This window comes from Scyliorhinus canicula, chromosome 1 (assembly GCF_902713615.1).
Source record: "Scyliorhinus canicula chromosome 1, sScyCan1.1, whole genome shotgun sequence".
Lineage (NCBI taxonomy): Eukaryota > Metazoa > Chordata > Chondrichthyes > Carcharhiniformes > Scyliorhinidae > Scyliorhinus > Scyliorhinus canicula.
In genome coordinates, this window is record NC_052146.1 from 39949816 (window position 1) to 40526531 (window position 576716).

Sequence of the window (576716 nt, forward strand, 5' to 3'; positions counted from 1 at the left end):
CGGTTGGACTGGGGTGAGCACAGTAAGAAGTCTTACAACACCAGGTTAAAGTCCAACATGAGTCCAAACTTCCTCACCTGAGGAAGGAGCAGTGCTCCGAAAGATAGTGTTTGAAACAAACATGTTGGACTTTAATCTGGTGTTGTAAGACTTCTTACTTGTTTTTTTCTAATCCACAAGTCGAATATTCTATCTTTTTCTTCCACAATTCTAGGTATAAAAGGAATTGAGTTCTATTTTTAAATTTAAGCAATAAGGCTTTTATGCGGAGGTTGTGGCGCAGTGGTAATATCCCTACCTCTGGGCCAGAAGCTCCAGGTTCAAGTCCCACTTCAGGACTTGATGACCACAGAAGGTGCATTCATAATGTGGCCAGTTTGATAGTCCGTCCGTAAGTCCTTCCAATATGCCTGACGGTAGACAATAAGAGAGGGAGAGTTTCCTGGTCAGCCATGCTGCAGAAGACAACAGCAGACGACTGCAGTACTTTGCCAAGCATTGTCATGGACCAATCCATGGTCACCAAAGCCCTCCCAGGGCATGGTGTCTGAGGGAGGAGGAATAAGGGTGTCAAAAGTGAAAATGTTAATTAAAGAAAATGGCCACAGTTCATCAGATAAGTGTGAAAAAAATTAAACTGTTTACATTAACTGAAGTGATTGCATTAAAAATATTAATAGGTCATTCTCTTGATATCAAGGCATTAGCTGAACAAAATCTTGGCTAATATATTTTGCCATTATTTGGAATTTGGTAATCAACATTGCCAGCATTAAGTTTTACAGAAACTTTGAGAGACTAAATTGTTCAATTCTATATGTTCAGATTGAACAGTATTCAACAAACTTTTATTACTTCAATGTATGTAACTTGTGTGTGATGCTTGTATGTTTCTGTAAACAAACATTGGAACGAACAACTAACATTGGAATTGAATATTTTGAACACTGCATCCATGTAGTAAAAGTGCAATAGGAAATAAAAAATTGCAAGTATGAGCTTTCTTTACTTTTCAAATATGTAGCAAATAAATGCAGTTTGCTGAATAAGTATTTTAACATGTTTTTTTTCCTATTAAGGGACAATTTAGCGTGGCCAATTCATCTACCATGCACATCTTTTTAGTTGTGGGGGTGAGACCCACGCAGACACGGGGAGAGTGTGCAAACTCCACACGGACAGTGACTCGGGGCCGGGATCGAACCCGGGTCCTCAGCACCGTGAGGCAGTAGTGCTAACCACTGCATCGCTGTGCCACCCTGTATTTTAACATTTTACTGTAAACTTCCCCCTTTTTATCTATACTGTACTTTCCAACATTTCAAAATCAGAGAGAGCTAAAGTTATGATTTCCATTAAATTAGTCAGTCCTTTTGTGAGCTTTTCTCATTTTCTTCATCTTACAGGATTCCAACATGAATAGTTTTTATACATTAGATTTGGAATGGATTTAATATGAAATTGTGACAAGTGGGTGAGGAGAGGTGAAATGGTTCTCTTCTTTCCCCACTCCTCATTTGATTCGAACAGGTTTGTTTAGTTTGAAAGGGTGTATTTGCCAATTCTGTGTTTAACTATTTACACGCTGTTCTCATAAAAAACAATCAAACAGATTTTCTTAAGTTTAGTAAAGCATGGAGTTAGTTTTATTGTACTTACACAAATCTGGGTAAAGTAATAAAATACACACCAACTTTCATATACGCATTTGATGGGCCCACTTACACACGCACAGATACAGATTACAGAGCAAGGAAGGATGGGTAGATCAAATTAGAGCGCAGAAGTAGGAATACATGGTCAATGGCTTGGTGAGTCTGCTATTCAGATGCTCTTTCAATGGTCCCAATGTTTCAATTTAAAGTTGCAGCTGGTTAATTTGGTTGTTCGTCTGGATACAGTGGTGTTGAGCAGAACGTTTGCTTTAAAGGGTCTTTGGTAGCAGTAAACGTGTATCTGCTTGGTCGTGGTCATTTAAACATGCCTCAAAGCTTGCCAGGGAAGTGGAGAGAGAGCAAGGTTTAACAGCTTCAGCTGTTCAGTTCATCAAAATCAACTCTGCAAAATTTATATTTATATGAATATTTTAAACACATAAAAGGGATTTGCTGGCCATATGGCTTGCTTTCTTCTATACTATTGGAGGGGAGAATCCAAAGAAGGTTGTTGTTCTGGTACTCTAAAAGGTACCTTGATTAGCTCATGCCGGCAAAGTTACCGTAGCGATTGTCTCATGGCCCAGTGATTAGGGTTAGAATTCTCCAGCAGTTTGATTTTAGGTACTTCTCAAGTGCTTTGTTAATGACACATGAGAGGGAGGGTAGATTTTCCACTCCCGTCCACCATGAGAATCATCGCGGGCAGGATGTAAACTTTAACTGGCCACTGAATTTCAGGTCTCGGGGCTGGCGGGGCTGTAAGATCCCACCTAGGGTCTTTCACCTTTCTTTATAGTTTATTGTCTCTGGTGTGGTCTTTGCACAACGTCCAAATTTGCAGCCAGTGAATCAAAGATCACTATTTGAAATAAGCACATTTTCAGAACGAATTACAGTGAATAATTGTTAATAATAATCTTTTTAATATGCCTGCCTCTTTTGAGGGGGATAGATAGAGTGGACGTTCAGAGACTATTTCCTCGGGTGGATGTAGCTGTTACAAGGGGGCATAACTATAAGGTTCGGGATGGGAGATATAGGAGGGATGTCCAAGGTAGGTTCATTACTCAGAGTGGTTAGGGTGTGGAATGGACTGCCTGCTGTGCTAGTGGAGTTGGACACTTTAGGAACTTCCAAGCGGTTATTGGATAGGCACATGGAGCACACCAGAATGACAGGGAGTGGGATAGCTTGACAAAGCTCGGCACAATATCGAGGGCCGGAGAACATGTTCTGTGCTGTACTGTTCTATGTTCTTTTGGAGAGCAATGTAACTACCTTTGTTATTATTCCCCATGGGGGAATATAAACCAAAATAATCAAATTTACTGAATGACCCCCAAATGAATATGACATGGTGGAACAGTGGTTTGCACTGCTGCCTCACAGCGGCAGGGATCTGGGTTTAATTCCAATCTCGGGTGGCTGTCTTTGTGTGGAGTTTGCATGTTCGCATCGTGTGTGCGTGAGTTTTCTCCGGGTGCTTCGGTTTCCTCCCACAGTCCAAAGATGTGCAGGTTAGGTGGATTGGCCATGTTAAATTGTTCCTTAGTATCCAAAGGTTAGGTGCCATTTTGGGGATTGTGCCTTGGGAGGGTGCTCTTTTGAAGGATTGGTGCAGACTTGACGGGCCGAATGGCCTCCTTCTGCACTGTAAGGATTCTATGATTCTATGAAGAAATTATCAACAAGGTTCCACTTTCTGTAGCTTTTACTTAAACATAAATCAGAACCAATGTAAATTAAACATGAATCAATAGGCAAATGATACTTCAAATTAAAAGATAAATTTCACTTTAAATCGTCAATACAATGTATGATACATCTTACACAACTGCAAGTACATACATCACTCCCTACAGAGATGTGGCACCTATGCAGTTCTAAAGTTCTTTAATTTGGTCTCTGGTATGTCAGATCTCTCACTCATGCAATTTTGCCCTCGAGTTGAGTTCACTGGCAGCCATATTCCATTTAATGTTCCCAAAGACGATTGTCACCTGTACGTCACACTTCTACAGAACCCCTGCCATGGTAATCTTGTTGGCACAGATTCCCCAGAGACACCTGCATCTGGATCCTTGAATAAATCCTGTTTTTTTTAAATAAATTTACGGTACCCAATTCTTTTTTTCCAATTAAGGGACAATTTAGCTTGGCCAATTCACCTACCCTGCACATCTTTTTGGTGTGGGGGTGAAACTGCGCGGGGACGGAGAATGGGCGTCAAACCTGAGATCGGGTCCAATGCCACTCCAGCAATTCTCTGGTCCCCTAAGAATCAATGCTAATCGTACGTGCGCGGTCAACATGGTGCCGGTTGGGGGCCATTGAAAGAGGCCCCCGCGGCAATTCACCGAGTGCAGCTGGCTGAGTTCCCGAAAATCCGGAAACCAGCCAGCATAAAATCAATTCTCCCAATGACGATTACCGGCGGGTCGGTCTTCCAACTGGCTGGTAGCATGAATTCTCTTTGCATTCCTTTGCATCTCATGAATGGCCATTAAAACAGCTGCCTGCCGTCATCCTGCCAGGCCTTCCAATTTTACATTATGCCAGCCTGAAACTACATTGGTCGAAAACCCAATTACTAAAGAGTGGCGTGCATAAGGCAGTCCTCAGTTCACAAGATACTTCGAGGTGAGTGCAACAAAGCCTTACTGCCTTGGTGCTGCACTGCTCCTGATGCACTGAACACAACTCTGCCAGGGCAGACTGGTTCCGATCTTCTATCACCATGCTAAACTGGTCTTTATGGACAGCACTATGCTGCTGGATCCTCCTGTATCACTTGATCAGTATTGTGCATAGGGATGGGGGGGTGGGGACAGGGGTCTCTTTCCCCCTGGTGCCCTTTGAGTGGGGGTGGGGTCCGGTGGACTGGTCTGAGACAAAGGGGGCAATCTGGAAGGAAGGGTGTGCAAGAAATGGGGAGGAAAGGAAAAGATTCACAATGGCTGACAGGGGCAAGGAGATGGATGAAGAAGACGAACAGTGGAAATTATAGGAAAGACGGAGGGGAGGAAGCTGGACCCTGACAAGGCTGCATGGAAAGCTCACAAGAGGTCAAAAGGATACCACATTGTTTACTGGAGGGGGATGGATGAAGACTCCAGATGTAGTGGGGAAAGGATCAAGTGGGACATGGGGTCCTAGCAGTTGATGAGCTCAGAATTGAGGAACATACGTCTTCTTGAGGCTGCTAGCCCTTTTCCTCGAGCTTGCTGAAATCCTGCACAGTCTGGTGAAGACAAGTGGGTTGAAGAGAGTGATATGAGCGTGCTGGACTGGTGTTTAAATATGGCTCTGGGACCTTTGAACCTGATGGTGGGCAGACGGATCAGCTGTTGGCCGTCCAGGGAATCAAAGTGGAACCCGTCCATAATTAATGAGGTTCAAAGTGCAGAATTTGGCACGGGACCCTAACGTTCTGGCATGGAGGAAAGGCTCTCCCTACCTCTGCACTTAGTCACAAAAACAGAGGATTCCACAAAGTTTATGTCAAGTAATTCTTTCAATGTGCACCTGTGTAAACCTGGTGTAATTACTCAGTCACATACCATTAGAAATGTTGCTGCAAGGTTCCTCTTAAAGGAACTCTCCAGGTTCCACATCTACTGCTTGCAACCACATAACAGGCAATTGAAATCTTACTACCAGCTGCTGATGCTAACCTTTAAACATAATTTATATGTAATTGCAATGTTGTCTTTTCAAGGGGATTCAGAAACATTCTGAAACAGTGTTTGTCTGTGAAATATTGACTATTATTTTACTCTTGTTTCTAGGTAGAATTCTAACCTTCTGAGAACTGTGTGTGCATTCATATTCAACTCAATGGAAATTGCAGCATCTCAAAGAATAAGAAATTAGTTTGCGAGTTCAACACTAAACTAGCATATTAACAAATTAAAGGTTCAGCATCACAAATATGCATAAAAGTCTATTATGGTGTCACTGTGCAATGAGGCTTTAACAGATTTAACATCGTGAAGTAGGAAAACGTCCTTCATTTTCTATGGATGTTATTTAAATTTGCCCAACTAGCAATATCAATCCCATTCCGCTAACAGCCAATTTCAATCACACAAAACTAAAGTTGCAGCATCTTTTCCCATGTGTACCACACATACTGTTGGTTCATACATATACTCATTTATTTGACACCTTTTCAGATCTTTAGAGCAATACTTCCTTTCCTCCAGCCTATTGAAACTTGAGATTATCTCCTTTGCGGGTTCCACCAGAGATTATGTATGATCATGAGCCTTGTTAAAACTTTAACCTGCCTGTTTATGGTTTTCTGGGGTGGGGATGGTGTCTGAGGAAATGTAGGTCGCGATTCTCTGGCCTCGTTGCGCTCTCACTCAACTGAAGCGAGGCTAGTGAATAGCGGGAGAGGCCAAAAATGAGAACCGCGCCAGGAGCCAAACAATGTCATGCAACTGGCCTGCTCCCGTAGGCGAAATCGAGATCCCACCCTAGCGTACAATTAACGAGAGCGACCCCATATCCTTCTGGCAGGCTCAATGTGCTAATGTTCTGGAGTCTGACTGGTTCTCCTGGTCCTACATCTTCCCCTTCAGGTTCCCATGACGCAACCAATCTCTTTATTTCGGCCTCCAGGGCGATGATTCGGTCGCTCTGGTCTGTCAAGTCTTTCTCTAGATGTTTGATCGTACTCTCCTGGGCTTCAAGGCTCTTTTTCATTTTGTTGAGGTAAACCTGTATAGTGGCCAGGGTTTCTGTCATTTCTTTTTTGTCATCTCTTTCAGTTCCTTCAGTTCCCTCATGAGGAAGGTCTTCCAACAACCTCCAGCTTTGGGGGGGGGGCTTGTTTTATGGTTCGCTGGTCTCCCACTTTTGGGAGTAGCTGGGACCCCAAGCTTCGTGGGTTCACTAACCCCCTCGCTTGAGCTCCTGTCCTTTATTGCTCCTGTCCTTTTTGCTGCTCTACGGCCTCTGGGGCTGCTGCTTCTTGCCAATTTTGATAGTTCTTGTGCTGTTGAGGGGATGTTTTTGTCTGTTTTTGGCCAGTTAATTCGACTAAAAGTATGGATAATACAGACCCATCACCCGCCTAAACACTGACATCAAAATCCTAGCGAAAGCTCTACCGAGGCGACTGGAGAGAGCCTCCTGCCAGATGTGATCGCGGAAGATCAGACCGGGCTTGTTAAGGGCAGATAACTAACAGCGAACATCAGGTGCCTGCTGAACACAATAATGGCCCCATCCGGGGAGAGGACACCAGAGGCGATTGTCTCCCTGGACGTTGAGAAATCCTTTCATTGAGTAGAATGGAGGAACCTCGTGGAGCGACTTGAATGATTTGAGTTAGGAGCGGGATTCACCGTGTGGGTGAAACTCCTCTCCAGCGCTCCTCTGGTGAGCGTACAGACGAATGCCACCAGTTCCGAATACTTTCAGCTGCACAGGCACCTACCCCTTACTGATCCCCCCCCCCCCCAAAACCCCCACGGCATCCTCCCAGTGCAAACTTTACAACCCCCACCAAACACAAGGAAAAGAGCAACCCACCATCCCCCATCAAGAACAAAACAAACACAAAACAGAAAAACTGCCCCAAGTACAGTGCAAAAGAGGTTCATACAAACCGGAGGAAAACCAAAGTACAGGATAGGAACATCCTCTTCAGAGTTCAATGTCCTCATTCTCCTGCCAGTCCATTGTCTCTAACAAATCCCATCGCCTCCTCTGAAATGAATGGGTCTGGCGACCCAAAGTAGACTTCCCGGCCTTCGTACGTTACCCACAAACGTGTTGGGTACAACATGCCAAACTTCACCCCCTTCTTAAAGAGCGACGAGTTCACCTTGCTAAAGATGGCCCTCCTTTTGGTCAGCTCCGCACCCAGGTTCTGATAGACACACAGCTCACTGCCTTCCCATGTACAGAGCCTCATCTGCCTGGCCCACCTTAGAATCTGTTCCTTATCCAGGAACCGGTGCAATCGCTCCACCATTGCCCTCAGCAGCTTGCTTCCTTGCAGCTTTCTCTGTGCGCCCAGTCCACCTCCAAGGGCCGAGCAAACGCTCCTTCACCCAGCAGCTTCTCGAACATCCACGCCACATATGCACTGGACTCTGCTTGCTCACTGCCCTCCGGCAGGCCCGCAATCATCAAGTTGCCTGCGCGATGTAGCCATCTAAGATGGCCACCTGTAAGAACCATGGGAATTATGGCCAACCCAGGACTCAGATAGATACACAGCCCATGTGTATCTGAAACACAGGTAACCAGACCTGACCGAAACACCCGCTCGTTTACATTTTAATGGCCTATTTTCCCAGGACAATAGAACTCCAATCAAGCAACTGGTACAGCCACAGACTGATCGGCGCCACTCATTTGCTCAGAAAGCACAACTGCCAAGGTCAATGACCCACCAAGGCACCCGCCCCTTTATTGGCTGAAATCGAAGGCAGTGATCAGAGCCCTGTCGAACTATTGGGTCCAAGGTTAAGGACCACCCCAAAGAGCGCAAAATCCCAGAAGGATAAAAGAGAGCACAGCCATGTGTTCTGTCTCTTTTGGATCTGGCCTGTGCCAGCCCAACTGTAGCAGGAACAGCAGCCAAGTTCAAGACCAACGGTCGCTACCTTACGGATGAGCCCAGCAGAGACAGAGCCGCTTTCTTTTAACCAGCCAAGTGAAATCCAGATAAAGGCCTTATCCATTTGCACAGTGCCAGTTGCCCTGAAGTTAAGTATAGGTTATTGTAGCTGATAGGTGTAGTTTAACTCGTAGTAGGTATTATGTTTGCATGTCGAGGTAACTCTTGCGTATGACGGCAGCTCAACACGAATGTGCGGAGATTGTTAAATGTTATTATGATGCCAGCGGTGGAGGGGGAGGCGGAGATAGTGGTGGCGCTGGATGCAGAGAAGGCGTTTGATAGAGTTGAGTGGGGTACCTGTGGGAGGTGCTGGAGCGGTTCGGATTCGGGGAGGGGTTCATCAAATGGGTGAGGTTGCTCTATGAGGCCCTGATGGCGAGTGTAGTTACCAATGGAAGGAGATCAGAGTACTTCAGGCTCTACCGTGGGACCAGGCAGGGGTGCCCCCTGTCCCCCTTGCTCTTTGCACTGGCGATAGAACCTTTGGCTTTGGCGCTGAGGGAGTCGGGGAGGTGGAGGGGCCTGGTGCGGGGTGGGGAAGAACATAGGGTATCGCTGTATGCGGACGACCTGCTGTTGTATGTGGCGGACCCAGAGGGGGGAATGCCGGGGGTGATGGAGCTGTTGGCTGAGTTTGGGAGCTTCTCGGGCTATAAGTTAAATCTAGGCAAGAATGAGGTATTTGTAGTACACCCGGGTGATCAGGAGGAGGGAATTGGGAGGCTCCCATTTAAGAGGGCAGTGAAGAGTTTCAGATACCTGGGGGTGCAGGTGGCCAGGGGTTGGGGGACTCTCCATAAGCTTAATTTTACCAGGCTTGTGGAGCAGATGGAGGAGGAATTCAAAAGGTGGGACATGGTGCCGCTATCGCTGGCGGGTAGAGTGCAGTCCATCAAAATGACGGTTCTCCCGAGGTTCTTGTTCCTCTTTCAGTGTTTGCCCATCTTTATCCCTAGGGCCTTTTTTAGGAGGGTGACTAGCAGCATCATGAGCTTTGTTTGGGCGCATGGGACCCCGAGGGTGAAGAGGGTCTTCTTGGAGCGGGGTAGAGATGGTGGGGGGCTGGCGTGACCCAATCTCTCGGGGTATTATTGGGCGGCCAATGTGTTGATGGTGCGCAAGTGGGTGATGGAGGGGGAGGGGGCAGCATGGAAACGGATGGAGAGGGCGTCCTGTGCAGATACAAGCCTGGGGGCCCTTGTAACGGCGCCGTGGCCGCTCCCTCCTACGAGGTATACCACGAGTCCGGTGGTGGCGGCTACCCTCAAGATTTGGGGGCAGTGGAGGCGACATAGGGGGGAAGTGGGGGCTCGATGGAGGCTCTGTTCAGGGGGAACCATCGGTTCATCCCGGGGAATATTGATGGGGGGTTCCAGGGTTGGCACAGAGCGGGCATCAGACAGCTGAGGGACCTGTTCATTGATGGGAGGTTTGCGAGCCTGGGGGAGTTGGAGGAGAAATTTGGGCTCCCCCCGGGCAACATATTCAGGTCTATGCAGGTAAAGGCATTTGCTAGGCGGCAGGTGGAGGGATTCCCTTCGCTTCCCTCGAGGGGGGTGAGTGACAGGGTGCTTTCGGCGGTCTGGGTCGGGGAGGGGAAGATATCTGATATCTACAAGGTAATGCAGGAGGTGGAGGAGGCATCAGTAGAGGAGCTAAAAGTTAAGTGGGAGGGGGAACTGGGTGAACAGATCGAAGATGGGACATGGGCTGATGCCCTGGAGAGGGTTAACTCTTCCTCCTCATGTGGATGTCGAGGGTGGTAGGATCCAGGGTCAAGCCAGGCTGGGGACTCGCGATTTTTGGGGTTGGGGTGGAGCCGGGAGTGCAGGCGGCGAAAGAGGCCGGTGTGCTGGCCTTTGCGCACCTAGTAGCCCGGCGGAGGATCTTGCTACAGTGGAAGGATGCGAGACCCCCAAGCGTGGAGTCCTGGATCAATGACATGGCGGGTTTTATTAAGCTAGAGAAGGTCAAATTCGCCCGGAGAGGATCGGTACAAGGGTTCTTTAGGCGGTGGCAACCTTTCCTCGACTTTCTGGCTCAACGATAGGGTACTGGGTCAGCAGCAGCAGCAACCCAGGGGGGAGGGGGAAAAAAGGGGGGGGGACGTTGACTATGTTTGCTTATTTAATTTTAATTTCTTTTTAAGTTTTCTTGTTGTTTACTGGGTTTGGGGGGGTGGGGGGGTGGGGGTGTGATACATGCATTGATACGATCTTGGGGGTGTTACAGTTATTATGGTGTTTTATTGTTGCTTTTCATTGTTTGTTGTTATATTTTCTGTAAAAAATTCCAATAAAAATTTTTTTTTTTTAAACTCTTGTGTATGTAAATAAACCATCTTTTGTAATAACTGGTTGTGTGGTCATTTGATTGCTTGTGGTTAACCAACACTATCATTAATATTAGCAACAGTATTGGCGACGCTGTTGGGATCGAAACGAGCAACAATGATCTATTCTCCAGGTCCTCCATCTTGTCCTGCAACCTCCTCTGTTGTTCTCTCATCAACCCCACCTCCGCAGCCATCGATGCAAGCTGCTCCTTGTGCTCCCCTACCGCCTCTTTCACCTTCTGAATCACCTGGCCCTGGGTCTCTTAGTTCATCTCCATGCGGTCAATCCCCGCTCTTATCGCAACCACCACCCTGGCCAGGTCCTCCAAGTTCTCTTTCCTCTGCTGGGCAAACTTCTCATGGAGGAAGCTCACTAGCTGATCTGCCGAACGACTGGGCAGGCAGGTCCGGACCCTGACCCTCTGTCATCTTCCCCCGTGTCGCAGGCTCCACACCAGCTTTTAACGAATGTTCCCTCCTTTTTCGACCACTTCTGGTTCACAAATCCATACACGGGTGGGACTCTCTTCTTCAACCCCAACTGCACCTTTTACAATTACTCAGCTCTGCCATTAGTTGAGGAAAAGGTCCAAAAAGTCCATCACAAGCGGGAGCCACCAAATGTGTGACCACTCACTTCATGGCCGCCACCGGAAGTGTAGATTAGGCTTTTGATCACACTTAGCGGCTCCACAGATGGTCAGGAGTATCACCTTTTGGCGGTTTTCTCCTGAAATGACATTCGCCTGAAAAAGTAGTGCATCTGGTCAGTGTACTGGGCCCAGTCTTGTACACCTGCATCGAATGCTTCGAGCCTCCCGAAGAACGGCATTTTAAAATTTGTTCTGTCCTTCTTCCCTGGTAGCAAAATTCAACCATGGTCACAGCTTATAATTCCGTTTTTCCCTATTGGCAGTAATGCATTTCCAGGAGTCCCAAGAAGGTTCAAACTCAAAGATTTATTCAGTTAAGGAAATTCAAGGTCGTAACTCGGCGGGCAGTACATCCAGTCCCTGGCCGACTTTTATTTGTCTGACTCAAGGAGCCCCCCATGCCTAATCCTAATTTTTTTCAATAGCGCATGCAACGGTGGCAAGGATGGTCGGCAAGTTAGGGATGCATTTCCTGTCATAATTCACGAGTGCTAAGAATGTCCGTAATTCAGTCGCATTCTCAGGCACTGGGGCTTGTTTGATAGCTTGCACCTTCTCTTCTATTGGGTGCAAGCCACCTTGGCCGACACGGTACCCTAAGTACGTAACCTCTTCTGTGTGAGAAAGACATTTTCCTCTCTTAAAGCGGACACCTTCCTTAGAAAACCAGTGGAGGTATTCCTCCAAGTTGCTCCGGTGCTTCTTTTCAGAGGCTCTAGTGACCAGGACTTCATGCAAGTACACTGCCACTCATGGTAGTCCTTGCAGGATATTCTCCATGGCTCTCTGGAAAATAGAGCAAGCTGATGACACCCTGAATGCCAATGTTGTATATTCGTAGAGATCTTTGTGGGTATTAATGGTCACAAACTTTCTGGAAGTGGTTCTAGCTCCAATTGGAGGTCTGTGCGACTCATGTCGAATTCAGAAAAAGAGTGCCCACCAGCCAGCTTTGTGTAGAGGCCCCCTATTCATGGGATGGGGTATCTCTCCAAACGAGAGGCCTTGTTCACTGTTAGCTTGTAATCTCCACACAGGCAGACAGTTTTATCTGGTTTCAGTACCGGGACTACAGGCACTTCCCAATCCACAAATTGTACCAGCCAGATGATTCCTAGGCCTTCCAAGTGGTTGAGCTCATCCTCGAACTTTGTCAGCAATGTGTAGGGAACTGGACAGGCCCAGAGCTACTTTGGTTGGCCCTCAGGGTCTACTTGAATCTTCGACGCGGCACCTTTGATCTTACCAAGGCCCTCCTGGAAAACCTCTGGATACTTCCCCCAGGACCTCATATAATCCCCCAGTGCCCATCCTGAAAATCCACTGCCAGTCCAAATGGAGCATCTGCAGCCAATCCCTGCGTTTTCTCTGGCCACAGGTGCAGCACCTCTGTGAGTCTTCCTCCAGTGGTTCAATGGAGATGTCTCGCCTGGCTGCAGCAGCACTCGGCCAACGGGCCTGGCTCCGATGGTGTTCAGCCAAGGGGCTGGCTTTTATCTTGGGGAATTATCAAGCCCGCTATTGGGCCTCCACCCCTCAGCGGGGGAGTTGTATTCCATGAGCCCCACGGGGAGATTGATCGGGGTGCCCCTGTGTGTCTCATGGGGGTTATAACATAAACATTGGGCGGGATTCTCCGAGCCCACGCCAGCTCAGAAAATCCCCGGGTGGTCGCGCGAATCCCGCCACATTGCTCTGGGACGCGATTCTCCATTGCAGATAAAAACAGGCCCGCGCGCATGGCGCCCTGCCGCACGGAGAATCGCGGCAAGTGGTCGTAGCGCTGATTCCCCGGGCCGGATGGGCCGAAGCCCTGCTGGCGTGCCCAGATGTCACGCCAGCGCCGTTCTAATATGGTATTAAAAAGTATTAACCAGTCATGCTGGTACACAGGTGCCACTTCCCCTCCCCCGGGAGGGGGAGCAGCACGGCTGTGGGGTTGGGGAAGGAGTGGTTGGGACGACAAAGGCTGCGGGCGGCCACGGTCCGCCATGGAAGTGCGGATCCAATGGCCCAGATGCCATAACGGCAGACACGCGGATGTCCACCCAACCCATTCGCTGTCGCGGCTCAGGCGTCCCGGCCGTCCTCACGTGTGCCAGACACCCCATGCCCCCTCCCAGCTCGCGGCACCCACCACCAGAGGGGGGGTATGCCAATGATGAAACCCTGTCTACACCCATGCAGATCATACAATGTTTAGCCAACTTCCAGCGTTATTGGCCACCGTGGCGGGGGCCGCTGCCCTGCATGAGGCCCAGTGGGAACTGGAGCAGAGGCATGACAGGGAGGTGGTGGAGCCTGCTATAGAGGAGCGGGCTGCAGTGGGGCACATGCAAGCCCCCAAGGCCACAGGGCCACACGCCCTATGGAGAGGCGCAGAAGGAGCACCACGACGTGGGGGAGCCACAACACGAGGGTACCGAGGAGGAGGAGTGTGTGCCACGGCCACAGAGGCGTCCGATGAGGCCTCGTGTTTACCGGCGCCGCATGTCCTTCAATGACTTCCCGGACAGGGCGTGCAGAAGGAGACTCCGGATGAGCCTGGGGACTGTCGGTCACATCTGCCACCTTATGGCACACCTGGCACCACATGGGACCCGGAGTGGACATGCCCTCCCGGTGGCTGTCAAGGTGACGGTTGCCCTCAACTTCTTCGTGACAGGGTTGTTCCAGTCGCCGAGTGGGGACCTGTCTGGCATCTCGCAGCCATCGGTGCACAGGTGCATCCGGGTCATCACTGATGCCCCGTATGACATTGCGGACCGATACATATAGTTCCCTGTGAACCGCGCCCACCGGGATGTCCGTGCAGCGGGATTCGCTGTTGTTGCTTGGATAACCATGGTCAAGGGGGCGATCGATGGAGTGCACATCGCCATGCGGCCCACCTCGGATGAAAGGGCCATGTGCATGAACAGGAAGGGTACGTACTCAATGAACATGCAGGTGGTCTGTGACCACAGGATGACGATCATGCACATCTGCGCCAGGTACCCTGGCAGTGTGCATGACTCTTTTATATTGGCCCAATTGTTCATACCTAGCATGTTCGAGGGACACCCCCCCTGGCTGAGGGGCTGGTTACTGTGCGACAGGGGTTATCCGTCATGGTCGTGGCTGATGACGCCTATACGGAGGCCACAGATTGCCGCTGAGCACCGCTACAATGATGCCCACAGTGCGACCAGGGGTGTGGTCGAGAGGTGCTTTGGGCTGCTCAAAATGCGCTTCAGGTTCTTGGACCGCTCTGGAGGGGCCCTCCAATATCCATTGGTGAGGGTCAAATGCATCATTGTGGTCTGCTGCGTCCTGCACAACATAGCCCAGCAGAAGGGCGCTGTGCTGGAGGATGAGGAGGGGGAGGATCAGGACGAGGGGCACTCCTCCCCAGATGAGGGGGATGGTGAGGGGGGGGGGGGCCGATGCGCGGGACATGGGGGATGGCAATGGGAGGCTGCCCAACGCCGCTGGCTGGACCAGCAAGCATGGGAAGCGCTGATAGCCGCACTTTTCAGCGACCACGGTGGGTGGCAGGATTGATGGGCATTGGCACAGACAGCAGAGGTCGGCACTTCCCACACCACCGACCAAGCTCACTTCCCCCACCACCACCACCCGCATGCATATTAGCCCTCCATGACACATTCACCTGCGGCACTATGGGATGTGGGTCACACGGTTGACGGTGTAAGCGGGTCTGGTACAAGGCATGGAGGATGATGACAGCCCACTCTGCAATGGGCAATGTTAATAGCCGGCTGCTGCGGCTGTTTCACGGAAATTCCCGTGATTGTGAAAGCCGTAATGGACGCCTCTGTGACCCACCCACAGGTTGCGACCCTCACTTTGAAAATGCCTGTCATAAGGGGCACGATCGAACGGCCATGTCATGCTCGACTTGGTGACACGACGAGGCCGGTTAATCTCACGAGAGGCCTCTTGTGAAATTTGCAACACTTGGAACAACACATCGCGATCTGGATCTCGTCCTCACTGGGCGGGATCCAGATTTACATAATTAACTGAGTAGTTAGACTCACTTAAATTTGTCGCCGCCTGATGCTCCTGAGGCCCATGAACGAACGCCCCGCACCTGCTATGGCGCATTTAGCACTGATCCACACAAATATGGACCAGGAGTAACAGCACCTGGGGAGGTCTCCCAGGCCATCGGAGGCCCCAGAGTTGTCGAGCTTTGGGCCGGGTGGTAAGTACCCTGACACTCCCACTGGCACTGAGCACTGCAAGTTGGATACCTTGGCAGTGCAACCCTGGCAGTACTGCCCTGGCGGTGCTAGGATGCCTGGGTGGGACTGCCAGGGTGCCAGGCTGGCACTGCCAAGGTGCCCAGGTGCCCGGGATCGGGCCTGGGAGTGCTCTGCCCTTATGAGATGGGGTGAGTGGGGGTTTGAAAATCCCTTACAGATAAGTTGGGGCATTGGGAGGGGGAGTCCGACGGCCGTGGTGGGGAGTCCAAGGGCGGGTAGAGAGATCGGGGCATCATATAAAAATGGCTCAGCTCGTGCAGGAGCGAAGTAAGTGCGGCCTTGGTGGGGCGTTCCTCGCCGTGGCTAAAAAAAAAGAGTCCTATTTGATAGCAATGCATTTGCTTCCCAGACACCAGTGGAAGGGGCTATCACGTATCAGGGGCATTTGTTGCTAATGGACAATGAAGAGGAAGGGAAACGGAAGGGTGAGTTTCTTCCTAATTAGTTTAAGGAATGGGGTGGGGGAGACTACAAATCTTTGAAATTTCTATCAAGCTCAATTGTGTCTGAACAGGTTGTTCGTGTACATAGTTTGGAAGGGAGAAATAGGATAAATTATGTAAAACCCAAGATGAACATATTAGACATTATGAAGATGGTTAAATGGCCAGATAGGTACATTTCTCCTTAACCAAATTAGCCAACATATTTAGGCTTTCTATCTATCCTTGAATTTAAATTAACAGTATATTGCAGTCAAGGTACTTAGTTTCAAAATTTATTCCCTCTAACACCCATCCAAAAAAGATTAAATGACCTGTTATTTCAAATCACCATCACACAACTCCTACCTGGCTAAGTGCAAACATGGGGAAATAATCGAATGACAAACAATTAGTAAATGTATTATTGCATGGTAAGTAATACTGATTGTGAATGTATCAAAGTGGGATTGTTAATACATTTACATAAAGGTAATCACTTACCTGAAATAAAAGGTTTGAGAATTCAATGTTCAAGATTCTTCAAGCTTTTGAGTGAATCAAATAACTTAAATTCTCACATGAAAGAGCACACATACTTTCACCCTTCAACTTTTGCTAAGTATATGAAAGGAAGAGAATAGCGAAAGTAAATGTTGGTCGCTTAAAAGCGAAATTCGGAGAAATTATCATCGGGAATGAGGAAATGGCAGAGGCATTGAACAATTTTCTTGTGCCTGTCTTCAGGGTACAAAGCACAAGCTGCATATCAGAAAGTGTAACCAATGGGGCTAAAAAGAGTGAGGAAATTAAGATAATTAATACCAGAAAAGAAAAGCTATTGGAGATACTTAAGGGATGAAAATTCCACAAATCTCTGGGCCTTCTTGACCTACACCCACAGATTCTAAAAGAGAAAGCTGCAGAGATAGCGGAAGTGGTGGCTATGATTTTCCAAAATTCCTTAGATTCAGGAAAGGTCCCATCAGATTGGAAGTTGCCAATGTTATACCGCCTTTCAAGAAAGGAGGAAGAGAGAAACCGGAAACAACATTTCAGTTAGCCTAACGGCACGGTAGCACAGTAGTTAACACTGTTGCTTCTCAGCGCCAGGCACCTGGGTTTGATTCCCAGCTTGGGTCACTGTCTGTGCGGAGTCTGCATGTTCTCCCCATGTCTGCATGGGTTGCCTATGGGTGCTCCGGTTTCCTCCCACAGATGTGCGGGTTAGGTGGATTGGCCATGCTAAATTGTCCTTAGTGTCCAAAAGGCTAGGTAGTGTTACAGGGCTAGAGTGGAAATGTGGGCTTAAGTAGGGTGTTCTTTCCAAGGGCCAGTGCAGACTCGATGGGCTGAATGGTCTCCTTCTGCACTGTAAATTCTATGATCAGTCACTGGAAAAATGCTGGAATCTATCTTTAATGGAGTCTTAACAATGCACTTAGAAAAGCATAGTATGATTGGAACAAGCCAACATCGTTTTACAAAAGGGAAAACTTGCTTGAAAGATTTACGAGAGTTTTCTAGAGGATGTCACTAGTCAGGTAAATAAAGGGTAAACAGTAAATGTAGTATACCTGGATTTCCAAAAGGTATTTGACAAGGTGGGTAATAGGCAAGATGAAGGCTCATGGAATTGGGGTAATATATCAGTCTGAATTGGTTAGAATCATAGAATCATAGAATTTACAGTGCAGAAGGAGGCCATATGGCCCATTGAATCTGCACCGAGCCTTGGAAGGAGCACCCCACTTAAGCCCACACCTCCAACCCAACTCCGTAACCCCATCCAATCCTACTTTTTGGACACTAAGGGTAATTTATCATGGCAAATCAACCTAACCTGCACATCTTTGGACTGTGGGAGGAAACCGGAGCACCCGGAGGAAACCCATGCAGACACAGGGAGAAAGTGCAGACTCCGCACAGACAGTCACCCAAGCCAGGAACGAACCTGGGACCCTGGAGCTGTGAAGCAACTATGCTAACCACTGTGCTACCGTGCCGCCCCTTAGGTTAATAGCTACTCAGCAGAGAGTGGGCATAACCAGGGCGTTTTCAAGTTGACAGGCTGTGACTAATAAAGTGCTGCAGGGATCATGATGGGATCTCAGCTATTTACAACCTTTATTAACATTTCAGTTGAAGAAGTAGCAAGTTTGCTGATGATTCAAAGCTAGTTATAAAGAAAAGCTGTGGGGAGGACACAGTGGGGCTGCACAGAGATATAGACAGGTTAAGTGAGTAGGCAACAAGATGGCATTTGGAGTGTAATATGATGAAGTGTGAAGTTATTCTCTTTGGTCGCAAGAGTGGAAAAGCAGAGTATTTTGTGAAACGTGTAAAACTTGTAAACGTTGGTGTTCAGAGAGACTTGGGTGTGCTTATAATTGTAATGCAGAAAGTTAGCATGCAGGTGCAACAAGCAATTAGGAAGGCAATTGGCATGTTGGCCTTTATTATAAGGGGATTGGAGTATGCGAATAAAGAAGTCTTGATACAATTGCACAGGGCTTTGGTGAGATCACATCTGGAATACTGTATGCAGTATTGCTCTCCATATTTAAGGAAGGATATACTTGCATTGGAGGTGATACAACACAGGTTCGCTGGATTGGTTCCTGTGATGAAAGGGTTGTCCTATGATGAGAGGTTCAATAAATTGAGCTTATATTCTCAGGAGTTTCGATGAATGAGAGGCGATCTCATTGAAACATACATGATTCTGAAGGGGCTTGGTAGGGTAGACACCAAGAGATTTCCGCTGATCATTGAATCTAAAAGATAGGACTGTAAGAAGTCTTACAACACCAGGTTAAAGTCACTCCCTCAGGTGAAGGAGCAGTGCTCCGAAAGCTAGTGATTCGAAACAAACCTGTTGGACTTTAACCTTATATAAGACTTCTTACTGTGCTCACCCCAGTCCAATGCCGGCATCTCCACATCATGGCTAAAAGATAGGGGCACAGTGTCAGGATAAGGGATCGATCATTTAGGGCTGAGATGAGGAGAAATAGCTTCACTCAAAGGGTTGCGAATCTTTACAATTCTCTATCCCAGAGGATTGTGGATGTTGCTTCATTGCATACATTTAAGGCTGGGATAAGAAAAATTTTGGTCTCTCAGGGAATCAAAGGATATGGGGAGCAGGTGGGAAAATGGTTTTGAAGCCCAAGATCGGCCATGATTGTATTGAAAGGTGGAACATTTTTGACGGGTTTTATAGTCTACTCCTGCTCCTATTTCCTGTGTTCAACTCCTGTTAATGCCCAGACTGGGAAATTCTGCAAGTTGCACATGCTTAAAACACACACTTGTGATGAAAACTCTCTCACCCATGTTGTAAGGAAAAAACAACCAGTCTAGAGAGGCAATACGTTTGAAGTAAATATTTGATGACGGTATTAAAATATAATTTGACTGGTAATTTTAATCTGATTCTTGTGAAGTAAGTTTTATTTTGTCTGCGCAATGCCTGACTTTGAAATATAAAACATTTCAGTTGCTGAGAAAAAGGTAGATAAAACATTGCCACCAAGTGGTAGTGCCCGTAATATCCATGCAACTGTCGGTATTATTGGAGATTGTTACAGGCCAAGTAGAGAATGCACATAAAACAATATTTTCAATAAGAATAATATACGAGTGTTAGTAGTATCACCAGATTCATGTTTATGTGGCTGTGCTCACACTTTGTGGAAATTACAATTGTTTCCTCAATGATGGTTATTTAGCTGTATTGAATTTTATCTTGACCTTTTGAAAATTCCAGAAGCCAGAATGCTCCAGGTTGTTGTATGAAAAGTGGGATGCGTGTTGAAGGAGCACTGTAGAAGAGGTTTCAGTAGCGTTGGGAAAGTGGTCTAGGGGTATGGGCAAAGTTTATGGGGTGGGGGGGGGGGGGGGGGGGGGGGGGGGCGGTGGTGGTGTTAGAAGTTCTGGCAAGAATTTTCTTTTCAGTCTTGGAATATTAGGAAGGGGTAAGAGGGGAGGGTCTCGGGCTCACAGTGTCAACTCTCGTGGAGGTAGATCTGGAAGGACACTGGAAAGTTAGTGTGTTACATAGGGGTGTAACACAAAGGCTTGACAGAGTAACAATGAAAAACACTTGTATAAATAACTAATTTGGTTTCATTAGCTTGGAAAAAGTTTATTTGTGCTTCACTTTTTGTGAATTAATTTTCCGACAGGATCAGACAGGATGTTGCTGCTGAATTTTCCGGGAGGGTTTTGTGCATTCTGTGCCACCGCTACTTACTTTATCCCTTCTAATTCACTCAAAACCAGTTCATGCAATTGTTCATAACTCAATGGAAATAAAAGTTCAGCATCTGTGGGTGGAAAGATGATGAGCCAGATATTAGTACATGGTACAAAATCAGAATAAATGACACATCTGAAATAGTTAAGTGAGCATTTAATTACCAGACTCAATCTCTGTCTCAACTTCAACCTCGTCATCTATTATTGGTGGAATGATTTTGATGGGTTTCATGAATCTGATCAGGTCTGTGCCAGCTGTCAGGATATTCACTGTTGGAATACTTGTTGCACTACTTGCGGGACTGAGTGGGGGAGTTTCCTTTTGCAATTCTGATATCTGGAGTATCAGCATGTGTTTCTGCAACAGGTCAATTGATCTTCTTTCGATTATGCCTGTAAAATAGAAAAGGTGTGAGTTTTAAGACAGAGTTAAGCATCACAGCATCAGTTCATAAAAGGAACCTGCATACCAAATTTATTGAGATTGTTGTATGGATATGATGCGTTTGGGATCAGAACCTGGAATAATTCCACTTTATTCCATGGAAGCACTCCAGGATTGTCAATTCAGTAGCAAAATACTGCAAATGCAAATTTAAATAAAGATGAAAATACTGGAAATATCCAGCAGGTCAGGTAGCACCTGTGGAGAGAAACAGAATCAACATTTCAGGTCAATGAACCTTGAAGAGTTGTCAACATGAAATATTGGCCAGAATTATTCGGCGGCTCCCGCCAGCAGGATCGTCCAGTCCTGCCGATGGCGAACCTCTGTAGCAGTTTTCTCAGCGGCGGAGGAGTGGATTCAATGGGAAGCCCCATTGATGGCGGTCGGACCAGATGATCCTGTCACCAGCCAATGGTGGGCCAGCCCTGCTGCTGCAAAAATCCCACCTCTTAACTCTTTTTCTCTCCACAGACCTGACCTGCTTCACATTTCTACCATTGTCCAGTTTTATTTTTGACAATTCACTGTAGAATTGAAAAAGTGTTGTATTGGTGAAGATGCTGACCAGCTGTTCTGCTGCTGACCAGCTTTCTGCAGTTCTGCCCGAATACCTCCATTTACCTAATCCTAATCCAACAAGCCTCCCCTGACACTGACCTTCACCGTTCGCTTGTTCCTCTCCTATCCCCATTCCATTTCACCTTGTCCATGAGAATGACCTACTTTGACAAAACGTTTTTGAAAAAATATTTCCATTTAAGGCATTTTCATATATGCAAACAGAATCAGGGGAACAACCAAACAACTCAATAAACAACCAAAACCCAGTGCTCCCCTGAAACCAACTCCTCCTCACATCCTGCCTTCATCATTTTAACTCCCTTAACCCCCCCCCCCCCCCCCCAAATGTTGATCTCTGAAAGCTCTTTAAAGAAAACAATAAACAACATCCACCTCCGGGTGAACCCATTTGCCAACCCTCTCAAGGTGAACTCAACCCTCCCCAATCTCAGGAATTCAGCCAGGTTGACGCCACTGTTTAAAAAAGGAGGTAGGCAGAAAGCAGGAAATTATAGGCCAGTGAGTTTAACTTCGGTAATAGGGAAGATGCTGGAATCTATCATCAAGGAAGAAATTGCGAGGCATCTGGATAGAAATTGTCCCATTGGGCAGACGCAGCATGGGTTCGTAAAAGGCAGGTCGTGCCTAACTAATTTAGTGGAATTTTTTGAGGACATTACCAGTGCAGTAGATAACGGGGAGCCGATGGATGTGGTATATCTGGATTTCCAGAAAGCCTTTGACAAGGTGCCACACAAAAGGTTGCTGCATAAGATAAAGATGCATGGCATTAAGGGTAAAGTAGTAGCATGGATAGAGGATTGGTTAATTAATAGAAAGCAAAGAGTTGGGATAAATGGGTGTTTCTCTGGTTGGCAATCAGTAGCTAGTGGTGTCCCTCAGGGATCCGTGTTGGGCCCACAATTGTTCACAATTTACATTGATGATTTGGAGTTGGGGACCAAGGGCAATGTGTCCAAGTTTGCAGATGACACTAAGATGAGTGGTAAAGCGAAAAGTGCAGAGGATACTGGAAGTCTACAGAGGGATTTGGATAGGTTAAGTGAATGGGCTCGGGTCTGGCAGATGGAATACAATGTTGACAAATGTGAGGTTATCCATTTTGGTAGGAATAACAGCAAACGGGATTATTATTTAAACGATAAAATATTAAAGCATGCCGCTGTTCAGAGAGACTTGGGTGTGCTAGTGCATGAGTCACAGAAGGTTGGTTTACAAGTGCAACAGGTGATTAAGAAGGCAAATGGAATTTTGTCCTTCATTGCTAGAGGGATGGAGTTTAAGACTAGGGAGGTTATGTTGCAATTGTATAAGGTGTTAGTGCGGCCACACCTGGAGTATTGTGTTCAGTTTTGGTCTCCTTACTTGAGAAAGGACGTACTGGCGCTGGAGGGTGTGCAGAGGAGATTCACTAGGTTAATCCCAGAGCTGAAGGGGTTGGATTATGAGGAGAGGTTGAGTAGACTGGGACTGTACTCGTTGGAATTTAGAAGGATGAGGGGGGATCTTATAGAAACATTTAAAATTATGAAGGGAATAGATAGGATAGATGCGGGCAGGTTGTTTCCACTGGCGGGTGACAGCAGAACTAGGGGGCATAGCCTCAAAATAAGGGGAAGTAGATTTAGAACTGAGTTTAGGAGGAACTTCTTCACCCAAAGGGTTGTGAATCTATGGAATTCCTTGCCCAGTGAAGCAGTTGAGGCTCCTTCATTACATGTTTTTAAGGTAAAGATAGATAGTTTTTTGAAGAATAAAGGGATTAAGGGTTATGGTGTTCGGGCCGGAAAGTGGAGCTGAGTCCACAAAAGATCAGCCATGATCTCATTGAATGGCGGAGCAGGCTCGAGGGGCCAGATGGCCTACTCCTGCTCCTAGTTCTTATGTTCTTATGTTGCTCATCTACACCCCCGCTTTCAGCATCCCGCCACCCGAGCAACATCCGTCTCTGGGCTATCAGGGGGACAAAAGCCAAAACGTCAGCCTCTCTCGCCCCCTGGACTCCTGGGTCTTCCGACACCCCGAATATCACCATCTCTGGACTCGGCGCTGAGGACCCGGGTTTGAACCCGGCCCCGGATCACTGCCCTTGTGAGGTTTGCACATTCTCCCTGTGCCTGCGTGGGTTTAATCCCCACAACCCAAAGTTGTGCAGGGTAGGTAGGTTGGCCACACTAAATTGCCCCTTAATTGGAAAAAAAAAATTGAGTACTCTAAATTCATTTATAAAAACATCCACCCCCTCGGCCATGATGTCCAAGAACCCCTGCCAGAACCCTCTTCGTCTTGGACATGCCCAAAACACGTGGACGTGATTCGTGGGCCTCCACGCACATCGCCCACACCTATCCTCTACCCTCTCAAAGAACTGACTAATCCTCGCCATCATATGAGCCCCATACACCATTTTGAACTGGATGAGGCTTAGCCTCGCATACGACGAGAACGCGTTCACCCTCCGTAAGGCCTCCGCCCACATCTCTGCCCCCACCTTCCCTCCCAGCTCCTCTGCCCACTTACGCTTAATGTCCCCCACCCGGGCTCCTTCCCATTCCATCAACTCCTTATAAACATCTAACACCTTCCCCTCCCCTATTTCATCCTCCAGCGGCACTTTATCTTGCAACCTCAAGGGCAGCAGCACAGAAATGCACAGCACCTCTCTCCTTACAAAATCCCGAACCTGCAGGTACCTAAAACCATTCCGCATGAACAACTTATATACTTCCTCCAGGTCCTCCAACTTCGCATATTTTCCCACTGTAAAAAGATCAGCAAAGCACTCAATCCATGCCTACTGCCACCCCCGAGACCTCGCGTCCAGCCCCACCAGTGCAAACCTATGGTTATCACAGACCGGTGAAGTACCTGTTATCGGCTGACATGCCAGTGCAGTACGAAGGGAGTGCGATATTGCCTTTTAGATGAGATGATAAATGAAGGCCCAAGTCTTCGCTCCAAGTGGACTTGACTAGGGCGGCATGGTAGCACAGTGGTTAGCAATGTTGTTTCACAGCGGCAGGGACCCAGGTTCGATTCCCAGCTTGAGCCACTGTCTGTGCGGCGTCTGCACGTTCTCCCCATGTCAGCATGAGTTTCCTCCGGGTGCTCCAGTTTCTTCTCACAATTCCCGAAAGACGTGTTTTTAGGTAATTTGGGCATTCTGAATTCTCCCTCCGTGTACCTGAACAAGTGCCGGAATGTGGCGACTAGGGGCTTTTCACATTAACTTCATTGTCGTGTTAATGTAAGCCTACTTGTGACAATAAAGATTATTACTATCTCTTGATTAAATCCTGATGTTCTTTTGTCACCTCTGAATTCAACATTTCTGATGTTTACTTGGCTGGTCAACTATCATCCACCCTCTGTAAACCAAAGTCTGCTACTTATTTTGCACCAAATCCCCCTCACCCATCAGTCCTGCTCTTGATGATCTGCACTGATTTCCCCATCACTCAGAACATGCTAATTAAAATTTTGATGTACACTTTTGAGTCCCTCATGTTCTACCTCTTTCCGTGTAACTTCCTTTAGTCCTACAAGGTTAAACCATCCATTTGCCCACCGGTGGTGGCTGTGCTCTTAACCAGCTAGGCCCCAGACTCTGGAATTGTCTCCCTAAAGCTCTCCCTGTCTTCTTGAAACCTACAGCTTTCATCAAGCTTTTGGTTGCTGTTACTAATATCTCTTTTTTTAACTCAATATTCAGTTCTTACATGATTACAAATAGGGGTTTTTCACAGTCACTTCAATGAAGCCTACTTGTGACAATAAGCGATTATTATTATTATTTGTGAAATGTCTTTGGATATTACTATGATGAAGGTAATAAGTCAACCTTATATTTTGCTTTCACCTTTCTGCAGAAATGTGATAAAATTAGGCCCTTTCTGGTCTTTTGAGGTGAATGTAAAAGATCCAATGGCGCTTTTCTGACAACCAGGGAATTCATCTTGTGTCATGCCCAATATTTATCCTTCAACCAACGCCTCTGGAAGAGATTACTGGTCATTCATTTCATTAACCTTTAAATCATCCTGCAGTGTGCAAATATTGGCTAAAAACTTTTTAAAAGACCGCATTTCAAAAGTAATCCATTGGCTGGAGGCACTTTAGGATATATTGAGAATATGGAAATTTATATTTCAATACAGCTCTTCTGTTTTCTTTTCCAACTGATTATATAAGGTGGTAATCATCATTTCTAATTCAATTGCTAATTTTACGTCTTTGTGTTTTCCAAAGTGAAAGAGGGTTTGCCTGTTTCTTAGCAACTTCAACATTTATTTATTTATAATTGCAAAGCAAAAAGAGAAAGACTATCATATAGGAGAAAGACAAAATGTGTTTACAGGAACAATGTAAAAGAAAATACACAGAAAAAAGTTATAGATCCTGTAACAATTTTACATGTTTATGGTTTTCACCACTTTGGCATTTATAGAGCTGTTATCTAGATACTGCAGGGCTAATTTTCCAACACAGCAATCCCAGCAGGTTAGAAAAACGTCAGGCGTGTCAGTAATGACTTTCTCATCATATGCTTGAATATCTGATGCGTGCTCCTGGTGTGTGATGCTCCCCACTGAGAGGAAACAAAAGTTGAAAAATTCACTCTTCGGCATGGATGAAATATACTTGCAGGCCTGCAGTGAAACCCAACTTTTCCTGGCACAACTGCTAAGATTATAGCTAAGTAGCACCATCCCCAGGATTTTAATGGTATTGTAGCTCATTGATAAATGCTAATTTCTGGGGTCAATTCCCTCATTTTGTGTTCGGGGAATGACCCCTCGCACCGGCAAGTGAGCAATGCAGAAAGACACTTGAGCAAGGGAATACTGCAAAACTGATTTTATGACATGATGCACCATCAATTGGACTCGTAGTGGAGTTCCAAACAACAGGCTTTAATACGCTAGATGTGAGCCCGCCAGTGGTCATACAGAGAAAGGCCGACTGTCAGCCAGTACGAGCTCTTATACCCCGCCTTGTAGGCGGAGCTACCAACCTCTCAGCCAATCGGCGGGGAGTCACATGACCAGCCACAACCAATTGGCAGAGAAGCACATTACTTGCCTGGGCCAATGGGCAGCGAGGCTGCTGTACCAATGGCAGCTTGGTTCTTCGGCAATATGATCTCTCTAGCCATACTACCACATTGACCCCTTGTTGAGAAAGAAGCGGGGGGGGGGGTTGGAAGGAGTGGCGGGAGAGACGGGGGGTGGGTACGGCCCGTAAAACTGGTAGTATGACGAGAGACCTTCTCGGGTAGTACCGAGGTAACTAGGTAACTATGGCTGCCCACTGGCCCGCGACGAACGTGTAAGAAAACCATGCTATACACAGTGTACAAGGGGAAAAAAACAACAATAACCATAGTAATAATAATGAGAACAAAAAAAACAAAAACAAAAAAAAACAGGCAAGGGACATATGCAGAACGTGAAACTCCATAAGGTCAATCAAATTGGCTCGATCAGCCGGATGGGTGCTTTCGGTGTCCTGCCGGACGTGCGCAGCGGCGCCAGTGACGTTGGAGCAGTGGTCGTCCGTGACTCCGGGAGCCGTGGTCGTGGTCCTGTGTCCGTACCCCTGGTCGGAGTTGGTGGTAGCCGGGCCGGGGGAAGGGGTTCCTGTGCGCTGGGTTGCGGGGGCGCTGGGAGCGCCGGTCGGAACTGGGGGGGAGGGTGTTGGTGTTGGGGGGTGTGGCCGCACTCCGGCGGGAGCCAGGTCCCGAAGGGAGACCGTGTCCTGTCGTCCGTCGGGATACTCCACGTACGTGTACTGCGGGTTCACGTGGAGCAACTGGACTCTTTCAACCAACGGGTCGGACTTGTGCACCCACAAATGCTTCCGGAGCAGGATGGGCCCGGGGGTGGCCAGCCAGGTCGGGAGTGGGGTCCCAGAGGAAGACTTCCTGGGGAAAACAAGAAGACGTTCATGAGGTGTTTGATTCGTGGCAGTACAGAGGAGAGACCGAATAGAGTGGAGGGCGTCTGGGAGAACCTCTTGCCAGTGGGAGACTGGGAGACACCTGGACCGCAGGGCCAGTAGGACGGTCTTTCAGACCGTATCATTCTCCCTCTCGACCTGAGCGTTACCCCGGGGGTTATAACTGGTCATCCTGCTAGAGGCGATGCCCCTGCTGAGCAGGAATTGACGCAGTTCATCACTCGTAAAGGAGGACCCCCGGTCGCTGTGGATGTACGCGGGGTAACCAAACAGGGAGAAAATGGAGTGGAGGGCCTTGATGATAGTTGAAGTGGTCATGTCGGGGCAGGGGATGGTGAACGTCATCGCACGTTCAATCACATTGAAGAAATATTCGTCAATCACATTGAAGAAATATGTGTTGCGGTTGTTGGAGGGGAGGGGACCCTTGAAGTCCATGCTAAGATGTTCGTAAGGGCGAGAAGCCTTTATCAGATGCACCTGCTCGGGGCGGTAGAAGTGCGCTTGCACTCCGCGCAAATGTGGCATTCCCTGGTTACAGTCCTGACCTCCTCGATGGAGTAGGGCAGGTTGCGGGTCTTGATAAAATGAGAAAAAACGGGTGACCCCTGGATGGCAGAGGTCCGCGTGGAGGTAGCGGAGGCGGTTCACCTGTGCGTTGGCGCAGGTACCGCGGGACAGGGCATCAGGAGGCTCGTTGAGCTTCCCAGGACGATACAAGATATTGTAGTTGTACGTGGACAACTCGATCCGCCACCGCAAGATCTTGTCGTTCTTGATCTTGCCCCTCTGTGCATTATCGAACATGAAGGCTACTGACCGTTGGTCTGTGAGGAGGGTAAACCTCCTGCCGGCCAGATAGTGCCTCCAATGTCGCACAGCTTCGACAATGGCCTGTGCCTCCTTTTCCACCGAGGAATGGCGGATTTCGGAAGCATGGAGGGTCCGGGAGAAAAAGGCCACGGGTCTGCCCGCTTGGTTGAGGGTGGCCGCCAGAGCTACATCGGACGCGTCTCTCTCGACCTGGAATGGGAGGGACTCGTCGGTAGCACGCACCATGGCCTTCGCAATGTCAGTTTTGATGCGGATAAAGGCCTGGTGGGCCTCCATCGACAGGGGGAACGTGTTGGATTGGATGAGGGGGCGGGCTTTGTCTGCGTAGTTAGGGACCAACTGGGCATAATAAGAAAAGAAGCCCAGACAGCGTTTGAGGGCTTTGAGGGAGTTGGGAAGGGGGAGTTCCATTAGGGGGCGCATGCGTTCGGGATCGGGGCCTATCATTCCGTTACGCACTACATAGCCGAGGATGGCTAGACGGTCGGTGCTAAACACCCACTTATCCTTATTATACGTGAGGTTATGGAGTTTTGCGGTTCAGAGGAATTTACGGAGGTTGGTGTCGTGGTCCTGCTGGTCATGGCCGCAGATGGTGACATTGTCGAGATACGGGAAGGTGGCTCTTAAATCGTATTGGTCAACCATTCGGTCCATCTCCCTTTGGAAGACCGAGACCCCATTCATGACACCAAAAGGAACCCTTAAAAAGTGGTAGAGTCGCACATCCGCTTCGAACGCAGTGTACTTTCGGTCACTCGTGTGGATGGGGAGCTGGTGGCAGGCGGACTTAAGATCCACCGTGGAAAAAACTTTGTACTGAGCGATCCTGTTAACCAGGTCGGAGATACGGGGGAGAGGATACGCGTCCAGTTGCATAAACCTGTTGATGGTTTGACTGTAATTGATGACCATACGGGTTTTCTCCCGTCTTAACCACCAGCACTTGTGCTTGCCAGGGACTGTTGCTAGCCGCTATGACCCCTTCCATCAGAAGCCTTTGGACCTCGGACCTGATGATGGTCTGGTCCTGGGCACTGTACCGTCTGCTCCTGGTGGCGACGGGTTTGCAATCCGGGGTGAGGTTTGCAAACAGGGAAGGGGGGTCGACCTTGAGGGACGCGAGGCTGCAGACAGTAAGGGGGGGAATAGGGCCACCGAATTTAAAAGTTAAGCTCTGCAGGTTGCAGGTTGCACTGAAAGTCCAGTCCAAGAAGTACCGGTGCGCAGAGGCGGCAGAGGATGAGGAATTCATAGTTTTAAAAAACCCTCCCCTGGACCGTGAGGTCCGCCACGCAGCACCAGGTGATTTGGACGGAGTGTGAACCAGATGCCAGAGCCATTTTGTGCTTTACGGGGTGAACGGGGAGCGCGCAGCGTATTACCGTGTCGGGGTGGACGAAACTCTCGGTGCTCCCGGAGTCCAGCAGGCAGCTCAGCTCGCGACTGTTGAGGTGGATCTGTGTGGTCGCCGTGGAAAGCGTGCGTGTCACCGAGGCGAGTCGTGGCAGGAACTCGGAGTCGTCATCCAATACGGAATAATCGCTTGCAGGGTCGTCTGTGCCGATCCAAGATGGCGGCGCCCGTCGGCCGCACGTGGTGGGGAATGAACAAGATGGCGGTGCCCTGGGGCCGCACGTGGCATCGGGGGCCCAAGATGGCGGCGTCCGGGGATCATTCATGGCGGTGGGGGGTGAAGGCAGCGAGGTCCGCGGGCCGCACGGGGCTCTAGAGGAGTGCGGGGGGGGGGGGGGGGGCCGCGGTCTCTGTCTGGGATGGCAGCGACCGACTTGGAGGGGTAGACGACCGCAAAATGGCCCTTTTTGCCGCAGCTCTTGCAGACTGCGGTGCAGGCCGGGCAGCGCAGGCGGGGGTGCTTGGCCTGCCCGCAGAAATAGCAGCGGGGGCCCGCGGGCTTGTCTGGGCGTCCTGCAGCGCAGGTCTGGGGGTCTGAATCGGCGGGAGCGAGTGGGGTGTGCCACGCTGCCCATGGGGCTGCCGCGCGGCCGGGGGCATATGTGCGTGCATTGCGGTCAGCGACCTCCAAGGAGAATGCAAGGGGCCCTGCCTCAGTGAGGCTGAGAGTGTCCTTTTCTAAAAGTCTCTGTCGTATTTGGGGTGACTGCATGCCTGCCACGAAGGCATCCCTGATTAAGAGTTCGGTGTGCTCCGCAGCAGTGACCTGCGGGCAGGCACAATTTCTCCCTAGGACAATGAGGGCCCGATAGAATTCGTCGAGGAACTCACCGGGGAATTGTTGCCTTGTTGCCAGGAGGTGCTGCGCGTAGACCTGGTTTACTGGCCTGATTAAGTGTCCTTTTAGTAGATCCATGGCGGCATCATAGTCCAGTTCGTCCTCTATCATCGAGTAAAGGGCGGTGCCCACACACGAGTGGAGGATGTGGAGTTTCTGCTCCTTTGTTGGTCGATTTTCTGTAGAAGTGAGGTAGCTGTTGAAGCACGCCAGCCAATGTTTAAAAGTTGCTGACGCGTTTGCAGCATGCGGACTGATCCGGAGGCATTCTGGCTTAATCCGTAGTTCCATTTTCAAAGTCTAGCGTATTAAATTGATGCACCATCAATTGGACTCGAGTCGTAGTGGAGTTCCAAACAACAGGCTTTAATACGCTAGATGTGAGCCAGGCAGTGGTCGTACAGAGAAAGGCCGACTGCCAGCCAGTACGAGCTCTTATACCCCACCTTATAGGCGGACCTACCAACCTCTCAGCCAATCAGCGGGGAGTCACATGACCAGCCACAACCAATTGGCAGAGAGGCACATGACTTGCCTGGGCCAATGGGCAGCGAGGCTGCTGTACCAATGGCAGCTTAGTTCTTCGGTAATATGATCTCTCTAGCCATACTACCACATGACAGAAATGTTCGATAATTATTTTTCAGGCCAAACTGCAACAGTGCAAAGACATATTGTTGGTTGAAAATTATTTAAATGAATTCTAAAAGTCCCATCACTTACTCCCCATGGTTTCTTGGTAGTCCAGTCTTTGTGGTCTATTTTCTGCTGCTTCACACATGCACTTCTGGGGTTTCCCATCACTTTGCCTGATGAAGCAGCAGCGCTCCAAAAGCTTGCGATTTCAAATTGCTTGCGATTTCAAATAAACCTGTTGAACTTTAACCTGGTGTTTTGAGACTTCTTACAGTGTTAAAGTGGTAACTGGCTCAAGTTTAAGATCCTAGATTTTGCTTTAGTTCTGCTTTTTTTAAACACAGGAGTCCTTTTACACAGGGTCCTAGCATTACTACTGTCCCAAGATGCCAACCTCAGCTCCAGTCATACGCTGAGCATAAGCATTTCTGTGTGCTGATGAACAAGTGTATTAGACTTCAGAGGGGAAGAGCAGTTCAAGCAGAGCGAAGAATGGCAAGTGCCTGGTACCAACACCACATTTGGCACAAGAAGTATATTTGCCAACCCAATTTGAATGCTTAGCTTTTGCGCTCTGTTTTATGAGGGCAGCTCTGACTAAGTAATGCACATGTCTAAAGACTGGCCTGGAAACAAGATCCAGCACAATAACATCTCTGCCGCTTGTGATGCAAGTTACCACGATATTTATACAACTGAACTTTTTAAGATGACTCTCGTGTCATTTGCCACATTGGTCAGACTGCAGTTCACCAATGCCTTCTTTGTCCGAGGAATATTTTTGACACAAGCCATTTTGCCAGGTAGCAGGCTTCCCAAAGTGTAGTGCTTTACTGATGATGGACGTTTATAGATCGAAGTTGATGAGACCATCAATTCACAAGACACGTGGTTGGAAGTGAACAGTGGTTTTAATAGTCTTACAACTGAGCCTGCCTGCGACGAGATGAACTGGCAGCAGGCTCACGACTGTAGAGCTTTATACTTCCGGTTAGTGAGAGGAGCCATGGGCGAAGCCATGGGTGGAGCCAAGGGTGGAGCCCAGTACAAACTCCTCATCTCTCCCTATGGGCAGAGCCGCGCAACGGCTCGTATACAGAGCCCACAAGGACACAATACATATAATACAACACAGTGTGAATTACTAGGTTTATAATTCACCACATTCACCCTGTTCTTGAAAATACAGAAAAATGTGTCATTTGAAACGTGGAAGTCTGGCAATATCTGCTCTGAGAGGGTACAGGGAAAGATCCCACAAAAGGTTAATAGCAGCTGCAAAGAGCAGGATTATAAAATGCAGATTCTTTCTCACAAGCAGGTTTAGCAAACACACAGGATTCTGGTATTTAGCTAAAACAATGGCTCACACCTTCATAGGATGCAACTATCTTAGGAAGTTTCTGGAAAAGCATGGATGAGAGTTTCAATTGAATTAAGTGACGAATGTTTGAAACAGGCAGGTCTTTCAAGTCATAACCAAGTTAAATTTTAGCATACAGCTAAAAGCAAAGTTTCACACCTTAATTGAAATAAACTCTCTTAGTAAACAGCTGGAAAGGATGGATGATGCTCAGTTGAATTTGGTGTCAATTCTAAGTGTAAAACTCTACGAACATCAAGTCTCAAGAAAATTGGAGACAACCCTGTCTACAAGAAACATAATTTAAAGTCAAAATCAAAGGCAAAGTTATGAGCTGGGGACAATTGGAAAATTAAACGATTCAAAATCAGAAATAAAAGTAACACCTATTTCATAGAATTTATAGTGCAGAAGGAGGCCATTCAGCCCATCGAGTCTGCACCGGCTCTTGGAAAGAGCACCCTACCCAAGGTCAACACCTCCACCCTATCCCCATAACCCAGTAACCCCACACTAAGGGCAATTTTGGACACTAAGGGCAATTTATCATGGCCAATCCACCTAACCTGCATATCTTTGGACTGTGGGAGGAAACCGGAACACCCGGAGGAAACCCACGCACACACGGGGAGGATGTGCAGACTCCACACAGACAGTGACCCAAGCCGGAATCGAACATGGGACCCTGGAGCTATGAAGCCATTGTGCTATCCACAATGCTACCGTGCTGCCCAAAGCATTTTTAAATCAGATCTGAGAGGTGACGTTATGCCCAAAATGAATAATTAGTTGTATTAAAATGTTTACATCAAAGATACTTTTTAAAAATCAAAGTGAAACAAGCTCATTTACAATAAAGTCGTTAAAACGTAATAACTCTTCGAAAGAGAATATAAACCCGAAGAAAAGGGACAGCCAGCAGAGCCAGTTCTCACAGCTCGGTACATGGGAAGGATAGGACACAGCAACTGAGTTCGCCAGCGAATACAACTCAAGGAGACCAGACTTTAAAGAAGATTGATTGTCAAGGTGGGCCCAAAGGCCCCTTCAACCAACAGGAAGGATCCAGAAGCAAGATCTTTTTACCTTTCTGTTAAGAAAGTGTTTACAGCTTTAAAAAAATAAATAAATAATAATAATAAAATAACTTAAAAGTTTTAGCCTGAAACAGTGGTTATTAGCCTACTTTACTTACTTAAAAATGCAGGACCCAGGACATCGATGCTACTAAGGGGTAAGTAGGTAAAATTCTTCGGTGAAGGTATGGGTTATACCGGGGGATAACTTGAAAATATAGTTTGACCTGAATAGCACCCACCGAAGCCTGCATTGGAGTCAGGGAGTGAGAATCCCTGTTCACCATTTAGAATATCGACCCTTTTTTGGTATAGGGGGAATTCTAAGAATAGTGGTGAGTTTTAACTTCAACCCCCTGTAAAAAAAATCAAGTCCGGCGGGGGTGATGGGTCTACAAATTGACCCAGTCCGGCGGCCGAGTCGTCCTTTGGGATCGGCGAAGCACCGGGGTTGCAGCCTCTTGGGGTGGCTGGGTGGTGACGGTCGGTGAGGGTACGATCGTGGACTCCGGGGGTGATTCAGTCCGAGCTTTGTACCCGACTGGTTCGACGGGTGACAGGGAGTGCCGGAAACCAATAGGCGCTGGGGCGCGGAGCGCACGCAGTGAACCTGTAGGTGCGGGGGCGCCGGGCGCGGAGGGTTGGGTGGGGTGTAGTGTGTGGGGTACCTCGTGGTAGTGGTGGTGGAGTTGGATCCTGCAGGTGCCAGGTCCCGGAGGGAAACCGTGTCCTGACGGCCGTCAGGGTATTCGATGAAAGCGTATTGGGGGTTGGAGTGGTGTAGGAGCACTCTTTCTACGAGTGGATCAGTTTTGTGTGCCCGGACGTGCTTCCGGAGGAGAACCGGGCCCGGTGTTTTCAACCATGCTGGGAGCGAAACCCCCGTGGTAGTGCCCCTAGAAAGAACAAATAGCTGCTTGTGAGGGGTCTGGTTGGTGGCTGTGCATAGGAGGGACCCAATAGCATGGAGCGCGTCGGGGAGGACCTCCTGCCAATGGGAGGTCGGGAGATTCCTGGACCGGAGGGTCAGTAGGACGGTCTTCCAGACCGTCACATTCTCCCTCTCCACCTGCCCGTTCCCCCTGGGGTTGTAGCTGGTAGTCCTGCTCGAGGCGATGCAGGTACTGACGCAGCTCGTCGCTCATAAAGGACGAACCCCTGTCGCTGTGTACGTAGCTGGGGAAACCGAACAGGATGAAGATACTGTGCAGATCTCTGATGACGGTGTGGGAGGTCATATCGGGGCACGGGATAGCACAGGGGAAGAGGAGAACTCGTCGATGACGTTCAGGAAGTACACATTCCGATTGGTCGAGGGGAGTGGCCCTTTGAAATCGATGCTCAGGTGTTCAAAGGGCCGGGATGCCTTTAGCAGGTGGGTCCTGTCTGGTCTATAGAAGTGCAGTTAGCACTCCACGCAGATCGGGCAATCCCTGGTGATAGCTTTTACCTCCTCGGTGGAGAAAGGCAGATTTCGGGCTTTGATGTAGTGGGCGAGCCGGGTGACCCCCGGGTGGCAGAGATCATGGTGGATAGCTTTCAGGCGGTCGTCTTGTGCCCTGGCGCATGTGCCGTGGGACAGGGCATCTGGGGGCTCGTTGAGCTTCCCCGCTCGATACATAATAGCGTACCTGTAGGTGGAGAGTTCGATCCTCCACCGCAGGATTTTATCATTTTTAATTTTGCCCCTTTGTGACTTGTCAAACACGAAGGCAACCAATCTTTGGTTGGTGATGAGGGTGAACCTCCTACCTGCGAGGTAGTGCCTCCAGTGTCGTATAGCTTCCACGATGGCTTGTGCTTCCTTTTCGACTGAGGAGTGTCGAAGTTCCGAAGCGGAGAGGGTTTGGGAGAAAAAGGTGACTGGTCTCCCTGCCTGATTTAGTGTGGCTGCGAGAGCAACCTCTGAGGCGTCGCTCTCCACCTAGAAGGGGACGGATTCATCCACCGCCTGCACGGCCGCTTTGGCGATGTCCTCCTTGATTCAGGTTAAGACCTGGCGAGCCTCAGCTGACAGAGGAAAGAATGTGGCCTTAAATAGTCGGCGGGCTTTGTCCACATACTGAGGGACCCACTGGGCATAATACAAGAAGAATCCCAGGCACCTCTTGAGGGCCCTGGGACAATGAGGGAGAGGAGGGAGTTGTAAGAGGGGGCATACGGTCCGGGTCGGGGCCCAGGACTCCGCTTTCCACGACATAGCCAAGGCTGGCTAGCCTGGTCATGCGGAAAACGCATTTCTCCGTGTTATACGTGAGGTTAAGTTTCTGGGCAGTTTGGAGAAATCGATGGAGGTTAGCGTCGTGGTCCTGCTGATCATGGCCGCAGATGGTGACGTTATCCAAGTACAGAAACGTGGCCCGCAGCCCGTACTGGTCCACCATTCGGTCCATTGCTCATTGGAACACCGAGACCCCATTCGTGACGCCAAAGGGAACCCGGAGGAAATGGAAGAGGCGGCCATCAGCCTCGAATGCCGTGTAGTGACGGTCCTCCGGGCGGATTGGGAGCTGGTGGTATGCAGACTTCAGATCCACCGTGGAGAAGATGCGGTACTGGCCGATCTGATTCACCATGTCTGCAATCCTGGGAAGGGGGTACGCATCGAAGAGCGTGAACCGATTAATGGTTTGACTACAGTCCACTACCATTCGGAATTTTTCCCCGGTCTTGACGACCACCACCTGAGCTCTCCAGGGGCTGTTACTGGCATCTATGACCCCCCTCACGTAGGAGCCTATGGACCTCGGTTCTGATAAACACCCTGTCCTGCAGGCTGTACTGCCTGCTGTGAGTGGCTACGGGTTTGCAGTCCGGAGTGAGGTTAGCAAAGAGTGGAGGGGGGTCGATTTTTAGCGTTGCTAGACTGCAGATAGTGAGTGGAGGTAGGGGCCCGCCGAAGCTGAGTGTGAGGCTTTTGAGGTTGCACTGGAAGTCAAGTCCCAGTAAGAGTGGGGTGCAGAGTTCGGGGAGTACGTACAGCTGGAAGTTCGAGTAGCTGGCACCCTGAATCATTAGGGTCGCGACGGTGCCCCCTTGGAGGTGAACAGAGTGTGAGCCCAAAGCAAGGGTTATAGTTTGCCGTGCAGGAAAAATAGGGAGCGAACAGCATCTTACCAGATCAGGGTGTACGAAGCTCTCGGTGCTCCCGGAGTCGAAGAGGCACGGTGTACTGTACCCGTTGATTTTAACGGTCATCATAGAGTTGCAGAGGTGTTTCGGACGCGACTGGTCCAACGTGACCGCGCTGAGTTGCGGGTAGTCAACGGCTCGATCAGCTGTGCTGGAGTGGCCCCGTGATGACTGTCCGCTGAGGTTGTAGTCTTCGAGGTGAGTTTCAGAGGTTGAAGAGGATGGATCCCAAGATGGCCGCCCCCGTGGATCGCACGTGGCGAGTGGCGAGGAAGATGGTGTCCAAGATGGAGGGCCCCATGAGTCGCACGTGGCAGGCCGCGTGGAGGAGGATTGCCAAGATGGCGGCCCCCATGAGTCGCATGTGTCAGGTGGGGGCAGAGTCGGCATACAGGCTGCAGCATTTCGGGGCCTGCGAGTTTGGGAAGCGAGTACTCTGGGCTGCGGGAGAGTTTGGAGTAGGAGTTTTCTTCGCCAGGCAGACCCGGGCATAGTGTCCTTTGCGACTGCAGCTGCTGCAGGTCGCGTTGCGGGCCAGGCAGTGCTGCCGTGGGTGTTGGGGCTGCCCACAAAAATGGCACGCTGGAGCTGCGTAGTGGGTGGGTGGCCGCGCGGCGCAGGCCTGGGGCAGTCGCTGGTCGGGGGCCCATGATGGGGTCGCTTGGTCCGCGGGGAACGAGGTGAGGCTGCGGAACGAGACCGCCATGGTTGTAGCTAACTCTACAGTGTCCTCCAAGTTCTGGGCCCCTTTCTCAAGCAACCGCTGGCGCACGTAGTTGAACCGGAGCCCTGCCACGTATACATCTCGGACAGCGAGCTCTATATGTTGCAGTCCCGAGCAAAAGCTTTTAAATCGTGCAGGAATTCGTCCAGCGATTCTGTGGGGCGCTGGCGGCGGGTCGTAAAAATGTGGCACGCGTAGACCTCGTTGATGGGCCTCGCGTACATTCGATCAAGCATGGCCAGGGCCTCCGTATATGAGGTAGTACTGTTAAGTTGAGTAGACATACGGTGGCTCACCCTTGCGTGCAGTAGGCTGAGTTTCTGCTCCTCCGTAATTTCTGAAATGCTTGATTCAGCCAGGTAGGTCTTGAAACACTTGAGCCAGTGTAGAAAGATTTATTTCGCCTCTGCAGCCTGCGGGTCAAGTTCTAGTCGCTTAGGATTGAGGGCTGATTCCATAGTAGTTTTCTTCAAGTTTCCTAAGACTATTAAATTGATGAGACCATCAATTCACAAGACAAAGGTTGATAGAGGGGATTTTGGAAGTTGATGGAGGTAGGCGGAGGACCCTGATCTGGGTCTTCTGGTGAAGACAAAGGAGTTACAGGCGAGGTTTGATCTTTTGTCTACGGGAAAGGCAGTTCGGCAGCTGAGAAGGATGAGATGGGTGGCTTAAGAGTATGGGGAGAAGGTTGGCCGCATGTTGGCGGGCCAGCTCCGCAGACAAGCAAGGGAGATAGTTCAGGCCAGGGATAGGACAGGTGGTGGCTCCGGAGCAAGTGAACAAGGCTTTTGAAAAGTTTTTTTGAGACCTGTACAGGTCAGAGTCGCCGAGGAGGGAGTTTTTGGGACAGTTGGAGAAGCCAGAGGTAGGAGAGGAGGAGAGGGCGGGACTGGAGGAGCCAGTGGGGAATGATGAAGTACAGGTAGTGATAGGAAAGATGCAAATAGGTAAGGCACCAAGGCCAGGTGATCTTCCCATGAATAGTTGAAATGAAATGAAATGAAAATTTCTTATTGTCTCGAGTAGGCTTCAATGAAGTTACTGTGAAAAGCCCCTAGTCGCCACATTCCGGCGCCATTCCGGCGCCTGTCCGGAGAGGCTGGTACGGGAATCGAACTGTGCTGCCGGCCTGCTTGGTCTGCTTTAAAAGCCAGCGATTTAGCCCAGTGAGCTAAACCAGTTTAAGGACATGTTAGCGCCGCTGTTGGTAGAAATGTTTGAGGTTAGGAGGGGCCTTGCCGGAAATGATTGGTGCTTAAAAAGGATAAGGATCCGGTGGAGCGTGGGTCATATAGGCCCATATCTCTGTTGAATGTGGATGGCAAGATACTGGCAAAGGTATTGGCGTTGGGGTTGGAGGAGTGCCTTCCAAAGGTGATTGGGGAGGATCAGATGAGGTTCGTTAAGGGTAGGCAGTTGTCGTCGAATGTGCAGCGACTGCTGAATGTGGTGCTTTCTCCAGCAGAAGGAACGTTTGAGGTGGTGGTGCCGTTGGATGCACAGAAGATGTTTGATAAGGCGGAGTAGAGCTTTCTGTTTGCAGTGTTGGAAATGTTTGGGATTGGGCCTAAGTTTGTGGCATGGGTGAAATTATTGCATAAGGATCCATTGGCATGTCTTCACAAATGATATGAGTTCAGGGTACTTTCTGCTGCATCGGGGAATGAGGCAGGGATGGCCCATGTCCCCCCTACTGTTTGTGCTGAGGGTCTCGGATTTATGGAAGGGAATAATGAAGGGGGGGGGGGGGGTGTGGAGCATCGGGTGTCTCTGTACTGGGATGACCTGCTGTTATATATTTCAGACCCAAGCTCTTCGGTGGGGGACATAATGGGTATGCATCACTGTAGATACACAAGGGGTTAATGTAAGTACACGTAGACTAGCTAGACACTAGAGGGAGCACCAGAGACATGACACACAGACACTCAACCAATAGGTCAGTAAGATACGACACAACCAATGGGCATTCATGATACACACAGAGGTGACACTACCACAGGAGGGCATTACACCAACCCATATATAAAGAACACAGCACACATGATCTTCCTCTTTCCAGTGGAGACACTCAGTGAATACAGACACAGGGTTGATTCAATATCACACCCACCACGTGGATTGTAGCAGACTGGTTTGTCAGTCTGAGTAGCTATAGAAGGATTAACATAGTGGCGAACCCGAGTAGGAGAATTGTAAATAGTTCAATAAACGTGTTGAAGTTATCGCCACATCTGAACCTTCCTTTGTCAGAGTGCACATCAAGGAAGCCGCTTATGCTACGCCAAGAGCATTACAAGACAGGGTCTGCTTAAGAGACTTGGAGCGTTTTCGGTCATAAGTTGAATTTGGGGAAAAACAAGTATTTTGTGGTGTTTTCTCCATAGATGGGGGTTGGTGTGGGGGATTGTCGTTTTGGGTGGCAACAACCCATTTTATGTATTTGAGGGTGCAGGCGGCTCGGGGTTGGAGCACGGCTTCATAAGCTGAACTTTTACGAATCTGGTTGGAAGGGTGAATGCGGATTTATTGAGGTGGGGCAGTCTTCCTCTGTCGCTGGTGGGTTGGTTGCAGGCAGCGAAGAGGAACATTTTGCCGCAGTTTTTATTCTTATTTCAGTGTCTGCTGGTCTTTATGCTGAAGTCGATTTTTAAAGGGGTAGATAGGTTGGTTTTGTCATTTGTTTGGGCAGGGAAGGTGGCCAGGATAAGGAAGGCGGCACTTCAGAGGGCCCGGCAGTTAGGGGGATTGGGCCTTCTGAACTTGTTGTATTATTGCCTGCCGGCGAACGTGGAGAACCATAGTCATGGAGAGGGATAGGAACACAGTATGGGAAGGTATTTAATTGGGGGAGGGGAAATTATACTGCTATTAGACAGGAGCTAAGGAGCATAAAGTGGGAACATTTGTTCTTGGGGAAATGCACAACAGTAATGTGGGGGTTGTTTAAGGAGCACTTGCTGCGAGAGATGGATAGTTTTGACTCACTGAGACGAGGAAGGAATGGTAAGGTGAAGGACTTTTAGATGACAAGAGAAGTGGAACTTCTAGTCAAGAGGAAGAAGGAAGCTTACGTAAGGTTAAGGAAGCAAGGATCTGGCACGGCTCTGGAGGGTTACAAGGTAGCCAAAAAGGAACTCAAAAATGGACTTAGGAGAGCAAGAAGGGGCATGAAAAAGCCCTGGCAGGAAGGATTAGGGAAAGCCCCAATGTGTTCTACACTTATGTGAGAAATAAGAGGATGATCAGAGTGAAAGTAAGGCCGATCACGGATAGTGGAAGGAACTTGTGCCAAGAGTCTGAGGAGATAGGGGAGGCCCTAAATGAATATTTTGCTTCAGTATTCACGCGAGAGAGGGACCTTGTTGTTCGGGAGAACAGCGTGAACCAGGTTAATAGACTCGAACAGGTTGATATTAAGAAGGAGGATGTGCTGGAAATTTGGAAAAGCATCAGGATAGGTAAGCGCCTGGGACAGATGGGATATACCCAAGGTCACTACAGGAAGCGAGGGAGGGGATTGCTCTGCTGTTGGCGATGATATTTGCGTCCTCACTCTCCACTGGAATAGTACCGGATGATTGAAGGGAGGCGAATATTGTTCCCCTATTCATGAAAGGGAATAGGGAAATCCCTGGGGATGACAGACCAGTCGGTCTTACATCTGTAGGGAGCAAAATATTGGAAAGGATTCTGAGAGATAGGATTTATGATAATTTTTTAAAATATAGTTTGATTAAAGATAGTCAGCATGGCTTTGTGAGGAGCAGGTCATGCTTCACAAACCTCATTGAATTCTGAGGATGTGGCGAGACACATTGATGAAGGTCGGGCAGTGGATGTGGTGTATATGGATTTCAGTAAGGCATTTGATAGGGTTCCCCATGGTAGGCTCATTCAGAAAGATAGGGGGCATGGGATACAGGGAAATTTGGCTGTCTGGATACAGAATTGACTGGCCGAAAGAAGGGAGCGAGTGGTGGTGGATGGAAAGTATTCTGCCTGGAGGTCGGTCATCAATGGTGTCCCACAGGGATCTGTTCTGGGACCTCTGCTCTTTGTGTTTTTTATAAATGACTTGGATGAGGAAGTGGAAGGGTGGTGTAGCCATCTGGGATGGCCACTTTCAGCATATAAAATGGACACTCGCAGAGCATACAGGGAAAAATGGACAATGCAAAGTAACAAGCAGGCACAGAGCCTTAATGTGTATTTAGAAGACAGACTGAAGACAGAACTAAAACTCTTGGCCGATTTGCACACTGATGGCCCATCTCTGATGAACAAAAGACTAGTGCTCAGGTAGCCAATACCGTCCCAGACATTCTGGCGCCACTACCTCAGCAAGAAGATACACACAAAGCAAGGCCAACGGCCACTTAGGACACGCCCAGCCATCAAGGCACCCGCCCCTTTATTGGCTCACATCGATGGCGGTGATCGAGAAGCTGCCCAATTAATTGGGACCAAGTTTAAGGCCCGCCTAAAAGTGCACGAAGCCCCCCACCCCCCGAGTATAAGAAGGAACCCCCACCATGTGTTCGCTCTCTTGGAAATGCTCTCAACTAGAGAGACCCCTCCAACTGCACCACCAGAAGCAAGTAAGATCAAGTTCAACGCTCGCTACCAGACGGACGACCATAGCTATACTCCTGCTACTTCTTCGAACCCAACAGCCTCAGATCCGAACAACGGCCACTGTTCCTCTGACTTAAGTGGGCACCCGAAGTTAAGTATAGGTGTTAGTGATAGACGTAGTTTAGCCTGTAGTGTTGTTGTGCATGAGTAAATCATACTGTGTGTAGATAAAGTATCATTGACTTTGAACTAACTAACTGGTGTATCGGCTCTTTGATCAGTATTCGGTTGAACCTTGTGGCGGTATCAAGAGATACTTGGCGACTCTGAAAGCATATTCATAATTATGATTAGGAAAGGCGACCTTATTAATCGCTATATTTATAGCCATTAAAAGATAGCAACAGTGGGTTAATAAGTTTGCTGATGACACAGAGGTTGGTGGAGTTGTAGACAGTGTCGAGGGCTGTTGCAGGTTACAACAGGACATCAACGGGATGCAGAGCTGGGCTGAGAAGTGGCAGATGGAGTTTAACCTAGATAAATGTTAAGTGATTCATTTTGAAAAGCCGAATTTGAATGCTGAATACAGGGTTAAAGGCAGGGTTCTTGGAAGTGTGGAGGAACAGAGGAATCTCGGGGTCCACCTACATAGATCCCTCAAAGTTGCCACATAGATTGATAGGGTTGTTAAGAAGGCGTATGGTGTGTTGGTTTTCATTAACAGGGGGATTGAGTTGAAGAGCCGCGAGGTTTTGCTGCAGCTCTATAAAATCCTGGTTCAACCGCACTTGGAATATTGTGTCCAGTTCTGGTCGCCTCATTACAGGAAGGATATGGATGCTTTGGAGAGGGTACAGACGAGATTTACCAGGATGCTGCCTGGACTGGAGGGCATGTCTTATGAAGAAAGGTTGAGGGAGCTAGGGCTTTTCTCACTGGAGCGAAGAAGGAAGAGAGGTGACTTGATAGAGGTGTACAAGGTGATGAGAGGCATGGATAGAGTGGATAGCCAGAGACTTTTCCCCAGGGCGGAAATGGCTGTCACGAGGGGACATAATTTTAAGGTGATTGGAGGAAGGTATAGGTGTGATGTCAGGGGTAGGTTCGTTACACAGAGAGTGGTGGGTGGGTGGAATGCACTGTCAGCAGAGGTGGTGGAGTCAGAGTCATTAGGAACATTTAAGCGACTCTTGGACAGGCACATGAACAGCAGTAAATTGAAGGGGTGTAGGTTAGGTTGATCTTAGATTAGGATAAATGGTCGGCACAACATTGTGGGCCGAAGGGCCTATACTGTACTGTACTATATTCTATAATAACAGGGAGTGATGTTCAGGATAACAGGCGAGCTGCAGGTGGCACAAAGAAAGTAAAAGTAAAGGATCAACACTCTTCAGGGTCTCTCAAGGATTCTTCCGATTGAAGTACGAGACAATTCCTTCCATCATGCCGTCTCTCCATCGCCCAGGTGGTCCACAGCCTAGGCCAAAGCTGGGGCGGGGTGGGACGAGGGGGCAGAGACTCAACCGGTTCGGCTACCTCCAACCCCTCACAACGAGCATCAGGACCGGGACAATACAAGATCAGCAATACCAAAACCAGCAAGATTCATCTCTGGCGGAAGAACATAGGGCGTGATTCTCCAGAAAGATTTCTAAATGTGGTAGAGAGCAGGAAGCCGGGAGTTTCCCAGCACTCAGTCTGGCGAGGCTGGCAACGCAACACACTTAATGTGGCCCTACGGGCTTCACACCGCAAATGAAGGCTCGCCAGCCTCTCTCTCTCTCTCTCTCTCTCTCTCTCTCTCTCCCCCCCCCCCCCCCCCCCCCCCCAGCTAATAAGGTCGAGCAGTACTTAAACAGTACTTGCACAGCCAACTCCACTCAGCTCACAGTCACGGCGCCAAGACACCCTGGGGAGGCTCCTAGATGCAGTCGAGGCCAGGAGGGATGTCCTATTCTCCTGAAGGTCCTGGAGGGTGTACCGCAGGGCAGCCAGTGCCACCTGGGATGAAGTGCCAGCTGGGGAAGCGTGGCCAGGGGGACTGGCCTCCAGTGCCACAAGAAGGCCAATGACCTACACCAGGCAGCACCGGGGTTGACACTATCTCCCTCCCCCCCAAGACCTTTCCGCCCCACGTGAGCATCCCCCCAACCCTCCAAGTGGCCCCCAACCTTCCCTTCATCTCCCCCTCTCCCATAAACCTCCCCCAACCCTTCCTTCACCACCCACCCCACCACCGTGAACCATGCGTAGGCCACTGATGGCCCCTCTGTGCTTAAGCAGGAGAAGCTCTCCCACAATCGCTGGGAGAGAGCGCAAACTGGCAGAGGGATGCCGGACATAAGAATCCTCACATCCTTCGAGGAACGTGCACTGGTGGTGATGAGGAGGCCGAAGACAGAGCAGTCACCAATGCAGAGGTTGCCGCACGCCGTAAAGGTGAGGATCCACCGGGCCCCACCTGTAGGACCTGTCACATGTGAGTTGTTATTGCCATACACACTGATTCATCCCTCCCACTGACCACATGTCCATTCTCCCGCAGGTCCTCCAAGTGATGGTGCTGGTCCATCGGGGTGGCCCCCTGCCCTGCCTCCCATAAGAGCACCTCTGAAGAGAGCTCCAAAGGTGCCACAATCGACGCGCCACAGCTGTCATCCACACCCTCCACAAACCCAGAGACACACACCGTGGTGGGCAATATTAGTAGTCAGACTTCTGGGGAACATCTAGTGAGCACCACACAGTTGCTGATGTACAGCAGGTGGAGGCAGTAATGCCTAGCGAGACAGCAGTCAGAGGTCTGCTGGATCCCAGGACCCAGCTGAGTCCCAGCCAGGTGCTGAGCCTATGGACCAGGTTATCCCGGAGCTGATGGAGACGTTAGAGAGTGGCAGGGGAATTCAGAGGGAGATGTAGATGACACTCCAGCAGGTCCATAGCCAATTGGAGGATCCCCAGAGGCTAAGGGCGCAGGAGATGATGCCGGCAATGTGTAGCACTGAGGCCAACACTGCTCGGGTGGCAACTGCAGTCAAGAGCCTGGTGCACAACATCAGCTGCATTAGTGGAGGTGTCCAAGACGTTGCGCAGTAAGTGACAGCCATGGCTGAGGGCCAAGGCAGAATGTCCGACTGCTGGGGGACATGACCCAGTACCAGGCTCATCTTGATGAGGTGCTGTGGGACATGTCCTGATCTCAGATAAGAATGGTCGCAGCACTGCAGAGCATGTCCCAGTCATGGAGGAGTATCGCCGAGTGCGTCGACAGGATGGTGCAGACACTGGGGAGCCGCCAGGGCTGACAGAGCCAGATGACGCAAGAGCTGCTGGGGTTCAAACCAGCTGCCCCTCCATCCTGAGTGTGAATCCCAGGATCTATGAGAACCAAGAGGGAGGAGAACGCGCTGGGTGCCAATCTGGACCCATCCCATGGAGTGGGGATGGTGGCCACCAGCTCCTCTGAGTTCCACCCAGGAGGCTGAACCACGCAGTCAGCAAACAGGACAGGGTGGCATGGCTGTGCATGTGTCGCCAACAAGTATGCCGGGACCCTCCAGCCCCCAGAGTACGCCCGCCAGGGGCACCGAAGGCCACAAGACATGGTAAGCAACTGGGTGCTTCCACCTCTGATGTGCATCCTGGGGAAACACCTAGACGTAGCGGTAGAGCAAGGAAGGCAAAGCACGCCAAGGATTACCGAGGGCACTGGGGGATGGGGGGGGGGTAGGTAAGTGGTGATGGGTGGTGAGGGGGTGGCGGGGAGAGTGGGCGGCACCATCAGGAGAGTGGCGCACTGTTGGACACCAATGAAACGTTAAAAACCCTTCACCACAGTGATGGGTGTTAGCAAGCACTCAGCAGACAGGCAGGGGTCAAACTACGGCATAGATTGAGTAGCACCAGCGCTGAGTTCTCTGCGGATTATCATCTCCCCCCTGCCCACGGGTGACCCGCCGATGTGCTGACAGAGTCCCATCGCCCTGACACGCTGTATGTCATCTGCTCAAGTGACAGGTGATGCCTGTACACCCAGAGCCATGCTGAGCCTCCCCTCTGGGTCTCACCCTGGCCTGATTGGTGGTCGGGTCATCAAGGTGTGGGGCGGGTCCAGCACATGAGCTGCCGCCTCGACCCCTGCAGATGATGCTGCTGACGCCATCTACGGCTTCTGGTTACCCGACCTCCCAGCAGCACAACCAGGGCCTGTTCTGTGTGGTCCAAAATATCATTCATCCCATTCAATATCTTCAAGGAATTGGGAGAGGATGTTAGACTGACATTGGGAGAGGATGGTAGACTGACAAACAGCCCAGGGACCCTCCATTCCTCCATTGATCTTCCCCCCTCCTCCTCCCACTCTCCCCCATACCCATGCACTCTGTGCTGTAGCGGGCCCTCCCCTCAATGGACCCCAGACCCTGTACCCCTGACACCCGCACGTAACGGTACCAGGACCGGGTGCTGGTCCCCGCCCTGTTGCACTCACCCACCCTCCGGCCATGGACATGTCCCCAGAGCTGTGTCCCATCCCCTGGGTATTCAGATGTTGGTTGCTGCATGGGAACCCACTCGGGATAAGTGAAGTGCTCACTTGACCCGATTGCCAATTCAGCAATTGCCTTCAGCCGCACGGCCAGTGGCCTTAGCAGTTGATGGGGGTTACGAGCTGTCGGTGGGACAGACAGGCAGAGACCAGGTTTGCCCCCAGAATGGGTACACATGATCCGGGGGTTGCATGGTGGAGCTGCGTGAAATTGCACCCCAGCGCCATCCCCCTCCCATGGCCGCCCACCCTAGCCGAGAGTGTCCCCCCATCCGAGGGTGAGCCCCACACCCCGCTGACCACTGGGGTGGCAAGCCCAGTGCCACCGGGCTCTTTAGCTGTGAGCTGAGATGGCTACTCACCCTTCCACCAGGTTCATGTTTTTAAAAAGGAGTACTAATTGGCGGCATTGTGACCACTTGCTGGGGAGGCCTATGAATCATGGGAGCACATTGGATATGGGGTGGCTCCCGTTAATTGTATAGAAATAGGCTTGAGTGGTAATTATTGGCTTCTGGCCACACTGTGGCAGGATTCTGATTTTGCCCACGGGAGCAGGCCAGTTACATTGCAAACTGTTTGGCGACCTGCACGGTTATCGTTTTTGGCCTCTCCCGCCATTCACTGGCCTCGTCGCACTCTCACTCGAGCATAATGAGGCCAGAGAATTGCGCCCATAGTCTCCCAAATGGAGAATTCCGGCCAATGACTGTTTACTGAAGTCGCTTGAAAGAGCCTCAAGTATTAAGTTTACAGCTGCAGTGACAGTGCCAAGCCTGTAGAGGGGAAGTAATCAATAATAATCTTTATCAGTATCATAAGTAGGCTTACATTAACACTGCACTGAAGTTACTGTGAAGTTTAGCTGCAATCAGCTTACAGAATTCACCGGTCGCAGTTTCCCTGAAGAATCTAAACTTGTGGTGTGGTGGGGTGAAATTAGTCTTATGCTCTGGCACAAAATGGGCAATAATGAAACAACAGTTCACTTTGTACCAGTCCTGATTTTTTTTTCCAGTTAGGTCAATGGCAGTGAAACATGGGTTGCCAATTTGCCATGAGCTCTTCTCACAGAACTGGTGAAGATCAATTTTACCCGTCACCCCCTCCTAATTTTACATAAACAAGAGGATTCTATTTTCTCAACCACTGTCGTATATTGTTTCAGACCGAGAGCAACATAAGTAGCACATCAGTATTATACGACTGAATAAATTTGAATATAACAAGAGCACTTGATGAGTCACCCTCAGATCTATGAGTAAGATGGCCCAATTTGCTTGCACACAATGTGAAATTTTGGTTTGAATTTGTAAAGTTTCACTCACTATCTCAATCTCTATAGCCAAGCAGCTTCAATAACTTGTTTTTGATGTCAACGTGTGAAGAAATGACACTGAGGCAAAGTGGTCAAATAATTTAACAGCTCGCAGTGGGTTAGCCCTGCTGCCTCACGATGCCGAGGTCCCAGATTCGATCCTGGCTCTGGGTCACTGTCCGTGTAGAGTTTGCGCATTCTTCCTGTGACTGCGGGGTTCCACCCCCACAACCCAAAGGTGTGCAGGCTAGGTGGATTGACCACGCTAAATTGCCCCTTAATTGGAAAAAATGAATTGGGCAATCTAAACTTATTTTTAAAAAGTATTTTAACAGCTCTTTATGAGTTGACAGTCAGAATCAATCTATAATAATAATCTTTATTGTCACATGTAGGCTTACACTGCAATGAAGTTACTGTGAAAAACCCCTAATCGCCACATTCCAGTGCCTGTACGGGTACACTGAGGGAGATTTCAGAGCGTCCAATTCACCTAACAGCACGTCTTTTGTGGGAGGAAACCGAAGCACCTGGAGGAAACCCACGCAGACAAGAGGAGAACGTGCACAGTGACCCAAGCCAAGAATCGAACCTGGGACCTTGGCGCTGTGAAGCAACAGTGCTAACCACTGTGCATTGTGCTACTGTGCTGCCATGAGGCACATCTTTAAAATTGTCTCTCAAAGCAGAGTCAACAGCACTGTTGATAAAAATTCTCTTTCAGATTTAAAGCAATCTTGGTCCTTTTCTAATTGATTGATTAATTTATTGTCACATATACTTAAGTACAGTGAAAGTATTTTTCTGCTGTCAAGGGGACATACACAGTACGTACACAGTAGATAAAAAGAATAATTAACAAAGTACATTGACAAATAAGTAATTGGTTACAGCGGAACAAGGGCCAAACAAATACATGAGCAAGAGCAGCATAGGGAGTCGTGAATAGTGTCTTACAGGGAACAGATCGGTTTGAGGGAGAGTCATTGAGGAGTCTAGTAGCTGTGGAGAACAAGCTGTTCCTATGTCTGGATGTGCAGGTCTTCAGACTTCTGTACCTTCTGCCTGATGGAAGAGTTTGGAAGAGGGCAAAGCTTGAGTGTGAAGGGTCTCTGACAATGCTGTCTGTCTTCCCGAGACAGCAGGAGGTGTGTACAGAATCAATGGGAGAGTGGCAAGCTTGTGTGATGCGTTGGACTGAGTTCACCGCAATCTGCAGTTTCTTGCGATCTTGGGCCAAGCAGTTGCCATACCAGGCTGTGATGCAGCTGGATAGGATGCTCTCTATGGCAAATCTGTAGAAGTTTGTGAGAGTTGATGCAGACATGCCGAATTTCTTAGCTAAGAAGTAGAGACGTTGTTGCGCTTTCTTGACTGTTGCATCAATGTGAGTGGACCAGGACAGACCGTTGTTGATGGTGACCCCGAGGAATTTAAAGTTATCAACCATGTCCACTTCGCAGCCATTTATATAGATGGGAGCATGTGTCGTACTATGCTTCCTGAAGTCAATGATCAGTTCCTTGGTTTTGCTGACATTTAGAGAGACGTATTTTTCGGTACACCATGCAACCAAGTGATCTATCTCCCTTCTGTAGTCTGTCTTGTCGTTGTTTGAGATACGGCCCACCACAGTCAAAACATCCGCAAACTTATCGATCGAATTGGAGTTAAATCTTAACAGACAGTCGTGTGTGTATAAGGAGTACAGTAGAGGTCTGAGCTCATATCCTGGTGAGGCCCCGGTGTTGAGTGTTGGCTGTAGGGACAGGGAGATAGCATCTGTTGTGGACCGGTTGCGGCGATAGGCAAAATGCAATGGATCGAGACTGTCTGGGAGGCTGGCGTTGATCCGTCTCATGACTAGCCGCTGTAAGCATTTCATGATAACAGATGTCAAGGTCGGTAGTCGTTGAGGCAGGCTACCTTGTTCTTCTTTGGTATTGGTATTATAGTGGTCTTCTTGAAGGAGGTGGGACCTCAGAGCGGAGAAGTGAGGTGTTGAAGATGTCTGCGAATACACTCGCTAGCTGGTCAGCGCAGCTCTGAGTGCTCTCCCAGGGACTCTGTCAGGGCCCGATGCTTTCTACAAGGTCCTCTGAAATCAGATTACAAACCTGGGTGGATTCCTATAGTTAATTTGCTCACTTTCCAGGATAATATCCGCTGGGTTTTGGTGCAAAGCTGAGGCAAATGTTCTTGAGTTACGTCTTTAACTTTTGAGACTAAAATTTATAACAGTCCTTATTATTTCATTTTCATTTCATTATTAATAACAGAAAACAATGTCAGAAATAGCAAAACACAGCGACTCCAGAGCAAGAGGTTTCCTTAGAAAAGCTCCACTTTTTCATAGATGATGAAAATGTTAGAGTTCTAACCTTGCAGAGAAAGGTTAAAATCATTGAGCCTGTCAAATACATCAGCTAAGTATCCGTGTCCAACCTAAAGGAAAGTGGCGATTCAGGTTCCATCAAAAACGTTTAGCAGAAATTGGGGAAGTACGGGATAAGGAGGGCAACACGGTCATAGACCCAGAGGGGGTGAACAAAGTCTTTAGGGCGTTTTACGGTAAATGGTATGAGTCAGAGCCCCCGACTGCTGTGCCCACTCCTGCTAAGGACCTTCAATGAGGCCAAAGAGAGAAGGACCCTCCCCCCAACAATGTGTCACAGGCTTCGATTTCACTCATCCTCAAAAGAGAGAAAGATCCGCGACAGTGTGGGTCTTATAGACGGATATCGCTTGTGAATGTCGACGCCAAACTACTGGCCAAGATTTTAGCTGCTAGGATTGAGGACTGTGTCCCTGGGGTGATAGGGGAGGATCAGACAGGCTTGTCAAGGGCAGGCAAGTGAACTCCAACATATGGAGGCTCCTAAACATCATCATGATGCCCTCAGAGGGAGGGGAGGCAGAAGTGGTGGCGGCAATGGACGCGGACAAAGCCTTTGACCGGGTGGAATGGGAGTACCTGTGGGAAGCGCTAAGAAGGTTCGTATTCGGTGAGGGGTTCATAGGTTGGGTCCAGCTCTTCTACCAGGCCCCAGCGGCAAGTGTGTGCATGAACAGGGTGAGGTCGGAATAATTTAGGCTCCACCGGGGGGCAAGGCAGGGGTGGCCCCTCTCCTCGTTATTATTCTCCCTTGCGATAGAGCCGCTGGCTATAGCGCTGCGGACTTCAAAGAACTGGCGGAGGTTGGTTCGGAGGGGGGAGGAGCACGGGTCTCGCTTTATGCGGATGATCTGCTCCTGTGTGTTTCGGACCCACTGGAGGGGATGGGGGAGGTCATGCAGATTTTGAGGGACTTTGGCAATTTCTCGGGGTACAAACTAAACAAAATGAAAAGCGAGATGTTTTTTGATCCAAGCTAAGGCGCTGCCGAACCTTTGCAGCTACTATTGGGCAGCTAACATAGCCATGATAACAAATTGAGTATTGGGGGAGGGGTCGACGTGGGAGCGGTTAGAGTTGGCCTCATGTAAAGGTACCAGCCTAGGGGCACTTGTAACGGCACCTCTGCCATTCTCGCCGGCCCGCTACTCCTCTAGTCCGGTGGTGGTGGCAGCATTAAAGATCTGGGGTCAGTGGAGAAGACACAGGGGGTTGGAGGGAGCCTCAGTCTGGACCCCAATACGCAAAAATCACAGATTCGTCCCAGGCAGGATAGACGGAGGGTTGCAAAGCTGGCATATGACAGACATTAAAAGGATGGGGAACCTGTTCATAAACGAAACCTTCCCCAGCCTGAAAATGCTGGAGGAGAAATTCAGTTTGCCCCCGGAAACGTTTTCAGATACCTTCAGGTACGCACCTACTACCCCCACGCAGGATACAGGATAGGGTGGTCTCCGGCACCTGGGTTGGGGAGGGGAAGGTTTCGGACATTTACCGGGAACTTCACGAGGCGGAGGAAGCCCCAGTGGAGGAGCTTAAGGGTGTGGTAGTCACCACTGATGTATTATACTGTATATATGGGTTTTATGGTAAGGCCCCTGTACTACAGGGGTACAAACTGACTGCTGGCTCCGCCCAGTAGGCGGAGTATAAATATGTGTGCTCTCCGAACAGCAGTCATTACATCAGCTGCTGTAGGAGGCCAGACATCTCTACTTAATAAAGTTTTGATTACATTCTACTGTTGTCTCGTCGTAATTGATAGTGCATCAATTTATTGCACAGAGATTGTTCAGAGATGGACCTCCGCATCAAGCCAGATTGCCTGCAGCTGCATCCTCAAGCAGACAACGCCAAAAAAGACTTGGAACATTGGCTAGCCTGTTTTGAAGCATACATCGTGTCTACGCCAGACCCAATCCCAGAAGTACAGAAGCTCCAGACTCTGTACACGTGGCTGAGCTCCAACGTTTTTCCCCTCGTCCAGGACACGCCGACCTACGCAGAAGCCAGGGTGCTACTGAAGGAGAATTACGCTCAGCGGACCATCAAAATCTACGCCAGGCAATCTCCTATCCATGCGGCACCAACTTTCCGGTGAGTCTGTGGAAAATTTCTGGCTGCCCTGCTCGCCCTAGTGAGAGACTGTGATTGCCATGCCATTTCGGCCACTGAACATTTGAACCTGGTGATGAGAGACGGGTTCATTATGGGCATAGGGTCTGACTACATCCTCCAGCGCCTCTTAGAAGGGGCCATGCTTGACCTCGCAGTGACCAAAAAACTAGAGCTCTCGCTACGGCCACCCCATCATGGACCCCAGCAGTGACCGCCCCCAGCCAAACACACGCCTGTGCCGTGCAGCAGCCATCCAACCCCGGGGGACCCAAATGCTACTTCTGCGGAAAGTCAAAACACCCCCCGGCAGCGCTGCCCGGCGCGGAGCGCACTCTACAAGGCCTGTGGCAAGAAGGGACATTTCGCTGCAGTGTCCCAGGCCCACTCAATTGCCGCTATTGTCCCAGCACCCCCTAGGACCCATTCTCCTCCATAAACACGTGCGACTCCACAAGGCGAACCCGTTGGTTGAGAGGGTACAGCTACTCCACGCCAACCCGCAGTACACTTACGTAGCGTATCCTGATGGCCGCCAAGACACAGTCTCCCTCAGGGACCTGGCACCAGCTGGTTCCCCACACACACCCCCCCCTCTGCCGCGGCGCCACCCTCCCTTCCCCCGGCGCAGCCCACCGCAGCCCCGCTCCAGGACAATCCATCCTCCCCTTGCTCCCACCTGGGGGTGAAGAAGATTTCGACACGCTCCCGGAGTCACCGAAGACCAAGCCAACGCCGGAGTCGCCACCAGCACTGCGGCGCTCTCGACGACAGATCAAGGCACCGGACCGCCTAAATTTGTAACATTCTCTGTGATTTTTAAAAGCAATTTGTATGTATATAGTTCTCCACCACCCCCGCTGGACTCATTTTTAACAGGGGGTGAATGTGGTAGTCACCAGTGATGTATTATACTGTATATATGGGTTTTACGGTAAGGCCCCTGTACTACAGGTATGGGGGTAGATCCCTGGCTGCTGGCTCTGCCCAGTAGGCGGAGTATAAATATGTGTGCTCTCCGTACAACAGCCATTTCGTCAGCTGCTGTAGGAGGCCACACATCTCTGTGCAATAAAGCCTCGATTACATTCTACTCTCGTCTCATCGTAAATGGGAGGAGGAGCTAGGTGGGGAGCTGGACGCGGGCCTGTGGGTGGACGCCCTAAACAGTGTCAATTCCTCCTCATCATGCGCCTGGCTTAGCTTATTCCACTTTAAGGTGTTCCGCCGGGCACACATGACGGCAAGCAGGATGTGCAAGCTCTTTGGGGTTGAGGATAAATGTGCGAGGTATGCGGGAAGCCCTGCAGACCATGTCCATATGTTCTGGGCATGCCCGGCTCTTAAGGGATTCTGGCAGGGATTTGCTAAGGCAACGTCCAAGATCTTAGGCACGCAGGTAGTGCCGAGTCCAGAGATAGCGATCTTTGATGTGTCAGACGATCCGGGAGTTCAGGAAGCGAAAGAGGCCGACGTGTTGGTCTTTGCCTCCCTGGTAGCCCGGAGACGGATCCTTCTAATGTGGAGGGACTCAATGCCCCCGAGCGTAGAGACCTGGGTTAGTGACATAGCTGGGTTTCTCAGTCTCTAGAAAATAAAGTTTGCCTTGAGAGGGTCCATGGCGAGGTTCTCTCGGAGGTGGCAGCCGTTCCTCGACTTTCTAGGAAAGCAGTAACGGTCAGCAGCAGCAGCTTTCTTTTCTCTTTGTTCTGTTAATTGTTGCGTACGGTTATGCAAAAATTATGTTTTTTTTGACAAAAATCTTAATAAAAATAATTAATAAAAAAACGTTTAGCACCAGGCTGTCCTCCTGGGCCAGTTTAACCCCCCCCCGGCCCACCCCCAACCTGCGCCACAATCCCCAGTTTGGGAATTATTGTTCTTGATCTACTTGTCAAATTTTTATTTCCTATTTCTGTTTAATAGCAGTGAAATTGTATTGCACTCACCTAAGTAATTCAGTGCATTGTAATCCAAGATGCCTTCGTTCCCACACAACTTCTGCTGGATTGGTGTTAGGTCGCAATGTATTTTCTTGGCAATGGGCTCAATGCCAGATTTCAGTTCATCCAGTGTTTTGTTAACTTGTATTTGCATAATTTCATATTTATTAATCTGTTGGGTTGTACTTTCCAGATTATCCTAGAGACAATAGACAATTTATATTTCCATTTTACAATATTTGAAAGTTAGTCAATAATAAGATAAAGGCCACAATTTTATTATCTTGTTAACAATTAAAAGTGATTTTAGAAAATAACGTATCACATATGCTTTTGGTTATCAGCAACAGAATTCAGATCTGATCATAGGTATCTATGTTTAAATAGTTCAGAAAAAAAATAGATTCAAAGAACACTTCTTAAATAATTTATCTGAGTCCATTCTTTCGTGAATAGAATAATCTGAAATTGCAGTCGTCATAGCAAACAAGATCCTCAGGGTATTGGGCTAGGAACACCCTTTCCAAACATTTTGTTAGATTTGTCCTACATTTTGTGGACAGGACATACCTGAGCAGTTTTCCACATCACCACAAGTTTTGTAACAGCACTGGAACAACGTGGCTCAGGGCACAGCTAGTTCTGGAACACAGGTCTGCAGTACCATTGCCAGAAAGTTGTCAGGACCCATAGCCTTTGCCATATCCGGTGCCTTGAGCTATTTCTTGATATCACTGAAGATTGGCATATGTGATGAGGGGATCTCAGGAAGATGCTGAGATTGATCATTCATGTGGCATTTCTGGATGAATATTGTCGCAAATGCTTCAGCCTTTCTTTTTACATCAATGTACTGGGCTCCCCCATCAGTGAGGATTTAGATATTTGTGGCGCCCCACCTTCAATTAGTTATTTAACTAATTAATTTAATTATTATTCATGATTAGATATGGGAAGACTGCAGAACTTAGATCTGATCTGTTGGTTTTGGGATAATTTAGCTCTATCTATTGCATGCGGTATTCACTGTTTGGTATAGTCCTGTGCTGTAGCTTCACAGGTTGACACCCCATTTTTAGGTGTGGCCAGTGTTGCTCCTGGCATGCCCTCCTGCACGCTTCACTGAACTAGAATTAATCCCCTGGTTTTACAGTAATGGGGGATAGGGTGGACCATGAGATTATAGATTGTGGTTGTATATAATTCTGCTGCTGCTGTAATCACGATGCCTCATGGAAGCCCAGTTTTGAGTTGCTAGGCCTGTTTGATATCTATCAATCAATATCGGTTAGTGCCACACAACAGGACAGAGGGTATCCTCAATGTGAAGATGGGACTTTGTCTGCACAAAGGCTGTATGGTGCCCACTACTACGAATACTGTCATAAACAGATGCATGCATCTGCGACCGCTCGATTGGTGAGGGTGCTTCTTGGCATTTTGACTAAGATCAAGCATCAGATCCAGTCCAAGATCAGGTGGGTACAATGCCTTTTCTTGTCAGCCTGGATCTCATTTGTCTCTCTTGTGGGTACCATGAATTGGATTCAATTTGAATTTGAATTGGTTTTTGGGGCAAGCAAGGAGATGGATTAAGGGCTTGCCCTGTCCACTTTGCACATTGGCTTTGTAAATTTAAGAAAGGAATAAAAAAAATTTAAAAGATTTTAAAAAGACTTAAAAAATTTAAAGTACGATCAGGTAAGTTTTTACCTCTTATTGGTTCTCTCATTACCTGCTGCAGACCCAGTCTAGCAGCTATACCCTTTAGGACTCGATCAGCTTGGTCAGTGGTGGTGTTACTGAGCCGCTCTTGGAGATGGACATTGAAGTCGCTCACTCAGAGTACATTCTGTGCACTGCCACCGCCAGTGCTTCCTCCAAGTGATGTTCAACATGGAGGAGTGCTGGTTCATCAGTTGATGCAGTTTGTGGTTTCCCTGTCGATGTTTGACCTGATGTCACAGGAACTTAATGGGGTCCAGAGTTGATGTTGAGAACTCCCAAGGTAACCCCCTCCTGGCTGTACAGCACTGTGCCACCAGCTATGTGTCTGTCCTGGACAGGACAGGATGGTGTTGATTGTGTCTGGAACATTATAGAGTATGATCCCATGGATCAGGCTCTTGTTTGAGCATTCAGTGGGACAGCTGTCCCAATTTGGGCACAAATCCCCAGATGTTATTAAGAATGATTGTGTAAGGTCGACAGGGCTGGGATTGCTTTTGTAATTTTCAGTGCCTAGGTCGATGCCAGGTGATCTGTCTGGTTTTATTCCTTTCAGTAGTCTTCCTTGCAATTTGATACATCTGAGTGGCTGGCTAAGCCATTTCAGAGGGCATTTAAGAGTCACCCATATTACTGTGTGCCTGGAGTCACATGCAGGCCAGATAAAGATGGCAGATTTCTTTCCCTAAAGGGCATTAACAATCAACAATGGTTTCACTATTTCTGAGAGCTTTGTTAACTCCAGATTTATTAATCAATTTCAAATTAAATTGATGGGATTCACCAGAGCAATAGCCTGGGCCCCTGGATTACTAGTCTGGTGACATTACCACCATGCCACTGCCTGCCCATGCCAACAATGGCTTTATCAACCAAAGCCACACAAGGATAATATTTTATGGTCATTCATTTCACTACTGCCATTTGGGATTGTGCCATGCAAATCAGCTGCTTCATTTACCTTTATAACAGCAATTGTAATACAAAAATATTGAGATGTTTCTCAATAACATGATAAATTGCTCAATAAATGACAATCTTTGCTTCATTCCCATTGGGATTATCACTGGAATTTACCCTTTCAAATAATGTATTTTTAAAAATTCTTTCATAACAGTACTGAAATATAAGTAATGGCTCCTCATTCTCTTTTCACCTCCGTAGCTTTTCATAAATGTTATGCCTTCTGTGTTTCACCTTCTACATACCCGCAATCTCTCCATCACAGTATGTTCAACTGCTAGACTGTGATCGCGGTTCCGTTAGGTCGAGAGAGAGAGGGAGAGTAGCACACACAATCTGTTTAGTTAAAATGGAAGGGGTGTGAGGAGAAAAAGGAGATAAAGATATTGCAGTTTGGACCACAATTATGTACATAGGTTTTTCTACATTCTAAGATTGAGAAATTATACCTCTATTTCCTTTATAAGATCATGCAAGTCTTCCTCACTTTGCCTGCGTTGATTTTCAATTTGTAATATATCGTTCTGCACATTAAAATTGCAATAATGTAAGTCACTGAAATCTATTGAGTATTAAAATTCTAAATGTCATTGTTTTAAAAAAATATATTTTATTAAGGCATATATAATTTTAACAATTTCCACGAGGAAAAGCAACAAAGTAAATAACACCTACCCAACCAACCACCAAACCCAGCCAACATGATTTAGCTCAGTGGGCTAAATAGCTGGCTTGTAATGCAGAACAATGCCATCAGTGCGGGTTCAATTCCTGTACCGGCCTCCCCGAACAGGCGCTGGAATGTACTGACTAGGGGCTTTCAACAGTAACTTCATTGAGGCCTACTTGTGACAATAAGTGATTATTATTATTAATTCCCCATTTCCCCTTTCCCATTAACTATTTTCTACCTCAACCAGCCCCCCCATGCCTCCCTCTTCCCTTTTACCTCCTCCCCCCCCCTTTCTCTGCTGACAGCTTAATTATCCCCAAAGAAGTTGATAAATGGCTGCCACCTCCGGGCAAACCCTAACATCGATCCCCTCAGGGCGAACTTGATCGTCTCCAACCTGAGAAACCCGACCACGTCACTAAACTATACCTCCAATTTCAGGGGTTCTGAATCCCTCCACGCCAATAAGATCCGTCTCCGGGCTACCAGGGAGGCAAAGGCCAGGACATCAGCCTCTCTTACCCCCTGGTCTTCCAACACTCCAAAAATCACAGCCTCTGGACTCGGAACCACCCATACCTTCAATACCTTTGACATGACATCGCCAAACCCCTGCCAAAATCCCCAAAGCCTCGGACATGCCCAAAACATATGGACATGATTCGCAGGCCCACATGCACACCATCCACACCAGTCCTCCACCCCTCCAAAGAAACCGCTCATTCAGGCCAGTTATATGCGCCCTGTGGACCACTTGATTTGTATCAGGCTAAGCCTGGCACATGACGAGGACGCGTTGACTCTACTCAGGGCATCCTCCCACTACCCCACCTCTAATTACCTACCCAGTTCTTCCTCCGACTTTCGCTTCACACCCCCAACGGGGCTCTCTCCCATTCCATGAGCTCTTTATAAATTTCCGATACCTTCCCCTCCCCCACTCCCGTTTTCGACACTATCTTGTCCTGCATCCCCTGGGGCGGCAGGTGTGGAAAGGTCGAAACCTGTCTCTGCGCAAAGTCCCTCACCTGCAAGTAGAGGAACCCATTCTCAACCGGCAGCTCAAACTCTTCCTCCAGATTTTTTTTTTCCAAAAAAATATACTTTATTCATAAAATTTATTATAAACTTTACAGAACATTTCAAATTGTCTTGACTGTACATTCTCATCTAAGTTACATTCATTTGTCTTTCTTCAATTCAATTGGGATAACGTTACACACGTATCCTACTTTAAGTTACAGTTCCTTCTTAAATATTTACATTGCTTTGTTTCTTTCATACATTGTGGTATTGAAGACCCAGACCGAGGGGCTTTACACTGTTACCCACTCCTCGGTGTACATTTGCTGGTAAGACCTTACACTGTGGTCTTTCCCCATTGCGCCTTGGCGGCAGCTGCCCCAAGGTTGAGTGCGTCCCTCAGCACGTAGTCCTGGACCTTGGAATGTGCCAGTCTGCAACACTCGGTTGAGGACAATTCTTTGCACTGGAAGATCAGCAAGTTTCGGGCAGACCAAAGAGCGTCTTTCACCGAGTTGATGACCTTCCAGCAGCAGTTGATGTTTGTCTTGGTGTGTGTCCCTGGAAACAGTCCATAGAGCACAGAGTCCTGTGTCACAGAGCTGCTCGGGATGAACCTTGACAAATACCACTGCATCTCTCTCCAGACCTTCTTTGCAAAGGCACATTCCACAAGGAGGTGTGTGACTGTCTCATTTCCCCCACAGCCACTCCAAGGGCAGCGTGCAACAGTGCTGAGCCTTCGGGTGTACATGAAGAATCTGACAGGTGCCCTTCTCACCACCAGCCAAGCTAGGTCTTGGTGTTTGTTTGAAAGTTCTGGTGATGAGGCATTCTGCCCAGATGACTCTGACAGTCTGCTCAGGGAACCATCCAAACTCCTCCTCCAAATCCTCCAGGCACAGAAAGCCCCCATCGATAAACAAGTCCCCAAACCGTTCGATCCCAGCTCACTGCCGCCCCCGAAACCCCCATCTAGCCCCCCCTAGTGCAAACCGCTGGGTGCCACAAATTGGTGCCCTCCACCTCCATATGCTTCCGCCATTGTCCTCATACTCTCAGGGCAGCCACTACTACCGGAGCTTGTGGAGTGCCGAGCCAGCGAGAACGGCAGGGAAGCCATTACCAGTGCCCCAAAACTTGTGCCCCTACAAGATGCTGTCTTCATCCACTCCCAAACCAACCCCTTCCCCACCACCCATTTCCTGACTATCCCCCCCCCCCCCCCCCTCCCACCACCACCCCCACCCCCAAGCCCGGTTCCAGCAGCACCTTCTTTACCCGCAGGGTTTTACCCGCCCACACAAACCTTGAAATCATTGCATTCACCCTCCTGAAGAAAGCCTTGGGGATAAAGATAGGCAGGCACTGAAATACAAACTAAAACCTCGGGAGAACCGTCATCTTTATTGTCTGCACCCTCCCCGCAAGTGACAGCAGGAGCATATCCCACCTTTTGATGTCCCCCTTCATCTGCTCCACCAAACGAGCTAGATTCACCTTAAGCAGCTGTTTCTATTCCCGCGCCACATGAATGCCCAAGTATCGAAAGCTTCCTCCCACCACCATGAACAGAATCTCCCCCAATCTCTTTTCAGGTCCCCTTGATTGTATCGGTAAGACCTCACCTTACCCATATTCCACTTATACCCCGAAAACCGGTCAAATTCCTCTAGGATCCCCATAATCTCTCCAATCCCCCCCAATAGGTCAGAAATATACAAAAGTGTGGACCCCATGCTCCACACACCCGTACTATCCCATTAGTCCTTCAATGTTCTGAACGCCACCACCAGTGGCTCGATAGCCAAGGCAAACAACAGTGGGGAGAGTGGATATCCCTGCCTCGTCCCCCGGTGCAGTCTAAAGTAATCCAAGCTCACCCAGTTCGTCCGTACACTCGCCACTGTGCCTGGCACAGCAACCGGACCCACAAAATCCCATAATGTCATTGTTGGCAGTACAAAATATTTCAGGTGCAGAAAACAAGGCTAGCACTAAATGGTGGGTCGCGACGGTCGGCTGGCGACGGTTGTGAAGTTGGCCGGCGTGAGTCGCGAAGGTCGGCTGGTTGGTTAAAAATGGGTGCCTGGAAAAAGTGTTTGAAAAACATTGGTCTACAATACATGCACAATTTCAATGTAGTCAGGTCCAATTAAATTTTTGTTTAAAATAAATTTAGAGTACCCAATTATTCTTTTCCAATTAAGGGGCAATTTAGCGTGGCCATTTCACCTACTCTGCACATCTTTAGGTTGTGGGGGGTGAGACCCACACAGACAAGGGGAAAATGTGCAAACTCCGCATGGACAGTGACCCGGAGCCAGGATCGAACCTGGATCCTCAGTGCTGTGAGGCAGCAGTGTTAACCACTGCGCCACTGTGCCACCCCTGGGGCCAATGGACTTGAAGGAAATCTGCATTAATTTATTATTTGGCTGTATTAATTGTGAAGTTTGTTGGCTGAATGACTCCTTTGAGTTTTTTTTGTCAGATATGCTACATGGACTGAAAACAACTGTTGTTTTTGATCTGATGCAAACAGTTGCTTTGGACCATGCACTTTGGGGTACGAAATGCAATCAATTCTACACGTCCTGTGACCTTCTGTGACCTCTACATTGAGCAGCTCTCTGGAAGTAGCCAACATAGGATCAGTTCAATAAAGACCTTTCACTGAGACAATCACTGAAGCTGTGCTGTCTTTAAACACAAAACAATGCTCCAATCTCAAACACCTTCTATTAGCCGGTGCTTTAAAATTTATTTCCTAACTTCTCTGAGGGTTGAGCAGGCAAAGTCAGCATGTGGTTTGATACAAAGCTGTACAGAATACAGTAGACCTAGGATCCTTGGTCTGTTCAATACAGTAGAACTTTGATTGTTTGAATGACAGACTCAATTCTTCTGATCGTGCACTTAAATTTTCATGAAACAATGAGAAATCCAAAATACATGCGTACTATTTAGTGCAGGCCCATTGCTTGCTTGCTGGCAGCTACAAAATGGAGGAGGCTCTCCTCAGTTACTTAGGGCCCAGAGTAGGTGACGTCAGTGCACCCGGCGCGTGAACCGCTCTCTGCCGCCGCTTTTGGCGGGAAGACAAATTGATTTTTAAAAATTTTGCTCCTGGAACAGTGCGCCAATGTACTGAGGAGGCTGGGCCCCGGGCCTGCGCACTGCTACATCCGGCTGAGGGGGCACGTATGCACGGCAGGCCGGTATTCTTGAAAGCCGGTTTCAGCCAGCATTTTTAAAAGCCAGTCACGGCTGTTGGGCACTTCATCCCGCGATCGGGAATGCTGCGACCAAACGCTCCGTGACCCTTCCGGCACCTGGCCGCGACCCACCTTTGGATCACGACCCTGAGTTTGAAAATATATTGTAGACTGTGTAATACTGAAGGGGTATTGCATTTTCAAAGGTGCAGCATTTTGATGAAGACATTAAACTGAGGATCTGTCCCTTTGCTGAGATAAACATCAAAGATCCCATGAATCCTGTTGTGATGAATGTAGGAATTCCAGTTGTATTGTATTATAGGTATTTGGTGCAGTAAGGGTTAAAAGCAGGGGTTAGTGTGTATGTGACTGCTGCAGTCATGTTTTGAAATAAGTCCTAATTTGAAATGTTGGGAGCCAGGGGTGCAATTAAAGCATCATAAAAAGCTTGGGTTAATGAAATGTTGTTTTGGATATTAATTAGATTAATTACCTAATTAGATTTCAGCTTGGTAAGATGATGTCATTACTGGGTGGAGCCAAGGCATCAGGCATTTTGCAGAAAGCAATTCAGTTGTGAGCTGAATGAAGCTATGACCAGGAATGAAGCAGTTTGCTCTCACTATAGTTCAGTTAAAAGAAATTAACAGTATTTAAAGCAGTGCAGACTTGTCTGAGAACAAGGGGAGATGAAACAAGCTGAGGAACATCTTCCGAATACAGCCAGAGTTTCTGCATAGTTCTGAGAGGAATCAGATCTTGTCTTTAAAACAGTGTTAAAAGATCTTTCTTTCACAAAGAACATCTCTGTAAAGCAAGTATTCCTAAGTGTCAATGGTTTAATAGTAGATTAAGAGCTGCGATTTTTTTCTCTTGTTTTTTAATTGGGAATAAAGATAGCAGTTAAGGGTATTGTATTCACTGTATTGAGTAGCATTGTTTAACGGGTAATTGGAAATTATTTTCTGCTGTGATGTTAAAGATATTTCAATACTGTGTTAGTAATAAAGTTTGTTTTAATATATCATATCCCTATTTCTTTGTGTAATCAGTCCTGGAGCGAGATATCCTTTCTGTACAGTCTTACAAAATTAAAATTAAATATTGAGGTTTCTGTTCAGTCTCTGAGCCACTGTTAGGGTCTGATTTAGGATCGTAATATTGGCCAACTTTTTGTCCCTCAGCCTCCATTATCTACTCATTCATTTGTTGTTTATGGGAGCTTGTTTTGTGAAAATTCTGCTATATATATATATAACTGTGCAACGATTGTTTACGAAGTACTTTGGGATATCCTAAGAATGAGTGAGGTATTGCATAAACACAAATTCTTCTTTTGTACCTTATAACTGCTACAGGTGCAGATCAATTTCACTCCCACTGTTTTTCTAAAATTCCTTCCCCAATTTTAGGCTTGTCAGCTCTATTTTATGGATAAGTGGGCAGAATACATACCTTGAGGCCTCTGCACTGCAACTCTAACTGGCCGCTAAGACCATAAAAGCAGGGTGGAGGTGGGATGGAGAGATTTCCCCCTTTCTATGAGATATAGCTGCACTCAACTTGGTGCTAGCCTCTGGCACTTGTAGGCAGGGACTAAGTTCCTACTACTTCTTGGCATTGTTGTAGTAGATTTCCAACATGTGACATGTGAAATGAGTACAATGCAAATGAAATTCAGGTGGTTTCTACAATGAATAACAAATTCACAATACCCAGTTTTACACCCAGAACTATGTGGCAATTTGAAAATCTGCCTCACTGGAACTGTAATGCATTTGTACTCCCTCATGCGTCCTATTGGATTCAGAATATCACCTGTGGTATCCCTTCAGATTAAACATTGATGCTTTTCCATGTTCATAGTAGGCATAAACAGGGCATTTTCAAGTTGGTAGGCTGTCACTAGTGAAGTGTCGCAAGGATCATTGCTGGGGCCTCAGCTATTTACAATCTATATTAATGACTTAGAAGAAGAGACAAAGGATAATGCATATATAGGTTTACTGATGATACAAAGTTAGATTGAAAGGTGAGCTATGGGGAGGACAGAGAGGATGCAAACAGATGTAGAGAGGTAAAGTGAGTTGACGGATGGGGTGCAATGCGACTAAAAGTGTGAAGTTATTCACTTTGATTGTAAGAATGCAAAGCAGCATATTTTTTAAAAGGTAAGAAATTTGTAAATATTGATGTTCAGAGAGACTTGGATGTGCTCGTACAAGAAAGAATTAGCATGGAGGTACCACAAGCAATTAGTAAGGCAAATGGCTTGTTGACCTTTATTGCATTAGATTAGAGTACAGGAATAAAGAAGTCCTACAGGACATTGGTGCTGCTACATCTGAAAATTCTGTGAGCAGTTTTAGATTTCATATTTACGGAAGGACTTACTTGAGGCAAAGGTTCGCTAAATTGGTCCCTGCGATGAAGGGGTTGTTCTATGATGACAGGCTGGGTAAACTGGACCTATATTTGCTGGACTTTAGAAGAATGAGGGGCAATCTCATTGAAACATAGAATTTTGAAGGGACTTGACATGGTAGGGACTGTGAAATTGTTTCCACTGGTCAGGCAATCTGAAACACATGGACATAGACTCAGGATAAGGGATTGATCATTTAGGAGAAATTACTTCACCCAAAGGGTTGCAAATCTTTGAAATGCTTTACCTCGGGAGTTGTGGATGTTCCATCATTGAATAAATACACTTAAGGCAGAAGGGGACAGATGTTTGATTCTCTCAAGGAATCAAAGGATGCAGGAAGCAGGCATAAAAGGTGAGTTGAAGCCCAAGATGAACCATGATTGAATTGAATGGCGGAACAGGCTCGATGGGCCATATGATCTATTCCTGCTTTAAGTCACCCCTATATTACACAGCACTTCTCAAACTGCTGCCATATAAATAGGCAATTGAGCAATGTAATCCACTGTCTCTGAACCAGCATAACTGCAATATTTTTGTGGGACAGAAATAGAAAATAATTCCAAAAAGAAAATTGACGCTTTATGAAAACGAAAATCGCTTATTGCCACGAGTAGGCTTCATAGAACGATACAGCGCAGTACAGGCCCTTCGGCCCTCGATGTTGCACCGACATGGAAAAAAAACTAAAGGCCATCTAATTCAATGAAGTTACTGTGAAAAGCCCCTAGTCGCCACATTCCGGCGCCTGTTCGGGAAGGCTGTTATACAGTAGCAAAGAAAGAATGTTATACAGCAATACTTGATATTGATATTGATACAGACCTTGATATTTTGGATCTTCTCTTGTTTCTGTTCGAGCTGAATATTAATTTCATTTATAAAACTGAACAGCGCATAGTTCTTCTCCTCTGTGGCAACAAACTCAGTGCCCAGACTGTAAAGGTTGTCCTTTCCTGTCACATTTTTAAGTTGATTATAGACTTCTTCATAAGCCTCATATTCAATTTCTTGAGCTGTTTTCTTACCAACTTTATCCTTGGAATGATCTAGAAATGCAATAAAAATCGCAAAACCCTCTTCATTAATTGTCTATTTGTGAGAAAAGTTATAAATGTTATGTCCACAAATACGAATTTTCATTTCTGAACAGAGTTTCTGGTGAACTGTTTTTGTTTGTCTTTTTTGTAGGTTGTTTTGCAATTATTAATAAAAGGTTGGGGAGCAGCACGGTGGCCTAGTGGTTGGCACAGATGCCTCATGGCGCTGAGGTCCCAGGTTCGATCCCGGCTCTGGGTCACTGTCGTGTGGAGTTTGCACATTCTCCCCGTGTCTGCATGGGTTTCACCCCCACGACCCAAAAATGTGCAGAGTAGGTGGATTGGCCACACTAAATTGCCCCTTAATTGGAAAAAATAATTGGGTAATCTAAATTTAAAAATAAATAAATAAATAAAAGGTTGGGAAATTAAAGGTTGAATTTTTTTGGTAACAAGTGACAATAACTCTGGTTAGCACTGCTGCCTCATGGTGCCAAGGACCCGGGTTCGATACCGGCCCCTGGTCACTGTCCGTGTGGAGTTTGCACATTCTCCCCGTGTCTGCGTAGGTCTCACCCCCACAACCCAAAGATGTGCAGGGTAGATGGATTGGCCACGCTAAATTGCCCCTTGATTGAAAAAAAATGAATTTGGTACTCTAAATTTATTTTTTACAAGTGATAATATCTCATAGGTCACTGATAACACAGCCAGATACAAACTGAACGTCACCTAAATTATATAACCCTCAGGCTCCTCGCAAGTGCAAGGAAATGAACGGCTCACAGTGAACTATGGCGATGAAACAAAAATAAATGTTACAATAATAAAGCTACTCAAATGTGAAAAGTAGCATTACTATTGTAACTACTTGATCACGAGTGCCATCGCTCGCAGACACCAAATGTAAATTGTCTTTCTTCCTTCAAGTGTATCCACATTGAAGCAAATGGATGTCTGAACAGTTTTACAAAGTTGCCCCTTCATCTATTTTTCATGAGATTAATTCTTTGTAGCTGTGACAAGATATACAAATTAAATACAAATCATTACATATGAGGAAATATCCCCAAATTATCTTATATTAAAAAATAAAGTGGACATCAACTATACAGTGTGGCTGCAGTATACACAAACTAAAGGATAAACAGCAGAAATTAAGGGTTACTTTGATAGTATCCTCTAACAAAGCAGGGCAAGAGCATGCCATAAGTATTTTTAACTATTCCTTTGTGACTATCATTATCTTGGAATTCTCTACACAACATTACAGTAGCGCAATTGGCACAGAAGGACAAGTATTGAAGAGGAAGGTTCACCACCACTACCCTTGTTTTTTAAAAATAAATTTAGAGCACCCAATTCATTTTTTTCCAATTAAGGGGCAATTTAGCATGGCCAATCCATCTACCCTGTGCATCTTTTTGGGTTGTGGGGTTAAGACCCACGCAGACATGGGGATAATGTGCAATCTCTACATGGGCAGTGACCCGGACCCGGGGCCGGTATGGAAACCGGGTCCTCAGTGCCATGAGGCAGCAGTGCTAACCATTGCACCACCATGCCACCCTCACCACTAACCTAATTAAGAATGGTATAAATTGTCTTCCCAGATTTGTCCGTAATCCAAAGACGAATTGAATAAAACCCTAGACTCACAACTTCTGGATAGAACGGATATTCAATTACTTGAGATACCTGGTCTAACTCATGCTATTCCAGCAAATAAAAGACTGAGGACATGATTTAGCAGCCCCATTTACCAGGGCTCAAATCACGTTACAGCCGCTAAATCTCACGAGCAGCCACAAACGGGATTTTCATAGGTGTGATCTCAGTTTGAGATATTCCCTATCCTCCGCCAGTGAAGTGATTAGGTTCACATCCATAAAGGGTGAGAACCTGGGCCAGGATTCTCCAAGATCCCGGCTAAGTGTCGACGCCGGCGTACACACCAGAGTGTTTCATGCCGGTGTCAACGGGCCTCTTGGCCCAGTGATTCAGTGGCCCACAGGGGACCAGCACAACGCCGGAGTGCTCCATGCAGCTCCAACGACGATACGCGGCCCTGCATTCCGGCACGGATCTGCGCATGCGCCTGCCGGCTGTTTCCACGCCGCGAGTGCTGGCCATTTCCGCGATGGTGCATGCACGTGGTGGCTGTCCCACACGGAAGAAGGTAGGACCCCCCACCCCCAGATCATACGCGCCAGCCGATCGGTAGCCCCTGATCGCAGGCCTGGCCGTCGTGGAGACCCCCCAGGAGTCTGATCCCCCTGCCCCCACCAGGACGGCTCCGCGGCCATGGGTCCAACCGCGGAGTATTGCCGCGGGGACCTCTTTCAACGGCCCCCGACCTGCGCCGCGTCAGCCGCGCGCACACGACTGCCGGCGATTCTACAGTCGGCGGAGAATTGCGTCCGGGAGTCGGAGCGGCATGGTGGGAAGTTTCGGCATGAACAGCGATTCTCCGACTTGGCTCGGTCTCAGCGAATCCTGGTCCCGATTTCCATTAATTTAAATACATTTTAATATAATTAAAGGGTTCAATGCCATAGTTTCCACCGTAAGAAGTCTTACAACACCAGGTTAAAGTCCAACAGGTTTGTTTCAAACACGAGCTTTCGGAGCGCAGCTCCTTCCTCAGGTGAATGGAGAGGTATGTTCCAGAAACATTTAATTGGACAAAGTCAGAGATGCCAGACAATGCTTGGAATGTGAGCATTTGCGGGTAATCAAATCATTACAGATCCAGAGGTAGGGGGTGATCCCAGGTTAAAGTGGTGTGAATTGTCTAAAGCCAGGACAGTTGGTAGGATTTTGCAAGTCCAGGCCAGATGGTGGGGGATGAATGTAATGCGACATGATCCTGTTTCAGGCAATGGGATCAAGACCTTGGATCCAGACCTTCAGAGCATCCTACGTGCTCGAATCCCACGTAACCCCCGCATTGGAGATCTCTACTGCATCCCGAAAATACACAAGGCCAACACACCAGGCCGTCCTATTGTTTCAGGCAATGGGACCCTGTGTGAGAACCTCTCTGGCCACCTTGAGGGCATCTTGAAACCCATCGTACAAGGTACACCCAGCTTCTGTCGCGACACGACGGACTTCCTACAGAAACTCAGCTCCCATGGACCAGTTGAACCAGGAACATTCCTCATCACAATGGATGTCTCAGCATTCTACACCAGCACCCCCCATGACAACGGCATTGCTGCAACAGCCTCAGTCCTTAACACTGACAACTGCCAATCTCCAAACGCAATTCGGCAACTCATCCGCTTAATTCTAGATCACAACGTCTTTACCTTCGACAACAATTTCTTCATCCAGACGCACGGAACTGTCATGGGGACCCAATTCGCACCTCAATATGCCAACATCTTCATGCACAAGTTTGAACAAGACTTCCTCACCGCACAGGACCTTCAACCGACGTTATACACCAGATACACGATGACATTTTTTTCCTTTGGACCAACAGCGAAGAATCACTGAAACGACTACACGATGAGATCTATAAGTTCCATCCCACCATCAGACTCACCATGGACTATTCTCCAAATTCAGTTGCATTCTTGGACACACTTGTCTCCATCAAGGACGGTCACCTCAGCACTTCGCTTTACCGCAAGCCCACAGATAACCTCACGATGCTCCACTTCTCCAGCTTCCACCCTAAACACATTAAAGAAGCCATCCCCTATGGACAAGCCCTCCGTATGCACAGGATCTGCTCAGACGAGGAGGAGCGTAACAGATACCTACAGATGCTGAAAGATGCCCTCGTTCAACGGGATATGGCGCTTGACTCATCGATCAACAGTTCCAACGCGCCACGGCAAAAAACCGCACCGACCTCCTCAGAAGACAAATACGGGACACAACTGACAGAGTACCCTTCGTCGTCCAGTACTTTCCCGGAGCGGAGAAACTACAACATCTTCTTCGCAGCCTTCAACACATCATCAATGGTGATGAACATCTTGCCAAGGTCATCCCTACACCCCCACAACTTGCCTTCAAACAACCGCGCAACCACAAACAAACCATTGTTTGCAGCAAATTACCCAGCCTTCAGAACAACAACCACGACACCACACAACCCTGCCAGGGCAATCTCTGCAAGACATGCCAGATCATCGACTTGGATACCACCATTGCACGTGGAAACACCACCCACCAGGTACGCGGCACATACTCGTGCGACTCGACCAATGTAGTCTACCTCATATGCTGCAGGAAAGGATATCCCAAAGCGTGGTACATTGGCGAGACCATGCAGACACTGCGACAACGAATGAATGGGCATCGTGCGACAATCACCAGGCAGGAATGTTCCCTTCCAGTCGGGGAACACTTCAGCAGTCAAGGGCATTCGGCCTCTGATCTCCGGGTAAGCGTTCTCCAAGGCGGTCTTCAGGATACACGACAACGCAGAATTGCCGAGCAAAAAATTATAGCTACGTTCCACACGCGTGAGTGCGGCCTCAACCGGGATCTTGGATTCATGTCGCATTACATCCACCTCCCACCATCTGGCCTGGACTTGCAAAATCCTACCAACTGTCCTGGCTTGAGACAATTCACATCTCTTTAACCTGGGATCACCCCCTACCTCTGGATCTGTAATGATTTGATTACCCGCAAATGCTCACATTCCAAGCATTGTCTGGCATCTCTGACTTTGTCCATATAAATGTTTCTGGAACATACCTCTCCATTCACCTGAGGAAGGAGCAGTGCTCCGAAAGCTCGTGTTTGAAACAAACCTGTTGGACTTTAACCTGGTGTTGTAAGACTTCTTACGGTGGAAAATATGGCATTAAACCCTTTAATTACATAAAAACATATTTTAAATTAATGGAAATCGGGACCAGGATTCGCTGAGACCGAGCCAGGTCGGAGAATCGCCGTTCATGCCGAAACTTCCCACCATGCCGCTCCGACTCCCGGACGCAATTCTCCGCCAACTGTAGAATCGACGGCAGTCGTGTGCACGCGGCCGACGCGGCGGGGGCCGTTGAAAGAGGTCCCCGCGGCAATACTCCGCGGTCGGACCCATGGCCGCGGAGCCGTCCTGGTGGGGGCAGGGGGATCAGACTCCTGGGGGTCTCCACGATGGCCAAGCCTGCGATCGGGGGCTACCGATCGGCTGGCGCGTGTGATCTGGGGGTGGGGGGTCCTACCTTCTTCCGTGCGGGACAGCCACCACGTGCATGCACCATCGCGGAAACGGCCAGCGTGCGCACGCACCGGCGTGGAAACAGCCGCCAGGCGCGGACCCGTGCCGGAATGCAGGGCCGCGTATCGTCGTTGGAGCTGCATGGAGCACTCCGGCGTCGTGCTGGTCCCCTGTGGGCCTTCATTCACCTTAGGAAGGAGCAGTGCTCCGAAAGCTCGTGTTTGAAACAAACCTGTTGGACTTTAACCTGGTGTTGTAAGACTTCTTACTGTGCTCACCCCAGTCCAACGCCGGCATCTCCATATCATAGTTTCCACCCACAATGTTATCCCTTGGGGCCTTATGTCACGCCAGCGCAAATCACTACTAGTATTCAAAAGTGAAAACCAGTTGTGATGGCCATAATAGAGGCACGGAGGTTCCTTGGAGGCCCTGGTGGTTGAAGGTCAAAGCTTGTCATTTTCCCCTGGAACCCTAGCAGTGCCCCCTGTCAGTATCCCCGGTATTGTCAGCAGGCACTGTCAGGGGGCAATGCCAAGTGGGCACATAAAGGGGCAGCGCCAATGGGGCACATGACAGGAGCAGTGCCAAGGAGGCTCCGACGGGGGGGTAACTCAATTGTGGGGGGTTCCGCTTATGTGTGGTGGGGGGAAGAGGGGGCCCCGACGCTTGTGTGGAAGGATAGTGAGGAGAGTCCTGGTGCTTGTAATTGGGGGGAGAAAGGGGAGAGCCCTGATACCTGATAGGGAGTGGGCGGGAAAGGGAGAGGGAAGAGCTTTGATGCCTGTGTAAGTGGGAGGACATGGCTGTGAAGGGGGAGAGTGCCCGCGTTACTGTCGATGTGGGGCGAGGAGAGACCCCCCTCATACTTGAGTGGTGGTGGTGGGAGAGGGTAGTGGCCCGATACTGCCAAAGTGGGGTGGGGAGGGGGTTCCTCAATGCTTGTGGGAGTGGTCCTCCGTGTCATGGGAGGTTGGGGCGCCCCTCAAAGATGGCACCCCGTCTCTATGGAGCCGACCTTGCCGGCTTATAAACCTCCGCCTACCAGAGTGACAGTTTAAACAACACTCCCAGATTTTCTGTGCATTAAGTGCCAGAAAATCTGGTCTGAAAAGTTGATTGTGTTTCTGTCCAGAAACACACCAATTTTCAGTCAGAGTTAGCTATTTTGGGAAAATTCCACCCTTAACTTTTCATCTTTGTTAAAGAGTATACCTTCTCTTGTAAGCTGTCGAAATTTAATCAGCATGAAGTCTTTAAGTTTTGCCTCATGATCAATAATACGCATTAGTTCCTTTATCTCTGTATTATATAGTAGGATGTCTTTTGCACTTCGTTCCTTGACAGCGTGTATTCTCGTTTCTGCTTCCATCCTAGGAAAGAGGGAAACATTAACTTATACATATATACATAGATTCATAGAAGATAGGAGCAGGAGGAGGCCATTTTTCCCTTCGAACCTGCTCCGCCATTCATCACAATCATGGCTGATCATCCAACTCAATAGCCTAATCCTGCTTTCTCCCCATAGCCTTTGATCCCAATAGATACATATTATTTTGGATCGTCTAAAACATTACTGAAATTATGCAAATTGTGAGCAGGACTTTTCTGAATTACCATGCAGAGTGCACATATTGAGTGGCACAGATACCATATCGGTTGTCTGCACATGTTCAATTTCTTTATGTACAAAATATTGGACACAATTTAATGTTCAAAAATCGGAGTCCGGTTTTGGGAGGGTATTGCGAGGTTTCTTGGCGCCTGCAATGCTGAGTATACCCCCACTTTCTAATGGAACTCTGCCTTTCTTTAAGGCCTTGGTTGGAACGGCCTGCCGAGGCTGCAATTATTTCATTTCCTGCATTGACGAGCTGAGCTGAGCTCATCAATGAAAGAAGATGGTTGGCAACACCATTTATAAATGCCGCCTTGATCTTTCAAGCCCCCTCAAGGAATCCCACTGTGGTCTCCGGGACCCCCCGTCCCACTGCCCCAACTTATCTCTTAGGGGGTCTTCGAGTCCCCACTCACCCCACCTCTTAAAGGCAGGGCACCTACGGGCCCGATCCCTGGCATGGGAAACCTGGCCCCGGGCACCTTGGTAGCACCAGTCTGGCACCCTGGCTGTTGTGCCACCTGAGCAGTCTGTCAGCACCGGGGAGGCACTGGCAGGATGACCAGGTGGCAGTGCCAAGGTGCCTGGTTTGCGGTGCCTGGGAGCCAGGGAGAGTGCCAGGATACCACTGTCCAGAACCCGACCACATGGGGGCCTCCAATGGCCTTGGAGATCCCCCAGGTGCCATTACGCCTGGTCCACGTTAGTGCGACCATGTGATGATGTTAGTTCCTGGGCCTCGGGAAAGTCCAGCATCGACACTAATTTGAGCATTTGATAAGGCTTGTGCAAATGATTAGATCACATGGTGGCAGGCTGCTGCAAAAGATTAGATAACATGGGGTCCGGGCTGAACTAGCTGGATGGATCCAGAACTGGCTTGGCCACAGAAGACAGAGGGTAGCAGTGGAAGGGTGGTTTTCCGAATGGAGGATTGTAACTAGTAGTGTTCCGCAGGGGTCAGTTCTGGGACCTCTGCTCTTTGTAATATGTATAAATGACTTGGAAGAAGTAAGTTTGCGGATGATACTAAGATTACAGCTGTTGCGGATAGTGATGAAGATTGTCAGAGAATACAACAGGATATAGATAGGCTGCAAAATTGGGCAGAGAAATGGCAGATGGAATTTAATCCATACAAATGCGAGGTGATGCATTTTGGTAGATCCAATTCAGGTGGGAGCTATGAAATAAATGGCAGAACCATCAGGAGCATAGAGCAAAGAGAGATCTGGGCATGCACGTCCACAGATCCTTAAAAGTGGCAACACAGGTGGAAATGGTAGGAAAGAAAGTATATGGCATGCTTGCCTTCATAGGACAGGGTATTGAGTATAAAAGCTTGAAAATGATGTTACAATTATATAAAATGTTGGTCAGGCCACATTTGGAATACTGTGTCCAATTCTGGTCATCGCACTACCAGAAGGACGTGGAGGCTTCGGAGAGAGTACAGAAAAGGTTTACCAGGATATTGCCTGGTATGGAGGGTATTTAGCTATGAGGCGAGATTGAATAAACTGGGATTGTTTTCCCTAGAGAGACAGAGGCTGAGGGGTGACCTGATAGAAGTTTATAAAATTATTAGGGGTATAGAAAGGATTAACAGTTGGAGGCTTTTTTCCCAGGGCAGAAATGACAATTACAAGGGAACACAAGTTCAAGGTGATTGGGGTAAGGTTCAGTGGAGATGTGTGTGGAAGATTTTTACACAGAGTGTGGTGGTGGCTTGGAATGCACTGCCAAGTGAGGTGGTTGAGGCAGATACGTTAGCGACCATTAAGACTTATCTGGATAGGCACATGAACAGACGTGGTATAGAAGTGTGTAGGCGGTTTGTCTAGATAGGACACGTGATCGGCGCAGGCTAGGAGGGCTGAGGGGCCTATTCGTGTGCTGTATTGTTCTTTGTTATTCTTTGACACATTTAAATAAGCCTAATAGGCCATTTAAATATGTTAACCTGGATCGCACCCAGAGAGTGCGAGATCCAGATCAAAACATCGCTCGAGATCTTGTTAGATCTCGCAAGGTGCTCCGAGCATTGCATATCTCACAAGAGGCTTCTCGAGAGATTAAATGGCCCGATAGCCGCCACGCAAAAAATGGTACTGCCAAGGTGCAAATGCAGCATTTTTTCATGGCAGTGTTTGGGCCAGGGAGTGGCGGTGGGCCTGGAGACCCCCTAATCGTGAGTTGAGCCTAGGGGGGTGGGGTTTAGGGGTTGCATAGGGGGCGGGGGGGGGGGGGGGGTGCATGAGAAATCAGGACACCATTTTGATATCTTGCTGCACTGAGGAGTTCCGGCAAACTGAGCTCCTCAGTGTAGAAAACGGGGCTAAGTGCGGCCTCGTCGGGGAGATCCCCGCTGAGGACCCGATCTACCTGGATGTGAGTTAGATAGCGGGGTGTTTCACTGCGCTCCGAGCACCAGGAAACAACCGGCTAATCTCGCACTCTAAGCGACTCTGTCTCCATTCGGGTAGATCGCGCCCAGAATTATTTTCACCACTGGGCAGCTGAACTCACTGGCCAGGCCTGCTCCTCAGAGATCGGGCCACCATTCTTAATGCGTGTCCTGATCTGTAAATCAGTTTGTGGGTTCCCAACACATGTGCAATGTCACCTCCCGCACATATGGACATTACCCCATACCTTCCCCCAGTGATGACACCCCACTATGGGGTCACTGAGGACCCCCCTTTTCAGGCTTCCCCACATCCACTTTCAGGCTCCCCTTCCAAGACCTTCACCACCACAATCTTCCAATTACCCCTTAATATCCGCCCTGCACCTCCCCACCCTTCATACCCCCCTCCATGCTCCTTTCATGGCCATGGCCCCCCTCAGGCTCTGACCCTTGGCAATGCCACCCTGGCGGTGCTCCTGCCAGATTTGCCGTGCCACCCGGACACCTTGGCAGTGCCCGGGTGGCAGTGCTCAGGTGCCAGCCTGGTGGTGCCAAGGTGCCTGCGCTCCAGGGCAAGGGCCAGGGGGCCAACCTGCCCTGTCCCTGGCCACCCACGGGTAGCCAATGGCCTGGGTGACATTCCACCTGGTCCACGTTTGTGTGGACCAGTACTGAACGGCGCCTGGCTGTGGACTTCCTGGGGAGGCCGTTTGATGCCTGGAGGCTGGTAGATCCTGGGTGAATATGCCCAGGTCAGTTTAAAACCAACTCAGGTGCCTGTGGCTTGGTCATGCTCATTGTGGGTGGGGCCCTGGCCATGCTGCCTCGTGAGGTCCAGGTAGATCATGGGAGGCGTACTGGCTGCCAGAAAGCCCGCAGGAGGCTTCTCCCAGCGTCTACCAGTTGCGTCACGCTCATGTTTGGTCGCGATGCAGCCTGTAGATAGCACCCTTTATCTCCGCTTCAATTAACTGACCCCTTTGTTGGCAGGGAGACTCCCAGCTGGAAAGTAAAACCTTATTTAGTTTACAATGTCAGATTAGTGTTCAACTATCATGCCCAACAACAATGATGAAAAGAGGAAGAGAATAATAAACTGATAACAAAGAAACAAAAAAAAGACTAAATAGCAGAAAACCCTCAAATTTAACAAACCATGAAAAAACATTAAATATGAAATACCCGCCCTCAGGGGCATGAAATAGATAGGAAAATAGAGGTAGCGGCCGAGACGTGGGCAGAGGCCTTGAGGAGGGTGAATGCAAACTCATTGTGTGCGAGGATAAGCCTCATCCAGTTTAAAGTGGTAAATAGGGCACATATGACGATCACAAGGATGAGTAGGTTCTTTGAGGGGGGAGAGGATGTATGTGCGTGGTGTGTAGGGGGCCCTGCAAATCACATGTTCTGGGGTGCCCAAGGTTCAAGGTGTTCTGGCAGGGGTTCACAGACATGGGGCGGGATTCTCCGACCCCCTGCCGGGTCAGAGAATCACCGGGGGGGTGGGGGGGGGGGGGGCCTGAATCCCGCCCCTGCCGGCCGCTGAATTCTCCAGCACCAGAGATTTGGCAGGGGCAGGAATCGCGCCGCGCCGGTTGGTGGCCGCTTGCAGCAGCCCACCCCCCCCCAGCGATTCTCCGGGCCGCAATGGGCCGAATTCCCGTTGTTCTTTGCCGGTCCTGCCAACGTAGATTAGACTAGGTCCCTTACCGGCGGGACCTGCCGGCGCGGGCAGGCTCCAGGGTCCTGGGGGAGGGGGGGACGCGGGGCAATTTGGCCCCGCGGGGGGGGGGGGGGTGCCCCCACGGTGGCCTGCCCGCAACCGGGGCCCACCGATCCGCGGGCGGGCCTGTGCCGTGGGGGCACTCTTTTCCTACGCGTCCGCCGTGTCAGACTCCGCGATGGCCGTGCGTAGGTGAACCCCCCCCCCCCGTGCGCATGCGCAAGGATGATGTCAGCAGCCGCTGACACTCCCACGCGCGGACTCGTGCCGGCCAGCAGAGTCCCTTCGGCCCCGGCTGGTGTGGCGCCAAAGACCTTCCACGCCAGCCGGCAGGGCGCAAACCACTCCGGCGCCGGCCTAGCCCCTGAAGGTGCGGAGGATTCTGCACCTTTGGGGCGGGCCGATGCCGGAGTGGTTCACGCCACTCGGTCTTGCCAGGACCCCCGCCCCGCCAGGTACGGGAGAATCCCGCCCATGATGTCCAAGGTGCTGGGGGTGTAGATGGTCCCCTGTCCAGAGGTGCTGATAGTCGGGGTGTCAGAAGACCCGGGAGTTCAGGGGAGGTGGGATAGGCTGATGTTTTGGCCTTTGCCTCCCTGATAGCCTGGAGATTTTGCTCGGGTAGTGGGACTCGGAGCCGCCGAAAGGGGGGTGTGGGAGAGCGACCTGTGGCTTGGCCGAATTTCTCAGGCTGGAGAAGGTTAAGTTTGTTTTGATGGGGTTGGTGGATGGGTTCACCTGGAGGTGGAAGCCATGTATTGACTTCTTTAAAGAGGTTTGAGGGGTCAGCAGGGGCGGGGAAGGGTAACAGGTTAAAATAGGGAAGGCGGGTTGTTAGAAGCAGATGGCATTAGGGGAGCAGGGGGAGTGGATGTTGGTTGTTTATAAAGTTGTTTGGTTGTTCTTCTGTTTTTATTTGTTTGTATGAAAATGTCTTGAATAAAATATATATTTTTTAAATGAATAAATATGAATAGGCTCTGATATTTCCTTCCTGCACAAAATCACATTGTCATTGTTCATCATCTTTCTTTTTTTTTGTAGTTTTTCTTTAGTCAATAAAATCCGAACAACATGTAGAGATTTCAGCTCCTCACTTCAGCTCTTTCACAGCCAGACCTGGAGGCAGGGACTGTTTTAGTTTCTCAGCCTTTTCTTTATCTGTGATGACGAGCATATATAGGTACCCGCTGCACCTCACTTTGAATTTTACATTGTCCTTGTTCTTAATTTTCACAGATTTTGCATCCTTTCTTCTAGCTGTTAACAAAAAGTCTTTGATTTCTCCAATCATCCGAGGCATGGCTGCAAGGAGTCTAGCGGCTGGGGGAGACAAACCGCACTCTGAGGCTCAGCCGCTCAGCCAGAAAGAGAACAGGTCCGGCAACATCCGGGGATTCGTTCATCATCTTTCTCAAACAATGCAGTTCAGAACTAGGGTTCATCAGCTATTTCTACTGGTTCTGAAGAAAAACATTCAGGCTCTCCACAGTACTTTAGTCAGAAACACAGGACCCAATTCAACGATCCCCTTGCACCCAGTGGGGATCCAGGGCAACGGGTGAATCGTGTGAGAGCCCCAAATCTGACTCCGCAGCGTGCCGATCGTAAGTCACCCGCCTCGCTCTGCTCGGCACGATGTTGATCCCGCCCTTGCTGGTCCAGATCCAGATGTGCATATTTAAATGAGCCATGAGCCATTAGGCCACACTGAGAGAGATTTCCTGTTGGCGAGTTGACCGCGCCAGCAGGAACAGATGTTCGCGGATCAGGGTGCCATTTTGAGCGGCAGCTGCAAACTCCCCTCCCCCTTTTCTTTCAGGCCTCCCCCACCCCCCAACTTTGTCGAGCCCCTGGGGACCCCCCTACCTCACCTCCAATTGGCAAGGCCCCTCCCGGGTCTGACACCTGGAAGTGACAATTTGGCACCCAGACACCCTGGCACTGCCAGCCTTGCATGCTGGCAATGCCACCCAGGGGTCCCTGTGGGGGAGCATAGGGGCATGGGGGGGATTACTGTTCAAGGAGCCATGGGCAGGCAGTGCATTGTTTGGGGAGTGGCCCTCGGATGGGCTCAGATGGTCTCTAGCAGCATGGCCCTGGCTTGGTGGACCTCGCGGTGGGCACGGAGAATCACGGGAGGCTGCAGCATACGGCGCTGGGCTCGCTAAATAGATTCATTGAGACCCATTTGCATTTATCTGGATCCCCCGCCGGTGTGTATCGTGGACCTCGTTCATGCCACCAGGTGAGGTCAGAGCTTCGCGTTTAGGCGCCGAATCCAATTTTCCCCAATGCCCGTTTCTACATCCTATCGCAGAACACATTCTGGGCGTCCCGGGATGGAGAATTCCACCCAATGCCTATACCAAAATCAAGCTTGTTCCTGACAAATAGTTACTTGGCAAATGCAAGAAGGTGGTCTGTGCCTGCAAAGCTACATTCCATTGTGAGTCACTGTTTTCAGAAGATGAGTAAGCAAATTGGAAGGAGAAATTAATTATATTCAGCTCTCATCACTAAGGAGAAAGATTTTGATGAATATCATTTAAATGTTCTTGTAAATTATTAGACAAAGCTAGGGAGAAGAAATTCATAATTTGTTAATTGGAAGCCCAGAAGTAGGGATAACTTTTAAACTGCTTTAGTTTGAAAAGAATATAATTAGCAATGCAAAAGCTTCAACTTTAACCTTGACCCAAGTCAAAACAAAAAGGAGATTGTAAAATATTTGCATCTGGGTAGATCCTTCAAAACAATATTCTAAATGTAATTTTTTTATCATTTCATCTCTGTTCATGAACAATCTGGATGGATTTGTTTATTGTCACGTGTACCGAGGTACAGTGAAAAGTATTTTTCTGCGTGCAGCTCAAACAGATCATTTAGTACATGAAAAGAAAAGAAAATACATAATAGGGCAACACAAGGTATACAATCTGTCTCCATTCTTGAATTTTCATCTTGTGAACTGCTTTACTGACTGAAACTATGACCAGGCCAGAAATTGAACGTGGTGTAAACATTATTCAGCCTGCCACCATTTGCCAAATTTATAATTTCAGCATTGAACCAGCTGTGAAACCTTGGCCGGGATTCTCCCCTACCCAGCGGGGCGGGGAGTCCCGGCGCGATGGAGTGGCGTGAACGACTTCGGCGTCGGGCCGCCCCAAAAGGTGCAGAAGACTCTGCACCTTTAGGGGCCAAGCCCTAACATTGAGGGGCTAGGCCTGCACCAGAGTGGTTGGCGCTCCACCGGCTGGTGGGAACGGCCTTTGGCACCACACCAGCCGGGGCCGAAGGAACTTCGCCGGCCGGCGGAAGTCCGCGCATGTGCCGGACGTCAGCAGCTGCTGACTTCATCCCCGCGCATGCGCAGGGTAGGGTCACTTCCGCCTCCGCCATCGTGAAGACCATGGCGAAGGCGGAAGGAAAAGAGTGCCCCCAAAGCACAGGCCTCCTCGTCGATCGGTGGGGATCGCTCGCCGATCGGTGGGCCCCGATCACGGGCCAGGCCATCGTGGGGGCACACCCTGGGGCCAGATCGCCCCGCGCCCCCCCAGGACCCCGGAGCCCACTCGCGCTGCCTGGTCCCGCCTGTAAGGTAGGAGGTTTGATCTATGCCGGCGGGACCAGCATGACAGCGGCGGGACTTCGGCCCATCGCGGGCTGGAGAATCGCCGGGGAGGGGGGGGGGGGCGACTGGCGCGGCGCAATTCCCTCCCCCACCGAATCTCCAGTTCCGGAGACTTCGGGACACGGCGGGGGCAGGATTGACGCCGGCCCCAGCGGTTCTCCGACCCAGCGGGGGGTCGGAGAATCCCACCCCTTTATGTATTGACGCTTGAAAGAATGAATAACACTTCAGTATTCCATGACTGAACAGCTATTTAAAAATCCATGCACTTCCACAAAATTCAGCACGCTTATCTAAAACAAAAGTTTCACTTGCTTTGTAATCTGCTATTGGTTAGATCAGTGCTCACCGTTGGTCATAAGCTTGCACAGATTCCTCAACAATTTCTTTCATTATTTTTTTTTGTTCTTGTAGTTTCGTACTGAGCTTATTGTACAGCTTGGTATAAATTTCTTTATTAACCCTCAGGATATTGATTTCTTCACGAAGCTTCCGGTTTTCAGTCAGAATTGTGTTAAACTTTATAGTTGACTGGGGAAAAAAAGAGTGCAAAGTTCAAGATGAGAAAAATAAGGCAGTTTTTAAAATGGTAGTTGCATTGGCCTCATTTCATAGAATCCCTACGGTGCAGAAGGAGGCCATTCAGCCTATCGGGTCTGCATCAGCCCTTGCTCCGATACAGCACCCTACCTAGGCTTAATTCCCCATTTGATTTGATTTATATAAGGAAACATATTAAACACTGACTGAATTTTTATGATTATTCCTTGGAGTGTAAAATGTTTTGTGTTTTTATGTCATTTAATATCCTTACAATTCTAGTCAGTAACACTTTGACAGTTTGCTAATGTTGTCAAAATATGGGACATTTTCTCATTTTATATTTATGCATACTTAAGCATAATTTTGTGAGGTTCTGATCTGGGTGTGGGGATTCAGTAGAGTGCAGCACAGGTCAGCAGGAGCAAACAACACAATAACAAGGGTTCTATTTATAGATTAAGTTCAACATAAAAGAAAGTCCCAATGCACTACATAAAGGGCATTTTTCTTTTTCAAATTGGTGCTGAACTGGGGAGGAGAGTTGATTGATCAATTGCTCACATGGTGGTTTTGAGAGACCATTATGACCTCAAAGAGAAGTGGAGTGGGTTCAGGGATGAAATTCTAAGGAGTTAGGTTAAGGCCATTTGACCTTCTCCCATGAATGGTGGGGCAAAGAAGAGAAGTGGTGCACAAAAGATCCAAGTTGGAGCAGCAAATAGTGTGAAAGAGAACAAAAAGCAGCAAAAGTTAGGGCTGCTGTCAGAATGGAAGAGGAATTGGAGATGAGGATTTTAAATTCAATGTTCTGGGGTACAAGAAACACATGTCAGCCAGTGAGGATCAGTGGTGGGTGAGCACAAATTAGATGGGGCTGGGCATGAACAACTTTAAACTTGTTTGTGGGATGTGGGCATTACTGGTAAGGCCAGCATTTATTGTGCATTTCTAGTTGTCCTTCAGAAGGTGGTGGTGAGTTGCCTCTTGAACTGTTGCAGTTCCTGAGGTTTAGATATAACCACAGTGCTGTTAGAGAATTCCAGCGACAGTGAAGAAGCAGTGATATATTTCCAAGTCAGGGTGGTGAGTGATTTGGAGGGGAACCTGCAGGTTGTGGAGTTCCAAGGTATCTGCTGCTCTTGTCCTTTTATATGATAGTGGTCGTGGGTTTGGAAGGTGCTATCTAAGGAACCGTGGTGAGTTGGTACACATGGCTGGTACACATGGCTGTCACTGTTCATTGGTGGTGGAGGGTGTGAATGTTTGCGGAAAGGGTGGCAAATAAGCGGTTTGCTTTGTCCTGAATGGTGTTGAGTGACTTGAGTGTTGTTGGAGCTGCACTCATCCAGGCAAGTTGAGAGTATTCCATCACACTCCTGGCTTGTGCCTTGTAGATGATCAACAGGCTTTTTTGGAGGGGGGGGGGGGGGGGGGGGGGGGGGTGTTCAGGAGGTGAGTTACTTGCCACCGGATTCCTAGCCTTTGACCTGCCCTGGTAGCCACAGTATTAATATGGCTAGTCCAGTTCAGTTTCTGATCAATGGTAACCCTCAGGATGTTGACTGTGGGAGATTCAGCGATGGTAACCATTGAATGTCAAGGGACGATGGTTAGATCCTCTCTTGTAGGAGATGGTCATTGACTGGCACTTACATGGCTCGAATGTAACTTACCACTTGTCGGCCCAAGCCTGGGTATTTGTCCTGATCTTGCTGCATTTGGACATAGACTGCTTCATTATCAGAGAAGTAATGAATGGTGCTGCACATTGTGCAGTCATCCGCAAACATCCCTACTTCTGACCTTACGATGGAAGGGACGTCATTGATGAAGCAGTTGAAGATGGTTGGGCCAAGGACACTATCCTGAAGAATGCCTGCAGTGATGTCCTGGCGCTGAGATGGTTGACCTCCAACCACCAAAACCATCTTAATTTGTGCCAGGTATGACCCCGACCTGCGGAGAGTTTTCCCCGATTCCCACTGACTCCAGTTTAGCTAGGGCTCCTTGATTCCATACTCAGTCAAATGCTGCCTTGATGTCAAGGGCAGTCATTCACTCCTCACCAGCTCTTTTGTCTATGTTTGGACCAAGGCTGTAATGGGGTCAGGAGCTGAAATGACCCTGGCCGAACCCAAACCCATCTGCTGAGTAAGTGCCGCATTATCCCAATGTTGATGACTCCTTACATCACTTTGCTGAAGATGGAGATGGATAGTAGACTGATAGGGCGGTAATTAGCTGAGTTAGACTTGTCCTGTTTCTTCTGTATAGAACACACTCGGGCAATTTTCCCATTGCCAGGTAGATGCCGGTGTTATAGCTGTACTGGAACAGCTTGGCTAGTGCGGCATGTTCTGGAGCATGTCTTCAGTACGGTTGCCAGAATATTGTCAGGACCCATAGCCTTTGTAATATCTAGTGCCTTCAGCCGTTTCTTGATATCATGTGGAATGAATCGTATTGGTGAAAAACTGACATTTGTGATGCTGGAGATCTCCGGAGGAGACCAAGATGGGTCATCCACTCGGCAATTGCGAATGCCTCAGCCTTGCCTTTTGCACATATGTGCTGGGCTCCTCCATCATGGAGGATGGGGAAATTTGTGGAACTGCCTCCTCCAGTGAGTTGTTTAATTGTCCACCACCATTCACGGCTGGATGTGGCAGGACTGCCGAGCTTAGATCTGATGCGTTTGTTGTGTATTCGCTTAGCTCTGTCTATTACTTGCTGCTTATGCTGTTTGGCACACAAGTAGTCCTGTGTTGTAGCTTCACCAAGTTGACACCTAATTTTTCAGTATGCCTGATGTTGCTCCTGGCATGCTCTCCTCATTGAACCAGGGTTGACCCCCTGGCTTAGTGATAATGATAGAGTGGGGGATATGCCGGGCCATGGGGTTGCAGGTTGTGGTTGAATACAATTCTGCTGCTGCTGATAGCCCACAGCGCCTCATGGATATCCGGTCTTGAGTTGCTAGATCTGTTCAAAGTCTATCCCATTTAGCACGGCTGTAGTGCCACACAACACAATGGAGGGTATCTTCAATGTGCAGATGGAACTTTGTCTCCACAAGAACTGTGTGGTGGTCATTTCTACCGATACAGTCATGGACAGATGCATCTGCAGCAGGCAGATTGGTGAGGATGAGGTCAAGTATGTTTTTTCCTCTTGTTGGTTCTCTCACCACGTGTTGCAGTCCCAGTCTGGCAGCTATGTTGTTTAAGACCTGGTCACCTCAGCCTGTGGTGGCACTACTGAGCTACTCTTGAATGATGGGCATTGAAATCCACCACCCAAAGGATATTCTGCATCCTTGTCACCCTCAGTGCTTCCTCCAAGTGGTGCTCAACATGAAGGAGTACTGATTCATCAGCAGATATTTGCTGGTTCATGGTAATCAGCAGGAGGTTTCCTTGCCCATGTTTAACCTGAAGACATGAGACTTCATGGGGTCCAGAGTCGATGTTGAGAACTCCCAGGGTAACACCCTCCTGACTATATACCACATGCCACCACAACTGCTGGGTATGTCCTGCCAGTGAGACAGAACATACTCAGAAATGGTGATAGTGGTGTCCGGGACATTATCTGTGAGGTATGATATTGTGAGTATGACTATGTCAGGTTGCTTGACTACTCTGTGAGGCAGCTCCCCCAAGTTTGGCACAAGCCCCCAGATGTTAGTAAGGAGGCCTTTGCAGGGTCAACAGGGCTGGGTTTGCCATTGTCATTTCTGGTGCCAGGGTCGATGCCGGATGGTCCGCTTTTGTGTTTTTGTAGTGGTTGAATACAACTGAGTGGCTTGCTTGGCCATTTCAGAGGGCATTTAAGAGTCAACCACATTTCTGTGGGTCTGGAGTCACATGTAGGCCAGACCAAGGGTAAGGATGGCAGATTTCCTTCCCTAAAGGACATTAGTGAACCAGGTGGACAATAGACAACGGTTTTGCGGTCACCATTACACTTCTAATTCCAAATATTTTATTGAATTTAAATTCCACCACCTGCCATGGTGGGATTCGAAACTGGGTCCCTTTTGAGAGAGCCACAAAGAATCAAGCATGGGTTTGTGGAGTCAAAAATAATTTTTTTTATTTCCAGCACTACGTACACAGGGCCAGTAGTTCACACTGGCCAGCTCTATTTATACAGCTGCGCTGCTAACGATTGCCCCACCCCCCTCAATGGGGGAGCTCAAGAGTCATGGGGTAACCAATTGCCCCAGCCAATAGGAGCTGGGCAGGTTATAACAGTCCCCAGATCATTATCCTGGGTCTCTGGATTACCAGTCCAGCGACAATACCACTGCGCCTCCGTCTCCTCATAAGTTTGACTTTATGTTGAGTTTATTCATGTTGCAGGAACAAATGCTGGCAAGGAAGACATTGACAAATTTAAACTAAAGCATGGATAAGTGTATTGGCAATAATTACAATGAAATGAGAGTCTAGATTTGTGCAGGAGGAGACCAACACGAGGGGACATAGCTTTAAATTGAGGGGTGATAGATATAGGACAGATGTCAGAGGCAGTTTCTTTACTCAGAGAGTAGTAGGGGTGTGGAACGCCCTGCCTGCAATAGTAGTAGACTCGCCAACTTTAAGGGCATTTAAGTGGTCACTGGATAGACATATGGATGCAAATGGAATAGTGTAGGTCAGATAGGCTTCAGATGGTTTCACAGGTCGGCGCAACATCGAGGGCCGAAGGGCCCGTAGGGCGCTGTAGTGTTCTATGTTCTATGTTCTATGAACATTCAAACCACCTTATTGGTTTGGACCTCATACGCCAGCGACTGTTAGAAGGGGCCACGCTCGACCTAGCAGAGACAAAGAAACTAGTGCTCACTATGACGGTCGCCTCGCACAACATTCAGGCCTACACCCCCCAGCCGTGCGGCCTACCCCTCCTACACATCCTGGACCCCACAGACGGCCGCCCCAGAAGGGGCCTTACCCAGTCAATATACCTGCACCACGCGCCAGCCAGCGAACCCCGGGAGTCCCCGATATTACTTTTGCGGCCAGCAGAAACACCCCCGCCAACGCTTCCCAGCCCGCGTTGCCCGTTGTAAGGCTTGCGGCAAGAAGGGGCACTTCGCCTTGGTGTGCCAGGCCCGTGCAGTCGCCGTTATCACCCCCACTCCCCTCGTTTACGACGAATGGGCGCCGCCATCTTCTCCCCCTCAGACCACGCGCGCCAAGTGGGCACCGCCATCTTTTCCCCCTCAAACTAAGCGCGGCCAGTGGGCGCCGCCATCTTCCCCTCCGAGCAACACGTGCGACCCATGGGCGCCACCGTCTTGTTCAACCCCCGCCACGTGCGGACCATGGGCGCCGCCATTTTGTCCTCCTCTAGATCTTCAGGTGCCGCCATTTTGTCTCCCCCACGGCACATGGGCACCGCCAGCGTTCCAGGACCTATGCCCCCGGGCTCCCCATCATCCGACACCAGTGACAACTGACCACGACTCACCTCAATGACCATCGACCAGTTGCGTCCGCATAACCTGGCCACCGCATCGACCAGCGTTAAAATCAATGGACACGCGACCTTTTGCCTGTTGGACTCTGGGAGCACCGAAAGCTTCATCCACCCGGATACAGTAAGGCGCTGCTCCCTCGCAGTACACCCCGCCAACCAAAGAATTCCCTTGCCTCCGGATCCCATTCCGTGCCGATCCGGGGGTACTGTACGGTTTGCGGGCCACCTTTCCGTACCTAGACAACGTCACCATCTGCGGCCATGATCAGCAGGACCACGACGCCAATCTTGCCAAATTTCCCCAAACTGTTGTCATAATATACACCAGTATATCATGGTGCAGACACATACTGAGGGACATACACTAGGACCAGTCAACATGCACAAACACCGCAGCCAATCACCAGTTAGAACACACGCACTATAAAGGCAGAGGGCATCACTTTTCCCGCTCATTCTGGATGCTGCCTCTCAGAAGCACAAGAGCTCATCAAGTTTAGTACAGACTCACAACACGTGCTGAGAGATTCAACTGGTGCGGACAGGCACAGGTCTCTAGTTAAACTAGCATTGTTTCAACCCACAGTTCTCGTTTGTCTATTATTTTATAAGTAGTTAATAAAATAGAGTTGAACCTTCTTCAGTGTTGGTGGCATATGTTAGCTTCACAAGTCTACACTGCCCAACACTTCAACTGTCACTCTCCTAAACCTCACCTACAACAAGGAGAAGTGCGTGCTTAGCACGACCCGCTTAGGCATCCTCGGCTATGTGGTCCAGAACGGAGTTCTGGGACCCGATCCCGACCGCATGCGCCCCCTCATGGAGCTCCCCCTCCCCCACTGCCCCAAAGCCCTCAAACGCTGCCTGGGGTTCTTTACGTACTACGCTCAGTGGGTCCCAAACTATGCGGACAAGGCCCGCCCACTCGTACAGTCAACCCATTTTCCCCTGACAGCCAAGGCACAACAGGCCTTCGCCCGTATCAGAGCCGATATCGCCAATGCCGGGATCCACGCAGTAGACAAGACACTGCCCTTTCAAGTAGAGAGCGACGCTTCAGGCGTCGCCCTAGCCGCCATGCTCAATCAGGCAGGCAGACCCATGGCATTCTTTTCCCGCACCCTTCATGCCTCATAAATTTGGCACTCATCCGTCGAAAAAGAGGCCCAAGCTATCATTGAAGCTGTGGGGCATTGGAGGCATTACCTGGCCAGCAGGAGATTCACTCTCCTCACTGACCAACGGTCGGTAGCCTTCATGTTCAATAACACACAGCGGGGCAAGATCGAGAATGATAAGATCTTGAGGTGGAGGATCGAGCTCTCCACCTGCAATTACGAGATTTTGTATCGCCCCGGTAAGCTCAACGAGCCCCCAGACGCCCTATCCCGAGGTACATGTGCCAGCGCACAAGTAGACCGACTCCGGACCCTGCACGACAGCCTTTGACACCTGGGAGTCACATGGTTGTACCGTTTCATAAAGGCCCGCAATCTGCCCTACTCCGTCGAGGAAGTACGGACAATCACCAGGGACTGCCAGGTCTGTGCGGAGTGCAAGCCGCACTTCTACTAGCTGGACCGTGCGTGCCTGGTGAAGGCCTCCCGCCCCTTTTAGCGCCTCAGCGTGGATTTCAAAGGGCCCCTCCCCTCCACCGACCGTAACATGTATTTTCTCAGTGTGGTCAATGAGTACTCCAGATTCCCCTTCGCCATCCCATGCCCCAATATGACGCCTGCCACTGATATCAAAGCCCTCAACACGATCTTCGCTCTTCGATTTCCACGCCTACATCCACAGTGACAGGGGATCCTCCTTCATGAGTGATGAGCTGCGTCAGTTCCAGCTCAGCAGGGGTATCGCCTCCAGCAGAATGACGCTACAACCCCCGGGGAAACGGACAGTTAGAGAGGGAGAATGGGACAGTATGGAGGGCCGTCCAACTATGGTTCAGGAAACTCCCGGCCTCCCACTGGCAGGAGCTCTTCCCTGATGCACTACACTCCATTCGGTCACTACTATGCACCGCCACTAACAATACACCCCATGAACGTCTTTTTGCCTTCCCCAGGAAGTCCACATCCGGAGTGTCGCTCCCGACTTGGCTCCCAGCTCCAGGACCCGTCCTACTCCGTAGGCACGTCCGACTCCACAAGGCGGACCCATTGGTGGAGAAGGTGCAATTGCTCCATGCAAACCCCCAGTATGCCTACTACCGCCAAGATACTGGCTCCCTCAGGGACCTGGCACCAGCAGGTTCCACACACACACACCCCCCCGGCCTGGCGCCACCCTCCCCTCCTCTGGCGCTCCCAGCAGCAACCCCCCCAGGACCATCCGTCCTCCCCCTGCCCACGCCCGAGGATGAAGAGGATTTTGGCACGTTCCCGGAGTCACCGGACATCAGACCAGCATCGACATCGCCACCACCACTACGTCACTCCCAGCGGCACATCAAGGCCCCGGACCGGTTAAACCTCTAACTGGTCCACTGGACTTCAAAAGACACTTTTTTTTCTCTCTAATGGATATTGTAAATGTAAAAACCATTTGTTGTATATAGTTCTACTCTCGCCGGACTCAATTTTAACAGGAGGTGAATGTGGTAAACCACTGTTGCACCTCTATTAGAGGATGTATGGTAGGACCTGTACTACAGATAAGCTGGTAGTCCCTGCCTGCTGGTCCGCCCAGTAGGCGGAGTATAAATATGTGTGTCCTCCATGCTGCAGCCATTTCGCCAGCTGCTGTGGGAGGCCACACATCTTAGAGCAATAAAGCCTCAGTTGTATCCAACTCAAGTCTTTGTGTAATTGATCGTGCATCAGATGTGTTAACCCTGCCTAAGGCATCTGCCAACAGACCTGCCTCTATCTCTTCCCCTAGTTCATCTTCCCACTTACCCTTTAGTTCCTCTATCGGAGTTTCCTCCGCCTCCATAAGTACTTGGTAGATATCTGATACATTCCCCACTCCCACCCCTGCTCTGGAAACTACCCTGTCCTGTATACCCCACGGTGACAGGAGCGGGAAAGTCGGAAACCTGCCTTCTCAAAAGATCCCGTATCTGCAGATATCTAAACCCATTCCCTGCTGGCAATTCAAATTTCTCGTCTAAAGACTTCAAGCAAGAGAAGCTCCCGTCTACAAATAGATCTCCCATCTTCACAATTCCTGCTCTCTGCCATCCCCGGAACCCACCATCCAATCTACCAGGAACAAAGCGATGGTTGTTGTATATCGGGGCCCAAACCGATGCTCCCTCCTCTCTTCTGTATTTCCACCACTGCCCCCAGATTCTCAGAGCCGCTACTACCACCGGGCTTATGGAATATCGGGCCGGCGAGAACGGAAGAGGAGCCATTATCAGTGCCCCCAAACTTGTGTTCTTACACAATGCCGCCTCTACTCGTTTCCATGCCGACCACCCCCCCCCTATCCACTTCCTAATCATGGCTATATTGGCCGCCCAGTAGTAGTTACAAAAGTTCAGCAGTGCCAACCCCCCCCCCCCCCCCCCCCCCGACTACGCTCCAACAATGCTTTCTTCACTCGCGGGGTTTTACCCGCCCACACGAAGCCCGAGATCACCTTATTCACCCGTTTTAAAAAGGCCCTCGCGATGAAGATGGGGAGGCACTGAAAGACAAACATGAATCTCGGGAGGACCGTCATTTTCACGGTCTGTACCCTCCCCGCCAGTGATAGCGGGAGCGTGTCACATCTCTTAAAGTCCTCCTTCATTTGTTCTACAAGCCAGGACAGGTTTAATTTGTGTAATGTCTCCCATTCCCGAGCCACCTGGATTCCCAGATAGTGAAAACTCCTTCCTACCATTCTAAACGACAGATCTCCCAGTCTCCTCTCCTGCCCTCTCGCCTGGATCGCAAAGATCTCACTTTTTCCCATGTTCAATTTATACCCCGAAAACCTGCTAAATTCCCTAACGGGTCCGAAATGTAGAGGAGCAAGTCATCCACGTAGAGCAAGACCAGGTGTTCCACCCCCTGAACCAGCTGTTTCCAGTTCCTAGAAGCTCTTACTGCCACAGCCAATGGCTCTATGTCCAGAACAAACAGCAGCAGGGAGAGGGGACACCCTTGCCTTGTCCCTCGGTGCAGTTTAAAATAGCCTGACATCTACTGATTTGTGCGCACACTTGCTACTGGTGCTTGATCCAGCAACCGCACCCAGTCAATGAAGCCCTGACCAAACCCGAAACTTCCCAACACCTCCCACAAATAATTCCACTCCACCCGATCAAAATCCTTCTCCGCATCGATCGCAAACACCACCTCCATTCCTCCCCCCCCCCCCCCCCCCCCCCCCCCCCCCCCTGAGGCCATCATAATAAAATTTAAGAGGCTTCCAACATTGGCCGTGAGTTGCCAGCCCTTTACAAACCCCGTCTGGTCTTCCCCTATCACCCGCGGCACGCAGTTCTCTATCCTTGTGGCCAGTATCTTAGCCAAATGTTTGGCGTCCACATTCAATAGGTAATTGGCCTGTATGACCCACATTGTTCAGGGTCCTTCTCCCGTTTCAGAATAAGAGAAATCAAGGCCTGCGACATTGTTGGGGGAAGGACTCCCCCTTGCCTCATTAAATGTCCTCACCTGCAGTGGGCCCAATATCTCCGAGAACTTCTTGTAGAATTCCACCGGGTAGCCGTCCAGCCCCGGGGCCTTCCCCGACTGCATGCCCTTCAGCCCCTCCATTATTCCCTAAATTTCAATTGGGGCTCCAAGCCCTTCCACCAGTTGCTCCTCCACCCTCGGGATCCTCAACTGACCCAGGAACTGCCTCATCCCCTCAAGCCCAACCGGGGGTTCCGATTCGTATAAATTACTGTAGAAATCCTTCAACACCTCATTCACCCCCACTAGTTCCAGGACCGCCTTCCCACCTCCGTTCTTTACTCTCCCTATTTCCCTGGCCGCCTCCCTTTTCTTAAGCTGGTGCACTAACATTCTGCTTACCTTTTCCCCATACTCGTATACCGCTCCCTTTGCCTTCCTCAGTTGTTCCACCGCCTTCCCAAACTCCACCTGTAACCTCTGCCACTCCTTCAGTAACCCCACGTCTGGGGCTTCCGAATACCTCCTATCCACCCGGAGTATCTCCCCAACCAACTTGTCCCTCTCTGCTTGTTCCACCTTTTCTCTATGGGCTCATATCAAAATTAGTTCCCCTCGAACCACTGTCTTCAGAGCTTCCCACACAGTTCCCACTGCCGAGACTTCGCCCATATCATTAATTTCCAGATAACTTTGGATGGACTTGCTCATCTGCCCACAGACCGCCTCATCCTCTAATAGTCCCAAATCCAACCTTCATAATGGGTGCTGCCCTCTTTCCATACTGACTGATAGATTCACCCAATGTGTGGCATGATCCGACACCGTGATTGCCGAATACTCGGTATCCACCACCCCCGGCAGTAGAGCCCTGCTCAGGATAAAAATGTCGATCCGAGAATATACCTTGTGGACATGGGAGAAAAAAGAAAATTCCTTCCTTCTTGGCCGTCCAAACCTCCATGGGTCTACCCCGCCCCCATCTGCTCCATAAACCTCTTTAGTTCCTTCGCCATGACTGGTACCCTCCCTGTCCTAGATTTAGACCGGTCCAATCCTGGATCAATGACTGTGTTGAAATCTCCCCCCATGATCAAATTATGCGACTCTAGGCCTGGGATCTTACCTAATACCCGCCTCATAAATTCCACATCATCCTGGTTTGGAGCATATACATTCACACGTACCACCCGCATCTGCTCAAGCTTCCCACTCACCATTATGTACCTGCCCCCCGTATCTGCCACAATTCTCCCTGCCTCAAATGCCACCCATTTGTTAATCAGGATCGCAACCCCCCCCCCCCCCCCCCCCCCCCCCCCCCCCGGCCTTAGAGTCCAGTACCGAATGGAATACATGTCCAACCCACCCCTTCCTCAATCTGGTCTGATCTAACCTTTAGGTGTGTCTCTTGTAACATTGCCACGTCGGCCTTCAATCCCCTCAGATGGGCGAACACGCAAGCCCTCTTTACCTGCCCGTATAGTCCTCTGACGTTCCAAGTAATCAGTCTACTCGGGGGGGGGGGGGGAGAAGAATACCTGCCACACACCCCCCACCACCCCCACCCCGTTGACTAGCCATTATCCTTCTTAGGCCAGCCTCCAGCTCGCATCTCTCGCCTCCTTGAGCCTGTCCTCGGACATCCGCCGTCCTCAACCTCCCACTTGTCCCCGAGTAACAGTTCCTCCCCTGTCAGCAGAGCAGCTCCCTCCTCCCTCCCCTAGTAACAGCACCAAAAACCCAACCCCCCATATCAAACTTATCACCTGCTCGCCCCCCACTGTGCTTCTGTGAATTAGCTACCCTAGCTAACCTAGTAGCACCTGCCCATGGTGGCAGACATCCTATTTCTCCACCTGAATCGCCCGTTCGTGGATTTCGAGACCCTGCTCCACCCGATCCAATGATGCCTTAGTCGGGTCCAGCGTGCCTTTCTTTAGCTTAGCGAAGCATTCTTAAAAGAACTTCACCAGCTGTACCATCGACCACTGTGCCACCTGCCGAGGGTCCTGTGTCTCTGCCATGCTTTCCTGCGCTGCTGGCTCTACCCGCGTCTTCCTTGCTTGATTATGTCTCCTTACGGCAACTTCTAGTCCAGCTCTCCATACACTGGTGGGGGATTGCTCCTCACTGTCTCACTCTCCGATTTATCCAGTGAAATTCCGAAAAGAAATGCGAGAAAAGGTCCAAAAAGTCCGTCACAAGCGGGAGCTACCAAATGTGCGACCTACTCCTCCATGGCCGCCACCGGAAGTCTGAAAGATTCTTTAATAGAATCATAGAATCCCTACACTGCAGAAGGAGGCCACTCAGCTCATCGAGTCTGCACCGACCCTCTGAAAGAGCACCCCAACTAGGCCCACTCCCCCACCCTATCCCAGTAACCCCACCTAACCTGCACATCCCTGGACACTATAGGGCAATTTATCATCACCAATCCACCTAATCTGCGAATCTTGGACTGTGGGAGGAAACCGGAGCACCCGGAGGAAACCCATGTAGACATGGGGCGAAGGTGCAAACTCCACAAACACAGTCTCCCAAGGCTGGGCCCCTGACGCTGTGATGCAGCAGTGCTAACCACAATATACAAACCCCAACTTCGTCCAGAAAAAGCACCCAACAAGTCCAGTCACAACCCCAAGCCCTCTCCCACATTCTAAAAATCCTACAAAAAATACAAATACAGATGAACTTGACAATGAACAAACAACAAACTTCATAGTCCGTAAGCATTTTAGTTCACCCCCAGTCCGTGCTTCTTGACAAACTCATTTGCATCCTCCGGCACATAAAATTAATAGTTTCTGTCTTTGAAAGTCACCAAGTCGGGTACACCACACCAAACCTCACGTTGCTCTTGTACAGTGCGGCCTTGGCCTTCTTAAAAGCCTCACTCTTTCTTGCCAACTCTGCCCAACATCTTGGTATATTCTGATGACTTGGGGCGGCATGGTGGTGCAGTGGTTTGCACTGCCGCCTCACGGCACCGAGGACCCGGTTCAATCCCAGCCACGGGTCACTGTTCATGTGGAGTTTGCACCTTCTCCCGTGTCTGCATGGGTCTCACCCCCACAACCCAAAGATGTGCAGGGTAGGTATGGAAATGGGCCTTAAGTGGTGATAATAGGATTATCATCATGCTATGGCGAGATTCTGAATTCGCCTCTGGGAGCAGTCTGGTTGCATCACAATCTATTTGCCGCCTGGCGCGGTTCCTGTTTATGGCTCTCCCACGAATCACCGGCTGCGTCACGCTTGAGCGCAAGTGTAACGGGGCCAGAAGATCACGCTCAATGTCTCAGTTGACCACTGAGGTGCCAATGACACAGCAGATGTGTCCGTCATGTTCCCCCCTGCTGAGGCTCGAGTAACTTCTGAGTCTGACAATGATCCTTTGTCCAACTTCTGACTTGGATCATATTTACAGACATTACTCATATGAGGAGACCTTATTCCATGAAACTACACCAATTTCCTCCAAAGAATAAACTAGGCAAAAAGGGACAGAAACAAAGTACACTGGCAGGAGCCACCGTGTGTGTGACTGCTCGCCACATCGCCGCCACTAGAAGTCAATGCAATAAAAGAACTGTAGGGTTGTATGAAGACTTTGTATGAGCAAGTAGCAAAATTTTATAAACGATAAATAGCACAGAAACAGGCCATTCAGCCCAACGAGTCCATGCTGGTGTTTATGCTCCACTCAAGCCATTTCCTATCTTTGTTTATCAAAATCTACCATCATAGAACATATAGAACAGTACAGCACAGAACAGGCCCTTCGGCCCTCGATGTTGTGCCGAGCAATGATCACCCTATTTAAACCCACGTAACCCACGTAACCCGTATCCCAACAATCCCCCATTAACCTTACACTACGGGCAATTTAGCATGGCCAATCCACCTAACCCCGCACATCTTTGGACTGTGGGAGGAAACCGGAGCACCCGGAGGAAACCCACGCACACACGGGGAGGACGTGCAGACTCCACACAGACAGTGACCCAGCCGTGAATCGAACCTGGGACCCTGGAGCTGCATAATTTTCTATTCCCTTGTTATGGGCCAGGGTTTAGAGAGCCGCAAAGTGTATCATGGAGTTCACCTGACCCACAACTTTGAATAGATTGTGGTCATGGGGAGCACACGGCCCTACTCTGCAGGTGTGATGCAACAGAAATCTACACTACTTTTATATTAGAATACTGTTTATTTATGAAACCAGTTAACACTTTATAAACCCACAGTAAACATCTTAACAACTATCAACACCAATAAATCGCCCCAAAAATACAGTACTCTCTAAGTAACTCTTAACCTTTCCTTGCAATATCCTTAAGACAAAAAGAACCCTCTTTACAGAAAGACATCAGGTTTAACTTCAGTACTGAGAACAGTTACCATGTTGAAATCGCCAAATGAACATTCATAAGCTTGCAGAGGTTTATACACATCTTGCTGTGATTGCAGCTTTTCCAAATCTAAAACAAAACTAAACACACCCTGTAGCAAACAACCTAAAGTGAAAGTAAAAGCACAGACAGCCCAGCTCCACCCACAGTCTGACATCACTGATACACTCATTTCTTAAAGGTACATCCACTACAGATATTTTTCATTTCATTTTCGTTTTCATTTTCATTCTAAACACCCATTTCGTAAAGGTACTCTCTCATGACACCCTTCTCTCTCAAATGCTTGTCCAGTTTCCTTGCAAATTATTTTATACTATTTACTTGAAGCACTCCCTGTGGTAGTGAGTTCCACATTCTCACCACTGTTTGTGGAAATATGTTTCTTCTGAATTCCCGATTGGATTTCTTGGTGACTAAATATATGGTAGGTAATTATATGTGGTAGCTAAATATTTCTTACATAGATTAATACTGTGTGATAGTTTGCCTTTAGGAAAGACATAATTTGCATAGTTGTTGCAGATAATCTACTATTTTTCACTATTTCTTCCTGGAAAATAATGGGAGTAGGGGATCAAATTTGGGAAGATGTGATACAGCAAAGAGCAGAGACAAGGCATGAAAGGAAAGTAGTAACATGTGAAATGAAATAGGCTGTAGCAGGTAAAGGGCAGAGTATACCAATCTAACAGTAAGTCAGCAGATAAAGCTAAAGGTCACTAAAATAATAAAAGGGCAAAACTTCAGGTTGTGTATCTGAATGCACAAAGCATTCAAAACAAAACAAATGAACTGAAAGTGCAAATGGAGATAAATAAGTGCAATCTAATAGCCATCACAGAGACAGGATGACATAGATTGGGACTAGAATGTTGAGAGCTATGTGACATTTAGGAAGGACAAAAAGCTAGGGAAAAGTGATTAAAGATGATATAAGCATGGGGACTTCCTTCCGCAATGGTTGCCATGGTATGAGTGGTTGCACACCTCCTGCTCAAAAGCATAGAAAGGAATTCTTTTTCCCCAAAAATGGGAGAAAGTTTGACGGGAAAGTGCAGTTAAATATTGGAGGAGAAGTTACCCCTGAGTGTGGCATGTCTGCTGGTTACCAGCCTGGCAGAAGAAGGTGAAAGACCTGGAAGAGATCTGTAACACAGCAGTTATTAGAAAGATGGCGGAGGGGGAAGGGCCAGTGCAGGTTGGAAAGTCCCAGATGGAACAGTGATGGCTTTCATCAAGGAAGAGTTCCATCAACAAAGGAAAGAGATGCAGGAGGACAGATCGAAGATCATCGAAGGGGCTGTGGCACTCCTGAAGTGTTCCATGGAACCTCATCTGGAGCACTGTGTACAATATTGGTCTCTTTATTTACGAAAGATGTAAATGTGTTGGAAGCAGTTCAGAGAAGGTTTGTGGGACCAATACCTGGAATTGGCGGGATGTCATGAGGAAAAGTTGGACAGGCTAGGCTCTTATCTGCTGGAGTTTAATTGAGTAAGGAAAGATTTGTTTGAAACACATAAGATTCTCGGGTAGCATTGTGGCCCAGTGGTTAGCACTGCTGCATCACGGCGCCGAGGTCCCAGATTTGATCCCGGCTCTGGGTCATTGTCCTTGTGGAGTTTGCACTTTCTCCCTGTGTTTGTGTGGATTTTGCCCCCACAACCCAAAGATGTGGAGGGTAGGTGGATTGGCCACACTAAATTGCCCCTTAATTGGAAAAAAAAAGAATTGGGTACTCTAAATTAAAAAGAAAAAGGAAAAAGAAACATAAGGGGCGCAATTCTCCGCACTCACGACGGTGCGGAGAATAGCGGGCGGCGTAAATTTTTACGGCCATGCTGGTCTGACGCCCTCCCGCTATTCTCCCCCCCCCCCCACGCCCGCCTCCCGACACGAATCGCTGCCCGCCGTAAAGGCAGCCCTTTACGACCGTTTTTAGGAACGTCAAACACACCTGGTCTGACCGTTCGTAAAAACAGCCGTAAAGTCGCGATCTGGGGAACCATGGCACCGATTAGCACGGCAGTACCACGGCCGTGCCAAGGGTGCCATGGGCCCGCGATCGGTGGGCACCGATCGCGGGCAGCGGGTACTTACCCCGCGCACTCTTTATCCTTCCGCCGCCCCGCTGTATCCATTCGCGGGGCGGCTGAGGGGCATACCGGCCCGCGCATGCGTGGGTTTCACGCAAATGCGTGATGACGTCATCCGCGCATGCGCGGGTTGGAGTCTTCCAATCCGCGCATGCGCGGCTGACGTCATGTGCCGCGTCAGCCGTCGCAAACTCTGGCTAGCGGGCTTAACAAAATTCGTTAAGCCCGCGATGCCGGAGTTCACGCCCGCGGGATGCTAGCCCCGACCGGGGACCAGAATCGGTTCCCGGTCGGGGGGGGGCGGAGGCTGGCGTCAAACCCGCCCGTTTTTGACGCCAGCCTCACGATTTCTCCCGGGTGCAGTGTTTTGAATCTTTGGAATTCTCTTTCTCAAGAGGCGGTGGAAGTGGAGTCTTTGAACATTTTTAAGGCAGAGGTAGATAGGTTCTTGATAAGCAAAGGGGTGAAAGGTAATCAGGGCATGATAATGGAGTTAAGTTTAAAATCAGATCAGCCATGTTTGAATGGTGGAGCAGGTTCGAGGGGTAAAAAGTCGTATTCCTGTTCCTAATTCGTATGTTCATGTATCAGTTTTTGGACATAAACCCACATCCATCACCCTGGAGACCAGGAGGAAGGAATTGGTAGGCTCCCGCTTAGGCGGGCAGGGGAGAGCTTTAGGTACCTGGGGGTGCAAGTGGCCAGGGACTGGGGGACTCTCCACAAGCATATTACCAGACTGGTAGATCAGATGGAGGAGGAGTTCAGGAGGTGGGACATGCTGCCATTGTCGTTGGCGGGGAGGGTGCAGTCCGTCAAAATGACAGTGCTTCCAAGGTTCTTGTTCCTTTTTCAGTGCCTGCCCATATTTATCCCCAGGGCCTTCTTTAGGAGAGTGACCGGCAGTATTCTGAGCTTTGTGTGGGCACATGGGACTCCGAGAGTGAGGAGGGTATTCCTGGAGCAAGGAAGGGATAGAGGCGGGCTGGCGCTGCCCAACCTTCTGGGGTACTATTGGGCAGCCAATGTGTCAATGGTGCGTAAATGGGTGATGGAGGGGGGAGGGGCGGCGTGGAAAAGAATGGAGATGGCGTCATGTAGAGGTACAAGCCTGGGTGCCATGGTAACGGCACCGTTGCCGCTTTCCCCCAAGAGGGTTACCACGAGCCCGGTGGTGGCGGCGACCCTAAGAATCTGGGGACAGTGGAGACGGCATCGGGGGGAAACAGGGGGCTCGATGGAGGCTCCACTGGGTGGCAACCATCGGTTCATCCCGGGGAACACGGAGGGGGGATTCAGGGGATGGCAAAGGGCGGGCATCAGCAAATTGAGGGACCTGTTTATTGGCGGGAGGTTTGCGGGCCTGGGGGAACTGGAAGATAAATTTGGCCTTCCCCAGGGGAACATGTTCAGATACCTGCAGGTAAAGGCGTTTGCTAGGCGACAGGTAGAGGGATTCCCTTTGCTGCCCTCGCAGGGGACGATGGACAGAGTGCTTTCGGGGGTGTGGGTCGGAGAGGGGAAGGTGTCTGACATCTATAAGGTAATGCAGGAGGTGGAGGAGTCGTCAGTGGAGGAGCTGAAGGCTAAACGGGAGGAGGAACTCGGGGAGCAGATAGAGGATGGGACTTGGGCGGAGGCCTTGGAGAGAGTCAACTCCTCCTCCTCATGTGCGAGGCTTAGTCTCATCCAATTTAAGGTGCTGCACCGGGCCCATATGTCCGGGACTAGGATGAGTAGGTTCTTCGGGGGTGAGGACAGGTGCACCAGATGTTCGGGGAGTCCTGCGAACCACGCCCATATGTTCTGGGCATGCCCAGCACTGGAAGAATTCTGGAAGGGGGTGGCGGGGACGGTGTCGAGGGTGGTTGGATCCAGGGTCAAACCAGGGTGGGGACTCGCGATTTTTGGGGTTGGGGTGGAGCCGGGAGTGCAGGAGGCGAAAGAGGCCGGTGTCCTGGCCTTTGCGTCCCTAGTAGCCCGTCGAAGGATTCTGTTACAATGGAAGGATGCAAGGCCCCCAAGCGTGGAGACCTGGATCAGTGACATGGCGGGATTTATAAAATTGGAAAAGGTCAAATTTGCCCTGAGAGGATCAATACAAGGGTTCTATAAACGATGGCAGCCTTTTCTGGACTTCCTGGCTCAGAGATAGGTAACTGGGTCAATAGCAGCAGCAACCCGGGGGGGGGGGGGGGGGGGGGGGGGGGTGCATTATTGTAGTGTTGTAGTGTTTATTCTGTAACTTTATAGTGTGTTAATTTGCGTTGTTGTTAAAATGCTGGGTTGTTCATGGGGATGGGGCGAATGTATATGATTGTTAATATTATTGTTATTTTCGGTATTTTACTAAGGTGCGTTATTGTTGTATAAAATCAAAATTTCTCAATAAAAATTATTTAAAAAAAATAATAAACCCACATCCATAACATTTAAGTATATGTGCCATGAGTGATTTCATTCAATTTGTACTTGGTCCAGACTTTACAATGCACATCCCATTCTCATATATATCCAACCATGGACAGAATGACATTTCAAATGTGGACAGGTTACAATCTGCTTCTAGATTCTGATATCTTAGTTCATCAGACCTCTCCATCTTCCTTATAGTGGGTCAACTATTCTTATATCTGTTTCTAGGTAGCAACATTCAATCTTGCTCACAACTGTTGCCAGGCACTGACAGCTTCTAGGGATGTCATTTGGATCACCAATCAAGGCACGTCCGTTTCCATCTGCACCACGCACCAGCATTTTAACTTATGTTTTTTATTTAAAGTATCCAATTCTTTTTTTTTTCAATTAAGGGGCAATTTAGCGTGGTCAATTCACCTACCCTGCACATCTTGGGGTTGTGGGGGTGAGCCCCACACAGACATGGGAAGCATTTTAACTTCATTGGACATGAGAGTATCGGAGGTTGCAGCACCCAACCATTTACCTGGAGACTCCATTTTGGGTCCAACATTGGTTTCACTCTTATTGACTCATATGCCTACCAGTTACTGCATCCCCCCCACCCACCCTATGTTATTTTAAACATAAAATTCTAGCTGGAACAGACTAGCAGTGTGCTACCAACAATTAGCATATCTGGAAGCTCATAAAATGACACTGTCATTTGACTAATTTTCCAACTTGATTATTCCACTGTACTACAGAAAGAAGACAGTATTGATATTAAATTTAATCTGCATCACTTGCACCATCTGACATTTTGTCATATGAATTGCTTGGGGTGATGATAATCAAAACTTTTGATTTCTAGCTACATTAAAATCATTCAAAAACAACTTTATTGATTAGAAGTCTCATATACATAAACCTACCAAGTTCAGTTGATTCTCCAACGTCTGTATTTGTTTTTGCAAATGTCTCCGTCGTTGATGGACACTCCTCAATCCTCCAATAGACATCTTTTGCTTATTAATTTTATCTTCTTGCTCTCTTATCTGTACAACAAGGATATCTGGTGTGCAATTGCTTTTAAGTATTTATGAGTGTTTTATGTATTCATGTTTTATGGCTGCAACATTTTTCTACAGAACGAGAATATTTCTAGCTAATACATGTATAAGATCAAGCAATCCCTTTTTTACATTGTTCAATGTGAGAGACAGTAATCTGATAAGATAAGTGAATGAAATCCAACATACAAACATCTTTCAGTTAAGATGACAATAGAGGTTTACAGCATGAAAACAGGCCCTTGGACCCAACTTGTCCATGCCACCCAGTTTTTACCACTAAGCTAGTCCCAATTGCTCACATTTGGCCCATATCCCTCTATACCCAGCTTCCCCATGTAACTGTCTAAATACTTTTTAAAAGACAAAATTGTACCCGCCTCTAGTACTGCCTCTGGCTGCTCGTTCCAGACACTCACCACCCTCTGTGTGAAACATTTGCCCCTCTTGACCTTTTTGTATCTCTCCCCTCTCACCTTAAACCCATGCCCTCTAGTTTTAGACTCCACTACCTTTGGGGAAAGATGTTGATGATCTACCTTTTCTATGCCCCTCATTATTTTATAGACCTCTATAAGATCACCCAACCCATCAAGTCCCGGTAGCATCCTAGTAAATCGTTTCTGCACTATTTCTAGTTTAATAATATCCTTTCTATAATAAGGTGACCAGGACTGTACACAATATTCCAAGTGTGGCCTTACTAATGTCTTGTACAACTTCAGTAAGACGCCCCAATTCCTGTATTCAATGTTCTGACCAATGAAACCAAGCATGCCGAATGCCTTGTCACCAACCTGTCAATCTGTGACTCCACTTTCAAGAAGCTATGAACCTGTACTCCTAGGTCTCTTTGTTCTATAACTCTCTCCAACTCGTTCAGAACAGCACACAAGGGAATCAAAGGCATCTGCTGCCCTGTATCTTAACTTTAGAGTCATTGAATCATAGAATTCCTGCAGTACAGAAGGTTGCCATACACTAGGGGCTGGTTTAGCTCACTGGGCTAAATCGCTGGTTTTTAAAGCATACCAAGCAGGCCAGCAGCACGGTTCGATTCCTGTACCAGCCTCCCTGGACAGGCGCCGGAATGTGGCGACTAGGGGCTTTTCACAGTAACTTCATTGAAGCCTACTCGTGACAATAAGCAATTTTCATTTTCATTTCATTTCATTTCATTTCATTTCATTTGGCCCGTTGAGTCTGCAACAACCCTCCAAAAAAAGCAACCCCATCTAGGCCCACTCCCCCATCCTATTCCTGTAACCCCCATGACCCCAGCTAACACTTTGGACACTAATGGGCAATTTAGCATAGCCAATCCACGTAACCTGCATATGTTTGGACTGTGGGAGGAAACCGGAGCACCAGGAGGAAACCCACAGAGACTTGGGGAGAACGTGCAAACGCCACGCAGTCACCCATGGCCGGAATTAAACCGGGGTCCCTGGAACTGTGAGGCAGCAGTGTTAACCATTGTGCTCCACGGACATATGCTAACAATCAGGAACAAAGCAGAAACCGAAGAAACAAGCTTTCTGCTCATCAGCCCAGCCCCTACATTAAAAAAATTAAAGAGAAATCAACAAAAAGGCATTAATTTATTTGTAATTTAAACTCAGTAAAGGGGTGGTTTGAACTTCGCAATTGCAACCTACAACAATGAGGAGCCGAATAGAAAAATCCCAAGGGGAACTGGTGAGATCTTGAAGAAGCAGTCACCCCAAACTACTTCACATATCTCATAGACACACTATTGGAGGCTTGGGAACAGGTTTCCTTAAATAAATACTTTTCATAACCTAATAATTTCATGATGGAAATATTATTCCTGCTGATACTGACTGCAATGACTCTTGCAGTTTTCAACAAAAAAACTTAATAATAAATCCATCTCCAATAACCAACTTGCATTAGGTGAGATTGTCTGACCATTCTTTGCCAATGATAAGTTGATCATAAGTTGTTTTGCACTAATAGACCACAAAATCTCCCTGTCCTACTTTTCCTCACTGTGGTAACCTAACTGAGACAGAATCTGTAAACAAACATCATTTGAATCATTTTTAAATGTGAAAAGTCAGTAGTGCACAATGAGTGGGTAGAGCTTGTCCCTGCCTTGCAGTAACAAATTGTCCTCCATTTATGAAGAAGATATTTGGGGAGATAAATTACTTTATATTTCAAGTGGGACCCTTTCTTAGAATCTTCACACGAGAAGAGTTATTCTGTCTAAAATGCTCATCTCTTCTTTCTGTACTTCCAACATTTTGTTTCTGTTTCAGACTTCCAACAGCCCATCCTATCAATCCATGGTATTGTGCATCAATGCTCCAGTGCAATATACAATATTTTTGTTTCACCCGTTAAATGGTTGATCCAATGCTTTGATTCAAATATTTGTGTAAACTTCAAAATACAATTTCATTAATGTGTAGGGAACACATTCAAGTTCCCAGAAGCATACCTGAGCATCAAGCTTAGCAATCAGATTCTTTTCCTGCTCAGCAAGGCAGTCATACTCCTCTTTGCTTTGCATCAAGATCTTTATCTGTGCTGAATCGCTAACATCCTTTTGTATATTCTGCGGAGCTGTGACAAGGGCGATGCTTGTTGCTAGATTTTCATGTTCGCGCTGCAAAATATTTAGCTCCCGTCTGCAAAAAAGTAAAGTTCCAATGGCATTTTAGAAACATGAATCCCTTCTACTCAGGACCCATGCAGTCCATTTACTCTTTGCATGGCTTTTCTAGTCCTGCTGCACCATGTTATTTATAAATAACTTCTCCAGTTATAGTAAGAGTACACTTCATGTCCTTTTGGCTGAGAGAAAACTACTGTACAATTTTTACTCACACGGTAGGCGGTGGAGAAGCGTGTTGATCATCCTGCTGACAAATATCTTTCAGACTTGAAGTTGTTAAATAACAAAGTGCATCTAAAATGAAGTTTCAGCTTCAAAGCTGACCGCACAATATAAAGATTAAAGCTAATTACTGCAGCAGCTAGAATCTGAAACAAAAACAGAAAATGCTGGACAATCGGCACAGGTCTGACAGCATCTGTGGAGAGAGAATGGAGCTAACGTTTTGAGTCTGGATGACTCTTTGTCAAAGCTTTGGGTCTATGAGGACACAATAATGGCCCAGCGAAGTTGGCATGTAAGCGCACGCAGCGGCGCCCTGGCCATTCCTGGGGTGGAGCAAAGCCGACAGGGAGCTTCTGGTGTTCCTAGCATGCCGAGCACTGTTTTACCACTTTCTTGATGTCGCCATTGAGATCAGGCCGCCATTTGAGCATCTTCAAGATACCAGGGTGTCCACTATGCAGATCCAACAGGATCATGCGTCAACCTGGCCGCGGAACAACCACCCGTGCTCCCCACAGGAGGATACCATCTTCCATGCTCAGCTCTGTTTGCTTCATAAGGTTGGGCTCAGGATGGGGCTTCCTTGCAACCTGCCATTCAAGACGATGTGGCACAGTTTTGTCTGCATGGAATCTCTCTGAGTCCACTTGCGGATGTGCATGGCTGTGATGTGACCATCAATTCACTCGGAACACGATTGGAAGTAAACTGTGGTTTTAATAGTCTTACAACTGAGCCTGCCTGTGGCCAGAAGAACTGAGGGCAGGCTCACACGGCTGCAGCACTTTATACTTCTGGTAGTGGGAGGGGCCATGGGCGGAGCCAAGGGTGAAGCCCTGTACAAGCTTCTCATCTCCCCCTATGGGCAGAGCCGCACAACGGCTCCAGACAGAGCCCCCCAGGACATAATACTATACAATACAGTGTGAATTACATTCACCACAGGTTGTCACAGGCGGAATGCCCATAAAGTTCAAAGTGAACACGACTTTGTCCGTTATTGGTGGAGAAGGGGACTCACAGGCAGTGGGAGTTGACTGAGGGGGTCTGCGTTTGCTATCTGTACTCCCAGGTGATACGCAGCGTTGGATCTGGGCCAAGGTTAACGGAGGAATCTCCTTGTCCTCCTTGAAAAGGCCCAGCAAAGGCTTATGGTCAGTGATAAGAAAAAAATGGCACCCATACACATACTGATGGAACTTATTCATCATGTATATCACGGCAAATACTTCTTTCTCTACTTGGGCTTAGCAGCACTCTGCACCAGCCAATCTCCTGGACGCATATGCTATTCAACGTTCTGTGCCATCGTCCTGCTCCAATGCCACATAGGGAGGCGATCATGTGAGGAAAAGTGACCTTGAAGGATTGTAGTGACAACAGCTGAGAGGACAATAACTGCCATTTTATCCTGGCAAATGCTTCCACTTGTGATGCTCCCCATGCCTATTTTTGGTTCTTTTTCAGCAATGTGTGCAGGGGTGTCAATAGGGTGGGTAGGTTTGAGATTAAAATCCCAGAGTAGAGGGACTTCCGGTGGCGGCGATGCCCGAGTGAGCCGCACATTCAGCAGGCTCTCACTCCGGCGGTCGTTTAGGGGCTGATTCCCCGCGATAGCAGGACCACGGACCTGAAGGAAGGCGGCAGCGAAAGTGCTGAGGAGCGGGCTGCGGCACATGGAACAGCGGGAGTCCAGGAGGCAGAAGAAAAAAGAGAAAAAGGGACAGAGGCAAGGACCTGAAGAAACTTACCTGGAACCTAAGATGGCGGACACACGGACCCTGGACTCAGCAATCCAGCAGGCGCTGGATAACATGCTCCAGGTAATGAAGTCCAGTTTTGAAGCGCTGAAGCGGGACAGCTTGGACCCAATCCAGAAAGCGGTGGATCAGCTGAACCAGAGGCTGGATGCGCAAGATGTTAAAGTTAAGGAGCTGGGAGAGGCGGTGGAGGAGCAGGCGGATGCGCAGACGGTTGCGGCGTTAGAAGTTGACGGGCTGAAGGAGCGGCAGAGAAGGCTGCTGGACAGAGTGGAGGAGCTGGAGAATAGAGCCCGCAGGAATAACCTGAGGATGGTCGGCCTCCCGGAGGGGGCTGAGGGAGCTGATGCCGCAGCGTTTGTAGCAGACCTGTTTAAGCAGCTGATGGGGGCCGAAGCCTTTCCGCGACCGCCGGAGCTGGAGGGGGCATACAGAGTGCAGGCAAGGCAGGGGCGGCCGGGCAGACCCCCCCCCCCCCCCCCCCCCCCCCCCCCCCCCTCCGCCCGATGGTGATTAGGTTCCACAGCTTCGTGGACAAGGAGCGGGTGCTGCGGTGGGCAAAGAGCACCAGGAGCAGTACGTGGAACAACAGTGTCCTCCGCATTTACCAGGACCTAAGCCAGGAGGTGGCTCGGCGGCGAGCAGCCTTTAACAATGTCAAGGAGGTGCTGTTCAAGAAGCACGTGAAGTTTGGTCTGCTGTTCCCGGCTCGCCTATGGGTCACGCACCAGGGTCAACACCACTACTTCTCCGAGCCTGAAGAAGCAATGGATTTTGTGAGGGATAAGGGGCTGGTCCCGAAAAGAGGCCCCACGGATGCAAATTAGGGCCCGAGGTCTACCGTGGGAAGGTACGCCGAATGGGCCTGGGCTGCTGTTCAACGGTTTGCTGGGTCAAAGGTGCCAAGCGGAACATTTGGGACTCTTTCCTTTGTTCATGGACATTGGTTTGGGGGTTTTCTTTTCTCTTTTGTTTTTGTTTTTTCCTCTTTTTCCTCTTTTTTCCTTTTTGGGCGGATTTATACTTTCTGTGCAGCTCGCGGAGGACACTGGAGCCGGCACGGTAACGAAGGGGGGCCGGTCAGCAAGAGGGGCCAAGGATGTGGGTTGAGGGTTTTTTGGTTTTTGTTTTTTTTTGTTTTGTTGATGTCCATGCCTTCCTGTGCCAGTGAGTTTGCTCCAGTGGGTTGGAGAGGGGGATGGGGCGCCGGGGAGTGGGGAGGAGGACGGGGAAACAATGGGAATGAGACAGGAAGGCGCCAGAGTGTTAAGTCACCGGGCTAGCAGATTGGCTAGACAAGGGAGTCAGGTGGGAGGGGAGATCACAGCCAGTGGATGGCAGGGGTGGGGGATGTGGTTAGGCGGGGGGGGGGGGGGGGGGGTTGTTCTGCTGACGTGGGAGGGACTTGAAATAGGCCCGAGAAAGGCTATGGCTGACCAGCGTTGGGGGGGGGGGTTGTGCCCCCCGACCAGGCTGATCACCTGGAACGTCAGGGGACTGAATGGGCCGGTTAAGAGGGCGCGGGTGTTCGCGCACTTGCGCGCTCTGAGGGCGGACGTAATTATGTTGCAGGAGACACATCTGAAAGTGTCAGACCAGACCAGGCTATGGAAGGGCTGGATTAGCCAGGTCTTCCACTCGGACTTGGACTCAAAGTCAGGGGGGTGCCAATCATGATCAACAAGCGGGTGCAATTTGAGGCGGAGGGCATAGCCGCAGACAGGGGGGGGCATATACCTGATGGTACGAGGCAGACTGGAGGGGAGAAGAGTGGTGCTGGTGAATATATATGCCCCGAACTGGGATGACGTGGACTTCATTAAAAGCGTGCTGGGGAAGATCCCAGACCTGGACTCTCGCAGGCTAATAATGGGGGGGGACTTTAACATGGTCCTTGACCCGGCTTTGGATCGGTCGTGTCCCAGAACGGGTAGACTTCCAACAATGGCAAGGGAGCTGAAAGGGTTTATGGAGCAAATGGGGGCAGTGGACCCCTGGAGAGATAGACAGCCAACAGGAAGAACATGAGAACATAAGAACTAGGAGCAGGAGTAGGCCATCTGGCCCCTCGAGCCTGCTCCGCCATTCAATTAGATCATGGCTGATCTTTTGTGGACTCAGTTCCACTTTCAGGCCCGAACACCATAACCCTTAATCCCTTTATTCTTCAAAAACCTATCGATCTTTACCTTAAAAACATGTAATGAAGGAGCCTCAACTGCTTCACTGGGCAAGGAATTCCATAGATTCACAACCCTTTGGGTGAAGAAGTTCCTCCTAAACTCAGTCCTAAATCTACTTTCCCTTATTTTGAGGCTATGTCCCCTAGTTCTGCTTTCACCCGCCAGTGGAAACAACCTGCCCGCATCTATCCTATCTATTCCCTTCATAATTTTAAATGTTTCTATAAGATCCCCCCTCATCCATCTAAATTCCAATGAGTACAGTCCCAGTCTACTCAACCTCTCCTCATAATCCAACCCCTTCAGCTCTGGTATTAACCTAGTGAATCACCTCTGCACACCCTCCAGTGCCAGTACGTCCTTTCTCAGTAAGGAGACCAAAACTGAACACAATACTCCAGGTGTGGCCTCACTAACACCTTATACAATTGCAACATAACCTCCCTAGTCTTAAACTCCATCCCTCTAGCAATGAAGAACAAAATTCCATTTGCCTTCTTAATCACCTGTTGCACCTGTAAACCAACCTTCTGTGACTCATGCACTAGCACACCCAAGTCTCTCTGCACAGTGGCATGCTTTAATATTTTATCGTTTAAATAATAATCCCGTTTGCTGTTATTCCTACCAAAATGGATAACCTCACATTTGTCAACATTGTATTCCATCTGCCAGACCCTAGCCCATTCACTTAACCTATCCAAATCCCTCTGCAGACTTCCAGTATCCTCTGCACTTTTCGCTTTACCACTCATCTTAGTGTCATCTGCAAACTTGGACACATTGCCCTTGGTCCCCAACTCCAAATCATCTATGTAAATTGTGAACAATTGTGGGCCCAACACGGATCCCTGAGGGACACCACTAGCTACTGATTGCCAACCAGAGAAACACCCATTAATCCCCACTCTTTGCTTTCTATTAATTAACCAATCCTCTATCCATGCTACTACTTTACCCTTAATGCCATGCATCTTTATCTTATGCAGCAACCTTTTGTGTGGCACCTTGTCAAAGGCTTTCTGGAAATCCAGATATACCACATCCATCGGCTCCCCATTATCTACTGCACTGGTAATGTCCTCAAAAAATTCCACTAAATTAGTTAGGCATGACCTGCCCTTTATGAACCCATGCTGCGTCTGCCCAATGGGACAATTTCTATCCAGATGCCTCGCTATTTCTTCCTTGATGATAGATTCCAGCATCTTCCCTACTACCAAAGTTAAGCTCACTGGCCTATAATTTCCTGCTTTCTGCCTACCTCCTTTTTTAAACAGTGGTGTCACGTTTGCTAATTTCCAATCCACCGGGAACACCCCAGAGTCTAGTGAATTTTGGTAAATTATCACTAGTGCATTTGCAATTTCCCTAGCCATCTCTTTCAGCACTCTGGGATGCATTCCATCAGAGCCAGGAGACTTGTCTACCTTTAGCCCCATTAGCTTGCCCATCACTACCTCCTTAGTGATAACAATCCTCTCAAGGTCCTCACCTGTCATAGCCTCATTTCTATCAGTCGCTGGCATGTTATTTGTGTCTTCCACTGTGAAGACCGACCCAAAAAACCTGTTCAGTTCCTCAGCCATTTCCTCATTTCCCATTATTAAAACTCCCTTCTCATTCTCTAAAGGACCAATATTTACCTTAGCCACTCTTTTTGTTTTATATATTTGTAAAAACTTTTACTGTCTGTTTTTATATTCTGAGCAAGTTTACTCTCATACTCTACCTTACTCTTCTTTATAGCTTTTTTAGTAGCTTTCTGTTGCCCCCTAAAGATTTCCCAGTCCTCTAATCTCCCAGCAATCTTTGCCACTTTATATGCTTTTTCCTTCAATTTGATACTCTCCCTTATTTCCTTAGATATCCACGGTCGATTTTCCCTCTTTCTACCGTCCTTCCTTTTTGTTGGTATAAACCTTTGCTGAGCACTGTGAAAAATCGCTTGGAAGGTTCTCCACTGCTCCTCAACTGTTCCACCATAAAGTCTTAGCTCCCAGTCTACCTTAGCTAGTTCTTCTCTCATCCCCTTTTAATCTCCTTTGTTTAAACACAAAACACTAGTATTTGATTTTACTTTCTCACCCTCCATCTGTATTTTAAATTCCACCATATTGTGATCGCTCCTTCCGAGAGGATCCCTAACTATGAGATCATGAATCAATCCTGTCTCATTACACAGGACAAGATCTAGGACCGCTTGTTCCCTCGTAGGTTCCATTACATACTGTTCTAGGAAACTATCGCGGATACATTCTATAAACTCCTCCTCAAGGTTGCCTTGACCGACCTGGTTAAACCAATCGACATGTAGATTAAAATCCCCCATGATAACTGCTGTACCATTTCTACATGCATCAGTTATTTCTTTGTTTATTGCCTGCCCCACCATAACGTTACTATTTGGTGGCCGATAGACTACTCCTATCAGTGACTTTTTCGCCTTACTATTCCTGATTTCCACCCAAATGGATTCAACCTTATCTTTCATAGCACCGATGTCATCCCTTACTATTGCCCGGATGTCATCCTTAAATAACAGAGCAACACCACCTCCCTTACCATCCACTCTGTCCTTCCGAATAGTTTGATACCCTCGGATATTTAACTCCCAGTCGTGACCATCCTTTAACCATGTTTCAGTAATGGCCACTAAATCATAGTCATTTACGATGATTTGTGCCATCAACTCATTTACTTTATTCCGAATACTACGAGCATTCAGGTAAAGTACACTTATGTTGTTTTTTTTACCTCTGTTTTGAATCTTAACATATCCAGTTTTATTCCTTTTGTTATTACTGGGCCTATTCACTGAGCTCCCCTCAGTCACTGTACCTTGTACTGTCGCCCTTTTAGATTTTTGACTATGTCTTCTCTGCCTTGCACTTTTCCCCTTACTTCCTTTTGCTTCTGTCCCTGTTTTACTACCTTCCAACTTCCTGCATCGGTTCCCATCCCCCTGCCACATTAGTTTAAACCCTCCCCAACAGCTCTAGAAAACACCCCCCCTAGGACATCGGTTCCAGTCCTGCCCAGGTGCAGACCGGGTTTGTACTGGTCCCACCTCCCCCAGAACCGGTCCCAATGCCCCAGGAATTTGAATCCCTCCCTCTTGCACCATCTCTCGAGCCACACATTCATCCTATCTATCCTGACATTCCTACTCTGACTAGCTCGTGGCACTGGTAGCAATCCTGAGATTACTACCTTTGAGGTCCTACTTTTTAGTTTAACTCCTAACTCCCTGAATTCCGCTTGTCGGACCTCATCCCGTTTTTTACCTATATCGTTGGTGCCTATGTTCACCACGACTGCTGGCTGTTCACCCCCCCCCCCCCCCCTCCCAGAATGTCCTGCAGCTGCTCTGAGACATCCTTGACCCTTGCACCAGGGAGGCAACATACCATCCTGGAGTCTCGATTGCGTCCACAGAACCGCCTATCTATTCCCCTTACAATCGAGTCCCCTATCACTATAGGGGCTACTCGTTTTACTCACACGTCCATAAAGTATATTCTAGGATAGATTTCTTCGTACTAAGCAGGGATTGTATAGGGGAGGTAAAGAACACAGAATATTCGGCAAATACTATCTCAGACCATGCCCCGCACTGGGTAGACCTGCAAATCGGGGGGGGGCGAGCTACCAACGCCCGCAATGGAGGCTAGACATGGGACTGCTGTCGGAGGAGGGGATCTGAGAGAGGCTTCCGAGGTGTATGCAAAATTACTTGCAGGTGAATGACACGGGGGAGGTCTCAGCGGCGACCCTGTGGGAGGCGCTAAAGGCAGTAGTGTGGGGGGAGCTGATTTCAATTGGGGCCCACAGAGCCAAGGCAGACAGGGCAGAGATGGATAGATTGGTCAGGGAAATGGGTCGGATAGATGAAGAGCACACGGAGTCCCCGGGGGAGGTTTTACTCAGGGAGAGGCAGAGACTACAGGCGGAACTGGGGGCACTATCCACGAGTAGGAACAGCTTAGGGAGGCGAGGGGAGTGGTGTACGAGCATGGGGAAAAGGCTAGTAGACTGTTAGCGCAGCAACTCAGGAGGAGGCAGGCTGCCAGGGAAATAGGTAGAGTGATGGATGGGGAGGGGCGCCAAGTTGAGGACCCGGCAGGATTGAATAAGGTATTCCGGGATTTCTATCGCAAGCTGTATACTTCGGAGCCGCCAGAAGAACCGGAGGAGATGAAAAGGTTTCTGGACGGGTTAACCTTCCCAACAGTAGGTGGGGGGCGAGTGGATGAGCTGGGGGCCCCGATTAGAGTGGAGGAGGTATTGGGGGGCCGAAAGGCCATGCAGTCGGGGAAAACCCCGGGGCTGGATGGATACCCAGTAGAGTTCTATGGGAAGTTTTCTGAGCTGGTGGGCCCGGTCTTGGTGAGCGTTTTCAATGAGGCAAGGGACAGAGGGACCCTGCCGCCGACAATGTCGCAAGCCACTATATCACTGATACTGAAGCGGGGTAAAGACCCGGAGGCGTGCGGGTCCTACAGGCCAATCTCCCTGATTAATGTTGACGCCAAGCTCCTGGCAAAGGTACTGGCGGTTAGAATGGAGGACTGCGTACCAGAGGTGATTGGGGAGGACCAAACTGGGTTCGTGAAAGGTAGGCAGCTGGCGGCCAACCTGAGAAGATTACTTAATGTGATAATGATTCCCCCGGCGGGCAGGGAGGTGGAGGTAGTGGTGGCGATGGACGCCGAGAAGGCCTTTGACCGGGTGGAGTGGGACTATCTATGGGAGGTGCTCGGACGGTTTGGGTTCGGGGAGGGATTGGTGGATTGGATCAAATTACTATATCAGGCCCCGAGGGCCAGCGTCAGGACTAACAGAGAAGTGTCAGAGTACATTAGGCTATACCGTGGGACCAGACAGGACTGCCCGCTCTCCCCGCTGCTGTTTGCGCTGGCCATAAAGCCGCTGGCGATTGTGCTGAGAGCCGCAGAGGGATGGAAGGGGATGGTGAGGGGCGGGGTAGAACATAGGGTCTCTCTTTACGCAGACGACCTGCTCCTGTACGTGTCGGACCCAGTGGCCGGGATGGGAAGTATACAGTAGTCCCCCGTTATACCGCGCTCCGCAATACCGCGGTTCGCGATATACCGCGGGGGGGCTGATGGACCCCAACTGTCAGTTGTGTCAATTTCAGCGGCCGGCTCCGGAGAAGGAAGCTGCTCTCACTGAAATAATCAGCCGGCCGCTGAAATTGACACTGCCCGCTGCTCTCTCCCTCCAATCCAACTTTTAAGTTTTAATGTTTCTGATTGGAGGGAGAGAGCAGCCGACAGTGTCAATTTCAGTGGCCAGCTGATTATTTCAGTGAGAGAGCAGCTTCCCTCTCCGGATCAAAGTGAGCCGGCTGCTGAAATTGACACTGTTTTAATTGGATCCACGATGGGGGGGGGCGGGTGTTGGGGGGGAGAAGAGGGGGGGCGGGTGTTGGGGGGGGAGAAGAGGGGGGGCGGGTGTCGGACCCAGTGGCCGGGATGGGAAGTATACAGTAGTCCCCCGTTATACCGCGCTCCGCAATACCGCGGTTCGCGATATACCGCGGGGGGGCTGATGGACCCCAACTGTCAGTTGTGTCAATTTCAGCGGCCGGCTCCGGAGAAGGAAGCTGCTCTCACTGAAATAATCAGCCGGCCGCTGAAATTGACACTGCCCGCTGCTCTCTCCCTCCAATCCAACTTTTAAGTTTTAATGTTTCTGATTGGAGGGAGAGAGCAGCCGACAGTGTCAATTTCAGTGGCCAGCTGATTATTTCAGTGAGAGAGCAGCTTCCCTCTCCGGATCAAATCAGCCGGCCGCTGAAATTGACACTGCCCGCTGCTCTCTCCCTCCAATCCAACTTTTAAGTTTTAATGTTTCTGATTGGAGGGAGAGAGCAGCCGGCAGTGTCAATTTCAGCGGCCGGCTGATTTGATCCGGAGAGGGAAGCTGCTCTCTCACTGAAACAATCAGCCGGCCGCTGAAATTGACACTGCCGAGGGGGGGGCGGGTGTTGGGGGGGGAGAAGTTGGCGCTGTGGCTTAGTTGGTTAAAGCGCCTGTCTAGTAAACAGGAGATCCTGAGTTCGAATCTCAGCGGTGCCTTTATCCATTTAATGGGGCTGATTTAGCTAATGGGGCTGATTTAGCTCACTGGGCTAAATCACTGGCTTTTAAAGCAGACCATGGCAGGCCAGCAGCACGGTTCGATTCCCGTACCAGCCTCCCTGGACAGGCGAATGTGGTGACTAGGGGCTTTTCACAGTATTTTGGGGCAGCAGGGTAGCATGGTGGTTAGCATAAATGCTTCACAGCTCCAGGGTCCCAGGTTCGATTCCCGGCTGGGTCACTGTCTGTGTGGAGTCTGCACTTCCTCCCCCTGTGTGCGTGGGTTTCCTCCGGGTGCTCCGGTTTCCTCCCACAGTCCAAAGATGTGCGGGTTAGGTGGATTGACCATGCTAAATTGCCCGTAGTGTCCTAATAAAAGTAAGGTTAGGGGGGGGGGGGGGGGGGTTGTTGGGTTACGGGTATAGGGTGGATACGTGGGTTTGAGTAGGGTGATCATGGCTCGGCACAACATTGAGGGCCGAAGGGCCTGTTCTGTGCTGTACTGTTCTATGTTCTAAGAGGGGGGGGCGGGTGTTGGGGGGGGGGGGGGAGAAGAGGGGGGGCGGGTGTTGGGGGGGGAGAAGAGGGGGGGGCGGGTGTTGGGGGGGAGAAGAGGGGGGGCGGGTGTTGGGGGGGGAGAAGAGGGGGGGCGGGTGTTGGGGGGGAGAAGGGGGGGGGCGGGTGTTGGGGGGGAGAAGAGGGGGGGCGGGTGTTGGGGGGGAGAAGAGGGGGGGCGGGTGTTGGGGGGGAGAAGAGGGGGGGCGGGTGTTGGGGGGGGAGAAGAGGGGGGGCGGGTGTTGGGGGGGAGAAGAGGGGGGGCGGGTGTTGGGGGGGAAAAGAGGGGGGCGGGTGTTGGGGGGGAGAAGAGGAGGGGGCGGGTGTTGGGGGGGGATAGGAGGGGGGGCGGGTGTTGAGGGGGGAGAGGAGGGGGGGCGGGTGTGGGGGGACCCCCCCTGCGGGTGTGGAGGGGACCCCCCCTGCGGGTGTGGAGGGGACCCCCCTGCGGGTGTGGGGGAGACCCCCCTGCGGGTGTGGAGGGGACCCCCCTGCGGGTGTGGGGGAGACCCCCCTGCGGGTGTGGGGGAGACCCCCCTGCGGGTGTTGGGGGAGAGACCCCTGCGGGTGTTGGGGGAGAGACCCCTGCGGGTGTTGGGGGAGAGAGGAGGGCCCTGCGGGTGTTGGGGGACGGGGGAGGAGAGGGGGGGGGAGGGGGCGAGCCGGAGGGTGTGAGGGGGGGGGGGTGGGGGGGGGGGGGGAGGGGGGGGGAGAGGAGGAGACAGAGCCCAGTGGGTGTTGGGGGAGAGGAGGAGACAGAGCCCAGTGGGTGTTGGGGGAGAGGGGGCGAGCCGGAGGGTGTGGGGGGGAGAGGGGTCTAGTTGGAGGATGTGTGGGTGAACCGGAGGGTGTGGGGGGAGAGGGGGGGAGAGGGGGGGAGAGGGGGGGGAGCCGGAGGGTGTGGGGGGAGAGGGATCTAGTTGGAGGATGTGGGGGGAGAGGGGGCGAGCCGGAGGGTGTTGGGGGGGGGGGGGAGAGGGGGCGAGGCGGAGGGTGTGGGGGGAGAGGGGTCTAGTTGGAGGATGTGGGGGGAGAGGGGGCAAGCCGGAGGAAAAAAAAGAAATTGACACTGCCGGCTGCTCTCTCCCTCCAATCAGAAACATTAAAACTTAAAAGTTGGATTGGAGGGAGAGAGCAGCCAGCAGTGTCAATTTCAGCGGCCGGCTGATTATTTCACTGAGAGCAGCTTCTCTCCGGATCAAAGTGAGCCGGCCGCTGAAATTTTAATTGGATCCACGATGGGGGTTTTAAATTTATTTAAAAATCTATGCTAGCGCTTCCCATTGTGAGTCTACGGGGGTCTGACCTCTCCCCCCGCCCCCCGTAGACTCACAATGGGAAGCGCTAGCATAGATTTTAAAATAAATTTAAAACCCCCATCGTGGATATCCGCGGCTCGGCTACAACGCGGGTGGGGGTCTTGGACCCCAACACCCGCGTTATAAAGGGGGACTACTGTACTGGGAATGTTGAGGAAGTTCGGCTAGTTTTCAGGATACAAATTAAATACGGCCAAGAGTGAAATGTTTGTGGTACAGGCAAGGGGCCAGGAGAACAGATTGAGAGGGCTACCGTTTAGGCTGGTTGAGGAAAATGTCGGGTATTTGGGAATCCAGGTGGCACGAGACTGGGGCAGGCTACACAAGTTAAATTTGGCCAGGGTGGTGGAGCAAATGAAGCGAGAGTTTCGGAGATGGGATGCTCTCCCGCTGTCGCTGGCAGGGAGGGTGCAGACTGTAAAGATGACAATCCTCCCTAGATTTCTGTTTGTTTTTCAGTGCATCCCGATCTTTGTCCCACAGTCCTTCTTCGAAAGAGTTAACAGGATGATCATGAGCTTTGTCTGGGCGGGAAAATCCCCGCGGGTGAAGAAGGCGATGTTGGAGAGGAACCGCAGCGAGGGAGGGCTGGCTTTGCCGAGTCTGATTAATTATTACTGGGCGGCCAACATCGCTATGATAAGGAAGTGGATGATGGGTACAGGGTCTATCTGGGAGCGGGTGGAGGCAGCTTCGTGCAGGGGCTCCAGCTTGGCAGCCCTGGTCACGGCTCCTCTACCGCTGCCGCCGGCCAAGTACTCCACCAGCCCGGTAGTGGTGGCGACCCTGCGGATATTGGGCCAGTGGAGGAGGCATGTAGGGGAGACGGGGGCGTCGGTTTGGGCGCCAATCTGCGACAACCATCGGTTTTCCCCCGGGAGTATGGATGGGGGGTTTCGAGTATGGCGGCGGGCGGGAAGGGTGGGCGATATGTTCCTGGAAGGGAGCTTTGCGAGTTTGAGGAGCTTGGAGGAGAAATTTGGGCTGGTAAGGGGAAATGATTTTAGGTACCTACAGTTGCGGGACTTTGTTCATAGACAGTTCTCATCTTTTCCACGCCTCCCGCCAATGGGGATCCTAGACAGAATAGTCTCTAGGGGGGAAGAAGGGGAGGGTAGAGTCTCTGGTATTTATAAGGTGCTCATGAGGGAGGAAGGGTCCCAGAGGGAGGAACTGAAACTTAAATGGGGGGAGGAGCTAGGCGGGGAAATGGAGGACGGGCTGTGGGCAGAGGCCCTGAGTAGGGTAAATTCGACCGCGACATGTGCCAGGCTCGGGCTGATTCAATTTAAGGTCGTTCACCGGGCCCATATGACGGTGGCTCGGATGAGCAAATTCTTTGGGATAGAGGACAAATGCACTAGGTGCGCGGGAGGACCAGTGAACCACGTTCACATGTTTTGGGCATGCCCTAAGCTGAGGAGGTACTGGGAGGGATTTGCGGGCGTCATGTCCCGGGTGCTAAAAACAAGGGTGGCGATGGGTCCAGGGGTGGCAATTTTTGGGGTTTCGGAAGACCCGGGAGTCCAGGGGGAGAAAGAGGCCGATGTTTTGGCCTTTGCTTCCCTGATAGCCCGGCGACGAATACTATTGGCGTGGAGGGACTCAAAGCCCCCGAAGACTGAGTTGTGGCTTGCGGACATGTTGAGTTTCCTGGGTATGGAAAAAATTAAGTTTGCCTTGAGGGGATCTGTACAGGGGTTCGCCCGGAGGTGGCAACCATTTATTGACTTCCTTGCGGGAGAGTGAGCGTCAGCAGGGGGTGGGGGGGAGGGGGGTAGAGTAGAGTAGAGTAGGAGGGATAAAATGGCGGGTAGTACCGGTGGGAGAGGAGCGGGCTTGTGCAGTATGTTACGATTGAAGTATTGAAAGTACATGGATGTTTGCACATTTTTGCCTTTTTTGCTTTCTTTCTGTTGATGTCTGTAACTGTTTACAAAGCCAAAATCTACCTCAATAAAATTGTTTATTTAAAAAAATAAAAAATCCCATAGTAGTTCACGAGCCCCCCAAAAAGTTTCAGCTCAGTCGTGTTTTCAGGTGTCGGGGTTACATTTGTGATCTGGACCTTTTCCTCTACCGGGTGCAAGTCATCCTTATACACATGGTATCCCAGGTAGATAACCGCTGTCGCTTGGAACTCACACTTGCCTCTCTTCAGGTGGATGCCCACTTTGGAGAATCACCGAAGGACATCTTCCAGGTTGTCCAGGTGCTCCTTCTCGGTGGCTTGTGAAATTAGCACATCGTCCAGATATACAGCTCCACTGGGCAGTCACTGGACGATCGCACATACGGATGTGACCCCCGAAGGGGAATCAAATTTATTTGTACAAAATCCTGTGCGACTTGATGGCAACATACTTCCGCAATGCTGCATCCAGTTCCAGTTGGAAGAAAGCATGGCTTATGTCGAACTTTGTGAACGAGTGAAACCTCTGGATATTTTCCAAGGACCTCGTAAAGACTACCAGTGCCCATCTGGATGATTTTCTGCTAGTACAGTCAAATTGCAGACAGCTAATCACAGTGCCCTGGCCCTTGTACCACTATCAGTGGAAGCCGGACTGTTTGTTGTATGTGGGTGACCGGGATCATGATGGTACCTATGATTTTCATCAGCTCGCTCCCTGGTGGCAGTTGCCAGCCGGGCCTTGATATCTCACAAGGCCAAGGGAAGGATGCCCATGCAGAGCTGACGGAAGATTTGTTGAACGATGATGGAGATAGAAGCTCGAAAGTCAATCTCCATTATGGGGAGTGATGCTTAACTTGGAGTCTAATCCGAATTCAGGGCTACTTTAGGGGCTGTAATGTAAGTTAGTTCGATCAGGTTGTCCTCCTCGGGTTAGGTAACATGCAAGGCCCTGGCTTGGGGGACCTTGTTGTCTGGCCAGGACGGCGCATTCTCTATCAATTCTGGAGGCCTTGGATGCCGTGCGTTCTGCGACCTGAGATGCAGCAACGGCATGGGTACTCCCCATCATCCTCCAGGGAGGTGTCCATTCGTCAGTGGTGGCCTACAGCCATTGAGTCTGGATGCGATGTTGTGTACCTGGTCATTGCTTTGGTGGCGATTGGGTCATATGAACACTGACTAAAGAGGGTGCCGCAATTCTGTGCGGGGGCAGTCTAACACTATGGATGCTGTAATCAATGGAACTCTGGAGCTCTTGGATCTCCTTCTCAGCATTCTCGCGTGATAGGGCCAGTTCAATGGCTCTTTTCAGGTTCAAGGTTGGCTCTGCCAAGAACATCCTCTGGGTTGCCAATTTGTTGACCCCTCACACCAAACAGTCCTTTAGCGTCTCAGAAAGGCATGGACCAAATTTACAATGTGCTGCCAGTTTTCAGAGTTGCATCAGGAATTTTGTCACTACCTCTCCGGGACTCCATGCAGCCGTGTTAATCCGATACCTTTGCATTATCACTGACGATTTTGGGTCATAGTGATTCACCACTAACTCCACAAGTTCATCGAAGGATTTCGAACCTGGAGCTGCCGGAATGTGAGGCTCTCGATTATGCAAGCGGTCAGGGGGATTACTTTCTGTCGGTCCTCTTCACTGATGATGTTTGTCTGAAAGAAATACCGCATTCACTTGGTATATTGGGCCCAACCCTCTATGCCTTCGTCAGAGACCCCTCATGCCCAAAAAGCGGCATTTTAGAAATTTCCTTGACCTCATTCCTGTATGGGAATATTCCAGTGCGGCCAGCATATCCAGAATTGCAGTCGTTGTTTTTACTTTGTCACCAGTAGAAAGATCCAGAGAAGATGAGTTAACTGAAGTTATATTTAAGTTTAAGGAAACAGACATTACGGCAGCATACAACACAAAAGGTCCTGATCAGGCCAGCTTTTAAAGAGTAAAGTAACGAGCCCCAGCTGAGCGGGCCTCCGATCTGTGTATCCCAGTGGGTCTTGTAAGGGTTATTACAAGGTAATAAACATGTCGTGCAGGAGGAAATTATATGCTATAGTAACTCAGTATCTGTCACAGGACTCCACATTTGATAAGTTTGAATAGCGGAAGGGCAGTGGTGAGAACTTCTCGCCTGGGCATCATCCAGATGTGTTAATTGAAAGTTGGGAAACCTGTCTTTGAATGATTATGTAAAAATAGAAGGCCCTGCACTCCTCAGGTCGATCGGCAATACCAATGAGTTGTCGCAATATGTGGATATTGTCACGCGCATAAAGGATTAATGTAATGTTACTACTCTAGTCACTAGATGGTGCTTTAGAGCAACCATATAAATATCATGGGCTGGCTTCTCCGACCCTCCGTCCAGAATCATGGCTGGCGCAGGGCCGGAGATTAGCCATTCACGCCGGAAATCCGGCGCAACGGCGCTTCCACAATTGAAAATGAAATGAAAATGAAAACCGCTTATTGTCACGAGTAGGCTTCAATGAAGTTACTGTGAAAAGCCCCTAGTCGCCACATTCCGGCGCCTGTTCGGGGAGGCTGGTACGGGAATTGAACCGTGCTGCTGGCCTGCTTGGTCTGCTTTCAAAGCCAGCGATTTAGCCCAGTGTGCTAAACCAGCCTAAACAACTGTCCATGGACCCGCCAGTCGTGTGCACGCAGTCGCCATGGCGCCGTTCGAGGACTGCTGAAAGAGGCCCCACCGGCAATTCTCCACGGGCAGCCGGCTGCATCCCCGCCGAGTTCCGTCGTGTCCCGCCAGCGTGGTTCCAACCTGGTCCCACCCGGCAGGAGCTCGGACCCGCAGCCGCGGTGGACGTCCTGGTGGGGGGTGGGGGAATCTGACTCCGGGGGGGCCTCCACGGAGTCCAGGCCCACGATCTGGGGATTCCGATCGGCAGGCGCCCGCGATCTGGAGGGGGCTTACCTCCTTCCGCACATACGCCACCGCAGAGAGCGGAGGCGGCAACAACACGCATGCGGTGGCGCAGGGACGGCCGTGGCGTGCATGCGCGGACCCGCGCCGGCCGTGCAGGGCTGCCTTTCAGCGCCAGAGCAGTGCCGCAATCTGCAGCCGTGCTTCCCACTGAAGACCGCTGAATTGCTCGGCCAGGAGGCCCGTTGACACCGGTGTACACCACTCGGTTGTTTACGCCGGCATCAACACTTGCCCGGGATTTCGGACAATCCCCGACCCATATGCCTCCTTGACTTCTGGGAGACAGATGGAAATTGATGTAGATACATGGAGAGAGTGGAAGAGAACAAGATTGAGTAGTTGTGAAATAGTTGATCAAACAGCCCAGTTAATAGATGTGTTGTGTAATCTTTACTTAACTAATTCCTTAGTAATATGTTCAAATCTAATTCAGTGTAGTGTAATAAATTAGTGTTGTTTATTAAATACAGCTTGCTCTACAACCTTCACCACCCTGAAAGAACTAAAACAAAGAACACAACAATGAGTATTTTAGCAATAGTGGACAGTTGGCAGTAATGTCTCTCCGACTCATTGTAGAAGGGGCAGTTAGTTTCCTTAACACTTCCCAGTTTTGTAAGCATCATTTCCTAGCAGATGCAGAAGGTTGCAGAGAATTAGGGCAGGAAGCAAGATACAAAATTAGCTTGTGAGACCACATGTACTCGCCAGTTGCAGAAATAGAAAAGTGTCACAACTTTACACGTGTTTGGGATGTGAGAAAGGTGAATCTGAATTAGAAGCTTAGCATCAATGAATATTTATTTTCAAATATTCCAACCAGTGAGTTGTATCGGCACTTTATTTCACTTCTCTAAATATGTCTTGAAATTATTTAAGTTTAAGGGGCAGCACAGTGGAGCCTATGGATTTAAGATGAAGGTGAGGATCCGGATCCTGGAATTTCTAGATAGATTTATTAACCTTGAGTGATGGGGTGAATTAACTATTCCTTAAGAATGTTATGGGTTATTTTGTTTAGAATATTGTTGATTATCTCTGAATGTTGTGGATCGTCTCAGCTGCTGTGGTGCAATTTGACTCAGCTGTCAAAATGTGAGCAGAGTTTTAAGAGCAGGTTGTTGGGTATCAATTGACTTGAAGTCTTCCCAGTGAGATGAAAGTTCTTAAAAAATATTTTTTTTCAGCTTTGTAATTACAGGGAAAAGTCTCAAGGAAAAGCTTCATAATTGTAATAACTTTGAGTTAACACAATGTTTTACAGGCATGTAGTCTATGGTGTGGCTCTTGTTGCTTTCTGCACTTGATTTGCTGCCTACTGGGTGTATTGTTTTTAACTACCATCCACATCTGAATTTTAGAGAGCTGAAATTTTGGATGTTGTAATAAAGTTCAGCTTGTCTTTTAGAAATGTATGTTAATAGGCTTGCATAAATCATGATTAGCAACTTCGACTTCCGGTAGCGGCAATGACCAGCTGAGCCGCATGTTCGGAGGCTCCCGAAAAAAACGGACTTCGGGGCTTTTTTAAAGGCCCCCAACGGAGCTTAAGAGGCAAATCCCGACGGGGGAAGAGGCAAGGAGTCGCCCCAGAGGTCCCATGGTGCAGACCAGGAGCGGAGCAGGGAGAGAATCGGGAGGAAAAACTCTGGAAAAAAATCGGGACCCGAAGGACAAAATGGCGGCCGGCGAAAGTTTTGAAGAACTGAAGAAGTGGGTCCAGGAGCAGCAGACGACTCTGCTGCGTTGCTTCCAGGATTTGAAAGTGGAGCTGCTGGAGTCCATCAAGGTGACCAACAGGGAACTGATGGAGACCCAGACAGCCCAGGGGGCTGCGATCCGGGAGCTGCAGCAGCAGGCCGCCGAGAGGGAGGACGAGGTTGTGGCCGTGGTGGGGAAGGTGGAGGTGCATGAGGTGCTCCATAAAAGAAGGCAGGAGCGGTTCGAGGAGTTGGACAACCGGTCGAGGAGGAAGAATTTACGGATCCTGGGCCTCACGGAGGGGCTGGAGGGGTCGGACCTAGCGGCCTATGTGGTGATGATGCTGAACACGCTGATGGGGGCTGGGTCCTTCCAGGGGCCCCTGGAGTTGGAGGGGGCCCACAGAATTCTGTCTAGGAGGCCCAAGCCGAACAAGCCGCCGCGGGCGGTGTTGGTGAGGTTCCACTGGTTCGTGGATCATGAGTGTGTGCTCCGGTGGGCCAAGAAGGAGCGGAGCAGCAAATGGGAGAACACGGAGGTGCGGATCTTCCAGGACTGGAGTGCGGAGGTGGCAAGGTGGAGGGCCGGGTTTAACCGGACGAAGGCGGTGCTCCACAGACGGAAGGTGAAGTTTGGAATGCTGCAGCCGGCGCGTCTGTGGGTCACCTACAAGGATCGGCACCACTATTTTGAGTCCCCGGAGGCGGCGTGGGCCTTCGTGCAAGCCGAGAAACTGGACACAAACTGAGGGTCCCCCAGATGGAGGATGCTGTAGAATACTGTATTTATTTATACTGTATGTGTATTTGCGGGGTTCAGGGTATGATGTGGGGTGGCCGTAGGGTGGGTGGGGTGATGCCGTACGGGTGTTTTCTTTATGGGTTTTCTAGCAGGAGTTGGGTGGACGGGTTTGGACTGTGGGGTAAACGGGGTGTTTGGGGAGCTGGTGGGGGGGACTGACAATGGGAGTGGCCCTGGAGGAGGCGGGGCCCGGCAGGGCGAAAGCGTGGGCTTTCTGCGGGGTCCCCGCGCTGGGAGAGGGAGGGGGCGGGGTTTTCTTTTCCCACGCAGGAGCGGGGGAGGGTGGACTGGTTGATGGGCACTATGGAGGAGGGGCAGTCCCACGTTGGGAGGAGCCGAAAGTAGGGCGGGAGCCGCCGGGGTCAGCAGAAGATAGCTGGCTCACGGGAGTGCTGTAGAGGGGGGGGGCGCGGCTAGGAGGGGTCCTAGCCTGGGGGGGGGGGTTACCGGGTTGCTGCTGAAACGGTCAGGAAGGAGCTGGAGGACGCAGGGGGTGCTGGAGGGGGGGAGGTGCCGCCGTGGGAAACTGGCAGAGCGTGGAACGCTGGCCGGGGGTGGACAAGGGATGGGGTATGGCTAATCGGCAGGGGAAGGGGGCAGGGAGCCCTCGGATCCGGCTGATAACCTGGAACGTGAGGGGGCTGAATGGGCCAGTCAAAAGGGCCCGAGTAGTTGCGCACCTGAAGGGACTGAAGGCGGATGTAGCCATGCTCCAGGAGACACACCTGAGAGTGGTGGACCAGGTCCGGCTGAGAAAGGGGTGGGTGGGCCAGGTATTCCACTCAGGGCTGGACGAGAAGAGTAAGGGGGTGGCGATCCTGGTGGGGAAGGTGTCGTTTGAGGCGTTGAAGGTGGTGGCTGACAGTGGCGGGAGGTACGTGATGGTGATTGGCAAGCTGCAGGGGGAGCGGGTAGTGTTGGTGAATGTTTATGCCCCAAATTGGGACGATGCGGGGTTCATGCGGCGTATGCTGGGCCGCATTCCGGACCTGGAGGTGGGGGGCCTGATCATGGGGGGAGACTTTAACACTGCTGGATCCCCCATTGGATTGATCCAAGTCCCGGACGGGTAGGAGGTCGGCGGCGGCTAAGGTGCTGAGGGGATTTATGGTCCAGATGGGGGGGGTGGACCCTTGGAGGTTTGCGAGGCCAAGGGCCAGGGAGTACTCGTTTTTCTCCTATGTACATAAAGCCTACTCAAGGATTGATTTTTTTGTCCTGAGCAGGGGGCTGGTGGAGGAAGTGGAATACTTCGAGGGTGGAGGAAGTGGAATACTCCGCCATTGGGTGGAGGAGGGTGGAATGGGCGCTTCCTGGACAGGTTGCGTTTCCCGAGGGTGGAAGAGGAACAGGTGGAGGGACTAGGGGCGCCGATCGAGTTGGAGGAGGTTGTCAAAGGGATAGGGAGCATGCAGTCGGGGAAGGCTCCGGGGCCGGACAGGTTTCCGGCGGAATTCTATAAAAAGTATTTGGACCTGTTGGGCCCCCTGTTGGTCCGGACCTTTAAGGAGGCATGGGAGGGGGGGGGCTTTGCCCCCAACTATGTCGCGGGCGCTGATTTCCTTGATCCTGAAGCGGGACAAGGACCTTCTGCAGTGTGGATCATATAGGCCGATTTTGTTGCTGAACGCCGATGCTAAGCTGCTGGCAAAGATCCTGGCCACTTGAATACAGGATTGTGTGCCGGGGGTCATACATGAGGACCAGACGGGGTTTGTGAAGGGAAGGCAGCTGAACACAAATGTGCAAAGACTCCTCAATGTCATTATGATGCCGGCGGTGGAAGGGGAGGCGGAGATAGTGGTGGCGTTGGACGCGGAGAAGGCCTTCGATAGGGTGGAGTGGGAGTACTTGTGGGAGGTGTTGGAGAGGTTTGGGTTTGGGGAGGGGTTTATTCGGTGGGTGAGGCTGCTCTACGAGGCCCCGATGGCAAGTGTAGCCACGAATAGGAGGAGGTCAGAGTACTTTCGGCTGCATCGGGGGACGAGACAGGGATGCCCCCAGTCCCCCTTACTCTTCGCGTTGGCAATTGAGCCCCTGGCCATGGCATTGAGGGAGTCAGGGCATCGAGTGTCACTGTATGCGGACGACCTGCTGCTGTATGTGGCGGACCCGGTGGAGGGGATGCCGGAGGTGATGAGGACCCTTGGGGAATTCGGGGGTTTCTCGGGGTATAAGTTGAACCTGGGCAAGAGTGAGGTGTTTGTGGTGCATCCGGGGGATCAAGAGGAGGGGATTGGTAGGCTCCCACTGAAGCAGGCAGGGAAGAGCTTCAGGTACCTAGGGGTCCAGGTGGCTGGGAGTTGGGGGGCCCTGCACAAGCTCAACCTCACAAGGTTGGTGGAGCAGATGGAGGAGGAGTTTAAGAGGTGGGATATGTTACCGCTGTCACTGGCGGGGAGGGTGCAGTCCGTCAAGATGACGGTGCTCCCGAGGTTTTTGTTCTTGTTCCAGTGCCTCCCCATCTTTATCCCAAAGGCCTTTTTCAGGAGGGTCAACAGCAGTATCACGGGATTTGTGTGGGCGCATGGGACTCCAAGGGTTCGAAGAGTGTTCCTGGAACGAGGCAGGGATAGGGGGGGCTGGCGTTGCCCAACTCCTGTGGGTACTACTGGGCGGCCAACGCAGTGATGGTGCGTAAGTGGGTAATGGGCGAGGAGGGGGCAGCGTGGAAGAGGATGGAGGCGGCGTCTTGTGTGGGCACGAGCCTGGAAGCGCTAGTAACGAGGTATACCACGAGCCCGGTGGTGGCGGCTACCCTCAAAATTTGGGGGCAATGGAGACGGCACAGAGGAGAAATGGGGGGCTCGATGGAGGCCCCGATACGGGGGAACCATCGGTTCGTCCCAGGGAGCATTGATGGCGGATTCCGGGGCTGGCACAGGGCAGGGGTTAGGAGGTTGAGGGACCTGTTTGTGGAGGGGAGGTTCGCGAGCTTGGGGGAGTTAGAGGGAAAGTTTGGGCTCCCCCCCCGGGGAACATGTTTAGGTACATCCAGGTGAGGGCGTTTGCCAGGCAGCAGATGGAGAGGTTCCCCTTGCTGCCTCCACGGGGGGTGCGGGATAGGGTGCTCTCGGGGGTGTGGGTCGGAGGAGGGAGGATCTCGGACATATACCGGGTGATGCAGGAGGTAGACAAGGCCTCGGTGGAAGAACTGAAGGGTAAATGGGAAGAGGAGCTGGGTGAGGAGATTGAGGAGGGGACATGGGCGGATGCCCTGGAGAGAGTGAATTCCTCCTCTTCCTGTGCGAGGCTTAGCCTCATACGGTTCAAGGTGCTGCATAGGGCCCACATGACTGGGACAAGGATGAGTAGGTTTTTCGGGGGCGAGGACAGGTGCGCTAGGTGCTCGGGGAGCCCAGCAAACCACGCCCATATGTTTTGGGCGTGCCCAGCGTTGGGGGAGTTTTGGAAGGGGGTAGCAAAGACGGTGTCGAGGGTGGTGGGATCCAGGGTCGAGCCAGGCTGGGGACTCGCAATGTTTGGGGTGGCAGTGGAGCCGGGAGTGCAGGAGGCGATAGAGGCCGGTGTCCTGGCCTTTGCGTCCCTAGTAGCCCGGCGGAGGATCTTGCTCCAGTGGAAGGATGCGAGGCCCCCAAGCGTGGAGGCCTGGATCTCGGATATGGCAGGGTTCATTAAATTGGAGAGGGTGAAATTTGCCCTGAGGGGATCAGTACGAGGGTTTTTCAGGCGGTGGCAGCCCTTTCTGGACTTCCTGGCGGAACGGTAGGGAAATAGGCCGACAGCAGCAGCAACTCTTTTCTCTGTTTTTTGGTTTCTTTTTCTTTTTTCCTTTTGTTTGAAGTTGCTCTTGCAGCTGGGGGGTGTTACCGCGGGTGTACGTTAATAGAGTTATGATGTTTATATTTTGTAAAAACTTCAATAAAAATTATTTATATAAATGATTAGCAACTTCACTCTGCATTACTAGGTAGGATATTAACTAATTCAAAGCGCTTCCACTTGCAGAGAGCTAAAATTGGGCTTATTAACTCGAGGGTTAGGATTTATTAGCCCTAAAGGACGCGGGCACAAAGGTTGAGTGGGCACTAAGAACAGCACCGTCTGCTGGCTGGTCTATTCCTGGGCTCCATCCCATCCCCAGGCCAATTATCCAGAAGCAAAATGGCTAGCTGTCCACAAGGGGGGATGGCTAATTCACAGTGTTAATGGTAACTAAAGACCAATTCATAGAATACAATATTTATAGAACATTTTTGTCAGAGGCTTCCAGATTCCCACAGACAGTGGGGACAGTGCAACCATGTGGCGGTGGCTTTCTGGTGGAAGACTGGTTGGTCAGTGCAACCTACAGAAATAGAGGTTTTCCCAGTTTGCCTGGGTTCAACAATAGCCACAAGCGGCCTTGTGAAGGATTTCCCCACCTACAATGGCAGCCAGACTGCAGAATCTATTTTGTTTGAAAATGTTGGGAGGAGGGAACCTCCATTTTGAGTGCTTCTGCCATGGCATCCTACAATAGGAACCCTCCAGCTTTGAGAGCCCACTCACTGTACTAAATTGGATAGTAAGTGTTCTGGCCAATCTTTGGCCAATTTGGGAGAAATTACAGGTGAGTGACTGTTTCCCCCCCCCACAAATTGGGATGTTATGTTGGGGTAAGAAATGGATATATTTCTCTCTGTGGAGCCCAACAGGAAATTGTACCAAATCAAGTGATGCTGGGCATTTTAATTATGCAGCTGGGGGTTTTCCAACCTTGTTAGCAGCAGCAGGGCAGAACATGGCGCACCCTGCCAACATATCCAGGCCCCATATTTGAAAGGCGCCCAGACAGCTGCAACTTTATCCAACACTGAACTGTGCAGATATTGGCTCAGAGACTCCAGGCAGCACCACCACCAGGATTCAACGATGCATCCTTGGAAGTACTGCTAAATGCAGTGGAGGAGGAGTGATGTCCTGAACCCCTGGGATGGAAAGAGGAGCCCACCCTTTTAATCAACACAGTGTGAGAGGCAGTTACCGGGGTGGCGAGTTCAGACAGCACAGATCTGAGGACAACCCTGCAGTGCAGGGAAAGAACGAACAATCTCATCCATCCCACCAGGATAAGTTAATCCTCTAAAGCTCAAACTTACCTCACAGAGTAGGAACTGGGACATGGAGCTCAGCGGCGAAGCCACCATCTGTGCTGCCCATGCACAAAGGCCTTCTCAACATGATTCATTGATGCATCATAGCCATATGCAGACAATGTAGTCTGCACGTAGCGAGGCAATAACAGGACCTTGACCCTGCCACACAGAGAGCTGAAGGAGGGGTTAGGTGAAGTCTGGCATAGTGGTCACCAGCAAGCACAGCTCATAACGTTTTGCTACATCAGTTCACCTGTGCACATATGGGGCAGGATTCTGTGATCCTGAGGCTAAGTGTTTACGCCGTCGGAAATGCCATCGCGTTTCTCGACGGCGCCAACACGGCCTCAGGATCAGCAATTATGGCCTCTACAGGGGGCCAACACGGCACTGGAGCGGACCACGCCGCTCCAACTGCTGATCCCGGGGTGAACTGGGCGCTGCGGGGTCCACGCATGTGCAGTGGCACCAGCGTCAATGTGCGCATGCGCAGTGGCACCGGCGCCAACGCGCACATGCGCAGTGGCTCCCTTCAACACACTGGCCCCGACGCAACATGGTGCAGGGATACAGGGGCCGGCGCGGAAGAAAGGATGCCCCCAGCCAGAGAGGCCAGCCCACCAATTGGTGGCCGACCGCGGGCCAGGCCACATCGGAGAACCCCCCGGGGTCTGACCCCCCTCCCCCCCACAGGCCGCCCCTGGACCCTTCAACAGCGAGGTCCCGCCGGCTGAGAGCAGGTGTGAACGTTGGCAGTGGGACTCGGATTTTTTATGACGGCCTGGGCCGAGAATCGGCGGGGGGGGGGGGGCCCGTAGAGTGGCCCCCGACTGGCGCCCCTGTAGAGCGGCCCCTGATCAGCGCCGTGCCACCCACACCGGCGCCAATGATGCCCCGATTCTCCGCTGAATCGCGTCCCGGCGTTGGGGCTGGGTGAAGAGATTCGCGCCGGTCGCAGGGATTCTCCGGCCCGGCCCTGGGCTGAGAGAATCCCGTCCAAGGTGTGTAGTCTGGAGGGCACTGCCAAACACCGTAACTAGTGGGTTGCTGCTTTCTGTGTACACCACCTGCATCCCAAATACTCTCAAACCATTGTCTCTCCTTGTGTATGCACAGAAACGTGAGAGATAGAAGGGGGGGGGCTCAACTCAGGCAGTTCACGTTATAAGAAGCTAGGGCTGTCGAGCTATCAGCGGCATGTGGATATGGTAAAATTGGTGACTGGCCTCCACCCAGTATGAAAAGTTGCTTAATGTCTCTACCTAGAAACCTGAGGGTGCCATGTTGGAGGCCACCATGCAGTCACTCAAGCTCTCCTCCCGCAATTGCAAGTGATGGCAAGAAGAGGATGAGACCAAACCCTGGACCCAACTCCACCACCCACCCCAGCCCACAGGGGATGAGATTGTACTTGTGGAGCAATCACAGCAGTCACCGGCACCCTCCATCAGCCCAGAAACACATACCTCGGTGGGTATGAGAGCTCGTTCAAGCAGGACCTCACATTCTGATGGTCACCACAGGGACACATTTCCACAGCAGGAGGAGGCATGGGCAGCCAAGCTCACCCACATTCGGAGGAGTGCTGGGTAAGAGGCCCCTGCAAAATCTGAGACAGATGATGAGCCTCTGGGAGCAGCCCGAGGCAAGATTCCTGAGATACGGGGAGATCATCAGGCAGAGATGTCGGAGGCATTCAACAGAGATGCGTGCAAGGCAGAGGAGTCTGACTGCCAGCTATATGATGCAGTTGTATTGACATGTGCATGTATTGAGATCTCCATGGGAACGGTGGCAGACATCATGATGACTCTTTTCCAACAGAATACCCAGTTTCTGACAGAGATAAGAGCAGACCTCCACTCCATCGCAGTTTCCATGGGTGAGGTTTTGTCTTGGCTACACAAGACAGGGCACTCCACCTTGTATCCCTTTTCCTTAGGGAAGCAGAGAGCACCCAAAGGGAAGAGGAGCAGCAGGTGGACACCGCTGGGATCTTCACTCAAGACTCCCAGAGGGTGAGTGGCCCTTTGGATTCCCCTTCATTTGTGACCCCATAAGTTTCAGCCTCTTTGCCAGGACCCTGCAGGCCTTGAGGACACAGTGGACACCCAACAAAGTCATCAAGGGCAACGGGGCATAATGGTCAGCAGGCACAGAAAAATCAAGCAGTTCTGATGTCATAGTTCATAGAATTTACAGTGCAGAAGGAGGCCATTCAGCCCATCGAGTCTGCACCGGCTCCTGGAAACAGCACCCTACCCAAGGTTAACACCTCCACCCTATCCCCATAACCCAGTAACCTCACCCAACACGAAGGGGAATTTTTGGACACTAAGAGCAATTTATCATGTCCAATCCACCTAACTTGCACATCTTTGGACTGTGGGAGGAAACCGGAGCACCCGGAGGAAACCCACGCACACACGGGGAGGAAGTGCAAACTCCGCACAGGCAGTAACCCAAGTCGGAATCGAACCTGGGACCCTGGAGCTGTGAAGCGATTGTGCTATCCACAATGCTACCGTGTTGCCCCATATGTGGTTGCACGGGTTTACTAATGTTTCTCAATGTTCAATGTACACTATTAGAAATATATGATCACTTGCTCTTTTACAAGGTCTCATGTGTCTTCATTGTGTTTCATAGTCATTAAGCCTGTACGGCACCACCTATATTCAGGGAGACAATCCAGGCTTAGTCCATGTCTCCTGGGGGCATCCATATGCAGGGAGGCATCTATCTTTGTCAGGGTCCCTGTCAGTCACATCTCCCACACATGCTGCTCCTTTGTCATTCGTACTCTCCTCGATTCTCAACCCTTTACTTTGGCAGACCTGCATGCTGGGGTTCCCCTTCAGTTGTCCAAATGAGCTGTCCTGTTGCTCCGCCCAGCTAATGACACAGCTCCCATCCAGCATCTCACTATCTCCATCACAAGATATTGGAGGTTTGTGTGCGAGCATGGTGCAAGTGACTTTTGGTGCAGATACTTTTTATCTTCCCCCCATAACCACAGACCCTCCTTGTGTTACGTTTGACCTCCCAACAATAACCCTAGAACAACCCCACCATCACCCTCCGTCCAGTGCATTAATGTTCCCACCCCCTTCCTTCCTGCGGTACCCACCTCAGTAACGCTTGAGATGTCACCCTCCTCATCCTTCCAACTCCCAGAATCCACATCTATTTGTCTGCCCCCACCAACCTTCACCCGCCATCACGGCACCCTTACCCACCCACCCTACAGGATCTTGCTGCCACTTTAAACCTCACCATCCCTACCACCAATTCCGCAGTTTGCCCCTCAGGGCTCAGCAGTAGGCAATACAGACCCTTCCCTCCGAATCCCTTCTCCACCCACTGCCCGTTCACACCAGCACACACCCCACCCCCACAATGCCTGTAATCCACCACAGTCCTTCCCATGCTCCATAAACTTCCTCAGTCATCCCAGACCCCAGTTGCTTTTCATTCTTTCCCCCACTTGCAATCCCCAACATTCCCTGTCCTCCTCTGATCCTATGCACTGCCCCACTCCTTCTCGCTCCTCCCCATCTTCTTGCCCTCGTAACAGGAAGATCATCATCATGAAACACTCGATCGATGCGATTACTGCTGGAGAGTCCACCTGAGCAATGGCCTACCTAATGATAGACCATGTAGTCCTCAGGAAACCACTAGCTTCAGAGTCCACCATATTTTCTAGTGTTTGAGAGATCTCCCAGGCCTCTCCCAGGACACCACCTTGGTCTGGTCAAGTTCCAGACCAGTGCATTTTCACACCAGATGTGGAGAGATGATTGGCCAGGGTGGAAAGATCCAGTCAGGGGTTCATTTAAATCTCAACGATGGCTGTGGCATGATTGGCGATTAAACATTTTTCCTTCTACGACACTAGGGACACAAGTCCCCATTGTAAAATCCAGCCATTGGCAAACTGATTTACATATTTCCACAGGATTGCACCCTCTCTGCCCACTGGTGGCAGAGCTCGGGGGGGAGGGGATTCCACCCACAATGTGAGCTTCTGCCATTTAAGCTTGACAGCAGGGTCCTCAAGCCTGCAGTGAAATTTGTTTTCAAGTAGTTTATCAACAACAGAAGTAAGACCAGCTGGCCTATAGTTTTCTAATTCTGTCTCCTTTTCTGAAGAAGCAAGTCACATTTGTCACCTTCCAGTCATCTGGCACTATTTTTTCAAGAGAATTCGAGAATTTATAGTCAGTGTATCAAATATTTAGCTCCAGACAGTCAAGGGCTGGTTCTTTGATTACTTTAGTGTGACATTTCTACTTACCACACCAGTCATAGCACCGTTCTCCGTAAATAAGTAGGCCAAAATTGTGGAATTTTATATTGAGGACTCACACCTATGAGTGGTTGTACATTGAGACACTTATTCTCTTCTTTTGCACCCTTAGAACCAATGATGAAAGACGTCCCTCCTTTCACATGTTCACTTAAAAGTAAAAAGGCAATATAATCCTGTCTACCATGCCTGCAGACATCCAAGTAAAAGGGAGTGGAATGAAACAATGCCCTTCACTTTTGATTACATGATTAACAGGTACCAAGTCCAGCTGGAAACTCATTGCAAATTGGGATGAAATCTCATTCCAAATTAACAGTTAAGTGAACGCCCTGCAGTCATTTACAATACCCAAAAAAAAAGGGCCTCTGATGGAAATTGATCTTGCGGCTGGTCTGTTTTATACTATAGTCAAGTGACTGAGTACTGCAAGTCTGTAATCAAAGACAGAATTATATAATTCTGTCTAAGACAGAATTAAATTGCTCTGTCTTTCAATTTAAAATAGCAGAGAAATCCCGCATGACTGTTTGAGCTGAATTTTCTCAGCCTTGTAGACACAGATTGGAGGTTGGAGGATTGGGTGGGGCCTTCAGAAAAATGGAGGGAGCCACATTGTCATGGCGCCCTAATGCACTCACATCTCCAGGGATTTTTCACAGGAGCAATTTGAGACTCACGTCATCTACAGTACACAATCCACTGGGTGTGGACTGGCAATTAGTGCAATTAAGGTCACACTTAGCAGTCATTTTGCACTGGCACCTGTATTCATAACTTTGTAGTGCCTATTCAGCCTCTGAAGTTCATTTCGCCCATGTTTGCGAACAAGAAAGCAAGAACTGCCAAGAGGGGTGCCAGGAATTTCATCACAAAAGTGCCACCCAAGAGTGGTAAGAAGGGGAAAAGAGCCAGGAAAGAATGTTACTAACTACATCTACAAAATGATGAAGCAGGTTGACCTGGACACCAGCATCTCCTCCTGCAATGAGCATCATAAACTCATTTGTCAATGACATTTTCAAGCATATCGCGGGGGAGGCTTCCTGCCAAGCCCATTACAATATGTGACAAACCATCAGCTCCTGGGAGATCCAGACCGTCATGTGTCCGCTCTTGTCTGGGGAACTGGCGAAGCAAGCCATATTGGAGGTGACCAATACACCAGCTCCAAGTAAAATTCTGCTCACAATGCTGAGCAAAGAAACATAGTGTGGCATCCAGAGGAAGTTAGTTCATTTGAGGAATCTTCCAGGTGGCAAGGCAGGAGGCTATTGGAACCAGAGACTCCATGCTGCAAAGCTGTGGATACCAGGATGAAAGCCACAGCCATGTTCATTAATAGTCCTGTGGGGAGGTTTCTCCTCCATCTTGATAGCCTTACCAGTTTTGGGCCTCTATAAATGATCATAGTAGTAGCATGGATAGAGGATTGGTTAATTAATAGAAAGCAAAGAGTTGGGATAAATGGGTGTTTCTCGGGTTGGCAATCAGTAGCTAGTGGTGTCCCTCAGGGATCCGTGTTGGGCCCACAATTGTTCACAATTTACATTGATGATTTGGAGTTGGGGACCAGGGGCAATGTGTCCAAGTTTGCAGATGACACTAAGATGAGTAGTAAAGCGAAATGTGCAGAGGATACGGGAAGTCTGCAGAGGGATTTGGATAGGTTAAGTGAATGGGCTCGGGTCTGGCAGATGGAATACAATGTTGACAAATGTGAGGTTATCCATTTTGGTAGGAATAACAGCAAACGGGATTATTATTTAAACGATAAAATATTAAAGCATGCCGCTGTTCAGAGAGACTTGGGTGTGCTAGTGCATGAGTCACAGAAGGTTGGTTTACAAGTGCAACAGGTGATTAAGAAGGCAAATGGAATTTTGTCCTTCATTGCTAGAGGGATGGAGTTTAAGACTAGGGAGGTTATGTTGCAATTGTATAAGGTGTTAGTGCGGCCACACCTGGAGTATTGTGTTCAGTTTTGGTCTCCTTACTTGAGAAAGGACGTACTGGTGCTGGAGGGTGTGCAGAGGAGATTCACTAGGTTAATCCCAGAGCTGAAGGGGTTGGATTATGAGGAGAGGTTGAGTAGACTGGGACTGTACTCGTTGGAATTTAGAAGGATGAGGGGGGATCTTATAGAAACATTTAAAATTATGAAGGGAATAGATAGGATAGATGCGGGCAGGTTGTTTCCACTGGCGGGTGACAGCAGAACTAGGGGGCATAGCCTCAAAATAAGGGGAAGTAGATTTAGGACTGAGTTTAGGAGGAACTTCTTCACCCAAAGGGTTGTGAATCTATGGAATTCCTTGCCCAGTGAAGCAGTTGAGGCTCCTTCATTACATGTTTTTAAGGTAAAGATAGATAGTTTTTTGAAGAATAAAGGGATTAAGGGTTATGGTGTTCGGGCCGGAAAGTGGAGCTGAGTCCACAAAAGATCAGCCATGATCTAATTGAATGGCGGAGCAGGCTCGAGGGGCCAGATGGCCTACTCCTGCTCCTAGTTCTTATGTTCTTATGTTCTTATGTTCTTATCATTCATTGCAGGCAGCACATTCTCCCCATGTCTGTGTGGGTTTCACCCCCACAACCCAAAGATGTGCAGGTTAGGTGGATTGGCCACGCTAAATTGCCCCTTAATTGGAAAATTAAAAAATAATAATTGGGTACTCTAAATTTATTTATTTTTTTAATTCATTGCAGTCATCTAAGGGCCTCCAAGTTGAGGCCCACTCGCTCTCACCCATCTTTCCTAGCACTCTGATTGGGCTGCAGCCTCAGGACTCTTGCCCACCATCCTTAACCAATGGTGAGTGGAGAGGAAACCCGGAAGGTTGTGTTGCTGACACAGTTGGGATCAGGACAAACTATCGCCCGTCACCTGCCAGAAAATTCAGCCTCTTATCTTGGTTAATTGTAAACCCATAGCAATGCTATTTTCCTTGTAAACGATTGATGTTCTAGATTAATTAACTTATGGTCAGAAAAGCAGGATCATAAAACAGAATTGGAAGACAATAAGACCTCCTTATCAGCATTCTATAAATAACTTTATTCTCACATTGACTATAAAACATTCACCTTAACCATTTTTCATAAGTTACTTATTTTGTTGTTGAGTAAATCATAAGTGGGGAAAAAAATTATAGTGTTATAAATTCTTTATCTATTTTTAAATAGGCCACGAGGACACAGACTGTTGCAGAACATTGATGCATTAAAATTCTGTACCAGAGAATGGTAAAGTTCAGGGCAAGTTGCTAGCCTTTTTCACAAATTAGAAAAGTATTTTGAGATTATGGGCAAACAAACTCTTTTGTCAGTGGTTGGTTTCAGTGATGAAAGATGGGAATCGTTCCTCCTGGTGACTGTGCATTCAGCTATGTGAGGTTAAGCAAGGATGTTAACTGCAGCGTGGAACTCCAAATTGGCATTGCTGGTGTCAAATGAGCATTGCACGCTAACTGAATACATGATCTGCCTTCTCTGCCTAGGTCTGGCATCTTTCACTGCAGCACTAACGTCCTCACTAATAATGGTGTCAGCATATGCAAGATGGATGCCATTTTAATCTCTGATGATATCACAGCTGTGATTAAGGGGGGCACGATGGAGGATTCGAGCACTGAGGCAATATGGATAGAGCTAAGAAATAGGAAGGGCGCAGTAACATTGTTGGGACTTTACTATATGCCTCCCAAAAGCAAGCGTGAAGTAGAGGTACAAATATGTAGACAGATTATAGAACAATGTTGGAGCAATACGGTGGAATGGGACTCATGTAGTGTTGGAGGCATAGATGGAGCAGAATTTGTAAGGAGCATCCAAGAGAGTTTTTTAGAGCAGTATGTAAATAGTCCAACTCGGGAAGGGGCCATACTGGACCTGGTATTGGGGAATGATCCCGGCCAGGTGGTTGACGTTTCAGTCGGCGATTACTTTGGGAATAGCGATCACAATTCCATAAGTTTTAGAATACTCATGGACAAAGACGAGAGTGGTCCTAAAGGAAGATTGCTAAATTGGGGAAAGGACCTATAACAAAATTCGGCAGGGAATGTGGATTGGGAGCAGCTGTTTAAGGGTAAATCCACATTTGAAATGTGGGAGTCTTTTAAGGAAAGGTTGATTAGAGTGCAGGACAGGCATGTTCCTGTGAAAATGAGAATTAGAAATGGCAAGATTAGGGAACCATGGATGACGGGTGGAATTGTGAGACTAGCTAAGATGAAAAAGGAAGCATACATAACATCGAGGCGACTCAAAACTGATGAAGCTTTGGAGGAATATCGGGAAAGTAGGACAAATCTCAAACGCGCAATAAAGAGGGCTAAAAGGCGTCATGAAATATCTTTGGCTAACAGGGTTAAGGAAAATCCCAAAGCCTTTTATTCGTATATAAGGAGCAAGAGGGTAACTAGAGAAAGGATTGGCCCACTCAAAGACAAAAGAGGGAATTTATGCGTGGAGTCAAAGGAAATGAGTGAGCTTCTTTCTGAGTACTTTGCATCGGTATTCATCAAGGAGAGGGACATGATGGATGTTGAGGCTAGGGATGGATGTTTAAATACTCTAGGTCATGTCGGCATAAGGAAGGGGGAGGTTTTGGGTATTCTAAAAGGCATTAAGGTGGACAAGTCCCCAGGACTGGATGGGATCTATCCCAGGTTACTGAGGGAAGCGAGGGACAAAATAGCTGGGGCCTTAACAGATATCTTTGCAGCATCCTTGAGCACGGGTGAGGTCCCGGAGGACTGGAGAATTGCTAATGTTGTCCCTTTGTTTAAGAAGGGTAGCAGGGATAATCCAGGGAATTATAGACCTGTGTGCTTGACATCAGTGGTAGGCAAACTGTTGGAGAAGATACTGAGGGATAGGATCTATTCACATTTGGAAGAAAATAGACTTATCAGTGATAGGCAGCATGGTTTGTGCAGGGAAGGTCAAGTCTTACAAACCTAATAGAATTTTTTGAGGAAGTGACAAAGTTAATTGATGAGGGAAGGGCTGTAGATGTCATGTACGTGGACTTCAGTAAGGCATTTGATAAAGTTTCCCATGGCAGGTTGATGGAAAAAGTGAAGTCGTATGGGTTCAGGGTGTACTAGCTAGATGGATAAAGAACTGGCTGGGCAACAGGAGACAGAAAGTATTGGTGGAAGGGAGTGTCTCAAAATGGAGAAAGGTGACTACTGGTGTTCCACAGGGATCCGTGCTATCCAATAGATAGATTGGAGAGTTGGGCAGAGAAATGGCAGGTGGAGTTCAATCCAAGCAAATGCGAGGTGATGCATTTTGGAAGATCTAATTCAAGAGCGGACTATACGGTCAATGGACGAGTCCTGGGGAAAATTGATGTACAGAGAGATCTGGGAGTTCAGGTCCATTGTACCCTGAAGGTGGCAACGCAGGTTGATAGAGTGGTCAAGAAGGCATACAGCATGCTTGCCTTCATCGGACGGGGTATTGAGTACAAGAGTCGGCAGGTCATGTTACAGTTGTATAGGACTTTGGTTAGGCCGCATTTGGAATACTGTGTGGAGTTCTGGTTGCCACATTACCAGAAGGATGTGGATGCTTTAGAGAGGGTGCAGAGGAGGTTCACCAGGATGTTGCCTGGTATGGAGGGTGCTAGCTATGAAGAAAGGTTGAGTAGATTAGGATTGTTTTCATTGGAAAGACGGAGGTTGAGGGGAGACATTATTGAGGTCTACAAAATTATGAGAGTACAGGGTGGATAGCAACAAGCTTTTTCCAAGAGTTGGGTGTCAATTACAGGGGTCACAATTTCAAGGTGAGGGGGGAAACTTTAAGGGAGATGTGCGTGGAAAGTTTTTTACGCAGAGGGTGGTGGGTGCCTGGAATGCTTTGCCAGCGGAGGTGGTAGAGGCGGGCACGATAGCATCATTTAAGATGCATCTGGACAGATATATGAACGGGTGGGGAACAGAGGGAAATAGATCCTTGGAAAATAGGCAACAGGTTTAGATAAAGGATCTGGATCGGCGCAGGCTGGGAGGGCCGAAGGGCCTGTTCCTGTGCTGAAATTTTCTTTGTCCTTGTTCTTGTTCAAACAACACCCATAGCACCCATCAACGTGCTCCAGGTCCCAATTTCACACCACTTATTTGATAAGCAATTTTATTGAACAAACAAATTAATAACTGTACATAGTTAGTCTTTACTTTTTATATTTTTACCAACTATATGGGCTTAATAGTTTGATTTGACCTCTACAAAGCTCCATAGTGACTCAAGTATAAATCGTTCAAATTAATTTAATGACTCTTAAATTATTATTGGTGTTTCATGGATGAACTTAATTAACTGCCAACTACGTTCACAGCTCATACACGTACAACAAAGGGCGGCACGGCAACACAGTGGTTAGCACAGTGGCTTCACAGCATCAGGGACTCGGATTTGATTCCCAGCTTCTTGGGTAAATAACAAATTGATGGTAAGATTAGGCAGGATTTGTTGTATAACATGATTTTTATAATAATAAATGTATACATGGAAACATGTTTTAAGTTTGTTTTTGTATATTTGTACCTATTGTGTGATAATAATCTTATTTTGTGGTTTAATTCTTCAATATAATGAAAATGTTTCTTTGGGTTCCTTCAGAATTCTTGGGAGGTCAAAAGGATTCCACAGCTGTAAAAGTTTGTGAAAACCTGGTTTAAATTATTTATATCAAGTAAAAGAGGTTAAATCCTTTTAATAGATTAAATCCTTTTAATCTTTTTGTGGGCGGCACGGCACCACAGTGGTTAGTGCTGTTATTTCACAGCATCAGGGACCCAGCTTCGATTCCCAGCTTGGGTCACTGTCTGTGAGGAGTCCGCACGTTACCGCCGTGTCTGCATGGGTTTCCTCCGGGTGCTCTGGTTTCCTCCCACAAGTCCCGAAAGACATGCTTGTCAGGTGAATTGGGCATTCTGAATTCTCCCTCAGTGTACCTGAACAGGCGCCGTAGTGTGCTGACTAGGGGATTTTCACAGTAACTTCATTGCAGTGTTAATGAAAGCCTACTTGTGACACTAAGAACGATTAGATTATTATTATTAATTGGCACAATTGTTGTCGTTTGAATTGTATGGCTTGGCTACCTGCTTAGGGACCAAAAACCAACTACCTTGCAACATATTATATCAAATTAGCTCATGGACATGATTCTTATGCAGCTAGTTTTTGAGTTTTTATGTATTGCAACTGAATTAAAAGAACCACACCTAATCCAAACATAGCTGAAACATTTGTTTTGTCACACTAAGTGCATTTCGCCAGAGAGAAAGTAGAACATTTGATCCCTTGCCTCTGCCAGTGCTGTTCTGGATTTAAGAACTGGTATAGCTTTATCCGAAATTTTCCTTCCTTTCCTCTCTCACATCGTTTACCTTATTTCAGATGGGATTGGAAACTTTGGGATGAAGCGAGGCTGTGGGGAAGAATCTAGTCCCATCACATAGTGACAAAACCTCAGTGGGATAATACAATGTAGTGGTGTCACTGCTTGATTGTGATGGTATTCTGGAAGTATGGGACCCAGAATTTTTATTTTTCTGTATTCTGACAATAAACAGGTTATTCTTTGCCATAATCCCATGCATGACCATGGATATGAACTGATAAAGATTTTAGACAAAGCAGTCAGCTCATGGAAAGCTTTAGGCATTGCACTGAAAGCTGCTGTGCAAGAGCACCATTATCATCATGTGCATGAAATAAATCTGGTAATTATTTATGTAAACAACAGCATTTTACCAATACTAACTTTAAATTCTGATTATCTCACTTTCTCAATCCTCTCACATGAAACTGAAAATGAAATGAAAATGAAAATCGCTTATTGTCACGAGTAGGCTTCAATGAAGTTACTGTGAAAAGCCTCTAGTCGCCACATTCTGGCGCCTGTCCGGGGAGGCTGGTACGGGAATTGAACCGTGCTGCTGGCCTGCTTTAAAAGCCAATGATTTAGCCCAGTGAGCTAAACCAGTCCCAGAAACTATAGAAGAACTTACAGTTGACGCATGATCGTACGCTCAGACTCTTCATGGTAAGCCCTCTGATCACCTTCCAGATTGCGTAATTGATGTAGTAGTTTCAGTTTGACTGCTGCTGCTGTTGCCTCGGTTTCTGTGTCACTGTCTAGCAGTGTGCTCTGGGAATTCATCATCTTTTATATTCTGCTGAAACAAGAAAACAAAGTTACCTATTGGACAACTTTTAAGTTAAATTTCCTTTTTCTTTAGTGCTACTACAAATCATATCATTTTAGAAGAGCATTAAATTGCATAACAATCCACCATTTATCTCTTCAGATCATATTTCAAATATGTTATACAAAGAGCAAGATATTTCCCAAAACGTGAAATCACAGTGTGAACTCATTTGAGGAAAACAGCCCATACCTCAACAAAGATATTGGGTGAAATTTCTGAGACTAAGTGCGGTAATGGCATCCACCCTGCTGCTCGGAATCACAGAATCACTACAGTGCAGAAGGAGGCCATTCGGCCAATCAAGTCTGCACCAACCCTTTAGAAGGGTACCCTACCTAGGGTCAGACTCTCAACCTATCCCCAGGGACCTCTTCTAAGGACACCTCAAGGGTGTGCAGCCACTTAGAGTCCCCTCTACCTGTGATCCCATCCATTTCAGCTGAAAAGATTAATGAGGGTGCACCTCCTCCTGAGCAGTGACCCTTATCAGTTCGTGGCCCCCCTAGCCTCAGGCCACCAGAGGACGTCCGTTGATAATCACAGACATCAGGACATAGCACTCATCAGGTTGCCTCCACCTCTTCTGTGGATGGCAGGGCTGCACCCAGGAACAGTGGTAGGGTTAGGAAAGTTAAGAAATTCTAATGTCTCTTTTGGGTCACGGGTATGCTAATAAATATATTGCACTTCTGTAAATTAATTTTATATTTGTGTGAATAGCTTGATTATCAGAAGGCATTTTGATTCTGTACATTTGAATCCTCTTATTTTGAGGTTTAGCCATCCTCACACTCAGTGATAGTGTTCCCCTGTGAGATTAACAATCATATGATGTCAACCTCACTGAAAATAGTCTCTGTACGTTTGTGTGATGTCAGGGAGATTTGTTTATATCTTTATTGGAAGTGGGTGATTATGCACCTCTGACCCTTCATCCGCGTGGAAGACCATTGCGTGAGGGCAGCAGTTCATCCGCTTTGAGTTCATTGCAGCATTTACGTCTCCTCAGTCGTAGCGGCAAAAGAGAAGAGATGTATGGAAGGAGGAAATCCCTAGGTATGTCCTTATCTCAGTGCCTGCAGTGTTTGCATCATTATCTAGCAGCAAATGCTTCAAGTCATCTCTCTCATCACTTGCATTCATCAGTTCCCATTGAACGCATTCCTAAGGCATTGCGATCCTATGCAGGGATCATGGCCTGGCAATTCACGAGACCAGAATGTGCAAGTGTGAATGCTGGATATGTTTTCACTGCAAGTGATCGGATATCTTCTGAGATGAAATGGCATTGAGGAAGGGAGAAACATGGTCATGTGCCCTCTTTTAACTTTACTCCTCCTGGAACCTGTAAGCAATTAAAATGTCCAGGTCATGTCTCCCTTGTCTTGTCTTGATTTCTCCATGACATGGTTGTGTTCATACCTACACTCAGCACCCTCTTGCAATTCCTGGCCTTCCTGGTGTTCGTGCTCCAATGAGCTCTCATCCTCCTCCATTTCACCCTCTGGCAAGGAATCACCTCTTTTCATTGCAAGATTGTGAAGGGCGCAATACACTGCAATGTTGTGTGAAACCCTATCAGCAGTGTATTGTAGTGCACCACCTGAGCAGTCCAAGCATCTGAAATGCATCTTCAGAAGCCCCATGGTCTGCTCGATTAGGGACTGTGGGAAGCAGTGAGCAGCTGTGTACCTCTCCTCATGACGACTCTGAGGACGGTGCACCAGTGTCATCAGCCAGTTTCGGTGCATATCCCTTATCCCAAAGCAGCTATCGCTGCAGAAATTCAGGCCTGTCATGTGAGAGTATCTTTAAGAAATGGGTGTTTATCAAATAGCTGTTGTGGGTGTACCTTTAAGAAATGGGTGTTTATAAAATAGCTGTAATGGGTGTACCTTTAATAAATGGGTGTTTGTTAAATGGCTGCAGTGATGTCAGAGAGTGGGTGGAGCTGGGCTGTCTGTCTGCTTTTACTTTCGCTCTGGGCTGTCTGCTACAGGGTGTGTTTTAGTTTTGTTTTGAGAGCTGGTTAGCTGCAGGCAAAGCAAAGAGTTGTAAAAGGATCTCTCTGCAATCTAAATACTGTCTCCAGATCAATTGGGTGATTTCAAAGTGCTGACTGCTCTCAGTAGAGAATTTGAACCTGATCTCTCTGTTTAAAAAGGGTCTTTTGTCTTATAGATGTTGTAAGAAAAGATTAAGAGTTACTTATAGAGTACTGTATTCTTTGTGGGGATGATTGGTGTTGATGTTTACTGTGGGTTTACAAAGTGTTAATGGTTTCATACATAAACATTGTTTTAATTTAAAAGTATTTTAATTCTCTGTTGCACCACACCTGTAAAGTAGGCCCGTGTGCTCCCCATAACCAAAATCTATTTAAAGTTGTGGGTCAGGTGAACTCCATGATACACTTTGGGGTTCTCTAAATCCTGGCCCATAACATGCCCCTCAAAAATCTCAGACACCTGGGAGTGACTCAAGATGTAGGAACCATAGCAATTCCCAGGATACAGTGCACAAACATGAACCATGTGCTTCTGATGATCACACACCAGTTGTAAATTGATGGAATGGTCACCCTTATGGCTTATAAACATTAGGGCCTGTTGCCATGGGGCCTGTATAACCATATGGGTTCAGTCCATTTCACCCTACACTTCTTGGGAAGTCTGGAATGGCGGTGAAGCAAGTGAATCTCACAGCCTAGCAATCTTTGTTCAGAGCAACCCTCACATACTGATGTGCCTTCCTGTAAAGGGCGTCTATGAGCTCCTTTATGCATCTATGTGATGCAGACTGAAATATGCTGCTTAGGTCCCCTGTTGATTCCTGGAAAGACCCAAAGGCAAGGAAATTGAATGCGGCAGTCACCTTCAAAGCCACTGGCAGGGGATAGCCTTCAACTCCAGGTGGCATCAGGTCTTCACGAAGAATGTAGCATATGTGATCTACCAGAGCTTGGGACAAACGCAGATGTGCCCATCATTGTCTCTCACTCATCTGTAAATACATGAGTCTTCTTCAATGTACCCTTGGTCTAGAGAACCACTTCCATTGTCAAGATATCTCCTCTTGACTCTCCTTTCCTTGCTCTGGTTCCTTTTCACCCTGGGCATCAGGTAGGGCCTTCTGCTAGAGTTATGTTTGTATTGTCTCTTCCATCGTCACCTCCTCCATTGAATTTGGACCATCAGAAAGGTACGACAGAGAGTCCGGATCTATTTCTTCTTTGACCTTGTTTCTGAAATGCAACATTGCAGACAATGATGAGGAAGGGTTCTGCATAGTGAATCTCACAATCTGCTACCTTTAGGTTCTGTAATGGCTTCAGCCCGACTTGCATTGTTGCTGATGCTGCCATCTTTCAGGCAGTATCACTCACAATGAGGTCACCAAGATGCTTTCCCAGGAATGTGACTTCTCAACCCCTGATTGCTGTGAGAAGGTTGGAATGACAAGCACTACCTAACCTGTCTCAGTGCTCCACTCAATGATCTGGCATTACAATTAACAGTACATTGCTTCTGACTAATGACAAGATGCCTTTGGGCCCGTAAGGAATGCCAATCCTGGAGAGCACATGACTTGCCTCCATTGATGGAATGCTCATATGCTGCAGCTGTGTCTCCTCCCCAAGTGCTACATTCCCAAATTACACGTTCAGATACCTTCATGCTGATGTGAAGCCATTGGGTTAAGAATATCCCTGTTTCAGCACTGGAAAATACATTGGCTTCCAATGGGTTTCTTCGCTAGGAGAACTTCCCCCTTTCTGTGGAACAAGTCTCAGATCACTCTTGCAGCACCAACAAGGTCCCAGAAAAGGCTCCTTAGTGCTGCAGTCTGTTCTTCCCACACAACCTCAGATCCCGCCCCCCTTCAGAATCCCTTGCATTTTTGAATTAAATCTGCACAATAACTCCAGTGGAGGAAGACAGTGATTCTCTGCTTCTATTTTGAAACAAGCTTCAATGCTCCCTCTCTGCGACTGTCCATGTACTCGATACTTACCTGAAAACTCAGGATGTGAAGGTAGAGCACCCTCCTGTTAATCTTCAGACTCCCCCAATAATACTGGATTCCATAGACATGGAAATTCCTGCATTCCCACTGAATCCATCACTACCACCCATGACCCATGTGGACCTCGACTTTCCTTACCTGGAAGCTGTGTGCACAATCAGCCATCCAAGGGCACCCCCCACCCCAACTTTGCTAAGTGTTCCCCAAATACAGGCGACAGATGCTTCCCATTACAATCACCATATGATCTGCAGCTCAATACAAAGGCAGGCAAAGCCATGGACATGCCCTGCACACCAAGCTGTGTATTATTCCTATTCAGCACATGGCCCTTGCCCCTCCTTGGATCTCCCAATGATTAATCCTGCACCATGCCTGCTGCACCAGGACTGACTCCATTGTCTGACTCTGAGGTTCACTAAGCCACAAGGATGTCTATGTTGTCTGACTGATTTCCACCAAGCCCCAGCGGTACCTTTGCTTTATGACTCATGACTTCAAGGCCTAGACCAGTGACTTTGACTTCACATTGTTGCTCATTTCCCTGATGACTGAAGATTTCACTGTCTCCCTTCCCATAACCCCCCCCACAACACCATGTCTGCGTGCATCCCTTCCCACATGTGGCACAATTATAATACCTCCCCCGCCAACCCAATTTCTGAATCGAGAGTCTGCATGCATCCCCTCCCTTTCATACATGTGATTTTCCCGTTCACCCCCTTCTTTGTCTGGCTCCCATCCTTCCCCCCTCCACTACCCTGCAAAGCCTTTCTACCCGCCTATCTTCCATTGTACTCCCTTCAACTCCTCTCCCTCTCCCTTGCATAGCCTTCCTTCCCATTGTTCTCTTTGTGTTTACTCTTCCACACCATGACGCTCCCCACCCCCAGATCCCTTCCCTGGTTGATATTTAGGTTTCTGAGTGCTCAGCCCTGTCACAGTACTGCTACATAATGCTGTCCTTCTGGACAACAGTGGCACCTAATGAGAGCAGACCACCCCTACCTTCCCCGATTGCAAAACTGATCAGTATTTGAAAGTTGAGTCCTGTCTGAGTACCGCTGCATATTGGTGTTATGGTGACCACGGAGGCAAGCACCAGGAGGAGAGGAACCCTCCTGCCCAGAAGTGTGACATTCCACTAGCATCGCAACAAGGCCAGTGCAGCATTATGGAAGGTAGGTTACTTGTGTTGCATTCACCTTGAAGTCTCGAGCAAAGAGAGGTCAGACGTGTGCACACCACCCTTTCTCAAACGAGATTTAGACCAATGTGATTTTCCACTGGTGTGATGCAAGATTGAAAGGTACCCCGTTATTCCAGTGAGAAGCTTAGTCAAAGAGCGTTCATGAGGTGAGATTGGATGCAAATGGCATTCATGCCACTATCAGCAGGATAACCGTCCCAATTTTAACCTGCCATGTGGAAATTTGCAAATTGTTTTTACATTGGTGGGTTTCTAACTTTTTGACTCCCGCTAGATTCTTTGCTCCATGCCTGACGAAACAGGCCACAAATGGATGAGAGAATTCTGCCCATTATTTTTTATTTGTCTATTCCTGTCGAAGTTCAAGACTGCACTGCAAAAATGACAGCCTTGCAAGAAAGTTGTTAAAAATGGAATGTGCACTCACCTAAATATTAAATACATTGGGCGGGATTCTCCGACCCATCGCCAGGGGGTCGGCATGAATGTCGCCCCCGCCGTCCTCCAAATTCTCCCGCCCCCAAAAATCGGCCTGGCGTGAGTCGCACCGCCCGTCTCGGAGAATGGAGGGGTCTGGCGCGGCTCAATGGGCCCCGGGACTGCCTGAATTCTCCGGCCCACGATGGGCCAAAGTCCCACCCATCTTTGGCCAGTCCCGCCGGCGTAAATTGGAGGAGGTCCTTACCGGCAGGACCTGGTGGCGCGAGCGGCTTCCAGGGTTCTTGGGGTGGCGCGGGGGATCTGGCCCCGGGAGGTGCTCCCACGGTGGCCTGGCCCGCGATCGGGGCCCACCGATCCGCGGGCGGGCCTGTGCCGTGGGGGCATTCTATTGTTCAGCACCGGCGGTTGTAGCGGTCCGCCATTGCCGGTGCTGAAACGATGTCCTCTGCGCATGCACGGGGATGACGCCAGCACGTGCTGGCACTCCCTTGCATGCGCCTACTCGCGCCAGCCAGCGGAGGCCCTTTGGCGCCAGTTGGCATGGCGCCAAGCCCCTTTCCCGCCGGCCAGCGGGGCGCAAACCACTCTGGGGCGGGCCTAGCCCCTGAAGGTGCGGAGGATTCCGCAGCTTTGGGGCGGCCTGGTGCTGGAGTGGTTCACGCCACTCCGTCCCGCCAGCGTTGCCCGTCCCGCCAATTACAGAAGAATCCTGCCCATTAGTTTCAATGGGAGGATTTGTGATTGCTGTGATTCCAGCTTTTTCTCAACACTTTTAACTGATATTCATAGTGAAAAGATTAGGCGGGATTCTCCGACCGCACTCCGGGTCGGAGAATCAGCGGGAATCGGCGTGAAACCTGCTCCCGCCATTATCCAAATTTTCCAGCCCCCCCCCAAAAAATGGTCCAGCGTGAGTCGCGCCACCCGCCTCGGAGAATGGCGGGGTCCGGCGCGACTCAATGGGCCCCGGAGCTGCCCGAATTCTCCGGCACGCGATGAGCCCAAGTCCCACCCGTCTTTTGCCAGTCCCGCTGGCGTAAATTGGAGTAGGTCCTTACAGTGGGACCTGGTGGCGTGGGAAGTCTCCGGGGTTCTTGGGGGGGGGGGGGGGGCATGGGGGGATCTGGCCCCGGGAGGTGCCCCACGGTGGCCTGGCCCGCTATCGGGGCCCACCATCCGCGGGCGGGCCTGTGCCATGGGGGCACTCAATTGTTCCGCACCAGTGGCTGTAGCAGTCCACCATTGCCAGTGTGAAACAAAGCCCTCTGTGCATGCGCGGGGATGACGCCAGCACGCGCTGGTGCTCCCGCCATTTGCCAACTCGCGCCAGCCGGCGTGTGGTATTGTGTGAAGCAAATAATGGCATGATGGGAAAACTAGTCAAGTTTCTTGGTATGATGAAATTTAAACTGACTTCGCATAACCTAAGGCAAAAATACAAGCAGCCAAGGTCAACTTGACCCGAAAACTTGCTGACTCTAAACTCGGATAAAACTCAGTCATCACACCCCAGAGCAGTCTAAATACACAAGATAAGCTAGAAATAGTTATTTTCGATACTTAAATAAATCTGCTCCGTTTCTTAAACATGCGACCAAAAGACAAGATAATGATATGAGACCCCGAGTCCTTTAAAGGTCAGCAAGGTGACGCCAGTTTTATGATATTGCTTATGTTTTACTTTTGATCAAATTCCTGACCAAGATGTATTCATGTTATCTTGATTCTATAATGTATAAATATCGTCCTATTTGTCTGTACTAGCGCAGACTTGGGACGAACCCAGCAGTTTGTACTTGACTGCTCTCCGACTCCAAATTTCAGCCAATTCTGCATGCAATTGTAATTCGTAAATAAAGCCTTGTTTTGTTTTCTTAACGAGCGTTGTTGAATCTTTCTATCACAGTCCAGAAGCGGGAAAAATATTAGAAACGACAGGCGGAGGCCCTTCGGTGCCGGTTGGCGTGGCACCAAGCCCCTTTCCCGCCAGCCAGCGGGATGCAAATCACTCCAGGGCAGGCCTAGCCCCTGAAGGTGCGGAGGATTCCGCACCTTTTGGGGCAGCCCGACGCCGGACTAGTTCACACCACTCCGTCCCACCGGAGTTGCCCGCCCCGCCTATTACGGGAGAACCCCGCCCATTATTTCTATCGGCAGACATGTATCACAGGAACCGAAATCTGCACCATCATACAGTCTATGGATGGACAGTTTGACATGTAACTAATAATTATCTGTTATGTGTGGTACATAGTACAGAAGACCACATGGAATGCATACCATTTTTCCTCTCTGGGTTATATGATGCCAAAATATCATAATGCAAGAATGTCATATTCATGGTAGATAGGGATTACATAGGGTATACAGCATAAAATTCAGCCCAACCATTCATACCAGTAATTATGCTTCACTTAAGCTTCCTTCCTCATCAGCATTATACTCTTATGTGTTCCCTTCTCCTTCAGACGCTTATTTAACCTGCCCTTAAATGTGTCTGTACTAATGGGCTTCACCCATTCCCTGTGTTAGGGAATTTACATTCTCTGAGCAAAGAAATTTCTTCTGAATTCTGTGTTTGATTTTTTAGTGACGATCTCATATTGCTAGCTCCTAGTTTTGCTTGTCATTACTAATAGAAACATTCTACCTGTATCTACTCTATCAAAACATTTCGTAACTTCAACATTTTCTCAAGAGAAGAGACCCACCCAGCATGTTCTTTTTCCCCTGATGGTATACTTCCTTATTTCTGGTATCATCCTTGTCAATTTTTTTCCATCCTATCCACTGCCTCTACATTTTTACAACATGGCAGCCAGAATTCTACGCTGCACTTCAGGTGTGGACTAACCAAGGTTTGATATAAGTTTAGTATAACTTAGTTATCTTTCAATTCTACCCCTCTAATGCTTGATTTGCCTTTTTATGGCTTTATTAACCTGTATGGCTACTTTGTGCTGTCAGATTCATTTGCTTCTCGACCCTATTTAGATTCTTATTTCTACATACTATGAAATCTCCTGGATGGGATTCTCTCAGCCATCGCCGGTTCGGAGAATTGCCGGGCCGGATGCGATTCGCATGACGCCGCCCTGACGCCGGTCCATTCTGCCTGGGATGGGCCGAGTGGCTGGCCAAAAAAGCCCGAGTCCCACCGCCACCATTCTCATCTGGGTTTACCCGGCGGGGGGGGGGGATTCGACCCCAAGGGGGGCCTCCACCGTGGCTTGGCCCGCGATCAGGGCCTACCGATCGGCAGGCCGGCCTCTCTAGGTGGGGGCCTCTTTTGCTCTGCGCTAGCCCCTGTAGTTTTACGCCATGTTGTGTCGGGGCCGGCGCGAAGACAGCTACCATGCATGCGCGTATTCGCGCCGGTCGCAGCACGCATGCGCAGACCTGCGGCGCCCATTTGACGCAGGTATCGCCAGCTGGAGTGACGTGGGTCACTCCAGTGCCGTGCTGGCCTCCCGTAGGACAGAGGATCGCTACATTTAGCGGTCCAATGACGCCGTCGTTCAACTCTCCAGTTTTTACGACGGTGTCAACACTCTGCCGTTAGATGGGAGAATCCCACCCCCTATTTTTATTGCCAAAATGTACAACCTTACATTTATCTATGTTTAAATTTATTTGCCAATTGTATACCCATTCTGCAAGTTTGGCAATGCCTTCTTTAATTTGTTACAGTCTTCCTCAGTATTGATTAACCAATCTCCAATTTGATGTTTTTGATGTTTTTGATTAAAACTAACAGGAAAATTATTTTAAGGTATTACACACAAGCAGCAAGATATGGCAATATACTGATGATGCAATTGTTTTGCAAACAAATGAATCAGTCCACAAGATGTTCATGTACGTATTTCTCACATAATCTGATCATTCGCAGACTTTTAAAATATATATTTTTGAGAAAATATTTCATTAGAATACAGTAGAAACACAAAACAAATAAAATCCCAAAGTTATCCTCCCTCCCCTCCGCCCCCCCCAAAAGAAAACAATTCCAAACCAAACAACGTCCCCCTTCCCTAATATCTGATGGCGACCAACTCCCTGAATTAGGAAATGAATGGCTGCCACCTTGGTGGAACCCTTCTGCCGACCCTCTCAGGATGTACTTAACCTTCTCTAAGTAGAAAAACTCCATAAAGTTACTCAACCAGGACAGAGTACTTGGTGGAACCAGAGTCCTCCACCCAAGCAAACTCACATTTGGGGTATTAACTAGACAATGGCGTGAGCATCCATCTTCACCCCGTCTGTAGCTATGGCGAGTCCGAGGCCCGTAAAATAGCCACCAACGGGCAAAGCTCCAGCTCAATTCCAAGAATCCCTGACATGGTGTTGAGAAAGGAGACCCAAACTCTCACAAGTTTAGGATATGACTAGAACATGTGTGTATGATCCACAGGCCCTCAAGAACAGCGCTCGCACTTATCTTCCACTCCCGGAAAAAAATGGAGCGCCCGGAGGAAACCCACGCAGAGATTGGGAGAACGTGCAGACTCTGCACAGACAGTGACCCAAATAGGGAATCGAACCTGGGTCCTTGGTGCTGTGAAGCAACAGTGCTAAGCATTGTGCAACCATGCTGCCCAGATCCAAAAGCAGTTACTATGACAAAAGCATCACAAGCGACTAGTCCCATGGTGAAGTCCAGCAGCAGGAAGGATGCCACTAAGGTCTAAAAGAAAAGGAGATGCAGTCAGAGGATCCTTTCCATGAGAAGGAAGGGGAAGAAAATAGTTGAGGATACAGTGGGTCAACCGGGTAGCACCTGCAACACTGAAGAAGAAGGCATTAGCGATGTGGCCGACAGGCAAGAAAGCACACGTAGAAAGAAAAGGAAGCACTGCGTTAGAAAATTGAAAAAGTTGGAGAAGACCAGCAAGAAAACTGGTTTTCAAGATGCATCGTGTCAAAAGGCTGAACAAGTTGGTGATACAAAAAGGCCAGCCAGAAAACCAGTCTTCCAAAAGTTGAAGTCTCATTGAGTAGCCGATCAAAGTTCGGAAGACCAATGGGACGATGTCTTTGCGAATGTCCATTAAGCTGTGCGCAAGGTACACATTTAAAATTATCAGGCATGTCATGTTGTATGAAGCATAGTTGCATTTGTACATATGACATGTGTAACATTATGATGCAGATCCCAAAGAGAAAACGCTGGAAAATCTGAGCAGATGTGGCAGCATCTATAGGGAGAGATGGCCCTTTGTCAAAGCTTTGACAAAGGGTCATCTGGACTCGAAATGTTAGCTCTTTTCTCTCCCTACAGATGGTGCCAGATCTGCGGATATTTTCCAGCATTTTTTCTTTGGTTTCAGATTCTAGCATCCACAGTAATTTGCTTTTATTTATTATGATGCAGATCTCTTTTGTAAGACACAGTTACACTTGGATGTAAATGTTAACAGTTCCAGGGGAATGGGGATGTGCCTCTCCCTCTGCAGAAAAATCCTACTAATCTGTGGAGTCTTGCCCTCCCAAATAAAGGAAGAAATCAATTTATTCACCTTCACAAAGAAAGATTTGGGAAGGAAATCTGGGAGACACTGAAACAGAAACAAAAACCTAGGAAGGACATTTATTTTTATCGACTGGTCCCTATCAGTCAAGGACAGAGGGAAGTTGTCCCACTTCTTCAAGTCTGACTCAACCCCAATTCATGGGCCATCCGGATTCCCAGATAACAAAAGCTCGCTCTGGCAAGTGAAAAGGCAACATCCGTAAATCGGCACCCCTCCCCGGGGAGTTCACGGGAAAGTATTAGCTATTGTCCAAATTTAGCTTATACCCCAAAAAGGGAGGCAAAATTCCTAAGTAGCTTCATTAGCTCCTCTACATTGGAGAGAGGACCTGTTATAATTAACAGCAAATCATCTGCTTACAAGGGCACCCTTCACTCCCTCCCTCCCTCTCTATTCCCCTCTGCCCGTTGACGACCTCAATGCTATTGCCAGAGGCTAGATTGTCAGGGGGAACAATGGGCAAACTGCCTTGTACCTCAATTTAACTGGAAGTATTCCAAGCTCAGGGCATTCATAGGAACACTCATAATGGGAGCTCTGGATAAAAGACAGATCCAAGATATAAATCTTAGCCCAACCCTGATTCTTCCAAGGATCTCGACCAGATACCCCCATGCCACCCTACCAAATGCCTTTTCAGCGTCCATTGATTGAAATAATCACCTCTGCTTCAGGGACTTGAGAGGCGGATAAAAAAACAAAAAGCAGTCGGCGTATGTTGTCTAAATGCCGCCTGCCCTTAACAAACCAAGTCTGTTCCTTCAAAATCACCACCGGAAGGTAGGGCTCCAAGCACATTGTCAAAACTTTTGCCAACAGCTTAGGGTCTGTGTTTAATAATGAATTAGGCGATACAACCCACACCCAGTCAGATCCTTAACCTTCTTCAAAATCAAAGAGATCGATGCCTGCGCAAATGTTGCTGGTAATACCCCCTGGGACAATTAAACATATCTAACAGAAATGGGATCAGCTGTCCAACAAATTTCTTCTAAATTTTTATCGGGAACCCATCCGTGCCCAGAGCCTTACCCGACTGCATTAGACCCGTACATTTAATAATAATAATCTTTATTGTCACAAGTAGGCTTACATTAACACGGCAATGAGGGTACAGTCAAAAGCCCCTCATCGCCACATTCTGGCACCTATTCAGGTACGCAGAGGGAGAATACACCCTCTATCCAATACACCTCATGATCTCTTCAGGGCTCAACAGGAATTCCAACATCTCTCATTCTACCACTGGAATGGACAAGGCACCCAAAATTTCCATCATGGGCAGCATATCCTCAGAGGCTCCGACTTGTAAAGTCTATGGTAAAAGGCCTCAAAAGCCTCGTTGACCTTCCCTGGGGAGGAGACCAACCTGCCGAATCCTTCATATGTACTATCTCCCGGATGCAGCCTGCCGCCTTAGCTGGTGGGCTAACAGGCGAATGGCCTTCCCCCCAAATCCATAAAATGTCCCCCTCAAGCACCTGATGAACCTGAGAGAAAAAAGCACAGTCCTCACTCGAATGTAAAAATCGCCACGGATCTGCCCCCACCGCCAATTCCATAAAGGCTAATAGAGCCTTGCCACCCCAGAAGGATTCAAACACTTAGATCTTGATATCTTAGGTGCCAGAGGAGTATTACCAGCAACATTTAGATCTCTGAGGATCCAGTACACAGTTAAAGTCCCTGCCCAAAATTAGTTGCTGCAAGTCCAGGTCAGGAATAGGAGCTAACAACTTGTTGATGAAAGCTGTTTTATCTCAGTTTGCTGCAAATTAACTAGAACCACCGGAGTATCCACCAACAACCAACAAACAATCACGAACCTCACATTTGGATCCACCAAAATGTTTTCTGCCGAGAACAATACTCTCTTATTCACTAAACCTGCAAACCCCAGGGCCCTCTTATCAAATTCCGAATGAAATACTTTCCCCACCCAGCCCTTTCGTAACCTTGTCTGGTCCTTGATCCGCAAATGGATCTCCTGCAAAAACACCACATCAGCATTCAAACTCTTAAAGTGCATAAACCCCTTCAACCCCCTTACATTTCAGGTGACCAGCCAAACATAGGGCCTTCTATACCTGATCCAGATTCAGCAATTCCCCCCTTGTGGGGCAGTCCAGCAGCTACTCAAAGAGAGTCCACACCAGGCCCACCCAAGATGGCCACCAAATCTCCAATCTGAACAGAACAAAGTAATGGCCACTGTCAGAGAACTACCTCCCACCCATACCTCCCCCATATTCAATTTTAATAGCTAGAGAAATAGACCAACGAAAAACAATATGCATCCCACAAACAGTAAAAATACAGCAAATCCCAAATATCACACTCTCACTCTCTAAAAAGACATCCCACAACATTGTTCATACAGTTCATAGTTAGCGTGACCCTAGTCCATGCTTCTGTATAAAGGCCTCTGCATCAAAATAGTAATCAGTTGATTTGTAAATTACTCGAGGCGCACAGGTCCACCATACTGAATTGAACGTTGTTCCTGTACAGGGCAGCCTTGGCCTTGTTGAATACTGCATGCTTCTTAGCCAGTTCCTCACCCACATCCTGATAGAGTCTAACGGTGTGGCCCTCCCATTTATAGTCCCACTGATCCTTCATTCACTGCAGGGGCCTTTCCTTTTCTTGGTAACTGTGAAAACACAGGATGATCGTACGCGGTGAATAGTTCACCAAAATGGGGCTTCTGCCTGAGCAACCTCTGAGCTCATTCCAACTGGAGGGGATGTATTCCACCCTCCTCCACCATTTTCCTGAACAGCTGCAACATATACTTTTTGGGTTCGGACCTTCCAGACCCTCCACCAGTCTAACGACTTTCAAATTCTGCCTTCTGGAGCGATTCTCCAGATCATCAACCTTCGTCCTTAGCGCCTTGTTGTCCCCGGCCACCCATGCCATCTCTGCCTCCAGGGGGGTTATCTGGTCACTCTGCCTTGAAGGGGCCACCTCCATATCCTTTAGTACCTCGCCATGCGCCTTTAACATCAGATCTATTGTTTCCAGGGCCACACGAAAATGGGACAGGGCCCCTTTGATTGTTCTGTCGAGGCCTTTGGAGACAGCCTGCCGCAGTTTCATAAGTTCTCCCGCGAAAATGCCTGTAAGCATTTCCACGCTTTGCGTGGTGGCCAAAGACACAGCAGGAGCCTCCACCAGATGTAGCTTTCAAAGCTCTCGAGTCCGATGACAAATCTTTACTTTTCTGCTGCCTGGTTGTATACTTATTGGGCATTCTTTTTATGTGGGACTCTTATCCCATCAAACCAACCAAATTCTTCCGCAAATCACCCCTGAAAACTGGGTGAAAAGAGCCAAAATCAAGGTACTTTGGCGAGAGCCACCTCGTGTGAAACTGCTGTTTCCAGTCTTTTCAATCAAACAATAGTTTGTAGGCTTCCTGATCTGACAGTTATATCTAACTGATGCAAAATGTCTGCCTCACACAGAACCCAGCTAGACTGATAAAGATGGGTGCGACCATGGAAGGATTTGAAAACAATTTGAGAATATAGTGGTTAGTTAGCACTGTTGCCTCACAGTGCCAGGGACCTGGGTTCGATTCCGACCTTGGGTGACTGTGTGGAGTTTGCACTTTCTCCCCTATGTATAATAATTAATGTTTATGAAATGCCTCACCAACATTAAATATATAACAGAAATCATTGGTGTCATCTTTAAAGATGTTTTAAGACATGCATCAACAGGACTTCAACAAACTGATTTTTGTATGGACCATTAAAAAGCTGATATCATGAGCTAATCTACTAACCAACACACAGAACACTGGCATATGCCAAATCCGTCATTTGTATTTTTATGGCACACTGCGGCACTGAAGATGGGAGCAAGAGTTAATTTTACTGATGCATAAATTTCTGGTTATGGCATTCCTCAAATCCACTTCAAATACATTGTGTGCACCAGATACTTAACTTGATGAATTAACACAAAATTAAGAGTTCTAAACTGTCGACAAATGTCACCCTGAGGCAACATGCCTCCTGCAAAACAATTATCTCTAAATATTCAGTAGCAAATTTCTTTTGTCTCATCTGTTACCTGATTTTAAAGACATATAAATTTGGTTTCATATCTTTAAAAGGGTCATTGAATCTGCTCTCATGTTCAGTTTCTTTGTATCTATCAATTTTGAACCATTTCATAATGTTCATATAGCACCATATTGGCTTTACAGTTAATCCTGAGGAAGACCATGACAAAATACAAGAAGACCTAAATAAATTTGGCAAAATGGCAGATGAATTACCATACAGATAAGTGCTGGTGTGATGCATTTTCATTGGAGGAAGGAGGCCACATATGCTTTGGAAATTAAAAGTTTAAATGGGAAGAAGGGGAACAAATAAATCCAGAGATACAGATTTAGAAACTATCTATTACTGTAGCAATGCAAGTTAACAAGAGCATTAAAAAGTACATTTCTGGTAGAATGGAATCGAAAAACTGGAGAGTTATATTACATAGAGTCTTGGTTATACCATACTAAAGAGTGCAGTTCTGATCGCCATAATTACACAAAATGATATAGGTACAAAAAAGATGTATAAGGGTGAAATCAGAACTGAGCGATTGATAATCAGGAAAAACATAGCGGGCTGTGTTCTTTACTCCGGGGGAAAAAGAGCAAAGGGTGACCTAATAGAGATATTTTAAATTGTGGAGGGCTTTGATAGCTTGACTTGGAAAATATGCTTTCACCATTGGTCGAGTCCAAAACTAGGAGTCGATTGGAGCTCGCCTGGAGTATTAACCCCGGGAATGGACAGAATGGCCTATTCCTGTGTGTACAGTGATGCTGCTCTCAGTTGAATAGCAAATCCACGGGTAACTTTGCTGGTGTCTGAGTGACACAGGGGTGTATCATACAGGAGGGAGAGAGATTCAGGTTAGGAGAGAAGAACGGTAGGCGAGCACCGAATAGCCATGGATCATTTTATATCGGCGCAGTGACATCTAATACAGGACAGCATGTTTGCTATTCACATCTTCCCTCGTGCAGTGTCAAAAACAGGACTTCTCCCGGCGCTTCTGGAGGGCCCAAAATATATACATTTTAAAACATTCAGGTAGATGTAAAGATAAATTTGGAGCTGGTGTTATCGCACCACAAAGCCTTACTTTAGTGCTATTAAAGTGGAAGAAAAATGAAGTTGGGAGAAGATCTCATAAGAGCGCGAACTTCACGCTTCTTCGCAAATTTGGATGTTCGTGCGGCCTGTGGCGTTGCCATGGTTACTGGGTTACTGTGACGGCTGGGCAACGTCTCCATTTCAAAGCGGCCATGGCAACCGCGGCTTGGAAAACCAGGCGGTGAGAAAATGCAGAATCCTGGAGTTTGATTTAGAGAATGGAAAGCTTTTCACTGGGAAGAAAGTGGAGTTGTCGTGACGCTCCTTGCAGACGTTGTAGCTTCTACTACAGCATTTCCGACACGTTAGAACAATGATGATTGGTACAGATGCATCTGTGTGTTAAGGTACTATGTAAGGCAGCACGATGGCGTAGTGGTTAACACTGCTCCCTCAGGGCGCTGAGGTCCCAGGTTCGATCCCGACTCTGGGTCACTGTCTGTGTGCAGGGTATGTGGATTGGCCACGCTAAATTGCCCCTTAATTGGAAAAAATGAATTGGGTGCGCTAAATTTATTTTTTAAAAAGGTACTATGTACAGTACAGCATATTGCCAAATGGGCATTATTCAATCCACAGCCCAAAAGGAAAAATCCTGATATGAATACCCAACCCCACATCCGTAGTCTTAACAAAGAACCAGAAAATCATAGAATGCCTACAGTGCAGAAGGAGGCCATTCAGCCCATCACGTCTGCACTGAGCCTCTGAAAGCCTGCACTCTACCTAGGCCCACTTCCATGCCTGATTTCCATAACCCCACCTAATTTGCACATTTTTGGACTATGGGAGGAAACTGGAGCATCCGGAGGGGAGGAAACCCCCACAGACACGGGGAGGAAGTGCAAACTTTACACAGTCACCCAAGACTGGAATTGAACCCGGGTCCATGATGCTGAGGCAGCAGTGCTAACCACTGTGTCGCTGTGCCACCCATATAGAATCATCAATATAGAAACAATTGCAGGATAGAGTTAACTGTAAGTTGTAACTCAATGACTATCTAAAAACTAGAATTGTAAACACCTGGGAATAATATTCTTATTTGCTGCACACAGTATAGAACATAGAACAGTACAGCACAGAACAGGCCCTTCGGCCCTCGATGTTGTGCCGAACAATGATCACCCCACTTAAACCCACGTAACCCGTATACCCGTAACCCAACAATCCCCCCATTAACCTTACACTACGGGCAATTTAGCATGGCCAATCCACCTAACCCGCACATCTTTGGACTGTGGGAGGAAACCGGAGCACCCGGAGGAAACCCACGCGCACACCGGGAGGACGTGCAGACTCCACACAGACAGTGACCCAGCCGGGAATCGAACCTGGGACCTTGGAGCTGTGAAGCATTGATGCTAACCACCATGCTACCGTGAGGCCCCGTATAGTTGTGTGTAAGTAGATAAAACAATGAAAGAAAAGGGGAAAGTCAGATCACGATTGTATTTCTCTCAATCTACTTTCATTTCTTCTATCCATCTGTTTTCCCTCACTAGGACCATCTGTTCCCTGTTCCAGGTTGTCCTTGGCACACTGCTTACTTTGTTCTCCCATTAACACATTCTGATCTCTTAATGTGCCAACCTTCTTAGCCTTGATCACCACCATTTACATTCCCTTTGTCTTTTTGTCCACAACATCTTTGCCCATCCCTCCCCAGCCTACTATCCAGCCCTCTGTTCCTTGCACCCCCCCCCCCCCCCGCCCAGAATATGAATCTCATCCTATTTCCAGTTCTCTCTAGCTTTGACGAAGAGTCATCCAAACTCGAAACGTTAACTCTATTCGTTCTCCACAAAGACTGTCAGAACTGCTGAGATTTTCCAGCACTGTGCTTTGTCTCAGATTCCAGCATTCACAGTCATTTGCTTTTATCTTATTGTATTTTATATATTATGGTTTAATCAGCTTAAAATATCTGCACTCATAGGTATTGTGACAGAAATAAGACTTGGTATGGTAGGTGATGATTAATATTTTAACCCGAGGGCTTTTCAAAGATGATGCTGGGTTTGGCAAAGAATACCTTCATATTGATTCTACTTCTGTCTGGACAAATATTATTTGAGATTTAAAAAGGAATGCTTTGTTTGTCTGATCTGAATCATTATTTGTAAAATGTGTGTTAGTTTCTGTTTGTAATATGTTATATGAATCCAACCACCCAAAGGAAAGACTCGTTGAGTCTACATTTGTCAACCTCAAGAGTATACTGCCAAAATTCCACCAACACATCTCCTGTCCCACCACAAAATCCTCGACCAATGCTGCACAAGCATCAAGGGCCTACCGATCCATCCCCTGACCGGACTTCAGAAATTCGGACCATTAGACGGTGCTCCTTCTCCTGGCATGCAAGCAGAAACTTAAGCGGGAGAATCCGGTTAAGAAGGTCGTACAAGGGCAGCGCGGTGGCGCAGTGGTAGCATTGCAGTCTCACGGCGCTGAGGTCCCAGGTTCGATCCCGACTCTGGGTCACTGTCCGTGTGGAGTTTGCATATTCTCCCCGTGTTTGCGTGGGTTTCGCCCCCACAACCCAAAAGATGTGCAAGGGTAGGTGGATTGAACACGCTAAATTGCCCCTTAATTGGAAAAATGAATTGGGTACTCTAAATTTATTTTTAAAATTTTAAAAAGAAGGTCGTACAAATGGCAGCATGTAGCGCAGTGGTTAGCACTGGAACTACGGCGCTGAGGACCGGGTTTGAATCTCGACCCTGGGTCACTGTCCCTGTGGAATTTGCACATTCTCCCTGTGTCTGCGTGGGTTTCACCCCACAACCCAAATATGTGCAGGTGGATTGACCGCGCTAAATTGCCCCTTAATTGGAAACAAAAATAATTGGGTACTCTAAATTTATTTTATAAAAAGATTTTAGAGTATCCAATTATTCTTTTTTCCAATTAAGGGGCAATTTAGTGTGGCCAATCCACCTACCCTGCACATCTTTGGGTTCTGGGGGTGAAACCCACGCAGACACGGGGAGAATGTGTAAACTCCACAAGGACAGTGATCCAGGGCCGGGATCGAGCCTGGGATCTCGGCGCTGTGAGGCAGCAGTGCTAACCACTGCACCACCGTGCTGCAATCAGATGAGCTCCTACGCGACTGCTTGGAGTCAGTGGACTGGTCCATATCCAAGAACTCGGCGGCCAACCTGAACGAGTATGCCACCACCGTTACAGACTTCATCAGCAAGTGTGCAGAAGGTTGCGTACCAAAGAAGGAAGTATGTACATTTCCCAACTGGAAACCATTGTTTAATCGGGAATTTCACTCTCTACTGAATGCCAGGTCTGAGGCGTTCAAGACAGGCGACCCTGGCCTATACAAGAAATCCAAGTACGACCTCCGCAAAGCCATCGGGGATGCCAAGAAACAATATAGACTAAGCTAGGGGCACAGGCTAACAATAGGGACTCTCGTCGGTTGTGGCAAGACTTAAACAATATAACAGGCGACAATTCATAACAGTAGAATCTCTGGGAGCAGAGCATCCCTCCCCAATGAACTTAATGCATTCTGTGCTCGGTTCGAGCAGGAAACCATCAAACCACTGGCAACTACCCCAGCAGCCTCGGCCACACCTCCAAAGTCAGATCGGCCTTCTTGTAAGTGAACCCTCGGAAAGCAACAGGTCTGACAGAGTCCCTGGTTATGCACTCCGATCTTGCGCAGACCAACTGGCGAGTGTGTTTGTGGACATCTTCAACCTCTCCCTACTCCTTTCCGAAGTTCCCATCTGCTTCAAGAAGACCACCATCATACTGGTTCCAAAGAAGAACCAGGCAATGTGCTTCAACAAGTAGCATCCAGTGGCCTTGATATTTATCATTATGAAGTGCTTCAAGAGGTTGGTCATGTGACACATCAAAGCCATACTCCCAGAATGCCTTGATCCACTGCAATTCGCATACTGTTACAACCGGTCCACAGCGGACGCTTCTCCCTGGCTCCACACTCATCCTTGGAGCATCTCGACAACAAGGACTCCGACATCAGACTCCTATTCATTGACTACATCTCCGCCTTCAACACCATAATCCTAGCCAAGCTCATATCAAAGCTCCAAAACCTAGGACTTGACTCACTCTGCAACTGGATCCTCAACTTCCTGACTCATAGATCACAATCAGTAAGGAAAAATAACCACACCTCTTCCGCGATAGTCCTCAATACTGGGGTCCCGCAATGCTGCATAGTTAGCCCCCTACTATACTCCCTGTACACACACAACTGTGTGGCAAAATTTGGCTCCAGCTCGATCTACATGTTTGCTGATGACACGACCGTAGTGGGTCAGATCACGAACGATGAGTCAGAGTGCAGGAGGGAGATAGAGAACCTAGTGGCGTAATTAATGACAATGATCTCTCTTTCAACGTCAGCAAAAAGAGCTGGTCATTGATTTCAGGAAGCAAAGTATCGTACACACCCCTATCTGCATCAATGATGCCGAGGTGGAGTTGTTGATAGCTTCAAGTTCCGAGGTGTGCACATCACCAACAATCTGTCTTGCTCCACCCACGTCGACGCTACGACCAAGAAAGCACAACTATACTTCCTCAGGAAACTAAGGACATTCGGCATATCCACATTGACTCTTACCAATTCTTACAGATGCACCATAGAAAGCATCCTAACAGGCTGCATCACAGCCTGGTTTGGCAACTGCTCAGCCCAAGACCACAAGAAACTATAGGAGAGTCGTGAACACAGCCCAGTTCATCACACAAACCCACTTCCCATCCATTGACTCTGTCTACACCTCCCGCTGCCTTGGGAAAGCGGATAGTATAATCAAAGATCCTTCCCACCCAGGTTATTCTTTCTTACAACTTCTTCCATCGGGCAGGAGATACAAAAGTCTTAACAGGTTCAAAAACAGCTTTTCCCACCTGTTACCAGACTCCTGTGTGGCTCTCTTATGCACTGAATTGATCACTTCACATACCTTCTCAACTGAGTAGTACCACATTCTATATGCTCACCCGATGCTTTTCACTGTACCTCGGTACTCGTGACAATAAATAAAATTCAAAAATTCATTTTCTGGATAGCCCAGATTAGTACCAATAATGTTTACCCAAACAGGGATGCAATGTGAAATTGATATGTTAAAAGTACATTAACCAGAATTAAGTGATTTTGAGATGAGAATTCAATCTGTTCTCAAGTAAATCATATGGTGCTGCCTAGAACAAATAATGTTTTGCTGGATAAAAAATCTGTCTCCTGAAATCTGCTAAAGCCAACTCCAATGCATTGTTGAAGATATTTTATCATCTGGGATAAGTTCAGTACTTACATTCTTCCTGAAGTCAAGGCTTTAATTGTTGTACCAAAACCTTTATTACAATAACCTTAATGAACTCCACCTCTCTGCTTTTCCCTCCAGATTACCTTCTTATTCAAGAATCAGACTCTTGCTGTTCACAAACTTATTGTGGATGAGTGCAGTGACATTCGATTTTGACTGAGACTTTGGTGATGATACCTTACATTATTTCCAGTTGATTGATTGATTGATATTTATTGTCACATGTACCGAAGTACAGTGAAAAGTATTTTTCTGCGGCCATGGGAACGTACACAGTACGTACGTAGTAGACAAAAGATTAATCAACAGAGTACATTGACAAATGGTACATCAACAAATAGTCATTGGTTACAGTGCAGAACAAGGGCCAAACAAGCACTACATGAGCAAGAGCAGCATAGGGTGTCGTGAATAGTGTTCTTACAGGGAACAGATCAGTCTGAGGGAGAGTCGTTGAGGAGTCTTGTAGCTGTGTGGAAGAAGCTGTTCCTATGTCTGGATGTGCGAGCCTTCAGACTTCAGTATCTTCTGCCTGATGGAAGGGTCTGGAAGAGGGCAGAGCCTGGGTGTGAGGGGTTTCTGACAATGCTGTCTGCCTTCCTGAGGCAGCAGGAGGTGTAGACAGAATCAATGGGAGGTTGGCAAGTTTGTGTGATGCGTTGGGCTGAGTTCAACACATTCTGCAGTTTCTTGCGATCTTGGGCCGAGCAGTTGCCATACCAAGCTGTGATGCAACCGGATAGGATGCTCTCCATGGCAAATCTGTAGAAGTTTGTGAGGGTCGATGCAGACATGCCAAATTTCTTTAGTTTCTGTAGGAAGTAGAGACGCTGTTGGGCTTTCTGAACTGTTGCATCAACGTGAGTGGATCAGGACAGACTGTTGGTGATGGTGGCCCCCAGGAAGTTAAAGCTATCGACCAACTCCACTTCGGAGCCATTAATTTGGACGGGTAGGGTGTGTCGTGCTACGCTTCCTGAAGTCGATGATCAGTCCCTTGGTCTTTCTGACATTTAGAGAGAGGTTGTTTTCGGTACACCATGCAACCAAGTGATCTATCTCCCTTCTGTAGTCTGATTGTCATTGTTTGAGATACGACCCACCACAATCATATCATCTGCAAACGTACAGATCAAATTGGAGTTAAATCTTGCCACACAGTTGTGTTTGTATAGGGAGTACAGTAGCGGACTGAGCACGCATCCTTGCGGGGCCCCGGTGTTAAGGACTATTGTGGGGGAGGTGCTGTTACCTATCCTGACAGATTGCGGTCTGTTGGTGCAGTCAGCTGCACAGGGAGGGATCAAGTCCAAGATTACAGAGTTTGGTTATTAATCTTGTCGGGATAATGGTGTTGAAGGCAGAGCTATAGTCGATGAACAGCAGTCTGACATAGGTGTATTTGTTGTCGAGATGTTCGAGTGTTGATTGTAGGGCCAGGGAGATAGCACCTGCTGTGGATCGGTTGTGGCGATAGGCGAACTGCAATGGATCGAGACTGTCTGGGAGGCTGGTGTTGATCCGACTCATGACTAGCCGCTCGAGGCATTTCATGATAACAAACGTCAGGGCCACCGGTCAGTAGTCTTTGAGGGACGCTACCTTGTTCTTCTTTGGTACTGGTATTATGCTGGTCTTGAAGCAGGTGGGGACCTTGGAGCGGAGAAGTGAGGTGTTGAAGATATCTGTGAATACACTCGCCAGCTGGTCAGAGCAGGCTCTGAGTGCTCGCCCAGGAACTCTGTCAGGGCCCATCACTTTCCACAAGTTTACTTTCAAGAACGCAGCTCTTACCTCTGAGGCTATAATAATGGATATGGGTGTTTCCAGGGCTGTTGGGGCAGGTGGCAGCTGACTGTTTAGGACAAAGCTCGGCACAACATCGAGGGCCGAAGGGCTTGTTCTGTGCTGTACTGTTCTATGTTCAAAGTGGGCGTAGAACTTGTTCATCGGGAAGGGATGCTCCAACCCCCAGAGATTCTGCCTGGCCTTACTTTGTAACCTGTGATCTCGTGTAAGTCCTCCCATAGACTTTGTGGGTTTGTGTCGTTGGCCTGGGACTCTAGTTTGATCCGGTATTGTCTTTTGTCGTCCCTGATGGTTTTTCGTACGTCGTACCTGGATTTCTTATATAGGGCAGGGTCGTCAGACTTGAACGCCTCCGTCTGGAACTTCAGCAGGTGTTCATCCATGGTGTTTGCACCTCTGGATATGCATTCTATGATCTGTCACTCCAAACTGCTATTGTGGTGTGGTAATCGCCCCACTTGTAAAAAACAAATGTACAAAAGAAAATTGCTGCCCCCTATCAAATCTATTTCCACCTTTCTTGAAATTCAATGCTTTGTTAGGATCCCGGACGGGAAACCAACAGGTGGCATGGTGGCACAGTGGCTAGCATTGCTGTCTCACAGGACCTGGGTTAGATTCCGGCCTTGGGTGACTGTATGGAGTTTGTACGTTCTCCCTGTGTCTGCATAGGTTTCCTCTGGGTGCTCCGGTTTCCTCCCACAATCCAAAGATATGCAGGTTGGGTGGATTCACCATGTTAAATTGCCCATTAGGGTCCAAAGATATGCAGGTTAGGTGGGTTACAGGGATAGGATGGGTCAGTGGGCCTAGATAGACTGGTCTTTCGGAGGGTCACACCCAATGGGCTGAAAAGCCTTGTTCTGCACTGTAGGGATTCTGTGGATTCTATTTTCAATTTCTAAAACAGTGAGGAACTGTTATTGCACCACAGGAGTGATAACGCTGACCAATAGGTATCTGTTATGTTTTTAAAAACTTTAATTTAATCACAGAAATAATCACATTAACAACAAAGAAATAGATTTACAGTTAACAGTTACAACCGTATGTTCATAGGGCACCGGCATGATTTACAACAGCAGTATAAAAACGAAAACCTGGCGATCTCACCTCCAAAACGAATATCAGAGGTGAATGCTCAGGTCGTCATCTTCCTCCAAGGTGTCAGTTGCAGAGGGGACAATGGCGAGTTTGCAGGCGACTTAGATAAGTGTAATCCAGGGGTCAGGGGTGGCGGTTCGGTCTTCGCATCGCAAGGGGAGGGGGTTGCTTGCAGGCCTTAGCGGCCCTTCATGGCTGTGATCCCCGAGGTTTAAAGCGCTCTGGCGGCTGGTTTCTAGCACTTTTGGGTCCCCTTGCTGGGCTTGTGGCAATATCACCTGTGAGGAATCGCCCTTCTAGAATGGCAGCTAGAAAGTGGATGAGAGTAGGCGAATCCATAGGGTCAGCACAGGGACGACTATGAGGTTCCTGGACGGAGTCCCATGCGATGCCAGAGTGCATGGGCAAAGTGCGGGACTCTGCCAAGGGGTGCTTCCCAGCCTTATGTGGGCTGAAGACTCACACAGAGGGGGGGGGGCTCCCTGACCCTTCCTTGACGAGTCAATTGTGCCAATGTAGTCAGCATTGCAATGCATGAGTGTGTCAGTAATTAGCGCCCATTGGTCAGCGCAAGTGTGCACAACTCAGTGGTCAATGAATGAAAACCATTCTCTGCTATCTATGTTTTTGTCCCTCAGTTCACTTGATTTTGTTTCCTTGGTTATTTATGTTAATCAAAATAGTTGGAATCACATTTGGGTTTGAGGATCGGAAAATATATGGGCAGCGATTGGCCGGACGCTCTAGGAAAATGGTGATAACTTGCAGTGAGGACAGAACGATACTCCACTTATCCTCTGCAAAAGGCCTGACTCCTACCTGACAGCTACCTGGGGGCCTGGTTTAGTTCACTGAGCTAAATCGCTGGCTTTTAAAGCCGATCAAGCAGGCCAGCAGCACGGTTCGAATCCCGTACCAGCCTCCCCGGACAGGCGCCGGAATGTGGCGACTAGGGGCTTTTCACAGTAACTTCATTGAAGCCTACTCGTGACAATAAGCGATTTTCATTTCATTTTTCATTTGACAGAGCTGAGTGCAACCTGCCACTAAATGGGCTGACCTAGGGGCCCAGAGAAGCTGACTGACACATCTCAGCTTCTGGTTCCTCCTCCGAGGTCAGGGATCCCAGTGTGTTTTTCATCCGACTGACAAGGTGGGCAGACTTTCCTCATAACTAGACAATGCTAGCAGCTTTGAGAGGCCTGCTCATTGGTGTTCGGGAAGGACCGTTCATGGATTGGGGGTTGCGGATGGAGAACAGCATTGGCAGTGGTGTGGCTACTGCATGGGAGGTGGGTGAGACATCACGCGTGCCTGCATCATGCAGTTGAAGCCCTGCACCATGGAGCTCATGCCCTCAGTCGTGGAGGTCATGAATGGAAACCTGGAGCGTACATTCCCCCCCCACCATGGAGTGCACGCCATGCACCAAGGTCTCCACTGTGGACGCCAGCCTCGCAGTTTTGGCCTTGTTGCATTGGAGAGACGGCACCATCTCCTCAGGTAGTAGGTGGTGGGATACTTCCAGCTGGTCTTGTAGTCTGAGGAGGGATGCTGTCATTCTTTCCTGATGCTTGTGACTCTACCTTTGTAGCTCCCCCGTCTCGCCCTCTGCTCAGGTGCATGGTCCTGCTCCTCATTGGCCAGTTGAAGAGCTTTTTCCTCAAAGGGCATTTGGGTTCTTAACTCGGGCATGACTCTGGCAGGCGGTGTCCACTCACGCCGGCTGTGCTCGAGTGCAGGCTGAAGTCCTGCCAGGCCAGATGGTAGAGATTTTGCATGCGAGCAAGATGAGAGGGAGCGGGGATATCTCGACCTAAGCCTAAATGCTGTCCAGAGGGCAGCATGGTGGCGCAGTGGTTAGCCTGCTGACTCACGGCGCCAAGGTCCCAGGTTCGATCCCGGCTCTGGGTCACTGTCCGTGTGGAGTTTGTACATTCTCCCCGTGTTTGCATGGGTTTTGCCCTCACAACCCAAAGACGTGCAGGGTAGATGGATTGGCTACACTAAATTGTCCCTTAATTGTAAAAAAATGAATTGGGCACTCTAAATTTAAAATAAATAAATAAATGTCGTCCAGATCTTTGTGCAAGCAGGCACAGATGGCATCATTATCTGACAGGTTATGAATGGAACTGAGCACAATGCAATGATCAGCGTATGTGCCCACCTCTGACCTGATGATGGAGGGAAGATCATCTGAAGGTGGGCTGAGGACACTGTCCTGTGGAACTCCTGCAGACATATCTTGGGATTGAGATGATGTCTCCGACAATCACAAACATCTTCCGTTCTGCTAGATATGACTCCAGGGAATGGAGACTTTCCCCTCCAAATCACACTAATCTCAATTTTACTAACTTTGCTAGAAGCCACGTTCAGTCAAATGCTGTTTTTTCAAGGGCAGTCACTCTCACCTCTGGAATTCAGCTCTTTGACCATGTTTGGTCCAAGATTATAATAATCTTGGAGCCAAGTCATCCTGGTGGAACTAAACATCAATGAGCTCAAAATAAATTTCATAATCTCTTACATCTTTTAAACATGAACTGTATATTTGAATCTTTCACAGACTTTTTATGTGTGTTTTATAATTTATTTGCTCCTCCGTTCATACCATCTGGTGATCTGTTCATTGCATATATTGCAAATGTGCGACATTACCAATGATTATGTCGTAAATCCTGCCTGCCGCAGCTGTTACCAAAGTACATAGAGTGCAGACTAACCATGCACCAGTTATTCCAGAAATGTAACTGGAAAGGAAAAACAACAAAATCAAAATAGTGGAGCATGAACACTTCACTAAAAGTTTGAATGTCAAAGTTTGCATTTTTGAAACTTTGTTGTGGAGTTCTGTTGCATTGTAATACAGTTGAGGTTCTTGCACAAACCAAGAGATTTCTAAACGATTGCAGTTGCTGTTTGTGATCTCGCCGGACAAAATATATCTGCCATGTTTATTTACATTTCAACATTAACTACAATTCATTGGCTATGAATTAATAACAATAATAATCTTTATTAGTGTCACAAGTATGCTTACATTAACATTGCAATAAAGTTACTGTGAAAATCCCTTATTCGCCACACTCCGATGCCGGTTCGGGTACACTGAGGGAGAATTCAGAATGTCCATTTCACCTAACAAGTCCGTCTTTCGGGACTGTGGGATGAAACCGGAGCGCCCGGTGGAAACCCAAGCAGACATGGTCCCTCATGGCAGACTGGTACAAAAGATGAAGTCACACGGGATTAGAGGTAAGCTGGCAATATAGATACAGAACTGGCTAGGTCATAGAAGGCAGAGTAGCAATGGAACGGTGCTCTACTGATCAGAGGGCTGTGACTAGTGGTGTCCCCCAGGGATCAGTGCTGGGACCTTTGTTGTTCGTAGTATATACAAAATTATTTGGAGGAAAATGTAACTGGTCTGATTAGTAAGTTTGCAGACGACACAAAGTTTGGTGGAATTGTGGATAGCGATGAGGACTGTCAGAGGGTACAGCAGGATTTAGATCGTTTGGAGACTTGGGCGGAGAGATGGCAGATGGAGTTTAATCCAGACAAATGTGAGGTAATGCATTTTGGAAGGCCTAATACAGGTAGGTGTGGTGATCTACCACTGTATGTATAATATATATATATGCGTGTGCTTGTCTTAGGGGATGTACGACAGTACCTGTATTACAGGTTTTTCGGTAATCCCCTGCCGGCTAGCTTCGCCCACAGGGAGCAGTATAAATATTCATAAGTTCCCCTGAGCTGCCATTCTACAGCTGCAGCCAAAGGAATAACATCACACGGTAATAAAGCCTCTCTTGTATCGATTCGAGTCTTTGTGTGCAATTGTTGGCGCAACAGTAGGTAATATACAGTGAATGGTAGAACCCTCAAGAGTATTGACAGTCAGAGAGATCTAGGTGTACAGGTCCACAGGTCACTGAAAGGGGCAACACAGGTGGAGAAGGTAGTCAAGAAAGCATACGGCATACTTGCCTTCATTGGCCGGGGCATTGAGTATAAGAAGTGGCAAGTCATGTTGCAGCTGTATAGAACCTTAGTTAGGCCACATTAGAAGTATAGTGTTCAATTCTGGTCACCACACTACCAGAAGGATGTAGAGACTTTAGAGAGGGTGCAGAAGAGATTTACCAGGATGTTGCCTGGTATGGAGGGCATTAGCTATGAGGAGAGGTTGAATAAACTCAGTTTGTTCTCACTGGAACAACAGAGGTTGAGTGGCGACCTAATAGAGGTCGTCAAAATTATGAGGGGCATAGACAGAGTGGATAGTCAGAGACTTTTTCCCAGGGTAGAGGGGTTAATTACTCAGGGACATCGGTTTAAGGTGCGAGGGGCAAGGTTTAGAGGAGATGTGCAAGGCAAGTTTTTTACACAGAGGGTAGTGGGTGCCTGGAACTCGCCAAATCCTAATACTTATTAAATGGATTAAATTCCATCAGCTGCAGTCATGGAATTTGAACCCATGTCCTCAGGGCATTAGCCTGGGCCTCTGGATTGCTATTCCAGTGATATTATCACTATGCACTGTCTCCCCACAAAGGAGGGGAGCCGGTTGTGGGCGGCGGGGGGGGGGGGGGGGGGGGGGGGGGGTGGATTCCTCAGTGTAGGCCCGGTACAGCTGTTAATGAAGGCCCAATTAGAATTGCAGATGCGCAAAAGGCTAGAATTGGAGGGGCATCTTGACAAATACATGAATAGGATGGGAATAGAGGGATACGGACCCTGGAAGTGCAGAAGATTTTAGTTTAGACGGGCAGCATGGTCGGCGCAGGCTTGGTGGGCCGTAGGGCCTGTTCCTGTGCTGTACATTTCTTTGTTCACGGGGAGAACGTGCAGACTCCGCACAGTGACCCAAGCCAAGAATTGAACCCTGGTCCCTGGGCGCTATGAAGCAACAGTGCTAACTACTGTGCTACCGTGTCACCAACGTCAGTAAATCACTGCCAAAGAGCATTTATCTCATTTGAAGGGCAGCGCGGTGGCACAGTGGGTTAGCCCTGCTGCCTCATGGTGCCGAGGTCCCAGGTTCGATCCCGGCTCTGGGTCACTATCCGTGTGGAGTTTGCACATTCTCCCCGTGTGTGCGTGGGTTTCGCCCCCACAACCCAAAGATGTGCAGGGTAGGTGGATTGACCACGCTAAATTGCCCCTTAATTGGAAAAATTAATTGGGTACTCTAAATTTATTTTTTTAAATTATCTCATTTGCTGAATGTATGACTTTGCTGTGTACATTATTGGCTACTGCTATTAAAAGGAATCATAGAATTTACAGTGCAGAAGAAGGTCATTCGGCCCATCAAGTCTGCACCAGCCCTTGGAACGAGCACCTTACCCAAGCTCACATCCCCACCCTAGGCCCTGTAACCCAGTAACCCCACCCTTTTTGGGCACAAAGGTCAATTTAAGCATGGCCAATCCACCTAACCTGTACATCTTTGGGCTGTGGGAGGAAACCGCAGCACCCATAGGAAACCCACGCAGACACGGGATGAACGTGCAGACTCCACACAGACAGTGACCCAAGCTGAAATCGAACCTGGGACCCTGGTGCTGTGAAGCAACAGTGCTAACCATTGTGCTACCTTGCCGCCCACAATACAAAACAACAGTAATAACACATAAAAAGTAATTAATTGATCATGATTTTGAACAGCCTAAGGATCTGATAGGTGCTATATAGATGCTAGTAGTGTGTAGAAATTGGTTCTGTTAAGCATTATTTGATTAACATGCACGCATCCTACAGCAACCTGCTCCATGTTCCACAACTGATCTGTTTAATATTGGCCTCTCTTTTTTAAATGCCTCAGGATGTATAAGATGCAATATAAATGCAAGATGTTGTTGTTAAATCACAGCACACATTTCATTCATTGCACTGCAAGGGAGTCTATTTAAAATGCATATACTTAGATTTTGTTACAATTTATATGCATTGGCAATTGTGCAGTTATGTCACCAGTTGTCTTTTTTTTCAATTTAGAGTACCCAATTCTTTTTTTCCCCCAATTAAGGGGCAATGTAGCATAGCCAATTCAGCTACCCTGCACATGTTTGGGTTTTGGGGGTGAGACCCACACAGACACGGGGAGAATGTGAAAACTCCACACGGACAATGACCTGGGACCGGGATTAAACCCAGGTCCTCAGCACCGTGAGGCAGCAGTGCTAACCACTGCGCAACTGAGCCGCCCTATGTCACCAGTTTTCTAATGATAATTGATAAGTATTTTTAATTAGACACTAGTCTGTTCAATCTCTTTCCATGCATGAATGGTTTGAAGACATTAAATTAAATTTGTAATCTCTCAAACATGCCCAATTTAAAACAGTATTTAGGCAACATTAGGATATGATTTACTTCTGTGTAATTGTTAATGTCAGCACTATTTCAAATATTTCCACACATTTAAAAACAATCAGATTATTGTCTTCAATTTTGCTTTTTAAAATGTTGTTTAGAGTCATGTTCACACAAGTACATACAGTCAATTAGAATTGGAATAACTAAGAGTTACAACTCCACTTTGCATATTCCTCACGCCGACCTGTGAAACACTTTGAAGCATTCTTTACTTTAGGCTATATGAACACAAATTACTGTTGTTTGTTATTAAACATAATCCTGATAAAGAGTGACAACAACTTGCATTTAAATAGCACATTAAACAAAGCAAAATGTGCAATGGCACTTCACAGAGCATCACCAAACAAAGTTTTACTCTGAGTCACACAAGGAGACACTATGGTGGGTGACTAAAGGTTGGTCAAGAGGTAGGTTTTCAGAAGCTTTCTTTTTTGCATTATTGTGGCGCTAACAATTATACTCAAAGATGAGAGACAAGTACAATAGAGGCTTTATTGCTGTGCGATGCTATTCCTCCATCTGCAACTGTAGACTAAGGTCTGAGTGACTCACACACATATTTATACACAAGCTCCCTGTGGGCGGAGCTAGCCGGCAGGGGCTTACCGGAGGAACCTGTATTACAGGTACAGGCATACATCCCCCTACTGCAAGTACACATCACTACAGTGGTTATATCACCACAATTATTTAATGAGATGAGGCATCACTGACAGGGCCTTGAATCAAATGGCCATTTCAGAGGGCAATTAAGAGTCATCCACATTGCTATGGGTCTGGAGTCCCATGGCCTGACTAGGTCAAGGTAGTAGATTTCCTTCCCTAAAGGGCATTCGTGAACCAGATGGGTTTTTACAACAATATATGATAGTTTCATGGCACCAAATCCTAATACTTATTAAGTGGATTAAATTCCATCAGCTGCTGTCATGGAATTTGAACCAATGTCCTCAGGGCATTAGCCTGGGCCTCTGGATTGATATTCCAGCGATATTATCACTATGCACTGTCTCCCCACAAAGGAGGGGAGCCGGTTGTGGGCGGGGGGGGGGGGGGGGGGGGATGCCACAGTTTAGGCCCGTACAGCTGTTAATGAAGGGCCGATTAGAATTGCAGATGCACAACAGGCTAGAATTGGAGGAGTAGAGAGGTCGGAGAGCTGTAGTACTGTAAAAGGTCATAGATATATGTAAAAAGAGACAAGGTCAGGGAGGGATTTGAAAACCAGAATGAGAGTTTTAAGACTGACGCATTGCCAGACAGTCAGTGTAGATGAGCAAACACAAGTGTGATGGGTAAACAAAACTTTCTGCGAGTTGGGACACAGGCTGAAGTTTTTCCTAAACTATATGTTGTCGCTTATAAACATTACTATTAACATTTTAGACTTTAGAAAATATAGTTTTCTTCCAATTCTCTACTCTCATTCCTTGCTGGCTGTAGCTAACAACTGTACTGTTAAAGAGGTGAATCCTTTGTGAAAACCAGTAAACCCTCATTGTTTGCAAAACCAACTTTAGAACATAAATCCTGTTTTATAATTTTTAATAATCTTTATTGTCACAAGTAGGCATACATTAACAATGCAATGAAGATACTGTGAAAAGCCCCTGGTCGCCACATTCTGCCGCCTGTTCGAGTACACAGAGGAAAAATTCAGAATGTCCAATTCACCTAACAGCACGTCTTTCGGGTCTTGTGGAAGGAAACCGGAGTACCCGGAGGAAACCCACGCAGACACGGGGAACGTGCAGACACCGCACAGACAGTGACCAATGCCAGGAATCGAACCTGGGACCTGGGAGCTGTGAAGCAACAGTGCTACCCACTGTGCTACCATGCTGCCCATGCAGCAATGCAGCAAGACAGGTAGCTTACACACAAAGTAGTAATACAGTAATGTTTTGGAAAGGAGAAGATCCATCTAGCCTCCCATTCCAAAGTTCCTATCAGTTTACTTCCCATGATTTTCAAACTGATAGTCTTGTTGTCATAATAGGAATTCATTCAGTCCCTTTTAATAATCTGCCATGACAGTCTATTGTAAAATTCTACACACTCTAACAAAAATGACACCAGGCTCTTTTTGCATTCCCAACAGAGATTACATTGGCCCAGATTCTGCTGTCAAAATAACGTTGTGACTAATGGCATTCGACTCCATACGAACATACATGTATACGAAAATACGAATATAGAGAAAGAGGGGGCCATCTGGCCCCTCATGCCTTCCCTGCTATTCAGTACGATCATGGCTGATTTGATTGTAAGCTCAACTCCACGTTCCTGCCCCTGGTAACCTTTCACCCTTGCTTATCAGAGCCTACCTACCTCTGCCTTAAAAATATTCAAAGACTCTGCTTCCACTGTCTTCTGAGAAAGACAATTCCAAAGTCTCGCAACCCTCAGATTAAAAAAATTCTCCTCATCTCTGTCGTAAGTGGGTAACCCCTTAGAACATAGAACAGTACAGCACAGAATAGGCCCTTCGGCCCTCAATGTTGTGCCGAGCCATGATCACCCTACTCAAACCCACGTATCCACCCTATACCTGTAACCCAACAACCCCCCCTTAACCTTACTTTTATTAGGACACTACGGGCAATTTAGCATGGCCAATCCACCTAACCTAATCCTTATTTTTTAACAGCCACCCCTAATTCTAGATTTACATAGTCATAGAATTTACAGTGCAAAAGGAGGCCATTCGGCCCATCGAGTCTGCACCGGCTCTTGGAAAGAGCACCCTACCCAAGGTCAACACCTCCCCCATCCCAATAACCCAGTAACCCCACCCAACACGAAGGGCAATTTTGGACACTAAGGGCAATTTATCATGGCCAATCCACCTAACCTGCACATCTTTGGACTGTGGGAGGAAACCGGAGCACCCGGAGGAAACCCCTCACACACACGGGGAGGATGTGCAGACTCCGCACAGACAGTGACCCAAGCCGGAATCGAACCTGGGACCCTGGAGCTGTGAAGCCATTGTGCTATCCACAATGCTACCGTGCTGCCCCACAAGAGGAAACATCTTTTCCACACCTTGTGAAGACCCCTCAGGATCTTATATGTTTTAATCTAGTAGCTCCTAACTCTTCTGAACTCTAGCAGATACAAGCCTAGCTTGTCCAATTTCCTCCAAAGACAACCTGCCCATTCCACACATTCATCTGGTAAATTTTCTCTGAACTGCTTTCAATGCATTTACACCCTTCCTTAAGAAAAGAGGCCAATACTATACACAGTACTCCAGATGTGGTCTCACTAATGCCCTGTATAACTGAAGCATAACCTCCCTACTCATGTATTCAATTTCCTTTGCAATAAACAATAACATTCTTTTAGTTTTCCTCATTACTTGCTGTCCCTGCAGACTAATCTTTTACAATTCATGCACTAGGACAATCAGATCCCTCTGCAGCTCAGAGCTGTGCAATCTTTCACCATTTAGATAATATGCTTTTTAAAGTTCTTCCTGCCAAAATGAACAATATCTAATCTTTCCACTTTATACTTCATTTGCCAGATCTTTGCTGTCATTTAACCTATCTACACTCCTTTGTAGCCTCCTTATGTCCTCACAACTTATTTTCCTACCTATCTTTGTGTTATCTGCAAATTTAGAAACAATGCCTTTGGTCCCTTCATCCAAGACATTTCTATAAATTGTAAAACGTTGAGGACCCAGCTGTTGTGTATTCATGTTTGGTCCTAGTTGGAACTGGTCACTTTAAGAGTGATCACGCGAAATGCCCCTTTTGGGCGAGCTAACAGTCAGTGTATTCTAGCAGCCTGTGAGAAAACGCCTTCCTAATAAAGCTCTTCATGATCTGCAAGCCTGTAATTTAACAATATGACAAGAAACAGGCGATGAGACAGTTGATCCACACTGCAAATACCTGAAAAAGAACTGCAGAAATCCAGCGGGGTAAGAAACATTGTTGATCAATGCTGCAGCCATCCAAAAAGGATTTAGTAGATAAAAATATTGCTACACCAAAGCTGGCAATGGAGGGTGTCAAATAATAGCAGCAACCATTGAAGGAACCAAAATTTAACCAAAGAGTTCGGTGAAAACCGCATCTAAAGAAGCTAGCCACGTGCTCTGCCCGGAAAGTTTTGGAACAGTGCTCCCTCTACTGTAGATAGCAAGTAAAGTAACAAATACTCTGTACCAATTAACTGAGAGCTTTCTTTTATAAATTTAAAGTACCCAATTCATTTTTTCCAATTAAGGGGCAATTTAGCATTGCCAATTCACCTACCTTGTACATCTTTTGAGTTGTGGGGGTGAAACCCATGCAAACACAGGAGAATATGCAAACTCCACAGAGTTGGGATGGAACCTGGGACCTCGGCGCTGTGAGGCAGCAGTGCTAACCACTGCGCCACCATCCTGCCCTCAAGTATTTGAGAGTTAAGGGAGTATTGCGACACCCCTTGCACAACTGAGAGGAACAGGCTGAGCTTAGGGTTACCTTGTTTGAAAGAAAAATAAATAAATGAGGTAGTGCTAAAATCTTTGTGGCATATTGGGCGGAATTCTCCGCTCCCGTGGAAAATCGAGAAGGCCGTCGTGAACTCGGCCGAGTTTCACGACGGCCTCGGAGGCCGCTCCTCTCACCTTATTCACCCCCACCCGGGGGGCTAGGAGCGGTGCTCCGTTATTCTCGGCCGCCGGGCCTTGTCGTCAAAAGGCCCGGCGTGCCGAGAATGATGCGGCTGGCGCGCCTAATGACGTCAGCCGCGCTTGCTCAGGTTGGCCGGCGCCAACCCGTGCATGCGCGGTTGCCGTCTTCCCCTCCGCTGCCCCACAAGACGTGGCGGCTTGATCTTGCGGGGCGGCGGAGGTGAAAGAGTGCGTCCCTTTGAGACTCCGGCCTGACGTGGGCCAGTCCCCTCCCGAGCACGGCCGTGGTGCTCACTCCCCTCTTCGCCCCCCCACAAGCGTCAAACCAGCATTTGGCGCCATATTCACGATGGCAGCGACCAGATGTGGTTGCCGCCATCGTGAACCGGTCGCGAACGGCAGGCCGCTCGGCCCATCCGGGTCGGAGAATCGCCGGTTGCCGTGAAAAACGGCGAGCGCCGATTCTTCCGAGCGGGGGTGGGAGAATTGGGGGGGGGCGCCAGGTGGGCGTGTCGTGTGTTGCCCGGCCCTCCCGCAATTCTCCCACCCAGCGTGGGGAGTGGAGAATCGCGCCCACTGTGATTATGCAAGCCTTCCCATAGTACAAAATGGCGGGAGTTTTTGGCACCGTGGGACCATATGATGAAAGCACTGAGTGCTGTACTTCATACACTAAAAGATTCAAATACTTCGTCCTGCCGGACAAAATTGCGGTGGACATAGTGGTCCCGACCTTCTTGAACACCATGAGGAAGGAAAACGTTCAAGCTGCGAAGCCTGGTGCAACCAGAAAAATCAGGTTTGAAAACATGTGGTGAAATAATGGAGATATTGCAGGGCACCTCTCACCTAAACGCTTGGTCATCGCCGAGAAGTTCAGGTTCCACAAATATAACAAGCAAGAAGGTGAATCAATCATACAATTCGTAGCTAAAGAAATAAGCTAAATTCTGTGAATTTGGAGATGTCTTGAACAACACCATCAGAGACAGACTTGTGTGTGGGTTAAGAAGTGAATCATTCAAGAAAAGGCTGTTAACAGAAAACAACTTAGATCTAAAGAAGGCTTTAAAGTCACTGTTAGGTTGGCACAGTGGTTAGCACTGAGACTACGGTGCTGAGGACCTGGGTTCGAATCCTGGTCCTGGGTTACTGTCCTTGTGGAGTTTTCACATTCTCCCCGTGTCTGCAAGGGTTTCATCCCCACAACCAAAAGATGTTCAGGTAGGTGAATTGGCCATGCTAAATTGCGCCTTAATTGGGAAAAAAAGAATAATTGGGTACTCTAAATTTATTTATTTTTAAATTAAAGGTAATTATTGGTAATTAAGGGCAGCACGGTAGCATAGTGGTTAGCACAGTTGCCTCACAGTTCCAGGGTCCCACGTTCGATTCCCAGCTTGGGTCACACTCTGTGCGGAGTTTGCACGTTCTCCCAGTATGCGCGTGGGTTTCCTCCGGGTGCTTCAGTTTCCGCCCACAGTCCAAAGACATGCAGGTTAGGTGGATTGGCCATGCTAAATTGCCCTTGGTGTCTAAAAAAGGTTAGGTGGGGTTACTGGGTTACGGGAATAGGGTGGAGGTGTGGGCTTAAGTGGGGTGCTCTTTCCAGGGGCCGGTGCAGACTTAATGGGCTGAGTGGCCTCCTTCTGCAATGTAAATTCTATGATTACTCTATGATTCAGCACTAATGGGGAGAATCTGGCTGGAAAGACTCAAACTAAACTGGGCCAAGATTAATCTCATGTTGGAGTCCCTTTTGGAAACCCTCAGGAGCAACAGCTTCTACTGGTGAGCCATGATGTGGAGATGCCGGAGTTGGACTGGGGTGGGCAGAGTAGGAAGTCTTACAACACCAGGTTAAAGTCCAAGAGATTTGTTTTGAATCATTAGCTTTCGGAGCACAAGATTCAGGTAAGGGAGGCCCTGGAATTAAGCCTGGAGGGGCAGCGATTGGCAAGTACTAAAGAGACTGGAAATGGAGCTCAAGCAAAGTCAGAGAACTCCAACACCCGCAGAACGCCAGCTCCACCTTACACCAGATGAGATCTATCCTGGGTGTACCACACTTAGCAGTGCGAATAAAAGTTCAAAATGGAATGAACTATAAAGGAAATACAATCAGGCGATAGAGAAGAAGAAGAGGCTAGCCACTGAACTGAAAGTTTTGAACAAGCAGCTAAATCGGGTTTTGTGTTTTTCACACAGGTCAGGAAGTATTGGCAAGGAACTATATCACCAGTGAGAAGTGGATGCTTGTCATCATCTGCATAGACAGGACTGGTCTCCTGCACTGTTCAAACTTGGGAAGATGTAGTGTGGAGAACACATGCTGATCAACATTTTGCAGCAAAAGCGAGGTTGCCAGAAACAGAGTCAACTGACAGTACAAAACAAGACCTGTACATACCTAAGAATCTGACAATAACGGAAACTTCTGTGGAAGACAGTACCTCAATCGAGGATAATTTAACACCGAGTCAACCTCCAATTCCTCAATTGCCTCCAGTTGAGGAAACAACGGACGATGTCCAAATTCAACCAAACGTATGAGAGGTTACGGTCAACATGGAAAAGAAGACGCCTGACATTCGCCAACAACTGCACAGGAATCGACATCCCTCCGAAACGTCTAACTTATTAACTGTTGTCATTGACTGTTCAAATTTTGAATTTTGATTATTAATGTTATACTGTGGGCTGGACTTTTTGCCACACCCACCAGAAGATCGCCATGGACGGAACAGGGTCCATTGATCTCGGGCAGGAATTTCCGGTCGCCAGGAAAATTTCGCCCTGTGTCTCATTGCAATAAACTCTGATGTGAAGGGGGTGGGAAGTGTTGTGTATTCATGTTGGAATAGTTGAAACAAGGTAACTTGTAAGAGTTTGATCACGTGATGTAGTGATGATGTTATCGGCAGTTTGGGCAGGCTAACAGTCTGTCTATTCCAGCTACCTGTGGGAAAACACCTTTCCAATAAAGCTCTTGTTTGTTTTGTACCTTTGTGATCTGAAAGCCCGTAGTTTAAAAATGTCACCCCAGCACTGATTCCTGCGGCACACCACTGCCTGCATCTTGCCAACCAGAAAGAAGAAATTGTACATCCACGTCAGACAAGGTGGGGGGAGGTGCTAAATTTAAATGTTCAAAATTTACAGCCTGCTTTGTGATGTTTTTCCTGTTAGCTCTGCCTAAAACATCACTTTGCCTCACCACTTACACAAATTGAATGCTGTGATGTTGCAAGATGTACATGGTAGACATGAACTAAAATCACCAAAGAAAATTACATCCTGTCCATTCCAATCAAAGTAACATATGCCTCTCTGGTATTGAAAATTAACTATTACAAGTATGGAAATTCATTCCTTCAGGTTTAATTGATACAGTATTGGAGATTTTTAAAACGTCAAATTTGTTTTTTACTTTTCCTTTATGTCTCTTTTCTCTCTTTACCAGTCCATTTTGTTTTCTCTTTCTGTTCATAGCTTGACATAGAATTTAGCCACTCTACTTTTCACTCCTTCATCATTCCTTGCACTGCTAATTTCACAATCCTTCAAACTGATTGCTTGTCCTAGATTGCAAATATCCTCTTACCTTGTTATTGGTTCACACTTTCAACAAATTGCCATAAAAATGTTTTAATCCTAAACATGCAAGGGCATATCTAACTAACTATCAAGTTAGAAGTCTGGCTACACTACATCTTGGCCACGCTAAATTGCCCCTTAATTGGGAAAAAAATGAATTGGATACATTAAATTTTTTTAAAAGGAAAAAAAAGGTGGCGAGGCAGGCATCGGCCCCAGGCAGCCCAACCCCGTCGGCCCAGAGAACCCTGCACCCCTGAACTGTGGCTTGGGGGCTAATGATGATGCACCTTGCCCGTGGACACTCCACTTCGTCCGAGGCCCATTGATACATCTCTGTCGGGTACTGGGTCTGGCGTCACTTTAGCGCGAAGCAACAATGGGGGAGGGGGCAGTGATGGGTGCAACCCCGAACCGGCACCTAGATCAACAAAGGCATGACCCCGGGAGCAGATTCTACAGAGAGAAGGAGTGAAGAATGTGAGGATGGAGATTTCCACGGCGCAGATCACCGCCTGTAAGCGGCGTCACTCCTTGGAGGGGGGGGGGATGAAACACATCGGGGCCCCTACCCCTGGCGCGGAGAGGGTGTCACCCCGACCCCTGTGCGAGCGGGAGCCCAAGGGCTCGTTGCACCCAGCGCACTTTTGCACCCCAAAGGCGTTCATCTTCACAAGGTTGGAGGGCTGAAGCAGCTCCCTGACCTCAGAGTCATTGGGCAGTGGTGGCATGGAGGAACGAGCACACCCCCCCCCCCCCACCCCAACCTCCGACAACGGGCACCTCCATCTCCATCCGGAGCTTTTTAATGGAATTCTTCACGGATCTGTCCAGATGCCTGGCGTTGCAAGAGGAGCGGTGGTCTGAGCCACTACCTCCCTTGGGCCCAAAAAGAACCCGTCAGTCGATGATCCAGGGATGGGTTCGAGGCAGACCCAGGCTAGTAGGTGGGTCCGTGCCGTCCGCCGCACTCAATGTGGCGAGGGACTCGGTCCCAGAAGGCGACTGTCCGGAGGAGGGGGCATGGGGGATGTTTTTAGTACATCTGTAGCATGTGGACTCACTTGTGCCCGACACCAAGTCGCCCTTCATCCTCAAAGGGGAACTCCGGAATATTCTATATGCCAACTGCGGTTGCTAAAACCAAGTGCAGCTAGTCCTCGACCATTGGTTGGACATGGCACTGCTCATTAAGTCTTCCCATGCCTACGTTAAAGACGTGGGAGACGCGGACGTGACTGAGCAGTGCTAGCTCAAATCTTTCCTCGCCAGACTCCAGAGGCCACGCGCTCTTCTGCTCCTTCCGAGCACTAAAAAGGTGGCAGTGAAGATGACACTTTACTGCTGACATAGAGGTGACCTAGCCAGCCTCAACATCAACAGAAGCACGTACACGTTCCGTGGGTGCCGGCTAAACTAAAGAGCTGGTCATTGACTTCAGGAAGCAAAGTACTGCACAGTCCCCTGTCAGCATCAACGGGGCCAAGGTGAAGATGGTTAGCAATTTCAGATTCCTAGGGGTAAACATCACCAACAATCTGTCTTGCTCCACCCACGTCGACGCTACGACCAAGAAAGCACAACGGCACCTATACTTCCTCAGGAAACTAAGGAAATTCGGCATGTCCACATTAACTCTTACCAACTGAGGGCAGCACGGTGGCCTAGTGGTTAGCACAACCGCCTCACGGCGCTGAGGTCCCAGGTTCGATCCCGGCTCTGGGTCACTGTCCGTGTGGAGTTTGCACATTCTCCCCGTGTCTGCGTGGGTTTCGCCCCCACAACCCAAAAATGTGCAGAGTAGGTGGATTGGCCACGCTAAATTGCCCCTTAATTGGAAAAAATAATTGGGCAATCTAAATTTATTAAAAAAAACTCTTACCAACTGTTATAGATGCACCATACAAAGCATCCTATCTGGCTGCATCACAGCCTGGTATGGCAACTGCTCGGTCCAAGATCGCAAGACACTTCAGAGAGTCGTGAACACAGCCCAGCCCATCACGCAAACCTGCCTCCCATCCATTGATTCCATCTACACCTCCCGCTGCCTGGGGAAAGCAGGCAGCATAAACAAAGACCCCTCCCACCCGGCTTACTCACTCTTCCAACTTCTTCCATCGGGCAGGAGATACAAAAGTCTGAGAACATGCAAGAACAGAGTCAAAAACAGCTTCTTCCCCGCTGTTACCAGACTCCTAAATGACCCTCTTATGGACTGACCTCATTAACACTACACCCAGTATGCTTCACCCGATGCCAGTGTTTATGTAGTTACATTGTGTACCTTGTGTTGCCCTATTATGTATTTTCTTTTTATTTTATTTTCTTTTCATGTACTTAATGATCTGTTGAGCTGCTCGCAGAAAAATACTTTTCACTGTAACTCAGTACAAGTGACAATAAACAAATCCAAATCCAATCCAATCTGGCAGCCTCTCCATCCTGACTCCAGCATTTTCATTTTTGTGAGGTCAGGGGTCGGAGCGTCTGGAATTGAACGCCTCTACCTTTCAAGGGCGTACCTGCCCCGTGTCCTGACAGCTTCTGTGCAGCAAGTGCCATGCTCGGACCACCCTCTGGTGTGAGCGGGGCTCGCCCTGTCTCGCGCTCAGTCACGGTCAGCGTACTCCCACTTTAACAACCTGCTGCTGGAGGACGAGCGGTTATGGGCTTGTTTCATTGCTTCTGGACCGGCTGAAGAAGGAAGCGAGGAGGTTTCTCCACCTTGAGGCTATGGTGGGTTGTGGGCAAGATTCATGAGTGTACATTAGGTTGTGGATCTAGATCCTCATGAACGTGGACTGCGAGCTTCCCCTTCTTCTACTCGCTGGAAAAAAGGCGCTGGGTCCGTCAGCGCTCCTTACGCTGCTAGCCGTCGACAGGTCACTTGTCTCGAATCCGGTGGAGGTCAGGGCCCAAATCCAAAGCTTCTACAGCACCCACTTCTCTCCGGATCCGTCCAACAAGGATGCTTGCAGAGTTTTGAGGGAAGACCTACCGCAGGTCGGCCCGAAGGGCGCCGCGAGACTTGATGCCCCTGTAAGCCTGGAGGAGCTAACCGGCACCCTCGACCCAGGCCCCTCACCTGGATCAGGACCAGCCTCCTCTACTTCGGGGCCCATCTTTTCCCAGCTGAGGAATCCTGGCCGGCTAACTGGCAGGAGCTGGAGGCCAAGGTCACCGCTCACTTGAGACACTGGACAGGACTGTTCCGAGTGCTGTCTGGCTGGGGTTGAGTTCTCGTCATAACCAGCTGTTAGTCTCCATGTTCTGGTACCGCTGGTAACTTTGACCCCCTCCCCCTGACTTTATCACAAAGATCCAGAGAATGCTTGTAGAGTTCTTCTGGGACAAGAGACTGAGCTGGGTCGCTGCTGGGGCTCTGAGTCTCGCGCTTAGGGAGGGCGGCCAGGCGCTGGTGTGCCTGGCCGCCCTTCTGCCTTCAGATCTTACAGCGATACCTAAACTTTGAGCCCCCTCCACGATGGTGTGCCCTGGTGACACATTTCTTCTGCCAGGTGCACGGTTTGAATCTTGATGTGCAGCTCCTGTTCATATAAATGCAGGGTCATCATTACCCTCTGCAGACGCTGCCCAGGTCTTTTACCAGGACCTTCTCAAAGTCTGGAGCATGGTCCCCTCGCACCTCAGCGCCAACTTCGTCAGGAGTCGTTGCTGTCATTGGGGAGTCACTGCTCAGGAATCCGCACCTCCACAATGCCATTTTGAGTGGCTGGTGGAGGAGCGAGCTATGGCTGCGGGGGTGACCAGGATCGGGGACGTGCTGGGTGGCAGAGGAGAGGGCTGGATGACACCCAGGACACAATGGTACTCGCAGCTTGAAGGACGCGCGGGTGGTGGTATCCCATCAGGGCGAACCCCTGCTCGGACAGAATGCACATTGGCCCCAGGCCCTGACACCTCCCTCGGAGGTTGGTGCCCACAATCATAGAACATAGAACATAGAAAATACAGCACAGAACAGGCCCTTCGGCCCACAATGTGGTGCCGAACTTTTGTCCTAGATTAAGAACAAATTAATCTACACCCTATCATTCTACCGTAATACATGTACCTATCCAATAGCCGCTTGAAGGTCCCTGATGTTTCCGACTCAACTACTTCCACAGACAGTGCATTCCATGCCCCCATTACTCTCAGAAGCTATTATTTAAACCACAATATCACAAAACAGAATATATTGTGATCACTTACCCGATGCTGTACCACAACATGGTGGAACCCACCAAGCAGAAGAGAAAATGCTGGCAATCACATCAGGAGGAAAAAGGGTAACATTTCTTTGTACCTGTAGTAAGTTCAATACAAGTGCTAAGAACACACCAATAGAAAGCAGGACCACGCCCTGAATAAGCAAGTTCATATTCTGGTTTGTGATGGCAGAAAGGTAGAGGCCATGCCTCCCTTTTTTAAAATAAATTTAGAGTACCCAATTCATCCTTTTTCAATTAAGGGGCAATTTAGCGTGGCCAATCCACCTACCCTGCACATCTTTGGGTTGTGGGGGTGAAACCCAATGTGGTGAATGTCCCCACTGGAGGTCCCTCTATGGAAGAGTCCTCCCCCTCAATCATGGGGACTTGGGGTGGAGAGTGTTGCAGGCAGCAGTGCCATGCAATACCAGTTCACGGACTTCCAAGAAGCCTGCCATTTTTGCGGCTTTGTGGAGTCCGTGGACCTTGTCTATGTTGCGTGTTATAAGCTGCACTCCCTTTTTAGTTTTCTGATAAATCTTTTGTTGAGGTTTTGTTTGCACTTCATCTCCTCATATGTGGGCACCCGGTGCAGAAAAGGGCAAGGAAGGCGCAGGACCTCCTTATGAACCTGCTCCTGGGCCTGGCAAAGCACGCCCATTTGTAGGGCGACAAAGGGGGGTCATCCAATCAGACTGTTTGTCCATCTTCTGCGGCTAGTGTCCCTAGAAAGGGAGCATGCGGTGTCCATGGGCATCATTGAGGACTTCCGTGCCCGGTGGGCACCGCAGGGGTTGGGGTACTTTATTGTCCCCTTTAATTGCACTCTCATTTGATGTTTTTAAGTTTCCATTGATCTTTGTTACGTTCAGGCAGAGCCCCTAACAGGAGTTATGGACTGGGTGGGAGGGGTCTTTGTTTATGCTGCCTAACTTTGTTTTCCTTTCTTCTATTTGGTTGGTTGACCTCAACAGAGTGGCCAATCCACCTACCCTGCACATCTTTGGATTGTGAGGGTGACACCCACACAGATACGGAGAGAATGTGCACTCCACACGGACAGTGACCCGGCATTCTTATTTGAATTGTAGTGAGGGCTGATACTGGGACTTTTAGAATGAAAGCTATGGTTTGAAGGTGTGTCGATGAAACAATTGCCTGGGCTCTGTTTGGAATTAGATTTTGAAAATTGTGGCTGCTGGCTATCAAGTACCTATGCAAACATTCAATTGTATCTGCAATTATTGTGAGTCTGAAATGTTACTGTTGATGTACGAGTTCTTCAGTGCTGTAACCTAGGCCTAACTATCTTCAGTTGCTTCATCAATAATCTTTCCTCCTTCATAGAATACCTACAGTGCAGAGGAGGCCATTCGGCCCAGCTTGTCTGCACGGACCCTGTTAAAGAGCACCCTACCTAGGCTCACTCCCCTGCCCTATCCCCGTAACCCCACCTAATCTACACATCTTTGGACTGTGGGAGGAAACTGGAGCACCCAGAGGAAACCCACGCAGACACACGGAGAATGTGCAAACTCCACACAGACAGTCACCCAAGGCTGGAATTGAACTTGTGTCTGGCGCTGTGAGCCAGCAGTGCCACTGTGCCGCCCATGAAGTCAGAAATAGTCACCAATGATTGTACAGGGTTGAGCTCAATTAGTATTTTCTCATATAATGAAGCAGCCCATTCCCATCTGGAAAATAGTTAAGCTTGGCTGACAACTGGCAAGTAGCATTAACTTCTCATAAGTATGAAGCAATGGACATCTCCAACAAGCAAGAACCTGATCACCTCTTGAATCTTAATGATATTACAGTTATGAATGCACACCTAGCAACGGCCTGGGAGTGTTACCATCGATTGACCACAAGCACAACTGGGCAAACCACAACAGATCAGAGGTCTGAAATTCTGTGGTGAGGGGCTTCCCTTCTCATTCTCCAAAGCCACTCCACCACCTACAAGGTCAACTCAGGAGGGTAATGGAATACTCTCCACTCACCTCGATGGGTGTAGCTGACCTAGGAGCTCAATTTCATTCAGGTCAAATCAGTCTGTTTGATTAACATCTCACCCACTAGAATAAACATCTAAACTCTCCACCACCAGTGCACTAATGCTGCTGTGTGTGCTGTCTATAGGATGCAGTGCAACAATTCTTCAAGGATTCTTTGATTACATCTAACAAACCTACAAATTTTGCCAACGTGAGAAACATATAGCTGGATGGGAATACCTCCAAGTTGCCTCCAGAATAATTTTGACTTGCACATATATTGCCATTCCCCCATTAATATATATTGCCATTCCCCCATTAATATTAGATCAAAATCCTAACATTATTCTGAGAACATTCAACGTGCAGATTGAAATACGCCACCTCAATACGCCAACATCTTTTTTTTGGAAATAATTTTTATTGAAAAATTTTGAATTTATACAACAATAACGCACCTTAGTAAAATACCAAAAATAACAATAATATTAACAATCATAAACATTCACCCCACCTCCATGAACCACACAGCATTTTAACAACAACGCAAATTAACATAATATAAAGTTACAGAATAGACACTACAATAAGGAACCCCCCCCCGGGTTGCTGCTGCTATTGACCAAGATACCTATCTTTGAGCCAGGAAGTCCAGAAAAGGCTGCCATCGTTTATAGAACCCTTGTATTGATCCTCTCAGGGCAAATTTGACCCTTTCCAGTTTTATAAATCCCGCCATGTCACTGATCCAGGTCTCCACACTTGGGGGCCTTGCATCCTTCCACTGTAGCAGAATCCTTCGACGGGCTACTAGGGACACCGGCCTCTTAAGCCTCCTGCACTCCCGGCTCTACCGCAACTCCAAAAATCGCGAGTCCCCACCCTGGTTTGACCCTGGATCCAACCACCCTCGACACCGTCCCCGCCACCCCCTTCCAGAATTCTTCCAGTGCTGGGCATGCCCAGAACATATGGGCGTGGTTCGCTGGACTCCCCGAACATCTGGTGCACCTAACCTCACCCCCAAAGAACCTACTCATCCTAGTCCCGGACATGTGGGCCCGGTGCAGCACCTTAAATTGGATGAGACTAAGCCTCGCACATGAGGAAGAGTTGACTCTCTCCAAGGCATCTGCCCTAGTCCCGTCCTCTATCTGCTCCCCGAATTCCTCCTCCCATTTAGCCTTCAGCTCCTCCACTGACGACTCCTCCACCTCCTACATTACCTTATAGATGTCAGACACCTTCCCCTCTCCGACCCACACCCCCGAAAGCACTCTGTCCATCGTCCCCTGCGAGGGCAGCAAAGGGAATCCCTCTACCTGTCGCCTAGCAAACGCCTTTACCTGTAAGTATCTGAACATGTTCCCTTGGGGAAGGCCCAATTTATCTTCCAGTTCCCCCAGGCCCGCAAACCTCCCGCCAATAAACAGGTCCCTCAATTTGCTGATGCCCGCCCTTTGCCACCCCCTAAATCCCCCATCCCTGTTCCCCGGGATGAACCGATGGTTGCTATCCAGTGGAGCCTCCATCGAGCCCCCTGTTTCCCCCCTATGCCGTCTCCACTGTCCCCAGATTCTTAGGGTCACCGCCACCACCGGGCTCGTGGTAAACCTCTTAGGGGAGAGCGGCAACGGTGCCGTTGCCATGGCACCCAGGCTCGTACCTCTACATGACGCCATCTCCATTCTTTTCTGCGCCGCCTCTCTCCCCTCCATCACCCATTTACGCACCATTGACACATTGGCCGCCCAATAGTACCCCAGAAGGTTGGGCAGCGCCAGCCCGCCTCTATCCCTCCCTCGCTCCAGGAACACCCTCTTCACTCTCGGAGTCCCATGCGCCCACACAAAGCTCAAAATACTGCTAGTCACTCTCCTAAAGAAGGCCCTGGGGATAAAGATGGGCAGGCACTGAAAGAGGAACAAGAACCTCGGAAGCACCGTCATTTTGACGGACTGTACCCTTCCCGCCAACGATAATGGCAGCATGTCCCACCTCTTGAACTCCTCCTCCATCTGATCTACAAGTCTGGTGAAATTATGCTTGTGAAGAGTCCCCCAGTCCCTGGCCACCTGCACCCCCAGGTACCTAAAGCTCTCCCCTGCCCGCCTAAGTGGGAGCCTACCAATTCCTTCCTCCTGGTCTCCAGGGTGCACCACAAACACCTCACTCTTGCCTAAATTTAATTTATAACCTGAAAAGGTCCCGAACTCAGCTAGCAACTCCATCACCCCCGGCATCCCTCCCACCGGGTCCGCCACATACAGTAACAGGTCATCGGCATACAACGACACCCTATGTTCCTCTCCACCTCGCACCAAGCCTCTCCACCTCTCTGAATCCCTCAACGCCATCGCCAGCGGCTCGATTGCCAGTGCAAACAACAAGGGGGACAGGGGGCAACACTGCCTGGTCCCTCGGTAAAGCCGGAAGTACTCCGACCTCCTCCTATTCGTGGCCACGCACGCCATCGGGGCCTCATATAGCAGCCTTACCCATCTAATGAACCCTTCACCAAATCCAAACCTCCCCAACACCTCCCATAGGTACCCCCACTCTACTCTATCGAAGGCCTTCTCCGCATCCAGTGCCACCACTATCTCTGCCTCCCCCTCAATCGCCGGCATCATGATGACATTCAACAATCTCCGCACATTCGTGTTCAGCTGCCTTCCCTTCACAAAACCTGTCTGGTCCTCGTGCACAACCCCTGGCACACAGTCCTCTATCCTGGTGGCCAGGATTTTTGCCAGCACCTTAGCATCCAGGTTGAGGAGAGATATGGGCCGGTATGAACCACACTGCTGGGGGTACTTGTCCCTCTTTAAAATTAACGAGATCAGCGCCCGCGACATCGTCGGGGGCAAAGTCCCCCCTTCCCACGCATCGTTGAGTGTCCGCACCAGCAAGGGGCCCACTAGGTCCACAAACTTTTTATAAAATTCCACCGGGAACCCATCCGGCCCCGGTGCCTTCCCTGACTGCATCTGCCCGATCCCCTTAACTAGCTCCTCCAGCTCAATCGGCGCACCCAACCCCTCCACCTTCTCCTCCTGCACCTTCGGGAAAGAAAGCCCGTCAAGGAACCTCTCCATTCCCCTCCTCTCCCCTGTTGGCTCCGACCGGTACAGTTACCCGTAAAAGTCCCTGAAGACCTCATTCACCTCTACCCCCTTCCGCACCACATTCCCACTCTTATCTCTCACTCCAGCAATTTCCTTAGCCGCATACTGCTTGCGGAGCTGATGAGCCAGCATCCTACTCGCCTTTTCACCATGTTCGTACACTGCCCCTTGTGCCTTCCTCCACTGTGCCTCCGCCTTTTTAGTGGTCAGCAAATCAAATTTAGCCTGCAGGCTGCGCCTCTCCCCCAACAGTCCCTCCTCTGGTGCCTCTGCATACCTCCTGTCCACCTCCAGCATCTTTCCCACCAGTCTATCCCTCTCACTCCTCTCGCTCCTCTCCCTGTGTGCCCGGATGGATATCAGCTCCCCACGAATCACTGCCTTCAGGGCTTCCCAGACCATCCCCACCTGAACCTCCCCCGTATCATTCACCTCGAGGTACCCCTCAATACTTGCCCGGACCCTCCTACACACCTCCTCCTCCGCCAACAACCCCACATCCAACCGCCACAACGGGCGCTGGTCCCGCACCTCCCCCATCTCCAACTCTATCCAATGCGTAGCGTGGTCGGAGATTGCAATGGCCGAATACTCGGCCTCCTCCACTCTCGGAATTAGTCCCCTACTCACCACGAAGAAATCTATCCGAGAGTAGACCCTATGTACGTGGGAGAAGAAAGAGTACTCGCGTGCCCTCGGCCTCACAAACCTCCATGGATCCACCCCACCCATCTGGTCCATAAACTCTCTCAGTACCTTGGCCGCCGCCGGCCTCCTACCCGTCCTAGAGCTGGACCGATCCAGTGAAGGATCCAACACCGTATTAAAGTCCCCCCCCCCATGATCAGACCTCCCGCCTCCAGATCCGGGACCCGTCCCAACATACGCCTCATAAAGCCCGCATCGTCCCAATTTGGGGCATACACACTAGCCAGTACCACCTTCTCTCCTTGTAGCCTGCCCCTAACCATAACATACCTACCCCCCTTATCCGCCACCACCTCCGATGCCTCAAACAACACATTTTTCCCCACCAGAATCGCCACTCCCCGGTTCTTCACATCCAACCCAGAGTGGAAAACCTGCCCCACCCATCCCTTCCTCAGGCGGACCTGGTCCGCCACCTTCAGGTGGGTCTCCTGAAGCATTGCCACATCTGCCTTTAGCCCCTTCAGATGAGCCAGTACCCTCGACCGCTTCACCGGCCCATTCAACCCTCTCGCATTCCAGGTGACCAACCGGATCAGAGGGTGTCCCGCCCCCCCTCCCCCGTCGACTAGCCATAGCCCGTCGACTGCCCGCCCCAGGCCAGCACCCCCTGCCCGACCCAGTCCCCACAGCGACAACACCTCACCTCTGTCCCCCCAGCCCCCACCAGCTCCTTCTTGACCCTACCAGCAGCAACCCGGTATTCCCCTTTCCCCCCTCCCTTCCCCCCCAGGCTAGGAACCCTACCAGCCACGAACCGTCCTCCATTGTACTTCCGTGGGTCAGCTAACTTCTGCTGACCCCGGAAACTCCCGCCAATAACCCGACCCCTCACAAAGTGGGATCATCCCCCAATCTATCCCTCCTCCAGGCACCGCTCCAGCGCAGGGAAGAACCAGTTAAGGCCCCGCCTCCCCCCGTCACCATCTCCACCAGCCCCACAGCGCGGGAAACCAGAGGAAAGCCCGCGCTTTCGCACTGCCCCACCACACCCTTCTGACGCAGCTCCCAAATAACAGCCCCACTCCATACCCCCAACCCGACATAGAATACAACAAACCACCCCGACCCTCCCCGCAAGATACACAACTCAACCAATGCCCCACAGCAAAAAAAAACATAGCAGAACAACACCCCCGTAAATAACCATATCAAAATTGCAAAAGTTCAAAAAAAAAGAGAACACAGCAACAGCAGAATCCAGCACTAAAATATTACAACCGACCCCCAACCCCTAGTTCAAGTCCAGTTTCTCCGTCCGCACGAAGGCCCACGCCTCCTCCGGGGAATCGAAATAATAATGCCGGTCCGAATAAGTTACCCACAGGCGCGCGGGCTGTAACATTCCGAACTTTATCTTTGCCTGTAAAGCACCTCTTTCGTCCGATTAAATCCGGACCGCCGCTTAGCCACCTCCGCACTCCAATCCTGGTAGATCCGTTCTACCCCATTCTCCCACTTGCTGCTCTTCACCTTCTTGGCCCAGCGCAGCACACACTCCGGATCACTGAACCGGTGGAACCTCACCAGCACCGCACGCGGGGGTTCATTTTCCTTAGGCCTCCTGGCCAGCACCCTGTGCGCTCCCTCCAGCTCCAAGGGCAGATGGAAAGACCCGGCCCCCACTAGCGAGTTCAGCATTATAGCCACGTAGGTTGTCAGGTCCGACCCCTCCAGCCCCTTCGCAAGGCCCAAGATCTGCAGGTTTTTCCGCCTCATGCGGTGATCAAGCTCCTCGAAGCGTTCCTGCCACTTCTTGTGGAGTGCCTCGTGCCCCTCCACCTTACTCACGAGGACCACGGCCTCCTCATCTCGTTCAGTGACCTGCGTCTGCAACTCCTTGATGGCAGCACCCTGGGTGGTCTGAATCTCCGACAGCCTTCTGTTTGTTTCCTGCAGAGAGCTCAGTACCTCAGCCTTGAAGTCTGTGAAGCAGCGCAGGAGAGCAGCGAGTTGCTCCTGGGCCCCCTGCTTCCACTCCTCTGGAGCTCCTCCGGCTGCCATCTTGGATTCCTTCCCCCGTTTTTTCTGGGGAGCTGCTGCCGTTTTTTCCCCCTTTCCACTCCAAGTTCGAGTCATGGACTGCGGGGAAAGTCGTTCAGCACACCTTCCCCCACCGGGAGACGTTGAAAAATTTCCGTTTTGGGCTCTAAAAAGAGCCGAAAAGTCCGTTTAAAACGGGAGCTCCCAAATGTGTGGCTTCCTACTTCATCACAGCCACCGGAAGTCTCAGTACGCCAACATCTTAATGCACAAGTTTGAATAAGACTTCTTCACCGCACAGGACCGTCAACCGACGCTATACACCAGATACATCGATGATATTGTTTTCCTTTGGATCCACAACGAAGAATCGCTGAACCAACTGCACGATGACATCAGTAAGTTCCATCCCACCATCAGACTCACCATGGACTACTCTCCACAATCAGTCAGGGCAGCACGGTAGCATAAGTGATCAGCACTGTGGCTTCAAGGCGCCAGGGTTCCAGGTTCGATTCCCTGCCGGGTCACTGTCTGTACAGAGACTGCACGTTCTCCCCATGTCTGCATGGGTTTCCTCCGGGTGCTCCGGTTTCCTCCCACAGTCCAAAGACGTACAGGTTAGGTGGATTGGCCATGATAAATTGCCTTAGTGCCCAAAATGTTTAGGAGAGGTTATTGGGTTATCGGGATAGGGTGGAAGTGAGGGCTTAAGTGGGTCGGTGCAGACTCGATGGGCTCAATGGCCTCCTTCTGCACTGTATGTTCTATGTTTTATGTAAGTTCATTCTTGGACACACACATCTCCATCAAGGATGGTCACCTCAGCACTTTGCTTTACCGCAAGCCCACGGATAACCTCAGGATGCTCCACTTCTCCAGCTTCCACCCTAAACACATTAAAGAAGCCATCCCCTGTGGACAAGCCCTCCGTATAAAAGGTATCTGCTCAGACGAGGAGGTACGTAACGGACATCTCCAGACACGTAAGAATGGGATATAGCACTGGACTTATTGATCAATGGTTCCACCGCGCTATAGCAAACAAACGCACCGATCTCCTCAGAAGATAAACATGGGACATAACCGACAGAGTACCCTTCATCATCCAGTACTTCCCCGGAGCGGAGAAACTACGACATCTTCTTCGGAGCCTTCAACACGTCATTGATGAAGATGAACATCTTGCCAAAGCCATCTCCACACCCCCACTACTTGCCTTCAAACAACTGCGCAACCTCAAACAGTTTGCAGCAAACTACCCGTCCTTCAGGAGAACAGCAACCACAACATCACACAATCCTGCCATGGCAACCTCTGCAAGATGTGCCAGATCATCGACATGGATACCACCATTACACATGACAACAACACCCACCAGGTACACGGTACATACCTGTGCGATTCGGCCAAGTTTGTCTACCTCATACACTGCAGGAAAGGATGTCCTGAGGCGTGGTACATTGACAAGACCATGCAAATGCTGTGACAACGGATGAACAGACATCACGCGACAATCCACCAGGCAGGAATTTTCCCTTCCAGTCGGGAAACACTTCAGTAGTCAAGGGCATTCAGCCTCTGATCTTCGGGTAAGCGTTCTCCAATGTGGCCTTCAGGACGCAGGACAACGCAGAATCGCTGAGCAGAAACTGATAGCCAAGTTCTGCATGCATGAGTACGGCCTCAACCGGGACCTTGGATTCATGTCTCACTACATTTAACTACATTTAAAACCCCACCATCTGGCCTGGGTTTGCAAAATCCTACCAACTCTCCTGTCTTGAGACAATTCACACCTCTTTAACCTGTGATAATCCCTCTCTCCAGTCGCACCACCTGCACATGTAAAGACTTAATTACCTGCAAAGACTCGTATTCAAAGTATCATCTTGTATCATTGGCTTTGTCTTTATATGCTGTGTTTGTGTAACCTATCTCTTCACTCACCTGATGAAGGAGCTGCGCTATGGAAGCTAGTGTTTCCGAATAAGCCGGTTGGACTTTATCCTGGTTTTGTAAGACTCCTTACTGTGCCCACCCCAGTCCAACACCGGTATCTCTACTTCAGATTGAAATGGTTCACAAAGAACGTCTACCACCAAACTTCCCAGGGCTTACATGTTAGGTAATACATGTAGAAGTGCCAGTGACATGCAAACCCGAGAATTAATACAAAAGTAATAAGTTTAAAAAGAAAATATTACTGGATTGAATATTCAGCCCACAATCAAGCTGTTGGAATAAACTTTTCCGAATATATAACACAAGACAGATAAACTATTGTTCCATTTGTTAATAGATGTTTGAATTATTGGATGAGGAACTGGAAAGTGCACCATCAGCTTTTCACACAAAAACCATGATGAAGGAAATATTTTTTGATGTGAGCATTTGCTCATTCAGTAACAGGTTTGCATCACACTGTATACATTAGGGAACCTTCTACTCATCATACGTGTCCACCTAAAACAAGCATTCTGCCCACTGCCTGTGTAGATCAGAGGTCTAAGGTTTTCAGGTCCTTTCCTGATATTGGTTACGTGCTGACCATCCTGCAGTCAGCTTTCTCGGCTGCAGATCAGCCAAACTAACAGTCTTCAAAAGGACTGTTAGATTCTGCCACCAAAATAGTTCACAAGAAATGTTTTACTTACCTGTTTATGGAACAGAATGTTCCTTCTCTTTCTAGTTCCACAATAACGCCGCAGATGGCGACTGGCCACTGCTCACACTCCTTCCCCCTACCCCACATGGGCTAATCAATGACAACCAACATGGATTTGTTACAGGCAAATCATGTTTGGCTAACTTGATTGAGTTCATTGATGAAGTAACAGAGGGTTGGTGTGTAAATGAACTTTAAAAAGGCATTTTATAAATTAATACAAGATAGACACATTAACAGAGTTGAAGCCCATGGGATTAAAGAGACAGTAGCAGTGTGGAACAAAATTGGCTAAGAGACCAAAAGCAGAGACTAGTGGCGAATGGTTGTTTCTCTAACTTGAGGTTGGTATTAGGACCACTGCTCTTTTTGATACATGTTTATGACCTGGATGTGGGAATACAGGGTATTAATACAAAGTTTGCACATCAGAAAAACTCAGTGAGCAGCTGATATCAGGAGAACTTAGACTGGCTAATGGATGACCACCAGGCAGCCAAAATTTAATGCAGAGAAGAGTGAAAGGACTATTTTTGGTAGGAAGAATGAGAAGAGTAAGCTGAAAGGTACAATTTTAAAGGAGGTGCAGGTATAGAGAGACCCGTGGGTGCAAAAATACACAAATCTTTGAAGGTAGCATAACAAGTTGAGAAGGCTATTAAAAAGGTATCTGGAATCCTTGGCTTTTTAAATATGGGAACAAAGTAGGAAGGAAGCTACGCTTTATAAAATACCGAATATTGTGTTCAATTTCGGCACCATACTTAGGAAGGATGTCAAAGCCTTGGAGAGAAACTAGACACACTGGGATTGTTCTCCTTAGAACATTGAGATGTTCAATATCATGAAGAGTTTTGATAGAGCAAATAAGGAGAAATGGTTTTCAACGCCAGAATGGTTAGTAACTCAAGGACATAGATTAATTTGTAAAAGAACCAAAGGGAAGTTGTGAATCTTTATATGCCATATGCTGCTGTGATCTGGAATGTACTGCCTGGAAAGGTGGTGGAAACAGATGCAGTGGTAACTTTTTTAATTTGATAAATACTTGAATGGGGACAACTTGCAAGGCTGTGAGGAAAGAGCAGGGGAATGCACAATTGTACTTGGAACTATGATGTTGTTGCCATGACAGAGAGCTGGTTGAGGGAAGGACATGATTTTGATGTTTCAGGCGGGATAGAGGGGGATGTAAAAGGGGTGGCGGAGTTGCGCTACTGGTTAAGGAGAATGTCACAGCTGTACGATGGGAGGACACCTCAGAGGGCAGCAAGGCTATATGGGTAGAGATCAGGAATAAGAAGGGTGCAGTCACAATGTTGGAGGTTTACTACAGGCCTCTAAAACAGCCAGCGGGAGATAGAGGAGCAGATAGGTAGACAGATTTTGGAAACAAGTAAAAACAACAGGGTTGTTGTGATGGGAGACTTCAACTTCCCCAATATTGACTGGGACTCACTTAATGATAGGTGCTTAGATGGGGCAGAATTTGTAAGGAGCATCCAAGAGGGCTTCTTAAATCAGTATGTAGATAGTCCAATTAGGGAAGAGGCTGTACTGGACCTGATATTGGGGAAAGAGCCCGGCCAGGTAGTAGAAGTTTCAGTAGGGGAGCACTTCGGGAACAGTAACCACAATTCAGTAAGTTTTAAAGTGCTGGTGGACAAGGATAAGAGTGGTCCTCGGGTGAATGTGCTAAATTGGAGGAAGACTAATTATAACAATATTAGGCGGAAACTGAAGAACCTAGATTGGGGGCGGATGTTTGAGGGTAAATCAACCTCTGACAATTGAGAGGCTTTCAAATGTCAGTTGAAAGGAATTCAGGACCGGCATGTTTCTGCGCGGAAGAAGGATGAATACGGCAAATTTCGGGAACCTTGGATAACGAGAGATATTGTTGGCCTCGTCAAAAAGTAAAAGGAGGCATTTGTCAGGGTTAGCAGGCTGGGAACAGACGAAGCCTGTGTGGAATATAAGTAGGAAGGAACTTAAGCCAGGGGTCAGGAGGGCTAGAAGGGGTCATGAAAAATAATTGGCAATTAGGGTTAAGGAAAATCCCAAGGCTTTTTACACGTACATAAAAAGCAAGAGGGTAGCCAGGAAAAGGGTTGGTCCACTGAAGGATAGACAAGAGAATCTATGTGTGGAGCCAGAGGAAATGGGCAAGGTACGAAATGAATACTTTGCATCAGTATTCACCAAAGAGAAGGAATTGGTGGATGTTGAGTCTGGAGAAGGGTGTGTAGATAGCCTGGGTCACATTGAGATCCAAAAAGACGAGATGTTGGGCGTCTTGAAAAATATTAAGGTAGATAAGTTCCCAGGGCCTGATGGGATCTACCCCAGAATACTGAAGGAGGCTAGAGAGGAAATTGCTGAGGCCTTGACAGAAATCTTTGGATCCTCACTGTCTTCAGGTGATGTCCCGGAGGATTGGAGAATAGCAAGTGTTGTTCCTTTGTTTAAGAAGGGTAGCAAGGATAATCCAGGGAACTACAGGCCGGTGGGCCTTATGTCAGTGGTAGGGAAATTGCTGGAGAGAATTTGAGACAGGATCTACTCCCATTTGGAAGCAAATGGACGTATTAGCGAGAGGCAGTATGGTTTTGTGAAGGGGAGGTCGTGTCCCACTAGCTTGATAGAGTTTTACGAAGAGGTCACAAAGATGATTGATGCAGGTAGGGCAGTGGATGTTGTCTATATGGGCTTCAGTAAGGCCTTTGACAAGGTCCCTCATGGTAGACTGGTACAAAAGGTGAAGTCACACGGGATCAGGGGTGAGCTGGCAAGATGGATACAGAACTGGCTAGGTCATAGAAGACAGAGAGTAGCAATGGAAGGGTGCTTTTTTAATTGGAGGGCTGTGACTAGTGGTGTTCCGCAGGGATCAGTGTTGGGACCTTTGCTGTTCGTAATATGTACAAATGATTTGGAGGAAAATGTAACTGGTCTGATTAGTAAGTTTGCAGACGACACAATGGTTGGTGGAATTGCGGATAGCGATGAGGACTGCCAGAGGATCCAGCAGGATTTTGATCGTTTGGAGACTTGGGCAGAGAGATGGCAGATGGAGTTTAATCCGGATGTGAGGTAATGCATTTTGGAAGGTCTAATGCAGGTAGGGAATATACAGTGAATGGTAGAACCCTCAAGAGTATTGAAAGTCAGAGAGATCTAGGTGTACAGGTCCACAGGTCACTGAAAGGGGCAACACAGATGGAGAAGGTAGTCAAGAAGGCATACGGCCTGCTTGCCTTCATTGGCCGGGGCATTGAGTATAAGAATTGGCAAGTCATAATGCAGCTGCATAGAACCTTAGTTAGGCCACACTTGGAGAATAGTGTTCAATTCTGGCCGCCACACTACCAGAAGGATGTGGAGGCTTTAGAGAGGGTGCAGAAGAGATTTACCAGGATGTTGCCTGGTATGGAGGTCATTAGCTGTGACGAGCGGTTAAATAAATTTGGTTTGTTCTCACTGGAACGATGGAGGTTGACCTGATAGAGGTCTACAAAATCATGAGGGGCATAGACAGAGTGGATAGTCAGAGGCTTTTCCCCAGGGTAGAGGGGTCAATTACTAGGTGGCATAGGTTTAAGGTGCGAGGGGCATGGTTTAGAGGAGATGTACGAGGCAAGTTTTTTACACAAGAGGGTAGTGGGGTGCCTGGAACTCACTGCCGGAGGGGTGGTGGAAGCAGGGACGACAGTGACATTTAAGGGGCATCTTGACAAATACATGAATAGGATGGGAATAGAGGGATACGGACCCAGGACGTGTGGGAGATTTTAGTTTAGACGGGCAGCATGGTCGGCACAGGCTTGGAGGGCTGCAGGACCTGTTCCTGCGCTGTACTTTTCTTTGTTTTGTTTAATTGGAAGCTCTTTCAAAGAGCCAGCACAAGCATGACGGAATAAATCACCTCCTTTTAATGTTTCGGGAGTCCACATCGGGCAAGATTTCAACTCCCTCAAAACCCATTCACTCACACAAGAGTTAGAATTGAGTCCATATGATTCTGTGACACGCAAGATGGGATTTACTGGATGCAAGGACATGGATGATATACTTTGTCATCAACAATGTGTGTTCCCTGAAGTCTGATTAACACTCAGGTAAGAGTTTAGTTGTTGGGCAGGGCACTTTTCCTATAGTAACGTGCTTGTTCGTTCTGTGGATGTGAGGGGTGGGGGCAAACTTAAAAATACCTGATACTTTAATATTATTTTGCTTAGCATAAGAGAACGGAGAAATGTAACTTTATGCAATTTTTATTCAGATGGAAGGTGCACCAGATCATATTAAGCGGCAGCAACTCTTTACATTGCAGGCTGCCGATACGAAAAGATGGCCAAGACAAAGAGGGACTTGGTTGGACGGAGCACGTGCAGCGCGCATGTGCATTAGACAAAGGACACAGAGAGGGAGTAAGGCGCCAGAAGCCGAATAAGTAGTTCGGGGCCCGGCGCGGGTATCCTTCCGCCGAGCGGTGACGCCATCTTTTTGTGTGGATTTTTTTTAAAAAAAGGAGAGACCTCGGGAGGAGAAAGGAAAGCGGAGAAGCGAGGGAGAGAGAGGCAGTAATCGCCCCAATCACTGCCCGAAACCATGGCGGATATAGACAAGCTGAATATAGATAGCATCATTCAGAGGTTGTTGGAAGGTGAGTTTTAGGGAGGTGGCCGTTAGCCCGGGGTTCTAGCTTTGATCTTCCACATCCCCGGGAGAGGTTTCCATGTTTCCCGTAGGTTACTGCTCCCATCCCCCCCCCCCCCCCCCCCCTGAGGATAACCGACCCACTCCCGGATAACCGGCCCGCTCCTGGATAACTGACCCGCTCCCGGATAACTGACCCGCTCCCCCCCCCCCCCCCCCCCCCCCCGGGCGCACGCCGTGTACTCGGCCCGGCCCACAGCCCGGAGCCGGCCCCGGCTTTACTCAGGACTTCCTCTGCTTCCCTCCCCGGGGGAGTCACTGCCTTAAAGCAGCTGGTCTCCGCTTATATCCCTCCCGGCCCGTGTGGCGGTAACGTGGGCTCTGGGGACACTGTTCGTCGAAAGGAGCAGCCGACAGGATCCATTTTGATGCACCTCTTTTTTTGGTGGTTGGGGTTTGGGCGGGGGTGGGGGGGGTGTCTGGTCGGAGCTGCTTCAGAAATGGCGGCACGGTGACATTAGTGGTCATGGGGAAGGACCCCGGCCCCCGAGGCTTTCCTCACTGTCCACCGCCATCCCAATGCACCAAAAAGTGAACCTTACTTCCCAGTGTTAAAGTCTCGACGACGCTTAGAGATGGGACCCGGTTCTTGCTCGTAGTAGGAGTCTTTTTTAGGAGGAGGGTAGAATTATACCAAGCTATGTGAACAATACATGAAGCGATGGTGATCAGGACATCCACATATATGTAAGAGGGCAATAACTGCATTTCTCTTCCTCCTTATCCCACAAATTGGGAAATAATAATTATTCCTGCCCATCACGTAAAGTTATCCGTTTTAATGTTACTGATGGGTACCCAACGTTACTTGCAAGTAGAGAGGATAAGTCATTGTTTCTGTTAACCATGTGGCGTTGCTTTCCTGTTCCAGATAAATTGGTGCTATGCAGGTGAAAATATATATTTGGGCCTACATTTTAAAATTTTATTGGGAGGGGTACTCCATGACTCAGTTTCTCTCTGATTAAGGGATTCCGAATTGCCTGCACCTTAAAATTGAACTGTTCTTCCCCAGATCTGTTTATCTGAGATAATCTGTTTTTTTGACATTATCAGGGTGTTCCTTTTTTTTTAAGTGAACCAGTATTAAATATACCACGTTTCCTGGAGAATATTTACCCCACAACCAGCAGGTTATCATTTATCACAACTGGGATCGCTGTATTCAAATTAGCTGTCATGATTCCTGCATGGCTGTATTTCAAAAATTGCTTGTAGGTTACAAAGTACGCTGGGGTGTTCTGAAATTGTGAAAGGTGTTTTATACAGTTGTCTTTTTATCCTTTAAAATTATGGCGAATTCTGGTGGCATAGCCCCTTTCTTCCTCTTCTACACACGCCATCACTGCTGCTTTGTAAGAGACATTATTGCCGTAGCATTTTGCCTGATGTTGATGGAAGTGTAGTTTTCTGGATATGACATTGGAGGCCCTCTGCAAATTTGGATGTAATGATCCCATTGTGCTATTGTAAAGCCGTATGGAAGCTTCTTGAAGTCTAGCCAACTATCTCAACCAACATTTCCAAAACAGACCATCTGTTTATTTGACTCCTTACTATTTGAGGTATCTTGCCATATACGGGCTTTTCACGGTAACTTCATTGAAGCCTACTTCTGACAATAAAATTATTATAAAAATTGGCCACATCCAAATAGACGTAGTGTTTTGGGGCATCCTGAGGATACACAATATTATGCAAAGATGGGAGCAGATCTTTTTTTATCCACATAGCTCATTGTACTCTGCGAAGTAACCAGTTGGAAGTTTTGGCAACCATCATAAATTGAGCATTTATTAAAAACAGCAGTAATATGGGCTGGAGCAGGGAGAAATGTTTAGATACATGCAGGTTCGAGATTTTGCTAGGAAGGCGATACAGAGCTTCCCGGAGGAACCAGCCTCCATATTGCTGGAGGAGGTGCTGATGACAAGGAGGCTGGAGAAGGGGATAGTGTCAGCGGTGTACGGAGCTATTCCAGACAAGGATAAGGCACCACTGGAAGGGATCAAAGCAAAGTGCGAGGAAGATTTGGGAGAGGTTATAGAAGAGGGGGTCTGGTGTGAGGTGCTCAGGAGAGTAAATGCCTCCATCTCGTGTGCGAGGTTGGGGCTGTTACAGCTGAAGGTGGTATATAGAGCGCACCTCACAAGGGCGAGGATGAGCCGATTCTTTGAAGGAATAGATGTGTTTGAGTGTTGCGGGTGGATGGGGGGAGGGGAGAGACCTCATCCAGTAATCCTCTAGCTTTGGACAAGACCAAAACATATGAATGTGATTGTCCAAAGCTAGAGGATTACTGGATGAGGTTTTTAGGGTAATTTCCAAGGTTGTGCACGTGGAACTGGAATCGGGTCCCCTGGAGGCCATATTCGGGGTGTTAGACCAACCAGGGTTGGAAACGGGTGCGGAGACAGATCTCATAGTCATCTTTGCCTCGTTGATTGCCCCAAGGCGGATCCTGCTGGGATGGAGAGCAGCCTCTCCACCTTGTGCCCTGGCATTGGAATACTTGCCCCTTGAAGGTTAAGTTTGAACTGAGGGGAAGGACGGAGGGGTTCTACAAGTCATGGGCATTATTCATTATGCACTTTCAAGAACTGGATAACATCGAACATTAGTTGAGGGGGGCTGTGTGTATTAAGGGTGACTATGGGTAATCCCAGATTCCTTTTTGTCATTTGTTTATGTAAACATGCAGGCTAATGTTTGGGGGTTGGTGGGAGGATGGGATCGTTGTTGTTGGGATTGACATATTTGTTGCTGATTATTGTTTATTGTTGGTGGGTGTAAACTTGGGAGAAAATGTGAAAAAGGAGAATAAAAAAATATTTTAAAAAAACAGCAGTATCTTTAATGTTGATAACATCCTGAAGTGTTTAGAACTGTTTGGAGAGGGACATGCTGATCCAGAGAGATTTAGAAGGTGTGTCAAGGCGTGGGCTTTAGTGGAGATGGGTGGGTTTAGGGAGGGAATTCCCATGTGGGATCGAGATGACTAATGGTACAATAGTCAATAATGTGAGGGGGCACGATAGATTCAAACCCAATTAGATGTGCAGCTGTTTTACTTGGAAGCATGCATCATAATAGACCAAAATAAAAAATCACCGCTAGTGATTGCTTAACAGATTTGTTTTTAATTTGCTTTTAGACAGCCATTGAGATATTTAATACCTATTGCCATTAAATTTCCCTACCTAATTTTTAACTATATTTTGATAACTAGAAATCTGTTGAAATTGGTGCTAGGATATTGATTGGAAAATTAGTTGAAATAGATTTTTTGTGATACATGAAGGGAGGTGACCATTTTTCCTTCGGATGAGGCATTCCTCATGCACACTTGCTCCTAATGCTCAAAACAGCTGTTTATTCAAATGTATAAGATAGGTAATGGATTTGGTGTTTTAGACAGGATGGTTTCTAATGTGCTTTGTACTTAGGAGTTTTCCCCTTGTAAAATCATTGAGCTGTGTGTTGTCCAACTGGTCATAAGAGTGCTGTTGTTACTTTTCACAATTTACAAGTTCTAAATCTGACGTGAAGTTGAAAATTCTCATCTGTTTTAATTGTGATCTTTTGAACTTTGTCCCATTTATAGAGCTGGGCAGCTCCAGCAAATGTTTTTATTGTAAATGTGTTTTAGATGTTGTTTCTGTGTGCACAAACTGTTTGTGACATTTTGTACTTAAAAGGGGACAGGTTTGGATAAGGGTTCTGCTTATTCACCTAAATCTAACAGTACTTTTTGGGCACTTGGAATGCTGAAGACCCATGAACTCTGTGCCATTTTCCTCTGTTTGCATTAGTTTGTACTGCTGTTCAGAGTAGAGGCTGTTTTTTTTTGTTGGAGAAATACAGCACAGAACAGGCCCTTCGGCCCACGATGTTGTGCCGAACTTTTGTCCTAGGTTAATCATAGAATTTTGGATACTAAGGGCAATTTTTCATGGCCAATCCACCCAACCTGTACATCTTTGGACTGTGGGAGGAAACCGGAGTACCCGGAGGAAACCCACGCACACACGGGGGACGATGTGCAGACTCCACACAGACAGTGACCCAAGTCGAAATCGAACTTGGGACCCTGGAGCTGTGAAGCAATTGTGCTATCCACAATGCTACTGTGCTGCCCTTAAGCTAAGGTTGGATGCCAACATTGAAATACACCCATGATTACATGTCAGAATATACAATATTTGGACTACAGATTAATTGAGGTTCTGTGCAAGTTTTGCATTACTTATTTTTGTATTCTACTTTTGCATTCAACTTTTGATGCATTAACATCTCCCCACTAATGCACGTGGAATGGGTCAGGGACTTCAGACTTGTTCTTGGTCAGGTAATGCTGGTCCTCTACCCATTTTTTTTCTGCTACTTAAATGGATCTGCAAGATTGTTTGCAACACTGTGCAATGTTTTAGCAGAATGGAATGTTGTATCTTTCAAGGCAAGAATTTTATTCTTGCTCTCCAAGAATGCAGTCACATTTATCCCATATTCAAAACTCAACAACTCGCCTCGCTAATTCTGCAGCATCATTGAGGTTTTAGTTGCATGTCTGTGGATGATGCATTGAAAGGTGATGAAGTGCATAAAATTACCAATGATATAATCCCTTAAACTTGGTGTTTCCTTTAAAGTTTTGTCTTGTTGGCCTTTCAGTCAAAATTTTTTAAATCTGGTTGTGTTGTGCTCTGTCGCCTGTTAACCCTGATTTATTTGAAATTATGACAACAGCTGGTTTTCAACCCAATTTATGACTTGTCCAACATTGCATCATTTTCAGCCAGCACTAAATTATCTTTTTACCATAAACTGAACAAGTTTCAGTGTTCCCCTAGTTATTCACGTCCTGACTATTTTGGCAATCGGTAACACCAGCTTGCAGAAAGACGTTGACTATTGTTTATACCAATGTTAATCAAATCGCAACACAGAATCTTTGGTTGCAGTCTTTAATTGCATGTACCTTCAAGCAATGTTAGTAGCTGTCACCACTTAATCTGCTTGTCACTTAGGGTAGGTTGGTTTACTGAGCTAACCACTGAGCTACCGTGCCCCCCCCCCCCCCCCCCCGTGCGGTTCTACAACATCTGGCACCTGTTTGTGGTGGAATTAATAACATTAATGTTCTGTGTTACTGAGTATCCCGTTAATGTTTATTGCAGACTTCCTTTCAACATTGTTCCACTTTATTAATTTGCTTACGCCTCAAAAGTTTGCGCTCATTCTAATTTTATTCAATTTGGATGCTAAATTCTACATTTTGAATCTATTTGGGTAGTTCTGGGTAGATACGCTTACAATATTAGCAGTATTACATTTTTTCTGTTCGACTAAATTAAAGTGCTGAGTCTTGTTTGTAATCAAATCATTCTGTGCAGGCTAAGGTCATAGTAAAATCAATTTGAGTAGTGATACCAGTTGCAATGTTGGATATATTTTCACCAAAAAATTGTGCGAGTGGTGGCTGCAGTTGGGGAGATGGTGGGAACAATTCTGTTAGCTCTTACCTTTACCATTGAAAGCGGGTACAGGCACAGGCGATGGTTTTTGTTCCTGTTTGTTAGTATTTGTCTATTTGTAAGCAATATATTTCAAATGTCAACAAAAACTGCAGACACAGAAATGGATGGATTTCAACATGGATGGATTGACAAGGAAAGGGCTGTGGATGTTGTCGACATGGACTTTACTAAAGAATTTGACACGGTCCCTCACAGCAGGCTAGTGCAAAAGATTAGATCACATGAGGTCAGGGGTGAATTAGCTGGATGGATCCTGAACTGGCTTGGCCATTGAAGACAGAGGGTAGCAGTGGAAGGGTGTTTTTCCGAATGGAGGTCTGTAACTAGTGGTGTTCTGCGGGACCTCTGCTATTTGTAATATATATAAATTGGAAGAAAATGTAGCAGGTCTGTGAGCAAGTTTGCGGATGATACTAAGATTGCTGGAGTTGAGAATAGTGATGAAGATTGTCAGAGAATACAGCAGGATATAGATAGGATGCAATATTGGACGGAGAAGTAGCAGGTGGAATTTAACCCATACAAATGCGAGGTGATGCATTTTGGTAGATCCAATTCAGGTGGGAGGTATAAAATAAATGGCAGTACTATCAGGAGCATAGAGACACCAGATCTAGGTGTGCAGGTCCACAGTTCCTTAAAAGTGGCAGCACAGGTTGAAATGATGGTAAACAAAGCATATGGCATGCTTGCCTTCATCGGATGGGGCATCGAGTAAAAAAAAGTTTGCAAATTATGTTAGTTATATAAAATGTTGGTTACGCCACATTTGGAATACTGTGTCCCGTTCTGTTCACCACACTACCAGAAGGACTTGGAGGGTTTGGAGAGAGTGCAGAAAATATTTACTGTGATGTTGCCTGGTATGGAGGGTATTTTTAAAAACTTTAAATTATTGTCACAAGTAGGCTTACATTAACACTGCAATGAAGTTACTGTGAATATTAGCTATGAAGAGAGATTGAATAAACTGGGATTGTTCTCTCTAGAAAGGTGGAGGCTGTGGGGAGACCTAATAGAAGTTTATAAAATTGAGGGGTATAGCTAGGGTGAACAGTTGGAGGCTTTTTCCCAAGGCGGAAATGACAATTACAAGGGGGCACAAGTTCAAAGTGAGAGGGGGTGGGGTGGGTTCAGTGGAGATTTATGGGGGAGTTTTTTTTACACAAGAGGGTGGTGGTGGCCTGGAATGTACTGCCAAGTGAGGTGGTTGAGGCAGATCCGTTAGCAACTATATATATTTTTTAACTTATTGCAAATACTTTAAAAAAAAAATAAATTTAGAATACCCAATTCATTTTTTCCAATTAAGGGGCAATTTAGCATGTCCAATCCACCTACCCTGTACATCTTTGGGTTGTGGGGGTGAGACCCACGCAAACGCTGGGAGAATGTGCAAACTCCACATAGATAGTAACCCAGAGCTGGGATTGAATCTGGGACCTCAGCACCGTGAGGCAGCAGGGCTAACCCACTGCGCCACCGTGCTGCCGTTCGTTAGTGACTATTAAAACTTATCTAGATAGACACATGAACAGACGGGGGTAAAGAAGGATACAGATGGTTGGATAGGACACATGATTGGCGCAGGCTTGGAGGGCCGAAGGGGCTGTTCCTCTGCTGTATTCTTTGTCCCAAAACTACAGACACAGGAATGGATCGATTTCAACAAAACTACATACACGGGGAAGGAAGATTAGTTTTTGGTGATGATGTAGATCCTGAAATTCTTTTTGAAAGGATCGGTTAACATTGGGAGATGAGGGCGGCACGGTGGCACACTGGTTAGCATTACTGCCTACGGCGCTGAGGACCCGGGTTCGAATCCCGGCCCTGGGTCACTGTCTGTGAGGAATTTGCACATTCTCCCCGTGTCTGCGTGGGTTTCACCCCCACAACCCAAAGATGTGCAGGTTAGGTGGATTGGCCATGTTAAATTGCCCCTTAATTGGAAAAAATGAATTGGATATTCTAAATTTATTTTAAAAAACATTGGGAGATGAGGTCAATTGTCTCAGCTGCAGTGGTGCAATTTGCCTCTGAGATGGAAGTTCTTGATGTTGAGTTAACACCATGGCGGAGGTATATGCTCTACAGAATGCCCTCTCCACTTGTATTATTAGAGCCAATATTTCGGTAGGAGTGCATTGTCGGCTTGCCTACTGAGTAGAAATTGATGAACAAGGAGGATCTGTCAAATCTGATGGAGTGGTAATTTTTATTCTTTTATGGGCCATGGGCTGCACTGACCAGGCCAGCATTTCCATTGCCCATCCCTAATTGCCCTAGAGAATGTGGTGGAGAACCGCCCACTGTGCTATTGGGGAGAAAGTGCCAGGATTCTGACCCAGCTACAATGAAGGAATGGCAATATTGTTCTGAGCACGGATGGTATATGTCTTGGAGGGAAACTTGCAGGTGATGGTGTTCCCATGCGTCTGCTGCCCTTGTCCTTCTATGTGGTTTTCAAAGGTGCTGCCAAAGGAGCCTTGGTGAGTTGCAGTAATTTGTCTTGTAGATGGTGCACACTGCTGCAACTGTGTGTTGTGGTGGAGTAAGTGGATGTTGGGGGTGGCTGATGGGGTGCCAGTCATGAGGGCTGCTTTGCACTGGATAGTGTCAAGCTTCTTGATTGGTGTTGGAGCTGCACTCATCCAGGCAAGTTGTGAGTATTCCATCACACTCTTTACCTTGACCTATGCCTTTATAGATGGTGGACAGGTTTTGGGGAGGCAGGTGGTGAGTTACTCTGCTGAATTCCAGCCCTTGGCCCACTCTTGTGGCCACAGTATTTATCTCGCTGGTCTAGTTCCCTTTCTGGTCAATGGTAACCCGCAGGATGTTGAAAACAAGGGGTTCAGCAACGGTAATGCCGTTGAATGCCATGGGAGATGGGTGGACTTGAAATCAGTATTGGCATAGTCTTCTAAAGACACTATCAGGATGAATTCCTCATATGACCACATGCTTTATGCAATATGTTTGTAGTATATCTTAGTTTTTTGCCACCTGTAACCACCAATACAGTATTTAAGTTCATGTGGCTCAAAATGCTCTCTCTAAAGCCAACATTCCTTTTGAAAGGACAGTTTTTTTTAAAGTTCAAGAGACTGTAGTATCACAATTCAGATTCATGAAACTGTAGTATCACAAACAGGTGCTGATTAATCTGATTTCTCTAATTTTCTCTGAATTTCTCAGCATTCCTTGTTGCATTTTCTTGATGATTAATTTTAGTGTAATATTGACTCCAGGTTAACTATATTTTTCCAAGCGTGTAGAGTAACTACTCAGCTAACCAATTAATCCAAAATGCTATTATTCAATCATTGGGTAGAGTAGTTTCATCAGCATTGTAATTCTTGTTGCCTACTGGACATGGCTGGAACAGTTGCGCATGTGCACTCAGCCCACACGGGGCTGGTTTAGCTCACTGGGCTAAATCGCTGGCTTTTAAAGCAGACCAAGCAGGCTAGCAGCACGGTTCGATTCCCGTACCAGCCTCCCCGGACAGGCGCCGGAATGTGGCGACTAGGGGCTTTTCACAGTAACTTCATTGAAGCCTACTCGTGACAATAAGCGATTTTCATTTCATTTCACTGCTGCTGGCGCACACGTGATTGCTCCTCCTGCCTTTCTGATCAGTAGGAGAAGGCTATGCAATTCAATTCACCCCATCAATGAATATTCATTCCAGTTCCCAACCGGTGATGAGATTTTGGTCTCAATCCAGTGCTTTAAGGCTTTGTGCAGGGTGTTTCTATACAGTTTGGGTAGCTCAATTGGTAGAGGATGGGCTCTTAATCCCAGCGTCATTTCAAGTCTTAAATATTTTAGACAGAATACTTCAGATAAAGTACCGACGGTGACACAGTGGTTAGCACTACTCCATCATAGCTCCAGGGTCCTGGGTTCAATTCCGGGTGACTGTCGATTTTGCACTTTCTCCCTGTGTCTGCATGGATTTTCTCTGGGTGCTCCGGTTTCCTCCCACACTCCAAAGATGTGCAGGTTAGGTAGTTTGGCCATGCTAAATTTCCCCATGGTGTCCAAAACATTAGGTTGGGTTACAGGGGTGGAGGTGTGGGCTTAAGTAGGATGCTCTTTCCAAGGGCTGATGCAGACTCTATGGGCTGAATGGCCTCCTTCCGCACTGTAAATTCTGTGATATGTGGAACTAAATTTTACAATTATTTCTCCACATTGACAGTTGTGAATCTCATTTATGGAAATTTTCAGATATAGCTTCTTCATTTACTGACTCATCAGAAGTATGTTTTAGAAGGAGCTGTTGCTAAATGATAGATGGATTAAATACTTAAAATTGGTTAAGAACCACAGACCTAAAAATGGGGAACTTAAATTTTGTTTGTCAAGCATGCTGATCGTGAAACTAATTGAGCTCGTGTAGGAAGTGCTAGCTCCCTAGTATTGCAACACCAGTAAACACAGTTAACACGAACCTGCCTCTACTGGCGCCACCACAAGTGCCCTTTCAAGTAGGGGATAAGATGCAGAAACCCAAAAGTAGTGAATATGTGCAATAGCTAATCTCGGTATCTCTGCCAGTAGTATTGCTATCCAAGATTTTGCAGCATCCTGGCCAGAGGACACTGGAGCCTAATACATTGCTCCTGCTGATTTCAAATTAGTCAACAGACTGATCCGCCTGATACCCTCCTGGTGTGTTGCTCAGCTGTTCACTTCTTTACCACTAGATTGGTGAGAGCTGAGATCAAAAAACAATTTAGTTGACCAGGATGCTGTGTTTAAGATTTTTAGTGATGTAACGGTGGTAACATGATGCAAGAGTGCAGTGACGTACCAGTTGTACTGTGCAGTAGGTTTAGCTCAGTTGACTCAACAGCTGGTTTGTGATGCAGAGTGAGGCCAAAGTGCACATTCAATTCCTGTACCGGCAGGCATTATTCACGAAGACCCCGCCTTCTTAACTTTGCCCCTCTAGTTAAATCAAAGGGAAAGGACACTAGGCCATCTGGGACTATGGTGACTTTACTGCAGTAGGGTTGCGTTCACAATCTTACACAGATGAAATTGTTGATTTTAGCGATAGTAAAATGGCAATCTGCCAAATAGAAACCAAAGTGCAGGCTGCTTTGCTAATGTAAACCACAGGCCTGCGAGTGGGTGACACAAAACTGCAATTTGGGGGAAAACGGATGGTGTCTTGTCATCACCAGAAAAAAGACACTAGTATAACATGTATCTAATAGCAAGAAACTACAGTATTCAAACCTGTGGTGAAATCACGTTCTTCTGCTGCTTTGGGAACTCTGCTATCTTGAGATGGAAGCATGTGCAGCTGCATAGATAACAAAAGATGCACCATGAGACTGCACCCCAGGAAATTTACTAAGTACCAGATCGCTTTGAACTATGGGACAAAAGCCATTCTAGGCGCAAATAATAAAAGCGCAGCAATCAGCAATATTATGAAACCATCTCAAAAAAACAGAGTAGATGGTCACTTTGCATGAAATAATATCTGTGTAATGGGCCAGAATAGGAGGTATTATTCCAGCAACCAACCTGAAGACCCAAACACTTTGTCATCGTGTTGAAACCCATTTCATTAATATTTGAGTGCAGTTAATAATGAGAGAAATGCATATTTGCTGGTAGCACTCCAAAGATGAGTGCTTTAAATTGCAACATGCACAAAACCTGCATTCCAGATGGTAGAACACTACACTCCTACATCTTATTTATGCTATGCAAATTTTAAAAAGTGACTGGATAATTTATTGCAATTGGATTTAGGATTAATCAGACTACTCTTGTCTCTCGTGTGTTGTATGCTTCATAAAGCTTATTACATCTCTCGTTAATGAACATTAGATGTTTTCTTGGCAAAAACTGGTCAATCGCAGACATGCATCATGTGTGGTTGGGAGATATCCAGCATCCCTATAAGTAGAGATAATTAACACTAAAGAAACTCTCATTCCTTCATGTTTTGTGTGTATTTGGCAAATATCAACTGTTACCCTATCAAAACTGCGAATCTCTGAAAATCATCTTACTCTTTAACCTCGTTCTAGCTTTTAAAAAATCCCAATTATTTCTTTTCCAATTGAGGGGCAATTTAGCATGCCCGATCCACCTGACTACATCTATGGGTTGTGGGGGCGAAACTCACGCAGACATGGGGGGGGTGGAGAATGTACAAACTACACAGATACTGGGCCGGGATAGAACCCGGGTCCTCCGTGTCGTAGGCAGCAGTACTAGCCACTGTGCCACCCCAACCTTGTTTTAACTAACAGATAAACATTTCATCCAGATGATTAGGAACAAATAGCCCTTGCTAGATGTGCTGCAGTTATTTTCTAAAAATGTTAATTTGTAAAGGTCTGTGCTCACACATTGATCTTGCAAGCAAATCTGGGTGTGTCCAGTCTGTTAGGTAGTGTAGACGTTGAAGGCATTTTGTGTTTTATGATTGCATGCAAGGTATTTGGTACTCTGGAGGCACCAATGCATTCGGATAACTATATAGCCGTAAAGTCTTGGGTTTTTTCTTGTGTTTTGGAGCCTTGAGTTCCAGCCTTGTTTCCACCCTATTTCCAGTGCCAGTCATGGGTCTTTCGTTTCAAACTCAACCAGCCACAGCAAGTACAAATAACCAGAAAATGATTAACCGGAATTGCAGGTGTTTATTTTGATTGCTACATTTCTGGCTCCAAGCTAGTAAAACAAAACTTCTTTTAACCATGGGTAATTAATGCACTGGAGGTTTTCTTGCCCCAGTTTATAAGCAAGTCACCAATACATGTTCAAAATTTGTTAGTATTCATGAAGGACAATAGTGCAGATGGTGTAACAAAAACAGAAAATGCTGGACAATCTCAGCAGGTCTGACAGCATCTGGAGAGAGAATGGAGGTAACATAGCGAGCCTAGGTGACGGACATTGTGTGACAATCACCAAGCAGGAATATTCCATTCCAGTCAGCAGTTAGGGCATTCAGCCTCTGATCTTCGGGTAAACGTTCTCCAAGGCAGCCTTCAGGACTGCGACAATGCAGAATCACTGAGCAGAAACTTGTAGCCAAGTTTGCACACGCGAGTACGGCCTTAACTGGGACCTTGGATTCATGTCGCATTACATTCACACACACACACACACCCCCCCCCAACCCCACCATCTGGCCTGGACATGTGAAATCCTACCAACTGTCCTGACTTAAGACAATTCACACCTCTTTAACCTGTGATTATCCCTCTCTGCAGTTGCTCCGTCTGGACCTGTAGACTTAATTGTTCTTGAATAATAGTAGCTCATTGGCTATCCCCCAATACTCTGGCACCTCTCCTGTGGCCAGAAAGGAATTGAAAATTATTGCCAGTGTCCCTGCTATTTTCTCCCTTGCCTTACTCAACAGTCCGGGATACATTTCATCTGGCCCTCGAGATTTGTCTACTTTAAGTCTGCCAGACCGCTCAGAACCTGCTCTCGGTCGATGTTAATCTCTTTTAATTTTAGACAAGTTAACCAAGTAAAGCATTTTATTCTATTTTAAACCAGCTTTAACTTTATACAGGGTGGCATTGTGGCACAGTGGTTGGCACTGCTGCCTCACAGTACCGAGGACCCGGGTTCAATCCTGGCCCCGGGGTCACTGTACATGTGAGTTTGCACATTCTCCCTGTGTCGGCCTGGGTCTCACCCCCACAACCCAAAAAGTGTGTAGGGTAGGTGAATTAGCCCTTAATTGGGGGGGAAAAGAATTGGGTACTCCAAATTTTTTTTTAAACTTCATACTTCAAGTCAGTAGAGGTTCCTTTTTGATTTGGTCTATTTCAACCAGTCACACCAATAATCCGAAGAGAGAATCCTACTGTTATTTTGGGAACAGGAGTGTGTCAGTCAGCCTCTTGTACCTGTTTTGGCATTCATTCAGTCATGGATGTTTTTTTTAACCTCCAGCCCTATTTAATTTTGTTCCAAATAGGTTTTAAATTGAATATACAGCAGAGAAAGAGGCTAGATGGTCCAAACAGTTCATAAAAGCACTTGTGCTCCACTCGGTCCCAGCATATTTTTTTCTTCAATAACTGGTCAGCGAATCTCTCTATCTCCTTCTTCTTTGTATACTTATGTAGCCTCTCCATAGACATCTGTACTGTTCACCTCCCATTTGGTAGTATGTTCCACAGTCTCATTCTCTCGGTAAAGTTCCTTCTCAATACCCTAATCTCATTTATAGATGACTAACTTGTATTGATGGCCTTTAGTTTTTCTCCTCAGGTTTATGCTCTATGAAAACATTTTTAAAGCCTTCTATCCAGTCACCCCTCAGCCTTTTTCAAGGGGAAAAGCCTCTGTTTGTTGATTTTACGATCTAAATTTTGGTATTATTCCAGTAAATCTCTTCTGCATCTTCTCCAGTGCCCCTCTGTTTTTTAAATTATGGTGAACTGTATTATACACCGTACTACACTCCCAAATGTGGTTAAACTTATTCAACCCAAGTTTAGCATAATTTCTCTACTCTCCAATTCTATCCCTGCTTTCAATTCTATCCCCCTCAAAATAATTCCTGGTGTTTTGGTTTGCTGTTTTCAATGGCTTTATTAATTTGCGTCTCTGCCTCATTTATCAAAATATAGCTTGTGTTGAAACAGATAAACTATGTCCATTTTGCAAGATTATTTATGTCACCGTGTTTTCAGTCCTCCAGTTTTGACTATTTCTTTCCCACCCCATATCTTAATTTTTAGTGTCATCTGCAAGTTTAGAAAATGTGTTTTTGATTCCAAATCGTCACATAAATTGTGGGCAACAATGTCTTGGCATTGTGCGGAGTCTGCACATCCTCCCTGTGTGTGCGTGGGTTTCCTCCGGGTGCTTTGGTTTCCTCCCACAGTCCAAAGATGTGCAGGTTAGGTGGATTGGCCATAATAAATTGCCCTTAGTGTCCAAAACTGCCCTTGGTGTTGGTGGGGTTACTGGGTTATGGGGATAGGGTGGAGGTGTTGACCTTAGGTAGGGTGTTCTTTCCAAGAGCCCGTGCAGACTCGATGGGCCGAATGGCCTCCTTCTGCACTGTAAATTCTATGATCATTGGTCCTTGTGAGATCTCATTTTCCTCTACCTGTCACTGATTAGCTACTCTACCCCTTGAAGCCAGCTTGCTATCCATTTTCCTGACTCTGCATTCTCTTTCTTTATCCATTAGTTTACAAGTGGAAACTCTCATTTAATCTTACCCTTTCTCTTAACCTCTTCAAAGAACTTAATGAGGTTGATCAAGCAGATTCTTCCTTAATTTTTATTTTTCTGAGCAGTAATGTTTAGAATTCAGAACTTTTCAATGCCCATGGCTGAAGCACTTACACCAAGGGGTAATATGGAAGGTGGTCTTGGGTCCAACCCACGGACAATCAGTGAGATTAAATTATTTCTCACATTGATGTAGTAATAATTGAACATCTTCCTAATTCCCAATCTGGTCCATTGTATGTAATTAAGGAAGATTTACATCTCCAGATCTAATTATATAATTTTGAGATCTCCCACAAAACTATTCATGATCTCGTGTTTGCATTGGATATGACAAGTTGAATACAAGTTGATTCAAGGCCTCAAGTAAATTTCCTACCTTCAAAGCGTATGTTAGCAATGTTGTGACACTGCAAATTTAATTTCCTTTCATTGAACTATCTTGCTGTCCACACCATGCCACAAGATTTTTCTCAGTTCGTTTACTTTGACCAGGACCTTTATCCTTCCAAAAATCATGTTGCTCTACCGCTCCTTGGTTGAACTCGATGAATATAGATTGTATTGCATTTGGCCATTTCCAGCCAAACGCAGATCTATCTTTCTCCCCACGTCTTCATAATTTGAGCTGCCTCACATTCATTGTATGAGTCCTCATGTGCAGCAATACAGTTTATTGGAACACATGATTAACATGTCCATGATCCCATACTAATGCTCTTGAGCACTGTTTAGCAACCACCCGTAACAGCAAAAGTAAAGTATTTTGGGTTAATTACAATTGCTATTGCTGCTGAGTGGAAACCACAAAGTAGGGCATGAAAAAAGGCAATGCATTCATCTTAGTTGGTGCTTTAAAAAAAAAATCAAATTTAAAATGGGTAATTTTGACTTGATGTAGAGAACACTTTAAATTCAATTTATGTATTTGCTTAACCTTTCTCATTGTCATGCATTTACAGTAAGTACTTCGCAATAGTTACAATGTTTTAAAAAAATAAAGACCATGAATAACTGGAGGAAATGCAGCTTTGATTTTAGCAATTATTTGATGCAATAACCTTCCTCAGATCTGATTGGGTTTGTTTATTGTCACATGTACCGAGGTACAGTGAAAAGTACTTTTCTGTGAGCAGCTTAACAGATAATTAAGTACATGGGAACAAAAGGGAATAAAAGAAAATACATATTAGGGCAACACAAGGTATACAATATAACTACATAAGCACCGGCATCGGGTGAAGCTTACAGAGGTGTAGTGTTAATGAGGTCAGTCCATAAGAGGGTCATTTAGGAGTCTGGTAACAGCGGGGAAGAAGCTGTTTTTGAGTCTGTTTGTGCGTGTTGTCAGTCTTCTGTATCTCCTGCCCGATGGAATAAGTTGGAAGAGTGAATAAGCCGGGTGGGAGGGGTCTTAGATTATGCTGCCCACTTTCCCCAGGCAGCAAGAGGTGTAGATGGAGTCGATAGATGGGAGGCAGGTTCGTGTGATGGACTGGGCGATGTTCGCGACTCTCTGAAGTTTCCATCGCCTTCCTGTATTCTGACTCATCATTATTCGAGATCCGGCCCACTATGGTCGTGTCATCAGCAAACTTGTAGACGGAGTTGGAACCAAATTTTGGCATGCAGTCGTGTGTGTACAGGGAGTAGAGTGGGGGCTAAGTACACAGCTTTGCGAGGCCCCAGTATTGAGGACTATTTTGGAGGAGGTGTTGATGTTCATTCTTACTGATGTGATCTGTGGGTCAGAAAATCGAGGATCCAGTTGCAGAGTAGGGAGCCAAGTTCTAGGTTTTGGAGCTTTGATATGAGCTTGGCTGGGATTATGGTGTTGAAGGCGGAGCGGTAGTCAATAAACAGGAGTGTGATGTAGGAGTCCTTGTTGTTGAGATGCTCTAGGGATGATTGTAGGGCCAGGGAAATGGTGCCTACTGTGGACCGGTTGTGACGGTATGCGCATTGCAGTGGATCAAGGCATTCTGGGAGTATGGAGGTGATGCGTTTCCCGACCAACCTCTCCAAGCACTTCATTACGACTGAAGTCAGGGCCACCGGACGGTAGTCATTGAGGCACGTTGCCTGGTTCTTCTTTGGCACCGGTAGGATGGTGGTCTTCTTGAAGCAGCTGGGGACCATGGAGTGGAGTAGGGACAGGTTAAAGATGTCCGTGAACACCTCTGCCAGCTGGTCCATGCAGGCTCTGAGTGTGCGACCAGGGATCCCGTCCAGTCCCATCGCCTTCCGAGAGTTCACTTTCAGGAAGGCCGATCTGACTTTGGAAGCTGTGATGGTGGGTATGGATGAGTTATGGGCTGCTGGGGCACTCGACAGCAGATTGTTGGTGTCCTGTTCGAACCGAGCATAGAATGCATTGAGTTCATCGGGGAGGGGTGTGCTGTTGCTGGAGATACTGCTCGGCTTTGCTTTGTAACCCTTTATGTTGTTTAGTCCTTGCCACAACTGCCGAGAGTCTGTCTGTGACTCTAGCTTAGTTTGATATTCTCTCTTGGCATCTCGGATGGCTTTGCGGAGGTCATACCTGGATTTCTTGTATAGGTCAGGGTCGTCTGACTTCCAACGCCTCAGATCTGTCCCTCAGTAGGGAGTCAATCGCGCGATTGAGCCATGGTTTCCGGTTGGGGAATGTACGTACTGCTTTCGTTGGCATGCAGTTGTCCACATGTTTGCTGATGAAGTCTGTGACGGTGGTGACATACTCATTTAAGTTGGTTTCTGAGTTCTTAAATACGGACCAGTCCACTGTCTCTAAACAGTCACGTAAGAGCTCTTCTGTTTCCTCGGACTGGCACTGTACGACCTTCTTAGCTGGATTCTCCCGCTTTAATTTCTGCTTGTATGCTGCGAGAAGGAGCACCGTCTTATGATCTGATTTCCCAAAGTGCAGTCGGGGGATGGAACAGTAGGTGCCCTTGATTTTTTGAGTAGCAGTGGTCAAGAGTGTTGTCGTCCCTGGTGGGACAGGAGATGTGCTGATGGAATTTTGGCAGTACACTCTCGAGGTTCACCTTGTTGAAGTCTCTGGCCACGATGAACAAGGCGTCCGGGTGTTCTGTTTCGTAGTTGTTTATAACTGTGTACAGTACGTCCAGTGCCTTCCTCACTTCTGCCTGGGGTGGGATGTCGACCGCTGTGATAATGGCTGAAGTGAACTCGTGTGGAAGATAGTATGGGCAGCAGTTCACGGTCAGATATTCCAAGTCCCAAGAAGCAATAGGTCGCCACATCCAAGCACCAGGATGAGTTGATGAGGAGGCGCACCCCTCCCACCCTTTGCTTTGCCTGATGACGCGGTGCGGTCCGCCCGGTGAATTGAGAAGCCTTCAGGTTGTATGGCACAGTCCGGTGAGGCGGGGGTGAGCCATGTGAAACAGAGCACACAGCAGTCTCGCTTCCCTCTGCGAGGTAAGTCTAACGTTAAGTTCATCCAGCTTAGGGCAGCACGGTGGCCAAGTGGTTAGCACAACCGCCTCACGGCGCTGAGGTCCCAGGTTCGATCCCGGCTCTGGGTCACTGTCCGTGTGGAGTTTGCACATTCTCCCCGTGTCTGCGTGGGTTTCGCCCCCACAACCCAAAAATGTGCAGAGTAGGTGGATTGGCCACGCTAAATTGCCCCTTAATTGGAAAAAATAATTGGGTAATCTAAATTTATAAAAAAAAAAAAAAAAAAAGTTCATCCAGCTTGTTTTCGATTGCTTGGCCGTTTGCCAGGAGCATGCTTCAGTCTAACCTGCAGACCGCTGAGTTTCCCTCGATTCCTCGGTCGGCAGCTGCGGCTGAATGGTCCCGGGATCTGATGAGAGAAGTCTGACCTTGTGGAGGGTAGGTCGTTGTGTCTGGCAGGGTCCAGGGTGCTGGAGAGGACCAGGGCGCTGGTTACATTTCCGAGGTCGCATCTGGCAGGGTTGCGGTTGCTGGGGGGGAGCACCTTTGCGCCCTGGATGGGTCCCGGCGTTCTGCGGGCACGGGAATACCTTGCGGCGCGTTCGGCCTTGCGTGTGGTCTCCGCCATTTCAGATGTCCTGGGTTGTGGGCAGGGACTTCCTGAGGCAGGTTGGGTTGAGTCCCGTGGTCTGTTTCCTTCCTGGGTCGGGTCTTGGAGTAGGCCCGGTCGGGCCACCACATGGATTTTTCTTTCTTCCATCTCCAGGTAGATCCATCCACAGACCTGTTTTGGAACATGAATTACACTAGGGATTTGCATGAAATCTTCCAGCTGTGATTCAGGATACTTCTGGCTAGAATTTTCTTTGGGATTAGTGTAGTTTACATCTTTCACAATAACATGATCATAGTTAGCCATTGTCAACAGTGCCCAGTTACACCATCTTGTGTGTTGGATGAAGCAGCACCAGGCTACTTTTTCTGCTTTCTGTATTTTGTAAGTTTGGCCACATCTTGCATTATAGCTGCATATGCTTGGATTTAGAAGCATAAAATTACATCCTGACAAAAATGTGTAATTTTACCACAAGTGTGGGGTGCTATTTCTCAGCTGAGCTTAAGTGAAGTCCGGTTTGCAGTTATTTAACACCCCCCCCCCCTTTTTAAAAACAAAAAAGATTTGTAGTAGTAAGCGAATTTCAATCACTGTTGTAAAATTGTAGTGGAATAAATTGTAGTTTACCATGACTGAAGTATGTACAAGCCTCACTTGATCAGCAACATGAGGAATTTTTGTAATACATGTCTATCGGGCTTTATTTTAAACCTCTACGCATACTCTGTTTGTTTTAACTAGTGTAGGAAATACACTGTAGCTGAAAATGATAACACTGTCCATGCACTTATTAATCAAACTTGCATAGCTTCATTTAATTTCTGCCTTGCTAATGGATACAGGACAGTTGTGCCTGCACTGCTGCCTATTTCAGAGTCTGATTAATTCAAATTTTGGATATTCTCATGTTGTTCAGGACTGATGCAATTAACTTAACAGAGGTGGACTTCCGGTTGCGGTGATGCGGAGCTAAGCCGCATGTTCGGTAGCTCCCGCTATTTTCTGTCTTTTGGGCTCTTTTAACGGCCTGTTGTGGTGCTGGTTGGACTTTTCCCGGTGTGGGAGCACATTCACTGCGCTCTTCTGCCAGTGGATGGACTGGACCAGGAGCGGAGTGGTTAAAAAATCGGCTTTGGAGCAGAGAAAGGTGCGAGGCAGGAGAATCAAGATGGCGGCGGGCAGGGAGCTGGCAGCAGTGGGCGCAGGAGCTGCTTCAGAGAGCTGAAGGCTGAGCTTTTGGAACTGCCTAAGGCCTCTGAGAGCGAGGACAAAATCTTAGGCCTGGCAGTGAAGGTGGAGTCGCACGAGGTGCTCCACAAGAAATGGCAAACGAGGCTGGAGGAGATGGAGAATTGCTCCCGTCGGAAGAACTTGCGGATCCTAGGCCTCCCGGAGGGGCTGGAAGGTTCGGACTTGGGGGCCTATGTGGCGGTGATGTTGAACTTGCTCATGGTTGCCGGGTCATTCCAGGGGCCCTTGGAACTGGAGAGTGCTGATAAGGAAGTGCAAGCCGAATGAGCCGCCCAGGGCGGCGGTGGTCTGTTTTCACCGCTTCATTGACCGTGAGTATGTGCTGAGATGGGTGGAGAAGGAGAGGAGCAGCAAGTGGGAGAATGCAGAGATTCGGATTTATCAGGACTGGAGTGCGGAGGTGGCAAAGAGAAGGGCTGGTTTTAATCGGACGAAGGCAGTGCTTCACAAGAAGGGGGTGAAGTTGGCCTGTTACAGCCGGCACGCCTCTGGATCAATTACAAAGACCGCCAGCTCTACTTCGATTCCCTGGAGGATGCCTGGGCCTTCGTCCAGGCAGAGAAGCTGGCCTCGAACTGAGGACTGGGGGGGCTGGGGACTGATGTACATATTCCGGAGGCTTTGCCCTCCATGGTATCCTTTTGTTTTTCTGGTTGTGGTTGTTAATGTCTTTTTGCCTTTTTTTTTTGTTGCTTTTTCACATTTTTTAGGCTATTTATTCATTTTGGTGCTTTCTTGTTTTTCCACTGGTTGAGGGCTGGGGAGCTGTTTGTGGGCCCGCTGGGTCATGCGCCCTTTTTCCTGCGTGTTGGGTCGGGGTCTGAGATGGTAGCGCGGCTTTCTTCCTGCGCTGGAGGAGCAGTGGGCGGGACCGGCACTGGGTGGGGGAAGTGGTGGTTGTGTTGCACTGGGGAGGGTCATTGGGGTGGTGGGAGCAGCCGGGGTCAGCTTAAGTCGGTTGACTTACGGAAGTACGATGGAAGGGATTATGCAGCTAGTGGGGGGCCTACCTAGGAAGGGGGGGGGGGGGGGGGGGGGGGGAAGAGGGAGAATAGGGGAAGGTACCGGGTTGCTGCTGGAGGGGCTGAAGGGGAACTGCTAGTGATGGGGAGAGTTGGGAGGGTCTGCCACCGTGGGGAACGGGCCTGGGGGGTTTTGTGGGCACGTGGTGAGCCGAGGGAGGGTCATGGCTGACCGGTGCAGAGGGCGGGGGAGGACTCCCCCAATTTGGCTGGTCACATGGAACGTGAGGGGGCTGAATGGGCCGGTGAAGTGGTCTCGGGTCTTGGTGCACTTGAAGGGGCTGGGTGCGGACGTAGCCATGCTCCAGGAGACGCACCTTAAGGTGGCAGACCAGGTGAGGCTGAGAAGAGGTTGGGTTGGGTAGCTGATTTGAGGCGCTGGGGAGCATGCAGATAGGGAAAGCACTGGGACCTGATGGGTTCCCGGTGGGGTTTTATAAGAAGTTCTCAGACCTGCTGGGCCCGCTTTTAGTGAGGACCCTGAATGAGGGGGGGGAGGGGGGGGGGGGGGTCTTTGCCCCCAACGATGTCGAGGGCAATAATTTCACTGATTCTGAAGCGGGATAAGGACCCCCTCCAGTGTGGGTCTTGCAGGCCGATCTCGCTCCTCAACGTGGACGCAGAGTTGTTGGCTAAGATGCTATCCAGGAGGGTAGAAGATGTGGTCCCGCTGGTTATCCATGAGGACCAGATGGGGTTTGTGAAGGGGAGGCAGCTAAATGTCAATGTGTGGTGGCCACTTAATGTTATAATGATGTCGGCGACAGATGGGGAGGCGGAAATAGTAGTGTCGGTGGATGCTTGGAAGGCCTTCGATAGGGTGGAGTGGAGCTACCTGTGGGAGGTGCTGAGGAGATTGGGTTTGGTGAGGGATTCATTAGGTGGTTGAAGCTGCTGTATAGTGCTCCGGTAGCGAGCGTGGTGACAAACGGGAGAAGGTCAGAGGATTTTCTCTCGGCCCGGGGGACAAGGCAGGGGTGCCCCTTGTCTCCCCTGCTCTTTGCGTTAGCGATTGAGCCCCTGGCCATGGCGCTGAGGGATTCAAATACCTGGAGGGGGATTGGGGGGGAAAGCACCGGCTGTCGTTGTACGCGGGTGATTTACTGCTGTATATTGCGGATCCGGCGGGGAGGATACTTGGGGAGTTTGGTGATTTTTCAGGCTATAAGCTCAATGTGGGAAGGAGTGAGCTGTTTGTGCTGCACTTGGGGGACCAGGAGAGGGAGATAGGAGAGCTCCTGTTGAAGAGAGCGGAGAGGAGCTTTAGATATCTGGGTGTCCAGATAGCCGGGGGGGGGGGGGCCTTCGTAGGCTAAACTTTTCGAGGCTGGTGGAACAGATGGAGGAGGAGTTCAGGAGGTGGGATACGTTGCCACTCTCCTTGGTGGGCAGGGTCCAGTCGGTTAAGATGACGGTGCTCCCGAGGTTTTTGTTTCCCTTCCAGTATTCTTGGAGCGAGGCAGGGATGTGGGTGGTTTGGCGTTACCCAACATGTGTGGGTAGTACTGGGCTGCAAATATGGCGATGACCCGTAGGTGTGTGATGGAGGAGGAAGGTGCCGCATGGAAGAGGATGGAGGCGGCGTCCTGTGTGGACATGACTTTGGAAGCACTGGCTCCTCGAAATTTGGGGCCAGTGGAGGCGGCATAGGGGGGGAAGTGAAGGCCTCAATCTGGACCCCGATACGGGGCAACCATCGGTTTGCACCAGGGAGAATAGATGGTGGGTTTTTGAGTTGGCATAGGGCAGACATCAGGCGGATGGGGGACCTCTTCCTCGATGGGAAGTTTGCGACGTTAGAGGAGTTGGAGGGGAGGTGGGGTCGTGTGTGTGCCCCCACCCCGCCCGAGGGTAGGATCTCGGCAATTTATCAGGTGATGCAGGAGGGGGAGGAGGCCTCGGTGGAGGAGCAGAAAGTGAAGTGGGAGGAGGAGCTGGGGGAAGAGATCGATGAGGGAACAAGGGCAGACGCCCTGGGGAGGGTGAATTTGTCCTCTTGCGCTCGGCTCAGGTTAATTCAGCTGAAGGTGCTGCATAGGGTGTATATGACTGGTACCAGGTTGAGCCGATTCTTTGGGGGTGAGGACAGGTGTGGGAGGTGTTTGGGAGGCCCAGCAAATCACACCCACATGTTCTGGGCGTGTCCGAAGTTGGAGGGTTTCTGGAAAGGGGTGGTGGGCATCCTGTCCAGGGTGGTTGGTTCCAGGGTGGAACGTGGCTGGCGGCTCGCTATTTGTGGGGTAGCATCTGAGCCGGGAGTGCAGGAGGCGAGAGAGGCTGGTATTCTGGCCTTTGCGTCTCTAGTAGCCCGGCGAAGGATCCTCTTACAGTGGAGGGACGTGAAGCCCCCCGAGCCCGGAATCCTGGATCAGCGACATGGCTGGGTTCATTAAACTGGAGAGGGTCAGGTTTGCCCTGAGGGGGTCGGTGCAAGGATTCTTTCGGCAGTGGCAGCCTTTTGGAGGTTAGAGGGTGGTCAATTTCAGCAGTAACCCAGGGTGGGGGGGGTTGGAATTATGGGTCTGTTAAGGGGGTTCGTTTTTGCAACTATACGTTTGTTACTTTTTTTGTTAATTTATTGCTTTGTATGGGGGGGGAGGGGCTTTTGTTTCTGTTTTTTCTACGCCTTGTTTATTGTTGGTAGAAAATTTGTTGAAAAATGTGAATAAAAATCAGTTTTAAAAAAAAACTTAACAGAGGTGCCTATATAGATTTTTCTAACCAGAAAAAGTTGCATTGCTGCTTAAATATTTTATCGGGCATTGACAAGGGAACTGCAGTTACCTGCATTTATGTTTGTAGGGCAGTAACCTTGTGGAGCTGTTTAAACTGCAAAAGAAAATATTTAACGCCTATATTCAGTTGGAAAACGACACTGCCAGCAGTTCATTATTCTTTTTGTTCTGTCTAGTACGAGGTTCCAAACCAGGAAAAAATGTACAACTCCAAGAGAATGAAATCAGAGGCCTGTGCCTCAAGTCTCGTGAAATCTTCCTCAGTCAACCCATTCTACTGGAACTTGAAGCTCCATTAAAAATATGTGGTAAGTAGTTTCATGATCAGCTGCCTTGTTCTATGCTTATTTAAATCTCAACAGTTCAATGTTTATCATAAATGTTTAAATCTCTTAACAGACAATGCAGTTAAGTTGAATATTTGGCTTGTAGGTTTTTAACACACCATTTGAATTGGTATCAATCCTGGCACTTGTCATTTTAACGTTGCTCTCCGGATAATGTACTTTTCTGTTTATTGTGCCTATCCTCAATTAGAGGAAAGTGACTTGATGAATCCTTACTGAAAATATTGATCACATTGAAAAGCCATATTTTTCTTTGCTTAAATGAGGGAGTTGAATCTGAATTTTTATTTTAGTATATGAACGTTTTCTAAAGTAAACCTTAAACAAATTAAAGGTTTGTGCAAGTCTCTTTTGGAATACACATGGAAAGCATCTTCAGTGCTCCAGCAAATGGTTTGCTGTGCGATGTAGTCAGGAACCAGCCTGTCCGGTTTAACATTGTCATGAAGAAAATGGCTTCAGGAAGAGCCTTTGTTCTAAGAATTTATTAAAGATATGTCGTCAATGATTGAGGGTTGTCATCCATTTTCTTTTCATTTGTGGTTGATGAGATTATCATTACATTAATCTTCCCCTTTTTCAATGTCTGAGATAAAATGCCGATTCAACCAAACATTTGTTGACTAATACTACTGCATATAATGCAATGTATTTTTTTATTGCAACTTTTAATAGTTCAACCCATGGTGCCTATACAGGAAATTGTGGGTTTTGTTACAGCTCCTGTTGTAGTGAGCGGAAATGCAAGTCATGTGCTTTTGAGTTCAAGGCTCCAGTGAACAATACGACTGTTAATCATATGACTTTGGAGAAAATTCCTATGCATATTTTTATTTTCTCCCCTAACCTTCACACTGGCTAAGTCTCCTCCTCCTCCTCTCTTCCCTTTCTTCTCTCTTTCTCCCCCCCCCCCCCCCTTCCAATCACCACACACAAACACCTAATGGTCTTTGTCCTGAATATTGGCCTGTCTACTTCTAACTGGCTATCCATGTTTCACTCAAAGTTTTATTCTTTAGTAACCTATTCTGACTGACTTTCTTTTTTCCCAGGTGATATTCATGGCCAATATTATGACTTACTTCGATTGTTTGAATATGGTGGCTTCCCACCAGAGAGCAACTACCTGTTCCTGGGAGATTATGTGGACAGAGGAAAGCAATCTTTGGAAACGATCTGTCTGTTATTGGCTTATAAAATTAAGTATCCAGAGAATTTTTTCCTTTTGCGTGGAAACCATGAATGTGCCAGTATAAACCGAATATATGGATTCTATGATGAATGTAAGCAAATACTTCCTTTACTGTTACCTAAGAATAGCCAAATCTGCATGATGCCATATTTCTTCAATTCTAATGTAAATGATATTCCAGCAAAATTTTGCTCTTGCAGCTAATGGGTGTGACTGAAACTACTGGCACTAGTTTACCTGCTTGTTTTCTCAACCAGGCTCATAGTGAACTGAAAGTTCAAAATGAAATGGCAACTGTATTGCCACCTTTGTTCTGTAATTACATTAAATTTGTTCCATAATTACATTAAATTGAGTGGGTCATTTTATTTATTCACCTTCAGCCCATGCACTCGTTTTATTATGACATAGCTTTGTTTTCATTTTAAGTAATTGAATATGTAAACTTTGAAATGGGGCAGCACGGTAGCCTAGTGGTTAGCACAGTTGCCTCATGGCGCTGAGGTCCCAGGTTCGATCCCGGCTCTGGGTCACTGTCCGTGTGGAGTTTGCACATTTTCCCCATGTCTGCGTGGATTTTGCCCCCACAACCCCAAAAAATGAGCAGAGTAGGTGGATTGGCCACACTAAATTGCCCCTTAATTGGAAAAAATAATTGGATAATCTTTAAAAATTAAAAAAAAAAAAATTTTAAACTTTGAATCTTATGGGTTGGATAAAAGTTCCATGGACCGTTTTTAGTGTGAAGGTTGGAGATATGTGAAATGTCTTCAAACTAGCCAAACAATAGTGCTCAATGATTTACAGTTGGTGCAATGAGTTTGTTAGTGTTTAGATGATTGTAGGCATTGACGTCAGAATACTTGGGCTCTTTTGTACCTTGTAACATTTTTTAAAGTTGCAAATTAATGCTAAAAATGGCAATGCAAAATTATGCTTGTTCTAGTTTTAATTTTTAAAGTATGATTTACTTCAATTTACCTGCATTTTACTGTATCTTTGATTTTATATTTAATGTCACTCAAGGAAGATGAGTGCCAATTTTTTAAAATCCCAACAGCCAATTACGTTCTACAGTCAGTTGTGTTTTTAACATTAGGTTGATAAATGTTTGTCTGCCAACTTGAATAGCGAGCAACTAGGTGGTATCGGTCCAGTCGCTTCCATACGGACATAGGTTACATTTCATTGTTGAACTCCAGTAATTTTCAGCCATGTGTAAGGCTGTTTTCCTTTCCTGGTCTTCAGTCCAATATTTTTTGCTTTCAATGTGAAAATGAAAGAAACCATTTAGTATTTAGATTTTTGGTACTGTTTTGGAGACTGGTTTTTGTACCAGTTTTATTGTACATGTTCATATTGATGAGACACTAATCCCTACCATCTTTCCCATGTCTGCTTTCTAGGTAAAAGGAGGTACAATATTAAATTGTGGAAGACTTTCACAGACTGTTTCAACTGCTTGCCTATAGCTGCCATTGTCGATGAAAAGATCTTTTGCTGTCACGGAGGTATGTATAATTCAATTTGAGGCCTTTGGTGAAACGATTGTTAAGTAGATTATGTAGGTCAGTTCACATTTAGACTTTTTCTTGGTTTGTCCAATGGACAGAGATTTAAGTTGTGTATTTGAAGCTTCTCAAATAGGTAACGTTACAGCAGGGTTCTTTTTCAAACCCAGGGTCGCGAACCTAAAATGGGTCGTGGCATGATTGATTATGGCGCTCCCGATCGCGGGAGAAGTGCCCAACTACCAGGACCGGCTTATAGATTGGGGATGCTGGCCATGTCTGCCAGCAGCCGCAGCATTTTATATTGTTCCATCTGATTGGCACCCAGATTATCCAATGGGTGATTAGCTTTCATCACGTCACATCCGACGTCTACTTGTTTCGTTGACCAATAAATGGGGGCGGTACTTCTGGTGTTCGGACTGTTGGAGCTCGGGGCCCTATGAAGGACACACAGGCCGAATGAAGTTTGTGTGAGGAGCGGGTCACAATGCTAGCAGTCAGCACCAGTTCACTGGTTTACACAATTACTTCAATGCCTACACCATCACAGGGAAAAGGAATTATGTGATAGCTACATAAACAGGGATTGCAGCAATTTGTTTGTTCTTCAAACTCCGATCCAAGGAGCAGGCACCAGTAGCAATCGCACCAGCAGCAATCGCAGAAAAGAAATTGTTTCTTTTCTCTTTTGGGGCAGGGCAAGTGGAGTTTAAGCAACAGCATGTGAAATCTGTGTGAATGTTTGAAACCGCTGCAATCATGTCATTGTAATGGTGCATGATAAAGCTATCAGTCTTCGCAAATAAGACACATGGGACACCATGTGCTGTTTTTAAAAAAAAAAAAGAAAATACAGTCCATATGCAGGCAGATCCGGCAGTACACAGACCTGGTGCCCAGTTGGGCAGAATACCACCTCCTAAAGACAGTGCTATCCCAGTCTCATCTCGCCCTAACGTTAGCACACTGTCATAGTACCGCCGCCTCTGGGCGTCAGCATGCTGTCCCAAGACCAAATTTCTTCTTAAAAACAACAGAGTCTTCGCGTCAGAAGTGGTGAGAGAGCAGGTTACCAACCTGTCATGTACACTGATGTCACGCAATCCGTGCTTTGGCCGCAAAATCCTGAAGAAGGTTCCTCCATCTTGTAGTTGCAAACAAACAACTGGAAGAACTGAAAGTGGATCAGTTTGTAATAAGGAACAGAGGGTCAGAGACACAAACAGGCCAGAAACTCAACTGAATTGCTACAGAGAGCTTCTCAGGAGACTCCACGGCAGGACAAAGCAATGCTGGTGTTAGCTCCAAGGCCTCTGATGAACAACCCATTAAGAAGCTGAAATCTGAAACAAAGCAGTATAAAGATGATTTCTTGAGGTATGGCTTTATTAATTGTGCCAATGCAAATCGGGTTTCAATGCCCATGTGCATTATATGCAGGAAGTACTGGCAAATGAAAGATGAAACATTCAAAACTTCAAAAGCATTTCAAGACTAAGCATATGGAGTCCGAGGACAAATCTCTTGATTGTTTTCAAAGGATGCAGTGAAAACTTAATCAGCTGAAGCCCTTAGCAGAAATGTAACATTGAATGACAAAGCAAGTGAGATCTTTGAGGACAGTGCAGGCTCACCTGTCGCATTAAAGGTAAGAAAATAAAAAAAAGTCAGTCACGAAGTCCGGTCGGCATGGGTCACGGAGGTTGGCCGGTTGGTAAAAATGAGCCCTGAGCAAAAAATTTGAAAAACACTGCATTGCAGGGTATAGAGGAGACAAAAAGAGTATTGAATAACTGATTTTTTCTTTTTTTAAAATCAGGTTTGTCACCTGACCTTCAGTCCATGGAACAAATCAGACGAATCATGCGACCCACTGACGTACCAGACCAAGGACTTCTGTGTGATCTCTTGTGGTCTGATCCAGACAAAGATGTATTAGGGTGGGGTGAGAATGATCGTGGCGTTTCATTCACATTTGGAGCAGAAGTAGTTGCAAAATTCCTTCATAAACATGACCTGGATCTGATCTGTAGAGCCCATCAGGTATGGCATGGAAGCTTTTTAAAAATCTCAGCCTGAATTACTGCCTTTAAGGTTCAGATGTTTTTAGACCAAATTTAGTGAAATCATGATCTACTTCTATAATGCAGAGAAGCCACTCAGTTCAATTAAATCCACAGTCCTTTTCCTACTGTGTGGGTTTCCTCCCACAGTCCAAAGATGTGCAGGTTAGGTGGATTGGCCATAATAAATTGCCCTTCGTGTCCAAAAAGGTTAGGTAGGGTGGAGGTGTGCGTTTGAGTGGGGTGCTCTTTCCCAGGGCTGGTGCAGACTCGATGTGCCAAATGGCCGCCTCCTGCACTGTAAATTGTATGATTCTACTTAAAATGCTAGCGTATTCTGATTTAGTGCAGATATACAACTTCTGCTATTCAACAACTCCCCAAGTTATTCAAAAATATGCTAATTAATTAATATTGAGTTATATCAATTGGCTTTTTACGTAGCCTACCTTTCAATTTTCTCCAAGACTTTTTTTTTTAAAAGTTGGCTTTTAGTTCGCCACAGTCATTAGGTACATGTGAAGATTGCTACATTATTTTCTATCTGTTGCTCAGGCATAAAACTTTTTTCAAGTCATAGTGGGTGGGTGGGCAAATTGACATAATTTCATGGTTGATACGGTGAGGAAATGCATTGATGTTTTTGATTTGTATTTCAAAATAGTAAACAATTGTTACGATTCACCTTGTGTAATTTAAATCACATGCTCCTGAAGTCACAAATTAATGCAGTCTTTCTAACTAGCTGGATCTTCTCTGATTATATGTAGAATGTGAAGTTATCTTAGTTTGATCATAGACTAGTTTCGAGATTTGGAGTGGCATCTGCATTGAATGTACTGTATTCAACAAAAGCTTGGTCTGCTTTAAATAAAAAAAATTTTAAACTCTTTCAAGTTCAACATGGGAGTGTGCAAGGTGTCAAACTAAAAATTGTTATGATGTGCTTAGTTTGATGAAACTCCATGCTTCAACCTAATTTTGTTTTGGCATTTACATCGTTTGCAATTTTTATTGGATCACTTGGAACAGGCAGTTTAATCCTGCTGCTTGTTTTTTCTTTATAAATACAGGTCCCTTGTATACTGGCAGCGTTTATTTATTTGATTCAAATTAAGCAGATGCATTGAAATGGCAATTTTAAAAAAATAAATTTAGAGGACCCAATTCATTTTTTCCAATTAAGGGGCAATTTAGCGTGGCCAATCAACCTACCCTGCACATCTTTGGGTTGTGGGGGTGAAACCCACGCAAACACTGGGAGAATGTACAAACTCCACCTGGATAGTGACCCAAGAGTCGCGATCAAACCTGGGACCACGGCGCAGTGAGGCAGCAGGGCTAACCGTCTGCACCACTGTGCTGCCCTGAAATGGCAATTTTTTCGTGTAATTTAAATTATCCAGAAATTTGAATTGAATTTTTTTGAATTAACGGTCTCTATCATTAACTGCTCTTTTGAAGTGTATGCATGGAGTTGTGTTGCGGTGATCCATATTCACTCGTATTTCTATTTCTGAAACAGGTTGTAGAGGATGGGTATGAGTTCTTTGCCAAGAGGCAGCTGGTGACTTTGTTCTCTGCACCCAATTATTGTGGGGAATTTGATAATGCAGGTGCCATGATGAGTGTAGATGAAACCTTGATGTGTTCTTTTCAGGTAAGATGAACGTTCAAATTTGTCAAAAGATAGATTTTGTTTTTGTGCCGAAAACTCTCGGTCTCGGTGGATGTTATCTATGGGTTTCAGTTTTATTTCTTCAATTCAATAATAATATTGTGAAGTTTTGGAAGACCAATCTTCTGGAAGAAGGCAGAGGGAAAACATAATCGGCAACATGCTGATTGTGTTCCAGTTGGATTAAAGACCTTGATCCTCTCTTAAAAGCGCGTTTACACACAACTTGGTTGCAAGTGATGACTTTTTTGTGTTTTGGATCTTTGAACTATCCATTGGAAGCTCCCAGTAGAGATGAGACACAAGATTTTAACAAGAGGAACACAACGAGGGTGGCACGGTAACACAATGGTTACACTGTTGCTTCACAGCTCCAAGGTTCCAGAATCGATTCCCGGCTTGGGTCACTATCCGTGCGGAGTCTGCACGTCTCCCCGTGCCTGCGTGGGTTTCCTCCGGATGCTCCAGTTTCCTCCCACAAGTCCTAAAAGACATGCTGTTATGTGAATTGGATATTCTGAATTCTCCCTCTATGTACCCAAACAGTTGCCAGAATTCATTGCAGTGTTAATGTAAGCCTACTTGTGACAATAACTATTATTATTATTATTTTCCAAGCACTTGTGCTGAATTATAAATCTGATGTGTAGCTTTGTCACTTAGCTCAGCACTCATGGCTGCTGGGGTGACAAAGAATTTCAGAACTTGACACCCATAGGTTCTATGTGCTTGTGTATCTGGATGAACAGCCATCTGCTAATATCAAATGCTAGTGAATAAATACATTTCTACATCCTATAGCAAATAATTGCAATATAATTTGAAAGTAGCTATTTAGTACAAATGCAAATATGTTGGGTAAAATTTACTCCTTTTAAAACTTTTTTTGTTTAGATTTTGAAACCAGCAGAGAAGAAGAAGCCTAATACAAGCCGGCCTGTAACACCACCAAGGAGCATGATCACGAAACAAGCCAAGAAATAAAACGAGGAACTCTGGCATTGCCTGTTCGGACTTGTATTATACCAGTTTGTCTCCATTTTTAACTTTTTTTTTCCCTTTTCGTGTAAAGTGTATCTGTCAGCTTGCTTGGGTTAGATTACTATTTGTTGACTTGTGGTTTATCTACTGTGATATACTGAACCATGGTTGCTGCCTCAGAGCAGCAAACATGTCTGCTCCCCCCTGAGATGGAAGAATATTAAAATAGTACTGTAGCTCCTAAATCTGCATCAGGGCTCCTAATTGTTGGCATTAGTTGCTCGCAGCAATGTGCCTGACTGCTGCTCCTCAGCAGGTTTCAATGTGGGTCCGGGAGGGGGGTGGTGGGTAACAGAAGATGACTTGTAGTTGACAGAAATTTGACATTTTTGGTACAGTTCACGAAAGTGGTGTAAATGCCTTGTGATGGCAGTTTTGAGTTTTTAAAAAAATTTTTTAAAGACCTGAAGAGGTGATGCTTGTGAGCTGGTAATTTACCTTTTTGGAAAAACAATCTCGTGAAGGAAGTGGCATACTGTTTATAAAACCTCGAAGTTATAGTTCAAAGAAATTTTGTACTTTCTCATAAAATGTTTTTATTTAGAGGAATGCATCTGCTTTTTCCAAGTCTACATGTATGTCTTGTAAGCAACTGTTGTATAGATGTCATGATTAGAAGAATCTGCCTCTCCACTCTGCCAGCATCACAGAAAATGACGTAAATTTGATTAAGCACACTTCCTGTACTGTATATTTTAAATGATGAAATAAAGCCATTATTTTGCATTTGGCATTTTGATTTGTTTAAAATTTCTGTCAATATTAGGTTCCTTTATGTTTTATAATGGAAGAAAAATGGGTTAGTTAACTGGCAAAGATGGTGGAGAACAGATTGAGAAACAACTAGTATAGGTTAGCAAACTTTAAATTGTAAGTCATTCAGCCGTTCTTGTTGTTTTTGGGATTGGGAGTTTTTTCCCCCTCTCTCCCATGCCATGTATTGTCCTTGGCTTTGAGGTGAAGCAAGCAACCTGTTCTCTGGGCTCTGTCATTATACAGTTGGCCACTAGGCTGAGACAGTTGTTTGGAGTGCTCAATATTACCTTCCTCTGCTGCCTCACCTTGATTTTATGGTTGAGCTTGTAGTTCCTTATGGATGATGGACTTTTGGCCTGTTAGTTTGTCCAGGATCCCCATGGGTAAAAGGACATTGTACTAGTTTCCCCTTCTGCACTAGTTTCCCCTTCAATACGCTCTCCTGAAACATGTAAAATGATGGGGGCTACAAATATTGGTGATTTTAAAGATCAAAATACTGCTGCACTGCTATTCTCCACACTGCATTCCTATTAGCAGCAGTAAAGGCAATGAGATGCTAAATAAAGGGATGCTGCTTTTTGTTTCCTTATTTCTTGGGGAAGATCAAAATTGGGCATATCCATATGAGCCTAGTGACCAGTTTAAAATATGGCAGATTCCTGGCATCTGTTTGCATGCCTGTATCCTCAACCAAGTAATGACTAATTTCATGATAAAATTGGGAAGAAAAATAAAGCCTTTTTACAAATCCTGAACTCTTGTGTATCTGTGTTTTCCTTGAGAGTGCAGAAATTAGCTCAATATGTTCAGTGCCTGAATTGATATTGAGCCATATATGAGTAAGATCCCAAGTTTGATTTTACATAGAATCTACAGTGCAGAAGGAGGCCTTCAGCCCATCATGCCTACAATTTTGTGTTGAATTGTCTAACTGTTTGGATGGTGTCAATGCACTTCCACTCAATAGCTCAGAGCTAGAGAGGGAGGAAAGTAATTTTCTTTAAATATTGGGTTCTGCTCCCTGGCTGTAATTCACTGACTGTTATATATATGTAGATATTAGGTTAAGACCGTATTGGACTCTACTTGTCTGACTCATGGGGAAAACTAACTAATACATGAGGTCCCAGGAACCAAACACTTCCTAGTCTTTGAAAACTGGGATTGTACTCAAATATTACTAAACTTGAAATTTACCAGTTCCAGCTGCCAATATGCCTTATGAAAAAAATATTGAAGAGTGTCAGTTGAAAAGATGGTCCTCCAGTATGGGATACCTATTTCTGAGCATGTACAAGTACAGCATACCAATCCTTTGGAACAACAAGGAATATTGACGCCCACCATGATTTGTTACTTGTTCTAACCATTAACTGCCCTCTTTGTACTCATTTTGTTTTGTAATTAAATTACATCCCACAGAGCTATTGTTTGAACATGCATGAACAGAGAAGAGTTATACTTTTTAAGACTCAGGCCAGAAAGATGTTCAATCATTTGAGTGGAGTGCACATGATTAAATCACTGGTTAAATCATGAGATATATCCCACGCAATCATTTGCTTCTGTACAATAATGGTGAAATATTTATGTATTTGTCATTTTAGGTATTTTTAATGGTGCAACCCCTGTGCTCCTGGCATACACCACAATACTGCAGTTTTACTGTTTTAATATTCATTTCAGGCCAAGTTTTTTCTTTCCTAATGCACTCCAGCCTAAGCCAAAACTGGCTGCTCCTTTTGATGCCACCTTGTGGCACTGCCACATCCACTTTCATGCATTGCCTGCTGCCCAAAGAAGAACATGGAGAAACCTAAAACATTCTGAACTCTGGATGTGGAAGATGAGTTCATTTTTTAAGACTTCCTTTGGTATGAAGCACCTTTTACTCCTAAAGACTGAGGATGCTTGAGTAGTTTGGCCAGATGGTACAGAAACATGCAAAGAAGAATAGAACTGCCAACTGAATGAAAGCTTGTGCTGCATCTTGGATGTCACATCAGAGCATAGTGAAGCTTTATTTGTGTTTACTAATGTTTGCAAATTTTATACAGGGCAACACCTATTATTTCCACCCCATTCCCTTTCTCTTCCAAATATTTGTGACCCTAAAAGAAAGCTTAAACTGAAATCTGGTCTCTTTAAAGCCTCATCTGCTTTCTGGACACCCAATTTTCCCCCTCCTCACCCTTGCCGACATCAACTATCACCACTGTAGCGTTATCCCAAAATCCACCTTAAACCTATTGGCGTTGAAATTATTACTACCTCAAATCTTTCTTCTTCTCTTGAAGCACATTTCTTACTTCAGAGCTAGATGTTTGAACCCTTGCACTATAATTTCTTTTTTTTAAATTTAGATTACCCAATTATTTTTTCCAATTAAGGGGTAATATTAGTGTGGCCAATTCACCTACTCTGCACATTTTTGGGTTGTGGGGCGAAACCCACGCAGACACGGGGATGTGCAAACTCCACACGGACAGTGACCCAGAGCCGGGATCGGACCTGGGACCTCAGGGCCGTGAGGCAGCTGTGCTAACCACTAGGCCACTGTGCTGCCCTGCACTATAATTTCTGACCTGAATGAGTCAAAAATGGCATCAGAGACTAAATAGTTCACAGTCCCTCGTTCTTTAACATCATTCATACTTCTAGCTTTCATTTCTCCTCTGCAATGCAGTTTACCTTCCTGACACTGCATTATTTTATTTATAGCTGTCCCAATTCTTTTCTGGCCACTAGTGTCATCCCTAGTTGCATTATTTAGAAGTGCTAGATCAAATTCCAAATGTATGCTGATAACGCCCACATTTTTGAACGACAGCCTATTCAAACAATAGCAAGGGTGCTGGCCAACATTCCATATCAGTAAAACAAGACTATCTGGTAATGTGCGAGATATTGCAGTTTGGAAATCAGCTGCCACTCTGCCCTGTGTTGCTATGCTTCCCTGTGTTACAACAGTACAGCTTAAAGGTGCTCATTAGGTTGTAAAGCACTTTAGAACATGCTGAGGTGAAAGGGTGCTTATATGGTTGCATGTTCTTTCATTTACTCCTCTGACACATCAGCCTTGTTTTCACACATCAGCCTTGTTTTCTATCCTCTGCACCATTGTCAGTCACTCTTCAATATCAAACGCTTTACCTTCTCTAACAGGAGATGGATGTGGTGTAGTGGTCGTCACTGGACTACCCCAGGATAAGGCTCAAATCCAGTTCAAATCCCATCATAACAGATGGCAATGGCAGCACGGTGGCACAGTGGGTTAGCCCTGCTGCCTCACGGCGCTGAGGTCCCAGGTTCGATCCCGGCTCTGGGTCACTGTCCGTGTGGAGTTTGCACATTCTCCCCGTGTTTGCATGGGTTTCACCCCCACAACCCAAAGATGTGCAGGGTAGGTGGATTGGCCAAGCTAAATTGCCCCTTAATTGGAAAAAATAAAGTGGGTACTCTAAATTTATTTTTTAAAATAACAGATGGCAATAAAAAAATCTGGATTTAACCGTCTAATGGTGACCATGAAGCCAGTCAATGGTCGCAAAATCCCATGTGGTTAACTATATTTTGGTATTTATTTTGTTTTGACTGATCTGCCCTGCTGTGGGTCCACCTGGAGATGTTTTCCCCATTTGGTTTATATTTCAAGTTAGGAGTAGAACTTTCAACTTCACCAAATCATAAAATAGGTCCTTGTGTTATTCACACTGCCTGACTTTAATAACTTCAATGGAAAAAAATGCACTTATTGGGTTGTGAATACACTGCACATGTTAAGTGAAGAGTCAAGTATAAGTAGAAAATATAAATTCTCGAATAACTAATGAAGTTTAAACTTCTATATTTACATTTAGCTCAGTTCTTGAGAAAGTAGAAGTCAAGGTGCTATGTAGATGCAAGTTTTTTTTATTACTGACACTAAAACCAGACTTTAAATATCATGCACTCTATTTTAAAGACAAGGAAAAGATGAGTACTCTTTCTTCGTTTTATATTAGAAAGTAGCATTTTTCCCCCCCACACAGAGCACAAGTTTCATACGAGCATGAGGACGGTTGCGTGGGGCATTCTTTTCGCTATGTTCCGTTGATGATGTCTACTGGTCGAGTGGCTTAGGAACATTTCTTAATTTGCATCCCTTATTGTTTGGGAATGCTTTGAGCAATTTATATCACCCAGCCAGGAGGTCCTAGCAAGCATCTCCATATCACAAGTGCTCATAAATGTTGCTGATTTAGATAATTGGTTTGGGAGGGGAGGGGGTTGCTGCAGTTTCTCAGGCAGCAACTTAGAAAGAGTCCTCCAAATCAGCGAAGCTAGGAGGTGGCATTTGGTCCTCCTTCCCAAAGAAAATCTGGTTGGGAGGGTTAAGGGAATATGGATAGAAATTGAGGTGAGATTATCCTTTCAAGATCTTTCAGGTGATGCTGGTGGGAGGTCAAGGATTATAGTTCAATGGTGAGCAGGAGTAAGCCAGTGGTGCAATGAGCTGAAATCAGCTAATGGGATTTGGGGGAAGGTGATGGGATTGGACGTTTTAGGATAAAAGAAGAAGGGCAAATGGGAAGGATGAAAAGCAACAGTGAAAATCAAGAAAGTCCAATACAGCAATGTGTATAGCGAAATTGATATTAGATGAATGGGAAATTGAGATGGGGATCAAAAGATAATGGGAAGCGGAGGAGAGAAGGGGAAGCCAGCATAGAATATAGAACAGTACAGGCCCTTCATCCCACGATGTTGTGCCGACCATTTATCCTAATCTAAGATCAACCTAACCTACACCCCTTCAATTTACTGCTGTCCATGTGCCTATCATAAGAGTTGCTTAAATGTCCCTAATGACTGACTCCACCACCTCTGCTGGCAGTGCATTCCACACACCCTCCACTCTGTAAATAACCTACCTCTAACATCTCCCCTATACCTTCCTCCAATCACCTTAAAATGATGTCCTCTCGTGACAGCCATTTCCACCCTGGGGAACAGTCTCTGGCTATCCACTCTATCCATGCCTCTCATCACCTTGTACACCTCTATCAAGTCACCTCTCTGCCTTCTTCGTTCCAGTGAGAAAAGCCCTAGCTTCCTCAACCTTTCTTCACAAGACATGCTGCCTCATGACACAGGTCCCAGGTTCAATCCTGACTCTGGGTCACTGAGTGGAGTTTGCACATTCTCCCCGTGTTTGCGTGAGTTTTGCTCCTTAATTGGAAAAAATGAATTGGGTACTCTAAATTTAAAAAAAATTATTTCATTGTCTTCTGAAGTCAGCTCTATCGCAGCTCCCTGCTGAGTGTCTCAACTCTCACCTACTACTGCTTTTCCCCCTACGTGCTGCATTTGCTACTATGTAAAATGTTGGCCTCAAGTGCTCTTCCTTTCGCCTCATGCCCTATGACCTCTTTTTTGAGATTGTGGCTTTTCTGTCTTGCTTCAAAAACCTTTTTTTGGGGCCCTGCTCCCATCCCGTCTTGCTCCTCTGGCACTTCCATGTTCTGCCAGCTTGCTTGCTACCCTTCTGTGCCCTCCCTTTTGTAGTACGCAATGTTCAGCTGGTCTTTTTTATCAGCCTATTCAATCTTCCGTTCCACTTACTTTCCACACCACTGAACCGTAGAATTCCTACAGTGCACAAGGAGGCCATTCAGCCCATCGAGTCTGCACCGATTCTCTGAAAGAGTACAGTACCTAGGCCCTGCCCTATCCCTGTAACCCCACCGAACCTGCATATCTTTGACTGTGGGAGGAAACCGGAGCACCCGAGAAAACCCACGCAGACACTGGGAGGAAGTGCAAACTTCACGCAGTCACCTAAGGTCGGAATTGAACCCAGGTCCCTGGCACTGTGAGGCAGCAGTGCTAGCCTCTGTGCTGCCCCATACCTCCTCCAAAGTAGCTCTCTAATCTGGTCCTCGGTGAATGGAGTTCAAATTGTTTAAACAATTGTTAATGACTAAATTTAGTCCAGGAAGTTAATTAAGAAAATGTGGTTAGGTAAATACAGTCCAGTGAATTAATTGAATTTTGTGGCTTGTTCAATGGAATCAAGCATATTCATTCAATCACATAATTGTGAATTCAATCCACCTAGGAAATTGGGTCACTAAGTGAATGAACCCAGCAATTAATTTAATGTAGGGCTGAGTAATTGGAATCCAAATGTTCATTATTCTGTGTAAATGTCATGCATAAATCCCCACAAAAATACACACATACATTTATATGTGTGCTTTATTTATATACACATTAACTATATACTGTATATGAAATGTCTTCTGTAGAAATACACTCAGAAAATAGTAGGATGTGTGCTCTGTACTTTGAATATTTAATATGCCAATATGCCAACTGTTATCCACCCAGCCTGTCATTTTTTCTGACACATATTTGGGTTGGATCAAATTTCTCCTACATACGCCTAAAGTTTATAGGCTGCCTCCAATTCTTATCCAGCCCTATGTCAATTACAGTTGCACCTCAGGTCACGTGACATAGAGTTACAGTACTAACAAAGTGGAATGAATTAACTCCTTATCAGAGTCCTCAAACACAAAGTTGATAGTGATGTATGAACTATTATTTAATTCAAATTATAGCTAATTACCATGCTTATAAATGGTAAGTGTCATTGCTGCCACGCAAATGCCAAGGCTTTAGAGAGGGTGCAGAAGAGATTTACCAGGATGTTGCCTGATATGGAGATTATTAGCTATGAGGAGAGGTTTGTTCTGTAGCCATCTAAGATGGACACCAGTAACACAAAATGGAGAACTGCAAAGACTGCAGGGAAAAACGGACAGTAAAGAGCAAACAGCTTGCAGAAGCTTTCAGCATTCAGATACTTGCAAAAACCGGTTTCCCCACAGGTGCAGAGCCCAGGCAGCGCTGTAAATGGGAAAACAGTCTGCATACTAATGAGGTGATACCGGGACAATCCCGGACACAATAGATACACTTAAGTATCAATCGATACTTTTCTATAGCGAAGCAGACATGATGGGGCCAGCGAAACCAGGACAATGAGTCCTAAGAACCGCCCCAGCCATCAAGGAACGACCCTAGGATAGGGGGGTTCAAATCAAATCGATTGGGGAAAGGCCCAATCGATACCCAGCAGGTGAGGAAGCCCGCCCCAAGGGGCACGGACCTCCTGGGACCTATAAAAAGAAGGTCCCGCACATGGTTCGGTCTCCTGTCTCCGGCCTCCGACTCCAGCCTCCAGATCCTGTCTTTTACACCAGCCGTTGAGCAGCAGCCATCGATAAGTAAGTGCCAAAACGACGATCGCTACCTTGACCCAGGCATTACTTATACCCGTGCCGACCAGTAGTATCTAGAAGTTGCAGACCAGAACGGAACAAAGGCCTTGTTCCCTGACCTGGCCTGTTCCTTCTTAGATAAGTATTAGTCGTTTAATGGTAGAGAAGTAAGTTAGTCTTTAGCGTGTGAATGAGTATTTATTATAATTGTTATAATAAACTCTAACTGTTTGGACTTACTAATTGGTGTCTAGCTTTATTGCTTTGAACTTGACCTTGATGCTTGTGACGGTGTCTCTTACGGCACCTGGCGACTCCAAAAGTCTGATGGCAGCAGGGAAGAAGCTGTTCTTGAGTCGGTTGGTACGTGACCTCAAACTTTGGTATCTTTTTGCGTGATGGACTGGGCTACATTCTTGACCTTTTGTAATTTCCTGCGGAATTGGGCAGAGCAGGCTCCATACCAAGCTGTGATACAACCAGAAAAAATGCTTTCTATGATGCATCTGGAGAGTTGGGGAGGGTCGTAACTGACATGCCAAATTTCCAAAAGGGAGAGTGGGCAATGATGTGGCAGATGAAATACAATGTGGAAAAGTGTGAGGTTATGCACTTTGGAAGGAGGAATTTAGGCATAGACTATTTTCTAAATGGGGAAATGCTGAGGAAATCAGAAGCACAAAGGGACTTGGGAGTCCTTGTTCACGATTCTCAAGATTAACGTGCAGGTTAGGAAGGCAAATGCAACGTTACCATTCATGCCAAGAAGGCTGTATTAGGCTCTGATCAGACCTCATTTGGAGTATTGTGAGCAGTTTTGGGCCCAGTATTTAAGAAAGGATGTGCTGGCCTTGGAAAGGGTCCAGAGGAGGTTCACAAGAATGATCCCTGGAATGAAGAGCTTGTCCTATGAGGAACGGTTGAGGACTCTGGGTCTGTACTCGTTGGAGTTTAGAAGGATGAGGGGGATCTTATTGAAACCCGCAAGATACTTCAAGATCTGGATAGTGTGGGCATGGAGAGGATGTTTCCACTTGTAGGAAAAACTAGAACCAGAGGACACAATCTCAGACTAAAGGGACGATCCTTTAAAACAGATAAGGAGTTTCTTCAGCCAGAGGGTGGTGAATCTGTGGAACTCTTTGCTGCAGAAGGCTGTGGAGGCCAAATCATCGAGTGCCTTTAAGACAGAGATAGCTAGGTTCATGATTAATCAGTGGATCAGGGGTTATGGGGATGAGAAAAATATTAGCCATGATTGAATGGTGGAGCAGACTTGATGGGCTGAGTGGCCTAATTCTGCCCCTATGTCTTATGGTCTTCTGGACACTTTTGTAGGGGTTATTTACTCAGTATAAATTGTTACAAGCACGAATGAAGTGATGTTGGAGGATTCAATAATCAAATGAACTGACATGACCTGTAATCCAGACTGACACTCCTGGATACTTTATTGCCTCCCACATTCTAGGGTACTAAGTAGACTGGAAAAGTTATTTCTGAAGAAGGGAAGCAATCACTGCATGAACCAGTAGTGTAGGTAAAGACATACATCTTAAATGAACTTTGGAAATTAGGAAACACGTTTTGAAGCATGATTCCACAAATAGTAATCTTGTGTTTACTTCCCTAGCTATGTATTATAATTGAGAAGGACAGGTGGATTCAGGAAATCAATGCATGGCTTCAGGTGTCATGTCAAGGGTGAGTAATTCCATTTTGCTGGAATTGGCATCAGGGACAGATGGGAAGTATTCCATTTGGATAGGCTAAATGTGACCAGATAGGTGTTAATGTACATTGCAGAATGTTAGATTGGGAAGTAATTAAATGTTCAAAGTAGGAAATTTAAAACAACCAGAATAGTGAAGGGAGAAATAGATAGCGATAATATTCATGCGGTAAGGAATTTTAGCAAGAGGGACGTGGAGCAGTCAAAACCCAAAGGACTAAATGTAAAAAGAAATAAAATTATCTTTTTATTTATACATTCTCTGGATGTGGGTATTGCTGGCTAGGCCAGCATTTATTTCCGATCCCTAATTGCCCTTGGAATGACAATGGTGGCCTTGAATCACTGCAGTCTATGTGGTGTTCGAGGAGGGAGTTCCAGGATTTGGACCTAGCAGCAGTGAAGGAACAGCAATTCCAAGCCAGGATGGTGTGTGGCTTGGAGGGAAACTTGCAGATGGTGGTGTTCCCATGCATCTGCTGCCCTTGTTCTTCTAGGCGGCAGATGTCATGGTAGACGTTACCGGTTTAGAAGATGCTGTCAAAAGAGCCTTGGTGTGTTGTTGCAGTGCATCTTGCAGATGGTACACACGGCTGCCACTATGTGTCCATGATGGAGGGAGTGAATGGTGAAGGTAGTGGATAGGGTGTCTTATCAAGTGGGTTGATTCAAGATTCAAGATTCTTGAGTGTTGTTGGAGCTGCACTCATCCAAGTGAGTTACTGCAAAACTGGACAGATGTGGAAAATAAACTGGGAGAACCGGAAACAATTATTTTGTGGCAAAATCTGTAATAGCATTAAGAAAGAACAGCTCCAAAGTGGGCAAGAAAGGAAAATTGACAAGTGCAGTTATTGGCGTCTTCTGAATGTAGGATTTGGGGTGGCACGCCCATGCTTGTTAAACTGCACTGTTAAAAAAAAAAATCAATACAATAAAATCTATGGGCAGTACAGCAGCACAGGGGTTAGCACAGTTGCATCACATCTCCAGGGTCCTAGGTTCGATTCCCGGCTTGGGTCACTGTCTGTGCAGAAACTGCACGTTCTCCCCGTGCCTGCATGGGTTTCTTCCGCGTGCTCCGGTTTCCTCCCACAGTCCAAAGATGTGCAGGTCAGGTGGATTGGCCACGCTAAATTGTCCTTAGTGTTCAAAAAGGCTAGGTGGGGTTACTGGGTTGTGGGGATAGGGTGGAGGTGTGGGCTTGTCTTTCCGGACGCGCTGTGCCAAATGGCCTTCCTCTGCACTGTAAATAAATTCTATGTGTAACACTGGTCCTAAAAGTGACTGAGGCGGTTAATTCATTCAAGGGTCACTCCTGACCTTCCTGACCCCAACCTTTTTGGTGTGGATCAAGACCTACCAGTAACCAGGCTTGATCAGAAAATCTGGCATTTAGGCGACACAGTATCACAGTGGTTAGCACTGTTGCTTCACAGCGCCAGTGTCCCAGGTTCGATTCCCAGCTTGGGTCACTGTTTGTGCAGAGTCTGCACTTTCTCCCCGTGTCTGCGTGGGTTTCCTCCGGGTGCTCCAGTTTCCTCCCACAAATCCCGAAAGACATGCTGTTAGTTAATTTGGATATTCTGCCTCCGTTCACCTGAACAGGCGCCAGAATGTGGCGACTAGGGACTTTTCACAGTAACTTCATTGCAGTGTTATTGTAAGCCTACTTGTGACAATAAAGATTATTCTTATTCACCAGCTGGTCCAACAATACCACTGGAATCACTGCAGGCTCTAATCAGGAAACATCAATAGTCTCAAGGGCGGACTCCCTTCTCCCCTCCCCCTTCGCACCTGGAGCAGAACTTGCTTCGTGCAAGATAAGTCTCACCACAGAGTTAGCACAAAAGAACAGCTAGACCGAATTTGGCAGATTCAAGAATCCACAGAGGAACAGTCGGGGGAAAGGCGGAAGGAAACGATCCCAGTTCGGGAAAAACTTGAGCAGGATTCGGGTCAAAGTGCATTTGACAATCCGAAGAAGATTTGCAACCTCGAGACCCGCAGAGAAGATTTTGTCCCCTTTCCAAAACCCGTTATCCTCGTAAGTACATCATATACAATTTATGAGTTTCAGGAGCTTCTTCAATCAGAGCGGTGTTTTCATTCAGTCACGTTTTATATTTAAGAGTTTTAAAATCCGTTACTTTTCATGCTGGGCTTGCTGCGGTCCAAACGAAAAGGAATTAAATTTAAGAGCTAGCAAACTAGACTTTGATCTCCGAGAGGTTGAGGAAATTGGACTTTTAGACGTTTATGCCGTTTGGCATGAAGGAGGACATCACGAGCTCTCTCAGTCAGATCACATGCATATAGAGAGTAATTCAACAATGAAAGCACCATAACCAATTGTGTCCAGTGTTGCTTTGTAATTTGCCCCACCGTCTTCCAGCTATTAATGCTGGTTTGTGATGCCCTCTCAAGTGGCTGCTCTTCACCTAGACAGTGAATATCAGACTATTTGACATCACAAGTGAGCCTGATCTAGTCTTGTCCCTAATAGACCAGGAACCAGGGTCCTGATTGATTCCCCCCGCCCGGGTTCACCTGAGAACTATGAGAATGGTCCCCTTGTTTTCTCAGTTGAAATATCCAGCTCAGCACAGAACAAGACCTGAGATTTTCTATCCATGTAATTTGATGCCTTACAAAATGGAATTTGCTTACTAAACCTGCTCTGCTGCTGTCGATTGCTTCTCGTTCCCTAAATGAAGCTGTTTTACAATCTCCAAATGGTCGATTTGCAGTCGTATAAGGATTCACACTGCTGAATGAAAATGTCTTCTGTTTTTGGATGACAATAGTTGAATTTGACCTTTTGCCTAGTTTCCCCTCCAAATTTGCAATACGTGTTAAACACCAGTCTGTTTTTCTCCCAGCGTCTCCCTCTGTTCTCCTGAATGTGTAATTTTTTGATTCCAATGGATGCTAATCACTCCTTTCCAATGTGCTTATTATTCATATCTGAACCTTCGGAATGAGTATTGTCAGGCTCTATAATTGTAGAGTTGGTTTGAGTGCTGATCCTCATCCGTATGACCTAATTCCCTGCAGGAGTTGAATGCTGTCAGCCTTTGGTGATTGTGCATCCCTAATCCAGAACACTAAGGATAATTATTGTAAACCTTCTGAAAATGAAAAATGAAATGAAAATCGCTTATTGTCACGAGTAGGCTTCAATGAAGTTACTGTGAAAATCCCCTAGTCGCCACATTCCGGCGCCTGTCCGGGGAGGCTGGTACAGGAATCGAACCGTGCTGCTGGCCTGCTTGGTCTGCTTTAAAAGCCAGCGATTTAGCTGAGTGAGCTAAACCAGCTCCCTTCTGCCACCCTCCCTGCAGTCAACCAACACAGTCCAAATGGGGGCCTTCCTGGTTTGCAGTGGCAGTGTTATGAACCCCACCGATATTCATACGAGGGCCTCCCAAATCCCAGGAGGGAAACCGGGAATGCTGGTTCTTAGCTATTTACTTTTGCAATTTGGAAAAGAAATGGAGAAAAGAGAAAACACTAGTGAGGAATTGGGTCAGTCTTGTAACTTCAAAACGTTTATTAAACTTTAAGACAGAAAGGTAACAGTAAAGAACAACATTTACAATTTACTACAATAATGGTTATCCAGATAATATACTTAAATTACCACCCCCAATCCAAATCTATTTACTTTCCTAAATTTTGAGAATACACAGTCCTCAAAACAATATCCAATAGGTTTTAACACTGAGCCAAATCCAGAACAAATTACCACACAGGACCTACAGCTTTCACAAGGGAGCTGTTCTTCTAGTTTAGAGTAGAACTTATGGATTCTCACACACAGATAGACTTATTTCGCTTTCTTTTCTGTGCAACAGCTTGATTCCCTGAGAGAGCTCTGCTTTGCAACTGGGTGTGGCTATGATCTTTGTCCTGAGACTGTTAGTCTCCAGTTTGCTTAATAAAGTATCTGTTTCACCTTGCTACTAGGCTAATTTGCATCTCACTAAGTCATCGGTGCACCTAAATCCCTATCAGTTTAATTTTTTAATTCAATTATTTACTTTTAATTTCATTCCAATTTCATAACAATGGCCATTCACTGGATAAGCTCATGAGGCATCGCACTTTCAGATCTTCATTATCAGATTATTGTGCAATAGTGAGGGTAATCCCCTTAGTGTTGGGTGGGGTTACTGGGTTATGGGGATAGGGTGGAGGTGTTGACCTTGGATAGGGTGCTCTTTCCAAGAGCCGGTGCAGACTCGATGGGCCGAATGGCCTCCTTCTGCACTGTAAATTCTATGATAATAGGATGTGGTTTGCGTACATGATTCAGCCCACCACAAATTCTTGTTCCCTGAAAAGCCATCAGATGGGGCGGGACAGTAGGTTAAAGCAATCTCCACATTTCACAGGTGGATCAAAAGTAGTATTGGTTGCATGATCTCCCAAATAAGACAGTAACTGAAAGTTAAACTCCTTCTTTTATGCAAACACCCAATTTTTTGTTGTCATAGAATTTACAGTGCAGAAGGAAGCCATTTGGCCTATTGAGTCGGCACCAGCCATTGGAAAGAGCAGCCTACTTAAGCCCACACCTCCACCCTGTCCCCATAACCCAGTAACCCCACCTAACCTTTTTGGACACTCAGGGGCAATTGAACTAGGCCAATCCACCTAACTTGCACATCTTTGGACTGATTTGATTTGATTGATTTATTGTCACATGTACTGAAGTACAGTGAAAAGTATTTTTCTGCGGCCAAGGAAACATACACCGTACGTTGGCAGAAGACAAAAAAAGTAGCTAGTTACAGTGAATGCAAAAAAGTACAGTACATTGACAAATAAGTAATTAGTTACAGTATAGAACAAGGGCAAAATAACAAAGCAAATATGACATAAGCAAGAGCAGCATGGAGTGTTATGAGTAGTGTCTTATAGGGAACAGATCAGTCTGAGGGAGAGTCATTGAGGAGTCTGGTAACTGTGCGGAAGAAGCTCTTTCCAAGTCTGGATGTACAGGTCTTCAGACTTCTGTATCTTCTGCCTGATGGAAGGGTCTGGAAGAGGGCAAAGCCTGGGTACGAGGGGTCTCTGACAATGCTGTCTGCTTTCCTGAGGCAGCGGGAAGTATAGACAGAATCGATGGGAGGGTGGCAAGCTTGTGTAATGCTTTGGGAGGCAGCTGGAACACCCAGAGGAAACCCACGCAGACATAGGGAGAAAGTGCAAACTCCACACAGATAATCACCCAAGGCAAGGCTGGAATTGAACCCGGGACCCTGGAGCTGTAAGGCTGCAGTGCTAACCACTGGGCCACCATGCCACATGTAAATTACATGTAACTCAATTTGGGAAGTGATGTGCTTTTTTACAAAAGCTCTATCCACATTGGAATTGACTTAAGAAAGTTTAGTGGTGACAAAGTCATCAATTGCTCAGTGCCATTGATTTTTTAAAAAATGATTAAAATAATACAACCATCATGAATTCCAGATATTCTACACACTATATGAACTCAAATTAAAGTTGTTCCTGAATATATTTTTTTTGTTTTTATAAATTTAGAGTACCCAATTATTTTTTTCCAATTAAGGGGCAATTTAGCGTGGCCAATCCACCTACCCTGCACATCTTTGGGTTGTGCGGGGCATGACCCACGCAGACACGGGGAGAATATGCAAACTCCACACGGACAGTGTCCCAGGGCCGGGATTCGAACCCGGGTCCTCAGCGCAATGAGGCAGCAGTGCTAACCACTGAGCCACCGTGCCTCCCACCTTCCTGAATATTTTTTGACAATCTCTGGAGGCAGGTTCACACATTTTGAATCACTTTATTTCCTGGTTTAATAGGACTAAAATTTGTGTTAAAGGATTCTACCATGCCAAAGTACCTAAAATACTTCACCACTGTGGGTGATGACTACCAAAAGTGGCAAGAAGAGGAAGACCATGATGACCCAGTAGATGCTGATGAAGAAAACCTTCCTTCTCAATTCACCTCTTTTAGGAATGCTCTCAAGTGGTTATTTAACTCAAACAAGTTTCAGGTACAATTTTAAATATAATAATGATAGATATTCAGCAATTGTTATGTACCTTTCAAGGATATTATCTCTGAAATTATCTTAAATATGTATAGAATAAAATTAGGGTTGGAGAACTGTTGCACGCTGGATAAAAGGATTAGCTTCACAAAGCTAATTGAATAATTCATATTGGTTTGTTCAGTAGGAGTAGTTACCTTATGTCGGTGAACTGTGGCAAGCTAACTGAAAACCATTAGCCGCACATAGACAATACATTTATTTGTCTTAATGAGACTACGTTAGCCTCTTATACAGATGGAAGAACTTCTTTAAAATGTCCTGGATTATATTTTCCACTAAAACTTAAAAATTGGGGGAATAAAAGATGCTACCATCATCTAAACGTTAGAAACCAGGTTCATAAGTTGTCCTCGGTAAGGAAGTCATCGAGTTTTAAAGGTGCCATGGAAACAGGTCCTTCGGCCCAACTTGTCCATGCCACCCAGTTTTTACCACTAAGCTAGCCCTAATTGATCGCATTTGGCCCATATCCTTCTATATCCAGTCTCAGTATTGCCATGATATTCTCTCCTCCCTTAGCCATGTTTCAGTAATAGCTACAATATCCCAGTCCCATGAACCCATCCATGCCCTGAGTTCATCTGCCTTGCCCGTCAGGCCTCTTGCATTGAAATAAATGTAGTTTAATTTAGACTACCCTTGCTCTCTGCTCTGCTTTCTCAGACCATTTGTCCGGTCATGTTTTGTACACTCTCTCCCTGTGTTTTATTTCTCTTAGCCTTACTGGACCCATTCACTGAGTTCTCCACAGTCTCTGTACTTTGGCCCTTTTTGATTTTTGACTTTGGTTTCTCTGTCTTTCACTTTTCCCCTTACTGCCTTTTGTTTCTGTCCCCATTTTCCTCCGACTTCCTGCATCGGTTCCTGCCACATTAGCTTACTGCTGCTGTGCAGCAGAGCCAGCCACGGTGCCATGAACCTGGATACTGGATACTGCTGCCTTCTCCTGGTGAGCCACCTCCCCCAACAGTATCCAAAACGTATATCTGTTTTGGAGGGAGATGACCGCACGGGACCTCTGCATTGCTTTCCTACTCTTCCTCTGTCTGGTGGTCACTCATTTCCTATCTCCCTCAGAAATGTTTAACTGCGGTGTGACCAACTCACTGAACATGTTATCCACGATTTCCTCAGCATCGTGGATGCTCCCAAGTGAGTCCATCCGCAGCTCCAGAACTGTCAAGTGGTCTAACAGGAGCTGCAGTTGGGCACACTTCTTGCACGTAGCATTTCAGGCGGGATACTCATCAAATGCCCATTTTATGAGACTAATAAAAGTTGGCTGCACTTAAATAAAAATTGATATGTGGGATTGCTTCACGGTTTACTGTGACATCGATCGAGCTGTCAAAACATTGTTGACCAGGCTGAGCATGATATTTGATGATGTAAAGTGGCTAATTACCTTCAACTGCAATCTTAGAATTAGAATAAAAGGATTAAATTAGCAAATCTGAAGTGAAGTTTGAGATTAAAAGATATTTTGTTCCCATAGAAAAGATGAGATTTGGAATAGACATTTAAACTAGTTTATTGCCTTGAACGAGCTTAGTTAAAGTCAGGATTGAAGGTTACCAACATCATAAATATACAATATCCACTGGAGTTCTACGGTCAAGGCTGAAGGCTGACAGGTGTTAATGTTAGATTAGCAAAGATGGAGTCTAATTGGGGGTTGGAGCAAAGTTTTATTTTTCTTGTTATATTGCTAATTTAATCCTTTTATTCTATACAGTTCCCTCATGAAAATAAATTACTGGGGCTGGCTGATTTTCTAGTGTGAATTGTCTGTTGAGTAAATGACCTTGTTTTTAAAAATGTTTTATGTTCTCATTGCCCTATTTAGTGTAGAACAAGCTCTATTTTTGTGCAATACTAGCTGTGCTACAAGAGCCAGGAGATCAAAGCTTGCAAACCGCTTTACAATCTAGGTTTGGAGCAGATCTTTGCTGTGGTTTTGCCATCCCCTCATGACTTGAATGGCAATATTGTTGTGGTCTACTGGAGAACTATGGAAACACATCATGTCTTAACTAGAATGTACCATTTTCAATAAATATCAATGTTGCTGTTTTAACTAACAAATAAGCACAACATTGTTGAACAAAAATCATCTTGTTCTAAGATTTAAGGGTAATTGCGCTTACTTTATGAAATTCCGATATTAAATTGATTTTAAATCTCATGTGGTTGAAAACCTGTTTAAATCCTGAGTAAATACTGGAATCCTGTAAAGATCAGGTTTTCTGAACTTGCCATTTGTAGATATGGCAACTAGATCACGGGCATTTGATGTACAGGAAATAGCGAGGCTGATTAGATAACTCTAGAGGCTGGTTTATAGCCTAGCTTGTAAATTGAGTGAACTATTGTATCATTATGGCCATCACCCAGTTAATTTGACAGCATTTGGAGGGTTACAATTTGATAAAATGAATTTTATTTAGTTATTTTGTAGCCCAAGAAAATTGTTTAAAGTTCTTTGATTTTGTATCAATGGAAGTAACTTTATTTTCATGAAATTCTCATAGGTTGCAGGCTGGTTTAGCACACTGGGCTAAATAGTTGGCTTTTAAAGCAGACCAAGGCAGGCCAGCAGCACGGTTCAATTCCCTTACCAGCCTCCCCGAACAGGCACTGGAATGTGGCGACTAGGGGCTTTTCACAGTAACTTCATTGAAGCCTACTCGTGACAATAAGCGATTTTCATTTTACATTAAGGATATCAATTTACCATACCATCAGTAATGTTCAACATTTGAATCAAACAACCTTAGAATCCCCTCAGTGCAGAAGGAGGCCAGTTGGCCCATTGAGTCTGCACCAACCCTCCGAAAGAGCACCCTACCGAGGCCCACTCCGCCACCCTATCCCCGTAACCCCACCTAACCTTTGGACAATAAGGGGCAATTGCTCATAGCCAATCACCAAAACTGCACATCTTTGGACTGTGGGAGGAAACTGGGAGCACCCAGAGGAAACCCACGCAGACATGGGGAGAACGTGCAAACACCACACAGTCATCCAAGGTGGGAATCGAACCCGGGTCCCCGGTGCTGTGAGGCAGCAGTGCTAACCACTGTGCCACCGTGCTACCCCACCTCTCAAACTTAAAAACTGAAGCAAACCGGCCAACAATAACCCTGTATTGGACAGACTAAGCTTTCTAACATTGACTGTTTGTGTTTCTTGGGAAAATTTTAAAATAGTAAGTTGCACCAACAAAGGAAAACATTCAAATTTTGATGACATCATAGAGCCAGCTATCAATTGTTTATTTTAATTGTTAATGTCAGTTGTGAGCAATCATATACTAATTAATCACTCAATCAGTGAAATAAAATTTTGTGGCAATAACATCCACATTTTAACTCCTTTAACTTTGCCATAGATATTCTTTAAACTCTCTTCCCTTGTCTTTGGTGTATGTTGCAGATATTGACTTTGCAAACCAGACAACTGTTTCCAGGCAGACAAAGAGGTGACAAAGAACTTGTTACGTTTAATTGTAGCAAAGATGTTAAGAACCTGCTCTGAATAGGATTAATACAAATACTATCCTATGGTCATGTTTGCTGTACCTGCTGCCACAGTGTACTTACTTTTGATTACATTATTCAAAACAGATTGCAGTTGTGTGTTTCGTCATTCTGGATGCATTGTTCGTGCTTTGTGAATTGCTAATGGACTTATCAGTAATTGAGGTTGACAAAGAGAAAATAGCACCCCAGGTATGGTGAAATGCATTTATATTTTTATCAATTTTCAATAACTTTTTGTACGATCCCTACACTGCAGAAGGAGGTCATTCGGAGACGGTGGTATCTACTGGACTCACAATCTAGAGACCCAAAGTAATGCTCTGTAGACGTGGGTTTGAATCCCAAGGCAGAAGGTGAAATTTGAATTCAATTTTTAAAAATCTGGAATTATAAATCTGACCATGAAATTATCATTGATTGTTGTAAAAACCCATCTGGTTCACAGGGGCTGGTTTAGCACAGTGGGCTAAACAGCTGGCTTGTAATGCAGAACAATGCCGGTTCAATTCCCCTACAGGCCTCCCCGAACAGGTGCTGGAATGTGGTGACTAGGGGATTTTCACAGTAACTTCATTGAAGCCTACTTGTGACAATAAACAATTATTATTATATTATTAAATGATCTTTTTAAGGAAGGGAATTGGTTGTCCTTACCTAGTCTGGCCTACATGTGACTCTAGATCCACAGCAATGGCTGCCCTCAGAACAAGGACAAATAGGAATGGGCAACAGATGCAGGCTAACAGCGATGGTGATTTAAAAAATAAATCAACTTTATATTCACATCGTCAAAATTTTGTTAAAGGAGGTGAGAGAACTGGTGTGGCAGCAGGATTTAGGAATTGCATTTAATTGCTTGGCACATCGGCCATTGATGAGGCTATAATGGGATTTAAACACGGAAAAGAGTTTTGAATTTTAGACCTTAGGGATATTGAGTACCAATGTAGATTAATGTGATGTGGAGATGCCAGCGTTGGACTGGGGTGAGCACAACACCAGGTTAAAGTCCAACAGGTTTGTTTCAAACACTAGCTTTCGGAGCACTGTTCCTTCCTTGGGTCACTGCAGAGTCACGTTCTCCCCGTGTGTGCGTGGGTTTCCTCTGGGCATTCCGATTTCCTCCCACAGTCCAAAGATGTGCAGGTTAGGTGGATTGCTATGCTAAATTGCCCCTTAATGTCCAAAAGGTTAGGTGGAGCTGCTGGGTTACGGGGATAGTGTGGAGATTTGGACTTAAGTAGGGTGCTCATTCAAGGGCCGGTGTACACTCGATGGGCCAAATGGCTTCCTTCTGCACTGTAAATTCTATGGAACTTCTATAAATCCATGTCTGTGTTCCTTTCAGATTTTTTAAAGTTAACCATGCATGTGTCAATGTTTATGAATGAGCTAACACCAAAGATGTCTAATGACAGTGTGAAATCAGTTCTCACAGTTGCAAATGTACAGCCCTATGCAGCAGTCTGTGCTGTGTTTTCTTGATTTCATGCATTGTTTTCTTTAACTTGCTATGACAAATTAGAAATCAGATGCTGGCTGCCATTTTGTTTTGATTGTTATACTCTGTATCTCATTCAGATGCCGCTGCAATCATTATTATGTCAAATGATTGTCATGTGTAAGTACCTTTTGGCTCCAATGATTTTCAGTTCTGAGCACTGACTCCAGATTGAAACAACTGACCAATTATTCATTTGGGTGACACTCTTCCTCCTTCAGTCACGTGGCTTATCCTGCACAGCGCAGTTTCTATTTGGTGTCAGCATTTGCAAAACCACAACACTTGTACCGACATAAATGATGGGCCACCTTCCCTTATTTTCTAACAAAATATTCAGTTCAAAAGCTGACACCACACTAAATGAAGAGTTAAAGAACGGGCTGATAAATTGTACAATTCTCAGTGTGCACGACAGGCCACTAAAATTGGCTGACAACAAGAGTAGTACGGGAGGGGGCAGTCTACAACAGGAAAGATGACTTCAGAACGACAAACAGGGAGCTGATTTATTTTGGAAGGAAAAACTAAATGGGAGGATGATTGAGAACAAAGAATGACAATACATAATTAAAAATACATTTTGGCTTTATAAGTAGGGGCATTTAGTAGAAGAGCAAAGAAAGTAATGAAAAAAATAGTACTAGGCAATGGTTTGTCAGATTACTGTGTACAGTTTTAAATATAAAGGACCGTAATGCCATATGGAGCATAAAAAACATACGAATTAGGAGATTTGATCACTCCATCCTGCTCCACCATTTGGATGTTTGTGGCTCATCTGATTGTGGCCTTGTTCTACTTTCCTGTCCACCTCTATATCTTTTGACTCCCTTGTCAATAAAGAGTTAATCTAACTCAGCCTTAAAAATATTCAATTACCCTGCCTCCACTGCTTTCTGGGGAAGAGGAATCCAAAGGCCAACAATCCTCTGACAAAACGTTATGTGCCCCATCTCTGACTTAAATGGGAGACTCCTTATTTTTTAAACTGTGTCTCCCTAATTCTAGTATATCCCACAAGGGGAAACAGCCTCTCAGTATCCACCCTGCCACGTCCCCTCCGGGTCTCGTATATTTTAATAAATCACATCTCAACCTTCCAAAGTCCAACGGACACATTCCCAACTTTTCCCACATTAAATAATCTCTTCTTCCCAGGAATCAGTTGAGTGAGCCTTCTCTTATCTGTTTCTAAAACAATTGTCCTTCCTTAAAGAAGGAGACTAAAACTGTACACAGCACTCCAGATGTGTTTTCACCAATACCCTGTACAACTGCAGCAAAAACATTTTACTTTTATATTCCATTCTCCTTGCAATAAATGATAACATTCAATTTGATTTGCTTTCCTGATCACTTCTTTACCTGCATACTAACCTAATAATAATAATCTTTATTAGTGTCACAAGTAGGCTTACATTAACACTGCAATGAAGTTACTGTGAAAATCCCCAGTAGCCACATTCCCGCACCTGTTCGGGTACACGGAGGGAGAATTCAGAATGTCCAATTCACCTAACAAGCATGTCTTTCGGGATTTGTGGGAGGAAACTGTAGCACCCGGAGGAAACCCATGCAGATACAGGGAGAACGTGCAGACTCTGCACAGACAGTGACCCAGGCCGGGAATCAAACCCGGGTCCCTGCCGCTGTGAAGCAACAGTGCTAACCACTATGTTACCATGCCACCCCTTTTCTGGTTTGTGTACCAGGACATCCAGATCCCTCTGTGCTACAGAGTTCTACAATCTTTCTCCATTTAAACAATACACTGCTTTTCTTTATGCCAAAGTGGACAATTTCACATTTGCACACATTATAATTCTGCTGCCAATTTTTTCACCCACTACGTAACCTATGTAAATCCCTTTACAATTTCCTTATGTCCTCTTCACAACTTACTTACCTACCTACCTTCATGTCATAAGCAAGTTTAGGATCATAGAATCCCTAGAGTACACAAGGAGGCCATTTAGCCTCTCTGGTCTGCTCCAACCCTCCAAAGGAGACACCACCTAGGCCCACGCCCCCACCCTATCTGTGTAATCCCACCTAACCCCTTGGATACTAAGGGGCTGTTTAGCACAGGGCTAAATCGCTGGCTTTGAAAGCAGACCAAGCAGGCCAGCAGCACGGTTCGATTCCCGTAACAGCCTCCTCGAATAGGCGCCGGAATGTGGCGACTAGGGGCTTTTCACAGTAACTTCATTTGAAGCCTACTTGTGACAAGAAGCGATTTTCATTTTCATTTCATTTCATTTCTAAGGGGCAATTTAGCCTAATCCACCTAACCTACGCATCTTTGGACTTAGCAAGCATATATTCAGTCCCTTCAATTAAAGCATTGACATATATTGTAAATAGTTGAGGCTCCAGCACTGATTCTCATGGCACTTCACTTGTTTTCTCTTGTCATTCCTGAAAATGATGTATTTACATCTACTGTCTGTTTCCTGTTAGCTAGCCATTCCTCTAATTCCAGTGGGGACAAAAATATAATCATTGGCAGATTGGTCACTCTTTATGTACCTATTAAGTCATTAGTAAATTAATGGGCAGGGTGTGTGATTGATAGACTGATGTGACACCTTATCAAATATCTTTTGGAAATCCAAGTACACATCCACAGGTTCCCTTTCATTCTCATGCTTATTTCTTCTTCAAACAACTCCAATAAATTAGTCAACTATGATTTCCCTTTCACAAAACCATGTTGACAATGCCTGATTCTATTAACATTTACAAAGTTCCCGATGACAGATGTTAGGCTAAATGGCCTCTATTTTTCCTGCTTTCAGTCTCCTTCCTTTCTTGAATAGAGTTACATGAATCTGATAGGACCTTTCCAGAATCTAAGGAATTTGGGAAAATTACAGCCAATGCATCTACTATCTCAGCAGCCAGTTCATTTAAGACTCTAGGATGAAAGTCTTGAGATTTGGGGGACCTTTAGTTCTAATAGTTTTCTCGGTACCCTTGCCCTCATTGTTTTTAAGTTCCTTGCTCCCTTTCACCTCTTGATATGCAGGTATTTCATGAATGATCTTCTACAGTGAAGACAGGCAAAGTATCTGTTCAACACTTCCACCATTTCCTTATTTCTCACTATTAATTCCTCATTCTCACTTGATAGAGGACCAACGCTAACTTTACTCACTCTTTTCCTTTTAAATACTGACAGAAACTTTTATTATCTCTTTTATGTTTCTGATTAGCTTTCTCTCCTACTTAAATTTCACCCTTTTCTTTTAGTTTTCTTTGGTTTTGTCCAGTCTTTGCCACAGATGGGGCATCCCTGCTCCTAGATTCTTTCTTCCTGACTGGAATGTATCGTTGCTGAGTGTCATGTAATATCTTCTTAAACGTTTACTGGCTTTACCTTAACCTAATTTTCTCATTCATTTTAGCCAGATCTGTCTTCATACTCTCATAATTACTCTCATTTAAGTTTAAAAACATGAATCTTAATCTTCTCTCTTAGAATTAGAACAGTACAGCACAGAACAGGCCCTTCGGCCCTCGATGTTGTGCCGAACAATGATCACCCTACTTAAACCCACGTAACCCATATACCCATAACCCAACAATCCCCCCATTAACCTTACACTACGGGCAATTTAGCATGGCCAATCCACCTAACCCGCACATCTTTGGACTGTGGGAGGAAACCGGAGCACCCGGAGGAAACCCACGCACACACGGGGAGGACGTGTAGACTCCACACAGACAGTGACCCAGCCGGGAATCGAACCTGGGACCCTGGAGCTGTGAAGCATTGATGCTAACCACCATGCTACCGTGAGGCCCCCTCTCTCTCAAACTGAATGCAAAATTCAGTTCTGTTGTGATCACTGCTACCTAGAGGCTCCATTATTATGAAGTCACTAATTAATTCTGGCTCATTTCGCACTACCAGGTCTCAAATGGCCTACTCTCTGGTTGGTTCTAGAATGTGCTACTTGAAGAAATTGTCTCGAAAACAGACTTTTAACTCATCTTCCAGGCCACATTTGCCGATCTGATTCATCCAATCTATGTGTAGATTTAAATCACCCATGATTATCCTTGAATCTTTCTCACAAGCCCCTATATTTCTTGTATAGTCAGTCCTATGGTGTAGTTACTGTTAGAGGGCCCCTAAAATACTCCCACAAGTGATTCCTCTACATCGGGGAGACAAATTGCAGACTGGGTGACAGCACAGAAGGAGGCCATTTGACCCATCATGTCTGCATCGCTTTGCAAAACATCTCTGCTTATTCTGCAAGTACATCCTGAACTTCCGGTTGCTTGTCATTCTAATTCTCCACCTGGTTCCATAAGAGTCCTTCCTGTTAATTTTCTTTGTTCCCATTTTCTTTTCTTTTTATTATTTGTGCGTGTGTGTGTGTCTGTCTAGCCCAGGGTGTCGTGACACTTCTACACCGTCCTCCTTATCCATGGCCTACTACTATAGTGTTCTCATGTCGGTCGAGGAACAGCACCTTAACTGTTGACTCAACACTCAACAGCCTCTGGACTTTGGCATCATAACCTCTGCCTCTATCTTGTTCCTGTGTTATTTTGTTTTTTATTTTTGTTAGATATGTCTTGTCTTGTTTCTTTCTTTATCCCTTCATGTTGCATTCACGCCCCATTTAGATGCAGCTTTTGTTTCTTTACTCTACCCATTACCAGTCCCTTTCACTGTTACATCAACGTTTGGTTATTTAATCTCCCCTGCCCCATCACAGACTTTCTCCTTTTTTCCTTCCTGTCCCCCTCGCCCCATTCACTCGCTTAAAAACTCATACGTTTCCATTTGAATATTTTAATTTTTTTCATGGGATATGGGCCTTGCTGGCAAGGCCAGCATTTGTTGCCCATCCCTAATTGCCTTTGAGCTGAGTGGATTGTTAGGCCATTTTAAGAATCAGCCACATTGCTGGTGTTGCATGTAGGCCAGACTGGGTATGGTTAGCAGATTTCCTTCTGTGAAAAACAATAATGAACCAGATGGGCTTTTATCACTATCAATTATTTCATGATCACCACTACTGAGATTAGCTTTCAAGCTGCTTTGGTGAGATTTGAACCTGTGTGACATTACCACTACGCTATTGTTTTTCATCTTCTGATGAAAGGTCCTTGACCTGAATGTTTCTTCCCATGGATACTGTGTCCTGCTGAGTTTTTCCAGCATTGTATCTTCTTATCAACTTATCTTTTACCATTTTCATCCCAAACTGATTGTACATCTTGATCTTTAGAACAAAGGTAATCTCTCAGTATCATACGAATGCCTTCCTCAATTATCGCCTTTTTCTAGCTTTCTTGAATATTCATGTACTAGTCTTGGTTACCAGGCATGGATTGACCAGGATGATGACAGCAATAAAAAGAGTAGTTATTTGGAGAGTCTTCAGAAACTGCAACTGTCTCCACTAGAGTAGAAAGGCTAAGAGGAAATTTATTAGAGGTTTTTAAAATTATGGTATTTTTATAGGATAAATAGGAAAATACTGTTTACTCTAGTTGAGGACTTTCTGAAAGGTTATTTATATAAAATGACCACAGAATAAAGTGAGAGAGATTTGAGTAATTTTGCCATAGGGGTGTAATTAAGGCAAGGACCTTTTTCGTAATTTAAGGGAATAATAGATAAAGCAAATAAAGCCGAGGAAGAGATGCGGCCAACAGAAAAGATCATGGGATCAGGATTAGTTTTTGATTGTTTATGCGAGCTCTGTGCTAGAAGAGAGTGCAGTAAACATACATGGATGGCTGACTCTGTCCCACTTAAATTTAGCAGGATCATAAATAGTGAATACCAATTATATCCAAAGTTGTTTATAAGCACCCTTTTTTCATGATCAGCTCATTTCATTAGAGCTTCTCTGTTGATTTTGCCTGCTGCAAAAGTTCATTTACCAATTAATCACTGACTGCACATCCTGCCTGTTGCATAATATACAGAATAGCCATAAGGATAAAGACTTTCCCAGTGAATTTACCTCCCGATACCTGATTCTTGATGGAGACCATTGCGTAATAAAGTGAAGAGACTATAATTCATGCTCTTCTTTACCTTGTACAGAAATGTATTAAATATCCGGCCCTGGGTCAACATCCGTGTGGAGTTTGCACATTCTCCCCATGTCTGCGTGGGCTTCACCCCCACAACTCAAAGATGTGCTGGTTAGGTGGATTAGCCATGCTAAATTGCCCCTTAATTGGAAAAGAAAAATAATTGGCTACTCTAAATTTATTTTTTAAAAAGTAATATATTAAATATTGCAAAAAAAAAAACCGGTTTAACTTACTGATGGAGATTATTTTGGATTTAATCAATTATTTAAAAAATATATATTTTTATTAGGGTATTTGCAAGTTTTTATAATAACAACAACAGCGACATAAACATGGTACAATAAACATTTCCACCCTCATCTCAGATTTAATCAATTGTTCTCACACAAATTTCAAGCTATGAATATTCAGACTTGCAGGTAATTTTTCAGATTTAAGAGTTAGGAGAACTTAAAATGTGTATATTTCTATAAAGTCTGATGCCTTCTGGGTGAAAGGACAACCATCAAGAAGAAACCTGGAAATGAAACATGGACAAATCATAGAATGGTTACAGCACAGGAGGCCATTCGGCCCCTTGTGTCTATGCCAACTCTCTGGAAGAGCAACTCGTGTCATCCCATTCGCCCCATCTTTTTTCTGTAGCCCTGGAAATCCTTTTGCTTCAGGTAATCGAAACAGGAGGAAGTGGAAAAATTGCGAAACAGCTGCTGAGTAATTTACTGAATTATCTGCCGTGACAATTAATATGTTAACTCCAGTTGATTCTCTGATAATTTAACCATATAGCCACACTCATCTCATTAGTTCTTTCTACTCTAGAATGGCATTGCGTCAGGAACAACACAATTGTTTGAATACATCTTGAATCCACCATTTATTGGTTCTATTATGAAAGATACTGATTTAAACTTTTAACCAGGAATGGAATTTGTATCCAGAAATGTTTCATTATTTTAAATCTGTAGCACTGGAATTCAGACACCTCATGGCTCGGTATTCATCCAATGTGTTATGTAAACTAGCAAGGCCCCAGGGTTTGATATGGTTAAATGCTGAGTTAGTAATCTCAATTTTGCCAGTTACAGAGGATTAGGAGGAGAAAAATTGGCCTGAGTTCCCAATCTAGGCAATAATCCTTGTGTTAATGCTGGACAAGGCCAGAACCGAACTGGGCCATGATGTCCTTGTAGAGACGAGAAGTCGCATTGAATTCACTGACCAAGACTGAGATTTTATTCATTTGGATGAGATATCATAATTGTCAAATGCTCAGTGAATTACACTCAATAAACCAATAACATCAGCAATGCAGGGCAGCAGAAAAAATTGGTAAAGGGAAAATCAAGTTTGATAACGTCCTAACTAATTTTGATTTTTAAACTTGTTTTGTCATCAGGAATTAATGGAAACATGAACTGGGCAATGTAAAATGGCAATTCTGAATATAATCTGCTTAAATTCTTAAAACAGCAATTTAAAAAAATATAATGTCCCATTTCAAAGAAGGGACCCAATACATTTGTGTTTGCTTATGGGGTTAAAACTATTATTTATTTATTTTTAAAAATAAATTTAGAGTACCCAATTAATTTTTTCCAATTAAGGGGCAATTTAGCGTGGCCAATCCACCTACCCTGCACATCTTTGGATTGTGGGGGTGAAACCCACGTAAACATGGGGAGAATGTGCAAACTCCACACGGACAGTGACTCAGGGCCAGGATTTGAACTCGGGACCTCGGCGCCGTGAGGCAGCAGTGCTAACCACTGTGCCACTGTGCTGCTCCTGGGTTAAAACTATTATGACAAATTGCATACATTTTAATTTGTATTTCCTTTAGTTTAGAAGATTATAGGGTGATCTGACTGAGGTGCTTGAAATATTAAAAGGATTCAGTAGGGTAGATACAGAGAAACTATTCTTCTGGTGGGGTAATGAAGAATGAGGGGACATAATTCTAAAGTAAAATTAGAGCTAGGCCATTTAGGAAGGAAGTCAGAAGCATTTTTCCACACAGTTTAATCTGGAATTATCTTTCCTTAAAAATATGTGGATACTGGGACAATTGAATCAAGACTGATCAACAGATTCTTGTTAAGTAATGGTATCAGAGGATATGGAGCTAATGTGGGTAAATGGAGTTAGGATACAGGTCAGCCATAATGTAACTTAGTGGTTGTGTAGACTTGATAGGGTTCCTGTTTACTGTTCCTCTGATTCTCTAATGACAATGCCCTTCTCCTGTGCCAACATAGCTAGCACACCACCTTCTCTGATTTTATTCTGTTCCTGCTCCATTATTATCCTACTACGTTCTTCATGTGCATGCTATCCCTGAGTAACATTAACCATGGCGCCATCTTCCTAGGCATCACTGAGTGCTCTCTTAAAAAGCCTCTCAAGTTCTTGCCTTAAAAAGGGAATTACAGAACAGAAAGAAGGAGCAAGTCAAAATTCCCTTTTTAAGACAAGAACCCATGCTGTCATATGGTCTCATGAATGTTTGCAGCTCTTAGTTATTTTTCGCAAGGGATGTATCCTTGCGTGTAGAGGCAACATAGCTGATTTTTGTCCTGTCCAGGTGCAAATGTTCTGCAGGTACAATTGTACGGCAAATAGGTGGAAAATCCTTGAAGGTTAATGCTGTCTGCTCCCCTCAGCACCACGATTTACCAGCCCGATACTTGGGACTGAGCCGCAGACATTTGGTGCATTTAGACACATGCAGCAATTAGAGAAAATACAAACTAATTATAAAACATTGTTTGATCAGTAAATTGACAAATGTGAATGGAAATTAATCTGAAATTAATGTTCAATCATTTTGCAATGTAATTACTGTCAATAAGGCAGGCTGCATTTTAAAATGATTTTCTAAATGCAGTAAATCAGTACAGGTACTGGATCACACATCCAGAAAGCCCGGGACCAGACGTCTGCCAGATTTTGGGATTTAACAGATTTTGAGCTGTGTAATCAATATGGGATTCGGTGGTGCCACCAAATACAATGGCAGCTCACCAAAGTACTCTGTGCACCAATTTCAAAATTGCTACCCAGACTGCTATCTGGAGTATAGTTGCTTTCCAGGTCCTTCTGGATTTTGGGAACGTTGGAGAAGGGGTCCGGTACCTGTATTGTGTTTTATTTGATCTCAGTTGATTTTTTTTGACTGCTGATATTCTTTATTTTCTAGGTATTTCACTATCTAAGTATTACTATTCTGACTTTTTTTATTCTGGAGCTAATTGGTAAATTATATGCCTTCCGTTGGGAATTTTTCTGGCACAAGTTTGAAGTCCTGGATGGAGTAATTGTTGTTGTATCTTTCGTCCTTGATATTGTCTACATTTCCCGGGAAGATGCTTTTGACGCTGTGGGCTTACTCATACTACTGCGGCTGTGGAGAGTGGCAAGAATAATAAATGGTACAGTTCTTAATTGAACATCTTGAAATAGGATAATCTATTAAGAGGGGAGATGGATTTATTTTATCTTAATATCTTTCACGAGATGAATTCAGCCATTAGGAGAACACATTTTATGAAATAACATAACATTTCTTGACTACTGAACAATTGCCGACTTAGTAATGTGTACTTTACCTGATATTTTGTGATTAAAAATGGATTCATTCTCCAAAGTTATTGATTTTTCCTATCCTGTTTTACAAAGGAGAGGTTTTGTTGTTTTTTATAGTTGGGGGAGGTTAGTTGTTATAAACCCCAAAGTTGTGCCTAAACTTTCAAATGGCAAGTCTTGAAGAAGTCAGATCTCAAAGTATTGTGGCTGAAACCTGCTTTGAATAACTGCATCATTGGTTTGTGCCAGTGATTTTTCAATTTCACCTTGTTCATGGAGTGGGGGATTGTGGTAAAAGAGAAAGCTAAAATTTATTGTAAAAAACATACAGTCTTATCAATGTAAATGTTTTGCTTTGCAGGGAAAGCTAAATCAAATTGATTAACGAGTTCATCGTTATAACTTGAATGTTGCGTACCTTTTAAATCAAGAGCATATATAAAACAGGGCTGCATGGTGGTGCAGTGGTTAGCACTGCTGCCTCACAGCGCTGAGGACCCAGGTTGGACCCCGGATCACTGTCTGCATTGAGTTTGCACATTCTCCCCATGTCTGCGTGGGTCTCACCCCCATAACCCAAAAAGATGTGCAGGGTAGATGGATTGCCCACTCTAAATTGCCCCTTAATTGGGGGGGGGGGGGGGGGGGGGGGGAGAATTGGGTACTCAAAATTTATTTTAAAGAAGAGTATAACTGATCATTATGCGCACATAACATGTTCCTAATTTGCTACTATATAGGAATCCTAATGACTGTGAAGTCGCGTGCTGCAAAGAAAGAAACTGAGCTCAAAAATGCCAACAACCACCTCAAACAGAGAATTAGTGAGCTCCAGAATGAGTGCACAGAACTGGTAAGATCATTCACCTTCCAAAGTTATGTTTTTTTTTTAAATAAGCTGATTCTTAACTGTCCAATTCATTTTATAGACACAAGAAGTTGAAAGACTACGCAGATTGCTGCAGGAGAACAGCATAACCTACCAGATCAACTAAGAAACAGTTTGATACAGAAGTGTTGGATGTAGGCTGAATTTAGAATGGCACATGAAATTTTTGTAAACGTATCTTGCAGACTGTGAACCTGAGTTTCTCTGGAATAAGGCACATCTTTTCTTCTGTACATTGGATGATTTTGTGCACATTTTCTAAGAGTAGTGCGAGACAAAAGAATGATAAATAACCCTGTATTGCATAATTAACGAGTCGTCTTTTTAAAAAATAACAACCCCCCCCCCCCCCCAGTTGTTATCAAAACACCATCCACGTGTTAGTTAATATTGTGTTCTTGAATGTCAGCTTGTTATCTCAACATCTACAAGTAACATTACTTATCAGACAATTGATATCTGGGTAAAATTTGTTTGAGATAAAATCCTGCTTTCTATTGCTCCCCACCTCCGGAATATTAACTGACTGTGGCCAAGAATACATACACTAAGGCTTCTGTCAGCGTCACATCTGACAGGCTTCTGGGAGCTGTGCAACAGCAGATTTTCCAACCCACAGCAATGTGACTCAGATCAGAAACACAATCAAATCTGGCAATGCTTCACTGTGTACTTGAATAAATATTTTTCCCATAATCATGGAATTGTGATTGTCACAAAAGATTAAATTATATCTTCTGTCCTGAAAGTGTAGGACTCCTTACTGGAGTATGATTCCACCACCATCAGTGTAGATCTTGCCATGGCATTTTAGGCCACGCCCATGGATGCATTGGAGACAATGGTGGTGCTTTCCTTACCCACGCATATGACTGCATAGTCCTGCTTTTTCATCTATCTGGTCATCGATTCCTGGCCACCAAAGGTAGCTCTGTCCGAGTTCCTTCATTTGAACCATGCCTGGGTGTCCGTCATGTATTGTTCCAATATTCTGTGTCGCAAATTTGGAGGAATTATCACACACATTCCTGACAACAAGCATCATTGACTGTACTGTCAATCCCAGTTTCCTGGAAATATATGGCTTTATTTCAGGATGCTTTCCCACTATCCTCCTCTTTAATACCATTTCCAGCACCTTCCCCATCACGGGATCATTTCTGGCATGTCGTTGTGTTAATATTAAATTCTTTACCCGTCAGTCTGGCCTCAATAAAATGCGAGATGGATTCGTAGGTATAGTATTATTTATTGATAACCAACTTGCAAGGCTGACTCACTCCATGGAGCTCAGAACACACAGGCTTCTCCTAAGGCTCCCGAAGCGAGTGAGGGCAAGAACAAAGAGATCACTGCACATATAATTCAATTAGCATCAAGATTCGCATACAAGCTTCCCATAGGTCATTCTATACACTTCCTGACCTGGCCATATATCCTGATTGGCTCACTTCGCATTCCCCAACCCTGGGCCTCTTGTTACCCAGCATCCTTTTCACCATTCTCTGCACGAGGCGGGGCTCCCCACCCCCTTCCTGGCCATGCTGTGCTCAATCCCATTGTTCTCTGTCTGTGAGCTCACTACCCTCAGACCTGCACTATCATCTACATTATTTTAACTAATAATCCTACTGTCTATCACATTCGTTTGTTCAATTCCTCAGTTGGACCTGAGCTGCAGTCATTGGAATGTGTTGTATCTGCACACAGATATTTTCAATACTGGGTGGTACCTGACCAGCAGGCAAAGGCAAATGTGACATTGGCATGACTCTCTGACGGAATGTGCAGGTAATAGTAAAGACCATGTTGGAATCTACCTGCTGCCAACAAAGGGATATCTTTATGACGCCCAAAAATAACTCTTAGGGGCCTGTGCTCCTTCAACAACGTGAAGTGACGATCATGTAGGTATTGGTGAAACTTTCTCACAGCAAAAATAATATTTCTTCTCCAATTGAGTGTAAGTTGATTCAGCACTTCTGCAGAAGGTATTGTTTTTTCTTCCCCTGAAGGTAGTGTGTGTGACCCCACCACTCCAACTCCATACAGTGAAGCATCACAAGCAAATTGGAACAGTAACTTCAGGTTGAAATGTACCAACAGTTCTGACTTCTTTAGTGCTGGTTTAGCTGAGTGATATGATTTTTTGCTTAATGGTGTCCATTATCATGCTAGTATTAAGCACAACAAAGTATGTAATGATTTTAAGTAGAGTTGCCAGATTCAGGTCAAAATTCCCATATTTAATTAACCTTAGGAAGTATTTTAAATGTATTATATTCATTGGTCGTTGAGCCTCCATTATAACCTCCATCTCCGTAGGTGCCTTGTGTAAATCACATGGCCTAAATATTGGACTGATGTTGGAAAGAAATCATATTTGTCTATTCTCACATGAAGACCGTGCATTTGAAGACTTTGCAATGTGGCTTCTAAGTTACATAGGTGATCCTGTTCATTGGTATTGTTCATAGTATATTCATATAGGTCTGGACCAGAACCCAAATATTTGCAAAGTTTGGTAAAACTGTAAGGAAATGTTACTGCACTGCATGAGTGATAACACTGACCAGCAGACAGATTTTATATTAAAAACAAACTTTCAATTTGAACATAGAATTAAGCACAATAGCAACAATTGGCTTTACAGTTAACAGGTACAGCATCTTAGCTTGCTTCCTGAAACCTGCCTCTACATTCCAATTAAGTAACCCACATATTTCAAATACCACTTGTGACTAATACAGGATTTTAGATATATCGGATTATAAACATTGGCCATTCATGAGTTAAAAGTCTGAGTTAGTGTGTTTGACTGCAGTAGTCATGTTTTTAAAATCTTGTTTTGCAAGATCGGAAAGCCTTTAGGAGCCAGAGGTGAAATTTAACATCATGAAAGCCTGGGCTATTGCACTATTGTTTGACTAGGGTGAGTCTCTCGGGAGTCAATTTGGGGAGATGATGTCATTGCTGGGTGGAGCTAAGGAAATCAGACCTATTATTGAGAGAGCTTTTAAGTTTAGTTCTGATCAAGCTAACACTTGAGCCCACAAGTAAGATATTTTGCTCTCACAGTATGCTAGTTAAAAAAAGATGAATAGTATTTCGAGCAGTGCAGACTTGTCAGATGAAAGCAGTCGAGATCTGTCAGAGGACAAGGGGAAAGCTGAAACAAACCAGTTGAAACAGCTTTTTTAAGCCAGAGTCTGCAGGGGACTGTTCCAACAGGAGCCAAATCTGTTCTGAAAAGCAAGTATTACTCTGTGCCGTTGGGATATAGGATGGATTGAGAGTTGTATGGGTTTTTTTTTTTGTTGTTTAATTGGGAATAAAGAGAGTAATTAAGTATTTACTGTATTTAGTGTTGTTTAAGGGGTAATTGTAAGCTATTTTTAAGATGTGAGGTTAAAGATTTTAATACTGTGGTAATAATAAACTTTTTTAAAAATCCAAAATCCTTGTTTTTTCATACAATCACTCCTGGAGCGAAGTATTCTTTCCGCACAATCGTACAAAATTAATTAAAATACTGGCCACTTAGCTGTAGTGACATGTACGACCGACTGACAGAAAGGGCCGACACCGTACTGGATGCGACAAGAAAGAAATGGGAGGAGGACCTGGGGATTGAGATAGGGTGGGGACTCTGGAGCGAAGCACTGCATAGGGTCAACTCCACCTCCACATGCGTAAGGCTCAGCCTGACGCAGCTAGAAGTGGTACATAGAGCCCACCTAACAAGAACCCGTATGAGTAGGTTCTTCCCGGAGGTGGAGGATAGTTGTGAACGGTGCAAAGTAGGCCCGGCCAACCACGCCCACATGTTCTGGTCTTGCCCCAGACTGGTGGAGTACTGGACAGCTTTCTTCGAGGCAATGTCCAAGGTGGTGGGAGTGAGGGTGGAGTCATGCCCGAAAGTGGCTGTCTTTGGGGTCTCGGACCAGCCAGATCTATTCCTGGGGAGGAGAGCGGACGCCCTTACCTTTGCCTCCCTGATCGGCTGCCATAGAATCCTGTTTGGCTGGCGGTCAGCAGCACCACTCAGAGCTGCAGACTGGCTGTCCGACCTCTCGGAATCTCTCCAAATGGAGAAAATCAAATTCTCCATCCGAGGGTCGGACGACGGCTTCCACAGAACGTGGGAGCCATTCACACGACTGTTCCAGGACCTGTTTGTGGCCAACGAACAAGAGGAAGAATAGCCAGGTAGCCAAGAATCAGGGGAAGGTAGCCAAGGCATGAAAGGGAGAGAGGGATTGGGAGGGAGGGAGGGGGGTGGGGGGGTGGCTAAACCTGAAGAAAGAAAGGCGAACCACAGGGGGAAGGGGGGAGACAGCTGAACTTTAGGAGGGAGGGGCGAACCGTGGAGGGAGGGGGGACAGGAGAGGAGAACCAGCGGGATGGGGCGGGGGGGGCAGGGAAACGGGAGCCGGAAGGAAGGAACGGGGTGCCAAAACATGCATGACATCTCCAGGAGCGGGGAACGAGGAGGTTGGGGATGGAGGACGGGAGGAGCACCGGAGGCGAGCGGGGGGCGGCGGCGAGAACCGTCCGGGAGAGGCGGGCGACAACGGCACGCGACCTGGCCAGGTGTCACACACTGTGGTTATCTCCCCGGCACCCAAATGTATATTTTCCCCCCCCAGTCCCTGCCCCCCCGCAAACAGTCGCGTACTTACATGGTGTAAATAATTCGGCCAGATGCACAGAGCTGCCGCTGTCGAGCTGGTGCACAGTACCCCACCAGTTAGTCTATTTCATATTTTATTGTATTCTATGTTGGGGTGTGCCCTTCTCTTCTAAATATGTGTATATATATAGATATATGTTTCTTATTCTGTGTACATAACGGTAATTATACCTTGTTCAAAAACCCAATAAAAACATTTATAAAAAAATAAATAAATACTGGCCACTTAGGGTCTGGTCTTGGATCATAATACTTATAAAGTTAACAACTAGGTTTTGATTACTTATTTTGGTGGAATCCTTGGGGAGAGAAACCTGCCTTTTGATCAGCTGCAAGTCCTGTAGGCAACTACTTTGTCCAGACAGACCTGATCCCTCCCATTAGCTACACCAGTTGCACTCAAAGCACACGGCCTTCTTTTAACCCTTGTCACAAGATGTGCCTTGATTTGTTTAGCCTGGCTCAAATTGTTACAACATTATAGCAGTGGCACAATGGTTAGTATTGCTGCCTCACAGCTCCAGGGACCCAGGTTCAATTTGGCCTCAGGTGACTGTGGATTTGCACCTTCTCCCCGTGACTACGTGGGTTTCCTCCCACAGTCCAAAGATGTGTACTGCTCTAGCCTTGAGACTCTTAGGCTGGCTATTTTGCTTGATTTCTAAAGACACTTCGTACTCCTTTAATAGAACCTTGTGTGTCCTCAAATACACTGCTGTATTTTTCTAGGATGGTTTGCATAATTTTATCTTTTCCAGCCAAGAGCGGCAAAGAGAGCTGGAAAACGTCCCCGGACAATATGTTGTGGCGGTTTCGCAGTTTGCCCACTTAACTCTATTTTGACTATGATGCATCCCCTTAGAGCCACTATTTCCTCAGTGTAGGTCCTCAAGATGATATCTGCTAGCTTTAATTTTTATTCATAGATGGCCTCAGGAATTAAGGAGACGGCAGCCTCCATATCCACCTACGTTTTTACTGGTTGTCCATTCGGCTTTGGGACTATCGGAACCGAAGTGATTCACCTTGAACTGAAAGTACATTTCACTTCAATTTCTCATCAGAATTATGTGCTGTGGCATTTTTTCTTCCACATTCTTAGTTGAATTTGTTTTGTTTCAAGGAACAACAGAACATTCTTTAAAGGAGAATATTCTTCTCTGGAGAAACTGGTTGACTCCAACAAGCTCTTGCTGTGTGCCAGGTACTGGCACAATTTTTACATTGGCTATTCCAGCCTCAGTATACAGCCTGTGAATGGCTGGCCTTTTTTTTCTGCACAGCAATGACACATCTGTTGCTGGCTAGACATTTTTTGGGCGGTAGCCTGTTTATGGATCCATGGGCCTGCTCCGAGCTGAGAAGCCTCCTTAGCAGCAAGCTTCATTGAAACGGTTATATCTAATGCTGTTTTCAGACTTAGATTTTGTTCTGTTAATAGCCTTCTCTGAATGTCCTTAATTTTCAACCTACAAACCATGTGGTCACTAATTGTATCATCTAGTGAGTAACCAAATTCGCAATACTTGGGGCGCTTTAGGGTCACAACAAATTGTGCTATATTTTCCCCTTCTCACTGATTCCTTCGGTGAAATTGAAACCTCTCTGTGATAATTAATGGTTTTGGTGGTCTTCTAATATTTTACTCAATTCATGATAAATGTTGCCACCACGTTTCTCCGGTTTCACCAGACTTTGGAGTAAATTAAAAGTTTTACTGCCAATGAAACTAAGAAAAGGGGCCATAATATTACAATCACTGACCAGTGGCTAAGATACTGGTCAGAAACCCCAATTTTTTTTAGTTTTGTAAGACTGAGAGGAAAGGATACCTTGCTCCTGGAGTGATTTCATGCAAAATGGGGATATGGAATATTAAAACAAACTTTATTACTAACACAGTATTAAAATATTTTTAACATCATACAAGAAAATAACATACAATTACTTGTGAAACCAGGGTTTACCAAAGTCAGGGTTGCAACCCGTGGGATGGCTCGTAGGTGGGTAGGGGGAGGGTTGCAGATAGATTGATCCCGCCATTCCCATGGTGATCCCGATCAGGGGAGAAGTGCCCAATGGCTGCTACCAACTTTTACATCAATAATTGCGGACTCTGTCGCCTTTTAAATGGAGATACATGATTAGGCGGTGTGGAGTCTTCAAGCCAGAAGCAGTAGCAGAGAGCAGGTCACACACCCTGCACATAGAATTGACATGTCGCACCATCCAGATATGCACTTTTGGCGCCAAAGCAGAGAGCAGAGTTGTTTTGATTTTGCAGCTGCTGGCAAGCAACGTAAGTGAACTGTGAAGATCAATATGGTTTTCTTAAAAGTAAGGGACAACCATAGATTCAAATAGGCAATTTACCTACAGGATCTCACAACAGGATCTGTCTGAGAGGGCTGCTCAGGAGAATCCAGGGCGGTAGTAGTGTTAGACCTCCAGGGCCTCTAGTTAACGGCCCTGAAAAAATAAATTGAACTAACGAAGAAGTATAAAGATGATCTCTTGAGGTATGATTTTCTCAATTATGACAATGCAAATAAGGAGGCAAAGTCCATGTGTGTTATTTGCAGGGAAGTACTGGCAAATGAGAGAAGATTCTGAATTTGAAAGAGAAGTGATGCGTGAAAAACTCCTTTGCAGGTTGAGACCACAGAGGCAATTATTTTTTTAGAGCTGACTCAAGATTAAAAAATTATGCTGTTACAGATTAGTGTAATACCACATTAAATTTATTTTAAAAAAATTTAGAGTGTCCAATTCATTTTTTCCAATTAAGGGGCAATTTAGCATGGCTAATCCACCTAGCCTGTATATTTTTGGGTTGTGGGGTTGAAACCCACACAGACACGGGGAGAATGTGCAAACTCCACACGGACAATGAACGAGAGCCGGGATCGAACCTGGGACCTCGGCGCCGTGAGGCAGCAGGGCTATTACACTGCGGCACCGTGCTGTCCCATACCACATTAAAATGCGGCAAAACCCCACAAAGCTATCAGCATTCTGGTATAGTATCTCGCAGGAGTATCCAGTGCTGAGTAAAACATGTATTTTGTTGCTATTGCCCTTCACGCCAACCTACATATGTGAGGTTGGATTTTCTATTTTCATGAGGCTAACACAACAGAACAGGCTGAATTCTGCACCTGGTATGTGTCCTCTACTCTATCGTACACACCCTGTCTGCATCAACGGGTCCAAGGTGGAGATTGTTGACAGCTTCAAATTCCTAGGTGTGAACATCACCAACAATCTATCCTGGTCCACCCAGCGTCGACGCTATGACCAAGAAAGCACAATATTTCCTCAACAAACTAAGGGAATTCGGCATATCCAAATTGACTCTTACAAATTTTTGTAGATGCACGATAGAAAGCATCCTATCTAGCTGCATCACAGCTTGGGTATGGCAACTGCTCAGCCCAAGACAGTAAGAAATTACAAAGAGTGGTGAACATCCCAGTTCATCATGTGAACCGGCCTCCTATCCATTAACTCTCTATACCTCATACTGTCTTGGGAAAGCGGGTAGCATAATCAAAGACCCTCCCACCTAGGTTATTCACTCTTCCAACTTCTTCCATAGGACAGGAGATACAAAAGTCTGAGAACACACAGATAGATTCAAAAACAGCTTTTTCTCCTGAATGACTCTCTTATAGACTGATCTGATCTTGTCGTAATCAATATTTTCCCCGCTTCTGGACTGTGATAGAAAGATTCAACAAGGTTCATTAGGTAAGCAAAACTAAGCTTTATTTACGAACTACAACTGCTAGCAGTATGGCTGAGACTTGGAGTCGGAAGGCAGTCAATTACAAACTGCTGGTTCCTTTCCAAGTCTGCCCATTAGAGAAAATAGGTAGACATTTATACATTATAAAATCAAGATAACGTGAATACAGCTTGGTCAGGAATTTGATCAAAAGTAAAACATAAGTAATAATCATTAAACTGGCTTAACCTTGCTGACCTTTAGAGGACTCGGGGTCTCATATCATTATCTTGTCTTTTGGTTGCATGTTTAAGAAACGGAGCAGATTTGTTTAAGTATCGAAAATAAACTATTTCTAGCTTATTTTGTGTATTTAGACGGCACTGGGTTATGACGACTGAGTTTTTATTCTAGTTTAGAGTCAGCAAGTTTTCGGGTCAAGCTGACCTTGGCTGCTTGTATTTGTGCCTTAGGTTATGCGAAGTCAGTTTAAATTTTATTGTACCAAGAAATTTGACTAGTTTTCCCATCATGCCATTATTTGCTTTGCACAATACCACAATCTCTTCACACATCTTCTTTACTGAGTAGTACTGCACTCTGTATGCTTCACACAATGCCTGTGTCTGTGTATTTACATTGTGAGTTTGTCCATGTCCAATGTTTTTTTTCACGTATGGAATGATCTATCAGGACTGTACACAGAACAATACTTTTCACTGTAACTCGGTACACGTGACAATAAAACAAATCCAATCCAACCCATTGCCCTCTGCTCCTTTGAATCAGATTCAAGTGAGATTGTGAGAACAAAGGAGGCTCCCCTTTTTGCATTAAAAGGCAAACGAATATTGCGTGTGTCGCAAAGATTGGTTGGACTGGGTCCCGAAGATTGGCCGGTTCCCAAAAGTGGGTCCCGGAGTTTGAAAAACAGTCTTAAACAATGCTAAAAATAGTGACACAGTAACCCTTAACTGCTATCTCCATTTCCACTTAAACAAATCCATCTCATGCCAACATCCACTTCTAAATACAGTTAGTAGACCCAGCCATACTTGCTGAAGATATGTTCCTTCAGACTGTTTTAAGTGATAGACCTGAAACCAGTACAAACAAGGCAGAGATAGATAAATTCTTGATGTCGCGAGGAATTAAGGGCTACGGGGAGAATGCTGGTAGGTGGAGTTGAAATGCCCATCAGCCATGATTGAATGGCGGAGTGGACTCGATGGGCCGAATGGCCTTACTTCCACTCCTATGTCTTATGGTCTTATGGTCTAATATAGGATCGCTAGCTGAAGTCTTCAGAAACTATCTTCATCATTTGACTTGCAGGAACCAACTGAACAGTCTTTGCTTCTTTGCTAAAATGTCTGATACTCTTATTCATTCCATTAGTTACCTCATCTTACCAAGCTGAACAATGTCATCAACTATCTACTCCCCAGGAAACCACCTTAATGCCAACAAAAATCCATTTGTCCAAACTTTTATGACCAACGGGGAGAATGTGCAAACTCCACACGGACAGTGACACAGAGCTGGTATAGAACCTGGGACCTCGGTGCCGTGAGGCAGTAGTGCAATCCATTGTGCCATTGTGTTGCCAACTCTTTGCATTCTGAACATTTCACATAATGTCACAAGCGGCACGATAGCACAGTGGTTAGCACTGTTGCTTCACAATGCCAGGAGCCCGGGTTCAATTCCCGGCTTGGGTAACTCTCAGTGCGGAGTCTACACATTCTCCCCGTGTCTGCATGGGTTTCCTCCGGGTGCTCTGGTTTTGTCCCAAAAGACTTGCTTGTTAGGTGAATAGGACATTGAATTCTCCCCAGTGTACCCAAATAGGAGCCGGAGTGTGGTGACTAGGGGATTTTCATAGTAACTTCATTGCAGTGGTAATGTGAGCCTACTTGTGACAATACTGCACCAAATACATACAACATATCTGAAATAATATCTTCTGAAATTCTATTGGCTAGTATATAATAATGGAACCTTTCTGCGTATGAGTTTCAATTTTCTGAGTCTATCTGAAATGAACCTATTGCACCAAATTTTACCAACATTTTTCAGTGATACTGGATTGCTCCACAACTTCCCTTACATTAATGGTCTAGTTAGGGCAGCATAGTTGCACAGTGGTTAGCACTGCAGCCTATAGCACTGTGGACTCGAATTCGATCCCGGTCACTGTCCATGTGGAGTTTACACAGCACGGGGCAGCACGGTAGCATTGTGGATAGCACAATCGCTTCACAGCTCCAGGGTCCCAGGTTCGATTCCGGCTTGGGTCACTTTCTGTGCGGAGTCTGCACATCCTCCCCGTGTGTGCGTGGGTTTCCTCCGGGTGCTCCGGTTTCCTCCCACAGTCCAAAGATGTGCAGGTTAGGTGGATTGGCCATGATAAATTGCCCTTAGTGTCCAAAATTGCCCTTAGGGTTGGGTGGGGTTACTGGGTTATGGGGATAGGGTGGAGGTGTTAACCTTGGATAGGGTGCTCTTTCCAGGAGCCGGTGCAGACTCGATGGACCGAATGGCCTCCTTCTGCACTGTAAATTCTATGTAATCTATGTAACCCCGTGTCAACCCAAAGGTGTGCAGGTTAGGTGGATTGGCCACGCTAAATTGCCCCTCAATTGGAAAAAAATAATTGGGTACTCTAAAATTATTTTTAAAAATATTAAGAGTCTAGTTAATAATGGTCAATAAGCCAATTGTAGCAGGTTGCGATGCTAGAAAGGTTTTTTTTCTCTTTTCCCCCCCGCTATCTCCATGTCTTACTCAACTGTATGTGGTGAGCTCTGCAGCTGGCACTCCTTCGGTTACCGGTTTAACTTTAAGGTATGAATCTTTCATTTTTAATTTGTGCCCAACAACCTGACTGGTCTGATGCCAGGTGTTGGGTGCGATTACTGACCTACTGTTGATCTGCCTCAACATTGACTGTCAAAAGCTGCAATTTTCTTTTCTCTTTGAAAAATAATTTTTCTTCTGATCCGTTCCTCATCGTCAGTTTTCTTTTTATCCTGTGTATTGTACTTGCAGGATAAAAGAACAGAAATGTTGAAGCATGTGGGTTGAACACAATAATAAGACATTTATTAGATGTTTGTGAACTATACAAAGGCTTAGTCTAGACTGACCGAAAGCCTACAAAAGAGCTGGTGTCATAGACTATCATAAACTCTTAGTGTCCTTGCAACAACACAATAACAACCCACATAACAACTATAGACTACATGAAAAAATGCTGAGTGGTTAGCAAGTGGTAGAGGTATTGCCATGGACAATGCACTAGAAACAGTTAACTACCAAGGTTTCGTTTAAATTCAAGCCAGGTAAGCAGACTTTAATTTGGTCAAAGCATTTCTCTGGGGAATGGACCAGGAAATGACTGTGCCACCAAGCTTTTGTTTAATTGAAAAAGAGGCAATGTGTGGATATGTTCTTTCTGTCTGCAAAGGTCAGGATCCTGTGTGTGAATATTTGTAGCTTCTAGCAGGCGTAGCAGACGCAAGTGAGCCACATTGTCAATCGTACTGATAATCCTCAATTGGAAGTTAGTGTAATTCTTAGCACAGTTGGGATTGTTTTGCAAGTATTGTCCAATTGTGGTATCATATCTAATGTTGGACAGAATGTTATGAACTTTGAAGCATGGGCTGGTTGAATGTGGTGAGTACTCTGCCTGTTCCAACCAGTCGTTGGAACGTACAGTCTGCATATCTGGCATCACATTGGCACAGAAATTAATTTCCATTACTCATTTGTGTGATAGGTAGGACATCCTTTTTGGCTTATTGGCTACATCCTATTAGTGGAGAAGCTTCTATTTCATTGACCAAATACATACAAGGGGCTGGTTTAGCGCAGTGGGCTAAATAGCTGGCTTGTAATGCAGAACAATGCCAGCAGCACGGGTTCAATTCCCATACCGGCCTCCCTGAACAGGTGCCGGAATGTGGTGACTAGGGGCTTTTCACAGTAACTTCATTGTAGCCTACTTGTGGCAATAAGTGATTATTATTATTATTTCATAGTGAAACAGTCAGCTTCACCTTTTTCAGGCACCTCACCCATTCAGAGTAATTTGAGGCAGACTGGGCACCCTTCAATACTTAAACTTCAGTGCTGGTATGATATCAGGTGTGTAGCTCATACCTTCCAACAACTGGTGGATAATATCAAATAGCATGTGTGATGATATTATCTGCATACTCGTCTGCCATTGGGCCAGAACGTCGGCTTACCATTGGCCCTGGTCGGTCATGTGCCTCTCGACCGATTGGCCGAGAGGCTGAGTTAACCACGCCTCTATCAACGAGGTATAAATGCTCAGAAGCCTGACGATCGTCCCTTTCCACTGTAGACGATCGCCAGGCTGTGTTCTAGTTAATTAAAGCCTGACATTGGTAAATCACTCGCCTCACGTGCAATCGATGGTGCATCAGCATATCTCTTTGGCTGTTCGCACCAGGCAATGTGCTTAGTACAATTAGCCTATTGTTGAAAAATTCAGAACATGCTATCCAGCATTGGATGTGATTCCATTATTGGGCAACACTTACTAAACTATTTTAATTGTGCTAAGAATTACACAAACTAAATGAAGAATTAAAAGTCAGGCTTGCAGTGTGGTTCATTTACGTGCACTATAAGCTAGATATGTTCATACACAGGGTCCTGTCCTTTTCATACAGAAAGAACATGTCAACGCATTGCACCTTTTTTCAACTAGCCCCAATCTGAGTCGACTTGTCTGGTTTGAATTTAAGCAAAAGCTTGGCAGTTAACTGTTCTCAGGTGCATTCTCCATGACAACACTTCTACCAATCAGTGTCTACCTGACCCTTTTCTCATGCAGTATAAATTGTTATCCTCTTTGAGATTTGGTATTCTAACATTTCTGTTGCGATGAGTGCAAGATGAAAAGCTTTGACAGCATGTCTTTTTCCAGCCACAAGCTAAATATGAAAAAAGACATCGAGCCATCTCTGTGATTGAGACACCTGACTGCTGAGCCCAATTTATTCCATGCTCCCAGGAGGAATCACTAGTCACAGATAATTACCTCTATCCAACGGGCAGGTGTTGTGAACAACTGCAGCATCCGTTCAGTTCAGTTTAGAGACATGGATAGAGCAGGGACAGGAATGGTTGTTGCAGGTTCCGGGGTTTAGGTGTTTTAGTAAGCTCAGAGAAGGGGGCAAAAGAGGGGGAGGTGTGGCGCTGCTAGTCAAGGACAGTATTACGGTGGCAGAAAGGATGCAAGATGGGGACTCTTCTTCCGAGGTAGTATGGGCTGAGGTTAGAAACAGGAAAGGAGGTCACACTGCTGGGAGTTCTCTATAGGCCACCTAATAGTTCTAGAGATGTAGAGGAAAGGATGGCGAAGATGATTCTGGAAAAGAGCGAAAGTAACAGGGTAGTTGTTATGGGAGACTTTAACTTTCCTAATATTGACTGGAAAAGACATAGTTTGAGTACATTGGATGGGTCATTCTTTGTACAATGTGTGCAGGAGGGTTTTCTGACACAATATGTTGACAGGCCAACAAGAGGTGAGGCCACTTTGGATTTGGTTTTGGGTAATGAACCAGGCCAGGTGTTAGATCTGGAGGCAGGTGAACACTTTGGAGACAGTGACCACAATTCGGTGACCTTTATATTAGTGATGGAAAGGGATAAGTATACCCCGCAGGGCAAGAGTTATAGCTGGGGGAAGGGCAATTATGATGCCATTAGACATGACTTAGGATGTGTAGGTTGGAGAAGTAGGCTGCAAGTGTTGGGCACACTGGATATGTGGAGCTTGTTCAAGGAACAGCTATTGCGTGTTCTTGATCAGTACGTACCAGTCAGACAGGGAGGAAAGGGTAGAGCGAGGGAACCGTGGTTTACCAAAGAAGTGGAATCTCTTGTTAAGAGGAAAAAGGAGGCCGATGTGAAGATGAGGCATGAAGTTTCAGTTGGGGTGCTTGATAGTTACAGGGAAGCGAGGAAGGATCTAAAGAGAGAGCTAAGACGAGCAAGGAGGGGACATGAGAAGTCTTTGGCAGGTAGGATCAAGGAAAACCTAAAAGCTTTCTATAGGTATGTCAGGAATAAAAGAATGACTAGGGTAAGAGTAGGGCCAGTCAAGGACAGTGGTGGGAAATTGTGTGTGGAGGCTGAGGAGATAAGCGAGATACTAAATGAATACTTTTCGTCAGTATTCACTCAGGAAAAAGATAATATTGTGGAGGAGAATGCTGAGACCCAGGCTATTAGAATAGATGGCATTGAGGTGCATAGGGAAGAAGTGTTGGCAATTCTGGACAAGGTGAAAATAGATAAGTCCCCGGGTCCTGATGGGATTTATCCTAGGATTCTCTGGGAAACCAGCGAAGAGATTGCTGAGCCTTTGGCTTTGATTTTTATGTCATCATTGGCTACAGGAATAGTGCCAGAGGACTGGAGGATAGCAAATGTGGTCCCTTTGTTCAAGAAGGGGAGTAGAGATAACCCCGGTAACTATAGGCCGGTGAGCCTAACGTCTGTGGTGGGTAAAGTCTTGGAGAGGATTATAAAAGATACGATTTATAATCATCTAGATAGGAATAATATGATTAGGGATAGTCAGCATGGTTTTGTGAAGGGTAGGTCATGCCTCACAAACCTTACCGAGTTCTTTGAGAAGGTGACTGAACAGGTGGACGAGGGTAGAGCAGTTGATGTGGTGTATATGGATTTCAGTAAAGCGTTTGATAAGGTTCCCCACGGTCGGCTATTGCAGAAAATACGGAGGCTGGGGATTGAGGGTGATTTAGAGATGTGGATCAGAAATTGGCTAGTTGAAAGAAGACAGAGAGTTGTGGTTGATGGGAAATGTTCAGAATGGAGTTCAGTTACGAGTGGCGTACCACAAGGATCTGTTCTGGGGCCGTTGCTGTTTGTCATTTTTATAAATGACCTAGAGGAGGGCGCAGAAGGATGGGTGAGTAAATTTGCAGACGACACTAAAGTCGGTGGAGTTGTCGACAGTGCGGGAGGATGTTGCAGGTTACAGAGGGACATAGATAAGCTGCAGAGCTGGGCTGAGAGGTGGCAAATGGAGTTTAATGTGGAGAAGTGTGAGGTGATTCACTTTGGAAAGAATAACAGGAATGAGGAATATTTGGCTAATGGTAAAATTCTTGGTAGTGTGGATGAGCAGAGGGATCTTGGTGTCCATGTACATAGATCCCTGAAAGTTGTCACTCAGGTTGATAGGGTTCTGAAGAAGGCCTATGGTGTGTTGGCCTTTATTGGTAGAGGGATTGAGTTCCGGAGCCATGAGGTCATGTTGCAGTTGTACAAAACTCTAGTACGGCCGCATTTGGAGTATTGCATACAGTTCTGGTCGCCTCATTATAGGAAGGACGTGGAAGCTTTGGAACGGGTGCAGAGGAGATTTACCAGGATGTTGCCTGGTATGGAGGGAAAATCTTATGAGGAAAGGCTGATGGACTTGAGGTTGTTTTCGTTAGAGAGAAGAAGGTTAAGAGGTGACCTAATAGAGGCATACAAAATGATCAGAGGGTTAGATAGGGTGGACAGCGAGAGCCTTCTCCCGTGGATGGAGGTGGCTAGCACGAGGGGACATAGCCTTAAATTGAGGGGTAATAGATATAGGACGGAGGTCAGAGGTGGGTTTTTTACGCAAAGAGTGGTGAGGCCGTGGAATGCCCTACCTGCAACAGTAGTGAACTCGCCAACATTGAGGGCATTTAAAAGTTTATTGGATAAGCATATGGATGATAAGGGCATAGTGTAAGTTAGATGGCCTTTAGTTTTTTCCATGTCGGTGCAACATCGAGGGCCGAAGGGCCTGTACTGCGCTGTATCGTTCTATGTTCTATCCTTGTTCCCAATCAGCTGTTTTGACAAAGACCAGAAATACAACCTGTACTGTCTCATCTGTATATATTACATGCCACATTTACTAATTGAACGGTCAATGCCGCTTCTGTGAGATATTTTAAACTGAAGAAAATTGGTGCGGCTTCCGCCTTATGGAGGAAAAACACATTTTCAAAAATTGGTGCCTTTGCCGAAGTCTCAGTGCACATTCACCTTCAGAATTTCCATTTTTGAAATAAGTTACACTAACTTGTCAACACCGTGATGGGGGAAAAGACATAGAATAGAATCCCTACAGTGCAGGAGGAGGTCATTCGGCCCATCAAGTCCGCACCGGCCCTTGGAAAGACCACCCTACCTAAGCCCACTCTATCCCGTAACCCAGTAACCCCACCCAACTTTTTTGACACTAAGGGGCAATCCATCATGGCCAATCCACCTAACCTCATCTTTGGACTGTAGAAGGAAACTCATGCAGGCACGGGGAGAAAGTGCAAACTCCACACAGACAGGCATCCATGGCTGGAATTGAACCCGGGACCCTGGAGCTGAGAGGCAGTAGTGCTAACCACTGTGCCACCGTGCTGTCGTTGGGTCTTTCTTTTCAGCTGAATTTGCATGCAATTGCAGTCCTTGAAGGTTACTGTTTGATACTTAGTAGGAAGCATTACTACTGAAATTGCTGTCACCTCAAGTAAATACTTGATTGATTAGCGCGGCGGCACGGTGGTGCCGCCAAGGACCCGGGTTCGATCCCGGCCCCAGGTCAATGTCCGTGTAGAGTTTGTACATTCTCCCAGTGTTTGCATGGGTCACGCTCCCACAACCCAAAGATGTGCAAGATAGGTGGATTGGCTACACTAAAATGCCCCTTAATTGGAAGAAAATAATTGGATACTCTAAATTTATTTTTAAAAATGTTTATTGATTAGTTGTTAATTATATGGTTTGTGTACAGAAGCAAAATTAATAACATGCTTTCTGTTATTCAAGACAATTACAAATAACTTCTATACAAAAAATATAATTCCAGAGGAATATATACAGTGAATTGAAGTGAATTTTAACATGCCACAACATTTTTTGATTGCAACATTAAAGTATTGCCAATTTATTCATAATTGATTAGCTTTCTAGATCTGGTCCTGGAAACCAGAAACTATTATACAATAAAATAATTAGTTTTTTTGGATGAGATGACTGAATTCATTAAAAAGGCTGTCATACATTAATTTACAAAATATCTTTCTCTAGGATATGTACAAATCTTAAATTAAAATTGTTCTAAGATTGTCTGTGTGGGTCTCACCCCTACAACTCAAAAGATGCGCAGGGTAGGTGGATTGACCACGCTAAATTAGCCCTTAATTGGGAAAAAAAATGTACTTTAAATTAAAAAATGTTCTGATATGGCTTAACCAGGTATGAATTCTAAAAATGCAAATGATTATGTTTTTAAAAATTCTCCCTGCATAGAATACACTTGTGAAAAAACAATAATGGTACCAGACCATTTACAACACAGTTTAAATAGTCCAATGCCCTTAGAAAAAATGACTAATGCTATATACATTTTACAGTACTTCTGTTGTGCTTTTCATGTATGTGTTTCAGTGCTGTTAAAATACATCTGTTACTTTAGTTATTGATGCATTTCTTATTCCGTCAATGCAGTCCAACCTGAGCTGAAGCTTTTAACAAAAATTTTAATAAAAATGCATATAAAATGGTTTGATTCAATATCTAGCAAGAAAACATAGCACTTTAGGGAATTGCAACTCTAAGTTGAAACATTTGAAAAAGTCAGTTCAAATTACTTTACAAAGCAGACACTAATTCTGTTTGAATAATTCCCGGTTACAGTTAATTATAATCCTGCCCCCACAAAAGCAGCTCAGAATATTTCACACAAGAGGAAAGAAGAAACCGTAGGGTAATTTGGTACTGATTTGTGGTCTAACTTTGTATCCAGGCTGGGCAGATGCTGACACATCTGTAAAAGTAACTGAGGTAGTGATGTGGAAATTTTTTGCAGTTTTCAAAGGCATCTAGAAAAGAAAAACAGTTAGCTGACAATTTTGTAGTGTAAATAAAATATCAAGAGACTCCAGCATTGTCTGAGAACTAGAATTAGATTTGGACTGGTGTTTGTGATTATTCCGCAGTTCAGGTCTTCCCTGCTTAAGAATTAGGTTTTGTTAACTGGGAATGTTTTAATTAATTGGTGTAATCTTGGAGTAGACCCAATTTCCTTTGTGTTAATTGTTTCTAGATCTTTAAAAGAGATCTTGCTGAATGCAGTCACTTTTTTCTTCATCATGTAATGGGTAAATATCATTCATTTTTTTTAATGTGTTACTGATTTTTAATCTGACACTTTTCTTTATGGTTTTGTATTGTTCTTTGTTCTTTAGGGTATTGGCCAAGGGTGGTACATGACCGGCACAGGCTTAGAGGGCCAAAGGGCCTGTTCCTGTGCTGTATTGTTCTTTATTTGTTGGTATGAGTTTACAAAAAATAAATTTATATGCCGATAAGAAATGTCACTGGTGTAGGCTTCCTCTCCCTTAGTTACTCAGCGTCATACACTTCCTGCATGAGATAATTCAGGGGAAAACTCACCTGTGCTCAACAAGGTGTGCTAAATTCACACACTCTTGTGATATTTTAGTTTATTATCCTTTCTTATCACAAGCCAGCATCACTGCCAAATTATGGGCATTTTCAAGATGCAACCCATAAGCACTGAGCTCACATTAGGTACCTTTATAAATTACAATTAAGAGAGAGAGAAGAGACCTTTAAATCTATCTTGACTGAGTGTAGGTTGCAGAAGTCAAAAGAGAGTATAGGTATGATATTCTATTGTGCTCATTTTGTTTTGAGTTGTATTGGCATCACTAAACTATGCTGTAAAGCTACCTTCACAAAAGGCAGATGTGTCGCCATCTTCATTCCAAAATGATGAAAAATGCAAGCCTAATGTTCCCAAATCAACTCTGCAAAGGAGACCGGTTAAATTAATTTTGTCCTTCTCTTCCCAAAATGCTGCTTTTGTTTTATTATGATGCTTTCCTACTTGTCTTAACAAAACTATTTTTAATAAAGACTGGAGCACAAGTCCAGAATGACATGCAAAGATGTTTGTCTCATTTTAGTTTGGTGGCTGTTCCTTTACATTTAGAGCAGCTTAGAAAGAAAATGACTAATTCATATTTTGGTACCAAGTATAATCTAACGCACCATTGCAAATTTCACCAGTTACAGGCTTGAAATATGCTAAAGCCTGAGTGACTGGATTAGTTTGTATGTGACTGGAGCTTCCATTAAATTCATGAGGTTAGGTATTCAAACTCAAGGAAGCACTAGTAAATGTTTTGGACGATATAAAGAACAAAGAACAATACACCACAGGAACAGGCCCTTCGGTCTTCCAAGCTTGTGCCGATCACGTGTCATATCTAGACCAACCGCATGTATCCTTCTATACCCTATCTGTTCATGTGTCTATTCAGATTAAACTTAAAGGTCGCCAACGTATTTGCCTCAACCACCTCACTTGGCAGTGCATTCTCGGTCACCACCACCCACTGTGTAGAAAACTTCCCCCGTACACTGGATTGGATTTGTTTATTGTCACGTGTACCGAGATACAGTGAAAAGTATTTTTCTGCGAGCAACTCAACAGATCATTAAGTACATGAAAATAAAATAAAATAAAATACATCTCCACTGAATCTATGAACTTCTGCCCCTTTGTAATTGTCATTTCCGCCCTGGGAAAAAGCCTCAAACTGTTCACCCTATCTATACCCTTCATAATTTTATAAACTTCTATAGCATAGACTATTATTTTAAAAAGACCCACTTCTGTTTAAATTTGACAGCTATTTGAAAATCTGATAAAGAATCAATCAGTTTGAAGCTTTTCTAAGAGTAATATCATTGACATGTGGAAAACGTATGGCACATTTGACCCATCACATCAGTGCTGGTTGACAAAATCCCACTTTCCAGCTCTTGGTCTGAAGCCCTGTCGATCAGGACACATCAAGTGCATAGGGGCTGGGCTTGTAATGCAGAACAAGGCAGCAGCGCGGGTTCAATTCCCGTACCAGCCTCCCCGAACAGGTGGCGGAATGTGGCAACGAGAGGCTGTAACTTCATTGAAGCCTACTTGTGACAATAAATGATTATTATTATTATATTATATCCAAGTATTTAGTAAATGCAATTAAGATTTTGCCTCTACCACCCTTTTGGCTGTGAATTCCAGATTCCCACCACTATTCGAAATAGACCTCAATTAAATCTCCCCTTTGCCTCCTCTGCAACAAATAAAAGAACCTTCAGCCTATTCAATCATTCCTCATTCAAGGGCAGTTTTTTTTACATCTGACAACGTTCTGATAAATTTCCTATGTACCATTTCCAGTGGGATCATATCCTCTACACAGTACCCCAGCTGTGGCCATTTTCTTTTATATAAACAGTTCTCATATAACCCCCACACATCTACTGTATACCCCAGCTAATAAGGAAGTCTTTCATACGCCTTCTTAACTATGTCATCTGCTTATCCTGCCACCTTCAGGAATCTGTGGACATACTCCAAGGTCCTCCTGTTCCTCTAAATTTCTCAATAAACTACCAATTATTGTGTACTACCCTGGCCTTGTTTGTCCTTCCTAAAAACATTACCTCACACTCCTCTGGACTGAGTTCCATTTAGCATTTTTCTCCCTACTTCACCAGTTCGTTGATATATTCCTGCAGAGTACAGTTTTCTTCCTTAGCATCAACCACAGAGCCAAAATCATCACAAAATTAAAGAGAAAACCCTTCAGGTTAATATAGGGACCCAATGTTTAAAAAAAACCAAGACAAACAAAGAGTTAATGCAGCTCTTGAGAGTTGGCTATGATCGATTGGGGAATGGTAATTAAAGGGATGACAGTGGATAGGCAATGGCAAACATTCAAAGAGCGCATAGAGGAACTGCTACAATAGTTTATTCCTGTCTGGCACTAAAGTAAAATGGGAAATGTGGCCATTCCATGGTTTACAAGAGAAATTAGGGATACTATTCTATCCAAGGAAGAAGCATATAAATTGGCCAAGAAAAACAACAGGTCTGAGGTTTGGGAGCTGTTTAGAATTCAGCAAAGAAGGACTAAGGAATTGATTAAGAAGGGGGAAATAAACCTGGTGGAGGAACTTAAGGGCAAGTGGGAGGACGAGGTAAGAGGAGAGATAGAGGCGGGTCTATGGGCAGATTCCCTAGGCAAGGTTAATACCTCCTTATCATGTGCCAGGCTTAGTCTGATACAATTTAAGGTAGTCCACCGGGCACATATGACAGAGGCAAGGATGAGCAGGTGTTTCGGGGTAGAAGATAGGTGTGCGAGGTGCGCGGGAAGCCCAGCAAATCATGTCCACATGTTTTGGGCACGCTCGAAGCTTAGAGGGTTTTAGCAGGGTTTTGCTAAGGCAATGTCCACGGTGCTAAAAACATGGGTGATGCCGAGTCCGAAGGTAGCGATCTTTGGAGTGTCGGAAGAGCCGTGGGTTCAGGGGGCAAAAGAGGCCGAGTCTTGGCCTTTGCCTCCCTGGTAGCCCGGAGACGGATCTTGTTAATGTGGAGGGACTCGAAGCCCCCCCCCCCCCCCCCCGAGTGTAGAGACCTGGGTTGGTGACATGGCTGGGTTTCTCAGTCTCGAGAAAATAAAGTTCGCCTTAAGAGGGTCAATGGTCGGGTTCACCCGGAGGTGGCAGCCGTTCGTCAACTTTCTCGGGGAAAATTAAAATGTCAGTATTCCGGGGGGGCGGGGGGAGGAGTTGTTTTTGTATGGTTGAGGTGCATGAAGATTGGGCTGTGGGGGGAATTTTCCATGTTGATGTAATTGTTTATGTTACTGTTATAAAAAAATTTCAAATACCTCAATAAAATATTATTAAAAAGAAGGGGGAAATAGAGTATGAAAGTTAGTTAGCAGGGATCATTAAAACTGACTAAAAGTTTCTATAGGTACGTGAAGAGAGAAAGATTGGTGAAGACAAATGTAGGTCCCTTACAATCAGAAACAGGGGAATGTATTATAGGGTACAAAGAAATGGCTGAACAACTAATTACATACTTTAGTTTTGTCTTCAGAAATGAGGACACAAATAAGAGTCCAAAAATGTTGGGGAATGCAGAATTTAGTGAGAAGGAGGAACTGAAGGTGATCAATATCAGTCGAGAAATAATGTTGGGGAAATTGATGGGATTTAAACTGATAAATCTCCACGGCCTGATAATCTACATCCCAGAGTACTGAAGGAGGTGGCTCTAGAAATAGTGGGTGCATTGGTGGTCATCTTTCAGCAATCTGCAGAACAGTTCCTGCAGATTGGAGGGTGGCTAATGTAACTCTGCTATTTAAAAAGGGAGGTAGAAAGAAAGCAGGGAATTATAGACCATTAAGCCTGATGTCAATAGTGGGGTAAATCCTAGAATCCATTTTATAGTAGAGCATTTAGAAAACAAGTGGCAGGATAGGACAGAGTCAGCGTGGATTTATGAAGGGGAAATCATGCTCGACAAATCTACTGGAATTCTAAGAGGATGTAACTAGTAGAATTGATGAAGGGGAGCCATTGGATGTGATGTATTTGGATTTTTCAGAAGGCTTTTGACAGGGTCCCGCATAAAAGATTAGCTTGATAATTAAAGCGCATGGGATTGGGGGTAGTGTATTGAGATGGATAGAAAACTGGTTGGCAGACAGGAAACAAAGAGTAGGAATTAACAGGTCTTTTTCAAATTGGCAGGCAGTGACTAGTGGGGTACCGCAGGGATCGGTGCTGGGACCCCAGCTATTCATAATATATATTAATGATTTAGATGAGGGAACAAAATGTCATATCTCCAAATTTTCAGATGGCACCACGTTGAGTGTGTGGGGGGGGGGGGGGGGGGGGGGGGGGGGGAGAGAGAGAGAGGAGGGGGGGTTGAGCTGTGAGGAGGATACAGAGATCCTTCTGTGTGATTTGGACAAGTTGAGTGAGTGGGCAAATGAATGGCAGATGCAGTATAATTTGGATAAATGTTATGTTATTCATTTTGGTAGCAAAAACAAGAAGGCAGACTACTGAATGGCCATAAATTAGGAGAGGGGAACATGGGTGTTCTCGTACACCAGTCACTGAAGGTAAACATGCAGGTGCAGCAGGTGGCAAAGATGGCAAATTGTATGCTGGCCTTCATTATGAGAGGATTCGAGTACAGGAGCAGGGATGTCTTGCTGCAATTATACAGGGCTTTGGTGAGGCCACACCTGGAATATTGTGTGCAGTTTTGGTCTCCTTTTCTGAGGAAGGATGTTCTAGCTATCAAGGGATGCAGCAAAGGTTTACTAGACTGATTCCTGAGATGGCAGGAATGACGTACGAGGAGAGATTGAATCGTTTAGGATTGTATTATCTGGAGTTCAGAAGAATAAGGGGGGGATCTCATAGAAACCTATAAAATGCAGCGGTCTGCAGGTTAGACTGAAGGAACGCGGTTTCAAGACCCCTCTCCCCAGCATACTCCTGGCAAACGTCCAAGCGATTGAAAACAAGCTGGATGAACTTAACGCCAGACTTACCTCTCAGAGGGAAGTAAGAGACTGCTGTGTGCTCTGTTTCACAGAGACATGGCTCACCCCCGCCTCACCGGACTGTGCCATACAACCTGAAGGCTTCTCTATTCACCGGGCGGACCGCACGGCATCTTCAGGCAAAGCGAAGGGTGGAGGGGTTTGCCTCCTCATCAACTCCTCCTGGTGCTTGGATGTGGTGACCCTGGCGACCTACTGCTCTCCAGACCTGGAATACTTGACCGTAAAGTGCCGCCCATACTATCTTCCACGTGAGTTCACTTCAGCCATTATCATGGCTACTGGGTGGTCTACATCCCACCCCAGGCAGAAGTGAGGAAGGCGCTGGATGAACTGTACACAGTCATAAACAACTATGAAACAGAACACCCGGAGGCCTTGTTCATTGTGGCCGGAGACTTCAACAAAGCCAACCTCAAGCGTGTACCGCCAAAATTCCACCAGCACATCTCCTGTCCCACCAGGGGCGACAACACTCTTGACCACTGCTACTCAAAAATCAAGGGCGCCTACCGTTCCATTGTCCGACCGCACTTTGGGAAATCAGACCATAAGACTATGCTCCTTCTCCCGGCTTACAGGCAGAAACTCAAGCGGGAGAATCCAGCTAAGAAGGTTGTGCAGTGCTGGTCCGAGGAGACAGAAGAGCTCTTACGTGACTGCTTGGAGACAGTGGACTGGTCCATATTTAAGAACTCAGCGACTAACTTAAATGAGTATGTCACCACCGTCACAGACTTCATCAGCAAATGTGTGGACGACTGCGTGCCAAAGAAAGCAGTACGTATGTTCCCCAACCGGAAACCATGGCTCAACCGCAAGATTGACTCCCTACTGAAGGACAGATCTGAGGCGTTCAAGGCAGACGACCCTGACCTATACAAGAAATCCAGGTACGACCTCCGCAAAGCCATCCGAGATGCCAAGAGAGAATATCAAACTACGCTAGAGTCACAGACAGACTCTCGGCGGTTGTGGCAAGGACTAAACAACATAACGGGCTACAAAGCAAAGCCGAGCAGTATCTCTGGCAGCAGCGCATCCCTCGCCGATGAACTTAATGCATTCTATGCTCGGTTTGAGCAGGTAACCAACAATCCGCTATCGAGTGCCCCAGGTACCCATAATTCATCCATACCCACCATCACAGTTTCCGAAGTCAGATCGGCCTTCCTGAAAGTGAACCCACGGAAGGCGATGGGCCCGGACGGGATCCCTGGTCGTGCACTCAGAGCCTGCGCGGACCAGCTGGCAGAGGTATTCACAGACATCTTTAACCTATCCCTACTCCATTCCGAGGTCCCCACCTACTTCAAGAAGACCACCATCATACCGGTACCAAAGAAGAACCAGGCAACGTGCCTTAATGACTACCGCCTGGTGGCCCTGACGTCAGTTGTAATGAAGTGCTTCGAGAGGCTGATCATGAAGCGCATCACCTCCATACTCCCGGAACGCCTTGACCCACTTCAATTCGCATACCGTCGCAACCGGTCCACATCAGACGCCATTTCCCTGGCCCTACACTCATCCCTAGAGCATCTCGAAAACAAGGACTCCTACATCAGACTCCTATTTATTGACTACAGCTCCGCCTTTAACACCATAATCCCAGCCAAGCTCATATCAAAGCTCCAAAACCTAGGACTTGGCTCTCCACTCTGCAACTGGATCCTTGACTTTCTGACCAACAGACCACAGTCAGTAAGAATGAACACCAACACCTCCTCCACAATAGTCCTCAATACCAGTGCCCCGCAAGGCTGCGTACTTAGCCCCCTACTCTACTCCCTGTACACACACGACTGCATGGCAAAACTTGGTTCCAACTCCATCTACAAGTTTGCTGACGATACGACCATAGTGGGCCGGATCTCGAATAACGACGAGTCCAAATACAGGAGGGAGATAGAGAACCTACCGGAGTGGTGTAACGACAACAATCTCTCCCTCAATGCCAGCAAAACTAAAGAGCTGGTCATCGACTTCAGGAAGCAAAGTACTGTACACACCCCTGTCAGCATCAACGGAGCCGAGGTAAAGATGGTGAGCAGTTTCAAATTCCTAGGGGTGCACATCACCAAAAATCTATCCTGGTCCACTCACGTCGACGCTATCACCAAGAAAGCACAACAGCGCCTATACTTCCTCAGGAAACTAAGGAAATTCGGCATGTCCACATTAACCCTCACCAACTTTTACAGATGCACTATAGAGAGCATCCTATCGGGCTGCATCACAGCCTGGTATGGCAACTGCTTGGCCCAGGACCGCAAGGAACTTCAGAGAGTCGTGAATACCGCCCAGTCCATCACACGAACCTGCCTCCCATCCATTGATTCCATCTACACCTCCCTCTGCCGGGGGAAAGCAGGCAGCATAATCAAGGATCCCTCCCACCCGGCTTACTCACTTTTCCAACTTCTTCCATCGGGCAGGAGATTCAGAAGTCTGAGAACACGCACGAACAGACTCAAAAACAGATTCTTCCCCATTGTCACCAGACTCCTAAATGACCTTCTTTTGGACTGACCTCATTAACACTACACCCATGTATGCTTCATCCGATGCCAATGCTTATGTAGTTACATTGTATATATTATGTTGCCCTATTATGTATTCTCATGTATTTTCTTGAATTCTGTTTAATTCCCTTTTCTTCCCATGTACTGAATGATCTGTTGAGCTGCTTGCAGAAAAATACTTTTCACTGTACCTCGGTACACGTGACAATAAACAAATCCAATCCAATCCAATCCAATTCCAAAAGGACTAGACAGGAAAAATGCAGAAAGGATGTTTCCGATAGTGGTGTGCCCAGAACCAAGGTCACAGTCTGAGGATACGGGGTAGACCATTTAGGACAGAGATGAGGAGAAATGTCTTCACCCAGAGAGTGGTCAGCCTGTGGAATTCGTTACCACAGGAAGTAGTTCAATCCAAAACATCGTATGGTTTCAAGAAGCAGTTAGATATAGCACTTAGGGCAAAGGGGATCAAAAGATCTGGGGGAGCTGATCTGTCAAGGTGGGATGGTCTCCCTCTGTCACTGGAGGGTCAGGTACAGGCGGTTAAAATAATGTGTTGCCGTGATTTCTGTTTATTTTCCAATGCCTGCCGATTTTCCTGCCAAAGGCAATTTTCAGAGAGATTGAAGGAATGATTAACTCGTTCATATGGGGAGGGAAGGTGGCCAGAGTTAGAAAGGTGCTGCTACAGAGGGGAAGGCAGGCAGGGGGTTTGGGTCTTTCGAACCTGATGTATTATTACTGGGTGGCGAATGTGGAGAAGGTGCAGAGCTGGGTCAGAGGGATTGATTCTCAGTGGGTCAGAATGGAGGAGAGTTTGTGTAAGGGGTTGGGATTGAAGGCACTAGCAACAGTCCCCCACAATGGCCCCAGGGAAGTACTCGGGAGTCCAGTAATAATAGATTCATTGAGAATTTGGAGGTAGTTTCGCCAACACCAGGTTCGGTCAAGGGAAATGCCGATTCGGGGGAACCACAGATTTGAGCCAGGGAAGTGGGACGGAAATAGGAGGAGAAGGGGATTAAAACACTAAAAGATTTGTTTCTTGGGGGTCGGTTTGCAGGATTGAAGGAGCTGGGAGTGAAGTATGGGCTGGAGCAGGGGGAAATGTTCAGATACATGCAGGTTCGATATTTTGCCAGGAAGGAGATATAGCTTCCCAGTGGAGCCGGCCTCCACATTGGAGAAGGTGCTGGCAACAGGGGGACTGGAGAAGGGGTAGGGTCGGCGGTTTACGGGCTATTTTGGAAGAGGAGAAGGGATCAAAGCAAAGTGGGTGGAAGAGTTGGGAGAGGATATGGAGGAGGGGTTCTGGTGTGAGGTGCTCCGGAGAGTGAATGCCTCCACCTCGTGCGCAAGGTTGGGGCTGATACAACTGAAGGTGATATATAGAGCACACCTCACAAGGGCAAGGATGAGCCGGCTCTTTGAGGGGTAGAAGATGTGTGTGAACATTGCAGGGGGGGGGGGCCGTAAATCACCACATGTTTTGGTCCTGTCCAAAACTGGAGGATTACTGGAAGGAGGTGTTTAGGGTAATCTCTAAAGTGGTGCACATGAAACTGGACCCGGGCCCGCGGGAGGGGTGTTGGACCAGCCGGGGTTGGAAACGGGTGCGGAGGCAGATGTAGCCTTCACCTCGTTGATCGCCCAAAGGCGGATCCTGTTGGGGTGGAGAGCAACCTCTCCACTCTGTGCCCTGGCGTGGCGGGGGCACCTGTTGGAATTCTCGACTCTTGAGAAAATTAAGTTTGAACTGAGGGGAAGGATGGGGGGGGGGGGTTCTACAATTCATGAGCGTTATTCAGTATGTACTATCAAGAATTGGATAACATCAAACATTAGTGTGGGGTGTGGGGTTGGGGGGACTGTATGTGTTAATCGTGACTATGGGTGATTCATGTATCCTTTTTGTTATTTGTTTATGTTAACATGCGGGCTGCTGTTTGGGGTTGGTGGGAGGATGGGATTGTTGTTGTTGATATGGGGATTGACATTATGTCCATTACTGCTTATTGTTTATTACTGGGTGGTGCAAATTTGGGAGAACATGTGAAAAAGGAGGAGAATAAAAATATTTTGAAAAAAAAAGATATGGGGGAAAAGTGGGATTCGGCATTGAGCTGGACGATCATCCATGATCATAATGAATGGCAGAGTGGGTTTGAAGGGCCAAATGGCCTCCGCCAGCTCCTATTTTTTTCTATGTTTCTTTGTTGTGACTCGGGAGGGCAACACGGTGGTGCAGTGGTTAGCACTGCTACCTCATGGTGCCGGGTTCGATCCCAGCCCCGGGCCACTGTTCATGTGAAGTTTGCACATTCTCCCCGTGTCTGCATGGGTCTCACCCCAGAATCCAAAGATGTGCAAGGTAGGTGGATTGGCCACACTAAATTGCCCCTTGATGGGAAAAAAACAAATTGGGTATTTTCATTTATTTTAAAAAAGAGTTGTGATTTGGGAGATTAAGATAGGACTTACTGTTGAAAATGGCTTTAGTCTTGTTAAGCAATCATGGAACAAAAAAAGTACGTTTGATTTAATAGTTTGAATTTAAACAGGATCTATATGAAGCACTGCCACTTGAAAGGAGATCCTGTGGAGCTACGTATATATTCTAGTAGCAAAAATAATTAGTAGACAAAGAGTTTGGTGATCACAAAGGGTTAAATTTACCACAAGAGTCATCTATGATTCAAAGGACAAGATAGAAAAGATTCAAAACGCAAAAGTAATCTAGGTGGGAAGCTTAGCTTACTGTAAACTTGAAAATCATTAATGGTTTGGTAGGACTATGCTGAACGCATTAATAAGCCTCAAAGGCAAAATACTTATTTAAGCAATCTTAATATTTGTAGTCAATTTAGAGGCTTTTGTGTTCTTAACACTTCTCATTCTAGCAACTAACAAATGCCAGTTTTCAATTTTCTTTTCAGCTGGTAGTGATCTTTTAAAAGGATTAGCTTTTTGTTCACATACCATAACGCAGGTTTCTCTGATTGTTCGTGTGGCTGCTACTATTTTAGCCTGTGGGTTTATTAAGGATCCATACTTTGTCCACTTCACCTCCAGGGCTAAAGACTGAGGAAGGTCACAACCACAATTCTACAAATAAATGGTATTTTTAGTTATTTTATTGATTAGAATATAATCATGAAATCACACAAACTTCCACTTGTAACAAAACTAAAGTTGGAATAATTTTAAAGGCTTATAGCCCCCTCACAAGCATTTCACTACATCAGAGTTTGGAATATATAGAAGACTGTTACTTGGCCTTAGAGAATATATATTCCTAGTATAGTATTTATGGCTAAGACTTAGAACATAGAACATAGAACGATACAGCGCAGTACAGGCCCTTCGGCCCACGATGTTGCACCGACATGGGAAGTCAAAAACTAAAGGCCATCTAACCTACACTATGCCATTATCATCCATATGCTTATCCAATAAACTTTTAAATGCCCTCAATGTTGGCGAGTTCACTACTGTTGCAGGTAGGGCATTCCACGGCCTCACCACTCTTTGCGTAAAAAACCTACCTCTGACGTCTGTCCTATATCTATTACCCCTCAATTTAAGGCTATGTCCCCTCGTGCTAGCCACCTCCAACCGCGGGAGAAGGCTCTCACTGTCCACCCTATCTAACCCTCTGATCATTTTGTATGCCTCTATTAAGTCACCTCTTAACCTTCTTCTCTCTAACGAAAACAACCTCAAGTCCATCAGCCTTTCCTCATAAGATTTTCCCTCCATACCAGGCAACATCCTGGTAAATCTCCTCTGCACCCGTTCCAAAGCTTCCACGTCCTTCCTATAATGAGGCGACCAGAACTGTACGCAATACTCCAAATGCGGCCGTACCAGAGTTTTGTACAGCTGCAACATGACCTCATGGCTCCGGAACTCAATCCCTCTACCAATAAAGGCCAACACACCATAGGCCTTCTTCACAACCCTATCAACCTGGGTGGCAACTTTCAGGGATCTATGTACATGGACACCGAGATCCCTCTGCTCATCCACACTGCTAAGAATTTTACCATTAGCCAAATATTCCGCATTCCTGTTATTCTTTCCAAAGTGAATAACCTCACACTTCTCTACATTAAACTCCATTTGCCATCTCTCAGCCCAGCTCTGCAGCTTATCTATGTCCCTCTGTAACCTGCAACATCCTTCCACACTGTCTACAACTCCACCGACTTTAGTGTCGTCTGCAAATTTACTCACCCAACCTTCTGTGCCCTCCTCTAGGTCATTTATAAAAATGACAAACAGCAACGGCCCCAGAACAGATCCTTGTGGTACGCCACTCATAACTGAACTCCATTCTGAACATTTGCCATCAACCACCACCCTCTGTCTTCTTTCAACTAGCCAATTTCTGATCCACATCTCTACATCACCCTCAATCCCCAGCCTCCGTATTTTCTGCAATAGCCGACCGTGGGGAACCTTATCAAACGCTTTACTGAAATCCATATACACCACATCAACTGCTCTACCCTCGTCTACCTGTTCAGTCACCTTCTCAAAGAACTCGATAAGGTTTGTGAGGCATGACCTACCCTTCACAAAACCATGCTGACTATCCCTAATCATATTATTCCTATCTAGATGATTATAAATCGTATCTCTTATAATCCTCTCCAAGACTTTACCCACAACAGACGTGAGGCTCACCGGCCTATAGTTACCGGGGTTATCTCTGCTCCCCTTCTTGAACAAAGGGACCACATTTGCTATCCTCCAGTCCTCTGGCACTATTCCTGTAGCCAATGATGACATAAAAATCAAAGCCAAAGGCTCAGCAATCTCTTCCCTGGCTTCCCAGAGAATCCTAGGATAAATCCCATCAGGCCCCGGGGACTTATCTATTTTCACCTTGTCCAGAATTGCCAACACTTCTTCCCTACGCACCTCAATGCCATCTATTCTAATAGCCTGGGTCTCAGCATTCTCCTCCACAACATTATCTTTTTCCTGAGTGAATACTGACGAAAAGTATTCATTTAGTATCTCACTTATCTCCTCAGCCTCCACACACAACTTCCCACCACTGTCCTTGACTGGCCCTACTCTTACCTGAGTCATTCTTTTATTCCTGACATACCTATAGAAAGCTTTTGGGTTTTCCTTGATCCTACCTGCCAAAGACTTCTCATGTCCCCTCCTTGCTCGTTTAAGCTCTCTCTTTAGATCCTTCCTCGCTTCCTTGTAACTATCAAGCGCCCCAACTGAAACTTCACGCCTCATCTTCACATAGGCCTCCTTCTTCCTCTTAACAAGAGATTCCACTTCTTTGGTAAACCACGGTTCCCTCGTTCGACCCCTTCCTCCCTGCCTGACTGGTACGTACTTATCAAGAACATGCAATAGCTGTTCCTTGAACAAGCTCCATATATCCAGTGTGCCCAACCCTTGCAGCCTACTTCTCCAACCTACACATCCTAAATCATGTCTAATGGCATCATAATTGCTATAACTCTTGCCCTGCGGGGTATACTTATCCCTTTCCCTTATTCAAGACACTCTTTAATTCTTTGAATGGAAACTATAGGAGGAGGACTTAATTATTCTGCAGGTTACAAATAAGTGATGGGAAGAAAGGACCTTTTCGAAGCTGAAAGTTCACATATAGAAGATTTTTAAAATTATTTTTGTGGCAGGACAATAAGGCATTGCAGAATTTACACCTGATTGAAATTATAATGGACACACTTTTATCTTTATATCACAGTAAATTGCTTGAACAGAACAAAATTAAAACCACAGAGTTTGAACTGGTGGGAGAGGTTGAGAAGCAATTTAATCAGCTGGTTGACTTTTTGAAAAAATATTTTTATTGGAATTCTGCACTTAATGTCAAAACTTTGCAGAACAATACAGAGACAACAATAATAATCGGCACAGTAACAACACCGACACAGGCTGTCCCCACGTCTGTGACAGTGGTCCCAGTTTTATCTTTTCCCTACTCTCTATACATTAGTGTGTACCTTGTAATTTTTTTTTTAGAAGCGTTCTTGTCAGGACTCTTAACATTTAGAGATGTGCATTACACACAACTTTACATATTTATTTACAACTGTTTTCAGGGCTCTTTATATCATTCACAATCTATTACAGTTACATTCATTTTGCTGGGAAGGGAAATCCTATTCCCCCTCGAGTTCTCCTGGGTAGGTTAGGCAGGACCGTTACCTTGGTTTGGCCCCTTGGGCAGAATCTATATCCCCTACTGTAAATGGCCTCACTCCCAGAACATTCTCTGCTACGTGCGGGCTCCTTTTCATCCAGGCAGTGTTCCCTGCCTGCCCGTACCCTTCCCACCCCGTCAATTCTTCCCCCCCCCTCCCCCCGTGTACCACCTTGAGCTGTATCAGGTTTAGCCCACATAGGTGGAGTTGATCCTGTGCAGCGCCTTAATCCAGAGTCCCCCCCCTATCTCTGCCCAGCTCCTCCTCCCATTTCCATGTGTTCCCATCTAGTGGGGTCCTGACCTTTTCCATGACTCATCCGGAGATGTCGCCACATTTGCCGTCCACTAGCCAGTCCAGCCCTACCATCGTGTCCAGACATGTGTGTCCGGGTCTCTGGGGGAATGTTTTTGTCTCCTTGCGGAGAACTCACACACATGTAGGTAACTGAGCTCATTCCCTTTTGGGAGTTGGAGCCTCTCTGAAATTTCCCCCAAGGTCACCAGTCTATCATCCACGTACATGTCCTTCACTCTCTTTGACCCGCTGTCCTCCCTCTATGTCCCGAATGTGGTGTCTATCCTCGACAATGTGCACCTATGGCTGTTGCGGATGGAGATCTCTAAACACAGTGTGGCAATCCTTAGTGTGGCCATTACCACCGGACTCCTGGAGTGTGCGCGTGTGGGGGCCGGGAGTGGTGTGGTGGCCAGTGCTTGGAGAGATGCCCCCATGCTGACGACCTCCTTCATTCGGACCCAATCCACCTCCAATTCCCTTAGCCGCCCCCTCACCCACTCTGCATTTGCCGCCCAGTGGTAGAGTAGGAGGTTCAGCAGGGCTAGACCTCCTATGTGTCGCCCTCGCTGTAAGATCGTCTTTCATATTCTAGAGACTGGCTAGGGGGTTTGACACAGAGGAGCAGGTCATCTGCATAGAGTGAGACTATATGTTCTCCACCCCCTCTTTGAATGCCTATCCACCACTCTGCCAATCTAAGTGGTTCGATTGCCAGTGTGAACAGCAGCAGGGATAACTGGCAACCCTTGCCTCATTCCCCTGTGGAGCCGAAACTATTCGGAGCTGGTGGCGTTCGTCCATACGCATGCCGCAGGAGCGCTGTACAGGCGCTTCGCACACGCAGTGATCCCTGCTCCAAACGTAAAATGTTCAAGTACCTCCAGGAGGGATCTCCATTCTACTCGATCGTACGCTTTCTCAGCGTCCGGGGAGACGATCACCGTTGGTGCCTTTTCCCCGGATGGGGTCATTATTACATTCAGCAAGCGTCTGATGTTCACTGCTAGCTGTCTACCTTTGGCAAACCCGGTCCGATCTCCCGCGATCACTTCTGGCAGGCAGCTCTCCAGGCTTTTTTGCATCAGTGTTTAAAAGAGGGATAAATCTGTAACTTCCACTCTCTGTTGGATCTTTGTCCTTTTTGGGGATCGGTGAGATTGAGGCCTGAGCCAGCTCGGGCGCAGGGCCTCCTTCGACAATGAGTCTTTGAACATCTCCCGCAAGTGCAGGGCCTGTGCTGCTGCTAATTTTTTGTAAAAGTCTACCGGGAACCCATCCGGTACTGGGACTTTCCCTCCGGTCCTAGGACTTTCCTTGACTACTTGGAATTAAGGTATTCCATGGTTTAGCCCAGTTCTAGAGGTTTTTCCAGCCATTGTTTTGAGGTCTCTAGTCGTCGTCCCCTGGGCCTCTAGCCGCCACTCCATATTGTCCATTGCCTCCTTCATGGGGCCTGTCGCGGCTTCCACTGCCCTCTCGACGGCTGCCAGGAAGTCTCTTCTCATTGCCTCGCTATGTCTCTGGAGCTCAGAGCTGATGAAGCCTGTCAATTTGTCCATCAGCCCCCGAGCCTGCACTAGGAGTCTGCCCTCGCCAGTTCTGTGCCTCCATGTGAGGTTCCCTACTCTGAGGCTGACGTTTCCCTCCCCTCGTCTCAACTGGCTTTTCGGCTGGGCAGTTGGTTCTTTCCCAGAACCAATGGGTGGCAATATCTGGGGTTTCAGAAGAATGGGGAGTGCAGTTGGGGAGAGACGCTGACATGTTGGCCTTTGCCTCCCCGATAGCCCAGAGGCGGATACTATTTAGGTGGCGGGACACCTGAAGCGATGGTTTGCATGAGGGGTTTGGCGGAGTGTCTGCCCCGGAATGAAGGTCACTCCAATAATCCAAATCAAACGACGTAGAATTAATTTCCATCCAACTTGTCTGGATAATCTTTCCACATGTTCCCTGTCAATTCAAGTTGCCTTGGGGCCAGGGGACTACAGTTCATGTGGAAAGGAATTGGTTGACATGTTGATGAACAGTACATCCATCACTACATAATGATTGGTCTCAACTAAATTGATTACTGTAAACCTGGGTAGAATTAGAACAGGCTAGAATTTGAGGTAAAAATTAACTTGAAAGCAGCAACGTCCAATAACCACGCATGTGCAGTGAAATGCATAAATTAGGCAACTATTGGTCGAAATGCCTTGTTCCTTCAGAAGCTACGCAATATTGGTATCTCACAGAGACACGTGTGAAATACATGGAAGTTATGAGTTTGCTGTATTTTGATATATATACACACACACACAGTGTACAGAACAAGCCCAAATGTAGTAAGTACCATTTTGTGGGCTATATGTTCTAATTACTTACATACAACTCATTTGGCTCTGAAAACTAAACTTAACAAGCCTGGAATCTAATTCGTTCAGGTTTGGGCTGGCACAGGTTGGTAGAACAGTGATTAGCACTGTTACTTCACAGCACTAGGGTTCGATTCCCGACTTGGGTCACTGTCTGTGCAGAGTCTACATGTTTGCGTGGATTTCCTCTGGGTGCTCCGGTTTCCTCCCACAAGTCCTGAAAGACGTGCTTGTTAGGTGAATTGGACATTCTGAATTCTCCCTCTGTGTGCCCGAACAGGTGCCGGAATGTGGTGACTATGGGATTTTCACAGTAACTTCATTGCAGTGTTAATGTAAGCCTACTTGTGACACCAATAAAGAATATTAAGATTATTATTAATTACTAGTGGAGGTTTCAAAAAAACTAGCATTTTAAATATTTTAAATTGTTTGTCTCTGATCTCTCACACAATTCAATCTTTTTCCCTCCTTTTATTTCTCTTTAAATGAAATCTTCAGCTGCCATTTTCTGGTTCAGACTTAGAACTGTTCAATGATGGTTTCAATGTTCATGGGAATTTCAGAAATCCCACCATGGTTATAGTCACATCAATGCTAGATTGTACTTCATACAAATTACATTTTCAGCCACAAAAACATTTTCAGCTGAAGGTACAAAAATCTAGCAAAATCTGGCAAATTGCTATTGTAAATAGGATGAGAGTATTTACAAAAATCTGATGTAGTTAACCAAGTATAATTTGTGGAAGAAATATTCAGAACAAAATTGAGAAAAGAAATGGAGTTTCCCTCAAAATAAAGTTCAATGCTAAATTTTTACTTTTAAGGAGGGGTAACTTTAAGAGCACTGTTACGGTCATGAATTGACTCAGTGTGAACCAAGTTCATTCAGCTGGTACCAATGTAATTGAAGGCTCCTTTCAACAGGAAATACATTTCACAAACTGTCAGGAAAAAAACGTATTGAAACATTTGATTTATTTCATGCAAGTTAAAGAATTCAAAATTTTGTTCCTAGTTATTTTCTATTGCTTGAAAGCACAGACTATAAACCTTTCAAAGATAGCAATAAACACATATTCATTTAGTAATGATTGTTGAAATCTGCCTTTTCAACAGTAGTGCCCCATATATTTATCTGCTGCTCTGATTAATATTGCAACATATTACAGATCTTCATAGACTTATGAAAATGGTGATCCTTTTTCCCTCTTTTCGTATTTTATTCAGCTTATTACCTGAGCTGTAGAGGTAACTTGTTCAATGGTCACCCAATCTTTCATATTCTGCACTGGGGAATTTCCAAACGATGCCACAATTTGAGGAAAGTTGTGTCCAAGTAATAGATTCATGATGATTCGTGTCCAGTGATGGCATGCTGTCTTGTTGTTTAGTCTTTAAAGATATATAAGAAAAACCTTGGTAACTTATAAATGAATGTTTTTTGTTCAAAAGGACTATAAATAAACCCTTTCAGCCAATGAGATAATGGAGCTGATTTTACTCAAGGTCAGTATCCGGGGAATGCATATTTCCCAGTTGCAAAGTTCAACAAGAGGGGATTGGAGCCTCTTTATGACTAATCTGCACATTCTTTTTGCAGCACATGGATTTCCAGGCTTTTGCCAATGGTCAGGACTATGTCTGCAAAAGATCCATGTCAAACATTTCCATTTAAATTAAGTGGGATGGCGTATTATTGGGCCATCTGCCTCGTATTTATCATATATCCTATGATTTTCATGTATCGATCTGCCTGGACTGCATGCAGAGCAATATTTTTAACTGTACCACGGTACTCGTGACAATAAATCATGACAAAAGGGGCTGGTTTAGCATAGTGGGCTAAATAGTTAGCTTGTAAAGCAGACCAAGGCCAGCAGCGCGGGTTCAATTCCTGTACTTGCCTCCCGGAACAGGCGCCGGAATGTGGCTTTTCACAGTAACTTCACTTAAAGCCTACTTGTGACAATAAGCGATTTTCATTCATTTAAATCAAATCAATATTTTCTGTGGCTCTGTCAGCAGGGTGCTCAGCTGCAGAAAGGGTCTGTGGGAGAAAGACAACATTTACAGGAAGGCTGAATAAGGCTTAAAATCCTTTGCTTTTCTTTTTTTTAGATAAATTTAGAGTACCCAATTAATTTTTTCCAATTAGGGAGCAATTTAGTGTGGCCAATCCACTTAGCCTGCACATCCTTCGGCTCTGGGGGCGAATCCCACGCAAACACAGGGAGAATGTGCAAACTCTACACGGATAGTGTCCCAGAGCCGGGATCAAACCCGGGACCTCGGCGCCGTGAGGCAGCAGTGCTAACCACTGCACCACCGCACTGCCCTCCTTTGCTATTCTGATGAAAAGTCACATGCTTGAAACATTAACTTGTTTTTTCTCTCAATAGATGTTGAGTATTTAAATCATTTTCTGTTTTTATACCACTTTTTGCTTACTGCTTCCACAGTGATCATCAACATTGGAGACCTTGAAAACAAGTCAGAAATTCCCAGCCATGGTAAAGCAGCAGTCATATTTCCTGCCTGAATTCAATAGACAGGCCCACCAAATTGACCTCTTTGGAGATCTAAACACAACAGATGCTGAATCTGAAATAAAGACAGAAAATGCTCGAAAAACTCAGCAGTCGAGGAGCAGCATCTGTGGAAAAGGAAACAGAGCGCGCGATTCTCCGGAAAGATTTCCAAGTGTGATAGTGAGCGGGAACTGCCGCAAACTACCTGGTCTCGGCCTGGTAAGGCCGGGAAAGATATTCAACGTTAATTATTCCACTTAATGAGGCCCCATGTGCTTCACGCTGCAAATGAAGGCTCGCCAGCTGATTTGCCAGGACCGGGCTAGCCAGTCCCCCCCCCCCCCCCCCCCCCCCCCCCCCCGCGCTAACAAGGTCGAGCTGCATTTAAACAGCACTTGCACAGCCAGCCATACTCTACTCGCAGCCATGGTGCCTTGAAGACCGGCCCGAAGATTTGGAGCTGCAGAGGCTCCTAGATGCGGTCAAAGCCAGGAGATTTGTTCTGTTCCCCGAGGGTCCTGGAGTGTGAGCCACAGGGCATCCAGTATGCCTGGGATAAAGTGGCAGCGGCTGTCAGCTTGGGAAGCGTGACCAGGAGGACTGTCTACCAGTGTCACAAGAAGGTCCATGACCTACACCGGGCAGCACGGGTGATTGACACCAACGCCTCCCACCCCATCCCGAGACATTTCTGCCCCCACGCGAGCATCCATTCCCCAACCCTCCATGCAGCCCCCAACACTCCCTCCCTTCACCCCACTCCCTTCAACACCCCCCCCCCCCCAGCCACTGTGAGCCACGCGTGCAGTTAACAATGCTCTTCTCCACAGAAGCTCTCCCACAATCGCCGAGAGAAGGCCCAGACTGGCGGAGGGGTGCCATCACCGGAAAAATTGTGTTCGGCTCGGGGGCAGAGAATGGGGTCTCAGACCTGCGGCGCCGGAACTCGATTCTCCGCGGACCGGAGAATTGCCGCCAGCCGCATGAACGCAGTCGACGCTGCGCCGGTCGGGGGCTGTTGAAAGAGGCCCCCGCAGCAATTCTCTGCGATCGATCGGCCGAGTTCCCGCCGGCGTGGTTCCAACCTGGTTCCACATGGCGGGAGCTCTGATGTGCAGCCCCGCTGGCTATCCTGGTTGGGGGGGGGGAATCAGACTCTAGGGGGGCTACCGATCAGCGGGCACACGTGATTCGGGGGGCCTATCTTCTTCTGCGCCGGCCCGCTGTATGGCTCCGCCATGTTGCGCGGGGCCCACGCAAAAATGGCCGCCGCGCACATGCGGGGACCCACAGACGGAAGTGCAAGGCCTCGTGTCGGCAGCAGGAGCTGTGCGGCGCCCGCTGTGGCCCTCCTATAACTTGAGAATCACTCCGGACTTTTTGAACAAAGTCCGGAGTGATTCGCGCCCACTTTCCGGTGGGCATGGGTATATAGACCTATTTTCGAATCCCGGCCAAGAATCCTCACGACCTTCGAGGAATAGGCCCTGGAGGTGACGGGTATGGCCGAAGACAGAGTGGTCACCAATGTGGAGGTCAGCGCAAGCCGCAGAAGTGAGGATCCTCCGGGCCTCACCCGCAGGACCTGTCACACGTGAGTTGTTATTGTCATACACACTGACCCATCCCTCCTACTTACCTTGTGTTCATTCTCCCGCAGGCCCTCCAGCCGACAGTGCCGGCTCATCTAGGGTGGCCCCCTCCCTTGCCTCCCATGAAACCACCTCAGAGGAGAGCTCCGAGGATGCCAAGATCGATGTGTCACATCTGTCATCGCAACCTTCCACCAGAGCAGATACACACACCTCGGTGGGCAACATCAGTTCTTGAAAAATATTTTTTAAGAGTACCCAATTCTTTTTTTTCCCAATTAACAGACAATTTAGCATGGCCAATCGACCTAACCGGCACACCTTTGGACTGCGGGAGGAAATCGGAGCACCCGGAGGAAACCCACGCAGGCACGGGGAGAACGTGCAAACTCTACACGGTCACCCGAGGACGGAATTGAGCTGCGAGACAGCAGTGCCTCTGTGCCACTCCACATGGAGAAAAGAGCTGAACACAAGCTGCAAGGTGACATCAAGGCAGCATTTGAGCAAATGTGGCATCAAAGAACACCAGCAAAATTGAAGTCAATGGGAATGGGGGTAAATCTTCCACTGTTGAGTCATATCCAGGACTAAGGAAGACAGATATGGTTGTAGGAGGCCAATTACTCAAAGCCAGAACAAAGCTGCCAGAGTTTCTTAAGGCGATGTCCCATCCCAAGCATCTTCAGCTGCTTCAATCACCTTTCCTTCAATATATGGTCAAAATGCAGTTGAATTCACAGCGCTCAGTACCAGGGCGACATGGTAGTACAATGGTTAGCAGTGTTGCTTCACAGCACCAAGGTCCCAGGTTCGATTCCCGGCTTGGGTCACTGTCTGTGTGGAGTCTGCACGTCCTCCCCGTGTGTGCGTGGGTTTCCTCCGGGTGCTCCGGTTTCCTCCCACAGTCCAAAGATGTGCGGGTTAGGTGGATTGGCCATGCTAAATTGCCCGTAGTGTAAGGTTAATGGGGGGATTGTTGGGATACGGGTTGCGTGGGTTTGAGTGGGGTGATCATTGCTCGGCACAACATCGAGGGCCGAAGGGCCTGTTCTGTGCTGTACTGTTCTAAATTCTAAATTCTGTGCAGAGTCTGCACTTTCTCCCTCTGTGTCGGTTTCCTCCGGGTTCTCCGGTTTCCTCCCACAAGTCCCGAAAGAAGTGCTTGTGAGGTGAATTGGACATTCTCATTTCTCCCTCAGTGTACCTGAACAGGCGCCGGGGTGTGGCGACTAGGGGGGTTTCCACAGCAACTTAATGTAAGTCTACTTGTGACACCAATAAAGATTATTATTATTGCAATTCCTCAGATGCTGAAGCAGTCAGTGTCTGCATATAGCAAGATCTGAAATACATTCAGGCTTGGGGTAAGTGGCAAGTACATAGAACATAGAACATTACAGCGCAGTACAGGCCCTTCGGCCCTCGATGTTGCGCCGACCTGTGAAACCCCTCTAAAGCCCATCTACACTATTCCCTTATCATCCATATGTCTATCCAATGACCATTTGAAAGCCCTTAGTGTTGGCGAGTCCACTATTGTTGCAGGCAGGGCATTCAACGCTCCTATTACTCTCTGAGTAAAGAACCTACCTCTGACATCTGTCCTATATCTATCTCCCCTCAATTTAAAGCTATGTCCCCTCGTGCTACATATCACCATCCGAGGAAAAAGGCTCTCACTGTCCACCCTATCTATTCCTCTGATCATCTTGTATGCCTCAATTAAGTCACCTCTTAACCTTCTTCTCTCTAACGAAAACAGCCTTAAGTCCCTCAGCCTTTACTCATAAGATCTTCACTCCATACCAGGCAACATCCTGGTAAATCTCCTCTGTACCCTTTCCAATGCTTCCACATCATTCCTGTAATGCGGCGACCAGAACCGCACGCAATACTCCAAATGCGGCCGCACCAGAGTTTTGTACAACTGCAACATGACCTCATGGCTCCGAAACTCAATCCCTCTACCAATAAAAGCTAACACACCGTACGCCTTCTTAACAACCCTCGAAACCTGGGTGGCAACTTTCAGGGATCTATGTACATGGACACCGAGATCTCTCTGCTCATCCACACTACAAAGAATCTTACCATTAGCCCAGTACTGGTTTAGCTCACTCAGCTAAATCGCTGGCTTTTAAAGCAGACCAAGCAGGCCAGCAGCACGGTTCGATTCCCGTACCAGCCTCCCCGGACAGGCGCCGGAATGTGGCGACTAGGGGCTTTTCACAGTAACTTTATTGAAGCCTACTTGTGACAATAAGCGATTTTCATTTTTTCATTTCACTCTGTCTTCCTGTTATTCCTTCCAAAATGAATCACCTCACAGTTTTCTGCATTAAACTATATTTGCCACCTGTCAGCCCAGCTCTGCAGCTTATCTATGTCCCTCTGTAACATGTAACATCCTTCCGCACTGTCCACAACTCCACCGACTTTAGTGTCACCTGCAAATTTACTCACCCATCCTTCTACGCCCTCCTCCAGGTCATTTATAAAAATGACAAACAGCAGTGGCCCCAAAACAGATCCTTGTCGTGCACCACTAGTAACTGGACTCCAGTCTGAACATTTCCCATCAACCACCACCCTTTGTCTTCTTCCAGCTAGCCAATTTCTGTTCCAAACTGCTAAATCACCCTGAATCCCATGCCTCCGTATTTTCTGCAATAGCCTACCGTGGGTAACGTTATTAAACGCTTTACTAAAATCTATATATACCACATCAACTCCTTTACCCTCATCCACCTGTTTGGTCACCTTCTCAAAGAACTCAATCATGTTGACTATCTCTAATCAAATTATTCCTTTCCAGATGATTATCCATCCTTTCTCTTATAAACCTTTCCAAGATTTTGCCCACAACAGAAGTAAGGCTCACTGGTCTATAGTTACCGGGGTTGTCTCTACTCCCCTTCTTGAACAAGGGACAACGTTTGCTATCCTCCAGTTTTCTGGCACTATTCCTGTAGACAAAGATGACTTAAAGATCAAAGCCAAAGGCTCAGCAATCTCCTCCCTAGCTTCCCAGAGAATCCTAGGATAAATCCCATCCGGCACAGGGGACTTATCTATTTTCACACTTTCCAGAATCGCTAACACCTCCTCCTTATGAACCTCAAGCCCTTCTAGTCTAGTAGCCTGTATCTCAGTATTCTCCTCGACAACATTGTCTTTTTCCTGTGTGAATACTGACGAAAAATATTCATTTAGCACCTCTCCTATCTCCTCGGACTCCACGAACAACTTCCCACTACTGTCCTTGACTGGCCCTACTCTTACCCTAGTCATTCTCTTATTCCTGACATATCTATAGAAAGCTTTAGAGTATAAGTAGTATTCATGCCACACATGTGGCAGACAATGACCAACTCCGAAAGGAGAGAATCTAATCATCTTCCTTCAACATTCAACAGTATTACCATCAGTGAATTCCCAAACATCAATATCCATTGATCAGAAACTGAGAAGGTGGTGGTGAGCCATATTCTTGAACTGCTGCAGTCCATGTGACTGAACTGGTTCAGCCACATAAATACTGTGGCTACAAGAACAGGTCAGAAGCGGGGAATTCTGCAGTGACTAACTTTCTTCCTGACTCCTCAAAGCCTGTCCATCTACAAGGCACAAATCAGACATGTGATGGAATATTCTCCACTTACCTAGATGAGTACAGTTCCAACATTCAAGAAACTCAACACTGTTCAAGACAAAGCAGCCCACGTGAGTAGCATTCCATCCACCATCTTATTCACTTTCTCTACCACTGGCACATAATGGCAACAATGTGTACCATTTAGAAGATGAATGCAGCAATTCAGCAAGATTCCTTCGATGACATTTTCCAAACCCTCAACCCCTACCATCTAGGACAATGGCACTAGATGTATCGGAAAGCCATAACCTGCAAACTCCCTCATTAAGGTACACATCACCCTGACCTGGAACTGTCTCTGTCATCCTCACTGTCGCTTTATCAAAATCTTGGAACTTCCTTCCCAACAGCACTGTGGGTGTATCTACATTACATGGACTGCAGCAATTCAAGAATATGGCTCACCACCACCTTCTCAAGGGCAATAAATGCTGGCTTTGACATCCCAAGAATTAATTAAAAAACGGAAGCTGGAGAGGCACCATCCTGGGTGGGAATAACGTCAGAAGCAAGAGTCATATCCAAATGCCACCTGTTGCATTAACTAGCAGTGTCAAAACTCCAGGTGGTTGGATAAAGCTGGAGCCTAGTTTTTATACACCTTCAAGCTTTCACTTACAGAGGGGTGCATTATAAATAGTGTGCCTCCAATCCAACACCAACTGCTTAATAAGAACGCAAGACCGAGGAGCAGGAGTAGGCAATTCAGCCCCTCGAGCCTGCTCCACTATTCAATACAGTCATGGTTGAACTTCACTTTTCTGGCTGTTCTCAATAACCCTTCAACCCGTTACTAATTAAAAATCTGTCTATCTCCTCCTCACATTTACTCAAGGTCCCAGCATCCACTGCATTCTGGGGTCGTGAATTCCAGATTCACGACCCTTTGAGAGAAGTAATTTCTTCTCATCTCTATTTTAAATATGTTACACCATTTCCAAAACTATGACCTCTCATTCTAGATTGCCCCTCAAGAGGTAACCTGCTCCTATATGTATGAGTACAGGTGATCCCCAGTGAATGCCTACAATTGGAATGTGATTAAACACTTAATTAGTGTACAGTTAACAAATGGAGTCATCACAGAAACTCATTCACGTGTACGTTAATTTTCTACATCTAAATAAGGCATCAGGTGGCTTCCCAAAATGTACAGAGAAAAAAAAATCAGAGGATAAGACACCACAAGCATTGCTTATTGTAACTGGTTGAAGTGGTATCAACATAGGTCTGGGTATATTCCAGCACAAATCATTATACGGTGTGTAGAGCCTGGCAATACGCATTTAAAAATGTAACTGGTCTGATTAGTAAGTTTGCAGACGACACAAAGGTTGGTGGAATTGCGGATAGCGATGAGGATTGTCAGAGGATACAGCAGGATTTAGATCGTTTGGAGACTTGGGCGGAGAGATGGCAGATGGAGTTTAATCCAGACAAATGTGAGTTAATGCATTTTGGAAGGTCTAATACGGCTTTTAGAAGGTAAATCAACATCGGTCAAGTGGGAGTCTTTCAAGCAAGTTGATAAAATGAAGGAAGTGAGCCTTGGATAACGAAGGACATTGTGAACCTTGTCAAAAAGAAAAAGGAGGCTGTTGTACAATCTAGAAGGGCGAGGACAGACAAAAGGCTGGGAACAGATGAAGTCTGTGTGGAATATAAGGAAAGTAGGAAGGAATTTAAGCAAGGAGTCAGGAAGGCTAGTAGGGGTCACGAAAAGTCATTGGCAAATAGGGTTAAGGAAAATCCCACGGCTTTTTACACATACATAAAAAGCACGAGGGTAGCCAGGGAAAGGACAGGGGAGGGAATCTATGTGTGGAGTCAGAGGAAATGGGCGAGGTACTAAATGAAATGAATTGAAAATGAAATGAAATGAAAATGAAAATCGCTTATTGTCACGAATAGGCTTCAATGAAGTTACTGTGAAAAGCCCCTAGTCGCCACATTCCGGCGCCTGTTCGGGGAGGCTGGTATGGGAATTGAACCGTGCTGCTGGCCAGCTTTAAAAGCCAGCGATTTAGCCCAGTGTGCTAAACTAGCCCCTACTAAATGATAACTTTGCATCAGTATTCACCAAAGAGAAGGAATTGGTGGATGATGAGTCTGGAGAAGGGTGTGTAGATAGCCTGGGTCACATTGAGATCCAACAAGACGAGGTATTGGGCGTCTCAAAAAATATTAAGGTAGATAAGTCCCCAGGGTCTGACGGGCTCTACCCCAGAATACTGAAGGAGGCTAGAGAGGAAATTGCTGAGGCCTTGACAAAAATCTTTGGATCCTCACTGTCTTCAGGTGATATCCCGGAGGACTGGAGAATAGCAAGTGTTGTTCCTTTGTTTAAGAAGAGTAGCAAGGATAATCTAGGGAACTACAGGCTGGTGAGCCTTACATCAGTAGTATGGAAATTACAGGAGAGAATTCTTCGAGACAGGATCTACTCCCATTTGGAAGCAAATGGACGTATTAGTGAGAGGCAGCATGGTTTTGTGAACATAGAACATAGAACAGTACAGCACAGAACAGGCCCTTCAGCCCTCGATGTTGTGCCGAGCAATGATCACCCTACTCAACCCCACGTATCCACCCTATACCCGTAACCCAACAACCCCTCCCGTAACCTACTTTTAAGGACACTACGGGAAATTTAGCATGGCCAATCAACCTAACTCGCACATCTTTGGACTGTGGGAGGAAACCGGAGCACCCGGAGGAAACCCACGCACACACGGGGAGGACGTGCAGACTCCGCACAGACAGTGACCCAGCCTGGAACCGAACCTGGGACCCTGGAGCTGTGAAGCATTTATGCTAACCACCATGCTACCGTGCTGCCCACTAAGCGGAGGTCGTGTCTCACTAACTTGATAGAGTTTTTCGAAGAGGTCACAAAGATGATTGATGCAGGTAGGGCAGTGGATGTTGTCTATATGGACTACAGTAAGGCCTTTGACAAGGTCCCTCATGGTAGACTGGTACAAAAGGTGAAGTCACACGGGATCAGGGGTGAGCTGGCAAGGTGGATACAGAACTGGCTAGGTCATAAGAAGGCAGAGAGTAGCAATGGAAGGGTGCTTTTCTAATTGGAAGGTTGTGACTAGTGGTGTTCCGCAGGGATCAGTGCTGGGACCTTTGCTGTTCGCAGTATACATAAATGATTAGGAGGGAAATGTAACCGGCCTGATTAGTAAGTTTCCAGACGCCACAAATGTTGGTGGAATTGAGGATAGCGATGAGGACTGTCAGAGGATACAGCAGGATTTAGATCGTTTGGAGACTTGGGCGGAGAGATGGCAGATGGAGTTAAATCCAGACAAATGTGAGGTAATGCATTTTGGAAGGTCTAATGCAGGTAGGGAATATACAGTGAATGGTAGAACCCTCAAGAGTATTGAAAGTCAGAGAGATCTAGGTGGACAGGTCCACAGATGAAAGGGGCAACACAGGTGGAGAAGGTAGTCAAGAAGGCATACTGCATGCTTGCCTTCATTGGCCGGGGCATTGAGTATAAGAATTGGCAGGTCATGTTGCAGTTGTATAGAACCTTAGTTAGGCCACACTTGGGGTATAGCGTACAATTCTGGTCGCCACACTACCAGAAGGATGTGGAGGTTTTAGAGAGGGTGCAGAAGAGATTTACCAGGATGTTGCCTGGTATGGAGGGCATTAGCTATGAGAAGCGGTTGAATAAACTCGGTTTGTTCTCACTGGAACGACGGAGGTTGAGGGGCGACCTGATAGAGATCTACAAAATTATGAGGAGCATAGACAGAGTGGATAGTCAGAGGCTTTTCCCCAGGGTAGAGGGGTCAATTACTAGGGGTCATAGGTTTAAGGTGCGAGGGGCAAGGTTTAGAAGAGATGTACGAGGCAAGTTTTTTTTACCCAGAGGGTAGTGGGTGCCTGGAACTCGCTGCCAGAGGAGGTGGTGGAAGCAGGGACGATAGTGACATTTAAGGGGCATCTTGACAAATACATGAATAGAATGGGAATAGAGGGATACGGACCCAGGAAGTGTGGAAGATTTTAGTTTAGACGGGCAGCATGGTCGACACAGGCTTGGAGGGTCGTAGGGCTGTTCCTGTGCTGTACTTTTCTTGATGTGGAGGTGCCAGCTAATCAGGAAGGAGCAGTGCTCCGAAAGCTTGTGTTTGAAACAAACCTGTTGGAGTTTAACCTGGTGTTGTAAGACTTCTTACTGTACTTTTCTTTGTTCATTGTTCTTCTTTGACTGAGGAGGTCCCTGTCTGGGGAGTTAATGTGATTTTGAAGCCTGCAGAGATATGTGTCTTTGAGAGAGTGAGAGAGAGCGAGAGAGAGACAGAGACAGAGAGAGAGAGAGACAGAGAGAGAAATCTGCCTGACTCGGAGTCCAAAGTAGTCTTGCCTGAAGACAAGGGGCTGAAACAATCAAGTTGAAGCAGCTATTTAAAGATACTCAGCCAGAGTCTGAAGGGGTTCGAACCAGAGACAAATCAGTTTTATAAAGCAAGTATTACTCTATGCCTTGCTAATTTCAAGACAGATTAAGAGCTGTGTGTTTCTTTTCTTATTGTTTAATATGGAATTGTATAATTGTGTTAAGGGGTATATGTAGGCTTTTCTTGTGAAGTTAAAAGTTTAATATTATAATTATAATAAAGATTTGTTGCAGAAATACCAAAGTCCTATTTTTTCATGCGATCATTCCTGGAGTGAATAATTCTTTCCATACAGTTTTAAAATAAACTCAAACTTTTGGGTTTCGGTAGCCTAGCCACAGTTGGGGTCTGGTCTGGGATAAGAGCCCCACCAGCACTGCTGCAAGCTAGACTCATTTCCTGATTTAGAGAACATTATTTATCAACATCCGGCTTATAGCAAGATTTCTGCTTCCGAGAAAAGCCCCCAGGTACAGAGGAAGAACATTGGGAAAAGCTGCTACGATAACTAGGAGCAGAAATCTCATTTGCCACCGAATAATATCATGGTTGATATTAGGCTTTAACTCTACTCTCCCACCCATTCTCGACATTGATAGATTCCCTAATGGACCAAAAATCCGTCCCTCTCGACCTTAAATATAGTTTGCAGTGGTATGCCTGTAAGCCTCTTGGGTCGAGGATTCTAAAGATTCTAAATCCTCCGTGAAGAAATTTCTCATCTCAGTCCTAAATGGTCAGCCCCTTATCCCAAAACTGTGCCGCCTTGTTCTAGATTCCCCTGCCAGGGGAAACAAAGGCTCAGTGTTTACCTCATCAAGCACCTTCAGAATCCTGAAGAGATTACCTCTCTTTTTTCTAAACCCGGTATTCACTTGGGCTCCTATATGAAGGAACAGACTAGAACTGGGCTTTGAATTTAGGAGCTGTGTGTTTGTACTGTGCATCTCTGTGAATAAATGATCTTAAAAGTGTACAAAGACTGGCTCCCTGGGGCAGCACGGTGCTGCAGTGGTTAGTACTGCTGCCTCACAGCGCTGAAGAATCAAGGTTCAACCCTGGCCCCGGGTCACTGTCCGTGTGGAGTTTGCGCATTCTCTCCATGTTTGCTTGGGTCTCACTGTCACAACCCAAAAGGTGTACAGGGTAGGTGGATTGGCCACACTAAATTGCCCCTTTATTGGAAAACAAGAATTGGGTGCCCTAAATTTTAAAAAAACTGGCTCTTCTTCCATCTTCCCCATTGGGTTTTCTGGAGAGTAACAAGTTGGTATTGCAGTTTTATAAGTCCGATTTCAAATTTAGACCAAGGTCGATTGGGGGCTTTGTGAGGGAGAAGAGAGGCCCCTCCCAGAACCTGGGGCTGGATTCTCCATTCCTGCGTCTAAGTGTTGATGCTAACGGAGGATGAGGGGCCTCACGGTAGCATGGTGGTTAGCATCAATGCTTCACAGCTCCAGGGTCCCAGGTTCAATTCCCGGCTGGGTCACTGTCTGTGTGGAGTCTGCACGTCCTCCCCGTGTGCGCGTGGGTTTCCTCCGGGTGCTCCGGTTTCCTCCCACAGTCCAAAGATGTGCGGGTTAGGTGGATTGGCCATGCTAAATTGCCCGTAGTGTAAGGATAATGGGGGGATTGTTGGGTTACGGGTATACAGGTTACGTGGGTTTAAGTGGGGTGATCATTGTTCGGCACAACATCGAGGGCCGAAGGGCCTGTTCTGTGCTGTACTGTTCTATGTTCTATGTTCTATCTGTGGAGTTCCACAACTGAAAAACCGGTGCCACACCTGCACCGATTCTGCATCCGAAAGGTCTAGCACCAGCACCGTGTGAAACACCCTCAGAACATGTGAAAAACAGTGAGAATCGCTGGGTCCGTGACCGACATGCGCAGGGTTGACGAACTGCAGCCGCGCATACACTTACACCCCTCACACACACCGATTGTGCCTGAACAGATGGCGCCGGTTGTGCTGGACCGCATACCCATCCACCCCGACCCCACAGCCCAACTCCTGGCCACCCCCTACTACTCCCGGCCAGCTGCAACACTGTCCATACGTCCTCTCTCTCTCTCTCTGCAGCTGCCATGCCAGGCTCACGACTGTTGAGAGCACACGTGGACCGCGCCATCGGGAACATGGTCCATCGGAGGCGGAGCATCGCGGGTGGGCGTGATAATGAGATGTGAACGGGGTTGCAACTCTGCGAGTCACAAAGGCACTGATTTGGAGGGGACGGAGCATTGCAACCTGATATCTGCTGCAATTTAGCCGCAGGAGCTATTCTCCGCCCAATCGCCGTTCCCGATTTCGGCGTCGGGCAACGGAGAATCCAACCCTGGGTCTTTTATTTGCAAATTGACATCATTGACATCACTTTCCAAAGCCTAGTGGCACAAGAATCACCTGGTCAGAACCAGTAACAGACAGGGGCAGGCTAGAAGGAAATGGCACAGAAAGCTGGCCGTGCCTCCCTTCTGTTCTTACCTGCCGGCAGATGGGCTGGAGGGGACGTGAACTGTCCCTAGTGTAGCTGAAGAAGAGAAACTTATCCAGTAAAATGACTCAGTGGTCTGAGCATGAGGCTGCTCTTTTCTCCCATTATCAAACACTATCAAACCAATGGTGGAAAATCCACTCCCAGACAGTGCTTGCTAAATAATCTGGTGTTTTCTTTCCCCCAGTCTAAAGGTTCCTCGTGCACTAGTTTATTTGATGTAAATAAAGATAAACACTTTATCAGTTTAATTGTCATCATACTGGCTTCTATAATACTAGTGGCATATCCTTGAACTGTTGCCAGCACTGAATCTCAAGGGGTGTTCATGAATACAGTAAAATGATCTTGTATTACCTACCGCAATATACAACCAGACTTTAAATTATACCCAAAAAGTACTGGTGTCCGATGGCCTTCCATTTGTAAACAATCCTGATTCGCTGAACTTTTAATGACAGTCAGCTGTCCAAATCTGTTTTTGCTCTGAATTATGCCAAATGTGGAAAGAGTCAGTTAAGGGTAAGCTTCCAGAAAAAGTATGAAAAGATTAGGGGCGTAATTCTCCGACCTTGGGTCGGAGAATCGGCACGGCACCGCGCGAATCGGGCCACGCCACCCGACGCAATGCGGAGAATCGGTGCCATCGGCGCAGTCGGTGTGGCGCCAGTCAGGGTATGCACCGACTCTCCGGCCCAGGCCGGCGTGCCGCTTCTCCGGGCCGGATGGGCTGAGCGGTCGTCAACAAAAAGCCGAGTCCCACCGGTGCCGTTCTAACATCCTCAGAGCCGATCAGTGGGCCAGCCTCTCTGCCCCCCAGCCTCCTTTCCTCCGCGCTGGCTCCTGTAGCCCTGCGCCATTTGGCATCGGGGCAACCGCGCAGAAGAAGTTGGCGCCGGCTCAACTACGCATGCACGGACCCCGCGGCGCCGGGTTCAGGCCAGGCTCGGCAGCTGGGGCGGCGGAGGCCGCTCCAGCACCGTCCTAGCCCCCTGTGGGGCGCAGAATGGGGGTCCCAGAACGGGTGATGCCGCCAGAGTAAAACACTCCCGTTTTACTCCAGTGTCGGCACCTAGCCGCCCGTCGGGAGAATCCCGCCCTAGATTTCTGCAACCAATAATCAAATAAATGTTGAACTAATTTATGTTTTTTCAACTATGCTTGTTTTTAAAAAATCTATTTGAGAAATTCCCTACTTTTCTCCAGTTTCACGATTTGTTTAATTTACGCCAAAGCTTTTGACATGGCAACAAGGATCGAATCCTTTTTCATCCTCCCCCAAAACCAAACATTACACCCTTTTGTTTATGTCACATGCTAAAGAAGTACAAGCCAAGTTCAATATGAAATTGAATCAACTCAACTTCCCCAATATTGACTGGGACTCAATTCGTGCTAGGGGCTAGGATGGGACAGAGTTTGTAAAGCGTATCCACGAAGGCTTCTTGATGCAATATGTAGATAGTCCAACTAGGGAAGGGGCAGTACTGGATCTGGTATTGGGGAATGAGCCTGGACAGGTGATTGAGGTTTCAGTAGGGGAACATTTTTAAAGTAGTGACCATAATTCCATCCATTTTAGGGTACTTTTGGATCGGGATGAGGATAAGCCTTGCGTTAAGGTGCTAAATTTGGGAAATGCAAATTACGATAACATTAGTCAGGAATTGAAGAATTAGGATTGGGTGCGGCTTTTAGAGGGTAAATCAACATCGGTCAAGTGGGAGTCTTTCAAGCGACAGTTGATAAAATGAAGGAAGTGAGCCTTGGATAACGAAGGACATTGTGAACCTTGTCAAAAAGAAAAAGGAGGCTGTTGTACAATCTAGAAGGGTGAGGACAGTCAAAAGGCTGGGAACAGACAAAGTCTGTGTGGAATATAAGGAAAGTAGGAAGGAACTTAAGCAAGGAGTCAGGAAGGCTAGTAGGGGTCACGAAAAGTCATTGGCAAATAGGGTTAAGGAAAATCCCACGGCTTTTTACACATACATAAAAAGCACGAGGGTAGCCAGGGAAAGGGTTGGCCCACTGATGGACAGGGGAGGGAATCTATGTGTGGAGCCAGAGGAAATGGGCGAGGTACTAAATGAAATGAAGTGAAAATGAAATGAAATGAAAATGAAAATCGCTTATTGTCACGAATAGGCTTCAATGAAGTTACTGTGAAAAGCCCCTAGTCGCCACATTCCGGCGCCTGTTCAGGGAGGCTGATATGGGAATTGAACCGTGCTGCTGGCCAGCCTTGGTCTGCTTTAAAAGCCAGCGATTTAGCCGAGTGTGCTAAACCAGCCCCTACTAAATGATAACTTTGCATCAGTATTCACCAAAGAGAAGGAATTGGTGGATGATGAGTCTGGAGAAGGGTGTGTAGATAGCCTGGGTCACATTGAGATCCAACAAGACGAGGTGTTGGGCGTCTCAAAAAATATTAAGGTAGATAAGTCCCCAGGGTCTGATGGGCTCTACCCCAGAATACTGAAGGAGGCTAGAGAGGAAATTGCTGAGGCCTTGACAAAAATCTTTGGATCCTCACTGTCTTCAGGTGATGTCCCGGAGGACTGGAGAATAGCAAGTGTTGTTCCTTTGTTTAAGAAGAGTAGCAAGGATAATCTAGGGAACCACAGGCTGGTGAGCCTTACATCAGTGGTATGGAAATTACTGGAGAGAATTCTTCGAGACAGGATCTACTCCCATTTGGAAGCAAATGGACGTATTAGTGAGAGGCAGCATGGTTTTGTGAAGGGGAGGTCGTGTCTCACTAACTTAATAGAGTTTTTCGAAGAGGTCACAAAGATGATTGATGCAGGTAGGGCAGTGGATGTTGTCTATATGGACTACAGTAAGGCCTTTGACAAGGTCCCTCATGGTAGACTGGTACAAAAGGAGAAGTCACACGGGATCAGGGGTGAGCTGGCAAGGTGGATACAGAACTGGCTAGGTCATAAGAAGGCAGAGAGTAGCAATGGAAGGGTGCTTTTCTAATTGGAAGGTTGTGACTAGTGGTGTTCCGCAGGGATCAGTGCTGGGACCTTTGCTGTTCGCAGTATACATAAATGATTAGGAGGGAAATGTAACCGGCCTGATTAGTAAGTTTCCAGACGCCACAAAGGTTGGTGGAATTGAGGATAGCGATGAGGACTGTCAGAGGATACAGCAGGATTTAGATTGTTTGGAGACTTGGGCGGAGAGATGGCAGATGGAGTTAAATCCAGACAAATGTGAGGTAATGCATTTTGGAAGGTCTAATGCAGGTAGGGAATATACAGTGAATGGTAGAACCCTCAAGAGTATTGAAAGTCAGAGAGATCTAGGTGGACAGGTCCACAGATGAAATGGGCAACACAGGTGGAGAAGGTAGTCAAGAAGGCATACTGCATGCTTGCCTTCATTGGCCGGGGCATTGAGTATAAGAATTGGCAGGTCATGTTGCAGTTGTATAGAACCTTAGTTAGGCCACACTTGGGGTATAGCGTACAATTCTGGTCGCCACACTACCAGAAGGATGTGGAGGCTTTAGAGAGGGTGCAGAAGAGATTTACCAGGATGTTGCCTGGTATGGAGGGCATTAGCTATGAGAAGCGGTTGAATAAACTCGGTTTGTTCTCACTGGAACGACTGGCATGGGCTTGGAGGGCTGAAGGGCCTGTTCCTGTGCTGCACTTTTCTTTGTTCTTTGAGTATAAAGAAAGTAGGAAGGTACTTAAGCGGGAAATTAGGAGGGCGAGGAGGGGTCATGAAAAGTCCTTGGCAAGTACGATTAAGGTGAATCCCAAAGTTTTTTATTCATATGTAAAAAACAAGGGGGTGACCTGGGAAAGGATTAGACCACTTAAGGGGGGAATCTATGTGTTGAGCCAGAGGAAATGGGCGAGGTACTAAATGAGTATCTTGCATCAGTGTTCAAAAAGAAAAGGACTTTGCGGAAGATGATTCTCGAGTCGGGTGTGTGGATAGTCTGGGTCATGTTGACATCAAAAAGGAGGTATTGGGTGTTTTAAAAGACATTAATGTAGGTAAGTCTCCTGGGCCGGATGAGATTTACCCCAGAATTATGAGGGAAGGAAGGGAGGAAATTGCTGGGGCCTCGACTCATATCTTTTATCCTTATTGCACATTCTCCCCGTGTCTGAGTGAGTTTTGTGAAGGGGAGGTCATGCTTCACTAACTTGATCGAGCTTTCTGAGGAGGTGACAAAGATGATTGATATGGGGAGGGCGGCGTATGTTGTTTACATGGACTTCCGTAAAGCCTTTGACAAAGAGCCTCATGGCAGACTGGTACAAATGGTGAAGTCACACGGGATCAGAGGTGAGGAGGTAAGATGGATACAGAACTGGCTCGGTCACAGAAGGTAGAGAGTAGCAGTAGAAGGGTGTTTTACTAAAGGGCAGCACAGTGCTGCAGTGGTTAGCACTGGGACTACGGTGCTGAGGACCCGGGTTTGAATTCCTGCCCTGGGTCACTGTCCATGTGGAGTTTGCACATTCTCCCTGTGTCTGCGTGGTTTTCACCCCCATAACCCTAAAAGACGTAAAAGATTGGTAGGAGTAACAATAGAACAGATTATTACTTAAATGGTAAAAAGCTGCAGCATGCTGCTATGCAGAGGGACCTGGGTGTACTTGTGCATGAGTCACAGAAGGTTGGTCTGCAGGTGCAACAAGTAATTAGGAAGGCAAATGGAATTTTGTCCTTCATTGCGAAGGGGATTGAGTTTAGAAGTAGAGAGGTACTGTTGCAGTTGTACAAGGTGCTGGTGAGGCCACACCTGGAGTACTGTGTGCAGTTTTGGTCTCCACACTTGAGAAAGGATGTGCTAGCACTAGAGGGGATGCAGAGTAGGTTCACTAGGCTGATTCCGGAGTTGAGGGGGTTATCGTATGAGGAGAGGCTGAGTAGATTGGGATTATATTCACTGGAATTCAGAAGGTTGAGGGGGGATCTAATAGAAACATATAAAATTTTGAAGGGAATGGATAAGATAGAAGTAGAAAGGATGTTTCCACTGGTAGGTGAAAGTAGGACAAGAGGGCATAGCCTCAAGATTAGGGGGAGCAGATTTAGGACTGAATCAAGGAGGAACTTCTTCACTCAGAGGGGGTTAAAGTATGGAATTCCCTACCGAAAGGAGTAGTAGACGCTACTTCATTGAATATATTTAAAGATAGGGTAGATGTTTTTTTGAAAAATAAAGGAATTATGGGCTATGGCGAGTATACGGGTAAGTGGTTCTGAGACCACGAAAAGATCAGACATGATCTTATAGAATGGCGGAGCAGGCTCGAAGGGCCGGACGGTCTACTTCTGCTCCTAGTTCTTATGTGCAGGTTAGGTGGATTGGCCACGCTTATTTGCCCTTAATTGGAAAAAAAAATTGGGTATTCTAAATTTATTTTAAAAAAGAAAAAAAAGACAAGGGTGTTTTACTGAATGGAAGGTTGTGACTAGTGGCGTTCCACAGGGATTGGTGCTGGGGCCTCTGTTATTTGTAGTATACATAAACGATTCGGAGGAAAATGTAGCTGGTCTGATTAGCAAGTTTGCGGCTGACACTAAGATTGGTGGAGTGGCAGATAGAGTTGAGGATTGTCAGAGGATACAGCAGGACATAGATAGGTTGGAGACTTGGGCAGAGAAATGGCAAATGGAGTTTAATCCAGACAAATGTGAGATAATGCATTTTGGTAGGTTAACATAGAATTGGAAATATATAGTAAATGGCGAAATTCTTAGGAATATAGAAAGTTAGGAGATCTGAGCATATAGGTCCATAGATCTTTGACAGTGGCAACACAAGTGGACAAGATAGTCAAGAAAGCATATGGAATGTTTGCCTTCATTGGACGGGGCATTGAGTATAAAAACTGGCAAATCATTCTACAGTTGTATAGAACCTTGGTAAGGCTGGTTTAGCACATGGCTAAATTGCTGGCTTTGAAAGCAGACCAAGGCAGGCCAGCAGCATGGTTCAATTTCCGTACCAGCCTTCCCGAACAGGAGCCAGAATGTGGCGACTAGGGGCTTTTCACAGTAACTTAATTTGAAGCCTACTTGTGACAATAAGCGATTTTCATTTAATTTCATTTCTTAGAATACTGAGCACAATTCTAGTCCACACTACCAGAAGGATGGCTTTGGAGAGGGTGCAGAGGATGGTTACCAGGAGGTTGCCTGGTCTGGAGGGTGTTAGCTATACGGAAAGGCTTAATAGATTCAGACTGTTTTCATTAGAACGATGGAGGATGAGGGGGAACTGATAGAGATCTACAAGATTATGAGGGTCAAGGATAGAGTGGATGGGCAGGCACTCTTTCCCAGGGTGGAGGAGTCAGTCACTAGGGGAATAGGTTTAAGATCTGTGGGGCAAAGTTTAGAAGAGATGTTAGAGTCTGGGTTTTTACACAGAGGGCGGTGAGTGCCTGGAACGGGTTGCCAGGGAAGGTTGTGGAAGCAGCTACATAACGGCGTTCAAAAGGCATCTCGACAAATACATGGCTAGGATGGGTACAGAAGGATACGGCACCAGGAAGCAATGAGGGTTTTGGCTAAGGGTGGTATCATGACCGGTACAGGCTTGGAGGGCCGAAGGGCCTGTTCCTATGCTGTATTGTTCTTTGTTCTATGGTCAAATAGGTGACAATGAAAAATAAGTTGAAAAAAAAGGGAAGAAAATATTTCCCTAAAGATAGGGACCAAAAATGACCATAATGATGGAGAATGAAGTAAAACAAACTTATATCATCAGAACCTTGAAACACATTCCCATTCATTGAAGATTTCTTACAAGAATAATATTCTTTACACAAGAATGATAAACAGTCTTACAACAGCAGGTTAAAGTCCAACATGTTTGTTTCAAACACTAGCTTTCGGAGCACTGCTCCTTCCTCAGGGGAATTCACCTGAGGAAGGAATAGTGCTCCGAAAGCTAGTGTTTGAAATAAACATGTTGGACTTTAACCTGGTGTTATAAGACTTCTTACTGTGCTCACCCCAGTCCAACGCCGGCATCTCCACATCAAGAATGATAAATACATAGGATGGACTTCCAGGCAAGGTACGGAGGGGTAACCTGTAAAATCGTTCAAGAAACAACTCAAGCCTTATGATTGAGTGTGTGGGAGGCGGGGGCGGTGATAACAATTAAACCGGAAAGACTCTGCATTTGCAGATGAGCTGAAAGACTTTCACCGCTTGCATTTATTTTACGATGTGAAAGGCAGCATGTGAAGGATATGAGGGGTTTGGTCCAAATCCAGCCACTAGAGGGAGTCCAACAACATAGCCTGGATTTCCACTGAGGGGAAGTGATGTCGTATTGTACTGAAAGTTAAAAAAGCACATTTATTAGTGGTTGATAAGACTACCAGAAATGAGATACATAATGAAGGTAAATTATTATTAAGTCTGCCAATAAGTGAAAATCACAATAAAACATGACAATAAGTTGAATAAAAGCAAAATACTACAGATGCTAGAAATCTGAAATAAAACAGAAAATGCTGGATAAACTCAGTAAGTCTGGCAGCATTTGTGGACAGAGAAACAGAGTTAATGTTTCAAGTCTGTATGACTCTTCGATAGAACTACAATAAGTGGAATGTTGGTCTATCAAAAGGATCGATGCTACTGAACTTTTTAAAAATAAATTTAGATTACCCAATTATCTTTTCCAATTAAGGAGCAATTTAGCGAAACCCATGCAGACACGGGGAGAATGTGCAAACTCCACACGGACAGTGACCCAGAACCGGGATCGAACCTGGGACCTCAGCGCCGTGAGGCAGCTGTGCTAACCACTAGGCCACCGTGCTGCCTTGATGCTACTGAACTTGTGCAAGTGTGATACGAGAGCGGAAAACATTCAAATGTGTCAGCCCTCTGGCAGTTTCTCCGAGAGGGATTATTATGCATCTCTTAGCTATTGACTCAATCATATTGAGGGCCTTGAGAGAAGGTCATTTCCATCTTATTCCATTAACATTGGTGCCTTAGAAGCATATAATTATGGGTTTGAGCTCCATATTGTGATTTGTGCACAATTACAGGGAGAGAGGTATTGTTGGGAGTAGCTGACCTCTGGAAGAGATATTAATTCAATGCCCATCAGTTTATTCAGTTCACATGAGAAACTCCACAGCAGTATGTGGTGATCTTTGTGAGGGGTTTCCAGGATGGAAGGCTCAGTGATCACAAAGCTCTTTTGAAGAACTAAACTAATTTTATTAACACTACTGTCATAATATACACACAGGTATATGATGGTGCACAGACAGGCATTGATTGACACACAGGATGACCAATGAACACACAGAACACAGCAGCCAATCATCAGACAGGACAGGGCCACTATAAAGCCAGAGGGCACTAGTTTTCCCGCTCTCTTGGGATCCAGCCTCTGAGACAGTCAGAGCCCGTGAGCAACAACTAGAACACACACCATGTAGTAAGATAGTCTGGTCAGGTTAGCCTCAGTTCTCCAGTCAACTCAGCATAGTGTCAACCCACAGTTTAAGTATGTATGATAGTTAATAGTTCAATAAAATAGAGTTGCATTTCTTCAAGTGTTGGAAGCCTGTCTCTCTCACTGTTGCAGTAAACGCAGTCCTCACAGACCCAGCTTACCCAACACATCAACTACTAAATTTGAGTTCAACACTTATTCTGAATAGCAAACATACATGTAAGAATTAATCTACACTCACTAAGACTATCTTTGTCTACTAATTATAACTATTATATCTTAACTAGCTCTGCAATAAATAAATACATTTAAAAAAGCTAGCTCTGCAATACACTATGAATTTTATCTTTGTCAGCTCCAGTTTAATCTCCTCCCCTTAGTTTAAGAGTTAGTTCAATTTATAGTACTGTCCCTTAGCTCCCCCTAGTGGCTAGGCTTAACATAACATTAACTCTTCATATGCTGTTCATTTCTATAATGTCACACAGTACTGATAAAAGAAATGTGGAGTTCCCCTCTGTCCAAGCCTACATTCCTTTAACTGTGAAAGAAAAACGTCATCTATTTCCTTACTGTTTGTAAAATTTATTTTCACAATTTGCTATATTTTCCTTCATAACAACAGCATTTCGTGAAGTGCATCGAGATATTTTGAGAGATGATAAAGCATTACAATAATGTAAAACGGAGAACCGAAAACCATAAAAAACTGAAATTATATATTTTGAAAAGTTTGAACCAAAAAGGTCCATGAATGGCTTCACATGCTTGCACTTCAGAAGTGGCTCATGGATAACCTTTTTGATATTAAATTTTGAAAAGGCAAAATCCTGATGAGATAAATCTTTACGTTAGTTCAGTTCATACCATAAAAGGTACAAACTCAAAATGCTGCAATCATGGGGATTAACTGTGTTTTAATCAGAAAAGGAAAGTCGTAGAGGTTCTCACAAAACTACAGCAAACCTCTTAAATATCCTGTCCTCATTATTCTCTCCACCCTGCCCCAGATTAAACAGTAAGGCCACCCTAAGGAATGTGAAGAAGTTAAGCAAGAATAAGAGAAAAAATAAGAAATCATAAAAATCACAGTGAACACCAAACATATTTTGAGAATTATATGGCTATTGCAGGAGTCCCTAGGTTTCAATAACAATAATTGAGCATTTACTCAGAACAATCATTTAAGGGGTCGAAAAAAATGGCTATAATTACACTGACATTTTCCAAAAAATAATTTTTCAATTACTGTACCTGAATGAAAGTAATCTGGAAGTGTTGTTGTATTGGTACCATGCTATTGCTAATGATTCCAAGAGTGAAAGCAGCAGAGGCATTTACAATTTTTCCTTTATCATTATACACAATTATATAGTTCACCTACCAAGATAAATAAAAAACATGGTTTAAAGAAATCATATGGGCTTTTTATTACAAAATTCAACAGAGACACTGAACATTTTACATTCTGCAGAACTTGGAAGCAGTAATAAGGCGAAAAAAATGATAATGATATAGCAAGGTGTGGCTTTAATAAGCAACCAGTAAAAGCAAACTTACCTCTAGTACTACATTTCTACACACATTAACATGCAATCTAGGCGTCCAATCATTACCAGCTGGATCATTTAGACGTATTTGTGTTCCATTTAGAGATCTCAAAGTTATAGAGGCAAGAAAGAATGGGATCTAGAAGAAGGATAAAACTAATTAGTAACTGCACCTATCTGTCCATAATATGGAACACAAAACGGTGTTTAGGCAGAATATACTCGCAACATTATAGACCTGTTGCCAGAACATTTAGATTTGAAAACAAAATGTTGCTGTATCCAAAAAAAAAAGTTAAAGTTAAAGTTAAAGTTAAAGTTAAAGAACCAGCAGAGGGCAGCAGAGCAGAGCTACTGATCAGCTGTTCTGGGGAAATTTGCATACGTGCAGTGCGGTCAGCCTAAGTTGAAGGTGAACCTGCGAAGAAGACCCAAGGAGTTTGAGTAAAGGCAAGCAACCAGCAGAGGGCAGCAGAGCAGAGCTACTGATCAGCTGTTCTGGGGAAATTTGCATACGTGCAGTGCGGTCAGCCTAAGTTGAAGGTGAACCTGCGAAGAAGACCCAAGGAGTTTGAGTAAAGGCAAGCAACCAGCAGAGGGCAGCAGAGCAGAGTTACTGATCAGCTGTTCTGGGGAAATTTGCATACGTGCAGTGCGGTCAGCCTAAGTTGAAGGTGGTTTGTGGAGGGGCTGTCGGCAAGTGACAGTTAAACCCGAAACACTTCGTGAGTGTTTCCCACCCTACCTCCTCCTCTAACCAACCCCCCCACCCCACGGTGGTTGGGAAGCGGGAGCAGGGGCCTGTCGTGAAGGTGAGTGAGTGCCTTTAAATTTGCTTACCTTTCAGCGGGATCAGGGTTTGAGGTAATATCAGGTAAGCTCTTCCTTTCTTTTTCTTTTTCTTGTTTTTTTTTTAATCTAGAGGGGATGTCAGGGAAGGCAGTACAATGCTCCTCCTGCAGAATGTTTGAGGTGAGGGACGCCGTCAGTGTCCCTGCTGATTTCATCTGTGGGAAGTGCACCCAACTCCAGCTCCTCAAAAACCGTGTTAGGGACCTGGAGCTTGAGCTGGATGAACTTCGGATCATTCGGGAGGCAGAGGGGGTCATAGATAGGAGCTTCAGGGAAGTAGTTACACCAAAGACTGGAGATAGATGGGTAACTGTAAGAGGGACTGGGAAGAAGCAGTCAGTGCAGGGACCCCCTGCGGTCGTTCCCCTGAGTAACAAGTATACCGTTTTGGATACTTGTGGGGGGGACGACTTACCAGGGGTAAGCCATGGGGTACGGGCCTCTGGCACGGAGTCTGTCCCTGTTGCTCAGAAGGGAAGGGGGGAAAGGAGTAGAATATTAGTAATTGGGGACTCAATAGTCAGGGGCACAGATAGGAGATTTTGTGGGAGCGAGAGAGACTCACGTTTGGTATGTTGCCTCCCAGGTGCAAGGGTACGTGATGTCTCGGATCGTGTTTTCCGGGTCCTTAAGGGGGAGGGGGAGCAGCCCCAAGTCGTAGTCCACATTGGCACTAACGACATAGGTAGGAAAGGGGACAAGGATGTCAGGCAGGCCTTTAGGGAGCTAGGATGGAAGCTCAGAGCGAGAACAAACAGAGTTGTTATCTCTGGGTTGTTGCCCGTGCCACGTGATAGTGAGATGAGGAATAGGGAGAGAGAGCAATTAAACACGTGGCTACAGGGATGGTGCAGGCGGGAGGGATTCAGATTTCTGGATAACTGGGGCTCTTTCTGGGGAAGGTGGGACCTCTATAGACAGGATGGTCTACATCTGAACCTGAGGGGCACCAATATCCTGGGGGGGAGATTTGTTAGTACTCTTTGGGGGGGTTTAAACTAATTCAGCAGGGGCATGGGAACCTGGATTGTAGTTTTGGGGTGCGAGAGATTGAGAGTAGAGAGGTCAGGAGCACAGTTTTGACTTCGCAGGAGGGCGGCAGTGTTCAGGTCTGTGGTTTGAAGTGTGTCTATTTCAATGCCAGGAGTATACGAAATAAGGTAGGGGAACTGGCAGCATGGGTTGGTACCTGGGACTTCGATGTTGTGGCCATTTCAGAGACATGGATAGAGCAGGGACAGGAATGGTTGCTGCAGGTTCCGGGGTTTAGGTGCTTTAGTAAGGTCAGAGAAGGGGGCAAAAGAGGGGGAGGTGTGGCGCTGCTAGTCAAGGACAGTATTACGGTGGTAGAAAGGATGCAAGATGGGGACTCTTCTTCCGAGGTAGTATGGGCTGAGGTTAGAAACAGGAAAGGAGAGGTCACCCTGTTGGGAGTTTTCTATAGGCCACCTAATAGTTCTAGAGATGTAGAGGAAAGGATGGCGAAGATGATTCTGGAAAAGAGCGAAAGTAACAGGGTAGTTGTTATGGGAGACTTTAACTTTCCTAATATTGACTGGAAAAGATATAGTTCGAGTACATTGGATGGGTCGTTCTTTGTACAATGTGTGCAGGAGGGTTTTCTGACACAATATGTTGACAGGCCAACAAGAGGTGAGGCCACTTTGGATTTGGTTTTGGGTAATGAACCAGGCCAGGTGTTAGATCTGGAGGTAGGTGAACACTTTGGAGACAGTGACCACAATTCGGTGACCTTTACGTTAGTGATGGAAAGGGATAAGTATACCCCGCAGAGCAAGAGTTATAGCTGGGGGAAGGGCAATTATGATGCCATTAGACATGACTTAGGATGTGTTGGTTGGAGAAGTAGGCTGCAAGGGTTGGGCACACTGGATATGTGGAGCTTGTTCAAGGAACAGCTATTGCATGTTCTTGATAAGTACGTACCAGTCAGGCAGGGAGGAAGGGGTCGAGCGAGGGAACCGTGGTTTACCAAAGAAGTGGAATCTCTTGTTAAGAGGAAGAAGGAGGCCTATGTGAAGATGAGGCGTGAAGTTTCAGTTGGGGCGCTTGATAGTTACAAGGAAGCGAGGAAGGATCTAAAGAGAGAGCTGAGACGAGCAAGGAGGGGACATGAGAAGTCTTTGGCAGGTAGGATCAAGGAAAACCCAAAAGCTTTCTATAGGTATGTCAGGAATAAAAGAATGACTAGGGTAAGAGTAGGGCCAGTCAAGGACAGTGGTGGGAAGTTGTGTGTGGAGGCTGAGGAGATAAGCGAGATACTAAATGAATACTTTTCGTCAGTATTCACTCAAGAAAAAGATAATATTGAGGAGGAGAATGCTGAGACCCAGGCTATTAGAATAGATGGCATTGAGGTGTGTAGGGAAGAAGTGTTGGCAATTCTGGACAAGGTGAAAATAGATAAGTCCCCGGGGCCGGATGGGATTTATCCTAGGATTCTCTGGGAAGCCAGGGAAGAGATTGCTGAGCCTTTGGCTTTGATTTTTAGGTCATCATTGGCTACAGGAATAGTGCCAGAGGACTGGAGGATAGCAAATGTGGTCCCTTTGTTCAAGAAGGGGAGTAGAGATAACCCCGGTAACTATAGGCCGGTGAGCCTAACGTCTGTGGTGGGTAAAGTCTTGGAGAGGATTATAAAAGATACGATTTATAATCATCTAGATAGGAATAATATGATTAGGGATAGTCAGCATGGTTTTGTGAAGGGTAGGTCATGCCTCACAAACCTTATCGAGTTCTTTGAGAAGGTGACTGAACAGGTAGACGAGGGTAGAGCAGTTGATGTGGTGTATATGGATTTCAGTAAAGCGTTTGATAAGGTTCCCCACGGTCGGCTATTGCAGAAAATACGGAGGCTGGGGATTGAGGGTGATTTAGAGATGTGGATCAGAAATTGGCTAGTTGAAAGAAGACAGAGAGTGGTAGTTGATGGGAAATGTTCAGAATGGAGTTCAGTTACGAGTGGCGTACCACAAGGATCTGTTCTGGGGCCGTTGCTGTTTGTCATTTTTATAAATGACCTAGAGGAGGGCGCAGAAGGATGGGTGAGTAAATTTGCAGACGACACTAAAGTCGGTGGAGTTGTAGACAGTGCGGAAGGATGTTGCAGGTTACAGAGGGACATAGATAAGCTGCAGAGCTGGGCTGAGAGGTGGCAAATGGAGTTTAATGTGGAGAAGTGTGAGGTGATTCACTTTGGAAAGAATAACAGGAATGCGGAATATTTGGCTAATGGTAAAATTCTTGGTAGTGTGGATGAGCAGAGGGATCTCGGTGTCCATGTACATAGATCCCTGAAAGTTGCCACCCAGGTTGATAGGGTTGTGAAGAAGGCCTATGGTGTGTTGGCCTTTATTGGTAGAGGGATTGAGTTCCGGAGCCATGAGGTCATGATGCAGCTGTACCAAACTCTGGTACGGCCGCATTTGGAGTATTGCGTACAGTTCTGGTCGCCTCATTATAGGAAGGACGTGGAAGCTTTGGAACGGGTGCAGAGGAGATTTACCAGGATGTTGCCTGGTATGGAGGGAAAATCTTATGAGGAAAGGCTGATGGACTTGAGGTTGTTTTCGTTAGAGAGAAGAAGGTTAAGAGGTGACTTAATAGAGGCATACAAAATGATCAGAGGGTTAGATAGGGTGGACAGCGAGAGCCTTCTCCCGCGGATGGAGGTGGCTAGCACGAGGGGACATAGCCTTAAATTGAGGGGTAATAGATATAGGACAGAGGTCAGAGGTGGGTTTTTTACGCAAAGAGTGGTGAGGCCGTGGAATGCCCTACCTGCAACAGTAGTGAACTCGCCAACATTGAGGGCATTTAAAAATTTATTGGATAAGCATATGGATGATAAGGGCATAGTGTAGGTTAGATGGCCTTTAGTTTTTTTTTTCCATGTCGGTGCAACATCGAGGGCCGAAGGGCCTGTACTGCGCTGTATCGTTCTATGTTCTATGTTCTATGTTCTATCATAATTTAATTAGCTCCTTAATATGTATATTTTAAATGATTGAAGTATTTTTAATACGGGGTGGGGTGGGGTATTTTCTGCCCATTTTCAGCGGGCAGGAATGGAGAATCCAATGGAACTCCCTAAACGGCATTTACACGGTTGAGATTTCCCGCTCATTGTCCACAGACCCCCCCCCCAACCAATGATGTAATGGTATTCCTGCCTCTTAGGTGCAGCAGTTAAATCAAAGCAAAGCATCGCTAAGAATGAACACACACACACACACAAAAAAAATTAATAAATGATTAATTACCGCCCTCCTCCCAACCCACCAGAGTAGTTCTTTAAGCACAATTATCTATAAAATAATCGCTGTCATTGCTATACCAATTTAACCAATGGTTACCGCTCAGTACCCCAATTATTTTTTTCCAATTAAGGGGAAAGCAAGGCCAATCCACCTACCCTGCACATTTTTTTGGGTTGTGGGGTGAGACTCCGCAGTCACGGGAAGAATGCGCTAACTCCACCTGGACAGTGACCCGGGTGATCAGCGATTTGAGGCAGCAGTGCTAACCGTTGCACCACTGTGCCGCCCTATTGCGTTTCTTACTAACTGAACACTGAATATCCAAATAACCACAGAAACAAGTTGTCGACTTGTAGATTGGGTTTTTGTGTCAAACAGCCAAATGCCCAAATCAATGAGGCCTTATTTATATTGCAATGGCACTTTTACGCTTTAATTGGAATTTGTGCCTATCATGAGCCAATAAAATCCATGAGTTACATGGGATAATGTGAATCTGGAATATCCTCTATTTGCCCCCACTCCTCAACACACCTCAGTAAGAAGGATTAACATTCAATTCAGTCTCGTACTTACTTAATTTTTACTTTTAGCAGTTCTTAATCAGATGAATTTAAAATATTATTTAAAAGTCATGAGTTAATCAGCTAGATCTTAAAGGGACCATTATATATATTTTAACAGGATCACAGAAAAATTAAATGATACACATCTAGTACAAACAATTCCAAAGAACCAATGATAAGAATGTCTGACAGGAAAACACCAAATAGGTCTCAAAAGATATGCTTTAGTTTCTCCCAACCAGTTTCACAATGTTCACATTTCTGTCAAAATTTTGTTACTAACATATGAATGAATCTAGGCCAAGACTAGAGGTAGATCTTGTTCCCTACTCTTAAGCTATATTTGCAAAACTCAAAAAACAGGAACTGAAGTATTAATAAAACAAGACATGGAGGATCAATAGTCCTACTAAAACACATATGAGCCATCGGGAGAATGGAACACAATTAACCTATTTTATCTTTAGCAGGCTTCCTCCATAATGTAAGAATTCAGACCAATTTACCAACATTTCTATAACACACAAGAATTAAAAGTTAAATACTTACACTGTTGCTCAATTTTGGATTAGGGCTCTGAAAAAAATGTATTTAAATACATCAATTTCTCATGTTTTAAAGGATACGTTTTGGAAAACTTGGACAGAATTATTATTTTATTCAATACAACATTAAGATATTTATACCAACAGGTTTCAAACTTTGGAAACACCCTACAAATCTGGGCACAATCCCAGAAAAACTCTTTCCTTAATTAAAGAAAGACAGTGTCAATACTACTCAAAGTAAAACAATGCTATCATTGCAGAAAATGTATTTATTAAAATATAAATAAATTGGTCATAGTACAACTAACTTAATTAGTTGGTCATAAATGTTTCATATAATCATACACTTGGAAGTCAACAAATACAGAAATTGGATGATCTGGCTTTAATTTGAATTGTTAAAATATTGTAATTGATGTTAATGAGCAGTTCATTAACTAATCATGATTATTTAGTACACTTTACTTCAGGATGACAACTTAAATTTTTCTAAAGTATAGCATTCATAACTTACTGGAAAAATATTAGAACTGAGGTAGTTTTTCATGCTTAATGCTTGGAAATTACCGCAATCTATTACAATGTCAAACTTTCTACTGCAACGTGTTGCCTGATTTACTAAAAAACCTACAATCCAAAGAAACAAGAGTCAACGGTCAATAAAATATAACTTTACATAACATCAAAACCATCTTTGAGGCTGTTCATCACTCACAGCATTAATTATTATGGATTAGCAGTATCAATGCACGTTGTAATGGCCTGAATTTTGTGCTAGATAACGGTGAGGCTATCAGCATGAAATCAGAAAATTACTGTTTGAGATGCTCTGCTGTCCTCAAAGCTGTGATATACCAGTACCTTGTTGAAAGGCTCTGCAATGAAATATATGAAATGGTGTGAAGTTGCAGTAACCAATGTGATAGGTATGCACAAGATTCACCAGAAAAAGCAGCTTAAAAAATCACTTCAATTTTAATACAACTAAATGCAACTTCAAATATGGAATTTCCACATAAACACATTTCTGTTATCCTACTCTAGAAAAATTAGATAAATACCTCTTACCTGCAGGGTTGTTGTCAGCACATGCAGATGTTGCCAGAGGAGCAGGAAGTCTCAGAAAACCATCAACAACTTTAATAGGAACACCATACTAAGTTTAAAAGAAAAAGGAGTGAGTGGATTAATATTCGGCATTTGTTTTTGTCTATATTGTTTTGAGATACTTCTATATTTCACCATACACATGATTATCCAACACATTTGCTCATTTAGATGGTGAAATCAGATTTGTCATTGACAGTGCTGAATACCAATTATGAAATACCTCCATGGCAACTAAATACAGCTTAGTTACTATAAATGTTTTTATTGCTACATATTTCAGTTTGTATGTTAAATTACAAGTGTCACAACCGTTCATAACATCAAACAAAAGCAACCAAGGCAAATTAAAAGTTCAAAAATAGACCAAAGAGTTTGAAAAAAAACACAAACGAGGATCACTATAAATATTTACATCTACATGTTTTGCCCCTCCCTGTGGCCGTTGGCCCCATTTAGCCAATTTGCTTCAGTTGCCCTGCCTGATGTTGGATCTAGCGTGTATTTCCCTGTGTATTGCTGCACGATCTGTGGCTCGTCTATCCACTTCCCCCCCAGCTTTATTGACTGTGCTGCAGTGCATCAGATTAGTCAACATTCACGGGATGAAGGAACTCCGCTCCAAAAGCTAGTGACTCCAAACAAACCTGTTAGACTTTAATATAGTGTTGTAAGACTTCTTACTGTATCTGAACACGAAGAGGAACCTGGGCAACAGGTTCATCTTGATCTTCTGCACCCTCTGCTCGGCGCACCTGCAGTTCCTTCCTTACTTCCTCCACCAGACTAGTCAGGTTCCATTTGTGAATCAGTGTCCAGTCATGGGCAATTTGGATCTCCAGGTAGCGGAAATTTGTTTTGGACATGCTTGAATGGCAGCCCCTCCAGCTCTGCCCCTCCCCCCCAATGCCCCCCGCCAATGGTGCTTTGGGGGTCCAAGACGTAGAGGGGCAGATCATCGGCATAGAGATGCTCTATATTCCCTCTCTGGATCCCCTTCCATTTTTTTGCCGTTCTGAGGGCGATCGCCAGGGTGAATAAAAGCAGGCATAGCCATAATCCTGGCCATGGGAGTACTGTCCAGAAGTTTCACCCATGCGTGAACCCTGCTCCAAGCCCAAACTGCTCCAGTACCTCTGAGGTACTTCCTCATTTGGATCTTCAGAGATCTTCAAACTTTGGATCTTCAAACTTTAGAAGTCGTGAACACTGCCCAATCCATCACACGAACCTGCCTCCCATCCATTGACCCCCATCTACACCTCCCGCTGCCTGGGAAAAGCCGACAGCATAATCAAAGACCCCTCCCACCCGGCTTACTCACTCTTCCAACTTCTTTGATTGGGCAGGAGACACAAACGTCTGTGAACACGCACAAACAGACTCAAAAACAGCTTCCTCCCCGCTGTTACCTGACTCCTAAATGACCCTCTTATGGACTGACATGATTAACACAACACCCCTATATGCTTCACCCGATGCCAGTGGTATGTAGTTACATTGTGTACCTTGTGTTGCCCTACCATGTATTTTCTTTTCTTTTCATGTACTTAATGATCTGTTGAGCTGTTCGCAGAACAATACTTTTCACTGTACCTCGGTACACGTGACAATAAACGAAATGCAATCCAAATCCACTCGATCTGTCAAAGGCCTTTTCTGCGTCCAGGGAGATGATCACCTCTGGGTGTTCTTTGATTTGATTTATTATTGTCACATGTATTAGTATACAGTGAAAAGTATTGTTTCTTGCATGCTATACAGACAACGGGAAGGAAGGAGAGAATGCAGAATGTAATGTAACAGTCTTGGCTACGGTGTAGAGAAATGATCAACGTAATACGAGGTACGTCCATTCAAAAGTCTGATGGCAGAAGGGAATAAGTTGTTTTTGAGGCGGTTGGTATGTGAGCTCCATCTTTTGTATAATTTTCCTGAAGGAAGAAGGTGGAAGAGGGTATGTCAGGATGCAAGGGTCCTTAATTATGCTGGCTGCCTTTCCGAGGCAGCGGGAATTATAGACAAAGTCCATGGATGGGAGGCTAGTTTGCGTGATGGATAGGGCTACATTCACGACGTTTTGTAGTTTCCTGTGGTCTTGAGCAGAGCAGGATCCATGCCAAGCTGTTATGCAACCAGAAAGAATGCTGAGAAAGTAGAGTCGTTGGTGGGCTTTCTTAACTATAGTGTCAGCATGGGGAGGACAAGGACAGGGTGTTGGTGATCTGGACACACAAAAACTTGAAGCTCTCGACCCTTTCTACTTCGTTCCCATTGATGTAGACAGGGGCATGTTCCCCACTCCGTTTCCTGAAGTCGATGACAATCTCCTTCGTTTTGTTGACATTGAGGGAGAGATTATTTTCGTTGCACCAGTTCACCAGATTCTCTATCTCATGTCTGTACTCTGTCTCGTCATTGTTTGAGATCCGTCCCACTTCGGTGGTGTAATTGGAGGGGAATTTGGCCACACAGTCATAGGTGGTGTATAAGGAGTATAATAGTGGGCTGAGGACACAGCCTAGTGGGGCACCGGTGTTGAGGGTGATCATGGAGGAGGTGTTGTCGCCTATACTTACTGATTGTGGCCTGTGGGTTAGAAAGTTCAGGATCCAGTCACAGGGGGAGGAGCCGAGGCCCAGGCCACGGAGTTTGGAGATGAGTTTCGTAGGAATAATGGTGTTGAAGGCTGAGCTGTAGTCAATAAATAGGAGTGTGACATAGGTGTCTTTGTTATCTAGGTGTTCCAGGGTTGAGTGCAGGGCCAGGGAGATGGCATCTGCTGTGGACGGTTGTAGGCTGGTAGGCGAACTGTAGTGGATCAAAGCAATCTGGGAGGCTGGAGTTGATTCGTGCCATGACCAACCTTTCGAGGCACTTCATAATGATGGATGTGAGAGCCACTGGATGATAGTCATTAAGGCACGCTGCTTAGCTTTTCTTTGGTACAGGGATGCTAGTTGTCTTCGTGAAGCAGATAGGGACCTCAGATTGTTGTAAAGAGAGGTTGAAGATGTCTGCGAATACCCCCACCAGCTGATCCGCAGAAGACCTCAGTGCTCGTCCGGGTACCCCATCCAGGCCAGTGGTTTCTGTGGATTGACCTTCGAGAAGGCTGCTCAGACATCTGCAATGGTGACCTCAGATACAAATTCATCCGAAGCTTCTGGGGTGGAGGGCGTGCTCACCCTGACATCTTGCTCAAAGCGTGCATAGAATGTGTTGAGCTCATCACGGAGGGGTGCATTGAAGCCGGCGATTTTACATGCCTTCATCTTTTAGCCCGTATGTCTTGCAGACCTTGCATTGTTGGCAGTGGTCTGTGAGGCTAGTCTGGGACTCGAGCTTGGTCCGGTACTGTCCAGTTCGCTCCCCTGGTAGGCTCATTACTACGTTCAGCAGGCGCCTGATGTTTGATGTTAGCTGCCTACCCTTAACAAAGCCCATTTGGTCCTCTACAACCACCTCTGGTACACAGTTCTCCAGTCGCCTAGCCACGACCATGGCTAGTATTTCCGTGTCTACATTGAGCAGCGAGGTGGGTCTATGGGACCCACATTCGGTCAGGTCCCTGTCTTTCTTGGGTATCAGCGAGATTGAAACTCGTGCTACCTTTGGGGATAGGGTGCCCCTTTTTGGTGAGACTATGAACATCTCCCACAGGTACTGCAGTGAATTTTTTGTCGAAGTCCACTGGGAATCCATCTGGTCTCCGTGCCTTCACCACCTGCATGTAGTTAATGCTCTCCGTTGAAATATTCTGTCGACTGGCCAATATGAATAATGCACCATAGTTTAAATTATTTATTATGAAACAAGTGCATGGTAAAGATAACTGGAATAAATAAATAACAAACTACTGATACTAACTATTATAGAGCTACTGAAAAATACGTATATCCACCAACACGACTTACCCCCAACTGCCCCATGCACAGAGCCGCATGGTAGACTTACATTGCCACGCTGTCAACTGTTGGTCGGGGGTCGTGTACAATATTATATACAGAATAGCTTCATGCTTATCATCACATCCCCTTTCCTTTGAACAATGTAATTATTTACATTAATTAGATAATTTTCTACAATACAATATGATATGCATAAGCATTTACATCTTTAAACTATTTTCAGTCTGTCACAAATTCAGTCTCTCAAATTGTTGATCTTCTCAGAGGCTGCTGAACCTGTGAAGTTACTTCATCTTTCTTTGTCGTTGTGGATGCTGCTTGTTGTTCTTCTTGTATTGTTGTGTATATCCTGTTGTTGCTCTGTATGCTGCACTGTATCGTCTTCAGCTATCTTCAGACTATTACCTACTTCTGCTGTTGGTTGCATTACAAAAAGATGCCAAACTTTCAGCAGAGCTCTTCTATTCCTTCTTAAGACAACACCATCATCCGTGATGATGAGATAGGAGTTTGGATCTGCATGTCACAGTACTTTCACATACTTAGACCATCCATTCCCTTTGGAATCTTCCAGTCTGACTATATCATCTGGATGCAACGGTTGGAGCCTTTTCGCAGATCTATCGTAAAATCCCTTTTGCCTCCTTTTTTTGCGAGATCAGTTGCCTCTCGAATGTATGGTTCACTGGTTCTTGTGGGATATAGGGCAAGGTCGTTCTCAGTTGCCTGTTCATCAGCAACTGAGCTGGTGAACGGCCATTGATTAATGGTGCAGAGCGATAAATTAGGAGTGCGAGATAGGTGTCATCTTGGCTATCTAATGCTTTTTTCAGGAGCTGTTTAACGATATGAACGCCCTTCTGAGGGTACAGAGGACTCGAGGTGATGTGTTTGAAGTCACACTGCCGTGCAAATTCTGTCCACTCCCAACTGTCGAAATAGGGATCATTGTCACTCATGGCTATGTTCAGTATCCCGTGGCGCACAAAAATCTCTTTAACATTTTTAATGACACATCTGTGGAATTCGATAGCTGTGCTATCTCTGGATAGTTAAAAACTTAGTCTATATTCAGTAGGTATTCCTTTCCATTCAAGTGAAAGAGATCGTTGCCAACCTTCTGCCAGGGAGTTGTGATTATCTCACCCACATCATTTCAATGTCGTGGTTTATCCCTGGCCAATAAACTGCATCCTTGGCTCTTCGCTTGCACTTTTCCATCCCCAAGAGCCCTTCATGGAGTTTTGTTAGCATCATTGACCGTAATGAGTGTGGATTCTCTCATTATGTTGAGGTCCAGATCTTTAGAGTCCATACAGATTCGTAGGTCTCCATTAAACTTGTGACACAAACCATAGTTTACCCAGTCTGAAGGTTATTCTATGCGCTTAATTACGCCTAAAACTATCATCCTCTCATGCCCAGCCTTCAATTTGTCTCTCAGTGGAGCTGGTACACGTCTTGGTGCGTGAATCACTGGCTTCGTGTTCTCCTTTAATTGGATTTTGTATGTGTAAAGCAAAGTGCTGAAGCCATGGAAAATCATTTAGTATGGAGTCTCCTGAGACATGTAGGCTTGTTGCAGAGTTGTCTACACTGTAAACCCGTTTAACTAGCTGCAGTTCCTCACATGCTTCTACTATCAGAGATTCGCGGTCTGCCGCCACAACGGAAAATTTTAATGTGTGAATTCTGTTTTTAACATTGACATTGAGCTTGCATGCTCCTAACAACGTGATTTCATTTCCATTGTAATCGCTTAACAATTACCTTTGTAATATATATTAATGACTTGGAAGAAAATGTAGCTGGTCTGATTAGCAAGTTTGCGGATGATACTAAGATTGCTGGTGTTCCAAGGGCAGCATGGTGGTGCAGTGGTTAGCACTGCTGTTTCACGGCACCGAGGTCCCAGGTTCAATCCCGGCTCAGGGTCACTGTCCGTGTGGAGTTTGCACGTTCTCCCCGTGTTTGCGTAGGTTTCGCCCCCACAACCCAAAGATGTGCAGGGTAGGTGGATTGGCCATGCTAAATTGCTCCTCAATTGGAAAAGAAATAATTGGGAACTCTAATTTTTTTTTAAATTGCTAGAGATGCAGATAGTGATGAAGATTGTCAGAGAATACAGTAGGATATAGATAGGCTTCAAAATTTGGTGGAGATATAGCAGATGGAATTTAACCCAAACAAAAGTGAAGTGATGCATTTTGGGAGATCCAATTCAGGTGGGAGCTATAAAATAAATGGCAGTGCCATCTGGAGAATAGAGACACAAGAGATCTGGACGTGCAGGTCAATAGATCCTTAAAAGTAGCAGGTCAGATGGAAATGGTGGGAAAGAAAGCATATGGCATGCTTGCCTTCATCGGACAGGGCATCTCGTATAAAAGTTCGCAAATCAGGGGCGAAATCGCCCGGGGCCGCCGAAAATCCTGCCCCCGCCATGTCCAGAATTCTCCCACCCGCAAAAAGTCGGCGTGTCGCCAATCCCGCCGCCCGCCTTGGAGAATGGGTTTCTGTGCTGCCGTTATTCTCCGGCCTGGATGGGCCGAAGGCCTGCCGCTGAGAGGCCTCTCCCGCCGCCGTGGTTTGAACCACCTCTGTGCCGGCGGCGTGAGCGGGCCCCTGGGGTGGCGCGGGGCGATCGGACCCCGGGAGGTGCCCCCACGGTGGCCAGGCCCGCGATCAGGGCCCACCGATCGGCGGGTGGGCCAGTGCCGTGGGGGCACTCTTTTTCTTCCGCCGTCGCCACGGCCTCCACGGCGGAGGCAGAAGAGAATCCCCCAGCGCGCATGTGCCGGTGGTGACGTCAGCACCGGCGTATGCGCGAACCGGCGAAGGCCTTTCGGCCAGCCCCGGCGCCGGGCGTCAAAGGCCGCTGGAGCCGGTTTGGGCGCCAGTCGGTGTGGTGCTAACCGCTCCGGCGCGGGCCTAGCCCCTCAATGTGAGGGCTTGGCCCCTAAAGGTGCGGAGTGGTTGGTGCCACTCCACTATGCCGGGACCCCCCGCCCCGCCGGGTTGGGGAGAATTTCACCCCATGTTACAATTATGTAGAAAGGCCTTATGGGGATGCGGTGGAAGTGAGGGCTAAAGTGGGTAGGTGCAGACTCGATGGGCCGAATGGCCTCCTTCTGCATTGTATGATCTATGTATCTATGTAACACTTTAGCTGGTGCCACTCAGCATTTTAGCTAGTGCCTCTCCCCCATCCTTTCCCAGTAAACATGCATCTTTTCAAAAAATCTCCAGGTGCTTTGCAGTTCCCTTTTGAAAAACACAATTGAATCTGCCTCCACTACATTCTGAGGCAGATCCTAAACACTCACTGCATAAAGAAAATTCCCGTGTCACATTTGGTTCTGTTGCTAATCACCATACATTGGTTTACTCTGCTTCTCAATGCCTTTGCCAAATGGAACAGCTCTTATCTCATCTGCCCTTCCCCCATGGTTTTAATCACATCAATCAAATCTCCTCTCAACATTCTCTTCTTTAGGGAGAATAACTCCAGTTTATCTCCAAATTATCCTTGTAACTGAAGTCTTCCATTCATGGCAAAATGCAGATCTAATAAGATTTGATCATTTCCAAAGTTCTCATAATTATTACCTGATAGCCACCAGATTTACTTGTAGATGGTGTATTAGGAGGTGCTTCAGCAGGACTAAAGGAAAACCCACGAAACTGGTTCATTAAGTTGTCAAAGTTATCAGTGGTTGGCACTTCTGGGGCAAAAAAGGATAATCCTGCCCTGTCTGAGGGTTAAAGCATAAACACAAGAACAGTTAGATTTGAATAAATGTTTGGAAACAAACTGCTACTTATGGAAATATAGTGCCATTTCAAAAAAACTTTTGCAATATCATGAAAACGTTGAACATTAATTGTTCATTTACAAAAACTACTACTGAAGGTGCGATGTATCTGGATGTTTGAGCCTGGAATAATAAAACATTTATTTTGTGGTATTAATTATTTTGGTTGTCATTAACATTGGCAAAGATATTAGACTCTCAGTCAGGTTCAGTCTTTTCTTGCAGACAGATAACTTGATACAAGTGGCTTCATTCACCACATTTTATTAAATGACAGGAAATGGAAAAAGTAATGTATAAACTAAATTAAAAAGAAATCCAAATGTAACTCCTTCCATGACTAAATATATAAATGCAATGTCTGGTGAAATACTGAATCACAGGGATTAGGAAGGCACCAGTTTCTATACTAGAACTACAACATCCGTTAAAGACACATGTCTTTTGTTTTCAAAACCCTGACTGAAAAACAAAATCAGTCACGATTTTCATTCTCAATTGCTTTTGAAAACCCATGCCAGAAAGCGTGCATAAGTGATTGTCGGGTGAAGATGTGGCAGAATAATATGCCATTGCTTATTGTCCACGCTCACATGAGAAGAAAAACCAAGTGGCTCAGGTGTAGGTTTAGCAACATCAATGGAACTGTACTCCAGCTGAAATCAATACTTCAGGAAAGGCAAATCAGAAGTTCGGGGTATGATACAAGTTGATTTTGAAAATGGTTAGACAATGTAATTGCCGTTCAATCATTCAGATTGACAAAAATGCTATAGTTAAGAATGTCTATGGCAGGAGCGGTTCGAGGAGCTGGACAACCGGTCGAGGAGGAAGAATTTGCGGATCCTGGGCCTCACGGAAGGGCTGGAGGGGTCGGACCTAGCGGCCTATGTGGTGATGATGCTAAACTCGCTGAAGGGGGTTGGGTCCTTCCAGGGGCCCCTGGAGTTGGAGGGGGCCCACAGAATTCTGGCTAGGAGGCCCAAGCCGAACAAGCTGCGTGGGCGGTGTTGGTGAGGTTCCACCGGTTCGTGGATCGTGAGTGTGTGCTCCGGTGGGCCAAGAAGGAGCGGAGCAGCAAATGGGAGAACACGGAGGTGCGGATCTTCCAGGACTGGAGTGCGGAGGTGGCGAGGCGGAGGGCCGGGTTTAACCGGACGAAGGCGGTGCTACACAGACGGAGGGTGAAGTTTGGAATGTTGCAGCCGGCGGGTCTGTGGGTCACCTATAAGGATCGGCACCACTATTTTGAGTCCCCGGAGGAGGCGTGGGCCTTTGTGCGGGCTGAGAAGCTGGACTCAAACTGAGGGTCCCCCTGATGGGGGATGCTGTATAACACTGTATTTGTATTTGCTTGGTTTAGTGTAAGATGTGGGGTGGCTTTAGGGTGGGTGGGGTGATGTCGTACGGTTTTTTATATATGGGTTTTTAAGCAGGGGTCAGGTGGACGGGTTCGGGCAGAGGGGTAAACGGGGAGTTCGGGGAGCTGGTGGGGGGGACTGACAATGGGAGTGGCCCTGGAGGAGGCGGGGCCCGGCAGGGCGAAAACGCGGGCTTTCTGCGGGGTTTCCCCGCTGTGAGAGGGTGGGGGCGTGTTTTCTTTTCCCGCGCAGGAGCGGGGGGAGGGGGACTCGTTGACGGGCACAATGGAGGTGGGGCAGGCCCACGTTGGGAGGAGCCGAAAGTAGGGCGGGAGTCGCCGGGGTCAGCAGAAGTTAGCTGGCTCACGGGAGTGCTGTAGAGGGGGGGGCGCGGCTAGGAGGGGTCCTAGGGGTACCAGGTTGCTGCTGAAATGGTCAGGAAGGAGCTGGAGGACGCAGGGGGTGCTGGAGGGGGGGAGTTGCCGCCGTGGGAAACGGGCAGAGCGTGGGACGCTGGCCAGGGGTGGGCAAGGGATGGGGTATGGCTAATCGGCAGGGGAAGGGGGCAGGGAGCCCTTGGATCCGGCTGATAACTTGGAATGTGAGGAGGCTGAATGGGCCGGTCAAACGGGCCCGAGTATTTGCGCACCTGAAGGGACTGAAGGCGGATGTTTCCATGCTCCAGGAGACACATCTGAGAGTGGTGGATCAGGTCCGGCTGAGGAAGGGGTGGGTGGGCCTGGTGTTCCACTCATGGCTGGATGAGAAGAGTAAGGGGGTGGCGATCCTGGTGGGGAAGAAGGTGTCGTTTGAGGCGTTGAAGGTGGTGGCTGACAGTGGCGGGAGGTACGTGATGGTGAGTGGCAAGCTGCAGGGGGAGCGGGTGGTGTTGGTGAATGTCTATGCCCCAAATTGGGACGATGCGGGGTTTATGCGGCGTATGTTGGGCCGCATTCCGGACCTGGAGGCGGGGTGTCTGATCATGGGGGGGGGGGGGGGGGGGGGAAACTTTAACACAGTACTGGATCCCCCATTGGATCGATCCAAGTCCTGAATGGGTAGGAGGTCGGCGGCGGCTAAGGTGCTGAGGGGATTCATGGACCAGATGGGGGGGGGGGGGGGGTGGACCCCTGGAGGCTTGCGAGGCCAAGGGCCAGGGAATACTCGTTTTTCTCCCATGTACATAAGGCCTACTTGAGGATTGATTTTTTTGTCCTGAGCAGGGGGTTGGTTTCGAGGGCGGAGGATGCGGAATACTCCACCATTGCCATTTCGGATCATGCCCCGCACTGGGTGGACCTCGGGCTGGGGGAAGAGAGGGATCAACGTCCGCTCTGGTGCATGGAGGTGGGGCTGTTGGCAGATCAGGAGGTGGCCGGGAGGGTTCGGGGGTGTATCGAGAGGTACCTCGAGGCCAATGATAACGGGGAGGTTCGAGTAGGGACGGTCTGGGAGGCACTGAAGGCGGTGATGAGGGGGGAATTGATCTCCACCCGAACCCATAGGGAGAGGGGTGGGCAGAGGGAGAGGGAGAGACTGATAGGGGAGATGGTGCAGGTGGATAGGAGATATGCGGAGGCCCCAGAGGAGGGATTGCTGGGGGAGAGACGTAGCCTTCAGGCCAGATTCGACCTACTGATGACCAGAAAGGCGGAAGCTCAGTGGAGGAAAGCACAGGGGGCGGTGTATGAATACAGGGAGAAGGCGAGAAGGATGTTGGCGCACCAGCTCCGGAAGCGAGACGCGGCCAGGGAGATTGGGGGAGTGATGGATAGAGCTGGGAAGGTGGTGCGGAGGGGGGTAGATGTCAATGGGGTCTTCAGGGACTTCTATGGGGAATTGTACCAGTCTGAACCCCCGGTGGAGGAGGGTGGGATGGGGCACTTCTTGGACACGCTGCGATTCCCGAGGGTGGAAGAGGAGCAGGTGGAGGGACTAGGGGTGCCGATCGAGCTGGAGGAGGTGGTCAAAGGGATAGGGAGCATGCAGTCGGGGAATGCGCCGGGGCCCGACGGGTTTCCGGCGGAATTCTATAAAAAGTATTTGGACCTGTTGGGCTCCCTGCTGGTCCGGACCTTTAACGAGGCAAGGGAGGGGGAGGCTCTGCCTCCAACTATGTCACGGGCGCTGATTTCCTTGATCCTGAAGCGGGACAAGGACCCTCTGCAGTGTGGATCATATAGGCCGATTTCGCTGCTGGACGCCGATGCAAAGCTGCTGGCAAAGATCCTGGCCACTAGAATAGAGGATTGTGTGCCGGGGGTCATACATGAGGACCAGACGGGGTTTGTGAAGGGAAGGCAGCTGAACACAAATGTTCGAAGGCTCCTCAACGGCATTATGATGCCGGTGGTGGAAGGGGAGGCGGAGATAGTGGTGGCATTAGATGCGGAGCAGGCCTTCGATAGGGTTGCGTGGGAGTATTTGTGGGAGGTGTTGGAGAAGTTTGGGTTTGGGGAGGGGTTTATCCAGTGGGTGAGGCTGCTCTACGAGGCCCCGATGGCGAGTGTAACCACAAATAGGAGGAGGTCGGAGTACTTTCGGCTGTACCGGGGGATGAGACAGGGGTGCCCCCTGTCCCCCTTGCTCTTCGCGTTGGCGATTGAGCCCCTGGCCATGGCATTGAGGGAGTCAGGGAACTGGAGGGGCCTGGTGCGGGGTGGGGAGGAGCATCGAGTGTCGCTGTACGCGGACGACCTGTTGCTGTATGTGGTGGACCCGGTGGGGGGGATGCCGGAGGTGATGAGGATTCTTAGGGAATTCGGGGGTTTCTCGGGGTATAAGTTGAAACTGGGCAAGAGTGAGGTGTTTGTGGTGCATCCGGGGGATCAAGAGGAGGGGATTGGTAGGCTCCCATTGAAGCAGGCAGGGAAGAGCTTCAGGTACCTAGGGGTCCAGGTGGCGGGGAGCTGGGGGGCCCTACACAAGCTCAACCTCACAGGGTTGGTGGAACAGATGGAGGAGGAGTTTAAGAGGTGGGATATGTTACCACTGTCACTGGCGGGGAGGGTGCAGTCCGTTAAGATGACGGTGCTCCCGAGGTTTTTGTTCCTGTTCCAGTGCCTCCCCATCCTTATCCCGAAGGCCTTTTTTAGGAGGGTCAACAGGAGTATCACGGGATTTGTGTGGGCGCATGGGACTCCGAGGGTTCGAAGAGTGTTCCTGGAACGAGGCAGGGATATGGGGGGGCTGGCGTTGCCCAACCTCTGTGGGTACTATTGGGCTGCCAACGCAGCGATGGTGCGTAAGTGGGTAATGGACGAGGAGGGGGCAGCATGGAAGAGGATGGAGGCGGCGTCTTGTGTGGGCACGAGCTTGGATGCGCTAGTAACGGCACCGTTGCCGCTCCCTCCAACGAGGTATACCGGTGGTGGCGGCTACCCTCAAAATTTGGGGGCAATGGAGACGGCACAGGGGAGAAGTGGGGGGCTCGATGGAGGCCCCGATATGGGGGAACCATCGGTTTGTCCCAGGGAGCATTGATGGCGGATTTCTGGGCTGGCACAGGGCAGGGGTTAGGAGATTGAGGGACCTGTTTGTGGAGGGGAGGTTCGCGAGTTTGGGGGAGTTAGAGGGGAAGTTTGGGCTCCCCCCGGGGAACATGTTTCGGTACATGCAGGTTAAGGCGTTTGCCAGGCGGCAGATGGAGGGGTTCCCCTTGTTGCCGCCACGGGGGGTACGGGACAGGGTGCTCTCGGGGGTGTGGGTCGGAGGAGGGAGGATTTCGGACATATACCGGGTAATGCAGGAGGTAGACGAGGCCTCGGTGGAGGAACTGAAGGGTAAATGGGAAGAGGAGCTGGGTGAGGAGATTGAGGAGGGGACGTGGGCGGATGCCCTGGAGAGAGTGAATTCCTCCTCTTCCTGTGCGAGGCTTAGCCTCATACAGTTCAAGGTGCTGCATAGGGCCCACATGACTGGGTCGAGGATGAGCAGGTTTTTCGGGGGAGAGGACAGGTGTGCTAGGTGCTCGGGGAGTCCAGCGAACCACGCCCATATGTTTTGGGCGTGCCCAGCATTAGGGGAGTTTTGGAAGGGGGTAGCAAGGACAGCGTTGAGGGTGGTGGGATCCAGGGTCGAACCAGGCTGGGGACTCGCAATTTTTGGGGTTGCAGTGGAGCTGGGAGTGCAGGAGGCGATAGAGGCCGGTGTTCTGGCCTTCGCATCCCTAGTAGCCCGGCGGAGGATCTTGCTCCAATGGAAGGATGCGAGGCCCCCAAGTGTGGAGGCCTGGATCTCTGATATGGCGGGGTTCATTAAATTGGAGAGGGTGAAATTTGCCCTGAGGGGATCAGTACAAGGGTTTTTCAGGCGGTGGCAGCCTTTTCTGGACTTCCTGGAGGAACGGTAGGGAAATAGGCCGACAGCAGCAGCAACCCGGGAGGGGGGGGGGGGGAGAATTGGGGGGAGGGAGAACTGTGCACATGGGTTTGTGGAGGGTGCTATCTCTTTCACTTTCGTTGTCTGGGTGCTCTTTTGTTTTTTGTTTTTGTTTTTGTTCTTTCCTTTTGTTTGAAGTTGTTCTTGAAGCTGGGGGTTATTGTTCATGGGGTGTTACCGCGGGTGTTTGTTAATAGAGTTAAGATGTTTATATTTTGTAAAAATTTCAATAAAAATTATTTTTAAAAAAAAGAATGTCTATAAACCAGAATTCTATCACGTGTCCCATTTTCAGACAACGTATTGATGATGATATATTTCATAAACTGATGAAGAATACTGTTCTGATTTTTAGCTCCCATGATGGATCTATTTTTGCTATACATAGATTGCTTGCTTGTACATGCTCCTATGCCAAATATGAGTGGTTTGATTTCATTGACACATCCGAAATATCAAGATTAATGTGCAAGTATAACTATTATAGAAAGTGCCATTTTGAATTTAATGCACATAAACCAAAACATTTAAGAAAATAGATCATATGCTGCCCTGTAATGCACTTACAGTTGTTTTTCTCAATGCAAAAGATGCTGGGGTTAATCAAGGGTACAGATTTGTTCTTATCCAAGAAGTACGTTGTTGCCTCTGGATTGCAAAGTTTACGGTCAGCCCTGCACAGAGTTGAAGAAATATTCATACATCAAAAGATTAGAAATGTAAGTTTAATTCATAAGGAACAATTGGAGACCAAAAACGTAAATAAAACATTTATGGGTGCAGCTTGATAGTAAAAGTCACAAGGTAATAAAAATCCTTCAAAACCATAATTTGAAAACACAATTGCTGTACCAGACGGCCAAAAAAAACAGAATTTGATTTGTCTATTAATCATCCATGGATCAAAAATGTGACAGCAAAATATAAAAAAGGGGAAATAAGGGAATAAATGGTGGAATAAAGAGGAAGACCCTTACATAATGGCAATGGGTCCAGCTAACTCTGAACAAAGGAATACCTTTGCAAGTCATCATCTTCCATAACGCTGCTAATGGCCAAAGCATTAGCAGTCCTAACACAATGATTTCAACAAAGAGAGAGTCAGTTAAGTTAACCCGACGCTCAAGTCTCCAAAAACAAAAGGAACCCCAACTCCACTTAAACACCTAGATTCCAGCTTTGGGAATAAACATCTGGTGTCCAACATGACTTCCCAAAAGCTGTAATGTGATCTCATCTGTTGGAACTGAACTCTGGGAGATACTGTTTGACTTACTAAGTGAACAGAACTCCAGAAAACAGCTGTGCTGGCTACTCTGAAGCCAATAGCAGCAGCAAGACCTCAGACCCTCATCGAACCTGCAAACTCCTGGAATGGTGGAACTTGTGCCTCCATACTAACACATTCTAGATGCCTTTTCCTGTTGTGGATGAACAAAGCATTCTACAATCAGCTAACCTCTCCTCAGAAGGGACATTCCAGTTTGACTTCCGATTCCAGAATCTGGGCACATGTAAAACCGATACTTGTATTTTTATTGTGGTTGTGCCTGGAACCCTCTTCCTTTTTCCTTATCCCCTGTTCATTGAGTGAGTGTAAAAGGGGTGGACGTTGCAAAACCCCATGTCTGTGTGTGTGTATAAAAATAAACCAATCATTTTAATTTCACCCTAGTTTGATGTGTAAATCATTAACAAAGGATGGGAACTTTTCCAAATTTAAAGGTGGGGAAATATGTCACCATTTACAAAGGGATCCAGGATAATGAAAAAAAAACTCTCAGTTTACGGATGGGTAGAGAGTGGGGAAATAAGAGCAGTTTAAATTGACCTTCCCCCCCCTCCCATCCATGACAGTATTCTGAAATATCTCCTTAAAAGTCTGCCGCTGCTTCTCCATTGATGTATCCCCTAGCCTTGCGACCTAGTTCACTTCAACCAGGTCAGCTTTCATGCCTACAGTTACCCTATTTAAGTTTAAAATACCTAGTCTTAGACCCACTCTTTTCTCTTCCAAACTGGATGTAAAATTCAATCATACTGTGGTCACTGCCATCCAAGGATTCTTTTACTCTTCGAGGTAATTAATTAATCTTGTCAAATTACACAGTATAGTACTCGGTCGTTGGGAAGCGGGAGCAGGGGCCTGTCGTGAAGGTGAGTGAGTGCCTTTAAATTTGTTTACCTTTCAGCGGGAGCAGGGTTTGAGGGAATATCAGGTAAGCTCTTCCTTTCTTTTTCTTGTTTTTTTTAAATCTAGAGGTGATGTCAGGGAAGGCAGTACAATGCCCCTCCTGCAGAATGTTTGAGGTGAGGGACGCCGTCAGTATCCCTGCTGATTTCATCTGTGGGAAGTGCATCCAACTCCAGCTCCTCAAAAACTGTGTTAGGGAACTGGAGCTGGATGAACTTCGGATCATTCAGGAGGCAGAGGGGGTCATAGATAGAAGCTTCAGGGAGGTAGTTACGCCAAAGAATAAAGATAGATGGGTGACGGTGAGAGGGGCTGGGGGTAAGCAGTCAGTACAGGTATCCCCCCCTGTGGTCGTTCCCCTTAGTAACAGGTATACCGCTTTGGATACTGTGGGGGGCGGGGGACTTATCAGGGGTCAGCCATGGGGTACAGGTCTCTAGCACAGAGTCTGTCCCTGTTGCTCAGAAGGGAAGGGGGGAAAGGAGTAGAACATTAGTCATTGGAGACCCCATAGTTAGGGGAATAGATAGGAGATTCTGTGGGAACGAGAGAGACTCGCGGTTGGTGTGTTGCCTCCCAGGTGCCAGGGTCCGCGATGTCTCAGATCGTGTTTTCGGGATCCTTAAGGGGGAGGGGGAGCAGCCCCAAGTCATGGTCCACATAGGTACCAACGACATAGGTAGGAAAAGGGATAGGGATGTAAGGCAGGAATTCAGGGAGCTAGGGTGGAAACTTAGAGCTAGAACAAACAGAGTTATTATCTCTGGGTTGTTACCCGTGCCACGTGCTAGTGAGTCGAGGAATAGGGAGAGAGAGCAGTTGAACACGTGACTGCAGGGATGGTGCAGGAGGGAGGGTTTCAGATTCCTGTACAATTGGGGCTGATTCTGGGGTAGGTGGGACCTCTACAAACAGGATGGACTACACCTGGACCAGAGGGGTACTAATATCCTCGGGGGGAGGTTTGCTAATGCTCTTCGGGAGGGTTTAAACTAGTTCAGCAGGGGATTGGGAACCTGAATTGTAGCTCCAGTACACAAGAAGCTGAGAGTAGTGAGGTCATGAGTAAAGTTTCAAAGTTGCAGGAGTGTACCGGCAGGAAGAAAGGTGGTCTAAAGTGCGTCTACTTCAATGCCAGGAGCATCCGGAATAAGATGGGTGAGCTTGCGGCATGGGTTAGTACCTGGGACTTCGATGTTGTGGCCATTTCGGAGACATGGATAGAGCAGGGACAGGAATGGTTGTTGCAGGTGCCGGGGTTTAGATATTTCAGTAAGTTCAGGGAAGGTGGTAAGAGAGGGGGAGGGGTGGCATTGTTAGTCAAGGAGAGTATTACGGTGGCTGAGAGGACATTTGATGAGGCCTCGAATACTGAGGTAGTATGGGCTGAGTTAAGAAACAGGAAAGGAGAGGTCACCCTGTTAGGGCTTTTCTATAGGCCTCCGAAAAGTTCCAGAGATGTAGAGGAAAGGATTGCAAAGATGATTCTGGATAGGAGCGAAAATAACAGGGTAGTTGTTATGGGGGACTTTAACTTTCCAAATATTGACTGGAAACACTATAGTTCGAGTACTTTAGATGGATCCGTTTTTGTCCAATGTGTGCAGGAGGGTTTCCTGATGCAGTATGTAGATAGGCCAACAAGAGGTGAGGCCGTACTGGATTTGGTACTGGGTAATGAACCAGGACAGGTGTTAGATTTGGAGGTAGGTGAGCATTTTGGTGATAGTGACCACAATTCGATTACGTTTACTTTAGCGATGGAAAGGGATAGGTATAAACCGCAGGGCAAGAGTTATTGCTGGGGGAAAGGCAATTATGATGCGATGAGGCAAGACTTAGGATGCATCGCCTGGAGAGGAAAACTGCAGGGGATGGACACAGTGGAAATGTGGAGCATGTTCAAGGAACAGCTACTGCGTGTCCTTGATAAGTATGTACCTGTTAGGCAGGGAGGAAGTGGTCGAGTGAGGGAACCGTGGGTTACTAAAGCAGTTGAATCACTTGTCAAGAGGAAGAAGGAGGCTTATGTGAAGATGAGACGTGATGGTTCAGTTGGGTCGCTTAAGAGTTACAAGTTAGCTAGGAAGGCTCTAAAGAGAGAGCTAAGAAGAGCCAAGCGAGGACATGAGAAGTCTTTGGCAGGTAGGATCAAGGATAACCCTAAAGTTTTCTATAGGTATGTCAGGAATAAAAGAATGACTAAGGTAAGAGTAGGGCCAGTCAAGGACAGTAGTGGGAAGTTGTGCGTAGAGTCCGAGGAGATAAGAGAGGTGCTAAATGAGTATTTTTCGTCAGTATTCACACAGGAAAAAGACAAAGTTGTCGAGGAGAATACTGAGATACAGGCTACTAGACTAGAAGGGCTTGAGGTTCATAAGGAGGAGGTGTTAGCGATTCTGGAAAGTGTGAAAATAGATAAGTCCCCTGGGCCGGATGGGATTTATCCTAGGATTCTCTGGGAAGCTAGGGAGGAGATTGCTGAGCCTTTGGCTTTGATCTTTAAGTCATCTTTGTCTACAGGAATAGTGCCAGAGGACTGGAGGATAGCAAATGTTGTCCCCTTGTACAAGAAGGGGAGTAGAGATAACCCCGGTAACTATAGGCCAGTGAGCCTTACTTCTGTTGTGGGGAAAGTCTTGGAAAGGTTTATAAGAGATAGGATGTATAATCACCTGGAAAGGAATAATTTGATTAGAGATAGTCAACATGGTTTTGTGAAGGGTAGGTCGTGCCTCACAAACCTCATTGAGTTCTTCGAGAAGGTGACCAAACAGGTGGATGAGGGTAAAGCAGTTGATGTGGTGTATATGGATTTCAGTAAAGCGTTTATAAGGTTCCCCACGGTAGGCTATTGCAGAAAATACAGAGACATGGGATTCAGGGTGATTTAGCAGTTTGGATCAGAAATTGGCTAGCTGATAGAAGACAAAGAGTGGTGGTTGATGGGAAATGCTCTGACTGGTGTCCAGTTACTAGTGGTGTGCCACAAGGATCTGTTTTGGGGCCGTTGCTGTTTGTCATTTTTATAAATGACCTGGAGGAGGGCGTAGAAGGATGGGTGAGCAAATTTGCAGATGACACTAAAGTCAGTGGAGTTGTGGACAGTGCAGAATGATGTTACAAGTTATAGAGGGACATAGATAAGCTGCAGAGCTGGGCTGACAGGTGGCAAATGGAGTTTAATGCAGAAAAGTGTGAGGTGATTCATTTTGGAAGAAATAACAGAAAGGCAGAGTACTGGGCTAATGGTAAGATTCTTGGTAGTGTGGACGAGCAGAGAGATCTCGGTGTCCATGTCCATAGATCCCTGAAAGTTGCCACCCAGGTTGAGAGGGTTGTTAAGAAGGCGTACGGTGTGTTAGCTTTTATTGGTAGAGGAATTGAGTTTCGGAGCCATGAGGCCATGTTGCAGTTGTACAAAACTCTGGTGCAGCTGCATTTGGAGTATTGTGTGCAGTTCTGGTCGCCACATTATAGGAAGGATGTGGAAGCATTGGAAAGGGTACAGAGGAGATTTACAAGAATGTTGCCTGGTATGGAGGGAAGATCATATGAGGAAAGGCTGAAGGACTTGAGGCTGATTTCGTTAGAGAGAAGAAGGTTAAGAGGTGACTTAATTGAGGCATACAAGATGATCAGAGGATTAGATAGGGTGGACAGTGAGAGCCTTTTTCCTCAGATGGTGATGTCCAGCACGAGGGGACATAGCTTTAAATTGAGCAGAGATAGATATAGGACACATGTCAGAGGTAGGTTCTTTACTCAGAGAGTAGTAAGAGCGTGGAATGCCCTGCCTGCAACAGTAGTGGACTCGCCAACACTAAACGCATTCAAATGGTCATTGGATAGGCATATAGACGATAAGGGAATAGTGTAGAGGGACTTTAGAGGGGTTTCACAGGACGGCGCAACATCGTGGGCCGAAGGGCCTGTACTGCGCTGTAATGTTCTATGTTCAATACAATATAACCTGATCTCTGGTTGGTTCTGCGCTGCTTTCAGAAACTGTCATTCTAACTACTGCCAATCTGATTTTTCCAGTTGTATGTAGATTGAAATAACCCATGATTATTACCATCCCTTTATCTCAAGCACCCAATATTTCTTCTCACATACTTTGTCCTACCTTCCAGTTATTGCTGTGGGAACCTGAAAATCACTCCCACAGGAGATTTCTTTATCCTTTTATTCTCATCTCCACCCAAATGGATTCTACATCCTAATCTCTTGAACCACGGTCATCTTTAACTATTGCACCAGTTCCATTCTTGACCAACATTGCTACTCATCTACCTAGCTTCATAACCTTCTTGATTGTCATATACCCCTTAATATTCAGTCTTTGACATCCTGTAGCCAGGTCTCCGTAATGAAGATAAGTTCATATTTATTTATTTCAATGTATGTTATCAATTCATTTACTTTATTATGAATGCCACGTGCATTCAGATGCAGAACCTTTAGGTTTGTCTTTTTGTCACCTTTGTGATCTTTGTAACATCTTGTCTGGACTATTTGTGTATTCTTAACATTTTGTCTCCCTATCCCTTCCTGCTATTCTATGACCCCATTTCCCATATTATGGTCTTTGCCTGGAATCCACCATTGATTTACAGCATCTACCCAAGCTTGATTCCCCACCTTCCCTACTTCTCTAGTTATGCAATTCGCCAGAACACTCATCCCAGCAAATCCCAGGTGTAGACCTTCCAATGGTACAGACCCCACTGTCACCAGTACTGGTGTCAGTGCCACTCAAACCGGAACCCACTTCTCCTACACTAGTCTCTGAGCCAGAAAGAGCTGGAGAGGTAGAGGGAGTTAGGAGGGCATAGACAACTGAAGATATGCAGGTTAGGTGGGTTGGCCTTGCTAAATTGCACCTTGATGTCCAAAAGGTTAGGTAGGGTTACAGGGATAGGGTGTGGACGTGGGCCTACTGTTATGGCCAGGGTTTAGAGAACACCAAAGTGTATCATGGAGTTCACCTGATCCACAACTGTTTATAGATTTTGGTTATGAGGAGCATAAGGGCCTAACCTTTCAGTTGTTATTCAACAAGGCCTTAAGCACTTTCAAACAAAACAAAGTTTATTCTACAAATTCAGTTAACATTTTATAATTACACCCAATAAGCATTTTTTATCAACTACAAACATAAATCTCCCACACAGCTACAGTTCTCTCTCTCCACATATATATATATATATAATTCCACATGGACAGTGACCCAAAGCCGGGATTGAACCTGAGATCTCGGCGCTGTGAGGCAGCAATGCGAACCACTGCGCCACCGTGCTACCCATGTGGGACCGTGGGACATTCCTATGACACTACGTGGGGATGCTCTTTCCAAGGGTTGGTGCAGATTTGATGGGCTATGTGGCCTCCCTATGCACTGTAGGGACTCTATGATATTGGGAATATTTTCTCCCTTTTCAGCTACATACTGAAGTTATGTCTTCTCAATTTTGCCTTCATTTGCTTATACATTATTGTGAAGATTGTAGAGTGGGTGCAGAAACGATTCACAAGACTGTTTTTTGGGATGAGATACTTCAGATACATAGATAGAATAGAGAAGACCATAAGACATAGGAGCAGAATTAGGCCACTCGGCCCATCGAGTCTGATCCGCCATTCAATCGTGGCTGATATTTTTCTCATCCCCATTCCCTGCCTTCTCCCCATAACCCCTGATCCCCTTATTGATCAAAAACCTATCTATCTGTCTCTTAAAGACACTCAGTGATTTGGCCTCCACAGCCTTCTGCGGCAGAGTTTCACAGTGTCAATACCCTCTGGCTAAAGAAATTCCTTCTCATCTCTGTTTTAAAGCATTGTCCCTTTAGTCTGAGATTGTGTCCTCTGCTTCTAGTTTTTCTTAGAAATGGAAACATCCTTTCCACGTCCACTCTATCCAGGCCATGCAGTATCCTGTACGTTTCAATAAGATTCCCCCTCATCCTTCTAAACTCCAATGAGTACAGACCCAGAGTCCTCAACCTTTCCTCATAAGACAAGCTCTTCATTCCAGGGATCATTCTTGTGAACCTCTTCTGGACCCTTTCCAAGGTCAGCACATCCTTCCTTAGATACACAATACTCCAAATGGGGTCTGACCAGAGCCTTATACAGCCTCAGAAGTAAATCCCTGGTTTTGTATTCTAGCCCTCTCAACATGAATGCGAACATTGCATTTGCCTTTCTAACTGCCGACTGAACCTGCATGTTAACCTGAAGAGAATCGTGAACAAGAACTCCCAGTCCCTTTGTGTTTCTGATTTTCTAAGCATTTCCACATTTAGAAAATAGTCTGTGCCTCCATTTCTCCTTCCAAAGTGCATAACCTCACACTTTTCCACATTGTATTCCATCTGCCACTTCTTTGCCCACTCTCCGAGCCTGTCCAAGTCCTTCTGCAGCCCGCCTGCTGCCTCAATACTACCTGCCCCTCTACAGATCTTTGTATCATCTGCAAACTTAGCAACAGTGCCTTCAGTTCCTTCATTAATGTATATTGTGAAAAGTTGTGGTCCCAGCACCGACCCGAGGTACACCACTAGTCACCGGCTGCCATCCTGAAAAAGACCCTTTTATCCCCACTCTCTGCCTTCTGCCAGTCAGCCAATCCTCTATCCATGCCAGAATCTTACCCTTAACACCATGGGCTCTTAACTTATTTAACAGTCTCCTATGCGGCACCTTGTCAAAGGCCTTCTGGAAATCTAAATAAATCACGTTCATTGGTTCTCCTTTGTCTAACTTCCTTGTTACCTCCTCAAAGAAGTCGAACAGATGTGACAGACATGACCTCCCCTTGACGAAGCCTCGCTGACTCAGACCTATTTTATCATGCACTTCCAAGTACTCCGCGATCTCATCTTTAATAACTGACTCTAAAATCTTACCAATGACCGAAGTCAGGTTAACCGGCCTAGAATTTCCCATCTTCTGCCACCCTCCCTTCTTAAACAGGGGTGTTACATTCACCACTTTTCAGTGCTCTGGGACCCTTCCTGCCTCCAATGATTCCTGAAAGAGCATTACCAATTCCTCCACAATCTCCTGAGCTATCTCTTTTAGAACCCTGGTCCATCCGGTCCAGGCGATTTATTCACCTTCAGAACTTTCAGTTTCCCCAGAACCTTCTCCTTACTAATGGTCACTGCACTCACCTCTGCCCCCTTGTTCTCTTGGAGCTATGGCATCCCACTGGTGTCTTCCACCGTGAAGACTGATGCAAAGTAACTATTCAGTTCGTCTGCCATTTAGCAGGGCTAATTTCCTCGGAGAAGTTGAGAGGTGATTTGATTGAGGTACTATATTCAAAATCATAAAGTCTGGACAGAGTAGATAGGGAGAAACTGTCCCCATTGGTGAAAGGATCGAGAACCAGAGGAGAGCACAGGTTCAAGGTAATTGGCAAAAGGAGCAACGGCAACACGAGGAAAACCTTTTTTCACGCAGCCATTGGTTCTGATCTGGAATGTACCACTTGAGAGTCTGGTGGTGGTAGGGTTAATTGAGGCTTTCAAAAGGAATTGGATGATTATCTGAAAACCAAAAATGTTCAGGATTACAGGGAAAAGGCAAGGGGGTAACAATAGGTGAACTACTCCTTCAGAGGGCTAGCACAGGCAGAATAGACTCTTTTTGTGCTGTCACCATTATGGTTCTATATGGCACCTTGCATAGTAAAATATACCAAGCCAGTTTTCACAGGATCTCAAACAAAATGATACTGAGCTGCATAAGCAGATGTGAGGGACAAAGTAGGTTTTAAAGAGTGTCTTAAAGGAGGAAAGTGAGGTAAAGCGGTGGAGAGGCTCAGGAAGTGAGCTCCAGAGCTTATGGTGTGGTAGCTGAAGGCAGAGCCGCCAATGGAGCAGTGTTCAATAGGTCAGAATTGGAGAAGCGCAGAGTTTCATCAGAGCCAATGTAGGTCCGCAAACAGAGGTAATGGGCGAATGAGATGTGGCATGAGCTGGGGCACAGGCAGCAGAGTTTTGAATGACCTCAAGTTTACAAGAGGGTAGAAGGAGGACGACCAGGAATGAATTGGGATAGTTAAGTTCGGAAGTAACAAAGGCTTGGGTAAGGATTTCAGCAGCAGATGAGCTGAGATAGGGGTGTAATTAGGCAATGTCACGGACGGACAGAAAGCAAAATGATGATTGAACGTCTGAAAAAGGAGAGCTTTGGGGCGGCATGTGGCGCAATGGATAGCACTGGGACTGCGGCGCTGAGGACCCGGGTTCGAATCCCAGCCCTAGGTCACTGTCCAAGTGGAGTTTGCACATTCTCCCCATGTCTGTGTGCGTTTCATCCCCACAACCCATAGATGTGCAGGGTAGGTGGATAGGCCACGCTAAAATTGCCCCTTAATTGGAAAATAAATTGGATACTCTAAATTTATTGAATAAAAGAAAAAGGAGAGCTTCTGACGAACATGGTACGGAGAGGTATAGGAAATAATTAGATATGAAAGTGAATACTTAAGTAAAGACACATAGACACTGTGGATGTTGGTTTTAGTCAGTTCATAAAAGGTGACTGCACAATAATACAACAAAAATCACACATTATTGAAATCAGTGAATTACAAAAAGGGTTATAGTTACAATTTGAATGGGCAAGAAAATCTACATTGACTGGATCTCAGTTAACATGCTGCATGCGGGTGGCATGGTAACACAGTGGTTAGCACTATTACTTCACAGCGCCACGCACCCAGATTTGATTCACGACTTGGGTCACTGTCTTGCGGAGTCTGCAAGTGTTCACTGTGTCGGCGTGGGTTTCCTCCGGGTGCTCCGGTTTCCTCCCAAAAGCCCCGAAAGATGTGCTTGTTAGGTGAATTGGATATTCTGAATTCTCCCTCAGTGTACCGAACAGGCGCCGGAATGAGGCGACTAGGTGATTTTTACAGTAACTTAATTGCAGTGTTAATGTAAGCCTACTGTGACACTAAGAAAGGTTATTATAGACTGTCCTTGTGGAGTTTGCACATTCTCCTCTTGGCTATGTGGGTTTCACTCCCACCTACCTAAAGATATTCAGGTTAGACGCGGCAGCACGGTAGCACAATGTTATCACAATTGCTTCACAGCTCCAGGGTCCCAGGTTTGATTCCCGGCTTAGGTTACTGCCTGTGCAGAGTCTGCACGTTCTTCCCGTGTCTGCGTGGGTTTCCTCCGGGTACTCCGGTTTCCTCCCACAGTCCAAAGATGTGTGGGTTAAGTGGATTGGCCATGCTAAATTCCCCTTAGTGTCCAAAAAGGTTAAGTGGGGTTGATGGGCTACGGAGATAGGGTAGAGGTGTGGGCAAGAGCCAGTGCAGACTCGATGAGCCGAATGGCCTTCTTCTGCACTGTAAATTCTATAATTCTATGATTGGCTGTATTAAATTGTCCCTTAATTGGAAAAAAATAATTGGGTAATCTAAAAAACATTTTAAAGGTAAATATGCTGCAGTATCAATCAATTCAAGTTCAGGCAATGAATAAATGAATAAACAGATAAACTTACGTGACAATCTGAACATCACATGTTGTAAAAGTAGTTAAATCATACTCTGTACAGTCTGTATCACAGCAGCAATTTACATCACACTGTTCCACCAGTAAGTTGCAGACACATAAAGTGTAAACTGAAAGAGCAAAAATGTACAAGTGAACATAAGACCTTAAATTTAAAAGAAATAAATGGTCAATTAATCACTTCCTGTGGATTTGATTGATGGATAATATTGAGTTATCAAAAAACCTTATAATACAGTACCCTCAGTAATGCACCGAAGTGAAAGATATGCTCAAATTCCAGAGCTGAACCCATGATAGGGCAAAGAGTACTATTGAGCCACAGCTGACAACAGAATGTTTTTTAAAAATTGGATGTATAAAATCTCTTTTTCTTCTCTACCCATTTTTGCTGGCTTTTACAATATTTTTTATATTTTTGCAGAATATGTGGGCCGTGTAATATGTTATCATGGCAAATTAAACATACACATTGTAAGTAAATTGTAAGCTCACTCTGATATAGAAACTAATAGGCCAGGAAGATCAAAGTTTCAAAATAGTTCTGATCATAATTGTAAATTGTGTCAAGGAAAAACATCCGCCCCTTCAAACCCTCAGGTCAATTTAGCTTCCATATGAGGAGGCACATTTTTCCCATCTCAGTTTGATTTGGGTCGAATATCTATATCGATACCAATTAAAAAACAAAATAATGCAGATGTTGGAAATCTGAAATTAAAACAGAAAATGCTGGAATACTCAGCAGGCTGGACAGCATCTGCGGAGAGCGAAACAATTAACGCTTCAGTCATTGATTTTGTTTTGATGAAAGCAAATCTTTGATGGGTGGCATGGTAGCATAGTGGTTAGCACAGTTGCTTCACAGCACCATGGTCCTAGGTTTGATTCCCGGCCTTGGTCACAATGTGAGGAGTCTGCATGTTCTCCCCGTTTCTGTGTGGGTTTCCTCCGGATGCTCTGGATTCCTTCCACAGTTCAAAGATGTGCAGGCTAGGTGGATTGGCCATGCTAAATTGCCCTTAGTGTCCAAAAAGGTTGGGTGGGATTACTGGGTTACGGGGATAGGTTGGAGGTGTGGGCTTAGGTAGGGTGTTCTTTCCAAGGGCCAGTGCAGACTCAATGGGCCAAATGGCCTCGTTCTGCACTGTAAATTTTATGATTCTCTGAAAGCTACTGCAAGTGCTTCTGTACTTCCTCCTCGTTCTCTAATGTTTGAAGACAAAGAGTAGACAGTTCTATATTCACTTTCTACCTTTTCCTGAATGCAGTATAGGCATCAATGAATCAGTACTGTTGTCTCAGCAGTCTCCATTCTATCTTTCTACAATCACAACAAGCAAAGAGGTGCCTGAAATATGCTCCGTTCCACAGTTCAGTTATCATGCTAGTTCTCATTTTCCCCTCTCTGATTCTTTAAGAGTTTGAAAAAGGTATTTCAAAACGAGAGACACGTTAACTGGTTCAGTCACGATTCCCTCAGTAGCTGATTCCACATAACTGTACACAAAAATGACTTACAGGAATTTCGGCAGGCTGGCAAGCTGCTTCAGCACAGTTAATCATTTAATCATAAATAGAAAATAATGGAAATACACAGCAGCTCAATCAGTATTGGAAAAGGGTTGCCGTTTCAGATGCAGTTTTTTCATTAGACTTCCTAAACCATCTTTTCGGACCTCCTTTCAAGCATTTTATTCCTTTATTTCAGATTTCCAAGTTGCATTTTTTAAAAAATTCATCATGTTACATAACCTTAACATTTACTGAACTAAATCAGTGGAAAGCAGCAATTCATTATTGATATCGTGGGCAGCACGGGGGGGGGGGGGGGGGGGGGGGGGGTTGTTGTGTTACGGGTGTAGGGTATGTGGGTTTGAGTAGGGTGATCATTGCTCGGCACAACATCGAGGGCCGAAGGGCCTGTTCTGTGCTGTACTGTTCTATGTTCTGGTGTCGAGTGTCCAAGGTCCCCTCTGAATGCTAACTTTGGGAACACAGCAGATGCTGTTCCACTTCGAATGCTGCCCCACGGGGTTTTAAGAACATAGGAGCAATGAACAGGCCATTCAGCCGAGCAATACAACAACACAAACCTACCGTTTATTTGAAGATTTGGCAGTGTGCCTGCCCGGGGCAGGGCCCCGTCTGGAGCTTTAGAAAAGGACATGGTTAAATCTGTCGAATTATCCAAAAAACCCGTGCTATTGCCAGATGTGGAATTAAACTGGCGTGAAGTGCTCGCGCTTCCAGTAACGTTCTCATCGGCGAACACGTTACCCCCACTATCGATCCGTACGCTGATCAGCAAGAGCCCCATAGCGATCAGTAGAGAAACGGCCGAATACATCACCGTGGGCAACCATGAACAACAACCATGAGCATCCGCTTCCTGTCCGTGGCAGGAAGGGGTCACGCGCGGAAACAATCTAAACGGCAAGAACGGGTTGAAGGGCGGTCGTGACGTCAGGACGGCGATGACGCACAGCCCAGTGAGGTAAGAGCGGCGGATGACGACACCCAGTCACGAGCGGTAGTGCTGGAAGGTTTTGGAGAGAGGTTCGTCTGACGCCGGGAAGATGGCGATTATCGGGTTGCTGTTCGACGGAGACGGCCGAGTCCATCTGCACCAGAGACTTTGAGTGACGAGAGTTGTTTTTTGTTTCCGCCGGCGGGCAAGGAAGTCCGAGAGGGAAGAGCAAGTGAAGCCTGGGCGTTGGGCGCTGTTGGGAGAGTTTGGGGTGGGTGCGGGGAGGAGGTTTCTGTCCGCATCCCCTGCCCGCCGCTCCGGTCACTGTGGGCGGGAAGGTGCCAGTCGGGTCCCCCCCGGCGGGTGGGGGTGCAGTGATGTTCTCAGTTTTGTCTTATGGAAGACTGGTGGCCAGAGCGGTGTTGGGTGGACTTTCTCAGACGGATTCTCGGGATTATAGTCTAGTTACAGCCAGCTGCGGCTTTGGGAAGGACTTCAGGAAAGGGATTTTAAAGAAGGGAATGTGTTACGGAGACGACGCGTGTTTCATTGCCCGGCACAGGAGCGCCGATGTCTTGGGTAAGCCGCTCGCTTTTTATTACTACTTCCCAGTCTCACACACAGCAGCTTATGGATAGTTGGTGTAAATGGGAACTAATGGGCCTGGGGGCGAGCGCAGCTTTGTGGTAGACACCAAAGGCCCTGTTCAGCATCGGCACCAATGGCAGAACAAAACGCAGCGAGTTATCAAGTGCCGCTTATAACACATTTGTTATTTAACATCGTTTTTACTTTCGATACCGTCAACGACATGCTAGCTCGCAGTCAGTGCTGATCGGTTAAGTCGTGGGCCTCAATTTTCAGTTGCACCGCCGATGTTTTTATGTGGTGTGTGACATTCTCAAACTTTTCGCTTCTCCCTAATCATTACAAAACACACTTGTGGCCTAAAATAGCTTCCAGCTGAGAATAAATAGCGCGTTTTTTTCAGGCTGAGACCTTTTACTGACGAGCTGAGACCTTTTACTGACGAGCTATGGAAATTATGTTGAGGATGCTGTTTACGTTTATTGCAAAACAAAAATCGTAATTCCCACGATTGAATAGGGAAAAAACACCCCGGTACGGAGTCTTGGTACAGTACTATTAACATACTGCAGCTTCAAACGTGTCTGTGAACAAAGAAGACAATCACTTCTCTATTTGGACTGGTTACGGAGATTGACTTCCGCATTTCTGAACCCCATCGGAAGTATGAAATCGACCGCTTGTTGCAATAAATTTACGACTTCATTGAGATTGTATGCTTTGAAGTTTCATGCGGAACAGTGTGATTCAATTTAACTGACTCGATCCGTTCTGGTTTAACAATCAGAATGGTGAACATCAGAGTATGTATGTGCGCAGTAAATATCTACACAAATAGAACACAGTTGCAAAGACTGCCTTGGGTCTCAATTATACTGTCACGTCTATTTTAATGGCACCATTCCAAGATGTGATTATAATATCCAGAAATAACGTTTGATTGTTTAAATTTTAGAGTCGAGCAGTGGGAGACATGGGAAATAAGACATGGACACTGCAGGGAGTATGATTGTAGTACAGTATAGGGCAACACGGTAGCACAGTGGTTAGCACTGGCTTCACAGCTTCAGGGTCCCAGGTTCCATTCCTGGCTGGGTCACTGTCTGGAGTCTGCACGTTCTTCCCTTGTCTGTGTGGGGGTGCTCCGGTTTCCCCTCAAGTTCCGAAAGATGTGCTGTTAGGTAATTTGGACATTATGAATTCTCCCTCTGTGTACCCGAACAGGTGCTAGAATGTGGTGACTCGTGGCTTTTCGCAGTAACTTCATTGCACTGCAAGCCTACTTGTGACAATGAAGATTTAAAAAAAAATTATCTCCAAAGTGGTTTAAATGTTTTGAGAATGGTTACTTTGTTCCAGGGCACAACACATTTTACAATTTGACATCATATTCAGAGCTCTGCTTGGAAGTGTGTATTGATTAGAACTCTCCTTCGGCCCAGAAAACCCAATTTGTAGTTGGGCAGCGCAAGAAGAGCCTTGCCAGGATGCCATTGATTTTACAGCCACCAGTCGGAACTGGAGCAACTATTCAAATCCCAGTTTTGGTAGTTTTGACAAATGTTGATATTTGAAGAGCCTTCAATTTAGTATTTACAGAACCCAAGGTGGTGTCAGAGCATGGTGACTCTCTGCGAGCTCTCCCTAACAGATCCACTATTTAAGAACAAAGAAAAGTACAGCACAGGAACAGGCACTTCGGCCCTCCAAGCCCGTGCCGACCATGCTGCCTGACTAAACTACAATCTTCTACACTTCTTGGGTCCACATCCCTCTATTCCCATCCTATTCATGTTTTTGTCAAGATGCCCCTTAAATGTCACTGTCGTCCCTGCTTCCACCACCACCTCTGGCAGTGAGTTCCAGGCACCCACTACCCTCTGTGTAGTAAAAAAAAAAAAAACTTGCCTCGTACATCTCCTCTAGACTTTGCCCCTCGCACCTTAAACCTATGCCCCCTAGTAATTGACCACTCTACCCTGGGGAAAAGCCTCTGACTATCCACTCTGTTTATGTCCCTCATAATATTGTAGACCTCTATCAGGTCGCCCCTCAACCTCAGTCGTTGCAGTGAGAGCAAACAGTTTATTCAACCACTCCTCATAGCTAATGCCCTCCATACCAGGCAACATCCTGGTAAATCTCTTCTGCACCCTCTCCAAAGCCTCCACATCCTTCTGGTAGTGTGGCAACCAGAATTGAACACGATACTCCAAGTGTGGCCTAACTGAAGTTCTATACAACCCCAACATGACTTGCCAATTCTTAAACTCAATGCCCCGGCCAATGAAGGCAAGCATGCCGTATGCCTTCTTGATTACCTTCTCTACCTCTGTTGCCCCTTTCAGTGACCTGTGGACCTGTACACCTAGATCTCTGACTTTCAATACCCTTTAGGGTTCTACCATTCACTGTATATTCCCAACCTGCATTAGATCTTCCAAAAATGCATGACCTCATATTTGTCCGGATTAAACTCCGTCTGCCATCTCTCCGCCCAAGTCTCCAAACGATCTAAATTCTGCTGTATCCTCTGACAGTCCTCATCACTGTTCGCAATTCCACCAACCTTTGTGTCATCTGCAAACTTACTAATCAGACCAGTTACATTTTCCTCAATCACTTTTATATATACCAGGAACAGCAAAGGCCCCAGCACTGATTCCTGCGGAACACCACTAGTCACAGCCCTCCAATTAGAAAAGCACCCTTCCATTGCTACCCTCTTGCCTTCTATGACCTAGCCAGTTCTGTATCCACCTTACCAGCTCACCCCTGATCCCGTGTGACTTCATCTTTTGTACCAGTCTACCATGAGGGACCTTGTCAAAGGCCTTGCTGAAGTCCATATAGACAACATCTACTGCCCTACCTGCATCAATCATCTTTGTGACCTCTTCGAAAAAATCTATCAAGTTAGTGAGACACGACCTCCCCTTCACACAACCATGCTGCCTCTCACTAATACGTCCATTTGCTTCCAAATTGGAGTAGATCCTGTCTCGAAGAATTCTCTCCAGTAATTTCCATACCACTGATGTAAGGCTCACCAGCCTGTAGTTCCCTAGATTATCCTTGCTACCCTTCTTAAACAAAGGAACAACATTGACTATTCTCCAGTCCTCCGGGACATCACCTGAAGACGGTGAGGGTCCAAAGATTTTTGTCAAGGCCTCAGCAATTTCCTCTCCAGCCTCCTTCAGTATTCTGGGGTAGATCCCATCAGGCCCTGGGGACTTATCTACCTTAATATTTTTCAAGACGCCCAAACCCCCCCCCCCCCCCCCCCCCCCCTCTTTGGATCTCAATGTGACCTGGGCTATCTACACACCCTTCTCCAGACTCAACAACCACCAATTCCTTCTTTTTGGTGAATACTGATGCAAAGTATTCATTTAGTACCTCGCCCATTTCCTCTGGCTCCACACATAGATTCCCTTGCCTATCCTTCAGTGCATCAACCCTTTCCCTGGCTACCCTCTTACGTTTTATGTACGCGTAAAATGCTGTGGGATTTTCCTTAACCCTATTTGCCAATTTTCGTGACCCCTTCTAGCCCTCCTGACTCCTTGCTTAAGTTTCTTCCTACTTATATTCCACACAGGCTTCATCTGTTCCCAGCCTTCTAGCCCTGACAAATGCTTCCTTTTTCTTTTTGACAAGGCCTACAATATCTCTTGTTATCCAAGGTTCCTGAAATTTACCGTATTTATCCTCCTTCCTCACAGGAACATGCTGGTCCTGAATTCCTTTCAACTGACACTTGAAAGCCTCCCACATGTCAGATGTTGATTTACCCTCAAACATCTGCCCCCAATCTAGGTTCTTCAGTTTCCGCCTAATATTGTTATAATTAGCTTTCCCAAAAAATTTAGCACATTCACCCTTGGACCACTCTTATCCTTGTCCACCAGCACTTTAAAACTTACTGAATTATGGTCACTGTTCACAAAATGCTCCCCTACTGAAACCTCTACCACCTGGCTGAGCTCATTCCCCAATACCAGGTCCAGTACAGCCCCTTCCCTAGTTGGACTGTCTACATATTGTTTTAAGAAGTCGTCCTGGATGCTCCTTACAAACTCTGCCCCGTCTCAGCCCCTAGCACTAAGTGAGTCCCAGTCAATATTGGGGAAGTTGAAGTCTCCCAACACAAGAACCCTGTTGTTTTTACTCGTTTCCAAAATCTGTCTACCTATCTGCTCCTCTATCTCCCGCTGGCTATTGGGAAGCCTGTCGTAAATTGTGAATGCACCCTTCTTCTTCCTGATCTCTACCCATATAGCCTCACTGCCCTCTGAAGTGTCCTCCTGTAGTACAGCTGTGATATTCTCCCTAACCAGTAGGGCAACTCCGCCACCTGTTTTACATCCCCCTCCATCCCACCTGAAACATTTTTCTGGAATGTTTAGCTGCCAATCCTGTCCTTCCCTCAACCAGGTCTCTGCAATGGCAACAACATCATAGTTCCAAGTACTAATCCAAGCTCTTAAATTCATCTCCCTTACCTGTAATACTTGCATTAAAACACATGCACTTCAGGCCACCAGACCCGCTGTGTTCAGCAACATCTCCCTGTCTGTTCTGCCTCAGAGCCATACTGGCCCTATTCCCTAGTTCTCCCTCAATGCTTTCACCTTCTGACCTATTGTTCTGGTGCCCACCCCCCTGCCATACTAGTTTAAACCCTCCTGTGTGACACTAGCAAACAACGTGGCCAGGATATTTATGCCTCAAGTTTAGATGCAACCCGTCCTTCTTATACAGGTCACACCTGCCCCGGAAGAGCTCCCAGTGGTCCAGATAACAGAACTCCTCCCTCCTACACCAGCTGTTTAGCCACGTTTAGCTGCTCTATCTTCCTATTTCTAGCCTCACTGGCACGTGGCACAGGGAGTAATCCCGAGATTACAACCCTAGAGGTCCTGTCTTTTAACTTTCTGCCTAGCTCCCTGAACTCCTGCTGCAGGACCTCATGCCCCTTCCTGCCTATGTCGTTAGTACCAATATGTACAACGACCTCTGCCTGTTTGTTCTCCCCCCTTCAGGATGCCCACCACCCGTTCGGAGACATCCTGGCACCAGGCAGGCAACATACCATCCTGGAGTCTTTCACGTCCATAGAAGCGCCTATCTGTGCCCCTGACTGTAGAGTCCCCTATGACTATTGCTCTTCTGTGCTTTGACCATCCCTTCTGAACATCAGAGCCAGCTGTGGTGCCACTACTCTGGCTGCTGCTGTTTTCCCCTGATAGGCTATCCCACCCAACAGTATCCAAAGGGGTATACCTGTTCGAGGGGGGACAACCACAGGGGATTCCTGCACTGACTGCGTGCCCTTTCTGGTGGTCACCCATTTCTCTGCCTGCACCTTGGGTGTGACCACATTTATATAACTGCTATCTATGACGCTTTCCACCACCCGCATGCTCCTACCAAACCATGCGGTCTGCGAGGAGCTCCAGTTGGGTGCACTTTCTGCAGATGAAGCCATCTGGGACGCTGGAAGCCTCCCGGACCTGCCACATCTCACAGTCACAGCACTGCACCCCTCTAATTGACATTGTCAATTAATTAGTAAATTAAGCTTAAAAGTTTTTTAAAAAAGTTACTTAACTATGTTTCCTAACACTAGATTTCTACTATAAATGTGAAAGCTAAATACAGTACTCTCCGATCTCTGGCTTAGATACCCCTCTAAATTATAATTAAGTACAGTAATTATGTTTAATTAGTTTAACGATGCTTAATTTTTAAATTTAGTGTAGCTTCCCAACTAGCCAATCAGGTCACAGCTTTACTGTGATGTCACTTCAGTCCCCCCCGGGTGAACCCTACCATTGACCCTCTTCAGGTGAACTTTTATCTTCTCGAGACTGAGAAACCCAGCCAGGTCTCTACACTCGGGGGCTTTGATTCCCTCCACATTAACAAGATTCGTCTCTGGGCAACCAGGGAGGCAAAAGCCAAGACATCAGCCTCTTTCACCCCCTGAACTTCCAGCTCTTCCAACGCTCTAAAGATCGCTACCTCCGAACTCTGCACCACCTGTGTTTTTAGTACCATGGACATTGCCTTAGCAAAACCCTCTAAGCTTCGGGCATGCCCAAAACATGTGGACATTATTTGCTGGGCTTCCTGTGCCCTTCGCACACCTGTCCTCTACCCCGAAAAACCTGGGCCACTGTCATATGTGCCCGGTGGATTATCTTAAATTGTATCAGGCTAAGCCTGGAATATGATGAGGATGTATTGACCCTGCTTAGGGCATCCACCCACAGACCCGCCTCTATCTCTCCTCCTAGCTCGTCCTCCCACTTGCCCTTGAGCTCCTCCACCGGAGTTTCCTCTGCCTCCAAAAGCTCCTGGAAAATATCTGATACCTTCCCCTCTCCCACCCAGGTACTGGAGACTACTGTCCTGTATTCCCTGTGGCGGCAGAAACGGAAAGGTCATACCTAAACCCTGCTGGCAATTCAAATTTATCCTCCAAAGCTTTCAAGTTGGGGAGTAAATGGATCCCTCATCTTCTAATTCAGCCCTTTGCCAGCTCCGGAACCTACCGTCCAGCCTACCTGGTACAAACCAATGATTGTTATAAATCGGGGTCCAAAACGATGCTCCCTCCACTCTCTTGTACCTCCTCCACTGCCCCCAAATTCTCAGAGCCGCCACCACTACTGGACTTGTGGTGTATCGGGCTGCCGAGAACGGAAGAGGTGCTGTTATCAGTGCTCCCAAACTTGTGTCTTTACATGACGCCGCCTCCATCTGCTCCCACACCGATCCCTCTCCCACTACCCACTTCCTAATCATGGCGATGTTAGCCGTCCTGTAGTAGTTGCGGAAGTTCGGCAGCGCCAAACGTTCTGCCCCATCCACCCCCCGACTGCGCTCCAGCTATACTTCACTTGTGGGCTTTTACCCGCCCCCACATAGCCTGAAATAACCTTATTCGTGCCTTGAACAAGGCCCTTGGGATGAAGATGGGGAGGCACTGAAATACGAACAGAAATCTGGGAGGACCGTAATTTTCACAGTCTGTACCCTCTCCGCCAGTGATAGCAGGAGCATGTCCCATCTCTTAAAGTCCTCTTTCATTTGTTCTACCAACAGGGATAGGTTTAACTTGGGCAGTGCCTCCCACTCCTAGGCCACCTGGATTCCCAAATACCAAAAGCTCTTTCCTACCATTCTAAGTGGCAGCTCTCCCAGTCACTTCTCTTGCCTGGATCATGAGCATCTTGCTTTTCTCCATGTTTAATTTATACCCTGACCTGACCTGCCCCCCCCCCCCCCTCCCTGAACCGAACCAGCCCTTTTCAGTTCCTAAAGGCTCTTAACGCCATGGCCAATGGCTTTATGGCCAGAGCAAACAGTAGTGGGGAAAGGGGGCACCCTTGCCTCATCCCTTGGTGTAGTTTAAAATACCCCGACCTCAGCCGGTTCGTACGCACACTCGCTACTGGTGCCTGATAGAGCAACTGCACCCAGTCAATGAAGCCCTCACCAAACCCAAACCTTCCCAGCACCTCCGGCAAGTAATCCACTCCACCTGATCAAAAGCCTTCTCTGCATCCATCGCTACCACCACCTCCCTTCCTTCCGAGGGCATCATAATAACATGTAAAAGCCTTCGAACATTGGCCTTGTTTTGCCTGCCATTTACAAATCCCGTCTGGTCTTCCCCTATCACTCCTGGGACACAATCCTCTATCCTTGTGGCCAGTATCTTAGCCAGGCGTTTGGTGTCCACATTCAACACAGAAATTGGCCTGTATGATCCACGTTGCTCCGCACCCTTCTCCTGTTTCAGGATCGGTGAAATCGTGGCCTGTGACATTGTTGGGGGGAGGAATGCCTTCTCCAGTGCTTCATTAAATGTCCTCACCAGCAGTAGGCTCAATATCTCTGAAAACTTCTTATAGAATTCCACCAGGTAGCTGTCCGGCCAGGGGCCTTACCCGACTGCATGCCCTCCAGTCAATCTGTTATTTCCTCAATCTCAATTGGGGCTCCCAGCCCTTCCACTAGATCCTCATCAACCCTCGGGAACCTCAGCTGATCCAAAAACTGCCTCATCCCCTCCACCCCTTTCAATCTAGTCTGGTCTATAATCTTTAGGTGTCTCTTGTAGCATTGCCATGTCTGCCTTCAGCCCCCTCAAATGCGCAAACACGCAAGCCCTCTTGACCGGCCCATCATGCAATCCTCTAACATTCCATGTAATCGGCCTGGTCGGGGGGCTTCTCTCTCGCCGCCACCCTTTTTGGCCAGCCTCCAGCTTGTGCCCCCGGCCTCCTCGAGCCCCCCTCGGGCATTTGCCGTCCCCAACCTCCCACTGTTCCCTGTTAAAAGTTCCTCATCTGTTAACTAAGCAGCTCTCGCTCTTTCTCTTCTCTTCTCTTCTTCCCCCCCCCCCCCCCCCCCCCCCCCCCCCCCCCCCGTAGCAACAGCATTAGGAACCCAACCCCCCACATCAAGCTCCAGCTTAACACCTGCTCGCACCCCCCACTGTGCTTCTGTGAGTCAGTTGACCTGATAGTGCACACCCATTGCACCAAGCAGTCTGTCTCCCTATTATTCTCTCCTCGTCTCTCTTTCCCCCCCCCCACTTAAACAAACATTTTCCAAGCATCACATTCCTCAGTAAACAAACATCAAAAAAAAACAACCACAGAAGAAGAAGAAAAGACAGCCCCAGAAACCATCACCCCCCCAACCATCTCCCTGTAAGACGAAGTTAACTTTAGCTATCAAAGCAGTCCCTTACTGCAAATAACACTACTTCTACAACCCAATGTAACAAATCGCCACTACAGTACTCTCCAAGGCTTCAGTGTCTTTTAGTTCACCTCCAGTCTTTTTTATTTTATAAAAGTCCATACACCATCCGGCTTTTCAAAGTAGAAGTCCTGTTCCTCATGTGTGACCCACAGACGGGCTGGGTACAACATCCCGAACTTCACCACCTTCTTAAGAGGGCCGTTTTTGCCCGATTAAACCCAGTTCGCCTATTGGCCAAATCCGCGCCCAGGTCCTGATAAATGCGCAGCTCATAATTCGCCCACTTGCTGCTCCATTCTTTCTTCGCCCACCGCAGGACATGTTCCTTGTCTAGGAATCGGTGTAAACATACCACCATCTCCCTCGGCGGCTCGTTTGCTCGGGGCTTTCTCATGAGGGCTCTATGCTCTAGCCACTTCCAGGGGCCGAGGGAACGCCTCAGCACCCATCAACTTCTCCAGCATGTTCGTCACATCCGATCCCTCATTGTCTTCAGGGAGGCTGACGACTCTCAGAATCTGCCTCCTGGACCTGTTCTCCAGGTCCTCCAGCTTCTTTTCTCGTGGTCATTCATCAACTCCACCTTGGTCTCCAGCACGGTTATGTATTCCTCCTGCTCAGACGCCTTTTTTTTCCACCTCCTGGATCACTCGTCCGTGGGTCTCCTGATTCTGCACCACCTGATCAATCAAAGCCTTGATCGGGTCCAGCGAGTCCTCCTTAAGCTTGGCGAAACAATCTTCAAAAAACTTCACCAGCTGCTCCGGTGACCACTGTGCCATCTCCCTGCAGCCCTTACTATCCGCCATGCTTTCCTGAGTTGCCAGCTCTACTCATGTCTTCCTTGTAGGACTTTGTCTTCTCACACGGCCACTTCTGGTCCAATTCTCCATACACTGGAGGGGAATTTCTCCTTACTGTCTCACTCTTCACCGATTTATCCCATAATATCCGGTAAAAAAACGGGGGCAAAGGTCCAAAAGTCCGTCACAGGCAGAAGCTATCAAATGTGCGACCTACTCCTCCATGGCCGCCACCAGAAGTCCATGTATTTTCTTTTATTTCATTTTCTTTTCATGTACTTAATGATCTGTTGAGCTGCTGGCAGAAAAATACTTTTCACTGTACCTTGGTACACGCAATAATAAACAAATCCAATCCAGTACAGACGGTTCAGTTCATTAAGTATCTAGACTAAAGGGAGAGAATTGATTTGTCTATACTAAACAACCTAGACTGTGTAGTTATTTTTTTCATGTTTCTGTTGGAAACTACTTGTGTAGATTTGTCACACTAATTGCCATTGCTACCCTTACTACCTATCAGTGAAGATGCTGCGGTGTCATTACTGGCGGGTGTAATATCAGCTAAAAATGCAGTCAATTACACTTGAGTGCTAATACTCCACTCCTCCTGTCAGGTCTGTCGTTTGACATTTGAAATCTGACATTTCTTCCAGTTAAATAATGGAAAGACTAAATCCATCTTTTCTCCTCACCTCATCTGTATTTTTTTTTTACAGGCTGTTGCCTTTGGTTGAATCTGATTGTGTGCAATCTAGGCACTTAATTTTGAGTTGAGCTTTTTACCCTCTAGATTCTCCATGACAAATACCACCTACTAACACTAATTAATTTGTGGCAATGCCTACTGTCAAAAAACTGATGTAGTTTAAGTGATCTATAATTGGGTTGTTAAATATTAGAAATGGGGTGTAGATTTAAGTGGGTTTAATTTAGTGTTTTGGGGTGCACGTCAGTTAGATTTATGTAAACAAAGGTGTGGGGGGGGGGGGTGGTTTCGGTTCAAACTATGGCTATGTTGTGCTGAGTAGTCGGGAAAAGGAAAGTAGCTTGTGAAAGAATGAGATATTGCTTAGCAACCGGGGAGCCACTTTTTTTAGAGACCGACCTTGTTTTAGCTGAATTCGTAGCAGTTGGAACCTCGAAGGCCAGAGAGAAAGCCAGAAACCGGCAGACCTTCTGAAAAGAACACCATAAACAAAAGAATAGCTACTTTATGGAAAGTAGAGCGTGAACAGATGTTCCAGGAAGTTTGACGACAAAGGGAATTGGAATAGAGTACTGTTCATGGAAGTTTTTTTTTTAATGTATTTTATTACAAACATTAATCAAAACAGGCTACTGAAAATAAACACCCCAGGAAACAAACTTCCCAGCAAATAACTATACAGTCTCTACAAATTTTCACCCTGCCCGTCGCCGACCAGCTCCTCAAACACGGTCACAAATATCTCTGACCTTTTCTCAAACCCCCTGCAGAGCCCCTTAACTCGTACTTTATCTTCTCCAACCGCAGGAAGTTGTACAGGTCACCCAACCAAGCCGTTATCCCCGGTGGCTATGCTGACCACCACTCCAGTAAAATCCGGCCTTCCTCTTCCTCCATGAGCTCCGGCTTCTCTGAAACCCCAAATATCACCACCAAAGGATCCACTTCCTCCTCCACTATCCTGGCTAAGACCGCGAACACTCCCGTCCAGAATCGTCCCAATTTTTCACAACCCCAAAATGTGCTCGTGATTCGCTGGCCCCCGCCCACACGTCTCGCACTTCTCTGCTACCCCCTGAAAGAACACTCATTCTTGCCCGAGTCATGTGCACCACTTTAAACTAACAAGCTCATCCTTGCACAGGAGGAGGTCCTGTTTAGCTACACAGTGCCTCACTCTATACTCCCCAATTGATCTGATCTCCTACTCCACTTCCCATTTCTCCTTGATCTTCACCACCCGCTCGCCTCCCTGATCCCCAGCCACGTGTGTGTATATATCCCCAATTCCTCCCTCCCCCTTCCACATCTGAAGTAGGTCACTCCAGCAGGGTGTATCGCTGCAACCGAGGGAACCCCCTCCTGACCTTTCGCACAAAGTCCCTAACCTTCAGATCCCTGAACTCACTCCCCCTCAGCAGCCCTACCCTCTCCCTTAGCTCCTTCAGACTGGAGAACCCTTGCTCCAAATACCACCCTCACCTTGACCAGCCTCACTTTTTTCACCTCCTGTACACATTATTCATACCCGTGTACCCTGCTCAAACCCATGATTCCCGCACAGCGGTGTTAACATAGACATCCCTTCCACCCTAAAATGCCTCCTCAACTGATTCCAAATCTTCACCGTGGACTGCACCACCTGGCTCCCTGTATACCTACTTGGCACTATTGGCAATACTGCTGTCAGCAGAGCCCTCAAACCAGACCCCCTACAAGATCCCTCCTCTATCCTAACCCACTCTACCCCTTCTCCTTCCCACCACCGCTGCACCTCCACATTCGCCACCTAATAATAATGAAGCAGGTTTGGCAATCCCCCCTGCTGCCTCTGCCGCTGTAGCAGCGTCCTCCCGACCCTTGGCACCTTCCTGTCCATACAAAGTCCAAAATGAAAAAAGGCCTTTGGTATAAAGATCGGAAAGCCTTAAAAATAAACAAGAACCCAGCAGAATATTCATTTTCACCACTTGGACCCTCCCCGCCAATGTCAAGTGCAGTGTAACCCACCTGTTAAGATCCTCCCTGGCTTCCTCCACCAGCTCTGTTAAGTTCCACTTATGGAGCCCTGTCCATTCCCTCACTACCTGAATTCCCAAATAGCAGAACGTATCACTTGCCACTGTAAATTACATTTCCCCCCCCTGGCTAAATTAGCCCGTTGCCCCTCCTCATTCACCGGGAGAACCTTGCTTTTCCCTACATTCAGTTTGTACCCCGAGAACCTTCCCATCCTCCCCAGCAGCCAATAATTCTTCCTGTTCTCTCTAGCGGATCCAAAACCTACAGCAAAAGGTCATCGCCTAGAGTGACACCCGATGCTTCCTCTGTCCCCACATAATCCCCCAACCCCCTAAGAGCCAACGGCTCTATGGCCAGTGCAAACAGCAACGGTGACCGCAGTCACCCCTGCCTCGTACCCCTGTGTAAGCCAAATCTTCTCAAACTCATATTATTTGTTCACGCTTGCCCTTGGTGCCACATACAGCAAATGCATCCATGCCACAAATCCCGTAACACAACTTCGAACAAGTACCACTACTCCATCTGATCAAATTCCTTTGCGTCCATGGACACTACAACCACCTCCGATACCAGAGCCCTCGACGGATTCATCAATACATTCAACAGCCGTCTTTTATTACTTGCGAGCTGCCTGTCCTTCACAAAGCCGGTTTGATCTTCTGCAAACAACCCCGGGGACACAATCCTCCACCCTCCCCACCAACAACTTAGCCAATACCTTCATATCTGTGTTCAATAGTGATATGGGCCTATATACGACCCACATTCCACCTGGTTCTTGCCCTTTTTCGGGATTAGTGTAATTACTGCCTGCATCATCGTCTCCAGCAGCACCCACTTCTCCAACGCTTCATTAAACGCCCCCAACAGATGTGGTGCCAGGTCCTTTGCAAATTCATTATAAAATTATGGATACCCATCCTTCCCTGGGACCTTCCGTGACTTCATACTTCATACCCCTGATACTATCCAGCACTTCCCTCAGCCCCAGGGGCTCCTCCAACGCTTCTTTGCTCTCTCCACTTGGGGAAATTCCAGCTTGTCCAAAAGCCACCCCATGCCATCCTTTTATTCCCCCCTTATACTGTTCATGGAAGTTAAAGATGGAGCTGAAAAGTGGAACATTTGGTTAATCAGCTAGTGAGAATCCTAAGACATCTGAAGTGATCTACTACAGCTTGTGAAGTGATAGTTGAAGCAATTCATGATTGGATCTGTATGTGAAAGCATTCAATACAAATGAAATACTGAAAGAGTTGTAAATTGTCACCTGAGCTAGTAATCCAGAGACCCAGGCTAATGCTCAGGGGCCCAGTTTCAAATGCCACCACGGCAGGTAGTGCACTTTGAATTCAATAAAAAATACCTGGAATTAAAAATCTGCAATAACCATAGAACCATGCCTGGACTAGTCTGCATGTGAATCCGGACCCACAGCAATGTGATTGACTCTTAAAATGCTCCCTGAAATGGCCAAGCAAGCCACTCAATGGCAATTTGGCATGGGCAATAAATGATGGCCCAGCCAGTGACATCCACATCCCATGAAAGAATAAAAATAAATCGGAGGAAATTCCCCTCCAAGCCCCACACCATCCTGACTTCAATCTCAACCTCCAATACTTCACTGTCGCTGGGTCAGAATCCTAGAATTAATTTGCTGTGGATGTACCTACACCACATAGGCAGCAGCAGTTCAAGAAAGTGGTTAATCACCACCTGTGGGGAAATTGGGGATAGATGACAAATGTTGGCTTCGTCAGTGATGCCCACAACCTGGTTTTGACCCCCATTTCATCACTGTTTTTAAACTGATGCCTTTTCACCCCCAATTTAGGGGGCAATTTAGCATCGCCAATCCACCTGGCCTGCACATATTTGGGTTGTGGGGATGACACCCACACAAACACTGGGATAATGTGCAAACTCCACACAGACCTGCAACAGGGGGCCGGATCGAACCCGGGTCCTTGGCGCTATGAGGCAGCAGTGATAACCACTGGGCCGCCCAGTCCTCCTGTCATTTTTCTTTTATATTTCAGTGGCATGTGTCAGTAGCAAATGCAGCTGACTGTGATGCTGAAATGTTGCGGGTTCAATTTTTCTAGAGCAGAAAATGAAGTTCTGGCTGGAAAACTCTTCCTTTTCCTGATGTCTCTTCCTCCCCCCCCCCCCCCAAGCTACCTCTCGCATACAGCAATAAACTTTCAACTTTTTTTTCTATGCCTTCACAACAGTTGACCCACTTCCTGGTCTTTACTTTAGTGGATTCAGACCTTTTTCAATTCCCCTACCTACCTGTACTTAAGTTCATTTAGTTGCCTGTTCCTGGGAATGTGGGGGCAGAATCGAGGATCCCATAATTTCTATCCTCCATAGGTAATCAGCCTGATCCCCACTGTTTCATTTGAATAGGATTTTCTTCATCTGCCTTCCTAATCTTTATTTTACCTTCATCCTCCTGTACCTGACTCCCTATAAACTTTGTCTTGCATGTAACCCACCTCTTGGAATCATAGCATAGGAATTAGGAGCATAAGGAGGCAATTCAGCCTCTTGAACCTGCTCCGCAATTCAATCAGATCATAGCTGATCTCTTCCTGGTCTCACATCCACCTCCCTACCTGTTCCCCATATACCACTAAGCTGATCAGAAAAATATTTATCTCCTCCTTCAAACCGTTTCATGACTCCATCGCACTATGGGGCAGTTAGTACCACAAATTCACCACCCTCTGAGAAGTAATTCCCCCTCGTCTCTGTTCTAAATCTACCACCTCAAACCTATATTTGTGATCTCCCATTCTAGATTGCCCAACAAGGGCCAACATTTGGTCTACGTTTACTCTAAATCCCTTTTTAGTAATTTTATATCCCTCAATCAGATCCCCTCTCATCCTTTTAAACTCCAGCAAGTATAAGCCCAAATTATTTAATTCCTTCTCGTACGTCAACTCTTTCGTCCCTGGAATCAATCTGGTGAACCTCCTCTAAACTGCCACCACATCCTTCCTCGAATAAGGAGACCAAAACTGGACACAATAGTCCAGATGTGGTCTCACCAACATCCTATGCCACTGCAACACTTTTTTTATACTCCAGTCCTTCTGCAATAAACGATAAAATGCCATTTGCCTTTTTATTTGCAGACTGACTTTCTGCGATTCATGAACAGACACCCAGATCCCTCTGTCCAGGTGCTTTTTGAATCTCCTTTCCATTTAGATAACCTGCCATTCTATTTTTTTTGACCAAAATGGATAACCTCTCTCTATCTACAGAAGCGTATCTATATCTGTCTGTAAAATCTTTATCTCCTTCACTGCCTGCTTTACCACCCATCATCTGCAAACTTTGCTATGTTGCACTGTTCCTGCTTGTTCATTTGTATAGATTGTAAATATTTGAGGTCTGGGGACTAATCCCTGCGGCACCCTGCTAGTTGGTTTGCCAGCCAGAGAAGGACCCATTTCTCCCCACCCTCTGCTTTCTGTCAGTCAGGCAGTCAGGCAATCCTCAATCCAATCTAGTACCCTATCCCCATTTCCCTGTAATCTCTCCTTCTGGATCAGTCTTTTAGGCAGCACTTTGTCAAATACTGCGTACGGGTTCCATATTATCCACCTTGCTGGTTACGTCCTCAAAGAACTCGAGCAAGTTTGTCAAGCATGATTTGTCCTTCATAAAACCATGCTGACACTTGTGAACTGAGCTTTGTATTTCCAAATGTTCAGTCATCTACTCCTTAATGATTGATTCCAGCAACTTCCCCACCACAGAGGTCAAACTAACTGGTCTATAGTTTCCTGCTTTTTGCCTCTCCCTTTTTGAATAGGGGCATCACATTAGCGTGTTTCCAATTCACCGGCTCTTCCTGAATACGAAATTCTGAAATATCATATCCAATGCATCCATCATCTCTGCTGCCACCTCCCTTAATATCCTAGGGTGCAGACCATCAGCTCCCAGAGACCTATCTGCATTTAATCCCATTAGTTTATTCAATATAGTCTCCCAAATGATAGTTACTGCACCAAGTACTTCTGCATTAGCTGTCGTTTTTGGAAAGTTTTTATTGTCCTCTGCTGTGAAGACCGAGGCAAAATATTGGTTCAGTGCCTCAGCCATGCCATCTATTCCCCATTATTACCTCACCAGTATCATCCCCTAAAGGGCCAACATTTACTTTTGCTATTCACCTTTGATACCAAAAACTTCTATAAGTATATAGTGTTTGTTATCTGCTAATTTCCTTTTGCAGTTCATCTTGGCTCTTTTTAGTAGCCTTTTGCTGAATCTTAAAGTTCTCCTAATCCTCCAGCGTGCCCCGGCTTTTGCCTTTGTCTTTGTTGACTTCCTTGTTTAGCCATGGATTGTTTTTCTCTCTTTTACAATTTCTCTTCCTCTCAGGAATATATATCTCTCTGAACATCTGCCATTATTCTTCAACTGTCCTACGCTCAATTATTTATACCCAGTCTGCTTGGGTTAATGAATACTCCACAGGTTGCTTGGCTTTTGTTTGGGAGACTGTACTATGAAATGTCATTTCCTTCTCCGGAGAATTATGTGGAAAATCATATTGGCTATTGCTAACAATGATCTAGAGAAGCAGTGCAATGGGCAAACAAATAAAATGAAGTTCAACGGTTCAGGAAAAATAGATTCTGGTAAAGAGCAGGAACAAAAATGACTTTTTTTAAAAATGCCTTGACTTGAATGCCTTGTCTACTTCAACTTACCCTGGAAAGGCAAACTGTCAAAAATGTGAACAGGTTAAGGAAGCTGTTTCATGCTGTTACTACGCTACACTCATGGTATTTTCCAATAACAAAAATGTTGCCATTGAGTCCAAAAATACATTTTTGCCTACCACAATTGAGCAATGTTGTGAATGAATTTGAATTTTATTGCGAGTATGGTTCCAGGTACATTGGTCGTATGCCCCAACGTTGGCTGATCAAACAGCATGTTCCTTCAGTCGTTCATAAAAGGCCAAGTACAGACTGTACTCAACCAGCCCGTGCTTGCAAGACCAAGCAACCCATCTGCTGTTGGATGTGATTTTGTGATTGGGCAAAACTTGCTTAACAATTCTGGTGTTCGGGTGTGGGAAAACAGTGATTTGTTGAAAATCAGGGGAATAATTTAAGAAGCATTATCAATATCTGTATTTGACAAATTTCCAATAGGTTTCAGAAAATGCATGAAATTTTGCGACTAATTCTCAGCAGGACTTTTAAAAAAAAAAAAACTATTTCTAATGTTTTTGAAAGTTCTGTTCTGTGGATTTTCTGAAGGTGGTAAAATAAATTGACACACATGGGCACTTTATTAGAAAACTGTGGAACCCACCAAATTCTGCAGAACATTTTGAGTTGAAGTAAATTATCTGTTTATTTTATCTGTCTGGCAGTTTCAAATCTCTTGAGAGCTAAGCTGAAAGATTCTCTTGCATTTTAATTTGTGCTGAATGGATTGTGAGACACTTGCGGCACTACCTGGTTAGTACTCGGTACGCAATTTGTTCGGAAGACGAATGCCAAATGTTGGTGTGTATTGGACTGAAACACTGCACAAAGTTCAGAGCATTTGGCAGCTCCAAAACATTGAGGGATTTGAGCAAATCCTGGAACGTTTGCTTTCAGCCAACGAAGGGTGATGAACTATGATTGGCCAAAACTCTTGATAAAATGATTGGGCGTATACAAGTCTTCACTGTATAATTCAAGAATTGTATGCTTAATGGCAGTTGGTAATTCATATGAAAGATCTGATGACTTGGCAAACATTAATATCTGATCCAATGTACTAAACCGTTGGCAGTTTGTTGAGTTGCGGAAAAAGACTGGCCATTATTTAAAATTGTATGAGTTACAAATATGCTCTGGCTGAGTCTGACAAAGTGCTGGAAGGGTTTGTCAAACTGCTGCAAACAATTAACTTTTTTTTGACAAAACAGCTCAACAGCTTTCACAAATTAAATGATAGAATATGTGATGGACTGAATGGCCATCTACAGTGCTGGAGGGATTCTATGATCTGTTCTTTTGTAATTGTTGATATGAGAATGAAACTGGGGGAAGGAAATTATGGTCTGAGTAACAGTGACTGGGCTTTAGACAAAATCAAAGGGTTAACCTGGGGCTAAAGGGGTATGGGGAGGAAGACAGGATCAGGGTATAGAACTTGATCAGCCATGATAATGAATGGTGGAGCAGGCTCAAAGGGCTAAATGGCCTCCTCCTTGTGTTTCTATGATGTTTGCTAAATAGAGTAAACATTTGCAGTAATGTGCTGGTGAGCATGATGTTGAAAGTGATGTCTTGAAACTGGTGATTTGAATGCGGATTACAGGGTCAATGGCAGGGTTCTGAGGAATGTGGAGGAACAGAGATCTTGGGGTTCATGTCCACAGATCTCTGAAGATTGCCACTCGAGTGGATAGAGCTGTGAAGAAGGCCTATAGTGTGTTAGCGTTTATTAACAGGGGGCTTGAGTTTAAGAGCCGTGGGGTTATGCTGCAACTATACATGACCCTGGTGAGACCACATTTGGAATATTATGTGCAGTTCTGGTCACCTCATTATAGGAAGGATGTGGAAGCATTGGAAAGGGTGCAAAGGAGATTTATCAGGGTGCTGCCTGGTTTGCAGGATAGGTCTTATGAGGAAAGGTTGAGGGAGCTAGGGCTTTTCTCTTTGGAGTGGAGGAGGATGAGAGGTGACTTAATAGAGGTTTATAAGATGATGAGGGGAATAGATAGAGTGGACGTTCAGAGACTATTTCCTCTGGTGGATGTAGCCGTTACAAGGGGGCATAACTATAAGATTTAGGGTGGGAGATATAGGAGGGATGTCCGAGGTAGGGTCTTTACTCAGTTAGTCAGGAAGGCTTTGCTAAGCAGAAACTGGACTGCTTCGACCCGATAAGAGTCAATTGAGCGGCTGGAGCTTGGATTGGACGTCCAAGATCGGGTGATCCAGAAGGTAAAGAAGGTGCTGGCTGAGCAGGAGGAACATCAAACTGCGGTGGAATTGGAGGTGGGGATGCTGAGAGACCAGCAGAAGAAGCTCCTGGAGAAGGTGAAGGACCTAGAGAATAGGTCCTGCCGGCAGAACATGAGAATCGTTGGGCTCCCGGAGGGGTCCGAAGGAGGGATGCTGGGGCATACATCACGGACATGTTTGAGAAGCTGCTGGGGGATGGGGCATTCTCCCAGCCCTTGGAGGTGGACAGGGCTCACGGTAAAAGGTGTAGTGGATCAAGTAAATTTGCACCAGAAATCCAAACTTTGGGCGACGTTTTGGTTTTTGGTAAAGCGTGGGTGTTTTCTGCTAAAATGTGGCTAAAACAATGTAACTAGCTGCACCTCTAGTCAGCAAAACAGAAGTATTTGGGTCTAGTTCTAATTCAAAACCATCTCCTATGAGATTAAAATTTGAGAAACCAACAACAGTAAATGGTGAAAGCACCCAGCTTCAGCAAAGGACCCAACACTATTTTTGACTTGTCTGTTCCCTGCATAGATATGTCCTTTTGTTTCCGATTTCGAGCATTTTGTTTTTTAGTTTCAAATGAATTTTAATCTTGTATGAATTGCTTTTCTCTCAGGAGTGGCAGATGGGGTTGGAGGTTGGAGAGATTATGGAGTTGATCCTTCCCAATTCTCAGGGACCCTGATGCGAACTTGTGAGCGTCTGGTACGGGAAGGACGCTTTGTACCAACCAACCCCGTAGGAATCCTTACTGCAAGCTATTGTGAATTACTACAGAACAAAGTGCCATTGTTAGGTAAGGACTAGATGTGTTTTTTTTCTAAAACAAATTTTGCTTTCTTGTACTTTCAGAACCACTTCTGCTTATTTTACTGCCTTTTATACTTCTGCGTATATAGTCAACTCCCATCATTCATGACCCTCTAATTGTGAATTGTTTACCCATGCAAATATAGTTGTACACATAATCACGGTTCGCGGCCCTAAAACCTTGCCCATCCACCATTTACAATGTTGAACTCACTATTATGAAATGTTGAACTCTCTTGGATAGTGTTGACTGCGCATGTGTTGACTGCACATGCACAAGTGGTTTGCAATTTTTACACTTTGCAAGAATTCATTGGGACAAAATTGCTGCCAACAGTGGAAGTCGACTGTACTGTAGTTAATCTAAATCTAAATGTTATTATTTTGCAGGAGTTGAGTGCCAATTACTTAACTTGCTGCCAGAATCTTTCCTTTTGCCACATTCTTATGTACTTATGATTACCAATCATGGGAACAGAAAAGTGCATCTTGGCCCAGAGAGGATGACGTTTGTATGTGTATGAGCCCTACCATTGTTTTATTGGAAAGAAAGTATTAACTCAAGCCAGCTGCTCAATTTATTTACTTGGTTTAAGTTTTGGAATGCATTACAACTGGTTAGCCAGTTGATATTTGACATTCAGCAAACTACTTTGCATTGTGTGCTCTATGCTCACATTCTTCTGTTCTTTCCATACAATTGTAGAATCGCATTTTTACACTGTTCAGAGGGCAGTGCATCTTGCTTTCAGTTCCTTGTAGCCAATTCTTGTGTTGCTTATTGAAAAAACTCTTGGTTTTTCAGTAAACTCCACCGTTAGTCCGTCAAGCTTCACTCTTCAGCTATCTACTGTATTCTTACTTTCCTACTCTTTCTTGAGTCCCTTTTGAATGCTTGAGTTGTCATATTATAATCGTTTGCATGAAAAAATGTATTTTGTCCTATGGTGTTCTATTTTGCACTTTTTTTGGCTGTACTCCAATATGCTTTCAAATCTGCAGAAAGTACCCCAGTTGTCCTTTAATTGTATCCATCTATCAATGTTGCCTTTCCTATGGCCAGCAATAAGTAGTCCTCAGCACAAGACTTCGATGTTTGTGTAGTAGGAATACAGTGATCATCCAGATTCAGTACAAGAAAGCATGAGTGACAATTGAATTTATTAATCCCATTCAAACCTGTTCCCCAAGACATTATTGTGCAAAAGGGGTTCAAAGAAAAGATCACATTATTTATGTTGAATGAGATTGAGATAGTGTAGACTTTGTGTTGGTTTTACCATTCTCCTGAAATTGGCCAAATCAGTGATAATGATTATGGGATTTTAAGCACACATTACATTAACAGCTTCCATGATCTTGAAGCCTGGATTTAAAAAAACATTGTCCTGGAAATGGACCCTGCCCACAACTTGCCATACCTTCACATTGGGATAATGAATATGACTGTGTTCTACTGAGCGGTGCGGTGATGCAGTGGTTAGCACTGCTGCCTGTGGTGCTGAGGACCTGGGTTCGACCCTGGCCCAGGTCACTGTCTGTATGGAGTTTGCACATTCTCCTTGTGACTGTAGGTTTCACCCCCACAACCCAAAGATGTGCAGGTTAGGTAGATTGGCCACACTAAATTGCCCCTTAATTGGGGAAAAAAAATAATTGAGCACTCTAAATTTACAAAAAGAAAAATTAAATAACTGGGTTCCACCAATTGCACTCATTTGCAATTATTCAAAGATATTCTTCAAAAGTGAGGCTTTTTTGTTATGATACAAGTGCACTTGCAGGCATGCTTAAAAATATTTTAAAGATTAGCTTCAAGCTAGGCAAATCTTCCAGTGTGCTTCCTTTCATGAATGCCTAACTCCAAACCCAACCACATTCTCTGTAATAAATGATAAAGTTAATATTTTCTCTGCTTTTAAGGTGCAGGCCTCCCTAACATTTATCCCTTTTGCTTTCTAGACTCTGAGCTGAAACTCTTTGTTCTTACTGCTGACTGCTTGCTTCTGTGAGCAAACACCCATTCTGTATAATTTTATTATTTTCTTGCAGGGAGCAGTACTGCTTGTTTAGTTGTACTGGACCGTAGTAGTCATCAGTTACACACAGCAAACCTAGGAGACTCTGGATTTCTGGTGGTTCGAGGTGGAGAAGTGGTTCACCGGTCAGATGAGCAACAACATTACTTTAACACCCCCTTCCAACTGTCAATAGCACCACCTGAAGCAGAAGGAGTTGTCCTGAGTGACAGGTAAAATACCAGCCTTTATTAAGTGTAAGTGTGAAATGAAAATATCTTATTGTCACAAGTAAGCTTCTAATGAAGTTACTGTGAAAAGCCCCCTAGTGTACATAAATCATGATTATATCAAGTGCTATAATGTGCAAGAGTAAAATTAATCACAATTCATGAAATTGTGGTTCTTAAAATAAGGCCACTTGAATGTCCCATTGGTAATGCTAATTGCTAATGTTGTCCCTTTGTTCAAGAAGGGTAGCGGGGACAATCCAGGGAATTATAGACCTGTGAGCTTGACGTCCGTGGTAGGCAAACTGTTGGAGAAGATACTGAGCGATAGGATCTATTCACATTTGGAAGAAAATAGACTTATCAGTGACAGGCAGCATGATTATGTGCAAGGAAGGTCATGTCTTACAAACCTAATAGAATTCTTTGAGGAAGTGACAAAGTTAATTGATGAGGGAAGGGCTGTAGATGTCATGTACGTGGACTTCAGTAAGGCATTTGATAAAGTTTCCCATGGCAGGTTGATGGAAAAAGTGAAGTCGTATGGGGTTCAGGGTGTACTAGCTAGATGGATAAAGAACTGGCTGGGCAACAGGAGACAGAGAGTAGTGGTGGAAGGGAGTGTCTCAAAATGGACAAAGGTGACTAGTGGTGTTCCACAGGGATCTGTGCTCAGACCACTGTTGTTTGTGATATACATAAATGATCTGGACGAAGGTATAGGTGGTCTGATTTGCAAGTTTGCAGATGATACTAAGATTGGTGGAGTTGCAGATAGCGAGGAGGACTGTCAGAGAATACAGCAAATATAGATAGATTGGAGAGTTGGGCAGAGAAATGGCGGAGGGAGTTCAATTCAGGCAAATGCGAGGTGATGAATTTTGGAAGATCTAATTCAAGAGCGGACTATAAGATCATTGGAAGAGTCCTGGGGAAAATTGATGTACTGAGAGATCTGGGAGTTCAGGTCCATTGTACCCTAAAGGTGGCAACGCAGGTCGATAGTGGTCAAGAAGGCATACAGCATGCTTGCCTTCCTCGTACGGGGTATTGAGTACAAGAGTCGGCAGGTCATGTTACAGTTGTATAGGACTTTGGTTAGGCCACATTTGGAATACTGTGTGCAGTTCTGGTCGCCACATTACCAGAAGGATGTGGATGCTTTAGAGAGGGTGCAGAGGAGGTTCACCAGGATGTTGCCTGGTATGGAGGGTGCTAGCTATGAAGAAAGGTTGAGTAGATTAGGATTGTTTTCGTTGGAAAGACGGCGGTTGAGGGGGGACCTGATTGAGGTCTAGAAAATTGAGGTATGAACAGGTGGATAGCAACAAGCTTTTTCCAAGAGTGGGGGTGTCAATTACAAGGGGTCACGATTTCAAGGTGAGAGGGGGAAAGTTTAAAGGAGATGTGTGTGGAAAGTTTTTAACGCAGAGGGTGGTGGGTGCCTGGAACGTTTGCCAGCGGAGGTGGTAGAGGTGGGCCCGATAGCATCATTTAAGATGCATCTGGACAGATTATATGAACGGGTGGGGAATAGAGGGAAGTAGATCCTTGGAAAATAAGCGACAGGTTTAAATATAAGATCTGGATCGGCGCAGGCTGGGAGGGCTGAAGGGCCTGTTCCTGTGCTGTCATTTTCTTTGTTCTAAACCTGTTGGAACATTATTGTTCTTTAGGTTAATTTCCTGAAGGTATTAATTCTACTACATTATGGTTCCATCCGCTTTTATCAGAATCAACCTTTTCCTTGTGTTAACCCTAGGTGCTGACAGTGGGAGGGTACTGGGCGATGGGGAATTGCAGGCAAACCATCTACAGATGTGCACTCTGTATTGCAGGAATTGCAAGGGTTGGGTATTGTCCAGCACCCAGCCCCATTGCAGGAATCTGGTCCTTTATACTACCCATAAGAAATAGTTCCAGTAGGTCATATTACCCCTTGAACCTACTCAGGCATTCAATAAAATTATGGCTGATCTTCTATGTCAAGTCTGCTTCTCCCCTATCCCTCATTTCCTTTTTTGCATCCGTACATCTATAAACCTCAGTCTTGAATACACCAGACAAAACGTTGAAATAGAAATTAACTGGATGCTATTGGGTGAAAATATAATGCCACTTTGCAGAAATCGGCTAACTTGGGCTGAATAGCTAGTTGCTGCATAATTTATTCACCAACATGTGTATGAAAGGGGTTGACAGTTTTCTGTAAGGTACAGCAATCCAGCAAGTACCACAATCCATGAACTAGTTGTTTCAAAAGTTTGATTAGTTTTGAGTCTCTTCCAAATACAGTGGAAGCTGCTTACTGCAAGTTTGTTATTGTCTGCTTTTTCACCACACCTGGACAAGGTTGTGCCTCACTTTCTGGTGGCATAAGGATTTGATGCTTTCTATTTTTGAGAAAGAAACAGCAGTCTTTGACATTTTTGAAGGACAGCAAGTTAGGAAAAGGTGATGTTAATTAAGGATGACAGTACAATAGTTCTAGATCAAGATGCAAAACCAGAGGTAAGAAATAGCAACAGTAAAGAAGTAAATTGTGAGAGCTGTTTATAGGCCTGATGGTCATACTCGAGGTATACACATGAAGTAGCTGGGCTTTTAAGAAAGGTACGGAAATAATCATGGGCGATTTTAATGTAAACAGATTGAATATATCAGATGGATAAAAAAGTAGCATGGGACATGAGTTCATGGAATGTTTTGGGGATAATCCCTTAGAGCAAGCATGCTCGAGAGCCCAACCAAAGGACAGGTTCATATAGACCTGGTAGTGTGCAATGAGGCAGGATTAATTAATGACTTTCAAGTAAAGGAGCCTCTTTGTAGTGGTGATCTTAAAATGATTGAATTTTACATTCCGATTGAGGGAGAGAAGTCACTTTAAGGGTAGTTTTTTTTAAACTTAAAGCAATTACAGGTTGTGAAAACAACTGCCTAATGTGAACTGTAAAATTGGATTAGGTGTAGGTTATTGGCTGGAGGAATTTGTAGCATATCCCAGATGAATGCTGGCCAATCACTGACGGCAAAGAGGAGGTTGAGCAGTGAGACAAGTGGTGGAGAGGTTGATCTGCATATCAGTACACCAGTGGCTGCTGACCTATGACTGGATGATATTGTCAGAAAGTAGCTACGGCTGAGTCCTCTGGAGAAAACAATACATGGTTAGGGAAGAGAGACTGTTGTTTTAGATCTGATTGGGGAATTAATGAATAGTTGAGAGTGGAATCAAGGTGGGCAATCATAGAATAGAATCCCTACAGGACAGAAGGAAGCCATTTGGCCCATCAATTCTGTGCTGACCTGAGATAGGCCCACCCCCCTGTCATTTCCCTGTAACCCCACCTAATCTCTGGACACTAAAGAGGCAATTTAGAATGGCCAATCCACCTAACCTGCACATCTTTGGAAAATGGGAGGAAACTGGAGCACCCGGAGGAAACCCACGCAGACACTGGGAGAACGTACAAACTCCATGTGTTGGAATTGAATCGGGGTCCCTGGCACTGAGGTAGCAATGTGAACCACTGCCACCCAATCCACTAAACTGAACAAGAGGCATTGTGGGAGGATGCTTTAAGTCACAAGTTGCAGAGCAGACCAGGAAGGATGGTGCGGATGAGATCGCCTGGAATGCTACGAGTTCAATTCTTCAATGGATTGGTGGATTGAGGGAAAGTTTTGAAAATGTGGGAGCTTGGGAGAAATTTCCTCCTGTTACCCATACACTTATTGAAACAGAATAAATGGTAGGAAAGAATCCGCAGTTCCTTTCCTACTTTTGCATTATCTTAGATCTAGATCAAACAATTATGTTGGCTTACTGCATAAAAGATTGTTACTCCTACCCTTTAGTACAATTCTCAAATAAACAAGGAAAAGATCAGCATTGCTCGAGTTCTTTGCTTAAAATGTTTTCTGGCAAAGACAAAAGTTATGGCTCTTCAGAAATGCGACCATGTGACCACCAGTTCCCATTCCACTCTGCTGGAAAGTGCCAGCAGCGTGCACAGTGCTGCCAGGGAAAGTAAAACTGTATCTGGCACTGTTCCTGGTATGTAGCTTTGGAGAATCTAAAGGAGTGACAGTGAGTTTCCATGTGTCACTATCCATTATAAAGCAGAAATAGGTGAAATGTGCCAAAAAATAGTGGATTATTTGTGAGTTTGATTTAAGCTAAATTTTTATGTTTATGGAAAAAGATAAAATTGAATTAGCTTTCTGCTTGAGTATTAGAATCACTGTTCCCATGACAAATTGACTGAAAATGCCTTTTCTGACATGAATTACTTGAAAATTATATTTGCATTATTTCACTAAAGTATTCATGGGAGTAATAAATTTCAAGGATTTAAGCATCAGTTAAGAAATGTGGTTCAGCAGCAGTGGTTGCTTTTGATCAGATTTGAAATGGTGGAACTTTTCACAAAAGGGAAGTTGAATTTTTAAGGCATTGTATCCCTTCACAAAATACAAACCGTACAATCTTCCCACTACAACATCTAGCTGTTTCTTCAGTTAGTTGTCTATGCCCAACTACTATTACTGCTAACCTATTCCAGCTGATGTCTTAAGACATTGATCCATAATTTTCCTGTCAACTTTTGTATTCGGTCCTGGTGATTCTGAACATGTTTCTGATTTACTGTAGGTCACGCTGCACAAGTTGACCCAGTGTAAAAGACAATCCCTTTTCATGCTTGTGCATATACTCTGCTTATAAGATAACCATCCCCTCTTCAGCCATGACATGCCACTTGCATTAATAATCAGCCTCCATTTTTCACTTCAAAATGGATGTTATGCTTACAAGTACCTAGTAACTGAGTACAAAGGATCAAGCAGGTTGTACTTCAGAGATGAAGGGAGTTTAAGACACTCCCATACTTCGTAGACCCTGAATAACGAACAGCAAAGATGGCAACTGCTCACACCCATGTTTTGCTTTATACTGTGTACTAGGCACCCCTGATTTTGAAATTGGAAATATATGCTGACATTTATGATACTTTCTCTTATTTTGGTAATGGGGATAGGATGGAAGTGAGGGTTTAAGTGGGTCGGTGCAGACTCAATGGGCCGAATGGTCTCCTTCTGCACCGTATGTTCTATGTACTTTTCATTTTTGTAAAGCTCAAGTTATCGTCCTAGTCGATCCCTATAGGCAATAAGGATCATTTTTGATGCTCTCTGCACTGTCTGCAGGGTCTGGATCATTTGATGTATCATGTGTCGGACTCTATAGGAATCTTTTAACGTCATAATTTCCTGGAACTTGCACTTGTCTGGTTTTTTTTCCAGGCAAGTTATGCATCCATTTAATTAGAAAAAATGCTGTAAATCATTCAATTCAAACTTTCCATACATTTATAAATGACTGGCATTGTACATTTTGAATAGCTGTAAAATTAACTATTGTTTTGTCTTGGTTCCATCGTTGGAATAGAGCTTGGTTGAATGGACTTTATCCTTGAGAATCTGGCAGAAAAACGTTATCTAATAAAGTGTGTCTTCACAGCCCTGATGCTGCTGACAGTACTTCCATTGATGTCCAACTGGGAGATATCATCTTGACAGCAACTGATGGTTTATTTGATAATATGCCTGACTACATGATCTTACAGGAGTTAAAGAAACTGAAGGTATCTTTGTTAAATTTATTCAGCTACAAAAATTGTCAATTCATAATTAATTAGTGCAACATAAAATATTTCACTTGCTTTAAGTCCCCCTCCCCAATAAATCACTATTCTATAATAGAATTGACTATTTTGCAACAAACTAATGCAATATACTGTATTTTTTCTACTGAGTCACTTGAAGCCAAATAAAATCTGGTGTAATTTGTAGAACTATTCTACAGTTACTAGAGAAGGTTTCTATAACATGCAATGAATCCAAGGGCGGCATGGTGCAGTGGTTAGCATTGCTGCCTCACAGCACCGAGGACCTGAGTTCACGGTCCGTCTGCCGTCTGCATGGGCCACACACTCACGCACTCACTCGCGCTCCCCCCCCCCCCCCCCCCCCCCCAAAAACAACTGAAGATGTGCAGGGTAAGTGGATTAGTCACACTAAATTGTCCCTTAATTGGAAACATTTAAATAAAATCAGTATGCAATTCTCTAGGCTTCAAACTCTCTATTGATGCAAAGAGCAAGTTCTACTTGTTTTTGTTGGGCATCATTGGGCTCAGTTTAAAATTTGGATCTGGTTTTGAAGCACAAATGTTTTTATGTATTTGAGTTTGCTATTTAGATCTCTCCCCTAATGAGCTTTGAAGCACAAATGCCTCTCTTTGAGAATTGTCTTCAGTTACTGGGTTTTGAAGTCTTAAGACATTGATGTCAAAATACTTTTATTACTACAGATATTCACCTAATGTGAAAAATATTTTTATTCTCCTCTTTCACATTTTCTTCCCATTTTCTTCCAAATTTACACCCAACACTAAGCAATAACCAGTAACAAATGTAATGTCAATCCCCATATCAATAACACCGATTCCATGCTCCCCCAAACATTGGCCCGCTTGTTAACATAAATGACAAAAAGGAATCAGGAATCACCCATAGTCACCATTAACACATACAGTTCCCCTCCTCCCAGCCCCTCCTCTAATGTTCGATGTAATCCAATTCTCGAAAGTGCATAATGAATAACGCTCATGAATTGTAGAACCCCTCCATCCTCTGCGCCCATTTCTAACCCTGGTTGGTCTGACACCCCGAATATGGCCTCCCGAGATCGCGGGTCCAATTTCACGTGCACCACTTTAGAGATTACCCTGAAAACCTCCTACCAGTAATCCGTTTTGGACAGGACCAAAATATATGAACGTGATTTGCACCCCCCCCCCCCCCCCCCCCCCTCTCCTCATGTTCACACATCCACCCCGTCAAAGAGCCGGCTCATCCTCGCCCTTGTAAAGTGTGCTCCATACACCACCTTCGGTTGTATCAGCCCCAATCTTGCACACGAGGTGGAGCCGTTCACCCCTCCAGAGCACCAGAAGTTCACATTTTCATCACTAAAGTATTTGACTTTGCAGTGTTTAAAGATTATAAAATAGATGCTCGTAAATCAGTGGGGGTTATATTAAATACTGCACTGCAGAAATGCTTTTTCTGTTTGAGGTGTTAGTTAAGTGATCATTTGCTATTCACCATAGAGTTTAAATGGGACAAGTGTCAAATGCAGGTACAACTTGCATTTCTAAAGCATCTTTAATATAACCTGATGGCAGTGCAGTACTGAAGGAGTGCTGCCCATAGACAGAGATGCTGTCTTTTGGGTGAGACATTAAACTGGGATGCAACAGCCCTCTGGTGGACCTAAAGAAATCCCACTGCACTATCTCAAAGAAGAACGGGGGTGGGGTGGTGTTAACTCCAGTGTCCTAGCCAATATTATCTCAGATCGACAGATGAGCTGATCATTATTATGTTGCTGATTCTGGGAGCTTATTAGTTGTTGCTTTTCCTACATAACACTAGAAATGTATTTCATTGGTTATAAAGTACGTTGGGACATTGTTGAGATAATGAAAGGTGCTATAAGAATGGATTTAATTTTGCTTTGTAGGAAATGTCTCGATACACTGGGAATCCATTTTTTAAAAAATGTTTCTCCAAAGGATATATTGGTGATGTGAATCTAAATCTAATTGTGTTCAATATGATTGCAGAAGACCAATTATGAGAGTATTCAGCAAACGGCAAGGAGCATTGCAGAACAGGCTCATGAACTAGCATATGATCCAAACTATATGTCACCATTTGCCCAATTTGCTTGTGATAACGGACTGAATGTACGAGGTAAGATCACTATTATTTTGAATGTACTTGTATTCAAAACTTTTGATTTTAATCTGTGCTCCAAAATAAGGAATTTTCATGTTGAGAACCTTGAACCAAAAGCAGTAATAATAAGTACATTCCAGTTGCTTAAAACTTTGCAGTAGAGCATCTACAGCCAAAACAGGACTTTTGCAGTTGTTTCATTGCTGGATACTCAGCCATGTATCTCATTTCTGCATCCTTTTTTGCCATACAATACAAGGAACCAAAATTACACAATAAAACAAAGAGACAAACCAGCAAAAGCACATATTAAATTTAGTCCCAAAAACTAAATTTAACCCCCAAAAACTGAATTTAACCCTCTTAACAGCTGACAGTGACTATCTCCTTAAAGGAAATGAATGGTAGGTAGGTAGGTAGAACACTTCTACTGACCTCTAATGGTATATTTAACCTTCTCCAAATTAAAAAAAGTCATCCAACTGAGCCCGGGCACCAGGCAGAGTAGGAGATCTCCACGCAAGCAGAACTAGTTTTCAGGCTATCAACGAGGCAAAGACGAAGACATCCACCTTCACCTCTAACTGAAGCGCCGGTGAGTCTGACCCCACAAATGGCCACCAGTGGCCATTGATCCAAATCAACATTGAGTATCTCTGACTTGGTGTTGAGGAAAGAGGCCTAGAAGCTTACCAACTTGGGACAGGACGATAATGTGGTTAGCCAGCCCCCGAGAGCAGTGATCACACTTGTCCTCCACCCCAGCCCCGAGAGCAGTGCTCGCCTTACTTTAGTTAGATGTGCTCTATGCACCACCTTGAATTGAATCAAACTTAGCCAAGCCCATGAAGACGTGCGATTGATCCTGCAAAGGACCTCACTCCAAACCCCTCCATCCAGAATGGGACCCAATTCACCCTCATTTCATCTTCGCCTCACTCAATGGAGTTGACTCTTGAGAGGATACGGGCAAAATAGTCCCGTTCTCTTTTTCCTCAGACCCGACCAAAGACAAAATCCTCTTCAACAAGGAAGAGAGTGGTGCCGAGGAAAAGGGGAAAGCCGTGCGCAAAAAAAATCACATGAAGTACCTGAAAAGGGCAGCACGATGGCGCAAGTGATTAGCACGGTTACCTTGCAGCGCCGAGGTGCCAGGTTCAATCCTGGCTCTGGGTCCCTGTCCGTGTGAAGTTTGCACATTCTCCCCATGTTTGTGTGGGTTTCGCCCCACAACCCAAAAGATGTGCCGGATAGGTGGATTGGCCACGCTAAAGTGCCCCTTAATTGGAAAAAATGAATTGGATACTCTAAATTTATTATTTTCTTTAAATGAAGTACCTGAAAAGACTGGAACCAGGCAGTTGGAATGTCTCTGCCAACTCCTTTAAAACTAGCAAACTCCCCTCCATAAACAGGTCTCCAAACCTTTCCCCTTCCATGACTTAAACGTAGAGCCCGAACCTACTGGCAGATAAAGTGGTTGTTGAGATGCAGGCTAGCGAAGATTGTGAACAGAGCTCTCTTGAACTGTTTCCAAATTCTCAGGATGGACACCACTGGATTTGGGGTAAATCTTACTGAGAGAAAGGCAACAATGAAGTAACTATTGCACCAAGGTGAGAAACGTTGCAGGAGCTCGCTTCCATTTGTTCCCAAATGGAGCCAGGATTGCTGAACTACAACAATATCCTCTTGATATTGGCTGCCCAATGTTAATAAATTGGGTAGAGCCAAGCCCATGGCTGCCTATCTATCTGGAAGAAAACCCCATGGATCCTTGTCCAAATACAGAAGTACATTAATTTTTTGATTTTGATAAAAGTATGGGGAGAAAATTGAAGCGACATTGAAAAATAAATAAAAATCTCGGAATACAAATCTCAGAATACATTCATTTAATAGTCTGAACCCTGCCTGACAAGGACAGAGAAGTTATCCCATCTCTTAAGTACGACTTTACTCTAGCAAGCAGATTAGTGAAATTTAATATGAAGCGAGGCCTAATCTGTGGGCCACCTAGGTCCACAAGTGGGGAAAAGGACAATACTATAGCAGGCGATGTATATCAGCTGATGAATGTCAACCTTTTAATGAAGCCTGTGTGGTCCTCCCAAGATCACCTCTGGGAGGTGGGGTCCCAGCGGCAGGGCTAGCACTTTGACAAGTAATTTAACATCTGCACTTAGTGTGATAATTCTACACGGCCCATATTCTTATGAAATTCAATGGGGAAGCCATTCAGGCCAGATTCTTTACCAGTCTGCATCAGCAGACCCCTCCCTCCACTCCCCCAGGCCCAACCACCACCACAAATAAGCTTTCCAAAAAGTCAGTCTTTTTTAAAAATTTAGAGTACCCAATTCATTTTTTTCAATGAAGGGGCAATTTAGTGTGGCCAATCCACCTAGCCTGCACATCTTTGGGTTGTGGGGGCGAAACCCACGCAAACACAGGGAGAATGTGCAATCTCCACACTGGCAGTGACCCCGAGCCAGGATTGAACCTGGGGCCTCAGTGCCTTTAAACAACAGGGCTAACCCACTGCGCCACAGCACTGCCCTAAAAGGTCAAGTCATGACCAATCCCTCAGCCGGAGGCTCCGATTCATAGAGACCCCGATAGAACAATGCAGATGCTGCATTGACCTGAGGAGGTGCAAAAATAGGCTGCCCCCGAGTTGCATACCTGTTCAATCGCCTGTGAAGCTACCTGTTGCTTAAGCTGGTGAGCTAAAAGATGAGTGGCCTGCTCATAAAATAGGCTGCTCTAGTGTCGCAGCTAGCCCACCATTCTCTGTTAATAACTTGCATTGTCTGCGGCTTTTTCCTGCTTGCCAACAACTCCAGGGCAGGGGCAAGTGAGTACTGGTGATATTCACCTCGAGAATGGAGTCCACCAACCTCTGCTCGCTCTCTCTCTCTCTCTCTCTCAATCTCTCTCTCTCTCTCTCTCTCTCTCTCTCTCTCAATCTCTTTCTCTTCCTCTTCCCCCCCCCCCCCCCCCCCCCCCCACTGTCTTCACCATGTGCACTTTATAGAAGAGCTTCCCACAGCGTTGAATGTGAGATTGACTCCCTTTTGAATTAAATTTTATATAGTCCCCAATGGACATGGGTTCACAAAATGTCTTGTCCACTAATAATGTTGTGTCCATCCTCCATCGCGGACGTTGGGACAGACCTGACTCTAGTGCAAAATCGGCAATGTGGGGCATGGTTTAAATCATAAGCCACCACAAGGGAGGAGAGACCTATCCACTGCAAATTGATGTGCATGCGAGAAAAATTATGTCTTTGTCACCTGGGTGCACACGGATCTAGACCCCCCCCCCCCCCCCATAAAAAAAAATCTGCTCCATGAAAAATAACCAAGCTCTGGCCACACTTGGTGGAGTCAGAGATTTGGACTTGGACTGATCTAGACCAGGGTTCAGAACACCAATTAGGTCCCCATTCACTGATGCAAATTCAAAATCTGGGCGGGAGGCCAGCAGATTATTACTAAAATTCATATTGTCCCTATTTGGGATGTAGTAATTTACCAAAACCCCGAGTGCCTGCCATATCTGCTGTTGGGAGTCAGCCAAAATCTTAGAGGCAGGAAACTGAACCCTTTTTATTCAGTTGCCGCACCACTGGCCCATCAAAACCCGAATGAAAGACTTATCATACCCATCCCTTCGACAGCCTTGTCTGGTTGCTGACCCATAAATGAGTCTCTTGCAAAAACAGCAGATCAGAATTTAAACTCTGCGCAAATACTCTTGTCCTTTTCACTGGGCCATTCAACATCCTGACTTTCCAAATGACCAAACTAATTGGGGTCTCCAAAGAACTATCTGCAGGCACCATCAGCAAACTACCCCACCCTAGCCTGTGGATACCACCCCAAATACACATACAAATAGAAGCAAGGTGAACACAAAACAATCCATCTTTAACAAACCTAAGCCCAAAGAAAACAAGAACTTTTTTTAAAATTATAATGCGATGCAGCCAACCCTTCAACACTGCTCCTGTTTGCTAACTCTTGGGTTAGCAGCAAGGCTCCCAAATAGAGTTAAGAAAAATGGTTACAAACTAAAGCCCATAAACTATTGCACACTGACTGGGAGCCATATATTTTCATATTTAGGACAGAAACCTACATCAAACTAAACTCCAAACTAAAGCCAAAACTGTAAAAATTCAACTCTAACCAGAACAGGAAAAACATGGAATCCCAACGATGCAACAATCGATATCCCGGGAGGTAATCAGAAACTGAACTGGACTAGCTGTATTAATGCTGTGGCTACCAGGGCAGGTCAAAGGCTAGGAATCCTACAGCGTGTAACTCACCGCCTGTCCACCATCTACAGGGCACAAGTCAGGAGTGTAATGGAATACTCTTGACTTGCCTGGATGAGTACAGCTCCAACAACACTCTAAACTCGACACCATCTAGGAGAAAGCATCCCACTTGATTGCTTCCCCTTTCACAAACATTCAAACCCTCCACCACTGAACAGTGGCAGCCATGTGTACCCAGCTACAAGATGCACTGCAGTAACTCACCAAGGTTCCTTAGATAACACCTTCCAAACCCACGACCACTACCATCTAGAAGGACAAGAGCAGCAGATATCTGGGAATCCCACCAGCTGGAGGTTCCCCTCCAAGTCACTCAACACGCCGACTTGGAAATATATTGCTGCTTCTTCACTGTCACTGGGGCAACATCCTGGAAGTCCCTTCCTAACAGCACAGTGGGTGTACCTACACCTCCAGGACTTTAGCAGTTCAAGAAGGCAACTCACCACCACCTTCTAACGAGCAACAGCGATGGGCAATAAATGCTGGCCTAACCAGCGATTTCCCCACATCCCATAAATGAAGTTTTTTTTAAAAATTCGACATGCCTGCTCCCAACACCCAAAAAGCTCATATCACACCAGGCCCAATCTGTATTCCTTAACAAAGAAGTCTGCTTCACCTAGCACATCAAATAGTCTGTTCCCTCGAAGGTCACTCTTAAGCTGAGCTGTGTACACCACACTGAACAGGACTCCACTTTTGTACATGGCAGCCTTGGCTTTGTTTTTTACCCAATTAATTTTTTCCACATGGGCAATTTAGCGTGGCCAATTCACCTACCCTGCATATCTTTGGGTTGTGGGGGGTGAAACCCACGCAGACACTGGGAGAATGTGCAAACTCCACCCGGAGAGTGACCCAGAGCCAGGATCGAACCTGGGACCTCAACGGCGTGAGGCAGCAGGGCTAACCCACTGCGCCACTGTGCTGCCAGCCATGGCTTTGTTGAACATAGCCTCTTCGCCAGCTCTTTTCCCATGTCTTGGTAAAACCTAACTGTGTGGCCTTCCCATTTGAAGTCATGATTCGCCCTCACCCATCTCCGAACCCACTACTTTTTTTTCTTGGAAGCTATGGACCTTTACTTTTACCGCACATGGTGGATTCTCCAGGCGAGGCCTCTGTTGAAGTATACAGTGGGCTTCATCCAACACCGGAGGGGATGCGAGTCCACCCTCTTCCACCATCTTCCTGAGCATCTCTGCAGAGTACTCTGTAGGAAGGACAGCATGGTGCAGTGGTTAGCACTGCTGCCTACAGCGCTGAGGACCCGGGTTTGACCTCTGCCCCGGGTCACACTCCATGTGGAGTTTGCACATTCTCCGTGTCTGCGTGGGTCTCACTCCCACAACCCAAAGATGTGCAGGTTAGGTGGATTGACCATTCTAAATTGCCCCTTAATTGCAGAAAGAAATTATTGGGTACTTAAATTTATTTTTAAAAAAGAAAAACAAAAGTACTCTGTGAGCTTTGGGCCTTCCACAATTTGAACATTTTTGCCTCCAGGACTGATTTTTTAAATCATTTACTTTGGCCTTCCAATGATTTATTTGCTTTGGGGGTTATCAAAATAAAATGACCCCTGAAATTAAAATGGGCAAAAGCTCAGTACTTGGAGGGAGCCAGCTCGTCTTCACCCGACATTGCGCCACCGGAAGTCCTGTTTCTGCATCCTTAACTAATTTTAACTCTTTACTTTCTCAAGAACTGATAATGGGGGTTTTGGCTTTTGTGGGGTATGGCGAATGATAAAGTGACCTCCCTTTGCAGCCTATGTATTCGGTTGATTCTGACTGAAGAAGAAATATAGTTGTGCAAATAGGGACCTGAAAAAAGGATGTAGAGCCTGTGTCCCCTGTGTTATGTCAGAGTTTTCAACCTTGTCTTTCCTGTGATCCTTTGGAGCCATTGTGTATTTTGCAGAGGAGTAAAGAGTTAATAGTTTGTAGTTTAAAGAGTAAAAATATACTTGACTGGTGTAGATAAAAGCATGTTTTATATGAAAATTTGATTTCCATTTAAATTACTTTTTTTTTTGTATTCCAGGAGGTAAACCAGATGACATCACTGTTCTACTGTCAATAGTAGCAGAATATACAGACTAACTATTTCAAAGGCATAGACACTTCAACCTAAACGTTCGATTCTGGTTTCCTGCTGGCAGGACCTTATTTCCCTGACTACAACGTCTCAAAGGCTAGTCATTCCCACGGCACAATTTCTCTGCAGTTCTTATGGATATTTAATACTCAAATCATTTTTGTCCGTTTCTGCCAGCAAGGTTTTCTAAATGTCCTCTATCACAGAAAATCCCCCCAAAAAACTTGCAGTGCCACTTCAACAGGTTGGTAATTCAGAAGGAATGTTAGTCTGTTACGGATTGCGCATTGATGCCTTGTCTATGTAGAGGTGGTGGAATAGCTGCATGCTCATTATGAAATTAGGTGCTACATGCACAGATGGGCACCAGCACTACAAATCTCAGTATTCATTTCTGATCAGAAATGTGGAAATACTGTGAATCACTTAATAAATTTCAGTCCCCTAGGGAACTATTTGGGTTTGACTTAATTTCTTGCCTCTAATAGTTAACTGGTTAATTTTCCTGGCAGCAGAAGAGCACAGAAAACTTTTAGGTGAACTAGCTTAGCTGCTCTGAATATGAATAGTTTTTGGTAAGAGAACAATTGACTATCAAATGTTTTAATGTGCAACCCATGAATTAAAGCCATGTTTTAACTTTATACATGATAAATCAGGTAACTTTTGAGAAAAATGTGTTCAGTGTAATTTGTTTTAATATTTTTCTGTAGTCTTTTTCATTGTAGCTGTACTGTATAATTTAAATAATTTACATGTACCATGTACATGTCATTTTACTATTTAAATAGACCTGCTTGTAACAGGCATTTCATTTTATATTTTATTAGTCACATAAACCAGAATTTGTACTCTATTACTGGTTTCGCACAAATTGTTTGCATTCATGTTTAGAGACTGGATCAGAATTTCAGTTTTGTTGTCTGAATGCTTTGGAACAGAATTGCTTTTTCTAAAATTCAGTATTTTGTTGTCTGAATGCTTTGGAACAGAATTGCTTTTTCTAAAATTCAGTATTTTGATGAACACAGTACAAATACTTAACAGCTTTTTGTCTATTGATTCTTTCATTAATGTTTAAAATTATTCCAGAAACGGTTTGTTTTTGTCAAAATTTGCAAGTCTGACAACTCATTTAACATCACATCCCAAGGTGCTTCACAGGAGCATCTTAAAATTAAATATACCAAGTCACAATATATTAGGTTAGATAACCAAACACTTGTCAGAGGGTTTAAAGGAGTGTTTTAAGGGAGTAATGTGAGGCATAGCAGGGTAGGGAGACTATTAACTTTGAAAGACATTGATTCGGTGCTGATTATTTTTGCCCATGATTCTATAATATGAAGAATAGAAATGAGTTTTCCCAGATTGGGAATGAATTAACTATTTGCGGAATTTATTTTGTTATAAATACGACATTGAAATTTGGGATGTAATTTTATTATTTTTCTTTTTAAAAGCTTGTGATATGCAAAATACCTTTTTAGTTTTCTCAAGCTGCAAAACAATTCAATAGTAGTCTTCCTTCATTTCTTTTTAAAATAAATTTAGAATACCCAATTATTATTTTTCCAACAAAGGGGCAATTTAGCATGCCCAATCCACCAATACTGCACATCTTTGGGTTGTGGGGATGAAACCCATGCAGACACTGGGAGAATGTGCAAACTCCACATGGACAGTGACCCAGGGCCGGCATTCAAACCGGGTCCTCAGTGCCGCAGTCCCAGTGCTAACCACTGTGCCACCTGCTGCCCTGTCTTCCTTCATTTCTAATCTGGATTTGTGGAGTTACAAGAGTTGGCTGTATGCACTGAAACGTTTTTAATTTTTCTAACGGTTGAATGTTACATTTTGTACAGATCAATCCAACCTGATGCAAAAATGAAAGTGGCTTGCTTTAAAGTCAATGTTGGTTATACTTCATTGATTATGCACACTGACCACGTTCTTGGTAGGAGGTTAAGTGGCTTTGACAACATGAGGCCTTACATTTCACCAAAACAAAACCCACAGAGGGAGGATCCGAATTTGCCAGATGTTTGGTCTACTTAGCTTTAATTTTTTTATGATAGTTTTATATGAATAGATTCAAGTACCAAGATTTCTAGTGCAAAGTTCAAATAAACTGTTTGCCACACTTGAATGCTGGATTGCAAAACAATAGTGAAGCATGAATGTATTATTCCTAATGGGAAAATACCTTTCAGATCCCTTTTTCTTGGTCCTGAGTGCACACCAAAGACCAGAATGCATTCTTCTCTTTCTTTCCCCACAAATAACCAATACTGTGTTTAAGCAATACTGTACTGAAACATTTTTTAAAATCTGCTTTGGGTTAGTGTTTTAATTTTAGACTCTTGTTCTACAATGCACTATCAAAAATGTACGGGATTTTCTCTACTGAAGTCAAGGTTTCATTAAAAAAAAATAACTAATGTTTTTTGCGCACAAGTAAATATAATTGGACAGTCTTGATAGCAGGCTTTTGACAATATTCTTTTCGACAGGCTATTTTTTCAATTATTGTCACAATTACCAGGAAAATTGTGAAAATTCAGTGTCCTTCATCAAATTGGTTTGTTGTGAAGAAAGCGTAGAATAAGAATTGGTATGTATGAAAACCTGTAGAAGTAATAACTTGGCAAGAAAAGGGCACACTCCCCCTCAATGAAAGGAGATGTTTTAATTACCTGTTACTGTAGCTAGAATGTGCTTTAACTGTAACGTAAATATAAATGCAGGAATCGTTGTGTACATATGTTGAAAAGCTGTGTAAATGATATATTTAATAAAAGTATAGTATTTATACTAAGTGTTTCTATTTTATCAGAATGCAAGGGAGAATACCTGGAAGTAAAATTTAATCTTTGAAGCGTACTTAAAAAAAGTAAGAAACACATGACAAGTCTGTTTTAAAATAAATTTTTATATCTGAAATTGCTAACAATGTGACACAAATCAATCATGGATTGTGAAATTTATGTTCAACATGACTAAAGCACTTTAAAATTGGATGGTCCTTAAATTGCAATGTTTCCAAAGTCCAAGTGGGTTTTTTCAGTCTTAAATCATCATCCAGGTATTGATGTAATTTTCTAAAACAAAATAAGTTTCCCACAAATAGTCCAAAGGATGAATCCTGTTTTTCTCCCACAAGTTATCAGTAGTGTGCCCCACTAAAGCAATGTACTGTCCCACCCTCTCGTGTATCTTTTCTCCCGTTGCTGCTTCACACCAAAAGTAGGGACTTTATTTTCATAGCACACTCAGCCCGGACAGGCTGGGGAAGAAATGTCGGTAATTTCCAGGGGTGCCTTGTAGAATTGCTTGGTTAAAATAATTTAAGGAAATCCTCCTTCCCATATTCCCTTAAAATTGAGGTAATGCTGCCCAGTTGATCCCCAACATTATATAGTCATTGTATACTTGCAATGTAAACACTCGGAACATGGTGCTATCATTGCACATCTTGAATTTCTGTAAATGTTAAATGACATGTTCTTAAGGTCAACATTTAGTAAACTTTATTGCTGCTTGAATTTCAAAAGGAGGATTTTGCATTCTTGATTTGTTCCAATTACTCTCCCCTTCAGCCAACTGGTTAAATCTACCCATACATTAAGCTAAAAATGTTTTAAGTTCAGGTACAAGTTGGGCTTGTCCTGCACATTCCATTTGCTGTCTAATGCTCAACTCTTGCCAATTTGCACAATATGTATAGCAGCTTTTCAAACTTAGTTGTGTAGAGTATACATTAGATACTAAAATTTCAATTAGTGACATTGGTTATTTACACAAACATGGAGGATATTGTAGCATGCCCAACTGTGCTACTTGGTTTGCAGTTTTTAAGGACTCCATCATGAATAGACTGTTTAACATGAGAGCACAGTGGTTAGCACTGTTGCTTCACAGCACCAGAGACCCAGGTTCGATTTCCTGGGGTCATGGTCTGTGCGATGTCTGCACGTTCTCCCCATGTCTCTGCAGGTGCTCCAGTTTTCTCCCACAAGTCCTAAAAGACTTGCTGTTAGATGAATTGGACATTGTAAATTTTCTCTCCCTGTACCTGAACAGGTGCCAGAGTGTGGCGACTAGGGGATTGTCACAGTAACTTCATTGCAGTGTTAATGTAAGCCTACTTGTGACACTAATAAAGATTATAAAAATTCTATTAAGTAGTGTGAATATAATCTGTTAGCAGAGGTCATCTGTGGTGCTGTCAAGTTTCCACTGCTGTGAATAGCAAAACAAAATGCTCCAGTGGTAGAGCAAGACATCATGTGAATCTTATTTTAGTTGTACACTATGCAGAGCTTCATTTTTGCTGTAGTAAAGCCAGCATGCATCATGGGCCAAATGACAATTCTCTGCTGCAAAAGCATCCACAGTTTATTTATAAGCATGTTATTGGAGCCACAAGAAGTTGGCATCTGAATTTTTCACCGCCTATTTATTAAATGTTGGCACCTGTTCCAAGTTTGTATGTTACATTCTTTTTCCAAAGGTTTTGGATAATGCTGCAAGTGACATCTTGTTCTAATCATTTATGATCAAACATTCTTAACCTTTTGCAAACTGCATACACTACATTTTTAAAGTTGAAATGTAATGGTAAAACTATTGGCAATTAAACCTGTACTTGAAATGAAAAAAATGAAACGAAAATCGCTTATTGTCACGAGTAGGCTTCAATGAAGTTACTGTGAAAAGCCCCTAGTCGCCGCATTCCGGCGCCTGTCCGGGGAGGCTGGTATGGGAATCGAACCGTGCTGCTGGCCTGCTTTAAAAGCCAGCGATTTAGCCCAGTGAGCTAAACCAGCCCCTAAAGCTTCCAGTCTTTAAAGCTTCCAGTTGTAACTGATTAAAACCAGATTCTGAAACTTGTGGTGTAATGTAGAGGGAAGACATGTACGAAGTGACTCCAGCTAAAACATTGTACTTTTTACCCTTTTTTTCTTAGCATCAGGGGGTTTTCTTTTGAAAACCCACTTAGTTAATGGAATAAGGATCCTGTATTACTGAAATGCCTAGAAATGTTAATGGAAAGAAGGTAGACAGCAGGTTTGTTGACTGAGTCAGCCTCCAAAGTTCGTCAGCAGGTAAAATGGCAGAGTCGGCCTTGTGGGGGGGGGGGGGGGGGGGCCCTCTGGCCACTCCGCTAATGGCCAAGGTGCTTTCTAGTACCTCGGCAAAGGAATTTTAAAAACACCGGATTGTGTCAGAGGACCTCCGGAAATTAGTGAAAGACAATGGAAGAGGCTTTGGCCCCCATCCGAGTGGCTCTGGAGAAAAGCAATGAAACCGTGAAAGCCCATGGAGCCACAATAAAAGATATGGAAGTGGCCCTTTTGAGCCACGGTGATCGGATTGCCTCACTGGAATTGGAACTATCATCAGTGGCTGAAGTTGTTGAGGCCAAGATGAATGATCTAGAGAATTGGTCTTGGTCCAGGAGTCATATTTAAATTGTGGGGATGAAAGGTCTAATGCTGAAGAATAGTCCAGATATGTTCTGTAAAATGGTGAGTGAGGAGGGAATTTGTGTCCCCTCGACTTGAACCGAGTCCACCTTGCATTCTTTGGCAGAGGCCTCATCGTGAAGATCCACCACTTGTGCTAATAGTGAAATCTCATAGCTTCAAGGAGAGAGTGGGTTCTGGAGATAGGTGAAGGAACATTGGGACTAATGGAAAGGCCACATGGAAATGCCATGCCATCTGGTTCTGCCAAGATGCGGGAGTGGACCTGGCAAAGAGGGCTGCATTCAATAGACCCATGGCTGCCCTGTATAAAATTGGAGTCCAGTTCAGTCTGGTCTACCCTGCTCAGCTTAGAGTAACTTTCAATGGAATAGACTTGATTTGACTGACCGGGAGAGGCGGACTCTTGTCAAAAATTTGGTGCGATGTAATTGAGTTTTTGGGTTCTGGGGAAGAGCAGGTTGATTTGTTGCATTGGGATTTCGTGTTTATTCTCTTATTTTCTTGTTTTTGTTGGGGTTGAATTTTTAGTTTTGTTTAGGTTTGCGGTTTACTTCTAAGTGGGATTCTGTTAATATATAGCTGTTTCAGAGCACAAGGTTTACAGTGTTTTAATACTTTGTTTTGTAACCATTTTTCGTAACTCTAGTCGGGAGCCGCCCTGCTTACCTAAGTTAGCTAATGGGAGCAGTTTTGAAGGGTTGGTTGCAGCTCATTTTCATAGCTTTTTAGATAATGAGCTTAGCCGCCTTGTTTAGATTTGTTGGAAGTAGATTAGAGTTTGTGTTTTCCCATCCTTTGGGTAATCTCTCAGTGGAGCTGGTTGACTTTGCAGTGAGGGGGTGGGAGACCCCCCCAGTTTGCTTTGTCACTGACATTAAGGGGTTGAATGACCCAGTGAAAAGGTAGTGTATTTACTTGCCATAGGAGTTTCAACTCTGATGTTTTTTTGCAAGAGACCCATTTGTGGGTCAGGGACCAGATTAGGCTGCAGAAGGGGTAGGTAGGACAGGTCTTTTGTTTGGGTTTCAATGGTAGGACCAGGGATACTGTGATATTAATTAATAAATAGGTTCCGTTTTCTGTCTAAGATTTCTGCTGACCCCCAACGGCAGACCTGTTCTTGACTGTGGCTCTCTGGTGGTTATGATTAATGTCTATGCCCCAAACTAGAAAACAATACTCTGCTGGCCTCACTCCCTGATTAGATTCTCAGCAGCTCTTTTTGGGAGCAAAACTGTCCTGGACGAACACTCGACCGGATCGTTCAAAGCCCAAATTTCTGATTCTATTGGGGTGGCCAGGGCTTTGTTGTCTTTCATGGAGATGGGGGAGAATAGATCCTGGCTCTTTTTGCACCCAGGTGATTAGAATTTTAATTTTTTTTGCATGTTCATCAGGTAGATTTGGGAATTGATTGTTTCCTGGATGCCGAAAAAGGCATTTGAGTGGAGTGGAAGTATTTGTTTGAGATTCCGGGAGTCAACTACTGTATCAGGTTCCCACTGTTAGTGTTTGTACAAATGTGCTGAACTCTGGGGATTTTTCCATTGAATAGGGGCGGTAGACAGGAGTATCCACTTTCCATGTTCCTGTTTTCTTTGGCAATAGAATCACTCGCTGTAGTGCTGAGGTCCTTTACTAAGTGGAGGGGATAAATTGGGGAGAGGTGGAGCATCGAATGTCCCTTTACACGGATGATGGTCTCTATTACGGACACATTTTCCTCCATGATAATGAAGCTATCCAGTATTTTGGGTCCCTCTCTGGTTACAAGTTGGGCAAGAGTGAATGGTTCCCCAGTCTTCTCTCTCTTTCTCCCCCCCCCCCCCCCCCCCCCCCCCCCCCCAGGAAGGGAGCCCAACTGGGGGCGTTTACCTTTTCATCTAACAAAGATTAGCTGTTGCTATTTTGGGGATGGGTGGGGGAAAGAGGGCACAACTGGCCTTCACTTCACAAATTAAATTGCACTGATCTGGTTGACAGTAACACAACAGACTTGCAGAAGTGGGATAACCTCCCCCTATCCTTGGTGGGTAGAGTTTAGATATTATTACTTTACTATTGGGCAGCCAATATTCAGAAGATGGGGTCCAGTTTAGCTCAGTTGTCTTGACATCTGGGTCGTGATGCAGAGTGAGACCAACAGCACAGGTTCAATTCCCATACTAGCTAAGGTTATTAATGAAGGCCTGCCTTCTCAACCTTGCCCCGCCTAAGGTGTGGTGATCTTTAGGTTAAATCGCCAACCGTCAGCTCTTTTCTCTAATTTTCCCCCCCCCCCCCCCCCCCCCAGCCAAAGGGGAATGCAGTCTATGGTCACCTGGGACTTTACTTTTATTCAGAAGAGATTGTTGTGGTTTAGCAATCCTGGTTCCATATGGGGACAAAAGGAAGCATGCTCCTGCACCGTTTCTAGCCTTTGAGCAATAGTTACTGCACCATTGCCTTTCTCTCTGGTGAGATTTTCCTTGAATCCAATGGTGGTCTCCACCTTGAGAATCTGGGAGCATTTCCAGCTCTGTTCCCTGTCTTCGCTCGCCCCCATCCGCAACAACCACCTTTTTCTACCAGTGGGGTTGGACTCTTACGTATAGGTCTTGGGAGGAGACGGGTCTGGAGAAATTTGGAGACCTGATCATGGAGGGGAGTTGCCAGTTTTTTAGGAGCTGGCAGAGAAATCGGGTATTTTCAAAATCGTGATTTTTCACGCAATGCTTTCCACTCCTTTGGCGCCACTCTGCCCTGTTCTTTAAGGAGTTAGTCACAGTCAGTTGGGTTTAATTTAATGTGTTTTGCTTCTTCTGTCTCTTTCTATGTGTTTCAGCATGTTTTTAAATGTCTTTTTGTTTTAATCCAAGATTACTTTCACCTGAATTTCTCCCAACTAATTGCACTTGTTACAACACCACATTGTAAATGTCTCAACCTGATTCACAAAACAAACTCTGAAGTACTTTGAATTATGTAAACATTGGCAAAAATTGCTCATCTGAACTCCAGATTTGCAGTCTGCATTTGTCTTGGTTTCAAGTATACTTATAAATAGCTGGGCCAGTTGAAATTGATGCAATTTACATTTTGCTGTATTTGATTCTTTGTGTTCCATAGTGCTTAAACAGCATGCACATTTGCAGCACAAAATTGGGATTGTTTCAATAACTTTTGTATGCCAATCATTGTGACAGGCTAATGGTATTTTAAGATGGTGAGAAAACACTGGTTGCTACTGAATCTTAGATTGGAGCTAGTATGTTTTTAACATTAGTCTGATAAATATGCAACCTCTGGGCAAAGAAAACTACTGTATACATCTAATGGAGTAATGTTCCATGGTTCTTCAGACTGATAATCATAACAGTTGTCTTAATTCTAATCCTTTTATTCCCATAGAATTCTGAGGTCATTTCTGCCAATCGGGTCTGCACTGACCCTCTGAAAGAGCATCTGCATAACCCCAGTTAACATACACACCTTTGGACTGTTGGAGGAAATCTAAGCACCTGGGAGAAACCCATGCAGACATGAGATTGTGAAGTTTGCACTCAGTCACCCAAGGCTGCAATTGAACCCAGGTCCCTGGCACTGAGGTGGCAGTGCTGCTTCTTTCCCCAACACTGAAAAAAAAATCAGTTTCTGGGTATCACATTTGCCTTCCAAAAGGGAAAATGAGGCATGTAAAAAAAAATTATGAAAGGAGTTGCCTGGAATTTATTCATTTGAGATATAGATTTAATTTTAGTTCAAATTTGGATCATGAGATTTAATGTGAACGAGCATTCAAATTTCAAAGCTTTAAAAGAAAATTGAACAAAGCAATAAAGTGAGGATCCAGACCTTTGTGTGGATAACATGTGTGCTGTATATCTTCTATAAAGCACTAATGTCTTTCCCTAGTATAATTTGCTCCCCACTCAATGTCTGAATCTCTAAGTTCAATAATGAATGGTTATAATATTAACATAATGAACTCCACCTTTGTCATGCCTCGCTGAAAAAGTGCACTACTCGTGAAATTTTTGCTGATTTCTCTGGCGGGAGGGGGGAAAACATTTTTCCCCTCTGTAAACTTCCCTTCAATTTTCCAGATCCTGAAACTGCTCAGCAAGAATACTTCCAGGGCGTCCATTCCTGAGTCCTTAGAAATTCTGCACAAGTTTGTCTTCCTTTATATCCTCCACCTCCTCTTCACTGCAAGTTGCTAAGGTCATTAACGTTTGAGAACTGTTTCTCTGATATTTGGACAACACCGCATTGAAGAAGAGTGAGCACAACTGCACATGTTTTTGAAAACAAATGTGGTTAAAGCATATCAGAAAAAAGTCAACCGAGCTTGTAAATTCAGTGAAATTATTTACTAGAAGGCTTGCATTTATATGGCACTCAATTGCTTTACTCAACATATTTGAATGTTCTGAACATGATTGACTGGGCACAATATCAAAATTTGTAGATGATTAATCCAAGGAGTGTGGGTAACAACACTAATACTAGACTAGGAAAATAAAAGTAAAGTAAATGTGGAGAAGTGAGAATTTGCATTTTGGGAGAAAATAAACTATATTGCACAAAGTTGGCGGTTCAGATCTACAGAAGAGCAGGTTGATGGGGGGGGGGGGGGAGAGAAGAGAGAAAAAATACTAAAGCAATATATATGTGATCTTGTGTTTTATAAGTCGGGACATTACCTACAAAAACAACTGTTGAACCCACGTACATCATTAATTAGGCTGCAGTTAGAGCACTGAGCCCAGCATCAAGGACTAAGTTGAGGCAGGTACAGAAGATATTTAATAAAATACGAAGAATGAGAGATTTTAATTATGAAGGAAGACTAGTAATCTGGTTTTGATCATTTGAATGATCGTGAAGGGGATGGGGGGAATTTAAGATATTCAAGTTTTCAAACTATTTTTCAAGATATTCAAAATATTTCAATAAGGTTTAATAGGATAGGTCTACATGGCGCAAAACAGGCCACTCGGCCCAACCAGTCCATGCTAGTGTTTATGCACCATTTCTTTTAATAAATTTAGAGTACCCAATTTTCTTTTCCAATTAAGGGGCAATTTAGCATAGCCAATCCACCTACCCTGCACATCTTTGGGTTGTGGGGGCGAAACCCACGCAAACACGGCGAGGATGTGCAAACTCCACACGGACAGTGACCGAGAGGGACAGTAACCCAGAGCTGGGATTGAACCTGGGACTGAACCTGGGACCTCAGCGCCATGAGACAGCAGTGCTGGCCCGTTTATGCTCCATTTGCGCCTCCAACATTGTAATTATCTTTCATCCTCGATTGTCTAACTGCATCTTCAATTATTCCCTATGGTATCTATTGGATTTTGTGGGGACTGTATTTGTAGCCTCTAGGCTATGTTCTTCCCCACAAGATTTGAATACACTATCAAAACTTGAAGATTTCTATTCGGTCACTGTCTGTGTTTTATACCCAAGCAAAAGGAGACTCATGGATAAAAGCAAATTACTGCGGATGCTGGAATCTGAAACAAAAGAGAAAATGCTGGAAAATCTCAGCAGGTCTGGCAGCATCTGTAGGGAGACAAAAGAGCTAATGTTGAGTCCGAGAAACCCAGCCAGTTGATCCTTGCTTGATACGTAAATCTACGCCTTTCTGGTGACGTGCTTGTAAATCTCTGCGCCTCACCGTTGTTTTTATTTTATTTTTATAATATAGTGACTGGAACTGCACGCAGAGTCTGACTAAGGTTTGATACGGATTTAGCATCACTGCTCTACTTTACATTTCAAAACTGGAAATAAAGCCTAGTGCTTGCTTTTCTTTCTTTATGGTCTTGCTAACCTAAACTTTTAGTATTGGTGTGTTTGTACTCCCAAGAGCCCTTTGTTCCTCTACTGGTCTAGACTTGCACCTTCAAAGTAATAAATGACCTCCCTATTCTTCCTACTAAAATGTATTACCTCGCTTATTTATATTGAATTTCAGTTGCCAATATTTGTCCATTTGTTCTAAGACATTGATAGAGACCTGATCAGCCGTATGAATTTATAGTGTTCAATTTTTAAAATGGTGTCAATATACTTTATTTTTTAAATTTATTATATTTGGCTAAAGTTTATTTTGATACCAGTACAAAAATATTTCATTAACTACAAATCAGTATACTACCTTTTTATTTGGTGGAGGAGTTGCAGGCACCATCTCATTTTCCAATCCGTCGTCCAAGTCATTATTTAACATAGAAGAAACTTTATTTCTTGTCAGGTTTTTATGCATGGGGGTTCTGCCGTCATCCTTTACTACTTGAATTCTGAACTGTACATCTTTTTCTGAAGTGGTTATAGCTACTACAGGTGAAATCATCTCAATATCTTCGGTTTGCTTATTTTTCGGATTTGCACTGTTGGCAAATTACCAGTAGTTAATTCAATATTAATGCATATGTATGATTTCATAAAACTTGTATAAATGTGAGCCTTCAGCAAACTGAAAATTACTAGTTTACCTATTTCTATACACTGTTATACAAAGTTTATTCATCACTTGAATGCTGTGAGTGCCTAATAGAAACAGATTAAGCACCTAAATTACAATTTTAACCATATAGGAAGATATTTGATTTCACTGGTCAGCAGTGAAGAGAAACAAATACAGTAATTTCAATAAGAAATTACATTTGGTCCAAAAGTAATGGGAGGTGGAAACATTTTTCCCACTCCTATCAAGCGGTGGCTCATTAGAAAGTAAAGCTACTAAGTGGTGTTGCTACTGCATGACTACATAACCAGGATTGTGCATTTTTAGCTGAATTCCTGCTACAAAGGTGATTAAGGATACACAATAAGTAATGTTGTCTGTGTCATAAGTGATTTTTGTTCCTATTAGCCAGATATAAATGTTTGTTCCAAATGGCCGCCTTATGGAGCTGGATATAAATAGCATTGGTGCTGCAAACCGTCTGGAGTTAGAAGATCAATACAACTAGCTATTCACAATGAGGGTAATGAAAGTTCAATGTTAAATAGCAGCAAGAAAGCATCACCATGAACAAAACAGTGAAAAATGTGGCATGCAAACGGTGAACGGCTGGGAGTTTGAGTGAGGAAAAATAGATTAATCTCCTACAAATGTAGTTTAGTTTACATTTTAACCAAAAATCACCAAGTTAAAATTTCTCCAGTCTTAAGCAGGAATGAACAAGTTCTCTAGAGACCAGCTGTATTTAATTAGGTAGGTAGCTTAATATGGCAGAGTTCCGGGCAGCATGGCGGCGCAGTGATGAGCACTGCTGCCTCACGGCAGCAAGAACCTGGGTCACGATCTCTGCCCTGGGTCACAGTCCGTGTGGAGTTTGCACATTCTCCTTGTGTCTGCATGGGTCTCGCCCCCACAACCCCAAAAAAAGTGATGGGCAGGTGAATTGGCTACGCTGATTTGGATGCGGGGACCAAATGTAATATTTTCAAATTTGCTGATACAAACCTGAGGAGGATGCAAGGAGGTTTCAAAGAACTTGGACAAATAAGTAAATGGTCAAGAACATGGTAGATGGAATACATTGTGAATAAGTGTGAAACTAACCACTTCAGTGGGAAAAGGCAGAGTAGTTCTTCAACACTTCTCTCCAATGGACAATGGGTGTCCTTCTCCATGAGTCACTAAAAGCTTGCAGGTAGGCACAGCGAGTAGTAAGCAAGGCAGCAAATGATACGTTGGTCTTCATTGCAAGGGAGTTAAGAGGTCTTGTTACAATTGTATCGTGTCTTGGTGAGACCATACTTGGAGTACTGTGTACAGTACTCATCTAAGGAAGGATATACTTGCCATTGCAGTGGAGGTTCATCACAATCTCTGGTCTGGTGGGATTGTCCTATGAGACAACATTCAGGAAACTGGGCCTGTATCTGAGTTTTGAAGAATGAGTGGTACTCAAATTAAATTTACAAAACCTTTACAGAGTAAATGTGGATAGGATGTTTCCCCTGGTTAGTGAGTCCAGAACCAGGGAACAAAAACCATTTAAAACCGAGATAAGGAATTTCTTCATTCAAAGGTTGGAGAATCTTTGGAATTCTCTACCTCCGACAGCTGTGGAAATTTAATCATTGAGATTGTTCAAGATGAATCGATAGATTTCTGACTACGAATGCCATCAAGGGCTTGGGTAATAAAGCAGGAAAGTTGTATGTGAGGTGGATGATCAGCCATGATCTATTCTAAGTGAATAATAGAGGCTCGATAGGCCAAATGGCCAAACTTATGTTCCTGAAACAGCAGATCAGAATTGAAGCAAATTAATGTATGAAGTGTAGGGTGGAAATATTACATTGTCACCTGCCAGGTCAACAGAGGAAGGAGGTCAGAATATCTACACAACTTTGCAGTATAAGGATATTTCGGGATGTAATTCTCAACATGAGGACCATGGTCATATTATGGGTCCCAAGCATGATGGACAATTAGCTGGGCTGTAGCTGCAATCTTCCTGGTGGTGGCCTTTTAATTAGCTACCGCCAATTAAGATGACGTGTTGGTTTATCTCACTTGTCGGTACAAAGGGCCAGAAGCTCAGCAGCCTTGCCAACGTGCCAGCTGAGGTGGCTTACTGTTGAGGTTGCAAAGAGAACGAGAGGCTAATTGATGATGTTTATGGACTAGTAATCCAGAGGTCTGGCTCTAGAGACAGGAGTTCAAATCTCACTAAATCTTGGGAATGCAATTTAATAAACCTGGAATAAAATTCCAGATTACATAAAAACTCATCTGGATCACATACCTTGAGACAGCAAATCTGCCATACCTACCTGAATTGGCCTACATGTTACTCCAGACCCAGAGTGGTGTGGTTTACTTTTATCTCCTGTCTGAAATGGATTGTAAGCCACTCAGTTGTATGAAACCGTGCATGGTTTAAGTAGGCAGTTGCGTGCTGACTTCTCCTGGGTATTAGCGATGGGGTATAAATGCTGGCCTGCCCAGCATCCCTCGCATCCCAAGAATAAATAAAAAGGGTGCCTCCACTTTAAGGTACTCCTAAAGATGAGGTAAATTATTAATTTGTCTTCTGTTTCAATGCTTGAGAGGGAAACCTATTCAGCAGTCACCTCTGGGCCATGGTGTTGACCATGACCAGCCCCTTCTTTGGGTCATTGGCACGTCTGGCTCTGCCCTCATTCCTCCAAGGGGATCTGGGGAAGCTATTTCAATGCAGGTGACAGCCTCCCAAAGCAAGGAAAGATGTTCTCAGTTGGGCTGTTGGTTGGTTAAATTGGCAACCCACCACTACCCTTTGCACCACTGGGATATTTTCCTAATAGTCTGATTAGACTGAGCAGCCTCGGCTCTGCTGCATTTAACCAATCTTTCCCGCCTCCTATTCTGCCTCTTCGGGCCTGTAAAACTTTGGGTTATAGTTACAGCACTGGTCCACACAACTGTTGGATTAAAATGTTCATGTTTGTAATGAATCTTTGTAAATTAAACTTGTGTAATTATTAAGCTCCAGTTTCAGTCTTCGACCCCCCCTGGTCTCCTGGAATGGAACCTGCCCCATCTTTTATAAATTTAATACCCAATTCCTTTTTTTTTTCCAATTAAGGGACAATATAGCGTGACAAATCCACCAACCCTGCACATCTTTGGGGTTTGTGGGGATGAGACCCATGCAGACACGGGGAGAATGTGCAAACTCCATACGTCAGTGACCCTGGGCCGGGATCAAACCCAGGTCCTCGGTGCTGTAAGGCAGCAGTGCTAGCCACTGTGCCGTCCTATGACCCTGTCCCACCTATATGCTTCCTGGAATGGAATAGTTATATGTTAAGACATGTCTAACACCAAAAATATTTACAGTTTACATTCATATCAACAGTAGTAGACTTTAGCTGAGCAGATGGCATTAAAATCACTTCTGATAGTCAAGTTTAAAATTAAAGGGCAGCACGGTGGCCTAGTGGTTTGCACAACTGCCTCACAGCGCTGAGGTCCCAGGTTCGATCCCGGCTCTGGGTCACTGTCCGTATGGAGTTTGCACATTCTCCTCGTGTCTGCGTGGGTTTCGCCCCCACAACCCAAAGATGTGCAGAGTAGGTGGATTGGCCACACTAAATTGGCCCTTAATTGGAAAAAATAATTGGGTAATCTTAAAAAAAAAAATTAAGTTTAAAATTAAGAGTAAACATGTCCCCCTAAACGGATTTTATATTGTTAAAATAATAGGAATTGAAGAACTGAAGAGACAATCTATTCTTAAATAATAGGATAAGTATTCAAGTGTCTTTGCTATTATGTACCTCTTACTGTTAAAAGTCATTAAGTTCTGAGTGTGCTGTGATGAAGAGCAGCTCTCTGTGTCAGCTAATGTAGCCAGTACAAAAATAGCTTCAACCACCATATCGTCGATGCTAAATGCAATTGGCCTGTAAATCACAAATAAAAATGTTTGCAATTTCATGAAAATAAGAAATGGGCAATTATGTGGTAGCAAACTAATTAGATGTTTATGGATGTGTGCCTGGCCAATTGGGTGGCAGGAAGTCGATGACCCTGCCATTACTTCACAGGGTTGAAGGTCCAGGCACAATACCTAAAGGGCACCTGGACAGATATTCATTCATTCCCTGAAACCAGCAGCATTAGTCTGGCTATGTGAGTGGATACCTCGAGACTACAACTGCTGCTACAACATTGTGATCTATTTCTCTTCCTCTTCATCCCCACACACCCCGCCTCTCACCCCCATAACCTCTACTATAGTTCCTTCCTCAAGTCACCTTTGGCCTTCCCTCCACCCCCCTTCACTGTCCCTCAAAATACCCACCATCATCCTAAGAATTGTCCTTCCAGTCACCATCGATAACCCCATTAATCTTGATCATCTAGACATCAATATCGAAGGTCTATCACCTTTGACTTGTCCTCTGGTACCCTCAATTCTTGGGATCTCACCAGTAACTTTCCCTCCATAACCCTGGAACTCCCCATCAACAAGCTTGTCATCCTGCTCCTGTATATATTGACCTGCCCCTTGCATTGGGAAGATCAACTTGCCTTCAATCTGTAATTGGGAAGCTAACATTTCACCACTTGCCTTGTATCCAATTGCTAGTAGCAGCACACAATTCCAGCCCATGATTGGAGTGTTGAGTACTGGAGGAATAACTAATGGATTGAATAGTTTTTTTTCTCATTTACAACTTTTCTTACGATCTTCATTATGAGGAAATGGGCATATTAAGGCAAATTCTATTTTTAAATTAGCAGGTACTTAACAATTATTTCATTTCTTAAAGTATCTGTTTCTGACATCTGCAGAACTGCTTGGAACTGAGACCTATATGAATAATGAGTGACGAGGGTTACCTGGAGCTGGAAGTAAAACTGACTCCCACGAGTTTTAAACTACCAGCCAGGTTCTTATATCTGATTGTATTATGGCAGAACATCTCTCCTTGTACTTGCCCTGATAGTGTCATTGGTTTAAGACTTCTATGACTTGATGATAACCACTAACCCAAACCAATTTCCACAAGCATGTTTTTCCTCTGCTTTTCTCCAAGCCCGCATCTTCACGGTCCAGTTGGGCATATTTGCTCACACATTTTGTTCTTCTTTTAATCAAAGGCCAAGTATTTCCAGCAATTACTTATTTTTCTGGCCATTCACTGTTTCCACCAGAGTCCATCACACTTATTTTCTACCCCTTGGCAACACTAGCCATAAAGAAGCAGTGACAACCAGCTCTTTCTCTCCACCATCTCTGTTTACCACTCAAGTTGTAAGACTGGGGGCGCAGCACGGTGGTGCAATGGTTAGCACTGCTGCCTCACAGCACCGAGGTTCCAGGTTCGATCCGGCTCTGGGTCACTGACCGTATGGAGTTTGCACATTCTCCCATGTTTGCGTGGGTTCCGCCCTACAACCCAAAAATGTGCAGGTTGGGTGGATTGGCAATGCTAAATTGCCCCTTTATTGGAAAAAATGAATTGTGTACTCAATTTTTTTTTTTTTAAAAGTTGTCAGACTGCTTGTCCAATAACCATTCTTAGATTAACTGCAATTTCCTCCAACACAACATTGTGAAGACCAAAGCCTACATCTTTGACGCTATGACAAACACTTCCTTTTCCTGCTGCCTTGGGAAGCGGGTAGCTTAATCAAAGAACTCTACCACCTGGTTATTTTCTCTTCCAATCTCTTCCATCGGACAGGAGATACAAAAGTCTGAACATTATGCACTAACAGATTCAAACACGGCTTCTTCCTCGTTGTTACCAGACTCCTGACTGACCCTCTTATGGACTGAACTGATCTCTGCATGCATCTTCTCTACTGAGTAGCATTACACTGTGTGCTTCACACAATGCCTATGTATTTACTTTGTGTATGTATCGTATGTCCTATGTTTTTTATGTATGGAACGAACTGGACTACGCAGAACAATACTTTTCACTGTACCTCAGTACACGTGACAATAATTCCAAATCCAATTCTATCCTCCTGGTGAGTTTACTGCTTACTTCCATTTCCTTAACATCGTACATCTTTGGTGCTACTGGAACCTTTAGCTGTGCCTTGGCCAACTTCAATCTTGACTCATGCAATGCTCTTCTAGCCAACCAAGTCTTGCCCTTGGTTAACTTCAGAACCAAAACCCAGTTGCCTGGATCCTACCCCATAATGAAGTCCCGCACACTTATCACATGTCTTTACTGACAGGATTGGCAAGCTGCCAAATCCTCAAATTTTAAATTTCTCATGCTCCTTTTATACCCCTTCACACCCAATTATTTGTCCATGTACTTTGTCGATTATTCTTTTTGTCTACTCTGTACGTCCACTTGGCCGCAGAAAAATACTTTTCACTGTACTTCGGTACATGTGACAATAAATCAATCAACCCACTTATCTTTATAACCTCCTCCTGCCTCTCTCCTGAACTCTACATGCCTTCAACACTGACCTCTTGTTCAACCAACCCCACCCTCTTCACTTCACCTGTCCTAGATGCTCCTTTTGGTTTCATTAACTTATGACTACACCTCTGAAGTATTTTGGATTAAAGGTGGCAAATATATACAAGTTGTTAAACTTGGTGGCCACAAATACAAATGGTCGGTACTAAAGGAATGACGAGCTCATGGTTTGCTAACTACCTACAAATGACCATATACACTTAGGTTTTATTTTGTTACCATAAAACCCTTGTCTGTAGAAAATAAATTTACCTTCCAGCTGTTCCAAAATGGATTGATACGGAAAGGTTCATAGACTCTGCAAATGCTAGCAAACCCTAAAAAAAACAAAATTTGAATACATGTGCAGCAATATGTGGTAGCATACAAGTTTAAAAATAATGAGGTGGTCTCTAACAGTGTATCGGACAGTTGTATGATTTAAAGAAATTGAAAAACATTTTAAACTAAAATGGATTTTCATTATATCATTCACATATCTTTCAACCACAGCAGTTACATCCTCCCAAGCATACTTGGCAAACCATGGATGACCAAATATAAATTCTGACAAATGGAAATCCATTCAAGATAAATCTCCTGGATATAATAGCTATGATAAATGCCCCGAGTGAAATAGACACTTTTATGTTAGGAGTGCAACTGATGAAACTAGAACAAATAGCACATTTTAAAATCACCATTTACTTTAATAACTGCAGAAGAACATAAAAAAATAAACAATTAACATCTCATCAGAAGTTCTTAATGGGCCCATTTGTCTTATTTTTTAAATATGGAAATTATTTCCCATCTGTATAATTGAGCTAGGAAACTCAATCAACAGCTGATATTTACTTGTCCAGATTAATTGTCTATCGATTGTTTTTACCCTTTGATTAGAAAAAATAGTTCAAGTTGATGGTGCTATCTCTAAGTCACAGACCAAAAGATCCCACGTTCCATCGATGGTCACTGTTAAATTGACTAATCTCCTATTCAGGCAGTAATTGGGATGCCACAATTTTTTAAAAAATGATTCATGATATATGGGTTTTGCAGGCTAGGTCAGCATTTATTACCCATTCCCTAATTACCCTTGTGAAGGTGATTGTGAGTTACCTTCTTGAACTGCTGAAGTACCCGAGGTGTAAGTATACCCATAGTGATGTTAGGAAGGCAGTTCCAGGATTTTTGCTCATCATCAGTGAAGGAACAGCGACATACTTCCAAGGCAGGATGGTGAGTAGCTTGGAGGGGAACTTCCAGATGGTGTCCCATGCATCTACTGTCCTTGTCCTTCTAGATGAGAGAGGTCATGGCTTTATCCAAGGAGGCTTGGTGAATTCCTGTAATGCATCTTGCAGCTGGTGCACACGGCTGCCACTGTGTGGAGTTGATGGTAGGAGTGAATGTTTGTAGATAGGGTGCCAATTTAGCAGGCTGCTTTGTCCTGGATGGTGTCAAGTTTCTTGTGTTTTTGGATCTGCACTCATGCAAGTAAGCAGAGTGGATTCCATCACATTCCTGAGGCTTCAAAGAGTCAGAAGGTGAGAAGGCAGGAGAATGGGGATGGGAAACAAATTAGCCATGATTGAATGGCGGAGCAGATTCAATGGGCCGAATGGCCTAATTCTGCTCCTATGTCTTATGGTCTTATGAGTTACTCACTGCTGGATTCCTAGCTTCTGACCTGGTGTCTGTGAAGCCAAACTGCAGCAAGCATGGGTATCACTGGGAGACAAGGGATGAAATTACAAGATATTATAAAAATGAAAGAATAACTTTTGATGCTAACTTAAATGAATAAATAAATCAAAACCAATGAGGTTGTTTTGCATATTTAAGAAGTATATTTTGCAACACAGCTTGCTAGAAAACAACTGGAAATTTTAAAGAAATGAATAACAAACAGAGGGCTTGATTTTATGGCCCTTTGCTGGGTATATTTTCAACAGGGGAAGGGGTGTTGAGGCACATCAAATGCAAAGGGTGTCCAGCTAGCCCACCATGTCTGGATACTGCAGTGAAAGCTAGGTCTTTAGATATGGAAGGTCAGCTTGCTAGAATGGAAGCACAGCCTGCTGCCATCATAGCTGCAAATATCAAAGTTGAAAGGGGCGTGCAATGTGTCACAGCAGTCCAACAAATTGCTATGAATTCTGAGGCACCATCCCAAGGAGAGACAGTGGCTCCTGAAGCATGAATCTGTTGTCTTCAATGAAAGCATTTTTCCTCCCACCCCTGCCATTCCGCCATGTCTTTGCTTGTTGGACAGCAAACCCAAACTGCTGCAGTCTAAAACTAGGGGTTCTACAGCCAAAGCTGTTCAAAGGGGCTAGTGTAGCACAGGGCTAAAGAGCTGGCTTTTAAAGCAGACCAAGGCAGGCCAGCAGCACAGTTCAATTCCCATACCAGGCGCCGGAATGTGGTGACTAGGGGCTTTTCACAGTAACTTCATTTGAAGTCTACTTGTGACAATAAGCAATTTTCATTTCATTTTCAAGACATTCTCCAAGGACATCTGCATTCTTCTTCACTGAAAGTCACAACCTTTCATCGGCTATGCTGCAATTACTGCTTAGGAGCACTGGGTTAGGCAAATGCACGTAACAAGCATCAAGGCAATACTGAAGAGAAATTTGTTGGTGTTTGTATGCAGTATGGGATACTTTTGAATTTGATTTTGGTCTGAAATTTTTATTTTGTATTGGCTTTTAGTTGTGGTCAAGTGAACATTATGGTGGTCAATAACAGAAATTTAGTTTTTTCGTTAAATTCATTTTTATGGGATGTGGGCTTCGCTGGCTTTTGTTGCCCATCCCTAATTGCCTTTGAGAAAGTGGCGGTAAGCTGCTGCCTTCAACTCCTGCAATCCACCTGTGCTATTAGGAAGGGGGTTCCAGGACTTTGACCCAGTGACAGTGAAGGAACGTTGATATATTTTGTCAGGATGATGAGCGACTTGGAGGGGAACGTCCAGGTGGTGTGTTCCCATGTATCTGAACCTAAACTGAGCATCAATGAGCAGGTTATTGCTAAATAGGTTATGCTGGATTATTTTTTTAAAAATTGAGGACCCAAATTATTTTTTTTCCCAATTAAGGGGCAATTTAGTGCGACCAAGCCACCTAACCTGCACATCTTTGTGTTGTGGGGGTGAGGCCCACACAGAAACTGGGAGTGTGCGCAAACTTCACACACTGACCCTGAGCTGGTCCTCGGCGCCATAGGCAGCAGTGCGAACCACTGTGCTACCGAGCTCCATTGTTCCTTCAAATGGGCCAGCCAAGTCAACATGAATGTGCTGCCAAGGATTTGCCAGCCCATCCCATGGATGGAAGAGTGCCAATTGAGGCATGTTCACACATTGACATGAAGAATAAGGTTTTGTCTTGATTTCATTGTCTTGGTCCACCAAATGTAGCTCCTGGCAATCTCTAATGCCAATTATTCCACAGTGTCTTGAATGTAGTTGGTTCAACACTCTTTTCCGCAAGTTGGTGGAATAATAACCTACATGCCTCAAAGCAAACATCCTGAAGGACTGATAACTCCACCCTCCTGGAAACACAAGGATGAAGGTCAGGTGAGACTTGGAAGTATAGGGAAGAGTTGCCATGCATCACAAGGACTTTGGACAATGTTGGGTCCACCCGAGTGCCCTTCTTGATGTGGACTGAAGTGATGAATGTTATCCACGTGTACAAAGTAGTAGATGCCTTTACGAGCAGTGTTCCTATGGCTGACTGATAGGGATAGCCTCGGAAGACCATCTGCATTGTCAGACAAGGCTTATTTTCAGTATTTCATGTCATGTCTGAGCACTCAACATCAATGCCCAATCCTGCATCCTGCTTGCAGTTTAAGTGACACATATGGGGTTTCAGCAGGTTTGTCAGCTGTGAAGCTGCGTACCAGAGGTGGTAGCAGAGGACCAAACGGGCTTTCTCAGGGGTAGGCAACTACCCTTGCGAACATCAGGTGGCAGCTGAATGTAATAATGAGAACACCAGAGGTGATCGTCTTCCTGGAAGCAGAAAAGGCTTTCGCCTGGGTCAAATGGAAGTACCTCCGAGGTACTGGAATGGTCTGGGCTAGGAACAGGATTCACCACCTGGGTGAGACTCCTGTACAACGCTCCCAAGGCGAGCGTCCAAACCAATACTTCCAGCTACAAAGCGGCACAAGGCAAGGATGCCCATTGTCCCTGCTCTTCTTCACGTTAGCAATCAACCCCCTGGCGATAGCCCTGCAGGACGCAAAAAACTGGAAGGGCATCCAGAGAGGAGACACAGAGCATAGAGTCTCACTATGTGGATGAGCTGCTCCTAGATGTCTCAACGCTGCAGAAAAGACTGAAGGCAATCATGCATATCCTGAAAGAGTTCGGAACCTTCTTGGTTACAAACTCAATCTGGGCAAAAGTGTGGGGAGGGTAAGAACCCTAGAATTCCCAAACCGAAACTCCAAAGGAAGAAAATCAAAGGTGGCTTGGCATTACCAAATCTGCAGTACTACCACTGGACAGCAACAGTGGAAAGAGTGAGGGTATGGGTAAACGAACCCAACTCAAGTGTGTGGGGATGAGGGCAGCACGGTGGCCTAGTGGTTAGCACAACCGCCTCACGGCGCTGAGGTCCCAGGTTCGATCCCGGCTCTGGGTCACTGTCCGTGTGGAGTTTGCACGTTCTCCCCGTGTCTGCGTGGGTTTCACCCCCACAACCCAAAAATGTGCAGAGTAGGTGGATTGGCCACGCTAAATTGCCCCTTAATTGGAAAAAATAATTGGCTAATCTAAATTTAAAAAAAAAAATTTTTTTTTAAAGTGTGTGGGGATGGAGGAGGCCTCCTGCAAGGGGACGACTCTCCGGGACTTGGCTGCAGTAGCACCCCTATCCCCCTTCCCGGAGGTGGAGGACAAATGTGAACGGTGCCACAAGGGCCCAGCCAACCACACCAACATGTTCTGGGCTTGTCCCAAACTTGCTGGGTTCTGGACAGCCTTCTCCCAAACTTACTGGGTTCTGGAAGCCTTCTCCGAGGCAATGTCCAAGGTTGTGAGGGTGAAGCCATGCCCAATAGTGGCAATCTTTGGGGTATCAGAGCAGCCAGGGCTACACATGGGGAAGAGGAAATCAGCACCACCCACAGCTGCAGACTGGTTTGCTGACCTTTCGAAATCTCTCCAACTGGAGAAGATTAAGTATGCCATACGAGGGTCGGAGGAAGGCTTCCTAAACGCATGGGGGGGGCAGTTTGTCGGCCTGTTCCAGAACTTGTTCGAGGTCAACAACAATGAATATATGGGGAATCAGAAAAGTTAGAAAGAAAAGGGAGAGGAAAAATAAAAATAAAGACGGGAAAAACCATAGGAACGTGCAACCCGGGGGGGGGGAGAAAAGATGAGAAAAGGCTGGAGAGACTGGGACAAGGTGGGAGGGAGGGGGGTAACCCACCCCACCCTGGAGGGCGGGAGGGACCACACACAAAGCCAGAGGGCGGCAGAATGTAAATAGGGGAAATTAGGGAAGGAAAAGACAAACCTTTCTGTATTTTACAGTGAATAAACACGGCCAATACTGTACATAACAATTTTGAAAATGGCAATAAAAAGATTTATTTTTTTAAAAAGGTTTGTCAGCTGTGCAATGAATCTCCTGTAATAATTCAACAACCCTAAGAATGAACAAAGCTGTTTGATATTCTGAGGAGCTGGAACCCAGCAGCAACAACGACGTGCCCCACACATTCTACAGAGCTGAAAAAACGAATTTGTCTTGCGACCCCGTAAATCATACTCTGGCCTTTATGGGGTGGTATCCAAGTTCTTGAGATGATCCTCATCAGTCTTGCCATTACCAAGATATCAGCAAGGTAACACTGAACTGCAGGCAAGTCACTCAGGATCTGGTCCATGGTTTTTTGAAACAGGGCTGTGGCGGACCTTATTGCAAAAGACAAGCGGCAGTGCCTGTACAGTCCCTTGTGTATTATGATATTCTTGTGACTTCTCATGAACGTGCATTTATAAGTAGACCTGGCATAGGTCTAGTTTGCTGAATTTCTGTCCACCAGCCAGGGCATGGGGTTACCTTGAAATTCCCACAGAAGCGCTGGGAGCCTTTCTTGAGCACTTGAGCAATGGGTGTTGCCCATTCACTATGGGAGATCAATACCAAGACTTATTTCTTGACCAAATGCTTCAGGCTTTGACATTTAGTTGTATGGCATAAGGCACAGTTCTGGCCTTCAGAAACTTTGGTTGAGAGTCAGCTTTGATATTCAATTGTATGGTAATCCCCTTCATGTTTCCCAAATCTATTTTTGTATAACAGTTGTCAGACCACTTTCTTTTGTCACAATGCTATGTACTTCATCCCAGTTTAATTGGATCTTCTCCAGCCATGATTGTTCAACTTGTAGCCATCTGGGATGGCCACTTGCAACTATAGATAGAGAAACTCGCAAAGCCTAGCGGGTAAAATGGACAAGCCAGGACTCAGGCAGGCTCAGAGCCTGAAAATGTATATTTGCAAGAAAGAAGTCCAGACGGTGTTAAAACTCCGACCAATTAGCATTTTGATGGGCCGATTAGCACTTGATGGCCCATCTTCACCAGAACAAAGGACTGGTACTCAAGGGACCGGTACAGTCCCAGACATGTCGGCGCCACTCCCTGTTCAGGGGAAGTGTAAACAACAGGGTCAGTGACCACTTGGGGCATGCCTAGCCATCCAGATCCCCGCCCACTTATTGGTTAGGAATCGATCACCCAATTAGTGGGGTCCAAACTGAAGGACCGCCCAAAGAGTGCGAAAACCCCCAAATATAAGAAGAAGAGTTTGCCATATGTGCGTCCTCTCTTGGACCTGGCGCCCCGGTGACTACCATCTCCAATTGTAGCAACACCAGAAGCAAGTCCAAGTTCAATGCTCGCTACCAGACGGATGAGCCTAGCTGAGCAGCAGTTACTCCTTCGGACTCGATAGATCCAGAATCAAACAGCGGCCACTGTTTCTCTGACCTAAGCTGGGTGCCCGAAGTTAAGTACAGGTTGTCTTAGTCAATAGGTGTAGTTAACTAGTAGTGTTTATGTTGCATGACTAATTGTGTGTAAATAAAGTACCCTTGACCTTGAACTAACTAACTGGTGTTTGGCTCTTTGATCGATAGCCGATTGAACCTCGTGGTGGTATCATTTGATACCTGGTGACTGAGCATTAGAACATAGATATCGAAGAAAGGAGGGCAAACCCACAGATTGCCATAATTGGAACAGAAGCATAGGAAAAGACAGGGAAAAGCAGCAACAAACTAAAGTTAGGTAGTTGTCTTTCACCACAAACAAGTAGTAGCTTAATATTTAGTTCCACATTAAATTTTGTTCTGCTCATCATAGGTACAGATTCCCCTGTATAGGTTTTCAGAACAGCTTTTGCAAGCATCAAGGAAAGATGTTTAAGCTTTTTCTTATACGCAGATACTGGAACTAGAGAAACAATTGTTTCTATATCCAGTTCGACACACATTGGATTGCCCTCTAGCAGCAGTGTTACCCAGTAGGCCCAGTGAACTACCTACCACTGGCAAGATGTGGAGGGCCCTTCTTAGGACAATTTCACTGTGGTCCTCCCCATTCCTGCTGTATGACATGCAAATTCTTGTTACACCAGCCTGCAGGTGGCTTTCTCTCTAGGTTGCTTTTCAGATTAAGTGATTCTTTTTTGTTTTTACATGCAAACCTCAATTTCTCCCCTCTTGCCACACTGTCAGCATTCAAAGTCTCTTCACAGACATTCAGATGGATGGTGACCAGGTGTTCCACAGTGGTAACATTCCCAGCTGCTTGCTATCTTGTGTGTATGCTCAATTGTCACGTTATGCAGTCGAGTTGACACATTCAGCTGCTGTGCGTGTTTTACAGCCAGCTCCATGGAGACTGCAATCTCTGTGTATTGCCGCTTTAAGACTGTCACTTGTTTTCGTGCAGCTGTCTCTGGTTTTTCCCCTGCTTTTTGCGGGGAGGCTTGCCATCGTGGCTATGATTTTTTTAAAATTACTTTTGAGAACTTCTCACTTACCTTTCCAAACCACTGAAGACTTTCTTCTGTATTTTCTTTGTATATTGGGAGCTGTTTGAAGCCTGTCAGAGATGTGTGGGGGGAACTTTTTCATGCAAAGAGTGGTGAGTTCCTGGAATGCGTTGCCAGTGGAAGTGGTAGAGACATGCACGATAGCAACTTTAAGATTTATCCTGATAGACAGGTGAACAGGCGGGGAATGGAGGGACACAGATCATTTGGGCAATAAGTAGGTTTAAATAAGGAATCTGTATTGGCGCAGGCTTGGTGGGCCAAAGGGCCTGTTCCTGTGCTGTAATGTTCTTTGAGTCTTTGTTTCTGTATATAGGACCAAGAGCCATAACATACAAACTGTGATGTAATAACATATCATACAACAATACAACATAGCAAACCCTACGTACATACAATCCCACCTCCTCCCCCCTTAAATTTTTATTCAGTATAATCCCCGAACCTCCCCACTTACCCAAAGGCAAAAACTACAAGACCTTCCCATCGCTTATGTTTTGAAGAAATCGATGAACAGCTTCCACCTCATTAAGAATCCTTTGTCGATCCCTCTAATGACAAACTTAATCTTTTCTAAGTGGGTCCTTCACCCATAATCCAACCCTTGGCGGCTCTTGAGTCTCTCAACTCAGCAAGATCCAGCTTTGGGCTATCAGGGAGGCGAAGGCAAATGCGTTGGCTTCTTCCCCACAGGAGCACCTGGATTATCAGCTATTCTAAAAATTGCTACACACTGGCTCTGTGTTACCTCCATTCCCAAAACCCTTGACAGTATCTCGGTGACCCCCTTCCAGAACCCCACTGTCATAATATACATCTACGTATATAATGGAGTGCAGATAGGCAGTGATTGACGCATAGGATGACCAGTAAGCACACAGAACAGAGCAGCCAATCACCAGACAGGACACAACCACTATAAAGCCAGAGGGCACCAGTTTTCCCGCTCTCTCGGGACCCAGCCTCTGAGACAGAGTTTGTGAGCTAGCCAGTGCAAACACCATGTGGTAGCTAGTAAGTCTGGTCAAGCTAGTATCAGGTCCCCATTCAAGTCAGCATAGTGTCAACCCACAGTTGAACATGTATAATAGTTTCGATGTTAAATAATATTGTGTTGCATCTCATCAAGTGTTGGAAGTCTGTCTCTCGCCGCACTGCATCAAGTGCAGTCCACATCGACCCAGCCTGCCCAACACATCACCCACCAGCTTGGGACATGCCCAGAACATGTGGGTATGATTCACCCAGGTCCCAGCACAGTGCGCGCATTGGTCATCCATTCCCGGGAAAAAGCAACTCATCCTAGCCGCTGCCATGTGCGCTCTGTGCATCACCTTGAATTTTATTAAGCTTAATCTGCCGCATGACGAAGAAGCAATACTCCTGCACAGAGACTCCTTCCAAATCCTCTCCTGCATTGTTTTCCCCTCCCCAACTTCTAGTTCCTCCTCCCATTTTAGCCTAATTTCCTCCATTAGTGCTTCCTCCTTTTAATTATCTTTACTAATAATCTTTATTATTGTCACAAGTAGACTTATATTAATACTGCAATGAAGTTACTGTGAAAAGCCCCTAGTCGCCACACTCGGGCGCCTGTTCAGGTACACAGAGGGAGAATTTAGAATGTCCAATTCACCTAACAGCACGTCTTTTGGGACTTGTGGGAGGAAACCGGAGCCCCCGGAGGAAACCCACACAGGCACGGGGAGAACGTGCAGACGCAGCATGGACAGTGACCCAAGCCGGGAATCGAACCTGGGATCTTGGCGCTGTGAAACAACAGTGCTAACCAGTGTGCTACTGTGCATCCCGCTCAGTCCCGCAGAGATATCAGAGATCCTGCCTTTCCCAAACTCGTCCTCTGAAAGGAGCCTATCTTGTAGTCCTGAGGGTGGCAACATTGGGAACAAACCCACCACCTTTCTCAGGAAGGCCCTATCTGAAGGTATCTGAACCCATTTCCATTTGGCTACTGGTAAACCTTACCCAGCTCCAACAAGTTCACACACTTCTGCGCTACAAACAGGCCCTCAAAGCACCCAATCCCCAACCGGTGCCCATCCTGAAACCTAGTGTCTAGCCTCACCAGGACAAATCGGTGGTTGCTGCAGATCGGTGCCCTCATGTACATGCCCTCATTCCTAAAGTGCTGCCGGCACTGGTTCCACACCGTCAATGCAAAGATTACTACTCAATTCGAGGAATATCTGCTTGGCGAGAAGTGAAGAAGCCCCAAACTAATGCTCTCCATCCGCCACCATCCTGGAGCAGGCACGGGGGAGATGGCGTGTGCTCGACCATTAATAACAGTGTACAGTGACAAGGGTGAAATATCAAGCAAAAATTTTGTTATGCCTGCTGTTTTCAAGGCTCCTAATCAGCCAGATATCGTGAGCTTTGTGCACACAAATCTACGTATAACAACAGACAGCCATATGCTGCGAGTGCAGATGCAGGCCACCAAACCAGTGCTGAATCGTTGGGTAGTGGCAGGGCTGTGGCTCGTATTCCCCGCGTACAGAGTGGTGGAACCCATCGCTCTGGCTAGGGTGCTTTTGGCAATTTGTGTACTGGTGGCCAGATGTTTGCTCCCACAAAGACTCGCAGGGTGAATGTGACCCAGAAGCAATAAGCCATCTGTTCTTCTCTGGATGCACCTGCCCTCCCTGCTTTGGTCCTGTCAAAAAGTAATTGCATTGAAGAAATCCCAGAGCTCCCACTTGTGGTTGAAGATAAGATTGAAAGCTATAAAAAAAGACAAAGGCGGCTTCTCTGATGCTAAAGAAACTGAAAGCCTAGAATGATATCAAAAAGGTTTATGCTAGGGCAGCACGGTGGTGCAGTGGTTAGTACTGCTACCTCACGGCGCCGAGGTCCCAGGTTCGATCCTGGCCCTGGTCACTGTCCATGTGGAGTTTGCACATTCTCGCCGTGTTTGCGTGGATTTCGTCCCCACAACCCAAAGATGTGCAGGCTAGGTGGATTGGCCACGCTAAATTGCTCCTTAATTGGAAAAAATGAATTGGGTACTTTAAATTTATTTTTTAAAGGTTTATGCTTCCCAGCGTATGCATGCAGGCAAAGGTAAAATGAGGAACCAGCGTCGCATCTGGCGGAAGGGCCCATGTGTTATCTATAATGAGGACAATGGAGCTTTCAGGAATATGCCAGACGTAACTCTTCTCAACATCAACAAATTATATCGCCAGGCAGCACGGTGGTGCAGTGGTTAGCACTGCTGCCTCACGGCGCCAAGGATTCAGGTTCGATCCTGGCTCTGGGTCACTGTCCGTGTGGAGTTTGCACATGCTCCCCGTGTTTCTGTGGGTTTCGTCCCCAGAACCCAAAGATGTGCAGGCTAGGTGGATCTGCCATGCTAAATTGCCCCTTAATTGGAAAAAATGAATTGGGCACGCTAGATTTAAAAAATCAAACAAATTATATATCCTGATGCTTGCACTGGTGGCCACATAGGGAGGTTCTGCATCTGGACAGAGAGTGCTTTCCATAAGCTGGTTGACCTGTATGGAACTTGACGCTAGGCTTCTAAATTGAAGATTGGATACAACCTTCCTATTCGCAAGATGCCAAACACAGATCTGAGGCGCATCATGAAGAGTCAGGAAATCCAGAAGGCTCTTCATCCACCAAACAAAATGATTCAGCGCAAGTACTCAAGAAGAACCCACTGAAGAACTTGAGGATCATGACCAAACCGAATCCATCTGCCAAAACTGCACAACGCCGTACAATTCTCCTGCAGGAACAGAATTACAAAGGCAAGCTCGAGAAGAAGCAAGAGGTGGAACGGCAGTGGTGTAAAATTGAAGCTCTTGTTCGACAGGTGTATGCTGAACTGCCATATGGATTCTTTACATTGCTACATGGATTTGATCTAAATAAAAAAAAATTTTTAAACTAATGCTCTCAAAGTGGTTCCCTTACTTGAGGCCTCCTCCACTCATCCCACACTAACCCGTAGTCGTCCATCCACTTCCAGAGCATAACACTTTTTGCTGCCCAATAATAGTTTTGTAAATTTGGGAATGCAAGCCCCCCTCTCTGTCTATTTCTCTTTCGGAAAGCTCTCTTAGTTCGAGGAATCTTCCCCACGCACACACAACCCAGGATCTTCGCCCTCCTAAAGAACGACTTGGGCAAGGAAATTGTGGGACTCCGAAATACATACAAGAATTTTGGCAGAACCATTTTTACAATCTGAACTCTCCCTGTCAAGGACGGTGCCAACATATCCCATCTCCAGCCCTCCCTCATCTCCTCCACAATCCTCATTAAATTTTACTTATGGAGTTGGGTTCAGTCTTGCGTCACATGTATTCCCAGATATCGGAAACTCAATCTCACCAACTGGAACGGCAGTTTACTCAAACTACCCTCCTGGCCCCCGGTATTAATCAGAAACACCTCACTTTTTGCCGTATTGAGCTTGTATCCTGAGAAGGTGCCAAACTCTTTCAGAATCCCCATTATCTTACCAATGCACCGCGCAGGGTTTGATGTATACAGTAAGTGGCTGTCTGCATATAAAAGAGATTTCTCCTCACCTCAGTCTCAAACTGTGACCCCCCCTAGTTCCGGACTTCCCAACCATCGGAAACATTCTTTCTGAATCTACCCAGTCTAATCCAGTTAGAATTTTATAAACTTCCATGAGATCCCCTCTCACTCTTCTAAACTCCAATGAATATTTTAAATTTTTATTTTTATAAATTTAGAGTACCCAATTCATTTTTTCCAATTAAGGGGCAATTTAGCGTGGCCAATCCACCTACTCTGCACATCTTTGGGTTTTGGGGGCAAAACCCACGCAAACATAGGGAGAATGTGCAAACTCCACACGGACAGTGACCCAGAGTAGGGATTGAACCTGGGACCTTGATGCCGTGAGGTAGCAATGCTAACCATTGCACCACCTTGCTGCCCAAACTCCAATGAATATAATCCTCACCAACTTAATCCCGCCATCCCAGGAATCAGCCTGGTAAACCTAGGCTGTACTCCCTCTGTAGCAAGAACATCCTTCCTCAGATAAGGACACCAAAACATTCCAGGTGTGGCCTCACCAATGCCCTATACAGTTGGAGTAAAACACCCAGGCTGGATTCTCTGACCGCCGACAGTGAAATCTCATTTGGCGATCGGATGGAGAATCCCCGTTTACGCCGGAATCGGGGCCAGAGCTGTTTTTGTGATGATCCGCCCCCACAATAAACAGAATACTCGGGGGGGGAATCCATTCTGCTGGCAGGGGAGGCTTCGGCAGGGGCTGGGGATACTGGTGGGGATGTGGTCCATAGGTGGCGAGGCTGGTTACAGGGGGCAATGTTTGGCAGGCCGGGTTTTGGGCCTCACGGTAGCATGGTGGTTAGCATCAATGCTTCACAGCTCCAGGGTCCCAGGTTCGATTCCCGGCTGGGTCACTGTCTGTGCGGAGTCTGCACGTCCTCCCTGTGTGTGCGTGGGTTTCCACCGGGTGCTCCGGTTTCCTCCCACAGTCCAAAGATGTGCGGGTTAGGTGGATTGGCCATGCTAAATTGCCCGTAGTGTAAGGTTAATGGGGGGATTGTTGGGTTACGGGTATACGGGTTACGTGGGTTTAAGTAGGGTGATCATTGCTCGGCACAACATCGAGGGCCGAAGGGCCTGTTCTGTGCTGTACTGTTCTATGTTCTATGTTTGCGCACGGCTGACACCATGCTGCATGGCACGGCCACTGCATGGCCATGTACCCAGCTATTCTCCGGCTATATCCGCAGGTAAAGCCATTATGCTGCGCGGCTGCTAGCCTCCCAACGGATGGAGGATCGGTGCGGGGACGGCCGCGACCATCTGCTCGTAACGGATCCTGCAGGCATAGCAGCAGGATCGAAGAATCCAGCACCCTATTCCTGCACTCAAATCCTCTCACTATGAAGGCCAACATATCATTTGCCTTCTTTGCTGCCTACTGTACCTGTGCACTTACTTTCAGGACTCATGCACAAGGACACCAAGGTCTCACTGTGTATCCACCTCTCTCAACTTACACCCATTCAAATAATGATCTGCCTTCCTATTTTTGCTAACCTCACATTTACCAACGTTATACTGCATCTGCCATGCATATGCCCACTCACTCAGCCTGTCCAAATCCCACTGAAGCATCTCTGCATCCTCCTCACAGCTCACCCTTCCACCCAAATTTGGATCATCTGCAAATTTGGAAATACTATATTTAGTTCCATCATCCAAATTGTTAATATATAATGTGAACAGTTGGGGTCCTAGCATAGATCCCTGCAGTACCCCTCTAGTCACTGCCTGCCACATTTTGCTTCCTCTCTGCTAACCAGGTTTTTATCCATCTCAAGACATTACCCGCAATCCCACGTGCTTTACCTTTACATAGCAATCTGCTATGGGAGACCTTGTCGAAAGCCTTCTTAAAGTCTAAACCACATCCACTGGTCCTCCCTAGTCAACTCTACTAGTTACATCTTCAAAGAATTACAGTAGATTTGTCAAGCATGATTTACCCTTCATAAATCCATGTAGAATTTGTCTGATTTTACTATTGTTTTCCAAATGCTGCGCTATGAAATCCTTGATAATGGACTTTAGCAACTTCCCTACTACCGATGTTAGCCTCACTGGTTTATAGTTACCTGGTTTTCTCTACCTCCTTTAGTGGGGTTATATTAGCTATCCTCCAATCCATAGGAACCATTCCAGAGTCCAAAGAATTGTGGAAAATGACCATGATGCGACCATCAATTCACACGAGACGATTAGTAGAAGTGAACAGTGGTTTTAATCAGCTCGAACTGTGCCTGCCTGCGACTGCTCTGTACTGAGTGCCGCCTACAGGCTGCAGGTTTATATACCACCCCCGCGGGAGCGGAGCCACAGGCAGAGCCCACAAGGGCATCAACATAATACAATACAATACAGTGGTGAATTGCAGTAGCAATACGTTCACCACATTCACCCCGTTAAAATATTGAAGTCCAGCGGGGGTGAAGTGGGCTCACATATGGAGTATGTCCGGAGCCTTGATTGTTCTCTGTGATTGCCTCAGCTCCGGCTTTGCTGCGGGCACGGTTGTTGGGCTCGTCGCTGCGGGCACGGGTGTTGGGCTCGTTGACTCCGGGAGCGTCTCGTCTGGAGCTTCATCACGGTGTGTCGGCGATGGGGGAAGGGGGGGTGTAGGCCGTGTAGGGGCGGGGGCGGTGTTCAGGATTCCCAGGGGGGCAGCTGGTAGCCCACCGTGAGGAATTCGGTTGGTGGTGATAGGCGGTGTTGGGGGGGGGGGGGGGGGGGGGGGGGGGGGGGGGGAGCGTAGGTGATGGTCGCTGGGGAACCGGCGGGTGCCAGATCCCGGAGGGAAACTGTATCTTGTCGTCCGTCATGGTGCGCCACGTAGGCATACTGAGGGTTGGCATGTAGGAGCTGGACCCTCTCAACCAGGGGGTCGGACTTATGGCTCCTCACGTGCTTCCGGAGGAGGACAGGCAGCAGTGTTGTCAGCCAGGACGGAAGCGAGACCCCGGAGGTGGACTTCCTGGGGAAGACAAATAGATGGTCGTGAGGGGTCTCGTTCGTGGCTGTGCAGAGGAGCAACCGAATGGAGTGGAGCACGTCGGGGAGGACCTCCTGCCAGCGGGAAACCGGGAGACTTCTAGACCGTAGGGCCAGAAGGACGGCCTTCCATAGCGTAGCGTTCTCCTTCTCCACCTCTCCGTTTCCCCGGGGGTTGTAGCTGGTAGTCCTGCTCGAGGCAACACCCTTACTGAGCAGGTACTGACGCAGCTCATCACTCATAAACGAGGAGCCGGTCACTGTGGACGTAAGTGGGGAAACCGAACAGGTGAAGATGCTGTGCAGGGCCTTAATGACAGTGGCCGCGGTCATGTCGGGACAGCAAAGGGGAAACGGGAGTACTCGACAACGACATTGAGAAAGAACACGTTGCAGTCAGTGGATGGGAGGGGCCCTTTGAAATAGACGCTGAGGCGCTCAAAGGGGCAGGAGGCCTTCACCAGGTGGGCCTTGTCTGGCCGATAGAAGTGCAGCTTGCACTCCGCGCAGACTTGGCAGTCCCTGGTCATGGCCCTGAGCTCGGTGGAGTAGGGCAGGTTGCGGGCCTTGACGAAGTGGAGAAGCCAGGTGACCCCCGGGTGACAGAGGTCATTTGGATGGCCCGAAGTCGGTTATCTTGCGCGCTGGCGCATGTGCCGCGGGACCGGGCATCTGGGGGCTCATTGAGCTTCCCAGGACGATACACAATATTGTAATTATAGGTGGAGAGTTTGATTCGCCACCTCAAGATCTTATCATTCTTGATCTTTCCCCGCTGTGTGTTGTTGAACAGAAAGGCTACCGACCATTGGTCGGTGACGAGGGTGAACCTCCTACCTGCTAGGTAGTGCCTCCAATGCCGCACAGCTTCCACAATGGCTTGAGCTTCCTTCTCGACAGAGGAGTGTCGAATCTCGGAGGCGTTGAGGGTACCGGAAAAGAAGGCCACGGGCCTGCCTGCCTGGTTAAGTGTAGCGGCCAGGGCGACGTCTGACGCATCGCTCTCCACCTGGAAGGGGATGGACTTATCCACTGCGTGCATCGCGGCCTTGGTAATGTCTGCCTTGATGCGGCTGAAGGCCAGGCGGGCCTCAGCCGTCAGTGGGAAGATGGTGGCCTTGATTAGTGGGCAGGCTTTGTCCGCATTGTTGGGGACCCACTGGGCGTAATACGAGAAGAACCCCAGGCATCTTTTCAGGGCCTTGGGGCAGTGTGGAAGGGGGAGTTGCAGGAGGGGACACATGCACTCGGGGTCGGGCCCTAGGACTCAGTTTTCCACAAAGCCGAGGCTGGCTAGTCGGGTTGTGTGGAAAACGCATTTCTCCTTGTTGTAGGTGAGATTGAGGGCTTGGGCGGTTAGGAGGAACTTCTGACGGTTAGCGTCGTGGTCCTGCTGATCATGGCCGCGGATGGTGACATTATCCAAGTACGGGAACGTGGCCCGCAGCCCGTACTCGTTAACCATTCAGTCCATCGTTCTTTGGAAGGCCAAGACCCCATTGGTGACGCCGAAGGGGTCCCTGAGGAAGTGGAAGAGGCGGCCGTTTGCCTCAAAGGCAGTGTAGTGGCGGTCTTCCGGGCGGATTGGGAGCTGGTGGTTTGCAGACTTCAGATCTACCGTGGAGAAAACCCGGTAGTGTGCAATCTGTGAGTCCGCTATGCAGGGAAGGGGGTACACATCGAGTTGCGTGTACCGATTTATGGTCTGGCCGTAGTCTACAACCATCCAGTTCTTTTCCCCGGTCCTGACGACCACCACTTGGGCTCTCCAGGGGCTATTACTGGCCTCGATGATCCCATCCCTCAATAGCCGTTGACATGATAAAATTCCTGTCCTGGGCACTGCATCGCCTGGTGGCGACGGGTTTACAGTCCGAGGTGAGGTTCGCGAAGAGCGAAGGAGGGGCTACATGCGGTGAGAGGGGATAGGGGTCTGTCGAACTTTAGGGTCAGGCTTCTGAGGTTGCACTGGAAATCCAGTCTTAACAGGAGAGGAGAGCAGAGATGGGGAAGGACATACAGTTTAAAATTGGTGTACTCGGCATCCTGTATCGCGAGGTTCGCTACACAGTACCCCCGGATCTGCACTGAATGTGATCCGGAAGCAAGGGAGATTATTTGGGATGCGAGGGAGATCAGGAGGAAACAGCGCCTTACCGTGTCCAGATGGATAAAGCTCACCGTGCACCCGGATCAAACAGACAGGGCGTTTCGTGCCCATTGACCCGGACAGTCATCATGGAATTCTTGAGGTGCTTGGGCCGTGACTGGTCGAGAGCGACATCGCCGAGCTGCGGGTAGCTGGCGTGGTCAGAGGTAGCGAGGTAGTCTCAAGATGGCGGCCCCTGTCGGTCGCACGTGTCGGGCGGCGTTGAAGATGGCGGCCAAGATGGCGAACCCCATGAGTCGCACGTGTCAGGTGGAGTTAAAGATGGCGGCCCCCACGGATAGCACGAGGTGGATGACGCGTCAGAAGGGGGCGGTACCGGCAGGCACGCAGCCACGCTGCGGGTCTATGTGCCGGGCCTGTGATTTTGGAACTTTGGGTCGGGCCAAGCAGACTTTGGCGAAATGTCCTTTCTTGCCGCAGTCGCTACAGGTCGGGTTCCGAGCTGGACAACGCTGCCTGAGGTGCTGGTTCTGACCACAGAAATAGCAAGACGGCCCCCCGGGTTGGGCGGGCAGCTGCACGTCACAGGCCTGGGACACCCTCGGGTCGGGTGATGGCCGCGCCTCCGGCACCCATGAGGAGATTGCGTGGTTGGAGGGGAAAGCATTTAGACTCTGGAAGGCTACCTCGAATGAGGTGGATAGTTTTACCGTCTCTTCTAGGTCGAGGGCGCCCTTTTTGAGCAGGTGCTGTCTGACATAGTTGGACCGGACTCCAGCCACATTGGTGTCCCGGATGGCGAGTTCCATGTGCTGCGAGGCCGTAACGTCCTTGTAGTTACAGTTTCGAGTGAGTACCCTCAGGTCGCGTAGATATTCCTCCAGCAATTCCCCGGGACGTTGACGACGTGTGGTGAGGAGATGTCGTGCGGACACTTTGTTCACTGGCCTCACGTAATGTCTTTTCAGGATTGCGACCACATCTGCATATGTGGTCGCGTGTTCGATTAGTACCGAGATTCTGTGGCTCACCCGGGCGTGGAGGAGACTCAGCTCGTGTGCCTCGGTGACGGCGGGCGAGGAGGAGGAGGCGAGGTAGGCCTCAAAGCAGCGGAGCCAATGTGAAAAGATTTCTTTGGCTTCAGCTGCCTGTGGATCGAGTTCCAGTTGATCGGGTTTGAGAGCGGCTTCCATTGCGATATCTTAGCTTTTTAAATTGATGCGACCATCAATTCACACGAGACGATTAGTAGAAGTGAACAGTGGTTTTAATAAGCTAGATCTGTGCCTGCCTGCGACTGCTCTGTACTGAGTGCCGCCTACAGGCTGCAGGTTTATATACCACCCCCCAGGGGGCGGAGCCACAGGCGGAGCCCACAGGGGCATCAACATAATACAATACAGTGGTGAATTGCATTAGCAATACGTTCACCACAGACCGCCAATGGATCTACTATTTCTAGGGCGACTTCCTTAAGTATTCTGGGATGAAGATTATCAGGCCCTGGAGATTTAACCGCCTTCAATCCCATTAAGTTCCCTAAAATTATTTCTCTACTCAGCTCCTCACTGAAACTTGTGTTTCTGTGATAAAGCCAGGAGAGTCCAACGAGCTTCTTAAAAGTCCTTTATTTCAGCAACAGCATCATACATTCACCGGGTCCTCATTCCTTTTTTTACCTGGCTCTACAGCTGCCTGCCTTTTATGCTAGTGCTGGGTTAACTCAGTCCAATTGAGCACAGGGAACAATCATCCCCAGCTGGATGAGTCCTGTACAGGTTACTACAGGTTATTACAGTTTCTCGGGACTTGCAGTACACGATTGATGTCTTCCTTTGTGAAGACAGAAGCAAAGTACGAATATAGTTCCTTAGCCATTTCTTTGTTCCCCAGAGACCCAGGCTAAAGCTCTTGGGTTCTGGGTTCGAATTCCACCATGGCAGATGGTGAAATTTGAATTCAGTAATAATCTAGAATTAAAAGTCTAATGATGGCCATGAAATAATTGCCGATTGTCGTAAAAAACAATCTGGCTCATTAATGTTCTTCAGGGAAGGAAATCTGCCATCCTTACCGAGTCTGGCCTACATGTGACTCTAGACCCACAAAACGATACAGTTCACTCTTGCCTGCCCCCTTCTGAAATGGTCTAACAAGCCACTCAATTTAACGGCAATTGGGGTGGGCAACAGCCAGTGGCGCCCACAACCCAAGAACGAATAAAACATTTTTTTTAAGTTATGAATTCCCCCGTTTCTGACTGTAAGGGGTCAACATTTTTCTCTTTGCATACCTATAGAAACGTTTACAGTCAGTTTTTATGTTCCCCGCAAGCTTATCTTCATATTGTATTTTTCGCTTCTTAATCAATCCCTTGGGTTGCCTTTGCTGAATTTTAAACTGTTCTCAATCCTCTGGTCTATTGCTTTTTCTCGCTAACTTGTATGCCTCTTCTTTGAATATAATACTATCTCTAATTTCCGTTGTAAGCCATGGGTTGGCCACAGTTCCCTTTCTACTCTTGCGCCAAATAGGAATAAACAACTTTTGGAGTTCATCCATTCATCCCTCGAATGTCTGCCATTGCCTGACCACTGTCCTTCCTTTCAGTAATGTTTCCCAGTCCATCAGAGCCAACTCATGCCTCATACCATCATAGTTACCTTTATTAAGATTCAGGACTTAGAATCAACCAACTCACTAAACATTATGATAAAGAATTCTATCATTTCATGGTCATTTATCCCCAAGGGTTCTCTCACAACTAGGTTGCCAACTAATCCTTTCTCATTGCACAACACCCAGTCCAAAACGGCTTGTTGGTTCCTCAATATATTGGTCCAGAAAACCATCCCATACACACTCCAGAAATTCCTCCTCTAATGTACTGTGACTAATTTGACTCACCCAATCTATATGCAGATTAAAGTCACCCATAATCATAGATGTTCCTTGTGGTGAATGTAACTTGGTAATTCACACTGTATCTTTGTAAGGCAGTAGCGTTATCCGACCACTAGAGGAGTAGCTCTGGGAATGCTCAGGAGTTTGTACAGGGCTCCACCCTTGGCTCCGCCCACGACTCCTCCCCCTTTTGCTGCTGTATAAATACCCCTGTCCAGAGTCAGCTTGCTGTTAACCGAGAGTTCATCAACGGGTAACAGGCTGGCTATGTAGTAAGTAGATTAAAACCACTGTTCATATCGGAAAGCACGTGTCTGGTGAATTGATGGTTCCATCATTCCTATAACACATGCATCTCTGATTTCCTGTCTAATACTATTCCCAACATTACCACTGCAGTTTGGTACCCCGACGAATGTTTTTTGCCCCGTGGCCTTTCTTAATTTAACCCATAAAGATTCCACATCACCTGTGCTAATATCTTTCCTCAATATTGTATTAATATTTTCTTTAATCAACAGTGCAACTCCACCACCTTTTCCTTTCTGCCTTTCCTTCCTAAAAACTAAATAGCCCTCGATGTTTAGTTCCCATCCTTGGTCTTGGAACCATGTCTCTGAAATCCCAACTATACCATACTCCCTTACATGTATCTGCGCGACTAATTCATCCATTTTGTTTTGAATGTTCTGAGCATTCAGGTACAAAACCTTAAGGCGAGTCCTTTTAATGTTCCAATGCCCCAGAAATCTGAAACCCTCCCCCTCACACCATCATTTGAGCCTCGTATGCCTAGCCAGCAAAGCCCACATCCCATAAAAATTAATTTTTAACAAAGTGTGGAAACAGATTCCCCTGCATATGCTTGAATAAAGGCAGAGTTAAAAGAATACTCTGAGTGTTGTCTGATCTCTCGAGGGGAACAAAGTACGCAGGATAGCTGGGAGGTTCCTTAACAGTACTGCATCCATTTTACACTGAAAAATACCTTTTCAGCCAAGAGACAATTGGTCCAATGAAAAAGTTACATTTCAGATATATCCTTATTAAACTAAATCATTGCTTCAGACATGCACAAAACTAGTCTGCATCTTTGCATTAATTGAATTAAAATGTTTTTTGTGGTTCTGTAACATTGCATATTCAGAAGCATTAATCTACCAAGTAATATAAATTCACGTACCCTAAGCTCTTTCAAGCAAAACGTAATCTCAGAATCAACTCCAACCTGAAGGTATTCAAATTCGCTGGGTTTTAAGCTCATTTCAGTTTGCATTACCTTTGTGAAATCTGAACAACAACAGAAAAAGTATACAGTAATTTTTAAAAAATCTAATTTTCAAAAAAGGTAATGTTTATTGCTGTCACATGTAGGCTTACATTAACATTGCAATGAAGTTACTGAGAAAATCCCCCAGTCGCCACACTATGGCGCCTGTTCGGGTACACAGAGGGAGAATTCAGAATATCCAATTCACCTAACATGCACATCTTACGGGACTTGTGGGGAAAAACGAGAGCACCGAGGAAACCACGCAGACATGGGGAGAACGTGCAGACTCCGGATAGACAGGGCCGGGTCCCTGGCGCTGTGAAGCAATAGTGCTAACCACTTTGCTACCGTGCCGCCAACTAAAAAGATTAAAAGGATTTCATCTCTTTTACTTGATGTAAATATATATTGTTTTAAATTTAGAGTACCCAATTAATTTTTCCAATTAAGAGGCAACGTTAGCATGGCCAATCCACCTAGCCTGCACATCTTTGGGTTGTGGGGGCGAAACCCACGCAAATACGGGGAGAATGAGCAAACTCCACGCAGACAGTGACCCAGAGCCGGGATCGAACCTGGGACCTCAGCACCGGTGAGGCAGCAAGCTAACCTCTGCGCCACCATGCTGTCTTGATGTAAATAATTTAAACCAGGGTTTCCCAAACTTTTCCAGCTGCGGAATCCTTTTGATTTCTCAAGAAAACTGAAGGAACCCTAAGTAACATTCTCATTATATTGAAGAATTAAAGTATGATTATTATAGCGCAATGGGTACAAATATACAAAAATAAAGTTTAAAGATATTTCCATGTATACATTTATTATTATAAAAATTATGTAATACAACAAATGCTGCCTAGTCTTACCGTCAATTTGATATTCCCCCCCTCCCCCGCCGCCCCCCCACCGGCCCCGGCCCCGGCACTTCTCAGGCTCCGCTGAACCGACTGTGGAACTCCTGTAGGGGTCCAGATTCCACAGGACCCAGTTTGGGAATCTCTGATTTAAACTCTTTATTCATTCTCCATAGCAGTGAAAGTTAAATTAAGTTGACTTGCCTTTGTCTTCATCTACGTAACTCTTGAATAATACTTTCAGAGGAGTCACAATCAATGTAATCTCCTCTTGTGACATTGGAAAATGAATGGCTATATCAGCCAGAAGCCTTTAAGAAAATTAGATCACACACATTATCATTTGGTTTCAAAAAACGTTGATTGGTTCTCAAGTTATATTCGCTCCCTAACGTTATTCTTCTTTTAGTAGTGTTTCCATGTCGTTGGAGTTCACACCTATTTGCAAACAATATCTCTGTTGTTTGCCAGATCATGCATTCCCACAAGTCTTTAGTGTTTCATAACTAGTAAATAAAGGGTGTCCCTCTTACATTTTGGTGCAAGGAGGAACTTGGCCGTAGCTCAATATAAACAACAAAAAACTGCAAATCATGAAAATCTGAAATACATGGAAAATGTTGAAAACACTAACAAGTCATTCCATATCCATAGAAATAACAAAATAAAGCTTCATATGTTATCCTTTGATACAATTAGTAATCATTTTCAGTTTATGTTTCGAAGATACACGAATGTCAGGATACACCATTCTATTCCCAATGCACTAAATGCATGATTGCCCCCTACCTTGCTTGGGATCTCAATACATTTGGGCTCGAGTGTTTTGAAAACACAGCCTGAAGGGATTCGCACTCCTGAAATGCCATGTTATGAGCTTTAGTAATTCCTGTATGTAGTAAAATAGAAAATGATTACATTGAAAACCAGAGTAAAACAATAATGCCTCAATTGCACTGTTTGATACATTGACACATTCTAAGCCTCAAGGGATTTGTGGTATCATAAATGAAGGCCATGCAAGAGTTAATGAAATGTATACAGACAGCCACTAGAGGGAGCTAGTCCCATAAGTATATAAGGGATGGGGCTAAGCCTTGTGGGTCAGAAGACAGATAGATGAAGATACAGAAGGACAGATGAAGATACAGGAAGACAGATGAGGAATGGGAGAGAGAGCAATTGTGTACTTGAGAGTTCTGCAGATAGAGATAGCATTGTTTAACATAGTAACCTTCGACTTTAGGAATGTGAATGAATATTAGTAATGTAATTAAATTTATAGTTTTGTTCATTAACAAAGCTTTGTGTTCTTTATTCAACACTATGCCTCCAAGCCAGCCAGGTAAAGCAAAATAGAGAATAGGATTATGTAGCACAATACTGCTTTACACTCTGGATATGACTAAGACTGTTAAAGAAAGATCCTGCAATTGAAAAAAAATCTTTCGTGGTCTCTGAATATCCCAAAGTACATAATAACAAATGAAGTATCTCTGAAGTGTAGTCAGACAGTCATGAGTTTAGGCGCCTCTCCAAAAATTAGAGTACATAATTGAGGCTAATATTTCAGTGTATTACCGAGGGGCTGCTGCATTGTCCACCTTTAAGATGAGATGTTAAACTAAGTTATCATACTTTCTTGACTAATGTTTATCCTTCAAGCAATATCTTTTTTAAAAAGATGATCTTGCCATTTAACTCATTGCTGCCCATGGAACCTTGCTGTGCATGAATTGCCAATCATGTTTCCCCAATGTTTCTTAAGGAATTGAAACTTTTTCAGAATTAAGAGGAATAGTTCAAGAAAGAAAGATTACAAACTGAAATACCACATAATTGCTGTAAATTGTTCAATCATTAATGACACATTCTAAAATAATGCGATAGACTGAAGAAAGTATTTTCCTACCGTGCTTACAGCAGAACTGAAAAACAACACGGCAATCCTGGGAATTTACATAAATCTTGCATTTTTCCACATTCCTCTCTAATGTAGTTAGACATCGAAACATGGGAAGAACATACTGAAAAAAAACACAGCCAGCCAAGCAAGAAAGAGAGTCAAGAAGTACGCGTCTATCGGCTGAGTACTCCAGAGTGTAAATTACAATTTGCTACCCCAGTAGCCAACCAAGTGATACATACAACGGATGTATATCATTAACAAGGAGGCCACAAACTCAAGTTCCCATGATACCATTAAGACTAACTAGACACTGGTGATAGTAAATTAATCAATTTTAAAGACAATCTGAAAGCCAACCTCAGAGCTTGCAAGTTGGCTCCTGGTATAGTATCCTCGGGGAAAAAAACATTGGAAAGACCCAGTTGGAGTGGTCTCGATCATCAAGCGATTTTGACATTTGAGAAGAGTCAAGTGCCTTCAGGACAACTAAGTGTAGCACAAAGCTAATGCCTCCATCCATCCCTCCAACATTGACTTAAATGTAGTATTTGCAATTGATTATGCAAATCGAGACTTGGCCTAAAGTCACATATGAGATGGCATCAACCTGGACTGTATACCAGTCCTTTTTTTTTGCTGAATTCACATCCGTTAAAGTGATGGAAGAATCCATCAATTATAGATGGAGCATTTGCATTAGCACAACAGTCAGCAAACAAGGGATAAAACAGCAGATTGTTAAAAACATAACACACAATAAGAGTGGTTCCTACTAACCTCTGTAACACAAATCATCTCACTCAATGCTTTAGAAAGTTTCAGGTTACTAAATAAATTCAATGGAATTTGTAATGACCAGCAAAGTTGGACATTAAAAATATTATATGGTTAGAGTTTGTAACAGCTGTTTGTAATAGATGTCAAAGTTGAATACCCACACAAAAGGAACAAAAAAAATTAAAATGTTAAGGCAGTGCAAACAGTGCAATTTTTTCAGGTGATATGGGTTCCATTTGGTGACTCGTGTTCCCAAAATGGCATCTGTGGTATGCACAAACTTGAAGCTGAGCAATGCCATAGTGTTTGCAGTAAATAGCCATTAAAAGTATCATGGTGGTAGTAGTACCATTTTAGAGCTTAAATGGTCCAACTTAACCTTGCACAGCAGCAGAAAGAACTGTCTACGAACACTATTGAAAATGGATTATCAACTACTTAACAGTTAGTTGCTGGTTGATTTGCTTTGGCTGTAGCTTCAATTCCACTAGCATTTGGTGTTTTCTGTAGACATTCAAAGTTGTCCAATTCTTCAGGGAATATGGCAACTATTCACGAAGCTTCTGTTGACCTCAAAGCTTCTGCACAAAACAGTTGCTCCCAGACATGGTTGCACTAGTAGTCATTCCACTGGAATACGGTATGACTTGGAGAAACAATGGGAGAATCCATCAATTGTAGAGAGAGCATTTGCATTGGCACGACAGCCAGCATATAATGGATAAGGCAGAGTAGGTAAGATTTCAGGAAAAGGAGCTGGAGAAGGGCTCTGAGCAGGAGGCCATATCAAACTGAAGTATTTAGGAAACAATTCTCCTGCACAAATCTCAGTGTGTGTAACATCTGCATTTTAGTAAAGACTGAAATCTGCCATCTCCTGCAGTCATAACTGCAATCTCAGTGCAGGGCAAGGGCCACATTGCCAAAGACTGTGAAGGTGACCATGGCGATTAGCCTTTATGCATCCGGTTCCTTGCAGGTTGGAGTTGGAAATGTTTGCAACATCTCAGTCTATTTGCTATTGGATGCAGGACGTCAATGGCTCACTCTATTCGTTAAAAAATAACTACATTTAATTTTCTCTTGCGAGTGAGAAGTAGGAAGTGTGAACGCACAGCTCCACTCGACTTGCAGTCTTCCCTGCAGTGCAGGATGCTACTGAATCACATACATTGGTTTACAAGCACATATCAAGCCTATACTACAGCCAAAAGGAATTCAAACAGTATTTAGCTGTGTGACCACTGACAGAGCATCATGAAGGTCAATGCACATTATCTAGGCAGCAGTCATCACATTTTCATTCTATGACAGTCTGCCGTGTCACCTGCATTTGAGACACCAGGGCAAACCAAAGGGTGACCCCTGGCAAACAAGTGCTATCCTCAGGCCATATGACTCCTGTGCACAGCCTATACACAAATGTGCAGCATGCATACAATGAAAGCCAGGTTGCCATGCTGAAGCAATACTTCTACTTCCTGGGACACTCTGGAGGAACCCTCCAGCACTCTGCAAAACAGGTGTCAAGTTTCCTTGTGCTCTGTCGAAAACTGCACAATTTTATCATCATGAGAGAATAGCCTTGCTTTATTGTCTTTATGGTGAGCAACTCAAGAGCAAAAGTATGCTGGTGGAGGAGGTGGTTTGAAGAGCGAGGAAGAGGAGAACAACAGGCAACCTAGACAACCCCTTTCTGAGCACAGTCTGTGAAGATCTCATCCTTGTGTGATACCAATAACTGGAACCCTAAGCCCTCTTATCCAACAGTCCTGCATCTGTTGCTGACTAGAGTCCATTTGGCTACAATACAAAAATAAATGTTCAAAACCAAATTTATAATACAAATTATTCCCTACAAAATCAATTAACCGTCAATGGTATTCCCTTATTGCACATGGCTTCCATTCTTTTCCACCTGCCCTAATGCTCCTACACAGTGCTATCCCAGTGACTACAGCATAGTTGGGGAAGGACAATGACTTTCAGGAGAAGGCCTAGATGCGGACAATCCCATCCTGGCACGGAAAGAAGCAGTCTGTGCAGACTGTCTGGCAAGGACACAGATGGAGTGGCAGGGGTGGGAAGAAAAATGCTGTCTTCCCAAGAGAGGACAGCAAAGTGGCGTTCAATGGAACCACCGGTATTCCATTGTCATTCCACGGCAGCATCCATCAAACTCTGTATCACGATTGGGTCACCATGGCTGGCACAGACACGTTGGGTTGAATGGCCCCTTCTGCACCTAAACTTTTCTATGTATCCACAAGCCTGCTCAGGAAGTTGCCCTCCCTTTCAGTGCTGGGAAGGATGGGTTTGGAGACCTGTGCTAAGGATTTGCCAATTTTCTGTTGAACTCCACAATTCTTCTGGATATTGCTTGTTGGAGTCTTCCTTCTGTAAGCTACCCTATCAAATTGCTCAGTGAACTTCTCTGCAGTGGAACCTGCATATTTCTTTGTCCTCAGATGAGCTAGTGCCTGTGTTATCCTTGACCCCAGCCCTGGCCGCAGGCCATTCATGCTATGTGTCTCACCACATGCAGATCTCACCTCTAGAATATTCTCTAAATTACACTGGAGCTGGTGGTTTGGAGTTTGTTGTCATGTGATGTTGCTGTGTCTTCATTATCTTTGTCTTCTTGCTGTTCCTGCACTGTTTGGCCAAGTTGACTAAAAGGAAAAAAAAAACACAAGGGAAAGGATTGTGAAAAAGTAAGACTTGCATGTTTACACCATCTGCAGCTTGTGTATCATGAGTGTGTGGGACAATGATGGGGAGGTGGGATTTGAAGAGAAGTAGGTATGAGGAAACCGTCATCTTCCGTGGTTTCAGCACCTCGGCTAACACTGATCTCAGCAATGGACAACCCAATAGTGGTCTGCATATCACCTCCTCCAAAGGATCAGATGTGCAGGGATGCTGCTCACCCTCCAGTAAGCTCCTCTGTGTTCAGTTGTATGCAGCCTTATCCTGCAAGAAAGAAGGAAATATGTCAGTGTTGTAAAATGTTTGGGTGATATGGCTCTCATAGCTGAATAGCTGGCAGCAATTGCAAGCTGTGAGATGTGGGTGTAAGGCTTGCATCAATGCTGTGTGTGATGGTGCACTGGAGCATATATACTAATTATTGGTGCATGAATGTTCGTGACTGGTACAGCTATGATGAATTGATTGGTGTCTGAGGCTAGTGGTGCATATGATAGAATAAGGCATTTACAGATCTTGACCATCTTGAGGTCATTAAACCTCCTGTGGCACTGCTTCCAGGATTTCCGGGCTCGACTTCTGGCATAGATAATCTGAGCAAGTGTTTGGAGGGCCTACTGCAGATACAGGACATCTCTCTTTAGTTGCACCTCCTTCACCAAAGGTTTCCTGTGCAGAATCCAAAGACTTTGATGCTTGTTGTGGCAGGTTGTGCCATTCTTCTGTCTTTCCCAAATGTTCCAGGTCTCACATCTCAGCCAATATCTACTCCAGCCACAAGGCACCTGTCCTTTGAGAGGTGTAGGGTAGCTTTAACTGGTGTTATCCATTCATGATTTTGGAACCTTGGTCAAGAACCCAGATACTAGGGCAGCATGTGGCGCAGTGGTTAGCACTGGGACTGCGGCGCTGAGGACCCGGGTTCGAATCCCGGCCCTGGGTCACTGTCCGTGTGGAGTTTGCACATTCTCCCCATGTCTGCGTGGGTTTCACCCCCACAACCCAAAGATGTGCAGGTTAGGTGGATTGGCCACGCTAAATTGCCACTTAATTGGAAAAAAATAATTGGCTACTCTAAAATTTTTTTATTTTTTTTTAAAAGAACCCAGATACTGGCTGGATCCAGCACTGGCCAGATGCTGCAATCATGTAAAACAACAAGCTGAAAGGAGCTGGTGTACTATCTGCATTGCAGTCAATAATTGCAGATTAACCACACATTCCAACTCCAGGTCCAATTTCGGGGTGGCTACTGAATTCAGTCCTGGAAAATTATTTAAAGATAGGTTGCCTCAGACAATACTGAGGAGGTAGAATTCCGAACGGACTACAGAAGATAAAAAATTGATGTCGCCTGATATAAAATGTCAATGTTCTTGACCCTGTGTTATTATTAGTGTCTGCTGCTGAAGTAGTAAAGATTTGTGCAAAACAAGTGATCCACAACCAGATGCATCCGGAGAGACAATGAGCCCGTTGGCAACCTTTGCTCAATGTCTATATTCTTAGCTACTTGTAGCTGACAAAGGGGCCCAAAATTAAGGAACTAGCAAGGAATGAGGAAGGACATGTTCAACGTGGCTGGACTATTGACTCCATGACTTTATGTAACCGTTATCTATGTAATGAAGTGAACGGATAAGGCAAACTGCCAATTAGAGGCTATAGGAGCTAACTTGTAGCCATTTATGGCATTGAAGATGCATGTTATGAATTGTGACGTGAACAAAATTGATTGGGTATATGTAAATGCGAATGCAAACTAATTCCGCTTTCCTTCTATATATATTAACCCAGTGCGACCACAGCTCAGGCGAGAAAAGGTGCTGCACAGACTGTGGGGGTCAAAGGCCTCTCCCAGAGCTCTGAAAATTAATAAATTGCTTCTTTACTCACTCAAAGGTCTATTCGTGAATATTTTCACCATACCTTGTGAACAGTAATATCCTATTGTTGAATGGCACAAGACAAGCCAAAGGGATTCTGACACCTTGTATAAAATAACACTTTAAACAAATTCAGAACACATCAAGTCCGACATTACATTTCTTGACTTAAAGTAATTTTTACACTGCTTCGTCTCCAGCAAAAGGATTGCGAGATTTGTCAGATCTATTCTCTGTAGATCAACTCTAGAAAATTAGGCCAGAAATAGATTCAATTTTCTGCAACACACTGTAACTACTATGAAGTAATACAATTTATCAGCTTTTGAAATTTATTTCAATAGAAATACTTTCTGGCTTTGTTGTCCAATATTTCAGCCAGTAGCTCCTAAATAACCAGACCATACCTTAATTGTCATCTTACAGATAAGGGGTACCCTTTCAGTCTCATGGGTATCTTGCTCATATCTATCCCCCCTGTTGTAATGCAGGAAGAAGAGTGGAGAGAACAAAAAGCAAGCATACGCTGACCCAGAAGAATTCACTGACCTCAGTGCAAGCTGCAAAGAAAGGGAGCCAAAAACATCATCTATAGTAATATGCTGAAGTACAACTAATAAACTTAAAATAATTTTAACAAATTAAAATTTCAAAACGATTCCGATTTCAAATAATTCGAGCTGTCTTCCGCCAGTGTGTTGAATTTTAAAGGTCTTCCCCATTCCATAATTTGATTCTTCAAGATTGAAGGGAAGCCTTTCCTTTGGAGGCAAGACCTCTTGTTCTAGATTTGTTTTAAATGACTTGCTTGCCCTACTCTCCTGAAAGCCCTAACTCAAGGTGGAGTACTGCTGCACAGATTGCAGCTACCTTAATGTAAGTAGGCATTCTCCAAATATAACGTCAAACAGTGAATGTTTGAATGTTGTTGTGGGGATTAAATTAAAGCTGAGTCATATACTGTCCTCCTCCATAAGTTGTAAATGTACTTTGCAGGAATCCCTCGCTCATTAATTTAGGTTTAGATTTATTGTCACGTGTACCGAGATACAGTGAAAAGGATTGTTCGGAGTTCAATCCAGGCAGATCGCTCCATACGTGAAAAAATAGGACATATGATAAAAACAAAAAGTAAATACATAGACATCGGAGGAATGTGAGGCCCGTGAAATTTAAACTTGTAAGCATCGATGATGCAATCCCAAGCAGGTTCCCACCTATAACCAGCCAGATATCAACAGCCAAAGGTGGACTGTTAGTAGGAAGCCATCACCAGATACCAAAACGACAGTTCAGAACTCAGGTAAGTTACCAAAAGAGGATTTGGAAGGACCTCACATTCAGAGAGGGAGGATCATAGACTGTGCAATCATAAACATGTACGGTCCTGAAAGTACTTCTGCACCTCCTCGTCCTACAAGAAAAGTCAAATAAAGTTTTTACTTGGTCTATTCTGCCTCAGGCTCCTTTACCCACTCCATTAGTCTAAAAAAGCCACAATGGTTTCTCCAAGTAAGTCCCTGCATAAAATAGTAATTGCCAGATTTAAAGAAGGATCCCATTGTTTTTTTGGTTTTGAAGAGCAGATTAAAATCAGAACCTGTGAGTAGGGAGCAGGACCCTAGCAGTTGCATCCCATGTGTGATTTTATTTGTCTACCTGGTTTAAGCCAACCCTTCAGTGTCACAAAGGAGGTGCTAATGTAGATGACTTACCCCTTTCTCTAAAGGATCAAACCATACCTCATCACCAATTCGGGATAAGGCATGTAATGCCTTTCCAAATGCTGTAAAATACAAAACTTCTTTTTACGTTATGTATTACTGAAAATGGAATAAGAGTTTCAATTTCCTACATTCTGATGAAAGGTTAACTGAAACATTAACTTTGTTAATCTCTCTGCAAATGCTGCCTGAACTGCGGAATATTTCCAACATTTTGTGTGATTTCAGATTTCATGTTTTCCAATCTCAATTATGACATGCTGGAAAGACATTGATCTGAAAGAGCAGCAGGACGAGATAACATGAGGGGGGGAACAAATCAAACAAGTAAACCCATCGACTGACCCTTTTAAGGCAAACTTGATTTTCTCCAGCCTTATGAACTCTGCCAGGTCACTCACCCAATTTTGGTGGCTCCAAGTTCCTTCACTCCAGTGAAATTTGTCGCCGGGCTACCAGGGAGGCAAAGGCCAGGACATCACTCACCCCCATATAACAAACTTTTTTAAATAAAAATTTAGAGTACCCAATTCATTTTTTCCAATTAAGGGGCAATTTAGTGTGGTCAATCCACTTACACTGCACATCTTTGGGTTGTGGGGCGAAACTCATGCAAAACAGGGGGAGAATGTGTAAACTCCACACAGACAGTGACCCAGAGCCAGGATCAAACCTTGGCGCCATGAGGCAGCAGTGCTAACCACTGCACCCCATGCTGCTCTCCCATATAAAAAAAACTTAACCAAGAGGTGAGCAGCAAATTTGATTTTGGAACAGCTAGTAGTGATGGAAACCATTCATCAACTTCTTCAAGGACAATTGAGGCGTTAGCAGGGGGTGTGGGGGAGATAAAGGGGTTAAAATGGGGAAGGCAGGAAGGGAGGAGGGGAGCAGCAGGGGGTTTGGGTAGTTATTTATTTCTGATGAAGTTCCTGTTTGTTCATACTCCTGTGTTGGTTTGTATTTAATATTCATACAAATGCCATAATAAAAATATTTTTTTAATTAAATATTTTTTTTAAAAGTTTGTTACATGGGAAGAGCCCAAAAACGGTTGACTTATTGTAAGCTGCTTTAGACTAGATGACAATTCTAGCTTGTCTAGAATACCAAGCATCTTGTCCAAAATACGATTGACACAAAAGATCAAAGAAGGGAAAGATAATCTTGAAACAAAATTAAATCACTTTTGAGATAGCCGAAGGCAAGGACTTCATCCAGCAGGTATGCAGGTTAACAACAAGGTTTATTTACTCTACTCATACTACAATTACACTCCTCCTCAGCCTGCAGGGTCACCATCCCCAACCTGAGCAGGTTGGGGTGTATATGCTGTGATGTTCCTCCCAATTAGGGGGGATTCTCTGCACTCCCAATCACCTGGGGAGTTTGTTCTCCAAGGTGTAGGAGAGGAACCGCAAACAATATCCGGTTTGGCCCCTGAGGGGATCTTAACTTTTAAACCCAGTCTCCTAGAACTAGATAACCACAGGTGACCTGCGTAACCCCGCTCACTCCATACTGTATTCTCCTTGATAATCACCTCAAACATACATATGTAATTATTTGTGGTAATTATACATCCAGATTACCGTTCTGTAACAGTTCACATTTTGTAAACTACCTCTCAAGTTGTTTCCAGGTATGATGCACTTCATGTTCAGGTGCTGTTCACACCTGCCCCACCCAGGTCAAACTATCCAATTCTCCTTTCACTTGCTACCAACCCCACAACCATTACATTTAACAAGCCAGTCGGTAAAATTACTTCAAAATTTAATTTCAGAACACGGAATAAAGTCGTTCTCCCCCATGAAATAATTGTTAGGGGAATTTGATCTTCGGAGGTTGGTCAACGACAAGCAGCTGTTCAAACTCCAGTTTTGCCGCCGCTTTAGCCCCTCCTCGCTTTCCGCCCCGCCCACTCACCATCATTCGCCCGATTGCCCAGCCCACCGCCTCTGCGACGGTTTCCCCGCCCACTCCATCGTTCCCCGATTGCCCCGCCCACTCTCCACACCCAGCCGTCCGCCCACCTCACTCATCGTCAATCGCCCGATTGCCCCGCCCACTGCCTGCGACGGTTTGCTCCGCCCACTCTTCGGTCCCGCGGCCTGTTGCCCCGCCCACATCATCCCGCGGCCTGTTGACCCGCCCACATCATCCCGCGGCCCTTGTCCCGCCCACTTCATCACGTGACCGTTTGCTCTGTCCACTCCATCTCGTGGCCGTTTGCCCCGCCCATTCAGTCCCCACCGGCCGTTTGCCCCGCCCTCTCCACCACCCCCCCCCCCCGGCCGTTTGCCCCGCCCACTCTGCATCCGGCGACGATATGCTCCGCCCACTCTTTGCCCCGCCTCTCCGTCCCGCCCACTCCTGATACCGCGGCGGTGTGCCCCGCCCACTCCTCATCCCACGGCCGTTAGTCCCGCTCACTCCATCGTTCCGGCCATATATCTTAATTTGGACAAGCATTTTCATTTAGAAAAGTGAAACGCTGAGGATGCGGGGGATCTAAACTAAAGAGATAAAATGCTGGAAACACTCGGGTGGAGAGAGTAAAACAGTACACGATTAAAAGGTCATGACCTGACCACCTAATGTCCTTTCCTGACATCCTGGCTGACATTAGAAATCGTTTCCTCTCAGGTACTATCCCACTCCATTTCAAAGCCACTGCCATCATAGAATGAGGCCATTCGCTCGGTCGTGTCTGTGCCAGCTCTTTGCTTTCTTAAAAAAAAATTAGAGTACCCAATTCATTTTTTCCAACTAACGGGCAATTTAGTGTGGCCAATCCACCTAACCAGCACAGCTTTGGGTTGTGGGGGCGAAACCCACGCAAACACAGGGAGAATGTGCAAATTCCACACGGACGGTGACCCAAAGCCGGGATCGAACCTGTGACCTCGGCGCCATGAGGCTGGAGGGCTAACCCACTGTGCCACCATGCTGCCCGTGCCAGCTCTTTGCTAGAACAGGTCTGTTAGTCCTACTTCATGCCCTTTTTCTGGTAGCTCTTCCTTGAACACGGTATCATTTCCCAAAACCATCCTCATCTTTTCTACAGCTCTATGTCGAATGTTGACAATCCCAGATTTCCGCCCCTACAACAGGACTGACCTGGACGCCAATACACGTCCGAGACTGACTTTTCAAAGAGAACTGAGGGACTGCTGTGTGCTCTGTTTCACGGAGAAATGGCTCACTCCTGCTTCACTGGACTGTGCCCGACAACCAGAGGGCTTCTCAATATATCGAATGGGTACAGTGGCCTTAGGCAAGGCTAGGGGAGGTGGGGTCTGCTTCCTAATCAACACCTCCTGGTGCATAGATGTAGCAACATTGGCTTGTTTCTGCTCCCCTGATCACGAATACCTGACGGTAAAATGCTGCCCCTACTACCTTCCGCGGGGGTTCAGCTTTGTTATCCTGACGGCAGTTTACATCCCACCCCATGCGGATGTGAAATGCTGGACGAAATACACGCCACCACAAATAGCCTTGAAACAAAACATCCAAGGCCTTGTTCATCGTGGCTGGGGATGCCAATCAGGCCAAGCTCAAGAGCGTACTACCAAGTTGCCACCAACGCGTCACCTGTTCCACCAAAGGCCCAAACATCCTGGACCATTGCTACACAAATATCAAACATGCCTCCCGCTCTATCGCCTGCCCACACTTTGGCAAATCTGACCACAAGGTTGTGCTCCTGCTCCTGCTTTATAAGCAAAACTGAAGCAGGAGAATCCGTCAAAGAAAGTTGTGCAATGTTGGTCTGAGTAATCAGATGATCTACGGGACTGCTTAGAGTCAGTGGACTGGTCAGTATTTAAAAACTCTGCGACCGGCCTGAACGAGTACGCCAATACAGTAACTGACTTCATTAGTAAGTGTGCAGAAGACTGTGTGCCAAAGAAGCAAATCCGCATGTTTCCCAACCAAAAACCCTGGATGAACAGGGATATCCACTGCTTGCTGAAGTCTAGGTCTGAGGCATTCAAGTCAGGCGACCCTGACCTATACAAAAAAAGCCAGATATGATCTAAGGAGATCCATCAAAGAAGCCAAAAGACAGTCCCGGACCAATCTCGAGTCCCAGGCTAGCCACACGGACACCCGACAACTATGGCAAGGTCTGCAAGACATAACGGGCTACAAGATAAAGGCATGTAAAATGGCCAGCTCCAACGCACCCCTCCCTGATGGGCTCAACACATTCTACACCCACTTTGAGCAAGAGGTCTACGAGAGCAGGCCCTCCACCCCGGAAGCCTCGGATGAACTTGTATCTGACGTCACCATTGCAGATGTCAGAGCAGCCTTCTCGAAAGGGGTATTGACAGATATCTTCAACCTGATATCTTCAACCTCCCTTTACAACAATCTGAGGTCCCTATCTGCTTCAAGAAGACGACCATCATCCCTGTACCAAAGAAAAGTCAAGCAGCGTGCCTTAGTGACTATCGTCCAGTAGCTCTGACTTCCATCATTATGAAGTGCTTCGAAAGGTTAGTCATGGTATGAATCAACTCCAGTCTCCCGGATTGCCTGGATCCACTACAGTTCGCCTACTGCAATAGGTCCACAGCAGGCGCCATCTCCCTGGCCTTACACTCAACCCTGGAACACCTAGATAAGAAAGACACCTATGTCAGACTTGTTTTTTTTTTAATTATTATTTTTTTAATTTTTAGAGTACCCAATTATTTTTTTTTCCAATTAAGGGGCAATTTAGCATGGCCAATCCACTTACCTTGCACATCTTTGGGTTGAGGAGGCGACACGGGGAAAATATGTAAACTCCACATGGACTGTGACCCACAGCCAGGATTCGAACCCGGGTCCTCAGCGCCGTAGGCAGCAATGCTAACCACTGTGCCACCGTGCTGCCCACAGACTTGTTTTTATTGACTACAGCTCAGCCTTCAACACCATTATTCCTACGAAACAAATCTCCAAACTCCATGACCTGGTCCTCAGCTTCTTCCTCTTCGACTGGATCCTGAACTTCCTAATCCACAGGGCACAATCAGTAAGGATAGGCAACAGCACATCCTCGACGATCATCCTCAACACCGGTGTCCCACAAGGCTGTGTCCTCAGCCCCCTACTAGCCTCCTTATACACTTCTGACTGTGTGGCCAAATTCCCCTCCAACTTGATTTTCAAATTTGCTGATGACACCTCCATAGTGGGTCGGATCTCAAACAATGACGAGACAAAATACAGGAATGAGATAGAGAATCTGGTCAACTGGTGCGATGACAATAATCTCTCCCTCAATGTCAACAAAACGAAGGAGATTGTCATTGATTTCAGGAAGCTTAGTGGAGAACATGCCCCTGTCTACATCAATGGGAACAAAGTAGAAAGGGTCGAGAGCTTCAAGTTTTTAGGTATCCAGATCACCAACAACCTGTCCTGGTCCCCTCATACCGACACTATAGTTAAGCAAGCCCACCATCTACTTTCTGAGAAGACTAAGGAAATTTGGCATGTTAGCTACGACTCTCACCAACTTTTACAGATCCACCATAGAAAGCATTCTCTCTGGTTGTATTACAGCTTGGTATGGATCCTGCTCTGCCCAAGACCGCAGGATCTACAAAACGTTGTGAATGTATCCCTATCCGTCACACAAACCAGCTTTCCATCCATTGACTCTGTCTACAATTCCTGCTGCCTCGGAAAGGCAGCCAGCATAGTTGAGGACCCCACGCACCCTGGACATACTCTCTTCCACCTTCTTCCGTCAGGAAAAAGATACAAAAGCTTGAGGTCACGTACCAACCGACTCAAGAACAGCTTCTTCCCTGCTGCCATCAAACTTTTGAATGGACCTACCTCGTATTAAGTTGATCTTTTATCTACACCCTAGCTAGCAGTCTCAAAGAACAAAGAAAATTACAGCACAGGAACAGGCCCTTCGGCTCTCCCAGCCTGCGCCGATCCAGATCCTTTATCTAAACCTGTCTCCTATTTTCCAAGGTCTACTTCCCTCTGTTCCTGCCCATTCATATACCTGTCTAGATGCTTCTTAAATGATGCTATCGTGCCCACCTCTACCACCTCAGCTGGTAAAGCGTTCCAGGCACCCACCACCCTCTGCGTAAAAAACTTTCCACGCACATCTCCCTTAAACTTTCCCCCTCTCACCTTCTACCTTCCCTGTGTATGGTATGCGTTATCTGTATAGCATGCAAGAAACAATACTTTTCACTGTATTCTAATACATGTGACAATAATGAATCAAATCAAAATCAAATAAAATCAGACTGTGGGGCACTATCCCATCCCATCACATCTTTCTGAAACTGAAAGCACAAGTTGTAAACTTTATAGCCTAAGTCAAGAGATAGCTGAAAGTTTAGAAAATACCACGCGTAACTAGTTGACCAAGCAGCAATCATTTGAAGTGACAAAAACAAGTTGTTATTTGAGTGACAATCACTAACTTGGTTTTAGAACATAAGAACATAAGAACTAGGAGCAGGAGTAGGCCATCTGGCCCCTCGAGCCTGCTCCGCCATTCAATTAGATCATGGCTGATCTTTTGTGGACTCAGCTCCACTTTCCGGCCCGAACACCATAACCCTTAATCCCTTTATTCTTCAAAAAACTATCTATCTTTACCTTAAAAACATGTAATGAAGGAGCCTCAACTGCTTCACTGGGCAAGGAATTCCATAGATTCACAACCCTTTGGGTGAAGAAGTTCCTCCTAAACTCAGTCCTAAATCTACTTCCCCTTATTTTGAGGCTATGCCCCCTAGTTCTGCTGTCACCCGCCAGTGGAAACAACCTGCCCGCATCTATCCTATCTATTCCCTTCATAATTTTAAATGTTTCTATAAGATCCCCCTCATCCTTCTAAATTCCAACGAGTACAGTCCCAGTCTACTCAACCTCTCCTCATAATCCAACCCCTTCAGCTCTGGGATTAACCTAGTGAATCTCCTCTGCACACCCTCCAGCGCCAGTACGTCCTTTCTCAAGTAAGGAGACCAAAACTGAACACAATACTCCAGGTGTGGCCGCACTAACACCTTATACAATTGCAACATAACCTCCCTAGTCTTAAACTCCATCCCTCTAGCAATGAAGGACAAAATTCCATTTGCCTTCTTAATCACCTGTTGCACTTGTAAACCAACCTTCTGTGACTCATGCACTAGCACACCCAAGTCTCTCTGAACAGCGGCATGCTTTAATATTTTATCGTTTAAATAATAATCCCGTTTGCTGTTATTCCTACCAAAATGGATAACCTCACATTTGTCAACATTGTATTCCATCTGCCAGACCCGAGCCCATTCACTTAACCTATCCAAATCCCTCTGCAGACTTCCAGTATCCTCTGCACTTTTCGCTTTACCATTTCGTTTTAAATGACCTATTCTGATATATGCTATTTTTATTTTAAAAGTCCATATGTTTACATAGAAACATGGAAGATATGAGCAGGAGAAAGCCATTCAGCCCTTTGAGCCTGCTCCGCCATGCGTCACGGTTATTTTTTTTTTATTTTTTTTTAAATTTAGATTAGCCAATTATTTTTTCCAATTAAGGGGCAATTTAGCGTGGTCAATCCACCTACTCTGCACATTTTTGGGTTGTGGGGGCGAAACCCACGCAGACACGGGGAGAATGTGCAAACTCCACACGGACAGTGACCCAGAGCCGGGATCGAACCTGGGACCTCAGCGCCGTGAGGCGGTTGTGCTAACCACTAGGCCACCGTGCTGCCCTGCGTCACGGTTATGACTGATCGTCCACCTCAATAGCTTTCTCTCCATAACCCTTGATCCTATTCGCCTCAAGTGCCATAACTAGCAGTTATCCTGCAGTAAAGAATTCCAAAGGCTCACCACTGAACATAGAACATACAGTGCAGAAGGAGGCCATTCGGCCCATTGAGTCTGCACCGACCAACTTAAACCCTCACTTCAACCCTATCCCCGTAACCCAATAGCCCCTCCTAACATTTTTGGGCAATTTATCATGGCCAATCCACCTAACCTGCACATCTTTGGACTGTGGGAGAAAACCGAAGCACCCGGAGGAAACCCACGCAGAAACGGGGAGAACATGCAGACTCCGCACAGTCAGTGACCCAGCGGGGAATCGAACCTGGGACCCTGGCGCTGCAAAGCCACAGTGCTAGCCACTTGTGCTACCGTGCTGCCTCATGAGAGATGTCTCCTCATCTCTATACTAAATGGTCTACCCTGAATTCTCAGGTATAAGTTTCCAATCGCATTACTCTTGCCTATTAGAAATGTGACTTTTTAAAATTTGTTTGTGTAAACTGTGGCTATTTGGTCGTACTCTTGCCTCTTAATTACAAGATTCTTGGTTCACTCCAGGACTTGAGCACAAGAAGTCTGTAGTGATCTTGTATATGTATATATATATATAGAGGGTTAATGTGTAGTCAGTGCAGTCAGATGATCACTAGCGGGCAACACTAACAGGGGGTTATAAATACAAGCTCAATCTGCTTAACCGCTCTCTTCGGGTGTGTTGTGACTAGAGAACAGAAGTGTATAGTTAGCTCAGAGTGCAAGTATAATATTCATTGTTAATCTAATTCTATCTAGTGTAATTTAACTGCTAGTAAAAGTATTGAAGAATCAAACTCACAAATTAATTGATTAGTTACTCGATAAATTATTTATCATTGGGCGACTGAGTAATCATCATCATCAAAGTTAAGAACTTCTCGCCATAAACAAATGAGTAACATATTACTTCAAGTAATTTAACAAAGTCGAGGCTGACACTCTGGTGTCAGACTCAGGGAGCAGCGGGCTGTCAGAGCTGCTGTCTTTATAATAGTAATATTTATTGTCACAAGTAGGCTTACATTAACACAGTAATGAAGTTACTATGAAAAGCCCCTCGTTGCCACATTCCGGCGCCTGTTCAGGTACACAGAGGGAGAATTCAGAATGTCCAAATTACCTAACAGCCCATCTTTCGGGATTTGTGGGAGGAAACCGGAGCACCCAGAGGAAACCCAGACAGACACAGGGAGAATGTGCAGACTCCGCACAGACAGTGACCCAAGCTAGGAATTGAACCTGGGACCCTGGAGCTGTGAAGCAACAGTGCTACCCACTGTGCTACCGTGCCGCCCAGGCTGAGATGTTAAACTGAGGTCCCCACCTGCATGTTCGTATGGATGTAAAGGACCCCAGAGGACTATTCAAAGAAGAGTGCCCTGGTCAATGTCACATTCATAAATGTTAGGGGGGGATAAGGATGTTAATCTGCAGACCCAACACAAGCAGAAGATTACAGGTGATTTAAGTAAGGGTGGCACGGTAGCACAGTGGTTGGTACTGTTGCGTCACAGCACCAGGGTCCTCGGTTCAATTCCCGCTTGGGTCACTGTGTGTGCGGAGTCTGCACGGTCTCCTGTGTCTGCGTGGGTTTCTTCCGGGTGCTCCGGCTTCCTCCCACAAGTCCCGAAAGACATGCTTGATGGGTGAATTGGACATTCTGAATTCTCCCTCAGTGTACCTGACAAGGCGCCGGAATGTGGCGGCTAGGAGCTTTTCACAGTAACTTCATTGCAGTGTTAATGTAAGCCTACTTGTGACAATAAAGATTATTATTATTATTTAGAATTCGAAATAGAGTCATTTCCAATTCTCGTTGTTCTAAAATCGGCCAATTGACTGCGCCGTAGGGACCTGTTTCTAATCTGGAGAGTGATTGGCTGAGTATTTGCTGGGTGCTGAATCCCTTCATTGAGGAGCTGCTTTCCGCTTCGCCGATTGGAAAATGGTGAGTTATAGACTCAGGCTCCCGAGATGACATCGCCTTAATCCTCCTCGCCCTGACTGAAAGTGTGTGTGTATAAATCGAGAATCACCGCGGCTGCTGCCTTGGCGCCGGGTCTGAGAGCCCGGGCCTGCGATGAGTATCTGAGGCCTGCGCTGGGATTTGGAAACTATCACATGATGTCCGTCAGCTGGCAGGTCCTGAATGCAAGCGGCAGGCAAGGACTTGGTGGCTTTTAGATCACTTTGTGAGCCACCGAAAATAAGAAATGTCTCCTTCGCGTTCTTGATATAGCTGCCACACACCGTGTGTATCTCCCAATACCCGTGTGTATCTCCCAATATCAGTATACAGTCACCTTTAAGTGTCACCGTTCTTGTTTATTTTATTAGAAAGGCGCTTTGTTTCTGGAAAGATGTCTCTCCTAAATGTAATTTTTCGTAGTCCAGTATTTCCATTTTAAAAATGACGTTTAGATTTTTTTTAGCTGTAGAGCAGTGGCGTAAACCTCGGAGAATAGGCCGTTTTACACCACAGGGAGTGCTGCTAAACCTCCTGTGCACTTCCTAAATTGAAACCGAGTTTGTTTCAAAAGGAAAATGAACGTTGTTCGTGAACATTTAAAGTTTACAGGCACGGTGGGGGCAAAAAAAATAGCTACCTCCTTGTTTAGGAAATTTAATTTGGCAGATAGGGAGGAAATGAGGTGCTGTTGGTTCTCGGTCACTAACTGCAGTCCTAATGCAAGAAAGGAATGCATTTATTTCAGTGTTTGCTACGTGCCGTTTTAATTCTTGTGGAATGGAAATGTTTTTGTGTTTGAGATTAATATCTCTGTGAAATGGAGAATTTTACAGTAATGCAACACAATCGTTTTAGTTCTGGTAGAAATTGGACTTTTAGGAGAAAGATCATCAATGTTTGGTACTGTAAATATCTTGGTTAATTGAGTACAGTACTCAATGGCACAGTGGTTAGCACTGCTACCTCACAGTGCCAGGGTTCAATACCTTGGTGTCCATCTTTGTGGAATTTGCACATTCTCCCCATGTCTGCGTGGGTTTCCTCCCACATTCCAAAAATGTGCGGATTAGGTGGATTGGCGATGATCGATGGCTGGGGTTACAGGGATAGAGCAGGGGAGTGACCTTGGGTAGAGTGCTCTTTCAGAGGATCGGTGCAGGCTCGATGGGTTGAATGGCTGCCTTTTGCACTAATATTATGTCAGCTAATAGGCTTGATCAGGAAGCTTTCCTCTAATTACTTCTGTTCATATCATCTTTTAGTTGTATTTTCTGCTGTTTGCAGGTTCTTATGTTTTTTTGTTTTGCAAGGCCGCTGTAATTGAAAGAGGCTGGCTTTAATTTGGTTTGCAGGGGAACTTCAGAGATGCTGCCCTGCCGCAGAGGTCTGAGGAAACATTGGCAGTGTGGTTGATATTGAGGAAGAAAGCTGTACTCTGTATCTGTAGGAAGATATCAATAGACTGGGCAGATGGGTAGAGAAATGGCAAATAGAATTAAATTCAGAGAAATCTGAAATTATGCAATTGGGTGAGGCAAACAGGCAAGGGACTACAGAATACATGTTAGAATACTAGTGTAGAGGAACATACAATCTAAGGTTACATTGACCGATTCCTGAAGATAACAGACAGGTGATTAAGGTGGCATTTGGGATACCTTATTGGCCCAATCAGTGGGGAGGCTATTCTAGAACTGTATAAATACTAGCTAAACCACAGCTAAAGTGCTACATATACGGTTACTGCATCAGACGAAGGATGTGATTGCACTAAAGAAGGTTCAAAGGATATTTATGAAGATGTTGCAAGGAGTGGGGAATTTTAGCTATGAGGAAAGGCTGAATACTTGGGGTTGTTTTCTTGCGAACAGAAGAGGCTAAGGAGAAATTCAGTTGAGTGGCCTGGAAAGGTCCTTCCTTTCCACTCTTTCTCTTTGAGACATCAATAGCCAGGTGACATGGATTTAAGGTAGATGAATTAGAGGAGTTGAGTATTTTTATGCATGTGTGGTGGGGATCTGGAACTCTGCCTGAAAGGCTTAGTAGAGGCAGAAACCATAACCCGCTTTTTATAAATACTTGGATATGCACCTGAAGTTCCATAACTTTCTGGACTCGATACCAAGAACAACATAGTGTGCAGAAGTTACAACTTGGCTCATTAACAAGTTCAAACTCCATTACAGGTGAGAGATACATCTCTGCATATTATTGATCTAATAAGATGTAAATATACCTGTTCTCTCTCTCTTCCCTCCACTAATCAATAACAATGCCACTGCATCACAACTTCAATAGGTGAACTTCACCACACTGGTGAGCAATCATTTGGTAAAGGAATAGGTGGCCTTTAAGGTTGGTTCATGGGCATCTGTTGCACAAAAATACAAACATATTCTGATATAAAAGCAGACTACAAGAACAGGAAGATTTTAGAAAGTTTTTTAATATAACTGGAACGTAAAGTACTGTCTTTGCAACAATTTTAGAAGTGTTTTATGTTAAGCAATCATTAAATAGATTTTCTTGGTGACTTTTAATATATTTTCCCTCTGACTTTTCTTGACCATATCCCCAACTTCCGTTTAATGCCTACAATTGATCTTCAATTCGTTAAGGCCTATCACAGAGTAAGTTACACTCTTAGTGGTGGTGAAAATTGTTTGTGCCAATAATTTTGGTAGTGTGCAGACTAACAGTTTGCTGTATGTGGTATTTAACTTGCAGGCCTAATCCAAGCAGTTTGTGGACTGATATTATTTCCTTTGACCTTATTGCAGAGATTCCCAAACTGTTTTGCTAAGCCCACCCTACCTTTCAGCGATTCTGTATATACCCCTTTTCTAAGGAACCATATTTTGTATATCTGTAGAGTACAATCCATCTTGGGTTTCAAATGCCTAGGAAGAAAATTAAGAGTTCAAAATGCTCACTCTGCTTTCAGTCATGTACAGATCAAACCTCTCAAAGTTCAAGGATCTTTATTTTCACATCGCAATTGCGAGATGTGACAGAAATTTTATTCCAATGAATCCCTGCTCATTTCTATAAGTGAATATTGTACCTAATACGAGCTGGTGTAACAATCAGTCACTGTGCACCAGAATCTGCTGTGCCCAATATCCAGCTTGTAGAAATCAGCAGGGATTCAAACATCCCTTGCGGTCTTGGCATTGTCCCAAAATGCACATGCTGCACAGGAGACATTGGATCGCATTTTTGGATGGTTGGCCCACAGTTTGGGAGTCTCTACAGTATTATGATCAATGTTTATCAGTAATCATACAGGTTAAAACAGTGTTTTATTTTCCCGGTCAGATTGAGAAAATTACTGATTCACTAAGGGTATCATTGCAAGAGGAGAACCCATTCATTTTCCATCCAAAGGGTATTTGTTCAAAACTCCTTCACTTCTCCTCCACCCACCCCCAACACCCAGAACCAGCTTCAATATTCTCACCCAGCCAGTCGATTAAGAACTCTTGCTCAGTATTTTTATACTGATGTAGACCTGCAGTTGATCAATGAAGAATTACAGTGACAGTAGAAACATCCACCGTTAAGATGGTCTTTGAAGAATAGTCTAATAAATTCTTAGTTTATGAAGGTGAATGAATACCAGCTGTTTACATTTCTGTCCCTGGGAAATGTAGTGTTGCAGTGATTGTAGCATTGCAGGTTTTGGGGAAAACAAACCTGTTTTGCAGATAGCTTTCTATGGCTTTGGATGTGAAACAGCACATTATTTAAACTATTCTGCCAGAGGACTCCGCAGTTGTGTTAATAAGAACATAAGAACTAGGAGCAGGAGTAGGCCATCTGGCCCCTCGAGCCTGCTCTGCCATTCAATGAGAATCCCATGAATCCCATGGCTGATCTTTTGTGGACTCAGCTCCTCTTTCTGGCCCGAACACCATAACCTTTAATCCCTTTATTCTTCAAAAAACTATCTATCTTTACCTTAAAAACATTTAATGAAGGAGCCTCAACTGCTTCACTGGGCAAGGAATTCCATAGATTCACAACCCTTTGGGTGAAGAAGTTCCTCCTAAACTCAGTCCTAAATCTACTTCCCCTTATTTTGAGGCTATGTCCCCTAGTTCTGCTTTCACCCACCAGTGGGAACAACCTTCCCGCATCTATCCTATCTATTCCCTTCATAATTTTAAATGTTTCTATAAGATCCCCCCCTCATCCTTCTAAATCCCAACGAGTACAGTCCCAGTCTACTCAACCTCTCCTCATAATCCAACCCATTCAGCTCTGGGATTAACCTAGTGAATCTCCTCTGCACACCCTCCAGTGCCAGTACGTCCTTTCTCAAGTAAGCAGACCAAAACTGAACACAATACTCCAGGTGTGGCCTCACTAACACCTTATACAATTGCAACATAACCTCCCTTCTTAATTCCAATTGCCTTCCTAATCACCTGTAAACCAACTTTCTGTGACTCATGCACTAGCACACCCAGGTCTCTCTGCACAGCGGCATTCTTTAATTCTTTAATATTTTATTGTTTAAATAATAATCCCGTTTGCTGTTATTCCTACCAAAATGGATAACCTCACATTTGTCAACATTGTATTCCATCTGCCAGACCCTAGCCCATTCACTTAACCTATTCAAATCCCTCTGCAGACTTCCAGTATCCTCTGCACTTTTTGCTTTACCACTCATCTTAGTGTCATCTGCAAACGTGGACACATTGCCCTTGGTCCCCAACTCCAAATCATCTATGTAAATTGTGAAAAATTGTAGGCCCAACACGGATTCCTGAGGGACACCACTAGCTACAGATTGCCAACCAGAGAAACACCCATTAATCTCCACTCTTTGCTTTCTATTAATTAACCAATCCTCTATCTACTTTACCCTCAATGCCATGCATCTTTATCTTATGCAGCAACCTTTTGTGTGGCACCTTGTCAAAGTCTTTCTGGAAATCCAGATATACCACATCCATTGGCTCCCTGTTATCTACTGCACTGGTAATGTCCTCACAAAATTCCACTAAATTAGTTAGGCACAACCTGGCCTTTATGATCCCATGCTGCGTCTGCCCAATGGGACAATTTCTATCCAGATGCCTCGCTATTTCTTCCTTGATAATAGATTCCAGCATCTTCCCTACTACCGAAGTTAAGCTCACTGGCCTATCATTTCCTGCTCTCTGCCTACCTCCTTTTTTAAACAGTGGTGTCACGTTTGCTAATTTCCAATCCACCGGGACCACCCCAGAGTCTAGTGAATTTTGGTAAATCATCACTAGTGCATCTGCAATTTCCTTAGCCATCTCTTTTAGCACTCTGGGATGCATTCCATCAGGGCCAGGAGACTTGTCTACCTTTAGCCCCATTAGCGTGCCCATCACTACCTCCTTAGTGATAACAATGCTGTCAAGGTCCTTGCCTGTCATAGCCTCATTTCTTTTTAAAATTTTTATTCAAAATTTTCATAAAATATCAACAACAAAAAGTAAAATTTTTAACAAAGAACAGAAAAATGAAAAAACAGTACCCCCCCCCCCCCCCCCCCCCCCCAACGCATCCACAAAGGAAGAGGTAAATTAACACCCACAATTCGCACAAAACACGCGCCCGCCCCTTCGACGACCCCCCCCCCCCCCCCGTGTATACGTAAAGAAAGAAAGAAATCAACGCCCGCCATTAGCATAGAGCAACTATGCCCGACCCTCCGGTCCAAAACACCTAAACAACCCCCTTCCCCCCCCTGGGCTGCTGCTGCTGCTGGCCTTTTCCTATTGTTCTGCCAAAAAATCCAGAAATGGCTGCCACCTCCTTGAAAAACCCCTGCACTGATCCCCTTAGGGCAAATTTCACCTTCTCTAATTTAAGAAACCCCGCCATATCGTTGACCCAGGCCTCCACGCTTGGGGGCCTCGCATCCTTTCACTGAAGAAGAATCCTCCGCCGGCTACTAGGGACACAAAGGCCAGAACACCGGTCTCTTTCGCCTCCTGCACTCCCGGCTCCACTGCAACCCCAAAGATTGCGAGCCCCCAGCCTGGATTGACCTTGGATCCTACCACCCTCGACACCGTCCTCGCTACGCCCTTCCAGAATTCCCCCAGCGCTGATAGCCTCATTTCTATCAGTCACTGGCATGTTATTTGTGTCTTCCACTGCGAAGACCGACCAAAAAAACCTGTTCAGTTCCTCAGCCATTTCCTCATCTCCCATTATTAAAACTCCCTTATCATCCTCTAAAGGACCAATATTTACCTTAGCCACTCTTATTTGTTTTATATATTTGTAAAAACTTTTACTGTCTGTTTTTATATTCTGAGCAAGTTTACTCTCATACTCTATCTTACTCTTCTTTATAGCTTTTTTAGTAGCTTTCTGTTGCCCCCTAAAGATTTCCCAGTCCTCTAGTCTCCCACCAATCTTTGCCACTTTGTATGCTTTTTCCTTCAATTTGATACTCTCCCTTATTTCCTTAGATATCCACGGTCGATTTTCCCTCTTTCTACCGTCCTTCCTTTTTGTTGGTATAAACCTTTGCTGAGCACTGTGAAAAATCGCTTGGAAGGTTCTCCACTGTTCCTCAACTGTTCCACCATAAAGTGTTTGCTCCCAGTCTACATTAGCTAGTTCTTCTCTCATCCCATTGTAATCTCCTTTGTTTAAACACAAAACACTAGTATTTGATTTTACTTTCTCATCCTCCATCTGTATTTTAAATTCCACCATATTGTGATCGCTCCTTCCGAGAGGATCCCTAACTATGAGATCATGAATCAATCCTGTCTCATTGCACAGGACAAGATCTAGGACCGCTTATTCCCTCGTAGGTTCCATTACATACTGTTCTAGGAAACTATCGCGGATACATTCTATAAACTCCTCCTCAAGGTTGCCTTGACCGACCTGGTTAAACCAATCGACATGTAGATTAAAATCCCCCATGCCAACTGCTGTACCATTTCTACATGCATCAGTTATTTCTTTGTTTATTGCCTGCCCCACCATAACTTTACTATTTGGTGACTGATAGACTACTCCTATCAGTGACTTTTTCGCCTTACTATTCCTGATTTCCACCCAAATGGATTCAACCATATCCTCCATAGCACCGATGTCATCCCTTACTATTGCCCGGATGTCATCCTTAAATAACAGAACAACACCAGCTCCCTTACCATCCACTCTGTCCTTCCGAATAGTTTGATACCCTCAGATATTTAACTCCCAGTCGTGACCATCCTTTAACCATGTTTCAGTAATGGCCACTAAATTATAGTCATTCACGATGATTTGTGCCATCAACTCATTTACTTTATTCCGAATACTACGCGCATTCAGGTAAAGTACACTTCTGTTGGTTTTTTTACCTCTGTTTTGAATCTTAACATCTCCAGTTTTATTCCTTTTAGTATTACTGGGCCTATTCACTGAGCTCCCCTCAGTCACTGTACCTTGTACTGTCGCTCTTTTTGATTTTTGACTATGTCTTCTCTGCCTTGCACTTTTCCCCTTCCTTTTGCTTCTGTCCCTGTTTTACTACCTTCCAACTTCCTGCATCGGTTCCCATCCCCCTGCCACATTAGTTTAAACCCTCCCAAACAGCTCTAGCAAACACCCCCCCTAGGACATTGGTTCCAGTCCTGCCCAGGTGCTGACTGTCCGGTTTGTACTGGTCCCACCCCAGAACCGGTCCGAATGCCCCAGGAATTTGAATCCCTCCCTCTTGCACCATCTCTCGAGCCACACATTCATCCTATCTATCCTGACATTCCTACTCTGACTAGCCCGTGGCACTGGTAGCAATCCTGAGATTACTACCTTTGAGGTCCTACTTTTTAGTTTAACTCCTAACTCCCTGAATTCCGCTTGTAGGACCTCATCCCGTTTTTTACCTATATCGTTGGTGCTTATGTGCACCATGACAGCTGGCTGTTCACCTCTTTTCCCCCCCCCCCCCCGAATGTCCTGCATCCGCTCCGAGACATCCTTGACCCTTGCACCAGGGAGGCAACATACCATCCTGGAGTCTCGATTGCGCCACAGAACCGCCTGTCTATTCCCCTTACGATCGAGTCCCCTATCACTATAGCCCTGCCATTTTTCTTCCTGCCCTGCTGTGCAGCAGAGCCAGCCACGGTGCCATGAACCTTGCTGCTGCCTTCCCCTGGTGAGCCATCTCCCCCAACAGTATCCAAAGCGGTATATCTGTTTTGCAGGGAGATGACCGCAGGGGACACCTGCACTGTCTTCCTACTCTTGCTCTGTCTTTTGGTCACCCATTTGCTATCTCCCTCTGTAACTTTCACCTGTGGTGTGACCAACTCGTTAAATGTGCTATCCAAAGTGAGTCCATCCGCAGCTCCAGAGCTGTCAAGCGGTCTAACAGGAGCTGCAACTGAACACACTTCTTGCACGTGAAAGAGCCAGGGACAGTAGACGTGTCCCTGAGCTCCCACATCGCACACGAGGAGCATGACATGGGTCTGGGATCTCCTGCCTTGTCTTAAACCTTAGGTAAACTTGTACAACTACAATTTCAAAATAAAAATGAATAAATTAGACAATGAAAAGAAAAACTACTTACCAGTTAGTTACCAGGGTTAAAAAGCACCTCCGAAAAAGCACCTTCTCCCACTTTGCACCGAATTACCTCACTGCACCAAATTACCAAGTTGCAATTTCCACTCTGGATGTGCCTCACTCCGGCTGTGTCTCCTTGACAAGCCCAAGCTAAAGATTAAGAACCTAGATAGTGGAGAATCTGGTATCCTAGAAGTAAAGGCACTTGCTTCATTAATGTCCTTGCATTCCAGGATATTGAAGGATGAGGGGGATCTTATAGAAACATTTAAAATTATGAAGGGAATAGATAGGATAGATGCGGGCAGGTTGTTTCCACTGGCGGGTGACAGCAGAACTAGGGGGCATAGCCTCAAAATAAGGGGAAGTAGATTTAGGACTGAGTTTAGGAGGAACTTCTTCACCCAAAGGGTTGTGAATCTATGGAATTCCTTGCCCAGTGAAGCAGTTGAGGCTCCTTCATTACATGTTTTTAAGGTAAAGATAGATAGTTTTTTGAAGAATAAAGGGATTAAGGGTTATGGTGTTTGGGCTGGAAAGTGGAATTGAGTCCACATAAGATCAGCCATGATCTCATTGAATGGTGGAGCAGGCTCGAGGGGCCAGATGGCCTACTCCTGCTCCTAGTTCTTATGTTCCCATCTCCAGGTTCTATTTTGGCTTGGGTCACTGTCTGTGCGGAGTTTGCACTTTCTCCCCGTGTCTGTGGGGATTTCCTCCGGGTGCTCCGGTTTCCTTCCACAGTCCAAAGATGTGCAGGTTAGGTGGATTGACCATACTAAATTGCCCTTAGTGTCCAAAAAGGTTAGGTGGGGTTACTGGATTATGGGGATAGGGTGGATGTGTGGGCTTAAGTAGGGTGCTGTTTCCAGTGGCTGGTGCAGACCCGATGGGCCAAATGGCCTCCTACAATGTAAATCAATGTTTCTAAATGTATGGATTGTAGTATATCAAGAGCTGTTTGGTACTTCTGTTATATAGTGGTAGGGGTAGTTTGCAATTAAATTCTCTGTGACTTGCAAATGTTCCACTAAACATTTTGCGCATTTTTGGTTTGTTTAAATTAACAATGCAAGAGAGGTTTTGGCTTCACCTTTTCAAAATATCTTTTCCTCCTTGCTGGGTTATGGTTCTACACCGCTCCATGCATTAATTTTCACATGACAATTGCCTTGACAGTATCATCAGGATATTTTACCATCACAAAAATCTGATACTGCTTTTGTATGAAACCCAAATACATTCACTTTTTCTGGATAGTAATTAGAAGGAGTAATTTTGGCCATTCTTCCCTTCCTAACCCAGGGCTGATGAGGCCAACTGTATGCTCCAATCCTCTTTACTGGCAGACCTAAGAACCATCTCCGTTCAAACTACCTAAAAATGTTGTTCTCCTGTAGCTTAGTTACTAATTGGATTCATTTCATGAGTGACCAGAAACCTAATAGCTTGACTTTTGTGATTGCACTTCAACATTGAAATAAATTGTCTTTATGTACAGTATCGAGCTTATGAATAACTGATCTGTTAGACCAAAAGTTACAAATTGAGAGTGTGACTGGTTTATGAGGAACACAGAATACAGTCTAAATCATTGTTCACTAAACTTTACATGATTGGCATTCTGGAGACTGTCTCCAAACACAAAATTGTTCACCTCTACAAGGTAAATGAAGTTGTTTTTATGTGGTAATTATGGGGGAGACTCTTTGCTTATCCTTGCAAGAGATCCCTAATCACTTTATTCAATGCCTGCCATATAAATCATATATGAATTTGGGTGTCCAGGCAAATTATCAGAAATGGTCAAACAATTCTCATGATGGCTTGAATAATGGAAAATGGGGCAATTACTTTTTTTTCCTGTTACATGTCATGCAATAATATGTCTTTACACCAACATTCTAGATTTTGCTTGCTGCAATGCTCTCTTAAATAGGAGTAAGATCAGATTCCAGACTGGACATCTCCTCAACCTTGGATTATAAACTAATCTAAAGGCGCTGGAAGAATTTAGTCTTTAATTTCTATTTGCTGATGACATTGCTGTTTTGGCACATTCCCAGGATGAAATGCAAGATGTTATAAACCATCTTGCCAACAATGTAGCATAACCATAGATCTTTAAATGATAGCGGTACTCTTCCAATCCAGGCAAGGATTAAAGGTCAACAAAGATCAGATACGTCAAGCTGTGTAGCACCTTTTTATAGAAATCCATATTAATACAGAAGTACCTGCGGAATCACCAAAGCCAGCTTAACATAGCTTTTGGCAAACTCCATGAGCTGAACACATGCGTAATAGAGTTTTGTGCTGCAGATTGAGCTCAAAGGATGTCAGTATTCGAAAAAGAGTGCAGTTCTGATTAACCGGCTTCTGGCTGTGAAACTTGGGCAACATGTTCACACCATGCTACGATGCCGAATAACTTTCACCTAAGCTAAGATCACTAATGATCAAAAAGCAAGACTGGATCTCTAACAGGAAAGTTTATAAAGCTGATGTGCCATGCATAGGTGCTTTGATCATAAAGACATAGATACAATGGTCAGGACATTTTCAACAAAAAAGGTCCTGAACATCATCAGAATGTTGAATTCTGGCTATCAATAAATTCAGGGGATGAATGATCTGTTTTGTCTTTGAACTTTACTGCATTGAGCTTCACTAATTATTAGCTACATTTTGTACATGGCTCACATTATTTCCATAATCATAATAGGCTATTACGGGATTTTAATTCTGAATTACCGTTGAGTAATAATTGAGGTTTCACTATTAATTAATAAATAAAACTTTTAAAAAGCTCTACTGATATAATACTTTGGGCGCAGCATATTTTCCTAGGAATTTAAATGAGTAATAAGGTTCATGTAAAGCTTATTTTATTTCCTTCTGTTTTTAAAGTTGGTGCTGGTATTGGGAGACCTTCACATTCCTCACCGCTGTAACACATTGCCAGCCAAATTTAAGAAGCTGTTGGTTCCTGGTAAAATTCAGCATATCTTGTGTACAGGAAATCTTTGCACTAAAGAAAGTTATGATTACCTTAAAACACTGGCTGGAGATGTCCACATTGTCAGAGGAGATTTTGATGAGGTAAGGAATGCTTTGTTTTAGAAATGTACTTTTTGACGTGTTTTTTTTTAAATCAATATTTTTGATTGAATAATGAAATGTGAAAATGGAAAGGAATTGCTGTCATGTAAGTAAAACTGCCCCCAACCACCACAAACCTCCCATGAAGCCATTGGCTCCTTGCTAGAGTAGTGCATCACAGGAACACCTTTCCGCCAGTATTGAACCCAGTTTGTGTATGAATGTTGACAAACTATTTGACACAAAGGATTGCCGTAGCAGACCTGACCCCTTGGATTTTCAATAGAGATTACTGTACAATCAATTGCAGGAATCTTTCACCTTCTACTCTCTCTAACTATTATTTTAAAAACATCATCTAATGGAAGCAGGCTGAATTACACTAAGAGAGCAGCGTATTAGGAATATAGCTTCAGATGAGTGTCATACTTTTGGTTTTGCACAAAAACTGGTTTTAAGCCAGAAATTCCAGAAGGGAAGGTGATGTGCATTGTCTGGATGGGGATTGGTGGGGAGCCGGGGCCTGTGTAGTGGACCAGGGGCTTCTGAGTTGTATCTGGGTTGCTGTGAGCTGCCCCATTTAAAGCATTTGTTACAAAGTGGAGAAACCTGGCCACACCATTGGTGATTTGTCACTATATTTGCTGTGGCCCATTCTAATTGTAAATAAGGGAGAAGATGAAGGATGTTATCAGTAGTGATCAGTGCACTAGACAGTTAAATTTACCAGGGATGTCTTAAATCTTGCCATTGCACAAAATCCGTGCCATTATATTCGTTTCCAATTTGAGACAATTTTATGGGCAAATTCAAAATTCCTTACAATTGATTTGCTTATACATGTTACAATTTTTATTTGGTACTTATACTTTGATTTTATGGTTGGCCTCGATCAATTTTAATTCCCAGTAATTAGTATCCTTTTAACAGTGCAGCAGGATTGAGATGAGAACCACAGTTGGTGACCATTGGAATGAATGCATTCATTTTTTCACATTTTATTAAAGATTGGTTCACAGAACTTTATTCCTTTTTAATATATAACCAGTCTTTTCATCTTTTTCAGAACCTGAATTACCCAGAACAGAAGGTGGTAACAGTGGGTCAATTCAAAATTGGTTTGATCCATGGTCACCAGGTAATTCCCTGGGGTGATATGGCCAGCTTGGCTCTACTGCAACGACAACTGGATGTAGATATCCTAATTTCTGGTCACACGCACAAGTTTGAAGCCTTTGAGCAAGAGAGCAAGTTCTATATTAACCCAGGCTCTGCCACAGGTGCATGCAATGCACTGGAAGGGTAAGTGCTCCAGAATATCTAGTAAATTCTTGGCATCTTGGTGACCATTTAGTTTTCTTATCACTCATAACAGCATAAATTATTTAGAAAAGTGCATCTCATATATTCACACCTACAATCTTTTCTGTCCACTGCAGTGTGAAAGGGGTAGCCTATGAATCCATAGAATCCCTACAGTACAGAAGGAGGCCATTTGGCTCATCAAGTCTGCACCAACGCTCTGAAAGAGTACCCTCTAATAATAATAGTCTTTATTATTGTCACAAGTAGGCTTACATCAAGACTGCAAAGAAATTACTGTGAAAGAGCACTGCTCCCTCACTGTATCCCCATAACTCCACCTAACCTGGACATCTTGGGACACTAAGCTTGGCCAATCCACCTAACCCGCACATCTTTGGATTGAACTGCTCCAGGCAGGAAATATCACTTATGCATGCATGGAGGGAGAGACTGAAAATTTGTTCTTTCAGTTTGGGGGGGAAAAAAACTAGCTTTCTACTCATCCCAACCAATGCCTGAATTTGATCACTAATCCTAATTAATTATAAGGGTGGAAACCAATTAGCTAAATACGTATGCAGTGCATTCAAATATTGGGGGGGGGGGGGGGGGGGGGGGGTGAATTTCTGTCATTAACCTCCCAAAGTCCAGGTTACTGAATAATGCAGTTGATTGAGAATATTTTCCAAACAGCTTAAAGATTGTGACACGTTTGGGTCAATTTGTAAATCGCTCACCTGAGTAAGAAAGTTACTCATTTGCATCCCAACTTCCAAGTAACTGAGGCCCTGTCTGCTTGTTCTGTATTTAAAGTTGGCATTAAAGATCCCATGACATTATTTTTTTTTTTAAAGAGTAATGAGTTTGCCTGGTGTTTCAGTCCATATTCTTTCCTCATGAATGCCACTAAAATAAATTGGTTGTTTAGCTCATTGTTTGTGCAACATTGTTAAAGTAACTACCTTTGACTGTGCTTCAAAACATTTCAGTGTATGTGAAGAGCTTTGCAGTATAAGTCATAGTATGAGCACACTCTTTGCCTGATATGGGGAAGTAAATATATTTAGGCAATAAAAATATTGCCACATAAATAGTTGTTAAAGCGTAAACCAACAAGGAAATCTTTAAAAATTCCCCCTGTACTACTTTCTACTCCTAAAATGCAGATGGGTTTAGTGCAGTCATTCAAATTACAGAATATGTAATCATGGATAAGCATTTAGTCTGTCCATTTAAATCCTAACTTAAAAACGAACTTGCTGAATGTGAACATTTTGCAGATATTTAAATGATTAATTAATGATTATTCGGTAATTTATGTTGAGAAAGAATTATCTTGGGTAGAATGCAACATATATGAAAGTGAGATATGATTTAATTGGTCACAGACCCAACTATGGTACTAAGAATTTGTAAAGAGGAACATTTTTTTTTTGAATTGTGGTCACAGTGTAAAGAAACTGATGCTATAACTTCTGTATGTAGAAAATATAACCAGTTTGTCTTCTTTCCTTTCCAGTAATATCATCCCTTCATTCGTATTGATGGACATTCAAGCATCCACAGTAGTCACTTACGTTTATCAGCTGATTTCTGATGATGTAAAAGTAGAACGAATTGAATACAAAAAATCCTAAATTTGTCTTGGCTGCTTTTTTTACAGTTTCATTTCCTGTTCATTTATGAGTCATTTTTCCTTTTGAACCTTGATCAAGATAACAAGTCTTTAAACGTATTATATATTGTGAATTATAAGATTTAGTTCCATTAGTACCTGTTAACTATTCCAGCAATATGAAAGGAACCTTATTGCACACATTTATGTAAGGTTAGTTTAGATCCTTGCTGAAAAGGGTGCTATATTCTTGAATTAGAGGGTTTTCAGTCCTGTAAATATTTCCTTTCAAAGCTTACAGTAATGGAGTAATGCATCATGTAATATGCATGAAATTCTTTGCCAAAGGTTTTTGTTTCTGCCTTTGTTTGAAGCCCCACAGCTCCATGTAAAATGTTTGTCTTCCCACAAATGCTAATAAATGTTATTTCAAATGCTAACATTATATAATTGTTTCCTATTTTGCTGAAGAAAATTAATGAAATATAATTGTGCATTTCACAATCTTTGACCAATTTCATTAATTGGTTTATATTCTGTTTGTATTTTCCTATTAACTCTTAGCTAATCTACAACATAGAATATCGCAAATGATTTGTTAAAGGGGGTGGCACAGGGGTGGCACGGTGGTACCGTGGTTAGCACTGCTGCCTCACAGCTCCAGGGTCCCAGGTTCAATTCCAGCCTCGGGTGACTGTGTGGAATTTGCACTTTCTCCCTCTGTCCGGTTTCCTCCCACAGTCCAGAGATGTGCAGGTTATGTTGATTGGTCGTGCAAAATTGCCCCTTTGTGTCCAAAAGGTTAGGTGGGGTTACTGGTTGCGGGGATACGGTGGAGGCGAGTGCTTAAGTAGGGTGCTCTTACCAAGGGCTGGTGCAGACCTGATGGGCCGAATGGCCGCCTTCTACACTGTAAATTCCATGAAATCTATGAAACGTTCTGTGTGATCATCTAAATCTGTTCATCAAAATTAAATCCTTGAGAGATGTTGAAGGTGAAAAATTACTTCAGGGTTTCAATGCTAGAATTTTTGTATTTTTGCAACAATGGCTGACTTTAATTTAAAGTAATGGCATTGAGAATTTGAGGTGCATGTTTTCACTTTTATTTTATTTGACAATTATCATCAATTATCATTGATGATTTGGAGTTGGGGACCAAGGGCAATGTGTCCAAGTTTGCAGATGACACTAAGATGAGTGGTAAAGCGAAAAGTGCAGAGGATACTGGAAGTCTGCAGAGGGATTTGGATAGGTTAAGTGAATGGGCTCGGGTCTGGCAGATGGAATACAATGTTGACAAATGTGAGGTTATCCATTTTGGTAGGAATAACAGCAAACGGGATTATTACTTAAACGATAAAATATTAAAGCATGCCTCTGTTCAGAGAGACTTGGGTGTGCTAGTGCATGAGTCACAGAAGGTTGGTTTACAAGTGCAACAGGTGATTAAGAAGGCAAATGGAATTTTGTCCTTCATTGCTAGAGGGATGGAGTTTAAGACTAGGGAGGTTATGTTGCAATTGTATAAGGTGTTAGTGCGGCCACACCTGGAGTATTGTGTTCAGTTTTGGTCTCCTTACTTGAGAAAGGACGTACTGGCGCTGGAGGGTGTGCAGAGGAGATTCACTAGGTTAATCCCAGAGCTGAAGGGGTTGGATTATGAGGAGAGGTTGAGTAGACTGGGACTGTACTCGTTGGAATTTAGAAGGATGAGGGGGATCTTATAGAAACATTTAAAATTATGAAGGGAATAGATAGGATAGATGCGGGCAGGTTGTTTCCACTGGCGGGTGACAGCAGAACTAGGGGGCATAGCCTCAAAATAAGGGGAAGTAGATTTAGGACTGAGTTTAGGAGGAACTTCTTCACCCAAAGGGTTGTGAATCTATGGAATTCCTTGCCCAGTGAAGCAGTTGAGGCTCCTTCATTACATGTTTTTAAGGTAAAGATAGATAGTTTTTTGAAGAATAAAGGGATTAAGGGTTATGGTGTTCGGGCCGGAAAGTGGAGCTGAGTCCACAAAAGATCAGCCATGATCTAATTGAATGGCGGAGCAGGCTCGAGGGGCCAGATGGCCTACTCCTGCTCCTAGTTCTTATGTTCTTATGTTGACTCTGGTACTCTGTCTTGCTGAAGCAGCCTGTACAGCATCTGGGGCTACTTGCCCCAGGAGCAGCACAGCTGAGCAAAGCTTGGCTTGTATTTCTGTACATGGAGTGAGGACAATGGCTAACCTTTCAGTCCCTTCCCTCCATAGCGACCAGGACACACCCACAACCATTCTAACTCATCTGGCTCAGCCACTGGCTAGTCGAAAGCACTGAGCATTGGGAAGATGCACCTTAATTTCACTTCCAGCTTTTGAAAACCATTTTACTCTTGTAAAACATATCTTCTATTTTTCTGCTAACAATCTTAATCTATGGAACAATATTGATATTGCATTTCAATGTTCTCATCAATTTAATTTGAGGTCTGAATATTGGGCAGCTGTGAAAGTAATTTGGTTCCCATGGTGAGTGGGGTCATGCTAACAAGCTGAATCTTGCAGTTGAGATGAGTTTAGAGACTGAGATAAAGCTAGTCAAGGTTAGGAGGGGGCAGCAAAGTGTTTTGATTGGAACGTAAATTTAAAATTGAAGATAACATGTAATAGATTAATGAATATGTCAGAGCCGGGGACTTGGGATAAGTAGCAAAATGAATATTTTAGTTGGTTTCAAGATCAATAAAGCAGAGTTTAGTAGTAAATGGTGGCTATTCAGTGGTAGAGCTCACAAGTGGGGTCCCACAAGGATCATTGCTCGGACCACTGTTTGCAATACCTGCAAATACCACAGTTTGGTGGCACCAAATTAGATGGGATAGTCAAATACTGAGGACTGCAAATTATGATAACATTTAATAGGAAAATAATCTAAAGGGGGTAGAGTAGTAAGGGAATCTCTCAATATAATTAACACGCAAAGTAGTAAAGCAGGTTAATGAGGCCATTTTAGGAAAAACAAATCAAGCTCTTGTTTGGATTCATTTCCAGAGGGGTAGAATTGAAAGGTTAAGTCATGCCAAACTTGTCGTGAAACTTGGTTAGACCTATATGCCTGTGAGGAAAGGATGAACAGGTTGGGTCTCTTTTTGAAAAGAGAAAGCTGAAGCTAACCTAATAGAGGTCCTTATCAAAAGTTTTACCATTTTTAAATTAAGTCTCTAGAGTGATTTCAGTTGTAAAAGAGCAAAATTTGAGGCCATCAATATAAACTAGTCACCAAGAAATCCAATGAAGAATTCAGATAAAACTACCCCAGAGATGAAAATGTGGAGCTTGCTACCATGGGGATTTGAGGCGAGTAGGATAGATGCCGTTAAGGGGAGCCTCAGTGTATGTACAAGCAGGGAATAGAGAATTATGAACAAAAGTTGAAGCCCAGGAAAATAGTGAGTTCCACCACTGCTCTTCTTGAAATAAAAGATCTAAATTAATCACCTAGACTAGGGTCTGCAGGATACAATTCCAAACTTGTAGATGGTGCAACTTGGAAGTACTCTAAACTGTGGAAGATCGTGAAGGACACGAGAGGACATAGGTGGCAGATGAAAGTTAAGAGAAATGTGAAGTGATGCCCAAAATGTTGACGGTTTATAAAGCCCAGAATCCCATGTGCCTTTTTAACCACTTTCTCAACCTGTCCTCCCACAGAGGCATGGGGCTGGATTTTCTGTTTTTGGGACTACGTCCCCACGCCGGCATCAAAACGGTGGAGTTTTACTCCTGAAAATCCTGGATTAAAGGGACACTAATTCACAGCCCTGCAGGGGGCTAGCAGGGTTCCGGAGTAAATCTCGCAGCTTTTGCTGCAGGTACGGGCCCCCTGCACTTCTGGGTCAGAGGCCGCGCATGCGTACGGCGGCGGCCTTGCTGTGCTCCCTGGTGGACTCAGACCACGGAGGTAGACCCACAAAGGGAGACCCCAGATTGGCCGTGCACCTGACCCTCAAACTCCCCACAGTCATTCCCTGGCCGCCTATAAAGCCCCCCTCTGGCCTCCAAACCGCCCGCCCCGACCAGGGTAGCTGTGGACCAAGTCCGCAGCCGCCACGCGAGTATCCCGACTGGTTGGACCAGGTTAGTTCCACGCCGTTGGGACTTCAGCCGGTCAGAGGCAAAGAATGTCGGAGTGGGCCTCTGGCAATAGTCCCCGGTGACGCTGCTTTTCTGTGCCCGGAGAATCGGCAAACCGGCGCCAGTCCCAATTTCCACACCAAACTGGATTCTCCACCCTGGCGCCGGCCGCGATTTCCGTGTCTGGGTGCAAAGAATCCAGCCCATGGAGTAAAAAAAGCAAGGAAGTTTTGATGAACCTTCATAAAACTCTGATTTGGTCCCAACTGGAATATTGTGTCCAATTTTGGGGACTGCACTTTAGGAAGGATGTGAAAGCTTTAGGAAAGGTACACAAGGGGCAGCACGGTGGTACAGTGGTTAGCATTGTTGCCTACGCCGCTGAGGACCTGGGTTCGAATCCCGGCCCTGGGTCACTGTCCATGTGGAATTTGCACATTCTCCTCGTATCTGCGTGGGTTTCGCCCCCACAACCCAAAAGATGAGCAGGATAGGTGGATTTGCCATGCTAAAGTGCCCCTTGGAAAAAATAATTGGGTACGCTAAATTTATTTTTTTTTAAAGAAAAAAAAGAAAAGGTGCACAAGATTTACAAAATTGGTTTCAAGGATAAGGCACTTAATTAAGTGTGTAGATTGGGGAAACAGGCTTGTTCTCCTACAAGGCACTTTAATGAAATATTCAAAGTTATACAGAATCTAGACAGAATTGACAAAGAAACTGTTCCTATTGAGAGAAGGGTTGAGAATCAGGGACATTGATTATCAGGTGTTTGAGATGATAAAATCCATCTTTTACATAGCGACTGGGTAGGATCTGGAAGACACTGCCTGAACATATGGTGGAGGTAGATACAGTCAGGACTTTCAAAATAAATTGCATAAACACCTGAAGAGGGAAAATTGCAAGGCTATTGGATAAAGGTGGCAGAGTGGGATGAGATGAGTTGCTTTTTCAAAGAGCTGATATTGGTAAGTGAACCAATGATGCAGGTTTGCTTATGCTCATTCTCTTTCCTGTGAGGAATGGGTTTCTGAATGTACTTCGTATTGTACCTTACAGTTGACCAAGATTCCTCTAGTGGAATTACAAAGTGCAAATACTGTCGGACTGTGATTTTGCTCTACTTCTTATTGACTTGTTTGTGCTGTAGCATGTCGGCTTTCATCTGAAAAGAATGCTGTAAAATAAAAGAAGTGCCAATACAGTATTTAATATAGAATCAGTATGCCAATTGCATAGAAAACTAGAAAACCCATGTTTAAATATTTTAATAAGACTTGGACTCTGAAATTCAATTGTACAAGTAGCAATTCAATTCTGCAAACTTAGACAACTCAAATTTGTTGCTGAGTTCCTAACAAGGTTATATTTTTTTAATAAAAGCTAAATTCTGGAAATACTCAGGTCAAACAGCATCTGTAGATAGAGAGACAATTGACATTAAGGTCTATATCGCTTCAGAATATATTTTAATATTGCATTTAAGTAGAGTCTTAAACACATCAATCTTTTTTTGACCAATTAAATATCAGTATTTTACTCCTATCTTTAGCCAAACCTATATGATCTTGATTTCTTGTGAAAGTATCCCCAATTAATTACTTTACAAATTCTTCTTCTGATATTAATGTGTAAACAACAAGCATCTCTAATGAAATAGGAATGCAAAGTCCTGAGGTAGTATTTTGGGAACTTGTATCAATTTTCATTACTTGCTCTTTCATTGTGATCCTTGCTTAGCTTGTTCTGAATTGTTCAGCTACTGATATGGAACTTGCAGAATCAACCAGTGTGTTCTTCATTCTCTTCTGTCATTTCTGAGGAAATATTGCAGCTTAAATTTTGAAATTCTTGCAAAACAAAGCTACATATATTAAAGCTGTAATATTAAATGCAATTTATTGTAAGAACTATTTTTTAAAATTGAACTTTGCAAAATGATGTGCGCCATCTAAAAGCAACATTATGCCATTTAATAGATTCAGTCTCAGTCTTCAAGGGTATGACTCAAAGGTCTCGTTGGTTGGGGACAGGGCAGGATGGCCCCCTGACTCTCGGGCACCATGGCACTGCCAGGTTGACAGGGCACTGACCAGGATCTGGGTGGGTGATTCCCATGAAAGGGAGGGAGGGGGGTGAAGAAGCCTCAGAGGTTAGCCCTGAAAAGGGGGGGGGGGCAGGGAGGCCTCAGTCACCCATAGCAGGGGAGGGGTCCTACGCTCGCTTAGAGATCATGACACCCTTTCAAAATGGCGCCCTGATCTCTTGAGCTGTCTCGCTGGCACGATCAGCTTCCATTTCGAAGTATAGGCTTGACTGGAGGGAAACTCGAGGCCCATAGCCCAAAAATATTACTCTGGTTGATTGGCGGTGTGGATCTCGCCCAAAAAGCTAGCGCAAAACACCCCTTCAAACATGCCCAAAATGACACTTAGAATTTTTTAGTTGAATCACGCCCAAAAATTCTACACTACCTATTCAGATTCCACCGGCTCTTCGTTATTTACATCGTCAATTTAATTACTGTCAAAGGCTCAATAGGTCATAATAGAAAAAACAAGGAGAAGACACATTGGAATGCATTCTTTTCCATTCAAATTCAAAGATTAAAAGAAAGCAGCTAAGACCATCCAAAACTGTTATGTAGCAATTTGGCAAAAGTATGAAGTTAAATGTTTGTTAGTCAGTCATTCTACTTATCAAACTACTGGATGCTGGCTATTGCTTCAACACAAAAGATGTGGTTCTCCTACTAGCCACAACCAGCTGAATATTTTGCTAGGTGATAACCTGGGATGGCAGACAACCTAATTTTCTTTTACTTGCAGGATAGTTTGCTTCTGCTCTGCAGTCCCCCTCTTTTTTTGACCTCCCCCTTCCCAAAATGCTAAGCTAAAATATAAAACTAAGGGCAGCACTGGCGCAGTGTGTTGGCCCTGCAGCCTCACGGAGCCGAGGTCCCAGGTTCGATCCCAGCTCTGGGTCACTGTCCGTGTGGAGTTTGCACATCTCCCTGTGTTTGCATGGGTTTTACCCCCACAACCCAAAGATGTGCAGTGTAGGCGGATGGAACACGCTAAATTGCCCCTTAAATTGGAAAAAATAAATTGGGTACTCTAAATTTATATTTTTAAAAATATATAAAACTAGTCATTCAAAGCATTGGTGCACCACCTGCTGTGTCGGCAGCTTCAATTCTATTTCAGACTGGAAAGGAAACAAGCAAAAGATTAGAATTTGTACAAATAAATGTGGTCTTGTTTGGGGAGAATTCAAGTCAGATTAACTTTGCTGTGAAATCACATTCAATTCTGTGAAATTTTAGATAAAAGCAAGATAGTAAAATTTTGCTAGATTTTCACATACTTTGATTATAGAAGCACAAAATATATCTTGGAACGTGAGGTGACTGGTACTTCGTCTTTTGCCATGATTGTGCAAAAAGTACTAATGTTGGTTTATATATAACAATTAAGATATAAAAGCCACTTGGACACTGTTGCCCCTGTGGCAATTATAACAAATAAAGCAAATGAATGAGCTTTCAGATATCATCCCTTTCATCTTGTAAATGAGCTTGCATTATACCAGAGTAATAATTGAGAGATTTATGCAAAACAATTGTTCTCAGACTAGAGTGTTCTCATTTTTTACCTGACGTGAATTCATCTATTTTTGCTAAGGTTGAGGACATTTTAGACAAAACTACCTGTACTTGCCTTTTAGATTTGTTCACTTCGATTGACCTGAAATTGGGTTCTTTTAGCCTTAAGGTTTAGAACATAGAACATAGAACAGTACAGCACAGAACAGGCCCTTCAGCCCTCAATGTTGTGCCGAGCCATGATCACCCTACTCAAACCCACGTATCCACCCTATACCCGTAACCCAACAACCCCACCCTTAACCTTACTTTAATTAGGACACTACGGGCAATTTAGCATGGCCAATCCACCTAACCCGCACATCTTTGGACTGTGGGAGGAAACCGGAGCACCCGGAGGAAACCCACGCACACAGGGGGAGGACGTGCAGACTCCACACAGACAGTGACCCAGCCGGGAATCGAACCTGGGACCCTGGAGCTGTGAAGCATTTATGCTAACCACCATGCTACCCTGCTGCCTTTCGTTGGGGCTCGAGAACGCAACCTGGAGTGTTTTAAAAGAAAAAAATGTATTTAATTTTTGCATTTATATCACATCTCATGCCACTCAAATGTTCAAAATACTTCAATTATTTTGCAAGCTTTTAAGTAAGCAATTCTTGTGTTAAAATAGGAACAGTGAAGACGGCCTCATAGAGCCACAGTACAGCACAGAAGGCGGCCATTTGGTCAGTGTGTAGATGCACATATTGGATCGACAACAATCTAAAACTAATCCCATTGATTTTGATTCTTAATATTTTAGTACATTTGGTTCTGTTTGGATATTGAAAGACTAATGTCTTTCAAGTTGCTGTTTGTCCCAATCACAAATTTTAACTGAGTTCCTAGATTAGACACTGTCCCTTGTGAGACTCCTTTCTTCAATCCGAAAAGCGATTAGGAAAAGAAAATATGGTTACATTTTAAATCCTCTTAGTTGAAAATACAGCAAAAATTAACTAACTTTAAATATCTATCTAATGCTACATATTTACTCAACTGGATCTTGGACCGTTTGCAATTTCCATAGCTTCCTAAGGAAATTCATACTGTTGATTGACTGACAGCCCAGAATGCAAATGTGAACCTAGATGTTTCAAGCACCCAAGTTTAAAACCGCTCGGATATACAATTCGGACATTTAATTTTCTCATTCTGCTCTCATAGCTTCAGGTAGCAAGAGTTCATTTTCCTAAAGATGTATCTCTGTTGCTCAATTTAGCATTCAGTTTAAGCAGTTTACTAGGGGATTGGTCTGAACCATTGACAGACTTTCCCATAAATACTTTTTCCCCTGCACCGATTTAAGTATATTATTTAAATATTGTGCTTTAAAACTGTCCTTTTTCAAGAATAAGGCATCATGTAATAATGAGCTACCTGAACTACTGTTGCCCATGATCGTTTAAATATATATATATTTCATGGGATGTGAGTGTCACTAGCAAGGCCAGCAATTGTTGTCTATCCCTAATTTCCCCAAGCACATTTATGTGGACTTGGAGTCACACGTAGGCCAGATCAGGTAAGGATGGCAGATTTCCTTCCCTAAAGGATACTAGTGAACCAGATGGGTTTTTACAACAATGGTTTTATTGTCATTATTAGTATTTAATTCCAGATTTTTATTCAATTAAAATCCACTATCTAGGGCAGCATGTGGCGCAGTGGATAGCACTGGGACTGCGGCATCAAGGTCCCAGGTTCAATCCCTACTCTGGGTCACTCTCCATGTGGAGTTTGCACATTCTCCCCATGTCTGCGTGGGTTTCACCGCCACAACCCAAAGATGTGCAGGTTAGGTGGATTGGCCATACTAAATTGCCCCTTAATTGGAAAGAAAATATATAATTGTGTACTCTAAATTTATAATTTTTAAAAATCCACCATCTGCAATGGTGGGATTCAAACCCAGGTCCTCAGAGCAGTACTCTGTGTCTCTGGATTACTTGTCACCACTGCCTCCTAAGGGGCATTAAGCTATAAAAATTCAATTGTGTAGCTATTGTGGATGCTGGTTTGGTCTCAATGCCATTTACACATATTTACATTGCAATAGTTGGTAGTTTCATGGTAACCTTTACCAAAACTATCCTTTTAATTCCAGACTTTGGCTGCCATGGTGGGGTTTGAACCCATGTCCCCAGAGCATTAGTCTTGGCTTCTGGATTACTAGTCTAGTGCCATTACAATTCCACTATTATCTCCTGAATTAGCAGGTTAATTACCAGTACAAACCCCCAAAGTTGGTGATGTCTACGAGGAATTGTCGGGACCCGCTCAAAGATGCGATCTTAACTTGTTCGGAACTGGTTCTTTTCACACCAGTTGTTCCCAGTCGTGAGTGCTGTTTTCTCTATACACCTTGGCCGACAGCATGAAAGGGAGAATGAATAGAGCCAACGCAGAAGGACAAGCTTCTTGAGGAGTGAAAGATATCTGATATGCACTTGGTCGGCAAATCTATACTAGAGGACGTGTGAAAGATGGTTTCAGATCACAGAGGTCCTAAACTTACAAGCCTGGGTTATGTTATAGAACAAGATATTGGGCAGCACGATAGCACAGTGCCAGGGTCCCGGGTTCGATTCGACTGTTACACCTCAATGTGATAGACTCTTAACTGCTCTCAAATATTTAGCCGGGCAACAAACAAACGCTCACGTCCCATGAAAGAATAAAGAAATAAAATTCAGTGGTGAACGTATCCAAGCTTCTTACAAGCTGGGATATAGATAACTCTTCTAACCTTCCTATCCTTAGCTAAGAACTTCAGACACATGCTAAACTATGATCGTGGTAGCACTGCTGCCTCAAGGTCATTAATATAAAATACACAAACCTCTGTCTGTTGTCCTCTAAGTTGGGGAGGAAAAGTGGTCTTCCAGATTGTGGGGCTGGTGACTGCTCAACAGAGCTTTGAGCTGTTGACAACCTGCTACTGCTTTGCTTCCATATCTCTTTTTGAAACTCTTTTGAAAGATAATCTGTGTACTTCTGACATTCATGTGGACTTATATACCCTGATGTGGATAAATAAAAATACATGGTTGAACAAAATGGACATTCAAGTTTGAACAAAATGGACATTCAAGTTATTAAAATTGTCACAAGTTATTAAATATAGCACTAGCAAAAGGGTAAAATATGGGGAAAGTGGCATAGTGGCAATGTTACTGGACTAATAATCCAGAGGCTCAGACTACAGGCTAATGCTCCAGGGACATGGTTCAAATCCCACCTCGGCAGCTTGTTGAATTTAAATTCAGTAAACACATTTGGAATATAAAGCTAGTCTAAGATTGTCACGAAGACCCATCTGGTTCACTAATGCCCTTTAGGGAAATAAATCTGCCATCCTCCCCCAACATGTGACTGTCACACCCCAATGTGGTGGACTCTTAACTACCCTCAAATGTTTAGCTGGGCAACAAACATCCCATGAAAGAATAAAGAAATAAAATTCAGTGGTGAACATATCAGAGCTTCTTCCAAGCTGGGATATAGATAACTCTTCTAACCTTCCTATCCTTAGCTAAGATGGGGAGCTCCACTTCAGACACGTACCAAACTATGATCGTGGTAGCACTGCTGCCTCAAGGTCCCAGATTCGATCCCAGCCCTGGGTCACTATCCGTATGGAGTTTGCAAATTCTCCCAGTGTCTGCATGAGTCTCACCCCCACAACCCAAAAAGATGTGTAGGGTAGGTGAATTGGCCATGCTAAATTGCCCCTTAATCAGAAAAAGAATTGTGCACTCCAAATTTATTTTTTTTAAACTATGATTACAGTTGTACAATTCACTCCTTGTGTAGTACTTTACCTCTCGCAAACGTCCCCATTAATGTCCCATCTCCTAAATGTATCAGTGTTTCTTAGATTATCTTTCAACTTCATTTTTTGCTGACAGAAATGCTGGATTATGGCAATAGACGACCATAAAGCCCAATATTTAAGTTACCTCAACTATTTTGTTCAGACTTTGTTAGACATTATGGGCAAAATTCTCCCCTACCCGGCAGGGCGGGGGGTCCCGGCGTAGCAGAGTGGCGCCAACCACTCCGGCATCGGGGCTCCCAAAGGTGCGGAATTCTCCGCACCTTTAGGGGCCAAGCCCTCACATTGAGGGGCTAGGCCCGCGCCGGAGCGGTTGGCACCACACCGGCTGGCACCAAAACCGGCAACAACGGCCTTTGACGCCCGGTGCCGGGGCTGGCTGAAAGGCCTTCGCCGGTTCGCGCATGCGCCGGTGCGTCAGCTGCTGCTGACGTCACCATCGGCTCATGCGCGCTGGGGGATTCTCTTCCGCCATGGCAGAGGCCGTGGCGGCGGAGGTAGAAAAAGAGTGCCCCCACGGCACTGGCCCGCCCACCGATCGGTGGGCCCCGATCGCAGGCCTGGCCACCGTGGGGACACCCCCCGGTGTCCGATCGCCCCGCGCCCCCCCCCCCCCCCCCCGGGGCCCCACACGTGCCGCCGATCCCGCCGGCACAGAGGTAGTTCAAACCATGGCAGCGGGAGAGGCCTCTCAGCGGCGGGACTTCGGCCCACCTGGGCCAGAGAATAACGGCAGCACAGAAACCCGTAGCCTCCCATTCTCCGAGGCGGGCGGCGGGAGTGGCGGCACGCCGACTTTTTGTGGGTGGGAGAATTCTGGACATGGCTGGGGCGGGGTTTTCGGCGGCCCCGGGCGCTTCTCCGACCTTGCTAGGGGTCGGAGAATTTTGCCCTATATATCAAAAAGTCTTTTTGTTTGTCAATAAATGTTTGCTACTTACCAAAAATGTTTTCTACTCACCAAGTTGGGTACGATGTTGCAACATGCTTAGGTACTGTCTCTGCATCAGCCTGTGCGTCTGTTCTGTGCTGTAGATCTTAGCAATACTATACAGATATCGCTTCTGGCCTATTTTCAAATCTGGATGCTGGAATACAAATACTTGCATTATAAACTTTAGAACATAGAACATTACAGCGCAGTACAGGCCCTTCGGCCCACGATGTTGCACCGTCCTGTGAAACCCTTCTAAAGTCCCTCTACACCAGGGGTGGGCAAACTTTTCCGTGCAAGGGCCGCATTCAGAAATTCACAATTCACAAAGGGCCGCATAGTATATTAAGTAAAATAATTACTTCACCCGGTTATGATTCTGGGCGCCTCATATAGAACATAGAACAGTACAGCACAGAACAGGCCCTTCGGCCCTCGACGTTGTGCCAAGCAATGATCACCCTACTCAAGTCAACGTATCCACCCTATGCCAGTAAGTAACCCAACAGCCCCCCCACCCATTAACCTTTAAAAAAAAAATTTTTTTAAAAAAATTTAGAAAAAAAAAAAAATTTTTTTTTTTTTTTTTTTTAATGACTTGGTGGGCCGCAGAAATACCTTTGGCGGGCCGCATGCGGCCCGCGGGCCGTAGTTTGCCCACCCCTGCTCTACACTATTCCCTTATCGTCCATATGCCTATCCAACTTTGGATCTCATTACCCTTTTCCAGTGAGTCTGTAAATTGTTGAAGTTAATATAGTTAATTTTAGGTCATTTTGAATTGAAATACAACTACCCAAATTCTGTTCCATTTGGATCAATTCAGTTTCACATTGCTTTTTATTAATAGGTAAAGATATTGATGAACATGTACGGAAGGGCCATTTCCCTCTTGTTTGAGGTAAAAGGTGCAATACACAAGTGTTTCACATCGATTTAATTATTTAAGTAGTGTGATTAAGAAAATGGGAAAACCATTTGTGTACAAGTTGCAACAAACAATAAGAATGCAAAATCAACTGATCAGTTTTTAATAGTAATGGTCAATAGAAGAATCCTGACCCTTTCACTGATCGAGCTGCCTGCTCTTCTACACACAGTGCTAAGGGATTTTTGAAAAATCATGCACCGAGATACTGAAGTATGCAGATGGGGTATTACACCTCACCTGGAGGAACATGCTTTCAGTAATGTTGCCCTCCCTCAGCACTTCAATGAAAAGCCCTCTTAGACTGCAAACCCATATCGCCTTCAATTTCTCTGTCAGGACGGAAAAAGAATGAGAAGGAAGTTGTCTGTAATATCACCAAACTACAAACAAAATTGTCTCTACACCTTGCAATGAGTTGCGGCAGTGGTTAGCACTGCTGCCTACGGCGCTGAAGAACCGGGTTCGATCCCGGGCCTAGATCACTATGTGGAGTTTGCACATTTGCCCACTGTCTGCTGTGCTCCCTCTGCACTGCACTGAAAAGTCAACTGAGATTTTCTACTTAGGTTCTGAAGTACAACTATGAATCCAAGTCCTCCTGACTCAGAAATTGTAAGTGTTACCACTGAACAAAGGTTGATACTTAATACGAATTTGTGCAAATAGTACAACTATTTGACTTCACCGCACCTATTGTACGGTTCCCCAAACACCTGCAAGTAATTATTGAAGTATTGAACACATATTACTTAGCCAGGCATTTGTAGGACATTAACTATAACTTTTTATAACATGCATCACATGGGAATGTATGACATTTACTTTTTTTAAAAATTTTGAATACCCAATTATTGTTTTTCCAATTAAGGGGCAATTTAGCTTAGCCAATCCACTACACCTACACATTTTTGTTTGTGGGATGAAACCCACGCAGACACGGGGAGAATGTGCAAACTCCACATGGACAGTGACCTGGGGCCGGAATTGAACCTGGATCCTCGGTGCCGTGATGCAGCAGTGCTAACCACTGCATCGCCCAATATATGACATTTACACAAAAGACTATCTGTGGATTTACAAAACAACTTTGTCCCAAGGTGCAAAACAAAATCTGACCAAAAGGTGGATTTTAAGGATTGTCGTTAAGGTGGAAAATAGCAAAGTGTACGGCAGGAATTCCAGCGCTTAAGCCTAGACAACTGAGCCTGGCAATCAATTCTGATGAAATTAAAATCAGGGATGATCCATTGGCCACAATTAGATTAGCGCAGATATCGCTGAGGATTAAGGGGCCAACGGAGAATATTTAAGATAGGTAGGGGCGAACCCAAGGAATTCCAGAACAGAAATTAAAATATTGCTTGACTGTGAGCCAATGTAGATGAGCAAGTGCAGGAGTGATGTGAGCAGAATTTGATGAGAGTACGGGCACTAGGTTTTGAATGACCTCAGGTTTACCGAGGGCAGAATATAGGAGACCAACCAGGTGTGCAGTGGAATAGTCAACAAAAGGCATGAGTGCTTCATCAGCAGATGAGCTGAAATGAGGGAAGAAGTTATGGAGGTAGGAAAAAATGGTCTTACTTATGGCATGAATAAAGCTCATCTCAGGGTAAAATATGACACTAAGATGGGGAACAGTCTGATTTAGTCCGAGTTGACTGGAAGAGGGATGGATACTAAGGAATAGAGTTTAGAGCAGGGACCAAAATCAATGGCTTCTACCTTCCCAATATTTAATTGGAGGAAATTTCTGCTCATCCAGTACTGGACGTCGGATAAACAACCTGATAATTTAGCAACAGTGCAGAAGTTGAGACATGTAGTGATGAAATAGTGCTGGGTAGCGTCAGTAAATATTGTCCAAAATGATCGGAATACAGCAAGATTACTTGGCATAGGCCGTGAACTTTATTTTGTTCACCACGAATTCTGAAGATTGGCACTTCCACAGGCATAGCATTGAATGGGTTGCTAGGCTAGTGGAGTTACTCATGTTAAAAGTAAGCTCATTAAAATGGATGAAGTTGTTCTGCAAGCTTAGAAAGTTAATAATGATGTCAACTGAAAAGAAATGATCTTAACAATCCAGCTTTCTCAACACTTCTAATCCTTCTGGTTTTCCTTTACCTTTTCTAGAAATACATTTCTGTTTTCCAGTTAAGTATTATTGCAATGCAGCATGTTAGATACATGTTAGGCAATGAGCCACTGCAGAAAGCTAAAGTCTTCATTCTTTTAATGAATCTATGAGCAGAAGAGAAGCTATTGTTGTACAAAAAAGGTCTGAAGTTTAATATTTTACAGCTGTCAATTCTGCTTTTTTTAACCTTCCTAATTAAAAAATAATAATTTTGTTAAATAGTTTGGCTGAATTGAAGGTACCGTGTTTCCAACTGCAAGTGAAATGAGCTGAGTTTCATAAGGTAAAGCTCTGTTTTCTCCAATTTTCAATGAGTGTTTAGCAATGTACAAAATTAAAAGATAGTTTGCAAATTGTCATGAGATGCCAAATGTAAACTAAACTGTTGATGAATGCCTGCAGAACGCAGAGCAAGAACATTCACTTCAGACTGGTCCCTTCATGAAAAATATATGTCGCAAATTTGTGATAGAGTTGCAATTTCTTAAAATATTGGATGAGATTCTCATGAAATAATTTACTAAATTGTTTTACTGATTTATTTATATTGTAAAGATACGACCTCTGTCCTTCATTATACTATAAACTGAGTAAATGTTAAAAGTACCTAACTCTCAGTTTTAGAAGTTTGGTGGTTTGAATAATTCTAAAATGTAAGCTGTTTGAGTAGACATTGCTGTCAGAACAGGATAGTCTTAAGGGGATGTATGTGATTCATAACTAAAACTTGTGAGCCATATCAGCAATTTCTATTCTCTGTAGAAGGTCAACAATAAATGCGATAGTGAAGAAGAAATTAAACAATTTACAAACTATTAGGCAAAATATTGCAGATGCTGGAAATCTGAAATCCAAACAGAAAATGCTGGAAAAACTCAGCAGGTCTGGCTGTATCTCTGAAGAGAGAACAACCTTAGTTTCTCTCTCCACAGCATCTGCTTGGCCTGCTAAATATTTCCAACATTTTGTTTTTATTATGCCTTGACAAAATGTTTATTCAAGAACAGGAAATATTCATTTAGACTGGAGTTCAAGATGTTTAAACTTGTTGGATAAGCAGGAAAACAGAAACCAAGAGTTTGTACTGGTGTGGACAAAAACAATTGGACTTATTGAGTCAAATGGACAGAACTTTGGAACATGAAAGATTTTAAACAATCAAGCACAGGAGTAGAATGCCTTGGCTCGTGTGAGTGGATGTTAATGCCGACAAGAGCCTAACATCCTCCAGCTAAAGAAGGCTGAAGAAGTAGTAGGCAATGCACTCTACTCTATTCAGTGACCTAATTGATTAAAATGAATCGTTTGGGACGGTAAACACTCTAATGTGTTGATCTCTGCTGGGTGCCAATGAGATATTTGTTGCAAATAGTTGGTATCAAGTTCAAACCCCTTGAATCCCAACAGTTTAAATGCACTTATTTTATAAGCAATGAAGGTGGTGGTTCCCAAAAGGGAAATCTAACCCATATTGCTAACAATGTAGATGGATGGCTCACTGAGTTAATCAGTTAAGATTCTGGTTGTAATTCCGGTATAAAACATAGAACATACATTGCAGGAGGCCATTCGGCCCATCGAGACTGCACCGACCCACTTAAGCCCTCATTTCCACCCTATCCCCGTAACCCAATAACCCCTCCTAACCTTTTTGGACATTAAGGGCAATTTATCATGGCCAATCCATCTAACCTGCACGTCTTTGGACTGTGGGAGGAAAGCAGAGCACCCGGAGGAAACCCACACAGACATGGGGAGAACATGCAGACCCCGCACAGACAGTGACCCAGCAGGGAATCAAACCTGGGACCCTAGTGCTGTGAAGCCACAGTGCTATCCACTTGTGCTTCCCGAATTTATATTGGGTTCATAGAATCACAGATATATCAAAGATTCCTACAGTGTAGAAGGAGGCCATTTAGCCCATCGAGTCTTCACTGACCCTCCGAAAGAGATCCCTACCCCACTCTCCACCTATCCTTTCCTATCCCCGTAACCTAACCTGCATATTCCTAGACACAAGAGAACAATTTAGCATGGCCAGTCCAACTAACCTACACATCTTTCTACTGATCTCAGCCAGCACAAAATAGGTGTGCTACAACTGCCCCTCAATGAACCAGGCTAGAAATGTGCATGCATGGGGATGTCAGCCAAAGATACTTCCCAAGGTCAAACCACTTGCTAATAGTCACTCTAAGGGCTCAAGAATGTATGGGCCATATCTTTCTGGGGGGAAAAGAACAGCATGATAAATATGCACTCCATCCTTAATGTACAATGTGGCCAGCAAAATCAGGGGATTAAGAGAGAGACTGTGAGTGCGAGTTGGATTTCCATAACTTGCTGGTCGATTTAGATCATGCTACCATTTTGTTTTGCGTTATTGGCATCTCACTCTTCATCTCCCATTTTTAAGAACTTGCTGGTTTTATTTGTTAATTAATTGCTGATTAAACTCACCATAGAAAGTCAAGATTTGCAATTAAGAGGATATGACCTATTTGATGACATTCTAATTTGAATTCTCATCCCACACCTAGTGGTCACTAAGGCAGGCTATGTTTTCAAAGGTAGTAATTCCTGGAACAGGTTGCTAGCTTGTCACCAGAAGATTATAGCTTGAAGGGTGCCATATCGCATCAAGCATGGCTGACCAGCAGTCTCTATCGCTCTTACCACCAGACATTGCCGTGTTGGAAGGATTTTCAGGTTGACAACCTGTTTGGTTGCATTATGAACACACCTTCCTTGGCCATCAAGTCTTGGGATGGGGGGGGGGGGGCACAATGGTGCGTGGTTAGTACTGCTGCCTCACGGTGCTGTGGAACCAGGTTCGATCCTGGCTCCAGGTCTCTGTCCGTTTGGAGTTTGCACATTCTCGCCGTGTCTGAGTGGATCTCACCCCTACAACCCAAAGATGTGCAGGGTAGGTGGATTGACCACGCTAAATTGCCCCTTAATTGGGAAAAAAAGAATTGAGTATTCTAAAAAAAAATTTTAATAAAAAAGTCGGCGCGGCCGGAGCCGGCGGCAGCGGCGGAGGGGAGAGAGAGAGAAACGGGGCAGCTGCTAGGTGACCACCAGGAATGGTGTGGGAGCGCTCGGCGCTGTCAGCGCCAGAGAGAGAGAGAGCGCAGAGGTTCAAGAACGTGCATCAGCCAGGTTGACTTTAGCAAAAAAGCTGAAGCGTGAAGAGGGTATGACAGGGAGAGGCAACACAAATCCAGGGACAGACTCATCCCGTCTTGTGTCCATTAGAGATAAGCTGCTCATCAAAGAGGTTGCAGAACTTGAAGCAAAGCTACCCAGCCCGTGTAAATTGGATTTCCCTGATGCAAACAAACAAACTTTATTCCTTCCAGCTGAATGTCATGCCAGATGAAGGGTATTACTAGGGTGGCAAGTTCCAGTTTGAAACTGATGTTCCAGAAGCCTACAATATGGTGCCTCCCAAGGTGAAATGTTTGACCTGAATCTGGCACCCCAATATCACCGAGACGGGAGAAATCTGTTTAAGCTTGCTGAGGGAGCACTCCATCGATAGCACAGGCTGGGCTCCAACTAGAACGCTAAAGGATGTGGTCTGGGGATTGAATTCATTATTTACTGATCTGAATTTTGACGATCCCCTGAATATTGAAGCTGCAGAGCAACATCTGCGTGACAAGGACGACTTTATATTAAGATTATATTAAGCGTTTTGCGAGATGATCACACGAGCTGCCTTATGGGACTCTTTACTTCAAGCTGTGGAAGCCTAGTCTTCTGTCTTGAGATGTTGATCATTGATTAAACACTGGATTGAGGCAGTCCAGGGACAATGTTGTAATGAAGAAGAGAGGCTGTTGGTGCGACTTTGAATTCCGCGTCAGTACAATACAGCAAATAATGGGCAACTTTGGGCTAAGATTCAAGAATAATTACACTTATTGTGGCAAAATAGTCGAGTTTTCTTAAATTATAAGGATTGTGCAGAGCATCTGGAGTCTGTCTCTTTACTGACTGGATCACAAAGGACAGTTTTTCTAGTGTCACCTGCTGTGATTTGGAAACCACAATATTTTGCAACAAAATGTCTTATGACAGAAGGTGTTTGATTAAGGTATTAACAGCATGTGGCTTGTAAATATTAAACAACTGTGTGTGAGGGGAAACCCAGTGAGCAATGCTTGAGCCAGTTCTCTATCCTTGGGTGGTGCACTGCCTTAAATAAATTGAACATATTACTTGAAAAAAAAAGTGCACCACAAGGCCTGAATTCTGAGACCAGGGCACCAAGCTGGAGTGTCCCTTTACGAAATGTTTTTGATTTTGATGTCTTTGTTTTTGATTAAAAGTGCTTAAGGCCTCTGTTGAATAACACCTGAAAGGTAGGCCCTTGTGCTCCTCATAACCAAAATCTATCAACAGTTGTAGGTCAGGTGAACTCCATGATATACATTGGAGTTTTCTCAACCTTGGCCCATAACAACAGGTCCTCCAAGAAGCTGCACTTCAGCGAATTATCAATAAACACACAGACAAAAGGCTGAGAGATTGTTCTTTCCTTAATACCTGTTTCCACATGGACATGTGTAAATACATTCACGACAAGATTCCCAAGACCTCCCATTTAATGACATAATCAGATACCAATCAACCTCTCGAACCAAAGTGAGAACAATTTAAACCATTCAATCTCATTCCCACATTGTTATTAGAGATTTTAGGGAAAAAATTGCTTACTACTTTTCCTACCTCTCTTAATCCAATTTTTATTTCCCTCTTTATTTCTCTTTCTGTATCTGATTTGATTCTGATCCACCCACTCCACTTCACTTTCCTTCTGTCATTCCTTGGGTTTCTTTCGCTATCTTTAAACCTTATTCATTACTCTGTTGGTCCCACCATTAGCAAAAGGTCCCAGGTATTCTGCTGCCCTTGCCACAATGTTATCAGCTCACATTTTACAAAGTTACTATGAAAATATTTTGACCCAAAGAATGCAGAGAAAGGTCCAACTAATGGTGGATGCTACATGATACCCTGCTCCAGCAAGATCAGGCCAAATATCTTCAAATGGCTGAAGGTGAACAGCGACTAAGCAACTATGTCCGAGAAAAGAGTTAATTCCTTCAGCAAGAAGAGAGAACATTGATAGGTGAAAAAAACAAAATACACATTGTGGACAGGAGAATCGTAAAATCTAGCAATGATAAAACGATACAGCATATTCAGCCCATCAGCTCTGTGGCAGCTCTTCAAAAGAGCTATCCAATTAATCCCGGCCCTGTTAGGCCAACTGTTGTGTATGTAAATTGCTTTTCATATCTCTTACAACAGGACTTCATTGGTTGTACACCACTCTGGAAGGGCCTTTGGTCACAAAATGGCTCTACATCATGCAATTTTCTATAAAAGGTCATGAGGCGAGACTTCCGGTTGTGGCTATGCGGAGCTAAGCCGCACGTTCGGCAGCTCCTGCTTTAATAGGACTTGTGGGCTCTTTTAAGGGCCCCAAATGGCGCTGGTTCGACGATTCCCGGTGGATAAAGGGGTCTGGAGCAAAAAACCCCGGGATTTATGGTGCGGACTCGAAGTGGGGCGAGGAGAAAAACGGCAGCAGCTCCCCTGGAAAAGCGGGGGAAGGTGAGGAGTAGAAGCAGTGGGCTGAGGAGCAGCAGGCGGCCCTTCTGCGCTATTTTACAGAACTGAAAGGGGAGTTGTTGAAATCCATGAAGGTGACGACTAGTAAGCTGCTGGAGACCCAGACAACCCAGGGTACAGCGATACTGGAGTTGCAGCAACAGGCCTCTGAGCGCGAGGAGGAGGTTTCGGCCCTCGTGGGGAAGGTGGAGATACACGAGGCTCTCCATACAAAGTGGCAAGATCAGTTCGAGGAGATGGAGCTTCGGTCACAGAGGAAGAACCTGCGGATCCTGGGCCTCGAGGAGGGGCTGGAGGGGTCGGACCTGCCGGCCTATGTGGCCGTGATGCTGAACTTGCTGGTGGGGGCAGGATCCTTCCATCTGCCCCTGGAGCTGGAGGGGGCCCACAGAGTACTGGCCAGGCGGCCTAAGGCGAATGAACCCCCGCGGGCGGTGCTGGTGCGGTTCCATCGGTTCAGTGACCGGGAGTGTGTGCTGCGATGGGCCAAGAAGGTGAGGAGCAGCAAGTGGGAGAATTCGGTAGTGCGTGTCTACCAGGACTGGAGTGCGGAGGTGGCCAAGCGGAAAGCCGGGTTTAACCGGACAAAGGCGGTGCTCCACGGAAAGCAGGTGAAGTTCGGCATGCTGCCGCCTGCGGGTCACCTACAAGAACCGGCATCACTACTTTGAGTCCCCGGAGGAAGCGTGGGCCTTTGTGCAGGCTGAAAAGTTGGACTCGAACTAGAGATTGGGGGCTGTGGGAGTTTTTCTATTTCTGTATCATTGTTTATGCTGTAGCGGGTTATTCTGTTTGTTTCTGTTTTTTCTCTCGCTTTCGGACGACGTGGGTTGTGGTTTTGTGTTCTGGGGGGGGGGGGGGGTGCTGGGGTTTGTGGTTGATCTGTGTCTTTGTTTGTACGGAGTTGGTGGTTGGGTTGGGACTGAGGTTTGGGAGCTGCGTTGGTGGGGTGGGGCAGTGTGAAAGCGCGGGCTTTTCTCTGGTTTCCCGCGCTGCGGGATGAGGGGGTGGAGCTGGTGGCGAGGGGCGTGGTTATTAGACCGGGTTTCCCGCGCTGAAGCGGTGCCAAGGAGCTGAGGCGGGGAGGAGGGGGGACCTCATATCGGGAGGGGTCGGAGTTAGAGCGGGAGCTGCCGGGGTCAGCAGAAGTCAGCTGGCTCACGGGAGTACAGTGGAGGGAGCGTCGCGGCCAGGAGGGGTCCTAGCCTGGGAGGGTGGGGGGGGGGGGGGGGGATACCGGGTTGCTGCTGGATTTGGTGCGGGTCGGGGTGAGGTTCTATCGCTGTGGGAAACGGGCCGAAAGGGTGCTGGCCAGGGGCGAGCAGTCGATGAGCCATGGCTAGTCGACGGGGGAGGGGGGCGGGGTGCCCCCTGATCCGGCTGATTACGTGGCCATGCTCCAGGAGACCCACCTGAAGGTGGCGGACCAGGTCCGTCTGAGGAAGGGGTGGGTGGGGCAGGTTTTCCACTCAGGGCTCGACTCGAAGAACCGGGGGGGTGGCGATCCTGGTGGGGAAGAGGGTGGCATTTGAGGCGTCTGAGGTTGTGGCTGATAGTGGCGGCAGATATGTGATGGTGAGCGGTAAGCTGCAGGGGGAGAGGGTGGTGTTGGTTAATGTGTACGCTCCAAATTGGGATGATGCTGGTTTCATGAGGCGTATGTTGGGGCCGCATTCCTGGCCTGGAGGTGGGGGGCTTGATCATGGGGGGGGGACTTCAATACGGTGCTGGATCCCCTACTGGATCGTTCTAGTTCTAGGACAGGCAGGAGGCCGGCGGCGGCCAAGGTGTTGAGGGGGTTTCTGGACCAGATGGGAGGAGTGGATCCCTGGAGGTTTGGGAGGCCGAGGGCTCGGGAGTACTCTTTTTTCTCCAATGTGCACAGGGTTTATTCCCGCATTGATTTCTTTGTTTTGAGTAGGGGACTGGTCCCGAGGGTGGAGGAGGCCGAGTATTCGGCTATTGCGATTTCGGACCATGCTCCGCATTGGGTGGATCTGGAGATGGGGGAGGTGCAGGACCAGCGCCCACTTTGGCGTCTGGATGTGGGGTTGTTGGCTGATGAGGAGGTGTGTAGGAGGGTTCGGGGATGTATCGAGAGGTACCTCGAGGTCAATGATACTGGGGAGGTCCAGGTGGGGATGGTGTGGGAGGCTCTGAAGGCAGTGATTAAGGGAGAGCTGATCTCCATCCAAGCCCACAGGGAGAGGGGGGAGAGGAGGGAGAGGGAGAGACTGGTGGAGGAGCTGCTGAGTGTAGATAGGAGGTAGGCGGAGGCCCCGGAGGAGGGATTACTGGGAGAGCGGCGTAGCCTGCAGGCCAAGTTTGATTTATTGACCACCAGAAAGGCGGAGACACAGTGGAGGAAGGCGCAGGGAGCGGTCTATGAGTATGGAGAGAAGGCGAGCAGGATGCTGGCGCATCAGCTTCGTAAGCAGGACGCAGCTAGGGAGATTGGTGGAGTGAAGGATAGAGATGGGAATGTGGTGCGGCAGGGGGCAGAGGTCAATGAGGCCTTTAGGGACTTTTATAGGGAACTGTACCGGTCGGAGCCGCTGGCGGTGGGAGGGGGAATGGAGAGTTTTTTGGACAGGCTACAATTTCCAAGGGTGCAGGAGGAGCAGGTGGAGGGACTGGGGGCGCCGATCGAGTTGGAGGAGCTGGTCAGTGGGATTGGCCACATGCAGTCGGGGAAGGCGCCGGGACCGGATGGGTTCCCGGTTGAATTTTATAAGAAATACGCGGACCTGCTGGGCTCCCTGTTGGTTAGGACCTTCAACGAGGCATGGGAGGGGGGTGTTTTGCCCCCGACGATGTCACGGGCGCTAATCTCCCTGATCCTGAAGCGTGATAAGGACCCCTTGCAGTGCGGATCATACAGGCCGATTTCACTGCTGAATGTAGACGCCAAGTTGCTGGTGAAGATCTTGGCCACTAGAATAGAGGACTGTGTGCCGGGGTGATAGATGAAGATCAGATGGGTTTTGTGAAGGGGAGGCAGCTGAACACTAACGTGCGAAGGCTGCTAAATGTGATAATGATGCCGGCAGCAGAAGGAGAGGCGGAGATTGTGGTGGCATTGGATGCGGAGAAGGCCTTTGACAGGGTTGAGTGGGGGTACTTGTGGGAGGTGTTGGAGAGGTTCGGGTTTGGGGTGGTGTTTATTAAATGGGTGAGGTTGCTGTATGAGGCCCCGATTGCGAGCGTAGCGACAAATAGGAGGAGATCCGAGTACTTCAGGCTCCACCGTGAGACGAGGCAGGGGTGCCCCCTGTCCCCCTTGCTTTTTGTGTTGGCAATTGAGCCTCTTGCCATGGCTCTCAGGGTGTCGAGGAGATGGAGGGGTTTGGTGCGGGGTGGGGAGGAGCACCGAGTATCGCTGTATGCAGACGACTTGCTGCTGTATGTAGCAGACCTGGTGGGGGGAATGCCGGAGGTGATGGAGATTCTTGCTGAGTTCGGGAGTTTCTCGGGATATAAATTGAAGCTGGGAAAGAGTGAGCTGTTTGTCGTACACCCGGGAGATCAGGAGGAGGGGATTGGTAGGCTCCCGCTAAAGAGGGCAGTGAGGAGTTTTAGGTACCTGGGGGTTCAGGTGGCTGGGAACTGGGGGACTCTGCACAAGCTCAATTTTACTAGGTTGGTGGAGCAGATGGAGGAGGAATTTAAAAGGTGGGACATGCTGCCGTTGTCGTTGGCGGGTAGAGTACAGTTCGTTAAAATGACGGTGCTCCCGAGGTTTTTGTTTCTGTTTCAGTGCCTCCCCATTTTCGTTCCGAGGGCCTTTTTTAGGAGGGTGAACAGCAGCATTCTGGGATTTGTTTGGGCGCACGGGACTCCGAGGGTAAGGAGGGTCTTTTTGGAGCGGGGCAGGGATAGAGGGGGGCTGGCGCTGCCCAACCTCTCTGGGTACTATTGGGCGGCTAACATGTCGATGGTATGTAAGTGGGTAATGGATGGGGAGGGGGCAGCATGGAAACGAATGGAGATGGCGTCCTGTGGAGGCACGAGCCTGAAGGCACTGGTAACGGCGCCGCTGCCGCTCCCTCCAACGAGGTACACTACGAGCCCGGTGGTGGCGGCTACCCTCAAAATTTGGGGGCAGTGGAGGCGACACAGGGGGGAAGTGGGGGGCTCGGTGAAGGCCCCGCTGCGGGGGAACCACCGGTTTGTCCCAGGGAACATTGATGGCGGGTTCCTGGGGTGGCACAGGGCGGGCATTAGGAAGTTGGGAGACCTGTTTATTGACGGGAGGTTCGCGAGCCTTGGTGAATTGGAGGAGAAGTTTGAGCTCCCCCCGGGGAATATGTTCAGGTACCTTCAGGTCAAGGCGTTTGCTAGGCGACAGGCGGAGGGATTCCCTTTGCTGCCCCCGCGGGGGGTAAGGGATAGGGTGCTTTCGGGGGCGTGGGTCGGGGATGGGAAGGTGTCTGACATCTACCAGGTAATGCAGGAGGTGGGGGAGGCGTCGGTAGAGGAGCTGAAGGCCAAGTGGGAGGTGGAGCTGGGGGAGCAGATTGAGGAGGGGACATGGGCGGACGCCCTGGAGAGGATGAACTCCTCTTCTTCATGTGCGAGGCTTAGCCTCATCCAGTTTAAGGTGCTGCACCGAGCCCACATGTCCGGGTCTAGGATGAGTAGGTTCTTTGGGGGCGAAGACAGGTGTGTCAGGTGTTCGGGGAATCCAGCGAACCATGCCCATATGTTCTGGGCATGCCCGGCACTGGAGGAGTTCTGGAAGGGGGTGGCGAGGACGGTGTCGAGGGTGTTAGGATCCAGGGTCAAGCCAGGCTGGGGACTCGCGATATTTGGGGTTGGGGTGGAGCCGGGCGTGCAGGAGGTGAAAGAGTCCGATGTTTTGGCCTTTGCGTCCCTAGTAGCCCGGCGGAGGATCTTGCTGCAGTGGAAAGATGCGAGACCTCCGGGTGTGGAGACCTGGATTAATGACATGGAGGGATTCATTCAGCTGGAGAGGGTCAAATTCGCCCTGAGGGGGTCGGTACAAGGGTTCTTTAGGAGGTGGCAGCCTTTCCTCGACTTTCTGGCTCAACGATAAGGAACTAGGTCAGCAGCAGCAGCAACCGGGGGGGGGGGGGGGGGGGGGGGCGTTTAGGGGGATAGTGTTTAAGTTAATTTGCTTATTGTTAATTTATTTTGTTGTTTATTGGGTTTGGGGGGGGGTTTGTTATATGCGTTGTTACGGGTGCCGGGTGGTGTTTATTATTGTTATTGTTATTATTGTTCTGTTGATATATATTTTTCAAAAAATTCCAATAATAATTATTTTTTAAAAAAAAGGTCATGAGGCCTCGCATTAGATTGCCTGTGTATCCCAATTTCATAGGACAGGTGGGGCCAAGACAAGTGTTTCAGTCAGCAGCATGAGGAGCCAGCAACAAAGACTAGACCGTTCTCCAAGACTCGAATACTCAACAGTCCAGTATTAACAAAACTAATTGTCCCATTAGCATAACTTTTATTTCTCCTGATTGAATTTTAAATGCGTGATCTGACCTGATAGAGACATTTGTCCAATTATACAGCCTCTACTGCTGATGTTCATTGTTTAAATGTATTTAACTGGTGATTAACTTTAATTCTTATAGACAGACTGAAATTATGGTGGTTGGGTTATGATGTGTATGCTTGTAATATGTAACACTAAATAAATACATTTTGTAAAAGTTTGGCTCAGGTTCTGTCCTTCATTAACTAGCTTTCTGAAATATAATTACCCCATTGGTTAACAGCATTTTTCTCTACTCATCTTAGATTCTACAGAGCACAATGCCCAATATCTGCAACTTTTAAGTATATTCCTGAGATTATAGGATTGTAAAACTGGCTTTCTGGAATATAATTACCCCATTGGATAACAGCATTTTTCTATATTCATTTCAGATTCTATAGAGCAGAATGTCCAATATCTGCTATTTGTCAGTATATGCCTAGGATAATAAGATTGTAAAACTGTTAAATCAGTTTGTTTCAGGAGTATATTGTAGACATGTAGTCACCTGCAGAAATGATGCGTTCTCCACTGATGTGGGGATGTGTATTGTTTTCAGCCGTGGACTGAGTGACACTTGTTGCAGCTTCACTCGATACTCTCTCGCTTTCCATTCGTTCACTTCAGTTACTTTGTCTGTCAGTGGAGACACTAGCAGCAGAAAAAAATAGAACAGCCTATTTAACTCGAAAAGAAAAAAGTGTTTAATCTATGCATAGCAGAATCTGGCTATTTTAAAACATGAGATTATCATTCTAGCTCATGTTACTTATTCTCCAGATGTGATTGACATAATGGACACTTTACAGCACAGGAGGACGCTATTCAACCCATCGTGTCTCCACCATCTGAAAGAGTTATCCAGCTTAATCCCACTTTACAGTTCTTCATCCAGAGCCCTTTAGGACACAAGCAGGTTCCCTTCCCTAGTTCCAAGAAAATAGTGGCATGCCTCTTTCTTGAATTATTGCTGTTCCTTTGGTATTTGCATTCTAATGGCTACATGTGGCAAAGTTAAAGATGGTGTTCAATGTGCAGGTCACCCCATAATATTTCAGCTCTTGTTCTTTTCATCACCTGATGAAGGAGCTGCGCTCCGAATGCTAGTGACTCCAAACAAACCTGTTGGACTTTAGCCTGGTGTTGTAAGGCTTCTTACTATGCCCACCCCAGTCCAACGCCGGCATCTCCACATCATGGCTTGTTCTTTTTGGTTGCAGAGGCTGTAGGGTTTGGGGATTGCTGTCAAAGTAAGCTTGGCGAATTGCTACAGTGCATTCTGTAGATGTTCGCATATTGCAGCTACACTACGCGGGTTTCATCAGGATTGTTGAGATTTGAACAATTTTAAGTACCACCTTTAATCTAATAAAACATGTCAAGGTGCTTCTCGATGGCATCATAAAACAAAATGACGCACCAAACCACTTAAGATTGATAACCTCATTCCCTAGAACCAGATCCAGCAATTCCTCCTTCGTCATGAGGCTGGAAACACACTGCTTAAGAGAATTCTCCCGAACACACTTCAGAATCTCTTCCCCCATCCGTGCCCTTTACACTATTGCCAGTTTATATTAGGATGATTGGAAGTCCCCCATTGTTATTACTCTATCATTTCCCTGCAAATTGGATCCTAATTTTTGCCACTATAGAGTACACCCAAGTGGTATAATCTGACAAAAATTAGGTGCAACATGGATTTTATGCTCTATCCAATTTTACTCTCTGTCTAAGTCAGTGGATTATGACTTCCGGTGGTGGACATGGAGTGAGTGGTCGCACATTTGGTGGCTTCCACTCGAGGTGGAATATTTTGGTCCTTCCCCAGCCTATTGAGGGGGTGTTTGCTGGTGTGAGTTGCAGGAGCACTGAGGAATTGCAATACTCCACCGGTGGGGCTGGTTTACCAGATGAGGAGTGTAACAAGTAAGAGGCAGCTTGACCGGGAGTATATTCGAAGTGCGACACACAGAAAGTTTTTTTTCTTATTTTTTACAAAGTACCCAATTCATTTTTTCCCCTAATTAAGGTACAATTTAGCATGGCCAATCCACCTGCCCTGCACATTTTGGGTTGTGGGGGTCAGACCTACACAGATACAGGGAGAATTTGCAAACTCCACACGGACAGTGACGCAGGGATGGGATCGAATTCGGGTCCTCGGTGCTGTGAGGCAGCAGTGCTAACAATTGTGCCACCATGCCACCCTGGTAAGGGAGAATTCACATCAATTTGGGCACATAGGGAAAGAGTGGATCGGGTGGAGCGGCTGAGGTTGGACTGGAGATATTTGGTGGTGCCGGAAGAGACGTTACTAAATGAGAGGCTCCAGATGGAGTTTGGGCTAGTATCCACTGGAAAGGTGGTAGGCAGTTCTCCACGAGCCAGAGTGGTGGTTTATGAGTGCGGGAGAAAGCGAGTAGGATGCTTACGCATCAATTGAGAAAGCAGGCGGCGAGAGAGATTGGAAGAGTGCAGGATGAGAAGGATACGGTGGTATCGGAGCCAGGGGGCATGAATGGGCTTTTTGAGGCCTTTTATCAGGAGTTGTATCAGTCAGAGCTTCTGGTGGGGATGAAGGGATGAGGTTGCTCTTTGACGGGTTGGAGTTCCCAAAAGGAAATTGTGCTGAGGGAGGTGATGGACTGTGTGGACTCGATGCAGGCAGAGAAGGCCACGGATCCGGAGGGTTTCTAGCCCAGTTTTATAAGAGTTTGGTTTTGAGCTGGGGCCCCTGCACATCGGATGTACAATGAGTCAATGGTAAGGAGAGAACTCCTCCTCCACCACCCCCCTCACGCTGTCGCGGGCCTCTGTATAGCTCATTTAAAGAAGGATAAAGACGCAGAGCAGTGTGGATGATCCCACCCAATTTCTTTGATCTGTCGCTTTAGACACTGGGCAGGATTCTGCCGTAATCGGCGGGGCGGGCAACTCCGGTGGGACGGAGTGGTGTGAACCAGTCCGGCGTCGGCCACCCCACAGGTGCGGAATCCTCTGCACCTTCAGGGGCTAGACCAGCACCGGAGTGGTTTGCGCCGCGCTGGCCAGCAGGGAAGGGGCTTGGCGCCACACCAACCAGTGCCGAAGGGCCTCCACCGGCCGGCGCATGCGCGGGAGCACCAGCGTGTGCTGGCGTCATCCCAGCGCATGCGCAGAGGGCTTCATGTCCGCACCAACCATGGTGGACCGCTAGAGCCGATGGTGCGGAAGAATAGAGTGTCCCCACGGCACAGGCCCGCCCCGGGATTGGTGGGCCTCGATCGTGGGCCAAGCCACCATGGGGGCACCTCCCGGGGCCAGATCCCCCGCGCCCTCTCGAGAACCCCGGAGGCCGCCCGCACCGCCAGGTCCCGCCGGTAAGGAGCTACTCTAATTTACGCCGGCGGGACCTGCAAAATAACGGGCGGCCACTCGGCCCATCGCGGGCTGGAGAATCGCCGGGGGGGGGGGGGGGGGGGGGGGCTGCTGTCAGCGGCCGCCGACCAGGCGCGGCACGATTCCCGCCCCTGTCAAATCCCCGGTGCCGGAGAATTTGGCAGCCGGCAGGGGCGGGATTCACGCTCCCCCACCCCCCCCCTCCCCGGCCCCAGTGATTTTCCGATTTGGCAGGGGGTTGGAGAATCCCACCCACTATTTTTTTTTTTTTAAATTTAGATTACCCAATTATTTTTTCCAATTAAGGGGCAATTTAGCGTGGCCAATCCACCTACTCTGCACATTTTTGGGTTGTGGGGGCGAAACCCACGCAGACACGGGGAGAATGTGCAAACTCCACACAGACAGTGACCCAGAGCCGGGATCGAACCTGGGACCTCAGCGCCGTGAGGCGGTTGTGCTAACCACTAGGCCACCGTGCTGCCCTTATCCCACCCACTATTGGGGAGTGTGGCCTCTCAGGGGAAAGCAGCAGCAGCCAAGTTCACAGCACTTTGGGTGGCTCTGCTGCTGAGATGGGTGGGAGAAAAACAAGTGGCAGGGCTGTAATGATAGGGGATTCAATAGTTAGGGGCACAGACAGATGCTTCTGTGGTCACAAACGTGAATCAAGGATGGTATGTTGCCTCCCTGGTGCCAGGGTCCGGATGTCACGGAGCAACTGCAGAGTATTCTGGGAGGGAAGGTGAACAGCAGTGGTTGTGGTACACATTGGTACCAGTGACATAGGTAAACTAAAGGATGAGGACCTGCAAGCTGAGTACAGGGAATTAGGAGATAAACTAAAATGCAGGACCGCAAATGTAGTAATCTCAGGATTACTCCCAGTTCCACGTGCTACTCCCAGTTATAGAGAGAGCAGGAATAGGAGGATAGATCAGATGAATGTGTGGCTGGAGAGATGGTGTAGCCAGGAGGGATTCAGAGTCTTGAGGCACTGGGACCGGTTCTGGGGCAGATAGTACCTACACAAACCGGATGTCATTGCTATAATAGAAACCGAGCTAAAAGGGTAAAATTGGCAGCTCAATATCCCTGGATACAGAGTTTTCAGGCAGCACAGAGAGGGAGATTTAAAAAAGGAGGGGGGAGTAGCACTAATGGTAAAGGAATCAATCCAGTTGTGTGAAGGGGTGATATACTAAACGAGTCAACAAATAACATTTTATGGAAATAAACAAGGGGCAGTCACACTACGTGGAATATACTTTAGACTCCCAAATTGTGAAAGGGAGATAGGAGAACTAATATGTAAGCAAATTGCTGCCTGTAAGAAAAAGAGGACAATAATAGGAGGAGACTTTAACAATCCCAATATCAACTGGGAATCAAACTGTATAAGGGAAACCGAGGCAGTGTGTCCAGGAAAATGTTTTCACCCAATTAGTGACAAACCTAACAAAAGACCTAGGGCGGGATTCTCTGACCCCCCCCCCCCCCCCCCCCCCCCCCCCACTGGGTTGGAGAATCCCCAGGGAGGCAGCGTGAATCCTGCCCCGCTGCCGGCTGCCGTATTCTCCGGTGCCGATTTTTGAGCGGGGGTGGGGTTTACGCCATGCCAGTCAGGGGCTGTTGGCAGCGGCCCCCCGCCAATTCTCCGGGCCCCGAGTTCCTGCCCAGTACCACTGGCGTGAAATGGACATGGTCCCACACGGCAGGGCCTGGCTGGTAGGCCGTCTAGTGGAGTCCTCGGGGGAGCGCGGGGGTTCCAGCCCCGGGGGGAGGCCCCCCACGGTGGCCTGGCCCGCGATCGGGGCCCATCGGGCGGGCCTGTGCCGTGGGGGCACTCCTTCCTTCCGCACCGGCCTCTGTAGGGTTCCGCCATGGCCAGCACGGAGAAGAAACCCCCTACGCATGCTCAAAAACACACCAGCGGTTCTGCGCATGTGCGGGACCATGGTGGCCCCTCGGCGCCAGTTGGCACGGCGCCAACCTCTCTGGTGCTGGCCTAGCCCCCGGAAGTGCAGAGGATTCTATAACATCCGGGTGGCCCGACGCCGGAGTGGTTCGCACCGTTCTTGGCGCCGGGCCATCCCGCCGATTGTGGGAGAATCCCGCCCCTAGTCTTGGGGAACGAAAAAGAGCAAGTTGGTGAAGTGACAGTTGGTGACCAAATCAGGGATAGTGATCACAATTCAGTTAGATTACTATGGAAAAGGACAGAGATAAAACAGGAGTAAAAATTATGAACTGGGGGGAAAGCAAATTTTGTAGAAATGAGAAGGGACTTGGCAGAGGTGGACTGGCCATCACTGCTAGAAGATAAATTAGTGGAAAACCAGTGGGAAACATTAAAAGGAGAGACCCTAAAGGTGCAAAGTAGACATGTCTCCATCAAACATAAGAGTGATATTGCCAAATCTAGACACCCCTGGTTGTCTAAAGGAATACAGGGGGAAAAAAGCGTACAATAGGCATAAAGAACTAAACAGATAGCCTAGCCGAGCATAGAAAGTGCAGGGACAAAGTCAAAGAGGAAATAAGGAGGAAATCAAAGAGAAGGCGTGAAAAAAGATTAGCAAGTAAAGTTAAAGAAAACCCAAATATGTTTTACCAATATATTAATGGTAAAATGTTAGTTAAGGATAAAATGGGACCTATCAGATATGAAGAGGAGAACTTGTGAGTAGATGCAGAAGCTATGGGAAGGGTTTTAAATTAATATTTTGTCTCCATGTTTTCAAAGGAAATAGATATGCAGATATAGTAGTCTAGGAGGAATATTGTGAGATACTGGATGGGATAATCATAAAGAGAGAGGAAATACTCAAAGGATTGATTTTGATTTTGAGATTTGATTTGATTTATTGTCACATGTACCGAAGTGCAGTGAAAAATAATTTTCTGCGGCCAAGGGAACGTACACAGTACGTACATAGTAAACAAAAAGAATAAACACCAGAGACCATTGACAAATGGTACATCAACAAACAGTGATTGGTTACAGTACGGAACAAGGGGCCAAGCAAAGCGAATACATGAGCGAGAGCAGCATAGGGCATCGTGAATAGTGTTCTTACAGGGAACAGATTAGTCCGAGTGGGAGTTGTTGAGGAGTCTTGTAGCTGTGAGGAAGAAGCTGTTCATATGTCTGCATGTGCGGGTCTTCAGACTTCTATGCCTTCTGCCTGATGGAAGGGTCTGGAAGAAGGCAATGTCTGGGTTGGAGGGGGGTCTCTGATAATGCTGTCTGCTTTCCTGAGGCAGCGGGAGGTGTATACAGAATTAATGTGGGGGTGGCAAGCTTGTGTGATACGTTGGGCTGAGTTCACCACACTCTGCAGCTTCTTTTTTTTTCATATAAAGTTAGAGTACCCAATTCATTTTTTTTCCAATTAAGGGGCAATTTAGCGTGGCCAATCCACCTAGCCTGCACATCTTTGGGTTGTGGGGGCGAAACCCACACAAACACGGGGAGAATGTGCAAACTCCACATGGACAGTGACCCAGAGCCGGGATCAAACCTGGGACCTCGGTGCCGTGAGGCATCAGGGCTAACCCACTGCGCCACCATCCTGCTCTCACTCTGCAGCTTCTTGCGATCTTGGACCGAGCAGTTGCCATACCAGCCTGTGATGCAGCCAGATAGAATGCTCTCTATCGCACATCTGTAGAGGTTTGAGAGATTCGATGCAGACATACCAAATTTCTTTAGGTTCCGTAGGACTTAGAGACATTGTTGGGCTTTCTTGACTGTTGCATCAATGTGAGTGGGCCAGGACAGACAGTTGGTGATGGTGACCCCCAGGAACTTAAAGCTATCGACCATCTCTACTTTGGAGCCATTAATGCAGACTGGATTATGTGTCATGCTGCGCTTTCTGAAGTCGATGATCAGTTCCTTGGTCTTTCCGACATTTAGAGAGAGGTTGTTTTCGGTACCAAGTGATTTGTCTCTCTCCTGTAGTCTGATTCGTCATTGTTTGGGATTCGGCCCACCACAGTCGTATCATCCGCAAACTTATTGATTGAGTTGGAGCTGAATCTTGCCACTCAGTCATGTGAGCATTGATTGAAATCCTTGAAAGTTGATAAGTCGCCAGGGCCAGATGAATTGTTTCTGAGGAGGAGGTCAGGGAGGAAATAGTAGATGCCCTGAGGATGATTTTCCAATCCTCATTAGAAGAGGTACCCAAGGACTGGAGAAATGCAAATGTGTTTCCATTGTTTAAAAGGGGATAAATGCCAAACAATTGTAGGCTAGTTAGTTTTACTTCAGTGGTGGGAAAATTAGTAGAATCAATCCTGAGGGATAAGATTAACTGTCACACAGAAAGGCATGGGCTAGTTAGGGATAGTCAGCATTTGTTAAAAGAAGGTCTTGCCTCACAAATTTGATTGAATTCTTTGAGGAAGTGACGAGGAGGATTGATGAAGGTAGTGCAATGGATGTGGTGTACATGGAATTTAGCAATGTGAAAGGGGGTGTCCTGAGATGATACCCCTTAAAACTGAATAGCTAGGACAATACTACATAAGTTAGTTTATTAAGGATTGAGATTAATCATAGAAAGTCCACCCAATAATCATTAACCATTAAACATGTATTTTTAGAACATAGCAGTAAGAAGTATCTAAACTCTTGCTACACACAGTGGCCACAGTGCATGTTGGGATTTAAGCTAGCTAACGTGCCCATGTTTTTCCAGATAAACAAGGATATACAGAAGTAGTGTGGTCAGCAATAACACAGTCAACTCAGTAAATAGTTCTATCAGTGCCCCCAATATCCTATCTTAGACAATGCATGGTGTAAAGAGGAACCAGCTTTGGCATCCTGCCGCTGGATCAACAATGAGGTAGGCAGGAACTGACTGCGACACGTAGGATGGGAATGACAAATACAACTTTATAATGGACACAGTATCCTAGTAAACAACAGGTGGCAGGATGGGTTAAATCAAGAGCTGATCACAAGTCATCATGTTCCTTAAAGTAAATTTTACTGGTCCATATAAAATTGACAGTTCCAAGGATTGGATCAAGTCCAGCTGGGTTGGGCTATTGATTTTTGGAAATTTCTATAATTGGTGTGTTTGTACCAGTGTCAGACAGGGTGATTTTGGCATTTATCTAGATCTCTCTCCCATGTACATGGACCAAGCTTGGAATAATAAAGCTGCCTTAACCGGAATTGATGTGTGTCTGCAGTCTGTGTGTTCAGCTGGGCTGTAATTAAGAGGGAGGAACCCCACGTAAAAGCTAGCTCAATACTCAGGCCTTGGAAACGCTCCGACACAAGACGTTTGACAAAGTCCCACATGGCAGATTGGTCAAGAAAGTGAAAGCCCATGGGATACAGTGCAATGTGGTAAACTAGATAAAAAGTTGGCTTAGTAACAGGAAACAAAGGGTAATGGTCGATGGCTACACTTGCAATTGGAAAGTTGTTTCAAGTGGTGTTTCACAGGGCTCGGTGTTGGGACCCTAACTGTTTGTGTTATGTATTAATGATTTGGATGTGAACGTGGAAAACATGATGGGGAAGTTTGCAGATGACACAAAGACTGGCTGAGTGGTGCACCGTGTAGAGGATAGCTATAACCTTCAAAACAATATTAAAGGATTGGTGGAATAGGCGATAAAGTGGCAGATGGAATTTAACACAGAGAAGTGTGAGGTCATGTATTTAGGGAGGTCGAACAGTTGAAGGAGTACACAATAAATGGGAATATACCAAGAGAGGGAGATGAAGTGAGAGGTCTTGGCGTACAGGTACACAGGTCTCGAAAGACGGCAGTTCCAGTAGACAACGTTAAAAAAAGCATATGGAATCCTCTCCTTCATTGGCAGAGGTATAGAATACAAAAGTAAGGATACAATGATGGAATTGTATAAAACACTGGTGAGGCCACAACTGGAGTATTGTGTGCAGTTCTGGTCACCACATTACCAGAAGGACGTTATTGCTCTGGAGAGAATGCAGAGGAGGTTTACAAGAATGTTGCCAGGGCTAGAATAGTGTGGCTACGAGGAGAGATTGGATAGGTTGGAGTTATTTTCCTTGGAACAAAGGTGGCTGAGGGGTGACTTAATTGAGGTGCACAAAATTATAAGGGGACCAGATAGGATGGACAGGATAAAATGGTTTCCCTTGGTGGAGAATACTAGAACCAGGAGACATAGATTCAAGTTATGTGGCAGAAGGTGTAGATCAGGGGTGGGCAAACTTTTCCGTGCAAGAACCACATTCAGAAATTCACAATTTTAAAGGGCCGCATAGTATATTAAGTAAAATAATTACTTCACCCGGTTATGATTCTGGGTGCCTCATATAGAACATAGAACATAGAACAGTACAGCACAGAACAGGCCCTTCGGCCCTCGATGTTGTGCCGAGCAATGATCACTCTACTCAAGTCCACGTATCCACCCTATACCAGTAAGTAACCCAACAGCCCCCCCCCCCCCCCCCCCATTAACCTTAAAAAAAAAATAAAAAATTTTTTAAAAAAAAATTTTTATGACTTGGTGGGCCGCATAAATACCTTTGGCGGGCCGCATGCGGCCCGCGGGCCGTAGTTTGCCCACCCCTGGTGTAGATGATAGTGGGAGTCTGGAATTTGCTGCCCGAGTTGGTGGTGGAGGCAGAGACTTAAACTCTTTTAAAAGTACCTGGATCTGCATCTTAAGTGCTCTAAGGAAGCTATAGGGCTATGAAACAGGTGCAGAGGACAGCACAGTGGTGCAGTGAGTTAGCCCTGTTGCCTCACGGCGCAGGGTCCCAGGTTCGATCCCGGCTCTGGGTCACTGTCCGTGTGGAGTTTGCATATTCTCCCATGTTTGTGTGGGTTTCGGCCCCACAACCCAAAGATGTGCAGGCTAGTTGGATTGGCCACGCTAAATTGCCCCTTAATTGGAAAAAATGAATTGGATACTCTAAATTTATCTTTTAAAAATGAAACAGGTGCAGGAAATGGGATTAGAAAGGGCACCTTTCTGTCCTATGGCTGGCATGGACAAGATGGGCTGAATGGTCTCCTTCTGTGCTACTTTTCTATGATTCTATGAAATAAATTGAAATAACCCAATTTTTTGCAATTAAGGGGCAGTTTAGTGCTGCAGTCAGATTTAGAAAGAAGGTTTTTAGACAAAAGGTACCCATTGGCTTAGAGGCCCGTATGAGAGGCAATTTGTAGGAAAGATAGTGTATACACGTCCTCACGTCCTCCCCCTGTGTGCGTGGGTTTCCTCCGGGTGCTCCGGTTTCCTCCCATAGTCCAAAGATGTGCGGGTTAGGTGGATTGGCCATGCTAAATTGCCCGTAGTGTCCTAATAAAAGTAAGGTTAAGGGGGGGTTGTTGGGTTACGGGTATAGGGTGAATACGTGGGTTTGAGTAGGGTGATCATGGCTCGGCACAACATTGAGGGCCGAAGGGCCTGTTCTGTGCTGTACTGTTCTATGTTCTATGTACACACACAATGCTTGTGATTTTATAACCTAAGAATTACTAATATCAGAAAGGACACAAAATGGCTGTTAGCTGAACTAGCCACATTCCTGAACAATCATTAGCTGGGTTACTTGCAAACTGGTATAAATAACAATATTTAATTATGGACAGCAGAGTTAGTCAAGGAGACAAGAATGATGGATATCAAGGTATTGAATGGGAAATAGTTATGGGAGATTCTAGGGAGGACTTCACCAGCAGTGATAACAGCTCCACAGGACAAAGAGCATTATGTATCCTCGCCAGCCCAAGGTCAGGTGCAGGCAGGAAAGATCATTTTAACAGTTAGTATGAGTGACTTCTTCATGAAGTCAGGGGCTGGTAAAGGGCCAACACACTTTATGTAATGTCAAATTCAATTGGATATATGCCTAATGTATGTAATGTATAACCAATATTATTGGACAAGGTCCAGCCGAAAAGGGCTGTGTAGCTGTTTTGAAAAATATAAGAATGGATGTTTTCCTTTGTTCAGTAGAGAGGTGGTCTGGGACTTAACAGATGTCATCTCCCCGCTGGCAAAATAAATGGTTTGATGCGAGGACCAGTAGCCCTGGGCATTGAGTGTGATTTCTTTGAGATCCTCTCCCGCTAGAATTTAGCATGGCCTATCCAACTTTTCAACACACTATTGCGTTGTGGGGGGGGACACCTTCGCAGACACGGGGAGAACATGCAAACTCCACATGGGCAGTGACCTGGGGCCGAGATAGAAGCCGGGTCTTTGGCGCCGCGAGGCAGCGGTGCTAACCACTGCACCACCGTGCCGCCCAATTTCACTGTTAAATGTAGACTCAAAGTTGTTGGCGAAGGTGTTGGCGTCGCGGATAGAGGATTGTGTGCTGGGGGTTGATAGGACAAGACCAGATGGGAATTGTGAAGGGGCGGCAGCTGTCGGTGAATATACAGAGACTGCTTAATGTCATTATGATGCCCTCGGAAGGTCGCAAAGTGGAAGTGGTGGTGGCAACGAACACAGAAAAGGCGTTGAATGGCCGTATCTATTTGAGGTGTTAGGTTGGTTCAGGTTTGGGCAGGAGTTTGTGGATTGGGTTTGGCTGCTGTACAAGGCACCCAAGGCTAGTGTTTGGACAAACAAGATTAGTTCAGAGTACTTTGGTCTACACCAAGGGACAAGGCAAGGGTGCCCGCTGTCCCCGCTGCTTTTTGCCCTGGCGATAAAACCACTGGCAATGGCACTCAGGTCATCAAGGGGATGAAGGAGGTTGAGCAGAGGATTTCTCTACATGCAGATGACCTCCTGTTGTACATTTCCGACCCGGTAGGGGGAGTTTAGATAGGATCATGGGCATCCTGCGCGAGTGTGGTCGCTTTTCGGGGTATAAATTGAATATAGTGAAATGTGAGGTGTTCCCAATGAAAGTTAGAGGACAGGAGCTCTCTGCAGCAGAAACAGAACAACGGTGACCCTCACTGGCCAACATAAAAAAGACCATCACCCGACCAACAGAAGGAAGACCAGAGCCAGGAACAGACAAGACCAAGGACCGAACATTGAGGACTACAAGATTCAGGATACAGATAAAAGCCAATGGGCGCGATTCTCCCCTCCCGGGAAAAATCGTGAAGGCCATTGTGAAATCGACCAAGTTTCACGACGGCCTCGGAGCCCGCTCCTCTCACCGAATTCACCCCCGCTCGGCCTCCGTTACTCTCGGCCACCGAGAGACGCGACGGCGGCGCCTATGTGACGTCAGCCTCGCATGCGTAGGTTGGCTGGCTCCAACCCACGCATGCGCAGCTGACGTCACGACGGCTGACAGCTCGAACCCACACATGCGTGGTGGCCGTCTTTCCCCTCAGCCACCCCGCAAGACGTGGCGGCTTGATCTTGCGGGGCGGCGGAGGGGAAATAGTGCGTCCGATTGAGATTCCGGCCCGACCATCGGTGGGCACCGATTGCGGGCCTGTCCCCTCCCGAGCACAGTCGTGGTGCTCATTCCCCACCAGGCCCCCTACAAGCCCCAAAACGGGCATCTCACGGCGATTTCACAACGGCAGCGACCAGGTGTGGTTGCCGCCGGTGTGAAACGGTCGCGAACGGCAGGCCGCTCGGCCCATCCGGGAATCGCCGGTCGCCGTGAAAACCGGCGAGCGCCGATTCTTCCGAGCGGGGAGTGGCAGAATCGCGGGGGGCGCCAGGGGATCGTGAAATTAGTCGGGGGGGCCTCCCGCGATTCTCCCACCCGGTGTGGGGAGTGGAGAATCACGCCCAATATCTGTCTGGTACTTGCTTGTCACTCTGAAATTTAAATTCAGGTTTCGTACAAACTGACTCTGTAGTGGGATTTATGTTGCGAGTGTGATTGTGTAACAAAAACATCGAATGCAAGCGAATAAATATTGATTGATTTAAAGAAAAAAATGTTAGAGAATAGGAGAGGATGCTGGGGGAATTGCCATTTTGGGTGGTGGGATGAGCTTTCGCAATCTTTAAAGCTGTAGCTTTAAAGCATTCTGACCAACAGTGCATCAGAAGGCTTGGGGTTAGCAGAAGTGCCAGTCCCATCTGCTGCACTATAAAAGAGCATTTGGCAACTGTTTCAGAAATTTTTGCAGGTTTTCTTGTCACCACAAAACCAATAGTACCTGCCAAATTTGCATCTTTCAAAGGTTTTCTTTTAAAACGAACACCCCCTTTGTTTAAACTTATATTCAGCCACACTAGTTAGGGAAGCAATTAAACATTTTTGCTTCCCTAGAAACCAGCAACAGCAAAAGCAATGAATGCTATTGTGACATTTGTTAGACTTTCCAGGATTTTGGGGCCATTAACTGTGCATGTGTTAACAAATGTGTCTTACTTCAAGTAAGGACATTGCTCTATGACATCTGGTACACAACTGCAAAGGTGACAGTCCAAGATTCTTCAAAAACTACTTTTTCTCATTTCTCCCTAAAAGAAATTAGCAAGTAGCAGGAGATCAACCTGTATTTAAACATATCTCAAAATGCTTCATGCAAAATGAATGACTGAAATGCAGTAACTTTTCACTTGTGGTACCACTTGGTGCAGAGTGAGTACGTAACAGCTGTTAATCTCGAGAGGCGGAATACAAACGCAACCTCAAGTGATGAGATGGAAGTTGTTTTTGTCTGCTTCTGTAAGGGTCTCTTCCAATTCAAGTGAGCGCTGATCCACAAGGACAAAAATGTCGAATTAAATTAGCAATCTCACTCAAATAGGGGACAGGATTACGGGTGTGGCAGTGGGAAGCTGTCACACTAGTTCAATAATGGTATGTTCTTTTGAGGTTAGCCCAGAATGAAGTGAGTTTCGATCTGCACTTAACTGAGTGATGAATATAAGAAACTGTCATACTGCAAAAATAAGTATTATTAAAACTTGGGTTAAAATACTAACAGACAGTATGCTGTGATTAAACGGGAGGTAATCAGTGGTTTGCTAATAGATATTAAAACCATTTTACTTTTTGCAGATAGAGAGCTAATGTAATATTCAAACATTTTGAGCCCAGCTAAACGAATCAAGTCACATCTTGTAACAAGAGATAAAAATATGCTGTGTGCTTTGAGTGCAGTTGGTGTAGCTAATGGGAGGGGTCAGGTCTGTCTGGGCAGAGGAGTTGCTTCCAGGGCTCTAAGCTGAGCTGAAGGTTTTCAGCTTGGTCCTAAAAACGATAGGCTCTGTCCAAGGACTCGGCATCCCGATAAGCAAGTAGAACCTGCTGGTTAACTTTATACATAGTGTGTATTTGAAATATATGTGTTGCTTAATTGGAATGTAGAGGCAGGTTTCAGAAAACCAAGTTAAGATCATTGAATCCCTACAGTGCACAAGGAGATTATTCAGTCCATCAGGTCTTTGAAAGAGCGCTTATCTAGACACACAACCCCACCCTATCCCCACAACCAAGTAACTCCATATAACCTTTTGGACACCAAGGGGCCAATCCACCTAATCTGTACATCTTTGGACTGTGGGAGGAAACCGGAGCACCAGGAGGAAGCCCACGCAGATACTGGGATAACATACAAACTCCACACAGACAATCACCCAAGGCTGGAATTGAACTCGGGTCCCTGACGTTGTGAGGCTAACCATTTCTTTGTTGCTAATGCGCTTAATTCTGTATTCAAGTTAAAGTTTGTTCTAATATAAAAGCTGTCTACTGGTCAGTGTTATCACTCCTGTGGTGCAGTAACATTTCCTCACATCTTTACCAAATGAAATTTATTGGGTTCTAATCCGGATCTTAACCAAAAAGCGAGGTTCTGATCGAGACCCATAACAACTGAAATATTTAATCCTAAAATGCTAACTGAAAATCCTTAGATTTCACCACATTAGCCATCAATTTATGTAAGGAGCATAAACTCACTTTTTATTTCCTACCCACTTAATTTCAGAACATCTTGTAGCCATCTAAGATGGTCACCTGCAAAGGACCATGGGAATTATGGCCAACCCAGGACTCAGACAGATACAGAGCCTATGTGTATTTGAAACACAGGTAACCAGGGGGCCAATCCACCTAATCTGTACATCTTTGGACTGTGGGAGGAAACCGGAGCACCAGGAGGAAGCCCACGCAGATACTGGGTACCTGGTCGATACTCCCGCTCATTTGCATTTCAATGACCCATTTTCCCAGGACAATAGAACTCCAATCAAGCAACCGGTACAGCCACAGACTGATCGGCGCAACTTCCTTTACTCAGAAAGCCCAACTGCCAAGGTCAATGACGGCTAAGGACCCGCCCAACTACCAAGGCACCCTTTATTGGCTGAAATCGAAGATAGTGATCAGAGCCCTGTCGAACTATTGGGTCCAAGGTTAAGGTCCACCCCAAAGAGCGCGAAATCCCAGAGGGATAAAAGTGAGCACAGCCTTGTGTTCTGTCTCTTTTGGATCCGGCCACAGCCTAACCCAATTGTAGCAGGAACAGCAGCCAAGTTCAAGACCAATGATCACTACGTGACGGATGAGCCCAGCAGAGACAGAGCCACTTTCTTCGAACCAGCCAAATGAAATCCAGATAAAGGCCTTATCCATTTGCACAGTGCCAGTCGCCCTGAAGTTAAGTATAGGTTATTGTAACTGATAGGTGTAGTTTATTTCATAGTAGATATTGTGTTTGCATGTCGAGGTAACCCTTGTGTATGTAAATAAACTATCTTTTGAACTAACTAACTGGTTGTGTGGTCATTTGATCGATATAAAGGAAGGCTTGTGGTTCACCAACATTATCATTAATATTAGCAACAGTATTGGTGACGCTGTTGGGATCGAAAACGGGCAACAATCTGATCAACTTGTAAAACCTTGAACTTCTAGAACAAATAAAGGTAACTAATGTTTCCACCTTCTTGGGTAGCAATGTGCAAGTAACAATTATTGTTTCCCAATATCCCATACTAAATGAGGGATAGAATTTGGACTTTGACCTATATTGTAACATGCAGTGTGTTTTATTATCTAGGCACCTAAATGACCTGTTTTGCTCCTTATTTGTGATTAAAGGTCATACAATGTACATGTCCAGCTAAAGCAAGACAAAAGATACTCCGTGACTAGCATACACACTTGGTGAGTCCTGCTATTTAAATAGGAACTGTTTTGGCAGTCCGAATGAAAGGTTTGACTGACTGATGTTCTACAGGTTCAGCACTCAGGTTCTGGCACAGCCACTTGACCAGAGAAGCAATTTCCTTGGTGAGTTCCTTTAAACCAAATTCAACTGTTTCTTGGAGCTCTAATAGGTTGGAGTTAATTGTGGTTAGCGTGGAATCCATATTCTGTAGCGTGGTCTCAACCGAGGTGACAGTGGAACTCACCTCCTCCACAGCTGATTCCATCTGACTGTTACTGGACTCAATTACACCTTGAAGCAGATTCACTCCAGTCTGCAAGCTGACTTGTATCTCTTCTAGTCTGTGCTGTAGGCTTGCTTTCACTTCCCCTACTTGGATCAGGTCACCTGTCTGTAACATTACCAAATTGGCATCTGGCTGACCTTTTTGAATTTCCCATTCTTTTCTTCCTCCTATCCTCACTTTGCCCTCAGAACAGTTGTTACTTTGCTTGCCTCCCTGTTTGGCAGTTCCAATCCCCAATTCCTGCTGTTCTGGAGCTTCTTTTTGAATCAGACAATGGTCTGAAGTAGAAGTTGCCATCAGTTCAGGTTGCTTCTGGTGGCTTCTCTGACCCTGTTATTGTTGGCTGGAAGACTCTGAAATTGCTGTCTGTGCAGCACTGTTAGTGGCAAGTGGGGAAGGAATTGGAAAATTTACTTTTCTGATCATTCCTTAGACTATTTCTGGAGTATCTGCAACACAAATGTGAATCATGATGAGTGGCATTTAATAAAGTGTATCTTGCGCAATTAATAGATGATTCTCATCTATTACAACAGACTAAAAGTTTAGAACATAGAACAGTACAGCACAGAACAGGCCCTTCGGCCCTCGATGTTGTGCCGAGCAATGATCACCCTACTTTAAACCCACGTAACCCGTATACCCGTAACCCAACAATCCCCCCATTAACCTTACACTACGGGCAATTTAGCATGGCCAATCCACCTAACCCGCACATCTTTGGACTGTGGGAGGAAACCGGAGCACCCGGAGGAAACTCACGCACACACAGGGAGGACGTGCAGACTCCACACAGACAGTGACCCAGCCGGGAATCGAACCTGAGACCCTGGAGCTGTGAAGCATTGATGCTAATCACCATGCTACCGTGAGGCCCCCACTTAATATTTTACATCTGCACAAATGTGCTGTCATCTTTTTCCATGGTAAGAAGTCTTACAACACCAGGTTAAAGTCCAACAGGTTTGTTTCAAACACGAGCTTTCGGAGCACGGCTCCTTCTTCAGGTGAAGGAGCCGTGCTCCGAAAGCTCGTGTTTGAAACAAACCTGTTGGACTTTAACCTGGTGTTGTAAGACTTCTTACTGTGCTCACCCCAGTCCAACGCCGGCATCTCCACATCATCTTTTTCCATAACAAACCTATGTTCCTGTAGGTCTGCAGCACAACTGGCAAGCTGTAATTACTGTACAAAGTTTCCTTTAGGGATATATATAATTTAAAAATAAGGATAGGCTGTGTGACTTTGATTGCACTTCACCTAAAGATTACATTTTGGGCAAGATTTTAACTAATTGAAAATCCATCCACTCAAGAGTAAAAAAATCAAGCCCTTGGTCTCAACTGGATGTAAGCAATGCCACAGGCTACTGACAAGTATAGAAACAAGGCATTTGGCATTTAGTTTCATGCATAAAAGGCATGTGAATGGTTTTTTCTCGTAAGAGAAAATAGGACATAATAACTATGTTGCAAAACACAATGGTGGAAGAGAATAGCTGTCATTCTTATCCCAAATTCTCCCCTTCACCAATTCTTGGCAGACTTTCCTCCACCCCTTCAGTTTCCTCATGAAGAAAATACTGATCTACTTCACCTTGAATAGGAGAGGGAATCTGATAAACAAGAGCTTTAGTTACCCAATCTTCAATAATAGTTTCCTTTAGTGTTTTCATTAAAACATTTGAATACGCACTTCCACATAAAACCTTTGTGTGTGAATCAATGTTGATTTTAGCTGACTGTTGATTATGTCAATGACACTAATATTAATAATAATGTTTATTAGTGTCACAAGTAGGCTTACATTAACACTGCAATGAAGTTACTGTGAAAATCCCCTAGTCGCCACACTATGGTGCCTGTTCGGGTACACTGAGGGAGAAATCAGAATGTCCAATTCACCTAACAAGCACGTCATTCGGGACTTGTGGCAGGAAACCAAAGCACCCAGAGGAAACCCACGTAGACACAGATAGAATGTGCAGACTCTGCACAGACAGTGACCCAAGACAAATCGAACCCAGGTCTCTGCCGCTGTGAAGCAACAGTGCTAACTACTGTGCTTCCACTTCTGGAGCATGGCCATATTCTGTAATCATTTTCTACCATTTGAACATTTTATCAAATTCACTTTGCTCTACCTTCTCCGCTGATAAGGCAGTCAAGCCAAATAGTAATTTAACCAGGCTTTAAACACTGTTAACATGTTATAATTCAAGCTACTGTTAAATATATGGTTTCTTTGTTCTTAATCTAAACATCATATTAAAATTTGTCAATATTGGGGTACAACTGGTATTAACCACACACAATGATTTAAGCTTGCAAAAAGTCAATCAATGTATTTTATGCAACATACACTAAATTCTGATGTTAATATATAACTAAGCAGCTTAAAAGTGAAACACCGTATCAATATTCTGATTTGGTCTGAAGTTAAGTGGCTACATGCTTATTTGTCTCACCCAGGAAGTGAATCAACTCTAAAATGTAATTGCATCACCTTCTTACATTATTAAATTCCCCAGATGCATCCAAGAAACCAGAATTTATCCTTACCAGTTGAATCATGACTTTTTGGAAAATTATCTCCTAATGTCCTAAAAGGAATAACATATTAAAAAGATCCCATTACACATAATCAAATGTATAATGATTTCATGAAATATATTTGTGAGTTAACTCTTGAATTTCAAATAATACATTTTAAAAGACGTTTCAACATCTGCTACTTATGTTGGAAAGGAATCCATGTGTATATCCATTAAAATAAAACAGCACCAATGGGAAAATAAAAAGGAGCACTTGTACCATTTTAAATTGTGGCCTCAATGCTTGTTGAAACAGGTGTATATCATTCAGCAGAACAAAGTGGTTCGTATTATGGAAGTAAAATTTTATTCTATCAATTTTAAATTTTCCCATTATGTCCTCAACTTCCGGGGGAGCTGGGTTTAGCTTCTGTCCTTGCAGCATTCTGTCACTGTGCATTTACCCAAGTGTAGAAACTGAAGGGCACATACAAATTTCTAGGTTTCCCTTATTCCATTGATTATCACAAGATCGATAATAAGAAGGACCTTTTGGTTCATCCCAGCTCATCCAACCAGAGCAAACTTGTGGTCTCCCGTCATAGCATTCAACGGTTTGTTAAACAACTCCAAGCCTCCATTAAACTAACCAAAGGCCAAATTTTTTTTTTTTTTTAATTTAGATTAGCCAATTATTTTTTCCAATTAAGGGGCAATTTAGTGTGGCCAATCCACCTACTCTGCACATTTTTGGGTTGTGGGGGCGAAACCCACGCAGACACGGGAAGAATGTGCAAACTCCACACGGACAGTGACCCAGAGCCGGGATCGAACCTGGGACCTCAGCGCCGTGAGGCAGCTGTGCTAACCACTAGGCCACCGTGCTGCCCAAGGCCAAATTTATTATCAGTCACTCTGACGCAAGGAAGAACTCCCTGACAAGTTATTTATTTTGTTTCACTGGTTTGACCCTGACCCCTCTGTTCTGACTGCTTTGCATTTGCCATTTCTACATATGAATGGGAGGCTTTGTGGCGCAGTGATAGTGTCCCTAGCTCCGGGCCTGAAGCTCTGGGTTCAAGTCCCCCTTCAGGACTGATAACTATGAAGGAGTGTTCAAAGGGCAGCACGGTGGCGCAGTAGGTTAGCACTGCGGCCTTACAGCGCCGAGGTCCCAGGTTCGATCCCGGCTCTGGGTCACTGTCCGTGTGGAGTTTGCACATTCTCCCCGTGTTTGCGTGGGTTTCACCCCCACAACCCAAAAGATGTGCAAGTTAGGTGGATTGGCCACGCTAAATTGCCCCTTAATTGGGGGAAAAAATGAATTGGGTAATCTAAATTTAAAAGAAAAAATGAAGGCGTGTTCATAAAGTAACCTGTAGTTCCTTCCAATACACCTGATGGCAGGCAGTAAAAGCAGAAGGATTTCCTGGTCAACAAACCACTGGAGTACTTTTCCATGCATAATCATGGACCAATCCAATTGATCCATGGTTGCCACTATTCCCTTAAGGCATGGTACCTGAAGGAAGAGCATGTCTTATGAATGAATGATTGCGTGTTACAAAAAAAATATTGCCCATCTTATTCTAAAACTGATGATTGAATGTAGGTTGTTAGAATAAGTGTCTCCTTTTTTGGTTGGGACCTTGGCACAGGCGAGTACCTCCCCGAAAAAGGATGGGATTCTTTAGGAATCTCACACAAAATCTCACACTCGAGCAGCACGGTAGCATAGTGGTTAGCACTGTGGCTTCACAGCTCCAGGGTCCCAGGTTCGATTCCCAGCTTGGATCATTGTGTGGAGTCTGCACGTTCTCCCTGTGTCTGCATGGGTTTCCTATGCTCCGGTTTCCTCCCACAAGTCCCGAAAGACATGCTATTAGGTAATTTGGACATTCTGAATTCTCCCTCTGTGTACAGAATGTGGTGACTAGGGGCTTTTCACAGTAACTTCATTGCAGTATTAATGTAAGCCTACTTGTGACAATAAAGATTATTATTAAAAGGGAGCACTGATAACACTGTGCTATGGAGCCATTCAAGTGGCAGTTGGGAAAGGCTCCTCATGTGGACCATAAGACATTGGAGCAGAAGTAGGCCATTCAGCCCATTGATTCTGCTCTGCCAACCAATGAGATCATGACTGATTTTTTTAAAATTAAAATTTAAAGTACCCAATTCTTTTTTTTGCAATGAAGGGGAAATGAAGTGTGGCCAATCCACCTAGCCTGCACATCTTTAGGTTGTGGGGGCGAGACCCACACAAACAGGGGGAAAATGTGCAAACTCCACACAGACGGTGACCCGGAGATGGGAACGAACCCGCATCCTCCGCACCGTGAAACAGCAATGTTTTTTAAAAAATTTAGATTAGCCAATTATTTTTTTCCAATTAAGGGGCAATTTAGCGTGGCCAATCCACCTACTCTGCACATTTTTGGGTTGTGGGGGCGAAACCCACGCAGACACAGGGAGAATGTGCAAACTCCACACGGACAGTGACCCAGAGCCGGGATCGAACCTGGGACCTCAGCGCCGTGAGGCGGTTGTGCTAACCACTAGGCCACCGTGCTGCCCTGTGAAGCAGCAATGTTAACCACTACGCCCCTGTGCCACCCATGATCATGACTGATTGGATGATATTCTTCAACTCCTCTCCCACCTTATAACCCTTGATTCCCGAACTGAATAAAACATAGTCTGTGTAGGCCTTAAACATACATAACATCCCAGCCTCTCCAGCCCTCCTCTGCGGTAAAGAATTCAACAGATTCACTACCCCTTGAGAGAAGAAATTCCCCCTCCCCTGTCTTAAATAGGTGACCCCTTATTCTGAGATTATGCCCTCTGGTCCTCGACTCTCCCACAAGAGGAAACAACCTCAGCATCTATTCTGTCAAGCACCCGAGAATCCTATATGTCTCAATAAGGTCACCTCTCATTCTTATAAACTCCAATGAGTACAGGCCCAACCTACTCAACCTCGCATAACAAAATCTCTCCTTACCCGGGATCAACCTAGTGAACCTTCTCTGGACTGCCTCCAATCCCAGTATATCTTTCCTTACGTAAGGGTACCAAACCTGTTCCCAATATTCCAGGTGGTCCCAATATTCCAGGTGGTCTAACTTCCTTGTATAGTTTTAGCAAGACTTCCCTATTTTCATACTCCATTCCCTTTGAACTAAAGGCCAACATTCTATTCACCTAGGCAGCACGGTGACTCAGTGGTTAGCACTGCTGCCTCACAGTGCCGAGGACCCGGGTCGAACCCAGCCCCGGGTCACAATCTTGTGGAGTTGCACATTCTCTCTGTCTCTGCGTGGGTCTCACCCCCACAACCCAAAGATGTGCAGGGTAAGTGCATTGGCCATGCTAAAAAATTGCCCCTTCCAATTATTTATGAAACTAACGTCTGAAGTCCCAGGTTCGATCCCGGCTCTGGGTCACTGTCCGTGGGGAGTTTGCACATTCTCCCGGTGTTTGCGTGGGTTTCACCCCCACAACCCAAAGATGTGCAGGATAGGTGGATTGGCCATGCTAAATTGCCCCTAATTGGACAAATTGAATTGGGTACTCTAAATTTACTTTTTTTTTAAATCAGAGAATCGTAGAATTTATAGTGCAGAAAGAGGCCATTCAGCCCATCAAGTCTGCACCGGCCCTTTGCTTAAGTAGGGTGCTCTTTCCAAGGGCGGGTGCAGACTTGATGTGCTGAATGGCCTCCTTCTGCATTATAAATTCTATGATTCTCTGATGACAATAAATTACAAGAGTAACTAATCAATCAGGAGTTAATTTCATAAATAATTGGAAGGGACATTTTTTAGCATGGTCAATGCACTTACCCTGCACATCTTTGGGTTGTGGGGGTGACACCCACGCAGACACGGGGAGAAAGTGCAACTCCACAAGATTGTGACCCGGGCTGGGCATTCCAAAAAAAAGGAATGTTTTAACATGAAACCAATGAGCCAGAAGATAAACAAAAGCGATTTTTAAAAGTTCTGCGGTGTCAGATTCAATAGTCTGGAATAACTCCAAAAAACAGGTCATCAATAAAAAGATATATTTTCTCTTCATTTAATTCTCTGATGTTGATTTAAGGCACTTGAAATGAGAGAAGCCATGACAATGGCAGTCTACACAGCAGTTGATATGTTAATGTATTTTCCATCACAGTACAGGTATCCTCTTTCTTATTAGCTATAAATAGCCTCAAGTGACCCAGGGGAAGGAAGGGCATCCACCTCCAGTGGGTGAAAATCATTCATAATAAATATTTTCCTGTTCACTTAGTGCAGCAGGCTAGCCAAGTATACTTAAAATGTAATTAGCTATTTAAGAAAGTACCATCTGAACCACGAAAAAATACAAATATCCTTTACTTCACTTTATAAGCTTTGCCATGCAAAATACAATGTCAGATATGAGGACAGAAATAGGGCAGCACAGTCAGTGGTTAGCGCTGCCGCCTCAAGGCACCCAAGGACCCGGGTTCATCCCACCCCGGGTCACTGTGCGGGTGGAGTTTGCACAATCTCCCCGTGTCTCCCTCGATCTCACACCTCCACATCCCAAAGATATGCAGCGTAGGTGGGTTAGCCACGCTAAACTGCCCCTTAATTGGGGGGGAAAAAAAGATTTGGGTACTCTAAATTTATATTTAAAAAAAGGTATGAGAATAGAAAAAACAATGCTACAGAAATGACACCAGAAAGGGCAGGGGGGAAATCGATGCAACAATGTGCAAAAAAGCAACCGAATAACATCAACTAAATCAGCACGAAGTTTGAAGTTTATTTCAAAGGGGGGGGGGGGGAGGAAGCACACGCAAACTGTGGAGATGGAAAGGATATCCACATAGTACAAAATTGGATGACGGAAATAAAAATGACATTCAGGGAAGGTACATAATCTTAGTTGAATGTTACAGAGGGGCAACACCTGCCGTTTGATGACTAGCTTTCTCTGTCCTAAGCAGAACTCCGAGGCGATCTGAGGATGCAAGTTAGTTATCAGTGGCATTTTCTTGCCTTGTCCTGCGTGACTGCTGCAAATCCTGGCTGACAGGATCTCGTTCGAGAAAGGTGACCTGTTTCCTGGTCTCCATAGGAAAGATTTCTGCCGACCGTGTTCCTGCTCCAACCCCACGGTCTGACCGAGACCCCCGCCTCCCCTGTTACTGCCCAGTTAAACATTCAACAAACACATGCGCAAAACCCAAGCCTCCAAATGCACAATTTAAAGCAAATGTGTTAATTTATGCCGAACGCAACAGCCTCAGATCAGCGAGGTCTTTAGATTATACTAATGAAATATGTACATTGTTAAAGTTCTGCTTCATTGCACCGACCTGCCGTACGGGGGGGTATAAAATGCTGCCAAGTGTGCTATTTATGATGTAACTACGTTCCGAGTCATTGTTACGTGTTTTTCACCGGGTCGGTTTTAAAGGTTATTTTCTTTTTTTTAAAATAATTTTTATTGAAAAATTTTGAATTTATACAACAACAACGAACCATAATAAAATACCAAAAATAACAATAATATTAGCAATCATAAACATTCTCCCCACCTCCATGAACAACACAGCATATTAACAACAATGCAAATTAACACAATATTAAGTTACATAATAGAAACTTTCTCCCCCCCCCCCCTTGCTGCTGCTATTAACCAAGATACTTATCTTTGAGCCAGGAAGTCCAGAAAAGGCTGCCATCGTTTATAGAACCCTTGTATTGATCCTCTCAGGGCAAATTTGACCCTTTCCAATTTTATAAATCCCGCCATGTCACTGATCCAGGTCTCCACACTTGGGGGCCTCGCATCCTTCCACTGCAGCAAGATCCTTCGTTGGGCTACTAGGGACGCAAAGGCCAGGACACCGGCCTCTTTCGCCTCCTGCACTCCCGGCTCTACCGCAACTCCAAAAATCGCGAGTCCCCACCCTGGTTTGACCCTGGATCCAACCACCCTCGACACCGTCCCCGCCACCCCCTTCCAGAATTCTTCCAGTGCTGGGCATGCCCAGAACATATGGGCGTGGTTCGCTGGACTCCCCAAACATCTGGTGCACCTGTCCTCACCCCCAAAGAACCTACTCATCCTAGTCCCGGACATGTGGGCCCGGTGCAGCACCTTAAATTGGATGAGACTAAGCCTCTCACATGAGGAGGAAGAGTTGACTCTCTCCAAGGCATCCACCCAAGTCCCGTCCTCTATCTGCTCCCCAAGTTCCTCCTCCCATTTAGCCTTCAGCTCCTCCACTGACAACTCCTCCACCTCCTGCATTACCTTATAGATGTCAGACACCTTCCCCTCTCCGACCCACACCCCCGAAAGCACTCTGCCCATTGTCCCCCGCGAGGGCAGCAAAGGGAATCCCTCTACCTGTCGCCTAGCAAACGCCTTTACCTGCAAGTATCTGAACATGTTCCCTTGGGGAAGCCCAAATTTATCTTCCAGTTCCCCCAGGCCCACAAACCTCCCGCCAATAAACAGGTCCCTCAATTTACTGATGCCCAGCCTTTGCCACCCCCTAAATCCCCCATCCCTGTTCCCCGGGATGAACCGATGATTGCCATCCAATGGAGCCTCCATCGAGCCCCCTGTTTCCCCCTATGCAGTCTCCACTGTCCCCAGATTCTTAGGGTCGCCGCCACCACCGGGCTCGTGGTAAACCTCTTAGGGGAGAGCGGCAACGGCGCCGTTACCATGGCACCCAGGCTTGTACCTCTACATGACGCCATCTCCATTCTTTTTCACACCGCCCCTCCTCCCTCCATCACCCATTTACGCACCATTGACACATTGGCCGCCCAGCCCGCCTCTAACCCTCCCTCGCTCCAGGAAAACCCTCTTCACTCTCGGAGTCCCGTGTGCCCACACAAAGCTCAAAATACTGCTAGTCACTCTCCTAAAGAAGGCCCTGGGGATAAAGATGGGCAGGCACTGAAAGAGGAACAAGAACCTCGGAAGCACCGTCATTTTGACGGACTGCACCCTCCCCGCCAACGACAATGGCAGCATGTCCCACCTCCTGAACTCCTCCTCCATCTGATCTACAAGTCTGGTGAAATTATGCTTGTGAAGAGTCCCCCAGTCCCTGGCCACCTGCACCCCTAGGTACCTAAAGCTCTCCCCTGCCCGCCTAAGCGGGAGCCTACCAATTCCTTCCTCCTGGTCTCCAGGGTGCACCACAAACACCTCACTCTTGCCTAAATTTAGTTTATACCTTGAAAAGATCCCAAACTCAGCTAGCAACTTCATCACCCCCGGCATCCCTCCCACCGGGTCCGCCACATACAGTAACAGGTCATCGGCATACAACGACACCCTATGTTCCTCCCCACCTCGCACCAAACCTCTCCACCTCTCTGAATCCCTCAACGCCATCGCCAGCGGCTCGATTGCCAGTGCAAACAACAAGGGGGACAGGGGGCAACACTGCCTGGTCCCTCGGTAAAGCTGGAAGTACTCCGACCTCCTCCCATTCGTGGCCACGCACGCCATCGGGGCCTCATATAGCAGCTTCACCCATCTAATAAACCCTTCACCAAATCCAAACCTCCCCAACACCTCCCATAAGTACCCCCACTCCACTCTATCAAAGGCCTTCTCCGCATCCAGCGCCACCACTATCTCTGCCTCCCCCTCAATCGCCGGCATCATGATGACATTCAACAATCTCCGCACATTCGTGTTCAGCTGCCTTCCCTTCACAAAACCCATCTGGTCCTCGTGTACAACCCCTGGCACACAGTCCTCTATCTTGGTGGCCAGGATTTTTGCCAGCACCTTGGCATCTACGTTGAGGAGAGATATGGGCCTGTATGAACCACACTGCTGGGGGTCCTTGTCCCTCTTTAAAATTAACGAGATCAGCGCCCGCGACATTTAAATGTTATTTTCGCTAATTATTTATTACACAAGCTGGCTCATAGGTTTTCTTTGTTTGATTTTCCAAACCCAGCTTCCACGTGTGCTGCTCGTTACGGATGTATTCAGGCAGCACCAGCTTCACAAGAGCTGCCGCCACCCTCTCTCAAGTTTTTTGGCGCTTCATTGGCCCCGGCATTTCCCGCAAGATGGAGGACAATCGCTTTCCCAAGGACTTTCTGCAGGGTGAGCTAATGAGCCAGGTGACCAGTAGGACGCCCAAAAGTCCACCTGAAGGCTGCTTGCAAGCGTGACATGAAAGGCCTGAGACATTGCATCTGGGAGTCCCAGGCCAAAAACTTTTTCATTCACAAAGAGGCACAATTCCTGTTTAATACATCACCGACATTGTCAGGATCACTCACTTATTAAGCAGGAAGAGCCGCTGACAGTGGCAGCAAATATCCACGTACAACTTAGCTCCCCATCACTCAGATTGAAGACATAGTTCTATAATAGCTTGCTGACACTTTGCTAATCACTTTGCTCGATGTAAGTTGGTTCTTTTAATAGAATGCCTCTCGCCTTACAACACTCTGGCCTTTTTAGCTAGTACGGTGTAAAGGCCTGAGACATTGTATCTGGGAGTCATAGGCCAAATCAGAGGTAAATGGCGATACTTCCTTTGGGCTGGCATGCTACCACCAAGTTGACCAGTAGCTACAACAACAGATGCTCACGTCAGCTTCTGCCTCAGAGACCTGTTCGCTCTACCCACTTCTGGGGCCTTGTCCAGCAACCCCTCCGACACCAGCCCTGCCAACACCCTCGAGACGTACCTCGTGACACCTTCAAGAAGTACCTCGTGCCCTGCACTCCTTCAGGCAGGGCGACAATGTGCAGGTTCTGCCTTCTCGCTCTATTTTCTTGTTCTTCCACCTTTGCTCTCAGCGTCTTACAAAATTCCCCCAAGAGCCCCAGCTCCGCTTCCAATGCCACCACCCGATTGCTTTGGTACAACATCATCCTCTCCATCTCTCAGATCTGTGACCCATGTACCTCCAGCCACTTTTCATCCCTTTCCATCGAGCCCCCTTCAGGGGTGCCACAGCCCCTTTGATGGCCTTCGATCTGTCCTCCTGCATCTCTTTCCTTTGTTGATGGAACTCTTCCCTGCTGAAAGCCACCAACTGTTCCATCTGGAGCTTTCCAACCAGCAATGGCCCCTTCCCGCTCCACCATCTTTCCAAAACTGCTACGCCATAGGTCTCTTCCAACTCCTTGGCCAGGTCTTTCACCTTCTGCCAGGTCTGGTAACCAACAAACATACCACACCTGCGGGGAACTTTCCTCCAACCAGCTACACTTTTCCTTCGAAGTTTCTCCTGTTTTTGGGTAAAAAGAGCTCTTTTCTGTGACTTCGAGCAGGAGCTGCTCTGTGTGCGACCGTCTACACCATGGCCGCCACCGGAAGTCCGGAAGTCTCCTCACTTTCTTTCTTGAGGCTGTGAGGAAGGAGCTGCGCTCCGAAAGCTAGTAATTCAAAACAAACCTGTTGGATTTTAACCTGGTGTTGTAAGACTTCTTAATTCTTTCTTGAAGACACTCCTGAAAACCCACCTACTTCACCAAGCTTTGAGTTATCTGACCTTATGTGGCTTGGTGTCATATTCTGTTTCAAAAGATTTCCATGAAACACCTTGGGATTTTTATTATGTTAAACATACAATAAGTAGTTGATTTACCAGCGGTGGGAGTAAACTAAAAAGCTTGCACGATTAAATGATGAATTTCATGCACATCAGCTCATGTTACATTGCAACAGTCATTCATGAACTACACAGGAAACTTGCAGTGAAGTTGCTTTGATGTATCTTCCCAGGATCTCAGCAGGAATCTTCCATGTATTGGAGCATTAACTTAAATGTTTTCCACTTAACCACACATCACACGTATACCACTCTTTTAAGATGTAGGTCACAGTCATCCTCAAAAGAAGTAAATCACATATACCTCCATGAATAGGTAGTTAAATAAAGCGCTATTAAAATTTAGATTTCAAATATATCCAAATAGCAAGTAGATCATTTTTACTCTCACTGAGACATTGATCATACATAGTAATTCATATATTATCCAGCGGGAAGTGGAATGCATTTCCTCACTGAAATGTTGATTGATTATAATAGATTGTTGATATACTCATGGGAAATAGGTTGCAAAAATTCACATTCCAAAATCGATCACAGAGAATCACATATTCCTCATGGGAAGGAGATTAGAGATCACTTTTAGGCTTGTTAGGTTAATGACCATTCTTTTTTAAAAAATATCTTTATTCTCCTCAGTTCAAACTTAACCTTCTCAAGTGTCAAGTATTCCAACAGGTCCCCCCGCCACGCAAGGTGGAGAGGCTGCTCTGCATCCCAGCAGGATCCGCGCGATCAACACTCCTGAAGGCTATGATATCTGCCCTGCCTCCGCACCCGTTTCCAACCCTGGCTGGTCCGACACCCCGAATATGGCCTCCCGGGGACCCGGGTCCAGTTTCACGTGCACCACCTTGGAAATTACCCTAAACACCTACTTCCAGTACTCCCCAAGCTTTGGACAGGACCAAAACATATGAACGTGATTAGCGACCCCCCCCCCACCGGCAACCCTCCCATACATCTTCTACTCCTTCAAAGAATCGGCTCATCCTCGCCCTCGTGAGGTGTGCTCTGTAAACCACCTTCAGCTGTATCAGCCCCGGCCTCGCACATGAGGTGGAGGCATTTACTCTCCGCAGCACCTTACACCAGACCCCCTCCTCTTTCATCTCTCCCAACTCTTCCTCCCACTTTGCTTTGATCCCTTCCAGTGGTGCATTATCCTCTTCCAAAATAGCTCCGTACACCACTGACACTACTACCCCCTTCTCCAGTCCCCTTGTCGTCAGCACCTCCTTCAGCAATGTGGAGGCCGGTTCCTCCGGGAAGCTCTGTATCTCCTTCCTGGCAAAATCTCGAACCTGCATGTATCTAAACATTTCTCCCTGCTCCAGCCCATACTTGGCTTCCAGCTCCCTCCATCCTGCAAACCGACCCCTAAGAAACAAATCTTTTAGCATCTTAATCCCCTTCTCTTCCCATTTCCGAAAACTTCCATCCCACCTCCCTGGCTCAAATCTGTGGTTCCCCCGAATTGGCATTTCCCTTGACCCTGCCCCCAATCCGAAGTGTTGGCGAAACTGCCTCCAGATTTTCAATGAAGCTATTATTACCGTACTCTCCGAGTATTTCCCCGGAGCTATCTGGAGCGGCGCTGTTGCTAGTGCTTTCAGTCCCGACCCCCTGCACAAATTCTCCTCAATTCTGACCCACTGGGAATCAACCCCTCTGACCCAGCCCCGCACCTTCTCCACATTCGCCGCTCAGTAGTAGTACATCAGGTTCGGGAGACCCAAACCCCCTGCCTGCCTTCCCCTCTGTAGCAGCACCTTTCTCACTCTGGCCACCTTCCCTCCCCACATGAACGAGGTAATCCTTCCCTCAATCTCCCTGGAAAAAGCCTTTGGCAGGAAAATCGGTAGGCATTGAAAAATAAACAGAAATCGTGGCAACACATTCATTTTAATCGTCTGCATCCGACTCACCAGTGACAGAGGGAGACCATCCCACCTTGCCAGATCGGCTTTCACTCTCCCCACCAAACTAGTGATATTGTACTTACGAAGTCTCCCCCACTCCCGGGCAACCTGCACCCCCAGATACCTAAAGTGAGTCCCTGCCCTACGGAATGGCAGCCCTGCCCCCACCCCCGGCCGAGACACCACAAAATACTCACTCTTGTCCAGGTTCAGCTTGTACCCCGAGAAAGACCCAAATACTCGCAGTAGCTCCAATATTCCCCCTATCGACACACTAGGTTCTGACACATACAGCAGCAAGTCATCGGCATATAAGGGCACCCTATGCTCTATTCTCCCCCCCCCCCCCCCCCCCCCCCCCCCCCCCCACACTATTCCTTTCCATGCTCCCGAACTTCTTAATGCGATGGCTCAATCGCAAGTGCAAACTGCAGGGGGGACATAGGACATCCCTGCCTTGTCCCACGGTGGAGAGAAAAGTATCTCGAGCTGATGTTGTTTGTGTGGACACTCACCTTCGGCTCCTTATATAATAGCTTTACCCAGTTCACAAATCTTGGTCCTCTCGGCATCCAATGCCACAACCACCTCTGTTTCCTTCCCTTCTGCCGGTGCCATAACGACGTTCAAAACCCTCCTAATGTTCGAAAACAGCTGCCTCCCTTTCACGAACCCTGTCTGATCCTCACCTATCACCTTCGGGAGGCACTCCTCCAGCCTACCCGCCAGTACCTTCGCCAATGCCTTTGAGTCCACATTCAGAAGTGATATGGGCCTATACGACCCACACTCTGTCGGATCCTTATTTTTTTAGTAACAGTGAAATCGATGCCTGCCCCAAGGTTTGTGGCAACACTCCCTTCCCTATCGCCTCTTCAAACATCCCTACCACCAGGGGTGCCAGCTTATCCTTGAATTTTTAATAATATTCCACTGGAAACCCATCCGGCCCTCCCACCTTCCCCTACTGCATCCTTCACCCTCAAGTGAGTCTCCTGCAGCATTGCCACATCGGCTTTCAAACTTTTAAGATGCGCAAGCACCCTAGACCTCTTTACCGGTCCTCCTAACCCTCTCACGTTCCACGTGACTATCCTAACTGGGGGGGTCTCTCACTCCCCCCTTCTTATCCACCATCATCATACCACCGGGCCTTGCCCCATAAGCCTGACCTGCCCCTATCCATTATTAACATCGAACCCCTTCCCCCCTTCCCAAGAACCCTCCCTACATTTCCTCTTGAAAAAACATCTCCCAGCATCAATCTCTTCCCCTCCCCTCGCTCGCCTCGTAGGCCCATTGAAACTTGCTAGCCAGGCTCCAAAGTCCGCAGTCCTCCTCTCAGCTCACCTCCGTTCACTAGCCGACTTTAGTTAGCAAGCGTGGGTGGCTCCCCCCGCCAAGATATATCGTTCCCTCCCACCCAGTCCCAGAGCAAGAAAAAACAAAAACAACAATTCACTAAAATAAGATATAACCGTCGCAACACAGAACGCCAATCAACCCCAACCATTAACTTGAACTCTATAACAATGTAAAGAGAAGTAAATTACAATACTCATCAGTGAACAGAAAGCTGTAGCATTTATACATTTTCCAGCTCCCCAATCACAGTCCACAGTCTCTCTTCCAGCTCCGTTCCTCACGTCTGTCCCAAGCCTTCTGCCCTCATGAACGCCTCAACCGCCTCCGCTGTCCCAAAATAAGTCTTTGGCCTCATACGTCACCCTCAGCTTTGCCGGGTACACCATACCAAATGGCACCCCCTTTTTGAACAGTGCCACCTTCACTCGCTCAAACGGCGCTCGTCTTTATGCCAACTCCACCGTTAAGTCCTGGTCGATCCGAACTCCAGCACCATCCCACTGCACCTCGTGCTTCTGCTTCACCCAGCTTAACACCTTCTCCTTCATACAATACTTATGGAAACAGATAATTACTGCTCTTGGCGGCTCGTTCACTTTGGGCTTCGGCCTTAATAACCGATGAGCTCGGTCTAGCTCGTACTGGGAGGGGTTCTCACCCTCCCCCATCAGCTCTGCCAACTTTTTAGCAAAATATTCTGTTGGCCTTGGGCCCTCTGTCCCTTCGGGCAAGCCCACAATTCTCAAATTGTGCCGTCTCGAGCGGTTCTCCAAGTCCTCAAATCTCAGAGTCCTCTGTTGACCTTCACCACCCTCCACCCTCATCCCCCATCGAGGTGCGCTGGTCACTGTGCTGTGTCACGGCCTCCTCCACTTCCTTTATCTTCTTGCCCTGCTCTCTCACCTCGGCCAATGCCTTTGCCACAGCTACCCTCACCGGGTAGCTCCTCCACCACCTCCTCCACCACTGGTTTCAATGCGGCCGCCGTCTCCTTCCTCAAGGCCTACAAGTGCCTCGCAAACTGTTTTTCCAGCTCTCCCGCTATCACCTCGGTCATCTTCTCCACCGTAAGTAGTGCGGCCCCACCAAGCAGTTCGGCATCCTGTCAGCACTTTTGCTCGTCTTATCATTCAGCGGCGAGCCCGCATTTCCTCCCTTTTTCAAGCTGCTTTTCGCATCCTTTAACGGCGTATTGTTTTTCCTTTTTTTTCCCCCTTTTCCCCCCTTCACCCTCCTGTCCTTCAATCCGTTTTTTCCTTTGAAAAACAGTCAATTTTTCAGAGGGGTGGGGGGAGAAAAAAAAACTTTCACCAAAGTTATTTAAAACTTCTTCTTTCTCTTCTTTTTTGCATCCTTCCAGACTTTCCCTGGGACTGGACTTCAACTTTCTTAGCACGCTCTAGGTGGGAGCCATCCGAGGTGGGACATCTCTTCTACATCCCGCATGGCTTAGGGTCTGCCGTTTCGGCCCCCGCTTGACTCCGCCCCCGCTGCTCTGCCCTTCGAGCGCGTGCTGGGCCCGACGCCTCGGCACCCGCTGGCTGACACCCGCGTGGGGTTCTTCGCCGGCTTTCAAACCCGCCCCGCTAACTGCCCGTGACGGTCCCAAAGGCCGTCAATAGTTGTGGGGGGTGCGATTGAAAAGTCGGAGAAACCCCCGAAAGCGCCGCAAATCGTGGCCACCAGCGGGAGCCCTTCCCGATGGGGCCGTCCCACTCCCAAGCGCCACCAGAAGTCAGGTTAATGACCATTCTTATATATTCTTAAGAAAAGTCAATTCTGTATGCTGAGATTAAAAGGCAGATCACACATAAATCACTGTAGCAAAATAAGTAATTTAATCCCCATATTGATATGGATTATACATATTCTACATCGGAAATGAATCAGATGATCTGATAAATAGGACACATATACCCCAGGAAGGTAGACCTCGCTTATCCCATCTGTGGAAAGTAATGGGTAAGGGTGTGATTCTCTGGTCTTCTTGCGCTCTCGCTCAAGAGTAACGAGGGGCAGCACGGTAGCATGGTGGTTAGCATAAATGCTTCACAGCTCCAGGGTCCCAAGTTCGATTCCCGGCTGCGTCACTGTCTCTGTGGAGTCTGCACGTCCTCCCCGTGTGTGCGTGGGTTTCCTCCGGGTGCTCCGGTTTCCTCCCACAGTCCAAAGATGTGCAGGTTAGATGGATTGGCCATGATAAATTGCCCATAGTGTCCTAAAAAGTAAGGTTAAGGGGGGAGTTGTTGGGTTACGGGTATAGGGTGGATACGTGGGTTTGAGTGGGGTGATCATTGCTCGGCACAACATCGAGGGCCGAAGGGCCTATTCTGTGCTGTACTGTTCTATGTTCTATGAGGTGGGTGAATAGCGGGAGAGGCCAAAAACAAGATCCGTGCCGTGCGCCAAATAGTTTGTGATGCAACTGACCCGCTGCCGTAGGGCGAAATTGGGGTCTCACCATTATGTGGTAAGAAACCAATTATCACCACTTAAGCCCTATTTCCATACAATTAACGAGACTGACCTCATATCCAATGGCCTCCCATCATTCAGCGACAACCCCAGCAAGTGCTCAAGCTGGCGCCAATTAGTACTTACATAGAATTTACAGTGCAGAAGGAGGCCATTTGGCCCATCGAGTCTGCACCGGCTCTTGGAAAGAGCACCCTACCCCCTACCCAAGGTCAACACCCCCACCTTATCCCCATAACTCAGTAACCCCACCTAACACTAAGGGCAATTTTGGACACCAAGGGCAATTTATCACGGCCAAATCACCTAACCCGCACACCTTTGGACTGTGGGAGGAAACCGGAGGACCCGGAGGAAACCCACGCACACACAGGGAGGATGTGCAGACTCCGCACAGACAGTGACCCAAGCCGGAATCGAACCTGGGACCCTGGAGCTGTGAAGCGATTGTGCTATCCACAATGCTACCATGCTGCACTCCTTTTGAAAAATGTGAACCTGGCAGAAGGGCTTCTGTGGGGAGCCGAGGTGAGTCGTCATCTTTGCTCACAGGCAATGAGACCGGGGTCGCTGAATTTGCCACCCTAGTGCTTGGCCAAGGGTGGGGGACATTTGGCTGCAGTTGGGGCCCCTCTGCAGGGATGGGCTGCCATGGGGGTGCTGGGGGGGGGCAACATTTGTCCCTGCCTGTCTGCCCCGCCGACCACCCATGACCCCCACCAATTGCCGAGGACACTGGCTGTGCAGCTGAAGGCTATTTCTGATAGGAAATTTGCAATTGTGGTTAAGTAAGCACTTCACAGATGCCAAGTGGATTCCCGTAAGTGGGCGGACCATGTAACATATGGGAATCATTGCCTAGCATCCCAATCACACCTTGATGCCTGGTCACTGTGCTTGAACACTGCAGGAGGCAACACCACACACGCAATGTCCGAACACCAGGGGTTGGGTCAAATCTCCCGGGACATGCCCATGGCCGGAGGGTGGGTGAGTATCACGAGGAGGGAGGATTCCTGGATAGATAGGCAAAGAGTACAGGGTTCAGCGCACATTGTGGAAGAAAATGACAGAGGCATCATAATGGTTGTGCAAAAAGGAGTTTAATGTGCTGTACAATACCTGACTCCCGGTGATGCTCCTCAGTGACAACTGGGTCCTGAGATCCAGCAGCCCTCTGACTGCGGCCTCACCTGGGGGTTCCTGCCTCCACCAGGTGTGCATCATCAGCAGTGTGGTTGTCACCAGATTGTGCCCCAGACGCCTGACCACTAGTATATTTCCCACCAAGGTGTGTGTATTTGTGCTGGTGGAGGGTGGGGATGACAGCTGTGCCGCGACTATAACAGTTGCATCCTTGGTGTTCCCCTCAGAGCTGTTCTCTTGGAGTTAGGAGAGGAGGCCGCCCGGGATGGGCCGGCTCTGTCGGCTGGAGGACTTGCGGGAGAATGGACATGTGGTCAGTGGGAGGGATGGGTCAGTCAGTAAGGCAATCGGTACTCAGGTTTGACAGGTCCTCTGGGTGGAGCCCGATGGTTCCTCACATCTGCGGCGTCTGCCAGCCTCCGCGTTGGTGACTTCCCTGTCCTCGGCCACACCAGTTACCTCCTCGAAGGAGATGTGGATTCTAATGTCCAGCACCCCACCACCAGTCTGAGCCCTCTCCCGCCGATTATGGGAGAGCTTTTCCTGAGGAGACACAGAGGGGGTATCATTAGGCACACGTGTGGTTCACTGTGGTGGGAGAGGGGGCGGGAAGGTGGGGTTGAGGGGGGAAGGAGGGCTGGGGGACGTCTGGGGGTTGGATGCTCTAATGTGGGGTGGGGGGAGTGTGGTGCCTACTCACTCGTGCTGCCCGGTATATGTCATTGACCCTTTTTCCGGCACTGAAGGCCAGTCCTGATCACACTCCCCAAGCTGACGGCCGCTGCCACCTCGTCCCAGGTCTCCACCATGTCCAGGAGCCTCCTCAGGTCAGCGTGCCCGGACTTTGGGGCTGGTCTCCTCGGCGCTGTTGTTGCGAGCTGGCTGGGGTTGGCTGAGCAAGTGCAGCTTAAATGTTAACGGGCGAGCAGTGGTCCCAGTGAATTAGCTGCGAGCCGTCATTTGAGACCAGAAGCCCGTGAGGCCTTGTTAAGTAGACCAATTAACGTTGAATTGTGTTGCTGGTCTCACTGGGCCGAGTGCCGGGAAGCTCGCGGCAATTCCCATTCACTACCACACTTGGAAATTTTTCCGAAGAATCGAATTCTATATTTCTGAATCAGTGCAGTTAAACTAAACATAAATCTTGCTTATAAAAGGAACAGTATGCTGTTACCAATTTTGGCATGTGAGAAACCTTTCCATGGAGGTAAATTTTATTTTATCATCAGCTTTATTGTTAGTTAGGAGACATATTTTAAAAAAAATCTCTATAATGTCCACATTCTTTAGGGCAGCACGGTGGCGCAGTGGTTAGAACTGCTGTCTCACGGCGTCGAGGTCCCAGGTTCAATCCTGGCTCTGGGACACCATCCGTGTGGAATTTGCACATTCTCCCCGTGTTTCTGTGGGTTTCGCCCCCACAACCCAAAGATGTGCAGGATAGCTGGAGTGACCATGCTAAATCGCTCCTTAATTGAAAATAAATGAACTGAATTTATATTTTTTTAAATGTGTACATTCTTCTCAATTGAAAAATACGGCACGGTGGCATAATGGTTAGCACTGCTGCCTCACAGGTCCCGGGTTCAATTCCGGCCTTGGGTGACTGTGGAGTTTGCACTTTCTCCCCGTGTCTGCATGGATTTCTCCGGGTGCTCCGGTTTCCTCCCAGAGCCCAAAGATGTGCAGGTTAGGTGGATTGGCCAGGCTAAATTACCCCTTAGTAACCCCAGGTTAGGTGGGGTTACTGGGTTATGGGGATAGGGTGGAAGCTTAAGTAGGGTGCTCTTTCCAAGGGCCGGTGCAGACTCGATGGGCCAAATGGCCTCCTTCTGCACTGTAAATTCTGTGGTAAGAAGTCTTACAACACCAGGTTAAAGTCCAACAGGTTTGTTTCGAATCACTAACTTTCGGAGCGCAGCTCCTTTCTCAGGAAGACTTCTTTCTATGCCCACCCCAGTCCAATCTCCACATTGTAAATTCTATGATTAATTTATAGTAATAAATGAACTTTTTTTTTTCTGGAAATGTTGGGAAAAAAGCTATTTTCTTTATATTAATTTTAATACCTGGTTAACCGAGCTACAGATGGGTCTTTTCTCAAGTTTGGTGACAGTTCAGGGTTTTATGAGCTTAAATTTGTAATTGTTTTGCTGTCGTTGAAGAGTAAGCCCAGGCCTAACAATTACCCCCAATTATGGGAAATGCTTCCTGGAGTGTAATTAGAATATTCATGCTATCTCCTGTCAATTTGTAAGCCAGAAAAAATTTGCGACGTCACTTTCTATGGGCTAAACCACTGATTGGATTTATTTATTATTAAAGATAATTCATAGAAAGAGAGGAAATGCGTATGGGGCACCTTTAGGGAGCTTTTACACTACAAAGTTACTGTTGGTGTGAAGCAGCTTTAAATTTGGAATAACACTAAGGGCCTGAACTGACACAAGGTGAAGCGGAGAGAGAGACTTCTGAATCCATTTGTTTCTGTTCCTTTTTATTGAAGTGTCACCTCAGTTCATGACTTTGAACTCTGATTGCATTTGTACAACTACAGCATCATTGAAAAGAGAGCATACTTTGATTGGATTGGAATTTGTTTGTCACGTGTACCGAGGTACAGTGAAAAGTATTGTTCTCTGTACAGTTCAGACAGATAATTCCATACATGAAAAAAATACATAGGGTAAACATAAAATACACAATGTAAATACATTGGCACAGGCATCGGGTGAAGCATACAGAGTGCAGTACTACTCAGTAGAGAAGATGTATGAAGAGTTCAGATCAGTCCATAAGAGGGTTGTTTAGGAGCCTGGTAACAGCAGGGAAGATGCTGTTTTTGAATCTGTTAGTGGGTGTTCTCAGAATTTTGTATCTCCTGCCCAAAGGAAGAAGTTGGAAGAGCGAATAAGCCGGGTGGGAGTGGTCTTTGACTATGCTGCCCGCTTTCCCAAGGCACCGCGAGGTGTAGACAGAGCCAATGGATGGGAGGCAGGTTCATGTGATGGACTGGGCAGTGTTCACGACTCTGTAATTTCTTACTGTTTTGGGCCGAGCAGTTGCCATACCAGGCTGTGATGCAGCCAGATAGGATGCTTTCTATGGTGCATCTGTAAAAGTTGCACTGTAAAATTTTGCACCAAAACTACAATTGGAACATAAGTGTGAGAAAAGATAGCTTGTCTGTCAGAATCAGAAAAGAGAAAAGACATTGATGTTTTGGTTATGGGCTCATTAATAAACTGAGAATCTGTTTAAAGGAGTTTCTAAAGCCCTTCCTGCCAAACTAGAAATTCTCTGAAATAAATATGTATATGCTGCTCATTGAGCTGTATGCACCTCTGGATGTTAATGCAATCACAAATAGAACCAAGGATTGTGCACCAGGCTTGATGTTTAAACATTGGGGCCTTTTGATGTAGAAGTAATCTCTTTGAAGACAGTTAAGCATGTAGAATCGTAATAGCTGTAATATTTTAATCACTATGGGATTATCGCCAGAGAGTCATGCAGTTTGTCCATGGAACATTTCCATATTTCTAGCGGCCTTTCCTTTTAACACAATGATTGGAAATTAGCCTTTCTCATCAAAGCACGTCAAATTCACACAAAATACTGTAGCAGTATATCCCTGGAAATGTTAATGAGGAGGTCTAGAATCCAAACATCATAGCTTGAATATTCATTCCAATTTGCAGTAATTGTACGTACTAATCTAATTCACAGAACAAAAAAAAAACAGCTGACACATACATTTTCTCATACAAGGCTCTTTGCATGAAGCCTCATTCGGTGGGAGCACAGTTAAAGTAACACAGAACAGAGCTACTATAACTCTAATCGTACAATGTTTTGATTTGTACTTTCATTGAGCGAGGAAGCCATGCTCTGCAAAAATGTCCCTAAACTCTCAGAACAGCTATTTACATTTTTCAAATAGTATGTAGGATCCAGTTTAGAAACTATAAGAACTTGACCATTAAAGTGCATGTATCAACGCATACCAGTCCTATGGAAAAAAGCATCGGTTCTTGTTGCAATCTTTTTTTTTGTTTTCCACTCCTGATTGCTTTTAATGAAAGATATATGTGTGTGAACATTAGACTAGGACAGGGTCAGACTTGGGTGTGATGTCCTCTATGTTTGAATAACCAGCAATTCTTGTGCAGCTGGTTTGAGAAACTGGAAGACTTTGGATGCCAGTTCCAATACTGTTGTTGCTTCTTTCCCTGCGCCTAGCGGGTGTGTGTGCAAGGCAGAGTTTCATCTATTTCCATAGCATGTTCTTCCTGGAAGGGGTTGCTAGCCTGTCACCAAAGCCTGACCGGGGCACCACTCCGTATCAAGCACTGCCCTGAGGAGTCTCTCCCGCTCTTACCGACTGCCATTCGTGTATGTTGGAAGGATTTGCAGGTTGATACTCAAACTGTTTGGCTATGAAGACATCTTCCTTGGCCACCAAGTCCTGGAGTGGGACTCAAACCCAGAGTTTCTGGCTCAGAGGCAGGGACACATATTGCACTACAAGACCTCCCCCGATACAATATATTTTAGTTAACTCTTATGGAGAGAAGAGAAACAAAGAGAACAATTAAACTTTACATGTATTAACTGCATGCACAAAAGGCAGAAAACCCTGTAAAATTGCACACTTTTCTTTGAAAAGATAATTGTTGAAATTTAAAATCAACACAAATAGTTTTGAAATATTTATTTATATAGGCATGATTTTGGCAGCTGCTCTGCAAGATTTTTCAAAGATTATTCTTTTGACAGCCTTGCTTGAATTAATTCACAAGACGCTGTTTGTGTAAAAATTAATTAGGCTTAACTATAGGAGGTATTTGTTGAATACATTGTTGCTTTAACAACCAAAACATATTGGGCGGGATTCTCCCGTACCCGGTGGGGCGGGGGGTCCCAGCGGGGTGGAGTGGCGTGACCCACTCCGGCGTTGGCCTGCCCCAAAGGTGCGGAATCTTCCGCACCTTCAGGGGCTAGGCCAGCACCGGCCGGAGTGGTTTGGACCCCGCCGGCCGGCGTGGAAGGCCTTTGGCGCCACACCAGCCGGGGCCGAAGGGGCTCCCCCGGCCGGCAAGAGTCCGCGCATGTGCCAGCAGCTGCTAATGACATCCCCGCGCATGCGCAGGCGTCACCTACGCGTCGGCCATCGCGGAGGCTGATATGGCCGATGCATAGTAAAAGAGTGCCCCCACGGCACAGGCCCGCCCGCCGATTGGTGGGCCTCGATCGCGGGCCAGGCCACCGTGGGGGCACCCCCCCGGGGCCAGATCGCCCCGCGCCCCCCCAGGACCCCGGAGCCCGCCCACGCCGCCAGGTCCCGCTGGTAAGGGACCTAGTCTGATCTACGCCAGCGGGACTGGCAAAAAACCAGCGGGACTTCGGCCCATCGCGGGCCGGAGACTTCAGGCGGCCCCGGGGCCCATTGAGTCGCGCCGGTCCCTGCCATTCTCCGGGGCGGGCGGCGCGAGTCACGCCTCGCTGACTTTTGGAGGGCCGGAGAATTCAGCGGCCGGCGGGGGCGGGATTCATGCTGACCCCTGCGATCTCCGACCCGGCGGGGGGGTCGGAGAATCCCGCCCATTGTTCCTAGTAAACACAGAATGACACATAAGAGTAACAACACTTTGAAATTATTCTCAATGTACAGCACAGCAATAATATTAATAGGCCTTGATTGTCATTCAAAATTTCATAATCTATATTTTAATACAAGAAAAAAATAACATTTAATCTTCAAGGTATTGCATGAAATTGTATCTCAAAGTAGTGCAACTTTCTTCCTCTCTTTGTCTTCTCTGATCTGGAGTTGGCAACCAGCACAATCCATACATTCTGGTGTACGGACAAATTGATGATTTAGCTTTTTATTTTCTCATTACATCAAAGCATCGAGTCATATTCTTCTTTATCAATCTCTTGATCTATTATGATCAACTTTTTCAGATGGTAACATGCCATCAACTTTCTTTGCAACTCCCAGATAATATTTTTGCAGTTTCTTATTTTTCTCATACAGAGCCTCATTGCTCCCCTCTATCTCTTTGTCATTCAATGTGTGCAATTAACTTTCACGATATGTCTGCAAAATTTGTAATTCAAATGCTTCTCGTCCTTTACTCACTTCCTTGCTCAAAATTCAATTACTAAATTAAATTTAAAACATGCAACTGTTGATCAAATACTTCCTCATTTACTTCCTCAGGAAATTAAGGAAATTCAGCATGTCCACAATGACTCTTACCAATTTTTCCAGATGTACCACAGAAAGCATCCTATCAGGCTGCATCACAGCCTGGTATGGCAACTGCTCGGCCCAAGACCATAAGAAATTTCAGAGAGTCGTGAACACCGCCCAGTCCATCACGGGAACCCGCCTCCCATCCATTGACTCTGACTACACCTCCCGCTGCCTTGGGAAAGCGGGTGGCATAATCAAAGACTCCTCCCATCCGGGTTATTCTCTCTTCCAACCTCTTCCATCTGGCAGAAGTAATAAAAGTTTGAGAACATGCACCAATAGATTCAAAAACAGCTTCTTCTCCACTGTTACCAGACTCCTGAATGGCCCTCTTATGGACTGAACTGATCTTTATATACATCTTCGCTACAGATGTAGCACTATATTATGTATGCTTGTCCCGGTGTCTATGTTTACATATTTACATTGTGTATTTATCATATGTTCTATGTATTCATGTATGGAGCGATCTGCCTGAACTGTACACAGTACAATACTTTTTACTGTACCTAGGTACACGTGACAATAAATCTAACTCTAATAATCTAAATAAAACTCATCATAGTTACTCTGGAAACCAACAACTATTTCATTGTTTTAGAGTCATGGAGTCCTTATAGCATAGAAGGAAGCCATATGACCCAGCGAGCCCATTCCAAATCAAGGGTTATGGGGATAAGGTGGAAAGTTGGAGTTGAAGATTATCATATCAGATCAGCCATGATCGCATTGAATGGCGGAGCAGACCTGATGGGCTGAATGGCCTACTTCTGCTCATACATCTTATTGGCCTGTAACTTTCGTGGAATGGCTTGGTGAGGCAGGAGTAGCGAAGCTCAGCCTGGCCTGGCAGGCTCACTGTGGAGTAACTGGGGTGCAGAGAGGTGAGTCACTCCCCCTTTTTATGGCAGTAGCTGCAGTAAAGGGGACGTTTATAGGGACAATTTACAGGCAGCAGGTAAGTTATAAAGTTTAGGGAAGGCGGGGGGAGTGGAATCAGACCCAGGGAAAGGAGGTTTGGGAGGAGTTAGCCCCGGCGGAGATTGGAGTCGGATCTGGTGGTTGGGCCCGGGGGGGGGGGGGGGGGGGGGGGGGGGTTGTAGGACTCAGACCCGCTGGTCGGGGGAGGTAGTTAGGGTCAGACCCAGTGGTTGGGGGGAGGTTGGAGTCACACCCAGTGTTTTTGGGGGGGGGGGGGGGTGGAAAGAGCTCAGAATCAGAACTGATGTGTGTGTGTGTGTGTGTGTGGGGTGGGGGGGGGGGGGTGTTGGAGTCAGACCCCGAGGGAGGTTGGGAGGGAGGGATGGTTAGAGTCGGACCCAGTGGTGGGGGAAGAGGGGGTGTCAGTCTAGGAGGGAGGGAGGGGGAGGTCAGTCCAGGAGGTGGGTCAGTCCAGGAATGGGGGTTAGTCCGGGAGGGAGGGAGGGGGAGGGGGGGGGGTCATAGAAACATAGAAAATAGGAGGAGGAGGCCATTCAGCCCTTCAAAACTGCACCTCCATTCATAATGTTCATGGCTGATTATCCAACTCAATAGCCTAATCCTGCTCCCCCCACCCTTAGCCCCAAGTGCTATATATTTTTTTAATGTATTTTATTCCAAACATATTCAAACACATTCAAAAGTAAAAAAACATAAATATATTAGAAGATATTCTCCACACCTCACACTTCACAGTTTGTGCATGTTTCCCCCCACTTTTCATGATCCTCCCCGCCATCCCCCGCCCCACTGCATGAACATGGTCATGAACAGTCCCCACTGTATCTCAAAGCCTTCTGCTGATCCCCTCAATTCGGACTTGATTTTTTCCGGCTGGAGAAAGTCGTACAGGACTCCAGCCAGGCCACCATCCCAGGTGGCGTTGTCGAATCGTTCGCTGGGCAACAAGACAGGCGAAGGCCACAACGCCAGCCTTCCTCCCCTCCATCAGCTCTGGCATTTCTGCCCAAAAATCACCACCACAGGGTCCGGCCCGGCCTCTACCCCCACAATCTTTTATAATGTCCCCAACACCCCCTCCCAGTATCTCTCCAACTTCTCACAGCCCCAGAACATATGCGTGTGATTTACTGGTCCTCACCCACACTTCTCACCCCCTGGAAGAACCCACTCATCCTCGCCCGAGTCATGTGCTCTCTATGCACCACCTTAAATTGAATCAAACTCATCCTCGCCCATGAGGAGGTCGAATTCACGCTGTGATTGCCCCACTCCACATTCCGGGTAGGCAGTGGCGAAGTGGTACTGTCGCTGGACTAGTTATCCAGAGACCCAGGGCCATGTTCTGGGAACTCGGGTTCGAATCCCGTCAGGGCAGATGGTGAAATTTGAATTCAATAAAACAATCTGGAATTAAAACTCTAATGATGACCATTGGCGATTGTGATAAATACCGATCTGGTTCATTAATGTCCTTTAGGGAAGGAAAACTGTCATCCTTACCTGGTCTTCCTACATCTGACTCCAGAGCCATAGCAATGTGGTTGACTCCTAAATGCCCTCAGGGATGGGGAATAAATGCTGGCCCACATCCCATAAACGAATAAAGAACTCCCCATCCTTTCTTTCTCCCCACCAAGCTCCTCCTCCCATTTCTCCTTAATCCTCACCACCTGCGCTCCTCCCTGCTCCCTAAGCCATCTGTATATATATTCCCAGTCCTATCCTGGCGAAGTAAGGATGACAGATTTCCTTCCCTAAAGGACATTAATGAACCAGATAGGTATTTATCACAATTGGCGAGACCATGCAGACACTGCGACAATGAATGAATGGGCTGATGGAACTATCAATTCAGCGAAACATGTGTAGTTGGATCTGAACAGAGGCTTTAATACACTTACAACAGAGCCAGCCTATTCGTCGTTGAACTTCCGATGAACTGGCAGGCTGGCTCTAAGGCACTGATCTTTATACATGGGTCCCAGGGGGAGGAGTCCTGGGTGGAGCCAAGGGAGGAGCCCAGTACAAACTCTCGCGTACTCCCAGCGCGACTCCCCCTGGTGGTCGGATAGTGCAACTGCACTTACAATGGTGGATAGTGAACATATGTACACAGAGTTATATTGGCAACAATATACAGCATTGATCTTACAACGGGTAGATAACGAACATATATACATGGAGTGATATTGGCAACTATATATAGTGTGAATCACATTCACCACATTCACCCCCTGTTAAGAAAATCAAGTCCGGCGGGGGTGATGGCTCAAAGAGTCAGTCTGTCCGGTGGACGAATTGTCCGTTTTGGTCTGCGGAGCACCGGGGTTGCAGCCTCTTTCGGTGGCTGGGCGGGCGTCGAGGTCTGGGGTACGGTTGCCGGCTCCAGGGTGAGTCTTGTCCGAGCCTCATACACCTCCTGGTCGAATTGAGACTGGGTGCGCGGGGGGTGGGCTGGTGCTGGCGCTCGGGACTGGTGGGGTGAGCTCGCAGAATCGGGGGCGCAAGGGGGCGGCCGCATAGGGAACGGGGAAAGGAGTTCCTCGGTGGGAGTAGATGGGGGGCTGGATCCAGCGGGTGCCAGGTCCCGGAGGGATACTGTGTCCTGGCAACCGCCGGGAGCTCAACAAATGCGTACTGTGGGTTGGAATGAAGCAGGCGCACCTTTTCAACAATGGGGTTGGTCTTGTGCGCCCTGACGTGCTTCCTTAGGAGAACCGGGCCTGGCGTCCTCAGCCACGCCGGAAGTGAGACCCCTGTGGTAGTGCACCTGGAAAAAATGAAGAGCCGCTCGTGGGGGGTTTGGTTGGTAGCTGTACACAGGAGGGATCTAATTGTGTGGAGTGCGTCAGGGAGGACTTCCTGCCATTGGGAAACTTGGATCTTCCTGGACCTGAGGGTCAGTAGGATGGTCTTCCAGACCGTCGCGTTCTCCCTCTCCACCTGTCCATTCCCCCTGGGGTTGTAACTGGTAGTCCTGCTCGAGGCGATGCCCTTGTCAAGCAGGGGACAAGGATGTCAGGCAGGCCTATAGGGAGCTAGGATGGAAGCTCAGAGCGAGAACAAACAGAGTTGTTATCTCTGGGTTGTTGCCCGTGCCACGTGATAGTGAGATGAGGAATAGGGAGAGAGAGCAATTAAACACGTGGCTACAGGGATGGTGCAGGCGGGAGGGATTCAGATTTCTGGATAACTGGGGCTCTTTCTGGGGAAGGTGGGACCTCTATAGACAGGATGGTCTACATCTGAACCTGAGGGGCACCAATATCCTGGGGGGGAGATTTGTTAGTGCTCTTTGGGGGGGTTTAAACTAATTCAGCAGGGGCATGGGAACCTGGATTGTAGTTTTAGGGTACGGGAGATTGAGAGTATAGAGGTCAGGAGCACAGATTTGACTTCGCAGGAGGGTGCCAGTGTTCAGGTAGGTGGTTTGAAGTGTGTCTACTTCAATGCCAGGAGTATACAAAATAAGGTAGGGGAACTGGCAGCATGGGTGGGTACCTGGGACTTCGACGTTGTGGCCATTTCAGAGACATGGATAGAGCAGGGACAGGAATGGTTGTTGCAGGTTCCGGGGTTTAGGTGTTTTAGTAAGCTCAGAGAAGGGGGCAAAAGAAGGGGAGGTGTGGCGCTGCTAGTCAAGGACAGTATTACGGTGGCGGAAAGGATGCTAGATGGGGACTCTTCTTCTGAGGTAGTATGGGCTGAGGTTAGAAACAGGAAAGGAGAGGTCACCCTGTTGGGAGTTTTCTATAGGCCACCTAATAGTTCTAGGGATGTAGAGGAAAGGATGGCGAAGATGATTCTGGAAAAGAGCGAAAGTAACAGGGTAGTTGTTATGGGAGACTTTAACTTTCCAAATATTGACTGGAAAAGATATAGTTCGAGTACATTAGATGGGTCGTTCTTTGTACAATGTGTGCAGGAGGGTTTCCTGACACAATATGTTGACAGGCCAACAAGAGGCGAGGCCACATTGGATTTGGTTTTGGGTAATGAACCAGGCCAGGTGTTAGATCTGGAGGTAGGTGAGCACTTTGGAAACAGTGACCACAATTCGGTGACCTTTACGTTAGTGATGGAAAGGGATAAGTATACCCCGCAGGGCAAGAGTTATAGCTGGGGGAAGGGCAATTATGATGCCATTAGACATGACTTAGGATGTGTTGGTTGGAGAAGTAGGCTGCAAGGGTTGGGCACACTGGATATGTGGAGCTTGTTCAAGGAACAGCTATTGCATGTTCTTGATAAGTACGAACCAGTCAGGCAGGGAGGAAGGGGTCGAGCGAGGGAACCGTGGTTTACCAAAGAAGTGGAATCTCTTGTTAAGAGGAAGAAGGAGGCCTATGTGAAGTTTCAGTTGGGGCGCTTGATAGTTACAAGGAAGCGAGGAAGGATCTAAAGAGAGAGCTGAGACGAGCAAGGAGGGGACATGAGAAGTCTTTGGCAGGTAGGATCAAGGAAAACCCAAAAGCTTTCTATAGGTATGTCAGGAATAAAAGAATGACTAGGGTAAGAGTAGGGCCAGTCAAGGACAGTGGTGGGAAGTTGTGTGTGGAGGCTGAGGAGATAAGCGAGATACTAAATGAATACTTTTCGTCAGTATTCACTCAAGAAAAAGATAATATTGTGGAGGAGAATGCTGAGACCCAGGCTATTAGAATAGATGGCATTGAGGTGCGTAGGGAAGAAGTGTTGGCAATTCTGGACAAGGTGAAATAGATAAGTCCCCGGGGCCGGATGGGATTTATCCTAGGATTCTCTGGGAAGCCAGGGAAGAGATTGCTGAGCCTTTGGCTTTGATTTTTAGGTCATCATTGGCTACAGGAATAGTGCCAGAGGACTGGAGGATAGCAAATGTGGTCCCTTTGTTCAAGAAGGGGAGTAGAGATAACCCCGGTAACTATAGGCCGGTGAGCCTAACGTCTGTGGTGGGTAAGGTCTTGGAGAGGATTATAAAAGATACGATTTATAATCATCTAGATAGGAATAATATGATTAGGGATAGTCAGCATGGTTTTGTGAAGGGTAGGTCATGCCTCACAAACCTTATCGAGTTCTTTGAGAAGGTGACTGAACAGGTAGACGAGGGTAGAGCAGTTGATGTGGTGTATATGGATTTCAGTAAAGTGTTTGATAAGGTTCCCCACGGTCGGCTATTGCAGAAAATACGGAGGCTGGGGATTGAGGGTGATTTAGAGATGTGGATCAGAAATTGGCTAGTTGAAAGAAGACAGAGAGTGGTAGTTGATGGGAAATGTTCAGAATGGAGTTCAGTTACGAGTGGCGTACCACAAGGATCTGTTCTGGGGCCGTTGCTGTTTGTCATTTTTATAAATGACCTAGAGGAGGGCGCAGAAGGATGGGTGAGTAAATTTGCAGACGACACTAAAGTCGGTGGAGTTGTAGACAGTGCGGAAGGATGTTGCAGGTTACAGAGGGACATAGAAAAGCTGCAGAGCTGGGCTGAGAGGTGGCAAATGGAGTTTAATGTGGAGAAGTGTGAGGTGATTAATTTTGGAAGAAATAACAGAAAGGCAGAGTACTGGGCTAATGGTAAGATTATTGGTAGTGTGGATGAGCAGAGGGATCTCGGTGTCCATGTACATAGATCCCTGAAAGTTGCCACCCAGGTTGATAGGGTTGTGAAGAAGGCCTATGGTGTGTTGGCCTTTATTGGTAGCGGGATTGAGTTCCGGAGCCATGAGGTCATGTTGCAGTTGTACAAAACTCTAGTACGGCCGCATTTGGAGTATTGCGTACAGTTCTGGTCGCCTCATTATAGGAAGGACGTGGAAGCTTTGGAACGGGTGCAGAGGAGATTTACCAGGATGTTGCCTGGTATGGAGGGAAAATCTTATGAGGAAAGGCTGATGGACTTGAGGTTGTTTTCGTTTGAGAGAAGAAGGTTAAGAGGTGACTTAATAGAGGCATACAAAATGATCAGAGAGTTAGATAGGGTGGACAGCGAGAGCCTTCTCCCGCGGATGGGGGTGGCTAGCACGAGGGGACATAGCCTTAAATTGAGGGGTAATAGATATAGGACAGAGGTCAGAGGTGGGTTTTTTACGCAAAGAGTGGTGAGGCCGTGGAATGCCCTACCTGCAACAGTAGTGAACTCGCCAACATTGAGGGCATTTAAAAGTTTATTGGATAAGCATATGGATGATAAGGGCATAGTGTAGGTTAGATGGCCTTTAGTTTTTTTTTTCCATGTCGGTGCAACATCGAGGGCCGAAGGGCCTGTACTGCGCTGTATCGTTCTATGTTCTATGTTCTATGTTCTATGTTCTAGGTACTGACGCAGCTCGTCACTCATAAAGGACGCACCCCGGTCGCTGTGCACGTAGCTGGGGAAACCGAACAGGGTGAAGACACTATGCAGGGCCCTAATGACTGTGTGGGAGGTCATATCGGGGCATGGGATGGCGAAGGGGAATCGGGAGAACTCGTCAATAATGTTTTTTTTTATAAATTTAGATTAGCCAATTATTTTTTCTAATTAAGGGGCAATTTAGCGTGGCCAATCCACCTACTCTTCACATTTTTTTTGGGTTGTGGGGGCGAAACCCACGCAGACACGGGGAGAATGTGCAAACTCCACACGGACAGTGACCCAGAGCCGGGATCGAACCTGGGACCTCAGCGCCATGAGGCGGTTGTGCTAACCACTAGGCCACCGTGCTGCCCCCTCGTCAATAATGTTAAGGGAATAAATGTTTTTGTTAGTGGAGGGGAGTGGCCCTTTGAAATCGATCGCAAGGCATTCAAAGGGCCTAGAAGCCTTGACCAGGTGGGCCCTGTCTGGTCTATGGAGGAGGCGGGGCCCGGCAGGGCGAAAGCACGGGCTTTCTGCGGGGTTCCCGCACTGGGAGAGGGAGGGGGCGGGTTTTTCTTTTCCCGCGCAGGAGCGGGGGAGGGTGGACTGGTTGATGGGCACAATGGAGGAGGGGCAGTCCCACGTTGGGAGGAGCCGAAAGTAGGGTGGGAGTCGCCGGGGTCAGCAGAAGATAGCTGGCTCACGGGAGTGCTGTATAGGGGGGGCGCGGTTAGGAGGGGTCCTAGCCTGGGGGGGGGGGGGGGGGATACCGGGTTGCAGCTGAAACGGTCAGGAAGGAGCTGGAGGACGCAGGGGGTGCTGGAGGGGGGGGAAGAGTTGCCGCCATGGGGAACTGGCAGAGTGTGGGACGCTGGCCGGGGGTGGGCAAGGGATGGGGTATGGCTGATCGGCAGGGGAAGGGGGCAGGGAGCCCTCGGATCCGGCTGATAACCTGGAATGTGAGGGGGCTGAATGGGCCGGTCAAAAGGGCCCGAGTAGTTGCGCACCTGAAGGCGGATGTGGCCATGCTCCAGGAGACACACCTGAGAGTGGTGGACCAGGTCCGGCTGAGAAAGGGGTGGGTGGGCCAAGTATTCCACTCAGGGCTGGATGAGAGGAGTAAGGGGGTGGCGATCCTGGTGGGGAAGAAGGTGTCGTTTGAGGCGTTGAAGGTGGTGGCTGACAGTGGCGCTCCGCACAGATCGGGCAGTCCCTGGTGATCGCTTTTACCTCCTCGTTGGAGAAAGGCAGGTTTCGGGCTCTGATGTAGTGGGCGAGCCGGGTGACCCCTGGGTGGTAGAGGTCATCGTGGATGGCTTTTAGGCGGCTGATTTGCGCGCTGGCACATGTTCCGCGGGCTAGGGCATCCGAGGGCTCGTTGAGCTTCCCCGGTCGATATTTGATATCGTAATTGTAGGTGGAGAGTTCAATCCTCCACCGAAGACTTTTGTCATTTCTAATTTTGCCCCTTTGTGAGTTGTCGAACATGAAGGCGACTGACCGTTGGTCGGTAATGAGGGTGAACCTCCTACCTGCGAGGTAGTGCCTCCAGTGTCGGATAGCCTCCACGATGGCTTGTGCTTCCTTCTCGACTGAGGAGTGTCGGAGTTCTGAAGCGGATAGGGTACGGGAGAAAAATGCAACGGGCCACCCTGCTTGGTTTAAAGTGGCTGCTAGCGCTACCTCTGAGGCGTCGCTCTCAACCTGAAAGGGAGTGGATTCATCCACCGCCCGCATGGCTGCTTTGGCGATGTCGTCCCTATTGCAGCTGAAGGCCTGGCGCGCCTCAGCAGACAGGGGAAATAGTGTGGCCTTGAAGAGTGGGCGGGCTTTGTCCGTATATTGGGGGACCCACTGGGCGTAGTACAAAAAGAGCCCTAAGCACCGTTTGAGGGCCTTGGGGCCATGGGGGAGGGGGAGTTCTAAGAGGGGGTGCATGCGGTCTGGGTCTGGGCCCAGGACTCCGTTCTCCACGACGTAGGCGAGGATGGCTAGTCTGTTTGTGCGGAACACGCATTTCTCCTTGTTATATGTAAGGTTTCATTTTTGGGTCGTCTGGAGAAAACGGTGGAGATTGGCGTCGTGGTCCTGCTGGTCATGGCCGCAGATGGTAACATTATCCAGATACGGAAACGTGGCCCGCAGCCCATACTGGTCTACCATTCGGTCCATTGCTCGTTGGAACACCAAAACCCCGTTAGTGACGCCGAAGGGAACCCGGAGGAAATGGAAGAGGCGGCCATCGGCCTCGAACACCGTGCAGTGGCGGTCCTCTGGGCGGATTGGGAGCTGGTGGTATGCAGACTTCAGATCCACCGTGGAAAATACCCGATATTGGGCGATCTGGTTTACCATGTCTGCAATTCTGGGGAGGGGATACGCGTCTAGGAGCGTAAAGCGATTGATGGTCTGGCTATAATCGACGACCATGCGGCATTTTTCCCCGGTCTTGACGACCACCACCTGAGCTCTCCAGAGACTGTTACTGGCCTCTATGATCCCCTCACTGAGCAGCCTTTGGACCTCCGTTCTGATAAATACCCTATCCTGCAGGCTGTACCGCCTGCTGCGGGTGGCTATCGGTTTGCAATCCGGGGTGAGGTTGGCGAAGAGAGGAGGGGGGCAATGCGCAGCGTGGCGACGCTGCAGATAGTGAGTGGGGGCAGGGACCCGCCGAAGCTGAGGGTGAGGCTCTTGAGGTTACATTGGAAATCCAAGCCTAAGAGGAGTGGCGCGCAGAGGTCGGGCAAGACATACAGTTTAAATTTGGAATAGCTAGCGCCTTGAATCGTTAGCGTTGCTGTAGTGCGGCCTTGGATTTGGATGGAATGGGATGAAGGTGGCGTCCAAGATGGCGGCCCCCATGAATCGCACGTGGCCGGCCGCATGGTGGAGGTTTGCCAAGATGGCGGCCCCCATAGATCGCACGTGGCGGGAGGAGGCGGAGCCTGAGCCTAGGCCGCAACATTTCAGGCCCCGCGGCCCTGCTGGTGCTGGGGGCGATGTTTTTGGACTGTTGGGGTGTTGAGGGCTGGGGCCCTTCTGCCGAGGCACACTTTAGCATAGTGGCCTTTCTTCCCGCAGCTGCTGCAGGTCATGGATCGGGCTGAGCAGTGCCGCCGCGGGTGCTGGCTTTGTCCACAGAAGTGGCAGGCTGGAGCAGTTCAATAACTGGTTTGGGGAGCTGAATAGTGGCAGGCTGGAGCAGTTCAATAACTGGTTTGGGGAGCTGAATAGTGGCAGGCTGGAGCAGTTGAATAACTGGTTTGGCGAGCTGAGTAGCTGGCTGGGGGAGCTGAGTAATTAGCTGGAGCAGCTGAATAGCTTGAGTATTTGACTGGGACAGTAGAACATAGAACATAGAACAGTACAGCACAGAACAGGCCCTTCGGCCCTCAATGTTGTGCTGAGCCATGATCACCCTACTCAAACCCACGTATCCACCCTATACCCGTAACCCAACAACCTCCCCCTTAGCCTTACTTTTATAAGGACACTACGGGCAATTTAGCATGGCCAATCCACCTAACCTAGGGCGACCGGCTGTGGCAGCGCGATAGCTGGGGTGCCTTGCGGCACAGGCGTGGGGGGTCCTCAGGTCGGGGGCCCATGTGGGGTTAGCGGGGTCCGCGGGAAACGAGTTGAGGCTGCGGAAGGAAACTTCCATTGTGATAGCAGCCTCTACGGTAGTCTCTAAGCCCAGGGCCCCATTTTCTAATAGTCTCTGGCGTACATAGTTAGATCGAAGGCCCGCTACAAAAACATCCCGCACAGCAAGCTCCCTATGTTCGGCCGCTGTTACGGCCTGGTAATTGCAGTCATTTAAGAGATTGTTCAACTCACGTGCAAATTCAGCTAAAGTTTCAGTAGACTGTTGTCGGTGAGTCGTGAACACATGGCGGGCAAAGACCTCGTTCATGGGCCTAATATACATTTTGTCCAAAATCACCAGTGCTGCGGTGTAGGAACCGGCTGGATTTAGTTGTGTAGAAATTCTGTGGCTTACCCTCGCGTGCAGTAGGCTGAGCTTTTGTTCCTCCGTAGTTTCAGCGGTGCTGTTTCGGCCAGGTAGGCCTTAAAACATTTCAGCCAGTGGCAGAAGGTTTCTTTCGCCTCTGCATCCTGCGGATCAAGTTCTAGACGTCCTGGTTTTAGAGCGGATTCAATGCTTTACTTCGGCAGCTTCTTAAGTGTATTAAATTGATGGAACCATCAATTCAGCGAACACATGTAGTTGGGTCTGAACAGAGGCTTTAATACACTTACAACAGAGCCAGCCTATTCATTGTTGCGAGCACTTTTCCAGGAGACACATCCGGAGTGAGACTCATACAGAGTGAGAGATTTAAACTTGGTAATTTGATGCAGTGAGGTAATTCGGTGCAGAGTGTGAGGAGGTGCTTTTTAACCCTGGTAAGTGACTGGTAAGTAGTCTCTCTTTTTCTTTTCATTGTCTAATTTATTTATTTTTATTTTGAAATTCTAGTTGTTTAAGTTTACCAAGGGTTTAAGACATGGCAGGAGATCCCAGACCCGTGTCATGCTCCTCGTGTGCGATGTGGGAGCTCAGGGACACGTCCACTGTCCCTGGCTCCTCCACGTGCAAGAAGTGTGTTCAGTTGCAGCTCCTGTTAGACCGCTTGACGGCTCTGGAGCTGCGGATGGACTCACTTTGGAGCATCCGCGATGCTGAGGAGGTCGTGGATAGCACGTTTAGCGAGTTGGTCACACCGCAGGTGAAGGTTACTGAGGGAGATAGAAAATGGGTGACCAAAAGAAAGAGCAAGAGTAGGAAGGCAGTGCAGGTGTCCCCTGCGGTCATCTCCCTGCAAAACAGATATACCGCTTTGGATACTGTTGAGGGAGATGGCTCACCAGGGGAAGGCAGCAGCAGCCAGGTTCATGGCACCGTGGCTGGCTCTGCTGCACAGCAGGGCAGGAAGAAAAATGGCAGGGCTATAGTGATAGGGGACTCGATCGTAAGGGGAATAGACAGGCGGTTCTGTGGACGCAATCGAGACTCCAGGATGGTATGTTGCCTCCCTGGTGCAAGGGTCAAGGATGTCTCGGAGCGGCTGCAGGACATTCTGGGGGGGGGGAGGGTGAACAGCCAGCTGTCGTGGTGCACATAGGCACCAACGATATAGGTAAAAAACGGGATGAGGCCCTACAAGCGGAATTCAGGGAGTTAGGAGTTAAACTAAAAAGTAGGACCTCAAAGGTAGTAATCTCAGGATTGCTACCAGTGCCACGAGCTAGTCAGAGTAGGAATGTCAGGATAGATAGGATGAATGCGTGGCTCGAGAGATGGTGCAAGAGGGAGGGATTCAAATTCCTGGGGCATTGGGACCGGTTCTGGGGGAGGTGGGACCAGTACAAACCGGACGGTCTGCACTTGGGCAGGACTGGAACCGATGTCCTAGGAGGGGTGTTTGCTAGAGCTGTTGGGGAGGGTTTAAACTAATGTGGCAGGGGGATGGGAACCAATGCTGGAAGTTGGAAGGTAGTAAAACAGGGACAGAAACAAAAGGAAGTAAGGGGAAAAGTGCAAGACAGAGAAGACATAGTCAGAAATCCATAAGGGCGACAGTACAAGGTACAGTGACTGAGGGGAGCACAGTGAATAGGCCCAGTAATAACAAAAGGAATAAAACTGGAGATGTTAAGATTCAAAACAGAGATAAAAAAACCCAACATAAGTGTACTTTACCTGAATGCTCGTAGTATTCGGAATAAAGTAAATGAGTTGGTGGCACAAATCATCGTAAATGACTATGATTTAGTGGCCATTACTGAAACATGGTTAAAGGATGGTCACGACTGGGAGTTAAATATCCGAGGGTATCAAACTATTCGGAAGGACAGAGTGGATGGTAAGGGAGGTGGTGTTGCTCTGTTATTTAAGGATGACATCCGGGCAATAGTAAGGGATGACATCGGTGCTATGGAGGATAAGGTTGAATCCATTTGGGTGGAAATCAGGAATAGTAAGGCGAAAAAGTCACTGATAGGAGTAGTCTATCGGCCACCAAATAGTAACGATATGGTGGGGCAGGCAATAAACAAAGAAATAACTGATGCATGTAGAAATGGTACAGCAGTTATCATGGGGGATTTTAATCTACATGTCGATTGGTTTAACCAGGTCGGTCAAGGCAACCGTGAGGAGGAGTTTATAGAATGTATCCGCGATAGTTTCCTAGAACAGTATGTAATGGAACCTACGAGGGAACAAGCGGTCCAAGATCTTGTCCTGTGTAATGAGACAGGATTGATTCATGATCTCATAGTTAGGGATCCTCTCGGAAGGAGCGATCACAATATGGTGGAATTTAAAATACAGATGGAGGGTGAGAAAGTAAAATCAAATACTAGTGTTTTGTGTTTAAACAAAGGAGATTACAAGGGGATGAGAGAAGAACTAGCTAAGGTAGACTGGGAGCTAAGACTTTATGGTGGAACAGTTGAGGAACAGTGGAGAACCTTCCAAGCGATTTTTCACAGTGCTCAGCAAAGGTTTATACCAACAAAAAGGAAGGACGGAAGAAAGAGGGAAAATCGACCGTGGATATCTAAGGAAATAAGGGAGAGTATCAAATTGAAGGAAAAAGCATATAAAGTGGCAAAGAGTGCTGGGAGATTAGAGGACTGGGAAATCTTTAGGGGGCAACAGAAAGCTACTAAAAAAGCTATAAAGAAGAGTAAGATAGAGTATGAGAGTAAACTTGCTCAGAATATAAAAACAGACAGTAAAAGCTTTTACAAATATATAAGACAAAAAAGAGTGGCTAAGGTAAATATTGGTCCTTTAGAGGATGAGAAGGGAGTTTTAATAATGGGAAATGAGGAAATGGCTGAGGAACTGAACAGGTTTTTTGGGTCGGTCTTCACAGTGGAAGACACAAATAACATGCCAGCGACTGATAGAAATGAGGCTATGACAGGTGAGGACCTTGAGAGGATTGTTATCACTAAGGAGGGAGTGATGGGCAAGCTAATGGGGCTAAAGGTAGACAAGTCTCCTGGCCCTGATGGAATGCATCCCAGAGTGCTAAAAGAGATGGCTAGGGAAATTGCAGATGCACTAGTGATAATTTACCGAAATTCACTAGACTCTGGGGTGGTCCCGGTGGATTGGAAATTAGCAAACGTGACGCCACTGTTTAAAAAAGGAGGTAGGCAGAAAGCAGGAAATTATAGGCCAGTGAGTTTAACTTCGGTAATAGGGAAGATGCTGGAATCTATCATCAAGGAAGAAATTGCGAGGCATCTGGATAGAAATTGTCCCATTGGGCAGACGCAGCATGGGTTCGTTAAAGGCAGGTCATGCTTAACTAATTTAGTGGAATTTTTTGAGGACATTACCAGTGCAGTAGATAACGGGGAGTCGATGGATGTGGTATATCTGGATTTCCAGAAAGCCTTTGACAAGGTGCCACACAAAAGGTTGCTGCATAAGATAAAGATGCATGGCATTAAGGGTAAAGTAGTAGCATGGATAGAGGATTGGTTAATTAAAAGAAAGCAAAGAGTTGGGATAAATGGGTGTTTCTCTGGTTGGCAATCAGTAGCTAGTGGTGTCCCTCAGGGATCCGTGTTGGGCCCACAATTGTTCACAATTTACATTGATGATTTGGAGTTGGGGACCAAGGGCAATGTGTCCAAGTTTGCAGATGACACTAAGATGAGTGGTAAAGCGAAAAGTGCAGAGGATACTGGAAGTCTGCAGAGGGATTTGGATAGGTTAAGTGAATGGGCTCGGGTCTGGCAGATGGAATACAATGTTGACAAATGTGAGGTTATCCATTTTGGTAGGAATAACAGCAAACGGGATTATTATTTAAACGATAAAATATTAAAGCATGCCGCTGTTCAGAGAGACTTGGGTGTGCTAGTGCATGAGTCACAGAAGGTTGGCTTACAAGTGCAACAGGTGATTAAGAAGGCAAATGGAATTTTGTCCTTCATTGCTAGAGGGATGGAGTTTAAGACTAGGGAGGTTATGTTGCAATTGTATAAGGTGTTAGTGCGGCCACACCTGGAGTATTGTGTTCAGTTTTGGTCTCCTTACTTGAGAAAGGACGTACTGGCACTGGAGGGTGTGCAGAGGAGATTCACTAGGTTAATCCCAGAGCTGAAGGGGTTGGATTATGAGGAGAGGTTGAGTAGACTGGGACTGTACTCGTTGGAATTTAGAAGGATGAGGGGGGATCTTATAGAAACATTTAAAATTATGAAGGGAATAGATAGGATAGATGCGGGCCGGTTGTTTCCACTGGCGGGTGACAGCAGAACTAGGGGGCATAGCCTCAAAATAAGGGGAAGTAGATTTAGGACTGAGTTTAGGAGGAACTTCTTCACCCAAAGGGTTGTGAATCTATGGAATTCCTTGCCCAGTGAAGCAGTTGAGGCTCCTTCATTACATGTTTTTAAGGTAAAGATAGATAGTTTTTTGAAGAATAAAGGGATTAAGGGTTATGGTGTTCGGGCCGGAAAGTGGAGCTGAGTCCACAAAAGATCAGCCATGATCTAATTGAATGGCGGAGCAGGCTCGAGGGGCCAGATGGCCTACTCCTGCTCCTAGTTCTTATGTTCTTATGTTCTTATGTTGAACTTCTGATGAACTGGCAGGCTGGCTCTAAGGCACTGATCTTTATATATCGGTCCCAGGGGGAGGAGTCCTGGGCAGAGCCAAGGGAGGAGCCCAGTACAAACTCTCGCGTACTCCCAGAGCGACTCCCCCTGGTGGTCGGATAGTGCAACTGCACTTACAATGGTGGATAGTGAATATATATACACGGAGTTATATTGGCAACAATATACAGCATTGATCTTACAACGGGTAGATAACGAACATATATACATGGAGTGATATTGGCAACTATATATAGTGTGAATCACATTCACCACACGGGCATCGTGCGACAATCACCAGGCAGGAATGTTCCCTTCCAGTCGGGGAACACTTCAGCAGTCAAGGGCATTCAACCTCTGATCTCCAGGTAAGAGTTCACCAAGGCGGTCTTCAGGACACGCGACAATGCAGAATTGCCGAGCAAAAACTTATAGCTAGGTTCCGCACGCATGAGTGCGGCCTCAACCGCACTTGGATTCATGTCGCATTACATTCACCCCCCACCATCTGGCCTGGACTTGCGAAATCCTACCAACTGTCCTGATTTGAGACAATTCACACCTCTTTAACCTGGGATTACCCCCTATGTCTGGATCTGTAATGATTTGCTTACCCGCAAATGCTCGCATTCCAAGCATTGTCTGGCATCTCTGACTTTGTTTATATAAATGTTTCTGGAACATACCTCTCCATTCACCTGAGGAAGGAGCAGTGCTCCGAAAGCTCTTGTTTGAAACAAACCTGTTGGACTTTAACCTGGTGTTGTAAGACTTCTTACTGTGCTCACCCCAGTCCAACGCCGGCATCTCCACATCATATCAGGGGCTGGTTTAGCTCACTGGGCTAAATCGCTGTCTTTTAAAGCAGACCAAGGCAGGCCAGCAGCACGGTTCGATTCCCGTACCAGCCTCCCCGGACAGGCGCCAGAATGTGGCGACTAGGGGCTTTTCACAGTAACTTCATTGAAGCCTATTCGTGACAATAAGCGATTTTCATTTTTTCATATCCTGCCGTCAGCAGAGGAACAGGCTGCAGAGCGGCAGGTGGCGGCCGCACAGACTAGAGGTCTGGCCGCCCAACAAGCCGAAGAAGAGGAGGCGGTGCATGAGGCCTCGCGTGTATGAATGCCGCATGTCATTTGAGGACATGCCGGACCGGGCATGCGGTTGCCGACTGTGGATGAGCAGAGAGACAGTGTGACACATCTGCTTGATAATGGCACACCTGGCACCACAGGAGTATGGGGGAGGACACCCGTTCCCGGTGACCGTCAAGGTGACGGTCGTCCTGAACTTTTACGCCACGGGGTCCTTCCAGTCGCCGAGTGGGGACCTGTCTGGGATCTCACAGACCTCGGTGCACAGCTGCATCCATGCCATCACGGACGCCCTATGGGGCTGGTTTAGCTCGATGGGGCTGGTTTAGCTCACTCGGCTAAATCGCTGGCTTTTAAAGCAGACCAAGCAGGCCAGCAGCACGGTTCGATTCTCGTACCAGCCTCCCCGGACAGGCGCCGGAATGTGGCGACTAGGGGCTTTTCACAGTAACTTCATTGAAGCCTACTCGTGACAATAAGCAATTTTCATTTTTCATTATACCCAGGCGGACCAGAATATCCAGTGCCATGTGGACTGAGCGCACCAGGATGCCTGGGCAGCGGGGTTCACTGCCATCACCTGGATGCCCCGGGTCCAGGAGCCAATAGACAGGATGCATGTTGCCCAACGGGCACCGGTGGATAATAGGCTGGGATGATGGGGTAAGGGTGAGGGGTGTGGCCATCTAAAATGGCCGCCTGCACAGATCGATGGGAAATTGGTCAACACAGAGACGCAGACAGGCTGCAGCTTGCAAATATACAAAGGCCGCAGCCTTTGCAGAAACTGACACGGGAAAAGGCCGTTGAAAGGCCATCCCAGGACAAAGGGCTCCAGGTAGAAACAAACTAATATGTGGCAGGCTTGGTGGCGTCGGTTTCCTTATTTGGGAAGGCCTACTTACTTCGCCACTAATGGCCATGGCTGTTGGGACCCGCCCTGCCATCAAGGTGTCCACCCCAATTGGGTGAGATCGATCAGGGTGATCGAGGCCTGATCGATCTATTGGACATCTACCTGGGACCGCCCAAAAGTGCGCAAAACCTGTAAGGGATAAAAAGTGCTGCGCAGCCCACTACCCGCTCACTCGACCACCAACGACAATAACGGTGATACCTTCAGCAGCCAAGGAGAGGACCATCCACGCCATCCACAGAGGGACCAGATTATTCACAAATCAAAAAAAACACAGGTGTAAACTCCGTATTGGACAAATCACTGAATTTCGGAAGTGTGTACTAACTGCATACATACCTATAAGGGAGGATAGGGTCAACTCTGAAAATTTGCACACAGCTTCAGGGGGATTAGGGCCAGAACATAGCCACAAGCAGAACCTGCTGACCAATCGACCCTCTAACCCTTTGTTCCCTGACGTCAATATGGCAGCTCAGAAGACAGGAGCAGGGAGGTGTCCCATATGGGAGGGGGTAGTACGGAGATATAGCAAAGGGAAAGGTTGGCCCATGTGGTCAGACTTTTGATCAGGCACTGACACAGACCCCGGGCGGTAGGGCACACTTGGCGGGACCACGTGAGCGAAGTGCACGCGAAATGTGCGCCGAACTATAAGAAGCCACTACGGCAGCATTGAGGTGAAGAGCCATCACCTCACCTCCCCACCCAGCAACTGCAAGGCCTCAGCCAGAGCCGGTGCCCGTAACGGACATGATTCCCTACAACAAATTCTGAACGGCAATTACCGGCCCCCTACGATATATGGAAGGACGAGCTGACCATACAGGACGGATTTGTTTAAAGGATGGGAATGGTGTAGTCCCTACCCAGGATCGAAACCAGCGCATATACCAATCCCGTGACGGACACGGACATCAGGGCATGGAGACCAGTACGGACGACCATTAAGTTGGTGCCCGGAATTAAAGGAGGATGTCACTTATTACATTGAGGATTGCCTCATTTGCGCCCAGGATATTCCCGACGGTTACGCCAGGAAAGGGACATACAGGAGACACCTGTCCTGTGGAGGGTCCTTGGATGAATCCCCATGCGGATTATATTGGTCCACTCCCACCATGCAGAAATGGGTTTAAATATATACTGATTTTCATTGACATCTTCACGAAGCAGTTCCCACCCGCAACGCAACCGTCCCACTCACACTCCACAATCTCCCTATTGAATATGGCACCATACCAGACGGTTGGCTGGTCAGAGTAGCTGAACGATTCAAGAACCAGGATACGGTAACACTGAACCCAATGAATGCAAGCAATCGGCAGACGCTGGTCTGGTGACCAGGGGAGGTAGATGATTGGATGAATGATCCTCCTAGGGGGGTATTACAAGAACAACTGCAGTGCAGTGTTCTGAGGGTGTGGAACACAAACATTCTGAGGAATCCAGATGATGACAATCGATGCTTCCCAATAAGCATGATGTGGAGATGCCGGCGTTGGACTGGGGTGAGCACAGTAAGAAGTCTTACAACACCAGGTTAAAGTCCAACAGGTTTGTTTCAAACACGAGCTTTCGGAGCACGGCTCCTTCTTCAGGTGAATGGAAAGGCTTGTTCCAGAAATGTTTATATAGACACAGTCAGAGATGCCCCGGAATGCGAGCACCTGCAGGCAATCAAATCATCAAAGATGCAGAGAGAGAGGTAACTCCAGGTTAAAGAGGTGTGAATTGTCCCAAGCCAGTTCAGTCGGTAGGCCTCTGCAAGTCCAGGCTTGTTGGTGGGGGCCGAATGTAATGCGACATGAATCCCAGATCCCGGTTGAGTCCGCATTCATGCGTGCGGAACTTAGCTATAAGTTTTTGCTCAGCAATTTTGCGTTGTCGCGTCTCCTGAAGGCCTCCTTGTAGAATGCTGACCCGGAGATCAGAGGCTGAATGTCCTTGACTGCTGAAGTGTTCCCCAACTGGAAGGGAACAGTCCTGCCTGTTGATAGTCGCACGATGCCCGTTTATTCGTTGTCGCAGTGTCTGCATGGTCTCGCCAATGTACCACGCTTCGGGACATCCTTTCCTGCAGCGTGTGAGGTAGACTACATTGGTCGAGTCGCACGAGTATGCGCCGCGTACCTGGTGGGTGGTGTTTCCACGTGTAATGGTGGTGTCCATGTCGATGATCTGGCATGTCTTGCAGAGATTACCCTGGCAGGGTTTTGTGGTGTTGTGGTTGCTGTTCTGAAGGCTGGGTAATTTGCTGCAAACAATGGTTTGTTTGAGGTTGCGCGGTTGTTTGAAGGCCAGTAGTGGGGGTGTGGGGATGACCTTGGCAAGATGTCCATCCTCGCTGATGATGTGTTGGAGGCTGCGAAGAAGATGTCGTAGTTTCTCCGCCCCAGGAAAGTACTGGACGACGAAGGGTACTCTGTCAGTGGTGTCCCGTGTTTGTCTTCTGAGGAGGTCGGTGCGGTTTTTTGCTGTGGCGCGGTGGAACTGTCGATCAATGAGTCGAGCGCCATATCCCGTTCGTACGAGGGCATCTTTCAGCATCTGTAGGTGTCTGTTGCGCTCCTCCTTGTCTGAGCAGATCCTGTGTATACGGAGGGCTTGTCCATAGGGGATGGCTTCTTTAATGTGTTTCGGGTGAAAGCTGGAGAAGTGGAGCATCGTGAGATTATCTGTGGGCTTGCGGTAAAGCGAGGTGCTGAGGTGACCGTCCTTGATGGAGACGAGTGTGTCCAAGAATGGAACTGAATTTGGAGAATAGTCCATGGTGAGTTTGATGGTGGGATGGAACTTATTGATGTCATCGTGTAGTCGTTTCAGTGATGTCTCGCCGTGGGTCCAAAGGAAAAAAATGTCATCGATGTATCTGGTGTATAGCATCGGTTGAAAGTCCTGTGTGGTGAGGAAGTCCTGTTCAAACTTGTGCATGAAGATGTTGGCATATTGAGGTGCAAATTTGGTCCCCATGGCTGTTCCGTGCGTCTGGATGAAGAATTTGTTGTCGAAGGTGAAGACGTTGTGGTCTAGAATGAAACGGATGAGTTGCAGAATTGCGTCTGGAGATTGGCAGTTGTCGGTGTTGAGGACTGAGGCTGTTGCAGCAATGCCGTCGTCATGGGGGATGCTGGTGTAGAGTGCCGAGACATCCATTGTGACGAGGAATGTTCCTGGTTCAACTGGTCCATGGGTGCTGAGTTTCTGTAGGAAATAAGCATGAACTAAGCAAGGAAATAAGCTCCCAATAAGCATGTACACGATTTCTTGATGGAACCTGCTCCATCATCTGTGCTCCACGCACGCTAGTGTTCTTTATTTGTGCGTTGTTTCACCCTCGTCTTCCCATCCCTTCTTCTACTCCCTGCATGTTATTTGAAATTCGAACTGTCCCTCGCCACTCACTGGTCATACTCTGAGAGCACCTTCATCATCAGCACTCAATCTGAGCTGTCTTTCCGTCCACGGATAACAGACTACCAACCCATACAACATTGTGTGCCTGCCACACAACTCTACAATCGTCGGCCACTACTCAGAGCAATTAGTATGTACACTACCTGCGGGCAGCACGGTGGCACAGTGGGTTAGCCCTGCAGCCTCACGGCGCTGAGGTCCCAGGTTTGATCCTGACTCTGGGTCACTGTCCTTGTGGAGTTTGCACATTCTCCCCGTGTTTGCATGGGTTTCACCCCCACAACCCAAAAACGTGCAAGGTCGGTGGATTGGATTGGCCACACCAAAATTGCCCCTTAATTGTAAAAAATTAATTGGGTACTCTAATATTTACAAAAGAAAATGTACACTGCCTGCACCCTTTCCCCTAGTGTATTTCACCCACGATTATACTCACTCCCTGACCATTCAACCCCCCCCCCACCCCCACCCCCACCCCCCCCCCACCCCCACCGATCAGAGTCCGATCTTCACCGTCGCTGTGTGTGGGGATCACCCCACCTTTCACAGACTCGGGGGGTTGTCCCTCACTAACCATACGCCCTAATCCTGCTTATCTGTCCTTGGACACCCAACGTATCGCCATCACGTTCCTGCCGGTTCCAACCACCAGGCTGTTAAGACCTAGGAAGTAGCCTCTTCCTAGAACTCGTCCTGTTCTTCAACACACTCGGGTGGTGGAGTAACAATATTTCCTCCGCCCTACCTGGGGACACACAGAACCATTCAAAATGCTCGAATAGTGAAGTAATGGCATTTCCCCCACCCTACCCCACACATTCTTCGCCCGCCGTGGCCCATACGCCCCTCTCTCACCCCTAACCCCTCTTTCCCTCCGACCCCCACTATCTGGAATGGCTACCTACAGTACCAAACACTTAGGCAGGTCTCAGACCAGAACCGTTGCCCCACACCCCACCGTTTGGCTGTGGGATGAAAAATGTATTCAGTGACTCAGGTCACAACTCATCCTCTTCTTCACTCTTCTACAGAGGTCCCTTTGGACTGACCCCACATGCTATTTATGCTTAGCAACCCTATGGTGATGCTGCTGTGAGGGAATCGGGCTGCCCTACAATTCCGCAACCCCCCCCCCCGGCCCCAGGTCGGACCTCTGTGCTCTTGGGACGAAACTGTATACAGCTGGCCACCCTGAAGTTCGGCGGGTTAAGCCAAACCTCAACCAGTATATGGTGGCATTAAGAAGGAAGTGGTCGAAGACAGGTTCCGACCACTCCAAGCCTCAGCCAAGAAAAGGCTGTGTTGGGTTTGAACATGTTTAAATGAAATGCAAAAAGGGTGGGTGGGGTTGGTCATGGATAGTGACAATATGATACAATGAACGCAGACGTGAGATAATAACAGAAGCTATGCTTGATCTCCCCAGGATGCCCAGAGACGGAAAACCCAGGATGTCACCCGACAGATGCAAAATGCAAGGCCAGAACTTGGTGGGATGATTCCTAGGATTGGGACTCTGGCCTTCGGAGGCAACCCACTGTTCGGCTCCACCTCCACCTGGCTGTCATGCTGATCCTTTGACCTTGATCTACCTCATCATCCTCACGGTCCAATTCCGTAGGTGGACAGCAGAGATCATGAAGTGCCAGGACATGGGACTCATGTTTACTGCACGGGCTCCTTTAATTCAGCCAAACTAAAGATCCCGGGGACTCATACTTGTTTTGCACTGAGTATCAGGGTTAGCTTGTATATGACCTTTGTAGAACTGTAAATTCTTACGTCCAGCCTGTTTACATTGATCTCCACTACCGTCGATATTTTCTGCAATTTGTACCAGAAAGTATTTCTCCACTTTTGTATTAGGTTTACGATATTTTCCCGCCTTTGCATTAGACTGCCAATTGTACCTTACAGTACGTACACTTCCATTTTTCTAACCGTATTAGGTCCGTTACGAAATGTATATTTGTGTTTGTTATTCATGTATTATGTGTTAGGGATTCGTGCATGTAGAGTTAGTGTCTTACCTGACGGACAGGTGACTGGGGATGCAGGGCAGGTATTGGTCCGAATGTGTGATCCATCACGTTTTGCCTTAAGGATCAAGAGGAGGGATCTGTGGCCTTCTGAAATAGCTGCCCGCAAAGATCGATGGGACAGTGGGCACCACATTGACAGACAGGCTGCAGCTTGCAAATGTACAAAGGCTGCAGCCCAGATGGTGCATTGGGACATAGCAGGAGGAGGCTATACGGCCCTTCAAGTCTGCTCTGCCATTCACTCTCTCGACCACCGACGGCATCAGCAGTGATACCTTCATCAGCCAAGGAGAGGAACATCCACACCATTCACAGAGGGACCAGAGCCGGGTTCACAGACAACCAGCAACAGTCATCCAGCACTGTTAGACGACGGGTTCCAGATAAGGCCACATCTGCTCTGTACTTGCCAGCCACCAGGACGTGAAGTTAGGGTCGTTCATGTGTGTTAGTTTAGAGTGCAACTTGTGTACGTGTGTTCACTGTGTGTGTGTGTGTGTGTGTGTGTGTGCGCGCGCATGTGTAATAAATTATCATATTAAACAACTTGTGTGATCATGTGTCCACCGTATCCAGGTTAAAGACACACTGGTTTAGAAGGTACAGCAGGGGTGAGGGGGTGTGGGCTGAGGGGGGTGTGGGTCGAGGGGGTGGCTACACATGTGCCATGGGGATCCGCTACTAAGCAGGGTCTCATTTGCTCGCCCACCGCCGACCTGCACCCCGGTGACCTCCCTTTCCTCTGGGCCGCCGACAATGTCCAGTGCCCTCTGCATGGGCATGGTGAGGAGCCACAGGTCTGATGGTCTCCCTCCGGTCTTCTCCTGCTCCCGGTGGTTGTGTGCGGCCTTCTACTGGGGGAGTGGGGGGGAAACACAAATAACGACATTGTTGACGCTCCGACGCATGCAGCCCAGGGGTTGGTAGGTGATTGCATCAGTGGCCAGGGCACCCAGCCATGGCGGCTGGCATGTGTGCTGGCATGTGGGGTGGGGCAGGGTGTGGTTTCGGCTGTCCCCTGAGGGGGAGGGAGGAGGTTTATGGGTATGTGGGACGGTGTGTGCCAACTCACCCTGGCCGCCCCGAGGAAGTCGTGGAGTTTCTTCTGGCACTATGGCCAGTCCAGGCGATGTTGCCCATGTGCTGACTGCATCTGCCACCTTCGCCCAGGCATGGCGAACGGCGGCGCCTTCCTCCTGGCCGGGGTACAGGGTCATCCTTTTTTTCTCCACGCCGTCCAGGAGGGTGTCCAGCTCAGTGTCCCTGAATCGTGGCACTGCTCTCCTTCCAGCCATCTTGTTGGCTGGGACGATGTGTGTGGGGGGGATGGATCGTTTAAGTGCGGCGAGGCGTGTGAGCCTCATGTGCGGCAATCACGGACCCGGCGAATTCAGCGGCATTTTGCATGGAACCCGTTGCGTTCTACTTGGCGATGGTGCTAGCCCATTTAGAGTTGCTGAATTGGTGCAGCTGTTGCGCCGTTTTTCCTGTCTTACCACTGTTCCCACGCAGTCTCAGAAACGGAGAATCCAGCACGCTATGATTTTGGCATCGGAACCTATTCTCTACCCAATTGTGCTTCGCGATTTCGGCATCAGCAAACAGACATTCCAGCCCATGAATTCCTCCACCACCTGTTTAAAAGTTTGATGCTCCATGTAACATTTACAATCACATCTTCAAATCAAGATTTGGTTTGATATCACATAATAGAAAACACAAATCAAGACACCGAATAACTAGTCTCCTGAACTCATCCATTGAAGCAATTATATAATCTATCATCAGCTGATGGGCCGAAGGATTAACCTCGCGTGAAAGATAATTTATATCTAGTTATTTTAATTTAACCCAGTTGAAAAAATGTATTAATAACTTCAAAACCTATAATGCAAGGAGCAAAGTTCTTCAAAAGCAAGCTTCTTTAAAGATTCACTTTTTTCATGAAGAGTATTTTGATTTGAAAGGCAGAAGGGCCCTTTGACAAGTTTCAGTGTGACTTAAAAATCATTTTGAATGGTATAAGGTAAATCATTTTGCTGAACCTCACAAAGGCAAATCACAAACACTATTTAGACTTTTGTTGAAATGCATTACACTTCAAAAGTATTTAATTGGTTGTCTTTGTTTTGTATTGAAATATGCCATATAAATGAAAGTCTTTCAAAACAATATGTCACAGGAGACCATTTGCCCCATCGAATAAATTGGGCATGTTACTTTAAACTACCATTTCTATTATGAAACTGGAATTTCAACACAAAAGATTTGTTGTCTCCATCAACCAGTTGGTCTGTTTTTGTCACTATTTTTATTTTATAAACATTTTATTGAGGTATTTATGGTTTCATAACAACAGAAAAAACAATGTACATGGAAATATAAACATAGTGCAAAAGCCCTCTTCCTCCCCTTTGTTACTATTTTTTGAACATTGATGTTTTAACCAAGAATGTAAGGAGGCAGGTACGTACTTGGTTTAAACAGAGGTGATACATACGTTGCAGAAGAGAGGAACAATACTTTCTTTCTGAAAGCATTGGTTTTCATGATATTTTAAAAAGCGAGGTTAAAGAGGTGATTGTTTGGAGAAGAGCGCATTTCGGAATGCGCGTTGCAAATGGGCTTCCGTCGCCGGAAGCTGCGCACTGCGCCGCCGCGGCGCCCTGGGCCCCGGTGTTGTATTGATGTAGTTGGCGGGTGACCGGTGTTGAGATGCCTCGATTTGCCCAACTGGTGATGGGACCTGCCGGCAGCGGGAAGGTATTTGACACCTTACAAACCCCGGACATAACAACGGCATGTTTTTAATCTAACACCAAACCGGGCTGGAAGTCACGCCAGGTCTGGTGGGGGTTGGCTAAAACACGCTGCCACTGGGCCAGAGCTGACAGTCTGCTTTTATTATAACAACTTGCCACCTACACTGTTGTCAAGAAATCTCCCGCAGACTGCTACAAAATATTTTTATTACAATATCCTTAATTATTTTTGAAATTGTCTTAATATTTTGTTGAGATGCAAAATATTTATTGGTTGTCCTAGGTTTAGATTTTACATTTGGATTTATTGTCACGTGTACCGAGGGGCTGTGAAAAGTATTGTTCTGTGTACAGTCCAGGCAGATTGCTCCATACGTGAGATGTGTAGAGTGATCAGTTCAGTCCATAAGAGTGCCAACCTCGATGCCTAGTCTTTAAGACTAAAGATGCTGTTACACAACATGCAATGTGGAAGCTCACTCCGCCCATGATATCTCCTTTGACTTTTTGGTTGACTAATAATAATCTTTACTAGTGTCACAAGTAGGCTTGCATTAGACTGCAATGAAGTTACTGTGAAAAGCCCCTAGTCGCCACATTCCAGCGTCTGTTCGGGTACACGGGGAGAATTCAGAATGTCCAATTCACCTAACAGCACATCTTTTGGGACTTGTGGGAAGAAACCGGAGCACCCGGAGGAAACCCACGTAGACACAGGGAGAACGTGCAGACTGTGCACAGACAGTGATCTAAGCTGGGATTTGAACCTGGGACCCTGGTGCTGTGTAGCAACAGTGCAAACCACTGCACTACTCTGCTGCTTACTCCCTCCCTGTATACCCATAACTTCCTCGTCTTCAAATATTTATCTACATTTTCCTTAATATTTGCAATGGTCCCTGCCACAGCTTTGTATTAAATCATTCCATGCTTCAACAACTTGTAAAAAATTGGGGGGAAGGGGAGAAATCCGGTTAGCTTGGTTGGCTGGACGGTCAGTTCATGATACAGAGTGATGCCAACGGCATGTGTTCAATTCCTGGACTGACTGGGGTTATTCATGAAGGCCCCACCTTCTCCAACCTTGCCCATTACCTGAGGTCTGGTGTCTCTGTAAGGGCTCTTCTTGTTGATTGCCTTATTTTCCCTATCTTTATTTTGCTGTTATCAGTTTGATCAATGGTTGTTTAATGGACATATATCTTTAAGCCGAGCAAGGGAAGTGAGAATTTCAAAAGTTACAAAAGGGAACACTCTGCTAGCCTGTGGACAGCAGGACTCTGACTTTTTGGCACCCGAGAGATCAGTGGGACTCGGTTTGATTGGTTGGCTAGTGGTCAAATAATTGACCAGGAGGCCGTATCCTGCCTGTTAATGGGCGGTGATTGGGTCATGTCTGAGTGGGATGATTTTCCGAGAGCTGGGGAAACAGTTGGAATCCTGGATGCCAAGAGGAATGAAGCGGCTCTCTCTCCCTTGTGTTTTCTCCAGAAAAGCTGAATCTACAGTGAAAACCGTGTCAGACTAGAAACAAAAATCTCAAATTAAAAGTCTAAATTTAAGAGGTGTGCTAGAAACAACCATCTGAAACAAACAGACTTTACTTTTATTATTATTTTACACCCCTCTTCTCTCTGTTTGTCTGTCTTGTGTGTAGAGGGTGGGTGAGCTTAAGTGGACGGGGGGTAGGAATTTGATATTTGCTGCTGTTGTATTTGCTGCATATTTAATTAATAAAGTTAATTATGTTTAAATTTATAAACCTGGTGACTGTAGTTATTGGGCAGCAAAGAGCCAAAGACTTCATGTGTTTTTCTCAGAAATATTTATTAATTTCACTTGTGTCATGACTCCGGGTCAAGTGGGGCTGGAATTAACCGCGCACTCGCCCAGGCGGTCATCACAACGCTCAAGCTAAACCACCACCAGTCAACTCTCTCTCAAAGGGGAGAGCAGTCTATGGTCATCTGGGAGTGTGGCGAAATTGACCTTTTTAGCCTGTTTATAGGTCTTCCTCGGTGTACCCGAACAGGCGCCGGAATGTGGCGACTAGGAGATTTTCACAGTTCATTGCAATGTTAATGTAAGCCTCCTTGTGACAATAAAGATTATTATTATTGTTATCCATTAGTCATAAACAATTAGTTATATCATTTATGTTGTAAAATATTTCTAGGCTCTATTTGCATCAGTTTTCAAAGAGTACAAAAACTTTACGAAAAACAGGTTTCTACTTTACAAATTCTATTTTTGTATTTTGTACACCTTGTTGAAATTATTTTATTATGTTATTCTGTATCCATTATGTTTTTTAATCCCCAAAAGAGTAGATGGTAGGTATCAGCAGTAATTATATGGGGACCTTATGCCTTTAAAACAACTGGCGCTCTTAATATGTCTAAACCAAACATCTAGTTATGCTGATGAGCATCACAAGGTTCAGCAGTGAAATTTAGTACTTTTTGGTTACAGAATGTTGCAAATTTCTAGTCATGAAGCTAGGAGTTGTTAGATTATAAGGGACCAGGTCTGGAAGAATTCCTGCTTTCTTTGATTTGTGTATTTCATGCATGATATTTAAATCAGAAGCTGGATTTGCTGTCTTTCATTTCAGAGCACTTACTGTTCCACTATACAGCAGCACTGTGAGGTGTTAAATCGATCTGTGCAGGTGGTGAACCTTGACCCTGCTGCAGAATACTTTGACTATCCTATCTTGGCAGGTGAGTTGACCAATAACTTCTCAATTCTTTAAACTGTTCTTCTGAAAACTTAAACAGAACAAAGTTTAGCAATTTGCTATTCCAGCATAACTGTATAAAGACTGTGCCCTTGGTAGATTGTGTATACTTTGCATAATATAATGTGCTATTGCAAACAGAATTTCATTTTCATGGTAAATCGCAATTGAATAATAAATTACGAAGTAGAAAATTCTCTCAATGACACAAATTTTCTTATAGGTGAATAATGTATAAAAGAAAACAATTTTACATTAACCCCATTTTACCACATTATCCCTTAAATCCTTTTTCCGTTCCAAAACTCAGGCGGTTGCCAATTCAACTTGTGTTTTTCCTATCAATTATCTTTCCGGGTGACTTAGTTCACAAATCTGTATGCATCAAAATAAATCTACCTGCCTTCCTTCAATACTTTTTAACTTGTCTCCAAGTATTTGAATCCCGAGATGTTGTGAACAAAATCCTGCAGTTCTGTCAATCCGCTTCATGATCTTGAAATCTTCAGTTTAGATTTGAATTTAAAGTGGATGGGGGCCTGGCTTTGCTTTGCTGAGTACTGTTCAACTGTTAATAAATGCATAAAAAATATTTTTTTACATTTTGTGGCATACTGAATTCCAAGAAAAGCGTTGAAGGATACACTTAATGTTCACCTAATAATTTGTACACAAGTTTGGATCAAAGTCACTTCTACAGACTATGTCAGAGTGCACTACCTGTCTATTTATATCTTCACTTAGGAGCCAGAAACTGTAAATATTAACCAATCTCCTTATACACAGATAGTTAAAAGAAAAGTCACCATGGTCCCAGATGACCATAGGTTGCTTTCCCCTTTTGAGAGGGAGAGCTGACTGGGGGTGATATAACCTGAGGATCAACACACCTAAAGCGGGGCAAGCTTGAGAAGATAGGCTTTCATGAATAACCTCAGCCGGTACGGGGATTGAACCTCTCACTCTGCATCATGAACCAGCTGACGAGCCAACTGAGCTAAACCAGCCTCACAAGGGTTTACCGGATAACTATTGGAAACAAGTAGGCTTACATTAACACTGCAATGGAGTTACTGTGAAACTCGCCTAGTCGCCACACTCCAGCACCTGTTCAGATACACTGAAGCTGAATTCAGGATATCCAATTCACCTAACAAGCACGTCTTTCGGGGCTTGTGGGAGGAAACCGGAGCACCTGGATCCATGGTTATTGAAACCCTATTCCATGGTTATTGTTTAAAAAATAGAGTTGGAGCAAATTATCTTTTATATCTGTAGTTTTATTCTACAATAATTGTTTATGGTGGATTTACTTACATTGGTTATTTTGATAAGATGTCCAGTTTTGAAACTGAGTTCCTCTGATTTATAAATTTTACAGTGATTACCCTTTTTACTGTTATTGGATATAGATATCCGGGAGCTCATCCAAGTGGACGATGTAATGGAGGATGATTCTTTGCGGTTTGGTCCGAATGGTGGACTCATTTTCTGTATGGAATACTTCGCCAACAATTTTGATTGGCTGGCAGATTGTCTAGGTCATGTGGAAGATGACTATATACTATTCGATTGTCCAGGTAGGTAGAAATTGGTGTGTTTTCAATAGCATTTTGATAATGATATGATGAAGCAGAACTGGAGTCTGGAAGGAGGCCTATTGTGGCTGTGTAGGTTCTTTGAAAGAGCTATCCAATTAGTTTCACTTTCCTAACCGTTCTCTTTTGAATGTTGCCGTTGAATCTGTTTCCAGCACCCTATATTATGGTGGAACAGATAACTTGCTGTGTAATAAAAAATTTCCCCGTCTCATCTCTGTCTTGTTTTTCAAATACCTTAAAGCCCTGAATTCAGGTTAAATTTTGTTCATTTTTGTCAAACATTTAACTTGGCATAGTGTACTGATAAGGCTTAACAACATTTTGATTATATTATAATACTAATACAGTAGTAATCTCCGATTTAGAAAATAAATCTGGTCAAAAGAGCAATCACAAAAACCTACTGCATTACTAGCATACCGATTTGGGGATTTTCTTTTTCCTCCCCATCCCTTCTGAAGAGTTTAACTCATGAAATCTGAGTGTCAGCAGCTCCTAATACCTTTCCCAAAAGCCATTCTATGAGAAAATTTGCATAGTGAGCATTAGCAAGCTATTCAATCATGTCATCTCAAGATAAAAGAAAGCAAGAAAAGCCAATCTTGACTATTCTCTCATCCATATCTATATTTCACAATCATTGTTGCAGGTTTGGATGGGTTACATAGAACAGTACAGCACAGAACAGGCCCTTCGGCCCTCGATGTTGTGCCGAGCAATGATCACCCTACTTAAACCCACATACCCGTAACCCAACAATCCCCCCATTAACCTTACACTACGGGTAATTTAGCATGGCCAATCCACCTAACCCCGCACATCTTTGGACTGTGGGAGGAAACCGGAGCACCCGGAGGAAACCCACGCACACACGGGGAGGACGTGCAGACTCCACACAGACAGTGACCCAGCCGGGAATCGAACCTGGGACCCTGGAGCTGTGAAGCATTGATGCTAACCACCATGCTACCGTGAGGCCCTGATGTTCTGTCTGATCTATGTGGCTTTGTGTTATGCCTCAGTTTTCTTTTTACCATTAGACCATCAGGTGTGGAGTTTGGGCTTTGAGTATGCAGTGGTTATGATAGCTTTATACATTCAACTTGGAACTGTGAGCACCTTTGTAACTATACCTTTATAAGTTGGGTCTGCAAACAGTTTATACCCTCATGTACCTGGTTGGGTCTGCAAACAGTTTGTACCCTAATGTACCTTTATTCCTTAATTACAGGTCAGATTGAGTTATACACTCATCTTCCAATAATGAAGCAGCTAGTGGAACAGTTGCAGCAGTGGGAGTTTCGTGTCTGCGGGGTATTTCTTGTTGACTCTCAATTTATGGTGGAGTCATTCAAGGTAGTTTTCACTACTTGATCAGAATGTCATAGTAAACCTGCACCGTTGCATTTGAAGTCTTTGTAGCTATCTAATTATTACATAACATGTTATTGAATACGTACTATTATTAAATATCATCATGATATCAGCAAGTGATTTGACTGCAGAGACAAAGGTCCTGAATCTGATACCGTCTCCTTACAATATCGCAGGGTTTTCAGAAGGATGACAAAAAGAGTGAGAACACAGAAAGTGGATTTCTCCTTTATAGCCTAAAGGCACAGAGGTTAACTACCGTGTCCCTCACCCCAACTGAGATTGGTGACCATGACAAAAAAACAATTTAATCTGGGATTTTTTTGTACGGGTAGCTCAACACCCCACAGTACATTTAACACAGACACATCCCATCAGCCCAAGCATAAACTATTAATTATTTTATATCTGATTAATGCATAGTATAAATCTGACATTCACTAAAGTATGCAGATGTATAACTTTGTAATTTTCTTAGTTTGTGTCAGGTGTTTTGACAGCTCTCGGTGCAATGGTATCTCTGGAAATTCCTCAGGTCAATATCATGACAAAAATGGATTTACTGAACAAGAAAGCAAAAAAAGAAATTGAAAAGTAAGTGAAACCGTATGTTGTATCTGGACCTATTATACATGTTACTTATTGTAAAGTACTTATTAATGAAATACATTTTCAGAAATATCTCTTGTTATATTGACCCTTATTAAAGTCTTTTCACAAGTGAAAGCTGAAAATTATTTCTGAATTTTACAATTCAATTATTGATGCAATTATAGATATTGGTTGTGGTGTTACATGGCAAAGAAAATGTAAATTGAAGTTGGGCAAAAGAAATTATTGTGGAAAAACTTTGACTGAAAAGCGACGTATTTGGATTTGTTGATCGCCCGGAGGCGAGACCTGTTGGGGTGGAGGTCTCCAGGTTGCCTGGAGGCATCCTGCTGGGGTGGGGTTGGATGTGGGGATGTTGGCAAATGAAGTTTGCGAGTGGGTAAGGGCTGCCATTCGGGGACATGTGGAGCTGAACGACACAGGTGAGGTTTCGGCCGGCATGCTGTGGGAGGCATTGAAGGCAGTACTAAGGGAGGAGGGGGAGTTTATTTTGATACGGGCACACAGGGATAAGACGGAGATGGCGAGGTTAGAGGAGGAGATCTTGCAGGTGGACAGAAGGTATTTGGAGGCCCCAGAGGTGGGGCTATTGAGGGAGTGGCAGAAATTTCAGATGTTGTTTGGGTTATTATCCACGGGTATGGCGGTAGGGCTATTGAGTAGGTTGAAGGGGCGGTCTATGAATATGGGGAAAGGGCGAGTAGGATGTTGGCACATCAACTGAGAAAGCAGGAGGCAGCGAGGGAAATCGAAAAAATGAAGGATGGGGGAACACGGTCTTGGATCCAGTGGGGGTGAATGGCATGTAACACCAAACCAATATCTATAATATATCCTCCACTAACCTTTGGGGATTTTTATAGGAGGCTGTATGAGTCAGGGTGGAGGGAATGAGGCCACTTTTGGAGGGGTTGGAGTTCGCGAGGGTGGAGGAGGGGCTGGGAGCTCCATTGGGTTGGTGGAAGGGCCCAGGCAGGTTCCCAGTGGAATTCTTTAAAATGTTTTGGGGGCCGGGGGGGGGGGGGGGGGGGGGGGGGGGGGGGGAGAGAGAGAGAGGGGGGGCTGGGCCTCTGCTAGTAAGGGCGTTTAATGAGGCGAGAGAGCAGGGGTCTCTTCCCCCCCCCCCCCCCCCCCCCTCCCCCACCCCAAACGTTATCGCAGGTGTCAATCCCTTTGATTTTAAAGAAAGATAAGGATCTGGAGCAGTGTGGGTCCTTTAGGACAATTTTGTTGTTAAATGTGTACACCAAGGTTTTGACCTCCAGGATCGAGGACTGTGTGCCGGGGGTGATAGGGGTGGACCAGATGGACTTCAATAAGGGGAGGCATCGACCAACATCAGGAGGTTACTGAATGTTATAATGATGCCCTAGGAGGGACGAAGTGTGGAGGCGGTGGTTGCCATGGATGTGGAGAAGGCCTTCGATTGGATGGAGTGGGACTATTTGTGGGAGGTGCTGGGTTTGGACAGGGGTTTGTGGACTGGGTCCGGTTACTGTACCAGACACCGGTGGCGAGTGCAGACAAACCGGGTGAGCTCAAAATATTTCCGGCTGCATCAGGGGACGAGGCAGGGATGTCCACATTGCTCTTTGCCTTGGCTATAGAGCTACTGGCAATGTCGATAAGAGCGTCAAAGGAATGGCAGGGGATTGTACGGGGGTTGGAGCATCGCGTCTTGCTGTATGCGGATGACTTGCTGTTGTATATTTTGGACCCATTAGAAGGTATTGGGGGGATTAAGAGGATTTTGTAGGAATTTGGCTGGTTGTCGGGTACAAATTGAATATGGGGCAAAGCGAGGTTTTTCCGAGCGAGGGGGCAGGAGAAGAGGCTGGGGGAGTTGTCGTTTAGGGTGGTTGGGGAGGGCGTTTTGTACTTGGGCATTCAGGTGGTGTGAGGGTGGGAGCATCTGCACAAGTTGAATCTGGCTCGGTTGGTGGAACAGATCAAGGGAGACTTTAGGAGGTGGGATATGCTCCCGCTGTCATTAGCGGGACGGGTACAATCGGTGAAAATGACGGTCTTCCCAAGGTTCTTGTTTGTGTTCCAGAACCTCCCGATTTTTATTCCTAAGGCTTTCTTTAGGAGGGTGAATGCAATGATTTCAGGGTTTGTTTGGTCGGTAAAACCCCACGGGTGAAGAAGGTGCTGCTGGAGTGGAGTTGAGGTTTGTGGGGCGGTGGTGGTGGCGTCCCTTGGGTTGTGGGGACAGTGGCGGCCGCACCTGAGGCTGGAGGGGTCCTTGGTTTGGGCACTGATTTGTGGAAATTACCGGTTCCAGGGGTCGGGGCTGGATGGGGGGCTTTGGGGGTAGCATCGGGCAGGGATTGAATGGTTTGGGGATCTGTTCATTGAGGGCGGCTTTCCGAGCTTGGAGGGTTGGTGGAGGAATTCGAGCTGCCCGTCTGGAATGGGTTCCGGTATTTGCAGGTAAGGGACTTTGTCCGGAGGCAGTTACCATCCTTTCCTCAACTGGTCCCCCAGGAGCTACAGGACAAGGTGGTGTCAAGAACCGGGGTTGGGAAGGGAAAATTTACAAGGATCTGGTGGATTGGGAGGGTGTCCCGATAGGGGTAGTGAAGCGCTATTGGGGGAAGAGTTGTGTAAGGAGTTGGAGGCTTGGCTCTTGGGAGGAGGCCCTGAGGAGGGTGAATGCATCCTCATCGTGTGCTAGGCTTCACCATATCCAGGTTAAGGTGGACCACAGGGCGCACATGACAGTGGCCAGGATGAGCAGGTTTTCTGAAGGGGTGGAGGATAGGTGTGGGTGGTGAGCGGGTGGGCCTGCGAATCATGTCCACATGTTTTGGGCATGTCTTAAACTTGGGGGATTCTGGCAGGGATTTGCCGACATTATGTCGGAGGTCCTGAAGGTGACGGTGGTCCTGAGTCCAAAAGTAGCGATCTTCGGACTGTCGGAAGACCCTGAAATCCAGGGGATGAGAGCGGCTGATGTCTTGGCCTTTGCCTCCCTGGTAGCCCGGAGACTGATATTGTTGGAATGGAGGGACTCGGGCGCAGAGTTTTTCAGGTTAGAAAAAATAAAGTTGGGGCAGCACGGTGGCACAGTGGTTAGCATTGCTGCCTAAGGCGCTGAGGACCCGGGTTCGAATCCCAGCTTTGGGTCACTGTCCATGTGGAGTTTGCACATTCTCCCCATGTCTGCGTGGGTTTCACCCCCACAACCCAAAGATGTGCTGGTTAGGTGAATTGGCCACTCTAAATTGCCCCTTAGTTGGAAAAAAATAATTGGGTACTCTAAATTTATAAACAAAAAGGAAAAATAAAGTTAGCCTTGAGGGGTGATGTGGTGGGGTTTGCCCGAAGGTGGCAGCTGCTTATCGACTTCTTCGAGAAACAATAAGATGTCGGGGGGTGGTAAAAATGGGGAGGCAGGGGAGTTGGGAAGTGGAGGGGCAGGATGGTGGGGTATTTTGGTGAGTTTGTTATTTGCAGCCCCGTTGCTTGTTTTGTTTTGTTTGTTGTGTGAATATATAAATGCCAATAAATATTTTTTTAAAAAAAAAAGGTCTTTCGCTTTTTAAGGAACCCGTGGTAATGCTTTTAAAGAAATAAATGACTTCCCTCAGAATGTCACAATGCATGTTTCAGCTTGTGAAGTACTTTTAAAGTGTGTAGTCACAATTGCAATGTTGTATTCCGGACAGTCTTAATTGGTGCAAAGCAAGGTCCCATAAACAGCAATGTGATAATGACCAAATCATTTATATTTTAGTATTGTTGATTAAGGAATAAACTTTGCTCGGGCAGAGGGGAAAACTACCTTGTTCTTCAAAATATTGCCGTGAGATCTTTTATACTCACTTGAGAAGGAGGTCAGGCCCTTGGTGTAATGTCTTGTCCAAAAGATGACACCACTGCAAGAGTCCAGCACCCTTTCCTCCAGTATTACATAGGAGTATCAGCTTGAATTTTGTGTTTATGTTTCTGGAGTGGGCATTTGAACCACACCTCCTGACTTTACATTGTTTATTCTCCAATGGGTGACAACACACAGGGCAACTTAAAGCAAGTGCAGCTTATTTCAGGTGATAACATGCTGGGAGATGCAATGCTAAAATTGTTTCATTAATTTTTCTACTAAATTATATTCACTTTCTCATAATGAGTTCTCAAATCAGCAAAAGAACTGACACTTGGAGATTCACTTTATAAAACAATTTTACACCAAACTTTTCATGTACATTTTTAGAAATTATTTTGACAGCTTTTGGGCATTTATGTCAGTAACATTTCCCAATATTTCGTTAAAGGTATTTAGACCCTGATATGTATTCATTGATGCAGGATTCAACTGATACTTGGAAAAGCAAGAAATTCAAAAAGCTAACAAAAGCAATTTGTGGATTGGTAAGTCGTTTGCATTGCAATAAAAAAAGCCAAATTTCCATTACCATCAAAAATGCTGTATTTGAATTAGCTTGTCTCAAACAAATTCTGTATTCCATCTTTGTACAAATAAGTAATTCTGTATAACAACAGGCACGGAGGTTAATATTAGCAGAAAAAGTTAAGAGAACATTTAGTAATAATGTTCAAAATGATTAAAGGTTTTCATGGAGTAAATAAGGGGAAAGTATTTCCAGTGGCTGAGGATTGGTAATCTAAGGACAAAGATCATAGAATTTACAGTGCGGAAAGGGGCCATTCGGGCCATCGAGTCTGCACCGGCCCTTGGAAATAACACCCTACTTAAGCCCACACCTCCACCCTATCCCAGTAACACCACCTAACCATTTTGGACGCTGAGGGTAATTTAGAATGGCCAATCCACCTAACTTGCACATCTTTGGACTGTGGGAGGAAACCGGAGACCCGGAGGAAACCCACACAAACACGGGGAGAACTAAGAGACTCCGCACAGACAGTGACCCAAGCCGGGAATCGAACCCAGGTCCCTGGTGCTGTGAATCAACAGTGCTAACCACTGTGCTGCTGTGCCGCTCCACTGGCGCTGATCGGTGCAGTGTTCTGGCAGCAAAGTGAACCTCAGCGTTGATTTTATAGAGAATACAGCTGTAGTACTAGAATTCTCAGTGTTTGATGAGAATCACAGCAAAGCATTGCAGGGAAGGTCCCAGGACATTTTTGGGTGCTGCATGTAATTGCTTATGTTACTTATGCCATTTCCAAGAGAATTCAAGACATAGTAATGGCACGTACCATGGATACATCATTACTTCAGTGCTTGTTCTTGAGAAATTCCAAGCCAATTTACTGGATATAACCAAAGACTATGACAACTAGTTCTGATTTTAAACTGGGCTTTTCTCAAAAATGTAAATTTACCGTGGCTGTTTTTAAAGTAATACAAAAGCTACTGGTCTTTTTGCAAGTAATATCCAATTTGTTCTTTTTACTATAATTTGTTTTAAAATATTGGTTAAAGTGCTATTATTATATTTTCAGTAGTGAAAATCATGGGATCGACAATTTTCTAGGTTTTATCCGAATGCGAACCTCCGAATGCTGTACAAACATTTGATAACGTTTATTAACATCAACATTTGTCTTTTTAGGTTGATGACTACAGTATGGTTCGTTTTTTGCCATTTGACCGCTCAGATGAAGAATGCATTAATATAGTCTTGCAGCACATTGACTTCTCCATTCAGTATGGAGAGGATTTTGAAGTCAAAGAACCAAAGGTGAGTGACATATAATTCTGTGTAAGATTTTTCCAGTGATACTGCTTGTCCTGACCACCCACTCTCCTTCAACCTAGTAATTTAGGACTCTTTCCAAGCCATAGATAGAAACATAGAAAATATAAGCAGGAGGAGGGCATTCGGCCCTTCAAGCCTGCTCCGTTATTCATTATGATCATGGCTACTCATCAAATTCTATACCCTGATCCCACCTTCCCCGATATCCCTTGATCTCTTTAACCCCAAGAGCTATATCTAATTCCTTCTTGAAATTACACAGTATTTTGGTCTCAACTACGTTCTGTGATAGTGAATTCCACAGATTCACCACTCTGAAGAAATTTCTCCTTACCTCAAGTCAAAGAACAAAGAACAGTACAGCACAGGAACAGGCCCTTCGGCCCTCCCAAGCCTGCACCGATCACGTGTCCTATCTAGACCAACCGCCTGTATCCTTCTATACCCCATCTGTTCATGTGCCTTTCCAGATAAGTCTTAAAAGGTCGCTAACGTATCTGTCTCAACCACCTCACTTGGTGGTTGCAAGAGTGCATCTGTGTTATAAAAAAAAATAAAAAAATTCCCCCTGCACATCTCCACTGAACCCCCCCCCCCCCCTCACCTTGAACTTGTGTCCCCTTGTAATTGTCATTTCCGCCCTGGGAAAAAGCCTCCAACTGTTCACCCTATCTATACCCCAAATAATTTTATAAACTTCTATCGGGTCGCCCTTCAGCCTCCGTCTCTCTAGGGAGAACAATTCCAGTT

General features: G+C 46.2%; 10 protein-coding genes, 1 long non-coding RNA gene, 1 other non-coding gene and 2 pseudogenes across 27 annotated transcripts in view; 9 read left to right on the forward strand and 5 right to left on the reverse strand.

The window, feature by feature from the left end:
• Positions 1 to 20047: 20047 nt before the first annotated feature.
• Positions 20048 to 194252, reverse strand: LOC119960015 (coiled-coil domain-containing protein 63-like). Of its 7 annotated transcripts, none has more exons than XM_038787990.1 (12): positions 156601 to 156766; positions 143098 to 143467; positions 140023 to 140187; positions 102879 to 103068; positions 100274 to 100396; positions 80164 to 80345; positions 71639 to 71796; positions 65018 to 65241; positions 57297 to 57371; positions 54163 to 54355; positions 20405 to 20635; positions 20048 to 20310 (listed from the first exon to the last, which is right to left on the reverse strand). In XM_038787990.1, the coding sequence occupies exons 3-12, from the start codon at positions 140175 to 140177 to the stop codon at positions 20234 to 20236; spliced, it is 1608 nt and encodes a 535-aa protein (XP_038643918.1). In that variant the 5' UTR covers positions 140178 to 140187; positions 143098 to 143467; positions 156601 to 156766; the 3' UTR covers positions 20048 to 20233. The 7 variants fall into 7 exon arrangements, with proteins under 7 accessions (XP_038643918.1, XP_038643966.1, XP_038644017.1 ...); XM_038788038.1 differs by having other exon boundaries at positions 140023 to 140190; XM_038788089.1 differs by lacking the exons at positions 143098 to 143467; positions 156601 to 156766 and adding an exon at positions 194177 to 194252.
• On the reverse strand, positions 77263 to 77548 carry LOC119960657 (60S ribosomal protein L38-like). The gene has a single exon (XM_038788308.1). The coding sequence runs from the start codon at positions 77478 to 77480 to the stop codon at positions 77271 to 77273; it is 210 nt and encodes a 69-aa protein (XP_038644236.1). The 5' UTR covers positions 77481 to 77548; the 3' UTR covers positions 77263 to 77270.
• Positions 113254 to 113327, forward strand: trnat-agu. Its single transcript has one exon. It is a non-coding gene; the product is annotated as a tRNA-Thr (tRNA).
• On the forward strand, positions 156757 to 180057 carry LOC119960749. The gene is made up of 3 exons (XR_005459519.1): positions 156757 to 156958; positions 162020 to 162108; positions 178095 to 180057. It is a non-coding gene; the product is annotated as an uncharacterized LOC119960749 (long non-coding RNA).
• A 4402-nt stretch (positions 194253 to 198654) lies between the features above and the next one.
• On the forward strand, positions 198655 to 232067 carry ppp1cc (protein phosphatase 1, catalytic subunit, gamma isozyme). The gene is made up of 7 exons (XM_038788250.1): positions 198655 to 198853; positions 222895 to 223026; positions 224118 to 224348; positions 225664 to 225768; positions 227591 to 227814; positions 229360 to 229494; positions 230407 to 232067. Exons 1-7 carry the CDS (start codon positions 198799 to 198801, stop codon positions 230494 to 230496), a joined length of 972 nt encoding a protein of 323 aa, XP_038644178.1. The 5' UTR covers positions 198655 to 198798; the 3' UTR covers positions 230497 to 232067.
• A 9964-nt stretch (positions 232068 to 242031) lies between these two features.
• Positions 242032 to 262743, forward strand: hvcn1 (hydrogen voltage-gated channel 1). 2 transcript variants are annotated; one of them, XM_038788490.1, is made up of 6 exons: positions 242032 to 242362; positions 246156 to 246352; positions 250039 to 250143; positions 260727 to 260958; positions 261853 to 261965; positions 262042 to 262743. In XM_038788490.1, exons 2-6 carry the CDS (start codon positions 246185 to 246187, stop codon positions 262105 to 262107), a joined length of 684 nt encoding a protein of 227 aa, XP_038644418.1. In that variant the 5' UTR covers positions 242032 to 242362; positions 246156 to 246184; the 3' UTR covers positions 262108 to 262743. The 2 variants fall into 2 exon arrangements, with proteins under 2 accessions (XP_038644418.1, XP_038644365.1); XM_038788437.1 differs by having other exon boundaries at positions 242035 to 242362; positions 246176 to 246352.
• A 16469-nt stretch (positions 262744 to 279212) lies between these two features.
• On the reverse strand, positions 279213 to 357051 carry tctn1 (tectonic family member 1). The gene is made up of 14 exons (XM_038788548.1): positions 356725 to 357051; positions 354614 to 354734; positions 343453 to 343559; positions 336939 to 337084; positions 329380 to 329467; positions 328826 to 328938; positions 328313 to 328339; positions 322073 to 322201; positions 321767 to 321892; positions 319286 to 319371; positions 312410 to 312550; positions 298584 to 298740; positions 291459 to 291584; positions 279213 to 280356 (listed from the first exon to the last, which is right to left on the reverse strand). The coding sequence occupies exons 1-14, from the start codon at positions 356972 to 356974 to the stop codon at positions 280213 to 280215; spliced, it is 1761 nt and encodes a 586-aa protein (XP_038644476.1). The 5' UTR covers positions 356975 to 357051; the 3' UTR covers positions 279213 to 280212.
• A 111-nt stretch (positions 357052 to 357162) lies between these two features.
• Positions 357163 to 397138, forward strand: LOC119961107 (protein phosphatase PTC7 homolog). The gene is made up of 6 exons (XM_038788622.1): positions 357163 to 357673; positions 377621 to 377800; positions 379867 to 380065; positions 385587 to 385710; positions 387756 to 387885; positions 394271 to 397138. The coding sequence occupies exons 1-6, from the start codon at positions 357472 to 357474 to the stop codon at positions 394327 to 394329; spliced, it is 894 nt and encodes a 297-aa protein (XP_038644550.1). The 5' UTR covers positions 357163 to 357471; the 3' UTR covers positions 394330 to 397138.
• A 6223-nt stretch (positions 397139 to 403361) lies between these two features.
• Positions 403362 to 446474, reverse strand: LOC119961196 (cell cycle checkpoint control protein RAD9B-like). Of its 4 annotated transcripts, XM_038788680.1 has the most exons (11): positions 446197 to 446474; positions 444564 to 444634; positions 443256 to 443408; positions 437480 to 437594; positions 436357 to 436456; positions 435772 to 435878; positions 434624 to 434730; positions 413026 to 413090; positions 410092 to 410217; positions 405968 to 406199; positions 403362 to 404087 (listed from the first exon to the last, which is right to left on the reverse strand). In XM_038788680.1, the coding sequence occupies exons 1-11, from the start codon at positions 446228 to 446230 to the stop codon at positions 403953 to 403955; spliced, it is 1245 nt and encodes a 414-aa protein (XP_038644608.1). In that variant the 5' UTR covers positions 446231 to 446474; the 3' UTR covers positions 403362 to 403952. The 4 variants fall into 4 exon arrangements, with proteins under 4 accessions (XP_038644608.1, XP_038644689.1, XP_038644641.1 ...); XM_038788761.1 differs by lacking the exon at positions 443256 to 443408; XM_038788713.1 differs by lacking the exon at positions 410092 to 410217.
• LOC119961516 lies at positions 423075 to 423665 on the forward strand (annotated as a pseudogene).
• Positions 446475 to 454195: 7721 nt separating the features above from the next.
• vps29 (VPS29 retromer complex component) lies at positions 454196 to 469418 on the forward strand. 2 transcript variants are annotated; one of them, XM_038788940.1, is made up of 5 exons: positions 454298 to 454367; positions 457007 to 457018; positions 465867 to 466058; positions 467125 to 467360; positions 468883 to 469418. In XM_038788940.1, the coding sequence occupies exons 1-5, from the start codon at positions 454365 to 454367 to the stop codon at positions 468998 to 469000; spliced, it is 561 nt and encodes a 186-aa protein (XP_038644868.1). In that variant the 5' UTR covers positions 454298 to 454364; the 3' UTR covers positions 469001 to 469418. The 2 variants fall into 2 exon arrangements, with proteins under 2 accessions (XP_038644923.1, XP_038644868.1); XM_038788995.1 differs by lacking the exon at positions 457007 to 457018 and having other exon boundaries at positions 454196 to 454367.
• A 5103-nt stretch (positions 469419 to 474521) lies between these two features.
• LOC119961755 (protein FAM216A) lies at positions 474522 to 520436 on the reverse strand. 5 transcript variants are annotated; one of them, XM_038789013.1, is made up of 8 exons: positions 520088 to 520365; positions 515077 to 515117; positions 496266 to 496408; positions 481553 to 481679; positions 479596 to 479776; positions 477230 to 477255; positions 476824 to 476882; positions 474522 to 474921 (listed from the first exon to the last, which is right to left on the reverse strand). In XM_038789013.1, exons 1-7 carry the CDS (start codon positions 520162 to 520164, stop codon positions 476827 to 476829), a joined length of 651 nt encoding a protein of 216 aa, XP_038644941.1. In that variant the 5' UTR covers positions 520165 to 520365; the 3' UTR covers positions 474522 to 474921; positions 476824 to 476826. The 5 variants fall into 5 exon arrangements, with proteins under 5 accessions (XP_038644941.1, XP_038644980.1, XP_038644960.1 ...); XM_038789052.1 differs by lacking the exons at positions 474522 to 474921; positions 476824 to 476882; positions 477230 to 477255; ... (3 more) ...; positions 515077 to 515117; positions 520088 to 520365 and adding exons at positions 512087 to 512964; positions 520408 to 520436; XM_038789032.1 differs by lacking the exons at positions 474522 to 474921; positions 476824 to 476882; positions 477230 to 477255; ... (3 more) ...; positions 515077 to 515117; positions 520088 to 520365 and adding exons at positions 512087 to 512964; positions 520378 to 520418.
• Positions 485775 to 488579, forward strand: LOC119977046 (annotated as a pseudogene).
• A 43384-nt stretch (positions 520437 to 563820) lies between the features above and the next one.
• gpn3 (GPN-loop GTPase 3) overlaps positions 563821 to 576716 on the forward strand; it is a 15350-nt gene continuing 2454 nt past the window's right edge. The window contains exons 1-7 of the mRNA XM_038789067.1: positions 563821 to 563950; positions 566564 to 566672; positions 568102 to 568269; positions 569522 to 569646; positions 570143 to 570258; positions 574554 to 574650; positions 575820 to 575948. Coding sequence (XP_038644995.1) covers positions 563903 to 563950; positions 566564 to 566672; positions 568102 to 568269; positions 569522 to 569646; positions 570143 to 570258; positions 574554 to 574650; positions 575820 to 575948 — 792 coding nt within the window. The 5' untranslated portion in view covers positions 563821 to 563902. The remainder of the gene's footprint in view (positions 563951 to 566563; positions 566673 to 568101; positions 568270 to 569521; positions 569647 to 570142; positions 570259 to 574553; positions 574651 to 575819; positions 575949 to 576716) is intronic.

What these genes read in the sequence shown, in the direction of transcription:
- LOC119960657 (XM_038788308.1), bottom strand. Translation starts at nt 77,480, where the DNA reads ATGCCTCGGATGATTGGAGAAATCAAAGACTTTTTGTTAACAGCTAGA.
- LOC119960015 (XM_038788089.1), bottom strand. Translation starts at nt 140,177, where the DNA reads ATGATGAATTCCCAGAGCACACTGCTAGACAGTGACACAGAAACCGAG. An exon ending in TGGAGAATCAACTGAACTTG is followed by an intron (nt 80,346 to 100,273) that starts GTAGGTTTATGT and finishes TTTTTTCCCCAG; the next exon opens with TCAACTATAAAGTTTAACAC. An exon ending in CAATGCACTGAATTACTTAG is followed by an intron (nt 20,636 to 54,162) that starts GTGAGTGCAATA and finishes TCTATTTTACAG; the next exon opens with GCATAATCGAAAGAAGATCA.
- ppp1cc (XM_038788250.1), top strand. Translation starts at nt 198,799, where the DNA reads ATGGCGGATATAGACAAGCTGAATATAGATAGCATCATTCAGAGGTTG. An exon ending in CATTCAGAGGTTGTTGGAAG is followed by an intron (nt 198,854 to 222,894) that starts GTGAGTTTTAGG and finishes TGTTCTGTCTAG; the next exon opens with TACGAGGTTCCAAACCAGGA. An exon ending in AGCTCCATTAAAAATATGTG is followed by an intron (nt 223,027 to 224,117) that starts GTAAGTAGTTTC and finishes CTTTTTTCCCAG; the next exon opens with GTGATATTCATGGCCAATAT.
- hvcn1 (XM_038788490.1), top strand. Translation starts at nt 246,185, where the DNA reads ATGCCAAAGTACCTAAAATACTTCACCACTGTGGGTGATGACTACCAA. An exon ending in TTAACTCAAACAAGTTTCAG is followed by an intron (nt 246,353 to 250,038) that starts GTACAATTTTAA and finishes TATTCAAAACAG; the next exon opens with ATTGCAGTTGTGTGTTTCGT. An exon ending in AAGAGAAAATAGCACCCCAG is followed by an intron (nt 250,144 to 260,726) that starts GTATGGTGAAAT and finishes TTTATTTTCTAG; the next exon opens with GTATTTCACTATCTAAGTAT.
- tctn1 (XM_038788548.1), bottom strand. Translation starts at nt 356,974, where the DNA reads ATGTATTCGGCCGTTTCTCTACTGATCGCTATGGGGCTCTTGCTGATC. An exon ending in TGTGATGTTCAGATTGTCAC is followed by an intron (nt 343,560 to 354,613) that starts GTAAGTTTATCT and finishes AACTCTGTGCAG; the next exon opens with GGCTGACCGTAAACTTTGCA. An exon ending in TCCAGATTACTTTCATTCAG is followed by an intron (nt 319,372 to 321,766) that starts GTACAGTAATTG and finishes TTTAACTTTCAG; the next exon opens with TACAATACGACATCACTTCC.
- LOC119961107 (XM_038788622.1), top strand. Translation starts at nt 357,472, where the DNA reads ATGTTCTCAGTTTTGTCTTATGGAAGACTGGTGGCCAGAGCGGTGTTG. An exon ending in GAACAAAGTGCCATTGTTAG is followed by an intron (nt 377,801 to 379,866) that starts GTAAGGACTAGA and finishes ATTTTCTTGCAG; the next exon opens with GGAGCAGTACTGCTTGTTTA. An exon ending in GGAGTTGTCCTGAGTGACAG is followed by an intron (nt 380,066 to 385,586) that starts GTAAAATACCAG and finishes GTGTCTTCACAG; the next exon opens with CCCTGATGCTGCTGACAGTA.
- LOC119961196 (XM_038788680.1), bottom strand. Translation starts at nt 446,230, where the DNA reads ATGAAGTGCATCATACCTGGAAACAACTTGAGAG. An exon ending in GTATTGAGATCCCAAGCAAG is followed by an intron (nt 435,879 to 436,356) that starts GTAGGGGGCAAT and finishes ATTTTCTTAAAG; the next exon opens with GCTTCTGGCTGATATAGCCA. An exon ending in TTACGTAGATGAAGACAAAG is followed by an intron (nt 434,731 to 435,771) that starts GCAAGTCAACTT and finishes GTTGTTGTTCAG; the next exon opens with ATTTCACAAAGGTAATGCAA.
- vps29 (XM_038788940.1), top strand. An exon ending in TCAGAGGAGATTTTGATGAG is followed by an intron (nt 466,059 to 467,124) that starts GTAAGGAATGCT and finishes CATCTTTTTCAG; the next exon opens with AACCTGAATTACCCAGAACA. An exon ending in GCATGCAATGCACTGGAAGG is followed by an intron (nt 467,361 to 468,882) that starts GTAAGTGCTCCA and finishes TTTCCTTTCCAG; the next exon opens with TAATATCATCCCTTCATTCG.
- LOC119961755 (XM_038789013.1), bottom strand. Translation starts at nt 520,164, where the DNA reads ATGGAGACCAGGAAACAGGTCACCTTTCTCGAACGAGATCCTGTCAGC. An exon ending in CAGCAGTCACGCAGGACAAG is followed by an intron (nt 515,118 to 520,087) that starts GCAAGAAAATGC and finishes TATTCCTTTTAG; the next exon opens with GACATTAGGAGATAATTTTC. An exon ending in GCAACATCGTACCCAACTTG is followed by an intron (nt 479,777 to 481,552) that starts GTGAGTAGAAAA and finishes TATCCACATCAG; the next exon opens with GGTATATAAGTCCACATGAA.